At 47.8% G+C, this 576,716-nt stretch overlaps 1 protein-coding gene across 1 annotated transcript; it reads left to right on the top strand.

Moving 5' to 3' along the window:
- Positions 1-1,976: 1,976 nt before the first annotated feature.
- Positions 1,977-419,781, top strand: LOC138267554 (uncharacterized). The gene is made up of 8 exons (XM_069216603.1): positions 1,977-2,126; positions 96,121-96,258; positions 142,164-142,310; positions 259,176-259,313; positions 274,756-274,902; positions 389,898-389,991; positions 392,527-392,672; positions 419,354-419,781. Exons 1-8 carry the CDS (start codon positions 2,087-2,089, stop codon positions 419,518-419,520), a joined length of 1,017 nt encoding a protein of 338 aa, XP_069072704.1. The 5' UTR covers positions 1,977-2,086; the 3' UTR covers positions 419,521-419,781.
- Positions 419,782-576,716: the final 156,935 nt, after the last annotated feature.

Consider the following 576,716-nt stretch of genomic DNA (forward strand, 5'->3'; position numbering starts at 1 on the left):
ACACTTCAAAGACCTTTTTTTGAAGTCTCCCATACTTAAAAGGCACAACTGGGTATACGTACTGAACTTATAACATGACCACTTCAGTACACTTCTGGAACTGTGGATACTCTGCCAGAAAGAAGGACTGCTGTACTGCTGCATGGACTGCTGTTCTCCTGCTTTTTTTGTGCTGACCTGCTTCCAGCTGCCTCTTGCCTGGGAGTGAGAATGACTGATCTGCATCTCTCTATCCCAGCACCCAGAGTGCCTTCAAGGGCCAGCTGACAGGTCTCCTGTTTTCTGATGTTTCTGGGAAAATAAAAGGCTTCTAGCCTACCTGCATCTGCACCTGGCCATCTGGGAGTCTGCCCTGCCAAGTGGTGCCACCCCAGTTCTGGCCCCATGGAAGTGTGGTCTAAGGGGCTTCTTCAGCCAACCCACACGTCCTCATTGGAACCAGTGCATTTTCACCCATGTGGGGATTATAACTGGTGATTCTTCGCCTTTGCGTGAATCAAAACCAGCGCCTACTCATTTCCATGTGGTATGGGCCCAGTGCATCGTCTTCAGAACCAGGACATTGCCCTCAGAATCGACGCATCCTCTATGACAGGAGCAGAATTTTGCATTCAGGACCAGCTCAGAACAAATGCATCGCCAATTTTGTGTGGAAACAATGAATGCATCTCCTTCTGTTTTGGGATTGGAGCTTACACATCAACTCGGCTGCACCTCACATCTTTCTCGACGGCATGGCGACCAGGATCAAGGCACTTGTTCAGCAGACCTAAGTGGGTCCCTGTATCCAGCCCATGTTCTATTGTGGTTGGTCTGTACTCTTGACTTTGTCCCAGTCCGGCACGACCAGATATCCCAGATTGGAGCTTCTTGTTTCTTTGAGCTTTTCTACAATTTATTCTATAAAAACTCATAACTCAAGTTCTCCTGATGAACCTTTTGTCCTTTTGGTCTTGTTTTATTTATTAGATTAAGCTCTATTTGTCTAAGCATTTTTGGTATCTTTTCTTTGGTGTTTTCACTTTTTCACTCTTTGAAGCATTGCACAAACACTTACACATTGCATCTTAAGTTACGCCTTATTGATCTGTGGAAAGCTACCAGAGGGTCAGCATAGGTTAACATACGGTGTGTTTGTGACTTACCCTGATTAGGGTTGTGGATCCTACTTAGACAGGGTGCATACCTCTGCCAACCAGAAACCCAAATTATAACACCAGATCTTTCTCTGCTATCCTGGCTACATGTCAGTCTCTTTCTACTCTGTCTTTGACGCTCATGTCAGACGGTGCTTTATTCAGTTCAGTGCCGTTTTATTACTTCCTCTCCTAAATCTCCATAAATACCCACCCAACGTATGGACCCAGTTTCCAGCACCTTAATGTAAATGTGGTATGCTTAAACTGTGGGCATTATAAAGCGATAAGTAATATTTCTCCACACTTATTTATGCGTTACCCATTTTTTATATAAGCACCCATCATTTTGCATGCAATAGACTACATTGTACAACAAAATGTATCATCTACAATGGTGACATTACCTTGCTATATGCCTAGCCTCCAGCCGCCCTTTGTTATAAGTGTGAGCCCTATATCAACCCTACAGGTTAAAAAAGTAAACTGATAAGACAAATACTTCGGAACTTTTACTCCAAAAATCAGAAGTACCACACGCAAAACCTGCTCAATACCTAGCTGTCCAAAGACCAGCCTCGCTTTATCCATCTTGCATAAGGTGCTCTTTTTCCCAAAATTGCTACTGATGACGATGTCACAGTTAAGCAGTAAGTTAATTATTTGCAATAACACGCCGATGTAGAAAAATGAGCTTGTGATTTGTCAATATGTACAGCCTTTGAACCTTGAACACGAGCTATATTTGTCACATAGATTATAGTTGGAGGGCATTGGGGTTGCTACCAAACTTTACTCTGCATAGCACGATGTAACCAGATGTGCAGTCCCATGAATATTGATTTTCTCAGATAAATCTTAACATCAGTGGGTTGAGTCCTGATTACACTCTATAAATATAACAGGGGTTTGCAGCAGACATTTTCCCGGACCAGTCAGGAAAGTGCACCATGTTTGCTGTTATCACCTTCTCGACTTTGCTCTCAGCAGGTAAATTATTATACCATTCTCAAAAACAAGAAACGCCAATATGAGATTCGTATGTTTTAGAGAACCTTGGAGTCGGATAATGCGCAACTGCCTACCCTGTCCTTAAAAATGTTTTTTGAAAATGAGTTGGGCCAGGATGTTATTTTTCTAAAGTAGGCTGGAAAAAGGAAATGTCAGAAAAGACCATCGCAAGTCAATTAATTGTATGAAACAATGTGGATCTTTGTTAGACCATATTTAAATCTTCTCAGTTTGTGTGGGAGTAATCATAAAACATGAAGGGTTCGATTCGCAGAGCTTTTCAAGTGCGTAAGACAGAGTAGTGGCGTAATAAAACCTTAGACGGCTGTAGTGCAAGGAATGGTGAGTACCCGCCCCCACTATTTTCATACCCCCACAGTCACAGTCACCAAACACCCAGTAGAATCAATCAATCAATCAATCAAGTGTTTTTAAGTGCAACTACTCACCCACAAAGGGTCTCAAGACGCTTTGGGGGGATAGGGGCGGGCGTGTAGCGTCCATCAATGAAGTGGTTCTTCGAAAAGCCATGTCTTCAGCTCATTTGTGAAGTTGAGGAGGGGGGTAGTTCATTTGAGAAGAAGCGGAAGGGCGTTCCAGGCTGTTGCTGCGAGGTGGGAGAAAGAGCGTCCCCCTTTTCTAGTTTTCGTGATGCTGGGTACTTCTGCAAGAGAGAGCTGTGCTCACCGTAGGGTCCTGTGGGGTATGTGGAAATTGAGTCGCCTGTTCAGGTAGGGTGGTCCGGTGTTGTGGAGGGCTTTGTGTGCGTAGGTAAGGCTCTTGAAGGTGATTCTTTTCTCTATGGGAAGTCAGTGTAGTGTGCACAGGTGTTGAGAGATGTGGCAGTGTCGAGACAGGTCGAGGACCAGTCTTGCGGTGGCGTTCTGGATGTTCTGTAGTTTACGGGTGAGTTTATTGTTGATCCCGATGTAGAGCGCGTTACCGTAGTCCAGTCTGGTGGTAATGAGGGCGTGTGTGACGGTTTTTATGTGTTCGAGGGGGATTCATTTGAAGGTCTTGTGTAGGAGGCGGAGGGTACAGAAGCAGGTGGATGTGACTGAGTTGATTTGGCGTTCCATGTTGAGTCTGGAGTCCAGGATGATCCCGAGGGTACTGGCTTGGTTCGTGGGGGTGGGCTGGCTTCCGTGTGTGGGTGGCCACCAGGAATCATTCCTCGCATTTGGTTGAGGGCCCATGATGAGAACTTCTGTCTTGTTTGCATTGAGTTGAAGGCAGCTGTTTTTCATCCAGTTGGTTACTGCTCCCATGCCTTCGCGGAAATTGTGTCTGGCTGTGTTGGTTTCGTTGGTTAGGGAGAGGATGAGTTGGGTGTCGTCGACGTAGGAGACAATGTTGATTCTGTGGCTTCTGATGATGTCGGCCAGCGACGCCATGTAGATGTTAAACAGCGTGGGGCTGAGGGAGGACCCCTGGGGAACTCAGCAGGTGGAAGGTGTTGGGTCTGAGAAGAAGGGGGTGAGTCTTACTCGTTGAGTTCTGCCTGAGAGGATTGGATCTAGTCGAAGGGCCTTGTCTCTGATGCCGGCTTCATGAAGTCTGCGTATCAGGGTGTGGTGGGAGACTGTGTCAAAGGCCGCCGAGAGGTCTAGCAGAAAGAGTGCCGCCATTTTGCCCTTTTCCAGTAGACAGTGAATGTCGTCTGTTGCGGCCAGGAGGGCCATTTCGGTGCTATGTTTTTTTCTGAATCTGGACTGGGAGGCGTCAAGGATGTTGTGGTCTTCAATAAAAGTGTCGAGTTGGCTGTTGATTGCTTTCTCAATGACTTTTGCTGGAAATGGGAGCAGGGAGATGGGCCTGAAATTCTTCAGGTCTGTGGGGTCTACCGAGGGTTTTTTTGAGGAGGGGGTTGATCTCAAACTACTTCACCTTTGCCGTGTGCATCCACATGAAATCAGTAGGAGTGTCCGTGATATGGCAAAGAAAAAAATCTTATCCAGCATACTCTACGCACATTGAAAACTGAGCTGTGTTCATATGTTTTGTTATAATGTTATTTTATAGTTACACAATTGAACTTTATAGGCTGAGTGTATGCTCCCCTCACTGACACGTAAATAAAGGGTTTGCAGGGGCTGTGCAGATGCAATTTAAGGGGTACATTTATCATTATTTGACACTACAAGCCACCTTGCATGAAAGTGAAAGGCATTTCTATCCTTTCTTTCTGCTGATGCACAATGTGCTGCCTTGAGCCAGCACAGACACACTTGCACCATGGTGTCATGACACCAAGGGTGCCTGCGTTGCAGGCAGGATTGTTTTTGTGCAGGAAAGGGCACCTTCCTACGCAAAAACAATCCTTAGAGGCATTTTCCGCTAAGCGTGCTGCAGATTGCAGCACCCTAAGAAAGAGGATTGTGCCTCCCCTGGGAAAGCATAGCATTTTAATGCATTCCCAGGTTTACCAGTGTAAGTAAATCTGGGAATCTGCCAAAATCCATGGGTGGATCTGTGGAAACTCCGACCCTCCACCCATGGAACACCTCCCTGGGGCAGATAAAGCAAGGCTGCAATTGCGATTCCTTGTATTATTCCAGATTTCTCAAACCACTCAGGGATAGGCAGGGTGGTCTTGCGTGGCCTGATAAATCTGACTTAGGTTTTGCTTCACCCTTGCGCCCCTTGCAATTTGCATGGGTGACACAAAACCATGATAAATATGCCCGGCCTAAATCTGTCACAAAAAGGTGAAAATTTTGCAGGCCTTTCATAGATGTCAGAGCAAGTTTATCTCCCATAAATTCCCCTTTATACTTAAGGTCTCATTCTGACTGTCTGGTAATTCTGGCAATTCTGCTTCCCTTAGTTACCAATATGACCATTATAAGTAACCCTGGATGGTGTAGTTAACGGGTAAAAGAAGTTGGGCCCTGCCAGCAGTCTATCACAGGTGGTGGTCTTTCCACAACAGGGTGCCAATTGTCAGTACATCGGGAGGTCTGCCCTACTATAGGTGGGTTTCCTAATTCACACTCCAGTCAGGGTCTGCCATGCCAGGCAGGGATAATCAGCATTGGCCTCTAATTAGAATGATACATCTCCATTTTTGTGAAAGACATGATTTTTTGTAGTTTTCAGATGCAAACCTGTGTTTTGGGGGCTTGCCTCTAAAAAAGCAAGGAAGCATGGGAAGTGGGCTTTAACATTGCGGCCCACTTATCATTTTGTTTTGCTAAAAGTTCATCCATTGCTCTTCCTCTGCCATGGTTCCTGTCTCCCTCTTGCTTTTCATCTCTGAATTTCTATTATTTATCACAATCCTTTCTTTTCTTCATACTTCTCCTAGCCTTTCTCTTTTCTATTCTCTCTGTCACTGTAGGAAAGTACCATCTTGCCTGGCATGTTACCCCCATATTTCACTGTAGATATGTTGTTTTAGTTCTATGTGTCACTTGGACCCTGTCATCCAGGGCCCCAGTGCTCATAAGTGTGCCTGAATGTGTTACCTGTGTAGTGACTAACTGTCTCACTGAGGCTCTGCTAATCAGAACCTCAGTGGTTATGCTCTCTCATTTCTTTCAAATTGTCATTAACAGGCTAGTGACCAATTTCACCAATTCACATTGGCATACTGGAACACCCTTATAATTCCCTAGTATATGGTACTGAGGTACCCAGGGTATTGGGGTTCCAGGAGATCCCTATGGGCTGCAGCATTTCTTTTGCCACCCATAGGGAGCTCTGACAATTCTTACACAGGCCTGCCACTGCAGCCTGAGTGAAATAACATGCACGTTATTTCACAGCCATTTACCACTGCACTTAAGTAACTTATACGTCACCTATATGTCTAACCTTTACCTGGTAAAGGTTGGGTGCTAAGTTACTTAGTGTGTGGGCACCCTGGAACTAGCCAAGCTGCCCCCACATCGTTCACGGCAAATTCCCTGGACTTTGTGAGTGCGGGGACACCATTACACACGTGCACTAAACATAGGTCACTACCTATGTATAGAGTCACAATGGTAACTCCGAACATGGCCATGTAACATGTCTAAGATCATGGAATTGTCACCCCAATGCCATTCTGGCATTGGGGAGACAATTCCATGATCCCCCGAGTCTCTAGCACAGACCCGGGTACTGCCAAACTACCTTTCCCGGGGTTTCACTGCAGCTGCTGCTGCTGCCAACCCCTCAGACAGGTTTCTGCCCTCCTGGGGTCAAGCCAGGCTTGGCCCAGGAAGGCAGAACAAAGGACTTCCTCAGAGAGAGGGTGTTACACCCTCTCCCTTTGGAAAAAGGTGTCAGGGCTGGGGAGGAGTAGCCTCCCCCAGCCTCTGGAAATGCTTTGATGGGCACAGATGGTGCCCATCTCTGCATAAGCCAGTCTACACCGGTTCAGGGATCCCCCAGCCCTGCTCTGGGGCGAAACTGGACAAAGGAAAGGGGAGTGACCACTCCCCTGACCTGCACCTCCCAGGGGAGATGCCCAGAGCTCCTCCAGTGTGCTCCAGACCTCTGCCATCTTGGAAACAGAGGTGCTGCTGGCACACTGGACTGCTCTGAGTGGCCAGTGCCAGCAGGTGACATCAGAGACCCCTTCTGATAGCCTCTTACCTGTGTTGCTACCCTATCCTCCTTCCTAGGTAGCCAAACCTCCTTTTCTGGCTATTTAGGGTCTCTGCTTTGGGGAATTCTTTAGATAACGAATGCAAGAGCTCATCAGAGTTCCTCTGCATCTCTCTCTTCACCTTCTGCCAAGAAATCGACCGCTGACTGCTCTGGACGCCCGCAAAACAGCAACAAAGTAGCGAAGACGACTACTGCAACCTTGTATCGCTGATCCGGCCGCCTTCTCGACTGTTTTCCTGGTGGTGCATGCTGTGGGGGTAGTCTGCCTCCTCACTGCACTAGAAGCTCCGAAGAAATCTCCTGTGGGTTGACGGAATCTTCCCCCTGCAACCGCAGGCAACAAAAGACTGCATCACCGGTCCTCTGGGTCCCCTCTCAGCATGACGAGCATGGTCCCTGGAACTCAGAAACTTTGTCCAAGTGACTCCCACAGTCCAGTGACTCTTCAGTCCAAGTTTGGTGGAGGTAAGTCCTTGCCTCACCACGCTAGACTGCATTGCTGGGTACCGCGTGATTTGCAGCTGCTCCGGCTCCTGTGCACTCTTCCAGGATTTCCTTTGTGCACAGCCAAGCCTGGGTCCCCGACACTCTAACCTGCAGTGCACAACCTCCTAAGTTGTCCTCCGGCGTCGTGGGATCTTCTTTTATGACTTCGGGTGAGCTCCGGTTCACTCCTCTTCGTAGTGCCTGTTCTGGCACTTCTGCGGGTTGTAGGAGGCTGGAATGGCTTGTAGTGAGTACCAAGGGGTACTTGCACCTTGCACCAGGCCCAGTTATCCCTTATTAGTGTATAGGGTGTCTAGCAGCATAGGCTGATAGATAATGGTAGCTTAGCAGAGCAGCTTAGGCTGAACTAGGAGACGAGTGAAGCTCCTACAGTACCACTTAGTGTCATATGCACAATATCATAAGAAAACACAATACACAGTTTTACTAAAAATAAAAGGTACTTTATTTTTATGACAATATGCCAAAGTATCTCAGAGTGTACCCTCAGTGAGAGGATAGGAAATATACACAAGATATATATACACAATACCAGAAATATGCAGTATAGTCTTAGAAAACAGTGCAAACAATGTATAGTTACAATAGGATGCAATGGGGACACATAGGGATAGGGGCAACACAAACCATATACTCCAAAAGTGGAATGCGAACCACGAATGGACCCCAAACCTATGTGACCTTGTAGAGGGTCGCTGGGACTATTAGAAAATAGTGAGGGTTAGAAAAATACCCCACCCCAAGACCCTGAAAAGTGAGTGCAAAGTGCACTAAAGTTCCCCAAAGGACAAAGAAGTCGTGATAGGGGAATAATGCAGGAAAGACACAAACCAACAATGCAACAACGATGGATTTCCAATCTAGGGTACCTGTGGAACAAGGGGACCAAGTCCAAAAGTCACAAGCAAGTCGGAGATGGGCAGATGCCCAGGAAATGCCAGCTGTGGGTGCAAAGAAGCTTCTACTGGACAGAAGAAGCTGAGGTTTCTGCAGGAACGAAAAGGGCTAGAGACATCCCCTTTGGTGGACGGATCCCTCTCACCATGGAGAGTCGTGCAGAAGTGTTTTCCCGCCGAAAGAATGCCAACAAGCCTTGCTAACTGCAAATCGTGCGGTTAGCATTTTTGGGTGCTGCTGTGGCCCAGGAAGGACCAGGATGTCGCAAATTGCGTCAGGAGAGAGAGGGGACGTCGAGCAAGACAAAGAGCCCTCTCAGCAGCAGGTATCAACCGGAGAAGTGCCAGAAACAGGCACTACAAGGATGCGTGAACCGGTACTCACCCGAAGTTACACAAAGGAGTCGCCGGAGACCAACTTAGAAAGTCGTGCAATGCAGGTTAGAGTGCCGTGGACGCAGGCTTGGCTGTGCACAAAGGATTTCCGCCGGAAGTGCACAGAGGCCGCAGTAGCTGCAAAAGTCGCGGTTCCCAGCAATGCAGTCTGGCGTGGGGAGGCAAGGACTTACCTCCACCAAACTTGGACTGAAGAGTCACTGGACTGTGGGAGTCACTTGGACAGAGTTGCTGGATTCGAGGGACCTCGCTCGTCGTGCTGAGAGGAGACCCAAGGGACCGGTAATGCAGCTTTTTGGTGCCTGCGGTTGCAGGGGGGAAGATTCCGTCGACCCACAGGAGATTTCTTCGGAGCTTCTAGTGCAGAGAGGAGGCAGACTACCCCCACAGCATGCACCACCAGGAAAACAGTCGAGAAGGCGGCAGGATCAGCGTTACAGAGTTGCAGTAGTCGTCTTTGCTACTATGTTGCAGTTTTGCAGGCTTCCAGCGCGGTCAGCAGTCGATTCCTTGGCAGAAGGTGAAGAGAGAGATGCAGAGGAACTCGGATGAGCTCTTGCATTCGTTATCTAAAGTTTCCCCAGAGACAGAGACCCTAAATAGCCAGAAAAGAGGGTTTGGCTACCTAGGAGAGAGGATAGGCTAGCAACACCTGAAGGAGCCTATCAGAAGGAGTCTCTGACGTCACCTGGTGGCACTGGCCACTCAGAGCAGTCCAGTGTGCCAGCAGCACCTCTGTTTCCAAGATGGCAGAGGTCTGGAGCACACTGGAGGAGCTCTGGACACCTCCCAGGGGAGGTGCAGGTCAGGGGAGTGGTCACTCCCCTTTCCTTTGTCCAGTTTCGCACCAGAGCAGGGCTAAGGGGTACCCTGAACCGGTGTAGACTGGCTTATGCAGAATTGGGCACATCTGTGCCCAAGAAAGCATTTCCAGAGGCTGGGGGAGGCTACTCCTCCCCTGCCTTCACACCATTTTCCAAAGGGAAAGGGTGTAACACCCTCTCTCAGAGGAAGTCCTTTGTTCTGCCATCCTGGGACAAGCCTGGCTTGACCCCAGGAGGGCAGAAACCTGTCTGAGGGGTTGGCAGCAGCAGCAGCTGCAGTGAAACCCCAGGAAAGGCAGTTTGGCAGTACCAGGGTCTGTGCTACAGACCACTGGGATCATGGGATTGTGCCAACTATTCCAGGATGGCATAGAGGGGGCAATTCCATGATCATAGACATGTTACATGGCCATATTCGGAGTTACCATTGTGAAGCTACATATAGGTGGTGACCTATATGTAGTGCACGCGTGTAATGGTGTCCCCGCACTCACAAAGTCTGGGGAATTAGCCCTGAACAATGTGGGGGCACCTTGGCTAGTGCCAGGGTGCCCTCACACTAAGTAACTTTGCACCTAACCTTTACCAGGTAAAGGTTAGACATATAGGTGACTTATAAGTTACTTAAGTGCAGTGTAAAATGGCTGTGCAATAACGTGGGCGTTATTTCACTCAGGCTGCAGTGGCAGGCCTGTGTAAGAATTGTCAGAGTTCCCTATGGGTGGCAAAAGAATTGCTGCAGCCCATAGGGATCTCCTGGAACCCCAATACCCTGGGTACCTTAGTACCATATACTAGGGAATTATAAGGGTGCTCCAGTAAGCCAATGTAAATTGGTGAAATTGGTCACTAGCCTGTTAGTGACAATTTGGAAAGAAATGAGAGAGCATAACCACTGAGGTTCTGATTAGCAGAGCCTCAGTGAGACAGTTAGTCACTACACAGGTAACACATTCAGGCACACTTATGAGCACTGGGGCCCTGGGTGACAGGGTCCCAGTGACACATACAACTAAAACAACATATATACAGTGAAAAATGGGGGTGACATGCCAGGCAAGATGGTACTTTCCTACACAACCCCCCCCCAAACGAAGGACAATAAGACTAGCCATGACCTGATGAGTCTTCATTGTCTAAGTGGAAATATCTGGAGAGTCCATCTGCATTGGAGTGGCTACTCCCAGGTCTATGTTCCACTGTATAGTCCATTCCCTGTAGGGATATGGACCACCTCAATAATTTAGGATTTTCACCTTTCATTTGTTTTAGCCAAAGTAGAGGTTTGTGGTCTGTCTGAACAATGAAGTGAGTGCCACACAGGTATGGCCTCAACTTCTTCAGAGCCCAGACCACAGCAAAGGCCTCCCTCTCTATGGCAGACCAACGCTTTTCTCTAGGGGTCAACCTCCTACTAATAAAAGCAACAGGTTGATCCTGGCCCTCAGAATTAAGTTGTGATAGGACTGCCCCTACTCCTAATTCAGATACATCAGTTTGGACATAGAATTTTTTAGAGTAACAAGGGCTTTTCAGGACAGGTGCAGAGCACATGGCCTGCTTCAGCTCCTCAAAAGCTTTCTGACAGTTTGCTGTCCATAATACCTTTTTAGGCATTTTCTTGGATGTGAGGTCATTAAGAGGGGCTGCAATGGAGCCATAGTTCTTAATGAACCTCCTGTAATACCCAGTGAGGCCTAGGAAGGCTCTCACCTGAGTCTCAGTGGTAGGGGAAACCCAATCAATAATTGTTTGGATTTTCCCCTGTAGTGGTGCAATCTGTTCCCCACCAACAAGGTGTCCCTATAAACCACCTTACCCTGCCCTATCTGGCACTTTGAAGCCTTGATAGTGAGGCCTGCCTTTTGCAGGGCCTCCAAAACTTTCCATAGGTGGACCAGGTGATCATCCCAGCTGGAGCTAAAGACAGCTATATCGTCCAAATATGCTGCACTGAAAGCCTCCAGCCCTTGCAGGACTGTGTTCACCAACCTTTGAAAAGTGGCAGGTACATTTTTCAATCCAAAAGGCATTACTGTAAATTGGTAATGGCCTCCAATGGTTGAAAATGCAGTTTTAGGTTTAGCATCTTCTGACAATTTGATCTGCCAATACCCTGCAGTCAAATCAAAAGTGCTTAGATACTTGGCAGATGCCAGTGTATCTATGAGCTCATCTGCCCTGGGTATAGGGTGAGCATCAGTTTTGGTTACCTGGTTGAGACCTCTGTAGTCTACACAAAACCGCATCCTTGGAATGAGGTTTTGGTACAAGTACCACAGGAGAAGCCCATGGACTTTCAGAGTGCTCAACCACTCCCAGTTCTAACATTTTCTGCACCTCTTGCTTTATGCAGTCCCTGACATGGTCAGGCTGCCTATAGATCTTGCTTTTGACAGGTAAACTGTCTCCAGTATCTATAGTGTGCTCACACCAAGAAGTGGTACCTGGCACAGTAGAGAAGAGTTCAGAAAACTGACCCAGGAGATTTATGCAATGGTCTTTCTGCTCAGCAGTAAGACAATCAGCCAAAACTACACCTTCCACAAGAGCATCTTGTTCTGTGGAAGAGAAGAGATCAGGTAGAGGATCACTGTCTTCTTCCTGTCCCTCATCAGTTGCCATGAGCAGGGTGAGATCAGCCCTGTCATAGTAGGGTTTCAGGCGGTTGACATGGAGCACCCTAAGGGGACTCCTGGCAGTGCCTAAGTCAACTAAATAGGTGACTTCACCCTTTTTCTCAACAATTGTGTGGGGACCACTCCATTTATGTTGGAGTGCTCTTGGGGCCACAGGCTCCAAGACCCACACTTTCTGCCCTGGTTTGTACTGAACCAAAACAGCCTTCTGATCATGCCATTGCTTCTGGAGCTCTTGGCTGGCCTGAAGGTTTTTACTGGCCTTTTTCATATACTCAGCCATCCTTGATCTGAGGCCAAGTACATAATCCACAATATCTTGCTTTGGAGCTTTTAAAGGTTGTTCCCAACCCTCCTTGACAAGTGTTAGTGGACCCCTAACAGGGTGACCAAAGAGGAGTTCAAAGGGGCTGAAGCCCACTCCTTTCTGGGGTACCTCCCTGTAGGCAAAAAGGAGGCATGGTAACAGGATATCCCATCTCCTGCGGAGTTTTTCAGCGAGACCCATAATCATGCCTTTGAGAGTTTTGTTAAATCTCTCCACCAGTCCATTTGTTTGTGGATGATAGGGTGTAGTGAACTTGTAAGTTACACCACACTCCTTCCACCTGGCCTTTAAGTATGCAGACATGAAATTGCTTCCCCTGTCTGATACTACTTCCTTTGGAAAGTCCACCCTAGAAAATATTCCCAGGAGGGCCTTTGCCACTGCAGGTGCTGTAGTGGTCCTTAAAGGAATTGCTTCAGGGTATCCTGTGGCATGGTCCACTACCACCAAGATAAACCTATTGCCTAAAGCAGTAGGAGGGTCAAGGGGGCCAACTATGTCAACCCCTACCCTTTCAAAGGGAACCCCAACCACAGGCAGTGGAATAAGGGGTGCCTTTGGAGTTCCACCTGTCTTGCCACTGGCTTGACAGGTTTCACAGGACTTACAAAATTCCTTTGTGTCCTCAGACATCCTAGGCCAATGAAACAAGGGGACAAGTCTGTCCCAAGTTTTCATTTGTCCCAGGTGTCCAGCTAGGGGAATGTCGTGGGCTAGAGTTAGGAGGAACTTTCTGTACTCCTGAGGAATCACTAACCTCCTGGCAGTTCTAGGTTTAGGATCCCTTGCTTCAGTGTACAAGACGTTGTCCTCCCAGTAAACTCTGTGAGAGTCACTGACATCCCCATTAGCCTGTTTGACAGCTTGCTGTCTTAGACCCTCTAGTGTGGGACAGGTCTGCTGTGCCACACTCAGCTCCTCCCTGGCAGGCCCCCCTTCACCCAAAAGCTCAGCAGTGTCTGCTTCCAGCTCCTCTGGTGTAGGTTCTGCACAGGGTGGAAATTCTTCTTCCTCAGAAGTTGAATCCACTGTAGAGGGAGGGATAGTAGGAAGTGGTTTGCTTCTACTAGCCCTAGCTTTAGGGAGCACTTGGTCCATTGTTCCAGGATCCAAGCTTCCCTGTCCTTTTTGCTTTTTGGCCTGAGCCCTGGTTAAAGCAAAAATATGCCCTGGGATGCCCAGCATTGCTGCATGGGCCTCCAACTCCACATCTGACCAAGCTGATGTCTCCAAATCATTTCCTAGTAGACAGTCTACAGGTAAATCTGTGGCTACCACAACTTTCTTTGGACCAGTAACCCCCCCCCCAGTTGAGATTAACAACAGCCATGGGGTGGCTAAGTGTGTTGTTGTGAGCATCGGTTACTTGGTACTGGTGACCAAGTAGGTGTTGTTCAGGGTGGACCAGTTTCTCTATGACCATAGTCACACTGGCCCCAGTGTCCCTGTAGGCCTGAACCTCAACACCATTTATTAGGGGTAGCTGCTTGTACTTATCCATATTAAGGGGACAAGCAACTAAGGTGGCTAAATCAATAGCCCCCTCAGAGACTAATATAGCCTCTGTGGTCTCCCTAACCAGACCAACCCCAACTAAGTTACCAATAGTGAGCCCAGCTACTCCCTTGGATTGGCTATTAGTAGGTTTGCTCCCACCACCACTGCTATTAGTAGGGACACTAGGGGTAGCAGTAGGGGTTGTAGTGGTAGGAAGCTTGGTGCTTTTCTTTGGACAACTGGGATCTGTTGTCCAATGGCCTTTTACTTTACATAAATAGCACCATGGTTTCTTTTCTTTGTTTTGATTAAAAGAGGATTTGGGCCCACCACCCCCACCAGAGTGTTTTTGTGGGCCTGATGAAGACTAATTTTTAGATTTGTCCCCACCCTTGTCAGAAGACTTACCATCCTTCTTTTTGTTGCCATCTTTGTCACCCCCTGTATGAACTTTTCTGTTCACCCTTGTTCTGACCCATTTGTCTGCCTTCTTTCCCAATTCTTGGGGAGAGGTCAGATCAGAGTCCACCAAGTACTGGTGCAACAAATCAGACACACAATTATTAAGAATATGCTCTCTCAGGATCAAGTTATACAGGCTGTCATAATCAGTAACTTTACTGCCATGTAACCACCCCTCCAAGGCCTTCACTGAATGGTCAATGAAATCAACCCAGTCTTGTGAAGACTCCTTTTTGGTCTCTCTGAACTCTATCCTGTATTGTTCAGTTGTTAAGCCATAACCATCCAGGAGTGCATTCTTAAGAACTTTGTAATCATTGGCTTCACTTTCTTTCACAGTAAGGAGCCTATCCCTACCTTTCCCACTAAATGATAGCCATAGGATAGCAGCCCACTGCCTTTGAGGGACACCCTGTACAGCACAGGCCCTCTAAAGTGCAGCAAACCACTTGTTAATGTCATCTCCCTCCTTATAAGGGGGAACTATCTTGTGCAGATTCCTGGAATCATGCTATTTTGCAGGATGACTATGGGGAATACTGCTGCTGCCACCATGGGTTTCTAAACCAAGTTTCTGTCTCTCCTTCTCTACTTCTAAAGTCTATCTATCCAAATCCAGCTGTTGCTTCTTGAGCTTCAGTCTGGTTTGTTCCACTCTCAATCTATTGAGCTCCTTTTCTAACAATCTGTCATCAGGGTGGGTGGGAGGGACATGTCTTGAAACAGAAGTATGATGAGAATGGACAGAAGGAGACCTGTCCCTTACTGAGTGCACCCTAACAGCTTGGATAACAGAAACATCATTTCTACTGTGATGAGAATGAATGCTCTTGCTATGATGTGAGACAACACTATCTGTATGGTGTGACTCAACATCAGTACCAACTATGCTAGACTGTCTAGTAATGGGCAGGCTTGGAAGTTTCTTTCCTGAATCTTTTCCTGGGGGAGTCCCTGGATCAGATTGGGAACCATTAGCTAGTTTTTCAACAGATGGGGCACTTTTAGCCTTATCTTGTTCTCTAAGCATGTTTAGCAACAATTCCAAGGAAGGATTCTTCCCTACACTCAAACCTTTCTCTATGCAGAGACTCCTTGCTCCTTTCCAGCTAAGGTGATCATATGCAAGTTTGGACAGATCAACATTTTGGCCTGTGCCAGACATTTTTAGAGAGAGTTAAAGTGATAGAAAAAGAGAAAAAAGTTTTCAGAACTTTTTAGAAAGACAGAAACAAACTTTTTTAACTTTTTAGAACTTTTTAGAAAGTTTAGAAGTACTTTTCAGCACTTAGAATAGAGTGAAAAGAGGAAATGCAAAACTTTTTGGTTATGTGTATATACACTGAACTTGTTTTGTATATTTTTCTCTTATGAAAAGTACAATGACAAGAGTGGTAAGTAGTCTCAAAGCACTTATCCCACCACTGCACAACCAATGTAGGAGGCTGGACTGGCTTGTAGTGAGTACCAAGGGGTACTTGCACCTTGCACCAGGCCCAGTTATCCCTTATTAGTGTATAGGGTGTCTAGCAGCATAGGCTGATAGATAATGGTAGCTTAGCAGAGCAGCTTAGGCTGAACTAGGAGACGAGTGAAGCTCCTACAGTACCACTTAGTGTCATATGCACAATATCATAAGAAAACACAATACACAGTTATACTAAAAATAAAGGTACTTTATTTTTATGACAATATGCCAAAGTATCTCAGAGTGTACCCTCAGTGAGAGGATAGGAAATATACACAAGATATATATACACAATACCAGAAATATGCAGTATAGTCTTAGAAAACAGTGCAAACAATGTATAGTTACAATAGGATGCAATGGGGACACATAGGGATAGGGGCAACACAAACCATTTACTCCAAAAGTGGAATGCGAACCACGAATCGACCCCAAACCTATGTGACCTTGTAGAGGGTCGCTGGGACTATTAGAAAATAGTGAGGGTTAGAAAAATACCCCACCCCAAGACCCTGAAAAGTGAGTGCAAAGTGCACTAAAGTTCCCCAAAGGACAAAGAAGTCGTGATAGGGGAATAATGCAGGAAAGACACAAACCAACAATGCAACAACGATGGATTTCCAATCTAGGGTACCTGTGGAACATGGGGACCAAGTCCAAAAGTCACAAGCAAGTCGGAGATGGGCAGATGCCCAGGAAATGCCAGCTGTGGGTGCAAAGAAGCTTCTACTGGACAGAAGAAGCTGAGGTTTCTGCAGGAACGAAAAGGGCTAGAGACTTCCCCTTTGGTGGACAGATCCATCTCGCCGTGGAGAGTCGTGCAGAAGTGTTTTCCCGCCGAAAGAACACCAACAAGCCTTGCTAGCTGCAAATCGTGCGGTTAGCGTTTTTGGGTGCTGCTGTGGCCCAGGAAGGACCAGGATGTCGCAAATTGCGTCAGGAGAGAGAGGGGACGTAGAGCAAGACAAGGAGCCCTCTCAGCAGCAGGTAGCACCCGGAGAAGTGCCAGAAACAGGCACTACGAGGATGCGTGAAACGGTGCTCACCCGAAGTTACACAAAGGAGTCCCACGTCGCCGGAGACCAATTTAGAATGTCGTGCAATGCAGGTTAGAGTGCCGTGGACCCAGGCTTGGCTGTGCACAAAGGATTTCCGCCGGAAGTGCACAGGGGCCGGAGTAGCTGCAAAAGTTGCGGTTCTCAGCAATGCAGTCTGGCGTGGGAAGGCAAGGACTTACCTCCACCAAACTTGGACTGAAGAGTCACTGGACTGTGGGAGTCACTTGGACAGAGTTGCTGGATTCGAGGGACCTCGCTCGTCGTGCTGAGAGGAGACCCAAGGGACCGGTAATGCAGCTTTTTGGTGCCTGCGGTTGCAGGGGGGAAGATTCCGTCGACCCACAGGAGATTTCTTCGGAGCTTCTAGTGCAGAGAGGAAGCAGACTACCCCCACAGCATGCACCACGAGGAAAACAGTCGAGAAGGCGGCAGGATCAGCGTTACAGAGTTGCAGTAGTCGTCTTTGCTACTATGTTGCAGTTTTGCAGGCTTCCAGCGCGGTCAGCAGTCGATTCCTTGGCAGAAGGTGAAGAGAGAGATGCAGAGGAACTCGGATGACCTCTTGTATTCGTTATCTAAAGTTTCCCCAGAGACAGAGACCCTAAATAGCCAGAAAAGAGGGTTTGGCTACCTAGGAGAGAGCATAGGCTAGCAACACCTGAAGGAGCCTATCAGAAGGAGTCTCTGACGTCACCTGGTGGCACTGGCCACTCAGAGCAGTCCAGTGTGCCAGCAGCACCTCTGTTTCCAAGATGGCAGAGGTCTGGAGCACACTGGAGGAGCTCTGGACACCTCCCAGGGGAGGTGCAGGTCAGGGGAGTGGTCACTCCCCTTTCCTTTGTCCAGTTTCGCGCCAGAGCAGGGCTAAGGGGTCCCCTGAACCGGTGTAGACTGGCTTATGCAGAATTGGGCACATCTGTGCCCAAGAAAGCATTTCCAGAGGCTGGGGGAGGCTACTCCTCCCCTGCCTTCACACCATTTTCCAAAGGGAGAGGGTGTAACACCCTCTCTCAGAGGAAGTCCATTGTTCTGCCATCCTGGGACAAGCGTGGCTTGACCCCAGGAGGGCAGAAACCTGTCTGAGGGGTTGGCAGCAGCAGCAGCTGCAGTGAAACCCCAGGAAAGGCAGTTTGGCAGTACCAGGGTCTGTGCTACAGACCACTGGGATCATGGGATTGTGCCAACTATGCCAGGATGGCATAGAGGGGGCAATTCCATGATCATAGACATGTTACATGGCCATATTCGGAGTTACCATTGTGAAGCTACATATAGGTGGTGACCTATATGTAGTGCACGCGTGTAATGGTGTCCCCGCACTCACAAAGTCTGGGGAATTGGCCCTGAACAATGTGGGGGCACCTTGGCTAGTGCCAGGGTGCCCTCACACTAAGTAACTTTGCACCTAACCTTTACCAGGTAAAGGTTAGACATATAGGTGACTTAGAAGTGTAAAATGGCTGTGAAATAACGTGGACGTTATTTCACTCAGGCTGCAGTGGCAGGCCTGTGTAAGAATTGTCAGAGCTCCCTATGGGTGGCACAAGAAATGCTGCAGCCCATAGGGATCTCCTGGAACCCCAATACCCTGGGTACCTTAGTACCATATACTAGGGAATTATAAGGGTGTTCCAGTAAGCCAATGTAAATTGGTGAAATTGGTCACTAGCCTGTTAGTGACAATTTGGAAAGAAATGAGAGAGCATAACCACTGAGGTTCTGATTAGCAGAGCCTCAGTGAGACAGTTAGTCACTACACAGGTAACACATTCAGGCACACTTATGAGCACTGGGGCCCTGGGTGACAGGGTCCCAGTGACACATACAACTAAAACAACATATATACAGTGAAAAATGGGGGTAACATGCCAGGCAAGATGGTACTTTCCTACACGGGTGCTGCCTTCTTCTGTGAGGGCTCCTTATCTTGCTGGGCCCCCCCTCTGTCTCCTCACGCAATTGGCGACATCCTGGTCCCTCCTGGGCCACAGCAGCATCCAAAAACCCTAACCGCTACCCTTGCAGCTACCAAGGCTTGTTTGCGATCTTTCTGCGTGGGAACACCTCTGCAAGCTTCTTCACGACTTGGGACATCCATCCTCCAAAGGGGAAGTTCCTAGTCCTCTTCATTCTTGCAGAATCCACAGCTTCTACCATCCGGTGGCAGCTTCTGTGCACCCTCAGCCGGCATTTCCTGGGCATCTGACCAGTCTCGACTTTGTCGCGACTCTTGGACTTGGTCCCCTTGTTCCACAGGTACTCTAGTCCGGAAATCCACTTTGGTTGCATTGCTGGTGTTGTTCCTCCTTGCAGAATTCCCCTATCACAACTTCTGTGCTCTCTGGGGAACTTAGGTGCACTTTACACCTACTCTTCAGGGTCTTGGGGTGGGCTATTTTTCTAACCCTCTCTGTTTTCTTACAGTCCCAGCGACCCTCTACAAGCTCACATAGGTTTGGGGTCCATTCGTGGTTCGCATTCCACTTTTGGAGTATATGGTTTGTGTTGCCCCTATACCTATGTGCTCTCATTGCAATCTATTGTGACTGTACATTGCTTGCATTGCTATCTATTGCTATTACTGCATATTTTTGGTATTTGTACATATATCTTGTGTATATTTGGCATCCTCATACTGAGGGTACTCACTGAGATACTTTTGGCATATTGTCTTAAAAGTAAAGTACCTTTATTTTTAGTATATCTGTGTATTGTGTTTTCTTATGATATTGTGCATATGACACCAGTGGTATAGTAGGAGTTTTGCATGTCTCCTAGTTCAGCCTAAGCTGCTCTGCTAAACTACCTTTTCTATCAGCCTAAGCTGCTAGAACACCTCTTCTACACTAATAAGGGATAACTGGACCTGGTGCAGAGTGTAAGTACCCCTTGGTACCCACTACAAACCAGGCCAGCCTCCTACAGTCACTCTCATCTACTTTTTCTCTCCTATCCCATTAATGTGCTTCCATCATGTGTTTCTTATCTCCTATGCCATAATCCCAATCACGAGGTGTAGTGTGTCCTAAGGAAACTTGCAGTACTTTACTCCTGCTTTTCTGGGCTCTCGGGTGGGGTTATTTACTTACCTTTACTCTATTCTTACTCACCCAGCGTTTCTGCACACACTACACTTGTCTAGGGGGGAATTCGTGATTCGCATTCCACTTTCTTAGTATATGGTTTGTGTTGCCCCTAAACCTATTTTCTCCCATTGCATTCTATAGCATTTCCTATTGTTTGCATTGTTTTATGACTATTTACTTGTCTATTTTTGGTGTCTAGAGTATATATTGTGTATAATACTTACCTCTAGAAGGAGTATTGTCTCTAAGATATTTTTGGTACTGTGTCACCCAAATAAATACCTTTATTTTTGGTAACACTGAGTATTGTCTTTTTTTGTGTATGAGTACTGTGTAACTATAGTAGTATTGCAGGAGCTTTGCATGTCTCCTAGTTCAGCCTAAGCTGCTCTGCTATAGCTACCTCTATGAGCCTAAGCTGCTAGAACACTACTACATTTCACTAATAAGGGATAACTGGACCTGGTGTAAGGTGTAAGTACCCATGGTACCCCCTACAAGCCAGGCCAGCCTCCTACATTGGTAGTGCAGCGGTGGGGTAATTGCTTGCAATTGCTTTACCACTTTGTTACCTGTGCTTTTCACAAGAAAAGCTTGCTCCAATACTTACAGCATATATATAATATATACTTAGAAACCATTTTCTAACTTTCTAAAGGTTCTTTAAATTTTATAAAAGGTTTACAAAGTTCTGAAAAGTTTTCTAATTTCTCTAAAAAGTTAGCTCTGTTATTCTACTAACCTTTTACTCACTTTCCTAAACTTTTTTTCTTTCAATATGTCTTCTGTAGAAGCTATCCCTAGAGTTGTCAAGACTACCTCTGAGAATCTAAACATTGAAAGTTTGAGGGGGTCTCTGCATTGAAAGAAGTTTAGGGATTGGGAAGAACCCTAATAAGGAGTTCCTCTTAAATCTTCTCCTCCAGGATGATCAGGGACTCAGCACTGGTCCAGATCAGACAGGGGAAAAGGTAGAGGATGACTCCAACCAGGAGTGCTCAGAGGAGCAAGATGACAATCCTGGGGAGGGTCCTTCCACAGACCTATCTGTCAACAAGCCCCCTAGTATAACTGTTAGTGGGAAGGGTTCACACTCAAGTAGTGCACCCTCCCCTCTCGTGTTGGTGCACAAATTGCTGCTGAGCAGTAATGCAGGAACCCTTGTACCTTGGTGCTGATGATTGTTTTTGTGCAGGAAGAGACACTTTCATGCACAAAAACAATCACAAGAGTTTTCGTCTTTTTACGTGTGCTGCAGAAAGAGGAAAAAATAGGGGGAAATAAAGATATTTCTCCCTGTTGCATCATTCTTACGCCACTCCTGAGGTGGCATAGGAATCTGATGCATTCCCAGTCTGCGTCAGATTTCTTTGGGTTCTGTGGGTGTTGCTTGGGAACACCCCAAGCAACACCCATGGAACATCCCTTTCACGTAGTGTTATGCATGAAAGGGGCCCCTATTTACAAGGCAGTGAAACGCCATGCAAGGTGGCTTTGCATGGCCTTGTAAATATGGGCTGGCACATTGCCCCACCAGAGCATTAAAAAAATGTCCCTCTGTTGGCACACCGTGCCTCTAGGGCCTCGTAAATGAGGCCCCCAGTTCTTTGTGACAAATAAGTGCTGCGGTTGCCTGGGGGACTTCTAAGAGTCTTATAGTTATTTAATTTTCAGCCTGTTGCAAAACAGCACAGCCAGCATACCCCCATATACTAGCTCCATAGAGGCTTTTCCCATTACAGATTGTAAGCATAACTCTTATTGGCCTAGACCCTAGTTTAGAAGCAAATATGAATAAAGAGGTGGACGTCTTCTGTAATTGCAAGATCATAACTCGACTTTGACTACCAAATAAGACCGTCAAGCATGAAAACAAAGGAACTATCAAAATTGTAGTGTCCTTAACAACAAATTGCATCCTTTTAAGAGTTCCCTCCCCACAACTCATGACGTCTTTTTTTAAATTAACTTTGAGGTTCTGTTCCTCCATATACAGAAAATGCAAATCTAACAGTGACTGAAGCTCAGTTGCAGTGTGAGCCAGAAGAACAGAGTCAGATTAGCTAGGTCAGCAGTGGATTACAAGAGAGCTTTTCCCAGGCCATTTACATACACAGTAAATAAGAATGGAACCTAAACGCACCACTGACTTCCTTCTTTACCGGAAAAGGCCTGTTACACTACCTTCCTGGACTAAACCAGACCCTAGTAGTGGCATTCCAATAAAGGTGACAGTGATTTAAATATCTGAACATCAGCACCCATTGTATACATAATTCACCACAATTTTGTCTGGTTAACACATCAAATGCACTGCTAAGGACCATATAAAGCATAACTAAATAGTCTTTCTTAGCCTTAGTGTACTTGCTCACCAGTACTTCCAGATTTAAACATTGTTCTAGAATGCCTAAACCTTTCCTGAATCGGTATTACAGATCAGAGATAATGGAGAGTTCCTCTGCTCAATTGTGTAACCTTTCTAGTAACACCCTACCCAAACGTTTAGCTGAATTGTCGAGCAGGGATATTAGGCAGTAAAATTGAGGGTCGAATATACTCTCTTTTTTAACTCCCTGTGTGAGCAGGACGGCTTGGAGGCATCCACACACAGTGCTTATGTGCGCAGGATGCTCCCAGACTTCCTGGCACACGAGGCAGGAAATCTATCTGGTGCTGGCACCAGAGGGATTTCCTGCAACTGAAAATAGCCTCCGGAGCTGGAGAGGTGCTTCCTCTGCTTCTGAGGCTCTTTCAGTATTTTCACCGAAATGACAATCGGTGTGCTTGGCGCGCTGCCGTCATTTCAATGAAAATGAAAGTGAAATGAACCGATCAACTCATTTCACTTTGACTGCCTAGGTGCTTATGAGGCTATCTTAGCCTCCCACGCACTGATGCAGACGGGAGAGATATTATTGAAAAGAGGCAAATTTTCCCTTTCAAGTTGTACTTTTCCATAGGGGAGTCCTGCTTGGGAATCGCTGCAAGAGGGCAATCCCCAAGCAGTGATCCACTCACTAGGCACCCGCAAGGGGAGAGCGGCTCCTTGTGCAAGTGCTTTTGCTCCCCTTTAAAAAATATACTTGTACATTATTTCAGCCCCCCTGGGGGTAGATGGTGCCATTACACCCAACCTCCACTCCCAGGGGGATAGAAAGCCTATTGGACACCTGGGATTATTTTCTTCTTTTTTTTGTAAGGTGGGGCTGTCCAGTATGGGCATTTACCATACCCCCACCTCCAAATGAAAATGGTCTTTTGCCCCGGGGGACAGATGGGTACAATTACTACATCTGTCCCCCGTGGGGCAGAAAGCCCACTAGACACCATGAATTACTTTTTTTTTAAGGGTGGGACCAAGTCCCTAGCTCCCGAAAAAAAGCCAAACAAGATATCTGCTCCCTAAGGGACAAATGGGGACATTTAACCCATCTGTCCCCCAGAGGACAGAAAGTCCACTAGATACCAGGGATTACTTTTTTACTTGTAGTGGTGGGAGCTGCTCAGCATGGCCATGTCCTCAACCCATAAAAATAAGGACAGAGTCTTTCTGCTCCCCCCGGGGGCAGATGGGACAATTACCCCCATTGGCACCCCTAGAGGGCAAAAGATCCACTGGATACCACAGGGAATGCTTTCGTTTTTGTAACTGTGGGGGTAGGGCTGCCCAGAACAGGCATTGGTATGCCCCTACCCCCATAAAATGGGGACATTGTATTTCTTCCCCCTGGGGGCAGATGTGGTCAATTATCCCCATCTGCCCAATTGGGGTGTAGAAAGCTCAATAGATACCAAGGATTCATTTTTTTTTTAATTTTAGGAGTGCAAGTGGCCCAGCGTAGGCAAGGCTATGCCCCCATTCCAATTAAAAATGGGGCTCTATTCTTTCTGCCTCCCAAGATGGCAGATGGGGCAACTATCCACATCTACCCATGCCCCCAGGAGACAGAAAGCCCACTAGACAACAGGGATTACTTTTTTAAATTGTAGGGGTGGGGCTGCTCAGCATGGGTATGGCCATGCCCCCACCATATAAAAATGGGGGCACAGTCTTTCTGTCTTCCTTGGGCCCTGGGGAGCAGATTGTGGCAATCACCCCATTTGCCCCCAGGGGACAGAAAGCAATTTCTTTTTTTTATTATAGCGCACACACAAGGGTTCCCACTGCCCTTGGAAATGCTGGGTGGTAGGAATGTTGTGGTTTTCTATGGATTCCAGATGATTCTATTACAGAAATGTGAAGAAAAGTTGTGTTTTTAGTCAACGTTTGAGGTTGTCAAAGAGTTCTGGGAAAAACAACCTGCTAAGAGCCATACACGTCACCCCATCCAAGATTCCCCTGGATGTCTAGTTTGGTATTCTAGGTTACCCTAGTTGCCGACTGAGCTAGGGCCAAAAATCCAAAGCTACCAACTTTGCCAAAAAACGGGTCAGTTTAGTGTGGAAAAATTTGATGTACCCAACCAATTGGCATACCTTTTTTATCAAAAGACACAGGAGAATGCTCAGTGCAAGGACACTTGTGGGTCCCTGCAGATTCTAGAACTTTCCATCACAGAACTGTGAAGAAAATGTACTTTCTAGTCAAAGTTTGAGGTTTGTAATGGATTCTCAGTAACACAATCTGGTGAGACCCAATAGGAAAGTACCATGTTTCTTGGCATGCTATCCCCAATTTCTGCCTGATTGACAGTGTGTTTTGACTGTGTCACTGAGATCGTACTAGTCAGGACCCCAGTGCTTATGGTTTGTGGCCTACATGTCAGTGTGTTTTACTGTTTGTCAGTTTTTTTTGGTAACACTGAGTATTGTCTTTACTTGTGTAAGTACTGTGTGACTACAGTGGCATTGCAAGAGCTTTGCATGTCTCCTAGTTCAGCCTTGGCTGCTCTGCCTGCAGCTAACTCTAGACAGCCTGGCTTCTAGACACTGACTACATAGGCTGAAATAGGAGACATGCAAAGCTCCTACTATACCACTTATATAATATAGCACTATATCACAAGAAAACACAATACTCAGAGTTACAAAAAAAAAAGGTACTTTATTTTAGTGACAACATGCCAAAAGTATCTCAGAGGATATACTCCCTTAGGAGGTAAGTAATATACACAGAATATACACACAAACCAAAATCAGGTAAGTAAAACACCTAGAAAAGTAGTGCAAACACTGTAGAACACAATAGAATGCAATAGGAGAAAATAGGCCTAGGGGCAACACAAACCATATACTCCAAAAGTGGAATGCGAACCACAAATGGACCCCAGACCTAGTGTAGTGTGTAGAGGGTCACTGGGAGTGTAAGAAAACACTAAGGGTGTCCAAGATACCCCACCCCAAGACCCTGAAAAGTAGGAGTAAAGTTACCCTACTACCCCAGAAAGACTGTAAAGTCGAGATAGGGGATTCTGCAAGGACAACAACTGACTGCAAAGCACTGAAGACGGATTCCTGTACCTGAGGACCTGTAAAGGAAGGGGACCAAGTACAAGAGTCACGCAAGTGTCCGGGGGGTCAGGAGCCCACTAAACCCTGAATGAAGGTGCAAAAGGGCTGCCTCCGGGTGGAAGAAGCCAAATATTCTACAACAACGGAAGGTGCCAGGAACTTCTCCTTTGGTCAGAAGATGTCCCACGGCGTGCTGGAGGATGCAGAGTTGTTTCCACGCAGAAAGACTGCAAACAAGCCTTGCTAGCTGCAAGAGTCGCGGTTGAAGATTTTGGGTGCTGCCAGGGCCCAGAAAGGGCCAGGAGGTCGCCCCTTGGAAGAGGAGACAGAGGATGCGCTCAACAACAGAGAGAGCCCATGCAGAAGCAGGCAGCGCCTGAACAGGTTTTCAGAAAATCTGAGTACGGCGGTCATCTCAGCACAACAAAAGAGGGTCCCACAAAGTCAGAGGCCAACTCAGCGAGCTGGGCAATACAGGACAGACTGCTGGGGACCTGGGCTGTGCTGTGCACAAAGGAAGTCCTGCAAAAGTGCACAGAAGCCCTGGCAGCTGCAAATCACGCAGTACACAGGATTACTGTCTGGCGTGGGGAGGCAAGGACTTACCTCCACCAAATTTGGACAGAAGGACCACGTGACTGTCGGGGTCACTTGGATCCAGCTCCAGTGTTCCAGGGACCACGTTTGTCAAGATGAGAGGGAACCCAGAGGACCGGTGATGCAGAAATGTGGTGCCTGCGTTTGCAGGGGGAAGATTCCGCCGACCCACAGGAGATTTCTTCTTGGCTTCCAGTGCAGCCCTCAGAGCATGCACCACCAGGAAACAGCCAAGAAAGCCAGCAGGATTAGGCGCTACAATGTTGCTGGTAGTCTTATTGCTTCTTTGTGCGGGTTTTGCAGGCGTCCTGGAGCAGTCAGCAGTTGATCCTTGGCAGAAGTCGAAGAGAGAGATGCAGAGGAACTCTGGTGAGCTCTTGCATTTGTTATCTGAAGAGAAACCCAGAGGAGAGAACCTAAATAGCCTTCATAGGAGAAATGGCTACCAAACCAGGTAAGAGCCTATCAGGAGGGGTCTCTGATGTCACCTGCTGGCACTGGCCACTCAGAGGTCTCCATTGTGCCCTCACACCTCTGCATTCAAGATGGCAGAGGTCTGGGACACACTGGAGGAGCTCTGGGCACCACCCCTGGGGTGGTGATGGACAGGGGAGTGGTCAATCCCCTTTCCTTTGTCCAGTTTGACCTATATGTAGTTCACACGTGTAATGGTGTCCCCGCACTCACAAAGTCCGGGGAAATTGCCCTGAACAATGTGGGGGCACCTTGGCTAGTGCCAGGGTGCCCTCACACTTAGTTACTTTGCACCTAACCTTCATTAAGTGAGGGTTAGATATATAGGTGACTTATAAGTTACTTAAGTCCAGTGTAAAATGGCTGTGAAATAACTTGGACGTTATTTCACTCAGGCTGCAGTGGCAGTCCTGTGTAAGAATTTTCTGAGCTCCCTATGGGTGGCAAAAGAAATGATGCAGCCCATAGGGATCTCCTGCAACCCCAATACCCTGGGTACGTAGGTACTATAACGAGGGAATTATAAGGGTGTTTCAGTGTGCCAATGAGAATTGGTAAAATTAGTCACTAGTCTGCAGTGACAATTTAAAAGTAGAGAGAGCATAAACACTGAGGTTCTGCTTAGTAGAGCCTCAGTGATACAGTTAGGCACCACACAGGGAACACATACAGGGTACACTTTATAAGCACTAGGGTCCTTGCTAGCAGGATCCCAGTGTAGGAGGCTGGCCTGGCTTATAGTGGGTACCCTGTGGTACTTACACCCTGTGCCAGGTCCAGTTATCCCTTATTAGTAGAATAGAGGTGTTTCTAGCAGCTTAGGCTGATAGAAGGTAGCTATGGCAAAGCAGCTTAGGCTGAACTAGGAGACATGCAAAGCTCCTACTATACCACTTATATCATATGCACAATATCATAAGAAAACACAATACTCAGAGTTACTAAATATAAAGGTACTTTATTTTTATGACAATATGCCACAAGTATCTCAGTGAGTACCCTCAGTAAAAGGTAAGTAATATACACATGTTATATGTACACAAACCCAAAACAGGTAAGTAATAGTCAGAAAAGTATTGCAAACAGTGTAGAATTACAATAGGTTGCAATAGGTGAACATAGGTCTAGGGGCAACACAAACCATATACTCCAAAAGTGGAATGCGAATCACGATTGGACCCCAGACCTATAGGAGCTTGTAGATGGTCGCTGGGACTGTAAGAAAACAGTCAGGGTGTCCAAGATACCCCACCCCAAGACCCTGAAAAGTTGGAGTAAAGTACACCTACTACCCCAAAAGGACACAATAGTCGTGATAGGGGGATTCTGCAAGAACCACAAACACCAGCAAAGCACTGAAGTCGGATTCCTGGACCTGAGGACCTGCAAGGCAAGGGGACCAAGTCCAAGAGTCGCGATAGTGTCCAGGGGGGGCAGGAGCCCAGGAAACCCCGGATGAAGGTGCAAGGAAGCTGCCTCAGGATGGAAGAAGCTTAGGATTCTGCAACAACGAAGAGAGCTAGGAACTTCTCCTTTGGATGGAAGATGTCCCACGGGGGGCTGAAGGTTGCAAAAGTGTTCCCACGCAGAAATACCGCAAACAAGCCTTGCTAGCTGCAAGGGTTGCGGTAGAGGTTTTTGGGTGCTGCTGGAGTCCAGAAAGAACCAGGATGTCGCCCCTTGGAGGAGGAGACAGATGCAGTGCTCAGTAACTCAGAGAGCCCCCACAGAAGCAGGCAGCATCCGCAGAAGTACTGGAGCAGGCACTTAAAAGATTTGTGAAGTGGAGCTGGCTCAGAGCCACAAAGGAGGGTCCCACGACGTCGGACGCCATCTCAGTGTGTTGAGCACCGCAGGACGGAGTGCTGGGGACCCAGGCTAGGCTGTGCACGAAGGAAATCCTGGAAGTGTGCACAGGAGCTGGAGCAGCAGCAAATCACGCAGTACACAGCTTTGCAGTCTAGCGTGGGGAGGCAAGTACTTACCTCCACCAAACTTGGACTGAAGGATCACTGGATTATGGGAGTCACTTGGACAGAGTTCCTGTGTTCCATGGACCTCGCTCGTCAGCATGAGAGGGGACCCAGAGGACCGGTGATGCAGTCTTTTGGTGCCTGCGTTAGCAGGGGGAAGATTCCGTCAACCCACAGGAGATTTCTTCTTGGCTTCCAGTGCAGGGTGCAGCCAGATGACCCCCCAGAGCATGCACCACCAGGAAACAGTCGAGAAAGCCAGCAGGATGAGGCGCTACAATGTTGCTGGTAGTCGTCTTGCTACTTTGTTGCCATTTTGCAGGCATCCTGGAGCAGTCAGCGGCGATCCATGGCAGAAGTCGAAGAGGGAAGTGCAGAGGAACTCTGCTGACCTCTTGCATTCGTTGTCTGAAGAATTCCCCAGAGGAGAGACCCTAAATAGCCAGAAAAGGAGGTTTGGCTACCAAGAAAGGAGGATTGGGTACAAAGAGAGGTAAGAGCCTATCAGAGGGGGTCTCTGATGTCACCTTCTGGCACTGGCCACTCAGAGCAGTTCAGTGTGCCCCCAACACCTCCGTTTCCAAGATGGCAGAGGTCTGGGACACACTGGAGAAGCTCTGGGCACCTCCCCGGGAGGTACTGGTCAGGGGAGTGGTCACTCCCCTTTCCTTTGTCCAGTTTCACGCCAGAGCAGGGCTGGGGGATCCCTGACCCGGTGTAGACTGGCTTATGCAGAGATGGGCACCATCTGTGCCCATCAAAGCATTTCCAGAGGCTGGGGAGGGTACTCCTCCCCAGCCCTTCACACCTATTTCCAAAGGGAGAGGGTGTAACACCCTCCCTCAGAGGAAGTCATTTGTTCTACCTTCCTGGGCCAGGGCTGCCTGGCCCCTAGGAGGGCAGAATCCTGTCTGATGGGTTGGCTGCAGCAGCTGCAGTGGAAACCCCAGAAAAGCAGTTTGGCAGTACCCGGGTTCTGTGCTAGAGACCCGGGGATCATAGAATTGTCCCCCCAATACCAGAATGGTATTGGGGTGACAATTCCATGATCTTAGACATGTTACATGGCCATGTTCGGAGTTACCATTGTGACGCTATACATAGGTAGTGACCTATGTATAGTGCACGCGTGTAATGGTGTCCCCGCACTCACAAAGTCCGGGGAATTTGCCCTGAACGATGTGGGGGCACCTAGGCTAGTGCCAGGGTGCCCACACACTAAGTAACTTAGCACCCAACCTTTACCAGGTAAAGGTTAGACATATAGGTGACTTATAAGTTACATAAGTGCAGTGGTAAATGGCTGTGAAATAACGTGGACATTATTTCCCCACAATAGACTGCATTGCTGGGTACTGCGTGACTTGGCATCCTCCTTCCTAGGTAGCCAAACCTCCCTTTCTGGCTATTTAGGGTCTCTGCTTTGGGGAATTCTTTAGATAACGAATGCAAGAGCTCATCAGAGTTCCTCTGCATCTCTCTCTTCACCTTCTGCCAAGGAATCGACCGCTGACTGCTCAGGACGCCTGCAAAACCGCAACAAAGTAGCAAAGACGACTACTGCAACCTTGTATTGCTGATCCTGCCGCCTTCTCGACTGCTTTCCTGGTGGTGCATGCTGTGGGGGTAGTCTGCCTCCTCTCTGCACTAGAAGCTCCGAAGAAATCTCCCGTGGGACGACGGAATCCTCCCCCTGCAACCGCAGGCACCAAAAGAACTGCATCACCTGTCCTCTGGGTCCCCTCTCATCACGATGAGCGTGGTCCCTGGAACTCAGCAACTCTGTCCAAGTGACTCCCACAGTCCAGTGACTCTTCAGTCCAAGTTTGGTGGAGGTAAGTCCTTGCCTCCCCACGTTAGACTGCATTGCTGGGTACAGCGTGATTTGGAGCTGGTCCGGCTCCTGTGCACTCTTCCAGGATTTCCTTTGTGCACAGCCAAGCCTGAGTCCCCGACACTCTAACTTGCAGTGCACAACCTCCTGAGTTGTCCTCCGGCGTCGTGGGATCTCCTTTTGTGACTTTGTGTGGACTCCGGTTCACTCCTCTTCGTAGTGCCTGTTCCGGCACTTCTGCTGATGCTGCCTGCTTCTGTGAGGGCTCCCTATCTTGCTGGGCGCCCCCTCTGTCTCCTCACGCAATTGGCGACATCCTGGTCCCTCCTGGGCCACAGCAGCATCCAAAACCCCTAACCGCGACCCTTGCAGCTAGCAAGGCTTGTTTGCGGTCTTTCTGCATGGGAACACCTCTGCAAGCTTCTTCACGACGTGGGACATCCATCCTCCAAAGGGGAAGTTCCTAATCCTCTTCGTTCTTGCAGAATCCACAGCTTCTACCATCCGGTAGCAGCTTCTTTATACCCTCAGCTGGCATTTCAGGGGCATCTGCTCAATCCCGACTTTGTCGTGACTCTTGGACTTGGTCCCCTTGTTCCACAGGTACTCTCGTCCGGAAATCCACTTTGGTTGCATTGCTGGTGTTGTTCTTTCTTGCAGAATTCCCCTATCACGACTTCTGTGCTCTCTGGGGAATATAGGTGCACTTTACACCTACTTTTCAGGGTCTTGGGGTGGGCTATTTTTTTAACCCTCACTGTCTTCTTACAGTCCCAGCGACGCTCTACAAGCTCACATAGGTTTGGGGTCCATACGCTATTCGCATTCCACTTTTGGAGTATATGGTTTGTGTTGCCCCTATACCTATGTGCTCCTATTTCAATCTATTGTAACTATACACTGTTTGCATTACTTCCTTTTGCTATTACTGCATATTTTTGGTATTGTGTACATATATCTTGTGTATATTTGGCATCCTTATACTGAGGGTACTCACTGAGATACTTTTGGCATATTGTCATAAAAATAAAGTACCTTTATTTTTAGTATATCTGTGTATTGTGTTTTCTTATGATATTGTGCATATGACACCAGTGGTATAGTAGGAGCTTTACATGTCTCCTAGTTCAGCCTAAGCTGCTTTGCCATAGCTACCTTCTATCAGCCTTAGCTGCTAGAAACACCTCTTCTACACTAATAAGGGATAACTGGACCTGGTACAGAGTGTAAGTACCCCTTGGTACCCACTACAAACCAGGCCAGCCTCCTACAATAGTGCACGCGTGTAATGGTGTCCCCGCACTCACAAAGTCCGGGCAATTTGCCCTGAACGATGTGGGGACACTTTGGCTAGTGCCAGGGTGCCCACACACTAAGTAACTTGGCACCCAACCTTCACCAGGTGAAGGTTAGACATATAGGTGACTTATAACTTACTTATGTGCAGTGACAAATGGCTGTGAAATACCGTGGACGTTATTTCACTCAGGCTGCAGTGGCAGGCCTGTGTAAGAATTGTCTTAGCTCCCTTTTGGTGGCAAAAGAAATGCGGCAGCCCATAGGCATCTCCTGGAACCCCAAAACCCTGGGTACCTAAGTACTATATACAAGGGAATTTTATGGGTGTACCAGTGTGCCAATGAGAATTGGTAAATTTAGTCACTAGCCTGCAGTGACAAACTTAGAAACCAGAGAGAGCATAAACACTGAGGTTCTGGTTAGCAGAGCCTCCATGATACAGTTAGGCACCACACAGCAAACACGTACAGGGCACATACTATGAGCACTGGGGTCCTGCCTAGCAGGATCCCAGTGACACAGTGTAGGAAAGTACCATCTTGCCTGGCATGTTACCCCCATATTTTACTGTATATATGTTGTTTTAGTGTATGTGTCACTGGGACCCTGCCAGCCAGGGCCCCAGTGCTCATAAGTGTGCCCTGTATGTGTCACCTGTGTTATGACTAACTGTCTCACTGAGGCTCTGCTATCCAGAACCTCACTGGTTATGCTCTCTCATTTCTTTCCAAATTGTCACTAACAGGCTAGTGACCAATTTCACCAATTTACATTGGCATACTGGAACACCCTTATAATTCCCTAGTATATGGTACTGAGGTAGCCAGGGTATTGGGGTTCCAGGAGATCCCTATGGGCTGCAGCATTTCTTATGCCACCCATAGGGAGATCTGACAATTCTTACACAGGTGTGCCAGTGCAGCCTGAGTGAAATAACGTCCACGTTATTTCACAGCCATTTACCACTGCACTTAAGTAACTTATAAGTCACCTATATGTCTAACCTTTACCTGGTAAAGGTTGGGTGCTAAGTTACTTAGTGTGTGGGCACCCTGGCACTAGCCAAGGTGCTCCCACATTGTTCATGGCAAATTCCCCGGACTTTGTGAGTGCGGGGACACCATTACACGCGTGCACTATACATATGTCACGACATATGTATAGCGTCACAATGGTAACTCCGAACATGGCCATGTAACATGTCTAGGATCATGGAATTGTCACAATTCCATGATCCCCTGAGTCTCTAGCTCAGACCCGGGTACTGCCAAACTACCTTTCCCGGGGTTTCACTGCAGCTGCTGCCAACCCCTCAGACAGGTTTCTGCCCTCCTGGGTTCCAGCCAGGCTTGGCCCAGGAAGGCAGAACAAAGGACTTCCTCAGAGAGAGGGTGTTACACCCTCTCCCTTTGGAAAAAGGTGTCAGGGCTGGGGAGGAGTAGCCACACCCAGCCTCTGGAAATGCTTTGATGTGCACAGATGGTGCCCATCTTTGCATAAGCCAGTCTACACCGGTTCAGGGATCCCTCAGCCCTGCTCTGGCGTGAAACTGGACAAAGGAAAGGGGAGTGACCACTCCCCTGACCTGCACCTCCCCTGGGAGGTGCCCAGAGCTCCTCCAGTGTGCTCCAGACCTCTGCCATCTTGGAAAGAGAGGTGCTGCTGGCACACTGGACTGCTCTGAGTGGCCAGTGCCAGCAGGTGACGTCAGAGACTCCTTCTGATAGGCTCCTTCAGGTGTTGCTAGCCTATCCTCTCTCCTAAGTAGCCAAACCTCCTTTTCTGGCTATTTAGGGTCTCTGCTTTGGGGAATTCCTTAGATAACGAATCCAAGAGCTCATCAGAGTTCCTCTGCATCTCTCTCTTCACCTTCTGCCAAGGAATCGACCGCTGACTGCTCTGGAAGCCTGCACAACTGCAACAAAGTAGCAAAGACGACTACTGCGACCTTGTAACGCTGATCCGGCCGCCTTCTCGACTGTTTTCCTGGTGGTGCATGCTGTGGGGGTAGTCTGCCTCCTCTCTGCACTAGAAGCTCCGAAGAAATCTCCTGTGGGTCGACGGAATCTTCCCCCTGCTACCGCAGGCACCAAAGAACTCATCACCTGTCCTCTGGGTCTCCTCTCAGCACGACGAGCGAGGTCCCTTGAACTCAGCAACTCTGTACAAGTGACTCCCATAGTCCAGTGACTCTTCAGTCCAAGTTTGGTGGAGGTAAGTCCTTGCCTCCCCACGCTAGACTGCATTGCTGGGAACCGCGTGTTTTGCAGCTACTCCGGCTCCTGTGCACTCTTCCAGGATTTCCTTTGTGCACAGCCAAGCCTGGGTCCCCGACACTCTAACCTGCAGTGCACGACCTCCTGAGTTGTCCTCCGGCATCGTGGGACCCTCCTTTGTGACTTTGGGTGAGCTACGGTTCACTCCACTTCGTAGTACCTGTTCCGGCACTTCTGCAGGTGCTGCTTGCTTCTGAGTGGGCTCCGTGTCTTGCTGGATGCCCCCTCTGTCTTCTCACGCAATTGGCGACATCCTGGTCCCTCCTGGGCCACAGCAGCATCCAAAAACCCTAACCGCGACCCTTGCAGCTAGCAAGGCTTTTTTGCGGTGTTTCCGCACGGAAACACCTCTGCACGACTCTTCACGACGTGGGACATCCATCCTCCAAAGGGGAAGTTTCTAGCCCTTGTCGTTCTTGCAGAATCCACAGCTTCTACCATCAGGTGGCAGCTTCTTTGCACCCACAGCTGGCATTTCCTGGGCATCTGCCCACTCCCGACTTGATCGTGACTCTTGGACTTGGTCCCCTTGTTCCACAGGTACTCTCATCAGGAAATCCATCGTTGTTGCATTGCTGGTGTTGGTCTTCCTTGCAGAATTCCCCTATCACGACTTCTGTGCTCTTTGGGGAACTTAGGTGCACTTGCACCCACTTTTCATGGTCTTGGGGTGGGCTATTTTTCTAACCCTCACTGTTTTCTTACAGTCCCAGCGACCCTCTATAAGGTCACATAGGTTTGGGGTCCATTCGTGGTTCGCATTCCACTTCTAGAGTATATGGTTTGTGTTGCCCCTATCCCTATGTGCCCCCATTGCATCCTATTGTGACTATACATTGTTTGCACTGTTTTCTATTGCTATTACTGCATGTGTTGGTATTGTGTAAATATATCTTGTGTATATTTGCTATCCTCATACTGAGGGTACTCACTTAGATACTTTGGCATATTGTCATAAAAATAAAGTACCTTTATTTTTAGTATATCTGTGTATTGTGTTTTCTTATGATATTGTGCAAGTGACACTAGTGGTACTGTAGGAGCTTCACTCGTCTCCTAGTTCAGCCTAAGCTGCTCTGCTAAGCTACCTTTTCTATCAGCCTAAGCTGCTAGACACCCCTCTACACTAATAAGGGATACCTGGGCCTGGTGCAAGGTGTAAGTACCCCTTGGTACTCACTACAAGCCAGTCCAGCCTCCTACATTGGTTGTGCAGCGGTGGGATAAGTACTTTGCAACTACCTACCACTTTGTCATATTGTACTTTTAATAAGAGAAAAATATACAAAACAAGTTCAGTGTATGTACACCTAACCAAAAAGTTTTGCTTTTCTTCTCTCACTTCTTTGCTAAGTGCTGAAAAGTACCTCTAAAACTTTCAAAAAGTTCTGAAAACGTTTTTCTTACTTTTTCTGTCCCTTAAACACTTTCTATAATGTCTGGCACAGGTCAAACTGTTGATCTGTCCAAACTTGCTTATGATCACCTTAGCTGGAAAGGAGCAAGGAGTCTCTGCATTGAAAGAGGTTTAGGGGTAGGGAAGAATCCCTCTAGAGAACTATTGGTTAATATGCTCATTGAACAAGATAAGACCTTAGTTGGCACTTCTGTAAAGAAATTAGCTGATGGTTCCCAATCTGACCCTGGGGCACCCCTAGCAAAAGATTTAGAAGGGAACCCTCCCAACCTGCCCATTAGCAGGCCACCTAGCATAGCTGGTACTGATGTGAATTCACATCACAGTAAGAGTGTTTCTTCTCATCACAGTAGGAGTGTTACTTCTGTAGGCCAGAATGTTAGAGTGCCATCTATTAGGGCCAGGTCTCCCTCTGTGCATTCTCACCATACTTCTGTTTCAAGGCATGACCCACCCACCCACCCTGATGACAGAGTGTTAGAAAGGGAGCTCAATAGATTGAGAGTGGAAGAATCCAGGCTGAAGCTCAAGAAGCAACAGCTGGATTTAGATAGGCAGTCCTTTGATTTAGAAAGAGAAAGACAGAAATTGGGGTTAGGACCCCATGGTGACAGCAGCAGTATTCCAAATAGTCATCCTGCAAAAGAGCATGATTCTAGGAATCTGCACAAGATAGTTCCCCCTTACAAGGAGGGGGATGACATTAACAAGTGGTTTGCTGCACTTGAGAGGGCCTGTGTTGTACAGGTGGTCCCTCAAAGGCAGTGGGCTGCTATCCTATGGCTATCTTTCAGTGGAAAGGGTAGGGATAGGCTCCTTACTGTTAAAGAAAGTGATGCCAATAATTTTACAGTTCTTAAGAATGCACTCCTAGATGGTTATGGCTTAACCACTGAACAGTACAGGATCAAGTTCAGAGAAACCAAAAAGGAGTCTTCACAAGACTGTGTAGACTTTGTTGACCATTCAGTGAAGGCCTTGGAGGGGTGGTTACATGGCAGTAAAGTTTCTGACTACGAAAGCCTGTATAACTTAATCCTGAGAGAGCATATTCTTAATAATTGTGTGTCTGATTTGTTACACCACTACCTGGTAGACTCTGATCTGACCTCTCCCCAAGAATTGGGAAAGAAGGCAGACAAATGGGTCAGAACAAGGGTGAACAACAAAGTTCATACAGGGGGTGACAAGGATGGCAAGAAGAAGGATGGTTAGTCTTCTGACAAGGGTGGGGACAAATCTAAAAATGAGTCTTCATCAGGCCCACAAAAACACTCTGGTGGGGGTGGTGGGCCCAAATACTCTTCAAATCCAAAGAAAAGAAACCATGGTGCTATTTATGTAAAATAAAAGGCCATTGGACAACAGATCCCAGTTGTCCAAAGAAAAGCACCAAGCCTCCTACCACTACAACCCCTGCTGCTAAACCTAGTGCCCTTAGTAATAGCACTGGTGGTGGGAGCAAACCTACTAATAGCCAATCCAAGGGAGTAGCTGGGCTCACTTTTGGTAATTTAGTTGGGGTTGGTCTTGTTAGGGAGACCACAGAGGATGTGCTAGTCTCTGAGGGGGCTATTGATTTAGCCACCTTGGTTGCTTGTCCCCTTAACATGGCTAAGTACAAGCAACTGCCCCTAATAAATGGTGTTGAGGTTCAGGCCTACAGGGACACAGGTGCCAGTGTTACAATGGTAATAGAGAAACTGGTCCACCCTGAACAACACCAACTTGGTCACCAGTACCAAGTAACCGATGCTCATAACAACACACTTAGCCACCCCATGGCTATTGTGAATCTCAACTGGGGGGGGGGGTTACTGTAGGAAAGTACCATCTTGCCTGGCATGTTACCCCCATTTTTCACTGTACAGTATATATGTTGTTTTAGTTGTATGTGTCACTGGGACCCTGGTATCCAGGGCCCTAGTGCTCATAAGTGTGCCTGAATGTGTTACCTGTGTAGTGACTAACTGTCTCACTGAGGCTCAGCTAATCAGAACCTCAGTGGTTATGCTCTCTCGTTTCTTTCAAATTGTCACTAACAGGCTAGTGACCAATTTTACCAATTTACATTGGCTTACTGGAACACCCTTATAAGTCCCTAGTATATGGTACTGAGGTACCCAGGGTATTGGGGTTCCAGGAGATTCCTATGGGCTGCAGCATTTCTTTTGCCACCCATAGGGATCTCTGACAATTCTTACACAGGCCTGCCAGTGCAGCCTGAGTGAAATAATGTCCACGTTATTTCACAGCCATTTACCACTGCACTTAAGTAACTTATAAGTCACCTATATGTCTAACCTTCACCTGGTGAAGGTTGGGTGCTAAGTTACTTAGTGTGTGGGCACCCTGGCACTAGCCAAGGAGCCCCCACATTGTTCAGGGCAAATCCCCCGGACTTTGTGAGTGTGGGGACACCATTTCACATGTGCACTATACATAGGTCACAACATATGTATAGTGTCACAATGGTAACTCTGAACATGGCCATGTAACATGTCTAAGATCATGGAATTGTCACCCCAATGCCATTCTGGCATTGTGGGGACAATTCCATGATCCCCCGGGTCTCTAGCACAGAACCCGAGTACTGCCAAACTGCCTTTCCGGGGTCTCCACTGCAGCTGCTGCCAACCCCTCAGACAGGTTTCTGCCCTCCTGGGGTCCAGCCAGGCCTGGCCCAGGAAGGCAGAACAAAGAACTTCCTCAGAGAGAGGGTGTTACACCCTCTCCCTTTGGAAAAGGTGTGATGGCTGGGGAGGAGTAGCCTCCCCCAGCCTCTGGAAATGCTTTGATGGGCACAGATGCTGCCCATCTCTGCATAAGCCAGTCTACACCGGTTCAGGGATCCCCCAGCCCTGCTCTGGCGCGAAACTGGACAAAGGAAAGGGGAGTGACCACTCCCCTGACCTGCACCTCCTAGGGGAGGTGACCAGAGCTCCTCCAGTGTGCCCCAGACCTCTGCCTTCTTGGAAACAGAGGTGTTGCTGGCACACTGGACTGCTCTGAGTGGCCTATGCCATCAGGTGACGTCAGAGACTCCTTGTGATAGGCTCTTACCTTTCTTGCTAGCCTATCCTCCTTCCTAGGTAGCCAAACCTCCTTTTCTGGCTATTTAGGGTCTCTGCTTTGGGGAATTCTTCAGATACCGAATGCAAGAGCTCAACAGAGTTCCTCTGTATTTCCCTCTTCACCTTCTGCCAAAGGATCGACCGCTGACTGCTCAGGACGCCTGCAAAACCGCAACAAAGTAGCAAAGCCGACTACTGCAACCTTGTATCGCTTCATCCTTCCGGGGGTTTTCAGCAGGCAGCAGATGCAGGGGAGACCCCGGAAAGGCAAATTGGCAGTACCCGGGTTCTGTGCTAGAGACCCGGGGGATCATGGAATTGTCACCCCAATACCAGAATGGTATTGGGGTGACAATTCCATGATCTTAGACATGTTACATGGCCATGTTCGGAGTTACCATTGTGACACTATACATATGTTGTGACCTATGTATTGTGCACATGTGAAATGGTGTCCCCACACTCACAAAGTCCGGGGGATTTGCCCTGAACAATGTGGGGGCTCCTTGGCTAGTGCCAGGGTGCCCACACACTAAGTAACTTAGCACCCAACCTTCACCAGGTGAAGGTTAGACATATAGGTGACTTATAAGTTACTTAAGTGCAGTGGTAAATGGCTGTGAAATAACGTGGACGTTATTTCACTCAGGCTGCACTGGCAGGCCTGTGTAAGAATTGTCAGAGCTCCCTATGGGTGGCAAAAGAAATGCTGCAGCCCATAGGAATCTCCTGGAACCCCAATACCCTGGGTACCTCAGTACCATATACTAGGGACTTATAAGGGTGTTCCAGTATGCCAATGTGAATTGGTGAAATTGGTCACTAGCCTGTTAGTGACAATTTGGAAAGCAGAGAGAGCATAACCACTGAGGTTCTGAAACCTGTCTGAGGGGTTTGCAGAAGCGGCAGCTGCAGTGGAAACCCCAGAAAGGCAGATTAGCAGCACCCGGGTTCTGTGCTAGAGACCCAGGGGATCATGGAATTCTCCCCGCAAGACCAGAATGTTATTGGGGTGACAATTCCATGATCTTAGACATGTTACATGGCCATGTTCGGAGTTACCATTGTGACACTATACATATGTTGGTACCTATGTATAGTGCACGCGTGTAATGGTGTCCCCGCACTCACAAAGTCCGGGGAATTTTGCCCTGAACGATGTGAGGGCACCTTGGCTAGTGCCAGGGTGCCCACACACTAAGCAACTTAGCACCCAACCTTCTAAGTGAAGGGTAGACATATAGGTGACTTATAAGTTACTTATGTGCAGTGGTAAATGGCTGTGAAATAACGTGGACGTTATTTCACGCAGGCTGCAGTAGCAGGCCTGTGTAAGAATTGTCAGAGCTCCCTATAGGTGGCAAAAGAATTGCTGCAGCCCATAGGGATCTCCTGGAACCCCAATACCCTGGGTACCTCAGTACCATATACTAGGGAATGATATGGGTGTACCAGTGTGCCAATGAGAATTGGAAAATGTATTCACTAGCCTGTTAACAAATTTGGAAAGCAGAGAGAGCATAACCACTGAGGTTCTGGTTATCAGAGCCTCAGTGAGACAGTTAGGCATCACACGGGGAACACATATAGGCCACAAACTTATGAGCACTGGGTTCCTGGCTAGCAGGATCCCAGTGACACATAACAAACACACTGACAACATAGGGTTTTCACTATGAGCATTCAATCTAGTGCCCCGTAACAAGCAGTGGGAAGTTCTTTCCCTAATGGGAATCCCCGAGCACATTCTTGCACTATTAATTTGGCTCCATGAAGATAATTATGTACGTTAGATGGGATGACAAGGAACAGCTGACTGACAGAATCCAGGTGGCACGGGGAGTACGGCAAGGGTGTGTCCTTGCCCCCACCTTGTTCTCTCTGTTCACTAATTATATTGTCCCCTCTTTACATGATGGAGGCTGATGCACCATTGTTAGGCACACAAAAAATTCCAGTCCTGCTCTTTGCAGATGATACACTCCTGATTTCCAAGGCCCCAAGCGGATTACGGAAACTCCTCACGTGCTTCGAGGAATTTTGTTCCATGCAGGGACTTGAAATCAACGCCTCCAAAACTAAGCTAATGACGCTCAATCCCCTCCAAGGGGCGACATCCTGGTCCTTCCTGGTCCCCAGCAACACCCAAAAACCTCTACTGCGACCCTTGCAGCTAGCATGGCTTGTTTGTGGTACTTCTGCAACCTTCAGCACGCCGTGGGACATCTTCCATCCAAAGGAGAAGTTCCTAACTCTCTTCGTTGTTGCAGAATCCTAAGCTTCTTCCATCTGGAGGCAGCTTCCTTGCACCTTCATCTGGGGTTTCCTGGGCTCCTGCCCCCCCCCCCCCCCATTGACACTATTGCGACTCTTGGACTTGGTCCCCTTGCCTTACAGGTCCTCAGGTCCAGGAATCCATCGTCAGTGCTTTGCTGGTGTTTGTGGTTCTTGCAGAATCCCCCTATCACGACTATTGTGTCCTTTTTGGGTAGTAGTGGTACTTTACTCCTACTTTTCAGGGTCTTGGGGTGGGGTATCTTGGACACCCTGATTGTTTTCTTACAGTCCCAGTGACCCTCTACAAGCTCTCATAGGTCTGGGGTCCATTCATGATTCGCATTCTACTTTTGGAGTACATGGTTTGTGTTGCCCCTAGACCTATGTTTGCCTATTGCATCCTATTGTAATTCTACATTGTTTGCATTACTTTTCTTACTATTACTTAACTGTTTTGGGTTTGTGTACATATATCTTCGGTATATTACTTACCTTCTTACTGAGGGTACTCACTGAGATACTTTTGGCATATTGTCATAAAAATAAAGTACCTTTATTTTTAGTAACTCTGAGTATTGTGTTTTCTTATGATATTGTGCTATATGATATAAGTGGATAGTAGGAGCTTTGCATGTCTCCTAGTTCAGCCTAAGCTGCTTTGCCATAGCTACCTTCTATCAGCCTAAGCTGCTAGAAACACCTCTATTCTACTAATAAGGGATAACTGGACCTGGCACAGGGTGTAAGTACCACAAGGTACCCACTATAAGCCAGGCCAGCCTCCTACATTGGTGGTGCAGCGATGGTATAAGTAGTTGCAACTGTTTTACCACTTTGTCATGTTATACTTTTTATAAGAGAATCATATGCCAAATAGTTCAGTATATGTACACTTAACCAAAAAAGTTTACTTTTCTATCCTAAAACTTTTAACAAAGTTCTGAAAAGTTTTTGAAAACTTCTAAAAGTTTTCTCAAACTTAGAAAAAGTTTTTTCTGTGCTTTATAAAGTTCTAAAACTTTTTTCTTTCTCACTATCCTTAAACCATTACTATCATGTCTGCTGTAGAGTCCACTCTCAAAACTGTTAATGCAACATATGAGAGTCTAAACTATAAGAGTTTGAGGGGTCTCTGCCTGGATAGAGGTTTGAGTATAGGAAAGAACCCTACAAAAAAGTTTCTCTTTAACATGCTTGTTGTAGATGACCAGAACCAGTCTGGACCATCACATGAGAGGTTAGAAAAGGGAGAAGCGTCCCAGTCTGATTCAGAGGAGTCCCCTGGAGAAACTAGGGAGGGTTCTGACAAGGGTCTGCCCCCTAGCAGGGCACCTAGTGACACTGGTAGTGATAGAGGTTCCCATCACAGTAGGGCATCTTTTATCCCTAGAGGCCAGGTTACTAGGGTCCAGACAGTTAGGGACAGGCCCCCCTCTGAAACTTCCCATATTTCATCTGTGTCAAAGCGTTCCCAACCCACCCACCCGGAGGATAACTTGTTAGAAAGGGAACTCAAAAAGTTGAGGGTTGAAGAGACCAGTCTGAAGCTTAAACAGCAGCAGCTGGCCTTAGATAGGGAATCTCTAGACATAGAATAGGAAAGACAGAGGCTGGGGTTAGTTCCCCATGGTGGCAGCAGCAGTATTCCTGATAGCAATCCTGTTAGAGAGCAAGATTCCAGGAATCTGCACAAGATAGTCCCCCCTTACAAGGAGGGGGATGACATTAATAAGTGGTTTGCTGCACTTGAGAGGGCATTTATGGTACAGTTAGTCCCTCAAAGGCAGTGGGCTGCTATTTTGTGGCTATCTTTCACTAGAAAGGGTAGGGATAGGCTCCTTACTGTTAGAGAAAGTGAAGCCAATAACTGCAAAGTTTTGAAAGATGCACTCTTGGATGGATTTGGCTTAACCACTGAACAATACAGGATTACGTTCAGAGACGCCAGAAAAGAGACTTCTCAAGACTGGACAGATTTTGTGGACTGTTCAGTGAAGGCCTTGGAAGGGTGGTTACATGGCAGTAAGGTATCTGACTATGAAAGCCTGTACAATCTTATTCTGAGAGAGCATATTCTTAACAATTGTGTATCTGATTTGTTACACCAGTACTTGATAGACTCAGATCTGACCTCTCCCCAAGAATTGGGAAAGAAGGCAGACAAATGGGTCAGAACAAGAGTGAACATAAAAGTTCATACAGGAGGTGACAAGGATGGCAAGAAGAAAGATGGTGAGAAATCTCAGGAGAAGCATGGGGATAAGGGTAAAACCAAAGATCTTTCTTCAAATCGTAAACACTCTTCAGGGGGTGGGGATAAATCAAATTCTTCCTCTTCTTCACAACCCACACACATTAAAAAGCCTTGGTGCTTTGTGGGTAAAAATAAAGGCCATAGGCCATGGGGATAAGTCCTGTCCAGGTAAACCCACTGAGCCTACCACCACTAATACATCAAACTCTAGTGCCCCTAGCAGTAGTGGTAATAGTAGTGGGACTGCTGGCAACAGTCAAAATAAGGGTGTAGTTGGGTTCACTTAAGGGTCCATCATAGAAACTGGGGTAGTCAGTCCCAAGACAGTTTCTGTCACACCTGGTGGCATTGGCCTTGCCATACTGGCTGCTTGTCCCCTTACAATGGATAAGTACAGGCAGACAGTTTCAATAAATGGTGTTGAGGCCCAGGCCTACAGGGACACATGTGCCAGTATCACTTTGGTGACTGAAAACCTAGTGTCTTCTCAGCAACACATTACTGGACAACAGTACAAGATTATTGATGTCCATAACTCCACTACGTTTCTTCCCTTAGCTATAGTTCAGCTTAGTTGGGGTGGAGTTACTGGCCCTAAGCAGGTGGTAGTATCACCTACCTTACCTGTAGACTGTCCCTTAGGTAATGACCTAGAGGCCTCAGGTTGGACTGAGGTAGAGTTTAATACCCATGCAGCCATGCTGGGTATCTCTGAGGAATTGATTCCTCTCTTTCAGCTGAAATGAAAAAGCAAAGGAGAGAAAAAGGCCTGAAAACTCAGGATCCTTCTCCAACAACAAGTAAAAAGGGCATCGCAGTATCCCCTTCCCACCCTCCCATTCAGGATACCATTCCTGTGGTAGGAGAAACCTCTCCTGGGGTGGCACCTGTACCAAGGGAAACATCAGCTAACACAGCTGTACTCCCTGAGGTAGAAGTACCTCTCTGTGGGATAACTAATATTGGTGAGAAAAAGTGCACCATTGTAGTTAATGTGAGAAGGTAGCCTCTTTCTAGCCTTGTTACCCCCACTTTTGGCCTGTTTGTGAGTGTATGTCAGGATGTTTGTCACTGTTTTCACTGTCTCACTGGGATCCTGATGGCTAGGCCTCAGTGCTCATAGTGAAAACACTATGTTTTCAGTATGGTTGTTATGTGTCACTGGGATCCTGCTAGTCAGGACCCCAGTGCTCATAGGTTTGTGGCCTATATGTATGTGTCACTGGGACCCTGTCACACAGGGCCCCAGTGCTCATAGGTGTGCATGTATATGTTCCCTGTGTGGTGCCTAACTGTCTCACTGAGGCTCTGCTAACCAGAACCTCAGTGGTTATGCTCTCTCATTACTTTCAAATTGTCACTAACAGGCTAGTGACCAATTTTACCAATTTACATTGGCTTACTGGAACACCCTTATAATTCCCTAGTATATGGTACTAAGGTACCCAGGGTATTGGGGTTCCAGGAGATCCCTATGGGCTGCAGCAATTCTTTTGCCACCCATAGGGAGCTCTGACAATTCTTACACAGGCCTGCCACTGCAGCCTGAGTGAAATAACGTCCACGTTATTTCACAGCCATTTTACACTGCACTTAAGTAACTTATAAGTCACCTATATGTCTAACCTTTACCTGGTAAAGGTTAGGTGCAAAGTTACTTAGTGTGAGGGCACCCTGGCACTAGCCAAGGTGCCCCCACATTGTTCAGAGCCAATTCACTGAACTTTGTGAGTGCGGGGACACCATTACACGCGTGCACTACATATAGGTCACTACCTATATGTAGCTTCACCATGGTAACTCCGAATATGGCCATGTAACATGTCTATGATCATGGAATTGCCCCCTCTATGCCATCCTGGCATAGTTGGCACAATCCCATGATCCCAGTGGTCTGTAGCACAGACCCTGGTACTGCCAAACTGCCCTTCCTGGGGTTTCACTGCAGCTGCTGCTGCTGCCAACCCCTCAGACAGGCAGCTGCCCTCCTGGGGTCCAGCCAGGCCTGGCCCAGGATGGCAGAACAAAGAACTTCCTCTGAGAGAGGGTGTGACACCCTCTCCCTTTGGAAAATGGTGTGAAGGCAGGGGAGGAGTAGCCTCCCCCAGCCTCTGGAAATGCTTTGTTGGGCACAGAGGTGCCCAATTCTGCATAAGCCAGTCTACACCGGTTCAGGGACCCCTTAGCCCCTGCTCTGGCGCGAAACTGGACAAAGGAAAGGGGAGTGACCACTCCCGTGACCTGCACCTCCCCTGGGAGGTGTCCAGAGCTCCTCCAGTGTGCTCCAGACCTCTGCCATCTTGGAAACAGAGGTGCTGCTGGCACACTGGACTGCTCTGAGTGGCCAGTGCCACCAGGTGACGTCAGAGACTCCTGCTGATAGGCTCCTTCAGGTGTTAGTAGCCTATCCTCTCTCCTAGGTAGCCAAACCCTCTTTTCTGGCTATTTAGGGTCTCTGTCTCTGGGGAAACTTTAGATAACGAATGCATGAGCTCAGCCGAGTTCCTCTGCATCTCCCTCTTCACCTTCTGATAAGGAATCGACCGCTGACCGCGCTGGAAGCCTGCAAACCTGCAACATAGTAGCAAAGACGACTACTGCAACTCTGTAACGCTGATCCTGCCGCCTTCTCAACTGTTTTCCTGCTTGTGCATGCTGTGGGGGTAGTCTGCCTCCTCTCTGCACCAGAAGCTCCGAAGAAATCTCCCGTGGGTCGACGGAATCTTCCCCCTGCAACCGCAGGCACCAAAAAGCTGCATTACCGGTCCCTTGGGTCTCCTCTCAGCACGACGAGCGAGGTCCCTCGAATCCAGCGACACTGTCCAAGTGACCCCCACAGTCCAGTGACTCTTCAGCCCAAGTTTGGTGGAGGTAAGTCCTTGCCTCACCTCGCTGGGCTGCATTGCTGGGAACCGCGACTTTGCAGCTACTCCGGCCCCTGTGCACTTCCGGCAGAAATCCTTTGTCCACAGCCAAGCCTGGGTCCACGGCACTCTAACCTGCATTGCACGACTTTCTAAGTTGGTCTCCGGCGACGTGGGACTCCTTTGTGCAACTTCGGCGAGCACCGTTTCATGCATCCTCGTAGTGCCTGTTTCTGGCACTTCTCCGGGGGCTACCTGCTTCAGTGAGGGCTCTTTGTCTTGCTCGACGTCCCCTCTCTCTGCAGGTCCAATTTGCGACCTCCTGGTCCCTCCTGGGCCCCAGCAGCGTCCAAAAACGCCAAACGCACGATTTGCGTGTAGCAAGGCTTGTTGGCGTCCATCCGGCGGGAAAACACTTCTGCACGACTCTCCAAGGCGTGGGGGATCCATCCTCCAAAGGGGAAGTCTCTAGCCCTTGTCGTTCCTGCAGTATTCACAGTTCTTCAGCCTAGTAAGAGCTTCTTTGCACCAACCGCTGGCATTTCTTGGGCATCTGCCCATCTCCGAGCTGCTTGTGACTTTTGGACGTGGTCCCCTTGTTCCACAGGTACCCTCAGTCAGGAATCCATCGTTGTTGCATTGCTGATTTGTGTTTTCCTTGCATTTTCCCTCTAACACGACTATTTTGTCCTTAGGGGAACTTTGGTGCACTTTGCACTCACTTTTCAGGGTCTTGGGGAGGGTTATTTTTCTAACTCTCACTATTTTCTAATAGTCCCAGCGACCCTCTACAAGGTCACATAGGTTTGGGGTCCATTCGTGGTTCGCATTCCACTTTTGGAGTATATGGTTTGTGTTGCCCCTATCCCTATGTTTCCCCATTGCATCCTATTGTAACTATACATTGTTTGCACTGTTTTCTAAGACTATACTGCATATTTTTGCTATTGTGTATATATATCTTGTGTATATTTCCTATCCTCTCACTGAGGGTACACTCTAAGATACTTTGGCATATTGTCATAAAAATAAAGTACCTTTATTTTTAGTATAACTGTGTATTGTGTTTTCTTATGATATTGTGCATATGACACTAAGTGGTACTGTAGTAGCTTCACACGTCTCCTAGTTCAGCCTGAGCTGCTCTGCTAAGCTACCATTATCTATCAGCCTAAGCTGCTAGACACCCTATACACTAATAAGGGATAACTGGGCCTGGTGCAAGGTGCAAGTACCCCTTGGTGCTCACTACAAGCCAGTCCAGCCTCCTACATTGGTTGTGCAGTGGTGGGATAAGTGCTTGAGACTACTTACCACTCTTGTCATTGTACTTTTCATAAGAGAAAAATATACAAAACAAGGTCAGTGTATATACACATAGCCAAAAAGTTTTGCATTTCCTCTTTTCACTCTTTTCTAAGTGCTGAAAAGTACTCCTAAACTTTCAAAAAGTTCTTAAAAGTTTAAAAAGTTTTTTCTGTCTTTCCAAAAAGTTCTGAAAACTTTTTTCCCTTTTTCTATCACTTTAACTCTCTCTAAAAAATGTCTGGCACAGGCCAAAGTGTTGATCTGTCCAAACTTGCATATGACAACCTTAGCTGGAAAAGAGCAAGGAGTCTCTGTATAGAGAGAGGTTTGAGTGTAGGGAAGAATCCTTCCTTGGAACTGTTACTTAACATGCTTAGAGAACAGGATAAGGCCATAGGTGCCCCATCTGTTGAAAAAGTACCTAATAGTTCCCAATCTGATTCAGGGACTCCCCCAGGAAAAGATTCAGGAAAGAAACTTCCTAGCCTGCCCATTACTAGACAATCTAGCATAGATGGTAATGATGATGAGCCACACCAAATAAATAGTGTTGTCTCACATCATAGCAAAAGCATTTATTCTCACCATACTGGTAGTAATGTTTCTGTAAACCAAGCTGTTAGGGTGCCTTCTGTAAGGGACAGGTCTCCTTCTGTTCATTCCCATCATAGCTCTGTTTCTAGAAATGTCCCTCCCACCAACCCTGATGACAGAATGTTAGAGAGGGAACTCAATAAGTTGAGGGTGGAACAAACCAGACTGAAGCTTAAAAAGCAACAGCTGGATTTGGATAGACAGTCTTTTGAATTAGAGAAGGAAAGACAGAAGTTGGGTTTAGATACCCATGGTGGCAGCAGCAGTATTCCCCATAGTCATCCTGCAAAAGAGCATGATTCCAGGAATCTGCACAAGATAGTTCCCCCTTATAAGGAGGGGGATGACATTAACAAGTGGTTTGCTGCACTTGAGAGGGCCTGTGTTGTACAGGATGTCCCTCAAAGGCAGTTGGCTGCTATCCTATGGCTATCATTTAGTGGAAAAGGTAGGGATAGGCTCCTTACTGTGAAAGAAAATGATGCTAATAATTTCCAAGTTCTTAAGAATGCACTCCTGGATGGTTATGGCTTAACCACTGAACAGTACAGGATAAAGTTCAGAGAGACCAAAAAGGAGTCTTCACAAGACTGGGTTGATTTCATTGACCAGGCAGTGAAGGCCTTGGAGGGGTGGTTACATGGCAGTAAAGTTACTGATTATGACAGCCTGTATAACTTGATCTTGAGAGAGCATATTCTTAATAATTGTGTGTCTGATTAGTTGCACCAGTACTTGGTGGACTCTGATCTGACCTCTCCCCAAGAATTGGGAAAGAAGGCAGACAAATGGGTCAGAACAAGAGTGAACAGAAAAGTTCATACAGGGGGTGACAAAGATGGCAACAAAAAGAGGGATGGTAAGTCTTCTGACAAGGGTGGGAACAAATCTAAAAATGAGTCTTCATCAGGCCCACAAAAACACTCTGGTGGGGGTGGTGGGTCCAAATCCTCCTTTAATCAGAACAAGGAAAAGAAACCATGGTGCTATTTATGTAAAATAAAAGGCCATTGGACAACAGATCCCAGTTGTCCAAAGAAAGGCACCACTGCTCCTACCACTACAACCCCTACTGCTACACCTAGTGTCCCTACTAATAGCAGTGGTGGTGGGAGCAAACCTACTAATAGCCAATCCAAGGGAGTAGCTGGGCTCACTTTTGGTAACTTAGTTGGGGTTGGTCTGATTAGGGAGACCACAGAGGCTACTTTAGTCTCTGAAGGGGCTATTGATTTAGCCACTTTGGTTGCTTGCCCCCATAACTTGGAGAAGTATAAGCAACTAACCCTAATAAATGGTGTTGAGGTCCAGGCCTACAGGGACACAGGTGCCAGTGTCACAATGGTGATTGAGAAACTGGTGCACCCTGAACAACACATACTTGGACACCAGTACCAAGTAACCGATGCTCACAACATAACACAAAGCCACCCCATGGCTGTTGTAAATCTCAACTGGGGGGGGTAACTGGTCCAAAGAAAGTTGTGGTAGCTTCAGATTTACCTGTAGACTGTCTATTAGGGAATGATTTGGAGACATCAGCTTGGTCAGATGTGGAGTTGGAGGCCCATGCAGCAATGCTGGGCATCCCAGGGCATATTTTTGCTTTGACAAGGGCTCAGGCCAAAAAGCAAAAAGGACAGGGAAGCTTGGATCCTGGAACAATGGACCAAGTGCTCCCTAAAGCTAGGGCTAGTAGAAGCAAACCACTTTCTACTATCCCTCCCTCTACAGTGGATTCTAATTCTAAGGAAGAAGATTTCACTCCCTGTGCAGAACCTACACCAGAGGAGCTGGAAGCAGACACTGCTGAGCTTTTGGGTGAAGGGGGGCCTGCCAGAGAGGAGCTGAGTGTGGCACAGCAAACCTGTCCCACATTAGAGGGTCTCAGACAGCAAGCTGTCAACCAGGCTAATGGGGATGTCAGTGACTCTCACAGAGTTTACTGGGAGGACAACCTGTTGTACACTGAGCATAGGGATCCTAAACCTGGAGCTGCCAGGAGATTAGTGATTCCTCAGGAGTACAGAAAGTTCCTCCTAACACTGGCACATGACATTCCCTTAGCTGGGCACCTAGGACAAATGAAAACTTGGGACAGGCTTGTTCCCCAGTTTCATTGGCCTAGGATGTCTGAGGACACAAAGGAATTTTGTAAGTCCTGTGAAACCTGTCAAGCCAGTGGCAAGACAGGTGGCACACCAAAGGCACCCCTTATTCCACTGCCTGTGGTTGGGGTTCCCTTTGAAAGGGTAGGGGTTGACATAGTTGGCCCCCTTGACCCTCCTACTGCTTCAGGCAATAGGTTTATCTTGGTGGTAGTGGACCATGCCACAAGATATCCTGAAGCTATTCCTTTAAGGACCACTACAGCTCCTGCAGTGGCAAAGGCCCTCCTGGGAATATTTTCCAGGGTGGGCTTCCCAAAGGAAGTAGTATCAGACAGAGGAAGCAATTTCATGTCTGCATACTTAAAGGCCATGTGGAAGGAGTGTGGTGTAACGTACAAGTTCACAACACCCTATCATCCACAAACAAATGGACTGGTGGAGAGATTTAATAAAACTCTCAAAGGCATGATTATGGGTCTCCCTGAAAAACTCTGCAGGAGATGGGATATCCTTCTACCATGCCTCCTTTTTGCCTACAGGGAGGTACCCCAGAAAGGAGTGGGCTTCAGCCCCTTTGAACTTCTTTTTGGACACCCTGTTAGGGGTCCACTCACACTTGTAAAGGAGGGTTGGGAACAACCTTTAAAAGCTCCTAAGCAGGATATTGTGGATTATGTACTTGGCCTCAGATCAAGGATGGCTGAGTACATGAAAAAGGCCAGTAAAAACCTTCAGGCCAGCCAAGAGCTCCAGAAGCAATGGCATGATCAGAAGGCTGTTTTGGTTCAGTACCAACCAGGGCAGAAAGTGTGGGTCTTGGAGCCTGTGGCCCCAAGAGCACTCCAAGATAAATGGAGTGGACCCCACACAATTGTTGAAAAGAAGGGTGAAGTCACCTACTTGGTTGACTTAGGCACTGCCAGGAGTCCCCTTAGGGTGCTCCATGTCAACCGCCTGAAACCCTACTATGACAGGGCTGATCTCACCCTGCTCATGGCAACAGATGAGGGACAGGAAGAAGACAGTGGTCCTCTACCTGATCTCTTCTCTTCCACAGATCAAGATGCTCTTGTGGAAGGTGTAGTTTTGGCTGATTGTCTTACTGCTGAGCAGAAAGACAATTGCATAAATCTCCTAGGACAATTTTCAGAACTCTTCTCTACCGTGCCAGGCACCACTTCTTGGTGTGAGCACACTATAGATACTGGAGACAGTTTACCTGTCAAAAGTAAGATCTATAGGCAGCCTGACCATGTCAGGGACTGCATAAAGCAAGAAGTTCAGAAAATGTTGGAACTAGGAGTGGTTGAGCACTCTGACAGTCCATGGGCTTCTCCTGTGGTACTGGTACCAAAACCCAATTCTAAAGATGGAAACAAGGAAATGCGGTTTTGTGTAGACTATAGAGGTCTCAACTTGGTAACCAAAACTGATGCTCACCCTATACCCAGGGCAGATGAGCTTATAGATACACTGGCATCTGCCAAGTATCTAAGCACTTTTGATTTGACTGCAGGGTAATGGCAGATCAAATTATCAGAAGATGCTAAACCTAAGACTGCATTTTCTACCATTGGAGGACATTACCAGTTTACTGTAATGCCTTTTGGTTTGAAAAATGCACCTGCCACTTTTCAGAGGTTGGTGAACACAGTCCTGCAAGGGCTGGAAGCTTTCAGTGCAGCATATTTGGACGATATAGCTGTCTTTAGCTCCAGCTGGGATGATCACCTGGTCCACCTATGGAAAGTTTTGGAGGCCCTGCAAAAGGCAGGCCTCACTATCAAGGCTTCAAAGTGCCAGATAGGGCAGGGTAAAGTGGTTTATCTGGGACACCTTGTTGGTGGGGAACAGATTGCACCACTTCAGGGGAAAATCCAAACTATTATTGATTGGGTTCCCCCTACCACTCAGACTCAGGTGAGAGCCTTCCTAGGCCTCACTGGGTATTACAGGAGGTTCATTAAGAACTATGGCTCCATTGCAGCCCCTCTTAATGACCTCACATCCAAGAAAATGCCTAAAAAGGTATTATGGACAGCAAACTGTCAGAAAGCTTTTGAGGAGCTGAAGCAGGCCATGTGCTCTGCACCTGTCCTGAAAAGCCCTTGTTACTCTAAAAAATTCTATGTCCAGACTGATGCATCTGAATTAGGAGTAGGGGCAGTCCTATCACAACTTAATTCTGAGGGCCAGGATCAACCTGTTGCTTTTATTAGTAGAAGGTTGACCCCTAGAGAAAAGCGTTGGTCTGCCATTGAGAGGGAGGCCTTTGCTGTGGTCTGGGCTCTGAAGAAGTTGAGGCCATACCTGTTTGGCACTCACTTCATTGTTCAGACAGACCACAAACCTCTACTTTGGCTAAAACAAATGAAAGGTGAAAATCCTAAATTGTTGAGGTGGTCCATATCCCTACAGGGAATGGACTATACAGTGGAACATAGACCTGGGAGTAGCCACTCCAATGCAGATGGACTCTCCAGATATTTCCACTTAGACAATGAAGACTCATCAGGTCATGGCTAGTCTTATTGTCCTTCATTTGGGGGGGGGGTTGTGTAGGAAAGTACCATCTTGCCTGGCATGTTACCCCCATTTTTCACTGTATATATGTTGTTTTAGTTGTATGTGTCACTGGGACCCTGGTAACCCAGGGCCCCAGCGCTCATAAGTGTGCCTGAATGTGTTACCTGTGTAGTGACTAACTGTCTCACTGAGGCTCTGCTAATCAGAACCTCAGTGGTTATGCTCTCTCATTTCTTTCCAAATTGTCACTGACAGGCTAGTGACCATTTTTACCAATTTACATTGGCTTACTGGAACACCCTTATAATTCCCTAGTATATGGTACTGAGGTACCCAGGGTATTGGGGTTCCAGGAGATCCCTATGGGCTGCAGCATTTCTTTTGCCACCCATAGGGAGCTCTGACAATTCTTACACAGGCCTGCCACTGCAGCCTGAGTGAAATAACGTCCACGTTATTTCACAGCCATTTTACACTGCACTTAAGTAACTTATAAGTCACCTATATGTCAAACCTTTACCTGGTAAAGGTTAGGTGCAAAGTTACTTAGTGTGAGGGCACCCTGGCACTAGCCAAGGTGCCCCCACATTGTTCAGAGCCAATTTCCTGAACTTTGTGAGTGCGGGGACACCATTACACGCGTGCACTACATATAGGTCACTACCTATATGTAGCTTCACCATGGTAACTCCGAATATGGCCATGTAACATGTCTATGATCATGGAATTGCCCCCTCTATGCCATCCTGGCATTGTTGGTACAATTCCATGATCCCAGTGGTCTGTAGCACAGACCCTGGTACTGCCAGACTGCCCTTCCTGGGGTTTCACTGCAGCTGCTGCTGCTGCCAACCCCTCAGACAGGCAGCTGCCCTCCTGGGGTCCAGCCAGGCCTGGCCCAGGATGGCAGAACAAAGAACTTCCTCTGAGAGAGGGTGTGACACCCTCTCCCTTTGGAAAATGGTGTGAAGGCAGGGGAGGAGTAGCCTCCCCCAGCCTCTGGAAATGCTTTCTTGGGCACAGATGTGCCCAATTCTGCATAAGCCAGTCTACACCGGTTCAGGGACCCCTTAGCCCCTGCTCTGGCGTGAAACTGGACAAAGGAAAGGGGAGTGACCACTCCCCTGACCTGCACCTCCCCTGGGAGGTGTCCAGAGCTCCTCCAGTGTGCTCCAGACCTCTGCCATCTTGGAAACAGAAGTGCTGCTGGCACACTGGACTGCTCTGAGTGGCCAGTGCCACCAGGTGACGTCAGAGACTCCTGCTGATAGGCTCCTTCAGGTGTTAGTAGCCTTTCCTCTCTCCTAGGTAGCCAAACCCTCTTTTCTGGCTATTTAGGGTCTCTGTCTCTGGGGAAACTTTAGATAACGAATGCATGAGCTCAGCCGAGTTCCTCTGCATCTCTCTCTTCACCTTCTGATAAGGAAACGACCGCTGACCGCACTGGAAGCCTGCAAACCTGCAACATAGTAGCAAAGACGACTACTGCAACTCTGTAACGCTGATCCTGCCGCCTTCTCGACTGTTTTCCTGCTTGTGCATGCTGTGGGGGTAGCCTGCCTCCTCTCTGCACCAGAAGCTCTGAAGAAATCTCCCGTGGGTCGACGGAATCTTCCCCCTGCAACCGCAGGCACCAAAAAGCTGCATCACCGGTCCCTTGGGTCTCCTCTCAGCATGACGAGCGAGGTCCCTCGAATCCAGCGACTCTGTCCAAGTGACCCCCACAGTCCAGTGACTCTTCAGCCCAAGTTTGGTGGAGGTAAGTCCTTGCCTCACCTCGCTGGGCTGCATTGCTGGGAACCGCGACTTTGCAGCTACTCCGGCCCCTGTGCACTTCCGGCGGAAATCCTTCGTGCACAGCCAAGCCTGGGTCCACGGCACTCTAACCTGCATTGCACGACTTTCCAAGTTGGTCTCCGGCGACGTGGGACTCCATTGTGCAACTTCGGCGAGCACTGTTTCACGCATCCTCGTAGTGCCTGTTTCTGGCACTTCTCCGGGTGCTACCTGCTTCAGTGAGGGCTCTTTGTCTTGCTCGACGTCCCCTCTCTCTGCAGGTCCAATTTGCGACCTCCTGGTCCCTCCTGGGCCCCAGCAGCGTCCAAAAACGCCAAACGCACGATTTGCGTGTAGCAAGGCTTGTTGGCGTCCTTCCGGCGGGAAAACACTTCTGCACGACTCTCCAAGGCGAGAGGGATCCGTCCACCAAAGGGGAAGTCTCTAGCCCTTTTCGTTCCTGCAGAAACCTCAGCTTCTTCTGTCCAGTAGAAGCTTCTTTGCACCCGCAGCTGGCATTTCCTGGGCATCTGCCCATCTCCGACTTGCTTGTGACTTTTGGACTTGGTCCCCTTGTTCCACAGGTACCCTAGATTGGAAATCCACAGTTGTTGCATTGCTGGTTTGTGTCTTTCCTGCATTATTCCTCTAACACGACTATTTTGTCCTTAGGGGAACTTTAGTGCACTTTGCACTCACTTTTCAGGGTCTTGGGGAGGGTTATTTTTCTAACTCTCACTATTTTCTAATAGTCCCAGCGACCCTCTACAAGGTCACATAGGTTTGGGGTCCATTCGTGGTTCGCATTCCACTTTTGGAGTATATGGTTTGTGTTGCCCCTATCCCTATGTTTCCCCATTGCATCCTATTGTAACTATACATTGTTTGCACTGTTTTCTAAGACTATACTGCATATTTTTGCTATTGTGTATATATATCTTGTGTATATTTCTGAGTGGTAGGGGGAACCCAATCAATAATAGTTTGGATTTTCCCCTGAAGTGGTGCAATCTGTTCCCCACCAACAAGGTGTCCCAGATAAACCACCTTACCCTGCCCTATCTGGCACTTTGAAGCCTTGATAGTGAGGCCTGCCTTTTGCAGAGCCTCCAAAACTTTCCATAGGTGGACCAGGTGATCATCCCAGCTGGAGCTAAAGACAGCTATATCGTCCAAATATGCTGCACTGAAAGCTTCCAGCCCTTGCAGGACTGTGTTCACCAACCTCTGAAAAGTGGCAGGTGCATTTTTCAAACCAAAAGGCATTACAGTAAACTGGTAATGTCCTCCAATGGTAGAAAATGCAGTCTTAGGTTTAGCATCTTCTGACAATTTGATCTGCCAATACCCTGCAGTCAAATCAAAAGTGCTTAGATACTTGGCAGATGCCAGTGTATCTATAAGCTCATCTGCCCTGGGTATAGGGTGAGCATCAGTTTTGGTTACCAAGTTGAGACCTCTATAGTCTACACAAAACCTAATTTCCTTCTTTCCATCTTTAGAATTGGGTTTTGGTACCAGTACCACAGGAGAAGCCCATGGACTGTCAGAGTGCTCAACCACTCCTAGTTCCAACATTTTCTGAACTTCTTGCTTTATGCAGTCCCTGACATGGTCAGGCTGCCTATAGATCTTACTTTTGACAGGTAAACTGTCTCCAGTATCTATAGTGTGCTCACACCAAGAAGTGGTGCCTGGCACAGTAGAGAAGAGTTCTGAAAATTGTCCTAGGAGATTTATGCAATTATCTTTCTGCTCAGCAGTAAGACAATCAGCCAAAACTACACCTTCCACAAGAGCATCTTGTTCTGTGGAAGAGAAGAGATCAGGTAGAGGATCACTGTCTTCTTCCTGTCCCTCATCTGTTGCCATGAGCAGGGTGAGATCAGCCCTGTCATAGTAGGGTTTCAGGCGGTTGACATGGAGCACCCTAAGGGGACTCCTGGCAGTGCCTAAGTCAACCAAGTAGGTGACTTCACCCTTCTTTTCAACAATTGTGTGGGGTCCACTCCATTTATCTTAGCGCGCTCTTGGGGCCACAGGCTCCAAGACCCACACTTTCTGCCCTGGTTGGTACTGAACCAAAACAGCCTTCTGATCATGCCATTGCTTCTGGAGCTCTTGGCTGGCCTGAAGGTTTTTACTGGCCTTTTTCATGTATTCAGCCATCCTTGATCTGAGGCCAAGTACATAATCCGCAATATCCTGCTTAGGAGCTTTTAAAGGTTGCTCCCAACCCTCCTTTACAAGTGTGAGTGGACCCCTAACAGGGTGTCCAAAAAGAAGTTCAAAGGGGCTGAAGCCCACTCCTTTCTGGGGTACCTCCCTGTAGGCAAAAAGGAGGCATGGTAGAAGGATATCCCATCTCCTGCTGAGTTTTTCAGGGAGTCCCATAATCATGCCTTTGAGAGTTTTATTAAATCTCTCCACCAGTCCATTTGTCTGTGGGTGATAGGGTGTTGTGAACTTGTACGTTACACCACACTCCTTCCACATGGCCTTTAAGTATGCAGACATGAAATTGCTTCCCCTGTCTGATACCACTTCCTTTGGGAAGCCCACTCTGGAAAATATTCCCAGGAGGGCCTTTGCCACTGCAGGAGCTGTAGTGGTCCTTAAAGGAATAGCTTCAGGATATCTTGTGGCATGGTCCACTACCACCAAGATAAACCTATTGCCTGAAGCAGTAGGAGGGTCAAGGGGGCCAACTATGTCAACCCCTACCCTTTCAAAGGGAACCCCAACCACAGGTAGTGGGATAAGGGGTGCATTTGGGGTGCCACCTGTCTTGCCACTGGCTTGACAGGTTTCACAGGACTTGCAAAATTCTTTTGTGTCCTCAGACATCCTAGGCCAATGAAACAGGGGAACAAGCCTGTCCCAAGTTTTCATTTGTCCTAGATGCCCAGCTAAGGGAATGTCATGTGCCAGTGTTAGGAGGAACTTTCTGTACTCCTGAGGGATCACTAATCTCCTGGCAGCTCCAGGTTTAGGATCCCTATGCTCAGTGTACAAGAGGTTGTCCTCCCAGTAAACTCTGTGAGAGTCACTGACATCCCCATTAGCCTGTTTGACAGCTTGCTGTCTGAGACCCTCTAATGTGGGACAGGTTTGCTGTGCCACACTCAGCTCCTCCCTGGCAGGCCCCCCTTCACCCAAAAGCTCAGCAGTGTCTGCTTCCAGCTCCTCTGGTGTAGGTTCTGCACAGGGAGGGAATTCTTCTTCCTCAGAAGTAGAATCCACTGTAGAGGGAGGGATAGTAGGAAGTGGTTTGCTTCTACTAGCCCTAGCTTTAGGGAGCACTTGGTCCATTGTTCCAGGATCCAAGCTTCCCTGTCCTTTTTGCTTTTTGGCCTGAGCCCTTGTCAAAGCAAAAATATGCCCTGGGATGCCCAGCATTGCTGCATGGGCCTCCAACTCCACATCTGACCAAGCTGATGTCTCCAAATCATTCCCTAATAGACAGTCTACAGGTAAATCTGAAGCTACCACAACTTTCTTTGGACCAGTTACCCCCCCCAGTTGAGATTTACAACAGCCATGGGGTGGCTTTGTGTTATGTTGTGAGCATCGGTTACTTGGTACTGGTGTCCAAGTATGTGTTGTTCAGGGTGCACCAGTTTCTCAATCACCATTGTGACACTGGCACCTGTGTCCCTGTAGGCCTGGACCTCAACACCATTTATTAGGGTTAGTTGCTTGTACTTCTCCAAGTTATGGGGGCAAGCAACCAAAGTGGCTAAATCAATAGCCCCTTCAGAGACTAAAGTAGCCTCTGTGGTCTCCCTAATCAGACCAACCCCAACTAAATTACCAAAAGTGAGCCCAGCTACTCCCTTGGATTGGCTATTAGTAGGTTTGCTCCCACCACCACTGCTATTAGTAGGGACACTAGGTGTAGCAGTAGGGGTTGTAGTGGTAGGAGCTGTGGTGCCTTTCTTTGGACAACTGGGATCTGTTGTCCAATGGCCTTTTATTTTACATAAATAGCACCATGGTTTCTTTTCCTTGTTCTGATTAAAGGAGGATTTGGACCCACCACCCCCACCAGAGTGTTTTTGTGGGCCTGATGAAGACTCATTTTTAGATTTGTCCCCACCCTTGTCAGAAGACTTACCATCCTTCTTTTTGTTGCCATCTTTGTCACCCCCTGTATGAACTTTTCTGTTCACTCTTGTTCTGACCCATTTGTCTGCCTTCTTTCCCAATTCTTGGGGAGAGGTCAGATCAGAGTCCACCAAGTACTGGTGCAACAAATCAGACACACAATTATTAAGAATATGCTCTCTCAGGATCAAGTTATACAGGCTGTCATAATCAGTAACTTTACTGCCATGTAACCACCCCTCCAAGGCCTTCACTGCCTGGTCAATGAAATCAACCCAGTCTTGTGAAGACTCCTTTTTGGTCTCTCTGAACTTTATCCTGTACTGTTCAGTGGTTAAGCCATAACCATCCAGGAGTGCATTCTTAAGAACTTGGAAATTATTAGCATCATTTTCTTTTACAGTAAGGAGCCTATCCCTACCTTTTCCACTAAATGATAGCCATAGGATAGCAGCCCACTGCTTTTGAGGGACATCCTGTACAGCACAGGCCCTCTCAAGTGCAGCAAACCACTTGTTAATGTCATCCCCCTCCTTATAAGGGGGAACTATCTTGTGCAGATTCCTGGAATCATGCTCTTTTGCAGGATGACTATGGGGAATACTACTGCCGCCACCATGGGTATCTAAACCCAACTTCTGTCTTTCCTTCTCTAATTCTAAAGACTGTCTATCCAAATCCAGCTGTTGCTTCTTGAGCTTCAGTCTGGTTTGTTCCACTCTCAATCTATTGAGCTCCCTTTCTAACAATCTGTCATCAGGGTGGGTGGGAGGGACATTTCTAGATACAGAGGTATGATGGGAATGAACAGAAGGAGACCTGTCCCTTACAGAGGGCACCCTAACAGCTTGGCTACCAGTATAATGTGAGAGCACACCATCAGTATGGTGTGATTCAACCTCTGTACCAACTATGCTAGACTGTCTAGTAATGGGCAGGCTGAGAAGTTTCTTTCCTGAACCTTTTCCTGGGGGAGTCCCTGGATCAGATTGAGAACCATTAGCTACTTTTTCACCAGATTGGGCACTTATGGCCTTATCCTGTACTCTAAGCATATTAATTAACAGTTCTAAGGAAGGATTCTTCCCTACACTCAAACCTCTCTCTATGCAGAGACTCCTTGCTCCTTTCCAGCTAAGGTGATCATATGCAAGTTTGGACAGTTCAACATTTTTGCCTGTGCCAGACATTTTTTAGAGAGAGTTAAAGTGATAGAAAAAGAGAAAAAAGTTTTCAGAACTTTTTGGAAAGACAGAAAAAACTTTTTAAACTTTTAAGAACTTTTTGAAAGTTTTAGAAGTACTTTTCAGCACTTAGAAAAGAGTGAAAAGAGGAAATGCAAAACTTTTTGGCTATGTGTATATACACTGACCTTGTTTTGTATATTTTTCTCTTATGAAAAGTACAATGACAAGAGTGGTAAGTAGTCTCAAGCACTTATCCCACCACTGCACAACCAATGTAGGAGGCTGGACTGGCTTGTAGTGAGTACCAAGGGGTACTTGCACCTTGCACCAGGCCCAGTTATCCCTTATTAGTGTATAGGGTGTCTAGCAGCTTAGGCTGATAGATAATGGTAGCTTAGCAGAGCAGCTTAGGCTGAACTAGGAGACGTGTGAAGCTACTACAGTACCACTTAGTGTCATATGCACAATATCATAAGAAAACACAATACACAGTTATACTAAAAATAAAGGTACTTTATTTTTATGACAATATGCCAAAGTATCTTAGAGTGTACCCTCAGTGAGAGGATAGGAAATATACACAAGATATATATACACAATAGCAAAAATATGCAGTATAGTCTTAGAAAACAGTGCAAACAATGTATAGTTACAATAGGATGCAATGGGGAAACATAGGGATAGGGGCAACACAAACCATATACTCCAGAAGTGGAATGCGAACCCCAAACCTATGTGACCTTGTAGAGGGTCGCTGGGACTATTAGAAAATAGTGAGAGTTAGCAAAATAACCCTCCCCAAGACCCTGAAAAGTGAGTGCAAAGTGCACTAAAGTTCCCCTAAGGACAAAAGAGTCGTGTTAGAGGAATAATGCAGCAAAGACACAAACCAGCAATGCAACAACTGTGGATTTCCAATCTAGGGTACCTGTGGAACAAGGGGACCAAGTCCAAAAGTCACAAGCAAGTCGGAGATGGGCAGATGCCCAGGAAATGCCAGCTGCGGGTGCAAAGAAGCTTCGACTGGACAGAAGAAGCTGAGGTTTCTGCAGGAACGAAAAGGGCTAGAGACGTCCCCTTTGGTGGACGGATCCTTCTCGCCTTGGAGAGTCGTGCAGAAGTGTTTTCCCGCCGGAAGGACGCCAACAAGCCTTGCTACACGCAAATCGTGCGTTTGGCGTTTTTGGACGCTGCTGGGGCCCAGGAGGGACCAGGAGGTCGCAAATTGGACCTGAAGAGAGAGGGGACGTCGTGCAAGACAAAGAGCCCTCACTGAAGCAGGTAGCACCCGGAGAAGTGCCAGAAACAGGCACTACGAGGATGCGTGAAACGGTGCTCGCCGAAGTTGCACAAAGGAGTCCCACGTCGCCGGAGACCAACTTAGAAAGTCGTGCAATGCAGGTTAGAGTGCCGTGGACCCAGGCTTGGCTGTGCACAAAGGATTTCCACCGGAAGTGCACAGGGGCCGGAGTAGCTTGCAAAGTCGCGGTTCCCAGCAATGCAGCCCAGCGAGGTGAGGCAAGGACCAAACTTGGGCTGAAGAGTCACTGGACTGTGGGGGTCACTTGGACAGCATCGCTGGATTCGAGGGACCTCGCTCATCGTGCTGAGAGGAGACCCAAGGGACCGGTAATGCAGCTTTTTGGTGCCTGCGGTTGCAGGGGGAAGATTCCGTCGACCCACGGGAGATTTCTTCGGAGCTTCTGGTGCAGAGAGGAGGCAGGCTACCCCCACAGCATGCACAAGCAGGAAAACAGTCGAGAAGGCGGCAGGATCAGCGTTACAGAGTTGCAGTAGTCGTCTTTGCTACTATGTTGCAGGTTTGCAGGCTTCCAGCGCAGTCAGCGGTCGTTTCCTTATCAGAAGGTGAAGAGGGAGATGCAGAGGAACTCGGCTGAGCTCGTGCATTCGTTATCTAAAGTTTCCCCAGAGACAGAGACCCTAAATAGCCAGAAAAGAGGGTTTGGCTACCTAGGAGAGAGGAAAGGCTACTAACACCTGAAGGAGCCTATCAGCAGGAGTCTCTGACGTCACCTGGTGGCACTGGCCACTCAGAGCAGTCCAGTGTGCCAGCAGCACCTCTTTTTCCAAGATGGCAGAGGTCTGGAGCACACTGGAGGAGCTCTGGACACCTCCCAGGGGAGGTGCAGGTCAGGGGAGTGGTCACTCCCCTTTCCTTTGTCCAGTTTCGCGCCACAGCAGGGGCTAAGGGGTCCCTGAACCGGTGTAGACTGGCTTATGCAGAATTGGGCACATCTGTGCCCAACAAAGCATTTCCAGAGGCTGGGGGAGGCTACTCCTCCCCTGCCTTCACACCATTTTCCAAAGGGAGAGGGTGTCACACCCTCTCTCAGAGGAAGTTCTTTGTTCTGCCATCCTGGGCCAGGCCTGGCTGGACCCCAGGAGGGCAGCTGCCTGTCTGAGGGGTTGGCAGCAGCAGCAGCTGCAGTGAAACCCCAGGAAGGGCAGTCTGGCAGTACCAGGGTCTGTGCTACAGACCACTGGGATCATGGAATTGTACCAACAATGCCAGGATGGCATAGAGGGGGCAATTCCATGATCATAGACATGTTACATGGCCATATTCGGAGTTACCATGGTGAAGCTACATATAGGTAGTGACCTATATGTAGTGCACGCGTGTAATGGTGTCCCCGCACTCACAAAGTTCAGTGAATTGGCTCTGAACAATGTGGGGGCACCTTGGCTAGTGCCAGGGTGCCCTCACACTAAGTAACTTTGCACCTAACCTTTACCAGGTAAAGGTTAGACATATAGGTGACTTATAAGTTACTTAAGTGCAGTGTAAAATGGCTGTGAAATAACGTGGACGTTATTTCACTCAGGCTGCAGTGGCGGGCCTGTGTAAGAATTGTCAGAGCTCCCTATGGGTGGCAAAAGAAATACTGCAGCCCATAGGGATCTCCTGGAACCCCAATACCCTGGGTACCTCAGTACCATATACTAGGGAATTATAAGGGTGTTCCAGTAAGCCAATGTAAATTGGTAAAAATGGTCACTAGCCTGTCAGTGACAATTTGGAAAGAAATGAGAGAGCATAACCACTGAGGTTCTGATTAGCAGAGCCTCAGTGAGACAGTTAGTCACTACACAGGTAACACATTCAGGCACACTTAGGAGCACTGGGGCCCTGGGTTACCAGGGTCCCAGTGACACATACAACTAAAACAACATATATACAGTGAAAAATGGGGGTAACATGCCAGGCAAGATGGTACTTTCCTACACCTCTTCACCTTCTACCAAAGGATCGACCGCTGACTGCTCAGGACACCTGCAAAACCGTAACAAAGTAGCAAGACGACTACTAGCAACTTTGTATTGCTTCATCCTGCCGGCTTTCTCGACTGTTTCCAGGTGGTGCATGCTCTGGGGGTAGCCTGCCTCCTCTCTCCACCAGGAGCTCTGAAGAAATCTCCCGTGGGTCGACGGAATCTTCCTCCTGCAACCGCATGCACCAAAAGACTGCATCACTGGTCCTCTGGTCCCCTCTCAGCACGACGAGCGTGGTCCCTGAAACTCAGCAACTCTGTCCAAGTGACTCCCACAGTCCAGTGACTCGTCAGTCCAAGTTTGGTGGAGGTAAGTCCTTGCCTCCCCACGCTAGACTGCATTGCTTGGTACTGTGTGATTTGCAGCTGCTCCGGCTCCTGTACACTCTTCCAGGATTTCCTTCGTGCACGGCCAAGCCTGGGTCCCCGACACTCCTTCCTGCAGTGCAAAACCTTCTGAGTTGTCCTCTTGCGTCATGGGACTCCCTTTTGTGACTTCGGGTGGACTCCGGTTCACTTTTCATCCTAGTGCCTGTTTAGGAACTTCTGCGGGTGCTGCCTGCTTCTGTGAGGGCTCCCTGAGTTGCTGGGCGCCCCCTCTGTCTCCTCCTCCAAGTGGCAACATCCTGGTCCCTCCTGGGCCACAGCAGCACCCAAAAACCTCTACTGTGAACCTTGCAGCTTGCAAGGCTTGTTTGGGGTCTTTCTGCGTGGGAACACCTCTGCAAGCTTCATCGTGACGTGGGACATCCATCCTCCAAAGGAGATGTTTCTAGCTCTCTTCTTTCTTGCAGAACTCCAAGCTTTTTCCAACAGGTGGCAGCTTCCTTGCACCCTGAGCTGGCATTTCCTGGGCTTCTGCCCACTCTGGACACTGTCGCGACTATTGGACTTGGTCCCCTTGTCTTACAGGTACTCAGGTCCGGAAATCCACTCTTGTTGCATTGCTGGTGTTTGTTCTTCCTGCAGAATCCCCCTATCACTACTTCTGTGCTCTCTGGGGGTTAGGTTCACTTTACACCTACCTTTCAGGGTCATAGGATGGGCTATTTTTCTAACCCTCACTGTTTACTTACAGTCCTAGTGACCCTCTACAAGCTCACATTTGGGTTCCATTTGTGGTTTGCATTCCACTTTTGGAGTATATGGTTTGTGTCGCCCCTATACCTATGTGCTCCTATTGCAATCTACTGTAATTTTCCACTGCTTGCATTACTTTTCTTGCTATTACCGGCATAATTTTGGTTTGTGTACATATATCTTGTGTATATATCTTATCCTCAAACTGAGGGTACTCACTGAGATGCTTTTGGCATATTGCCATGAAAATAAAGTACCTTTATTTTTAGTACTTCTGTGTATTGTGTTTTCTTATGATATTGTGCATATGACACCAGTGGTATAGTAGGAGCTTTCCATGTCTCCTAGTTCTGCCTAAGCTGCTTTGCCATAGCTACCTTCTATCAGCTTAAGCTGCTAGAAACACCTCTTCTACACCAATAAGGGATAACTGGACCTGGCACAAGGTGTAAGTACCTCTGGTACCCACTACAAGCCAGGGCAGCCTCCTACACTCAGGCCTACAGGGACACAGGTGCCAGTATCACTTTGTTGACTGAAGACCTAGTGTCTCTTGAACAACACATCATTGGACAACAGTATAAGATTGGTGATGCCCATAACTCCACTACGTTTCTTCCCTTAGCTATAATTCAGTTTGGTTGGGGTGGAGTTACTGGCCCTAAGCAGGTGGTAGTATCACCTAGCTTACCTGTAGACTGTCTCTTAGGTAATGACCTAGAGGCCTCAGGTTGGGCTGATGTGGAGTTTAATACCCATGCAGCCATGATGGGTATCCCTGAGGAATTGCTTCCTCTCATTTCAGCTGAAATGAAAAAGCAAAGGAGAGAAAAAGGCCTGAAAACTCAGGATCCTTCTCCAACAACAGGAAAAAAGGGCATCAAAGTATCCCCTAGCCACCCTGCCATTCAGGATACCATTCCTGTGGTAGGAGAAATCTCTCCTGGGTGGCACCTGTACCAAGGGAATCATCAGCTGGCACAACTGTACTCCCTGAGGTGGAAGTACCTCTCTGTGGGATAACTAATATTGGTGAGAAAAAATGCACCATTTTAGTTAACATGGAGCATCCCTCCAACCCTCCCAGAGAAACTTTAGTGCAGAAACCCTGCACTGCCTCACAACACTTAGGACAGCAGCCCTGCCCTAGTGTGGAGCTCATAGGACAGCATCCCTGCCCTGCTCTAACTCAAGAGAAACAGCAACCCTGTTCTCTCTTACAGCCATATGGACAACGTTTTTACCCAGCTATGGCTTTACTGAGACAGCATCCCTGTCTGGCATTCTCATCACTTGATATAGACCCAGTGGACAATTCCCACTGCTCTAAACTTAAACATACTAATAGGAACTCTGAGAATATAACTTCACATTGTTGGCTAGCTAAAAAACTTCAAACAGGGGGGTTTACATCCCCACCGGGAAGTAACCATATAGTGGATGATAAAGGGAGTAACAAAGCTATTGTAGCTATTGTAGTATTGTAGCTATTGCTACTCTCTACTTATCACCACTTAGACAATAAAGACTCAACTGGCCAAGGTTAGCCTTATTGTCCTTCGTTTTGGGGGGGTTGTGTAGGAAGATAGCCTTTTTCTAGCCTTGTTACCCCCACTTTTGGCCTGTTTGTGAGTATATGTCAGGGTGTTTTCACTGTCTCACTGGGATCCTGCTAGCCAGGGCCCAGTGCTCATAGTGAAAACCCTATGTTGTCAGTGTGTTTGTTATGTGTCACTGGGATCCTTCTAGCCAGGACCCTAGTGCTCATATGTGTTCCCTGTGTGGTGCCTAACTATCACTGAGGGTCTGCTAACCAGAACTTCAGTGTTTATGCAATCTCTGTTTTCTAAATTTGTCACTGCAGGCTAGTGACTAAATTTACCAATTCTCATTGGCCACTGGTACACCCATATAATTCCCTTGTATATGGTACTTAGGTACCCATGGTATTGGGGTTCCAGGATATCCCTATGGGCTGCAGCATTTCTTTTGCCACCCATAGGGAGCCTAGACAATTCTTACAGAGGCCTGCCACAGCAGCCTGAGTGAAATAACGTCCACGTTATTTCACAGCCATTTTTCACTGCACATAAGTAACTTATAAGTCACCTATGTGTCTAACCTTCACCTGGTGAAGGTTCGTTGCCAAGTTACTTAGTGTGTGGGCACCCTGGCACTAGCCAAGGTGCTCCCACATCGTTCAGGGCAAATTCCCCGGACTTTGTGACTGCGGGGACACCATTACACGTGTGCACTATACATAGGTCACTACCTATGTATAGCGTTACAATGGTAACCCCGAACATGGCCATGTAACATGTCTAAGATCATGGAATTGTCACCCCATTTGCAGGACAATTCCATGATCCCCCGGGTCTCTAGCACAGAACCCGGGTACTGCCAAACTGCCTTTCCGAGGTTTCCACTGCAGGTGCTGCTGCTGCCAACCCCTCAGACAGGATTCTGCCCTCCTGGGGTCTAGGCAGCCCTGGCCCAGGAAGGTAGAAGAAAGGATTTCCTCTGAGAGAGGGTGTTACACCCTCTCCCTTTAGAAATAGGTGTGAAGGTCTGGGGAGGAGTAGCCTCCCCCAGCCTCTGGAAATGCTCTGATGGGCACAGATGGTGCCCATCTCTGCATAAGCCAGTCTACACAGGTTCAGGGATCCCCCAACCCTGCTCTGGTGCGAAACTGGACAAAGGAAAGTGGAGTGACCACTCCCCTGACCAGTACCTCCCATGAGAGGTGCCCAGAGCTCCTCCAGTGTGTCCCAGACCTTTGCCATCTTGGATTCAGAGGTGTTGGGGGCACACTCGACTGCTCCGAGTGGCCAGTGCCAGCAGGTGACGTCAGAGATCCCCTCTGATAGGCTCTTAGTAGCCTATCAGAGGGGATCTTAGTACCTCTCTTGGTAGCCAATCCTCCTTTCTTGGTAGCCAATCCTCCTTTCTTGGTAGCCAAAGCTCCTTTTCTGGCTATTTAGGGTCTCTCCTCTGGGGAATTCTTCAGATAACGAAGGCAAGAGCTCACCAGAGTTCCTCTGCACTTCCCTCTTCGACTTCTGCCAAGGATCGACTGCTGACTGCTCCAGGACGTCTGCAAAACTGCAACAAAGTAGCAAGACGACTACCAGCAACATTGTAGCGCCTAATCCTGCCGGCTTTCTCAACTGTTTCCTGGTGGTTCATGCTCTGAGGGTCACCCGCCTTCACCCTGCACTGGAAGCCAAGAATAAATCTCCTGTGGGTCGAAGGAATCATCCCCCTGCTAACGCAGGCACCAAAAGACTGCATCACTGGTCCTCTGGGTCCCCTCTCACCCTGACGAGTGTGGTCCCTGAAACACAGGAACTCTATCCAAGTGAATCCCACAGTCCAGTAATCCTTCAGTCCAAGTTTGGTGGAGGTAAGTCCTTGCCTCCCCACGCTAGACTGCAAACCTGTGTACTGTGTGATTTGCAGTTGCTCCGGCTCCTGTGCACTCTTCCATGATTTTCTTCATGCACAGCCTAGCCTGCGTCCCCAGCACTCCGTCCTGCCGTGCTCAACCTTCTGAGTTGGCCTCCGGCATCGTGGGACCCTCCCTTGTGGCTTTGAGCTAGCTCCGGTTCCCAAATCTTCTATGTGCCTGTTTTGGTACTTCTGTGGGTGCTACCTGCTTCTGTGGGGGCTCTCTGAGTTGCTGAGCACTCACTCTGTCTCTTCCTCCGAGGGGCAACATCCTGGTCCTTCCTGGTCCCCAGGAGCACCCAAAAACCTCTACTGTGACCCTTGCAGCTAGCAAGGTTTGTTTGTGGTATTTCTGCGTGGGAACACTTCTGCAACCTTCATCACTATGTTGGACATCTTCCCTCCAAAGGAGAAGTTCCTAGTCCTCTTCTTGTTGCAGAACCTAAGCTTCTTCCATCCAGAGGCAGCTTCCTTGCACCTTCATCCGGGGTTTCCTGGGCTCCTGCCCCCCCCCGCCCGCCGGGACACTATCGCGACTCTTGGACTTGGTCCCCTTGCCTTGCAGGTCCTCAGGTCCAGGAATCCATCTTCAGTGCTTTGCTGGTGTTTGTGGTTCTTGCAGAATCCCCCTATCATGACTATTGTGTCCTTTAGGGGTAGTAGGTGTACTTTACTCCTACTTTTCAGGGTCTTGGGGTGGGGTATTGTAGGAGGCTGGCCTGGCTTGTAGTGGGTACCAAGGGGTACTTACACTCTGTACCAGGTCCAGTTATCCCTTATTAGTGTAGAAGAGGTGTTTCTAGCAGCTTAGGCTCATAGAAGGTAGCTATAGCAGAGCAGCTTAGGCTGAACTAGAGACATGTAAAGCTCCTACTATACCACTGGTGTCATATGCACAATATCATAAGAAAACACAATACACAGATATACTAAAAATAAAGGTACTTTATTTTTATGACAATATGCCAAAAGTATCTCAGTGAGTACCCTCAGTATGAGGATGCCAAATATACGCAAGATATATGTACACAATACCAAAAATATGCAGTAATAGTAAAAGGAAGTAATGCAAGCAGTGTAAAGTTACAATAGATTGCAATAGGAGCACATAGGTATAGGGGCAACACAAACCATATACTCCAAAAGTGGAATGCGAAACCACGAATGGACCCCAAACCTATGTGAGCTTGTAGAGGGTCGCTGGGACTGTAAGAAAACAGTGAGGGTTAGAAAAATAGCCCAACCCAAGACCCTTTAAGGTAGGTGTAAAGTGCACCTACAACCCCCAGAGAGCACAGAAGTCGTGATTGGGGGATTATGCAAGCAAAACCAACACCAGCAAAGCAACAACAGTGGATTTCCGGACCTGAGAACCTGTAAGAGAAGGGGACCAAGTCCAAGAGTCACGATCAAGTCGGGAGTGGGCAGATGCCCAGGAAATGCCAGCTGTGGGTGCAAAGAAGCTGCCACCGGATGGTAGAAGCTGTGAATTCTGCAAGAACGAAGAGGACTAGGAACTTCCCCTTTGGAGGATGGATGTCCCACGTCGTGAAGAAGCTTGCAGACGTGTTCCCATGCAAAAAGACCGAAAACAAGCCTTGCTAGCTGCAAGGGTCGCGGTTAGGGTTTTTGGATGCTACTGTGGCCCAGGAGGGACCAGGATGTCGCCACTTGGATGAGGAGACAGAGGGGGCGCCCAGCAAGTCAGGGAGCCCTCACAGAAGTTGGCAGCACCTGCAGAAGTACCGGATCAGGCACTTAGAAGAGGAGTGAACCGGAGTCCACCCGAAGTCAGAAAAGGGAGTCCCACGACGCCGGAGGACAACTCAGAAGGTTGTGCACTGCAGGTTAGAGTGTCGGGGACCCAGGCTTGGCTGTGCACGAAGGAAATCCTGGAAGAGTGCACAGGAGCCAGAGCAGCTGCAAATCACGCGGTACCCAGCAATGCAGTCTAGCGTGGGGAGGCAAGGACTTACCTCCACCAAACTTGGACTGAAGAGTCACTGAACTGTGGGAGTCACTTGGACAGAGTTGCTGAGTTCCAGGGATCATGCTCGTTGTGCTGAGAGGGGACCCAGAGGACCGGTGATGCAGTCTTTTGTTGCCTGCGGTTGCAGGGGGAAGATTTCGTCGACCCACGGTGTAGGAGGCTGGACTGGCTTGTAGTGAGTACCAAGGGGTACTTGCACCTTGCACCAGGCCCAGTTATCCCTTATTAGTGTATAGGGTGTCTAGCAGCTTAGGCTGATAGATAATGGTAGCTTAGCAGAGCAGCTTAGGCTGAACTAGGAGACGTGTGAAGCTACTACAGTACCACTCAGTGTCATATGCACAATATCATAAGAAAACACAATACACAGTTATACTAAAAATAAAGGTACTTTATTTTTATGACAATATGCCAAAGTATCTTAGAGTGTACCCTCAGTGAGAGGATAGGAAATATACACAAGATATATATACACAATAGCAAAAATATGCAGGATAGTCTTAGAAAACAGTGCAAACAATGTATAGTTACAATAGGATGCAATGGGGAAACATAGGGATAGGGGCAACACAAACCATATACTCCAGAAGTGGAATGCGAACCACGAATGGACCCCAAACCTATGTGACCTTGTAGAGGGTCGCTGGGACTATTAGAAAATAGTGAGAGTTAGCAAAATAACCCTCCCCAAGACCCTGAAAAGTGAGTGCAAAGTGCACTAAAGTTCCCCTAAGGACAAAAGAGTCGTGTTAGAGGAATAATGCAGGAAAGACACAAACCAGCAATGCAACAACTGTGGATTTCCAATCTAGGGTACCTGTGGAACAAGGGGACCAAGTCCAAAAGTCACAAGCAAGTCGGAGATGGGCAGATGCCCAGGAAATGCCAGCTGCGGGTGCAAAGAAGCTTCGACTGGACAGAAGAAGCTGAGGTTTCTGCAGGAACGAAAAGGGCTAGAGACTTCCCCTTTGGTGGACGGATCCCTCTCGCCTTGGAGAGTCGTGCAAAAGTATTTTCCCGCCGGAAGGACGCCAACAAGCCTTGCTACACGCAAATCGTGCGTTTGGCGTTTTTGGACGCTGCTGGGGCCCAGGAGGGACCAGGAGGTCGCAAATTGGACCTGCAGAGAGAGGGGACGTCGAGCAAGAAAAAGAGCCCTCACTGAAGCAGGTAGCACCCGGAGAAGTGCCAGAAACAGGCACTACGCGGATGCGTGAAACGGTGCTCGCCGAAGTTGCACAAAGGAGTCCCACGTCGCCGGAGACCAACTTAGAAAGTCGTGCAATGCAGGTTAGAGTGCCGTAGACCCAGGCTTGGCTGTGCACGAAGGATTTCCGCCGGAAGTGCACAGGGGCCGGAGTAGCTGCAAAGTCGCGGTTCCCAGCAATGCAGCCCAGCGAGGTGAGGTAAGGACTTACCTCCACCAAACTTGGGCTGAAGAGTCACTGGACTGTGGGGGTCACTTGGACAGAGTCGCTGGATTCAAGGGACCTCGCTCGTCGTGCTGAGAGGAGACCCAAGGGACCGGTGATGCAGCTTTTTGGTGCCTGCGGTTGCAGGGGGAAGATTCCGTCGACCCACGGGAGATTTCTTCGGAGCTTCTGGTGCAGAGAGGAGGCAGGCTACCCCCACAGCATGCACAAGCAGGAAAACAGTCGAGAAGGCGGCAGGATCAGCGTTACAGAGTTGCAGTAGTCGTCTTTGCTACTATGTTGCAGGTTTGCAGGCTTCCAGTGCGGTCAGCGGTCGTTTCCTTATCAGAAGGTGAAGAGAGAGATGCAGAGGAACTCGGCTGAGCTCATGCATTCGTTATCTAAAGTTTCCCCAGAGACAGAGACCCTAAATAGCCAGAAAAGAGGGTTTGGCTACCTAGGAGAGAGGAAAGGCTACTAACACCTGAAGGAGCCTATCAGCAGGAGTCTCTGACGTCACCTGGTGGCACTGGCCACTCAGAGCAGTCCAGTGTGCCAGCAGCACCTCTTTTTCCAAGATGGCAGAGGTCTGGAGCACACTGGAGGAGCTCTGGACACCTCCCAGGGGAGGTGCAGGTCAGGGGAGTGGTCACTCCCCTTTCCTTTGTCCAGTTTCGCGCCACAGCAGGGGCTAAGGGGTCCCTGAACCGGTGTAGACTGGCTTATGCAGAATTGGGCACATCTGTGCCCAACAAAGCATTTCCAGAGGCTGGGGGAGGCTACTCCTCCCCTGCCTTCACACCATTTTCCAAAGGGAGAGGGTGTCACACCCTCTCTCAGAGGAAGTTCTTTGTTCTGCCATCCTGGGCCAGGCCTGGCTGGACCCCAGGAGGGCAGCTGCCTGTCTGAGGGGTTGGCAGCAGCAGCAGCTGCAGTGAAACCCCAGGAAGGGCAGTCTGGCAGTACCAGGGTCTGTGCTACAGACCACTGGGATCATGGAATTGTACCAACAATGCCAGGATGGCATAGAGGGGCAATTCCATGATCATAGACATGTTACATGGCCATATTCGGAGTTACCATGGTGAAGCTACATATAGGTAGTGACCTATATGTAGTGCACGTGTGTAATGGTGTCCCCGCACTCACAAAGTTCAGTGAATTGGCTCTGAACAATGTGGGGGCACCTTGGCTAGTGCCAGGGTGCCCTCACACTAAGTAACTTTGCACCTAACCTTTACCAGGTAAAGGTTAGACATATAGGTGACTTATAAGTTACTTAAGTGCAGTGTAAAATGGCTGTGAAATAACGTGGATGTTATTTCACTCAGGCTGCAGTGGCAGGCCTGTGTAAGAATTGTCAGAGCTCCCTATGGGTGGCAAAAGAAATGCTGCAGCCCATAGGGATCTCCTGGAACCCCAATACCCTGGGTACCTCAGTACCATATACTAGGGAATTATAAGGGTGTTCCAGTAAGCCAATGTAAATTGGTAAAAATGGTCACTAGCCTGTCAGTGACAATTTGGAAAGAAATGAGAGAGCATAACCACTGAGGTTCTGATTAGCAGAGCCTCAGTGAGACAGTTAGTCACTACACAGGTAACACATTCAGGCACACTTATGAGCACTGGGGCCCTGGGTTACCAGGGTCCCAGTGACACATACAACTAAAACAACATATATACAGTGAAAAATGGGGGTAACATGCCAGGCAAGATGGTACTTTCCTACACAACCCCCCCCCAAACGAAGGACAATAAGACTAGCCATTACCTGATGAGTCTTCATTGTCTAAGTGGAAATATCTGGAGAGTCCATCTGCATTGGAGTGGCTACTCCCAGGTCTATGTTCCACTGTATAGTCCATTCCCTGTAGGGATATGGACCACCTCAACAATTTAGGATTTTCACCTTTCATTTGTTTTAGCCAAAGTAGAGGTTTGTGGTCTGTCTGAACAATGAAGTGAGTGCCAAACAGGTATGGCCTCAACTTCTTCAGAGCCCAGACCACAGCAAAGGCCTCCCTCTCAATGGCAGACCAACGCTTTTCTCTAGGGGTCAACCTCCTACTAATAAAAGCAACAGGTTGATCCTGGCCCTCAGAATTAAGTTGTGATAGGACTGCCCCTACTCCTAATTCAGATGCATCAGTTTGGACATAGAATTTTTTAGAGTAACAAGGGATTTTCAGGACAGGTGCAGAGCACATGGCCTGCTTCAGCTCCTCAAAAGCTTTCTGACAGCTTGTTGTCCATAATACCTTTTTAGGCATTTTCTTGGATGTGAGGTCATTAAGAGGGGCTGCAATGGAGCCATAGTTCTTAATGAACCTCCTGTAATACCCAGTGAGGCCTAGGAAGGCTCTCACCTGAGTCTCAGTGGTAGGGGGAACCCAATCAATAATAGTTTGGATTTTCCCCTGAAGTGGTGCAATCTGTTCCCCACCAACAAGGTGTCCCAGATAAACCACCTTACCCTGCCCTATCTGGCACTTTGAAGCCTTGATAGTGAGGCCTGCCTTTTGCAGAGCCTCCAAAACTTTCCATAGGTGGACCAGGTGATCATCCCAGCTGGAGCTAAAGACAGCTATATCGTCCAAATATGCTGCACTGAAAGCTTCCAGCCCTTGCAGGACTGTGTTCACCAACCTCTGAAAAGTGGCAGGTGCATTTTTCAAACCAAAAGGCATTACAGTAAACTGGTAATGTCCTCCAATGGTAGAAAATGCAGTCTTAGGTTTAGCATCTTCTGACAATTTGATCTGCCAATACCCTGCAGTCAAATCAAAAGTGCTTAGATACTTGGCAGATGCCAGTGTATCTATAAGCTCATCTGCCCTGGGTATAGGGTGAGCATCAGTTTTGGTTACCAAGTTGAGACCTCTATAGTCTACACAAAACCTCATTTCCTTCTTTCCATCTTTAGAATTGGGTTTTGGTACCAGTACCACAGGAGAAGCCCATGGACTGTCAGAGTGCTCAACCACTCCTAGTTCCAACATTTTCTGAACTTCTTGCTTTATGCAGTCCCTGACATGGTCAGGCTGCCTATAGATCTTACTTTTGACAGGTAAACTGTCTCCAGTATCTATAGTGTGCTCACACCAAGAAGTGGTGCCTGGCACAGTAGAGAAGAGTTCTGAAAATTGTCCTAGGAGATTTATGCAATTATCTTTCTGCTCAGCAGTAAGACAATCAGCCAAAACTACACCTTCCACAAGAGCATCTTGTTCTGTGGAAGAGAAGAGATCAGGTAGAGGATCACTGTCTTCTTCCTGTCCCTCATCTGTTGCCATGAGCAGGGTGAGATCAGCCCTGTCATAGTAGGGTTTCAGGCGGTTGACATGGAGCACCCTAAGGGGACTCCTGGCAGTGCCTAAGTCAACCAAGTAGGTGACTTCACCCTTCTTTTCAACAATTGTGTGGGGTCCACTCCATTTATCTTGGAGTGCTCTTGGGGCCACAGGCTCCAAGACCCACACTTTCTGCCCTGGTTGGTACTGAACCAAAACAGCCTTCTGATCATGCCATTGCTTCTGGAGCTCTTGGCTGGCCTGAAGGTTTTTACTGGCCTTTTTCATGTACTCAGCCATCCTTGATCTGAGGCCAAGTACATAATCCACAATATCCTGCTTAGGAGCTTTTAAAGGTTGTTCCCAACCCTCCTTTACAAGTGTGAGTGGACCCCTAACAGGGTGTCCAAAAAGAAGTTCAAAGGGGCTGAAGCCCACTCCTTTCTGGGGTACCTCCCTGTAGGCAAAAAGGAGGCATGGTAGAAGGATATCCCATCTCCTGCGGAGTTTTTCAGGGAGTCCCATAATCATGCCTTTGAGAGTTTTATTAAATCTCTCCACCAGTCCATTTGTTTGTGGATGATAGGGTGTTGTGAACTTGTACGTTACACCACACTCCTTCCACATGGCCTTTAAGTATGCAGACATGAAATTGCTTCCCCTGTCTGATACCACTTCCTTTGGGAAGCCCACTCTGGAAAATATTCCCAGGAGGGCCTTTGCCACTGCAGGAGCTGTAGTGGTCCTTAAAGGAATAGCTTCAGGATATCTTGTGGCATGGTCCACTACCACCAAGATAAACCTATTGCCTGAAGCAGTAGGAGGGTCAAGGGGGCCAACTATGTCAACCCCTACCCTTTCAAAGGGAACCCCAACCACAGGTAGTGGGATAAGGGGTGCCTTTGGGGTGCCACCTGTCTTGCCACTGGCTTGACAGGTTTCACAGGACTTGCAAAATTCTTTTGTGTCCTCAGACATCCTAGGCCAATGAAACAGGGGAACAAGCCTGTCCCAAGTTTTCATTTGTCCTAGATGCCCAGCTAAGGGAATGTCATGTGCCAGTGTTAGGAGGAACATTCTGTACTCCTGAGGGATCACTAATCTCCTGGCAGCTCCAGGTTTAGGATCCCTATGCTCAGTGTACAAGAGGTTGTCCTCCCAGTAAACTCTGTGAGAGTCACTGACATCCCCATTAGCCTGTTTGACAGCTTGCTGTCTGAGACCCTCTAATGTGGGACAGGTTTGCTGTGCCACACTCAGCTCCTCCCTGGCAGACCCCCCTTCACCCAAAAGCTCAGCAGTGTCTGCTTCCAGCTCCTCTGGTGTAGGTTCTGCACAGGGAGGGAATTATTCTTCCTCAGAAGTAGAATCCACTGTAGAGGGAGGGATAGTAGGAAGTGGTTTGCTTCTACTAGCCCTAGCTTTAGGGAGCACTTGGTCCATTGTTCCAGGATCCAAGCTTCCCTGTCCTTTTTGCTTTTTGGCCTGAGCCCTTGTCAAAGCAAAAATATGCCCTGGGATGCCCAGCATTGCTGCATGGGCCTCCAACTCCACATCTGACCAAGCTGATGTCTCCAAATCATTCCCTAATAGACAGTCTACAGGTAAATCTGAAGCTACCACAACTTTCTTTGGACCAGTTACCCCCCCCCCCAGTTGAGATTTACAACAGCCATGGGGTGGCTTTGTGTTATGTTGTGAGCATCGGTTACTTGGTACTGGTGTCCAAGTATGTGTTGTTCAGGGTGCACCAGTTTCTCAATCACCATTGTGACACTGGCACCTGTGTCCCTGTAGGCCTGGACCTCAACACCATTTATTAGGGTTAGTTGCTTGTACTTCTCCAAGTTATGGGGGCAAGCAACCAAAGTGGCTAAATCAATAGCCCCTTCAGAGACTAAAGTAGCCTCTGTGGTCTCCCTAATCAGACCAACCCCAACTAAATTACCAAAAGTGAGCCCAGCTACTCCCTTGGATTGGCTATTAGTAGGTTTGCTCCCACCACCACTGCTATTAGTAGGGACACTAGGTGTAGCAGTAGGGGTTGTAGTGGTAGGAGCTGTGGTGCCTTTCTTTGGACAACTGGGATCTGTTGTCCAATGGCCTTTTATTTTACATAAATAGCACCATGGTTTCTTTTCCTTGTTCTGATTAAAGGAGGATTTGGACCCACCACCCCCACCAGAGTGTTTTTGTGGGCCTGATGAAGACTCATTTTTAGATTTGTCCCCACCCTTGTCAGAAGACTTACCATCCTTCTTTTTGTTGCCATCTTTGTCACCCCCTGTATGAACTTTTCTGTTCACTCTTGTTCTGACCCATTTGTCTGCCTTCTTTCCCAATTCTTGGGGAGAGGTCAGATCAGAGTCCACCAAGTACTGGTGCAACAAATCAGACACACAATTATTAAGAATATGCTCTCTCAGGATCAAGTTATACAGGCTGTCATAATCAGTAACTTTACTGCCATGTAACCACCCCTCCAAGGCCTTCACTGCCTGGTCAATGAAATCAACCCAGTCTTGTGAAGACTCCTTTTTGGTCTCTCTGAACTTTATCCTGTACTGTTCAGTGGTTAAGCCATAACCATCCAGGAGTGCATTCTTAAGAACTTGGAAATTATTGGCATCATTTTCTTTTACAGTAAGGAGCCTATCCCTACCTTTTCCACTAAATGATAGCCATAGGATAGCAGCCCACTGCTTTTGAGGGACATCCTGTACAGCACAGGCCCTCTCAAGTGCAGCAAACCACTTGTTAATGTCATCCCCCTCCTTATAAGGGGGAACTATCTTGTGCAGATTCCTGGAATCATGCTCTTTTGCAGGATGACTATGGGGAATACTGCTGCTGCCACCATGGGTATCTAAACCCAACTTCTGTCTTTCCTTCTCTAATTCTAAAGACTGTCTATCCAAATCCAGCTGTTGCTTCTTGAGCTTCAGTCTGGTTTGTTCCACTCTCAATCTATTGAGCTCCCTTTCTAACAATCTGTCATCAGGGTGGGTGGGAGGGACATTTCTAGATACAGAGGTATGATGGGAATGAACAGAAGGAGACCTGTCCCTTACAGAGGGCACCCTAACAGCTTGGCTACCAGTATAATGTGAGAGCACACCATCAGTATGGTGTGATTCAACCTCTGTACCAACTATGCTAGACTGTCTAGTAATGGGCAGGCTGAGAAGTTTCTTTCCTGAACCTTTTCCTGTGGGAGTCCCTGGATCAGATTGAGAACCATTAGCTACTTTTTCACCAGATTGGGCACTTATGGCCTTATCCTGTACTCTAAGCATATTAATTAACAGTTCTAAGGAAGGATTCTTCCCTACACTCAAACCTCTCTCTATGCAGAGACTCCTTGCTCCTTTCCAGCTAAGGTGATCATATGCAAGTTTGGACAGTTCAACATTTTTGCCTGTGCCAGACATTTTTTAGAGAGAGTTAAAGTGATAGAAAAAGAGAAAAAAGTTTTCAGAACTTTTTGGAAAGACAGAAAAAACTTTTTAAACTTTTAAGAACTTTTTGAAAGTTTTAGAAGTACTTTTCAGCACTTAGAAAAGAGTGAAAAGAGGAAATGCTAAACTTTTTGGCTATGTGTATATACACTGACCTTGTTTTGTATATTTTTCTCTTATGAAAAGTACAATGACAAGAGTGGTAAGTAGTCTCAAGCACTTATCCCACCACTGCACAACCAATGTAGGAGGCTGGACTGGCTTGTAGTGAGTACCAAGGGGTACTTGCACCTTGCACCAGGCCCAGTTATCCCTTATTAGTGTATAGGGTGTCTAGCAGCTTAGGCTGATAGATAATGGTAGCTTAGCAGAGCAGCTTAGGCTGAACTAGGAGACGTGTGAAGCTACTACAGTACCACTCAGTGTCATATGCACAATATCATAAGAAAACACAATACACAGTTATACTAAAAATAAAGGTACTTTATTTTTATGACAATATGCCAAAGTATCTTAGAGTGTACCCTCAGTGAGAGGATAGGAAATATACACAAGATATATATACACAATAGCAAAAATATGCAGGATAGTCTTAGAAAACAGTGCAAACAATGTATAGTTACAATAGGATGCAATGGGGAAACATAGGGATAGGGGCAACACAAACCATATACTCCAGAAGTGGAATGCGAACCACGAATGGACCCCAAACCTATGTGACCTTGTAGAGGGTCGCTGGGACTATTAGAAAATAGTGAGAGTTAGCAAAATAACCCTCCCCAAGACCCTGAAAAGTGAGTGCAAAGTGCACTAAAGTTCCCCTAAGGACAAAAGAGTCGTGTTAGAGGAATAATGCAGGAAAGACACAAACCAGCAATGCAACAACTGTGGATTTCCAATCTAGGGTACCTGTGGAACAAGGGGACCAAGTCCAAAAGTCACAAGCAAGTCGGAGATGGGCAGATGCCCAGGAAATGCCAGCTGCGGGTGCAAAGAAGCTTCGACTGGACAGAAGAAGCTGAGGTTTCTGCAGGAACGAAAAGGGCTAGAGACTTCCCCTTTGGTGGACGGATCCCTCTCGCCTTGGAGAGTCGTGCAAAAGTATTTTCCCGCCGGAAGGACGCCAACAAGCCTTGCTACACGCAAATCGTGCGTTTGGCGTTTTTGGACGCTGCTGGGGCCCAGGAGGGACCAGGAGGTCGCAAATTGGACCTGCAGAGAGAGGGGACGTCGAGCAAGAAAAAGAGCCCTCACTGAAGCAGGTAGCACCCGGAGAAGTGCCAGAAACAGGCACTACGCGGATGCGTGAAACGGTGCTCGCCGAAGTTGCACAAAGGAGTCCCACGTCGCCGGAGACCAACTTAGAAAGTCGTGCAATGCAGGTTAGAGTGCCGTAGACCCAGGCTTGGCTGTGCACGAAGGATTTCCGCCGGAAGTGCACAGGGGCCGGAGTAGCTGCAAAGTCGCGGTTCCCAGCAATGCAGCCCAGCGAGGTGAGGTAAGGACTTACCTCCACCAAACTTGGGCTGAAGAGTCACTGGACTGTGGGGGTCACTTGGACAGAGTCGCTGGATTCAAGGGACCTCGCTCGTCGTGCTGAGAGGAGACCCAAGGGACCGGTGATGCAGCTTTTTGGTGCCTGCGGTTGCAGGGGGAAGATTCCGTCGACCCACGGGAGATTTCTTCGGAGCTTCTGGTGCAGAGAGGAGGCAGGCTACCCCCACAGCATGCACAAGCAGGAAAACAGTCGAGAAGGCGGCAGGATCAGCGTTACAGAGTTGCAGTAGTCGTCTTTGCTACTATGTTGCAGGTTTGCAGGCTTCCAGTGCGGTCAGCGGTCGTTTCCTTATCAGAAGGTGAAGAGAGAGATGCAGAGGAACTCGGCTGAGCTCATGCATTCGTTATCTAAAGTTTCCCCAGAGACAGAGACCCTAAATAGCCAGAAAAGAGGGTTTGGCTACCTAGGAGAGAGGAAAGGCTACTAACACCTGAAGGAGCCTATCAGCAGGAGTCTCTGACGTCACCTGGTGGCACTGGCCACTCAGAGCAGTCCAGTGTGCCAGCAGCACCTCTTTTTCCAAGATGGCAGAGGTCTGGAGCACACTGGAGGAGCTCTGGACACCTCCCAGGGGAGGTGCAGGTCAGGGGAGTGGTCACTCCCCTTTCCTTTGTCCAGTTTCGCGCCACAGCAGGGGCTAAGGGGTCCCTGAACCGGTGTAGACTGGCTTATGCAGAATTGGGCACATCTGTGCCCAACAAAGCATTTCCAGAGGCTGGGGGAGGCTACTCCTCCCCTGCCTTCACACCATTTTCCAAAGGGAGAGGGTGTCACACCCTCTCTCAGAGGAAGTTCTTTGTTCTGCCATCCTGGGCCAGGCCTGGCTGGACCCCAGGAGGGCAGCTGCCTGTCTGAGGGGTTGGCAGCAGCAGCAGCTGCAGTGAAACCCCAGGAAGGGCAGTCTGGCAGTACCAGGGTCTGTGCTACAGACCACTGGGATCATGGAATTGTACCAACAATGCCAGGATGGCATAGAGGGGCAATTCCATGATCATAGACATGTTACATGGCCATATTCGGAGTTACCATGGTGAAGCTACATATAGGTAGTGACCTATATGTAGTGCACGTGTGTAATGGTGTCCCCGCACTCACAAAGTTCAGTGAATTGGCTCTGAACAATGTGGGGGCACCTTGGCTAGTGCCAGGGTGCCCTCACACTAAGTAACTTTGCACCTAACCTTTACCAGGTAAAGGTTAGACATATAGGTGACTTATAAGTTACTTAAGTGCAGTGTAAAATGGCTGTGAAATAACGTGGATGTTATTTCACTCAGGCTGCAGTGGCAGGCCTGTGTAAGAATTGTCAGAGCTCCCTATGGGTGGCAAAAGAAATGCTGCAGCCCATAGGGATCTCCTGGAACCCCAATACCCTGGGTACCTCAGTACCATATACTAGGGAATTATAAGGGTGTTCCAGTAAGCCAATGTAAATTGGTAAAAATGGTCACTAGCCTGTCAGTGACAATTTGGAAAGAAATGAGAGAGCATAACCACTGAGGTTCTGATTAGCAGAGCCTCAGTGAGACAGTTAGTCACTACACAGGTAACACATTCAGGCACACTTATGAGCACTGGGGCCCTGGGTTACCAGGGTCCCAGTGACACATACAACTAAAACAACATATATACAGTGAAAAATGGGGGTAACATGCCAGGCAAGATGGTACTTTCCTACACAACCCCCCCCCAAACGAAGGACAATAAGACTAGCCATTACCTGATGAGTCTTCATTGTCTAAGTGGAAATATCTGGAGAGTCCATCTGCATTGGAGTGGCTACTCCCAGGTCTATGTTCCACTGTATAGTCCATTCCCTGTAGGGATATGGACCACCTCAACAATTTAGGATTTTCACCTTTCATTTGTTTTAGCCAAAGTAGAGGTTTGTGGTCTGTCTGAACAATGAAGTGAGTGCCAAACAGGTATGGCCTCAACTTCTTCAGAGCCCAGACCACAGCAAAGGCCTCCCTCTCAATGGCAGACCAACGCTTTTCTCTAGGGGTCAACCTCCTACTAATAAAAGCAACAGGTTGATCCTGGCCCTCAGAATTAAGTTGTGATAGGACTGCCCCTACTCCTAATTCAGATGCATCAGTTTGGACATAGAATTTTTTAGAGTAACAAGGGATTTTCAGGACAGGTGCAGAGCACATGGCCTGCTTCAGCTCCTCAAAAGCTTTCTGACAGCTTGTTGTCCATAATACCTTTTTAGGCATTTTCTTGGATGTGAGGTCATTAAGAGGGGCTGCAATGGAGCCATAGTTCTTAATGAACCTCCTGTAATACCCAGTGAGGCCTAGGAAGGCTCTCACCTGAGTCTCAGTGGTAGGGGGAACCCAATCAATAATAGTTTGGATTTTCCCCTGAAGTGGTGCAATCTGTTCCCCACCAACAAGGTGTCCCAGATAAACCACCTTACCCTGCCCTATCTGGCACTTTGAAGCCTTGATAGTGAGGCCTGCCTTTTGCAGAGCCTCCAAAACTTTCCATAGGTGGACCAGGTGATCATCCCAGCTGGAGCTAAAGACAGCTATATCGTCCAAATATGCTGCACTGAAAGCTTCCAGCCCTTGCAGGACTGTGTTCACCAACCTCTGAAAAGTGGCAGGTGCATTTTTCAAACCAAAAGGCATTACAGTAAACTGGTAATGTCCTCCAATGGTAGAAAATGCAGTCTTAGGTTTAGCATCTTCTGACAATTTGATCTGCCAATACCCTGCAGTCAAATCAAAAGTGCTTAGATACTTGGCAGATGCCAGTGTATCTATAAGCTCATCTGCCCTGGGTATAGGGTGAGCATCAGTTTTGGTTACCAAGTTGAGACCTCTATAGTCTACACAAAACCTCATTTCCTTCTTTCCATCTTTAGAATTGGGTTTTGGTACCAGTACCACAGGAGAAGCCCATGGACTGTCAGAGTGCTCAACCACTCCTAGTTCCAACATTTTCTGAACTTCTTGCTTTATGCAGTCCCTGACATGGTCAGGCTGCCTATAGATCTTACTTTTGACAGGTAAACTGTCTCCAGTATCTATAGTGTGCTCACACCAAGAAGTGGTGCCTGGCACAGTAGAGAAGAGTTCTGAAAATTGTCCTAGGAGATTTATGCAATTATCTTTCTGCTCAGCAGTAAGACAATCAGCCAAAACTACACCTTCCACAAGAGCATCTTGTTCTGTGGAAGAGAAGAGATCAGGTAGAGGATCACTGTCTTCTTCCTGTCCCTCATCTGTTGCCATGAGCAGGGTGAGATCAGCCCTGTCATAGTAGGGTTTCAGGCGGTTGACATGGAGCACCCTAAGGGGACTCCTGGCAGTGCCTAAGTCAACCAAGTAGGTGACTTCACCCTTCTTTTCAACAATTGTGTGGGGTCCACTCCATTTATCTTGGAGTGCTCTTGGGGCCACAGGCTCCAAGACCCACACTTTCTGCCCTGGTTGGTACTGAACCAAAACAGCCTTCTGATCATGCCATTGCTTCTGGAGCTCTTGGCTGGCCTGAAGGTTTTTACTGGCCTTTTTCATGTACTCAGCCATCCTTGATCTGAGGCCAAGTACATAATCCACAATATCCTGCTTAGGAGCTTTTAAAGGTTGTTCCCAACCCTCCTTTACAAGTGTGAGTGGACCCCTAACAGGGTGTCCAAAAAGAAGTTCAAAGGGGCTGAAGCCCACTCCTTTCTGGGGTACCTCCCTGTAGGCAAAAAGGAGGCATGGTAGAAGGATATCCCATCTCCTGCGGAGTTTTTCAGGGAGTCCCATAATCATGCCTTTGAGAGTTTTATTAAATCTCTCCACCAGTCCATTTGTTTGTGGATGATAGGGTGTTGTGAACTTGTACGTTACACCACACTCCTTCCACATGGCCTTTAAGTATGCAGACATGAAATTGCTTCCCCTGTCTGATACCACTTCCTTTGGGAAGCCCACTCTGGAAAATATTCCCAGGAGGGCCTTTGCCACTGCAGGAGCTGTAGTGGTCCTTAAAGGAATAGCTTCAGGATATCTTGTGGCATGGTCCACTACCACCAAGATAAACCTATTGCCTGAAGCAGTAGGAGGGTCAAGGGGGCCAACTATGTCAACCCCTACCCTTTCAAAGGGAACCCCAACCACAGGTAGTGGGATAAGGGGTGCCTTTGGGGTGCCACCTGTCTTGCCACTGGCTTGACAGGTTTCACAGGACTTGCAAAATTCTTTTGTGTCCTCAGACATCCTAGGCCAATGAAACAGGGGAACAAGCCTGTCCCAAGTTTTCATTTGTCCTAGATGCCCAGCTAAGGGAATGTCATGTGCCAGTGTTAGGAGGAACATTCTGTACTCCTGAGGGATCACTAATCTCCTGGCAGCTCCAGGTTTAGGATCCCTATGCTCAGTGTACAAGAGGTTGTCCTCCCAGTAAACTCTGTGAGAGTCACTGACATCCCCATTAGCCTGTTTGACAGCTTGCTGTCTGAGACCCTCTAATGTGGGACAGGTTTGCTGTGCCACACTCAGCTCCTCCCTGGCAGACCCCCCTTCACCCAAAAGCTCAGCAGTGTCTGCTTCCAGCTCCTCTGGTGTAGGTTCTGCACAGGGAGGGAATTATTCTTCCTCAGAAGTAGAATCCACTGTAGAGGGAGGGATAGTAGGAAGTGGTTTGCTTCTACTAGCCCTAGCTTTAGGGAGCACTTGGTCCATTGTTCCAGGATCCAAGCTTCCCTGTCCTTTTTGCTTTTTGGCCTGAGCCCTTGTCAAAGCAAAAATATGCCCTGGGATGCCCAGCATTGCTGCATGGGCCTCCAACTCCACATCTGACCAAGCTGATGTCTCCAAATCATTCCCTAATAGACAGTCTACAGGTAAATCTGAAGCTACCACAACTTTCTTTGGACCAGTTACCCCCCCCCCAGTTGAGATTTACAACAGCCATGGGGTGGCTTTGTGTTATGTTGTGAGCATCGGTTACTTGGTACTGGTGTCCAAGTATGTGTTGTTCAGGGTGCACCAGTTTCTCAATCACCATTGTGACACTGGCACCTGTGTCCCTGTAGGCCTGGACCTCAACACCATTTATTAGGGTTAGTTGCTTGTACTTCTCCAAGTTATGGGGGCAAGCAACCAAAGTGGCTAAATCAATAGCCCCTTCAGAGACTAAAGTAGCCTCTGTGGTCTCCCTAATCAGACCAACCCCAACTAAATTACCAAAAGTGAGCCCAGCTACTCCCTTGGATTGGCTATTAGTAGGTTTGCTCCCACCACCACTGCTATTAGTAGGGACACTAGGTGTAGCAGTAGGGGTTGTAGTGGTAGGAGCTGTGGTGCCTTTCTTTGGACAACTGGGATCTGTTGTCCAATGGCCTTTTATTTTACATAAATAGCACCATGGTTTCTTTTCCTTGTTCTGATTAAAGGAGGATTTGGACCCACCACCCCCACCAGAGTGTTTTTGTGGGCCTGATGAAGACTCATTTTTAGATTTGTCCCCACCCTTGTCAGAAGACTTACCATCCTTCTTTTTGTTGCCATCTTTGTCACCCCCTGTATGAACTTTTCTGTTCACTCTTGTTCTGACCCATTTGTCTGCCTTCTTTCCCAATTCTTGGGGAGAGGTCAGATCAGAGTCCACCAAGTACTGGTGCAACAAATCAGACACACAATTATTAAGAATATGCTCTCTCAGGATCAAGTTATACAGGCTGTCATAATCAGTAACTTTACTGCCATGTAACCACCCCTCCAAGGCCTTCACTGCCTGGTCAATGAAATCAACCCAGTCTTGTGAAGACTCCTTTTTGGTCTCTCTGAACTTTATCCTGTACTGTTCAGTGGTTAAGCCATAACCATCCAGGAGTGCATTCTTAAGAACTTGGAAATTATTGGCATCATTTTCTTTTACAGTAAGGAGCCTATCCCTACCTTTTCCACTAAATGATAGCCATAGGATAGCAGCCCACTGCTTTTGAGGGACATCCTGTACAGCACAGGCCCTCTCAAGTGCAGCAAACCACTTGTTAATGTCATCCCCCTCCTTATAAGGGGGAACTATCTTGTGCAGATTCCTGGAATCATGCTCTTTTGCAGGATGACTATGGGGAATACTGCTGCTGCCACCATGGGTATCTAAACCCAACTTCTGTCTTTCCTTCTCTAATTCTAAAGACTGTCTATCCAAATCCAGCTGTTGCTTCTTGAGCTTCAGTCTGGTTTGTTCCACTCTCAATCTATTGAGCTCCCTTTCTAACAATCTGTCATCAGGGTGGGTGGGAGGGACATTTCTAGATACAGAGGTATGATGGGAATGAACAGAAGGAGACCTGTCCCTTACAGAGGGCACCCTAACAGCTTGGCTACCAGTATAATGTGAGAGCACACCATCAGTATGGTGTGATTCAACCTCTGTACCAACTATGCTAGACTGTCTAGTAATGGGCAGGCTGAGAAGTTTCTTTCCTGAACCTTTTCCTGTGGGAGTCCCTGGATCAGATTGAGAACCATTAGCTACTTTTTCACCAGATTGGGCACTTATGGCCTTATCCTGTACTCTAAGCATATTAATTAACAGTTCTAAGGAAGGATTCTTCCCTACACTCAAACCTCTCTCTATGCAGAGACTCCTTGCTCCTTTCCAGCTAAGGTGATCATATGCAAGTTTGGACAGTTCAACATTTTTGCCTGTGCCAGACATTTTTTAGAGAGAGTTAAAGTGATAGAAAAAGAGAAAAAAGTTTTCAGAACTTTTTGGAAAGACAGAAAAAACTTTTTAAACTTTTAAGAACTTTTTGAAAGTTTTAGAAGTACTTTTCAGCACTTAGAAAAGAGTGAAAAGAGGAAATGCTAAACTTTTTGGCTATGTGTATATACACTGACCTTGTTTTGTATATTTTTCTCTTATGAAAAGTACAATGACAAGAGTGGTAAGTAGTCTCAAGCACTTATCCCACCACTGCACAACCAATGTAGGAGGCTGGACTGGCTTGTAGTGAGTACCAAGGGGTACTTGCACCTTGCACCAGGCCCAGTTATCCCTTATTAGTGTATAGGGTGTCTAGCAGCTTAGGCTGATAGATAATGGTAGCTTAGCAGAGCAGCTTAGGCTGAACTAGGAGACGTGTGAAGCTACTACAGTACCACTCAGTGTCATATGCACAATATCATAAGAAAACACAATACACAGTTATACTAAAAATAAAGGTACTTTATTTTTATGACAATATGCCAAAGTATCTTAGAGTGTACCCTCAGTGAGAGGATAGGAAATATACACAAGATATATATACACAATAGCAAAAATATGCAGGATAGTCTTAGAAAACAGTGCAAACAATGTATAGTTACAATAGGATGCAATGGGGAAACATAGGGATAGGGGCAACACAAACCATATACTCCAGAAGTGGAATGCGAACCACGAATGGACCCCAAACCTATGTGACCTTGTAGAGGGTCGCTGGGACTTTTAGAAAATAGTGAGAGTTAGCAAAATAACCCTCCCCAAGACCCTGAAAAGTGAGTGCAAAGTGCACTAAAGTTCCCCTAAGGACAAAAGAGTCGTGTTAGAGGAATAATGCAGGAAAGACACAAACCAGCAATGCAACAACTGTGGATTTCCAATCTAGGGTACCTGTGGAACAAGGGGACCAAGTCCAAAAGTCACAAGCAAGTCGGAGATGGGCAGATGCCCAGGAAATGCCAGCTGCGGGTGCAAAGAAGCTTCGATTGGACAGAAGAAGCTGAGGTTTCTGCAGGAACGAAAAGGGCTAGAGACTTCCCCTTTGGTGGACGGATCCCTCTCGCCTTGGAGAGTCGTGCAGAAGTGTTTTCCCGCCGGAAGGACGCCAACAAGCCTTGCTACACGCAAATCGTGCGTTTGGCGTTTTTGGACGCTGCTGGGGCCCAGGAGGGACCAGGAGGTCGCAAATTGGACCTGCAGAGAGAGGGGACGTCGAGCAAGACAAAGAGCCCTCACTGAAGCAGGTAGCACCCGGAGAAGTGCCAGAAACAGGCACTACGAGGATGCGTGAAACGGTGCTCGCCGAAGTTGCACAATGGAGTCCCACGTCGCCGGAGACCAACTTGGAAAGTCGTGCAATGCAGGTTAGAGTGCCGTGGACCCAGGCTTGGCTGTGCACGAAGGATTTCCGCCGGAAGTGCACAGGGGCCGGAGTAGCTGCAAAGTCGCGGTTCCCAGCAATGCAGCCCAGCGAGGTGAGGCAAGGACTTACCTCCACCAAACTTGGGCTGAAGAGTCACTGGACTGTGGGGGTCACTTGGACAGAGTCGCTGGATTCGAGGGACCTCGCTCGTCATGCTGAGAGGAGACCCAAGGGACCGGTGATGCAGCTTTTTGGTGCCTGCGGTTGCAGGGGGAAGATTCCGTCGACCCACGGGAGATTTCTTCAGAGCTTCTGGTGCAGAGAGGAGGCAGGCTACCCCCACAGCATGCACAAGCAGGAAAACAGTCGAGAAGGCGGCAGGATCAGCGTTACAGAGTTGCAGTAGTCGTCTTTGCTACTATGTTGCAGGTTTGCAGGCTTCCAGTGCGGTCAGCGGTCGTTTCCTTATCAGAAGGTGAAGAGAGAGATGCAGAGGAACTCGGCTGAGCTCATGCATTCGTTATCTAAAGTTTCCCCAGAGACAGAGACCCTAAATAGCCAGAAAAGAGGGTTTGGCTACCTAGGAGAGAGGAAAGGCTACTAACACCTGAAGGAGCCTATCAGCAGGAGTCTCTGACGTCACCTGGTGGCACTGGCCACTCAGAGCAGTCCAGTGTGCCAGCAGCACTTCTGTTTCCAAGATGGCAGAGGTCTGGAGCACACTGGAGGAGCTCTGGACACCTCCCAGGGGAGGTGCAGGTCAGGGGAGTGGTCACTCCCCTTTCCTTTGTCCAGTTTCACGCCAGAGCAGGGGCTAAGGGGTCCCTGAACCGGTGTAGACTGGCTTATGCAGAATTGGGCACATCTGTGCCCAACAAAGCATTTCCAGAGGCTGGGGGAGGCTACTCCTCCCCTGCCTTCACACCATTTTCCAAAGGGAGAGGGTGTCACACCCTCTCTCAGAGGAAGTTCTTTGTTCTGCCATCCTGGGCCAGGCCTGGCTGGACCCCAGGAGGGCAGCTGCCTGTCTGAGGGGTTGGCAGCAGCAGCAGCTGCAGTGAAACCCCAGGAAGGGCAGTCTGGCAGTACCAGGGTCTGTGCTACAGACCACTGGGATCATGGAATTGTACCAACAATGCCAGGATGGCATAGAGGGGGCAATTCCATGATCATAGACATATTACATGGCCATATTCGGAGTTACCATGGTGAAGCTACATATAGGTAGTGACCTATATGTAGTGCACGCGTGTAATGGTGTCCCCGCACTCACAAAGTTCAGTGAATTGGCTCTGAACAATGTGCGGGCACCTTGGCTAGTGCCAGGGTGCCCTCACACTAAGTAACTTTGCACCTAACCTTTACCAGGTAAAGGTTTGACATATAGGTGACTTATAAGTTACTTAAGTGCAGTGTAAAATGGCTGTGAAATAACGTGGACGTTATTTCACTCAGGCTGCAGTGGCAGGCCTGTGTAAGAATTGTCAGAGCTCCCTATGGGTGGCAAAAGAAATGCTGCAGCCCATAGGGATCTCCTGGAACCCCAATACCCTGGGTACCTCAGTACCATATACTAGGGAATTATAAGGGTGTTCCAGTAAGCCAATGTAAATTGGTAAAAATGGTCACTAGCCTGTCAGTGACAATTTGGAAAGAAATGAGAGAGCATAACCACTGAGGTTCTGATTAGCAGAGCCTCAGTGAGACAGTTAGTCACTACACAGGTAACACATTCAGGCACACTTATGAGCGCTGGGGCCCTGGGTTACCAGGGTCCCAGTGACACATACAACTAAAACAACATATATACAGTGAAAAATGGGGGTAACATGCCAGGCAAGATGGTACTTTCCTACACACGGGAGATTTCTCCAGAGCTCCTGGTGGAAGAAGGAGGCAGGCTACCCCCAGGGCATGCACCACCAGGAAACAGGCGAGAAAGCCTGCAGGATGAAGCGATACAAGGTTGCAGTAGTCGTCTTTGCTACTTTGTTGCGGTTTTGCAGGTGTCCTGAGCAGTCAGCGGTCAATCCTTTGGCAGAAGGTGAAGAGGGAGATGCAGAGGAACTCTGGTGAGCTCTTGCATTCGGTATCTGAAGAATTCCCCAAAGCAGAGGCCCTAAATAGGCAGAAAAGGAGGTTTGGCTACCTAGGAAGGAGGATAGGCTAGTAAGAAAGGTAAGAGCCTATCAGAAGGAGTCTCTGACGTCACCTGATGGCACTGGCCACTCAGAGCAGTCCAGTGTGCCAGCAACACCTCTGTTTCCAAGATGGCAGAGGTCTGGGGCACACTGGAGGAGCTCTGGGCACCTCCCCTGGGAGGTGCAGGTCAGGGGAATGGTCACTCCCCTTTCATTTGTCCAGTTTCGCGCCAGAGCAGGGCTGGGGGATCCCTAAACCGGTGTATACTGGCTTATGCAGAGATGAGCAGCATCTGTGCCCATCAAAGCATTTCCAGAGGCTGGGGGAGTCTACTACTCCCCACCCTTCACAATTATTTCCAAAGGGAGAGGGTGTAACACCCTCTCTCAGAGGAAATCCTTTGCTCTGCCTTCCTGGGCCAGGGCTGCCTGGACCCCAGGAGGGCAGAAACCTGTCTGAGGGGTTGGCAGCAGCAGCAGCTGCAGTGGAGACCCCGGGAAGGCAGTTTGGCAGTACCCGGGTTCTGTGCTAGAGACCCGGGGGATCATGGAATTGTCTCCCCAATGCCAGAATGGCATTGGGGTGACAATACCATGATCTTAGACATGTTACATGGCCATGTTCGGAGTTACCATTGTGACGCTATACATAGGTAGTGACCTATGTATAGTGCACGCGTGAAATGGTGTCCCCTCACTCACAAAGTCCGGGGAATTTGCCCTGAACAATGTGGGGGCACCTTGGCTAGTGCCAGGGTGCCCTAACACTAAGTAACTTTGCACCTAACCTTCACCAGGTGAAGGTTAGACATATAGGTGGCTTATAAGTTACTTAAGTGCAGTGGTAAATGGCTGTGAAATAACGTGGATGTTATTTCACTCAGGCTGCACTGGCAGGCCTGTGTAAGAATAGTCAGATCTCCCTATGGGTGGCAAAAGAAATGCTGCAGCCTATAGGGATCTCCTGGAACCCCAATACCCTGGGTACCTCAGTACCATATACTAGGGAATTATAAGGGTGTTCCAGTATGCCAATGTGAATTGGTGAAATTGGTCACTAGCCTGTTAATGACAATTTGGAAAGCAGAGAGATCATAACCACTGAGGTTCTGGTTAGCAGAGCTTCAGTGAGACAGTTAGGCATCACACAGGGAACACATACATATAGGCCACAAACTTATGAGCATTGGGGTCCTGGCTAGCAGGGTCCCAGTGACACATAACAAATATACTGACAACACAGGGTTTTCACTATGAGCACTGGGCCCTGGCTAGCAGGATCCCAGTGAGACTGTGAAAACACCCTGACATATACTCACAAACAGGCCAAAAGTGGTGGTAACAAGGCTAGAAAGAGGCTACTTTCTCACAGGTATCTTGGACACCCTGACTGTTTTCTTACAGTCCGAGCGACCCTCTACAAGTTCCCATATGTCTGGGGTCCATTCGTGATTCGCATTCCACTTTTGAAGTGTATGGTTTGTGTTGCCCCTAGACCTATGTTTGCCTATTGCAACCTATTGTAATTCTACAGTGTTTGCATTACTTTTCTAACTCTTATTTACCTATTTTGGGTTTGTGTACATATAACTTGTGTATATTACTTACCTTCTTACCGAGGGTACTCACTGAGATACTTGTGGCATATTGTCATAAAAATAAAGTACCTTTATTTTTAGTAACTCTGAGTATTGTGTTTTCTTATGATATTGTGCATATGATATAAGTGGTATAGTAGGAGCTTTGCATGTCTCCTAGTTCAGCCTAAGCTGCTTTGCCATAGCTACCTTCTATCAGCCTAAGCTGCTAGAAACACCTCTATTCTACTAATAAGGGATAACTGGACCTGGCACAGGGTGTAAGTACCACAGGGTACCCAGTGAAAGCCAGGCCAGCCTCCTACAGGTATCTTGGACACCCTTAGTGTTTTCTTGCACTCTCAGTGACCCTCTACACACTACACTAGGCCTGGGGTCCATTCTTGGTTCGCATTCCACTTTTGGAGTATATGGTTTGTGTTGCCCCTAGGCCTATTTTCTCCTATTGCATTCTATTGTGTTCTATAGTGTTTGCACTACTGTGAGAAAGTAGCCTCTTTCTAGCCTTGTTACCCCCACTTTTGGCCTGTTTGTGAGTGTATGTCAGGGTGTTTTCACTGTCTCACTGGGATCCTGCTAGCCAGGGCCCAGTCCTCATAGTGAAAACCCTATGTTTTCAGTATGTTTGTTATGTGTCACTCGGACCCTGCTAGTCAGGACCCCAGTGCTCAAACGTTTGTGGCCTATAGGTATGTGTTCCCTGTGTAGTGCCTAACTGTCTCACTGAGGCTCTGCTAACCAGAACCTCAGTGGTTATGCTCTCTCATTTCTTTCCAAATTATCACTAACAGGCTAGTGACCAATTTCACCAATTTACATTGGCTTACTGGAACACCCTTATAATTCCCTAGTATATGGTACTGAGGTACCTAGGGTATTGGGGTTCCAGGAGATCCCTATGGGCTGCAGCATTTCTTTTGCCACCCATAGGGAGCTCTGACAATTCTTACACAGGCCTGCCACTGCAGCCTGAGTGAAATAACATCCACGTTATTTCACAGCCATTTTACACTGCACTTACGTAACTTATAAGTCACCTATATGTCTAACCTTTACCTGGTAAAGGTTAGGTGCAAAGTTACTTAGTGTGAGGGCACCCTGGCACTAGCCAAGGTGCCCCCACATTGTTCAGGGCCAATTCCCCGGACTTTGTGAGTGCGGGGACACCATTACACGCGTGCACTACATATAGGTCACTACCTATATGTAGCTTCACAATGGTAACTCTGAATATGGCCATGTAACATGTCTATGATCATGGAATTGCCCCCTTTATGCCATCCTGGCATAGTTGGCACAATCCCATGATCCCAGTGGTCTGTAGCACAGACCCTGGTACTGCCAAACTGCCCTTCCTGGGGTTTCACTGCAGCTGCTGCTGCTGCCAACCCCTCAGACAGGCATCTGCCCTCCTGGGGTCCAGCCAGGCCTGGCCCATGATGGCAGAACAAAGGACTTCCTCTGAGAGAGGGTGTTACACCCTCTCCCTTTGGAAAATGGTGTGAAGGCAGGGGAGGAGTAGCCTCCCCCAGCCTCTGGAAATGCTTTGTTGGGCACAGATGTGCCCAATTCTGCATAAGCCAGTCTACACCGGTTCAGGGGACCCCTTAGCCCTGCTCTGGTGTGAAACTGGACAAAGGAAAGGGGAGTGACCACTCCCCTGACCTGCACCTCCCCTGGGAGGTGTCCAGAGCTCCTCCAGTGTGCTCCAGACCTCTGCCATCTTGGAAACAGAGGTGCTGCTGGCACACTGGACTGCTCTGAGTGGCCAGTGCCACCAGGTGACGTCAGAGACTCCTTCTGATAGGCTCCTTCAGGTGCTGCTAGCCTATCCTCTCTCCTAGGTAGCCAAACCCTCTTTTCTGGCTATTTAGGGTCTCTGTCTCTGGGGAAACTTTAGATAACGAATGCAAGAGCTCATCCGAGTTCCTCTGCATCTCTCTCTTCACCTTCTGCCAAGGAATCGACTGCTGACCGCGCTGGAAGCCTGCAAAACTGCAACATAGTAGCAAAGACGACTACTACAACTCTGTAACGCTGATCCTGCCGCCTTCTCGACTGTTTTCCTGGTGGTGCATGCTGTGGGGGTAGCCTGCCTCCTCTCTGCACTAGAAGCTCCGAAGAAATCTCCCGTGGGTCGACGGAATCTTCCCCCTGCAACCGCAGGCACCAAAGAACTGCATCACCGGTCCCTTGGGTCTCCTCTCAGCACGACGAGCGAGGTCCCTCGAATCCAGCAACTCTGTCCAAGTGACCCCCACAGTCCAGTGACTCTTCAGTCCAAGTTTGGTGGAGGTAAGTCCTTGCCTCACCTCGCTAGACTGCATTGCTGGGAACCGCGACTTTTGCAGCTACTCCGGCCTCCGTGCACTTCCGGTGAAAATCCTTTGTGCACAGTCCAGCCTGGGTCCACGGCACTCTAACCTGCATTGCACGACCTCCTAAGTTGTTCTCCGGCGACGTGGGACTTCTTTGTGCGACTTCGGGTGAGCACCGTTTCACGCATCCTCGCAGTGTCTGTTTCTGGCACTTCTCCGGGTGCTACCTGCTGCTAAGAGGGTTCCTTGTCTTGCTCGACGTCCCCTTTACCTCCTGGTCCAATTTGCGACCTCCTGGTCCCTCCTGGGCCACAGCAGCATCCAAAAACGCTAACCGCACGATTTGCAGCTAGCAAGGCTTGTTGGCGTTCTTTCGGTTGGAAAACACTTCTGCACGACTCTACAATGCGAGAGGGATCCGTCCTCCAAAGGGGAAGTCTCTAGCCCTTTGCGTTACTGCAGAAACCGCAGCTTCTTCCGTCCAGTAGAAGCTTCTTTGCACCCGCAGCTGGCATTTCCTGGGCATCTGCCCATCTCCGACTTGCTTGTGACTTTTGGACTTGGTCCCCTTGTTCCACAGGTACCCCAGATTGGAAATCCAGCGTTGTTGCATTGTTGGTTTGTGTCTTTCCTGCATTATTCCTCTAACACGACTTCTTTATCCTTAGGGGAACTTTAGTGCACTTTGCACTCACTTTTCAGGGTCTTGGGGAGGGTTATTTTTCTAACTCTCACTATTTTCTAATAGTCCCAGCGACCCTCTACAAGGTCACATAGGTTTGGGGTCCATTCGTGGTTCGCATTCCACTTCTGGAGTATATGGTTTGTGTTGCCCCTATCCCTATGTGTCCCCATTGCATCCTATTGTAACTATACATTGTTTGCACTGTTTTCTAAGACTATACTGCATATTTTTGCTATTGTGTATATATATCTTGTGTATATTTCCTATACTCTCACTGAGGGTACACTCTGAGATACTTTGGCATATTGTCATAAAAATAAAGTACCTTTATTTTTAGTATAACTGTGTATTGTGTTTTCTTATGATATTGTGCATATGACACTAGGTGGTACTGTAGTAGCTTTACACGTCTCCTAGTTCAGCCTAAGCTGCTCTGCTAAGCTACCATTATCTATCAGCCTAAGCTGCTAGACACCCTATACACTAATAAGGGATAACTGGGCCTGGTGCAAGGTGCAAGTACCCCTTGGTACTCACTACAAACCAGTCCAGCCTCCTACAACTACTTTTCTAAATGTTTTACTTACATGATTTTGGTTTGTGTGTATATTTTATGTATATTACTTACCTCCTAAGGGAGTATATCCTCTGAGATACTTTTGGTATATTGTCACTAAAATAAAGTACCTTTATTTTTAGTAACTCTGAGTATTGTGTTTCTTATGATATAGTGCAATATGATATAAGTGGTATAGTAGGAGCTTTGCATGTCTCCTAGTTCAGCTTAAGCTGCTCTGCTATAGCTACCTCTATCAGCCTAACCTGCTAGAACACTACTAATCTACTAATAAGGGATAACTGGACCTGCACAAGGTGAAAGTACCATCAGGTTCCCAATATAAGCCTGGCCAGCTTCCTACATATACCTATTTTCGCATGATAGCTATGCTTTTTTGAATATTTGTCATGTAAAAATTGGGAGCCGTTTTTATCCAGCAGCTCAGTGCATTGGGCCTACTGAGTGTTTACTTTTAATGTGTATTTTCCTTTCGAAAAATTGCTGTACTGCAACAGCGATATGCAAAATTGCATTTTTCACACCAGAATAAAAACAAATGTGGCATGGGAAAAGCCAATTTACGCTGAATTGTTGGACACATAGGCCTATGTATATACTTTTTGATGCTGAACTGCGCTAACGCAGTTCAGCGTCAAAAAGTTTACCGCCAGCTAGCGCATACCAAGATGCCGGACAGGGATTATATTTATGGTATGACACTAGCCAGCAGTAAGGTCCGGCTAGAGTCTTAGAAAAGGATGCTAGCCGGATGTGGGAGGCATAGGGGAAACAGGTGGTTTAGCGTCAGAGGATGACGCTAGTACGGGCAGAGGCAAAAAAAATGACTAGCGTCATTTCTCGACATTAAAACCCTATGGACATAACTCCTGTCTCAGTTAAGACAGGAGTTGTGCCCCCCAGCCCAATGGGCATGCTCATTGGGCACAGTGCCATGTAGAGGGCCTCAAGTTAGGCCCCCTATGGCACTTTGACAAAAAAAAAAAAAAGACCTACCTGGATTTACCTGGGATGGGTCCCCCCATCCTTAGGTGTCCTCCAGGTGTGGGTGCGGATGGGTGGGGGTGTCTCTGGAGGCAGGGAAGGGCATCTGTGGGCTGTTTCCAGAGGTCTCTGACCATGGAAAAAGGCCCACAGGTCCCCTAACGCCTGTCCATACCCAGACGTTAAATAATGGTGCTAAGCAGGCTTAGTGCCATTATTTAAGGTCCTCCTCCTCCTGTCTGTGAATTTTGCACAGGTGGATAAATAAGGCGCTTGGGCCTTAGAGTCATTTTTTGCCTGGGAACACCTACCTTGCATCTCACAGGCAAAAAAAATACTTTAACTTCAATATTTTGGCGCTAGACATGTCTAGTGCCAAAATATAAATATGAAGTTAAGTTTGCTCTGGATTTGCGTGAAAAAAAAACGCAAATCCGGCGCAAAGTATAAATATGCCCCATAAAGTCACCCATAAATTGCTGGTACTAATGAATGTTTTGTTGGAGATACGAACATGCGACGAGCCGTAGCAAGCATCATCTTTATCTGTCAACATAAGAACATTGATTCCTCCCAACATTCTCATCCTCCAACATTCTAATAAAGGCTTCTAAACACACTACCTAAAACACACCAGTTTATTTGTGCAAATGTAGACAAAACAGAATATGGTGGAAGAGGGGAAATTGCTTTTGAATGGACTACCCTGTCCTCCGTTTTACTGAGGTCAAATACAAACATTGCAGCTTCTAGGCTTAGTGTAGGTGAAAGGTATGATGAAAAAACAACAATATATACAATTTAGAATTCAGTCAGAATTTGAGACTTCCACACGTGAATTCTGTATCCATGAATTCCGAATTTCTGCTAATTTATCAGCAATGTTCTTTACCCTCTTTGCAGCTCTTGCTGACACTGCCTGTACCAACAAGGGAGGAAAGTGTGTTGATTATCGTAATTACAAATGTATAGCTGGCGTACAGACCGCAATCTGCAATGGAGACACCTATCGAAGATGTTGTCTGCCCTGTGATGCCACCTGTAAGTAACACGTAAATAGATGTTGTTCAATTGTTCCAGTGGGTATGAAGCGTGGAGGAGAACCATGTTCAATGGCGTTTGATGCATTCATATTGTCATAAGAAATTAAAATGAGGTTGCAGTGTCACTTTGCAATGACGAGGTAGTGCCACTAATTCTACTGACTTATCTGTGGTGGTGATTACTGAAAGAGTGTGAGAAAGTAGCCTCTTTCTTGCATTGTTCCCTCCATTTTTGGCCTGTTTGTCAGTGTCTGTCAGCGTGTTTTTACTGTCTCACTGGGATCCTGCTAGCCAGGACCCCCGTGTTCACAGTTTGCGGCTCACATGTCAGTATGTTTTACTGTTTTATCAGTATGCTTGACTGTGTCCCTGGAGTCCTGCTAACCAGAACTCCAGTGCTTATGCTCTCTCTAATTCCAAATTTTGTACTTACATACTGGTAACCCCGTATTCCACTCCAAATTGGCATATTGGACCCCCCTTATAAGTCCCTAGCATATGGTACCTAGGTACCCAGGGCATTGGTGTTCCAGAAGCTCGTTATGGGCTGCAGCATTTCTTTTGCCACACATAAGGAGCTCATACAAACACTTCTTCAGGACTGCCATTGCAGCCTGAGTGAAATAGTGCAAGCACTATTTCACAGCCATTTTCACTACACCAGGTAACTTATAACTCACCTATATGTCTAACCTTCAGTCCCCAAAGGCTCGGTGCATAATACCTGTGTGTCAGGGCACCTCTACACTAGCAGAGGTGCCCCCACATCACCCAGGCCCATTTTCCCAAACCTCGTGAATGCGGCGATGCCATTATAAGTGTGCACTGCACATAGGTCAATACATATATGTAGCTTCACAATGGTAACTCCAATTATGGCCATGTGAGGTGTCTAGGAACCAGAAATTGTACTCCCAATCTGATTCTGCTATTGGGGGGCCATAATTCCATGCACCCTGGGGGCTCCACCATGGCCCCCAGTACTGCCATACCAGTCTTCTGAGGTTTTCACTACACCCCCAGCTGCTGCCACTTCACAGACAGGCTTCTGCCCACCTGGGGCTTAAGCAGCTCAATCCCAGTAAGGCAGAACAATGCATTTTCTTTAGGAGAGGGGTGTTACACCCTCTCCATTTGGAACCTGCTCTGGCACGAAACTGGACAAAGGAAAGGGGAGTGACCACTCCCCTGTCCATCACCACCCCAGGGGTGATGCCCGGAGCTCCTCCAGAGTGTCCCTGGGTTCTGCCATTTTGTTTTCAGGATGGTCAGGGAACTCGGGGAGCATCTGAGTGGCCAGTGCCAGTAAGTGACATCAGAGACCCCTCCTGATAGGCCCATGCCAGGTTAGGTGACCAATCCCCCTCGGAGTGCAATTTAGGGTCTCTCCTCCAGGTGTTTCGTCAGATTTGGATTGCAAGACTCCAGCAGGGATCCTCTGCATCCTTTACTTCATCTTCTACCATTGGATCAACCGCAGAACTGGTCCAGGAACTCTACAACTGCAAAAAAGTATCCAAGAAGGCTACTGCAACTCTGTGACTTCAGCTACTGCCAGCAACTGCAACAGTTTCCAGGTTGTACACACTCTGAGGACTGCCTGTCTTCATCCTGCCCCAGAAGAACCGACGGAATCTCCTGTGGAGCGACAGAGTCACTTTCCTGCTTCAGCAGGCACTTCTCTGCAGTGACAACCGGTACTCTGTGTCCCTTCTCCTGATGACGAGCTTGGATCCTGGATCACAGGTGGTAGACTAAATTGACCCTGACTGTCCAAAGGTCCAGCTGTCCAAATTTGGTGGAGGTAAGAGCTTGCCACCCTGTGCCAGAGAGTACCCCTCTGCACTAACTTTTTGCAGCTGCTAGGGCTTCTGTACACTTCTCCAATAAATGCTTCTTCCACAGCGTAGCCCAGTTCCCCAGCACTCTATCCTGTGATGCTCAGCTCCGTGAGATTTTCTCCGGTGCCATGGGATCCCTTTGTGTGGTGCTGCAACAACCACCATTTGCAACTCCTTTGTCCGCATGCTGTGGGACTCCTGTGCATGCTGCCTGGGCTTCTAAGGGCTCTCTGAGTTGCTGAGAGCCCCTTCTGTCTTTCCTTCCTGGGTAGAGTCGACCTGGCTCTTTCTGGGCCCAGGCAGTGCCATTTTCTGTGAAACGCAATGTAGGAAAGTACCATCTTGCCTGGCATTTTACCCACATTTTTACTTGTGTGTATGCTTGTTTTTGCCTGAGTCACTGAGGCTCTGCTAACCAGAACCTCAGTGTTTATGCTCTCTCTGCTTTTAAAATTGTCAATGCAGGCTAGTGACTAATTTTACCAATTCTGATTGGCATACTGGAACACCCTTATAATTCTCTAATATATGGTACCTAGGTAACCAGGGCATTGGGGTTCCAGGAGATCCCTATGGGCTGCAGCATTTCTTTTGCCACCCATAGGGAGTTCTGACAATTCTTACACAGGCCACCTTGGAAATAGAGAGGTTGGGGGCACACTGGACTGCTCTGAGTGGCCAGTGCCAGCAGGCGACGTCAGAGGCTCCTTCTGATAGGCTCTTACCTCTCTTGGTAGCCAATCCTCCTTTTCTGGCTATTTAGGGTCTCTGCTTTGGGGGATTCTTCAGATAACGAATGCAAGAGCTCACCAGAGTTCCTCTGCATCTCCCTCTTCACCTTCTACCAAAGATCGACCGCTGACTGCTCCAGGACGCCTGCGAAACCGCAACAAAGTAGCAAGACGACTACCAGCAACATTGTAGCACCTAATCCTGCCAGCTTTCTCGACTGTTTCCAGGTGGTGCATGCTCTGGGGGTAGCCTGCCTTCACCCTGCACCAGAAGCTCCAAAGAAATCTCCATTGGGTCGAAGGAATCTTCCCCCTGCTAACACAGACACCAAAAGACTTCATCACTGGTCCTCTGGATCCCCTCTCATCCTGATGAGCGTGGTCCCTGGAACACAGCAACTCTGTCCAAGTGACTCCCACAGTCCAGTGACTCTTCAGTCCAAGTTTGGTGGAGGTAAGTACTTGCCTCCCACGGTAGACTGCAAAGGTGTGTATTGCGTGATTTGCAGCTGCTCCGGCTCCGGTGCACTCTTCCCGGATTTCCTTTGTGCACAGTCTAGCCTGGGTCCCCAGCACTTCTGCCTGCAGTGCACAACCTTGTGAGTTGTCCTCCGACATCGTGGGACCCCATTTTGTAACTTCGCGTGGACTCCGGTTCACTCTTCTTCTAAGTGCCTGTTGGGGTACTTCTGTGGGTGCTGCCTGCTTCTGTGAGGGCTCTCTGAGTTGCTGAGCTCACCCTTTGTCTCCTCCCCCAAAAGGCAACATCCTGGTCCTTCCTGGTCCTCAGCAGCACCCAAAAACCTCTACCGAGACCCTTGCAGCCAACAAGCGTGGGAACACCTCTGCAAGCTTAATCGTGACGTGGGACATCTGGCTTCCAAAGGAGAAGTTCCTAGTCCTCTTCTTTCTTGCAGAACTCCAAGCTTCTTCCAACCAGAGGCAGCTTCCTTGCACCTTCATCCAGGGTTTCCTGGGCTCCTCCCCCCCTGGACACTAGTGTAGAAGAGGTGTTTCTAGCAGCTTAGGCTGATAGAAGGTAGCTATGGCAAAGCAGCTTAGGCTGAACTAGGAGACATGTAAAGCTCCTACTATACCACTGGTGTCATATGCACAGTTTCATAAGAAAACACAATACACAGAAGTACTAAATATAAAGGTACTTTATTTTTATGACAATATGCCAAAAGTATCTCAGTGAGTACACCCAGTATGAGGATAAGATATACACACAAGATATATGTACACAAACCAAAACTATGCAGGTAATAGCAAAAGGATGTAATGCAAGCAGTGTAAAATTACAGTAGATTGCAATAGGAGCACATAGGTATAGGGGCAACACAAACCATATACTCCAAAAGTGGAATGCGAACCACGAATGGACCCCAAACCTATGTGAGCTTGTAGAGGGTCGCTGGGACTGTAAGAAAACAGTGAGGGTTAGAAAAATAGCCCACCCCAAGACCCTGCAAGGTAGGTGTAAAGTGCACCTACTACCCCCAGAGAGCACAGAAGTCGTGATTGGGGGATTCTGCAGGAAGAACAAACACCAGCAATACAACAACAGCGGATTTCCGGACCTGAGTACCTGTAAGACAAGGGGACCAAGTCCAATAATCGCAACAGTGTCGAGAGTGGGCAGGAGCCCAGGAAATGCCAGCTGAGGGTGCAAGGAAGCTGGCACCTGTTGGAAGAAGCTTACAGTTCTGCAAGAAAGAAGAGGACTAGGAACTTCCCCTTTGAAGGATGGATGTCCCACGTCGTATAGAAGCTTGCAGAGGTGTTCCCACGCAGAAAGACCGCAAACAAGCCTTGCTAACTGCAAGGGTTGCGGTTAGGGCTTTTGGGTGCTGCTATGGCCCAGGAGGGACCAGGATGTCGCCACTTGGATGAGGAGACAGAGGGGGCGCCCAGCAATGTAGGGAGCCCTCACAGAAGCAGGCAGCACCCGCAGAAGTAACTGAACAGGCACACTCTAACCTGCAGTGCACAACCTTCTGAGTTGTCCTCCGGCATCGTGGGACTTCCTTTAGTGACTTCGGGTGGACTCCGGTTCACTTTTCTTCTGTTCCCTTGTATATGGTACTGAGGTACCCGGGGTATTGGGGTTCCAGGAGATCCCTATGGGCTGCAGCATTTCTTTTGCCACCCATAGGGAGGTCTGACAATTCACGCGTGTAATGGTGTCCCCGCACTCACAAAGTCCGGGGAATTTGCCCTGAACGATGTGGGGGCACCTTGGCTGGTGTCAGGGTGCCCACACACTAGGTAACTTTGCACCCAACCTTCACCAGGTGAATGTTAGTCATATAGGTGACTTATAAGTTACTTAAGTGCAGTGGTAAATGGCTGTGAAATAACGTGGATGTTATTTCACTCAGGCTGCACTGGCAAGCCTGTGTAAGAATTGTCAGAGCTCCCTATGCGTGGCAAACGAAATGCTGCAGCCCATAGGGATCTCCTGGAACCCCAATACCCTGGGCAACTCAGTACCATATGCTAGGGAATTATATGGGTATACCAGTATGCCAATGTGAATTGGTAAATTTAGTCACTAGCCTGTTAGTGACAAATTTGGAAAGCAGAGAGAGCATAACCACTGAGGTTCAGGTTAGCAGAGCCTCAGTGAGACAGTTAGACATCACACAGGGAACACATACAGGGCACATACTTATGAGCACTGGGGCCCTGCCTGGCAGGGTCCCTGTGACACATAGACTAAAACAACATATATACAGTGAAATATGGGGGTAACATGCCAGGCAAGATGGTACTTTCCTACATGATGCTGGCAGTGATAGAGGTTCCCATAACAGTAGGGCATCCTTTATCCCTAGAGGCCAGGTTGCCAGGGTCCAGACAGTTAGGGACAAGTCCCCCTCTCAAACTTCCCATATTTCATCTGTGTCAAAGCATTCCCAATCCACCCACCCTGAGGATAACTTGTTAGAAAGGGAACTCAAAAAGTTGAGGGTTGAAGAGACCATACTGAAGCTTAAACAGCAACAGCTGGCTTAGATAGGGAATCCCTAGACATTGAGAAGGAAAGACAGAGGTTGGGGTTAGTTCCCCATGGTGGCAGCAGCAGTATTCCTGATAGCAATCCTGTTAGAGAGCAAGATTCCAGGAATCTGCACAAGATAGTCCCCCCTTACAAGGAGGGGGATGACATTAATAAGTGCTTTGCTGCACTTGAGAGGGCCTGTATGGTGCAGTTGGTCCCTCAAAGGCAGTGGGCTGCTATTTTGTGGCTATCTTTCACTGAAAAGGGAAGGGATAGGCTCCTTACTGTTAGAGAAAGTGAAGTCAACAACTACAAAGTTTTGAAAGATGCACTCTTGGATGGATTTGGCTTAACCACTGAACAATACAGGATTAAGTTCAGAGACACCAGAAAAGAGTCTTCTCAAGACTGGGCAGATTTTGTGGACTGTTCAGTGAAGGCCTTGGAAGGGTGGTTACATGGCAGTAAGGTATCTGACTATGAAAGCCTGTACAATCTTATTCTGAGAGCATATTCTGAACAACAGTGTGTCTGACTTGTTGCACCAATACCTAGTGAACTCGGATCTGACCTCTCCCCAAGAATTGGGAAAGAAGGCAGATAAATGGGTTAGAAGAAGGGAGAACAGAAAAGTTCATACAGGGGGTGACTGTGGTTCTAAAAATTCTGGACCCATGTAATTTACTTTGCCACAGCAGTACGATTTTAGTATCAAAAGACCGATAATGACTAGTACACTAAGCATGAGCATTTTCGCTCCATTCCAGCAGCGTTTTCACCTCGAAATCGCCATTTTCGTCCTGCACTTGTGGCTCCCATTTTATACACGGCAGCCATTTTTAAAAGTTGCCCTCACATAGGCTTATAATACAGTCAGATTTGATTCCAAGAACACGTACACCTTGATTGACTTTTCTCTGACCTGGGCAAGCTGGAACCATTGCCTCAGGCCAAACCTGTTTGGTCAGTCCCTCCCCCAGTGGCCGAATCAGATAGCATCAAGGCACACCAGGCCATAAAACCCTTATTATCGCTCACACACCCTGCCTAACTTGCTCATACCTGCACCTGCTCGTTTCTTCTTCTTACTTTACGAGGGAAGGTGCCCGTTTTTATTAGGGGTCCACACTTATCTGATGTAAAATACTAGGCCTTGCCGGGTAATTTATTATGGGTTGGATGACATGAAATATGAGGTTTCATCATGACACTGTTTTTTCCTTTGTAGTGAAAACATGTGAATGACCAACCAAAATGTCAAGAATGTTTGCCTGAAGCTTAAAAAACTGTATATAAGGAAACCTGACTTTGCATTGAAACACAGTCTCCTGAGAACATACAAACCGTGCTGTTGTACTTCTAGGACGCTTGTTACTTGGCTGCAGCCAATAAATTCGATCTTTGACTTCACCTAGAAGACTCTGAGTTTCTGTGGTCTGAATCAGGAAAGTACCCGAGGTCTTTGGGTGTACCCTGGCACCGCTGGGTTACCGGATCAGTACCGGTTCTGAAAAACCCAGTACCTCATGACAAGGATGGCAAGAAGAAGGATGGTGAGTCTTTTGAGAAGGGTGGGGACAAAAGTAAACAGTCTGAGTCTTCATCAGGTGCACAAAAATCCTCTGGGGGAGGTGGGTCCAAATCCTCTTCTAATAATCAACCTAAAAAGCCTTGGGCATCAGGTGCACAAAAATCCTCTGGGGGAGGTGGGTCCAAATCCTCTTCTAATAATCAACCTAAAAAGCCTTGGTGTTATTTGTGTAAAGTCAAAGGCCATTGGGCAACTGATTCCAGCTGCCCAAAAAAAAAACACCAAACCTCCCACCACCACAACTCCTGCTGCAAATTCTAGTGCCCCTAGTAATAGCAGTGGTGGAGGGAAATCTGCTACTAATAGCCAATCCAAGGGTGTAGCTGGGCTCACTATTGGCAATGTAGTTGGGGTTGGTCTTGTTAGGGAGACCACAGAGGCTGTTTTAGTCTCTGATAGGGGCATTGATTTTGCCACCTTGGTTGCTTGTCCCCTTAATATGGATAAGTACAAGCAACTTCCCCTAATAAATGGTGTTGAGCTTCAGGCCTACAGGGACACAGGAGCCAGTGTAACTATGGTGATAGAAAATCTGGTCCACCCTGAACAACACCTACTTGGTCAGCAGTACCAAGTGACAGACGCTCATAACAACACTCTTAGCCACCCCATGGCTGTTGTGAATCTCAACTGTGTGTGTGTGTGTGTGGGGGGGGGGGTTACAGGTCCAAAGAAATTTGTGGTTGCCTCAGATTTATCTGTAGACTGTCTACTAGGGAATGGTTTAGGGGCATCAGCTTGGGCAGAAGTGGAGTTGGAGGCCCATGCAGCAATGCTGGGCATTCCTGGGCATATTTTTGCTTGAACCAGGGCTCAGCCCAAAAAGCAAAAAGGACAGGGTGACTTGGATTCTGGAATAATGGACCAAGTGCTCCCTAAGGCTAGGGGTAAAAAGGGTAAATCCCTACCCCTTATCCCTCCCTCTACAGATGATTCCAATTCTGAGGAAGAAGAATTTCCTCCCTGTGCAGAACCTACACCAGAGGAGCTGGCAGCAGACACTGCTGAGCTTTTGGGTGGAGGGGGGCCTGCCAGGGAAGAGCTCAGTGTGGCACAACAAACCTGTCCCACAGTAGAGGGTCTCAGACAGCAAGCTGTCAAGAAGCAAAATGGGGAAGTCAGTGACAGTCATAGAGTGTACTGGGAAGATAACCTCTTGTACACAAAGTCAAGGGACCCATAACCTGGAGCAGCCAGGAGATTGGTCATTCCCCTGCAGTACAGAGAGTTTCTTCTCACTCTAGCACATGACATTCCTTTGGCTGGGCATTTGGGCCAGACGAAAAGTTGGGAAAGTCTTGTCCCCTTGTTTCACTGGCCTCATATGTCAGAGGACACCAAAGATTTTTGCAAGTCTTGTGTGACCTGCCAAGCCAGTGGCAAGACTGGTGTGTAGGAGGCTGGCCTGGCTTGTAGTGGGTACCAGAGGTACTTACACCTTGTGCCAGGTCCAGTTATCCCTTATTAGTGTAGAAGAGGTGTTTCCAGCAGCTTAGACTGATAGAAGGTAGCTATTGCAAAGCAGCTTAGGCTGAACTAGGAGACATGTAAAGCTCCTACTATACCACTGGTGTCATATGCACAATATCATAAGAAAACACAATACACAGATATACTAAAAATAAAGGTACTTTATTTTTATGACAATATGCCAAAAGTATCTCAGTGAGTACCCTCAGTATGAGGATGAGAAATATACACAAGATATATGTACACAAACCAGAATCATGCAGGTTATAGCAAAAGGAAGTAATGCAAGCAATGTAAAGTTACAGTAGATTGCAACAGGAGCACATAGGGATAGGAGCAACACAAACCAAAAACTCCAAAAGTGGAATGCGAACCACAAATGGACCCCAAACTTATGTGAGCTTGTAGGGGGTCGCTGGGACTGTAAGAAAACAGTGAGGGTTAGAAAAATATACCATCCCAAGACCCTGTAAGGTAGTTGTAAAGTGCACCTACAACCCCCAGAGAGCAAAGAAGTTGTGATAGGGGGATTCTGCAAGGAAAACCAACACCAGCAATGCAACAACAGTGGATTTCCGGACCTGAGTACCTGTAAGACAAGGGGACCAAGTCCAAGAGTCGCAACAGTGTCGAGAGTGGGCAGGGGCCCAGGAAATGCCAGCTGAGGGTGCAAGGAAGCTGCCACCGGATGGAAGAAGCTTGGTGTTTTGCAAGAACGAAGAGGACTAGGAACTTCCCCTTTGGAGGATGGATGTCCCACGTCGTGAAGAAGCTTGCAGAGGTTTTTTTATTTATTTAAATACATTCGGTCCAGAAAGTTTGGACCATTTAGAATTAAAAAGAAAAGAACAGTCTTACATAGTTGTATAAAATCCATTGGGATCGCAATAACTCATCATAATTCATAATAACAATCATTCAAGATACTGTAAAAATCTAATAATCAGCTAACATATAAAATATTTCAGTAAAATCCTTACAACTAAGGTTAAAATCGGACTTAAAATACGACAATTAGCAAGTTTTGGCATAAAAAAACATCTCTGTAAGCTTGTGCGATCTCAATTTACTCCTACAAAGGGCCACGAATTCCTGCTAAAATACAAAAAAGGATGTCACATATAAATTAATAGATTCAAAATAATGACAGGTACGTGGCACGTTTAGAAAATAAAAGGAGAAACGAAGGAATATGAATCTTGTTAAAATCTCCCTCTATAAGCAAACAAAGGCTCAGCCTAAAGCTCTAGGGGCCCTTCACAGAAATGAGCCTATGACGGATACACCAAGCCTCCGATAAGAATTTGGTAACTGAGGAGGCTACCAGTGTAGATGTTTCATATTTGCATATTCTGGTGGCATTAGCTCTGTCCAACAGTGATAGATTTTTACAGAGGGGGATAATCCACTTTCCTCTAGGGCTCTTATATAAAGGACAGAAGAACAGAATATGCTCGGTTGTTTCTTTATAATGAGGGCAAGATATACATCTATCAGTTGAGGGGACGCTGGATGACCAGTGGGCCGTATAATTATTAATAAGCAGGGAGCCATATCCAAGCTGTAGATAGAGGGCACAAGCATATGGTGGCGTGGGGAGGTTCATGAAAGTCTCGGGCCAGGGTTCATGTTTGAATTGGAGGAATTTTTGTTGTTAGCCTGCCCAGCCCGTTTTGGCGCAGTATATCTTTGTTGACTTTTTCCCAGTATCTTCTTTTAACAAGTTGTCTTGTGTTATTGGGAATCAGTTCCGGATGTTCCCAGTAATGAGAGAGACCTATTTTAACCCAAGCAGATTTCATTTCCTGCAGCCATTAGATTCTGATCGGGCCCTGAGGAGTAGCTATAAGTTCCCTCACTGCCGCCCTATATGGTTAGAGTTTGGGAGTTTTCCAAAGGCGGATCCAATAGGAAAGCGATCTCAGGGACGCTATGGTTTTGATGCTGTTTAATCCTAAATTGAGCCTGAGAGGAATCCTTGGGGTGCCTACCCCTAACCGGGAAACCTGTCTGAGGAAGTTGTTTTCTTTTGTTTGTAAAATATCCAATCTTCTATGTAATCCCCAGAGTTCCGCTCCATACAGGGCCGCCGCACTGATTTGGGCATTATAGATCTCGGCAATTATGATCAAAGGGGAACTCAGAACCTTTCTGGACCTACGTATTAGGGCCCCACCTCTTTGACTTAAGATAAGTGCCCCTTTATCAATGGCTGCCTCCCATTTTCCTGTGATCGATAATCTAATTCCCAGATAGTCAAACTCTTCCACTTTCTCCAGCGGGACTGAATTCATTTTAATTCTGGCACATGGTCGTTTTCTTAGAGTGCTGTATATCATAAGTATCGTTTTTTTAGCATTGTCAAGCCCAAAATCCCTACAGAAAGCACAAAATTGGTTAACCAAACTTTGGATCCCCATGGGTGATTTAGCTAGCAAGATTGTATCGTCCGCGTACAATAAACAAGGGTTTTTTTCCCCAGCCAATTTGGGAGAGTCGTTTATGCAATTCTCCAAATAACGGATATAGTTATTAATATAAAGGAAAAAAAGGGGAGGAGCCAGAACGCACCCCTGCCACAGGATCTGTCAGCTCACCCTCCTTGCCGCATCTAATTAGAGCATAGGTGTTGTCATGAAGTCGGGTGATAAAACTAAAAAAACCTGGAGGAACCCCCATATTAGAGAGTGTTGACCATAGCATATTCCTGGGGATCAGATCAAATGCAGCTCTCAGGTCTATGAAGACAACATACAGATTTCCCCCCCTCTAAGTCCACATTCTTCCATTTAATTGCCAGGAATCTCAAGACTTGGTCAATAGTGCTCACAGCAGGTCTAAACCCTGCTTGTAGATTAGATAGGGCATTAGATTCCGAGATCCATTCATCGAGGTGGCACAAAAGGTGTTTAGCATACATTTTTTGAAAATTGTCCAGGAGACTGATCGGACGATAATTAGCTGGAACATTGGGGCTACCTTTTTTAAAGATGGAGACTATCTCAGCCCCTTTCCATGAGTGAGGGATAGGGGATCCGGCTGCGATTGCATTGCAGATTCAATTGAGATAAGGAGCCCATATGTCAGGTCTTGTCTTATATAAATCGCCCGGAATCTTGTCAGGACCTGGAGCCTTTCCCCAATTTAGTGAATCTATAGTGGCACTTGTTTCAGCTAAGGTAAATATGATGGGGGTAGCGTCTTGGGTTATTGGAACATCAAGGGACCTAAAGGATGCCTCGGGAAGACCTGCATATAATTGGCCAAAATGCTCAACCCAGGCTGCGAGGAGAACTGATGTGCCAGGTACAAAGGCGGAGTCTCCACAGTTTTCTGCTATTATTTTCCAAAACCTGGAGGTATCTTTTGATTTAGCGGTTTCCAGGATAGCAGCCCATCTAGCCTCTTCCCAACTTCTGCGTGCCGTGGTACATTTGTTCTTGTAATCTTTTCTGGCTGTTCTTATAGATTCAACTTGGCCTGTTTTTAGAGCTTTCAATAAAGTGAGCTGTGCTTCCCTACATAAATTGTTAAACCACCGTGCCCGGCACTTTTTCTTGGGGTTACTGGGGATCTCTTTTGTGAAAAGGTGTTTTAGGGAATCAGACAGTTTACTGTGGGCTGCTAAAAGCCTATCACCCTCATCATCTTCTTTGTAATGAAGCATGCACTCCATTTGATTGGCTAGCAGATTGTATATTGATGAGAGATGCTCGGGGATGTGGTAACAGACTCCCATTTTATATTACGTCTATTATTTGATAAAGTTAGCTGTTGGGGATAGGGCTTAGAATGGGGTATCTCAAGTAAAGGGAATAGGCCTCTAGTCGATAGAATCAATGGGTCGTGGTCACTCTCTTCATGCTCCTGTACTCTCATATCAGCCATATGGCCCCACAGTCGGATATCGAGGAGTATATAATCAATCTGGCTTTAGACCCTCCTCGTTTGAAAGTGGGATGCAGATTTGTGTCAGAGCAGGAGCGACCATTGCTGGCTCGAAGGCCATATGTTATTGTAATATCAGCCACTAAACGAGCTGTTTTATTCAATCTCGGCCTTTTATTATAGACTAGCTGTGGAATCCCCCAGTAGGCATCCTCTTCTTGATATATCTCTTGAACCAGGGGGTTGGGCTCAAATGTAACATTGAAGTCCCCTCCAATCAGAATAAAGTGAGATATATTATTTTTAAGTAAGCTATCCAATAAAAATAGAGCATTGTGATCTACAAAGCTGCCCTCACTCCTGTTGTAAACGTTGATTATTAGTAAAGATCTCTCCTCGGGGATCGTTAACAATAAGGCCTGTAGATCAGGGCAGCCCGTGTCTATTGCTACAGCTTTACATCTGAGAGAACTACTTAGCCATATAAGTAGCCCTCCCGAAGGTCTCCCAGAGGGCGACTTTCGAGCTGGAACCCAATAGCTTCTAAAACCTAATCTGTGTTTGGGACCCATCGCCCAAGTTTCTTAAAATAGACATAGTAGATGTTCGTCGATAAATTGACCCCATTCCGGATTTTGCATTTTACTTTCCAGCCCTGCTATATTCCAACTGAGAACCTTGGCAAGATCATTAGATTTGATGTGTCTAGCTTCCTTTGGGGGATGTTTCATGCTAGGGACAGTACAGCAGGGAATCGTGCTATTCCCCACTGACATATAGTTGCCTGTATCTGTATTGCCCCGTGTGATGTACACTTCACAAAGTGCTGGACCCGATGAATTCATATCTAGTGAGGTATCTAAACAGTAGAGCCCTGGATCCCTAGAAGTGGTTGTAGGAAGAGGAGCCCCCTCCTTATTAGCTAAATGAAAAGTATTTTCAGAAGTTCCCCGACTATCAGGGTCCGTCAAAGACAATGGAATTGCTAAAGTAGGAACATTAGGGACAGTATGGTGAGTGTACTCAGAAACAAGAGTGTTGGAATCCTCTCCCCACGGACCATCACATAGTCAATCTATCTCCGAGAGTGACAGCGATGGATGTCTGGGACCAAGGTCAGGGCTAGACCTTGTCTCAATGTCAAGGGAAACTTTACGAAACAATAATGGTTGCCTATTCATGGATGGCCGTACGGATGGATAAAACGCTTGTAGGCTTCACAGAGAGACCATGCCTGCTGAAGGATATGGTCTATCTGCATTTAACACAAGCTGCCGTACAAGAACAGGGGAGGTGAAATTTATGACAATACAGTCCCCTGTACCGATCTTTTCTAGAAAACACACCCACCCAACCCTTCTCACCATCAAAATCGAGGATGTCATGGAAAATGCAAACCCCGCGTTGAGATGCAACCAATGGATAACCTTGTTTTTGAGCTCAGTAAAAGATTCCGTGGATTTGGTTTTAAGTACAGGCACATTAGAAATAACCAAGACATATCGGCATGATTCCGGGGGGAGTTGCAATGCTCTTATTCCAGTTGGACCAATGGTCTGGGTCCTCTGCAAGGAGCCAGAGAGAACGTGATCACAAGTGGAATTAGAGGTACCAATACTAGGCACCCAATTTAGCTGAAGGGATATCCTTTCTGGAGGATGGACTGGAGCCATCAGCTGAGAAATAATCGGAGTATTTGGTGCTCTGGCAAAACTGGTTGAATCTTGATTTAAAGAGGGAAAGTGTCTCTTGCTCATTAGGGCAGGTCGTCTATTAACACTAACCTGCTTGTGAGTAGGGTAAGAATGGTACGAATGGGGTTGGGTATCTATAGTGGTGGAGGGTACTGGCTTCTCGGTCTTAATAAAAACTTCTAGTTTCTCCTCTATCATTTGAAGGCGGGTTGCAATTGGAAGAAGCAACTTAGAGATCTCTTCTCTTATAAGAACCCTAATAGACTCATTTAACTGTTGGTTGATGGTGAGAAGCGGGGAGGATGGATCCATAACCTTAATAGGGAGCTGGGTCAGATGAAGGGGGCTTAGAGTCCTGGTACGTTTATTTACAATGACAGGCTCCCTACGTTTCCTTTTGCCCTTGGGATTTGGAACGACGGTGGTTGGGGGCTCTCTCTTGGAAGAGCTCCTAGTCGGCGGAATCAGCAATGCAGGTGGAATGGAGTCATTTGACCTTTCACCCTGAGACTTCTGGAGGATACCTACAGGGGAAAGGGAAAGGATGGTCGATATAGGTAGAGATCCTGCATGCGAGGGGGGCTGTATGGGAAGGTCGTCGTGGGCTGCAATAATAGCTGGAGAAGATGGAACTGCTAAACGGCGCTGCACCAGCTCTATTTCTTTCTCTAGAGCCCCGACGGCCTTTTGTAAATTAACGTCTAGGGTTTTATTTGATCCAAGCTTCTCTTCAACCCCACCCACGCCGTCGACCCATCTTTCTTGCTGGGATCTTGGGGCCCTGGGGTGAAACCCAAACTATAGGGATGCAAACAAGCCCCTCTTGCTGCTGTTAGAAACCCCGCACCGTGAGATAATTTGTACACTCCACAACCACTGCTGCAGATTGCAAGCAAACAGAGGAACCCCCAAGAGCAAAAAGAAAGGTGGATGGCCCGGCCTCTTACGGTCGCGGACGGACACAAGCTTCCAGAGGTGTTCCCACGCAGAAAGACCGCAAACAAGCCTTGCTAGCAGCAAGGGTGGCGGTTAAGGTTTTTAGATGCTGCTGTGGCCCAGGAGGGACCAGGATGTCACCACTTGAATGAGGAGACAGAGGGGGTGCCCAGCAAGTCAGGGAGCCCTCACAGAAGCAGCCAGCACCCGCAGAAGTACCGAACAGGCACTTAGAACAGAAGTGAACCGGAGTCTACACAAAGTCACAAAAGGGAGTCCCACGATGCCAGAGGACAACTCAGAAGGTTTTGCACTGCAGGTTAGAGTGTCGGGACCCAGGCTTGGCTGTGCACGAAGGAAATCCTGGAAGAGTGCACAGGAGCCGGAGCAGCTGCAAATCATGCGGTACCCAGCAATGCAGTCTAGCGTGGGGAGGCAATGACTTACCTCAACCAAACTTGGACTAAAGAGTCACTGGACTGTGGGAGTTACTTGGACAGAGTTGCTGAGTTCCAGGGACCATGCTCGTCGTGCTGAGAGGGGACCCAGAGGACCGGTGATGCAGTCTTTTGTTGCCTGCAGTTGCAGGGGGAAGATTCCGTTGACCCACGGGAGATTTCTTCAGAGCTCCTGGTGCAGAGAGGAGGCAGGCTACCCCCAGAGCATGCACCACCTGAAAACAGTTGAGAAAGCCGGCAGGATGAAGCGATGCAAGGTTGGTAGTGGTCGTCTTGCTACTTTGTTGCGGTTTTGCAGGCGTCCTGAGCAGTCAGCGGTCGATCCTTTGGCAGAAGGTGAAGAGGGAGATGCAGGGGAACTCTGATTAGCTCTTGCATTCGTTATCTGGTGAGATCCCCAAAGCAGAGACCCTAAATAGCCAGAAAAGGAGGTTTGGCTACCTAGGAAGGAGGATTGGCTACCAAGAGAGGTAAGAGCCTATCAGAAGGAGCCTCTGATGTCTCCTGCTGGCACTGGCCACTCAGAGCACTCCAGTGTGCCACAAACACCTCTGTTTCCAAGATGGCAGAGGTCTGGGACACACTGGAGGAGCTCTGGGCACCTCCCATGGGAGGTGCAGGTCAGGGGAGTGGTCACTCCCCTTTCCTTTGTCCAGTTTCACGCCAGAGCAGGGCTGGGGGATCCCTGAACCGGTGTAGACTGGCTTATGCAGAGATGGGCACCATCTGTGCCCATCAAAGCATTTCCAGAGGCTGGGGGAGGCTACTCCTCCCCAGCCCTCACACCTATTTCCAAAGGGAGAGGGTGTTACACCCTCTCTCAGAGGAAGTCCTTTGTTCTGCCTTCCTGGGCCAGGGCTGCCTGGACCCCAGGAGGGCAGAAACCTGTCTGAGGGGTTGGCAGCAGCTGCAGTGGAGACCCCGGAAAGGCATTTTGGCAGTACCCGGGTTCTGTGCTAGAGACCCGGGGGATCATGGAATTGTCCCCCCAATGCCAGAATGGCATTGGGGTGACAATTCCACGATCTTAGACATGTTACATGGCCATGTTTGGAGTTGCCATTGTGACGCTGTACATAGGTAGTGACCAATGTACAGTGCACACGTGTAATGGTGTCCCCTGTAGGAGGCTGGATTGGCATGTAGTGGGTACCAAGGGTTACTTACACTTTGCACCATGCCCAGGTATCCCTTATTAGTGTAGAGGGGTGTCTAGCAGCTTAAGCTGATAGAAAAAGTAGCTCAGCAGAGCAGCTTAGGCTGAACTAGGAGACGAGTGAAGCTCCTACAGTACCACTAGTGTCATATGCACAATATCATAAGAAAACACAATACACAGGTATACTAAAAATAAAGGTACTTTATTTTTATGACAATATGCCAAAGTATCTCAGTGAGTACCCTCAGTATGAGAATAGCAAATATACACAAGATATATGTACACAATACCAAAATATGCAGTAATAGCAATAGAAAACAGTGCAAACAATGTATAGTCACAATAGAATGCAATGGGGGCACATAGCGATAGGGGCAACACAAACCATATACTCTAGAAGTGGAATGCGAACCACGAATGGACCCCAAACCTATGTGACCTTGTAGAGGGTCGCTGGGACTGTAAGAAAACAGTGAGGGTTAGAAAAATAGCCCACCCCAAGACCCTGAAAAGTGAGTGCAAAGTGCACTAAAGTTCCCCCAAAGACAAAGAAGTCGTGATAGAGGAATAATGCAGGAAAGACACAAACCAACAATGCAACAACGATGGATTTCCAATCTAGGGTACCTGTGGAACAAGGGGACCAAGTCCAAAAGTCACAAGCAAGTCGGAGATGGGCAGATGCCCAGGAAATGCCAGCTGTGGGTGCAAAGAAGCTTCTACTGGACAGAAGAAGCTGAGGATTCTGCAGGAACGAAGAGGGCTAGAGACTTCCCCTTTGGTGGACGGATCCATCTCGCCGTGGAGAGTCGTGCAGAAGTGTTTTTCCGCTGAAAGAATGCCAACAAGCCTTGCTAGCTGCAAATTGTGCGGTTAGCGTTTTTGGACGCTGCTGTTGCCCAGGAGGGACCAGGAGGTCGCAAATTGGACCAGGAGGTAGAGGGGACGTCGTGCAAGACAAGGAGCCCTCTCAGCAGCAGCTAGCACCCGGAGAAGTGCCAGAAACAGGCACTACGAGGATGCGTGAAACGGTGCTCACCCGAAGTTACACAAAGGAGTCCCACGTCGCCGGAGACCAACTTAGAAAGTCGTGCAATGCAGGTTAGAGTGCCTTGGACCCAGGCTTGGCTGTGCACAAAGGATTTCCGCCGGAAGTGCACAGGGGCCAGAGAAGTTGCAAAAGTCGCGGTTACCAACAATGCAGTCTGGCGTGGGGAGGCAAGGACTTACCTCCACCAAACTTGGACTGAAGAGTCACTGGACTGTGGGAGTCACTTGGACAGAGTTGCTGGATTCAAGGGACCTCGCTCGTCATGCTGAGAGGAGACCCAAGGGACCGGTAATGCAGCTTTTTGGTGCCTGCGGTTGCAGGGGGAAGATTCCGTCGACCCACGGGAGATTTCTTCGCAGCTTCTAGTGCAGAGAGGAGGCAGACTACCCCCATAGCAGGCACCACCAGGAAAACAGTCGAGAAGGCGGCAGGATCAGCGTTACAGAGTTGCAGTAGTCGTCTTTGCTACTATGTTGCAGTTTTGCAGGCTTCCAGCGCGGTCAGCAGTCGATTCCTTGGCAGAAGGTGAAGAGAGAGATGCAGAGGAACTCTGATGAGCTCTTGCATTCGTTATCTAAAGTTTCCCCAGAGACAGAGACCCTAAATAGCCAGAAAAGAGGGTTTGGCTACTTAGGAGAGAGGATAGGCTAGCAACACCTGAAGGAGCCTATCACAAGGAGTCTCTGACGTCACCTGGTGGCACTGGCCACTCAGAGCAGTCCAGTGTGCCAGCAGCACCTCTGTTTCCAAGATGGCAGAGGTCTGGAGCACACTGGAGGAGCTCTGGACACCTCCCAGGGGAGGTGCAGGTCAGGGGAGTGGTTACTCCCCTTTCCTTTGTCCAGTTTCGCGCCAGAGCAGGGCTAAGGGGTCCCCTGAACCGGTGTAGACTGGCTTATGCAGAATTGGGCACATCTGTGCCCAAGAAAGCATTTCCAGAGGCTGGGGGAGGCTTCTCCTCCCTTGCCTTCACACCATTTTCCAAAGGGAGAGGGTGTCACACCCTCTCTCAGAGGAAGTTCTTTGTTCTGCCATCCTGGGCCAGGCCTGGCTGGACCCCAGGAGGGCAGATGCCTGTCTGAGGGGTTGGCAGCAGCTGCAGTGAAACCCCAGGAAGGGCAGTTTGGCAGTACCAGGGTCTGTGCTACAGACCACTGGGATCATGGGATTGTGCCAACTATGCCAGGATGGCATAGAGGGGGCAATTCCATGATCATAGACATGTTACATGGCCATATTCGGAGTTACCATTGTGAAGCTACATATAGGTAGTGACCTATATGTAGTGCACGCGTGTAATGGTGTCCCCGCACTCACAAAGTTCAGGGAATTGGCTCTGAACAATGTGGGGGCACCTTGGCTAGTGCCAGGGTACCCTCACACTAAGTAACTTTGCACCTAACCTTTACTAGGTAAAGGTTAGACATATAGGTGACTTATAAGTTACTTAAGTGCAGTGAAAAATGGCTGTGAAATAACATGGACGTTATTTCACTCAGGCTGCAGTGGCAGGCCTGTGTAAGAATTGTCAGAGCTCCCTATGGGTGGCAAAAGAAATGCTGCAGCCCATAGGGATCTCCTGGAACCCCAATACCCTGGGTACCTCAGTACCATATACTAGGGAATTATAAGGGTGTTCCAGTAAGCCAATGTAAATTGGTAAAAATGGTCACTAGCCTGTCAGTGACAATTTGGAAAGAAATGAGAGAGCATAACCACTGAGGTTCTGATTAGCAGAGCCTCAGTGAGACAGTTAGTCACTACACAGGTAACACATTCAGGCACACTTATGAGCACTGGGGCCCTGGGTTACCAGGGTCCCAGTGACACATACAACTAAAACAACATATATACAGTGAAAAATGGGGGTAACATGCCAGGCAAGATGGTACTTTCCTACACAACCCCCCCCAAACGAAGGACAATAAGACTAGCCATGACCTGATGAGTCTTCATTGTCTAAGTGGAAATATCTGGAGAGTCCATCTGCATTGGAGTGGCTACTCCCAGGTCTATGTTCCACTGTATAGTCCATTCCCTGTAGGGATATGGACCACCTCAACAATTTAGGATTTTCACCTTTCATTTGTTTTAGCCAAAGTAGAGGTTTGTGGTCTGTCTGAACAATGAAGTGAGTGCCAAACAGGTATGGCCTCAACTTCTTCAGAGCCCAGACCACAGCAAAGGCCTCCCTCTAATAAAAGCAACAGGTTGATCCTGGCCCTCAGAATTAAGTTGTGATAGGACTGCCCCTACTCCTAATTCAGATGCATCAGTTTGGACATAGAATTTTTTAGAGTAACAAGGGCTTTTCAGGACAGGTGCAGAGCACATGGCCTGCTTCAGCTCCTCAAAAGCTTTCTGACAGTTTGCTGTCCATAATAACTTTTTAGGCATTTTCTTGGATGTGAGGTCATTAAGAGGGGCTGCAATGGAGCCATAGGTCTTAATGAACCTCCTGTAATACCCAGTGAGGCCTAGGAAGGCTCTCACCTGAGTCTGAGTGGTAGGGGGAACCCAATCAATAATTGTTTGGATTTTCCCCTGAAGTGGTGCAATCTGTTCCCCACCAACAAGGTGTCCCAGATAAACCACCTTCCCCGCCCTATCTGGCACTTTGAAGCCTTGATAGTGAGGCCTGCCTTTTGCAGGGCCTCCAAAACTTTCCATAGGTGGACCAGGTGATCATCCCAGCTGGAGCTAAAGACAGCTATATCGTCCAAATATGCTGCACTGAAAGCTTCCAGCCCTTGCAGGACTGTGTTCACCAACCTTTGAAAAGTGGCAGGTGCATTTTTCAAACCAAAAGGCATTACAGTAAACTGGTAATGTCCTCCAATGGTTGAAAATGCAGTTTTAGGTTTAGCATCTTCTGACAATTTGATCTGCCAATACCCTGCAGTCAAATCAAAAGTGCTTAGATACTTGGCAGATGCCAGTGTATCTATGAGCTCATCTGCCCTGGGTATAGGGTGAGCATCAGTTTTGGTTACCAAGTTGAGACCTCTATAGTCTACACAAAACCGCATTTCCTTCTTTCCATCTTTGGAATGGGGTTTTGGTACAAGTACCACAGGAGAAGCCCATGGACTTTCAGAGTGCTCAACCACTCCTAGTTCTAACATTTTCTGCACCTCTTGCTTTATGCAGTCCCTGACATGGTCAGGCTGCCTATAGATCTTACTTTTGACAGGTAAACTGTCTCCAGTATCTATAGTGTGCTCACACCAAGAAGTGGTACCTAGCACAGTAGAGAGGAGTTCAGAGAATTGATCTAGGAGATTTATGCAATGGTCTTTCTGCTCAGCAGTAAGACAATCAGCCAAAACTACACCTTCCACAAGAGCATCTTGTTCTGTGGAAGAGAAGAGATCAGGTAGAGGATCACTGTCTTCTTCCTGTCCCTCATCAGTTGCCATGAGCAGGGTGAGATCAGCCCTGTCATAATAGGGTTTCAGGTGGTTGACATGGAGCACCCTAAGGGGACTCCTGGCAGTGCCTAAGTCAACTAAATAGGTGACTTCTCCCTTCTTTTCAACAATTGTGTGGGGTCCACTCCATTTATCTTGGAGTGCTCTTGGGGCCACAGGCTCCAAGACCCACACTTTCTGCCCTGGTTGGTACTGAACCAAAACAGCCTTCTGATCATGCCATTGCTTCTGGAGCTCTTGGCTGGCCTGAAGGTTTTTGCTGGCCTTTTTCATGTACTCAGCCATCCTTGATCTGAGGCCAAGTATATAATCCACAATATCCTGCTTAGGAGCTTTTAAAGGTTGTTCCCAACCCTCCTTTACAAGTGTGAGTGGACCCCTAACAGGGTGTCCAAAAAGAAGTTCAAAGGGGCTGAAGCCCACTCCTTTCTGGGGTACCTCCCTGTAGGCAAAAAGGAGGCATGGTAGAAGGATATCCCATCTCCTGCGGAGTTTTTCAGGGAGACCCATAATCATGCCTTTGAGAGTTTTATTAAATCTCTCAACCAGTCCATTTGTTTGTGGATGATAGGGTGTTGTGAACTTGTAAGTTACACCACACTCCTTCCACATGGCCTTTAAGTATGCAGACATGAAATTGCTTCCCCTGTCTGATACTACTTCCTTTGGGAAGCCCACCCTAGAAAATATTCCCAGGAGGGCCTTTGCCACTGCAGGTGCTGTAGTGGTCCTTAAAGGAATTGCTTCAGGGTATCTTGTGGCATGGTCCACGACCACCAAGATAAACCTATTGCCTGAAGCAGTAGGAGGGTCAAGGGGGCCAACTATGTCAACCCCTACCCTTTCAAAGAGTACCCCAACCACAGGCAGTGGAATAAGGGGTGCCTTTGGAGTTCCACCTGTCTTGCCACTGGCTTGGCAGGTTTCACAGGACTTACAAAAATCTTTTGTGTCCTCAGACATCCTAGGCCAATGAAACAATGGAACCAGTCTGTCCCAAGTTTTCATTTGACCCAGGTGCCCAGCTAGGGGAATGTCGTGGGCAAGAGTTAGGAGGAACTTTCTGTACTCCTGAGGAATCACTAATCTCCTGGCAGCTCCAGGTTTAGGATCCCTATGCTCAGTGTACAAGAGGTTGTCCTCCCAGTAAACTCTGTGAGAGTCACTGACATCCCCATTAGCCTGTTTGACAGCTTGCTGTCTGAGACCCTCTAATGTGGGACAGGTTTGCTGTGCCACATTCAGCTCCTCCCTGGCAGGCCCCCCTTCACCCAAAAGCTCAGCAGTGTCTGCTTGAAGCTCCTCTGGTGTAGGTTCTGCACAGGGAGGGAAATCTTCTTCCTCAGAAGTTGAATCCACTGTAGAGGGAGGGATAGTAGGAAGTGGTTTGCTTCTACTAGCCCTAGCTTTAGGGAGCACTTGGTCCATTGTTCCAGGATCCAAGCTTCCCTGTCCTTTTTGCTTTTTGTCCTGAGCCCTTGTCAAAGCAAAAATATGCCCTGGGATGCCCAGCATTGCTGCATGGGCCTCCAACTCCACATCTGACCAAGCTGATGTCTCCAAATCATTTCCTAGTAGACAGTCTACAGGTAAATCTGTGGCTACCACAACTTTCTTTGGACCAGTAACCCCCCCCCCCCCAGTTGAGATTAACAACAGCCATGGGGTGGCTAAGTGTGTTGTTGTGAGCATTGGTTACTTGGTACTGGTGACCAAGTAGGTGTTGTTCAGGGTGGACCAGTTTCTCTATGACCATAGTCACACTGGCTCCAGTGTCCCTGTAGGCATGAACCTCAACACCATTTATTAGGGGTAGCTGCTTGTACTTATCCATATTAAGGGGACAAGCAACTAAGGTGGCTAAATCAATAGCCCCCTCAGAGACTAACACAGCCTCTGTGGCCTCCCTAACAAGGCCAACCCCAACTAAGTTACCAATAGTGAGCCCAGCTACTCCCTTGGATTGGCTATTAGTAGGTTTGCTCCCACCACCACTGCTATTAGTAGGGACACTAGGGGTAGCAGTAGGGGTTGTAGTGGTAGGAGGCTTGGTGCTTTTCTTTGGACAACTGGGATCTGTTGTCCAATGGCCTTTTACTTTACATAAATAGCACCATGGTTTCTTTTCTTTGTTTTGATTAAAGGAGGATTTGGGCCCACCCCCCCCACCAGAGTGTTTTTGTGGGCCTGATGAAGACTCATTTTTAGATTTGTCCCCACCCTTGTCAGAAGACTTACCATCCTTCTTTTTGTTGCCATCTTTGTGACCCCCTGTATGAACTTTTCTGTTCACCCTTGTTCTGACCCATTTGTCTGCCTTCTTTCCCAATTCTTGGGGAGAGGTCAGATCAGAGTCCACCAAGTACTGGTGCAACAAATCAGACACACAATTATTAAGAATATGCTCTCTCAGGATCAAGTTACACAGGCTGTCATAATCAGTAACTTTACTGCCATGTAACCACCCCTCCAAGGCCTTCACTGAATGGTCAATGAAATCAACCCAGTCTTGTGAAGACTCCTTTTTGGTCTCTCTGAACTTTATCCTGTATTGTTCAGTGGTTAAGCCATAACCATCCAGGAGTGCATTCTTAAGAACTTGGAAATTATTAGCATCATTTTCTTTCACTGTAAGGAGCCTATCCCTACCTTTTCCACTAAATGATAGCCATAGGATAGCAGCCCACTGCCTTTGAGGGACATCCTGTACAGCACAGGCCCTCTCAAGTGCAGCAAACCACTTGTTAATGTCATCCCTCTCCTCTCCTTATAAGGGGGAACTATCTTATGCAGATTCCTGGAATCATGCTCTTTTGCAGGATGACTATGGGGAATACTGCTGCTGCCACCATGGGTTTCTAAACCCAGTTTCTGTCTCTCCTTCTCTACTTCTAATGTCTGTCTATCCAAATCCAGCTGTTGCTTCTTGAGCTTCAGTCTGGTTTGTTCCACTCTCAATCTATTGAGCTCCCTTTCTAACAATCTGTCATCAGGGTGGGTGGGAGGGACATGCCTTGAAACAGAAGTATGGTGAGAATGGACAGAAGGAGACCTGTCCCTTACAGAGGGCACCCTAACAGCTTGGCTCACAGAAACATCAGTACCACTGTGGTGAGAATAAATGCTTTTGCTATGATGTGAGACAACACTATTTGTATGGTGTGACCCAACATCATTACCAACTATGCTAGACTGTCTAGTAATGGGCAGGCTAGGAAGTTTCTTTCCTGAATCTTTTCCTGGGGGAGTCCCTGGATCAGATTGGGAACCATTAGCTACTTTTTCAACAGATGGGGCACTTCTTGCCTTATCTTGTTCTCTAAGCATATTAAGTAACAATTCCAAGGAAGGATTCTTCCCTACACTCAAACCTCTCTCTATGCAGAGACTCCTTGCTCCTTTCCAGCTAAGGTGATCATATGCAAGTTTGGACAGATCAACATTTTGGCCTGTGCCAGACATTTTCTAGAGAGAGTTAAAGTGATAGAAAAAGAGAAAAAAGTTTGTCAGAGCTTTTAGAAAGACAGAGAAAAAAACTTTTTAAACTTTTTAGAACTTTTTAGAAAGTTAGAAGTACTTTTCAGCACTTAGAAAAGAGTGAAAAGAGGAAATGCAAAACTTTTTAGCTATGTGTACACACACTGAACTTGTTTTGTATATTTTTCTCTTATGAAAAGTACAATGACAAGAGTGGTAAGTAGTCTCAAAGCACTTATCCCACCGCTGCACAACCAATGTAGGAGGCTGGACTGGCTTGTAGTGAGTACCAAGGGGTACTTGCACCTTGCACCAGGCCCAGTTATCCCTTATTAGTGTATAGGGTGTCTAGCAGCTTAGGCTGATAGATAATGGTAGCTTAGCAGAGCAGCTTAGGCTGAACTAGGAGACGAGTGAAGCTCCTACAGTACCACTAGTGTCACTTGCACAATATCATAAGAAAACACAATACACAGATATACTAAAAATAAAGGTACTTTATTTTGATGACAATATGCCAAAGTATCTCAGAGTGTACCCTCAGAGTGAGGATAGCAAATATACACAAGTTATATGTACACAGTACTAAAAATATGCAGTATAGTCTTAGAAAACAGTGCAAACAATGTATAGTTACAATAGGATGCAATGGGGACACATAGGGATAGGGGCAACACAAACCATATACTCCAAAAGTGGAATGCGAACCACGAATGGACCCCAAACCTATGTGACCTTGTAGAGGGTCGCTGGGACTATTAGAAAATAGTGAGGGTTAGAAAAATAGCCCACCCCAAGACCCTGAAAAGTGAGTGCAAAGTGCACTAAAGTTCCCCCAAAGACAAAGAAGTCGTGATAGAGGAATAATGCAGGAAAGACACAAACCAACAATGCAACAACGATGGATTTCCAATCTAGGGTACCTGTGGAACAAGAGGACCAAGTCCAAAAGTCACAAGCAAGTCGGAGATGGGCAGATGCCCAGGAAATGCCAGCTGTGGGTGCAAAGAAGCTTCTACTGGACAGAAGAAGCTGAGGATTCTGCAGGAACGAAGAGGGCTAGAGACTTCCCCTTTGGTGGACGGATCCCACTCGCCGTGGAGAGTCGTGCAGAAGTGTTTTCCCGCTGAAAGAATGCCAACAAGCCTTGCTAGCTGCAAATTGTGCGGTTAGTGTTTTTGGACGCTGCTGTTGCCCAGGAGGGACCAGGAGGTCGCAAATTGGACCAGGAGGTAGAGGGGACGTCGTGCAAGACAAGGAGCCCTCTCAGCAGCAGGTAGCACCCGGAGAAGTGCCAGAAACAGGCACTACGAGGATGCGTGAAACAGTGCTCACCCGAAGTTACACAAAGGAGTCCCACGTCGCCGGAGACCAACTTAGAAAGTCGTGCAATGCAGGTTAGAGTGCCGTGGACCCAGGCTTGGCTGTGCACAAAGGATTTCCGCCGGAAGTGCACAGGGGCCGGAGAAGTTGCAAAAGTCGCGGTTACCAACAATGCAGTCTGGCGTGGGGAGGCAAGGACTTACCTCCACCAAACTTGGACTGAAGAGTCACTGGACTGTGGGAGTCACTTGGACAGAGTTGCTGGATTCAAGGGACCTCGCTCGTCGTGCTGAGAGGAGACCCAAGGGACCAGTAATGCAGCTTTTTGGTGCCTGCGGTTGCAGGGGGAAGATTCCATCGACCCACGGGAGATTTCTTCGCAGCTTCTAGTGCAGAGAGGAGGCAGACTACCCCCACAGCATGCACCACCAGGAAAACAGTCGAGAAGGCGGCAGGATCAGCGTTACAGAGTTGCAGTAGTCGTCTTTGCTACTTTGTTGCAGTTTTGCAGGCTTCCGGCGCGGTCAGCAGTCGATTCCTTGGCAGAAGGTGAAGAGAGAGATGCAGAGGAACTCTGATGAGCTCTTGCATTCGTTATCTAAGGAATTCCCCAAAGCAGAGACCCTAAATAGCCAGAAAAGGAGGTTTGGCTACTTAGGAGAGAGGATAGGCTAGCAACACCTGAAGGAGCCTATCAGAAGGAGTCTCTGACGTCACCTGCTGGCACTGGCCACTCAGAGCAGTCCAGTGTGCCAGCAGCACCTATGTTTCAAGATGGCAGAGGTATGGAGCACACTGGAGGAGCTCTGGGCACCTCCCAGGGGAGGTGCAGGTCAGGGGAGTGGTCACTCCCCTTTCCTTTGTCCAGTTTCACGCCAGAGCAGGGCTGTGGGATCCCTGAACCGGTGTAGACTGGCTTATGCAGAGATGTGCCCATCAAAGCATTTCCAGAGGCTGGGGGAGGCTACTCCTCCCCAGCCCTGACACCTTTTTCCAAAGGGAGAGGGTGTAACACCCTCTCTCTGAGGAAGTCCTTTGTTCTGCCTTTGTGGGCCAAGCCTGGCTGGACCCCAGGAGGGCAGAAACCTGTCTGAGGGGTTGGCAGCAGCAGCAGCTGCAGTGAAAACCCGGGAAAGGTAGTTTGGCAGTACCCAGGTCTGTGCTAGAGACTCGGGGGATCATGGAATTGTCTCCCCAATGCCAGAATGGCATTGGGGTGACAATTCCATGATCTTAGACATGTTACATGGCCATGTTCGGAGTAACCATTGTGACGCTATACATATGTCGTGACATATGTATAGTGCACGCGTGTAATGGTGTCCCCGCACTCACAAAGTCCGGGGAATTTGCCCTGAACAATGTGGGAGCACCTTGGCTAGTGCCAGGGTGCCAACACACTAAGTAACTTAGCACCCAACCTTTACCATGTAAAGGTTAGACATATAGGTGACTTATAAGTTACTTAAGTGCAGTGGTAAATGGCTGTGAAATAACGTGGACGTTATTTCACTCAGGCTGCAAAGGCAGGCCTGTGTAAGAATTGTCAGATCTCCCTATGAGTGGCACAAGAAATGCTGCAGCCCATAGGGATCTCCTGGAACCCCAATACCCTGGGTACCTCAGTACCATATACTAGGTCATTATAAAGGTGTTCCAGTATGCCAATGTAAATTGGTGAAATTGGTCACTAGCCTGTTAGTGACAATTTGGAAAGAAAATGAGAGAGCATAACCACTGAGGTTCTGGATAGCAGAGCCTCAGTGAGACAGTTAGTCATAACACAGGTAACACATACAGGGCACACTTATGAGCACTGGGGCCCTGGCTGGCAGGGTCCCAGGGATACATACAACTAAAACAACATATATACAGTGAAATATGGGGGTAACATGCCAGGCAAGATGGTACTTTCCTACACAACCCCCCCCCAAACGAAGGACAATAAGACTAGCCATGACCTGATGAGTCTTCATTGTCTAAGTGGAAATATCTGGAGAGTCCATCTGCATTGGAGTGGGTACTCCCAGGTCTATGTTCCACTGTATAGTCCATTCCCTGTAGGGATATGGACCAGCTAAACAATTTAGGATTTTCACCTTTCATTTGTTTTAGCCAAAGTAGAGGTTTGTGGTCTGTCTGAACAATGAAGTGACAACCAAACAGGTATGGCCTCAACTTCTTCAGTGCCCAAACCATAGCAAAGGCCTCCCTCTCTGTGGCAGACCAATGCTTTTCTCTAGGGGTCAACCTCCTGCTGATAAAACCAACAGGTTGATCCTGGACCTCAGAATTAAGTTGTGATAAGACTGCCCCTACCCCTAATTCAGATGCATCAGTTTGGACAATGAATTTTTTGGAGTAACAGGAGCTTTTCAGGACAGGTGCAGAGCACATGGCCTGCTTCAGCTCCTCAAAAGCTTTCTGACAGTTTGCTGTCCATAATACCTTTTTAGGCATTTTCTTAGATGTGAGGTCATTAAGAGGGGCTGCAATGGAGCCATAGTTCTATATGAACCTCCTGTAATACCCAGTGAGGCCTAAAAAGGCTCTCACCTGAGTCTGAGTTGTAGGGGGAATCCAATCTATAATAGTTTGAATTTTCCCCTGAAGTGGTGCAATCTGTTCTCCACCTACCAGGTGTCCCAGATAAACCACTTTTCCCTGCCCTATCTGGCACTTTGAAGCCTTGATAGTGAGGCCTGCCTTTTGCAGGGCCTCCAAAACTTTCCATAGGTGGACCAGGTGATCATCCCAGCTGGAGCTAAAGACAGCTATATCATCTAGATATGCTGCACTAAAAGCTTCCAGCCCTTGCAGGACTGTATTCACCAACCTCTGAAAAGTGGCAGGTGCATTTTTCAAACCAAAGGGCATTACTGGGAATTGGTAGTGCCCGCCAATGGTTGAAAATGCAGTTTTTGCTTTTACATCCACTGATATCTTGATCTGCCAATACCCTGCAGTCAAATCAAAGGTGCTTAGATACTTGGCAGATGCCAGTGTATCTATTAGCTCATCTGCCCTGGGTATAGGGTGAGCATCAGTTTTAGTTACCTGGTTGAGACCTCTGTAGTCAACACAAAATCTCATTTCCCTTTTACCATCTTTGGAATGAGGTTTTGGTACAAGTACCACAGGAGAGCCCCATGGACTTTCAGAGTGCTCAACCACTCCCAGTTCAAGCATTTTCTGCACCTCTTGTTTTATGCAGTCTCTGACATGGTCAGGTTGCCTATAGATCTTACTTTTGACAGGCAAGCTGTCTCCAGTATCTATAGTGTGCTCACACCAAGAAGTGGTGCCTGGCACAGTAAATAAGAGTTCAGAAAACTGACCCAGGAGATTTATGCAGTGGTCTTTCTGCTCAGCAGTAAGCCAGTCTGCCAGAACTACACCTTCCACTAGAGCATCTTGTTCTGTGGAAGAGAAGAGATCAGGGAGAGGGTCACTCTCTTCTTCCTGTCCTTCATCTGTTGCCATGAGCAGGGTGAGATCAGCCCTGTCATAGTAGGGTTTCAGGCGATTGACATGGAGCACCCTAAGGGGACTACTGGCAGTGCCTAAGTCAACCAGGTAGGTGACTTCTCCCTTCTTTTCAACAATTATGTGGGGTCCACTCCATTTGTCTTGGAGTGCTCTTGGGGCCACAGGCTCCAAGACCCACACTTTCTGCCCTGGTTGGTACTGAATCAGAACAGCCTTCTGGTCATGCTGTTGCTTTTGGAGCTCTTGGCTGGCCTGAAGGTTTTTACTGGCCTTTTTCATGTACTCAGCCAACCTAGATCTTAGGCCAAGTACATAGTCCACTATGTCTTGCTTAGGAGCTTTTAAAGGTTGTTCCCAACCCTCCTTCACAAGTGTTAGAGGACATCTTACAGGGTGTCCAAATAGGAGTTCAAAGGGGCTGAAGCCCACTCCTTTTTGGGGTACCTCCCTGTAAGCAAAAAGGAGGCAAGGTAACAGGACATCCCATCTCCTGCGGAGTTTTTCAGGGAGTCCCATTATCATTCCTTCGAGAGTTTTATTAAACCTCTCAACCAGTCCATTTGTTTGTGGATGATAGGGTGTAGTGAACTTGTATGTCACACCACATTCCTTCCACATGGCCTTTAAGTAAGCAGACATGAAATTGCTTCCCCTGTCTGATACCACCTCTTTTGGGAAGCCCACCCTGGAAAAGATTCCCAGTAGGGCCTTTGCCACTGCAGGAGCTGTAGTGGTCCTTAGAGGAATTGCTTCAGGATTTCTGGTGGCATGGTCCACTATCACCAAGATAAACCTATTGCCTGAAGCAGTAGGAGGGTCAAGGAGGCCAACTATGTCAACCCCTACCCTTTCAAAGGGAACCTCAACCACAGGCAGTGGAATAAGGGGTGCCTTTGGGGTGCCACCTGTCTTGCCACTGGCTTGACAAGTTTCACAGGACGTACAAAATTCCTTTGTGTCCTCTGACATTCTAGGCCAATGAAACAAGGGGACAAGCCTGTCCCAAGTTTTCATTTGCCCCAAATGTCCAGCTAAGGGAATGTCGTGGGCTAGAGTTAGGAGGTACTTTCTGTATTCCTGAGGAATCACCAATCACCTGGCAGCTCCAGGTTTTGGATCCCTTGCTTCAGTATACAAAAGGCTGTCCTCCCAGTAAACTCTGTGAGAGTCACTGACATCCCCATTTGCTTTTTTGACAGCCTGCTGCCTTAGACCCTCTAGTGTGGGACAGGTATGCTGTGCCACACTCAGCTCCTCCCTGGCAGGACCCCTTCACCCAAAAGCTCAGCAGTGTCTGCTTCCAGCTCCTCTGGTGTAGGTTCTGCACAGGGTGGAAATTCTTCTTCCTCAGAAGTTGAATCCACTGTAGAGGGAGGGATAGTAGGTAGTGTTTTACCTCTACTAACCCTAGCTTTAGGGAGCACTTGGTCCATTCTTCCAGGATCCAAGTCACCCTTTCTTTTTTGCTTTTTGGCCTGAGCGCTGGTCAAAGCAAAAATATGCCCTGGAATGCCCAGCATTGCTGCATGAGCCTCCAACTTCACTTCTGCCCAAGCTGATGTCTCTAAATCGTTCCCTAGTAGATAGTCTACAGGTAAATCTGAGGCAACCACAACTTTCTTTGGACCAGTAACCCCCCCCACAGTTGAGATTCACAACAGCCATGGGGTGGCTAAGAGTGTTGTTATGAGCATCAGTCACTTGGTACTGGTGACCAAGTAGGTGTTGTTCAGGGTGGACCAGTTTCTCTATTACCATTGTAACACTGGCACCTGTGTCCCTGTAGGCCTGAACCTCAACACCATTTATTAGGGGAAGTTGCTTGTACTTATCCATATTAAGGGGACAAGCAACCAAGGTGACCAAATCAATGGCCCCCTCAGAGACTAACACAGCCTCTGTGGTCTCCCTAACAAGACCAACCCCAACTAAATTTCCAAAAGTGAGCCCAGCTACTCCCTTCAATTGGCTATTAGTAGGTTTGCTCCCACCATTACTACTATTACTAGGGGCACTATGTGTAGCAGCAGGGGTTGTAGTGGTAGGAGGCTTGGTGTTTTTCTTTGGGCAACTGGGATCAGTTGTCCAATGGCCTTTTATTTTACATAAATAGCACCATGGTTTATTTTCTTTATTTTGATTTGAAGAGGATTTGGGCCCACCACCCCCACCAGAGTGTTTTTGTGGGCCTGATGAAGACTCATTTTTAGATTTGTCCCCACCCTTGTCAGAAGACTTACCATCCTTCTTCTTGCCATCCTTGCCACCCCCTGTATGGACTTTTCTGTTCACCCTTGTTCTGACCCATTGGTCTGCCTTCTTTCCCAATTCTTGGGGAGAGGTCAGATCAAGTCTACCAGGTACTGGTGTAACAAATCAGACACACAATTATTAAGAATATGCTCTCTCAGGATAAAGTTATACAGGCTTTCATAGTCAGAAACTTTACTGCCATGTAACCACCCCTCCAAGGCCTTCACTGAATGGTCAACAAAGTCTACCCAGTCTTGTGAAGACTCCTTTTTGGTTTCTCTGAACTTGATCCTGTACTGTTCAGTGGTTAAGCCATAACCATCAAGGAGTGCATTCTTAAGAAATGTAAAATTATTGGCATCACTTTCTTTAACAGTAAGGAGCCTATCCCTACCCTTTCCACTGAAAGATAGCCATAGGATAGCAGCCCACTGCCTTTGAGGGACCTCCTGTACAACACAGGCCCTCTCAAGTGCAGCAAACCACTTGTTAATGTCATCCCCCTCCTTGTAAGGGGGAACTATCTTGTGCAGATTCCTAGAATCATGGTCTTTTGCAGGATTACTATTTGGAATACTGCTGCTGCCACCATGGGGTCCTAACCCCAACCTCTGTCTTTCTTTTTCTAAGTCAAATGCTTCCCTGTCTAGATCCAGCTGTTGCTTTTTAAGCTTCAGCCTGGATTCTTCCACTCTCAATCTATTGAGCTCCCTTTCTAACACTCTGTCTTCAGGGATGGTGGTTTGGGCATGCCTTGACACAGAAGAATGGTGAGAATGAACAGAGGGAGACCTGTCCCTAACAGATGGCACTCTAACATTCTGGCCTACAGAAGTAACACTCCTACTGTGATAAGAAGTAACACTCTTACTGTGATGTGAAGTCACATTAGTACCAGCCATGCTAGGTTGCTTGCTAGGGGGCAGGCTGGGAAGGTTCCCTTCTAACTCTCTTACTGGGGGTGCCCCAGAGTCAGAGTGTGAACCATCAGCTAATTTCTCAACAGATGTGCCAACTAAGGTCTTATCCTGTTCAATGAGCATATTAACTAACAGTTCTCTTGAAGGATTCTTCCCTACCCCTAAACCTCTTTCAATGCAGAGACTCCTTGCTCCTTTCCAGCTAAGGTGATCATATGCAAGTATAGTCAGATCAACAGTTTGACCTGTACCAGACATTATAGAAAAGGTTTAAGGGACAGAAAAAGAAAGAAAAAGATTTCAGAACTTTTTAAGAAATAGAAAAAAAACTTTTAAAACTTTTTAAGAACTTTTTGAAAGTTTTAGAGGTACTTTTCAGCACTTAGCAAAAGAGTAAGAGAAGAAAAGCAAAACTTTTTGGTTAGGTGTACATACACTGAACTTGTTTTGTATATTTTTCTCTTATGAAAAGTACAATATGACAAAGTGGTAAGTAGTTGCAAGTACTTATCCCACCGCTTCACAACCAATGTAGGAGGCTGGCCTGGCTTGTAGTGGGTACCAAGGGGTTCTTACACCTTGCACCAGATCCAGGTATCCCTTATTAGTGTAGAGGGGTGTCTAGCAGCTTAGGCTGATAGAAAAGGTAGCTTAGCAGAGCAGCTTAGGCTGAATTAGGAGACGAGTGAAGCTCCTACAGTACCACTAGTGTCATATGCACAATATCATAAGAAAACACAATACACAGATGTACTAAAAATAAAGCTACTTTATTTTTATGACAGTATGCCAAAGTATCTCAGTGAGTACCCTCAGTATGAGGATAGCAAATATACACAAGATATATGTACACAATACCAAAATATGCAGTAATAGCAATAGAAAACAGTGCAAGCAATGTATAGTCACAATAGATTGCAATGGGAGCACATAGGGATAGGGGCAACACAAACCATATACTCTAGAAGTGGAATGCGAACCACGAATGGACCCCAAACCTATGTAACCTTGTAGAGGGTCGCTAGGACTGTAAGAAAACAGTGAGGGTTCGAAAAATAGCCCACCCCAAGACCCTGAAAAGTGGGTGCAAAGTGCACCTAGGTTCCCCAAAGAGCACAGAAGACGTGATAGGGGAATTCTGCAAGGAAGACCAACACCAACAATGCAACAACAATGGATTTCCTGACAAGAGTACCTGTGGAACAAGGGGACCAAGTCCAAGAGTCACGATCAACTCGGGAGTGGGCAGATGCCCAGGAAATGCCAGCTGTGGGGGCAAAGAAGCTGCCACCGGATGGTAGAAGCTGTGGATTCTGCAAGAACGACAAGGGCTGGTAACTTCCCCTTTGGAGGATGGATGTCCCACGTCGTGAAGAGTCGTGCAGAGGTGTTTTCGTGCAGAAAGACCGCAAAAAAGCCTTGCTAGCTGCAAAGGTCGCGGTTAGGGTTTTTGGATGCTGCTGTGGCCCAGGAGGGACCAGGATGTCGCCAATTGCGTGAGGAGACAGAGGGGGTGTCCAGCAAGGCAAAGAGCCCAATCAGAAGCAAGCAGCACCCGTAGAAGTGCCGGAACAGGCACTACGAAGTGGAGTGAACCGGAGCCCACCCGAAGGTACGAAAGAGGGTCCCATGACGCCGGAGGACAACTCAGGAGGTCGTGCACTGCAGGTTAGAGTGACGGGGACCCAGGCTTGGCTGTGCACAAAGGAAATCCTGGAAGAGTGCACAGGAGCTGGAGCAGCTGCAAATCACGCGGTACCCAGCAATGCAGTCTAGCGTGGGGAGGCAAGGAGTTACCTCCACCAAACTTGGACTGAAGAGTCACTGGACTGTGGGAGTCACTTGGACAGAGTTGCTGAGTAACAGGGACCACGCTCGTCGTGCTGAGAGGGGACCCAGAGGACCGGTGATGCAGTCTTTTGTTGCCTTTGGTTGCAGGGGGAAGATTCCGTCGACCCACGGGAGATTTCTTCAGAGCTCCTGGTGCAGAAAAGAGGCAGGCTATCCCCAGAGCATGCACCACCTGGAAACAGTCGTGAAAGCCGGCAGGATGAAGCGATCCAAGGTTGCTAGTAGTCGTCTTGCTACTTTGTTGCGGTTTTGCAAGCGTCCTGAGCAGTCAGCAGTCGATCCTTTGGCAGAAGGTGAAGAGGGAGATGCAGAGGAACTCTGGTGAGCTCTTGCATTCGTTATCTGGTGAGATCCCCAAAGCAGAGACCCTAAATAGCCAGAAAAGGAGGTTTGGCTACCAAGGAAGGAGGAGTGGATACCAAGAGAGGTAAGAGCCTATCAGAAGGAGTCTCTGACATCACCTGCTGGCACTGGCCACTCAGAGCAGTCCAGTGTGCCACAGACACCTCTGTTTCCAAGATGGCAGAGGTCTAGGACACACTGGATGAGCTCTGGGCACCTCCCCTGGGAGGTGCAGGTCAGGGGAGTGGTCACTCCCCTTTCCTTTTCCAGTTTCGCGCCAGAGCAGGCCTGGGGGATCCCTGAACCGGTTTAGACTGGCTTATGCAGAGATGGGCACCATCTGTGCCCATCAAAGCATTTCCAGAGGCTGGGGGAGGCTACTCCTCCCCAGCCTTCACACCAATTTCCAAAGGGAGAGGGTGTTACACCCTCTCTCAGAGGAAGTCCTTTGTTCTGCCTTCGTGGGCCAGGGCTGCCTGGACCCCAGGAGAGCAGAAACCTGTCTGAGGGGTTGGCAGCAGCAGCAGCTGCAGTGGAGACCCCGGAAAGGCAGTTTGGCGGTACCCGGGTTCTGTGCTAGAGACCCGGGGGATCATGGAATTGTCCCCCCAATGCCAGAATGGCATTGGGGTTACAATTCCATGATCTTAGACATGTTACATGGCCATGTTCGGAGTTACCATTGTGACGCTGTACATAGGTAGTGACCTAGGTACAGTGCACGCGTGTAATGGTGTCCCCGCACTCACAAAGTCCGGGGAATTTGCCCTGAACGATGTGGGGGCACCTTAGGTAGTGCCAGGGTGCCCACACACTAAGTAACTTTGCACCCAACCTTCACCAGGTGAAGGTTAGACATATAGGTGACTTATAAGTTATTTAAGTGCAGTGGTAAATGGCTGTGAAATAACGTGGACGTTATTTCACTCAGGCTGCACTGGCAGGCCTGTGTAAGAATTGTCAGAGCTGCCTATGGGTGGCAAAAGAAATGCTGCAGCCCATAGGGATCTCCTGGAACCCCAATACCCTGGGTACTTCAGTACCATGTACTAGGGAATTATATGGGTGTACCAGTATGCCAATGTGAATTGGTAGATTTAGTCACTAGCCTGTTAGTGACAAATTTGGAAAGCAGAGAGAGCATAACCACTGAAGTTCTGGTTAACAGAGCCTCAGTGAGACAGTTAGGCATCACACAGGGAACACATACAGGGCACATACTTATGAGCACTGGGGCCCTGCCTGGCAGGGTTCCAGTGACACATAGACTAAAACAACATATATACAGTGAAATATGGGGGGTAACATGCCAGGCAAGATGGTACTTTCCTACACCCAGGTTCAGTGCTAGAGACCCGGGGGATCATGGAATTGTCCCCCCAATACCAGAATGGCCATGTTCGGAGTTACCATTGTGGCCCTATACATAGGTAGTGACCTATGTGTAGTGCACGCCTGTAATGGTGTCCCCGCACTCACAAAGTCTGGGGAATTTGCCCTGAATGATGTGGGGGCACCTTGGCAGCCAACCTTCACTAAGTGAAGTTTAGACATATAGGTGACTTATAAGTTACTTATGTGCAGTGGTAAATGGCTGTGAAATAACGTGGACGTTATTTCACTCAGGCTGCAGTGGCAGGCCTGTGTAAGAATTGTCAGAGCTCCCTATGGGTGGCAAAAGAAATGCCGCAGCCCTTAGGGATCTCCTGGAACCCCATTACCCTGAGTACCTCAGTACCATATAAAAGGGAATTATATGGGTGTACCAGTATGCCAATGTGAATTGGTAAATTTAGTCACTAGCCTGTTAGGGACAAATTTGGAAAGCAGAGAGAGCATAACCACTGAGGTTCTGGTTAGCAGAGCCACAGTGAGAAAGTTAGGCATCACACAGGGAACACATACAGGGCACATACTTTGAGCACTGGGGCCATGCCTGGCAGGGTCCCAGTGAAATATGGACTAAAACAACATACATACAGTGAAATCTGGGGGTAACATGCCAGGCAAGATGGTACTTTCCTACACAACCCCCCTGTAGGAGGCTGGCCTGGCTTGTAGTGGGTACCAAGGGGTACTTACACTCTGTACCAGGACCACTTATCCCTTATTAGTGTAGAAGAGGTGTTTCTAGCAGCTTAGGCTGATAGAAGGTAGCTATAGCAGAGCAGCTTAGGCTGAACTAGGAGACATGCAAAGCTCCTACTATACCACTGGTGTCATATGCACAATATCATAAGAAAACACAATACACAGATATACAGATGACAATATGCCAAAAGTATCTCAGTGAGTACCCTCAGTATGAGGATGCCAAATATACATACACAAGATATATGTACACAATCCCAAAAATATGCAGTAATAGCAAAAAGGAAGTAATGCAAGCAATGTAAAGTTACAGTAGATTGCAATAGGAGCACATAGGTAGAGGGGCAACACAAACCATATACTCCAAAAGTGGAATGTGAACCACGAATGGACCCCAAACCTATGTGAGCTTGTAGAGGGTCGCTGGGACTGTAAAAAAACAGTGAGGGTTAGAAAAATAGCCCACCCCAAGACCCTGAAAAGTAGGTGTAAAGTGCACCTATGTTCCCCAGAGAGCACCGAAGTCGTGATAGGGGAATTCTGCAAGGAAGACCAACACCAGCAAAGCAACAACCGTGTGTTTCCAGACGAGAGTACCTGTGGAACAAGGGGACCAAGTCCAAGAGTCGCGACAAAGTCGAGAGTAGGCACATGCCCAGGGAATGCCAGCTGAGGGTGCAAAGAAGCTGCCACCGGATGGTAGAAGCTGTGGATTCTGCAAGAACGAAGAGGGCTAGAAACTTCCCCTTTGGAGGATGGATGTCCCACGTCGTGAAGAAGCTTGCAGAGGTGTTCGCACGCAGAAAGACCGCAAACAAGCTTTGCTAGCTGCAATGGTCGCGGTTAGGGTTTTTGGATGCTGCTGTGGCCCAGGAGGGACTAGATTGTCGCCACTTTGATGAGGAGACAGAGTTAAGTTACTTAAGTGCAGTGGTAAATGGCTGTGAAATAACGTGGACGTTATTTCACTCAGGCTGCAGTGGCAGGCCTGTGTAAGAATTGTCAGAGCTCCCTATGGGTGGCAAAAGAAATGCTGCAGCCCATAGGGATCTCCTGGAACCCCAATACCCTGCGTACCTCAGTACCATATACTAGGGAATTATAAGGGTGTTCCAGTATGCCAATGTGAATTTGTGAAATTGGTCACTAGCGTGTTAGTGACAATTTGGAAAGCAGAGAGAGCATAACCACTGAGGTTCTGGTTAGCAGAGCCTCAGTGAGACAGTTAGTCATCACACAGGGAATACATACAGGGCACACTTATGAGCACTGGGGCCCTGACTGGTAGGGTCCTAGTGACACATACACTAAAACAACATATATACAGTGAAATATGGGGGTAACATGCCAGGCAAGTTGGCACTTTCCTACACAACCACCACTCCCCCCCACCAAACGAAGGACAATAAGACTAGCCATGACCTGATGAGTCTTCATTGTCTAAGTGGAAATATCTGGAGAGTCCATCTGCATTGGAGTGGGTACTCCCAGGTCTATGTTCCACTGTATAGTCCATTTCCTGTAGAGATATGGACCACCTCAACAATTTAGGGTTTTCACCTTTCATTTGTTTTAGCCAAAGTAGAGGTTTGTGGTCCGTCTGAACAATGAAGTGAGTGCCAAACAGGTATGGCCTCAACTTCTTCAGTGCCCAGACCACAGCAAAGGCCTCTCTCTCTATGGCAGACCAACGCTTTTCTCTAGGGGTCAACCTCCTGCTGATAAAAGCAACAGGTTGATCCTGGCCCTCAGAATTGAGTTGTGATAAGACTGCCCCTATCCCTAATTCAGATGCATCAGTTTGAACAATTAGTTTTTTGGAGTAACATGGGCTTTTTAGGACAGGTGCAGTGCACATGGCCTGTTTCAGCTCCTCAAAAGCTTTCTGACAGCTAGCTGTCCACAATACCTTTTTAGGCATTTTCTTGGAGGTGAGGTCATTAAGTGGGGCTGCAATGGAGCCATAGTTCTTAATGAACCTCCTGTAATACCCAGTGAGGCCTAAGAAGGCTCTCACCTGGGTCTGAGTTGTAGGGGGGAACCCAATCTATGATAGTTTGGATTTTCCCCTGAAGTGGTGCAATCTGTTCTCCACCTACCAGGTGTCCCAGATAAAGCACTTTCCCCTGCCCTATCTGGCACTTTGAAGCCTTGATAGTGAGGCATGCCTTTTGCAGGGCCTTCAAAACTTTCCACAGGTGGACCAGGTGATAATCCCAGGTGGAGCTGAAGACAGCTATATTATCTAGATATGCTGCACTGAAAGCCTCCAACCCTTGCAGGACTGTATTCACCAACCTCTGAAAAGTGGCAGGTGCATTTTTCAAACCAAAGGGCATTACTGTGAATTGGTAGTGCCCTCCAATAGTCGAAAATGCAGTTTTTGCTTTAGCATCCTATGATAAATTGATCTGCTAATACCCTGCAGTCAAGTCAAAGGTGCTTAGATACTTGGCAGATGCCAGTGTATCTATGAGCTCATCTGCCCTGGGTATAGGATGAGCATCAGTTTTAGTTACCTGGTTGAGACCTCTGTAATCTACACAAAACCTCATCTCTCTTTTCCCATCTTTTGAGCGAGGCTTTGGTACAAGCACCACAGGAGAGGCCCATGGGCTTTCAGAATGTTCAACCACTCCCAGTTCAAGCATTTTCTGAACTTCTTGTTTCATGCAGTCCCTGACATGGTCAGGCTGCCTATAGATCTTACTTTTGACAGGCATGCTGTCTCCAGTATCTATAGTGTGCTCACACCAAGAAGTGGTGCCTGGCACAGTAGAAATGAGTTCAGAAAACTGACCCAGGAGATTTATGCAGTGGTCTTTCTGCTCAGCAGTAAGACAGTCTGCCAAAACTACACCTTCCACTAGAGCACCTTGTTCTGTGGAAGAGAAGAGATCAGGGAGAGGGTCACTCTCTTCTTCCTGTCCTTCATCTGTTGCCATGAGCAGGGTGAGATCAGCCCTGTCATAGTAGGGTTTTAGGCGATTGACATGGAGCACCCTAAGGGGACTCCTGGCAGTGCCCAAGTCAACCAAGTAGGTGACTTCTCCCTTTTTTTCAACAATGATGTGGGGTCCACTACATTTGTCCTGGAGTGCCCTTGGGGCCACAGGCTCCAAAACCCACACCTTCTGTCCTGGTTGGTACTGAATCAGAACAGCCTTCTGGTCATGCCATTGCTTTTGGAGCTCTTGGCTGGCCTGAAGGTTTTTACTGGCCTTTTTCATGTACTCAGCCATTCTGGATCTTAGGCCAAGTACATAGTCCACTATGTCTTGCTTAGGAGCTTTTAAAGGTTGTTCCCAACCCTCCTTTACAAGTGCTGAAGCCCAGTCCTTTCTGGGGTACCTCCCTGTAAGCAAAAATGAGGCAAGGTAACAGGACATCCCATCTCCTCTTGAGTTTTTCAGGGAGTCCCATTATCATTCCTTTGAGAGTTTTATTAAACCTCTCTACCAGTCCATTTGTTTGTGAATGATAAGGTGTGGTGAATTTGTATGCTACACCACATTCCTTCCACATGGCCTTCAAGTATGCAGACATAAAGTTGCTACCCCTGTCTGATACAACCTCTTTTGGGAAACCCACCCTGGAAAAGATTCCCAGGAGGGCTTTTGCCACTGCAGGTGCTGTAGTGGTCCTTAGAGGAATTGCTTCAGGATATCTTGTGGCATGGTTTGGTGTGCCACCAGTCTTGGCACTGGCTTGGCAGGTCACACAGGACTTACAAAAGTATTTTGTGTCCTCTGACATCCTAGGCCAATGAAACAGGGGGACAAGCCTTTCCCATGTTTTAATTTGACCCAAATGTCTAGCCAAGGGAATGTCGTGTGCCAGAGTTAGGAGGAACTCCCTGGATTGCAGGGGAATAACCAATCTCCTGGCTGCTCCAGGTTTTGGGTCCCTTGCCTCTGTATACAAGAGGTTGTCCTCCAAGTAAACTCAATGTGAGTCACTGACATCCCCATTTTGCTGTTTGACAGCTTGCTGTCTAAGACCCTCTAGTGTGGGACAGGTCTGCTGTGCCACACTCAGCTCCTCCCTGGCAGGCCCCCCTCCACCCAAAAGCTCAGCAGTGTCTGCTTCCAGCTCCTCTGGTGAAGGTTCTGCACAGGGTGGAAATTTTTCTTCCTCAGAAGTTGAATCCACTGTAGAGGGAGGGATAGTAGGTACGTATTTTACCTTTACTAACCCTAGCTTTAGGGAGCACTTGGTCCATTGTTCCAGGATCCAAGTCACCCTGTCCTTTTTGTTTTTTGGCCTGAGCCCTGGTCAAAGCAAACATATGCCCAGGAATGCCTAGCATTACTGCATGAGCCTCCAACTCCACTTCTGCACAAGCTGATGTCTCTAAATCGTTCCCTAGTAGACAGTCTACAGGTAAATCTGAGTCAACCACAACTTTCTTTGGACCAGTAACCCCCCCAGTTGAGATTCACAACAGCAATGGGGTGGCTAAGAGTTTTGTTATGAGCATCAGTCACTTGGTACTGGTGACCAAGTAGGAGTTGTTCAGGGTGGACCAGTTTCTCTATTACCATGGTAACACTGGCACCTGTGTCCCTGTAGGCCTGAACCTCAACACCATTTATTAGGGGAAGTTGCTTGTATTTATCCATATTAAGGGGACAAGCAACTAAGGTGGCCAAATCACTGGCACCTTCAGAGACTAACACAGCCTCTGGGGTCTCCCTAACAAGACCAACCCCAACTAAATTACCAAACGTGAGCCCAGCTACTCCCTTGGATTGGCTATTAGTAGGTTTGCTCCCACCACCACTGCCATTACTAGGGGCACTAGGTGAAGCAGTAGGGGTTGTGGTAGTGGGAGGCTTGGTCCTTTTCTTTGGACAACTGGCATCAGTTGTCCAATGGCCTTTTACTTTACATAAATAGCACCATGGTTTCTTTACTCAATTAGAAGAGGATTTAGACCCACCACCCCCACCAGAGTGTTTTTGTGGGCCTGATGAAGACTCATTTTTAGATTTGTCCCCACCCTTGTCTGAAGACTTACCATCCTTCTTCTTGCCATCCTTGTCACCACCTGTATGAACTTTTCTGTTCACTCTTGTTCCGACCCATTTGTCTGCCTTCTTTCCCAATTCTTGGGGAGAGGTCATATCTGAGTCCACTAGATTTTGGTGCAACAAATCAGACACACAGTTATTAAGAATATGCTCTCTCAGGATTAAGTTATACAGGCTTTCATAGTCAGAAACTTTACTGCCATGTAACCACCCCTCCAAGGCCTTCACTGAATGGTCAACAAAGTCTACCCAGTCTTGTGAAGACTCCTTTTTGGTTTCTCTGAACTTGATCCTGTACTGTTCAGTGGTTAAGCCATAACCATCTAGGAGTGCATTCTTTAAAACTGTAAAATTATTGGCATCACTTTCCTTCACAGTAAGGAGCCTACCCCTACTCTTTCCACTGAAAGATAGCCATAGGATAGCAGCCCACTGCCTTTGAGGGACCTCCTGTACAACACATGCCCTCTCAAGTGCAGCAAACCACTTGTTAATGTCATCCCCCTCCTTGTAAGGGGGAACTATCTTGTGCAGATTCCTAGAATCATGCTCTTTTACAGGATTACTATCAGGAATACTGCTGCTGCCACCATGGGGTCCAAACCCCAACTTCTGTCTTTCTTTTTCTAAGTCAAATGCTTCCCTGTCTAGATCCAGCCGTTGCTTTTTAAGCTTCAGCCTGGACTCTTCCACTCTCAATCTATTGAGTTCCCTTTCTAACACTCTGTCATCAGGGTGGGTGGGTTGGGCATTCTTAGACACAGAAGAATGGTGTGAATGAACAGAGGGAGACCTGTCCTAACAGTTGGCACTCTAACAACCTGGCCTAAAGGAGTGACATCCCTACTTTGATGAGAGCTCACATTAGTACCAACCATACTAGGTGGCCTGCTAAGGGGCAGGTTGGGAAGGTTCCCATCTAACACTTTTGCTGGGGCTACCCCAGAATCAGAGTGTAAATCATCAGCTAATCTGTCACCTGATGTGCCAGCTATGGCCTTATCATTCTCAATGAGCATATTAACCAACAGTTCTCTAGAGGGATTCTTCCCTACCCCTAAACCTCTATCAATGCAGAGACTCCTTACACCTTTCCAGTTAAGGTGGTCATAAGCTGTGCTGGCCAGATCCAGAGTTTGACCTGTGCAAGACATGATAGGAAAAGGTTTAAGGGACTGAAAAAGAAAGAAAAAGTTTCAAAACTTTTTAAGGAACAGAAAATTTTTTTTTTTCAACTTTTGAGAAACTTTTTGAAAGTTTAGAGGTACTTTTCAGCACTTAGCAATAGAGTAAGAGAAGAAAAGCAGAACTTTTTAGTTAGGTTTACATACACTGAACTTGTTTTGTATATTTTTCTCTTATGAAAAGTACAAAATGACAAAGTGGTAAGTAGTTGCAAGTACTTATCCCACCGCTGCAAAACCAAGGTAGGAGGCTGGCCTGGTTTGTAGTGGTACCAAGGGGTACTTACACTCTGCACCAGGTCCAGTTACCCCTTATTAGTGCAGAAGAGGTGTCTAGCAGCTTAGGCTGATAGAAAAGGTAGCTTAGCAGAGCAGCTTAGGCTGAACTAGGAGACGTGTGAAGCTCCTACTATACCACTAGTGTCATATGCACAATATCATAAGAAAACACAATACACAGATATACTAAACATAAAGGTACTTTATTTTTATGACAATATGCCAAAAGTATCTCAGTGAGTACCCTCAGTATGAGGATAGCAAATATACACAAGATATATGTACACAAGACCAAAATTATGCAGTAATAGCAATAGAAAGCAATGCAAGCAATGTACAGTCACAATAGATTGCAATGAGAGCACATAGGTATAGGGGCAACACAAACCATATACTCCAAAAGTGGAATGCGAATAACGTATGGACCCCAAACCTATGTGAGCTTGTAGAGGGTCGCTGGGACTGTAAGAAAACAGTGAGGGTTAGAAAAATAGCCCACCCCAGGTCCCTGAAAAGTAGGTGTAAAATGCACCTAAGTTCCCCAGAAAGCACAGAAGACGTGATAGGGGAATTCTGCAAGGAAGACCAACACCAGCAATGCAACAACTATGGATTTCCAGACGAGAGTACCTGTGGAACAAGGGGGCCAAGTCCAAGAGTCACACTCAAGTCGGTAGTGGGCAGATGCCCAGGAAATGCCAGCTGAAGGTGCAAAGAACCTGCCACCGGATGATAGAAGCTGTGGATTCTGCAAGAACGAAGAGGGCTAGAAACTTCCCCTTTGTAGGATGGATGTCCCACGTCGTGAAGAAGCTTGCAGAGGTGTTCCCACGCAGAAAGACCACAAAGAAGCCTTGCTAGCTGCAAGGGTCGCAGTTAGGGTTTTTGGATGCTGCTGTGGCCCAGGAGGGACCAGGATGTTGCCAATTGCGTGAGGAGACAGAGGGGGCGCCCAGCAAGACAAGGAGCCCACTCAGAAGCAAGCAGCACCCGCAGAAGTGCCGGAACAGGCACTACGAAGAAGAGTGAACCAGAGCTCACCCAAAGTCACAAAAGAAGGTCCCACGACGCCGGAGGACAACTCAGGAGGTCATGCACTGCAGGTTAGAGTGTCAGGGACCCAGGCTTGGCTGTGCACAAAGGAAATCCTGGAAGAGTGCACAGGAGCCGGAGCAGCTGCAAATCACGCGGTACCCAGCAATGCAGTTCAGCGTGGGAAGGCAAGGACTTACCTCCACCAAACTTGGACTGAAGAGTCACTTGACTGCGGGAGTCACTTGGACAGAGTTGCTGAGTTCCAGGGACCACACTATTCGTGCTGAGAGGGGACCCAGAGGACCGGTGATGCAGTCTTTTGGTGCCTGCGGTTGCAGGGGGACGATTCCGTCGACCCACAGGAGATTTCTTCAGAGCTTCTAGTGCAGAGAGGAGGCAGACTACCCCCACAGCATGCACCACCAGGAAAACAGTCGAGAAGGCCGCAGGATCAGCGATACAAGGTTGCAGTAGTCATCTTTGCTACTTTGTTGCGGTTTTGCAGGCATCCAGAGCAGTCAGCGGTCGATTCCTTGGCAGAAGGTGAAGAGAGAGATGCAGAGGAACTCGGATGAGCTCTTGCATTCGTTATCTAAAGAATTCCCCAAAGCAGAGACCCTAAATAGCCAGAAAAGGAGGATTGACTACTTAGGAAGGAGGATAGGCTAGCAACACAGGTAAGAGCCTATCAGAAGGAGTCTCTGACATCACCTGCTGACCCTGGCCACTCAGAGCAGTCCAGTGTGCCAGCAGCACCTCTGTTTCCAAGATGGCAGAGGTCTGGAGCATACTGGAGGAGCTCTGGCGAGGTGCAGGTCAGGGGAGTGGTCACTCCCCTTTCCTTTGTCCAGGTTCGCGCCAGAGCAGGGCTGGGGGATCCCTGAACCGGTGTAGATTGGCTTATGCAGAGATGGGCACCATCTGTGCCCATCAAAGCATTTCCAGAGGCTGGGGGAGGCTACTTTTATTTTTGGTAACACTGAGTATTGTCTTTACTTGTGTATAAGTACTGTGTAACTATAAGTGGTATTGCAGGAGCTTTGCATGTCTCCCAGTTCAACCTAAGCTGCTCTGCTATAACTACCTCTATCAGCCTAAGCTGCTAGAACACTACTACATTTCACTAATAAGTGATAACTGGACCTGGTATAAGGTGTACGTACCCAAGGCACCCACTACAAACCAGGCCAGTCTCCTACAGCAAGCTACGTGCTTGCAGCTTGGGGTGGTTCTGCAACATCTTAATACTTTCAATAAAACCTTGATTTCACACCTACCTGACTAGCTATACACTCTTTTTTTAATGAAAAGTTTGCTAATTGCTTTTTCTGTATCATAATTTACTTTTAATGTTATATTTGCTTCTCAGGCGTTGCTAATGACAAGTCATGGTCTGCTAATGATGGAGCCTGCACCGGCAAGGGAGGAGTGTGTCAAGTGAATAGCAACTACTGTGGCAGCTCTTACTCCAGTGGTCTGTGTGGAGGCCCTACAAATCGCCAGTGTTGCATGAAATGTAAGTGTTGCTTTACATCCTTAAAATTCCCATATTGTCATTGTTGGGACAGGAATGTTCTCTGCATGGTATATGGGCATATACGCCTGCCATGTACCCAGTGACCCATGAAACCTGTATCTTGACTTTTTATTTTGGATCTGACATCAGGCTAACATAGCATGCATGAACGATTGTAGGTCAGTTCCTGAAATTGTGAGGTCCAGAACCTATCCTATGACCTGAAGGGATGCACTGAGCATACTCATAGCAAACATAGGTCTACTGTCCATTGCTTGGGTGAATATCTCATAATGTGGTGGTGCCAGAGTATCGACTTTTTGTTGATCATTAATGTGCCGGTATCTCTGTGACATGGATAAAGTTGTAAATTGACCCCTTGTAGGAGGCTGGCCTGGCTTATAGTGGGTACCTTGGGGTACTTACACCTTGTGCCAGGTCCAGTAATCCCTTATTAGTAGAATAGAGGTGTTTCTAGCAGCGTAGGCTGTTAGAGGTAGCTATGGCAAAGCAGGTTTGGCTGAACTAGGAGACATGCAAAGCTCCTACTATAACACTTATATCATATAGCACAATATCATAAGAAAACACAATACTCAGAGTTACTAAAAATAAAGGTACTTTATTTTAGTGACAATATGCCAAAAGTATCTCAGAGAATACCCTCACTTAGGAGGTAAGTAATATACACAAGGTATATGTACACAAACCCAAAACAGGTAAGTAACAGTAAGAAAAGTAGTGCAAACAATGTAGAATCACAATGGGATGCAATAGGTAAACATAGTCCTAGGGGCAACACAAACCATATACTCCAAAAGTGGAATGCAAATCATGAATGGACCCCAGACCTATGGGAGATTGTAGAGGGTCACTGGGACTGTGAGAAAACAGTAAGGGGGTCCAAAATACCCGTAGGAGGCTGGCCTGGCTTGTAGTGGGTACCAAGGGGTACTTACACTCTGTACCAGGTCCACTTATCCCTTATTAGTGTAGAAGAGGTGTTTCTAGCAGCTTAGGCTGATAGAAGGTAGCTATAGCAGAGCAGCTTAGGCTGAACTAGGAGACATGCAAAGCTCCTACTATACCACTGGTGTCATATGCACAATATCATAAGAAAACACAATACACAGATATACTAAAAATAAAGGTACTTTATTTTTATGACAATATGCCAAAAGTATCTCAGTGAGTACCCTCAGCATGAGGATGACAAATATACACAAGATATATGTACACAATACCAAAAATATGCAGTAATAGCAAAAGGAAGTAATGCAAGCAATGTAAAGTTACAGTAGATCGCAATAGGAGCACATAGGTATATGGGCAACACAAACCATACACTCCAAAAGTGGAATGCGAACCACGAATGGACCCCAAACCTATGTGAGCTTGTAGAGGGTCGCTGGGGCTGTAAGAAAACAGTGAGGGTTAGAAAAATAGCCCACCCCAAGACCCTGATAGGTAGGTGTAAAGTGCACCTACAACCCCCAGAGAGCAGATAATTCGTGATAGGGGGATTCCGCAAGGAAAACCAACACCAGTAAAGTAACAACAGTGGATTTCCGGACCTGAGTACCTGTAAGAGAAGGGGACCAAGTCCAAGAGTTGCGACAGTGTCGAGAGTGGGCAGATGCCTAGGAAATGCCAGCTGAGGGTGCAAGGAAGCTGCCACCGGATGGAAGAAGCTTGGTGTTTTGCAAGAACGAAGAGGACTAGGAACTTCCCCTTTGGAGGATGGATGTCCCACGTCGTGAAGAAGCTTGCAGAGGTGTTCCGGAGTCCGCCCGAAGTCAGAAAAGGGAGTCCCACGACGCCGGAGGACAACTCAGAAGGTTGTGCACTGCAGGTTAGAGTTTTGGGGACCCAGGCTTGGCTGTGCACGAAGGAAATCCTGGAAGAGTGCACAGGAGCCGGAGCAGCTGCAAATCACGCAGTACCCTGCAATGCAGTCTAGCATGGGGAGGCTCCACCAAACTTGGACTGAAGAGTCACTGGACTGTGGGAGTCACTTGGACAGAGTTGCTGAGTTCCAGGGACCACGCTCGTCGTGGTGAGAGGGGACCCAGAGGACCCGTGATGCAGTCTTTTTTTGCCTGCGGTTGCAGGGGGAAGATTCCGTCGACCCACGGGAGATTTCTTCAGAGCTCCTCGTGCAAGAAGGAGGCAGGCTACCCCCACAGCATGCACCACCAGGAAACAGTCGAGAAAGCCGGCAGGATGAGGCGATACAAGGTTGCAGTAGTCGTCTTTCCTACTTTGTTGCGGTTTTGCAGGCGTCCTGAGCAGTCAGCGGTCGATCCTTTGGCAGAAGGTGAAGAGGGAGATGCAGAGGAACTCTGGTGAGCTCTTGCATTCGGTATCTGAAGAATTCCCCAAAGCAGAGACCCTAAATAGCCAGAAAAGGAGTTTTGGCTCCCTAGGAAGGAGGATAGGCTACTAAGAAAGGTAAGAGCCTATCAGAAGGAGTCTCTGACGTCACCTGATGGCACTGGCCACTCAGAGCAGTCCATTGTGCCAGCAACACCTTTGTTTCCAAGATGGCAGAGGTCTGGAGCGCACTGGAGGAGCTCTGGGCACCTCCCCTGGGAGGTGCAGGTGAGGGGAGTGGTCACTCCCCTTTCCTTTGTCCAGTTTCACGCCAGAGCAGGGCTGGAGGATCCCTAAACCGGTGTAGACTGGCTTATGCAGAGATGGGTAGCATCTGTGCCCATCAAAGCATTTCCAGAGGCTGGGGGAGGCTACTCCTCCCCAGCCATCACACCTATTTCCAAAGGGTGAGGGTGTCACAACCTCTCTCAGAGGAAATCCTTTGTTCTGCCTTCCTGGGCTAGGGCTGCCTGGATCCCAGGAGGGCAGAAACCTGTCTGAGGGGTTGGCAGAAGCAGCAGCTGCAGTAGAGACCCCGGAAAGGCAGTTTGGCAGAGACCTGGGGGATCATGGAATTGTCTCCACAATGCCAGAATGGCATTGGGGTGACAATTCCATGATCTTAGACATGTTACATGGCCATGTTCGGAGTTACCATTGTGACGCTATACATAGGTAGTGACCTATGTATAGTGCACGCGTGAAATTGTGTCCCCGCACACACAAAGTCCGGGGAATTTGCCCTGAACAATGTGGGGGCACCTTGGCTAGTGCCAGGGTGCCCACACACTAAGTAACTTTGCACCCAACCTTCACCAGGTGAAGGTTAGACATATAGGTGACTTATAAGTTACTTAAGTGCAGTGGTAAATGGCTGTGAAATAACGTGGACGTTATTTCACTCAGGCTGCACTGGCAGGCCTGTGTAAGAATAGTCAGATCTCCCTATGGGTGGCAAAAGAAATGCTGCAGCCCATAGGGATCTCCTGGAACCCCAATACCCTGGGTACCTCAGTACCATATACTAGGGAATTATAAGGGTGTTCCAGTATGCCAATGTGAATTGGTGAAATTGGTCACTAGCCTGTTAGTGACAATTTGGAAAGCAGAGAGAGCATAACCACTAAGGTTCTGATTAGCAGAGCCTCAGTGAGACAGTCATCACACAGGGAACACATACAGGGCACACTTATGAGCACTGGGGCCCTGGCTGGCAGGGTCCCAGTGACACATACACTAAAACAACATATATACAGTGAAATATGGGGGTACCATGCCAGGCAAGATGGCACTTTCCTACAATACCCCACCCCAAGACCCTAGAAAGTAGGAATAAAGTTACCCTACTACCCCAGAAAGACACAATAGTCGTGATAGGGGGATTCTGAAAAAACCACAAGCACCAGCAAAACACTGAAGATGGATTCCTGGACCTGAGGACCTGAAAAGCAAGGGGACCAAGACCAAGAATCGCAATAGTGTCCAGGGGGGCGGGAGCCCAGGAAACCCCGGATGAAGGTACAAAAGGGCTGCCTCCGGGTGGAAGAAGCCAAAGATTCTGCAACAACGAAAAGGGCTAGGAACTTCTCCTTTGGATGGAAGCTGTCCCATGACGTGCTGGATTTTGCAGAAGAGTTTCCAAGCAGAAATACTGCAAACAAGCCTTGGTAGCAGCAAGGGTCGTGGTTAGGGTTTTTGGATGCTGCTGTGGTCCAGGAGGGTCCAGGATGTCGCCACTTGGATGAGGAGACAGAGGGGGAGCCCAGCAAGTCAGGGAGCCCTCACAGAAGCAGGCAGCACCTGCAGAAGTACTGGAGCTGGCACTTGGAAGTTCTGTGAACTCAGAGTCACAAAAGGAGGGTTCCATAACGTCGGAGTCCAACTCAGCGGGTTGAGCACTGCAGGACGGAGTGCTGGGGACCCAGGCTAGGCTGTGCACAAAGGAATCCTTGGAGAAGTGCACAGAAGCCGGAGCAGCTGCAAATCACGCAGTACACAGGTTTGCTGTCTGGCGTGGGGAGGCAAGGACAAACCTCCACCAAATTTGGAGAGAAGGGCCACTGGACTGTGGGAGACACTTGGACCCAGCTCCTGTGTTCCAGGGACCACGCTCGTCAGGAGGAGGGAGGACCCAGAGGACCAGTGATGCAGTCTTTTGGTGCCTGCGTTAGCAGAGGGAAGATTCTGTCGACCCACAGAAGATTTCTTCTTGGCTTCCAGTGCAGGGTGAAGGCAGACAGCCCTCAGATCATGCACCACCAGGAAACAGTCGAGAAGGCCGGCAGGATGAGACGCTACAATGTTGCTGGTAGTCGTCTTGCTACTTTGTTACGGTTTTGCAGGCGTCCTGGAGCAGTCAGCGGTCGATCCTTGGCAGAAGTCGAAGAGGGAAGTGCAGAGGAACTCTGATGAGCTATTGAATTTGTTATCTGAGGAATAGCCCAGAGGAGAGACCCTAAATAGCCAGAAAAGGAGGTTTGGTTACCAAGAAAGGAGGTTTGGCTACCAAGAGAGGTAAGAACCTCTCAGGAAGGGTCTCTGACATCACCTGCTGGCACTGGGCACTCAGAGCAGTCCAGTGGGCCCCCAACACCTCTGAATCCAAGATGGCAGAGGTCTGGGGACACACTGGAGGAGCTCTGGGCACCTCCCCTGGGAGGTACTGGTTAGGGGAGTGGTCACTCCCCTTTCCTTTGTCCAGTTTTGCGCCAGAGCAGGGCTGGGGGATCCCTAAACTGGCGTAGACTGGCTTCTGCAGAGATGGGCACCATCTGTGCCCATCAAGGCATTTCCAGAGGCTGGGGGAGGCTACTCCTCCCCAGCCCTTCACACCTATTTCCAAAGGAAGAGGGTGTAACACTGTAGGAGGCTGGCCTGGCTTGTAGTGGGTACCAAGAGGTACTTACACCTTGCACCAGGTCCAGGTATCCCTTATTAGTATAGAGGGGTGTCTAGCAGCTTAGGCTGATAGAAAAGGTAGCTTAGCAGAGCAGCTTAGGCTGAACTAGGAGACGAGTGAAGCTTCTAAAGTACCACTAGTGTCATATGCACAATATCATAAGAAAACACAATACACAGATATACTAAAAATAAAGGTACTTTATTTTCATGACAATATGCCAAAAGTATCTCAGTGAGTACCCTCAGTATGAGGATAGCAAATATATACAAGATATATGTACACAATACCAAAATATGCAGTAATAGCAATAGAAAACAGTGCAAGCAATGTATAGTCACAATAGAATGCAATGGGAGCAGATAGGTATAGGGGCAACACAAACCATATACTCTAGAAGTGGAATGCGAACCACGAATGGACCCCAAACCTATGTGAGCTTGTAGAGGGTCGCTGGGACTGTAAGAAAACAGTGAGGGTTAGAAAAATAGCCCACCCCAAGACCCTGAAAAGTGGGTGCAAAGTGCACCTAAGTTCCCCAGAGAGCACAGAAGTCGTGATAGGGGAATTCTGCAAGGAAGACCAACACCAGCAATGCAACAACAATGGATTTCCTGACGAGAGTACCTGTGGAACAAGGAGACCAAATCCAAGAGTCACGATCAAGTCGGGAGTGGGCAGATGCCCAGGAAATGCCAGCTGTGGGTGCAAAGAAGCTGCTACCGGATGGTAGAAGCTGTGGATTCTGCAAGAACGATAAGGGCTAGAAACTTCCGCCTTTGGAGGATGGATGTCCCACGTCGTGTAGAAGCTTGCAGATGTGTTTCCGTGCAGAAAGACCGCAAACAAGCCTTGCTAGTTGCAAGGGTCGCGGTTAGGGTTTTTGGATGCTGCTGTGGCCCAGGAGGGACCAGGATGTCGCCAACTGCGTGAGGAGACAGAGGGGGCGTCCAGCACGACAAAGAGCCCACTCAGAAGCAAGCAGCACCCGCAGAAGTGCCGGAACAGGCACTACGAAGTGGAGTGAACTGGAGCTCACCCGAAGTCACAACGGAAGGACCCACAACGCCGGAGGACAACTCAGGAGGTCGTGCACTGCAGGTTAGAGTGCCGGGGACCCAGGCTTGGCTGTGCACAAAGGAAATCCTGGAAGAGTGCACAGGAGCCGGAGCAGCTGCAAATTACGTGGTACCCAGCAATGCAATCTAGCGTGGGGAGGCAAGGACTTACCTCCACCAAACTTGGACTGAAGAGTCACTGGACTGTGGGAGTCACTTGGACATAGTTGCTGAGTTCAAGGGACCTCGCTCGTCGTGCTGAGAGGAGACCCAGAGGACCGGTGATGCAGTCTTTTGGTGCCTGCAGTTGCAGGGGGAAGATTCCATCGACCCACAGTAGATTTCTTCGGAGCTTCTAGTACAGAGAGGAGGCAGACTACCCCCACAGCATGCACCACCAGGAAAACAGTCGAGAAGGCGGCCGGATCAGTGTTACAAGGTCGCAGTAGTCGTCTTTGCTGCTTTGTTGCAGTTTTGCAGTCGTCTAGAGCAGTCAGCGGTCGATTCCTTGGTAGAAGGTGAAGAAAGAGATGCAGAGGAACTCTGATGAGCTCTTGCATTCGTTATCTAAATAATTCCCCAAAGCAGAGACCCTAAATAGCCAGAAAAGGAGGTTTGGCTACTTAGGAGAGAGGATAGGCTAGCAACACCTGGAGGAGCCTATCAGAAGGAGTCTCTGACGTCACCTGCTGGCACTGGCCACTCAGAGCAGTCCAGTGTGCCAGCAGCACCTCTGTTTCCAAGATGGCGGAGGTCTGGAGCACACTGGAGGAGCTCTGGGCACCTCCCAGGGGAGGTGCAGGTCAGGGGAGTGGTCACTCCCCTTTCCTTTCTCCAGTTTCGCGCCAGAGCAGGGCTGGGGGATCCCTGAACTGGTGTAGACTGGCTTATGCAGAGATGGGCACCATCTGTGCCCATCAAAGCATTTCCAGAGGCTGGGGGAGGCTACTCCTTCCCAGCCCTGACACCTTTTTCCAAAGGGAGAGGGTGTAACACCCTCTCTCTGAGGAAGTCCTTTGTTCTGCCTTCCTGGGACAAGCCTGGCTGGACTCCAGGAGGGCAGAAACCTGTCTGAGGGGTTGGCAGCAGCAGCAGCTGCAGTGAAACCCCGGGAAAGGTAGTTTGGCAGTACCAGTGTCAGTGCTACAGACCACTGGGATCATGGGATTGTGCCAACTATGCCAGGATGGCATAGAGGGGGCAATTCCATGATCATAGACATGTTACATGGCCATATTCGGAGTTACCATTGTGAAGCTACATATAGGTAGTGACCTATATGTAGTGCACGCGTGTAATGGTGTCCCCGCACTCACAAAGTCCGGGGAATTGGCCCTGAACAATGTGGGGGCACCTTGGCTGGTGCCAGGGTGCCCTCACACTAAGTAACTTTGCACCTAACCTTTACCAGGTAAAGGTTAGACATATAGGTGACTTATAAGTTACTTAAGTGCAGTGTAAAATGGCTGTGAAATAACGTGGACGTTATTTCACTCAGGCTACAGTGGCAAGCCTGTGTAAGAATTGTCAGAGCTCCCTATGGGTGGCAAAAGAAATGCTGCAGCCCATAGGGATCTCCTGGAACCCCTAGACCCTGGGTACCTCAGTACCATATACTAGGGAATTATAAGGGTGTTCCAGTAAGCCAATGTAAATTGGTAAAATTGGTCACTAGCCTGTTAGTGACAATTTGAAAGAAATGAGAGAGCATAACCACTGAGGTTCTGATTAGCAGAGCCTCAGTGAGACAGTTAGTCACTACACAGGTAACACATTCAGACACACTTATGAGCACTGGGGCCCTGGATACCAGGGTCCCAGTTACACATACAACTAAAACAACATATATACAGTGAAAAATGGGGGTAACATGCCAGGCAAGATGGTACTTTCCTACACAACCCCCCCCCCCAAACGAAGGACAATAAGACTTGCCATGACCTGATGAGTCTTCATTGTCTAAGTGGAAATATCTGGAGAGTCCATCTGCATTGGAGTGGCTACTCCCAGGTCTATGTTCCACTGTATAGTCCATTCCCTGTAGGGATATGGACCACCTCAACAATTTAGGATTTTCACCTTTCATTTGTTTTAGCCAAAGTAGAGGTTTGTGGTCTGTCTGAACAATGAAGTGAGTGCCAAACAGGTATGGCCTCAACTTCTTCAGTGCCCAGACCACAGCAAAGGCCTCCCTCTCAATGGCAGACCAACGCTTTTCTCTAGGGGTCAACCTCCTACTAATAAAAGCAACAGGTTGATCCTGGCCCTCAGAATTAAGTTGTGATAGGACTGCCCCTACTCCTAATTCAGATGCATCAGTTTGGACATAGAATTTTTTAGAGTAACAAGGGCTTTTCAGGACAGGTGCAGAGCACATGGCCTGCTTCAGCTCCTCAAAAGCTTTCTGACAGTTTGCTGTCCATAATACCTTTTTAGGCATTTTCTTGGATGTGAGGTCATTAAGAGGGGCTGCAATGGAGCCATAGTTCTTAATGAACCTCCTGTAATACCCAGTGAGGCCTAGGAAGGCTCTCACCTGAGTCTGAGTAGTAGGGGGAACCCAATCAATAATTGTTTGGATTTTCCCCTGTAGTGGTGCAATCTGTTCCCCACCAACAAGGTGTCCCAGATAAACCACCTTACCCTGCGTAAATGGCTGTGAAATAACGTGGACGTTATTTCACTCAGGCTGCACTGGCAAGCCTGTGTAAGAATAGTCAGATCTCCCTATGGGTGGCAAAAGAAATGCTGCAGCTCATAGGGATCTCCTGGAACCCCAATACCCTGGGTACCTCAGTACCATATACTAGGGAATTATAAGGGTGTTCCAGTATGCCAATGTGAATTGGTGAAATTGGTCACTAGCCTGTTAGTGACAATTTGGAAAGCAGAGAGAGCATAACCACTGAGGTTCTGATTAGCAGAGCCTCAGTGAGACAGTCATCACACAGGGAACACATACAGGGCACACTTATGAGCACTGGGGCCCTGGCTGGCAGGGTCCCAGTGACACATACACTAAAACAACATATATACAGTGAAATATGGGGGTACCATGCCAGGCAAGATGGCACTTTCCTACAATACCCCACCCCAAGACCCTAGAAAGTAGGAATAAAGTTACCCTACTACCCCAGAAAGACACAATAGTCGTGATAGGGGGATTCTGAAAAAACCACAAGCACCAGCAAAACACTGAAGATGGATTCCTGGACCTGAGGACCTGAAAAGCAAGGGGACCAAGACCAAGAGTCGCAATAGTGTCCAGGGGGGCGGGAGCCCAGGAAACCCCGGATGAAGGTACAAAAGGGCTGCCTCCGGGTGGAAGAAGCCAAAGATTCTGCAACAACGAAAAGGGCTAGGAACTTCTCCTTTGGATGGAAGCTGTCCCATGACGTGCTGGATTTTGCAGAAGAGTTTCCAAGCAGAAATACTGCAAACAAGCCTTGGTAGCAGCAAGGGTCGTGGTTAGGGTTTTTGGATGCTGCTGTGGTCCAGGAGGGTCCAGGATGTCGCCACTTGGATGAGGAGACAGAGGGGGAGCCCAGCAAGTCAGGGAGCCCTCACAGAAGCAGGCAGCACCTGCAGAAGTACTGGAGCTGGCACTTGGAAGTTCTGTGAACTCAGAGTCACAAAAGGAGGGTTCCATAACGTCGGAGTCCAACTCAGCGGGTTGAGCACTGCAGGACGGAGTGCTGGGGACCCAGGCTAGGCTGTGCACAAAGGAATCCTTGGAGAAGTGCACAGAAGCCGGAGCAGCTGCAAATCACGCAGTACACAGGTTTGCTGTCTGGCGTGGGGAGGCAAGGACAAACCTCCACCAAATTTGGAGAGAAGGGCCACTGGACTGTGGGAGACACTTGGACCCAGCTCCTGTGTTCCAGGGACCACGCTCGTCAGGAGGAGGGAGGACCCAGAGGACCAGTGATGCAGTCTTTTGGTGCCTGCGTTAGCAGAGGGAAGATTCTGTCGACCCACAGAAGATTTCTTCTTGGCTTCCAGTGCAGGGTGAAGGCAGACAGCCCTCAGATCATGCACCACCAGGAAACAGTCGAGAAGGCCGGCAGGATGAGACGCTACAATGTTGCTGGTAGTCGTCTTGCTACTTTGTTACGGTTTTGCAGGCGTCCTGGAGCAGTCAGCGGTCGATCCTTGGCAGAAGTCGAAGAGGGAAGTGCAGAGGAACTCTGATGAGCTATTGAATTTGTTATCTGAGGAATAGCCCAGAGGAGAGACCCTAAATAGCCAGAAAAGGAGGTTTGGTTACCAAGATAGGAGGTTTGGCTACCAAGAGAGGTAAGAACCTCTCAGGAAGGGTCTCTGACATCACCTGCTGGCACTGGGCACTCAGAGCAGTCCAGTGGGCCCCCAACACCTCTGAATCCAAGATGGCAGAGGTCTGGGGACACACTGGAGGAGCTCTGGGCACCTCCCCTGGGAGGTACTGGTTAGGGGAGTGGTCACTCCCCTTTACTTTGTCCAGTTTTGCGCCAGAGCAGGGCTGGGGGATCCCTAAACTGGCGTAGACTGGCTTCTGCAGAGATGGGCACCATCTGTGCCCATCAAGGCATTTCCAGAGGCTGGGGGAGGCTACTCCTCCCCAGCCCTTCACACCTATTTCCAAAGGAAGAGGGTGTAACACTGTAGGAGGCTGGCCTGGCTTGTAGTGGGTACCAAGAGGTACTTACACCTTGCACCAGGTCCAGGTATCCCTTATTAGTATAGAGGGGTGTCTAGCAGCTTAGGCTGATAGAAAAGGTAGCTTAGCAGAGCAGCTTAGGCTGAACTAGGAGACGAGTGAAGCTTCTAAAGTACCACTAGTGTCATATGCACAATATCATAAGAAAACACAATACACAGATATACTAAAAATAAAGGTACTTTATTTTCATGACAATATGCCAAAAGTATCTCAGTGAGTACCCTCAGTATGAGGATAGCAAATATATACAAGATATATGTACACAATACCAAAATATGCAGTAATAGCAATAGAAAACAGTGCAAGCAATGTATAGTCACAATAGAATGCAATGGGAGCAGATAGGTATAGGGGCAACACAAACCATATACTCTAGAAGTGGAATGCGAACCACGAATGGACCCCAAACCTATGTGAGCTTGTAGAGGGTCGCTGGGACTGTAAGAAAACAGTGAGGGTTAGAAAAATAGCCCACCCCAAGACCCTGAAAAGTGGGTGCAAAGTGCACCTAAGTTCCCCAGAGAGCACAGAAGTCGTGATAGAGGAATTCTGCAAGGAAGACCAACACCAGCAATGCAACAACAATGGATTTCCTGACGAGAGTACCTGTGGAACAAGGAGACCAAATCCAAGAGTCACGATCAAGTCGGGAGTGGGCAGATGCCCAGGAAATGCCAGCTGTGGGTGCAAAGAAGCTGCTACCGGATGGTAGAAGCTGTGGATTCTGCAAGAACGATAAGGGCTAGAAACTTCCGCCTTTGGAGGATGGATGTCCCACGTCGTGTAGAAGCTTGCAGATGTGTTTCCGTGCAGAAAGACCGCAAACAAGCCTTGCTAGTTGCAAGGGTCGCGGTTAGGGTTTTTGGATGCTGCTGTGGCCCAGGAGGGACCAGGATGTCGCCAACTGCGTGAGGAGACAGAGGGGGCGTCCAGCACGACAAAGAGCCCACTCAGAAGCAAGCAGCACCCGCAGAAGTGCCGGAACAGGCACTACGAAGTGGAGTGAACTGGAGCTCACCCGAAGTCACAACGGAAGGACCCACAACGCCGGAGGACAACTCAGGAGGTCGTGCACTGCAGGTTAGAGTGCCGGGGACCCAGGCTTGGCTGTGCACAAAGGAAATCCTGGAAGAGTGCACAGGAGCCGGAGCAGCTGCAAATTACGTGGTACCCAGCAATGCAATCTAGCGTGGGGAGGCAAGGACTTACCTCCACCAAACTTGGACTGAAGAGTCACTGGACTGTGGGAGTCACTTGGACATAGTTGCTGAGTTCAAGGGACCTCGCTCGTCGTGCTGAGAGGAGACCCAGAGGACCGGTGATGCAGTCTTTTGGTGCCTGCAGTTGCAGGGGGAAGATTCCATCGACCCACAGTAGATTTCTTCGGAGCTTCTAGTGCAGAGAGGAGGCAGACTACCCCCACAGCATGCACCACCAGGAAAACAGTCGAGAAGGCGGCCGGATCAGTGTTACAAGGTCGCAGTAGTCGTCTTTGCTGCTTTGTTGCAGTTTTGCAGTCGTCTAGAGCAGTCAGCGGTCGATTCCTTGGTAGAAGGTGAAGAAAGAGATGCAGAGGAACTCTGATGAGCTCTTGCATTCGTTATCTAAAGAATTCCCCAAAGCAGAGACCCTAAATAGCCAGAAAAGGAGGTTTGGCTACTTAGGAGAGAGGATAGGCTAGCAACACCTGGAGGAGCCTATCAGAAGGAGTCTCTGACGTCACCTGCTGGCACTGGCCACTCAGAGCAGTCCAGTGTGCCAGCAGCACCTCTGTTTCCAAGATGGCGGAGGTCTGGAGCACACTGGAGGAGCTCTGGGCACCTCCCAGGGGAGGTGCAGGTCAGGGGAGTGGTCACTCCCCTTTCCTTTCTCCAGTTTCGCGCCAGAGCAGGGCTGGGGGATCCCTGAACTGGTGTAGACTGGCTTATGCAGAGATGGGCACCATCTGTGCCCATCAAAGCATTTCCAGAGGCTGGGGGAGGCTACTCCTTCCCAGCCCTGACACCTTTTTCCAAAGGGAGAGGGTGTAACACCCTCTCTCTGAGGAAGTCCTTTGTTCTGCCTTCCTGGGACAAGCCTGGCTGGACTCCAGGAGGGCAGAAACCTGTCTGAGGGGTTGGCAGCAGCAGCAGCTGCAGTGAAACCCCGGGAAAGGTAGTTTGGCAGTACCAGTGTCAGTGCTACAGACCACTGGGATCATGGGATTGTGCCAACTATGCCAGGATGGCATAGAGGGGGCAATTCCGTGATCATAGACATGTTACATGGCCATATTCGGAGTTACCATTGTGAAGCTACATATAGGTAGTGACCTATATGTAGTGCACGCGTGTAATGGTGTCCCCGCACTCACAAAGTCCGGGGAATTGGCCCTGAACAATGTGGGGGCACCTTGGCTGGTGCCAGGGTGCCCTCACACTAAGTAACTTTGCACCTAACCTTTACCAGGTAAAGGTTAGACATATAGGTGACTTATAAGTTACTTAAGTGCAGTGTAAAATGGCTGTGAAATAACGTGGACGTTATTTCACTCAGGCTACAGTGGCAAGCCTGTGTAAGAATTGTCAGAGCTCCCTATGGGTGGCAAAAGAAATGCTGCAGCCCATAGGGATCTCCTGGAACCCCTAGACCCTGGGTACCTCAGTACCATATACTAGGGAATTATAAGGGTGTTCCAGTAAGCCAATGTAAATTGGTAAAATTGGTCACTAGCCTGTTAGTGACAATTTGAAAGAAATGAGAGAGCATAACCACTGAGGTTCTGATTAGCAGAGCCTCAGTGAGACAGTTAGTCACTACACAGGTAACACATTCAGACACACTTATGAGCACTGGGGCCCTGGCTGGCAGGGTCCCAGTGACACATACAACTAAAACAACATATATACAGTGAAAAATGGGGGTACCATGCCAGGCAAGATGGTACTTTCCTACAATACCCCACCCCAAGACCCTAGAAAGTAGGAATAAAGTTACCCTACTACCCCAGAAAGACACAATAGTCGTGAAAGGGGGATTCTGAAAAAACCACAAGCACCAGCAAAACACTGAAGATGGATACCTGGACCTGAGGACCTGAAAAGCAAAGGGACCAAGACCAAGAGTCGCAATAGTGTCCAGGGGGCGGGAGCCCAGGAAACCCCGGATGAAGGTACAAAAGGGCTGCCTCCGGGTGGAAGAAGCCAAAGATTCTGCAACAACGAAAAGGGCTAGGAACTTCTCCTTTGGATGGAAGCTGTCCCATGACGTGCTGGATTTTGCAGAAGAGTTTCCAAGCAGAAATACTGCAAACAAGCCTTGGTAGCAGCAAGGGTTGTGGTTAGGGTTTTTGGATGCTGCTGTGGTCCAGGAGGGTCCAGGATGTCGCCACTTGGATGAGGAGACAGAGGGGGCGCCCAGCAAGTCAGGGAGCCCTCACAGAAGCAGGCAGCACCCGCAGAAGTACTGGAGCAGGCACTTGGAAGTTCTGTGAACTCAGAGTAACAAAAGGAGGGTTCCATAACGTCGGAGTCCAACTCAGCGGGTTGAGCACTGCAGGACGGAGTGCTGGGGACCCAGGCTAGGCTGTGCACAAAGGAATCCTTGGAGAAGTGCACAGAAGCCGGAGCAGCTGCAAATCACGCAGTACACAGGTTTGCTGTCTGGCGTGGGGAGGAAAGGACAAACCTCCACCAAATTTGGAGAGAAGGGCTCCTGGACTGTGGGAGACACTTGGACCCAGCTCCTGTGTTCCAGGGACCACGCTCGTCAGGAGGAGGGAGGACCCAGAGGACCAGTGATGCAGTCTTTTGGTGCCTGCGTTAGCAGGGGGAAGATTCTGTCGACCCACAGAAGATTTCTTCTTGGCTTCCAGTGCAGGGTGAAGGCAGACAGCCCTCAGATCATGCACCACCAGGAAACAGTCGAGAAGGCCGGCAGGATGAGATGCTACAATGTTGCTGGTAGTCGTCTTGCTACTTTGTTACGGTTTTGCAGGCGTCCTGGAGCAGTCAGCGGTCGATCCTTGGCAGAAGTCGATGAGGGAAGTGCAGAGGAACTCTGATGAGCTATTGAATTTGTTATCTGAGGAATAGCCCAGAGGAGAGACCCTAAATAGCCAGAAAAGGAGGTTTGGTTATCAAGAAAGGAGGTTTGGCTACCAAGAGAGGTAAGAACCTCTCAGGAAGGGTCTCTGACATCACCTGCTGGCACTGGGCACTCAGAGCAGTCCAGTGGGCCCCCAACACCTCTGAATCCAAGATGGCAGAGGTCTGGGGACACACTGGAGGAGATCTGGGCACCTCCCCTGGGAGGTACTGGTTAGGGGAGTGGTCACTCTCCTTTCCTTTGTCCAGTTTTGCGCCAGAGCAGGGCTGGGGGATCCCTAAACTGGCGTAGACTGGCTTCTGCAGAGATGGGCACCATCTGTGCCCATCAAGGCATTTCCAGAGGCTGGGGGAGGCTACTCCTCCCAGCCCTTCACACCTATTTCCAAAGGAAGAGGGTGTAACACTGTAGGAGGCTGGCCTGGCTTGTAGTGGGTACCAAGAGGTACTTACACCTTGCACCAGGTCCAGGTATCCCTTATTAGTATAGAGGGGTGTCTAGCAGCTTAGGCTGATAGAAAAGGTAGCTTAGCAGAGCAGCTTAGGCTGAACTAGGAGACGAGTGAAGCTCCTAAAGTACCACTAGTGTCATATGCACAATATCATAAGAAAACACAATACACAGATATACTAAAAATAAAAGTACTTTATTTTCATGACAATATGCCAAAAGTATCTCAGTGAGTAGCCTCAGTATGAGGATAGCAAATATATACAAGATATATGTACACAATACCAAAATATGCAGTAATAGCAATAGAAAACAGTGCAAGCAATGTATAGTCACAATAGAATGCAATGGGAGCAGATAGGTATAGGGGCAACACAAACCATATACTCTAGAAGTGGAATGCGAACCACTAATGGACCCCAAACCTATGTGAGCTTGTAGAGGGTCGCTGGGACTGTAAGAAAACAGTGAGGGTTAGAAAAATAGCCCACCCCAAGACCCTGAAAAGTGGGTGCAAAGTGCACCTAAGTTCCCCAGAGAGCACAGAAGTCGTGATAGGGGAATTCTGCAAGGAAGACCAACACCAGCAATGCAACAACAATGGATTTCCTGACGAGAGTACCTGTGGAACAAGGAGACCAAGTCCAAGAGTCACGATCATGTCGGGAGTGGGCAGATGCCCAGGAAATGCCAGCTGTGGGTGCAAAGAAGCTGCTACCGGATGGTAGAAGCTGTGGATTCTGCAAGAACGATAAGGGCTAGAAACTTCCCCCTTTGGAGGATGGATGTCCCACGTCGTGTAGAAGCTTGCAGATGTGTTTCCGTGCAGAAAGACAGCAAACAAGCCTTGCTAGTTGCAAGGGTCGCGGTTAGGGTTTTTGGATGCTGCTGTGGCCCAGGAGGGACCAGGATGTCGCCAACTGCGTGAGGAGACAGAGGGGGCGTCCAGCAAGACAAAGAGCCCACTCAGAAGCAAGCAGCACCCGCAGAAGTGCCGGAACAGGCACTACGAAGTGGAGTGAATCAGAGCTCACCCGAAGTCACAACGGAAGGACCCACAACGCCGGAGGACAACTCAGGAGGTCGTGCACTGCAGGTTAGAGTGCAGGGGACCCAGGTTTGGCTGTGCACAAAGGAAATCCTGGAAGAGTGCACAGGAGCCGGAGCAGCTGCAAATCACGTGGTACCCAGCAATGCAGTCTAGCGTGGGGAGGCAAGGACTTACCTCCCCCAAACTTGGACTGAAGAGTCACTGGACTGTGGGAGTCACTTGGACATAGTTGCTGAGTTCAAGGGACCTCGCTCGTCGTGCTGAGAGGAGACCCAGAGGACCGGTGATGCAGTCTTTTGGTGCCTGCAGTTGCAGGGGGAAGATTCCGTCGACCCACAGGAGATTTCTTCGGAGCTTCTAGTGCAGAGAGGAGGCAGACTACCCCCACAGCATGCACCACCAGGAAAACAGTCGAGAAGGCGGCCGGATCAGCGTTACAAGGTCGCAGTAGTCGTCTTTGCTGCTTTGTTGCAGTTTTGCAGTCGTCTAGAGCAGTCAGCGGTCGATTCCTTGGTAGAAGGTGAAGAAAGAGATGCAGAGGAACTCTGATGAGCTCTTGCATTCGTTATCTAAAGAATTCCCCAAAGCAGAGACCCTAAATAGCCAGAAAAGGAGGTTTGGCTACTTAGGAGAGAGGATAGGCTAGCAACACCTGGAGGAGCCTATCAGAAGGAGTCTCTGACGCCACCTGCTGGCACTGGCCACTCAGAGCAGTCCAGTGTGCCAGCAGCACCTCTGTTTCCAAGATGGCGGAGGTCTAGAGCACACTGGAGGAGCTCTGGGCACCTCCCAGGGGAGGTGCAGGTCAGGGGAGTGGTCACTCCCCTTTCATTTGTCCAGTTTCGCGTCAGAGCAGGGCTGGGGGATCCCTGAACTGGTGTAGACTGGCTTATGCAGAGATGGGCACCATCTGCGCCTATCAAAGCATTTCCAGAGGCTGGGGGAGGCTACTCCTTCCCAGCCCTGATACCTTTTTCCAAAGGGAGAGGGTGTAACGCCCTCTCTCTGAGGAAGTCCTTTGTTCTGCCTTCCTGGGCCCAGCCTGGCTGGACCCCAGGAGGGCAGAAACCTGTCTGAGGGGTTGGCAGCAGCAGCAGCTGCAGTGAAACCCCGGGAAAGGTAGTTTGGCAGTACCAGTGTCAGTGCTACAGACCACTGGGATCATGGGATTGTGCCAACTATGCCAGGATGGCATAGAGGGGGCAATTCCATGATAATAGACATGTTACATGGCCATGTTCGGAGTTACCATTGTGAAGCTACATATAGGTAGTGACCTATATGTAGTGCACGCGTGTAATGGTGTCCCCGCACTCACAAAGTCCGGGGAATTGGCCCTGAACAATGTGGGGGCACCTTGCACCTTTGCACCTAACCTTTACCAGGTAAAGGTTAGACATATAGGTGACTTATAAGTTACTTAAGTGCAGTGTAAAATGGCTGTGAAATAACGTGGATGTTATTTCACTCAGGCTGCAGTGGCAGGCCTGTGTAAGAATTGTCAGAGCTCCCTATGGGTGGCAAAAGAAATGCTGCAGCCCATAGGGATCTCCTGGAACCCCAATACCCTGGGTATCTCAGTACCATATACTAGGGAATTATAAGGGTGTTCCAGTAAACCAATGTAAATTGGTAAAATTGGTCACTAGCCTGTTAGTGACAATTTGAAAGAAATGAGAGAGCATAACCACTGAGGTTCTGATTAGCAGAGCCTCAGTGAGACAGTTAGTCACTACACAGGTAACACATTCAGGCACACTTATGAGCACTGGGGCCCTGGATACCAGGGTCCCAGTGACACATACAACTAAAACAACATATATACAGTGAAAAATGGGGGTAACATGCCAGGCAAGATGGTACTTTCCTACACAACCCCCCCCCCCAAACGAAGGACAATAAGACTAGCCATGACCTGATGAGTCTTCATTGTCTAAGTGGAAATATCTGGAGAGTCCATCTGCATTGGAGTGGCTACTCCCAGGTCTATGTTCCACTGTAAAGTCCATTCCCTGTAGGGATATGGACCACCTCAACAATTTAGGATTTTCACCTTTCATTTGTTTTAGCCAAAGTAGAGGTTTGTGGTCTGTCTGAACAATGAAGTGAGTGCCAAACAGGTATGGCCTCAACTTCTTCAGTGCCCAGACCACAGCAAAGGCCTCCCTCTCAATGGCAGACCAACGCTTTTCTCTAGGGGTCAACCTCCTACTAATAAAAGCAACAGGTTGATCCTGGCCCTCAGAATTAAGTTGTGATAGGACTGCCCCTACTCCTAATTCAGATGCATCAGTTTGGACATAGAATTTTTTAGAGTAACAAGGGCTTTTCAGGACAGGTGCAGAGCACATGGCCTGCTTCAGCTCCTCAAAAGCTTTCTGACAGTTTGCTGTCCATAACACCTTTTTAGGCATTTTCTTGGATGTGAGGTCATTAAGAGGGGCTGCAATGGAGCCATAGTTCTTAATGAACCTCCTGTAATACCCAGTGAGGCCTAGGAAGGCTCTCACCTGAGTCTGAGTAGTAGGGGGAACCCAATCAATAATTGTTTGGATTTTCCCCTGTAGTGGTGCAATCTGTTCCCCACCAACAAGGTGTCCCAGATAAACCACCTTACCCTGCCCTATATGGCACTTTGAAGCCTTGATAGTGAGGCCTGCCTTTTGCAGGGCCTCCAAAACTTTCCATAGGTGGACCAGGTGATCATCCCAGCTGGAGCTAAAGACAGCTATATCATCTAGATATGCTGCACTAAAACCTTCCAGCCCTTGCAGGACTGTGTTCACCAACCTTTGAAAAGTGGCAGGTACATTTTTCAATCCAAAAGGCATTACTGTGAATTGGTAGTGCCCTCCAATGGTTGAAAATGCAGTTTTTGCTTTAGCATCCTCTGATAACTTGATCTGCCAATACCCTGTAGTCAAATCAAAGGTGCTTAGATACTTGGCAGATGCCAGTGTATCTATTAGCTCATCTGCCCTGGGTATAGGGTGAGCATCCGTTTTAGTTACCTGGTTGAGACATCTGTAGTCAACACAAAATCTAATTTCCCTTTTACCATCTTTGGAATGAGGTTTTGGTACAAGTACCACAGGAAAGGCCCATGGACTTTCAGAGTGCTCAACCACTCCCAGTTCAAGCATTTTCTGCACCTCTTGTTTTATGCAGTCTCTGACATGGTCAGGCTGCCTATAGATCTTATTTTTGACAGGTAAACTGTCTCCGGTATCTATAGTGTGCTCACACCAAGAAGTGGTGCCTGGCACAGTAGAGAAGAGTTCAGAAAACTGACCCAGGAGATTTATGCAGTGGTCTTTCTGCTCAGCAGTAAGACAATCTGCTAGTACTACACCTTCCACTAGAGCATCTTGTTCTGTGGAAGAGAAGAGATCAGGGAGAGGGTAACTCTCTTCTTCCTGTCCTTCATCTGTTGCCATGAGCAGGGTAAGATCAGCCCTGTCATAGTAGGGGTTCAGGCGACTGACATGGATCACCCTAAGGGGACTCCCGGCAGTGCCTAAGTCAACTAAATAGGTGACTTCACCCTTTTTCTCAACAATAATGTGGAGTCCACTCCATTTGTCTTGGAGTGCTCTTGGGGCTACAGGCTCCAAGACCCACACTTTCTGCCCTGGTTGGTACTGAATCAGAACAGCCATCTGGTCATGCCATTGCTTTTGGAGCTCTTGGCTGGCCTGAAGGTTTTTGCTGGCCTTTTTCATGTACTCAGCCATCCTAGATCTTAGGCCAAGTACATAGTCCACTATGTCTTGCTTTGGAGCTTTTAAAGGTTGTTCCCAACCCTCCTTCACAAGTGTTAGAGGACCTCTCACAGGGTGTCCAAATAGGAGTTCAAAGGGGCTGAAGCCCACTCCTTTTTGGGGTACCTCCCTGCAAGGAAAAAGGAGGCAAGGTAACAGGACATCCCATCTCCTGCATAGTTTTTCAGGGAGTCCCATTATCATTCCTTTGAGAGTTTTATTAAACCTCTCAACCAGTCCATTTGTTTGTGGATGATAGGGTGTGGTGAACTTGTATGTAACACCACATTCCTTCCACATGGCCTTTAAGTAAGCAGACATGAAATTGCTTCCCCTGTCTGATACCACCTCTTTTGGGAAGCCCACCCTGGAAAAGATTCCCAGGAGGGCCTTTGCCACTGCAGGAGCTGTAGTGGTCCTTAGAGGAATTGCTTCAGGATATCTGGTGGCATGGTCTACTACCACCAAGATAAACCTATTGCCTGAAGCAGTAGGAGGGTCAAGGGGGGCAACTATGTCAACCCCTATTCTTTCAAAGGGAACCCCAACCACAGGTAGTGGAATAAGGGGTGCCTTTGGGGTGCCACCTGTCTTGCCACTGGCTTGACAGGTTTCACAGGACTTACAAAATTCCTTTGTGTCCTCTGGCATTCTAGGCCAATGAAACAAGGGGACAAGCCTGTCCCAAGTTTTCATTTGCCCTAAATGTCCACCTGAGGGAATGTCGTGGGCTAGAGTTAGGAGGAACTCTCTGTATTGCTGAGGAATCACCAATCTCCTGGCTGCTCCAGGTTTTGGATCCCTTGCTTTAGTATACAAGAGGTTGTCCTCCCAGTAAACTCTGTGAGAGTCACTGACATCCCCATTTGCATGTTTGACAGCTTGCTGTCTTAGACCCTCTAGTGTGGGACAGGTCTGCTGTGCCACACTCAGCTCCTCTCTGGCAGGCCCCCCTCCACCCAAAAGCTCAGCAGTGTCTGCTTCAAGCTCCTCTGGTGTAGGTTCTGCACAGGGTGGGAATTCTTCTTCCTCTGAAGTTTAATCCACTGTAGAGGGAGGGATAGTAGGTAGTGTTTTACCTTTACTAACCCTAGCTTTAGGGAGCACTTGGTACATTCTTCCAGGATCCAAGTCACCCTGTCATTTTTGCTTTTTGGCCTGAGCCCTGGTTGAAGCAAAAATATGCCCTGGAATGCCCAGCATTGCTGCATGAGCCTCCAACTCCACTTCTGCCCAAGCTGATGTCTCTAAATCGTTCCCTAGTAGACAGTCTACAGGTAAATCTGAGGCAACCACAACTTTCTTTGGACCAGTAACCCCCCTCCTCATCCCCCCCCAGTTGAGATTCACAAAAGCCATGGAGTAGCTAAGAGTGTTGTTATGCCCATCAGTCACTTGGTACTGGTGACCAAGTAGGTGTTTTTCAGGATGGACCAGTTTCTCTATTGCCATGGTAACACTGGCACCTGTGTCCCTGTAGGCCTGAACCTCAACACCATTTATTAGGGGAAGTTGCTTGTACTTATCCATGTTAAGGGGACAAGCAACCAAGGTGGCCAAATCAATGGCCCCTTCAGAGACTAATATAGCCTCTGTGGTCTTCCTAACAAGACCAACCCCAACTAAATTACCAAAAGTGAGCCCAGCTACTCCCTTGGATTGACTATTAGTAGGTTTGCTCCCACCACCACTGCTATTACTAGGGGCACTAGGTGTAGCAGCAGGGGTTGTAGTGGTAGGAGGCTTGGTGCTTTTCTTTGGGCAACTGGGATCAGTTGTCCAATGGCCTTTTATTTTACATAAATAGCACCATGGTTTCTTTTCTTTATTTTGAGTTGAAGAGGATTCAAATCCACCCCCCCCCCACCGGAGTGTTTTTGTGGGCCTGATGAAGACTCATTTTTAGATTTGTCCCCACCCTTATCAGAAGACTTACCATCCTTCTTCTTGCCATCCTTGTCACCCCCTGTATGGACTTTTCTGTTCACCCTTGTTCTGACCCATTTGTCTGCCTTCTTTCCCAATTCTTGGGGAGAGGTCAGATCAGAGTCTACCAGGTACTGGTGTAACAAATCAGACACACAATTATTAAGAATATGCTCTCTCAGGGTAAAGTTATACAGGCTTTCATAGTCAGGAACTTTACTGCCATGTAACCACCCCTCCAAGGCCTTCACTGAATGGTCAACAAAGTCTACCCAGTCTTGTGAAGACTCATTTTTGGTTTCTCTGAACTTGATCCTGTACTGTTCAGTGGTTAAGCCATAACCATCAAGGAGTGCATTCTTAAGAACTGTAAAATCATTGGCATCACTTTCCTTAACAATAAGGAGCCTAACCCTACCCTTTCCACTGAAAGATAGCCATAGGATAGCAGCCCACTGCCTTTGAGGGATCCCCTGTACATTACAGGCCCTCTCAAGTGCAGCAAACCACTTGTTAATATCATCCCCCTCCTTGTAAGGGGGAACTATCTTGTGCAGATTCCTAGAATCATGCTCTTTTACAGGATTACTATCTGTAGTACTGCTGCTGCCACCATGGGGTCTAAACCCCAACCTCTGTCTTTCTTTTTCTAAGTCAAATGCTTGTCTATCTAAATCCAGCTGTTGCTTCTTGAGCTTCCGCCTGGATTCTTCCACTCTCAATCTATTGAGTTCCCTTTCTAACACTCTGGGCCTGATTCTGACATTGGCGGGCTTCGGAGGCCGCCCGCCAAAGTCCCGCCGACAAATGACCGCACCGCGGTCAAAAGACCGCGGCGGCCATTCTTACATTTCCGCTGGGCCGGCGGAAATGCCCCTGCAACGAGGATGCCGGCTCCGAATGGAGCCGGCGGAGTTGCAGGGGTGCGACGGGTGCAGTGGCACCCGTCGCGTATTTCAGTGTCTGCATTGCAGACACTGAAATACTTTGTGGGGCCCTCTTACGGGGGCCCCTGCAGTGCCCATGCCATTGGCATGGGCACTGCAGTGGCCCCCAGGGGCCCCGCGGCACCCCCTACCGCCATCCTGTTCCTGGCGGGAGACCCGCCAGGAACAGGATGGCGGTAGGGGGTGTCAGAATCCCCATGGCGGCGGAGCGCGCTCCGCCGCCATGTAGGATTCTCCCGAGCAGCGGGAAGTCGGCGGGAGACCGCCGACTTTCCGTTTCTGACCGCGGCTGAACCGCTGCGGTCAGAATGCTCGACGGAGCACCGCCAGCCTGTTGGCGGTGCTCCCGTGGTCGGTGACCCTGGCGGTCACCGACCGCCAGGGTCAGAATGACCCCCTCTGTCTTCAGGGAGGGTGGGTTGGGCATGCCTTGACACAGAAGAATGGTGTGAATGAACAAAGGGAGACCTGTCCCTAACAGATGGCACTCTAACAACCTGGCCTACAGAAGTAACACTCCTACTGTGATGAGAACTCACTTTAGTACCAGCCATGCTAGGTGGCCTGCTAAGGGGCAGGTTGGGAAGGTCCCCTTCTAACCCTTTCCCTGGGTGTGCCCCAGAATCAGAGTGGGAACCATCAGCTAATTTCTCACCAGAAGTGCCAACTAAGGTCTTATCTTGTTCAATGAGCATATTAACTAACAGTTCTCTTGAGGGATTCTTCCCTACCCCTAAACCTCTTTCAATGCAGAGACTCCTTGCTCCTTTCCAGCTAAGGTGGTCATAAGCAAGTTTAGTCAGATCAACAGTTTGACCTGTACCAGACATTATAGAAAAGGTTTACGGGACAGAAAAAGAGAGAAAAAGTTTCATAACTTTTTAAAGAACAGAAAAAAACTTTTAAAACTTTTTAAGAACTTTTTGAAAGTTTTAGAGGTACTTTTCAGCACTTAGCCAAGGAGTAAGAGAAGAAAAGCAACACTTTTTGGTTAGGTGTACATACACTGAACTTATTTTGTATATTTTTCTCTTATGAAAAGTACAAAATGACAAAGTGGTAAGTAGTTGCAAGTACTTATCCCACAGCTGCACAACCAATGTAGGAGGCTGGCCTGGCTTGTAGTGGGTACCAAGAGGTACTTACACCTTGCACCAGGTCCAGGTATCCCTTATTAGTGTAGAGGGGTGTCTAGCAGCTTAGGCTGATAGAAAAGGTAGCTTAGCAGAGCAGCTTAGGCTGAACTAGGAGACGAGTGAAGCTCCTACAGTACCACTAGTGTCATATGCACAATATCATAAGAAAACACAATACACAGATATACTAAAAATAAAGGTACTTTATTTTTATGACAATATGCCAAAGTATCTCAGTGAGTACCCTCAGTATGAGGATAGCAAATATACACAAGATATATGTACACAATACCCAAAAAATGCAGTATAGCAATAGAAAACAGTGCAAACAATGTATAGTTACAATAGGATGCAATGGGGGCACATAGGGATAGGGGCAACACAAACCATATACTCCAAAAGTGGAATGCGAACCACGAATGGACCCCACACCTATGTGACCTTGTAGTGGGTCGCTGGGACTGTAAGAAAACAGTGAGGGTTAGAAAAATAGCCCACCCCAAGATTCTGAAAAGTGAGTGCAAAGTGCACTAAAGTTCCCCAAAGAGCACAGAAGTCGTGATAGGGGAATTCTGCAGCAAAGACCAACACCAGCAATGCAACAACGATGGATTTCCAGACTAGAGTACCTGTGGAACAAGGGGACCAAGTCCAAAAGTCACGATCAAGTCGAGAGTGGGCAGATGCCCAGGAAATGCCAGCTGTGGGTGCAAAGAAGCTGCTACTGGACAGTAGAAGCTGAGGATTCTGCAAGAACGACAAGGGCTAGAAACTTCACCTTTGGAGGATGGATGTCCCACGTCGTGAAGAGTCGTGCAGAAGTGTTTTTCTGTGGAAAGACCGTAAACAAGCCTTGCTAGCTGCAAATCGTGCGGTTAGGGTTTTTGGGTGCTGCTGTGGCCCAGGAGGGACCAGGATGTCGCCAATTGCGTCAGGGGACAGAGGGGGCGCCCAGCAAGACAAAGAGCCCTCTCAGAACCAGGCAGCTCCTGCAGAAGTGCCAGAACAGGCACTATGAAGTGGAGTGAAATGGTGCTCACCCGAAGTTGCACAAGAGAGTCCCACGCCGCCGGAGGACAACTCAGGACGTCGTGCAATGCAGGTTAGAGTGCCGTGGACCCAGGCTTGGCTGTGCACAAAGGAAATCCTGGAAAAGTGCACAGGAGCCGGAGTAGCTGCAAAAGACGCGGTTCCCAGCAATGCAGTCTGGCGTGGGGAGGCAAGGACTTACCTCCACCAAACTTGGACTGAAGAGTCACTGGACTGTGGGAGTCACTTGGACAGAGTTGCTGGATTCAAGGGACCTCGCTCGTCGTGCTGAGAGGAGACCCAGGGGACCGGCGATGCAGTTCTTTGGTGCCTGTGGTTGCAGGGGGACGATTCCGTCGACCCACGGGACATTTCTTCGGAGCTTCTAGTGCAGAGAGGAGGCAGACTACCCCCACAGCATGCACCACCAGGAAAACAGTCGAGAAGGCGGCAGGATCAGCATTACAGTGTCGCAGTAGTCGTCTTTGCTACTTTGTTGCAGTTTTGCAGGCTTCCAGCGCGGTCAGCAGTCGATTCCTTGGCAGAAGGTGAAGAGAGAGATGCAGAGGAACTCTGATGAGCTCTTGCATTCGTTATCTAAGGAATTCCCCAAAGCACAGACCCTAAATAGCCAAAAAAGAGGGTTTGGCTACCTACGAGAGAGGATAGGCTAGTAACAGCTGAAGAAGCCTATCAGAAGGAGTCTCTGACGTCACCTGCTGGCCCTGGCCACTCAGAGCAGTCCAGTGTGCCAGCTGCACCTCTGTTTCCAAGATGGCAGAGGTCTGGAGCATACTGGAGGAGCTCTGGGCACCTCCCAGGGGAGGTGCAGGGGAGTGGTCACTCCCCTTTCCTTTGTCCAGTTTCGCACCAGAGCAGGGCTGAGGGGTCCCTGAACCGGTGTAGACTGGCTTATGCAGAAATGGGCACCATCTGTGCCCATGAAAGCATTTCCAGAGGCTGGGGGAGGCTACTCCTCCCCTGCCTTAACACCTTTTTCCAAAGGGAGAGGGTGTAACACCCTCTCTCTGAGGAAGTCCTTTGTTCTGCCTTCCTGGGCCAAGCCTGGCTGGACCCCAGGAGGGCAGAAACCTGTCTGAGGGGTTGGCAGCAGCAGCAGCTGCAGTGAAACCCCTGAAAAGGCAGTTTGGCAGTACTCGGGTCTGTGCTAGAGACCCGTGGGATCATGGGATTGTGCCAACAATGCCAGGATGGCATAGAGGGGGCAATTCCATGATCTTAGACATGTTACATGGCCATATTCGGAGTTACCATTGTGAAGCTATACATAGGTAGTGACCTATGTATAGTGCACGCGTGTAATGGTGTCCCCGCACTCACAAAGTCCGGGGAATTTGCCCTGAACAATGTGGGAGCACCTTGGCTAGTGCCAGGGTGCCCACACACTAAGTAACTTAGCACCCAACCTTTACTAAGTAAAGGTTAGACATATAGGTGACTTATAAGTTACTTAAGTGCAGTGAAAATGGCTGTGAAATAATGTGTGCATTATTTCACTCAGGCTGCAGTGGCAGGCCTGTGTAAGAATTGTCAGAGCTCCCTATGGGTGGCAAAAAAAATGCTGCAGCCCATAGGGATCTCCTGGAACCCCAATACCCTGGATACCTCAGTACCATATACTAGGGAATTATAAGGGTGTTCCAGTATGCCAATGTGAATTGGTGAAATTGGTCACTAGCCTGTTAGTGACAATTTGGAAAGAAATGAGAGAGCTTAACCACTGAGGTTCTGAATAGCAGAGCCTCAGTGAGACAGTTAGGCACCACACAGGGAACACACACATATAGGTCACAAACTTATGAGCACTGGGGTCCTGGCTAGCAGGGTCCCAGTGACACATAACAAACATACTGAAAACATAGGGTTTTCACTATGAGCACTGGGCCCTGGCTGGCAGGATCCCAGTGAGACAGTGAAAACACCCTGACATACACTCACAAACAGGCCAAAAGTGGGGGTAACAAGGCTAGAAAGAGGCTACTGTCTCACACAACCCCCCCCCCCCAAACGAAGGACAATAAGGCTAACCTTGGCCAGTTGAGACTTTATTGTCTAAGTGGTGATAAGTAGAGAGTAGCTCTGCAATAGACTGGTTACTCCCTTTATCATCCACTCTATGGTTACTTCCCTGTGGGGATGTAAACCACCCTGTTTGAAGTTTTTTAGCTAAGCAACAATGTGAAGATGTATTTTTAGAGTTTCTATCAGTAAGTTTTAGTTTAGAGCAGTGGGAATTGTCCACTGAACCTATTTGTAGTGATGAAAATGCCAGACAGGGATGCTGTCTCAGTAAAGCCATAGCTGGGCAAAAACTTTGTCCATATGGCTGGAAGAGAGAACAGGGATGCTGTTTCTCTTGATTTGGAGCAGGGCAGGGGTGCTGTCCTATGAGCTCCACGCTAGGGCAGGGATGCTGTCCTAAGTGTTGTGAGGCAGTGCAGGGTTTCTGCACTAAAGTTTCTCTGGGAGGGTTGGAGGGATGCCCCATGTTAACCAAAATGGTGCTCTTATTCTCACCAATGTTAGTTATCCCACAGAGAGGTACTTCTACCTCAGGGAGTACATCTTTGCCAGCTGATGATTCCCTTGGAACAGGTGCCACCCCAGGAGAGGTTTCTCCTACCACAGGAATTATATCCTGATTGGCAGGGTGGTTAGGGGATACTGTGATACCCTTTTTACCTGTTGTTGGAGAGGGATCCTGAGTTTTCAGGCCTTCTCTCCTTTGCTTTTTTATTTCAGTAGAAATGAGAGGGAACAATTCCTCTGGGATGCCCAGCATGGCTGCATGGGCATAAAACTCTACATCAGCCCAACCTGAGGCCCCTAGGTCATTACCTAAGAGACAGTCTACAGGTAAGCTAGGTGATACTACCACCTGCTTAGGGCCAGTAACTCCACCCCAACTAAACTGAATTATAGCTAAGGGAAGAAACTTAGTGGAGTTATGGACATCAATAATTTTATACTGTTGTTTAATGATGTGTTGTTCAGGATGCACTAGGTTTTCAGTCACCAAAGTGATACTGGCACCTGTGTCCCTGTAGGCCAAGGCCTCAACACCATTTATTGAAACTGTCTGCCTGTACTTATCCATTGTAAGGGGACAAGCAGCCAGTGTGGCAAGGCCAATGCCACTAGGTGTGATAGAAACTGTCTTGGGACTGACTACCCCAGTTTCTATTATGGACCAATAAGTGAACCCAACTACACCCTTAACTTGACTGTTGCCAGCAGTCCCACCACTAGTACCACTACTGTTAGGGGCACTAGAGCTTGATGTATTAGTGGTGGTAGGCTCAGGGGGTTTACCTGGACAGGACTTATCCCCTGGCCTATGGCCTCTGTTTTTACACACAAAGCACCAAGGCTTTTTAAATTGTATAGGTTGAGAAGAAGAGGAAGAATTTGTTTTATCCCCACCCCCTGAAGAGTGTTTAAGATTTGAAGTGGGATCTTTGGTTTTACCCTTATCCCCATGCTTATCTGGAGATTTCTCACCATCTTTCTTCTTGCCATCCTTGTCACCACCTGTATGAACATTTCTGTTCACTCTTGTTCTGACCCATTTGTCTGCCTTCTTTCCCAATTCTTGGGGAGAGGTCAGATCTGAGTCCACTAGATACTGGTGCAACAAATCAGACACACAATTATTAAGAATATGCTCTCTCAGGATTATGTTATACAGGCTTTCATAGTCAGTAACTTTACTGCCATGTAACCACCCCTCCAAGGCCTTCACTGAATGGTCAACAAAGTCTACCCAGTCTTGTGAAGACTCCTTTTTGGTTTCTCTGAACTTCATCCTGTACTGTTCAGTGGTTAAGCCATAACCATCCAGGAGTGCATTCTTAAGAACTGCAAAATTATTGGCATCACTTTCTTTCACAGTAAGGAGCCTATCCCTACCCTTTCCACTAAATGATAGCCATAGGATAGCAGTCCACTGCCTTTGAGGGACATCCTGTACAACACAGGCCCTCTCAAGTGCAGCAAACCACTTGTTAATGTCATCCCCCTCCTTGTAAGGGGGAACTATCTTGTGCAGATTCCTTGAATCATGCTCTCTTGCAGGATGACTATGGGGAATACTGCTGCTGCCACCATGGGTTTCTAACCCAATTTTCTGTCTTTCTCTTTCTATTTCTAAGGACTGCCTATCTAAATCCAGCTGTTGCTTCTTGAGCTTCAGTCTGGATTCTTCCACTCTCAATCTATTGAGCTCCCTTGCTAACACTCTGTCATCTGGGTGGGTGGGTGGGACATGCCTTGAAACAGAAGTATGGTGAGAATGAACAGAAGGAGACCTGTCCCTAACAGATGGCACTCTAATAGCCTAGCTAACAGAAACAGCACTTCTACTATGATGAGAAGGAATACTCTTACTGTGATGTGAGGCAACACTATTACTATGATGTGACTCTACATCAGTACCAGCTATGCTAGGTGGTCTGCTAATGGGCAGGCTAGGAAGTTTCCCCTCTAAATCTTTTGCTAGGGGTGCCCTAGGGTCAGATTGGGAACCATCAGCTAATTTCTCAACAGAAGTGCCACCTCTGGCCTTATCTTGTTCAACAAGCATATTAACCAACAGTTCTCTAGAGGGGTTCTTCCCTACACTTAAACCTCTTTCTATGCAGAGACTCCTTGCTCCTTTCCAGCTAAGGTGATCATAAGCAAGTTTGGACAGATCAACAGTTTGGCCTGTACCAGACATTTTAGAAAGTGTTTAAGGGACAGAAAAAGTGAGAAAAAAGTTTTTCAGAACTTTTTGAAAGACAGAAAAAAAACTTTTACAACTTTTTAAGAACTTTTTAGAAAGTTTAGAGGTACTTTTCAGCACTTAGCAAAGAAGTGAGAGGAGAAAAGCAAATCTTTTTGGTTATGTGTACATACACGGAACTTGTTTTGTATATTTTTCTCTTATGAAAAGTACAATGACAAAAGTGGTAAGTAGTTGCAAAGTACTTATCCCACCGCTGCACAACCAATGTAGGAGGCTGGACTGGCTTGTACTGAGTACCAAGGGGTACTTACACCTTGCACCAGGCCCAGGTATCCCTTATTAGTGTATAGGGTGTCTAGCAGCTTAGGCTGATAGATAATGATAGCTTATCAGAGCATCTTAGGCTGAACTAGGAGACGAGTGAAGCTCCTACAGTACCACTAGTGTCACTTGCACAATATCATAAGAAAATACAATACACAGATATACTAAAAATAAAGGTACTTTATTTTTATGACAATATGCCAAAGTATCTCAGTGAGTACCCTCAGTATGAGGATAGCAAATATACACAAGATATATGTACACAATACCAAAAATATGCAGTATAGCAATAGAAAACAGTGCAAACAATGTATAGTTACAATAGGATGCAATGGGGGCACATAGGGATAGGGGCAACACAAACCATATACTCCAAAAGTGGAATGCGAACCACGAATGGACCCCAAACCTATGTGACCTTGTAGAGGGTCGCTGGGACTGTAAGAAAACAGTGAGAGTTACAAAAATAGCCCACCCCAAGACCCTGAAAAGTGAGTGCAAAGTGCACTAAAGTTCCCCAAAGAGCACAGAAGACGTGATAGGGGAATTCTGCAGGAAAGACCAACACCAGCAATGCAACAACGATGGATTTCCAGACTAGAGTACCTGTGGAACAAGGGTACCAAGTCCAAAAGTCACGATCAAGTCGAGAGTGGGCAGATGCCCAGGAAATGCCAGCTGTGGGTGCAAAGAAGCTGCTACTGGACAGTAGAAGCTGAGGATTCTGCAAGAACAACAAGGGCTAGAAACTTCCCCTTTGGAGGATGGATGTCCCACGTCGTGAAGAGTCGTGCAGAGTCGTGCAGAAGTGTTTTCCTGTGGAAAGACCGTAAACAAGCCTTGCTAGCTGAAAAGCTTGCGGTTAGGGTTTTTGGATGCTGCTGTGGCCCAGGAGGGACCAGGATGTCGCTAATTGCGTGAGGGGACAGAGGGGTCATCCAGCAAAACAAGGAGCCCTCTCAGAAGCAAGCAGCACCCGGAGAAGTGCCGGAACAGGCACTACGAAGTGGAGTGAAACGGTGCTCATCCGAAGTTGCACAAGAGAGTCCCACGCCGCCGGAGGACAACTCAGGAGGTCGTGCAATGCAGGTTAGAGTGCCGAGGACCCAGGCTTGGCTGTGCACAAAGGATTTCCGCCGGAAGTGCACAGAGGCCGGAGTAGCTGCAAAAGTCGCGGTTCCCAGCAATGCAGTCTGGCGTCGGGAGGCAAGGACTTACCTCCACCAAACTTGGACTGAAGAGTCACTGGACTGTGGGAGTCACTTGGACAGAGTTCCTGGATTCAAGGGACCTCGCTCGTCGTGCTGAGAGGAGACCCAGGGGACCGGTGATGCAGTTCTTTGGTGCCTGCGGTAGCAGGGGGACGATTCCGTCGACCCACAGGAGATTTCTTCGGAACTTCTAGTGCAGAGAGGAGGCAGACTACCCCCACAGCATGCACCACCAGGAAAACAGTCGAGAAGGCGGCAGGATCAGCGTTACAGAGTTGCAGTAGTCGTCTTTGCTACTTTGTTGCAGTTTTGCAGGCTTCCAGCGCGGTCAGCAGTCGACTCCTTGGCAGAAGGTGAAGAGAGAGATGCAGAGGAACTCTGATGAGCTCTTGCATTCGTTATCTAAGGAATTCCCCAAAGCAGAGACCCTAAATAGCCAGAAAAGAGGGTTTGGCTACTTAGGAGGATAGGCTAGCAACACCTGAAGGAGCCTATCAGAAGGAGTCTCTGACGTCACCTGCTGGCCCTGGCCACTCAGAGCAGTCCAGTGTGCCAGCAACACCTCTGTTTCCAAGATGGCAGAGGTCTGGAGCACACTGGAGGAGCTCTGGACACCTCCCAGGGGAGGTGCAGGTCAGGGGAGTGGTCACTCCCCTTTCCTTTGTCCAGTTTCGCGCCAGAGCAGGGCTGAGGGGTCCCTGAACCGGTGTAGGCTGGCTTATGCAGAAATGGGCACCATCTGTGCCCATGAAAGCATTTCCAGAGGCTGGCGGAGGCTACTCCTCCCCTGCCTTAACACCTTTTTCCAAAGGGAGAGGGTGTAACACCCTCTCTCTGAGGAAGTCCTTTGTTCTGCCATCCTGGGCCAAGCCTGGCTGGACCCCAGGAGGGCAGAAACCTGTCTGAGGGGTTGGCAGCAGCAGCTGCAGTGAAACCCCTGAAAAGGCAGTTTGGCAGTACCCGGGTCTGAGCTACAGACCCGTGGGATCATGGGATTGTGCCAACAATGCCAGGATGGCATAGAGGGGGCAATTCCATGATCTTAGACATGTTACATGGCCATATTCGGAGTTACCATTGTGAAGCTACACATAGGTATTGACCTATGTGTAGTGCACGTGTGTAATGGTGTCCCCGCACTCACAAAGTCTGGGGAATTTGCCCTGAACTATGTGGGAGCACCTTGGCTAGTGCCAGGGTGCCCACACACTAAGTAACTTTGCACCTAACCTTTACCAGGTAAAGGTTAGACATATAGGTGACTTATAAGTTACTTAAGTGCAGTGAAAATGGCTGTGAAATAATGTGTGCATTATTTCACTCAGGCTGCAGTGGCAGGCCTGTGTAGGATTTGTCAGAGCTCCCTAGGGGTGGCAAAAGAAATGCTGCAGCCCATAGGGATCTCCTGGAACCCCAATACCCTGGGTACCTCAGTACCATATACTAGGGAATTATAAGGGTGTTCCAGTATGCCAATGTGAATTGGTGAAATTGGTCACTAGCCTGTTAGTGACAATTTGGAAAGAAATGAGAGAGCATAACCACTGAGGTTCTGGATAGCAGAGCCTCAGTGAGACAGTTAGTCATAACACAAGTAACACATTCAGGCACACTTATGAGCACAGGGTCCCAGTGACACATACAACTAAAACAACATATATACAGTGAAAAATGGGGGTAACATGCCAGGCAAGATGGTACTTTCCTACATCCCTCTCCGCTTCGCTAAGGTACTGGCGTGGGTAGTGCATCTAGAAATGCCCGCAGTTCCACTCCCTTCCCCTGTAAGGTACTGGTATAAAGGGTGGTGTAATATTCGAGGAGGTGATGGTTAATGTTGACCTGCTGGTAAAGCCTGATTCCCTAATGGGTGTTGATTTCTGTAATGGGGGAACCTCGCTGGACGGGGCTGGCCAACCATGCCAATAACACGCCCGCCTTATCTCTTTCCGAATGCGCCCTAGCCATGTAGTGTTTGTAATCGAAGCAGAGAAGCTTCTCCGACTACTTATCTACCTTCCCCCAGCCATCCGAAGCTCCTCCTGTAGAACAGGATTTTTGGGCGGAGTCCTGCCTCAGCACTTAAAACTTCTCGTAGTAAGGTTTTCCTAACCCCCATGGACGCAGCAATGCAGCGCCCGCGTGTCACCACCTTGAACGCTTCCCACAGTACTTGAGGGTAAGGGGCCGTTGCCTCAATGTCCTCAAAATATTGTGTAATATGCCCCCTTATTTGGTCACGATATGCAGGATCTTCGAGGGAGTCAGGCTTAAGGCGCCAAGTGGGAATGCTGGAGTTAGCCCTTATCCATGGTAAGTGCATTAGAATGGGATTGTGATCAGAGAGGGTTCTCCCCAGGTATTCTATGTCCTGTATCTGAGTGTGTATTTCTGGTGTGCATAGGAAGGTGTCAAGTCGCACATGCAGATCGTGCACTGCAGAGTAGTATGAATAATCCCTGGCTTGTGGATTGAGGGTCCCCCAGGAGTCTAACAGCTGCCATCCTGTTTGCCAGTCAAGGAATTTCTTAGCTAAGGTATTCACTGATGAGTCCCTCAGTGGAGGATGGGACCTGTCTAGACCCGGGGCAGCTGCACAATTAAAATCCCCCCCCCCAATCAGTACTGAACGGAGCAAGTAAGGAGCCAGGGTATTTGATAACTGATCTAGAAATGTGCCCTGTTCTATGTTAGGTGCATCTAAATTTATCAGAGTGATATCCCGCCCCCTAATCTGCCAGCGAACACCACATATCGCCCATCAGGATCTATTTGTGTATTGGTCATCTGAAACAGTATTCCCTTATCCAAATGAGGGTGCCCCTTGCACATGCAGAGTAATCTGTATAAAAGACTTGGCCCCTCCACCTCTTCTGTAGCGCAGCGCCCTTCGTCGCCGTCAGGTGAGTCTCCTGTAGCATTGCTATATGAGCGCCCTTTCTACGTATATGAATATTCTTTGTAATGCTTAGCCATATTGTGCATGCCCCTTATATTCCAAGAGACCACCTTATGTTCTTGGGGATCACCCATGTGAATGTCGCAATATTGTTCTGTGTCTGTGCTCCATCCATGCATGCAGTATCTTCAGGGCAGCAGCATTTAGGGTTAATATTCCTCCCCTGGTGGGGTATGTGGCTGGTACCCAAAACTCTAACTAAAAACTTCCCCAACTCCCCTTCTCCAGCACAGGTGTCGGAACAGCCCCCCATCCAAACTTGTTAAAAACCAACAGTCAATGCTTATGGGGTAGTTGAAAAGAGAGCTCTGTTCAAGTGATGCCGCCGGCTCCAGGGTGACACCCCTTAATTTCCTGCTGACCTTACTACACAGTATTCTGCCAGACCATGAAGGCATTGCCCCATCCGGGCTTTTGATATTATTTTTGGTGTCTGGGTGTTAGTTCATATTATATTCTTGGAAGTTCCCGGTGTCACTACAGGCAACTCAATGCTCAGAGCCACCGAACTCTCCGATTCAGCATCAGTGTCCGAGCCTCGATCTTCTTTCTGTGTCTCTGTGGATCATGGGTTAGTTTCTCCTCCGTTCAGATTCGCAACAGCCACAGTGGCCTGCTGTCGTTCCGCCTTGATCTCCTCTGAAGTGGGCGCTGCTCCGCCTGTTGAGGTCCTCCTGTTCGGGCTGTCTGCTTCTGGATCTGGGTCCCCGTGGAGTTCCAGCCCGCATGGGGCCTTCTCGTTCATCGAGCCAGTCCCTGGCCTCTTGGGGTGTCTGGAAAAATCTGGCTCCTCTGTCGTCCGACACTCTAAGCGTAGAGGGGAAGAGCATAGCGTACTGAATGTTTAATGTTCGCAGTTGCCTCTTGAGCTCCAGATAGGATGCTCTTTGCCTCTGGACCTCGCGGGAGAAGTCCCGAAAGATTCGGACTAGTGTGTTCTCCACTCTTAGTTCTCCGGCCTTCCTAGCCTGTGCTAGTATATGATTGCGGTCCTTGTAGTGCAATAGTCTGGCTACCATTAGTTTCGGCAGCGCCACCTGGGGGGAGCCCTCACCAGCACTCTATGCGCCCTTTCAAAGGTGAAGAAACGTGAGAGGCCTTCTGGGGCCACCTCCTCCACTATCCATCTTCCCAGGTAATCAGTTAAGTCCTGTCGCTCAACTTTTTCAGGTAGGCCAATTACCCGAATTTTCCTCCTAGATTTATTTTCGGCATCTTCAGCGCGGACCAGGAGTGTGCCACTTGCTTTTCGAGGGCAGTTACTGTAGGAAAGTACCATCTTGCCAGGCATGTTACCCCCATATTTCACTGTATATATGTTGTTTTAGTGTATGTGTCACTGGGACCCTGCCAGCCAGGGCCCCAGTGCTCATAAGTGTGCCCTGTATGTGTTCCCTGTGTGATGACTAACTGTCTCACTGAGGCTATGCTAATCAGAACCTCAGTGGTTATGCTCTCTCTGCTTTCCAAATTGTCACTAACAGGCTAGTGACCAATTTCACCAATTCACATTGGCATAGTGGTACACCCATATAATTCCCTAGTATATGGTACTGAGGTACTTAGAGTATTGGGGTTCCAGGAGATCCCTATGGGCTCCAGCATTTCTTTTGCCACCCATAGAGAGATCTGACAATTCTTACACAGGCTTTCCGTCCACGTTATTTCACAGCCATTTACCACTGCACTTAAGTAACTTATAAGTCACCTATATGTCTAACCTTCACCTGGTGAAGGTTGGGTGCAAAGTTACTTAGTGTGTGGGCACCCTGGCACTAGCCAAGGTGCCCCCACATCGTTCATGGCAAATTCCCCAGACTTTGTGACGGCGGGGACACCATTACACGCGTGCACTATACATATGTCACGACATATGTATAGCGTCACAATGGTAACTCCGAACATGGCCATGTAACATGTCTAAGATCATGGAATTGTCCCCCAATACCATTCTGCCAAGAACCCGGGTACTGCCAAACTGCCTTTCTGGGGTCTCCACTACAGCTGCTGCTGCTGCCAACCCCTTAGACAGGTTTCTGCCCTCCTGGGGTCCAGGCAGCCCTGGCCCAGAAAGGCAGAACAAAGGATTTCCTCTGAGAGAGGGTGTTACACCCTCTTCCTTTGGAAATAGGTGTGAAGGGCTGGGGAGAAGTAGCCTCCCCCAGCCTCTGGAAATGCTTTGATGGGCACAGAAGGTGCCCATCTCTGCATAAGCCAGTCTATACCGGTTCAGGGATCCCCAGCCCTGCTCTGGTGCGTAACTGGACTAGGGAAAGGGGAGTGACCACTCCCCTGACCAGTACCTCCCAGGGGAGGTGGCCAGAGCTCCTCCAGTGTGTCCCAGACCTCTGCCATCTTGGAAACAGAGGTGTTGGGGACACACTGGACTGCTCTGAGTGGCCAGTGCCAGCAGGTGACGTCAGAGGCTCCTTCTGATAGGCTCTTACCTCTCTTGGTAGCCAATCCTCCTAACTTGGTAGCCAAACCTCCTTTTCTGGCTATTTAGGTTCTCTTCTTTGTGGAATTCTTCAGATAACGAATGCAAAAGCTCACCAGAGTTCCTCTGCATCTCCCTCTTCACCTTCTACCAAGGATCGACCGCTGACTGCTCCAGGACGCCTGCAAAACCGCAACAAAGTGGCAAAACGACTACCAGCAACATTGTAACACCTAATCCTGACGGCTTTTTCGACTTTTTCCAGGTGGTGCATGCTCTGGGGGTAGCCTGCCTTCACCCTGCACCAGAAGCTCCGAAGAAATCTCCCGTGGGTCGACGGAATCTTCCCCCTGCTAATGCAGGCACCAAAAGACTGCATCACCGGTCCTCTGGGTCCCCTCTCATCCTGACGAGCGTGGTCCCTGGAACACAGCAACTCTGTCCAAGTGACTCCCACAGTCCAGTGACTCTTCAGTCCAAGACTGGTGGACGTAAGTCCTTGCCTCCCTACGCCAGACTGCGAAGCTGTGTACTGCGTGATTTGCAGCTACTCCGGCTCCTGTGCACTCTTCCAGGATTTCATTCGTGCACAGCCTAGCCTGGGTCCCCAACACTCTGTCCTGCAGTGCACAACCTCCTGAGTTGTCCTCCGACGTCGTGGGACCCCCTTTTGTAACTCTGCGTGGACTCTGGTTCACTCTTCTTCTAAGTGCCTTTTGGGGTACTTCTGCAGGTGCTGCCTGCTTCTGTGAGAGCTCTCTGAGCTGCTGAGCGCCCCTCTGTCTCCTCCTCCAAAAGGCGACATCCTGGTCCTTCCTGGTCCTCACAGGACCCAAAAACCTCTACCGCAACCCTTACAGCTAGCAAGGCTTTTTTGTGGTATTTCTTCGTGGGAACACCTCTGCAAGCTTCATCGTGACGTGGGACATCCGTCTTCCAAAGGAGAAGTCCCTAGTCCTCTTCTTTCTTGCAGAACTCCAAGCTTCATTCCAACCGGAGGCAGCTTCCTTGCACCTTCATCCGGGGTTTCCGGGGCTCCTGCCCCCCCAGACACTGTCGCAACTATTGGACTTGGTCCCCTTGCCTTGCAGGTCCTCAGGTCCGGAAATTCGTTGTCAGTGCACTGCTGGTGTTTGTTCTTCCTGCAGAATCCCCCTATCACAACTATTGTGCTCTCTGTAGGTAGTAGGTGCACTTTACTCCTACTTTTCAGGGTCTTGGGGTGGGGTATTTTTCTAACCCTCACTGTTTTCTTACAGTCCCAGCGACCCTCTACAAGCTCACATAGGTCTGGGGTCCATTCGTGGTTCGCATTCCACTTTTGGAGAATATGGTTTGTGTTGTCCCTATACCTATTTTCTCCTATTGCAACCTATTGTAACTCTACACTGTTTGCATTACCTTTCTTGCTCTTACTTACCTAATTTTGGTTTGTGTACATATAACTTGTGTATAGTACTTACCTTCTTACTGAGGGTACTCACTGAGATACTTTTGGCATATTGTCATAAAAATAAAGTACCTTTATTTTTAGTAACTCTGTGTATTGTGTTTTCTTATGATATTGTGCATATGATATAAGTGGTATAGTAGGAGATTTGCATGTCTCCTAGTTCAGCCTAAGCTGCTTTGCCATAGCTACCTTCTATCAGTCTAAGCTGCTAGAAACACCTCTTCTACACTATTAAGGGATACCTGGACCTGGCACAAGGTGTAAGTACCTCTGGTACCACTACAAGCCAGGCCAGCCTCCTACACAAATATCATGAAATAATTGCGCACATTGTTGCCGATCTGAATGTCAAAGTTAAATGCCAGGAAATGAATAGCGCACCTTGCCGATTCGAAAAACACAATGCAAATATCATGAAATGATTGTGCACACTGTTGCCTATCTGAATGTCAAAGTTAAATGCCAGGAAATGAATCGCGCACCTCGCCGATTCGAAATACACAATGCAAATATCATGAAATGATCGCGCACACTGTTGCCGATCTGAATGTCAAAGTTAAATGCCAGGAAATGTATCGCGCACCTTGCCGATTCAAAATACACAATGCAAATATCATGAAATGATCACGCACACTTTTGCCGATCTGAATGTCAAAGTTAAATGCCAGGAAATGAATCACGCACCTTGCTGAATCGAAATCCACAATGCAAATATCATGAAATAATCACGCACACTGTTGCCGATCTGAATGTCAAAATTAAATGCCAGGAAATGAATTGCGCACCTTGCCGATTCAAACAAGAATATGTAAATGTCATGAAAACACAATCACGCACACAAGGAGTTTCACAACTAGGCCCAAAAACTCGAATGTCTTTGAAATTGGGGTCGGGGGCCCAGCCCGACCTCCGCCTTACCGCCCTGCTAAAGGATCGTCAATATAATGGGGGCAGGCCTGGAAATATCATTGTAGGCCTCCGGGACCGGAGCTCAGGAAGTTGCTGCTGCTCTGCACCGGGACCTCTGAATAGTGAGCATGTGGAGCTGGGCTGACTCCCCTATATAGAGTCAAGCCCAGCCCCCAAACCACACCCAATTATGGGGCAGGGAAAGCTTCTACAAGGTCCTAGAAAGGGACTACACCCTGACACACTCTGTAAGCCTGCAGCAATACCTTGCAAATGAACAGTTATTACAAACATCATTAATAGTGGTTTTCAAGGTTAAACTCTGCAATGCAAAAGGTTAACAAACTACATATAAACATAATGCATGAATTATGCCTTTGCATAGAGACTGGGTTTTTGCATTTTAGTCCCCGTGGAGTACGCACTGTCCTGATGTTGACAGTACTCCCCTCTCTCAAGCGCGCTCTAGGGCCTGGTTTGCCTGGGTTGAGACGATGAAAACATCTCACTAGTCGTGGAGCATGAATGTCAGATGCGGAGACCCATGAGTTGCTTTCAGGACCATAACCTTTCCAAGAGATCAGATACCAAAAATTACAACCTCTAAGTTTGGAATCCAGCTCCTGTTTAACTTCGTATTCCAATTCCCCCTGTACTAGAACTGGAGCTGGTTGGGAGCGAACCTTCTGGACCGCTTTTTTCATGAGGGAATTATGCAACACTGGATGAATACGTAGTGACCTGGGTAACTGCAGTTTATAGGTCACTGGATTGATTTGCTGGAGGACAGTGTAAGGACCTATGAATTTGGGATTAAACTTGCTTTTTTCTTGAAGTCAATATGTCGTGTAGAAAGCCACACTTTATCACCTGGTTGATACTGAGGTCCTTCACAATGTTTCTTGTCGTAGTGCTTTTTGTATTTGTGTTTGGCTTTTTCTAGATGCTGTTGAATCAATTTCTGGGTTGATGGAGTTGTTGAATAGTTTCCGACACAGCTGGTGTAAGAGAACTTTCTTGTGGAATCATGATAGGCAAGATATCAGGATGGTAGCCAAACAAGCCAAAAAAGGTGTGACACCAGTGGAGGTGTGTAGGAGGCTGGACTGGCTTGTAGTGAATACCAAGGGGTACTTGCACCTTGCACCAGGCCCAGTTATCCCTTATTAGTGTATAGGGTGTCTAGCAGCTTAGGCTGATAGATAATGGTAGCTTAGCAGAGCAGCTTAGGCTGAACTAGGAGACGTGTGAAGCTACTACAGTACCACTTAGTGTCATATGCACAATATCATAAGAAAACACAATACACAGTTATACTAAAAATAAAGGTACTTTATTTTTATGACAATATGCCAAAGTATCTTAGAGTGTACCCTCAGTGAGAGGATAGGAAATATACACAAGATATATATACACAATAGCAAAAATATGCAGTATAGTCTTAGAAAACAGTGCAAACAATGTATAGTTACAATAGGATGCAATGGGGAAACATAGGGATAGGGGCAACACAAACCATATACTCCAGAAGTGGAATGCGAACCACGAATGGACCCCAAACCTATGTGACCTTGTAGAGGGTCGCTGGGACTATTAGAAAATAGTGAGAGTTAGAAAAATAACCCTCCCCAAGACCCTGAAAAGTGAGTGCAAAGTGCACCAAAGTTCCCCTAAGGACAAAATAGTCGTGTTAGAGGGAGAATGCAAGGAAAACACAAATCAGCAATGCAACAACGATGGATTCCTGACTGAAGGTACCTGTGGAACAAGGGGACCAAGTCCAAAAGTCACAAGCAGCTCGGAGATGGGCAGATGCCCAAGAAATGCCAGCGGTTGGTGCAAAGAAGCTCTTACTAGGCTGAAGAACTGTGAATACTGCAGGAACGACAAGGGCTAGAGACTTCCCCTTTGGAGGATGGATCCCCCACGCCTTGGAGAGTCGTGCAGAAGTGTTTTCCCGCCGGATGGACGCCAACAAGCCTTGCTACACGCAAATCGTGCGTTTGGCGTTTTTGGACGCTGCTGGGGCCCAGGAGGGACCAGGAGGTCGCAAATTGGACCTGCAGAGAGAGGGGACGTCGAGCAAGACAAAGAGCCCTCACTGAAGCAGGTAGCGCCCGGAGAAGTGCCAGAAACAGGCACTACGAGGATGCGTGAAACGGTGCTCGCCGAAGTTGCACAAAGGAGTCCCACGTCGCCGGAGACCAACTTAGAAAGTCGTGCAATGCAGGTTAGAGTGCCGTGGACCCAGGCTTGGCTGTGCACACAGGATTTCCGCCGGAAGTGCACAGGGGCCGGAGAAGCTTGCAAAGTCGCGGTTCCCAGCAATGCAGCCCAGCGAGGTGAGGCAAGGACTTACCTCCACCAAACTTGGGCTGAAGAGTCACTGGACTGTGGGGGTCACTTGGACGGTGTCGCTGGATTCGAGGGACCTCGCTCGTCGTGCTGAGAGGAGACCCAAGGGACCGGAGATGCAGCTTTTTGGTGCCTGCGGTTGCAGGGGGAAGATTCCGTCGACCCACGGGAGATTTCTTCGGAGCTTCTGGTGCAGAGAGGAGGCAGACTACCCCCACAGCATGCACAAGCAGGAAAACAGTCGAGAAGGCGGCAGGATCAGCGTTACAGAGTTGCAGTAGTCGTCTTTGCTACTATGTTGCAGGTTTGCAGGCTTCCAGCGCGGTCAGCGGTCGATTCCTTATCAGAAGGTGAAGAGGGAGATGCAGAGGAACTCGGCTGAGCTCATGCATTCGTTATCTCAAGTTTCCCCAGAGACAGAGACCCTAAATAGCCAGAAAAGAGGGTTTGGCTACCTAGGAGAGAGGAAAGGCTACTAACACCTGAAGGAGCCTATCACAAGGAGTCTCTGACGTCACCTGGTGGCACTGGCCACTCAGAGCAGTCCAGTGTGCCAGCAGCACCTCTGTTTCCAAGATGGCAGAGGTCTGGAGCACACTGGAGGAGCTCTGGACACCTCCCAGGGGAGGTGCAGGTCAGGGGAGTGGTCACTCCCCTTTCCTTTGTCCAGTTTCGCGCCAGAGCAGGGGCTAAGGGGTCCCTGAACCGGTGTAGACTGGCTTATGCAGAATTGGGCACATCTGTGCCCAACAAAGCATTTCCAGAGGCTGGGGGAGGCTACTCCTCCCCTGCCTTCACACCATTTTCCAAAGGGAGAGGGTGTCACACCCTCTCTCAGAGGAAGTTCTTTGTTCTGCCATCCTGGGCCAGGCCTGGCTGGACCCCAGGAGGGCAGATGCCTGTCTGAGGGGTTGGCAGCAGCAGCAGCTGCAGAGAAACCCCAGGAAGGGCAGTCTGGCAGTACCAGGGTCTGTGCTACAGACCACTGGGATCATGGAATTGTACCAACAATGCCAGGATGGCATAGAGGGGGCAATTCCATGATCATAGACATGTTACATGGCCATATTCGGAGTTACCATGGTGAAGCTACATATAGGTAGTGACCTATATGTAGTGCACGCGTGTAATGGTGTCCCCGCACTCACAAAGTTCAGTGAATTGGCTCTGAACAATGTGGGGGCACCTTGGCTAGTGCCAGGGTGCCCTCACACTAAGTAACTTTGCACCTAACCTTTACCAGGTAAAGGTTAGACATATAGGTGACTTATAAGTTACTTAAGTGCAGTGTAAAATGGCTGTGAAATAACGTGGACGTTATTTCACTCAGGCTGCAGTGGCAGGCCTGTGTAAGAATTGTCAGAGCTCCCTATGGGTGGCAAAAGAAATGCTGCAGCCCATAGGGATCTCCTGGAACCCCAATACCCTGGGTACCTCAGTACCATATACTAGGGAATTATATGGGTGTTCCAGTAAGCCAATGTAAATTGGTAAAAATGGTCACTAGCCTGTCAGTGACAATTTGAAAGTAATGAGAGAGCATAACCACTGAGGTTCTGGTTAGCAGAGCCTCAGTGAGACAGTTAGGCACCACACAGGGAACATACACATGCACACCTATGAGCACTGGGGCCCTGTGTGACAGGGTCCCAGTGACACATACATATAGGCCACAAACCTATGAGCACTGGGGTCCTGACCAGCAGGATCCCAGTGACACATAACAACCATACTGAAAACATGGTGTTTTCACTATGAGCACTGAGGCCTGGCTATCAGGATCCCAGTGAGACAGTGAAAACAGTGACAAACACCCTGACATACACTCACAAACAGGCCAAAAGTGGGGGTAACAAGGCTAGAAAGAGGCTACCTTCTCACACAACCCCCCCCCAAACGAAGGACAATAAGGCTAACCTTGGCCAGTTGAGACTTTATTGTCTAAGTGGTGATAAGTAGAGAGTAGCTCTGCAATAGACTGGTTACTCCCTTTATCATCCACTATATGGTTACTTCCCTGTGGGGATGTAAACCACCCTGTTTGAAGTTTTTTAGCTAAGCAACAATGTGAAGATGTATTTTCAGAGTTTCTATCAGTAAGTTTTAGGTTAGAGCAGTGGGAATTGTCCACTGAACCTATTTGTAGTGATGGAAATGCCAGACAGGGATGCTGTCTCAGAAAAGCCATAGCTGGGCAAAAACTTTGCCCATATGGCTGGAAGAGAGAACAGGGATGCTGTTTCTCTTGGGTTGGAGCAGGGCAGGGATGCTGTCCTATCAGCTCCACACTAGGGCAGGGATGCTGTCCTAAGTGTTGTGAGGCAGTGCAGAGTTTCTGCACTAAAGTTTCTCTGGGAGGGTTGGAGGGATGCTCCATGTTAACTAAAATGGTGCTCTTTTTCTCACCAATGTTAGTTATCCCACAGAGAGGTACTTCCACCTCAGGGAGTCCAGCTTTGCCAGCTGATGATTCCCTTGGAACAGGTGCCACCCCAGGAGAGGTTTCTCCCACCACAGGAATAGTATCCTGAATGGTAGGGTGGTTAGGGGATACTGTGATACCCTTTTTACCTGTTGATGGAGAGGGATCCTGAGTTTTCAGGCCTTCTCTCCTTTGCTTTTTCATTTCACTTGAAATGAGAGGGAACAATTCCTCAGGGATGCCCAGCATGGCTGCATGGGCATAAAATTCTACATCAGCCCAACCTGAGGCCTCTAGGTCATTACCTAAGAGACAGTCTACAGGTAAGCTAGGTGATACCACCACCTGCTTAGGGCCAGTAACTCCACCCCAACTAAACTGAATTATAGCTAAGGGAAGAAACTTAGTGGAGTTATGGACATCAATAATCTTATACTGTTGTCCAATGATGTGTTGTTCAGGAGGCACTAGGTTTTCAGTCACCAAAGTGAAACTGGCACCTGTGTCCCTGTAGGCCAAGGCCTCAACACCATTTATTGAAACTGTCTGCCTGTACTTATCCATTGTAAGGGGACAAGCAGCCAGTGTGGCAAGGCCAATGCCACTAGGTGTGACAGAAACTGTCTTGGGACTGATTACATCAGTTTCCACTATGGACCCATAAGTGAACCCAACTACACCCTTTGCTTGACTGTTGCCAGCAGTCCCACCACTAGTACCACTACTGCTAGGGGCACTAGAGCTTGATGTATTAGTGGTGGTAGGCTCAGGGGGTTTACCTGGACAGGACTTATCCCCTGGCCTATGGCCTCTGTTTTTACACACAAAGCACCAAGGCTTTTTAATGTGTGCAGGTTGGGAAGAAGAGGAAGAATTTGTTTTATCCCCACCCTCTGAAGAGTGTTTAAGATTTGAAGTGGGATCTTTGGTTTTACCCTTATCCCCATGCTTATCTTGAGATTTTTCACCATCTTTCTTCTTATTGCCATCTTTGTCACCCCCTGTATGAACTTTTCTGTTCACCCTTGTTCTGACCCATTTGTCTGCCTTCTTTCCCAATTCTTGGGGAGAGGTCAGATCAGAGTCTACCAGGTACTGGTGCAACAAATCAGACACACAATTATTAAGTATATGCTCTCTCAGGATTGTGTTATACAGGCTTTCATAATCAGTAACTTTACTGCCATGTAACCACCCCTCCAAGGCCTTCACTGAATGGTCAATGAAATCAACCCAGTCTTGTGAAGACTCCTTTTTGGTATCTCTGAACTTGATCCTGTACTGTTCAGTGGTTAAGCCATAACCATCCAGGAGTGCATTCTTAAGAACTTGGAAATTGTTAGCATCATTTTCTTTTACAGTAAGGAGCCTATCCCTACCTTTTCCAGTAAATGATAGCCATAGGATAGCAGCCCACTGTCTTGGAGGGACATCCTGTACAGCACAGGCCCTCTCAAGTGCAGCAAACCACTTGTTAATGTCATCCCCCTCCTTGTAAGGGGGAACTATCTTATGCAGATTCCTGGAATCATGCTCTTTTGCAGGATGACTATGGGGAATACTGCTGCTGCCACCATGGGTATCTAAACCCATTTTCTGTCTTTCCCTCTCTATTTCTAAAGACTGTCTATCCAAATCCAGCTGTTGCTTCTTGAGCTTCAGTCTGGTTTGCTCCACTCTCAATCTATTGAGCTCCCTTTCCAACAATCTGTCATCAGGGTGGGTGGGAGGGACATTTCTAGATACAGAGGTATGATGGGAATGAACAGAAGGAGACCTGTCCCTTACAGAGGGCACCCTAACAGCTTGGCTACCAGTATAATGTGAGAGCACATCATCAGTATGATGTGATTCAACCTCTGTACCAACTATGCTAGACTGTCTAGTAATGGGCAGGCTGAGAAGTTTCTTTCCTGAACCTTTTCCTGGGGGAGTCCCTGGATCAGATTGAGAACCATTAGCTACTTTTTCTACAGATTGGGCACTTATGGCCTTATCCTGTACTCTAAGCATATTAATTAACAGTTCTAAGGAAGGATTCTTCCCTACACTCAAACCTCTCTCTATGCAGAGACTCCTTGCTCCTTTCCAGCTAAGGTGATCATATGCAAGTTTGGACAGTTCAACTTTTTGGCCTGTGCCAGACATTTTTAGAGAGAGTTAAAGTGATAGACAAAGAGAAAAAAAAGTTTTCAGAACTTTTTGGAAAGACAGAAAAAACTTTTTTAACTTTTAAGAACTTTTTGAAAGTTTAGAAGTACTTTTCAGCACTTAGAAAAGAGTGAAAAGAGGAAATGCAAAACTTTTTGGCTATGTGTATATACACTGACCTTGTTTTGTATATTTTTCTCTTATGAAAAGTACAATGACAAGAGTGGTAAGTAGTCTCAAAGCACTTATCCCACCACTGCACAACCAATGTAGGAGGCTGGACTGGCTTGTAGTGAGTACCAAGGGGTACTTGCACCTTGCACCAGGCCCAGTTATCCCTTATTAGTGTATAGGGTGTCTAGCAGCTTAGGCTGATAGATAATGGTAGCTTAGCAGAGCAGCTTAGGCTGAACTAGGAGACGTGTGAAGCTACTACAGTACCACTTAGTGTCATATGCACAATATCATAAGAAAACACAATACACAGTTATACTAAAAATAAAGGTACTTTATTTTTATGACAATATGCCAAAGTATCTTAGAGTGTACCCTCAGTGAGAGGATAGGAAATATACACAAGATATATATACACAATAGCAAAAATATGCAGTATAGTCTTAGAAAACAGTGCAAACAATGTATAGTTACAATAGGATGCAATGGGGAAACATAGGGATAGGGGCAACACAAACCATATACTCCAGAAGTGGAATGCGAACCACGAATGGACCCCAAACCTATGTGACCTTGTAGAGGGTCGCTGGGACTATTAGAAAATAGTGAGAGTTAGAAAAATAACCCTCCCCAAGACCCTGAAAAGTGAGTGCAAAGTGCACCAAAGTTCCCCTAAGGACAAAATAGTCGTGTTAGAGGGAGAATGCAAGGAAAACACAAATCAGCAATGCAACAACGATGGATTCCTGACTGAAGGTACCTGTGGAACAAGGGGACCAAGTCCAAAAGTCACAAGCAGCTCGGAGATGGGCAGATGCCCAAGAAATGCCAGCGGTTGGTGCAAAGAAGCTCTTACTAGGCTGAAGAACTGTGAATACTGCAGGAACGACAAGGGCTAGAGACTTCCCCTTTGGAGGATGGATCCCCCACGCTTTGGAGAGTCGTGCAGAAGTGTTTTCCCGCCGGATGGACGCCAACAAGCCTTGCTACACGCAAATCGTGCGTTTGGCGTTTTTGGACGCTGCTGGGGCCCAGGAGGGACCAGGAGGTCGCAAATTGGACCTGCAGAGAGAGGGGACGTCGAGCAAGACAAAGAGCCCTCACTGAAGCAGGTAGCACCCGGAGAAGTGCCAGAAACAGGCACTACGAGGATGCGTGAAACGGTGCTCGCCGAAGTTGCACAAAGGAGTCCCACGTCGCCGGAGACCAACTTAGAAAGTCGTGCAATGCAGGTTAGAGTGCCGTGGACCCAGGCTTGGCTGTGCACACAGGATTTCCGCCGGAAGTGCACAGGGGCCGGAGAAGCTTGCAAAGTCGCGGTTCCCAGCAATGCAGCCCAGCGAGGTGAGGCAAGGACTTACCTCCACCAAACTTGGGCTGAAGAGTCACTGGACTGTGGGGGTCACTTGGACGGTGTCGCTGGATTCGAGGGACCTCGCTCGTCGTGCTGAGAGGAGACCCAAGGGACCGGAGATGCAGCTTTTTGGTGCCTGCGGTTGCAGGGGGAAGATTCCGTCGACCCACGGGAGATTTCTTCGGAGCTTCTGGTGCAGAGAGGAGGCAGACTACCCCCACAGCATGCACAAGCAGGAAAACAGTCGAGAAGGCGGCAGGATCAGCGTTACAGAGTTGCAGTAGTCGTCTTTGCTACTATGTTGCAGGTTTGCAGGCTTCCAGCGCGGTCAGCGGTCGATTCCTTATCAGAAGGTGAAGAGGGAGATGCAGAGGAACTCGGCTGAGCTCATGCATTCGTTATCTCAAGTTTCCCCAGAGACAGAGACCCTAAATAGCCAGAAAAGAGGGTTTGGCTACCTAGGAGAGAGGAAAGGCTACTAACACCTGAAGGAGCCTATCACAAGGAGTCTCTGACGTCACCTGGTGGCACTGGCCACTCAGAGCAGTCCAGTGTGCCAGCAGCACCTCTGTTTCCAAGATGGCAGAGGTCTGGAGCACACTGGAGGAGCTCTGGACACCTCCCAGGGGAGGTGCAGGTCAGGGGAGTGGTCACTCCCCTTTCCTTTGTCCAGTTTCGCGCCAGAGCAGGGGCTAAGGGGTCCCTGAACCGGTGTAGACTGGCTTATGCAGAATTGGGCACATCTGTGCCCAACAAAGCATTTCCAGAGGCTGGGGGAGGCTACTCCTCCCCTGCCTTCACACCATTTTCCAAAGGGAGAGGGTGTCACACCCTCTCTCAGAGGAAGTTCTTTGTTCTGCCATCCTGGGCCAGGCCTGGCTGGACCCCAGGAGGGCAGATGCCTGTCTGAGGGGTTGGCAGCAGCAGCAGCTGCAGAGAAACCCCAGGAAGGGCAGTCTGGCAGTACCAGGGTCTGTGCTACAGACCACTGGGATCATGGAATTGTACCAACAATGCCAGGATGGCATAGAGGGGGCAATTCCATGATCATAGACATGTTACATGGCCATATTCGGAGTTACCATGGTGAAGCTACATATAGGTAGTGACCTATATGTAGTGCACGCGTGTAATGGTGTCCCCGCACTCACAAAGTTCAGTGAATTGGCTCTGAACAATGTGGGGGCACCTTGGCTAGTGCCAGGGTGCCCTCACACTAAGTAACTTTGCACCTAACCTTTACCAGGTAAAGGTTAGACATATAGGTGACTTATAAGTTACTTAAGTGCAGTGTAAAATGGCTGTGAAATAACGTGGACGTTATTTCACTCAGGCTGCAGTGGCAGGCCTGTGTAAGAATTGTCAGAGCTCCCTATGGGTGGCAAAAGAAATGCTGCAGCCCATAGGGATCTCCTGGAACCCCAATACCCTGGGTACCTCAGTACCATATACTAGGGAATTATATGGGTGTTCCAGTAAGCCAATGTAAATTGGTAAAAATGGTCACTAGCCTGTCAGTGACAATTTGAAAGTAATGAGAGAGCATAACCACTGAGGTTCTGGTTAGCAGAGCCTCAGTGAGACAGTTAGGCACCACACAGGGAACATACACATGCACACCTATGAGCACTGGGGCCCTGTGTGACAGGGTCCCAGTGACACATACATATAGGCCACAAACCTATGAGCACTGGGGTCCTGACCAGCAGGATCCCAGTGACACATAACAACCATACTGAAAACATGGTGTTTTCACTATGAGCACTGAGGCCTGGCTATCAGGATCCCAGTGAGACAGTGAAAACAGTGACAAACACCCTGACATACACTCACAAACAGGCCAAAAGTGGGGGTAACAAGGCTAGAAAGAGGCTACCTTCTCACAAGGTGTGAAACAAGTTATTGTAGGCTAGTTCAGCTAACCAGAGCATTGATGTCCAAGAATTAAGTGCTTTCTCAGCGTAAGCACGCAGGTATTGTTTCAATTTCTGATTCAGTCTCTCAGTTTGACCATCTGTTTGAGGATGATGGCTAGTAGATAGTGTGGATGTAACTTGAAGCGTTTTGCACCATGTTTTCCAGAAGTTGGAGGCAAATTGTGACCCTCGATCAGAGAGAATCATTCTCGGCAGCCTGTGATAACGGACCACTCTATTCAGAAGGATGGTTGCCAGTTCACTGGAGGTGGGCAATTTCTTGCAAGCAATGAAATGTCCATATTTTGTGAGACTATCTACCACCACAAGGATGACTGAGTGCTGTTGAACAACTGGTAGACATGTAATGAAGTCTAACGAGATGTGTTCCCAAGGTCGAAGTGGGGTTGGGAACGGATGCAACAAACCTTTCGGTTTTGAATGACTTATCTTGATACGAGCACAGACTTCGTAGTTAGTGACCATTTGTTTGACATTTTTTGTCAGAGTAGGCCACCAAAAGTAGCGTTGGATTAATTGAAGAGGTTTAGGAGTACCTGGGTGACCTGCCGTAGGTACAACATGCAACCAATGAAATACTAACTTGCGAAGCTTGGTAGTGGGCACAAACAAACGCGTGTCAATGAAAGGTAGCCCTTGCTTGATTGATCTTTTGGGATCTGCTTGAGCCCATGTCTGCCATTTTTCAATGGTGAAGGAATTGCGGATTTCTTCAAAGAAGTCTTCAGTCCTTATGATGCAGAGGACCTTTTCTGGAGCAATGATAGCTCTGGAAGGCTGGACTGTGAATAAGGTGGTAGACTGTTGGCGGGACAAGGCGTCTGCTTTGCGATTGTCTTTACCAGGACGAAAAGTTACCACAAAATCGAACTCAGAAAAAAACAGCATCCAGCGTAATTGCCGAGGAGTCAAAAGTCTAGCTGAACTCATGAACTGGAGATTGTGATGATCTGTGTATACTGTTATAGTGTACTTGGCGCCTAACAAATGATGTCTCCACTCTTTAAAGGCATCACGGATCACCAGAAACTCTTTCTCAGCAATGACATAGTTCTGTTGTTCCGTTCAGTTTACAAGACATGTAAGCTTCAGGATGATGTTGACCAGTGTCTTTACTTCTTTGTGACAATACTGCACCAATTGCCACATCTGAGGCATCTGCTTCAGCTATGAATGGACGCTCCACATCAGGGTGAGTCAAGACTGGGGCAGTGGAAAAAGCTTCTTTCAAAGTTGAAAAGGCTCTGTCAGCTTCTGGAGACCACACAAATTCTTCTTTCTTTCTCAATAATTTGGTGATTGGCGCCACTGTCTGAGAGAAATGGTTTATAAACCTGCGATAAAAGTTTGCAAAACCCAGGAAGCTCTGTACATCTCGAACAGTCTTTGGAGTGGGTCAATCGGACTGTACTTTCTTTTCTGCCATGACCATACCTTGAGGGGTAAGGATGACCCCTAAAAACTCAACTGTGGTAACATGAAATTCACACTTGGTTAGTTTGCAATATAGATGATGCTTTCGAAGAGCTGAGAGAATCTTCTTGACATGTTGTACATGTTCGGCTTCATTGTCAGAGTAGATTAAAATATAATTGATATAGACTATTGCAAATATATCTAGATACTCTCTAAGGGCGTCATTCAGGAAAAATTGAAATGCTGCTGGAGCATTACACAGTGGAAACGGCATGACGATGTATTCAAAGAGACCATGGCCCTCATTACAACATTGGCGGTAAAAGCCACTTACCGCCGTGCAGAAGACTGCCAACACACCGCCGCGGCCGCGGAATTCCACCACAGCTATTATGACCAACAGCACGGAATCCGGCAAAATTCAGACACCCACACAAGTCCGCCACACCAAAGGTCAGTGATAAACTGGCGAAAACAAATCCTCCACCGTCACGCCAACAGAAATACGCCCACACTATCACGACACACGAATCCACACGGCGGTCTTTTAACAGCGGTATTCCATTGGCGGTACACACCGCCTCACTCAAAATACACACACTCTTACAAAACACAGCCACATTGGACAATTCCAAATACACACACCTGATACAAATACACACCACTCCCACACACCCATTACAATATAAAACACACACCCACATCACCCACAAACCCCCACGACAGAAAATTCAGAAAGAAGGCCAGAGAGAGAGCACCAGCAAGAACAACAGCATCCACAGGCACACAACACCATCACCCACACAACTTCCACGCACCTCACAAACACACTACTACATATCACCCCACATATCACCACACACTCCACCCCACACATCACCTACACCACCCAATGGCACGGCAAAGACACCCCAGGTTCTCGGAGGAGGAGCCCAGGGTCATGGTGGAGGAAATCGTCCGGTTAGAGCCACAGCTATTCGGAGCACAGGTGCAGCACACTTCCATTGCAAGGAGGATGGAGCTATGTTGAAGAATAGTGGACAGGGTCAACGCAGGGGGACAGCACCCAAGAAATCAGGAGGAAATCAGGAAGCAGTGGAACGACCTACAGGGGAAGGTGTGTTCCGTGGTCTCAAGACACCACCTGGTGGTTCAGAGGACTGGCGGTGGACCCCCACCTCCTCCCCCACAACTAACAACATGGGAGAAGCAGGTCTTGGCGATTCTGCAACCTGAGGGCCTCACAGGAGTAGCTGGAGGAATGGAATCTGGTAAGACAAATCTTAACTATTACAACCCCCACCCTACCTGCATGCTATCACATACCCCCACCCTCACCCCTAGCACCCCAACTCCTCACATATGTCCCAACATCACAAAACACCCATCCCAACACCAAGCCCTGCATGCAACAACAAAGCATGGACACACATCACTAAAGCATGCCCACTGCACATACCCATACACCCCCCTAAACCATCATCACACAAGCTCCCACAGAGGAATGCAAGCACTGGGGTACACGCTCACCCACCCATTGCACACCATGACACACACAGATGCAATAATCATGCCTTTACACCCTGCAGGACCACTACCCAACGTCACCAGACAGGAAGGTCCAGACATCTCCACTCCACCCACAGAAGAGGCCCACAGTGATGACAGCGGCTCTGTCCACCTGGATCTAGATGACCAGCCCAGACCATCGTGGGCCTCGGGACAGTCGGTTCCCCTCACACAGGCACAGGCCACCACAGACCTTCCCCCCTCTGGTAACACCAGCACAGCACCCACCCAGCAGGCCCATAACTCCGTCCCCAGGACACGTCAATCAGCTGTGTGTCCACCACTACAGGGAACCCAGGATAACCCACCACCCCAACAACAACAGGGACCTGGGGGCAGTGGCAGTGGGCACACGGTCCAGGGGACGGAGGCCCAGGAACACAGGGGAACTGGGAGGGCTGCTGTGCGATAGGGGGCGGACAGGCCAAGGGAACCCACTCTCCACGAGGCCCTCTCCTCCATCATGGGAGCATACCACCACTCCCAGGAGACGATGGCAACGGTACTGGCCAAGTTTCAGGAGACCTAGCGCATGCAGGAGGAACAGTATTTGGGGTTCAGGGAGGAACTCAGAACCATCAGCTCCGCCTTGGGAACCATCGTAGTGGTGCTGAAGGAAATACTCAACACCAGTAGTGACAAGGGGCCCCTGACACTAGCATGGATGATGAACTGCCCACCACCTCCGCCGCCGCTAGTGGACAGGAGGCACTGCCACAGGAACACCACACCAGCACCCCACCCCCTGCAGACGGAGAACCACCACGCAAACGGTCCCTGAGATCCAGGAACAAGACAGAGACAGAGGTCCCTGAGATCCAGGAACATGACCATGCCAAGACCCCCGCCAAGAAATTAGACCACCCTGATTGGCATCCCACTATCCCACTTTGTCACCCTGTCCATATTGAAACTGCCCCAGCTCCACTTCCTATGCCCATATGGGCAATGCACCTGTGAGACTAATAGACTGGACTCTGCCATGGACACTCCTCCGCCATCACCCCTCACCATTGAACTTCCCCCTCCAATAATTTGTATGTAAATAAACACACCTAAAGCACCAAAAGATCTGGACTCTGTCTGTGATTTCGAAATAGTATTTGCCATTACAGTGACAAAATGTTCAGGAAATAGTAATGTCAACATACCTATGTCACACAGCTCTAGTCCATGAGGAATCTAAGCAGATGACACCTGTGAAACTGTAAGGGAAAGTGACAACTCAGTGACCCTACACTGGGTGAAATCGACAGACAGGATAGAGGTAGAAGTGTAAAAGTACATGTAGTAGGTAGGAATGTATTCTCACCTGTGTTTCACTGGAAATATTGCTGGATGACTGAGTCCCTGTTGTCCATGTCTTCTTCCTCTGCTTCCTCCTCATCACTGTCCACAGGCTCCACAGCTGCCACAACACCGCCATCTGGACCATCCTCCTGCAGAAAAGGCACCTGTCGTCGCAAAGCCAAGTTATGAAGCATACAGCAGGCCACGATGATCTGGCACACCTTCTTTGGTGAGTAGAATAGGGATCCACCTGTCATATGGAGGCACCGGAACCTGGCCTTCAGAAGGCCGAAGGTGCGTTCGATCACCCTCCTAGTCCGCCCATGTGCCTCATTGTAGCGTTCCTCTGCCCTTGTCCTGGGATTCCTCACTGGGGTCAGTAGCCATGACAGGTTGGGGTAACCAGAGTCACCTAATAGCCACACACGGTGCCTCTGGAGTTGACCCATCACATAAGGGATGCTGCTATTTCGCATGATGTAGGCGTCATGCACTGAGCCAGGGAACATGACATTCATATGGGAGATGTACTGGTCGGCCAAGCATACCATTTGTATATTCATGGACTGATAACTCTTCCGGTTCCTGTACACCTGTTCACTCCTGTGGGGGGGACCAAAGCCACACGGGTGCCATCAATGGCACCTATGATGTTGGGGATATGTCCAAGGGCATAGAAGTCACCTTTCACTGTAGGCAAGTCCTCCACCTGAAGGAAAACGATGTAGCTCCGCATGTGTTTCAGCAGGGCAGACAACACTCTGGACAATACGTTGGAAAGCATAGGCTGGGATATCCCTGATGCCATGGCCACAGTTGTTTGAAAAGACCCACTTGCAAGGAAATGGAGCACTGATAGCACCTGCACTTGAGAGGGGATTCCTGTGGGATGGCGGATTGCTGACATCAGGTCAGGCTCCAACTGTGTACACAGTTCCTGTATTGTGGCACGGTCAAACCTGTAGGTGATGATCAAATTTCTTTCCTTCATTGTCGACAAGTCCACCAGTGGTCGGTACACCGGAGGATTCTGCCATCTCCTCACATGTCCCAGCAGACGGTGCCTATGAAGGACAACAGCGAGCACAGAGTCAAACAACTCAGAGGTATGTACCCACAGTCTACACAGAACACCATTCAAATACAAAATCAGGCCTGTATGTGTGTTGAGAGTAGGCCTAGGTATGTGTGACATACAAAAGAGATCCCAGCACACAATATACAATGGTCAAACATAAACGGGATTGAAACATTTTTGTCGTTATGTAGTAGGTTGAATGAAACAATCAAACATATCGGTATTCAAGTCTTGTCTTCAGGGAAAAGTTCATTTATTCAAAGCGAAGTAGCGTATTATTTGTGTATTAACCCTACACATTATTGTTGCCCAAGGGTAGTAGGGCATCTGATCATTTGCACCACGTCCTGTTTCTCAGACTTACAATCCTTATGTACATTCGCCTTGAGTGCGGCCAACTCTCACCCTTACTACCCATTATATGTGTGACGCAGTTGTTAATTAGGCCATGTGGGCCCCTGAAATGGCGGCTGCCTGACCTCTAAAGTGGGACAATGGGATGTGAGGTAACTACGCTGGCGTTGTACACCGTCGCCGTAGGCGGTCGAAGACCGCAGCGCAATGCTGCATTGGTTAACATTGGACCCTATGGGTCCCAGGAGCCAATGACGATGTACACCGGCGGTGATGATACGCACCGCCACGGACGTGACCGCCGCGGACGTGACCGCTATTTTCTATCTGTTGAATCACTCTACCTGATCTTCGACAGGAGAGGACCTACACTGCAAATGCTGCTGTGACCTCGGTCTGGAAGAGACAATGGCTCGTGCTTCTGGGGAAAGGGCCCCTGGCTTCACATCGGAGGAGTTGGAGAAGCTCGTTGATGGGGTCCTCCCCCAGTACACGCTACTCTACGGTCCTCCAGAGCAACAGGTAAGTACACAGGGAGCATGTTGTATGGGCTATGGCTGTGTGGAGAGGACTGGTTGTAAGAAGGAAGGGGGCAGAGTTCTGAGCGCATGAAAGACGGTGGGTGCAAGTGCCACATGGCAAGGGTAGGGATGGGGGCCACTCACTTTGACGGCGCAGTTGGTAATGACTTCTCTTCTACCCCTGTACATTTCATGTAGGTCAGCGCCCACCAGAAGAAGGATATTTGGCGTGCCATCGCCAAGGACGTCCGGACCCTGGGGGACCCTGGGGGTCCACCACAGGCGGAGCACCCACTGCCGGAAAAGATGGGAGGACATTCTCCGCTGGAGCAAGAAGACAGCGGAGGCTCAGCTGGGGATGGCCTCCCAACGTGTGAGGGGTGCCCGTCGAACCATGACCCCCCTGATGTTCCGGATCCTGGCGGTGGCCTACCCGGAGTTGGATGGGCGCTTGAGGGCATCACAGCAGACACAAGGGGGTGAGTACACTCTCATTCAGCTTACTTTGCGCGCAGTGGATGGGTCTGGGTGGGGGAGGAGGGCTGTGGGTTTCCCTAGGCCAGGGCGAGTTACGTAGGCTAGGCCCCTTCATAAGGCATGGCCCTGTGGCCAACACCCCACATCTGTAGAGTGCCAAGTACAGCTATTCATGCCCCTGTGTCATCTATGTGTGCAGATCTCGTCCATAGCCTTGTAGGCCATTTCCCAGGAATTGCACTGTAGAGCCCAACAGCCAGATGTAGTGCAGGGGGCTGCTGTGTCTGTCTTGTCCGCCAACGGTAGCGGTAATCCATGCACTCAACATGTCTTTCTTCTGTTCCCCCCCCTTTTTGCGGTCTCCCTGTACTTGTGTGCATTAGCATCATCAGGCGGAGGAGCAGTGGCACCGGAGCACGAGGGAGCTTCATCCCACATGGCCATGGAGGGCCACACTATGGACTCTGAATACACCAGTGGGACAGAGGGCGAGGGGAGCACCACGGCGGTGACAGGAGCTGAAACCAGCGACACAGACGCGTCCTCCAATGGGAGCTCCCTTGTGGTGGTGGCAACATCTGTGCCCCCCACTTCTACAGGTAGAGCAGCCACCCCCCCCCTACCAGCACTGCCCTCCCAGCAGCCCCTCAGCCTTCACCCCGTGCCTGCTCAACCAGGAGGGTGGGCATCACCTTCGCCCCAGGCACCTCAGCCCCTGCCACCTCTGCTACCCTCAGTGAGGAGGCCATTGACCCCCTCAGGTCCCTCACTGTTGGGCAGTCTACCATTTTGAATGCCATCCAGGGTTTAGAAAGGGAGTTGCAACAAACCAATGCATTCCTGGAGGGCATTCATTCTGGTCAGGTGGCCCTTCACCGAACCTTTCAAACTCTGGCCTCAGCGCTGATGGCAGCCATTGTCCCTGTGTCTAGCCTCCCCCCTCCAACTTCCTCCACCCAGACCCAATCCCCTGTACCTCTGCCTATCCCAAGCACACCATCAGACCAGCCTGCACACACCTCACAACACAAGGGAAGCTCAGGCAAACATAAGCACCACACATCCCACAGGCACTCACGCAAGCATCACACACATACAGACACACCAGCATCCACTGCCTCCACTGTGTCCCCCTCCTCGTCGTCTCCCTCCTCCCTCCCAGTCTTGTCTACACTCACACCTGCATGAACTACCTCTACAGCCACTACGTCCCGCACCAGCACACCCACCAGCACACCCCGCTCACGTGCAGTCACCACCCCCACTACCATTCACACATCCTCTGTGTCCTCTCCCAGTGTGTCTGTGACACCCCCTCCCAAGATACACAAACGCAGGCACACACCCACCCAACATACATCCACCTCACAACAGCCTCCAGCGTATGCACCTGCACCCAAAGCCACAAAACGTACACCTCATACAACCACCACCTCTTCCTCCACTCCCAAACCCCCTCCAGCTACCCGTCCCAGTGTCTCCAAAGAACTCTTCCTGTCCACCCTTAACCTATTTACCACCACCCCCCCGTCCAACTCATAGGTCCCGAACTAGCACCTCAGCCACAAAATCTCCGGGACCAGTGGTGCCTGTTGTCACAGGTATGTGGAGTGCACCAGCCACCAGGACAGCCAGTGTGTCACAGAGCCACAGCACAGCCAGTCCCCCCCGTGAAGCACCAGAAGTTGGCCAGTGCCCGGCGGGAGAGGGGGAAGACTCCAGCCACCCAAGCCACTCACAGGGGTCCCGGGGGGAGTGTGGACTCAGCTGTGACTCCTCCCAAGGTAGGCAAGGGGCAGAAGAAACCCAGGAAGTCTGGGAGGAGCAGCACGGCGGAGAAGACCACCATCATCCCTGCTGGCCAGGAGGCCCCCGCCAGCCCCATCGTCGCTGCCCAGGAGGCCACTGCCAGCCCCATCTTAGCTGCCCAGGAGGACCCCGCCAGCCACAGCCCAGCTGCCCAGGAGGACCCCGCCAGCCACAGCCCAGCTGCCCAGGAGGACCCCGCCAACCACAGCCCAGCAGCCCAGGAGGACCCCGCCAGCCACAGCCCAGCTGCCCAGGAGGGCCCCGCCAGCCACAGCCCAACTGCCCAGGAGGGCCCCGCCAGCCACAGCCCAGCGGACCAATGAAGGACCGCCAGCCCCAGCCCAGCTGACCAATGAAGGACCGCCAATTCAAGCACCGCTGAACAGGTCAAGCACCGCTGAACAGGGCCAGGACCACCAACTCAAGCACCGCTGAACAGGTCAAGCACCGCTGAACAGGGCAAGGACCGCCAGCTCAAGCACCGCTGAACAGGGCAAGCACCGCTGAATAGGGCAAGGACCGCCAACTCAAGCACCGCTGAACAGGGCAAGCACCGCCAAGTCAAGCACCGCTGAACAGGTCAAGCACCGCTGAACAGGGCAAGGGCCGCCAACTCAAGTACCGCTGAACAGGGCAAGCACCGCTGAACAGGGCAAGGACCGCCAACTCAAGCACCGCTGAACAGGGCCAGGACCGCCAACTCAAGCACCGCTGAACAGGTCAAGCACCCTCTGAGCAGGGCAAGGACCGCCAACTCAAGCACCGCTGAACAGGGCAAGCACCGCTGAACAGGGCAAGGACCGCCAACTCAAGCACCGCTGAACAGGGCCAGGACCGCCAACTCAAGCACCGCTGAACAGGTCAAGCACCCTCTGAGCAGGGCAAGGACCACCAACTCAAGCACCGCTGAACAGGGCAAGCATCGCTGAACAGGGCAAGGACCGCCAACTCAAGCACCCCTAGCCCATGAGCGGCAGGGGCACTGACGCAACTGGGACCGTCACGGGGTGCGTGATGCACTCTGGGCACCAGTCCCCGTCCAGAACCAGTGGAGACATGCATCCACTACCTCTGTCCTGCACAGGATGAAGCACTCTGGGCACCAGTCCCCCTCCAGAACCAGTGGAGACATGCATCCACTACCTCTGTCCTGCACAGGATGAAGCATCCTGGGCACCAGTCCCCCTCCAGAACCAGCGGAGAAAGTTATCCACTTGAGAGACTGTGGTATTGCACTCCCCAGGATGATACAGTGGGCAAACCACCCACTGTAGAGACTTGAGAGGCTGTAGCTTTGCACTCCCCAGGATGGTACAGAGGGCAAACCACCCACTGGAGAGACTTGAGAGACTGTGGCTTTGCACTTCCCAGGATGGTACAGTGGGCAAACCACCCACTGTAGAGACTTGAGAGACTGTGGCTTTGCACTCACCAGGATACATCAATGGGCATTGAGCCCTCTCGTGGAGCTGGCGTCGTGCATTCATCCGGCTGAGGTGCCCCCCATTCCCTTCCCCCTGAGGTGCTTGTTGTATTTCTATCTGATGCCCCAGCAGTGTTCTCTCTGTTTTGCTCTGGTATCGTGTGTGGGCCTCGCCCATGCATTTTGGGCCCAGTGGTCCACGGACTATAAATGGCGCAATACCTGGACTATTAATCGTGTATATTTTGTTAATAGTGTATATATGTATATTTTTGCTTACTGAATTTTGATATATTACAATGGTTGCACTCATTTCCTTTTGTCTTTGCATTCTTCCGGGGGGGAGGGGTTGGGGGGTGTAACTGTAATGTATAGATGTGCATTGGTGTGTGTGTTGTAGTGGGTGAGGGGGGGGTGGGGTGTTGCATGTGTGTGTCCCTGTTTTTTGCCTCCCCCTACCCCTGTGTCGTAGGTGCAGTACTCACCGTGGTCTTCGAAATTCCTGTTTCCGCCGTGTTTTTATCCACGGTGAATCCGTCCCGGAAAAGGTGGCGGATTGGCCTGTCATAATAGTGTGGGCGGTACATTGTCCTCCGCCTGTCTGTTGGCAGTGGCCGCCGAGCTGTTTGTTTGTACCGCCGTGGCGGTCGGAGTGTTAAAGTGGCTGTCTTTGTTGGCGGTGTCCGCCACAGTCATAATTGCAAAATTTTTACCGCCGGCCTGTTGGCGGTCTTACAGCCGCTTTAACACCGTCCGCCCGGGTTGTAATGACCACCTAACACTTTAGCCGCAGTTAAGAAACATCTGAACACTCTTTCTGAAGATGTACACTTGCAGGATGTTCTGCTGGGTCCTAGAAAACAGCACTCAAAAAGGTTCCCGTATGCTATGTACAATGAAATCTGGAAACTTTCACAGATTGACTCTGCTGCGCGTTTAAGGCAATTGGATAACAACAATTTAGAGAAGGCTTTAGCAGTTGTCGACAACTGCATGGATACGTCCAACAGGATCGATTCACTATCAAATATAGTGTTGTCTGCTATTGATATCACTCAGACAGACTTGTCCCGGTTATATCATGGACAGACACAGCTACGTTCCATCATGCAGCTGGGTTGGACTTTACAGACACTGAAAAATGGCCGTATTCCTTGGAAGTACATTAACGGGAGTGAATTTTTCACTGCTTTTAATTTTATCCAGAGAACAACATACAATGGCTAAAAGGGAGGCTAGTTTCACCATGCTTCACGGAGAAAAATTAGATAAGTTGCCCTTCATGGTAGAAGAGAGTCCTTCAACTATCTGGCTCTTACAAGGCATATTTAATTTACCCATTTCGACCTTTCATTTCTCAAGCTGCCTGAAACATCTTGCAGTGGGAAGGTACGAGCAACTAGGAGATAGCTATATTAAGGAAGAGTGGGAGTTGCCCTTTGAGTATAAATGTCTGAACGGCAAAACAGAGGGCTTTCTTAGCGGAAGCGAATGTGAGACTGCTGTTAGTCATTCAATGATATGTAAGCTGGTGTCCCTCCATGGTCTTTGCAATGCGGTGGTCGCAAACTTGGCCTGTTTGCTGAAGGGTACTCCGGTTCCTTTGATTCACCCAGTATTTCATATATTTTCCACTGGAAGTTATGTGGTACTGAACGGTCAAAGTTGTTGCGGCATGCAACCAGGAATTGCCTATGCAATCTCGGTCTCGAAGGACGTTACGTGTTGCGGACATGTTTTATTCCCACCCCACACGAGAGATAAAAGTATCTGACATGTGGCCCCACATAGATACTATTAATGTGAACTATGACAAGCTGAGCAGGCTAAAGGCGCTATTGTTTCAAAAACAGGTCGCCTTGACATCCGCAAGAGAGACGTATGCTCTCCAGATTGCGAGATCATCAGCCGAGATACAATTCCTAATAAATGCCAACTTTCTCAAGAACTTTGGAGAACTGGTATCCAGAATATTCAATGCTTCAAGCACTACTGGGATTGTTCACTTCTTTAAGGCTGTCGGGTCTGGTTTCGTGTCCATCTTCCAGACTGTCTTCAGAGTCTTCCCGTCGGCCATCCATTCGCTCTTTTCGAGTGTGTTTGATGGCTTTCCAATTATTTTGGCTTTGATTGGCGGAGTACTACTACTATTTTTTCTGATTCGCAGTGGTTGTTTCTTTCCAGCTACACAGAGCAATGGAGCCGCTCCCACCAACTCCGCTGTGCCGTGAACTCATGGTTCGGATCTTCGGTGCATCCTTGCTGGTGGACCTGGAGCATGACTGGACGTTGTCATTTCGGCCCCTTCTCTGGTGCATACAACCAGTTTTCTGCTGCATATGGTGCCTCTTTGAACACCTGCCTATGGTCTGTCTTGCTGTTGCACCGACATCTCCTGTGGACCACGAACTGCTGATGTCCCTGATGAGGGTTCATACACGATCATGCCCCTTGAGACTGAGGTTGCTCCGTGAGGCCACCTATGAGCCTTCCGTTTTGAGATCTACCATGGACGACGGCACTGCAACGGATGACTTTACACCAGAAAGTACTGCTCACTACTGCTCTGTGGATCCGTTTGTCCGCCCGACACTCGACTTAACATCAGATGATGTGGACTCATTTTTGAGGTCCTTGGTTGGTAACTTCAATGACACTCTTCGAGACTACGCGTACAGCAAATGATTTGATGAATTGGCTTGCCATTCCCAATTAAAATTTATGCATTTACATTAACTTGCTTTGGCATGCTGTGCTTGTCATGGTTGATATTAACATCTCTGCATGTATTTTAGCTGAACTGTTTTTAATCTTTTTTAACACATTTTAAAGAGTTTTTTAGCTAGTTTTTATGCTTTTAGCTTTTTTAATTCAGATCAATTTTAGCATTTGGGTTCCTGTACCTTGGTCATACCTGTTACGGCAATGGGGAGGGTGTAGTGAATCCTAGTTTGTTTTAATGGGATAACAGGAGTTAGCTTAGCCTTTGGCTTGCAGACTCATGCCCCCGTCACCTAGTGACGTTTAACCTACTTAGCTTGCTCCGTCTTAGCCCATTTAATTATTTAATTCATCTAAGATGGCTGCCTTGTTTATAGGGAGGCCACTTGTTATGCTTTGCATTATCAGTGCCACCGCACTAAGGCGTCAAGATCAAGCAATAAAGACAAACAAACAGTAGGGGTTCACACTTAGGGATTTTCCCTCTCTATGCTTTCGAGGGATTGTTTATAATAATTGCCATCCCAAGCATGACTTCTATCTATTGTTTGGGAACACACCTACGTCAGGGGTCCTGGTAGATCTGTATAAATACATAGCACTTTAGACAGATAATCACAGGGATTCCGACCAGAGGGCATCGCCACCCTCGCTGATATCGATGCTGCACGTCGTCTTGTTGCTGACCCAGTCTACGTGTCCCTGCTGAGTCTGAGCTAGAGACCTCATTCCAAGGTAATGAGGGTTGGGGGCTTCTCTCAAGGAACTGCCATTGGCAGATTAGGTTTAGCAAACCCAGCTCTCCTTTAGGTAGGAGGTTAGGCCTATCACATTAGGGTATTAGGGCATATTACATCTCGTATCTCTTTTACACGCATTGCAAGATGGTGGGGGTCTTTGTAATAATGACTCTCGTCTTCACAATTCTGTATCTTGCATTATTCATTATCCTAATCATTGCAGCCCATGCAACATATCACAAACTGCAGTTGTGTTAAATAAAAACTATTAAAACTTTACTGCAAATTTGTCATTGCCTGTGTTTGTATGAGACATGATATATCTGTGAGAAAGGGGTAATCTCCGTTTAACCACGACACTCCCTGAGATGTCTTGTTCTCGAGTCCATGCGTAAAGGCTGCCACAAATCACCTTTTACTATTGTGTTTCTGGTGAGGTGCTGCTAGTGAGCCGGTAAGGTTGGGACAACAGTTGCGACTTGTTGTAGGATAGGCATAGTCGCCTACAAGCAAAAAAACTGTCATCCTTTAACCAGCAGTTTTGCCTAGAGCAAGAGTCCAAACTACAACAGTACAGTTTAATTAGAGTTTATAATTTAACAATTCAATAACATTTAGAAAATATCTAAAATGTTTTATAATATTTATTGCAAAGCAGAGTTACCTACTTACTAACTGTGATATACATGTCCCCCTGAAGTAGAAACTCCTGATGTTATGGCTACTGATGTTTTAGGTACAGTGATGTATTGCTCACAAATTATTATTACTATGTATGGCTGCTTGTAGTGGGGCTGCACCAGATTTACTTCTCTGCAATCGTACACAGTCATAGTATACTACTATGCACCAGTAAAACCAATTTTGCTTCAATCGTAAATTATGTCATTTATGTCTATAAACCTAGTCACTGAATCAGGTTGTTAGAAATGGGGTCTCTAGTTGGCAGTCAGTTTATACCCTCTGCAAGTAGGGACCCTCATTCTAGCCAGGGTAAGGGGGTTACACTCCTAAGTTAACCCCTGCTCACCCCTTTGGTAGCTTGGCACGAGCAGTCAGGCACACACAGTAATACAGTGACAACACTACAAATGGACACCACACAAGTTTAGAAAAATAGCTAATATTTATCTAAGTAAAACAAGACCAAAAAGATAAAAATCCAACATACACAAGCAAAAACATGATTTTTTAAAGATTAAATCCCAATAAAAGCACTTAGAAACACAATAACTCCAACTAGGGCTATCACAAAGTCGTTGACAGAGTTGTTCCCAACAGTCCAATGCCACTCGTGTGGGAGTGCGGCGTCAGTCACGGAATCGCGTGGATCCCAGATATAGTACCTTCGAAAACGATGAAACAAATACGTTGCACTGAGTCAGGGATGTGAGGCGTTCCTGAAGTCAGTGCGGCGTTGGTTCCTTACTGACACTGGGAAGGTGAGGTGTTGGTTTCTTTACTGAAAGGCAGGGGAGGTGAGGCTTCAGTTCCTTACAGCTGCAGGGGAGTTGATGCAGCATTGGTAGCGAGGTGTTACAGTCTAGTGGGGTCGATGAATCTAGTGAGTTAAGACGTGATGAGTCGACCTCGATGGGTCGCGGTCACACCATGGGGCCACAGGCACCACGGGGAATTGAGTGACACGGACTTCAGTGATACGGCACTTGGGACTTATAATGTTGCGGGATTTTAGATGTGCTGCAACGGCTTTGGGCCTGTGGCATCAGTCGCAGTCATTGCACTTCCGAGGGGACCATGGCTTTGGGTGCAGGCGCACAGAATCAGGCAGTAGTGCTGGTTCTGGAGTCCTCTGGAGTCGGCGTGCCCAGTTCTTCTATTTTTTTAGGTCAGCTTTCATTCCCAAGGAACTGTAGTGGAGTACCCAGAGGCTGGCACGTAAAGTCTTTGCTGTCCCTGAGACTTCTTAGCAGGAGGAAAACAGAGCACAAGCCCTTGAAGAAACTTCAAAAGCAGGATATACAGCAAAGTCCAGTCTTTGTCCTCTCCAAAGCAGAAGCAGCAACTGCAGGCAAACCCAGCAAAGCACACACAGCAAAGGGGCGGTACTCCTCTTCACATCTCTTCAGCTCTTCTCCTTAGCAGAGGTTCCTTTTGATTCAGAAGTGTTCTAAAAGATTTGGGATTTGTGTCCACTACTTATACTAATTTCTTTCTTTGAAGTAGGCAGGCTTCAAAGGAAAGTCTCTGTTGTTCACAAGATCCTTCCTTGCCCAGGCCTTGCTTCAGGGGCATTCCAGGGGGGTGGAGACAACATTGTGAGAGGACCGGCACAGTCCTAACCAGGTGTCAGTGTCAGCTCCTCCCACCACTGTAGCTCAGGAAGACCCTTCAGCCAGTTGATGGGTCATCAGCATATGCAGGGTACACCACAGCTCCCTTTGCGTGACTGTCTAGAGTGTATTCATGAGCAGCCCCTGTCAGCCTAAACCAGACGTTGATTCCACAGCCATGCAGAGGCACATAATGATTAAGCAAGAAAATGCCTGCTTTCTAAAAGTGATATTTTCAAACTTACAATCTAAAAACCAACTTCACTAAAAGATGTATTTTTGAAGTGTGAATTCAGAGACCCCAAACTCCTCATATCCATCTGCTCCCAATGCGAAATTACACTTAAAAGATATTTAAAGGCAATCCCTATGTTAACCTATGGGAGAAATAGGCCGTGCAATAGTGAAAACCAAATTTGGCAGTATTTCACTACCAGGACATGTAAAACACACCAGTGCATGCTCTACCTTTTAAATGTACTGCAACCTGCCCATGGGGCTACCTAGGGCTTACCTTAAGGGTGCCTTACACGTACTAAAAGGAAGGTTTGGGCCTAGCAAGTGGGTGAACTTGCCAGGTCGACACAGCAGTTTAAAACTACACACGCAGACACTGCAATGGCAGGTCTGAGACATGTTTACAGGGCTACTCATGTGAGTGGCACAATCAATGTTGCACACCCACTAGTAGCATTTGATTTACAGGCCCTGGGCACATGCACTATACTGTGCATGTACTAGTAAACCAAATATACCAATCGTGTATAGACCAATCACAATTTTCACAGAAAGCATTTGCACTTTAGCACTGGTCATCAGTGGTAAAGTGCCCAGAGTACCAAAACCAGCAAAAACGAAATCCAGCATACAGTCAAAAATACAAGAGACAGAGACAAAAAGACAGGTGAACCACACCAAGGATGCCAGGTCTAACACAGGTTTATTGAGTGTTTATCTTTAATGCTTATTTGTTGCATTTAAAGCTGATGCACTGCTGCAGGAAATATGCGAAATTGCATTTCTCATGTTCTAAAACCTAAAGGGGAGGTGGAAAAGATGTAGTTTTATATGCACAAAAACCAAACAAAAACAAGTATTGGCAAACCAAATAGGTCTGGATTCTTTAAGGGGAATGTATTCTTAGTTGTAATGGCTGTAAATTGTGTTTGATGTGTACAGATGCCCAAAGGAGATACACGGGGAGGAACAGGGGGATGCTATACTGGAGCTAAATAAATGGCTTTAATGAACCTCCAAATACAAACAGCAACAGGTACTGTCCTTTGAAAGCAGCGCTGCCTCCTCATAGGATAACTGAACTTGACTATTGGCTCAACTTTCGCATGCTAACGTAAACGTAAGGTAAATAGATCTAGCAGGTGTTAACTGCCACTAAGCAAGTTAACTACAAGGTGTAGGAGGCTGGACTGGCTTGTAGTGAGTACCAAGGGGTACTTGCACCTGGCACCAGGCCCAGTTATCCCTTATTAGTGTATAGGGTGTCTAGCAGCATAGGCTGATAGATAATGGTAGCTTAGCAGAGCAGCTTAGGCTGAACTAGGAGACGAGTGAAGCTCCTACAGTACCACTTAGTGTCACATGCACAATATCATAAGAAAACACAATACACAGTTATACTAAAAATAAAGGTACTTTATTTTTATGACAATATGCCAAAGTATCTCAGAGTGTATCCTCAGTGAGAGGATCGGAAATATACACAAGATATATATACACAATACCAGAAATATGCAGTATAGTCTTAGAAAACAGTGCAAACAATGTATAGTTACAATAGGATGCAATGGGGACACATAGGGATAGGGGCAACACAAACCATATACCCCAAAAGTGGAATGCGAACCACGAATGGACCCCAAACCTATGTGACCTTGTAGAGGGTCGCTGGGACTATTAGAAAATAGTAAGGGTTAGAAAAATAGCCCACCCCAAGACCCTGAAAAGTGAGTGCAAAGTGCACTAAAGTTCCCCAAAGGATAAAGAAGTTGTGATAGGGGAATAAGGCAGGAAAGACACAAACCAGCAATGCAACAACAATGGATTTCCAGTCGAGGGTACCTGTGGAACAAGGGGACCAAGTACAAAAGTCACAAGCAAGTCGGAGATGGGCAGATGCCCAGGAAATGCCAGCTGTGGGTGCAAAGAAGCTTCTACTGGACAGAAGAAGCTAAGGTTTCTGCAGGAACGACAAGGGCTAGAGACTTCCCCTTTGGAGAACGGATCCCTCACACCGTGGAGAGTCGTGCAGAAGTGTTTTCCCGCCGAAAGAACGCCAACAAGCCTTGCTAGCTGAAAATTGTGCGGTTAGCGTTTTTGGACGCTGCTGTGGCCCAGGAAGGACCAGGATGTCGCAAATTGCGCCAGGAGGTAGAGGGGATGTCGAACAAGACAAGGAGCCCTCTCAGCAGCAGGTAGCACCCGGAGAAGTGCCAGAAACAGGCACTACAAGGATGCGTGAAACGGTGCTCACCCGAAGTTGCACAAAGGAGTCCCACGTCGCCGGAGACCAACTTAGAAAGTCGTGCAATTCAGGTTAGAGTGCCGTGGACCCAGGCTTGGCTGTGCACAAAGGATTTCCGCCGGAAGTGCACAGGGGCCGGAGTAGCTGCAAAAGTCGCGGTTCCCAGCAATGCAGTCTGGCGTGGGGAGACAAGGACTTACCTCCACCAAACTTGGACTGAAGAGTGACTGGACTGTGGGAGTCACTTGGACAGAGTTGCTGGATTTGAGGGACCTCGCTCGTCGTGCTGAGCGGAGACCCAAGGGACCGGTAATGCAGCTTTTTGGTGCCTGCGGTTGCAGGGGGAAGATTCCGTCGACCCACGGGAGATTTCTTCTGAGCTTCTAGTGCAGAGAGGAGGCAGACTACCCCCACAGCATGCACCACCAGGAAAACAGTCGAGAAGGCGGCAGGATCAGCGTTACAGAGTTGCAGTAGTCGTCTTAGCTACTTTGTTGCAGTTTTGCAGGCTTCCAGCGCGGTCAGCAGTCGATTCCTTGGCAGAAGGTGAAGAGAGAGATGCAGAGGAACTCGGATGAACTCTTGCATTCGTTATCTAAAGTTTCCCCAGAGACAGAGACCCTAAATAGCCAGAAAAGAGGGTTTGGCTACCTGGGAGAGAGGATAGGCTAGCAACACCTGAAGGAGCCTATCAGAAGGAGTCTCTGACGTCACCTGGTGGCACTGGCCACTCAGAGCAGTCCAGTGTGCCAGCAGCACCTCTGTTTCCAAGATGGCAGAGGTCTGGAGCACACTGGAGGAGCTCTGGACACCTCCCAGGGGAGGTGCAGGTCAGGGGAGTGGTCACTCCCCTTTCCTTTGTCCAGTTTCGCGCCAGAGCAGGGCTAAGGGGTCCCCTGAACCGGTGTAGACTGGCTTATGCAGAATTGGGCACATCTGTGCCCAAGAAAGCATTTCCAGAGGCTGGGGGAGGCTACTCCTCCCCTGCCTTCACACCATTTTCCAAAGGGAGAGGGTGTAACACCCTCTCTCAGAGGAAGTCCTTTGTTCTGCCATCCTGGACCAGGCCTGGCTGGACCCCAGGAGGGCAGAAGCCTGTCTGAGGGGTTGGCAGCAGCAGCAGCTGCAGTGAAACCCCAGAAAAGGCAGTTTGGCAGTACCAGGGTCTGTGCTACAGACCACTGGGATCATGGGATTGTGCCAACTATGCCAGGATGGCATAGAGGGGGCAATTCCATGATCATAGACATGTTACATGGCCATATTCAGAGTTACCATTGTGAAGCTACATATAGGTAGTGACCTATATGTAGTGCACGCGTGTAATGGTGTCCCCGCACTCACAAAGTCCGGGGAATTGGCCCTGAACAATGTGGGGGCACCTTGGCTAGTGCCAGGGTGCCCTCACACTAAGTAACTTTGCACCTAACCTTTACCAGGTAAAGGTTAGACATATAGGTGACTTATAAGTTACTTAAGTGCAGTGTAAAATGGCTGTGAAATAACGTGGACGTTATTTCACTCAGGCTGCAGTGGCAGGCCTGTGTAAGAATTGTCAGAGCTCCCTATGGGTGGCAAAAGAAATGCTGCAGCCCATAGGGATCTCCTGGAACCCCAATACCCTGGGTACCTTAGTACCATATACTAGGGATTTATACGGGGGTTCCAGTAAGCCAATGTAAATTGGTAAAATTGGTCACTAGCCTGTTAGTGACAATTTGGAAAGAAATGAGAGAGCATAACCACTGAGGTTCTGGTTAGCAGAGCCTCAGTGAGACAGTTAGGCACCACACAGGGAACACATACATATAGGCCACAAACTTATGAGCACTGGGGCCCTGACTAGCAGGGTCCCAGTGACACATACCAAACATACTGAAAACATAGGGTTTTCACTATGAGCACTGGGCCCTGGCTAGCAGGATCCCAGTGAGACAGTGAAAACACCCTGGCATACACTCACAAACAGGCCAAAAGTGGGGGTAACAAGGCTAGAAAGAGGCTACTTTCTCACACAAGGTTCGCCGAAACCCACGAGTCAAGAGTTCACACATCACTGCCATTCATCAAGCAGGCAGATGATACACAGTTCTGACCCAGAGTGTTGATGTAAGCATGTTTGTGGCCGAGCTGAGAAGTTCGAGAGAGTGGGGAGCACATGTCCGAACGAGTGAATGTGTAGTGTGTTAAATGGGTGTGTTACATGTAAGGTACGACAAAGGTAATAAAAGAAGGCCATTGATTATGAGTGAATGATGAAGGCCATTGATTTTGTTATAGATGAGTGCTGATGTGAGTATGTGGTTGAGTGGTGTTGGTGATTGTTGTTGTTAGTAGCTGAGTGAATGTGGTGCAATGGCTCTAACTAAGTGAATAAGTGGTTTGGTAAGTGGATGAGTGCCTTTAAGTTCTGTGGGTGTGTGAGGCTGCAGGTGAATTGTAAGTGGCTGGGGACGAATGAACAACAAGCAAATGGAGGTGAGTGGTATGAACTTCACCTGAAAGTCAGCGAGTGGTGTGAACCTAGGTGGTTCACTGGTACAGATGGGAGATGGCAACTACTTAGATGATTGTCCCTATTGCAATGCTGCATTATAGCTGAAGCACAAGAAAGCAAAACTAAGAGGCTTTCGTTTGCTTCTGGACTTCTATCTTCTGTCCTGCGTGACTAATGGTTCTCATGTATGCTTCTCAGTAAACGGTGCAGGTCACCCATTCATTCCATGCATTTGGTTGGTTTATTGAGCAGAGGACCACCATTTGTTTGTGGAGCAATTGAGTGTTTTTTGAAATTGTAATAAAAGAAACACAGAAGAGGAACAAAATGATAATATTTCAGTTACTTACCATATGTCTGTACTCTGCTGCCTTTTTCCCTATTAGTTGTAATCCTCCGTCCATCCATGCCTGAATCTCTACTCGTGACCTGATGGTCATGGTTTTTAAAAACAAAACCTTTCAGATTCCGAGGAACTGATGGAACTCGTATAATCTAGGTTACTACTTACCATGCGGAGGCTTGTAGTCTGGTTTGCCCCTTCGTAAAATCAGGCCATAACTTCTCAGAACGCATAGCAAGACATGGGCTCACTGAGCTACTCTGCACTGACTAGAAAACTACAGAGTTCTGACATAGGGCAAGATGTACGATGCAATTTTGTGGTCACAAAATGGGCTTGTATCATCCCTATTTTGTGAGTGGGTATCCAGTTACCAAATCTCAAAATAGGGATTGCGACTCACAGTTAGGAAGGCTTCGCTTCCTAATTGCGACTCGCAGGGGGGTGTATGATCGTTTTGTGGCCGTGAATGCCATTGCAAAACAATTGCAATTAACACCAATTTCAAATTGGTGCGAACCCATTTGCAAACAGAATGGGGTCCCCAAGGGAACCCTTTCTCTTTGTGAATGGTAGCGAAAATGTTTTTACAGAGCGAACAGTGGTCCCATGGATGTGAGAAAGTAGCCTCTTTCTAGCCTTGTTACCCGCACTTTTGGCCTGTTTGTGAGTGTATGTCAGGGTGTTTTCACTGTCTCATTGGGATCCTGCTAGCCAGGGCCTAGTGCTCATAGTGAAAACCCTATGTTTTCAGTATGTTTGTTATGTGTCACTGGGACCCTGCTAGTCAGGACCCCAGTGCTCATAAGTTTGTGGCCTATATGTATGTGTTCCCTGTGTGGTGCCTAACTGTCTCACTGAGGCTCTGCTAACCAGAACCTCAGTGGTTATGCTCTCTCATTTATTTCAAATTGTCACTAACAGGCTAGTGACCAATTTTACCAATTTACATTGGCTTACTGGAACACCCTTATAAATCCCTAGAATATGGTACTAAGGTACCCAGGTTATTGGGGTTCCAGGAGATCCATATGGGCTGCAGCATTTCTTTTGCCACCCGTAGGGAGCTCTGACAATTCTTACACAGGCCTGCCACTGCAGCCTGAGTGAAATAACGTCCACGTTACTTCACAGCCATTTTACACTGCACTTAAGTAACTTATAAGTCACCTATATGTCTAACCTTTACCTGGTAAAGGTTAGGTGCAAAGTTACTTAGTGTGAGGGCACCCTGGCACTAGCCAAGGTGGCCCCACAGTGTTCAGGGCCAATTTCCCTGACTTTGTGAGTGCAGGGACACCATTACACGCGTGCACTACATATAGGTCACTACCTATATGTAGCTTCACAATGGTAACTCCGAATATGGCCATGTAACATGTCTATGATCATGGAATTGCCCCCTCTATGCCATCCTGGCATAGTTGGCACAATCCCATGATCCCAGTGGTCTGTAGCACAGACCCCGGTACTGCCAAACTGCCTTTCCTGGGGTTTCACTGCAGCTGCTGCCAACCCCTCAGACAGGTTTCTGCCCTCCTGGGGTCAAGCCAGGCTTATCCCAGGATGGCAGAACAAAGGACTTCCTCTGAGAGAGGGTGTTACACCCTCTCCCTTTGGAAAATGGTGTGAAGGCAGGGGAGGAGTAGCCTCCCCCAGCCTCTGGAAATGCTTTCATGGGCACTTTTGGTGCCCATTTATGCATAAGCCAGTCTACACCGGTTCAGGGACCCCTGAGCCCTGCTCTGGCGCGAAACTGGACAAAGGAAAGGGGAGTGACCACTCCCCTGACCTCCACCTCCCCTGGGAGGTGTCCAGAGCTCCTCCAGTGTGCTCCAGACTTCTGCCATCTTGGAAACAGAGGTGCTGCTGGCACACTGGACTGCTCTGAGTGGCCAGTGCCACCAGGTGACGTCAGAGACTCCTTCTGATAGGCTCCTTCAGGTGTTGCTAGCCTATCCTCTCTCCTAGGTAGCCAAACTCTCTTTTCTGGCTATTTAGGGTCTCTGTCTCTGGGGAAACTTTAGATAACGAATGCAAGAGCTCATCCGAGTTCCTCTGCATCTCTCTCTTCACCTTCTGCCAAGGAATCGACTGCTGACCGCACTGGAAGCCTGCAAAACTGCAACATAGTAGCAAAGACGACTACTGCAACTCTGTAACGCTGATCCTGCCGCCTTCTCGACTGTTTTCCTGGTGGTGCATGCTGTGGGGGTAGTCTGCCTCCTCTCTGCACTAGAAGCTCCGAAGAAATCTCCCGTGGGTCGACGGAATCTTCCCCCTGCAACCGCAGGCACCAAAAAGCTGCCTTACTGGTCCCTTGGGTCTCCTCTCAGCACGACGAGCGAGGTCCCTCGAATCCAGCAACTCTGTCCAAGTGACTCCCACAGTCCAGTGACTCTTCAGTCCAAGTTTGGTGGAGGTAAGTCCTTGCCTCCCCACGCCAGACTGCATTGCTGGGAACCACGACTTTTGCAGCTACTCCGGCCCCTGTGCACTTCCGGCGGAAATCCTTTGTGCACAGCCAAGCCTGGGTCCACGGCACTCTAACCTGCATTGCACGACTTTCTAAGTTGGTCTCCGGCGACGTGGGACTCCTTTGTGTAACTTCGGGTGAGCACCGTTTCACGCATCCTTGTAGTGCCTGTTTCTGGCACTTCTCCGGGTGCTACCTGCAGCTGAGAGGGCTCCTTGTCTTGCTCGACGTCCCCTCTACCTCCTGGCACAATTTGCGACCTCCTGGTCCTTCCTGGGCCACAGCAGCGTCCAAAAACGCTAACCGCACGATTTGCAGCTAGCAAGGCTTGTTGGCGTTCTTTCGGCGGGAAAACACTTCTGCACGACTCTACACCGCGAGCGAGATCCGTCCACCAAAGGGGAAGTCTCTAGCCCTTTTCGTTCCTGCAGAAACCTCAGCTTCTTCTGTCCAGTAGAAGCTTCTTTGCACCCACAGCTGGCATTTCCTGGGCATCTGCCCATCTCCGACTTGCTTGTGACTTTTGGACTTGCTCCCCTTGTTCCACAGGTACCCTAGATTGGAAATCCATTGTTGTTGCATTGTTGGTTTGTGTCTTTCCTGCATTATTCACCTATCACGACTTCTTTGTCCTTTGGGGGAACTTTAGTGCACTTTGCACTCACTTTTCAGGGTCTTGGGGTGGGCTATTTTTCTAACCCTTACTATTTTCTAATAGTCCCAGCGACCCTCTACAAGGTCACATAGGTTTGGGGTCCATTCGTGGTTCGCATTCCACTTTTGGAGTATATGGTTTGTGTTGCCCCTATCCCTATGTTTCCCCATTGCATCCTATTGTAACTATACATTGTTTGCACTGTTTTCTAAGACTATAGTGCATATTTCTGGTATTGTGTATATATATCTTGTGTATATTTCCTATCCTCTCACTGAGGGTACACTCTGAGATACTTTGGCATATTGTCATAAAAATAAAGTACCTTTATTTTTAGTATAACTGTGTTTTGTGTTTTCTTATGATATTGTGCATATGACACTATGTGGTACTGTAGGAGCTTCACTCGTCTCCTAGTTCAGCCTAAGCTGCTCTGCTAAGCTACCATTTTCTATCAGCCTATGCTGCTAGACACCCTATACACTAATAAGGGATAACTGGGCCTGGTGCAAGTTGCAAGTACCCCTTGGTACTCACTACAAGCCAGTCCATCCTCCTACATTGGTTGTGCAGCGGTGGGATAAGTGCTTTGAGACTACTTACCACTCTTGTCATTGTACTTTTCATAAGAGAAAAATATACAAAACAAGTTCAGTGTATATACACATAACCAAAAAGTTTTGCATTTCCTCTTTTCACTCTTTTCTAAGTGCTGAAAAGTACTTCTAAACTTTCTAAAAAGTTCTAAAAAGTTTTAAAAGTTTTTTCTGTCTTTCTAAAAAGTTCTGAAAAGTTTTTTCTCTTTTTCTATCACTTTAACTCTCTCTAAAAATGTCTGTCACAGGCCAAAATGTTGATCTGTCCAAACTAGCATATGACCACCTTAGCTGGAAAGGAGCAAGGAGTCTCTGTGTAGAGAGAGGTTTGAGTGTAGGGAAGAATCCTTCCTTGGGATTGTTACTTAACATGCTTAGAGAACAAGATAAGGCTAAAAGTGCCCCATCTGTTGAAAAAGTAGCTAATGGTTCCCAATCTGATCCAGGGACTCCCCCAGGAAAAGATTCAGGAAAGAAACTTCTTAGCCTGCCCATTACTAGACAGTCTAGCATAGTTGGTACTGAGGTTGAGTCACATCATACAGATGATGTGCTCTCACATTACACTGTCAGCCAAGCTGTTAGGGTGCCCTCTGTAAGGGACAGATCTCCTTCTGTTCATTCCCATCATACCTCTGTATCTAGAAATGTCCCTCCCACCAACCCTGATGACAGAATGTTAGAGAGGGAACTCAATAAGTTGAGGGTGGAACAAACCAGACTGAAGCTTAAAAAGCAACAGCTGGATTTGGATATACAGTCTTTAGAACTAGAGAAGGAAAGACAGAAGTTGGGTTTTGAAACCCATGGTGGCAGCAGCAGTATTCCCCATAGTCATCCTGCAAAAGAGCATGATTCCAGGAATCTGCATAAGATAGTTCCCCCTTATAAGTAGGGGGATGACATTAACAAGTGGTTTGCTGCACTTGAGAGGGCCTGTGTTGTACAGGATGTCCCTCAAAGGCAGTGGGCTGCTATCCTATGGCTATCATTTAGTGGAAAAGGTAGGGATAGGCTCCTTACTGTGAAAGAAAGTGATGCCAATAATTTTACAGTTCTTAAGATTGCACTCCTGAATGGTTATGGCTTAACCACTGAACAATACAGGATAAAGTTCAGAGAGACCAAAAAGGAGTCTTCACAAGACTGGGTTGATTTCATTGACCATTCAGTGAAGGCCTTGGAGGGGTGGTTACATGGCAGTAAAGTTACTGATTATGACAGCCTGTATAACTTGATCCTGAGAGAGCATATTCTTAATAATTGTGTGTCTGATTTGTTGCACCAGTACTTGGTGGACTCTGATCTGACCTCTTCCCAAGAATTGGGAAAGAAGGCAGACAAATGGGTCGGAACAAGGGTGAACAGAAAAGTTCATACAGGGGGTGACAAAGAGAACAACAAGAAGAAAGATGGTGAAAAATCTCAAGATAAGCATGGGGATAATGGTAAAACCAAAGATCCCACTTCAAATCTTAAACACTCTTCTGGGGGTGGGGATAAAACTAATTCTTCCTCTTCTTCTCAACCTACACAATTTAAAACGCCTTGGTGCTTTGTGTGTAAAAACAGAGGCCATAGGCCATGGGATAAGTCCTGTCCAGGTAAACCCCCTGAGCCTACCACCACTAATACATCAAGCTCTAGTGCCCCTAGCAGTAGTGGTACTAGTGGTGGGACTGCTGGCAACAGTCAAGTTAAGGGTGTAGTTGGGTTCACTTATGGGTCCATAATAGAAACTGGGGTAGTCTGTCCCAAGACAGTTTCTGTCACACCTAGTGGCATTGGCCTTGCCACACTGGCTGCTTGTCCCCTTACAATGGATAAGTACAGGCAGACAGTTTCAATAAATGGTGTTGAGGCCTTGGCCTACAGGGACACAGGTGCCAGTATCACTTTGGTGACTGAAAACCCAGTGCACCCTGATCAACACATCATTGGACAACAGTATAAGATTATTGATGTCCATAACTCCACTAAGTTTCTTCCCTTAGCTATAATTCAGTTTAGTTGGGGTGGAGTTACTGGCCCTAAGCAGGTGGTGGTATCACCTAGCTTACCTGTAGACTGTCTCTTAGGTAATGACCTAGAGGCCTCAGGTTGGGCTGATGTAGAGTTTTATGCCCATGCAGCCTTGCTGGGCATCCCAGAGGAATTGTTCCCTCTAATTTCTACTGAAATGAAAAAGCAAAGGAGAGAAGGCCTGAAAACTCAGGATCCCTCTCCATCAACAGGTAAAAAGGGTATCACAGTATCCCCTAACCACCCTACCATTCAGGATACCATTCCTGTGGTGGGAGAAACCTCTCCTGGGGTGGCACCTGTTCCAAGGGAAACTTCAGCTGGCAAAGCTGTACTCCCTGAGGTAGAAGTACCTCTCTGTGGGATAACTAACATTGGTGAGAAAAAAGAGCACCATTTTAGTTAACATGGAGCATCCCTCCAACCCTCCCAGAGAAACTTTAGTGCAGAAACCCTGCACTGCCTCACAACACTTAGGACAGCATCCCTGCCCTAGTGTGGAACTCATAGGACAGCATCCCTGCCCTGCTCCAACTCAAGAGAAACAGCATCCCTGCTCTCTCTTCCAGCCATATGGACAAAGTTTTTGCCCAACTATGGCTTTTCTGAAACAGCATCCCTGTCTGGCATTTCCATCACTACAAATAGGTTCAGTGGACAATTCCCACTGCTCTAAACTAAAACTTACTGATAGAAACTCTGAAAATACATCTTCACATTGTTGCTTAGCTAAAAAACTTCAAACAGGGTGGTTTACATCCCCACAGGGAAGTAACCATATAGTGGATGATAAAGGGAGTAACCAGTCTACTGCAGAGCTACTCTCTACTTATCACCACTTAGACAATAAAGTCTCAACTGGCCAAGGTTAGCCTTATTGTCCTTCGTTTGGGGGGGGGGGCTGTGTGAGAAAGTAGCCTCTTTCTAGCCTTGTTACCCCCACTTTTGGCCTGTTTGTGAGTGTATGTCAGGGTGTTTTCACTGTCTCACTGGGATCCTGCTAGCCAGGGCCCAGTGCTCATAGTGAAAACCCTATGTTTTCAGTATGTTTGTTATGTGTCACTGGGACCCTGCTAGTCAGGACCCCAGTGCTCATACGTTTGTGGCCTATATGTATGTGTTCCCTGTGTGGTGCCTAACTGTCTCACTGAGGCTCTGCTAACCAGAACCTCAGTGGTTATGCTCTCTCATTTATTTCAAATTGTCACTAACAGGCTAGTGACCAATTTTACCAATTTACATTGGCTTACTGGAACACCCTTATAAATCCCTAGTATATGGTACTAAGGTACCCAGGGTATTGGGGTTCCAGGAGATCCATATGGGCTGCAGCATTTCTTTTGCCACCCATAGGGAGCTCTGACAATTCTTACACAGGCCTGCCACTGCAGCCTGAGTGAAATAACCTCCATGTTATTTCACAGTCATTTTACACTGCACTTAAGTAACTTATAAGTCACCTATATGTCTAACCTTTACCTGGTAAAGGTTAGGTGCAAAGTTACTTAGTGTGAGGGCACCCTGGCACTAGCCAAGGTGCCCCCACAGTGTTCAGGGCCAATTTCCCTGACTTTGTGAGTGCGGGGACACCATTACACGCGTGCACTACATATAGGTCACTGTAGGAGGCTGGACTGGCTTGTAGTGAGTACCAAGGGGTACTTGCACCTTGCACCAGGCCCAGTTATCCCTTATTAGTGTATAGGGTGTCTAGCAGCATAGGCTGATAGATAATGGTAGCTTAGCAGAGCAGCTTAGGCTGAACTAGGAGACGAGTGAAGCTCCTACAGTACCACCTAGTGTCATATGCACAATATCATAAGAAAACACAATACACAGTTATACTAAAAATAAAGGTACTCTATTTTTATGACAATATGCCAAAGTATCTCAGAGTGTACCCTCAGTGAGAGGATAGGAAATATACACAAGATATATATACACAATACCAAAATATGCAGTAATAGTCTTAGAAAACAGTGCAAACAATGTATAGTTACAATAGGATGCAATGGGGACACATAGGGATAGGGGCAACACAAACCATATACTCCAAAACTGGAATGCGAACCACGAATGGACCCCAAACCTATGTGACCTTGTAGAGGGTCGCTGGGACTATTAGAAAATAGTGAGGGTTAGAAAAATACCCCACCCCAAGACCCTGAAAAGTGAGTGCAAAGTGCACTAAAGTTCCCCAAAGGACAAAGAAGTCGTGATAGGGGAATAATGCAGGAAAGACACAAACCAACAATGCAACAACAATGGATTTCCAATCCAGAGTACATGTGGAACAAGGGGACCAAGTCCAAAAGTCACAAGCAAGTCGGAGATGGGCAGATGCCCAGGAAATGCCAGCTGTGGGTGCAAAGAAGCTTCTACTGGACAGACGAAGCTGAGGTTTCTGCAGGAACGAAAAGGGCTAGAGACTTCCCCTTTGGAGGACCGATCCCTCTCGCCGTGGAGAGTTGTGCAGAAGTGTTTTCCCGCCGAAAGAACGCCAACAAGCCTTGCTAGCTGCAAATCGTACAGTTAGCGTTTTTGGGTACTGCTGTGGCCCAGGAAGGACCAGGATGTCGCAAATTGCGTCAGGTGAGAGAGGGGACGTCGAGCAAGACAAGGAGCCCTCTCAGCAGCAGATAGCACCCGCAGAACTGCCAGAAACAGGCACTACGAGGATGCGTGAAACAGTGCTCACCCGAAGTTACACAAAGGAGTCCCACGTCGCCGGAGACCAACTTAGGAAGTCGTGCAATGCAGGTTAGAGTGCCGTGGACCGAGGCTTGGCTGTGCACAAAGGATTTCCGCCGGAAGTGCACAGGGGCCGGAGTAGCTGCAAAAGTCGCGGTTCCCAGCAATGCAGTCTGGCGTGGGGAGCCAAGGACTTACCTCCACCAAACTTGGACTGAAGAGTCACTGGACTGTGGGAGTCACTTGGACAGAGTTGCTGGATTCGAGGGACCTCGCTCGTCGCGCTGAGAGGAGACCGAAGGGACCGGTAATGCAGCTTTTTGGTGCCTGCGGTTGCAGGGGGAAGATTCCGTCGACCCACAGGAGATTTCTTCGGAGCTTCTAGTGCAGAGAGGAGGCAGACTACCCCCACAGCATGCACCACCAGGAAAACAGTCGAGAAGGCGGCAGGATCAGCGTTACAGAGTTGCAGTAGTCGTCTTTGCTACTATGTTGCAGTTTTGCAGGCTTCCAGCGCGGTCAGCAGTCGATGCCTTGGCAGAAGGTGAAGAGAGAGATGCAGAGGAACTCGGATGAGCTCTTGCATTCGTTATCTAAAGTTTCCCCAGAGACAGAGACCCTAAATAGCCAGAAAAGAGGGTTTGGCTACCTAGGAGAGAGGATAGGCTAGCAACACCTGAAGGAGCCTATCAGAAGGAGTCTCTGACGTCACCTGGTGGCACTGGCCACTCAGAGCAGTCCAGTGTGCCAGCAGCACCTCTGTTTCCAAGATGGCAGAGGTCTGGAGCACACTGGAGGAGCTCTGGGCACCTCCCAGGGGAGGTGCAGGTCAGGAGAGTGGTCACTCCCCTTTCCTTTGTCCAGTTTCGCGCCAGAGCAGGGCTAAGGGGTCCCCTGAACCGGTGTAGACTGGCTTATGCAGAATTGGGCACATCTGTGCCCAAGAAAGCATTTCCAGAGGCTGGGGGAGGCTACTCCTCCCCTGCCTTCACACCATTTTCCAAAGGGAGAGGGTGTAACACCCTCTCTCAGAGGAAGTTCTTTGTTCTGCCATCCTGGGCCAGGCCTGGCTGGACCCCAGGAGGGCAGATGCCTGTCTGAGGGGTTGGCAGCAGCTGCAGTGAAACCCCAGGAAAGGCAGTTTGGCAGTACCAGGGTCTGTGCTACAGACCACTGGGATCATGGGATTGTGCCAACTATGCCAGGATGGCATAGAGGGGGCAATTCCATGATCATAGACATGTTACATGGCCATATTCGGAGTTACCATTGTGAAGCTACATATAGGTAGTGACCTATATGTAGTGCACGCGTGTAATGGTGTCCCTGCACTCACAAAGTCCGGGGAATTGGCCCTGAACAATGTGGGGGCACCTTGGCTAGTGCCAGGGTGCCCTCACACTAAGTAACTTTGCACCTAACCTTTACCAGGTAAAAGTTAGACACATAGGTGACTTATAAGTTACTTAAGTGCAGTGTAAAATGGCTGTGAAATAACGTGGACGTTATTTCACTCAGGCTGCAGTGGCAGGCCTGTGTAAGAATTGTCAGAGCTCCCTATGGGTGGCACAAGAAATGCTGCAGCCCATAGGGATCTCCTGGAACCCCAATACCATGGGTACCTTAGTACCATATACTAGGGAATTATAAGGGTGTTCCAGTAAGCCAATGTAAATTGGTGAAATTGGTCACTAGCCAGTTAGTGACAATTTGGAAAGAAATGAGAGAGCATAACCACTGAGGTTCTGATTAGCAGAGCCTCAGTGAGACAGTTAGTCACTACACAGGTAACACATTCAGGCACACTTATGAGCACTGGGGCCCTGGGTGACAGGGTCCCAGTGACACATACAACTAAAACAACATATATACAGTGAAAAATGGGGGTAACATGCCAGGCAAGATGGTACTTTCCTACAGTCACTACCTATATGTAGCTTCGCAATGGTAACTCCGAATATGGCCATGTAACATGTCTATGATCATGGAATTGCCCCCTCTATGCCATCCTGGCATAGTTGGCACAATCCAATGATCCCAGTGGTCTGTAGCACAGACCCTGGTACTGCCAAACTGCCTTTCCTGGGGTTTCACTGCAGCTGCTGCCAACCCCTCAGACAGGTTTCTGCCCTCCTGGGGTCAAGCCAGGCTTATCCCAGGATGGCAGAACAAAGGACTTCCTCTGAGAGAGGGTGTTACACCCTCTCCCTTTGGAAAATGGTGTGAAGGCAGGGGAGGAGTAGCCTCCCCCAGCCTCTGGAAATGCTTTCATGGGCACTTTTGGTGCCCATTTTTGCATAAGCCAGTCTACACCGGTTCAGGGACCCCTTAGCCCTGCTCTGGCGCGAAACTGGACAAAGGAAAGGGGAGTGACCACTCCCCTGACCTGCATCTCCCCTGGGAGGTGTCCAGAGCTCCTCCAGTGTGCTCCAGACCTCTGCCATCTTGGAAACAGAGGTGCTGCTGGCACACTGGACTGCTCTGAGTGGCCAGTGCCACCAGGTGACGTCAGAGACTCCTTCTGATAGGCTCCTTCAGGTGTTGCTAGCCTATCCTCTCTCCTAGGTAGCCAAACCCTCTTTTCTGGCTATTTAGGGTCTCTGTCTCTGGGGAAACTTTAGATAACGAATGCAAGAGCTCATCCGAGTTCCTCTGCATCTCTCTCTTCACCTTCTGCCAAGGAATCGACTGCTGACCGCGCTGGAAGCCTGCAAAACTGCAACATAGTAGCAAAGACGACTACTGCAACTCTGTAACGCTGATCCTGCCGCCTTCTCGACTGTTTTCCTGGTGGTGCATGCTGTGGGGGTAGTCTGCCTCCTCTCTGCACTAGAAGCTCCGAAGAAATCTCCCGTGGGTCGACGGAATCTTCCCCCTGCAACCGCAGGCACCAAAAAGCTGCATTACCGGTCCCTTGGGTCTCCTCTCAGCACGACGAGCGAGGTCCCTCCAATCCAGCAACTCTGTCCAAGTGACTCCCACAGTCCAGTGACTCTTCAGTCGAAGTTTGGTGAAGGTAAGTCCTTGCCTCCCCACGCCAGACTGCATTGCTGGGAACCGCGACTTTTGCAGCTATTCCGGCCCCTGTGCACTTCCGGCGGAAATCCTTTGTGCACAGCCAAGCCTGGGTCCACGGCACTCTAACCTGCATTGCACGACTTTCTAAGTTGGTCTCCGGCGACGTGGGACTCCTTTGTGTAACTTCGGGTGAGCACCGTTTCACGCATCCTCGTAGTGCCTGTTTCTGGCACTTCTCTGCGTGCTACCTGCTGCTGAGAGGGCTCCTTGTCTTGCTCGACGTCCCCTCTACCTCCTGGCACAATTTGCGACCTCCTGGTCCTTCCTGGGCCACAGCAGCGTCCAAAAACGCTAACCGCACGATTTGCAGCTAGCAAGGCTTGTTGGCGTTCTTTCGGCGGGAAAATACTTTTGCACGACTCTCCACGGCGAGAGGGATGCGTCCACCAAAGGGAAAGTCTCTAGCCCTTTTCGTTCCTGCAGAAACCTCAGCTTCTTCTGTCCAGTAGAAGCTTCTTTGCACCCACAGCTGGCATTTCCTGGGCATCTGCCCATCTCCGACTTGCTTGTGACTTTTGGACTTCGTCCCCTTGTTCCACAGGTACCCTAGATTGGAAATCCATTGTTGTTGCATTGTTGGTTTGTGTCTTTCCTGCATTAATCCCCTATCACGACTTCTTTGTCCTTTGGGGAACTTTAGTGCACTTTGCACTCACTTTTCAGGGTCTTGGGGTGGGCTATTTTTCTAACCCTTACTATTTTCTAATAGTCCCAGCGACCCTCTACAAGGTCACATAGGTTTGGGGTCCATTCGTGGTTCGCATTCCACTTTTGGAGTGTATGGTTTGTGTTGCCCCTATCCCTATGTGTCCCCATTGCATCCTATTGTAACTATACATTGTTTGCACTGTTTTCTAAGACTATACTGCATATTTCTGGTATTGTGTATATATATCTTGTGTATATTTCCTATCCTCTCACTGAGGGTACACTCTGAGATACTTTGGCATATTGTCATAAAAATAAAGTACCTTTATTTTTAGTATAACTGTGTATTGTGTTTTCTTATGATATTGTGCATATGACACTAAGTGGTACTGTAGGAGCTTCACTCGTCTCCTAGTTCAGCCTAAGCTGCTCTGCTAAGCTACCATTATCTATTAGCCTATGCTGCTAGACACCCTATACACTAATAAGGGATAACTGGGCCTGGTGCAAGGTGCAAGTACCCCTTGGTACTCACTACAAGCCAGTCCAGCCTCCTACAATGGATCACTGACTACTATGAAGCAATGAAAAGAAAACTTTTCATTTTCATTTTTGAAATACATCCCTTTATTGAAAAGCAGCCACAGACATGGTGGTCTGCTGACCCCAGCAGGCCACCATCCCTGTGAGTGTGGCTAGTCATAAAAGAGTAGCAAATAGCGGTCTGCCGCATGAATATTCAGGAAGCAGGTCCCTTGCGACCCATTTGGTAATCGCAAAAAGTGTGGTTAACATTGTTGAACATTTTTTTTGCAACTCGCAATTTGCAATGCGCAAATGTATTGCAAATTGCAAGTCGCAAAACAAAAGGTCGAACATCAGGCCCATAGTTCCCAGCTAGGTGGACTGTAATAACCTGATGGGCAAATGGTTTTTTAATCGTATTAAAGTGTAAAAATGTACTTCAACAGAGCTTATACCGTCCTTGTAATGAGGAAGTGAGGATTAGCGAGTACAATCTCTATGTTTTTATAGTAGATTGACAACCAATAATGTTTTGATTGTATGGGACTATATAAAGTTGCATATAAAAAGTTTTCGATGAGTCTGGTCTTGTAGTCCCTTTTTCTAACAAAATAAGCTTTGACAAAGCCAATAGGTCTCACCTTTGGGATCTATTGGTTTTGACAATTGCTTTTGGTGGTTCATTGTCAAAACAAAAATGAAACAGGCATTGGTAAATGCAATAGGTTTTTACCTATGTAGTTAATAATACTTTTGTGTTAAGTTTTAGTTTGGTGACCAGTTGTGTAATATAAGTTACTGAAACTTTGGAAAAGAGTTTTGACTAGTTTATTGAGAAACACAATATATTGAGCATTTACTGGTAGTACTATAAAGCGCAGAGATTAGGTAAAGGGTGGAAGAAAAAAAACATGCATCTGCCAAGCCTTCTTGCAATGTGTGCGGCCACTGGGAGATTAGGTGAAGGAAGGAGAGCAAGCCAAACAAGCATAGTGTGGGCAAAACCTTAACAAGAATAACAGAACGCAGAGCTCGCTTAACACGTGAACAACTGGAAATGTCAAAACAAGGGTGTGAGAAAGAAGCCTCTTTCTAGCATGGTTACCCCCACTTTTGTTACACCCTCTCCCTTTGTAAATAGGTGTTACATACAGGCTTACAAGGGGTAGCCTCCCGGAGCCTCTGGAAATGCTTTGAAGGGCACTGATGGTGCCCTCCTTGCATAAGCGAGTTTACACCAGTTCAGGGACCCCCAAGCCCTGCTCTGGTGCGAAACTGGACAAAGGAAAGGGGAGTGACCACTCCCCTGTCCATCACCACTCAGGGGTGGTGCCCAGAGCTCCTCCAGAGTGTCCCTGGCTTTAGCCATCTTGGATTCCAAGGTGTGGGGACCCTCTGGAGATCTCTGAGTGGCCAGTGCCAGCAGGTGACGTCAGAGAGCCCTCCTGATAGGTGCATACCTGGTTAGGTAGCCAATCCCCCTCTCAGGGCTATTTAGGGTCTCTCCTGTGGGTTCCTCTTCAGATTCTGCTTGCAAGTTTCCATCAGGAACCCTCTGCGACTACTACTTCATCCTCTGACCTCAGATCAACCGCAGACTGCTCCAGGAACCGCTGTAACTGAAACAAAGTATCCAGATGGGCTACTTCGACTCTGCAACTTCAGCTTCAGCCAGCAACTGCAACAGTTTCCATGGTGTGCACACTCTGGGGACTCCCTGTCTTCACCCTCCACCAGAAGGACCGAAGAAATATCCCATGAAGTGACAGAGTCACTTCCCTGCTCCAGCAGGCACCTTCTAAGCCGATGACCGGTTCTCTTGGACTCCTCTCCTGGCGACGAGCCAGCTCCTTTGAACACAGGTGGTGGACCCTGTAGGAGGCTGGCCTGGCTTGTAGTGGGTACCAAGGGGTACTTACACTCTGTACCAGGTCCAGTTATCCCTTATTAGTGTAGAAGAGGTGTTTCTAGCAGCTTAGACTGATAGAAGGTAGCTATAGCAGAGCAGCTTAGGCTGAACTAGGAGACATGCAAAGCTCCTACTATACCACTGGTGTCATATGCACAATATCATAAGAAAACACAATACACAGATATACTAAAAATAAAGGTACTTTATTTTTATGACAATATGCCAAAAGTATCTCAGTGAGTAACCTCAGTATGAGGATGCCAAATATACACAAGATATATGTACACAATACCAAAAATATGCAGTAATAGCAAAAGGAAGTAATGCAAACAATGTAAAGTTACAATAGATTGCAATAGGAGCACATAGGTATAGGGGCAACACAAACCATATACTCCAAAAGTGGAATGCGAAACATGAATGGACCCCAAACCTATGTGAGCTTCTAGAGGGTCGCTGGGACTGTAAGAAAACTGTGAGGGTTAGAAAAATAGCCCACCCCAAGACCCTGAAAAGTAGGTGTAAAGTGCACCTATATTCCCCAGAGAGCACAGAAGTCGTGATAGGGGAATTCTGCAAGGAAGACCAACACCAGCAATGCAACCAAAGTGGATTTCCGGACGAGAGTACCTGTGGAACAAGGGGACCAAGTCCAAGAGTCGCGACAAAGTTGAGAGTGGGCAGATGCCCAGGAAATGCCATCTGAGGGTGCAAAGAAGCTGCCACCGGATGGTAGAAGCTGTGGATTCTGCAAGAACGAAGAGGGCTAGAAACTTCCCCTTTGGAGGATGGATGTCCCACATTGTGAAGAAGCTTGCAGAGGTGTTCCCACGCAGAAAGACCGCAAACAAGCCTTGCTAGCTGCAAGGGTCGCGGTTAGGGTTTTTGGATGCTGCTGTGGCCCAGGAGGGACCAGGATGTCGCCACTTGGATGAGGAGACAGAGGGGGCGCCCAGCAAGTCAGGGAGCCCTCACAGAAGCAGGCAGCACCTGCAGAAGTACCGGAACAGGAACTTGGAAGAGGAGTGAACCGGAGCCCACCCAAATGACACAAAAGGGAGTCCCACGACGCCGGCGGACAACTCAGAAGGTTGTGCACTGCAGGCTAGAGTGTCGGGGACCCAGGCTTGGCTGTGCACGAACGAAATCCTGGAAGAGTGCACAGGAGCCGGAGCAACTGCAAATCACGCGGTACCCAGCAATGCAGTCTAGCGTGGGGAGGCAAGGACTTACCTCCACCAAACTTGGACTGAAGAATCACTGAACTGTGGGAGTCACTTGGACAGGGTTGCTGAGTTCCAGGGACCACGCTCGTCGTGCTGAGAGGGGACCCAGAGGACCGGTGATGCAGTCTTTTGTTGCCTGCGGTTGCAGGGGGAGGATTCTGTCGTCCCACGGGAGATGCAGAGAGGAGGCAGGCTACCCCCAGAGCATGCACCACCAGGAAACAGTCGAGAAGGTGGCAGGATCAGTGATACAAGGTTGCAGTAGTCGTCTTTGCTACTTTGTTGCGGTTTTGCAGGCGTCCTGAGCAGTCAGCGGTCGATCCTTTGGCAGAAGGTGAAGAGAGAGATGCAGAGGAACTCTGATGAGCACTTGCATTCGTTATCTTCAGAATTCCCCAAAGCAGAGACCCTAAATAGCCAGAAAAGGAGGTTTGGCTGCCTAGGAAGGAGGATAGGCTAGTAACACAGGTAAGAGCCTATCAGAAGGAGTCTCTGATGTCACCTGCTGGCACTGGCCACTCAGAGCAGTCCAGTGTGCCAGCACACCTCTGAATCCAAGATGGCAGAGGTAGGGGGCACGCTGGAGGAGCTCTGGGCACCTCCCCTGCGAGGTGCAGGTCAGGGGAGTGGTCACTCCCCTTTCCTTTGTCCAGTTTCGCACCAGAGCAGGGCTGGGGGATCCCTGAACCAGTGTAGACTAGCTTATGCAGAGATGGGCACCATCTGTGCCCATCAAAGCATTTCCAGAGGCTGGGGGAGGCTACTCCTCCCCAGCCCTGACACCTTTTTCCAAAGGGAGAGGATGTAACACCCTCTCTCTGAGGAAGTCCTTTGTTCTGCCTTCCTGGGCCAGGCCTGGCTGGACCCCAGGAGGGCAGAAACCTGTCTGAGGGGTTGGCAGCAGCTGCAGTGAAACCCCAGGAAAGGCAGTTTGGCAGTACCCGGGTCTGTGCTAGAGACTCGGGGGATCATGAAATTGTCTCCCCAATGCCAGAATGGCATTGGGGTGACAATTCCATGATCTTAGACATGTTACATGGCCATGTTCGGAGTTACCATTGTGACGCCATACATAGGTAGTGACCTATGTAGAGTGCACGCGTGAAATGGTGTCCCCACACTCACAAAGTCTGGGGAATTTGCCCTGAACGATGTGGGGGCACCTTGGCTAGTGCCAGGGTGCCCACACACTAAGGGGCATATTTATACTCCGTTTGCGCCGAATTAGTATGGGCAAATAGCGTCATTTTTTTGTGTGAACGCCTTCCTTGCGTTAATGAGATGCAAGGAAGGCGTTCCCGTCTAAAAAATGACAGCGACGCAAATGCGTCGTATTTATACTCCCGGGCAAAAATCACGCCCGGGAGTGGTCGGGTCACAAAACCCCGCATTTGCGCCACTTTTTAACGCCTGGGTCAGGGTAGGCGTTAAGGGGCCTGTGGGCTCAAAATGAGCCCACAGGGGCCCTCCCCTGCCCCCAGGGACCCCCCCGCCACCCTTGCCCACCCCAGGAGGACACCCAAGGATGGAGGGACCCATCCCAGGGACATTCAGGTAAGTTCAGGTAAGTATAATTTTTTTTTATTATTTTTTTTTGGGTGGCATAGGGGGGCCTTATTTGTGCCCCCCTACATGCCACTATGCCCAATGACCATGCCCAGGGGACATAAGTCCTCTGGGCATGGCCATTGGGCAAAGGGGCATGACTCCTGTCTTTACTAAGACAGGAGTCATGTAAATGGCGTCTGGGCGTCATTAAAAATGGCGCAAATCGGGTTAAGACGATTTTTTAGCGTCAACCTGACTTGCGCCATTTTTAAGACGCCCTAACGCCATTTTTCCCTACGCCGGCGCTGCCTGGTGTACGTGGTTTTTTTCCACGCACACCAGGCAGCGCCGGTCTGCTTGCGCCGGCTAACGCCATTAAATAAATACGGCGCCCGCATGGTGCTTCAGAATGGCGTTAGCCGGCGCAAAACTTTTTGACGCTAAACTGCGTTAGCGCAGTTTAGCGTCAAAAAGTATAAATACGGGCCTAAGTAACTTAGCACCTAACCTTCACTAGGTGAAGGTTAGACATATAGGTGACTTATAAGTTACTTATGTGCAGTGTAAAATGGCTGTGAAATAATGTGGGAATTATTTCACTCAGGCTGCAGTGGCAGGCCTGTGTAAGAATTGTCAGAGCTCCCTATGGGTGGCAAAAGAAATGCTGCAGCCCATAGGGATCTCCTGGAACCCCAATAACCTGGGTACCTCAGTACCATATACTAGGGAATTATAATGGTGTTCCAGTATGCCTATGTGAATTGGTAAAATTGGTCACTCGCCTGTTAGTGACAATTTGTAAAGCAGAGAGAGCATAACCACTGAGGTTCTGGTTAGCAGAGCCTCAGTGAGACAGTTAGGCATCACACAGGGAACACATACATATAGGTCACAAACGTATGAGCACTGGGGTCCTGGCTAGAAGGGTCCCAGTGACACATAACAAACATACTGAAAACATAGGGTTTTCACTATGAGCACTGGGCCCTGGCTAGCAGGATCCCAGTGAGACAGTGAAAACACCCTGACATATACTTACAAACAGGCCAAAAGTGGGGGTAACAAGGCTAGAAAGAGGCTACTTTCTCACAGACCCCTTTGACACAGACTGTCCTAAAGTCCTGCTGCCCAAATTTGGAGGATGTAAGAGCATGCCTTTGCGACAGCATCCCTTTGCACCACTGTAGGAAAGTACCATCTTGCCAGGCATGGCCACCTAGTGACACTGGTAGTGGGAGGGGGTCACACATTAGTAGGATACCTTTCACTCCTAAATTCCAGGTTACTAGGGTCCAGTCAGTTAGGGACAGGTCCAACTCTGCCAATTCCCACATAACTTCTGTGTCTCACAATTCTCAAGCCTCCCACCCTGAGGATAACTTGATGGAAAGGGAACTCAGAAAGCTGAGGTTGGAAGAGGCCTTAGACAGGGAATCTCTGGATGTGGAAAGGGAAAGGCAAAGGTTGGGGTTAGTTCCCCATGGTGGCAGCAGCAGTGTTTTTGAAAGCAATCCTGTTAGAGAGCAAGTTTCCAGAAACCTGCATAAGATAGTCCCCCCTTACAAGGAGGGGGATGACATTAATAAATGGATTGCTGCACTTGAGAGGGCCTGTATGGTACAGTTGGTCCCTCAAAGTCAGTGGGCTACTATCTTGTGGCTATCTTTCAATGGTAAGGGTAGGAATAGGCTCCTTACTGTCAGAGAAAGTGATGCTAATAATTGCAAAGTTTTGAAGAATGCACTCTTGGATGGATTTGGCTTAACCACTGAACAATACAGGATTAAGTTCAGAGACACCAGAAAAGAGTCCTCTCAAGACTGGACAGATTTTGTTGACTTTTCAGTGAAGGCCTTGGAGGGTTGGTCACATAGCAGTAAGGTGACTGACCATGAAAGCCTGTATACTCTAATCCTGAGAGAGCATATTTTAAACAATTGTGTGTCTGATTTGTTACACCAGTACTTAGTAGACTCAGATCAGACCTCTCCCCAAGGATTGGGAAAGAAGGCAGACAAATGGGTAAGAACAAGAGTGAACAGAAAAGTTCCTACAGGGGGTGACAAGGATGAGAAGAAGCAGGATGGTCAGTCTTCTGACAAGGGTAGGGACAATGATAAAAAACATCATCTTCATTAGGCCTACAAAAATCCTCTGGGGGTGGTGGGTCCAAATCCTCTTCTCACGATCAGAAAAAAAATGGTGTTATTTATATAAAGTAAAAGGCCATTGGGCAAGTGATGCCACTTGTCCAAAGAAAAATACCAAGGCTCCCACTACCACAACCCCAACTGCAACCTGTAGTGCCCCTAGTAATAGCAGTGGTGGTGGGAAGACTACTACAAATAGCCAATCCAAGGTTGTAGCTGGGCTCACTATTGGCAGTGTAGTTGGGGTTGGTCTTGTTAGGGAGACCACAGAGGCTGGTTTAGTCTCCGATGGTGGCATTGACTTTGCCACCTTGGTTGCTTGTCCCCTTAATATGGGTAAGTACAAGCAACTACCCCTAATCAATGGGTTGAGGTTGAGGCCTACAGGGACACAGGAGCCAGTGTAACTATGGTTATAGAGAAACTGGTTCACCCTGATCAACACCTACTTGGTCAGCAGTACCAAGTGACTGATGCTCACAATAACACACTTAGCCACCCCATGGCTGTTGTGAATCTCAACTGGGGGGGGTTCTGGTCCAAAGAAAGTTGTGGTAGCCACTGAACTACCTGTAGATTGCTTACTATGCAATGATTTGGAGACATCCGCTTGGGCTGAAGTGGAGTTGGAGGCTCATGCAGCAATGCTGGGCATTCCTGGGCATATTTTTGCTTTAACAAGGGCTCAGGCCAAGAAGCAAACAGAGAAACTTGGGTCCTGGAACAATGGACCAAGTGCTCCCAAAAGAAAGGGGTAGGAAGGGTAAATCCTTGCACACTATACCTCCCTCACCAGACGATTCCCCTTTTGAGGAAGAGGAATCCTCTCCCTGTGCAGAACCTACACCAGATGAGCTGGCAGCAGACACTGCTGAGCTTTTAGGTGCAGGGGGGGCTGCTAGGGAAGAGCTGAGTGTGGCACAGTAGACCTGTCCCACACTGGAGGGTTTGAGACAGCAAGCTGTCAAACAGCAGAATGGGGATGTCAGTGATAGCCATAAGGTGTATTGGGAAGACAACCTCCTGTATACTGAATCAAGGGACCCTAAACCTGGAGCTGCCAAAAGATTGGTCATCTCTTTGCAATAAGGAGAGTTTCTTCTGACCTTGGCACATGACATTCCTTTGGCTGGGCATTTGGGCCAAAGTAAAACTTGGGACAGGCTTGTTTCCCTGTTTCACTGGCCTCATATGTCAGAGGACACCAAAGAGTTTTGTCGCTCTTGTGTGACCTGCCAAGCCAGTGGCAAGACTGGTGGCACTCCAAAGGCCCCCTTAATTCTACCTCCTGTGGTTGGGGTGCCCGTTGAAAGGGTAGGGGTTGACATAGTTGGCCCCCTTGACCCTCCAACAGCTTCAGGCAATAGATTTATCCTGGTGGTAGTGGACCATGCCACTTGGTATCCTGAAGCAATTCCCTTAAGGACCACTACAACTCCTGCAGTGGCAAAGGCCCTCCTGGGAATCCTTTCCAGAGTGGGCTTCCCTAAGGAAGTAGTGTCAGACAGAGGTATCTGCATGTCTGCATACCTCAAGGCAATGCGGAAGGAGTGTGGTGTAACATACAAGTTCACTACTCCTTATCATCCACAAACAAATGGTCTGGTTGAGAGGTTTAATAAAACTCTCAAAGGTATGATAATGGGACTCCCCGAAAAACTCAGAAGGAGATTGTAGGAGGCTGGCCTGGCTTATAGTGGGTACCTTGTGGTACTTACACCTTGTGCCAGGTCCAGTTATCCCTTATTAGTAGAATAGAGGTGTTTCTAGCACCTTAGGCTGATAGAAAAGGTAGCTTAGCAGAGCAGCTTAGGCTGAACCAGGAGACACGCAAAGCTCCTACTATACCACTTGTATCATATAGCACAATATCACAAGAAAACACAATACTCAGAGTTATTAAAAATAAAGGTACTTTATTTTTATGAAAATTTGCCAAAAGTATCTCAGAGAGTGCCCTCAATTAGAAGGTAAGTAATATACAAAAGTTATATGTACACACACCCAAAACAGGTAAGTAACAGTAAGAAAAGTAGTGCAAACAATGTAGAATCACATTGGTAGACATAGGTCTAGGGGCAACACAAACCATATACTCCAAAAGTGGAATGCGAATCACAAATGGACCCCGGACCTATGGGAGATTGTAGAGGATCGCTGTGACTGTAGGAAAACAGTAAAGGTGTCCAAAATACCCCACCCAAGACCCTAGAAAGTAAGAGTAAAGTTACCCTACTACCCCAGAAAGACACAATAGTCGTGATAGGGGATTCTGCAAGAACCACAAGCACCAGAAAAACACTGAAGACGGATTCCTGGACCTGAGGACCTGTGAAGGAAGGGGACAAAGTCCAAGAGTCGCAATAGTGTCCGGGGGGGGCAGGAGCCCAGAAAACCCTGGATGAAGGTGTAAAAGGGCTGCCTGCGGGCAGAAGAAGCCAAAGATTCTGCAACAACGAAAAGGGCTAGGAACTTCTCCTTTGGATGGCAGATGTCCCACGGCGTGCTGGATGTTGCAGAAGTGTTTCCAGGCAGACATACCATAAACAAGCCTTGCTAGCTGCAAGGGTTGCGGTAGAGGTTTTTGGGTGCTGCTGGGGACCAGAAAGGACCAGGATGTCGCCCCTTGGAGGAGGAGACAGAGGGGGCGCTCAGCAACTCAGAGAGCCCCCACAAAAGCAGGCAGCACCCGCAGAAGTAGCAGAGCAGCCACTTGGAAGATCTGAGGCCAGCGGTCAACTCAGAGTCACAAAGGAGGGTCCCCCGATGTCGGAGTCCAACTCAGTGAGTTGGGCAATGCAGAACAGAGTGCTGGGGATCCAGGCTAGGCTGTGCACAAAGCAAGTCCTGGAAAAGTGCACAGAAGCCAGAGCAGTTGCAAATCATGCAGTACACAGGTTTGCTGTCTGGTGTGGGAAGGCAAGGACTTACTTCCACCAAACTTGGACTGAAGGACCACTGGACTGTGTGGGTCACTTTGATCCAGCTCCTGTGTTCCAGGGACCATGCTTGTCAGGATGAGAGGGGACCCAGAGGACTGGTGATGCAGAAGTTTGGTGCCTGCGTTAGCAGGGGGAAGACTCCGTCAACCCACAGGAGATTTCTTTGGGATTTCCAGTGCAGGGTGAAGGCAGACAGTCCTCAGAGCATGCACCACCAGGAAGCAGTCGAATGGCTGCGTACATAAAAAAGGCCAGTAAAAACCTTCAGGCCAGCCAGAAGCTGCAAAACCAATGGCATGACCAGAAGGCTGTCCTGGCCCAGTATCATCCAGGACAGAAGGTGTGGGAATTGGAGCCTGTGGCCCCAAGAACACCCCAGAACAAATGAAGTGGACCCCATCTAATTGTAGAGAAAAAGGATGAGGTTATCTACTTGGTAGACCTGGGCCCTGCCAGGAGTCCCCTTAGGGTGCTTCATGTTGTAGGAGGCTGGACTGGCTTGTAGTGAGTACCAAGGGGTACTTGCACCTTGCACCAGGCCCAGTTATCCCTTATTAGTGTATAGGGTGTCTAGCAGCATAGGCTGATAGATAATGGTAGCTTAGCAGAGCAGCTTAGGCTGAACTAGGAGACGAGTGAAGCTCCTACAGTACCACTAGTGTCACTTGCACAATATCATAAGAAAACACAATACACAGTTATACTAAAAATAAAGGTACTTTATTTTTATGACAATATGCCAAAGTATCTCAGAGTGTACCCTCAGTGAGAGGATAGGAAATATACACAAGATATATGTACACAATACCAAAAATATGCAGTATAGTCTTAGAAAACAGTGCAAACAATGTATAGTTACAATAGGATGCAATGGGGACACATAGGGATAGGGGCAACACAAACCATATACTCCAAAAGTGGAATGCGAACCACAAATGGACCCCAAACCTATTTGACCTTGTAGAGGGTCGCTGGGACTATTAGAAAATAGTGAGGGTTAGAAAAATAGCCCACCACAAGACCCTGAAAAGTGAGTGCAAAGTGCACTAAAGTTCCCCAAAGGACATAGAAGTCGTGATAGGGGAATTCTGCAGGAAAGACACAAACCAGCAATGCAACAACAATGGATTTCCAGTCGAGGGTACCTGTGGAACAAGGGGACCAAGTCCAAAAGTCACAAGCAAGTCGGAGATGGGCAGATGCCCAGGAAATGCCAGCTGTGGGTGCAAAGAAGCTGCTACTGGACAGTAGAAGCTTAGGTTTCTGCAGGAACGACAAGGGCTAGAGACTTCCCCTTTGGAGGACAGATCCCTCACGCCGTGGAGCGTCGTGCAGAAGTGTTTTGCGGCCGAAAGACCGCCAACAAGCCTTGCTAGCTGCAAATCGTGCGGTTACTGTTTTTGGATGCTGCTGTGGCCCAGGAGGGACCAGGATGTCGCCAATTGCGTCAGGGGACAGAGGGGGCGTCGAGCAAGACAAGGAGCCCTCTCAGCAGCAGGCAGCACCCGGAGAAGTGCCAGAAACAGGCACTACGAGGATGCGTGAAACGGTGCTCTCCCGAAGTTGCACAAAGGAGTCCCACGTCGCCGGAGACCAACTTAGAAAGTCGTGCAATGCAGGTTAGAGTGCCGTGGACCCAGGCTTGGCTGTGCACAAAGGATTTCCGCCGGAAGTGCACAGAGGCCAGAGTAGCTGCAAAAGTCGCGGTTCCCAGCAATGCAGTCTGGCGTGGGGAGGCAAGGACTTACCTCCACCAAACTTGGACTGAAGAGTCACTGGACTGTGGGAGTCACTTGGACACAGTTGCTGGATTCAAGGGACCTCGCTCGTCGTGCTGAGAGGAGACCCAAGGGACCGGTAATGCAGTTCTTTGGTGCCTGCGGTTGCAGGGGGAAGATTCCGTCGACCCATGTAGGAGGCTGGACTGGCTTGTAGTGATTACCAAGGGGTACTTGCACCTTGCACCAGGCCCAGTTATCCCTTATTAGTGTATAGGGTGTCTAGCAGCATAGGCTGATAGATAATGGTAGCTTAGCAGAGCAGCTTAGGCTGAACTAGGAGACGAGTGAAGCTCCTACAGTACCACTAGTGTCACTTGCACAATATCATAAGAAAACACAATACACAGTTATACTAAAAATAAAGGTACTTTCTTTTTATGACAATATGCCAAAGTATCTCAGAGTGTACCCTCAGTAAGAGGATAGCAAATATACACAAGATATATGTACAAAATACCAAAAATATGCAGTATAGTCTTAGAAAACAGTGCAAACAATGTATAGTTACAATAGGATGCAATGGGGACACATAGGGATAGGGGCAACACAAACCATATACTCCAAAAGTGGAATGCGAACCACGAATGGACCCCAAACCTATGTGACCTTGTAGAGGGTCGCTGGGACTATTAGAAAATAGTAAGGGTTAGAAAATAGCCCACCCCAAGACCCTGAAAAGTGAGTGCAAAGTGCACTAAAGTTCCCCAAAGGACATAGAAGTCGTGATAGGGGAATACTGCAGGAAAGACACAAACCAGCAATGCAACAACAATGGTTTTCCAGTCGCGGGTACCTGTGGAACAAGGGGACCAAGTCCAAAAGTCACAAGCAAGTTGGAGATGGGCAGATGCCCAGGAAATGCCAGCTGTGGGTGCAAAGAAGCTGCTACTGGACAGCAGAAGCTTAGGTTTCTGCAGGAACGACAAGGGCTAGAGACTTCCCCTTTGGAGGACGGATCCCTCACGCCGTGGAGAGTCGTGCAGAAGTGTTTTCCCGCCGAAAGACCGCCAACAAGCCTTGCTAGCTGCAAATCGTGCGGTTAGTGTTTTTGGATGCTGCTGTGGCCCAGGAGGGACCAGTGTAGGAAAGTACCATCTTGCCTGGCATGTTACCCCCATTTTTCACTGTATATATGTTGTTTTAGTTGTATGTGTCACTGGGACCCTGGTAACCCAGGGCCCCAGTGCTCATAAGTGTGCCTGAATGTGTTACCTGTGTAGTGACTAACTGTCTCACTGAGGCTCTGCTATCCAGAAACCTCAGTGGTTATGCTCTCTCATTTCTTTCCAAATTGTCACTAACAGGCTAGTGACCATTTTTACCAATTTACATTGGCTTACTGGAACACCCTTATAATTCCCTAGTATATGGTACTGAGGTACCCAGGGTATTGGGGTTCCAGGAGATCCCTATGGGCTGCAGCATTTATTTTGCCACCCATAGGGAGCTCTGACAATTCTTACACAGGCGTGCCACTGCAGCCTGAGTGAAATAACGTCCACGTTATTTCACAGCCATTTTACACTGCACTTAAGTAACTTATAAGTCACCTATATGTCTAACCTTTACCTGGTAAAGGTTAGGTGCAAAGTTACTTAGTGTGAGGGCACCCTGGCACTAGCCAAGGTGCCCCCACATTGTTCAGAGCCAATTCCCTGAACTTTGTGAGTGCGGGGACACCATTACACGTGTGCACTACATATAGGTCACTACCTATATGTAGCTTCACAATGGTAACTCCGAATATGGCCATGTAACATGTCTATGATCATGGAATTGCCCCCTCTATGCCATCCTGGCATAGTTGGCACAATCCCATGATCCCAGTGGTCTGTAGCACAGACCCTGGTACTGCCAAACTGCCCTTCCTGGGGTTTCACTGCAGCTGCTGCTGCTGCCAACCCCTCAGACAGGCATCTGCCCTCCTGGGGTCCAGCCAGGCCTGGCCCAGGATGGCAGAACAAAGAACTTCCTCTGAGAGAGGGTGTGACACCCTCTCCCTTTGGAAAATGGTGTGAAGGCAGGGGAGGAGTAGCCTCCCCCAGCCTCTGGAAATGCTTTGTTGGGCACAGATGTGCCCAATTCTGCATAAGCCAGTCTACACCGATTCAGGGACCCCTTAGCCCCTGCTCTGGCGCGAAACTGGACAAAGGAAAGGGGAGTGACCACTCCCCTGACCTGCACCTCCCCTGGGAGGTGTCCAGAGCTCCTCCAGTGTGCTCCAGACCTCTGCCATCTTGGAAACAGAGGTGCTGCTGGCACACTGGACTGCTCTGAGTGGCCAGTGCCACCAGGTGACGTCAGAGACTCCTTGTGATAGGCTCCTTCAGGTGTTGCTAGCCTATCCTCTCTCCTAGGTAGCCAAACCCTCTTTTCTGGCTATTTAGGGTCTCTGTCTCTGGGGAAACTTTAGATAACGAATGCAAGAGCTCATCCGAGTTCCTCTGCATCTCCCTCTTCACCTTCTGATAAGGAATCGACTGCTGACCGCGCTGGAAGCCTGCAAACCTGCAACATAGTAGCAAAGACGACTACTGCAACTCTGTAACGCTGATCCTGCCGCCTTCTCGACTGTTTTCCTGCTTGTGCATGCTGTGGGGGTAGCCTGCCTCCTCTCTGCACCAGAAGCTCCGAAGAAATCTCCCGTGGGTCGACGGAATCTTCCCCCTGCAACCGCAGGCACCAAAAAGCTGCATTACCAGTCCCTTGGGTCTCCTCTCAGCACGACGAGCGAGGTCCCTCGAATCCAGCGACTCTGTCCAAGTGACCCCCACAGTCCAGTGACTCTTCAGTCCAAGTTTGGTGGAGGTAAGTCCTCGCCTCACCTCGCTGGGCTGCATTGCTGGGAACCGCGACTTTGCAGCTACTCCGGCCCATGTGCACTTCCGGCGGAAATCCTTTGTGCACAGCCAAGCCTGGGTCCACGGCACTCTAACCTGCATTGCACGACTTTCTAAGTTGGTCTCCGGCGACGTGGGACTCCTTTGTGCAACTTCGGCGAGCACCATTTCACGCATCCTCGTAGTGCCTGTTTCTGGCACTTCTCCGGGTGCTACCTGCTTCAGTGAGGGCCCTTTGTCTTGCTCGACGTCCCCTCTCTCTTCAGGTCCAATTTGTGACCTCCTGGTCCCTCCTGGGCCCCAGCAGCGTCCAAAAACGCCAAAGGCACGATTTGCAGCTAGCAAGGCTTGTTGGCGTTCTTTCAGCGGGAAAACACGTCTGCACGACTCTCCACGGCGAGAGGGATCTGTCCACCAAAGGGGAAGTCTCTAGCCCTTTTCGTTCCTGCAGAAACCTCAGCTTCTTCTGTCCAGTCGAAGCTTCTTTGCACCCGCAGCTGGCATTTCCTGGGCATCTGCCCATCTCCGACTTGCTTGTGACTTTTGGACTTGGTCCCCTTGTTCCACAGGTACCCTAGATTGGAAATCCACAGTTGTTGCATTGCTGGTTTTTGTCTTTCCTGCATTATTCCTCTAACACGACTACTTTGTCCTTAGGGGAACTTTAGTGCACTTTGCACTCACTTTTCAGGGTCTTGGGGAGGGTTATTTTTCTAACTCTCACTATTTTCTAATAGTCCCAGCGACCCTCTACAAGGTCACATAGGTTTGGGGTCCATTCGTGGTTCGCATTCCACTTTTGGAGTATATGGTTTGTGTTGCCCCTATCCCTATGTTTCCCCATTGCATCCTATTGTAACTATACATTGTTTGCACTGTTTTCTAAGACTATACTGCATATTTTTGCTATTGTGTATATATATCTTGTGTATATTTCCTATCCTCTCACTGAGGGTACACTCTAAGATACTTTGGCATATTGTCATAAAAATAAAGTACCTTTATTTTTAGTATAACTGTGTATTGTGTTTTCTTATGATATTGTGCATATGACACTAAGTGGTACTGTAGTAGCTTCACACGTCTCCTAGTTCAGCCTGAGCTGCTCTGCTAAGCTACCATTATCTATCAGCCTAAGCTGCTAGACACCCTATACACTAATAAGGGATAACTGGGCCTGGTGCAAGGTGCAAGTACCCCTTGGTACTCACTACAAGCCAGTCCAGCCTCCTACATTGGTTGTGCAGTGGTGGGATAAGTGCTTGAGACTACTTACCACTCTTGTCATTGTACTTTTCATAAGAGAAAAATATACAAAACAAGGTCAGTGTATATACACATAGCCAAAAAGTTTTGCATTTCCTCTTTTCACTCTTTTCTAAGTGCTGAAAAGTACTTCTAAACTTTCAAAAAGTTCTTAAAAGTTTTAAAAGTTTTTTTCTGTCTTTCCAAAAAGTTCTGAAAACTTTTTTCTCTTTTTCTATCACTTTAACTCTCTCTAAAAAATGTCTGGCACAGGCCAAAGTGTTGATCTGTCCAAACTTGCATATGACAACCTTAGCTGGAAAAGAGCAAGGAGTCTCTGTATAGAGAGAGGTTTGAGTGTAGGGAAGAATCCTTCCTTGGAATTGTTACTTAACATGCTTAGAGAACAGGATAAGGCCATAGGTGCCCCATCTGTTGAAAAAGTACCTAATAGTTCCCAATCTGATTCAGGGACTCCCCCAGGAAAAGATTCAGGAAAGAAACTTCCTAGCCTGCCCATTACTAGACAATCTAGCATAGATGGTAATGATGATGAGCCACACCAAATAAATAGTGTTGTCTCACATCATAGCAAAAGCATTTATTCTCACCATACTGGTAGTAATGTTTCTGTAAACCAAGCTGTTAGGGTGGCTTCTGTAAGGGACAGGTCTCCTTCTGTTCATTCCCATCATAGCTCTGTTTCTAGAAATGTCCCTCCCACCAACCCTGATGACAGAATGTTAGAGAGGGAACTCAATAAGTTGAGGGTGGAACAAACCAGACTGAAGCTTAAAAAGCAACAGCTGGATTTGGATAGACAGTCTTTTGAATTAGAGAAGGAAAGACAGAAGTTGGGTTTAGATACCCATGGTGGCAGCAGCAGTATTCCCCATAGTCATCCTGCAAAAGAGCATGATTCCAGGAATCTGCACAAGATAGTTCCCCCTTATAAGGAGGGGGATGACATTAACAAGTGGTTTGCTGCACTTGAGAGGGCCTGTGTTGTACAGGATGTCCCTCAAAGGCAGTGGGCTGCTATCCTATGGCTATCATTTAGTGGAAAAGGTAGGGATAGGCTCCTTACTGTGAAAGAAAATGATACTAATAATTTGCAAGTTCTTAAGAATGCACTCCTGGATGGTTATGGCTTAACCACTGAACAGTACAGGACAAAGTTCAGAGAGACCAAAAAGGAGTCTTCACAAGACTGGGTTGATTTCATTGACCATTCAGTGAAGGCCTTGGAGGGGTGGTTACATGGCAGTAAAGTTACTGATTATGACAGCCTGTATAACTTGATCCTGAGAGAGCATATTCTTAATAATTGTGTGTCTGATTTGTTGCACCAGTACTTGGTGGACTCTGATCTGACCTCTCCCCAAGAATTGGGAAAGAAGGCAGACAAATGGGTCAGAACAAGAGTGAACAGAAAAGTTCATACAGGGGGTGACAAAGATGGCAACAAAAAGAAGGATGGTAAGTCTTCTGACAAGGGTGGGGACAAATCTAAAAATGAGTCTTCATCAGGCCCACAAAAACACTCTGGTGGGGGTGGTGGGTCCAAATCCTCCTTTAATCAGAACAAGGAAAAGAAACCATGGTGCTATTTATGTAAAATAAAAGGCCATTGGACAACAGATCCCAGTTGTCCAAAGAAAGGCACCACAGCTCCTACCACTACAACCCCTACTGCTACACCTAGTGTCCCTACTAATAGCAGTGGTGGTGGGAGCAAACCTACTAATAGCCAATCCAAGGGAGTAGCTGGGCTCACTTTTGGTAATTTAGTTGGGGTTGGTCTGATTAGGGAGACCACAGAGGCTACTTTAGTCTCTGAAGGGGCTATTGATTTAGCCACTTTGGTTGCTTGCCCCCATAACTTGGAGAAGTACAAGCAACTAACCCTAATAAATGGTGTTGAGGTCCAGGCCTACAGGGACACAGGTGCCAGTGTCACAATGGTGATTGAGAAACTGGTGCACCCTGAACAACACATACTTGGACACCAGTACCAAGTAACCGATGCTCACAACATAACACAAAGCCACCCCATGGCTGTTGTAAATCTCAACTGGGGGGGGGTAACTGGTCCAAAGAAAGTTGTGGTAGCTTCAGATTTACCTGTAGACTGTCTATTAGGGAATGATTTGGAGACATCAGCTTGGTCAGATGTGGAGTTGGAGGCCCATGCAGCAATGCTGGGCATCCCAGGGCATATTTTTGCTTTGACAAGGGCTCAGGCCAAAAAGCAAAAAGGACAGGGAAGCTTGGATCCTGGAACAATGGACCAAGTGCTCCCTAAAGCTAGGGCTAGTAGAAGCAAACCACTTCCTACTATCCCTCCCTCTACAGTGGATTCAACTTCTGAGGAAGAAGAATTCCCTCCCTGTGCAGAACCTACACCAGAGGAGCTGGAAGCAGACACTGCTGAGCTTTTGGGTGAAGGGGGGCCTGCCAGAGAGGAGCTGAGTGTGGCACAGCAAACCTGTCCCACATTAGAGGGTCTCAGACAGCAAGCTGTCAAACAGGCTAATGGGGATGTCAGTGACTCTCACAGAGTTTACTGGGAGGACAACCTCTTGTACACTGAGCATAGGGATCCTAAACCTGGAGCTGCCAGGAGATTAGTGATTCCTCAGGAGTACAGAAAGTTCCTCCTAACACTGGCACATGACATTCCCCTAGCTGGGCACCTGGGTCAAATGAAAACTTGGGACAGATTGGTTCCATTGTTTCATTGGCCTAGGATGTCTGAGGACACAAAGGAATTTTGTAAGTCCTTTGAAACCTGTCAAGCCAGTGGCAAAACAGGTGGCACTCCAAAGGCACCCCTTATCCCACTGCCTGTGGTTGGGGTTCCCTTTGAAAGGGTAGGGGTTAACATAGTTGGCCCCCTTGACCCTCCTACTGCTTCAGGCAATAGGTTTATCTTGGTGGTAGTGGACCATGCCACAAGATATCCTGAAGCAATTCCTTTAAGGACCACTACAGCTCCTGCAGTGGCAAAGGCCCTCCTGGGAATATTTTCCAGGGTGGGCTTCCCAAAGGAAGTAGTATCAGACAGAGGAAGCAATTTCATGTCTGCATACTTAAAGGCCATGTGGAAGGAGTGTGGTGTAACGTACAAGTTCACAACACCCTATCATCCACAAACAAATGGACTGGTGGAGAGATTTAATAAGACTCTCAAAGGCATGATTATGGGTCTCCCTGAAAAACTCCGCAGGAGATGGGATATCCTTCTACCATGCCTCCTTTTTGCCTACAGGGAGGTACCCCAGAAAGGAGTGGGCTTCAGCCCCTTTGAACTTCTTTTTGGACACCCTGTTAGGGGTCCACTCACACTTGTAAAGGAGGGTTGGGAACAACCTTTAAAAGCTCCTAAGCAGGATATTGTGGATTATGTACTTGGCCTCAGATCAAGGATGGCTGAGTACATGAAAAAGGCCAGTAAAAACCTTCAGGCCAGCCAAGAGCTCCAGAAGCAATGGCATGATCAGAAGGCTGTTTTGGTTCAGTACCAACCAGGGCAGAAAGTGTGGGTCTTGGAGCCTGTGGCCCCAAGAGCACTCCAAGATAAATGGAGTGGACCCCACACAATTGTTGAAAAGAAGGGTGAAGTCACCTACTTGGTTGACTTAGGTACTGCCAGGAGTCCCCTTAGGGTGCTCCATGTCAACCGCCTGAAACCCTACTATGACATGGCTGATCTCACCCTGCTCATGGCAACTGATGAGGGACAGGAAGAAGACAGTGATCCTCTACCTGATCTCTTCTCTTCCACAGAACAAGATGCTCTTGTGGAAGGTGTAGTTTTGGCTGATTGTCTTACTGCTGAGCAGAAAGATAATTGCATAAATCTCCTAGGACAATTTTCAGAACTCTTCTCTACTGTGCCAGGCACCACTTCTTGGTGTGAACACACTATAGATACTGGAGACAGTTTACCTGTCAAAAGTAAGATCTATAGGCAGCCTGACCATGTCAGGGACTGCATAAAGCAAGAAGTTCAGAAAATGTTGGAACTAGGAGTGGTTGAGCACTCTGACAGTCCATGGGCTTCTCCTGTGGTACTGGTACCAAAACCCAATTCTAAAGATGGAAAGAAGGAAATGCGGTTTTGTGTAGATTATAGAGGTCTCAACTTGGTAACCAAAACTGATGCTCACCCTATACCCAGGGCAGATGAGCTTATAGATACACTGGCATCTGCCAAGTATCTAAGCACTTTTGATTTGACTGCAGGGTATTGGCAGATCAAATTGTCAGAAGATGCTAAACCTAAGACTGCATTTTCTACCATTGGAGGACATTACCAGTTTACTGTAATGCCTTTTGGTTTGAAAAATGCACCTGCCACTTTTCAGAGGTTGGTGAACACAGTCCTGCAAGGGCTGGAAGCTTTCAGTGCAGCATATTTGAACGATATAGCTGTCTTTAGCTCCAGCTGGGATGATCACCTGGTCCACCTATGGAAAGTTTTGGAGGCTCTGCAAAAGGCAGGCCTCACTATCAAGGCTTCAAAGTGCCAGATAGGGCAGGGTAAGGTGGTTTATCTGGGACACCTTGTTGGTGGGGAACAGATTGCACCACTTCAGGGGAAAATCCAAACTATTATTGATTGGGTTCCCCCTACCACTCAGACTCAGATGAGAGCCTTCCTAGGCCTCACTGGGTATTACAGGAGGTTCATTAAGAACTATGGCTCCATTGCAGCCCCTCTTAATGACCTCACATCCAAAAAAATGCCTAAAAAGGTATTATGGACAGCAAGCTGTCAGAAAGCTTTTGAGGAGCTGAAGCAGGCCATGTGCTCTGCACCTGTCCTGAAAAGCCCTTGTTACTCTAAAAAATTCTATGTCCAAACTGATGCATCTGAATTAGGAGTAGGGGCAGTCCTATCACAACTTAATTCTGAGGGCCAGGATCAACCTGTTGCTTTTATTAGTAGAAGGTTGACCCCTAGAGAAAAGCGTTGGTCTGCCAATGAGAGGGAGGCCTTTGCTGTGGTCTGGGCTCTGAAGAAGTTGAGGCCATACCTGTTTGGCACTCACTTCATTGTTCAGACAGACCACAAACCTCTACTTTGGCTAAAACAAATGAAAGGTGAAAATCCTAAATTGTTGAGGTGGTCCATATCCCTACAGGGAATGGACTATACAGTGGAGCATAGACCTGGGAGTAGCCACTCCAATGCAGATGGACTCTCCAGATATTTCCACTTAGACAATGAAGACTCATCAGGTCATGGCTAGTCTTATTGTCCTTCGTTTGGGGGGGGGTTGTGTAGGAAAGTACCATCTTGCCTGGCATGTTACCCCCATTTTTCACTGTATATATGTTGTTTTAGTTGTATGTGTCACTGGGACCCTGGTAACCCAGGGCCCCAGTGCTCATAAGTGTGCCTGAATGTGTTACCTGTGTAGTGACTAACTGTCTCACTGAGGCTCTGCTAATCAGAACCTCAGTGGTTATGCTCTCTCATTTCTTTCCAAATTGTCACTAACAGGCTAGTGACCATTTTTACCAATTTACATTGGCTTACTGGAACACCCTTATAATTCCCTAGTATATGGTACTGAGGTACCCAGGGTATTGGGGTTCCAGGAGATCCCTATGGGCTGCAGCATTTCTTTTGCCACCCATAGGGAGCTCTGACAATTCTTACACAGGCCTGCCACTGCAGCCTGAGTGAAATAACGTCCACGTTATTTCACAGCCATTTTACACTGCACTTAAGTAACTTATAAGTCACCACTATGTCTAACCTTTACCTGGTAAAGGTTAGGTGCAAAGTTACTTAGTGTGAGGGCACCCTGGCACTAGCCAAGGTGCCCCCACATTGTTCAGAGCCAATTCCCTGAACTTTGTGAGTGCGGGGACACCATTACACGCGTGCACTACATATAGGTCACTACCTATATGTAGCTTCACAATGGTAACTCCGAATATGGCCATGTAACATGTCTATGATCATGGAATTACCCCCTCTATGCCATCCTGGCATAGTTGGCACAATCCCATGATCCCAGTGGTCTGTAGCACAGACCCTGGTACTGCCAAACTGCCCTTCCTGGGGTTTCACTGCAGCTGCTGCTGCTGCCAACCCCTCAGACAGGCAGCTGCCCTCCTGGGGTCCAGCCAGGCCTGGCCCAGGATGGCAGAACAAAGAACTTCCTCTGAGAGAGGGTGTGACACCCTCTCCCTTTGGAAAATGGTGTGAAGGCAGGGGAGGAGTAGCCTCCCCCAGCCTCTGGAAATGCTTTGTTGGGCACAGATGTGCCCAATTCTGCATAAGCCAGTCTACACCGGTTCAGGGACCCCTTAGCCCCTGCTCTGGCGCGAAACTGGACAAAGGAAAGGAGAGTGACCACTCCCCTGACCTGCACCTCCCCTGGGAGGTGTCCAGAGCTCCTCCAGTGTGCTCCAGACCTCTGCCATCTTGGAAACAGAGGTGCTGCTGGCACACTGGACTGCTCTGAGTGGCCAGTGCCACCAGGTGACGTCAGAGACTCCTTGTGATAGGCTCCTTCAGGTGTTGCTAGCCTATCCTCTCTCCTAGGTAGCCAAACCCTCTTTTCTGGCTATTTAGGGTCTCTGTCTCTGGGGAAACTTTAGATAACGAATGCAAGAGCTCATCCGAGTTCCTCTGCATCTCCCTCTTCACCTTCTGATAAGGAATCGACTGCTGACCGCGCTGGAAGCCTGCAAACCTGCAACATAGTAGCAAAGACGACTACTGCAACTCTGTAACGCTGATCCTGCCGCCTTCTCGACTGTTTTCCTGCTTGTGCATGCTGTGGGGGTAGCCTGCCTCCTCTCTGCACCAGAAGCTCTGAAGAAATCTCCCGTGGGTCGACGGAATCTTCCCCCTGCAACCGCAGGCACCAAAAAGCTGCATTACCGGTCCCTTGGGTCTCCTCTCAGCACGACGAGCGAGGTCCCTCGAATCCAGCGACTCTGTTCTAGTGACCCGCACAGTCCAGTGACTCTTCAGTCCAAGTTTGGTGGAGGTAAGTCCTCGCCTCACCTCGCTGGGCTGCATTGCTGGGAACCGCGACTTTGCAGCTACTCCGGCCCCTGTGCACTTCCGATGGAAATCCTTTGTGCACAGCCAAGCCTGGGTCCACGGCACTCTAACCTGCATTGCACGACTTTCTAAGTTGGTCTCTGGCGACGTGAGACTCCTTTGTGCAACTTCGGCGAGCACCGTTTCACGCATCCTTGTAGTGCCTGTTTCTGGCACTTCTCTGGGTGCTACCTGCTTCAGTGAGGGCTCTTTGTCTTGCTCGACGTCCCCTCTCTCTTCAGGTCCAATTTGTGACCTTCTGGTCCCTCCTGGGCCCCAGCAGCGTCCAAAAACGCCAAATGCACGATTTGCAGCTAGCAAGGCTTGTTGGCGTTCTTTCAGCGGGAAAACACTTCTGCACGACTCTCCACGGCGAGAGGGATCCGTCCACCAAAGGGGAAGTCTCTAGCCCTTTTCGTTCCTGCAGAAACCTCAGCTTCTTCTGTCCAGTCGAAGTTTCTTTGCACCCGCAGCTGGCATTTCCTGGGCATCTGCCCATCTCCGACTTGCTTGTGACTTTTGGACTTGGTCTCCTTGTTCCACAGGTACCCTAGATTGGAAATCCACAGTTGTTGCATTGCTGGTTTGTGTCTTTCCTGCATTATTCCTCTAACACGACTACTTTGTCCTTAGGGGAACTTTAGTGCACTTTGCACTCACTTTTCAGGGTCTTGGGGAGGGTTATTTTTCTAACTCTCACTATTTTCTAATAGTCCCAGCGACCCTCTACAAGGTCACATAGGTTTGGGGTCCATTCGTGGTTCGCATTCCACTTTTGGAGTATATGGTTTGTGTTGCCCCTATCCCTATGTTTCCCCATTGCATCCTATTGTAACTATACATTGTTTGCACTGTTTTCTAAGACTATACTGCATATTTTTGCTATTGTGTATATATATCTTGTGTATATTTCCTATCCTCTCACTGAGGGTACACTCTAAGATACTTTGGCATATTGTCATAAAAATAAAGTACCTTTATTTTTAGTATAACTGTGTATTGTGTTTTCTTATGATATTGTGCATATGACACTAAGTGGTACTGTAGTAGCTTCACACGTCTCCTAGTTCAGCCTGAGCTGCTCTGCTAAGCTACCATTATCTATCAGCCTAAGCTGCTAGACACCCTATACACTAATAAGGGATAACTGGGCCTGGTGCAAGGTGCAAGTACCCCTTGGTACTCACTACAAGCCAGTCCAGCCTCCTACAACCAGGATGTCGCAAATTGCGTCAGGAGACAGAGGGGACGTCGAGCAAGACAAGGAGCCCTCTCAGCAGCAGGTAGCACCCGGAGAAGTGCCAGAAACAGGCACTACGAGGATGCGTGAAACGGTGCTCACCCGAAGTTGCACAAAGGAGTCCCACGTCGCCGGAGACCAACTTAGAAAGTCGTGCAATGCAGGTTAGAGTGCCGTGGACCCAGGCTTGGCTGTGCACAAAGGATTTCCGCCGGAAGTGCACAGAGGCCGGAGTAGCTGCAAAAGTCGCGGTTCCCAGCAATGCAGTCTGGTGTAGGGAGGCAAGGACTTACCTCCACCAAACTTGGACTGAAGAGTCACTGGACTTTGGGAGTCACTTGGACACAGTTGCTGGATTCAAGGCCCCTCGCTCGTCGTGCTGAGAGGAGACCCAAGGGACCGGTGATGCAGTTCTTTGGTGCCTGCAGTTGCAGGGGGAAGATTCCGTCGACCCACGGGAGATTTCTTCGGAGCTTCTAGTGCAGAGAGGAGGCAGACTACCCCCACAGCATGCACCACCAGGAAAACAGTCGAGAAGGCGGCAGGATCAGCGTTACAGAGTTGCAGTAGTCGTCTTAGCTACTTTGTTGCAGTTTTGCAGGCTTCCAGCGCGGTCAGCAGTCGATTCCTTGGCAGAAGGTGAAGAGAGAGATGCAGAGGAACTCGGATGAGCTCTTGCATTCGTTATCTAAAGTTTCCCCAGAGACTGAGACCCTAAATAGCCAGAAAAGAGGGTTTGGCTACCTAGGAGAGAGGATAGGCTAGCAACACCTGAAGGAGCCTATCAGAAGGAGTCTCTGACGTCACCTGGTGTCACTGGCCACTCAGAGCAGTCCAGTGTGCCAGCAGCACCTCTGTTTCCAAGATGGCAGAGGTCTGAGGCACACTGGAGGAGCTCAGGACACCTCCCAGGGGAGGTGCAGGTCAGGGGAGTGGTCACTCCCCTTTCCTTTGTCCAGTTTCGCGCCAGAGCAGGGCTAAGGGGTCCCTGAACCGGTGTAGACTGGCTTATGCAGAAATGGGCACCAAATGTGCCCATGAAAGCATTTCCAGAGGCTGGGGGAGGCTACTCCTCCCCTGCCTTCACACCATTTTCCAAAGGGAGAGGGTGTAACACCCTCTCTCAGAGGAAGTCCTTTGTATTGCCATCCTGGGACAAGCCTGGCTTGACCCCAGGAGGGCAGAAACCTGTCTGAGGGGTTGGCAGCAGCAGCAGCTGCAGTGAAACCCCAGGAAAGGCAGTTTGGCAGTACCAGGGTCTGTGCTACAGACCACTGGGATCATGGGATTGTGCCAACTATGCCAGGATGGCATAGAGGGGGCAATTCCATGATCATAGACATGTTACATGGCCATATTCGGAGTTACCATTGTGAAGCTACATATAGGTAGTGACCTATATGTAGTGCACGCGTGTAATGGTGTCCCCGCACTCACAAAGTCCGGGGAATTGGCCCTGAACAATGTGGGGGCACCTTGGCTAGTGCCAGGGTGCCCTCACACTAAGTAACTTTGCACCTAACCTTTACCAGGTAAAGGTTAGAGATATAGGTGACTTATAAGTTACTTAAGTGCAGTGTAAAATGCCTGTGAAATAACGTGGACGTTATTTCACTCAGACTGCAGTGGCAGGCCTGTGTAAGAATTGTCAGAGCTCCCTATGGGTGGCAAAAGAAATGCTGCAGCCCATAGGGATCTCCTGGAACCCCAATACCCTGGGTACCTCAGTACCATATACTAGGGAATTTTAAGGGTGTTCCAGTAAGCCAATGTAAATTGGTAAAATTGGTCACTAGCCTGTCAGTGACAATTTGAAAGAAATGAGAGAGCATAACCACTGAGGTTCTGATTAGCAGAGCCTCAGTGAGACAGTTAGTCACTACACAGGTAACACATTCAGGCACACTTATGAGCACTGGGGCCCTGGATGACAGGGTCCCAGTGACACATACAACTAAAACAACATATATACAGTGAAAAATGGGGGTAACATGCCAGGCAAGATGGTACTTTCCTACACATGTCAACCGCCTAAAACCCTACTATGACAGGGCTGATCTCACCCTGCTCATGGCAACTGATGAGGGACAAGAAGAAGAGAGTGACCCTCTCCCTGATCTCTTCTCCACCACTGAAGCTGATGGCTTAGTGGAGGGAGTAGTATTTGCAGATTGTCTTACTGCAGAGCAGAAAGATAACTGTGTAAATCTTTTAAGTCAGTTTTCTGAACTCTTCTCACTGATACCAGGTACCACTACTTGGTGTGAGCATACAATCACTACTGGAGACAGTGTACCTGTCAAAAGTAAGATGTATAGGCAGCCTGACCATGTCAGGGACAGCATTAAACAATAGGTGCAGGAAATGTTAGACTTAGGAGTGATTGGGCCTTCAGAAAGCCCATGGGCAAGCCCAGTGGTGCTGATTCCAAAACCTCACAGTAAGGATGTTAAAAGAGAGATGAGGTTTTGTGTTGACTATAGCGAGCTCAACCAAGTAACCAAGACAGATGCTCACCCTATACCCAGGGCAGATGAGCTGATAGATACACTGGCTTCTGCCAAGTATCAAAGCACTTTTGATTTAACTGCAGGGTATTGGCAGATTAAATTATCAGAAGATGCTAAACCCAAGGCTGCATTTCAACCATTGGAGGGCACTATCAATTCACTGTGATGCCCTTTGGTCTGAAGAATGCACCTGCCACTTTTCAAAGGTTGGTGAACACAATCCTGCAAGGGTTGGAGGCTTTTAGTGCAGCATATCTGGATGATATAGCTGTCTTTAGCTCAATCTGGGATGATCACCTGGTCCACCTGTGGAACGTTTTGAAGGCCCTGCAAAAGGCAGACCTCACTATCAAGGCCTCAAAGTGCCATATAGGGCAGGGGAAAGTGATTTATCTAGGCCACCTGGTAGGTGGGGAACAGATTGCACCACTGCAGGGGAAGATCCAAACCATTATGGAATGGGCTCCCCCTACAACTCAAGCCCAGGTGAGAGCCTTTTTAGGCCTCACAGGGTACTATAGGAGGTTTATTAAGAATTATGGCTCCATTGCAGCTCCTCTTAATGACCTCACTAGTAAAAAGATGCCTAAAAAGGTATTGTGGAAAGCTAGCTGTCAAAAAGCTTTTGATGAGCTCAAACATGGCATGTGCTCTGCACCTGTCCTAAAAAGCCCTTGCCACTCCAAAATGTTCATAGTCCAGACTGATGCTTCTGAATTGGGGGTTGGGGCAGTGCTATCACAGCTTATAACTGAGGGCCAAGATCAACCTGTTGCTTTTATCAGCAGGACCCCTAGAGAAAAGCGTTGGTCTGCCATAGACAGGGAGGCCTTTGCTGTGGTCTGGGCACTGAAAAAGTTGAGACCATACCTGGTTGGTATTCACTTTATTGTTCAGACAGACCACAAACCTCTACTTTGGTTAAACAAATGAAAGGTGAAAACCCTAAATTGTTCAGGCGGTCCATATCCGTACAGGGAATGGACTATACAGTGGAACATAGACCTGGGAGTACCCACTCCAATGCAGATGGACTCTCCAGATATTTCCACTTAGACAATGAAGACTCATCTGGGCAAGGTTAGCTTTATTGTGCCTCATTTGGGTAGGGGGGTGGTTGTGTAGGAAAGTACGATCTTGCCTGGCATGTTACCCCCATGTTTACTTGTATGTATGTTTGTTTTTGCCTGTGTTACTGGGATCTTGCTAGCCAGGACCCCAGTGCTCATAAATTGTGCCCTGTATGTGTTCCCTGTGTGGTGCCTAACTGTATCACTGGGGCTCTGCTAACCAGAACCTCAGTGTTTATGCTCTCTCTGCTTTTAAAATGGTCACTGCATGCTAGTGACTAATTTTACTAATTCTGATTGGTATACTGGAACACCCTTATAATTCCCTAGTATATGGTACTGAGGTACCCAGGGTATTGGGGTTCCAGGAGATCCCTTTGGGCTGTAGCATTTCTTTTGCCACCCTTGAGGAGCTCAGACAAACCGTTTCACAGGACTGCCACTGTAGCCTGCGTGAAATAGTGCACACATTATTTCACAGCCATTTTCACTGCACTTAAGTAACTTATAAGTCACCTATATGTCTAACCTTCATTTAAGAAAGGCTAGGTGCAAAGTTACTAAGTGTGAGGGCACCCTTGCAATAGCAAAGGTGCCCCCACATAGTTCAGGGCCAATTCCCGGGACTTTGTGAGTGCGGGGACGCCATTACACATGTGTACTACATATAGGCCAATACCTATATGTAGCTTCACAATGGTAACTCTGAATATGGCCATGTAAGGTGTCTAAGATCATGGAATTGTCCCCTGATTCCACATCTGGTATTGGGGAGCCAATTCCATGCATCCTGGGGGCTCCACCATGGACCCCCAGTACTGCCAAACCAGCTCTCTGAGGCTTGCACTGCAGCTACAGCTGCTGCCACCTCACAGACAGTGTCCTGCCCTCCTGGGGTCTGAGCATCTCAGTCCCAGGAAGGCAGAACAAAGCATTTCCTTTGGGAGCAGGGTGTTACACCCTCTCCCTTTGGAAATAGGTGTTAGAGGCTGGGGGAGGATAGCCTTCCTCAGCCTCTGGAAATGCTTAGAAGGGCACAGATGGTGCCTTCCTTGCATAAGCCAGTCCACACCGGTCCAGCGCCCCCCAGTCCGTGCTGTGGCACGAAACTGGACAAAGGAAAGGAGAGTGATCACTCCCCTGTCCATCACCACCCCAGGGGCGGTACCCAGAGCTCCTCCAGTGTGTCCCATACTTCAGCCATCTTGTTTTCCAAGGTGTGGGGACACTCTGGAGGCTTCTGAGTGGCCAGTGCCAGCAGGTGACATCAGAGACCCCTCCTGATAGGTCCATACCTGTCAAGGTAGCCAATCTCCCTCTCAGGGCTATTTAGGGTTTCTCCTGTGGGTTTCTCTTCAGATTCTACTTGCAAGTTTCCAGCAGGATCTGTAACTACTACTTCATCCTCTGACCTCTGATCAACCGCAGACTGCTCCAGGAACCACTGTAACAGCAACAAAGTATCCAGAAGGGCTACTTTTCCTCTGCAACTTCAGCTCCAGCCAGCAACTGCAACAGTTTCCATGGTGTGCACGCTCTTGGGACTCCCTATCTTCACCCTGCACCAGAAGGACCAAAGAAATCTCCTGTGGAGTGATGGAGTCACTCCCTTGCTCAAGCAGGCTCCTTCTAAGTCAACAACCAGTTCTCTTGGACTCCTCTCCTCTCACTTTTTACCAACTGTGAAGGTAAATAACTGGGAAATTGTAAAAACCTCTGCTTCTGAAAGACAAAAAATAACTTATATATACGCCAGAATACTTTATATACTCCAGGTACACTTTTTTACCAAAAATGGCAAAATTGAGCCCGTCATAGTATCATTTCCGGCCTTGGCTGTGCACCACTGAATCAGTGCTTTGTTTCTCTCCCTTGTAGGATGCGTCAGCAGAACACAAAAAGAAAGCGCAATGATTCCCTGCCATTTTGATTGCAGAGGTGCAATCAAGACATGTAGCAATAAGCAGCTTCTCCACCCTTGGTCTCGGAGGAGAGGCAGGGTCATCTCTACCCATCTCTCTGGAGTTGGGCAGAAAGGACAGACCTCCACTCGAGTTCAATGTATGACACAGAACTCTAAAGACACAACTTGTTTGGGAATCGCAGAACGCAAGGCCGATGCACTTAGATATTTAAATATTGAAATGTTCCTCAACAGCTGACAGGTTCGAAACGATAATCTGCACAGGATCGCAACTGTCAGTGCTGGAATCAGTTCCCCACTGTTCATACTCTCTCCTTTGTGGCTGCAAAGCACAAGTACAGAGGCTGTTTTACAGTCGGTTTATTCAGCCATTCTCCAGGAAAGCCAATGTTTCCATCACAGCAGTATTATTAGTTACCTTATGCTGATTACTGTGCACACAAAACAAATGCTGATCTAGAGTGGGCTTCTTTCCAGCTCAATAAATACGGTGTGCACCGCCAGGTGGTTGTGCAATAGTGCGCTTGTCCAGATTTCCTAACTGTTCAGTGTTACTGAAAGGATCCTAGGACTTGAGCAGAGTCAGTCACCAGTGTAGACTTTTCTTAAGCTCCTGAATGCGCTGAGATTACTTGGATTTATGTCTCTGCTGACTTCAAGGTCATTTGGCAAAGGGTAGGGGGCAGACTGCTCCTCGGCCTGTAGCTCCATGGGTCTGGCTAGGGTCTGTGCTGACAAGGCCTCTCAGTCTCATGTTCACCCACTGTAGGAGGCTGGCCTGGTTTGTAGTGGTACCAAAAGGGTACTTATACTCTGCACCAGGTCCAGTTATCCCTTATTAGTGTAGAAGAGGTGTCTAGCAGCTTAGGCTGATAGAAAAGGTAGCTTAGCAGAGCAGCTTAGGCTGAACCAGGAGACGTGTAAAGCTCCCACTATACCACTGGTGTCATATGCACAATATCATAAGAAAACACAATACACAGATATACTAAAAATAAAGGTACTTTATTTTTATGACAATATGCCAAAAGTATCTCAGTGAGTACCCTCAGTATGAGGATAGCAAATATACACAAGATATATGTACACAATAAAAAAAAAATGCAGTAATAGCAATAGAAAGCAATGCAAGCAATGTACAGTCACAATAGATTGCAATGAGAGCACATAGGTATAGGGGCAACACAAACCATATATTCCAAAAGTGGAATGCGAATGACGTATGGACCCCAAACCTATGTGACCTTGTAGAGGGTCGCTGGGACTGTAAGAAAACAGTGAGCGTTCGAAAAATAGCCCACCCCAAGACCCTGAAAAGTAGGTGTAAAGTGCACCTAAGTTCCCCAGAGAGCATAGAAGTTGTGATAGGGGAATTCTGCAAGGAAGTCCAACACCAGCAATGCAACAACGATGGATTTCCGGACGAGAGTACCTGTGAAACAAGGGGACCAAGTCCAAGAGTCACGATCAAGTCGGGAGTGGGCAGATGCCCAGGAAATGGCAGCTGTGGGTGCAAGGAAGTTGCCACCGGATTGTAGAAGCTGTGGATTCTGCAAGAACGAAGAGGACTAGGAACTTCCCCTTTGGAGGATGGATGTCCCACGTCGTGAAGAAGCTTGCAGAGGTATTTCCATGCAGAAAGACCGCAAACAAGCCTTGCTAACTGCAAGGGTCGTGGTTAGGGAAAGGAAATCCTGGAAGAGTGCACAGGTGCCGGAGCAGCTGCAAATCACGCGGTACCCAGCAATGCAGTCTAGCGTGGGGAGGCAAGGACTTACCTTGCCTGACCTGGTTGACAAACTTGAGCCATCTGGTGGTGTAGACCATCATGGAATGCTGAAACTCTGCCCGTCGAACACTCTACATTTAAAAAGGAACTATTCATAGATCAATCCGTTTCAGAAAGTCCACACACAGAACTGCTTACCTCCGAACCTATGCAACACTAACTTAGAGGATGTCTTTCAGTCTGAACCGAAAGCTCCTCTTTTTCAAATGCATTTTAATTAAGGCTTCCAGTTTTCTGTTTTTACTGATTTTTACAGTTAAATACATACAGAAAACAATCTAGTTCCTGTCTGTATTTATGTTAAAAAGCAGAAAAATAAAGAAAGTTGTGCTTCTTGTGAGTGACTCTCGTTTGTTGCCCTTCATGAATTCCAGACCAACTGCTAAGCAGATAGGCACCATTGAGATTTAAAAAACAGGATGACATTCCTTTAAATACAGGCATTTGTTGACATATATGTGCATATAATGCTAATATTTACCTGCTGGTGTAGTGTTTTCTTATATTTATCTGCTTAATTTGACAAAACACGACAGGCATCAAAGTATGAGTGCATGTTTATCAATTAAACAAATGCGGAACCATTTTACCACTCAATTTATTTGCAAAACATCAAATAAATATCGATAAATACTAATAAAAAGGCTAAAAAATAAATATACAGACGGAAATGTTAAAAAAAAAAAAAACATAATACCGGGAGCCCTAATTGTAATTACCTCTTTGGTTTAGTTTCCACACCAATTGGTGCCTTGATGCTTTCTACCTCAATTTAATTGGACACCATCTTGTACTTATCACTAGCCCACATCCTGTTACCGAATATTTATGACTACTGCAAATTATACCAGACTTTCATGCTCTTTATCTATTGTAAATGTCAGAGGACCTTCGGGTAATATCATTTATATGCCTTATAATAAATGGCATTTCTGCTGCATAGCACTCTTAAGTAAAGTCAGTCCTATATAACAGCGCATTCCTAGATAAACAACACATGTTCAGTACACTGTAGTGTGTGCAGCACATGCAACAAATCATGAGGAAAGCCAATAATGGTGGTTAGATTTGTTTGACAATAAGTCCATTGAGTAATATAATGATTGAGGCACCATATTTTTATTTTTATTTCACTGGTGTTATTTTTTCTGTGAGGTTTGCCCAAGTTGCTCTAAAAGGAATAGGCAGACTCAAATGATCTAACTACTCAAGGCTGTGCTCTGCGACTTGAATATAAGTAAGTGGGAGCTCCAGTTGCCGCAGCCGTATTACTTGTACAGATGTAAAGCCTTTTAATATATATTGTTCGAGTTGCTGTGTTTTTATTTTTTACTGGCGCACTCACTCGCTCAGTGCGTGCTCCGAGCTGATCAACTTTAGCCCTTGTTATGTGCAAAACAACGAATTTGCGAACCATTATGCTGTGCACCTATGAATGAACTCTTTTACTTTTCTCTTCCAGCAACATGTGCACTCTGATGTAATGAGGCAAAAATGTCGTCATTTAAGATGACTGACACCCCACCCACCAAATAGCTATCCTATGGACCATTCCAAAATGTTACGGATATGTCCAACAGAGCAAATGGAAGTAGTCTTACCTATAGCACCTACTATATGCATATTAACTGTCGGCTAAACCCAAGAATGAATGACAGTGATATCCAGCAATGAATGAAGGCGGCTGGTCCAAAGCCTCTGCGTGCATGTTTTATTCTATAGTTATAAAATAGCTCTGGCAAGACAGCGAAAGTTGTCTCTAGCCCAGATCTAACAAAGTGAAAAATATCAGGGGTGTAGGAAATGGTGAAAAAGAGGAAATATGCTATTGAATGGACCCCCCTCCCCCCGCCTTACTTAGGCCATATACAAAACAAACCTGTTCTCCTTTTGGCATAGGATATAAAATGCGCAATATTTACAATATTTGGCATACTGCAAACCAAAAATCCATAAGATTTAGACGTCGATCAGAAGCTGATAATTCTCCATATTAATACTCTTTTATAACGTCACACCTGGTGCTAGGTTCTCAGCAATGTTCTCTACTTGCTTTCAAGCTGCCGCTGACTCTGCCTGTACCAGCAAGGGAGGACAATGTGTTGATTACCGTAATTACAAATGCATAGCTGGCGTAGAGACTGGAATCTGCAGTGGAGACACCTATCGAAGATGTTGTTTGCCCTGTGATGCCACCTGTAAGTAACACGTAATTAGATTAAGTTATGTCCGTGTATTCCAATCGTTATAAAATATGGACATGTATCTTGTTCAAAGGTGCTTAATGCCCTCATATTATAATCAGAAATAGGAGTGACGGTGAAAGGGTATGTATTGTTATTGTATTACTGTTTAAATGATTACTGAGGGAACCTACAAAAGATGAGTTTTATGGCACATGTTGTTTACGGTTACTCCTTGAAGTCTGCAACGCTCACACTTCCATGATTTGTGATTACAGAAGTAGGCCACTAATGTCAACTGCTGCAGTTTTTCAAACTCTTACCCCACTACAGGAAGGAGTTTTGTGTGGTGTGGAGTTTGGGCCTCACCATGTAATACTCACACAATACATCAGAGATGTTCCTTGGATTCACATCAGTAAATCCCTAGCTTAGTCTTGGTAGTGTGGCAAAGAGCTGTCAGGTTTTACATAGAGGAACGTGTTAAGCATTTCACAGCACAAACATGGACAGTAAGTAATTGACACAAATCTAAAGGAATCTGATACCAATTTCTTCCAATAGATCTTATTTTTATATACATTTAGACACCAAAATAAACAAAATAATAGGTTCAGGGGAACCAGAGTTATTGATGTTAGAAGACGATCACTGTAGGAATGGCACTTAAACATTGCTTTGAAGTCAATGGGAAAATGTCATATACTGAAAAAATGCGCTTACAATGTGAGTTGTGTGGAACACCTTGGGGGTTAAGCTAGTGTAGTCCCTGGGACAAAATCATGACAGTTAGAGCAGTTTTACCAGGCCTGTGGCATCCAGGTGCAGAGTTGTTGTCCTGACTGTCCTTGGTGCTGAACGAGACTCGAGCTGACGTCAATGGCAGGGATGACACTGGTGGAATTCGACCACTTGGGGGTCGAGCTGTGGGGAATCCTTACAGGGTAAGGTGGTGCGGGCCCTCGGACCAGGCCACAATTGTCAGTTCATTCCTACCAGGTCCCTGGGGTCTGGGAGCAGAGCTATCCTGGCTGTCCGTGGTGGTGAATGGGGCTGGCGCTGGTGCTGTTTGTACCGCAGGCATGACAATGCTGACAAACTGATGCAGAATCTCAGCTGGGGCTGGGCTGAAAATGTCAGGTCAGGGTGTCCCTCTTTTGCTGTGTAGCAGGGAGCAGAGTCTGGTCGTCGGTGATACAGAGTTTTTTTAGGTCCTTCTTTGAAGCAGGTCATCGAATCTGAGGTTCTGGGGCCCAGGCTGTCTCTAAAATCCTGGATTTAGGGGAGTTAGGGGTGTGGAGACTAGTGGCCAGTGGGCAGTTAGCTCCTACAACTAATCCGCCCCAGAGGTGACCACATCTGGTTGGACAGGTCACCTAAAGCTATCCAGAACTCTCTATTCTATCACTCCTAAGGTAACAGAAAACAAAATTTAGTCCAAGGACCTGGCTGCTCACCTAGAGGTGTGGTCAGTCTGCTGAGTGTGTGCACAGTCCAGCATACCTAATTTTCCACCTGACCATGAGCAAATGTGCCTTGAGGCAGGGGGAGGGCTATTTCCTCACTGAAAGACAACACTGATGGCTATCAGGGGCTGTGAAACCTTTGAAGCTCACCTCCCTGATGACTTTATTCACTAGCCTGGCTGATGGGAGGGTAGTGTGACCTCCTTAATGCTTCAACCTATTGTTCTGACCTCTTGAAGTGCCCAGGCTGCCTGGCATGATGTCAGAACTCTGTCTGAGTAGCAGGCTGCTAGGTCAGAGCACAAAGCAGGGTGGCAAACTGGGGGCCCAGCGCAAGTGTGCCTCCTTGGTATATGCGAGCCGTCCCTCGACATGTGAATCATGTTGAGGGAGAGAAGGCATGTTGTTTGACACCAAACTCGACATATTTAGGTGGTACCATCATGGAGTAAGCAGCCCTGGCAAACCAAGGCTTAAGTCCATTGTTATCCTTTTGACCGGCCTGCACTTATAGTGTTAATGGAAAGGACACTATAGAGACATGGAAGCTTGTGCTTACATGCCTGCACCTTCAGTATAATGCACCCTGCCTCCTGGCTTGTGTCTTGTGCTGCAAAAATAGGAAATCTGCCATTGCAATGGATCCCCCTGAAAGTCTGCACATTCTTTAAAGGCACTGAAGGTTACTGGTTCACCAAAAATACATCCACTGAAAATCTTCAGAAAATGCTTCAGAAACCTAATAGACTGCTGGATGGCCTTTTGGTCCTACCATTCAAAATGTCCTTTGCAGCCCGGAACATGTTTCAACCCTGAAAGTGGGATTTTGCCCTTTAGTTCTTTGTTTAATTTCACTCGCACCTTCTCACTACATAACTAGTTCGTGCTTGTGCTCATTTTCAAACCCACTGTACACTTGTTACGGATAGTGCTTAATTTGTGCTTGTTGTTTCCGGTGCTGAGCACCGGCACTTATTTTTGAGGGCCGGTGCTTATTCTTCGCCCCCAAGCATTTGCTGCGAGGAAAAGACACATATGGGAAAGACGGAGGAAGAGAAAAATGAAAAAGTGTCACAATGGGAGAAAGCAGAAAGCTGCAAATGTGATCTAAAGGGGCAGGGAGTAGCTTTAAATGGATTGAAGTGCTCCGAGATGGCCTTAGCAGTGTCTGACATATAAGGAGGTGCATAGGACTGTGCTAATCTTGGTAAGAGCACAGTCAAACTTGAGCAGTTTGCACTGATCTGGCAGTCTGCAATGGTAGGCCTGCTATCAGTACTTTAAGGGGTCACTTAGGGTGGCACAAGCTCATACTGCAGCCCTGGGAACTGAGGTACTGGGTTTTTCAGAACCGGTACTGATCCGGTAACCCAGCGGTGCCAGGGTACACCCAAAGACCTCGGGTACTTTCCTGATTCAGACCACAGAAACTCAGAGTCTTCTAGGTGAAGTCAAAGATCGAATTTATTGGCTGCAACCAAGTAACAAGCGTCCTAGAAGTACAACAGCACGGTTTGTATGTTCTCAGGAGACTGTGTGTCAATGCAAAATCAGGTTTCCTTATATACAGTTTTTTAAGCTTCAGGCAAACATTCTTGACATTTTGGTTGGTCATTCACATGTTTTCACTACAAAGGAAAAAACAGTGTCATGATGAAACCTCATATTTCATGTCATCCAACCCATAATAAATTACCCGGCAAGGCCTAGTATTTTACATCAGATAAGTGTGGACCCCCAATAAAAACGGGCACCTCCCCCTCGTAAAGTAAGAAGAAAAAAAGAGCAGGTGCAGGTGTGAGCAAGATTAGGCAGGGTGTGTGAGCGATAATAAGGGTTTTATGGCATGGTGTGCCTTGATGCTATCTGATTCGGCCACTGGGAGAGGGACTGACCAAACAGGTTTGGCCTGAGGCAATGGTTCCAGCTTGCCCAGGTCAGAGAAAAGTCAATCAAGGTGTACGTGTCCTTGGAATCAAATCTGACTGTATTATAAGCCTATGTGAGGGCAACTTTTTTTTAAAAATGGGAGCCACGAGTGCAGGACGAAAATGGCGATTTCGAGGTGAAAACGCTGCTGGAATTGAGAGATAATGCTCATGCTTATTGTACTAGTCATTATCGGTCTTTTGATACTAAAATCGTACTGCTGTGGCAAAGTAAATTACATGGGTCCAGAATTTTTAGAACCACAAACCCTCCTTTTGCCCTTACATAGGCAATAAACCTATTCTCATGCTAATCTGAGTCCAGGTCTATGTTTCTAAAGTCGTTGAGATGTTGCTGTAACATCATCCTAGTATTTAGCTCGTCTCTTGGTGCAGGTTTCCTTATGCATGATGTAACACAGAAACCACATATCGCAGGAGCACACTGCACGCATAGACAGAACAGGAAAAGAATGGCCAAGATCATCCCAGTGACCATCAGAATCTTCCATCCCCATGCTGATATCAGTTCCCAGAACCATCCCATTAATGACCAATCTCCTTTATCTAAATGAATAGATTCGGAAATTCTATGCAGTTTGGAGATGGCCTGGTATACTGTTGGAGCGTTATCTGGGACAAAAACACAGCAACTCGATTGGATCAATGTACATACTCCACCCCGGTCTGCAAGTATGACATCTAATGCGACCCTGTTCTGAAGGGTCATAAGACGATCCGACTGGAGCTCAGCAGTCAAGTTACCAAGGGCACCAGCGGTTTCAGCCACGGTGGATTCAACCACTCTTATCAATTGCCTTATGCTCCTGCTGTTACTTATTTGTCCCCAGAATGGCAGAAAACCCTTTACGAAGTCCCCAAATTCTTGTCCTGCAGTGTCTTCTTCACTGAAGACGCCTCTAACTATCCTTGTCTTGTGGTAATCTGCCGCTGCTGTGTAGGTAGGGGGCAACAGGAACGAAACGAAGCATGTGCCCGAAAAGTCAGGGGGCAACCATGTAAAGGCTCTATCATGGCAGATGAAATAGGTACCCTTAGCTGCCAAGAGCGGAGGGGAGGTCTGAGATGCGAAGACATATGTCTCAGTGCAGACGCTTTCCCCTAGCTGAGCTCTGGGATTCTTGCCAGTACCTTGCAGACACAGGTGACCCTGATGGGGTACAACCCAAATCAGGGAAGATATCTTAGCTTGCTGTTTCTCACTCATTGTGGCTTCATATCCGGTTATGTTCCATCCTATATATGCCATTGTCTCATCTCTGGGGATAGTCTCGTAGAAGATATTGTCCTTCATCATGTCTATGATACCTTTAACTAAAGCATCTTTCTTAGGGTTGTCTTCCGCAAAACGTAGGGGGTAGTGTGCATAGATGAATATCGTTCTGAATGCCCACACGGAACCATTGTGGCTGAAAGGCAGGATCAGATAAGGGATACCTTTATCTGCTGTGTGAGGCATAAGGCCACACACCCAACAGTTAGTTGTATTTATCACTAGTTGGTGTTGGTGCAAAAGCTGGATGAAGGAGTTATTAATGAACTCTAGTCTCCTAGCAGATTCATGTTTAGGGAGGAGTTGAAAAGAATGTGGGGAAACAGTGGAAGGAGGAGGTGTAGACGAGGTAGTGGGTGCCAATATCACGTTAAAACAGAATAAAATATATCCTATAAAAAACATAAGTATACTAAATAACATAAAAATGCACAGCAGCAAAAAACGTTTCCTGGTTATCGTTTCACATATTCTCTTCTTGAAACTCAGTCTTTCAACATGTTCTCCATTTTGGAAAGATTCCATCCTCTAACCGTTGCCGTTCGTGGCGGTTGGTTTACTTCACTTAGGAGTGTTCTGAATGTTCCAGGCCGCCCTAGAACAAACCAGACCTGTAGACCTTGTGTCCATAGGCTACCCCCCTAAGTCTTTTCAGCCACGATCCTACAGCTGAACCCGGATGGAGGTTCAAAAAACACAAAAAAAAGCAAAAAGGCATTCAAAAATAATTTTCCATATTGGAGAACTTTGCTAAAGGGAAGAAAAGTAAACTGTTTTATTTGTCCTTTATTCTTGGTCGTAGATTATAACGGTTAGTCCCAGGTATCATGTGGTCCTGAAAAAGGAGTTCAGGTTCTGTAGTGTCCAATCGAACTGACGGTGATACTGCTGATTGTAAAATGTCATCACTTTCTTTCTCAGTGAGTGTTCCTTTTATTCGTGCATCGCTGAAAGGCAGAAAACGTGGCACGGTTTCAGTCTCTGAGTCGGCGACACCTTCCTGGACCCACCGGTCATATGGCAGAGGTAGGGGTACCCTTTTGCAATGGGTCCCATGGATCCAGTGTTTCTTCCCTTCTACTCAAACAGCTGATCTTGTGGAGAGAAGAACGAGGTGCGGTCCGGTCCACCTGGGCTGCTCGTTTTTGGTTCGCTGAAAGTTCTTTATTAAAACCCAGGATCCAGGCTCAATGTGATGACCTGGAGATTCAGAGACCGGAGGCAGGGTGTCGTGGACCTGTTGATGTAAGACACGCAATTTAGCCGTCAATTCATACAGATAGTCAAGCAAAACAGGATGCTCTATCTCGCTAAACTTCTTGGGCCTAGGCACTCCCCATATATTGGCCGGGCGGCCGAAGACTATTTCATAAGGACTAAGTTTCACTAGTGAATGCACAGTCATTCTGGTTGATAGGAGTGCTAAGGGTAGAGCGTCAGGCCATTTGAGACCAGAGCTCGCTTGTATCTTGGCCAATTTTAGCTTTAGAGTGCCATTATAGCACTCCACTAATCCAGCTGATTGGGGGTGATTTGCAGCGTGAAACTTTTGGTTTATGCCTAGCCCTTCGCATACTTTCTTCATCACTTGACCCACAAATTCACTTCCATTGTCACTCCAGATCATTCTCGGCATTCCGAATCTAGGGAAGAACTCTTTCACAAGGGCTTTGGCTGTGGATAGCGCAGTATTGTCTTTTAGGGGATAGGCTTCCACCCATCTTGAAAAGGCACAAACAACAACGAGTACGTATTTTAAGTTGTTGCACCTCTCCATGTGGATGAAATCTAGCTGCAAAACCTCAAACGGATACGTAGGAGGTGCAAAATGACCAGCTGGAGTTGGGGTTCCTCTACCAGGGTTGTGTTTCAGGCATACCATGCAATTTTTAACCACATTTTCTGCGCACTTGGGAATTCCTGCATTTTGCCATACTGGGGCCAACAACTTACAAATCCCTTTCACACTGATGTGAGCCATTCCATGAGCCATTGTAACTACTGCAAGCACATACGCATCGGGTAGCAACCATCTTTGATGTTCTGACAACTCGACCCAACAACCATTCGCTTCTTTTTTTGCAGCTGCCACGATGCCACTTGCCACCAGTTTGGCCATATTTCAGAGCTGCAACATCACTGGAGTGCCCAAAAGCACAAGGTGTGCAATACTCAGAGACATGGCCAAGGTAAGAAAGGCTGAAAGACGACCACCACTGAACAAGACACACAAGCTGAAACGTCAAGACTGGGCCAAGAAATATCTCAAGACTGATTTTTCTAAGGTTTTATGGACTGATGAAATGAGAGTGAGTCTTGATGGGCCAGATGGATGGGCCCGTGGCTGGATTGGTAAAGGGCAGAGAGCTCCAGTCCGACTCAGACGCCAGCAAGGTGGAGGTGGAGTAATGGTTTGGGCTGGTATCATCAAAGATGAGCTTGTGGGGCCTTTTCGGGTTGAGGATGGAGTCAAGCTCAACTCCCAGTCCTACTGCCAGTTCCTGGAAGACACCTTCTTCAAGCAGTGGTACAGGAAGAAGTCTGCATCCTTCAAGAAAAACATGATTTTTATGCAGGACAATGCTCCATCACACGCGTCCAAGTACTCCACAGCGTGGCTGGCAAGAAAGGGTATAAAAGAAGGAAATCTAATGACATGGCCTCCTTGTTCACCTGATCTGAACCCCATTGAGAACCTGTGGTCCATCATCAAATGTGAGATTTACAAGGAGGGAAAACAGTACACCTCTCTGAACAGTGTCTGGGAGGCTGTGGTTGCTGCTGCACGCAATGTTGATGGTGAACAGATCAAAACACTGACAGAATCCATGGATGGCAGGCTTTTGAGTGTCCTTGCAAAGAAAGGTGGCTATATTGGTCACTGATTTGTTTTTGTTTTGTTTTTGAATGTCAGAAATGTATATTTGTGAATGTTGAGATGTTATATTGGTTTCACTGGTAATAATAAATAATTGAAATGGGTATATATTTTTTTTTGTTAAGTTGCCTAATAATTATGCACAGTAATAGTCACCTGCACACACAGATATCCCCCTAACATAGCTAAAACTAAAAACAAACTAAAAACTACTTCCAAAAATATTCAGCTTTGATATTAATGAGTTTTTTGGGTTCATTGAGAACATGGTTGTTGTTCAATAATAAAATTAATCCTCAAAAATACAACTTGCCTAATAATTCTGCACTCCCTGTAGATAGTCACTTTCATTCCTTTTGATACTGTACATGCTCTTGTTAGGGCTATTAACTCAGCTGCTTGGGCTGAATTATGTGGGATACGTGCAGCTTCAACAATCGTACACAAAGTTGTCACAGCATACGCCGCAGTCGTGTCACCATTCGGGAGCTTAAAGCATGAACCATCCACCCACAAAGTACCATCACTCTTTGCAATGGGAGTGTCCAGAAGGTCTATTCTCCCTTTCGTTTCTTCTTCTGTTCTATGGAGACAATCATGTTGTTCAGAAGTATCTAACTCCGTCACAATTGGCAATAACGTAGCTGGGTTAAGTGTAGTGCATCTTTTTATATGTACATGGCTTGCTAACAATGTCAACTCGTAACCTGACAATCGAGCACTAGTTAAATGCTGTGTCTTGGTTCTGTTTAACAACGTGTCCACTGCATGTGGAACCATTACGATTAATGTGTTATTCATCACTAAACCAGCAGACTGTTGGATAGAAACAGCAGCTGCCGCTGCCGCTCTTAAGCAGCTCGGTAGTGCCTTAGCTACTGGGTCTAAGGTTGAAGAGAAATAGGCGCATGGACGCTCCCTGTCTCCAAACTGTTGTGTCAAAACTGCTAACGCACAACCTTCTTTCTCATGGACATACAATGTAAAAGGCTTGCTGTAGTTGGGGGTACCCAACACAGGAGCTGAACATAATGCATCACGTAATTTGACAAAACTTTTCTGACAATCTTCAGACCATAGGACGGGATTTGGTGTATCTTTACAAGTTAATGCCACCAAGGGTTTGGCTATTAACGAAAAATTAGGTATCCATTGTCTGCAATATGATGTAATACCCAAGAAAGCACGCACTTCTCTTTGTGTTCTTGGAACACTCATTGCTGCAACAGCCCTGATTCTCTCTGGGGTCAGTTGCCTTCCCTCCTTTGAAAAGAGATGACCTAAATAGGTCACTTCTTTTTGACAATACTGTAACTTTGAAAGGGACACTTTGTGGTGTAAATCAGACAAATGACGCAATAATGACAATGTTGCTTCTTTGCAGATCTCCTTAGTATCTGCGGCAACTAGCAAATCATCGACATATTGAATGAGAGTGGCGCCATCAGGTAACATAAGAGTGTCAAGTTGTGCTTTCAAAGCCTGACTATAGATAGATCGACTTTCACAATAGCCTTGAGGAGCTCTCTTAAATCTGAAGCTTCGTCCTCCCAAATTGAAGCCAAAAAATGTCCCTGCTCTCTTCTGCAATAGGGATGCTGAAGAAAGCATTTTTCAGGTCTATTACTGAAACCAAGTGGCTGAAGCTGGAATCATTGTCAACAATGCAGTGATATCGGGGACGACTGGAAACTGTGGCACAACTATTTTGTTCACCTCTCTAAGGTCAATTACAAACCTATAAACAGGTGGCTGAGTAGGGTCAGTATGCTTCAAGACAGGCAAAACAGGACTATTGCAAACGTTGCCTCTTGTCTCTTCAATTACATCCTTCTCAATCAGATCACGAATAATTGCCAACAACGCTTTTTCCCCTTCACTAGAGATCTTGTATTGGGGAATACGTGGCATTTTAACATTGGCTTTTAATGTTATCACATATGGCTGAATTTCCAAAAGACCTACATCATTAGGTCCAGTAGCCCAAAGAGTATTAGGAAGAGACGAAAATTCTGGTGGAAATCTGTCCTTTGACAAATACATTGGTGAAACCACTTTCTTACCCAATGTGAGTTGCACTCCAGAAGGAGAGCAATACAATGTCGCATACAATCTCTTTAACAGATCTAATCCTAACAAGTTCTCGCCACAACCTGTCGTCAAAATAAGGGGTGTTTCAAATTTACAAGGTCCAACAGAAAGAGATATAGGGTTAGAAATCGGATTTCTAACTGGGGCGCCGGAAAACCCTACTGATACATTTGTTTCGCCAGACAAAGGTGCGCCAGGGAGTTTTGAGTGCATAATAGAACTCTTGGTAGCACCAGTATCCAACAGAAAAGGTTCTGACACACCTGATGCAATCACCTTAACATAAGGCCCACTCTGATCTACTGTAACTGAAACAACTCCCTCTCTTTGTCTATGGCTGTCCTAGCAATCATTACTGTCCAAATGCTCATCCTCTGTATAGTAATCATCAGTATAGTACTGAGCCGTCCTACCAGATGCATTAACCTGTTGATCAAATCTGTTCATTGAGTTTTGAGGGAGGAATGGGCGCGCGCTCTGGGGAACATATCCACGTCCTCTTCCTCTAGGTGCTTGTGGAACACCTCGACCTCTTAAACCGGAAGTACCATTTGCGCGCTGGAACAAAGCATGGCAACTATACTTGAGATGACCCTCTTCCTTGCAATATGAACCCTGATTGGGACCTACTGGGATACGTGGTTGAGCATACTCGGCTCTTTGCGAGTTTCTCTGAAACGGTTGGGGCTGATAGTTATTCTGATAGTTGTTCTGTGCACCACTATTCTGACCACCACGTGGCGGGTACGCTTGTTGTAACCGAACCTTCGTTTTCAATTCTTTTGTTTTCTTTTCTACTCTATCTCTCTCATCTTTATCTCTATTTTCGTAGTACTGTGCAGTAGCCAATATCTGTGCTGAAGAGGAAACTGCCCAAGAACTTTCTGAGTCTTTTAACTTTTTACACAACTCAGGAAGCAGATTATGCACAAATTTATCGACGAACAAACGTTGACCACCTTCCGTGCTCATATCTTGACCACTGTGGTCCACAAACGTTTCTTCAAACCTGGTGAAGAAATCTGATACCGTTTCTTCTTTCTTTTGCTTACATGCAGACAATTTATCCCAGTTTACACGCATCGCAGGCATTATAGTTTTCATGTAATCAATAATCCTACCAGGAAGCTCTGTCATTAAAGGCTCAGGTTTAGCACCACCAATTTGTCGGGCATCTGTAGCAGCAATATTAGCCCATGTGTCACCTAACTCTTGAGCATGGTCTGTATGGCGAATCTTTCCCCATAAAGGCTGTGGAACAACATTCCCAAACAACATGTCTATGTCAGCTAAATTCATAATGCAAGACCCCGCAGTCTGTGACAATTCATTGTAATACCCTGTAGGATTCTTACGGGGATCAGGCAATGTCTGCTTAAGGGCTAAAACTTCAGCTCGCTTCCATGGAACGTGTACCCATACACGCTGGAAATGAGGCAGGACAGGTGGATTAGCATTTGGGTCCCCTTCCCTCCACTGTGGGGGAACTTCTCTCATGGGGTACTGTTTCCCTTTCTTTTTAGCAGAAGAATCATATTTAAACAATAACCTGGAAACACCTTCAGTCCTAAACGACAATAACATCGCAACTGCTTTCTCGACATCTGAACCCAGAATCAAACCTGTCGCAAAATCGAACCGTACACGACACAACTTAGGCGGATTGGGCTCCAAACCATTTTCCTCTAAATCCTCAGAAAGAAAAGTACACATTTTCTCAAAAACGTATCTCTGTTTCGGTTATTCCCACTGATGGAAGACATCCATAACAGACTCTAGTTCATATCTCGCTGGTTCAGTAACCCATTTATGCGCCAAATAATTCAGTGTCTCTTTCTCCATACCATCAGGCAATTGGCTACGCAATTGTTTACGCTCTGAAACTGGGGTCGTAGCTAATGACCCAAAGAGAGGGGATAAAAGACTAGTCACAGTGTTTGTCATTCTCTGACGGATAGAGGGAGAGGTTGACAAATGAACAGGAGGAAAAACAGAATGAGACAAGGCAGAGACAGAAGCAGTGTCAGAAACAATACCAGGAGTGGTAGTCGCCATAGTAGTCAAAGTTGTAGGAAGTAAAGGCAGAGCAGATGTCAAAGCCGGTGGCCCTTGAGGAGGCTGCACCGGAGGAATAGGAACCAACTGAAGAATAGCTGGTGGGTGCTGGGGAGGAGCAGGAGGCAATGCAACCACTGGTTGTGCAACTAGAGGTTGCGGAGGTGCCGTTGCATTCTGCGCATAGGGTGGTGGCGAACTTAGCAAATGCGACATTAGGGGATCTTTTTCAGAGTCTTTTGCTGCATCTTGCTGAAGAGGCGGCAAAACTGGATAGCATTTATCTACTGTCATTTTATGTCGCCTATGCAACTGCTCATTCAACTGTTCTACTTCATTATCTTTAAACTGTATAGCAGCTTGCATAATCGAAATACCTTTTTCTCTCTTATTTTTCTTAGCTAATTTAATTTCCTTTTGCTTGGCTTCCTTACGCCATAAGCGGAAAGAATCAAACATTGCCGGCCGGGCTTTCTTCTTAAAAAGTCTAACTTCGAGGTTATCTAAGATTTCTGTGTCAAAGCTACCATTTTGGGGCCATTTTAAAACACCATCTTTTCTGGTGTAACGGATCCATACTTCATTATATGTGATGGGGCCTACTCCGTGCTTCACATATAATTCATAGGTTGGAGTTCCAATCGGAGGAACCGGACATGAGTCCTCCAACCGGGAGTCCCTTTTACAACCAAGACAAAACAAATTTCCAAGTCTGCTAAGACCAGGCATCTTCGCTCACTAGTCTAGCTTCAAACTTCAAAGGATTATCGTTTACGATAGTCTCGTGAATACACGAGTCCTTCGGCTTTGGTACTTGCAAGTTCCAAATCAAAGTGATCCCGAAGGGATACCAAACCAAATGTCCAACTAAGGACCAAACCAAGTGTCCAACTAAGGACTGGGAGACGCTCCACTGATACTTAACTGAAAATATCGATGACGTCACCAGAAGACTCGTCTTATCGTTTCGCTCTACCAAACATCAAGGGTCCAAATCAGGGCGACAGCCAGGGCAGCAGTCCTTCGTAGCCGTCGGGAAGCGGGGAACCTCGCAGCAAAGACTTTCGGACCACGTCGACATGCAGGGGTCGATGAAGTGGCGGCCTTCCTCCAGAATTTTCACACGAAGCTCCTCACGGACCTTAGGCTTGGACCGGTACCGCTGGTATCGCCCCACGTTGGGCGCCAACTGAGGAACTGGGTTTTTCAGAACCGGTACTGATCCGGTAACCCAGCGGTGCCAGGGTACACCCAAAGACCTCGGGTACTTTCCTGATTCAGACCACAGAAACTCAGAGTCTTCTAGGTGAAGTCAAAGATCGAATTTATTGGCTGCAACCAAGTAACAAGCGTCCTAGAAGTACAACAGCACGGTTTGTATGTTCTCAGGAGACTGTGTGTCAATGCAAAATCAGGTTTCCTTATATACAGTTTTTTAAGCTTCAGGCAAACATTCTTGACATTTTGGTTGGTCATTCACATGTTTTCACTACAAAGGAAAAAACAGTGTCATGATGAAACCTCATATTTCATGTCATCCAACCCATAATAAATTATCCGGCAAGGCCTAGTATTTTACATCAGATAAGTGTGGACCCCCAATAAAAACGGGCACCTCCCCCTCGTAAAGTAAGAAGAAGAAAAGAGCAGGTGCAGGTGTGAGCAAGATTAGGCAGAGTGTGTGAGCGATAATAAGGGTTTTATGGCATGGTGTGCCTTGATGCTATCTGATTCGGCCACTGGGATAGGGACTGACCAAACAGGTTTGGCCTGAGGCAATGGTTCCAGCTTGCCCAGGTCAGAGAAAAGTCAATCAAGGTGTACGTGTCCTTGGAATCAAATCTGACTGTATTATAAGCCTATGTGAGGGCAACTTTTTTTTTAAAATGGGAGCCACGAGTGCAGGACGAAAATGGCGATTTCGAGGTGAAAACGCTGCTGGAATTGAGAGATAATTCTCATGCTTAGTGTACTAGTCATTATCGGTCTTTTGATACTAAAATCGTACTGCTGTGGCAAAGTAAATTACATGGGTCCAGAATTTTTAGAACCACAGAACCCTTTTGCCACCTATGCCCTGGGTACTATCTACTAGGTCCTTACAAAGGGGTACAGTCTTGTCAATCAGGTAATTGCCAAGTCGACTTAATAATTTAGGAAGGGATCACGGGCACTGGGGGCTGTGTAGCAGGTTCCCAGTGCATTAAGCGAGTCATACACATCAGCATTGGGAGCAAAAAGTGGGCGGTGACCATTCACAAAGTGGCACTTCCCTACACACACCCTCACATGAAAAGCAGAAATAGTTAAATGAACATAAACTTCTTTCTTATACCACTGCGCCAACAGCTTGTGTCTTGTGCTGCAAAAATAGGAAATCTGCCATTGCAATGGATCCCCCTGAAAGTCTGCACATTCTTTAAAGGCACTGAAGGTTACTGGTTCACCAAAAATACATCCACTGAAAATCTTCAGAAAATGCTTCAGAAACCTAATAGACTGCTGGATGACCTTTTGGTCCTACCATTCAAAATCTCCTTTGCAGCCCGGAACATGTTTCAACCCTGAAAGTGGGATTTTGCCCTTTAGTTCTTTGTTTAATTTCACTCGCACCTTCTCACTACATAACTAGTTCGTGCTTGTGCTCATTTTCAAACCCACTGTACACTTGTTACGGATAGTGCTTAATTTGTGCTTGTTGTTTCCGGTGCTGAGCACCGGCACTTATTTTTGAGGGCCGGTGCTTATTCTTCGCCCCCAAGCATTTGCTGCGAGGAAAAGACACATATGGGAAAGACGGAGGAAGAGAAAAACGAAAAAGTGTCACAATGGGAGAAAGCAGAAAGCTGCAAATGTGATCTAAAGGGGCAGGGAGTAGCTTTAAATGGATTGAAGTGCTCCGAGATGGCTTCAGGATTACGCTGCCTCAATATTCCGTATTCCCACATTTAATTGCAGCAGCCGCATTTTTAAGAGGAGAGCTTTGAGCACCGGCACCTTGTTATTTTCAAATTAAGCACTGGTTACGGTTCAATTCACATTCCTGGTCGACAAATAATTAAAGACCATATTCCCTCACAAGTTAGCCAAACCTTGTGCATATCTCTCCACATCGTGCTACAAATTCCCCTCAGAATTGCAATAGTGTATCTGTGATAGCTTCTGGGAACAGAATAGACCTTTGAAGGTAAAAATGATAAAACAAATACAGGTGCAGGAGATGGCTCCGTTCAGATAATATGAAACAACAAACAAGATGCTGCGATAACCAGACGATGTGTAATTAATGTTAAGAAAATATATGAAGGTGATGTAACTCGCAAAAAGCAGGTAATATTCTTTGGAGGTATCAAGAAAATCACACTCAGCTCTACGGTTCCACATTCTCCTTAGCAACCGTTACCCTTAAAGAGCTTGTTGTTCCCAGGAATGGTAAATGATTCAGTATGACCATATTGGAATACCTGTTCCAAAAGTAGATTTGTCCATGATTGGTCAGGGTTTACATTTAAATAGTTTTGATAAAGGGAGAGAGAAAGAGTGAAATAGGTGAGTGGGAGAGCACGGCAATGTTTGCCTTATAGCCTAACCGATCTTCCATTTGTGATGGGGTCATCAGTTTTATAAGAAATTCCATTTACACCTTTAATTGATGTTATGTGTATTTGTTCTCTTTTGTAGGAAAGTTGACTCATTGCTCAACTTGTATCATAATTTCCATTTAATGTGTTTGATCGCTTCTCAGGCATTGCCAATGACAAGTCATGGTCGACTAATGATGGAGGCTGCACCAGCAAAGGTGGAGTGTGTCAACTAAATAGCAACTATTGTGATGGCTCCTACTCCAGTGGTCTGTGTGGAGGGCCAACACAGCGACAGTGCTGCTCAAAGTGTAAGTGTCATCTAGTATCCTCAAAACCAGCATATTGTAATGTAGTCTATTTTTTTTAAAAACAATCAAGTTTCATGTTTTTATTTCAACATGTTTGGTAGCTGCTTTTCAGTGCGTCACTAACATGAAAACATCCACAAAAATAGTATTGGTTTGAAAACAAAAAGGCAGATTAAAAACAAAAATTTAAGATCTTGCACATTTGGATTATGCACATGTAGTGGTTAGATCACTTTTGAGTAGACTGCCTGGTGGACAGCCGTTTCAGTTTTGGAGGAAAGTCCATGCTGTAGCATTCAGGGCTGTTACTTTCAGTTCAGAAGTGCATTTCCGCAATAGGTCCCGATTGATCTTTAGAAACTGTGATAGGTTACTTTTTCCCTGCATGAAACAGTATGGTCCCTGTGCTTGAACCACTTGTGACTTTGTACCTTCAGGACTGTTATAAGGACTTTGGCCCAGATTTACAAGAATCTGGAGCATCAAAGATTTTTTGCGCCCCGCCCACCACCTAACAACCCCATGGGTGCGCCATATTTACAATACGGCGCACCATGGTACACGATAGGCCAATAGCATCAAAATGTTTGATACTATTGTGGAGCTTTGCTGCACTAGCATAAAAAATGTTGATGCTAGTGCCGTAAAGTGCAAGGAGGCCTATTGATTTTAATGGGTGCATCCTTTTAACTCCTTCTTTGAGCACGCACAGTGTGAGAAAGTAGCCTCTTTCTAGCCTTGTTACCCCCACTTTTGGCCTGTTTGTGAGTGTATGTCAGGGTATTTTCACTGTCTCACTGGAATCCTGCTAGCCAGGGCCCAGTGCTCATAGTGAGAACCCTATGTTTTCAGTATGTTTGTTATGTGTCACTGGGACCCTGCTAGCCAGGACCCCAGTGCTCATAAGTTTGTGGCCTATATGTATGTGTTCCCTGTGTGATGCCTAACTGTCTCACTGAGGCTCTGCTATCCAGAACCTCAGTGGTTATGCTCTCTCATTTCTTTCAAATTGTCACTAACAGGCTAGTGACCAATATTACCAATTCACATTGGCTTACTGGAACACCCTTATAATTCCCTAGTATATGGTACTGAGGAACCCAGGGTATTGGGGTTCCAGGAGATCCCTATGGGCTGCAGCATTTCTTTTGCCACCCATAGGGAGCTCTGACAATTCTTACACAGGCCTGCCACTGCAGCCTGAGTGAAATAACGTCCACGTTATTTCACAGCCATTTTACACTGCACTTAAGTAACTTATAAGTCACCTATATGTCTAACCTTTACCTGGTAAAGGTTAGGTGCAAAGTTACTTAGTGTGAGGGCACCCTGGCACTAGCCAAGGTGCCCCCACATTGTTCAGGGCCAATTCCCCGGACTTTGTGAGTGCGGGGACACCATTACACGCGTGCACTACATATAGGTCACTACCTATATGTAGCTTCACGATGGTAACTCCGAATATGGCCATGTAACATGTCTATGATCATGGAATTGCCCCCTCTATGCCATCCTGGCATAGCTGGCACAATCCCATGATCCCAGTGGGCTGTAGCACAGACCCTGGTACTGCCAAACTGCCTTTCCTGGGGTTTCACTGCAGCTGCTGCCAACCCCTCAGACAGGTTTCTGCCCTCCTGGGGTCAAGCCAGGCTTGTCCCAGGATGGCAGAACAAAGGACTTCCTCTGAGAGAGGGTGTTACACCCTCTCCCTTTGGAAAATGGTGTGAAGGCAGGGGAGGAGTAGCCTCCCCCAGCCTCTGGAAATGCTTTCATGGGCACTTTTGGTGCCCATTTCTGCATAAGCCAGTCTACACCGGTTCAGGGACCCCTTAGCCCTGCTCTGGCGCGAAACTGGACAAAGGAAAGGGGAGTGACCACTCCCCTGACCTGCACCTCCCCTGGGAGGTGTCCAGAGCTCCTCCAGTGTGCTCCAGACCTCTGCCATCTTGGAAACAGAGGTGCTGCTGGCACACTGGACTGCTCTGAGTGGCCAGTGCCACCAGGTGACGTCAGAGACTCCTTCTGATAGGCTCCTTCAGGTGTTGCTAGCCTATCCTCTCTCCTAGGTAGCCAAACCCTCTTTTCTGGCTATTTAGGGTCTCTGTCTCTGGGGAAACTTTAGATAACGAATGCAAGAGCTCATCCGAGTTCCTCTGCATCTCTCTCTTCACCTTCTGCCAAGGAATCGACTGCTGACCGCGCTGGAAGCCTGCAAAACTGCAACATAGTAGCAAAGACGACTACTGCAACTCTGTAACGCTGATCCTGCCGCCTTCTCGACTGTTTTCCTGGTGGTGCATGCTGTGGGGGTAGTCTGCCTCCTCTCTGCACTAGAAGCTCCGAAGAAATCTCCCGTGGGTCGACGGAATCTTCCCCCTGCAACCGCAGGCACCAAAAAGCTGCATTACCGGTCCCTTGGGTCTCCTCTCAGCATGACGAGCGAGGTCCCTCGAATCCAGCAACTGTGTCCCAGTGACCCCCACAGTCCAGTGACTCTTCAGTCCAAGTTTGGTGGAGGTAAGTCCTTGCCTCCCCACGCCAGACTGCATTGCTGGGAACCGCAACATTTGCAGCTACTCCGGCCTCTGTGCACTTCCGGCGGAAATCCTTTGTGCACAGCCAAGCCTGGGTCCACGGCACTGTAACCTGCATTGCACGACTTTCTAAGTTGGTCTCCGGCGACGTGGGACTCCTTTGTGCAACTTCGGGTGAGCACTGTTTCACGCATCCTCGTAGTGCCTGTTTCTGGCACTTCTCCGGGTGCTACCTGCTGCTGAGAGGGCTCCTTGTCTTGCACGACGTCCCCTCTGTCTCCTGACGCAATTTGCGACAACCTGGTCCCTCCTGGGCCACAGCAGCATCCAAAAACGCTTACCGCACGATTTGCAGCTAGCAAGGCTTGTTGGCAGTCTTTCGGCGGGAAAATACTTCTGCACGACTCTCCATGGCGGGAGGGATCGGTGCTCCAAAGGGGAAGTCTCTAGCCCTTTTCGTTCCTGCAGAAACCTCAGCTTCTTCTGTCCAGTAGAAGCTTCTTTGCACCCACAGCTGGCATTTCCTGGGCATCTGCCCATCTCCGACTTGCTTGTGACTTTTGGACTTGGTCCCCTTGTTCCACAGGTACCCTCGACTGGAAATCCATCGTTGTTGCATTGCTGGTTTGTGTCTTTCCTGCAGTATTCCCCTATCACGACTTCTATGTCCTTTGGGGAACTTTAGTGCACTTTGCACTCACTTTTCAGGGTCTTGGGGTGGGCTATTTTTCTAACCCTCACTATTTTCTAACAGTCCCAGCGACCCTCTACAAGGTCACATAGGTTTGGGGTCCATTCGTGGTTCGCATTCCACTTTTGGAGTATATGGTTTGTGTTGCACCTATCCCTATGTGTCCCCATTGCATCCTATTGTAACTATACATTGTTTGCACTGTTTTCTAAGACTATACTGCATATTTTTGGTATTGTGTACATATATCTTGTGTATATTTCCTATCCTCTCACTGAGGGTACACTCTGAGATACTTTGGCATATTGTCATAAAAATAAAGTACCTTTATTTTTAGTATAACTGTGTATTGTGTTTTCTTATGATATTGTGCAAGTGACACTAGTGGTACTGTAGGAGCTTCACTCGTCTCCTAGTTCAGCCTAAGCTGCTCTGCTAAGCTACCATTATCTATCAGCCTATGCTGCTAGACACCCTATACACTAATAAGGGATAACTGGGCCTGGTGCAAGGTGCAAGTACCCCTTGGTACTCACTACAAGCCAGTCCAGCCTCCTACATTGGTTGTGCAGCGGTGGGATAAGTGCTTTGAGACTACTTACCACTCTTGTCATTGTACTTTTCATAAGAGAAAAATATACAAAACAAGTTCAGTGTGTGTACACATAACTAAAAAGTTTTGCATTTCCTCTTTTCACTCTTTTCTAAAGTGCTGAAAAGTACTTCTAAACTTTCAAAAAGTTCTAAAAAGTTTAAAAAGTTATTTTTCTCTGTCTTTCTAGAAGCTCTGACAAACTTTTTTTCTCTTTTTCTATCACTTTAACTCTCTCTAAAAATGTCTGGCACAGGCCAAAATGTTGATCTGTCCAAAATTGCATATGATCACCTTAGCTGGAAAGGAGCAAGGAGTCTCTGCATAGAGAGAGGTTTGAGTGTAGGGAAGAATCCTTCCTTGGAATTGTTACTTAACATGCTTAGAGAACAAGATAAGGCTAAAAGTGCCCCATCTGTTGAAAAAGTAGCTAATGGTTCCCACTCTGATCTAGGGACTCCCCCAGGAAAAGATTCAGGAAAGAAACTTCTTAGCCTGCCCATTACTAGACAGTCTAGCATAGTTGGTACTGAGGTGGAGTCACATCATACAGATGGTGTGCTCTCACATTACACTGTCAGCCAAGCTGTTAGGGTGCCCTCTGTAAGGGACAGGCCTCCTTCTGTTCATTCCCATCATACTTCTGTGTCTAGGAATGTCCCTCCCACCAACCCTGATGACAGATTGTTAGAAAGGGAACTCAATAAGTTGAGGGTGGAACAAACCAGACTGAAGCTTAAAAAGCAACAGCTGGATTTGGATAGACAGTCTTTAGAACTAGAGAAGGAAAGACAGAAGTTGGGTTTAGAAACCCATGGTGGCAGCAGCAGTATTCCCCATAGTCATCCTGCAAAAGAGCATGATTCCAGGAATCTGCACAAGATAGTTCCCCCTTATAAGGAGGGGGATGACATTAACAAGTGGTTTGCTGTACTTGAGAGGGCCTGTGCTGTACAGGATGTCCCTCAAAGGCAGTGGGCTGCTATCCTATGGCTATCATTTAGTGGAAAAGGTAGGGATAGGCTCCTTACTGTGAAAAAAAATGAAGCCAATGATTACAAAGTTCTTAAGAATGCACTCCTGGATGGTTATGGCTTAACCACTGAACAATACAGGATAAAGTTCAGAGAGACCAAAAAGGAGTCTTCACAAGACTGGGTTGATTTCATTGACCATTCAGTGAAGGCCTTGGAGGGGTGGTTACATGGCAGTAAAGTTACTGATTATGACAGCCTGTATAACTTGATCCTGAGAGAGCATATTCTTAATAACTGTGTGTTTGATTTGTTGCACCAGTACTTGGTGGACTCTGATCTGACCTCTCCCCAAGAATTGGGAAAGAAGGCAGACAAATGGGTCAGAACAAGAGTGAACAGAAAAGTTCATACAGGGGGTGAGAAAGAGAACAATAAGAAGAAAGATGGTGAAAAATCTCAAGATAAGCATGGGGACAAGGGTAAAACCAAAGATCCCACTTCAAATCTTAAACACTCTTCAGGGGGTGGGGATAAAACAAATTCTTCTTCTTCTTCTCAACCTACACAATTTAAAAAGCCCTGGTGCTTTGTGTGTAAAAATAGAGGCCATAGGCCAGGGGATAAGTCCTGTCCAGGTAAACCCCCTGAGCCTACCACCACTAATACATCAAGCTCTAGTGCCCCTAGCAGTAGTGGTACTAGTGGTGGGACTGCTGGCAACAGTCAGGTTAAGGGTGTAGTTGGGATCACTTATGGGTCCATAGTAGAAACTGGGGTAGTCAGTTCCAAGACAGTTTCTGTCACACCTAGTGGCATTGGCCTTGCCACACTGGCTGCTTGTCCCCTTACAATGGATAAGTACAGGCAGACAGTTTCAATAAATGGTGTTGAGGCATTGGCCTACAGGGACACACGTGCCAGTATCACTTTGGTGACTGAAAACCTAGTGCACCCTGATCAACACATCATTGGACAACAGTATAAGATTATTGATGTCCATAAATCCACTAAGTTTCTTCCCTTAGCTATAATTCAGTTTAGTTGGGGTGGAGTTACTGGCCCTAAGCAGGTGGTAGTATCACCTAGCTTACCTGTAGACTGTCTCTTAGGTATTGACCTAGAGGCCTCAGGTTGGGCTGATGTAGAGTTTTATGCCCACGCAGCCATGCTGGGCATCCCAGAGGAATTGTTCCCTCTCATTTCTACTGAAATGAAAAAGCAAAGGAGAGAAGGCCTGAAAACTCAGGATCCCTCTCCAACAACAGGTAAAAAGGGTATCGGTGGGAGGCTGGACTGGCTTGTAGTGAGTACCAAGGGGTACTTGCACCTTGCACCAGGCCCAGTTATCCCTTATTAGTGTATAGGGTGTCTAGCAGCTTAGGCTGATAGATAATGGTAGCTTAGCAGAGCAGCTTAGGCTGAACTAGGAGACGTGTGAAGCTACTACAGTACCACCTAGTGTCATATGCACAATATCATAAGAAAACACAATACACAGTTATACTAAAAATAAAGGTACTTTATATTTATGACAATATGCCAAAGTATCTTAGAGTGTACCCTCAGTGAGAGGATAGGAAATATACACAAGATATATATACACAATAGCAAAAATATGCAGTATAGTCTTAGAAAACAGTGCAAACAATGTATAGTTACAATAGGATGCAATGGGGAAACATAGGGATAGGGGCAACACAAACCATATACTCCAAAAGTGGAATGCAAACCACTATGTGACCTTGTAGAGGGTCGCTGGGACTATTAGAAAATAGTGAGAGTTAGAAAAATAACCCTCCCCAAGACCCTGAAAAGTGAGTGCAAAGTGCACTAAAGTTCCCCAAAGGACAAAGAAGTCGTGATAGGGGAATAAGGCAGGAAAGACACAAACCAACAATGCAACAACGCTGGATTTCCAATCTGGGGTACCTGTGGACCTGTGGACCAAGTCCAAAAGTCACAAGCAAGTCGGAGATGGGCAGATGCCCAGGAAATGCCAGCTGCGGGTGCAAAGAGGCTTCGACGGGACTGAAGAAGCTGCGGTTTCTGCAGGAACGCTAAGGGCTAGAGACTTCTCCTTTGGAGGACTGATCCGACTCGCCTTGTAGAGTCGTGCAGAAGTGTTTTACCGCCGAAAGAATGCCAACAAGCCTTGCTAGCTGCAAATCGTGCAGTAAGCGTTTTTGGATGCTGCTGTTGCCCAGGAGGGACCAGGAGGTCGCAAATTGGAACAGGAGGTAGAGGGGACGTCGCGCAAGAGAAGGAGCCCTATTAGCAGCAGGTAGCACCCTAGGAAGTGCCAGAAACAGGCACTACGATGATGCGTGAAATGGTGCTCACCCGAAGTTACACAAAGGAGTCCCACGTCGCCGGAGACCAACTTAGAAAGTCGTGCAATGCAGGTTAGAGTGCCGTGGACCCAGGCTTGGCTGTGCACAAAGGATTTCCGCCGGAAGTGCACAGGGGCCGGAGTAGCTGCAAAAGTCACGGTTCCCAGCAATGCAGTCTAGCGAGGTGAGGCAAGGACTTACCTCCACCAAACTTGGACTGAAGAGTCACTGGACTGTGGGGGTCACTTGGACAGAGTTGCTAAATTCGAGGGACCTCGCTCGTCGTGCTGAGAGGAGACCCAAGGGACCGGTAATGCAGCTTTTTGGTGCCTGCGGTTGCAGGGGGAAGATTCCGTCGACCCACAGGAGATTTCTTCGGAGCTTCTAGTGGAGAGAGGAGGCAGACTACCCCCACAGCATGCACCACCAGGAAAACAGTCGAGAAGGCGGCAGGATCAGCGTTACAGAGTTGCAGTAGTAGTCTTTGCTACTATGTTGCAGGTTTGCAGGCTTCCAGCGCGGTCAGCAGTGGATTCCTTGGCAGAAGGTGAAGAGAGAGATGCAGAGGAACTCGGATGAGCTCTTGCATTCGTTATCTAAGGAATCCCAAGAGACAGAGACCCTAAATAGCCAGAAAAGAGGGTTTGGCTACCTAGGAGAGAGGATAGGCTAGCAACACCTGAAGGAGCCTATCACAAGGAGTCTCTGACATCACCTGGTGGCACTGGCCACTCAGAGCAGTCCAGTGTGCCAGCAGCACCTCTGTTTCCAAGATGGCAGAGGTCTGGAGCACACTGGAGGAGCTCTGGGCACCTCCCAGGGGAGGTACAGGTCAGGGGAGTGGTCACTCCCCTTTCCTTTGTCCAGTTTCGTGCCAGAGCAGGGCTAAGGGGTCCCTGAACCGGTGTAGACTGGCTTATGCAGAATTGGGCACATCTGTGCCCAAGAAAGCATTTTCAGAGGCTGGGGGAGGCTACTCCTCCCCTGCCTTCACACCATTTTCCAAAGGGAGAGGGTGTAACACCCTCTCTCAGAGGAAGTCCTTTGTTCTGCCATCCTGGGACAGGCCTGGCTGGACCCCAGGAGGGCAGATGCCTGTCTGAGGGGTTGGCAGCAGCAGCAGCTGCAGTGAAACCCCAGGAAGGGCAGTTTGGCAGTACCAGGGTCTGTGCTACAGACCACTGGGATCATGGGATTGTGCCAACTATGCCAGGATGGTATAGAGGGGGCAATTCCATGATCATAGACATGTTACATGGCCATATTCGGAGTTACCATTGTGAAGCTACATATAGGTAGTGACCTATATGTAGTGCACGCGTGTAATGGTGTCCCCGCACTCACAAAGTCCGGGGAATTGGCCCTGAACAATGTGGGGGCACCTTGGCTAGTGCCAGGGTGCCCTCACACTAAGTAACTTTGCACCTAACCTTTACCAGGTAAAGGTTAGACATATAGGTGATTTATAAGTTACTTAAGTGCAGTGTAAAATGGCTGTGAATTAACGTGGACGTTATTTCACTCAGGCTGCAGTGGCAGGCCTGTGTAAGAATTGTCAGAGCTCCCTATGGGTGGCAAAAGAAATGCTGCAGCCCATAGGGATCTCCTGGAACCCCAATACCCTGGGTACCTCAGTACCATATACTAGGGAATTATAAGGGTGTTCCAGTAAGCCAATGTAAATTGGTAAAAATGGTCACTAGCCTGTTAGTGACAATTTGAAAGAAATGAGAGAGCATAACCACTGAGGTTCTGGTTAGCAGAGCCTCAGTGAGACAGTTAGGCACCACACAGGGAACACATACATATAGGCCACAACCTTATGAGCACTGGGGTCCTGACTAGCAGGGTCCCAGTGACACATAACAAACATACTGAAAACATAGGGTTTTCACTATGAGCACTGGGCCCTGGCTAGCAGGATCCCAGTGAGACAGTGAAAACACCCTGACATACACTCACAAACAGGCCAAAAGTGGGGGTAACAAGGCTAGAAAGAGGCTACTTTCTCACACAACCCCCCCCCCAAACGAAGGACAATAAGGCTAACCTTGGCCAGTTGAGACTTTATTGTCTAAGTGGTGATAAGTAGAGAGTAGCTCTGCAATAGACTGGTTACTCCCTTTATCATCCACTATATGGTTACTTCCCTGTGGGGATGTAAACCACCCTGTTTGACGTTTTTTAGCTAAGTAACAATGTGAAGATGTATTTTCAGAGTTTCTATCAGTAAGTTTTAGTTTAGAGCAGTGGGAATTGTCCACTGAACCTATTTGTAATGATGGAAATGCCAGACAGGGATGCTGTCTCAGAAAAGCCATAGCTGGCCAAAACCTTTGTCCATATGGCTGGAAGAGAGAACAGGGATGCTGTTTCTCTTGAGTTGGAGCAGGGCAGGGATGCTGTCCTATGAGCTCCACACTAGGGCAGGGATGCTGTCCTAAGTGTTGTGAGGCAGTGCAGGGTTTCTGCTCTAAAGTTTCTCTGGGAGGGTTGGAGGGATGCTCCATGTTAACTAAAATGGTGCTCTTTTTCTCACCAATGTTAGTTATCCCACAGAGAGGTACTTCCACCTCAGGGAGTACAGTTTTGCCAACTGATGATTCCCTTGGAACAGGTGCCACCCCAGGAGAGGTTTCTCCCACCACAGGAATGGTATCCTGAATGGTAGGGTGGTTAGGGGATACTGTGATACCCTTTTTACCTGTTGATGGAGAGGGATCCTGAGTTTTCAGGCCTTCTCTCCTTTGCTTTTTCATTTCAGTAGAAATGAGAGGGAACAATTCCTCAGGGATGCCCAGCATGGCTGCATGGGCATAAAACTCTACATCAGCCCAACCTGAGGCCTCTAGGTCATTACCTAAGAGACAGTCTACAGGTAAGCTAGGTGATACCACCACCTGCTTAGGGCCAGTAACTCCACCCCAACTAAACTGAATTATAGCTAAGGGAAGAAACTTAGTGGAGTTATGGACATCAATAATCTTATACTGTTGTCCAATGATGTGTTGATCAGGGTGCACTAGGTTTTCAGTCACCAAAGTGATACTGGCACCTGTGTCCCTGTAGGCCAAGGCCTCAACACCATTTATTGAAACTGTCTGCCTGTACTTATCCATTGTAAGGGGACAAGCAGCCAGTGTGGCAAGGCCAATGCCACTAGGTGTGACAGAAACTGTCTTGGGACTGACTACCCCAGTTTCTACTATGGACCCATAAGTGAACCCAACTACACCCTTAACTTGACTGTTGCCAGCAGTCCCACCACTAGTACCACTACTGCTAGGGGCACTAGAGCTTGATGTATTAGTGGTGGTAGGCTCAGGGGGTTTACCTGGACAGGACTTATCCCCTGGCCTATGGCCTCTATTTTTACACACAAAGCACCAAGGCTTTTTAATGTGTGCAGGTTGGGAAGAAGAGGAAGAATTTGTTTTATCCCCACCCTCTGAAGAGTGTTTAAGATTTGAAGTGGGATCTTTGGTTTTACCCTTATCCCCATGCTTATCTTGAGATTTTTCACCATCTTTCTTCTTATTGCCATCTTTGTCACCCCCTGTATGAACTTTTCTGTTCACCCTTGTTCTGACCCATTTGTCTGCCTTCTTTCCCAATTCTTGGGGAGAGGTCAGATCAGAGTCTACCAGGTACTGGTGCAACAAATCAGACACACAATTATTAAGTATATGCTCTCTCAGGATTGTGTTATACAGGCTTTCATAATCAGTAACTTTACTGCCATGTAACCACCCCTCCAAGGCCTTCACTGAATGGTCAATGAAATCAACCCAGTCTTGTGAAGACTCCTTTTTGGTCTCTCTGAACTTTATCCTGTACTGTTCAGTGGTTAAGCCATAACCATCCAGGAGTGCATTCTTAAGAACTTGGAAATTATTGGCATCATTTTCTTTCACTGTAAGGAGCCTATCCCTACCTTTTCCACTAAATGATAGCCATAGGATAGCAGCCCACTGCTTTTGAGGGACATCCTGTACAGCACAGGCCCTCTCAAGTGCAGCAAACCACTTGTTAATGTCATCCCCCTCCTTATAAGGGGGAACTATCTTGTGCAGATTCCTGGAATGATGCTCTTTTGCAGGATGACTATGGGGAATACTGCTGCTGCCACCATGGGTATCTAAACCCAATTTCTGTCTTTCCTTCTCTAATTCTAAAGACTGTCTATCCAAATCCAGCTGTTGCTTCTTGAGCTTCAGTCTGGTTTGTTCCACTCTCAATCTATTGAGCTCCCTTTCTAACAATCTGTCATCAGGGTGGGTAGGAGGGACATTTCTAGATACAGAGGTATGATGGGAATGAACAGAAGGAGACCTGTCCCTTACAGAGGGCACCCTAACAGCTTGGCTACCAGCATAATGTGAGAGCACACCATCAGTATGGTGTGATTCAACCTCTGTACCAACTATGCTAGACTGTCTAGTAATGGGCAGGCTGAGAAGTTTCTTTCCTGAACCTTTTCCTGGGGGAGTCCCTGGATCAGATTGAGAACCATTAGCTACTTTTTCACCAGATTGGGCACTTATGGCCTTATCCTGTACTCTAAGCATATTAATTAACAGTTCTAAGGAAGGATTCTTCCCTACACTCAAACCTCTCTCTATGCAGAGACTCCTTGCTCCTTTCCAGCTAAGGTGATCATATGCAATTTTGGACAGTTCAACATTTTGGCCTGTACCAGACATTTTTTAGAGAGAGTTAAAGTGATAGAAAAAGAGAAAAAAGTTTTCAGAACTTTTTGGAAAGACAGAAAAAACGTTTTAAACTTTTAAGAACTTTTTGAAAGTTTAGGAGTACTTTTCAGCACTTAGAAAAGAGTGAAAAGAGGAAATGCAAAACTTTTTGGCTATGTGTATATACACTGACCTTGTTTTGTATATTTTTCTCTTATGAAAAGTACAATGACAAGAGTGGTAAGTAGTCTCAAGCACTTATCCCACCACTGCACAACCAATGTAGGAGGCTGGACTGGCTTGTAGTGAGTACCAAGGGGTACTTGCACCTTGCACCAGGCCCAGTTATCCCTTATTAGTGTATGGGGTGTCTAGCAGCTTAGGCTGATAGATAATGGTAGCTTAGCAGAGCAGCTTAGGCTGAACTAGGAGACGTGTGAAGCTACCACAGTACCACTTAGTGTCATATGCACAATATCATAAGAAAACACAATACACAGTTATACTAAAAATAAAGGTACTTTATTTTTATGACAATATGCCAAAGTATCTTAGAGTGTACCCTCAGTGAGAGGATAGGAAATATACACAAGATATATATACACAATAGCAAAAATATGCAGTATAGTCTTAGAAAACAGTGCAAACAATGTATAGTTACAATAGGATGCAATGGGGAAACATAGGGATAGGGGCAACACAAACCATATACTCCAGAAGTGGAATGCGAACCACGAATGGACCCCAAACCTATGTGACCTTGTAGAGGGTCGCTGGGACTATTAGAAAATAGTGAGAGTTAGAAAAATAACCCTCCCCAAGACCCTGAAAAGTGAGTGCAAAGTGCACCAAAGTTCCCCTAAGGACAAAAGAGTCGTGTTAGAGGAATAATGCAGGAAAGACACAAACCAGCAATACAACAACTGTGGATTTCCAATCTAGGGTACCTGTGGAACAAGGGGACCAAGTCCAAAAGTCACAAGCAAGTCGGAGATGGGCAGATGCCCAGGAAATGCCAGCTGTGGGTGCAAAGAAGCTTCGACTGGACAGAAGAAGCTGAGGTTTCTGCAGGAACGAAAAGGGCTAGAGACTTCCCCTTTGGTGGACGGATCCCACTCGCCTTGGAGAGTCGTGCAGAAGTGTTTTTCCGCCGGAAGGACGCCAACAAGCCTTGCTACACGTAAATCGTGCGTTTGGCGTTTTTGGACGCTGCTGGGGCCCAGGAGGGACCAGGAGGTGGCAAATTGGACCTGCAGAGAGAGGGGACGTCGAGCAAGACAAAGAGCCCTCACTGAAGCAGGTAGCTCCCGGAGAAGTGCCAGAAACAGGCACTACGAGGATGCGTGAAACGGTGCTCGCCGAAGTTGCACAAAGGAGTCCCACGTCGCCGGAGACCAACTTAGAAAGTCGTGCAATGCAGGTTAGAGTGCCGTGGACCCAGGCTTGGTTGTGCACGAAGGATTTCCGCCGGAAGTGCACAGGGGCCGGAGTAGCTGCAAAGTCGCGGTTCCCAGCAATGCAGCCCAGCGAGGTGAGGCAAGGACTTACCTCCACCAAACTTGGGCTGAAGAGTCACTGGTCTGTGAGGGTCACTTGAACAGCGTCGCTGGATTCGAGGGACCTCGCTCGTCGTGCTGAGAGGAGACCCAAGGGACCGGTAATGCAGCTTTTTGGTGCCTGCGGTTGCAGGGGGAAGATTCCGTCGACCCACGGGAGATTTCTTCGGAGCTTCTGGTGCAGAGAGGAGGCAGACTACCCCCACAGCATGCACAAGCAGGAAAACAGTCGAGAAGGCGGCAGGATCAGCGTTACAGAGTTGCAGTAGTCGTCTTTGCTATTATGTTGCAGGTTTGCAGGCTTCCAGCGCGGTCAGCAGTCGATTCCTTGGCAGAAGGTGAAGAGAGAGATGCAGAGGAACTCGGCTGAGCTCATGCATTCGTTATCTAAAGTTTCCCCAGAGACAGAGACCCTAAATAGCCAGAAAAGAGGGTTTGGCTACCTAGGAGAGAGGAAAGGCTACTAACACCTGAAGGAGCCTATCACAAGGAGTCTCTGACGTCACCTGGTGGCACTGACCACTCAGAGCAGTCCAGTGTGCCAGCAGCACCTCTGTTTCCAAGATAGCAGAGGTCTGGAGCACACTGGAGGAGCTCTGGACACCTCCCAGGGGAGGTGCAGGTCAGGGGAGTGGTCACTCCCCTTTCCTTTGTCCAGTTTCGCGCCAGAGCAGGGGCTAAGGGGTCCCTGAACCGGTGTAGACTGGCTTATGCAGAATTGGGCACATCTGTGCCCAACAAAGCATTTCCAGAGGCTGGGGGAGGCTACTCCTCCCCTGCCTTCACACCATTTTCCAAAGGGAGAGGGTGTCACACCCTCTCCCAGAGGAAGTTCTTTGTTCTGCCATCCTGGGCCAGGCCTGGCTGGACCCCAGGAGGGCAGCTGCCTGTCTGAGGGGTTGGCAGCAGCATCTGCAGTGAAACCCCAGGAAGGGCAGTTTGGCAGAATCTTCCCCCTGCAACCGCAGGCACCAAAAAGCTGCATTACCGGTCCCTGGGGTCTCCTCTCAGCACGACGAGCGAGGTCCCTTCTCGACTGTTTTCCTGCTTGTGCATGCTGTGGGGGTAGTCTGCCTCCTCTCTGCACCAGAAGCTCCGAAGAAATCTCCTGTGGGTCGACGGAATCTTCCCCCTGCAACCGCAGGCACCAAAAAGCTGCATTACCGGTCCCTTGGATCTCCTCTCAGCACGACGAGCGAGGTCCCTCGAATCCAGCGACTCTGTCCAAGTGACCCCCACAGTCCAGTGACTCTTCAGTCCAAGTTTGGTGGAGGTATGTCCTTGCCTCACCTCGCTGGGCTGCATTGCTGGGAACCGTGACTTTTGCAGCTACTCCGGCCCCTGTGCACTTCCGGCGGAAATCCTTTGTGCACAGCCAAGCCTGGGTCCACAGCACTCTAACCTGCATTGCACGACTTTCTAAGTTGGTCTCCGGCGACGTGGGACTCCTTTGTGCGACTTCAGGTGAGCACCGTTTCACGCATCCTCGTAGTGCCTGTTTCTGGCACTTCTCCGGGTGCTACCTGCTGCTGAGAGGGCTCCTTGTCTTGCCCGACGTCCCCTCTCTCTGCTGGTCCAATTTGCGACCTCCTGGTCCCTCCTGGGCCTCAGCAGCGTCCAAAAACGCTAACTGCACGATTTGCAGCTAGCAAGGCTTGTTGGCGTTCTTTCGGCGGGAAAACACTTCTGCACGACTCTCCACGGTGAGAGGGATCCGTCCACCAAAGGGGAAGTCTCTAGCCCTTTTAGTTCCTGCAGAAACCTCTGCTTCTTCTGTCCAGTTGAAGCTTCTTTGCTCCCGCAGCTGGCATTTCCTGGGCATTTGCCCATCTCCGACTTGCTTGTGACTTTTGAACTTGGTCCCCTTGTTCCACAGGTACCCTAGATTGGAAATCCACAGTTGTTGCATTGTTGGTTTGTGTCTTTCCTGCATTATTCCTCTAACACGACTTCTTTGTCCTTAGGGGAACTTTAGTGCACTTTGCACTCACTTTTCAGGGTCTTGGGGAGGGTTATTTTTCTAACTCTCACTATTTTCTAATAGTCCCAGCGACCCTCTACAAGGTCACATAGGTTTGGGGTCCATTCGTGGTTCGCATTCCACTTCTGGTGTATATGGTTTGTGTTGCCCCTATCCCTATGTTTCCCCATTGCATCCTATTGTAACTATACATTGTTTGCACTGTTTTCTAAGACTATACTGCATATTTTTGCTATTGTGTATATATATCTTGTGTATATTTCCTATCCTCTCACTGAGGGTACACTCTAAGATACTTTGGCATATTGTCATAAAAATAAAGTACCTTTATTTTTAGTATAACTGTGTATTGTGTTTTCTTATGATATTGTGCATATGACACTAAGTGGTACTGTAGTAGCTTCACACGTCTCCTAGTTCAGCCTAAGCTGCTCTGCTAAGCTACCATAATCTATCAGCCTAAGCTGCTAGACACCCTATACACTAATAAGGGATAACTGGGCCTGGTGCAAGGTGCAAGTACCCCTTGGTACTCACTACAAGCCAGTCCAGCCTCCTACATTGGTTGTGCAGCGGTGGGATAAGTGCTTTGAGACTACTTACCACTCTTGTCATTGTACTTTTCATAAGAGAAAAATATACAAAACAAGGTCAGTGTATATACACATAGCCAAAACGTTTTGCATCTCCTCTTTTCACTCTTTTCTAAGTGCTGAAAAGTACTTCTAACTTTCTAAAAAGTTCTAAAAAGTTTTAAAAGTTTTTTTCTCTGTCTTTCTAAAAGCTCTGACAAACTTTTTATCTTTTACTATCACTTTAACTCTCTCTAAAAATGTCTGGCACAGGCCAAAATGTTGATCTGTCCAAACTTGCATATGATCACCTTAGCTGGAAAGGAGCAAGGAGTCTCTGCATAGAGAGAGGTTTGAGTGTAGGGAAGAATCCTTCCTTAGAACTGTTAATTAACATGCTTAGAGAACAGGATAAGGCTAGAAGTGCCCCATCTGTTGAAAAAGTAGCTAATGGTTCTCAATCTGATCCAGGGACTCCCCCAGGAAAAGATTCAGGAAAGAAACTTCCTAGCCTGCCCATTACTAGACAGTCTAGCATAGTTGGTAATGATGATGAGCCACACCATATAAATAGTGTTGTCTCACATCATAGCAAAAGCATTTACTCACACCACAGTGGTACTGATGTTTCTGTTAGCCAAGCTGTTAGGGTGTCCTCTGTAAGGGACAGGTCTCCTTCTGTCCATTCTCACCATACTTCTGTTTCAAGGCATGTCCCTCCCACCCACCCTGATGACAGATTGTTAGAAAGGGAGCTCAATAGATTGAGAGTGGAACAAACCAGACTGAAGCTCAAGAAGCAACAGCTGGATTTGGATAGACAGACTTTAGAAGTAGAGAAGGAGAGACAGAAACTGGGTTTAGAAACCCATGGTGGCAGCAGCAGTATTTCCCATAGTCATCCTGCAAAAGAGCATGATTCCAGGAATCTGCACAAGATAGTTCCCCCTTATAAGGAGGGGGATGACATTAACAAGTGGTTTGCTGCACTTGAGAGGGCCTGTGTTGTACAGGATGTCCCTCAAAGGCAGTGGGCTGCTATCCTATGGCTATCATTTAGTGGAAAAGGTAGGGATAGGCTCCTTACTGTGAAAGAAAATGATGCTAATAATTTCCAAGTTCTTAAGAATGCACTCATGGATGGTTATGGCTTAACCACTGAACAATACAGGATAAAGTTCAGAGAGACCAAAAAGGAGTCTTCACAAGACTGGGTTGATTTCATTGACCATTCAGTGAAGGCCTTGGAGGGGTGGTTACATGGCAGTAAAGTTACTGATTATGACAGCCTGTATAACTTGATCCTGAGAGAGCATATTCTTAATAATTGTGTGTCTGATTTGTTGCACCAGTACTTGGTGGACTCTGATCTGACCTCTCCCCAAGAATTGGGAAAGAAGGCAGACAAATGGGTCAGAACAAGGGTGAACAGAAAAGTTCATACAGGGGGTGACAAAGATGGCAACAAAAAGAAGGATGGTAAGTCTTCTGACAAGTGTGGGGACAAATCTAAAAATGAGTCTTCATCAGGCCCACAAAAACACTCTGGTGGGGGTGGTGGGCCCAAATCCTCTTTTAATCAGAACAAGGAAAAGAAACCATGGTGCTATTTATGTAAAATAAAAGGCCATTGGACAACAGATCCCAGTTGTCCAAAGAAAGGCACCAAGCCTCCTACCACTACAACCCCTACTGCTACACCTAGTGTCCCTACTAATAGCAGTGGTGGTGGGAGCAAACCTACTAATAGCCAATCCAAGGGAGTAGCTGGGCTCACTATTGGTAACTTAGTTGGGGTTGGCCTTGTTAGGGAGGCCACAGAGGCTGTGTTAGTCTCTGAGGGGGCTATTGATTTAGCCACCTTAGTTGCTTGTCCCCTTAATATGGATAAGTACAAGCAGCTACCGCTAATAAATGGTGTTGAGGTTCAGGCCTACAGGGACACTGGTGCCAGTGTGACTATGGTCATAGAGAAACTGGTCCACCCTGAACAACACCTACTTGGTCACCAGTACCAAGTAACCGATGCTCACAACAACACACTTAGCCACCCCATGGCTGTTGTAAATCTCAACTGGGGGGGTTACTGGTCCAAAGAAAGTTGTGGTAGCTTCAGATTTACCTGTAGACTGTCTATTAGGGAATGATTTGGAGACATCAGCTTGGTCAGATGTGGAGTTGGAGGCCCATGCAGCAATGCTGGGCATCCTAGGGCATATTTTTGCTTTGACAAGGGCTCAGGCCAAAAAGCAAAAAGGACAGGGAAGCTTGGATCCTGGAACAATGGACCAAGTGCTCCCTAAAGCTAGGGCTAGTAGAAGCAAACCACTTCCTACTATCCCTCCCTCTACAGTGGATTCTACTTCTGAGGAAGAAGAATTCCCTCCCTGTGCAGAACCTACACCAGAGGAGCTGGAAGCAGACACTGCTGAGCTTTTGGGTGAAGGGGAGCCTGCCAGAGAGGAGCTGAGTGTGGCACAGCAAACCTGTCCCACATTAGAGGGTCTCAGACAGCAAGCTGTCAAACAGGCTAATGGGGATGTCAGTGACTCTCACAGAGTTTACTGAGAGGACAACCTCTTGTACACTGAGCATAGGGATCCTAAACCTGGAGCTGCCAGGAGATTACTGATTCCTCAGGAGTACAGAAAGTTCCTCCTAACACTGGCACATGACATTCCCTTAGCTGGGCATCTAGGACAAATGAAAACTTGGGACAGGCTTGTTCCCCTGTTTCATTGGCCTAGAATGTCTGAGGACACAAAGGAATTTTGTAAGTCCTGTGAAACCTGTCAAGCCAGTGGCAAGACAGGTGGCACCCCAAAGGCACCCCTTATCCCACTGCCTGTGGTTGGGGTTCCCTTTGAAAGGGTAGGGGTTGACATAGTTGGCCCCCTTGACCCTCCTACTGCTTCAGGCAATAGGTTTATCTTGGTGGTAGTGGACCATGCCACAAGATATCCTGAAGCAATTCCTTTAAGGACCACTACAGCACCTGCAGTGGCAAAGGCCCTCCTGGGAATATTTTCTAGGGTGGGCTTCCCAAAGGAAGTGGTATCAGACAGGGGAAGCAATTTCATGTCTGCATACTTAAAGGCCATGTGGAAGGAGTGTGGTGTAACGTACAAGTTCACAACACCCTATCATCCACAAACAAATGGACTGGTGGAGAGATTTAATAAAACTCTCAAAGGCATGATTATGGGTCTCCCTGAAAAACTCTGCAGGAGATGGGATATCCTTCTACCATGCCTCCTTTTTGCCTACAGGGAGGTACCCCAGAAAGGAGTGGGCTTCAGCCCCTTTGAACTTCTTTTTGGACACCCTGTTAGGGGTCCACTCACACTTGTAAAGGAGGGTTGGGAACAACCTTTAAAAGCTCCTAAGCAGGATATTGTGGATTATGTACTTAGCCTCAGATCAAGGATGGCTGAGTACATGAAAAAGGCCAGTAAAAACCTTCAGGCCAGCCAAGAGCTCCAGAAGCAATGGCATGATCAGAAGGCTGTTTTGGTTCAGTACCAACCAGAGCAGAAAGTGTGGGTCTTGGAGCCTGTGGCCCCAAGAGCACTCCAAGATAAATCGAGTGGTCCCCACACAATTGTTGAAAAGAAGGGAGAAGTCACCTATTTAGTTGACTTAGGCACTGCCAGGAGTCCCCTTAGGGTGCTCCATGTCAACCGCCTGAAACCCTACTATGACAGGGCTGATCTCACCCTGCTCATGGCAACTGATGAGGGACAGGAAGAAGACAGTGATCCTCTACCTGATCTCTTCTCTTCCACAGAACAAGATGCTCTTGTGGAAGGTGTAGTTTTGGCTGATTGTCTTACTGCTGAGCAGAAAGATAATTGCATAAATCTCCTAGATCAATTCTCTGAACTCTTCTCTACTGTGCCAGGTACCACTTCTTGGTGTGAGCACACTATAGATACTGGAGACAGTTTACCTGTCAAAAGTAAGATCTATAGGCAGCCTGACCATGTCAGGGACTGCATAAAGCAAGAGGTCCAGAAAATGTTAGAACTAGGAGTGGTTGAGCACTCTGACAGTCCATGGGCTTCTCCTGTGGTACTGGTACCAAAACCCCATTCCAAAGATGGAAAGAAGGAAATGCGGTTTTGTGTAGACTATAGAGGTCTCAACTTGGTAACCAACTCTGATGCTCACCCTATACCCAGGGCAGATGAGCTCATAGATACACTGGCATCTGCCAAGTATCTAAGCACTTTTGACTTGACTGCAGGGTATTGGCAGATCAAATTGTCAGAAGATGCTAAACCTAAGACTGCATTTTCAACCATTGGAGGACATTAACAGTTTACTGTAATGCATTTTGGTTTGAAAAATGCACCTGCCACTTTTCAGAGGTTGGTGAACACAGTCCTGCAAGGGCTGGAAGCTTTCAGTGCAGCATATTTGGACGATATAGCTGTCTTTAGCTCCAGCTGGGATGATCACCTGGTCCACCTATGGAAAGTTTTGGAGGCCCTGCAAAAGGCAGGCCTCACTATCAAGGCTTCAAAGTGCCAGATAGGGCAGGGTAAGGTGGTTTATCTGGGACACCTTGTTGGTGGGGAACAGATTGCACCACTTCAGGGGAAAATCCAAACAATTATTGATTGGGTTCCCCCTACCACTCAGACTCAGGTGAGAGCCTTCCTAGGCCTCACTGGGTATTACAGGAGGTTCATTAAGAACTATGGCTCCATTGCAGCCCCTCTTAATGACCTCACATCCAAGAAAATGCCTAAAAAGGTATTATGGACAGCAAACTGTCAGAAAGCTTTTGAGGAGCTAAAGCAGGCCATGTGCTCTGCACCTGTCCTGAAAAGCCCTTGTTACTCTAAAAAATTCTATGTCCAAACTGATGCATCTGAATTAGGAGTAGGGGCAGTCCTATCACAACTTAATTCTGAGGGCCAGGATCAACCTGTTGCTTTTATTAGTAGGAGGTTGACCCCTAGAGAAAAGCGTTGGTCTGCCATTGAGAGGGAGGCCTTTGCTGTAGTCTGGGCACTGAAGAAGTTGAGGCCATACCTGTTTGGCACTCACTTCATTGTTCAGACAGACCACAAACCTCTACTTTGGCTAAAACAAATGAAAGGTGAAAATCCTAAATTGTTGAGGTGGTCCATATCCCTACAGGGAATGGACTATACAGTGGAACATAGACCTGGGAGTAGCCACTCCAATGCAGATGGACTCTCCAGATATTTCCACTTAGACAATGAAGACTCATCAGGTCATGGCTAGTCTTATTGTCCTTCGTTTGGGGGGGGTTGTGTAGGAAAGTACCATCTTTCCTGGCATGTTACCCCCATTTTTCACTGTATATATGTTGTTTTAGTTGTATGTGTCACTGGGACCCTGGTAACCCAGGGCCCCAGTGCTCATAAGTGTGCCTGAATGTGTTACCTGTGTAGTGACTAACTGTCTCACTGAGGCTCTGCTAATCAGAACCTCAGTGGTTATGCTCTCTCATTTCTTTCCAAATTGTCACTAACAGGCTAGTGACCATTTTTACCAATTTACATTGGCTTACTGGAACACCCTTATAATTCCCTAGTATATGGTACTGAGGTACCCAGGGTATTGGGGTTCCAGGAGATCCCTATGGGCTGCAGCATTTATTTTGCCACCCATAGGGAGCTCTGACAATTCTTACACAGGCCTGCCACTGCAGCCTGAGTGAAATAACGTCCACGTTATTTCACAGCCATTTTACACTGCACTTAAGTAACTTATAAGTCACCTATATGTCTAACCTTTACCTGGTAAAGGTTAGGTGCAAAGTTACTTAGTGTGAGGGCACCCTGGCACTAGCCAAGGTGCCCCCACATTGTTCAGAGCCAATTCCCTGAACTTTGTGAGTGCGGGGACACCATTACACGCGTGTACTACATATAGGTCACTACCTATATGTAGCTTCACAATGGTAACTCCGAATATGGCCATGTAACATGTCTATGATCATGGAATTGCCCCCTCTATGCTGTAGGAGGCTGGACTGGCTTGTAGTGAGTACCAAGGGGTACTTGCACCTTGCACCAGGCCCAGTTATCCCTTATTAGTGTATAGGGTGTCTAGCAGCTTAGGCTGATAGATAATGGTAGCTTAGCAGAGCAGCTCAGGCTGAACTAGGAGACGTGTGAAGCTACTACAGTACCACTTAGTGTCATATGCACAATATCATAAGAAAACACAATACACAGTTATACTAAAAATAAAGGTACTTTATTTTTATGACAATATGCCAAAGTATCTTAGAGTGTACCCTCAGTGAGAGGATAGGAAATATACACAAGATATATATACACAATAGCAAAAATATGCAGTATAGTCTTAGAAAACAGTGCAAACAATGTATAGTTACAATAGGATGCAATGGGGAAACATAGGGATAGGGGCAACACAAACCATATACTCCAAAAGTGGAATGCGAACCACGAATGGACCCCAAACCTATGTGACCTTGTAGAGGGTCGCTGGGACTATTAGAAAATAGTGAGAGTTAGAAAAATAACCCTCTCCAAGACCCTGAAAAGTGAGTGCAAAGTGCACTAAAGTTCCCCTAAGGACAAAATAGTCGTGTTAGAGGAATAATGCAGGAAAGACACAAACCAGCAATGCAACAACTGTGGATTTCCAATCTAGGGTACCTGTGGAACAAGGGGACCAAGTCCAAAAGTCACAAGCAAGTCGGAGATGGGCAGATGCCCAGGAAATGCCAGCTGCGGGTGCAAAGAAGCTTCGACTGGACAGAAGAAGCTGAGGTTTCTGCAGGAACGAAAATGGCTAGAGACTTCCCCTTTGGTGGACGAATCCCTCTCGCCTTGGAGAGTCGTGCAGAAGTGTTTTCCTGCCGGAAGGACGCCAACAAGCCTTGATACACGCAAATTGTGCGTTTGGCGTTTTTGGACGCTGCTGGGGCCCAGGAGGGACCAGGAGGTCGCAAATTGGACCTGAAGAGAGAGGGGACGTCGAGCAAGACAAAGAGCCCTCACTGAAGCAGGTAGCACCCGGACAAGTGCCAGAAACAGGCACTACGAGGATGTGTGAAACGGTGCTCGCCGAAGTTGCACAAAGGAGTCCCACGTCGCCGGAGACCAACTTAGAAAGTCGTGCAATGCAGGTTAGAGTGCCGTGGACCCAGGCTTGGCTGTGCACAAAGGATTTCCGCCGGAAGTGCACAGGGGCCGGAGTAGCTGCAAAGTCGCGGTTCCCAGCAATGCAGCCCAGCGAGGTGAGGCAAGGACTTACCTCCACCAAACTTGGGCTGAAGAGTCACTGGACTGTGGGGGTCACTTGGACAGAGTCGCTGGATTCGAGGGACCTCGCTCGTCGTGCTGAGAGGAGACCCAAGGGACCGGTGATGCAGCTTTTTGGTGCCTGCGGTTGCAGGGGGAAGATTCCGTCGACCCACGGGAGATTTCTTCGGAGCTTCTGGTGCAGAGAGGAGGCAGGCTACCCCCACAGCATGCACAAGCAGGAAAACAGTCGAGAAGGCGGCAGGATCAGCGTTACAGAGTTGCAGTAGTCGTCTTTGCTACTATGTTGCAGGTTTGCAGGCTTCCAGCGCGGTCAGCGGTCGTTTCCTTATCAGAAGGTGAAGAGGGAGATGCAGAGGAACTCGGCTGAGCTCATGCATTCGTTACCTGAAGTTTCCCCAGAGACAGAGACCCTAAATAGCCAGAAAAGAGGGTTTGGCTACTTAGGAGAGAGGATAGGCTACTAACACCTGAAGGAGCCTATCAGCAGGAGTCTCTGACGTCACCTGGTGGCACTGGCCACTCAGAGCAGTCCAGTGTGCCAGCAGCACCTCTGTTTCCAAGATGGCAGAGGTCTGGAGCACACTGGAGGAGCTCTGGACACCTCCCAGGGGAGGTGCAGGTCAGGGGAGTGGTCACTCCCCTTTCCTTTGTCCAGTTTCGCGCCAGAGCAGGGGCTAAGGGGTCCCTGAACCGGTGTAGACTGGCTTATGCAGAATTGGGCACATCTGTGCCCAAGAAAGCATTTCCAGAGGCTGGGGGAGGCTACTCCTCCCCTGCCTTCACACCATTTTCCAAAGGGAGAGGGTGTCACACCCTCTCTCAGAGGAAGTTCTTTGTTCTGCCATCCTGGGCCAGGCCTGGCTGGACCCCAGGAGGGCAGATGCCTGTCTGAGGGGTTGGCAGCAGCAGCAGCTGCAGTGAAACCCCAGGAAGGGCAGTTTGGCAGTACCAGGGTCTGTGCTACAGACCACTGGGATCATGGGATTGTGCCAACTATGCCAGGATGGCATAGAGGGGGCAATTCCATGATCATAGACATGTTACATGGCCATATTCGGAGTTACCATTGTGAAGCTACATATAGGTAGTGACCTATATGTAGTGCACGCGTGTAATGGTGTCCCCGCACTCACAAAGTTCAGGGAATTGGCTCTGAACAATGTGGGGGCACCTTGGCTAGTGCCAGGGTGCCCTCACACTAAGTAACTTTGCACCCAACCTTTACCAGGTAAAGGTTAGACATATAGGTGACTTATAAGTTACTTAAGTGCAGTGTAAAATGGCTGTGAAATAACGTGGACGTTATTTCACTCAGGCTGCAGTGGCAGGCCTGTGTAAGAATTGTCAGAGCTCCCTATGGGTGGCAAAAGAAATGCTGCAGCCCATAGGGATCTCCTGGAACCCCAATACCCTGGGTACCTCAGTACCATATACTAGGGAATTATAAGGGTGTTCCAGTAAGCCAATGTGAATTGGTAAAATTGGTCACTAGCCTGTTAGTGACAATTTAAAAGTAATGAGAGAGCATAACCACTGAGGTTCTGGTTAGCAGAGCCTCAGTGAGACAGTTAGGCACCACACAGGGAACACATACATGCACACCTATGAGCACTGGGGCCCTGTGTGACAGGGTCCCAGTGACACATACATATAGGCCACAACCTTATGAGCACTGGGGTCCTGACTAGCAGGGTCCCAGTGACACATAACAAACACACTGAAAACATAGTGTTTTCACTATGAGCACTGGGGCCTATCCATCAGGATCCCAGTGAGACAGTGAAAACAGTGACAAACATCCTGACATACACTCACAAACAGGCCAAAAGTGGGGGTAACAATGCTAGAAAGAGGCTACTTTCTCACACAACCCCCCCCAAACGAAGGACAATAAGGCTAACCTTGGCCAGTTGCGACTTTATTGTCTAAGTGGTGATAAGTAGAGAGTAGCTCTGCAATAGACTGGTTACTCCCTTTATCATCCACTATATGGTTACTTCCCTGTGGGGATGTAAACCACCCTGTTTGAAGTTTTTTAGCTAAGCAACAATGTGAAGATGTATTTTCAGAGTTTCTATCAGTAAGTTTTAGTTTAGAGCAGTGGGAATTGTCCACTGAACCTATTTGTTGTGATGGAAATGCCAGACAGGGATGCTGTCTCAGAAAAGCCATAGCTGGGCAAAAACTTTGTCCATATGGCTGGAAGAGAGAACAGGGATGCTGTTTCTCTTGGGTTGGAGCAGGGCAGGGATGCTGTCCTATCAGCTCCACACTAGGGCAGGGATGCTGTCCTAAGTGTTGTGAGGCAGTGCAGGGTTTCTGCACTAAAGTTTCTCTGGGAGGGTTGGAGGGATGCTCCATGTTAACTAAAATGGTGCTGTTTTTCTCACCAATGTTAGTTATCCCACAGAGAGGTACTTCCACCTCAGGGAGTCCAGCTTTGCCAGCTGATGATTCCCTTGGAACAGGTGCCACCCCAGGAGAGGTTTCTCCCACCACAGGAATAGTATCCTGAATGGTAGGGTGGTTAGGGGATACTGTGATACCCTTTTTACCTGTTGATGGAGAGGGATCCTGAGTTTTCAGGCCTTCTCTCCTTTGCTTTTTCATTTCACTTGAAATGAGAGGGAACAATTCCTCATGGATACCCAGCATGGCTGCATGGGCATAAAACTCTACATCAGCCCAACCTGAGGCCTCTAGGTCATTACCTAAGAGACAGTCTACAGGTAAGCTAGGTGATACCACCACCTGCTTACGGCCAGTAACTCCACCCCAACTAAACTGAATTATAGCTAAGGGAAGAAACTTAGTGGAGTTATGGACATCAATAATCTTATACTGTTGTCCAATGATGTGTTGTTCAGGAGGCACTAGGTTTTCAGTCACCAAAGTGAAACTGGCACCTGTGTCCCTGTAGGCCAAGGCCTCAACACCATTTATTGAAACTGTCTGCCTGTACTTATCCATTGTAAGGGGACAAGCAGCCAGTGTGGCAAGGCCAGTGCCACTAGGTGTGACAGAAACTGTTTTGGGACTGATTACCCCAGTTTCTACTATGGACCCAAAAGTGAACCCAACTACAACCTTTGCTTGACTGTTGCCAGCAGTCCCACCACTAGTACCACTACTGCTAGGGGCACTAGAGCTTGATGTATTAGTGGTGGTAGGCTCAGGGGGTTTACCTGGACAGGACTTATCCCCTGGCCTATGGCCTCTATTTTTACACACAAAGCACCAAGGCTTTTTAATGTGTGCAGGTTGGGAAGAAGAGGAAGAATTTGTTTTATCCCCACCCTCTGAAGAGTGTTTAAGATTTGAAGTGGGATCTTTGGTTTTACCCTTATCCCCATGCTTATCTTGAGATTTTTCACCATCTTTCTTCTTATTGCCATCTTTGTCACCCCCTGTATGAACTTTTCTGTTCACCCTTGTTCTGACCCATTTGTCTGCCTTCTTTCCCAATTCTTGGGGAGAGGTCAGATCAGAGTCTACCAGGTACTGGTGCAACAAATCATACACACAATTATTAAGTATATGCTCTCTCAGGATTGTGTTATACAGGCTTTCATAATCAGTAACTTTACTGCCATGTAACCACCCCTCCAAGGCCTTCACTGAATGGTCAATGAAATCAACCCAGTCTTGTGAAGACTCCTTTTTGGTCTCTCTGAACTTTATCCTGTACTGTTCAGTGGTTAAGCCATAACCATCCAGGAGTGCATTCTTAAGAACTTTGAAATTATTAGCATCATTTTCTTTCACAGTAAGGAGCCTATCCCTACCTTTTCCACTAAATGATAGCCATAGGATAGCAGCCCACTGCCTTTGAGGGACATCCTGTACAACACAGGCCCTCTCAAGTGCAGCAAACCACTTGTTAATGTCATCCCCCTCCTTATAAGGGGGAACTATCTTGTGCAGATTCCTGGAATCATGCTCTTTTGCAGGATGACTATGGGGAATACTGCTGCTGCCACCATGGGTATCTAAACCCAACTTCTGTCTTTCCTTCTCTAATTCAAAAGACTGTCTATCCAAATCCAGCTGTTGCTTTTTAAGCTTCAGTCTGGTTTGTTCCCCCCTCAACTTATTGAGTTCCCTCTCTAACATTCTGTCATCAGGGTTGGTGGGAGGGACATTTCTAGAAACAGAGCTATGATGGGAATGAACAGAAGGAGACCTGTCCCTTACAAAAGGCACCCTAACAGCTTGGGTTACAGAAACATTACTACCAGTATGGTGAGAATAAATGCTTTTGCTATGATGTGAGACAACACTATTTATTTGGTGTGGCTCATCATCATTACCATCTATGCTAGATTGTCTAGTAATGGGCAGGCTAGGAAGTTTCTTTCCTGAATCTTTTCCTGGGGGAGTCCCTGAATCAGATTGGGAACTATTAGGTACTTTTTCAACAGATGGGGCACCTATGGCCTTATCCTGTTCTCTAAGCATGTTAAGTAACAGTTCCAAGGAAGGATTTTTCCTTACACTCAAACCTCTCTCTATACAGAGACTCCTTGCTCTTTTCCAGCTAAGGTTGTCATATGCAAGTTTGGACAGATCAACACTTTGGCCTGTGCCAGACATTTTTTTGAGAGAGTTAAAGTGATAGAAAAAGAGAAAAAAGTTTTCAGAACTTTTTGGAAAGACAGAAAAAAAACTTTTTAAACTTTTAAGAACTTTTTGAAAGTTTAGAAGTACTTTTCAGCACTTAGACAAGAGTGAAAAGAGGAAATGCAAAACTTTTTGGCTATGTGTATATACACTGACCTTGTTTTGTATATTTTTCTCTTATGAAAAGTACAATGACAAGAGTGGTAAGTAGTCTCAAGCACTTATCCCACCACTGCACAACCAATGTAGGAGGCTGGACTGGCTTGTAGTGAGTACCAAGGGGTACTTGCACCTTGCACCAGGCCCAGTTATCCCTTATTAGTGTATAGGGTGTCTAGCAGCTTAGGCTGATACATAATGGTAGCTTAGCAGAGCAGCTCAGGCTGAACTAGGAGACGTGTGAAGCTACTACAGTACCACTTAGTGTCATATGCACAATATCATAAGAAAACACAATACACAGTTATACTAAAAATAAAGGTACTTTATTTTTATGACAATATGCCAAAGTATCTTAGAGTGTACCCTCAGTGAGAGGATAGGAAATATACACAAGATATATATACACAATAGCAAAAATATGCAGTATAGTCTTAGAAAACAGTGCAAACAATGTATAGTTACAATAGGATGCAATGGGGAAACATAGGGATAGGGGCAACACAAACCATATACTCCAAAAGTGGAATGCGAACCACGAATGGACCCCAAACCTATGTGACCTTGTAGAGGGTCGCTGGGACTATTAGAAAATAGTGAGAGTTAGAAAAATAACCCTCCCCAAGACCCTGAAAAGTGAGTGCAAAGTGCACTAAAGTTCCCCTAAGGACAAAATAGTTGTGTTAGAGGAATAATGCAGGAAAGACACAAACCAGCAATGCAACAACTGTGGATTTCCAATCTAGGGTACCTGTGGAACAAGGGGACCAAGTCCAAAAGTCACAAGCAAGTCGGAGATGGGCAGATGCCCAGGAAATGCCAGCTGCGGGTGCAAAGAAGCTTCGACTGGACAGAAGAAGCTGAGGTTTCTGCAGGAACGAAAAGGGCTAGAGACTTCCCCTTTGGTGGACGAATCCCTCTCGCCTTGGAGAGTCGTGCAGAAGTGATTTCCCGCCGGAAGGATGCCAACAAGCCTTGCTACACGCAAATCGTGCGTTTGGCGTTTTTGGACGCTGCTGGGGCCCAGGAGGGACCAGGAGGTCGCAAATTGGACCTGAAGAGAGAGGGGACGTCGTGCAAAGCAAAGAGCCCTCACTGAAGAAGGTAGCACCCGGAGAAGTGCCAGAAACAGGCACTACGAGGATGCGTGAAACGGTGCTCGCCGAAGTTGCACAAAGGAGTCCCACATCGCCGGAGACCAACTTAGAAAGTCGTGCAATGCAGGTTAGAGTGCCGTGGACCCAGGCTTGGCTGTGCACAAAGGATTTCCGCCGGAAGTGCACAGGGGCCGGAGTAGCTGCAAAGTCGCGGTTCCCAGCAATGCAGCCCAGCGAGGTGAGGCAAGGACTTACCTCCACCAAACTTGGGCTGAAGAGTCACTGGACTGTGGGGGTCACTTGGACAGAGTCGCTGGATTCGAGGGACCTCGCTCGTCGTGCTGAGAGGAGACCCAAGGGACCGGTGATGCAGCTTTTTGGTGCCTGCGGTTGCAGGGGGAAGATTCCGTCGACCCACGGGAGATTTCTTCGGAGCTTCTGGTGCAGAGAGGAGGCAGGCTACCCCCACAGCATGCACAAGCAGGAAAACAGTCGAGAAGGCGGCAGGATCAGCGTTACAGAGTTGCAGTAGTCGTCTTTGCTACTATGTTGCAGGTTTGCAGGCTTCCAGCGCGGTCAGCGGTCGTTTCCTTATCAGAAGGTGAAGAGGGAGATGCAGAGGAACTCGGCTGAGCTCATGCATTCGTTACCTGAAGTTTCCCCAGAGACAGAGACCCTAAATAGCCAGAAAAGAGGGTTTGGCTACTTAGGAGAGAGGATAGGCTACTAACACCTGAAGGAGCCTATCAGCAGGAGTCTCTGACGTCACCTGGTGTCACTGGCCACTCAGAGCAGTCCAGTGTGCCAGCAGCACCTCTGTTTCCAAGATGGCAGAGGTCTGGAGCACACTGGAGGAGCTCTGGACACCTCCCAGGGGAGGTGCAGGTCAGGGGAGTGGTCACTCCCCTTTCCTTTGTCCAGTTTCGCGCCAGAGCAGGGGCTAAGGGGTCCCTGAACCGGTGTAGACTGGCTTATGCAGAATTGGGCACATCTGTGCCCAAGAAAGCATTTCCAGAGGCTGGGGGAGGCTACTCCTCCCCTGCCTTCACACCATTTTCCAAAGGGAGAGGGTGTCACACCCTCTCTCAGAGGAAGTTCTTTGTTCTGCCATCCTGGGCCAGGCCTGGCTGGACCCCAGGAGGGCAGATGGTCCAATTTGCGACCTCCTGGTCCCTCCTGGGCCTCAGCAGCGTCCAAAAACGCTAACCGCACGATTTGCAGCTAGCAAGGCTTGTTGGCGTTCTTTCGGCGGGAAAACACTTCTGCACGACTCTCCACGGCGAGAGGGATCCGTCCACCAAAGGGGAAGTCTCTAGCCCTTTTCGTTCCTGCAGAAACCTCGGCTTCTTCTGTCCAGTCGAAGCTTCTTTGCACCCGCAGCTGGCATTTCCTGGGCATTTGCCCATCTCCGACTTGCTTGTGACTTTTGGACTTGGTCCCCTTGTTCCACAGGTACCCTAGATTGGAAATCCATCGTTGTTGCATTGTTGGTTTGTGTCTTTCCTGCATTATTCCCCTATCACGACTTCTTTGTCCTTTGGGGAACTTTAGTGCACTTTGCACTCACTTTTCAGGGTCTATTTTTCTAACCCTCACTATTTTCTAATAGTCCCAGCGACCCTCTACAAGGTCGCATAGGTTTGGGGTCCATTTGTGGTTCGCATTCCACTTTTGGAGTATATGGTTTGTGTTGCCCCTATCCCTATGTGTCCCCATTGCATCCTATTGTAACTATACATTGTTTGCACTGTTTTCTAAGACTATTACTGCATATTTTGGTATTGTGTATATATATCTTGTGTATATTTCCTATCCTCTCACTGAGGGTACACTCTGAGATACTTTGGCATATTGTCATAAAAATAAAGTACCTTTATTTTTAGTATAACTGTGTATTGTGTTTTCTTATGATATTGTGCATATGACACTAGGTGGTACTGTAGGAGCTTCACTCGTCTCCTAGTTCAGCCTAAGCTGCTCTGCTAAGCTACCATTATCTATCAGCCTATGCTGCTAGACACCCTATACACTAATAAGGGATAACTGGGCCTGGTGCAAGGTGCAAGTACCCCTTGGTACTCACTACAAGCCAGTCCAGCCTCCTACATTGGTTGTGCAGCGGTGGGATAAGTGCTTTGAGACTACTTACCACTCTTGTCATTGTACTTTTCATAAGAGAAAAATATACAAAACAAGTTCAGTGTATATACACATAACTAAAAAGTTTTGCATTTCCTCTTTTCACTCTTTTCTAAGTGCTGAAAAGTACTTCTAAACTTTCTAAAAAGTTCTAAAAAGTTTTAAAAGTTTTTTCTCTCTTTCTAAAAAGTTCTGAAAACTTTTTTCTTTTTCTATCACTTTAACTCTCTCTAAAAATGTCTGGCACAGGCCAAAATGTAGATCTGTCCAAACTTGCATATGACCACCTTAGCTGGAAAGGAGCAAGGAGTCTCTGTGTAGAGAGAGGTTTGAGTGTAGGGAAGAATCCTTCCTTGGAATTGTTACTTAACATGCTTAGAGAACAAGATAAGGCTAAAAGTGCCCCATCTGTTGAAAAAGTAGCTAATGGTTCCCAATCTGATCCAGGGACTCCCCCAGGAAAAGGTTCAGGAAAGAAACTTCTTAGCCTTCCCATTACAAGACAATCTAGCATAGTTGGTACTGATGTGGAGTCACATCATACAGATGATGTGCTCTCACATTACACTGTCAGCCAAGCTGTTAGGGTGCCCTCTGTAAGGGACAGGTCTCCTTCTGTTCAATCCCATCATACCTCTGTATCTAGAAATGTCCCTCCCACCAACCCTGATGACAGATTGTTAGAAAGGGAACTCAATAAGTTGAGGGTGGAACAAACCAGACTGAAGCTTAAAAAGCAACAGCTGGATTTGGATAGACAGTCTTTAGAATTAGAGAAGGAAAGACAGAAGTTGGGTTTTGAAACCAATGGTGGCAGCAGCAGTATTCCCCATAGTCATCCTGCAAAAGAGCATGATTCCAGGAATCTGCACAAGATAGTTCCCCCTTATAAGGAGGGGGATGACATTAACAAGTGGTTTGCTGCACTTGAGAGGGCCTGTGCTGTACAGGATGTCCCTCAAAAGCAGTGGGCTGCTATCCTATGGCTATCATTTAGTGGAAAAGGTAGGGATAGGCTCCTTACAGTAAAAGAAAATGATGCTAATAATTTCCAAGTTCTTAAGAATGCACTCCTGGATGGTTATGGCTTAACCACTGAACAGTACAGGATAAAGTTCAGAGAGACCAAAAAGGAGTCTTCACAAGACTGGGTTGATTTCATTGACCATTCAGTGAAGGCCTTGGAGGGGTGGTTACATGGCAGTAAAGTTACTGATTATGACAGCCTGTATAACTTAATCCTGAGAGAGCATATTCTTAATAATTGTGTGTCTGATTTGTTGCACCAGTACTTGGTGGACTCTGATCTGACCTCTCCCCAAGAATTGGGAAAGAAGGCAGACAAATGGGTCAGAACAAGAGTGAACAGAAAAGTTCATACAGGGGGTGACAAAGATGGCAACAAAAAGAAGGATGGTAAGTCTTCAGACAAGGGTGGGGACAAATCTAAAAATGAGTCTTCATCAGGCCCACAAAAACACTCTGGTGGGGGTGGTGGGCCCAAATCCTCCTTTAATCAGAACAAGGAAAAGAAACCATGGTGCTATTTATGTAAGATAAAAGGCCATTGGACAACAGATCCCAGTTGTCCAAAGAAAGGCACCACAGCTCCTACCACTACAACCCCTACTGCTACACCTAGTGTCCCTACTAATAGCAGTGGTGGTGGGAGCAAACCTACTAATAGCCAATCCAAGGGAGTAGCTGGGCTCACTTTTGGTAATTTAGTTGGGGTTGGTCTGATTAGGGAGACCACAGAGGCTACTTTAGTCTCTGAAGGGGCTATTGATTTAGCCACTTTAGTTGCTTGCCCCCATAACTTGGAGAAGTACAAGCAACTAACCCTAATAAATGGTGTTGAGGTCCAGGCCTACAGGGACACAGGTGCCAGTGTCACAATGGTGATTGAGAAACTGGTGCACCCTGAACAACACATACTTGGACACCAGTACCAAGTAACCGATGCTCACAACATAACACAAAGCCACCCCATGGCTGTTGTAAATCTCAACTGGGGGGGGGTATCTGGTCCAAAGAAAGTTGTGGTAGCTTCAGATTTACCTGTAGACTGTCTATTAGGGAATGATTTGGAGACATCAGCTTGGTCAGATGTGGAGTTGGAGGCCCATGCAGCAATGCTGGGCATCCCAGGGCATATTTTTGTTTTGACAAGGGCTCAGGCCAAAAAGCAAAAAGGACAGGGAAGCTTGGATCCTGGAACAATGGACCAAGTGCTCCCTAAAGCTAGGGCTAGTAGAAGCAAACCACTTCCTACTATCCCTCCCTCTACAGTGGATTCTAATTCTGAGGAAGAAGAATTCCCTCCCTGTGCAGAACCTACACCAGAGGAGCTGGAAGCAGACACTGCTGAGCTTTTGGGTGAAGGGGGGCCTGCCAGAGAGGAGCTGAGTGTGGCACAGCAAACCTGTCCCACATTAGAGGGTCTCAGACAGCAAGCTGTCAAACAGGCTAATAGGGATGTCAGTGACTCTCACAGAGTTTACTGGGAGGACAACCTCTTGTACACTGAGCATAGGGATCCTAAACCTGGAGCTGCCAGGAGACTAGTGATTCCTCAGGAGTACAGAAAGTTCCTCCTAACACTGGCACATGACATTCCCTTAGCTGGGCACCTGGGTCAAATGAAAACTTGGGACAGATTGGTACCATTGTTTCATTGGCCTAGGATGTCTGAGGACACAAAGGAATTTTGTAAGTCCTGTGAAACCTGTCAAGCCAGTGGCAAGACAGGTGGCACTCCAAAGGCACCCCTTATCCCACTGCCTGTGGTTGGGGTTCCCTTTGAAAGGGTAGGGGTTGACATAGTTGGCCCCCTTGACCCTCCTACTGCTTCAGGCAATAGGTTTATCTTAGTAGTAGTGGACCATGCCACAAGATATCCTGAAGCTATTCCTTTAAGGACCACTACAGCTCCTGCAGTGGCAAAGGCCCTCCTGGGAATATTTTCCAGGGTGGGCTTCCCAAAGGAAGTAGTATCAGACAGAGGAAGCAATTTCATGTCTGCATACTTAAAGGCCATGTGGAAGGAGTGTGGTGTAACTTACAAGTTCACAACACCCTATCATCCACAAACAAATGGACTGGTGGAGAGATTTAATAAAACTCTCAAAGGCATGATTATGGGACTCCCTGAAAAACTCCGCAGGAGATGGGATATCCTTCTACCATGCCTCCTTTTTGCCTACAGGGAGGTACCCCAGAAAGGAGTGGGCTTCAGCCCCTTTGAACTTCTTTTTGGACACCCTGTTAGGGGTCCACTCACACTTGTAAAGGAGGGTTGGGAACAACCTTTAAAAGCTCCTAAGCAGGATATTGTGGATTATGTACTTGGCCTCAGATCAAGGATGGCTGAGTACATGAAAAAGGCCAGTAAAAACCTTCAGGCCAGCCAAGAGCTCCAGAAGCAATGGCATGATCAGAAGGCTGTTTTGGTTCAGTACCAACCAGGGCAGAAAGTGTGGGTTTTGGAGCCTGTGGCCCCAAGAGCACTCCAAGATAAATGGAGTGGACCCCACACAATTGTTGAAAAGAAGGGTGAAGTCACCTACTTGGTTGACTTAGGCACTGCCAGGAGTCACCTTAGGGTGCTCCATGTCAACCGCCTGAAACCCTACTATGACAGGGCTGATCTCACCCTGCTCATGGCAACAGATGAGGGACAGGAAGAAGACAGTGATCCTCTACCTGATCTCTTCTCTTCCACAGAACAAGATGCTCTTGTGGAAGGTGTAGTTTTGGCTGATTGTCTTACTGCTGAACAGAAAGATAATTGCATAAATCTCCTAGGACAATTTTCAGAACTCTTCTCCATTGTGCCAGGCACCACTTCTTGGTGTGAGCACACTATAGATACCGGAGACAGTTTACCTGTCAAAAGTAAGATCTATAGGCAGCCTGACCATGTCAGGGACTGCATAAAGCAAGAAGTTCAGAAAATGTTGGAACTAGGAGTAGTTGAGCACTCTGACAGTCCATGGGCTTCTCCTGTGGTACTGGTACCAAAACCCAATTCTAAAGATGGAAAGAAGGAAATGAGGTTTTGTGTAGACTATAGAGGTCTCAACTTGGTAACCAAAACTGATGCTCACCCTATACCCAGGGCAGATGAGCTTATAGATACACTGGCATCTGCCAAGTATCTAAGCACTTTTGATTTGACTGCAGGGTATTGGCAGATCAAATTGTCAGAAGATGCTAAACCTAAGACTGCATTTTCTACCATTGGAGGACATTACCAGTTTACTGTAATGCCTTTTGGTTTAAAAAATGCACCTGCCACTTTTCAGAGGTTGGTGAACACAGTCCTGCAAGGGCTGGAAGCTTTCAGTGCAGCATATTTGGACGATATAGCTGTCTTTAGCTCCAGCTGGGATGATCACCTGGTCCACCTATGGAAAGTTTTGGAGGCCCTGCAAAAGGCAGGCCTCACTATCAAGGCTTCAAAGTGCCAGATAGGGCAGGGTAAGGTGGTTTATCTGGGACACCTTGTTGGTGGGGAACAGATTGCACCACTTCAGGGGAAAATCCAAACTATTATTGATTGGGTTCCCCCTACCACTCAGACTCAGGTGAGAGCCTTCCTAGGCCTCACTGGGTATTACAGGAGGTTCATTAAGAACTATGGCTCCATTGCAGCCCCTCTTAATGACCTCACATCCAAGAAAATGCCTAAAAAGGTATTATGGACAGCAAGCTGTCAGAAAGCTTTTGAGGAGCTGAAGCAGGCCATGTGCTCTGCACCTGTCCTGAAAAGCCCTTGTTACTCTAAGAAATTCTATGTCCAGACTGATGCATCTGAATTAGGAGTAGGGGCAGTCCTATCACAACTTAATTCTGAGGGCCAGGATCAACCTGTTGCTTTTATTAGTAGGAGGTTGACCCCTAGAGAAAAGCGTTGGTCTGCCATTGAGAGGGAGGCCTTTGCTGTGGTCTGGGCTCTGAAGAAGTTGAGGCCATACCTGTTTGGCACTCACTTCATTGTTCAGACAGACCACAAACCTCTACTTTGGCTAAAACAAATGAAAGGTGAAAATCCTAAATTGTTGAGGTGGTCCATATCCCTACAGGGAATGGACTATACAGTGGAACATAGACCTGGGAGTAGCCACTCCAATGCAGATGGACTCTCCAGATATTTCCACTTAGACAATGAAGACTCATCAGGTAATGGCTAGTCTTATTGTCCTTCGTTTGGGGGGGGGTTGTGTAGGAAAGTACCATCTTGCCTGGCATGTTACCCCCATTTTTCACTGTATATATGTTGTTTTAGTTGTATGTGTCACTGGGACCCTGGTAACCCAGGGCCCCAGTGCTCATAAGTGTGCCTGAATGTGTTACCTGTGTAGTGACTAACTGTCTCACTGAGGCTCTGCTAATCAGAACCTCAGTGGTTATGCTCTCTCATTTCTTTCCAAATTGTCACTGACAGGCTAGTGACCATTTTTACCAATTTACATTGGCTTACTGGAACACCCTTATAATTCCCTAGTATATGGTACTGAGGTACCCAGGGTATTGGGGTTCCAGGAGATCCCTATGGGCTGCAGCATTTCTTTTGCCACCCATAGGGAGCTCTGACAATTCTTACACAGGCCTGCCACTGCAGCCTGAGTGAAATAACGTCCACGTTATTTCACAGCCATTTTACACTGCACTTAAGTAACTTATAAGTCACCTATATGTCTAACCTTTACCTGGTAAAGGTTAGGTGCAAAGTTACTTAGTGTGAGGGCACCCTGGCACTAGCCAAGGTGCCCCCACATTGTTCAGAGCCAATTCACTGAACTTTGTGAGTGCGGGGACACCATTACACGCGTGCACTACATATAGGTCACTACCTATATGTAGCTTCACCATGGTAACTCCGAATATGGCCATGTAACATGTCTATGATCATGGAATTGCCCCCTCTATACCATCCTGGCATTGTTGGTACAATTCCATGATCCCAGTGGTCTGTAGCACAGACCCTGGTACTGCCAGACTGCCCTTCCTGGGGTTTCACTGCAGCTGCTACTGCTGCCAACCCCTCAGACAGGCAGCTGCCCTCCTGGGGTCCAGCCAGGCCTGGCCCAGGATGGCAGAACAAAGAACTTCCTCTGAGAGAGGGTGTGACACCCTCTCCCTTTGGAAAATGGTGTGAAGGCAGGGGAGGAGTAGCCTCCCCCTGCCTCTGGAAATGCTTTGTTGGGCACAGATGTGCCCAATTCTGCATAAGCCAGTCTACACCGGTTCAGGGACCCCTTAGCCCCTGCTCTGGCGCGAAACTGGACAAAGGAAAGGGGAGTGACCACTCCCCTGACCTGCACCTCCCCTGGGAGGTGTCCAGAGCTCCTCCAGTGTGCTCCAGACCTCTGCCATCTTGGAAACAGAGGGGCTGCTGGCACACTGGACTGCTCTGAGTGGCCAGTGCCACCAGGTGACGTCAGAGACTCCTGCTGATAGGCTCCTTCAGGTGTTAGTAGCCTTTCCTCTCTTCTAGGTAGCCAAACCCTCTTTTTTGGCTATTTAGGGTCTCTGTCTCTGGGGAAACTTTAGATAACGAATGCATGAGCTCAGCCGAGTTCCTCTGCATCTCCCTCTTCACCTTCTGATAAGGAATCGACCGCTGACCGCGCTGGAAGCCTGCAAACCTGCAACATAGTAGCAAAGACGACTACTGCAACTCTGTAACGCTGATCCTGCCGCCTTCTCAACTGTTTTCCTGCTTGTGCATGCTGTGGGGGTAGTCCGCCTCCTCTCTGCACCAGAAGCTCCGAAGAAATCTCCCGTGGGTCGATGGAATCTTCCCCCTGCAACCGCAGGCACCAAAAAGCTGCATTACCGGTCCCTTGGGTCTCCTCTCAGCACGACGAGCGAGGTCCCTCGAATCCAGCGACGCTGTCCAAGTGACCCCCACAGTCCAGTGACTCTTCAGCCCAAGTTTGGTGGAGGTAAGTCCTTGCCTCACCTCGCTGGGCTGCATTGCTGGGAACCGCGACTTTGCAGCTACTCCGGCCCCTGTGCACTTCCGGCGGAAATCCTTCGTGCACAGCCAAGCCTGGGTCCACGGCACTCTAACCTGCATTGCACGACTTTCTAAGTTGGTCTCCGGCGACGTGGGACTCCTTTGTGCAACTTCGGCGAGCACCGTTTCACGCATCCTCGTAGTGCCTGTTTCTGGCACTTCTCCGGGGGCTACCTGCTTCAGTGAGGGCTCTTTGTCTTGCTCGACGTCCCCTCTCTCTGCAGGTCCAATTTGCGACCTCCTGGTCCCTCCTGGGCCCCAGCAGCGTCCAAAAACGCCAAACGTACGTTTTGCATGTAGCAAGGCTTGTTGGCGTCCTTCCGGCGGGAAAACACTTCTGCACGACTCTCCAAGGCGAGAGGGATCCGTCCACCAAAGGGGAAGTCTCTAGCCCTTTTCGTTCCTGCAGAAACCTCAGCTTCTTCTGTCCAGTCGAAGCTTCTTTGCACCCGCAGCTGGCATTTCCTGGGCATCTGCCCATCTCCGACGTGCTTGTGACTTTTGGACTTGGTCCCCTTGTTCCACAGGTACCCTAGATTGGAAATCCACAGTTGTTGCATTGCTGGTTTGTGTCTTTCCTGCATTATTCCTCTAACACTACTCTTTTGTCCTTAGGGGAACTTTAGTGCACTTTGCAATCACTTTTTAGGGTCTTGGGGAGGGTTATTTTGCTAACTCTCACTATTTTCTAATAGTCCCAGTGACCCTCTACAAGGTCACATAGGTTTGGGTCCATTCGTGGTTCGCATTCCACTTCTGGAGTATATGGTTTGTGTTGCCCCTATCCCTATGTTTCCCCATTGCATCCTATTGTAACTATACATTGTTTGCACTGTTTTCTAAGACTATACTGCATATTTTTGCTATTGTGTATATATATCTTGTGTATATTTCCTATCCTCTTACTGAGGGTACACTCTAAGATACTTTGGCATATTGTCATAAAAATAAAGTACCTTTATTTTTAGTATAACTGTGTATTGTGTTTTCTTATGATATTGTGCATATGACACTAAGTGGTACTGTAGTAGCTTCACACGTCTCCTAGTTCAGCCTAAGCTGCTCTGCTAAGCTACCATTATCTATCAGCCTAAGCTGCTAGACACCCTATACACTAATAAGGGATAACTGGGCCTGGTGCAAGGTGCAAGTACCCCTTGGTACTCACTACAAGCCAGTCCAGCCTCCTACAGTAGACTATAGAGGTCTCAACCTGGTAACCAAAACTGATGCTCACCCTATACCCAGGGCAGATGAGCTCATAGATACACTGGCATCTGCCAAGTATCTAAGCACTTTTGATTTGACTGCAGGGTATTGGCAGATCAAATTGTCAGAAGATGCTAAACCTAAGACTGCATTTTCAACCATTGGAGGCCATTACCAGTTTACTGTAATGCCTTTTGGATTGAAAAATGCACCTGCCACTTTTCAGAGGTTGGTGAACACAGTCCTGCAAGGGCTGGAAGCTTTCAGTGCAGCATATTTGGACGATATAGCTGTCTTTAGCTCCAGCTGGGATGATCACCTGGTCCACCTATGGAAAGTTTTGGAGGCCCTGCAAAAGGCAGGCCTCACTATCAAGGCTTCAAAGTGCCAGATAGGGCAGGGTAAGGTGGTTTATCTGGGACACCTTGTTGGTGGGGAACAGATTGCACCACTTCAGGGGAAAATCCAAACTATTATTGATTGGGTTCCCCCTACCACTCAGACTCAGGTGAGAGCCTTCCTAGGCCTCACTGGGTATTACAGGAGGTTAATTAAGAACTATGGCTCCATTGCAGCCCCTCTTAATGACCTCACATCCAAGAAAATGCCTAAAAAGGTATTATGGACAGCAAACTGTCAGAAAGCTTTTGAGGAGCTGAAGCAGGCCATGTGCTCTGCACCTGTCCTGAAAAGCCCTTGTTACTCTAAAACATTCTATGTCCAAACTGATGCATCTGAATTAGGAGTAGGGGCAGTCCTATCACAACTTAATTCTGAGGGCCAGGATCAACCTGTTGCTTTTATTAGTAGGAGGTTGACCCCTAGAGAAAAGCGTTGGTCTGCCATAGAGAGGGAGGCCTTTGCTGTGGTCTGGGCTCTGAAGAAGTTGAGGCCATACCTGTTTGGCACTCACTTCATTGTTCAGACAGACCACAAACCTCTACTTTGGCTAAAACAAATGAAAGGTGAAAATCCTAAATTGTTGAGGTGGTCCATATCCCTACAGGGAATCGACTATACAGTGGAACATAGACCTGGGAGTAGCCACTCCAATGCAGATAGACTCTCCAGATATTTCCACTTAGACAATGAAGACTCATCAGGTCATGGCTAGTCTTATTGTCCTTCGTTTGGGGGGGGGGGGGGTTGTGTAGGAAAGTACCATCTTGCCTGGCATGTTACCCCCATTTTTCACTGTATATATGTTGTTTTAGTTGTATGTGTCACTGGGACCCTGTCATCCAGGGCCCCAGTGCTCATAAGTGTGCCTGAATGTGTTACCTGTGTAGTGACTAACTGTCTCACTGAGGCTCTGCTAATCAGAACCTCAGTGGTTATGCTCTCTCATTTCTTTCCAAATTGTCACTAACAGGCTAGTGACCAATTTCACCAATTTACATTGGCTTACTGGAACACCCTTATAATTCCCTAGTATATGGTACTAAGGTAACCAGGGTATTGGGGTTCCAGGAGATCCCTATGGGCTGCAGCATTTCTTTTGCCACCCATAGGGAGCTCTGACAATTCTTACACAGGCCTGCCACTGCAGCCTGAGTGAAATAACGTCCACGTTATTTCACAGCCATTTTACACTGCACTTAAGTAACTTATAAGTCACCTATATGTCTAACCTTTACCTGGTAAAGGTTAGGTGCAAAGTTACTTAGTGTGAGGGTACCCTGGCACTAGCCAAGGTGCCCCCACATTGTTCAGGGCCAATTCCCCGGACTTTGTGAGTGCGGGGACACCATTACACGCGTGCACTACATATAGGTCACTACCTATATGTAGCTTCACAATGGTAACTCCGAATATGGCCATGTAACATGTCTATGATCATGGAATTGCCCCCTCTATACCTTCCTGGCATAGTTGGCACAATCCCATGATCCCAGTGGTCTGTAGCACAGACCCTGGTACTGCCAAACTGCCTTTCCTGGGGTTTCACTGCAGCTGCTGCTGCTGCTGCTGCCAACCCCTCAGACAGGCATCTGCCCTCCTGGGGTCCAGCCAAGCCTGGCCCAGGATGGCAGAACAAAGAACTTCCTCTGAGAGAGGGTGTTACACCCTCTCCCTTTGGAAAATTGTGTGAAGGCAGGGGAGGAGTAGCCTCCCCCAGCCTCTGGAAATGCTTTCTTGGGCACAGATGTGCCCAATTCTGCATAAGCCAGTCTACACCGGTTCAGGGAACCCCTTAGCCCTGCTCTGGCGCGAAACTGGAGAAAGGAAAGGGGAGTGACCACTCCCCTGACCTGCACCTCCCCTGGGAGGTGTCCAGAGCTCCTCCAGTGTGCTCCAGACCTCTGCCATCTTGGAAACAGAGGTGCTGCTGGCACACTGGACTGCTCTGAGTGGCCAGTGCCACCAGGTGACGTCAGAGACTCCTTCTGATAGGCTCCTTCAGGTGTTGCTAGCCTATCCTCTCTCCTAGGTAGCTGTGAGAAGGTAGCCTCTTTCTAGCCTTGTTACCCCCACTTTTGGCCTGTTTGTGAGTGTATGTCAGGGTGTTTGTCACTGTTTTCACTGTCTCACTGGGATCCTGATAGCCAGGCCTCAGTGCTCATAGTGAAAACACTATGTTTTCAGTATGTTTGTTATGTGTCACTGGGATCCTGCTTGTCAGGATCCCAGTGCTCATAGGTTTGTGGCCTATATGTATGTGTCACTGGGACCCTGTCACACAGGGCCCCAGTGCTCATAGGCGTGCATGTATATGTTCCCTGTGTGGTGCCTAACTGTCTCACTGAGGCTCTGCTAACCAGAACCTCAGTGGTTATGCTCTCTCATTACTTTCAAATTGTCACTAACAGGCTAGTGACCAATTTTACCAATTTACATTGGCTTACTGGAACACCCTTATAATTCCCTAGTATATGGTACTGAGGTACCCAGGGTATTGGGGTTCCAGGAGATCCCTATGGGCTGCAGCATTTCTTTTGCCACCCATAGGGAGCTCTGACAATTCTTACACAGGCCTGCCACTGCAGCCTGAGTGAAATAACGTCCACGTTATTTCACAGCCATTTTACACTGCACTTAAGTAACTTATAAGTCACCTATATGTCTAACCTTTACCTGGTAAAGGTTAGGTGCAAAGTTACTTAGTGTGTGGGCACCCTGGCACTAGCCAAGGTGCCCCCACATTGTTCAGAGCCAATTCACTGAACTTTGTGAGTGCGGGGACACCATTACACGCGTGCACTACATATAGGTCACTACCTATATGTAGCTTCACCATGGTAACTCCGAATATGGCCATGTAACATGTCTATGATCATGGAATTGCCCCCTCTATGCCATCCTGGCATTGTTGGTACAATTCCATGATCCCAGTGGTCTGTAGCACAGACCCTGGTACTGCCAGACTGCCCTTCCTGGGGTTTCACTGCAGCTGCTGCTGCTGCCAACCCCTCAGACAGGCAGCTGCCCTCCTGGGGTCCAGCCAGGCCTGGCCCAGGATGGCAGAACAAAGAACTTCCTCTGAGAGAGGGTGTGACACCCTCTCCCTTTGGAAAACGGTGTGAAGGCAGGGGAGGAGTAGCCTCCCCCAGCCTCTGGAAATGCTTTGTTGGGCACAGATGTGCCCAATTCTGCATAAGCCAGTCTACACCGGTTCAGGGACCCCTTAGCCCCTGCTCTGGCGCGAAACTGGACAAAGGAAAGGGGAGTGACCACTCCCCTGACCTGCACCTCCCCTGGGAGGTGTCCAGAGCTCCTCCAGTGTGCTCCAGACCTCTGCCATCTTGGAAACAGAGGTGCTGCTGGCACACTGGACTGCTCTGAGTGGCCAGTGCCACCAGGTGACGTCAGAGACTCCTTGTGATAGGCTCCTTCAGGTGTTAGTAGCCTTTCCTCTCTCCTAGGTAGCCAAACCCTCTTTTCTGGCTATTTAGGGTCTCTGTCTCTGGGGAAACTTTAGATAACGAATGCATGAGCTCAGCCGAGTTCCTCTGCATCTCCCTCTTCACCTTCTGATAAGGAATCGACCGCTGACCGCGCTGGAAGCCTGCAAACCTGCAACATAGTAGCAAAGACGACTACTGCAACTCTGTAACGCTGATCCTGCCGCCTTCTCGACTGTTTTCCTGCTTGTGCATGCTGTGGGGGTAGTCTGCCTCCTCTCTGCACCAGAAGCTCCGAAGAAATCTCCCGTGGGTCGACGGAATCTTCCCCCTGCAACCGCAGGCACCAAAAAGCTGCATCTCCGGTCCCTTGGGTCTCCTCTCAGCACGACGAGCGAGGTCCCTCGAATCCAGCGACACCGTCCAAGTGACCCCCACAGTCCAGTGACTCTTCAGCCCAAGTTTGGTGGAGGTAAGTCCTTGCCTCACCTCGCTGGGCTGCATTGCTGGGAACCGCGACTTTGCAAGCTTCTCCGGCCCCTGTGCACTTCCGGCGGAAATCCTGTGTGCACAGCCAAGCCTGGGTCCACGGCACTCTAACCTGCATTGCACGACTTTCTAAGTTGGTCTCCGGCGACGTGGGACTCCTTTGTGCAACTTCGGCGAGCACCGTTTCACGCATCCTCGTAGTGCCTGTTTCTGGCACTTCTCCGGGTGCTACCTGCTTCAGTGAGGGCTCTTTGTCTTGCTCGACGTCCCCTCTCTCTGCAGGTCCAATTTGCGACCTCCTGGTCCCTCCTGGGCCCCAGCAGCGTCCAAAAACACCACACGCACGATTTGCGTGTAGCAAGGCTTGTTGGCGTCCATCCGGCGGGAAAACACTTCTGCACGACTCTCCAAGGCGCGGGGGATCCATCCTCCAAAGGGGAAGTCTCTAGCCCTTGTCGTTCCTGCAGTATTCACAGTTCTTCAGCCTAGTAAGAGCTTCTTTGCACCAACCGCTGGCATTTCTTGGGCATCTGCCCATCTCCGAGCTGCTTGTGACTTTTGGACTTGGTCCCCTTGTTCCACAGGTACCTTCCGACAGGAATCCATCGTTGTTGCATTGCTGATTTGTGTTTTCCTTGCATTCTCCCTCTAACACGACTATTTTGTCCTTAGGGGAACTTTGGTGCACTTTGCACTCACTTTTCAGGGTCTTGGGGTGGGTTATTTTGCTAACTCTCACTATTTTCCAATAGTCCCAGCGACCCTCTACAAGGTCACATAGGTTTGGGGTCCATTCGTGGTTCGCATTCCACTTCTGGAGTATATGGTTTGTGTTGCCCCTATCCCTATGTTTCCCCATTGCATCCTATTGTAACTATACATTGTTTGCACTGTTTTCTAAGACTATACTGCATATTTTTGCTATTGTGTATATATATCTTGTGTATATTTCCTATCCTCTCACTGAGGGTACACTCTAAGATACTTTGGCATATTGTCATAAAAATAAAGTACCTTTATTTTTAGTATAACTGTGTATTGTGTTTTCTTATGATATTGTGCATATGACACTAAGTGGTACTGTAGTAGCTTCACACGTCTCCTAGTTCAGCCTAAGCTGCTCTGCTAAGCTACCATTATCTATCAGCCTAAGCTGCTAGACACCCTATACACTAATAAGGGATAACTGGGCCTGGTGCAAGGTGCAAGTACCCCTTGGTACTCACTACAAGCCAGTCCAGCCTCCTACAGTAGCCAAACCCTCTTTTCTGGCTATCTAGGGTCTCTGTCTCTGGGGAAACTTGAGATAACGAATGCAAGAGCTCATCCGAGTTCCTCTGCATCTCTTTCTTCACCTTCTGCCAAGGAATCGACTACTGACCGCGCTGGAAGCCTGCAAAACTGCAACATAGTAGCAAAGACGACTACTGCAACTCTGTAACACTGATCCTGCCGCCTTCTCGACTGTTTTCCTGCTGGTGCATGCTGTGGGGGTAGTCTGCCTCCTCTCTGCACTAGAAGCTCCGAAGAAATCTCCCGTGGGTCGACGGAATCTTCCCCCTGCAACCGCAGGCACCAAAAAGCTGCATTACCGGTCCCTTGGGTCTCCTCTCAGCACGACGAGCGAGGTCTCTCGAATCCAGCAACTCTGTCCAAGTGACTCCCACAGTCCAGTGACTCTTCAGTCCAAGTTTGGTGGAGGTAAGTCCTTGCCTCACCTCGCTAGACTGCATTGCTGGGAACCGCGACTTTTGCAGCTACTCCGGCCCCTGTGCACTTCCGGCGGAAATCCTTCGTGCACAGCCAAGCCTGGGTCCACGGCACTCTAACCTGCATTGCACGACTTTCTAAGTTGGTCTCCGGCGACGTGGGACTCCTTTGTGTAACTTCGGGTGAGCACCGTTTCACACATCTTCGTAGTGCCTGTTTCTGGCACTTCTCCGGGTGCTACCTGCTGCTGAGAGGGCTCCTTGTCTTGCTCTACGTCCCCTCTACCTCCTGGCCCAATTTGCGAGATCCTGGTCCTTCCTGGGCCACAGCAGCGTCCAAAAACGCTAACCGCACGATTTGCAGCTAGCAAGGCTTGTTGGCGTTCTTTCGGCGGGAAAATACTTCTGCACGACTCTCCACGGCGAGAGGGATCCGTCCACCAAAGGGGAAGTCTCTAGCCCTTTTCGTTCCTGCAGAAACCTCAGCTTCTTCTGTCCAGTAAAAGCTTCTTTGCACCCACAGCTGGCATTTCCTGGGCATATGCCCATCTCCGACTTGCTTGTGACTTTTGGACTTGGTCCCCTTGTTCCACAGGTACCCTAGATTGGAAATCCATCGTTGTTGCATTGTTGGTTTGTGTCTTTCCTGCATTATTCCTCTATCACGACTTCTTTGTCCTTGGGGGAACTTTAGTGCACTTTGCACTCACTTTTCAGGGTCTTGGGGAGGGTTATTTTTCTAACTCTCACTATTTTCTAATAGTCCCAGCGACCCTCTACAAGGTCACATAGGTTTGGGGTCCATTCGTGGTTCGCATTCCACTTTTGGAGTATATGGTTTGTGTTGCCCCTATCCCTATGTGTCCCCATTGCATCCTATTGTAACTATACATTGTTTGCACTGTTTTCTAAGACTATACTGCATATTTTTGGTATTGTGTATATATATCTTGTGTATATTTGCTATCCTCATACTGAGGGTACACTCTGAGATACTTTGGCATATTTTCATAAAAATAAAGTACCTTTATTTTTAGTATAACTGTGTATTGTGTTTTCTTATGATATTGTGCATATGACACTAAGTGGTACTGTAGGAGCTTCATTCGTCTCCTAGTTCAACCTAAGATGCTCTGCTAAGCTACCATTATCTATCAGCCTAAGCTGCTAGACACCCTTTACACTAATAAGGGATAACTGGGCCTGGTGCAAGGTGCAAGTACCCCTTGGTACTCACTACAAGCCAGTCCAGCCTCCTACACTTACCACTTTTGTCATTGTACTTTTCATAAGAGAAAAATATACAAAACAAGTTCAGTGTATGTACACCTAACCAAAAGGTTTTGCTTTTCTTCTCTCACTTCTTTGCTAAGTGCTGAAAAGTACCTCTAAACTTTCTAAAAAGTTCTTTAAAAGTTTTAAAAGTTTTTTTTCTGTCTTTCAAAAAGTTCTGAAAAACTTTTTCTCACTTTATCTATCCCTTAAACACTGTCTAAAATGTCTGGTACAGGCCAAACTCTTGATCTGTCCAACATAGCTTATGACAACCTTAGCTGGAAAGGAAGCAAGGAGTCTCTGCATAGATAGAGGTTTAGGGGTAGGGAAGAATACCTCAAGACAACTGTTAGTTATTATGCTCATTGAACAAGATTAGACCTTAGGTGGCACTTCTGGTTAGAAATTAGCTGATGGTTCCCAATCTGATCCTGGGGCACCCCTAGCAAAAGATGTGGGAGGGACTCTTCTCAACCTGCCCATTAGCAGACCACCTAGCATAACTGGTACTGATGTGATTTCACATCACAGTAATAGTGTTGCCTCACATCACAGTAAGTGTAGGAGGCTGGACTGGCTTGTAGTGAGTACCAAGGGGTACTTGCACCTTGCACCAGGCCCAGTTATCCCTTATTAGTGTATAGGGTGTCTAGCAGCTTAGGCTGATAGATAATGGTAGCTTAGCAGAGCAGCTTAGGCTGAACTAGGAGACGTGTGAAGCTACTACAGTACCACTTAGTGTCATATGCACAATATCATAAGAAAACACAATACACAGTTATACTAAAAATAAAGGTACTTTATTTTTATGACAATATGCCAAAGTATCTTAGAGTGTACCCTCAGTGAGAGGATAGGAAATATACACAAGATATATATACACAATAGCAAAAATATGCAGTATAGTCTTAGAAAACAGTGCAAACAATGTATAGTTACAATAGGATGCAATGGGGAAACATAGGGATAGGGGCAACACAAACCATATACTCCAAAAGTGGAATGCGAACCACGAATGGACCCCAAACCTATGTGACCTTGTAGAGGGTCGCTGGGACTATTAGAAAATAGTGAGAGTTAGAAAAATAACCCTCCCCAAGACCCTGAAAAGTGAGTGCAAAGTGCACTAAAGTTCCCCTAAGGACAAAGAAGTCGTGTTAGAGGAATAATGCAGGAAAGACACAAACCAGCAATGCAACAACTGTGGATTTCCAATCTAGGGTACCTGTGGAACAAGGGGACCAAGTCCAAAAGTCACAAGCAAGTCGGAGATGGGCAGATGCCCAGGAAATGCCAGCTGCGGGTGCAAAGAAGCTTCTACTGGACAGAAGAAGCTGAGGTTTCTGCAGGAACGAAAAGGGCTAGAGACTTCCCCTTTGGTGGACGGATCCCTCTCGCCGTGGAGAGTCGTGCAGAAGTGTTTTCCCGCCGAAAGAAGGCCAACAAGCCTTGCTAGCTGCAAATCGTGCGGTTAGCGTTTTTGGACGCTGCTTAGGCCCAGGAGGGACCAGGAGGTCGCAAATTGGACCAGCAGAGAGAGGGGACGTCGAGCAAGACAAGGAGCCCTCTCTGAAGCAGGTAGCACCCGGAGAAGTGCCAGAAACAGGCACTACGAGGATGCGTGAAATGGTGCTCACCTGAAGTCGCACAAAGGAGTCCCACGTCGCTGGAGACCAACTTAGAAAGTCGTGCAATGCAGGTTAGAGTGCCGTGGACCCAGGCTTGGCTGTGCACAAAGGATTTCCGCCGGAAGTGCACAGGGGCCGGAGTAGCTGCAATGTCGCGGTTCCCAGCAATGCAGCCCAGCGAGGTGAGGCAAGGACTTACCTCCACCAAACTTGGACTGAAGAGTCACTGGACTGTGGGGGTCACTTGGACAGAGTCGCTGGATTCGAGGGACCTCGCTCGTCGTGCTGAGAGGAGACCCAAGGGACCGGTAATGCAGCTTTTTGGTGCCTGCGGTTGCAGGGGGAAGATTCCGTCGACCCACGGGAGATTTCTTCGGAGCTTCTGGTGCAGAGGAGAGACAGACTACCCCCACAGCATGCACAAGCAGGAAAACAGTCGAGAAGGCGGCAGGATCAGCGTTACAGAGTTGCAGTATTCGTCTTTGCTACTATGTTGCAGGTTTGCAGGCTTCCAGCGCGGTCAGCAGTCGATTCCTTGGCAGAAGGTGAAGAGAGAGATGCAGAGGAACTCGGATGAGCTCTTGCATTCGTTATCTAAAGTTTCCCCAGAGACAGAGACCCTAAATAGCCAGAAAAGAGGGTTTGGCTACCTAGGAGAGAGGATAGGCTACTAACACCTGAAGGAGCCTATCAGCAGGAGTCTCTGACGTCACCTGGTGGCACTGGCCACTCAGAGCAGTCCAGTGGGCCAGCAGCACCTCTGTTTCCAAGATGGCAGAGGTCTGGAGCACACTGGAGGAGCTCTGGACACCTCCCAGGGGAGGTGCAGGTCAGGGGAGTGGTCACTCCCCTTTCCTTTGTCCAGTTTCGCGCCAGAGCAGGGCTAAGGGGTCCCCTGAACCGGTGTAGACTGGCTTATGCAGAATTGGGCACATCTGTGCCCAAGAAAGCATTTCCAGAGGCTGGGGGAGGCTACTCCTCCCCTGCCTTCACACCATTTTCCAAAGGGAGAGGGTGTAACACCCTCTCTCAGAGGAAGTCCTTTGTTCTGCCATCCTGGGACAAGCCTGGCTTGACCCCAGGGGGGCAGAAACCTGTCTGAGGGGTTGGCAGCACCAGCAGCTGCAGTGAAACCCCAGGAAAGGCAGTTTGGCAGTACCAGGGTCTGTGCTACAGACCACTGGGATCATGGGATTGTGCCAACTATGCCAGGATGGCATAGAGGGGGCAATTCCATGATCATAGACATGTTACATGACCATATTCGGAGTTACCATTGTGAAGCTACATATAGGTAGTGACCTATATGTAGTGCACACGTGTAATTGTGCCCCCGCACTCACAAAGTCCGGGGAATTGGCCCTGAACAATGTGGGGGCACCTTGGCTAGTGCCAGGGTGCCCTCACACTAAGTAACTTTGCACCTAACCTTTACCAGGTAAAGGTTAGACATATAGGTGACTTATAAGTTACTTAAGTGCAGTGTAAAATGGCTGTGAAATAACGTGGACGTTATTTCACTCAGGCTGCAGTGGCAGGCCTGTGTAAGAATTGTCAGAGCTCCCTATGGGTGGCAAAAGAAATGCTGCAGCCCATAGGGATCTCCTGGAACCCCAATACCCTGGGTACCTCAGTACCATATACTAGGGAATTATAAGGGTGTTCCAGTAAGCCAATGTAAATTGGTAAAATTGGTCACTAGCCTGTTAGTGACAATTTGAAAGAAATGAGAGAGCATAACCACTGAGGTTCTGATTAGCAGAGCCTCAGTGAGACAGTTAGGCATCACACAGGGAACACATACATATAGGCCACAAACGTATGAGCACTGGGGTCCTGACTAGCAGGGTCCCAGTGACACATAACAAACATACTGAAAACATAGGGTTTTCACTATGAGCACTGGGCCCTGGCTAGCAGGATCCCAGTGAGACAGTGAAAACACCCTGACATACACTCACAAACAGGCCTAAAGTGGGGGTAAGAAGGCTAGAAAGAGGCTACTTTCTCACAGTAAGAGTGTTCCTTCTCGTCATAGTAGGAGTGTTACTTCTGTTAGCCAGGTTGTTAGAGTGCCATCTGTTAGGGACAGGTCTCCTTCTGTTCATTCTCACAATACTTCTGTTTCCAGACATGCCTCACCCACCCACCCTGATGACAAAATGTTAGAAAGGGAGCTCAATAGATTGAGAGTGAAACAATCCAGACTGAAGCTCAAGAAGCAACAGCTGGATTTAGATAGGCAGTCCTTGGAGATAGAAAGAGAAAGACAGAAATTGGGGTGTGAACCCCATGGTGGCAGCAGCAGTATTCCCAATCGTCATCCTGCAAGAGAGCATGATTCTAGGAATCTGCACAAGATAGTTCCCCCTTACAAGGAGGGGGATGACATTAACAAGTGGTTTGCTGCACTTGAGAGGGCATGTGTTGTACAGGAGGTCCCTCAAAGGCAGTGGGCTGCTATCCTATGGCTATCTTTCAGTGGAAAGGGTAGGGATAGGCTCCTTACTGTAAAAGAAAGTGATGCCAATAATTTTGCAGTTCTTAAGAATGCACTCCTAGATGGTTATGGCTTAACGACTGAACAGTACAGGATGAAGTTCAGAGAAACCAAAAAGGAGTCTTCACAAGACTGGGTAGACTTTGTTGACCATTCAGTGAAGGCCTTGGAGGGGTGGTTACATGGCAGTAAAGTTTCTGACTATGAAAGCCTGTATAACTTAATCCCGAGAGAGCATATTCTTAATAATTGTGTGTCTGATTTGTTACACCAGTACCTGGTAGACTCTGATCTGACCTCTCCCCAAGAATTGGGAAAGAAGGCAGACAAATGGGTCAGAACAAGGGTGAACAGAAAAGTTCATGCAGGGGGTGACAAAGATGGCAAGAAGAAGGATGGTAAGTCTTCTGACAAGGGTGGGGACAAATCTAAAAATGAGTCTTCATCAGGCCCACAAAAACACTCTTGTGGGAGTGGTGGGCTCAAATCCTCTTCAAATCAAAACAAAGAAAAGAAACCATGGTGCTATTTATGTAAAATAAAAGGCCATTGGACAACAGATCCCAGTTGTCCAAAGAAAAGCACCAAGCCTCCTACCACTACAACCCCTGCTGCTACACCTAGTGCCCCTAGTAATAGAAGTGGTGGTGGGAGCAAACCTACTAATAGCCAATCCAAGGGAGTAGCTGGGCTCACTTTTGGTAACTTAGTTGGGGTTGGTCTAATTAGGGAGACCACAGAGGCTGTGTTAGTCTCTGAGGGGGCTAATGATTTAGCCACCTTGGTTTCTTGTCCCCTTAACATGGACAAGTACAAGCAACTACCCCCAATAAATGGTGTTGAGGTTCAGGGCCACAGGGACACAGGTGCCAGTGTTACAATGGTAATAGAGAAACTGGTCCACCCTGAACAAAACCTACTTGGTCACGAGTACCAAGTAACCGATGCTCATAACAACATTCTTAGCCACCCCATGGCTGTTGTGAATCTCAACTGGGGGGGAGGGGGCTTTACTGGTTCAAAGAAAGTTGTGGTTGCCTCAGATTTACCTGTAGACTGTCTATTAGGAAATGATTTAGAGACATCAGCTTGGGCAGAACTGGAGTTGGAGGCTCATGCAGCAATGCTGGGCATTCCAGGGCATATTTTTGCTTTGACCAGGGCTCAGGCCAAAAAGCAAAAAGGACAGGGTGACTTGGATCCTGGAAGAATGGATCAAGTGCTCCCTAAAGCTAGGGTTAGTAAAGGTAAAACACTACCTACTATCCCTCCCTCTACAGTGGATTCAACTTCTGAGGAAGAAGAATTTCCACCCTGTGCAGAATCTACACCAGTGGAGCTGGAAGCAGACACTGCTGAGCTTTTGGGTGAAGGGGGGCCTGCCAGGGAGGAGCTGAGTGTGGCACAGCATACCTGTCCCACACTAGAGGGTCTAAGGCAGCAAGCTGTCAAACAAGCAAATGGGGATGTCAGTGACTCTCACAGAGTTTACTGGGAGGACAACCTCTTGTACACTGAAGCAAGGGATCCAAAACCTGGAGCTGCCAGAAGATTGGTGATTCCTCAGGAGTACAGAAAGTTCCTCCTAACTCTAGCCCACGACATTCCCTTAGCTGGACATTTGGGGCAAATGAAAACTTGGGACAGGCTTGTCCCCTTGTTTCATTGGCCTAGAATGTCAGAGGACACAAAGGAATTTTGTAAGTCCTGTGAAACCTGTCAAGCCAGTGGCAAGACAGGTGGCACTCCAAAGGCACCCCTTATTCCACTGCCTGTGGTTGGGGTTCCCTTTGAAAGGGTAGGGGTTGACATAGTTGGACCCCTTGACCCTCCTACTGCTTCAGGCAATGGGTTTATCTTGGTGGTAGTGGACCATTCTACCAGATATCCTGAAGAAATCCCTCTAATGACCACTACAGCTCCTGAAGAGACAAAGGCCCTCCTGGGAATCTTTTCCAGGGTGGGCTTCCCAAAAGAGGTGGTATCAGACAGGGGAAGCAATGTCATGTCTGCTTACTTAAAGGCCATGTGGAAGGAATGTGGTGTGACATACAAGTTCACTACACCCTATCATCCACAAACAAATGGACTGGTTGAGAGGTTTAATAAAACTCTCAAAGGAATGATAATGGGACTCCCTGACAAACTCCGCAGGAGATGGGATGTCCTGTTACCGTGCCTCCTTTTTGCTTACAGGGAGGTACCCCAAAAAGGAGTGGGCATCAGCCCCTTTGAACTCCTATTTGGACACCCTGTAAGAGGTCATCTAACACTTGTTAAGGAGGGTTGGGAACAACCTTTAAAAGCTCCAAAGCAATACATAGTGGACTATGTACTTGGCCTAAGATCTAGGATGGGTGAGTACATGAAAAAGGCCAGTAAAGACCTTCAGGCCAGCCAAGAGCTCCAAAAGCAATGGCATGACCAGAAGGCTGTTTTGGTTCAGTACCAACCAGGGCAGAAAGTGTGGGTCTTGGAGCCTGTGGCCCCAAGAGGACTCCAAGACAAATGGAGTGGACCCCACATAATTGTTGAAAAGAAGGGTGAAGTCACCTATTTAGTTGACTTAGGCACTGCCAGGAGTCCCCTTAGGGTGCTCCATGTCAATCGCCTGAAACCCTACTATGACAGGGCTGATCTCACCCTGCTCATGGCAACTGATGAGGGACAGGAAGAAGACAGTGATCCTCTACCTGATCTCTTCTCTTCCACAGAACAAGAAGCTCTAGTGGAAGGTGTAGTTTTGGCAGATTGTCTTACTGCTGAGCAGAAAGACCATTGCATAAATCTCCTGGGTCAGTTTTCTGAACTCTTCTCTACTGTGCCAGGTACCACTTCTTGGTGTGAGCACACTATAGATACTGGAGACAGCTTTCCTGTCAAAAGTAAGATCTATAGGCAACCTGACCATGTCAGGGACTGCATAAAGCAAGAGGTGCAGAAAATGTTAGAACTGGGAGTGGTTGAGCACTCTGAAAGTCCATGGGCTTCTCCTGTGGTACTTGTACCAAAACCTCATTCCAAGGATGGAAAGAAGGAAATGCGGTTTTGTGTAGACTACAGAGGTCTCAACCAGGTAACCAAAACTGATGCTCACCCTATACCCAGGGCAGATGAGCTCATAGATACACTGGCATCTGCCAAGTATCTAAGCACTTTTGATTTGACTGCAGGGTATTGGCAGATCAAATTATCAGAAGATGCTAAACCTAAAACTGCATTTTCAACCATTGGAGGCCATTACCAATTTACAGTAATGCCTTTTGGATTGAAAAATGCACCTGCCACTTTTCAGAGGTTGGTGAACACAGTCCTGCAAGGGCTGGAAGCTTTTAGTGCAGCATATTTGGACGATATAGCTGTCTTTAGCTCCAGCTGGGATGATCACCTGGTCCACCTATGGAAAGTTTTGGAGGCCCTGCAAAATGCAGGCCTCACTATCAAGGCTTCAAAGTGCCAGATAGGGCAGGGGAAGGTGGTTTATCTGGGACACCTGGTAGGTGGAGAACAGATTGCACCACTTCAGGGGAAAATCCAAACTATTATAGATTGGGTTCCCCCTACAACCCAGACTCAGGTGAGAGCCTTTTTAGGCCTCACTGGGTACTACAGGAGGTTCATAAAGAACTATGGCTCCATTGCATCCCCTCTTAATGACCTCACATCTAAGAAAATGCCTAAAAAGGTATTATGGACAGCAAACTGTCAGAAAGCTTTTGAGGAGCTGAAGCAGGCCATGTGCTCTGCACCTGTCCTGAAAAGCCCCTGTTACTCCAAAAAATTAATTGTCCAAACTGATGCATCTGAATTAGGGGTAGGGGCAGTCTTATCACAACTTAATTCTGAGGGCCAGGATCAACCTGTTGCTTTTATGAGCAGGAGGTTAACCGCTAGAGAAAAGCGTTGGTCTGCCATAGAGAGGGAGGCCTTTGCTGTGGTCTGGGCACTGAAGAAGTTGAGGCCATACCTGTTTGGCACTCACTTCATTGTTCAGACAGACCACAAACCTCTACTTTGGCTAAAACAAATGAAAGGTGAAAACCCTAAATTGTTGAGGTGGTCCATATCCCTACAGGGAATGGACTATACAGTGGAACATAGACCTGGGAGTACCCACTCCAATGCAGATGGACTCTCCAGATATTTCCACTTAGACAATGAAGACTCATCAGGTCATGGCTATTCTTATTGTCCTTCGTTTGGGGGAGGGTTGTGTAGGAAAGTACCATCTTGCCTCGCATGTTACCCCCATATTTCACTGTATATATGTTGTTTTAGTTGTATGTGTCACTGGGACCCTGCCAGCCAGGGCCCCAGTGCTCATAAGTGTGCCCTGTATGTGTTACCTATGTTATGACTAACTGTCTCACTGAGGCTCTGCTAACCAGAACCTCAGTGGTTATACTCTCTGCTTTCTAAATTGTCACTAACAGGTTAGTGACCAATTTCACCAATCCACATTGGCATACTGGAACAACCTTATAATTCCCTAGTATATGGTACTGAGGTACCCAGGGTATTGGGGTTCCAGGAGATCCCTATGGGCTGCAGCATTTCTTTTGCCACCCATTAGGAGCTCAAACAAACCCTTTCACAGGTCTGCCATTGCAGCTGCATGAAATAGTGCACACACTATCTCACAGCCATTTTCACTGCACTTAAGTAACTTATAAGTCACCTTTATGTCTAACCTTCACTTGCTGAACATTAGGTGCAAAGTTACTAAGTGTGAGGGCACCCTTGCACTATCAAAGTTGCCCCTGCATAGTTCAGGGCCAATTCCCGGGACTTTGTGAGTGCGGCGATGCCATTATATGCGTGCACTACATATAGGTCAATACCTATATGTAGCTTCACAATGGTAACTCTAAATATGGCCATGTGAGGTGTCTAAGATAATGGAATTGTCCCCCCATTCCAAATCTAGTATTGGGGAGCCAATTCCTTGTGTCCTGTGGGCTCCACCATGGACCCCTAGTATTGTCAAACCAGCTCTCTGAGGCTTGCAATGCAGCTACAGCTGCTGCCACCTCACAGACAGGGTTCTGCCCTCCTGGGGTCTGAGCAGCTCAGTCCCAGGAAGGCAGAACAAAACATTTCCTTTGGGAGGAGGGTGTTACCCTCTCCCTTTGGAAATAGGTGCACTATTTGCAAGAGTCTTTCGTGCACAACCTGTCCCAGGTCCCCAGCACTCTATCCTGCGACGCTCAACTCGCTGAGTTGTCCTCCGGACCTTCCTTTGTAGTGCTGCGGCAACCTCAATTTGCACCATCTTTGTCCCAGTGTTCTGGGACCTCTGTAGGTGCTTCCTGGTCATCTGTCAGTTCCCTCCAGTGTTGGGAGCCCCCTCTGCCTCAGTCTGAGTTGAGGCCCCCAGGTCCTTCCTGGGTCAAGGTAGCACCATTTTGACGCAATCCGCGACATTTGCTTGAACCAAGGCTTGTTGGATGAATCCAGCGCTGCAACTCGCCTACATCCAACATCTCCCTGTGGGACATTCTTTGCATCAGGCAGGAACCTGCAGCCATCTTTCTTGGTGCTCTTCTGCAGTCTTCTTCCAACCAGAGACTCCTCTTTTGCATCATCTTCGAGGTTAGCAGTGGCTTCTGTCCTTCCTGGAACCTTCTCTGACTTCTGGACTTGGTCTCCTCTCTTTACAGGTCTTCAGGTCTAGGAATCCACCATTTGTTGTTTGCAGTCCTGATTGTTTATTGCAACAACTCTAATCACGACTTGTAGTGTGTCCTAAAGAAACTTGCAGTATTTTACTCCTACTTTCCTGGGCTCTGGGTCAGGTATTTTACTCACCTTTGTGGTCTTCTTATTCTCCCACTTTCTTAGTATATGGTTTGCGTTGCCCCTAGACCTATTTTATCCTATTGCATTATATAGCATTTTCCATTGTTTGCACTATCCTATGACTATTTACTTACTTTATTTTGGTGTTGTGGGAGGCTGGCCTGGCTTGTAGTGGGTACCAGAGGTACTTACAACTTTTGCCAGGTCCAGTTATCCCTTATTAGTGTAGAAGAGGTGTTTCTAGCAGCTTAGGCTGAAGGTAGCTATGGCAAAGCAGCTTAGGCTGAACTAGGAGACATGTAAAGCTCCTACTATACCACTGGTGTCATATGCACAATATCATAAGAAAACACAATACACAGAAGTACTAAAAATAAAGGTACTTTATTTTTATGACAATATGCCAAAAGTATCTCAGTGAGTACCCTCCGTATGAGGATAAGTTATATACACAAGATATATGTACACAAACCAAAATTATGCAGATAATAGCAAAAGGAAGTAATGCAAGCAATGTAAAATTACAGTAGATTGCAATAGGAGCACATAGGTATAGGGGCAACACAAACCATATACTCCAAAAGTGGAATGCGAATCACGAATGGACCCCAAACCTATTTGAGCTTGTAGAGGGTCACTGGGACTGTAAGAAAACAGTCAGGGTTAGAAAAATAGCCCACCCCAATACCCTGAAAGGTAGGTGTAAAGTGCACCTACTACCCCCAGAGAGCACAGAAGTTGTGATAGGGGGATTCTGCAGGAAGAACAAACACCAGCAATGCAACAACAGTGGATTTCCGGACCTGAGTACCTGTAAGACAAGGGGACCAAGTCCAATAGTCGTGACAGTGTCGAGAGTGGGCAGGAGCCCAAGAAATGCCAGCTGAGGGTGCAAGGAAGCTGCCACCTGTTGGAAGAAGCTTGGAGTTCTGCACAAAAGAAGATGACTAGGAAATTCCCCTTTGGAGGATGGATGTCCCACGTCGCAATGAAGCTTGCAGAGGTGTTACCACGCAGAAAGACCGCAAACTAGCCTTGCTAGCTGCAAGGTCGCGGTTAGGGTTTTTGGGTGCTGCTGTGGCCCAGGAGGGACCAGGATGTCGCCACTTGTAAGAGGAGACAAAGGGAGTGCTCAGCAACGTAGGGAGCGCTCACAGAAGCAGACAGCACCCACAGAAGTACCTGAACAGGCACTTGGAACAAAAGTGAACCGGAGTCCACCCGAAGTCAGAAAAGGAAGTCCCACGACACCGGAGGACAACTCAGAAGGTTGTGCACTGCAGGTTAGAGTGTCGGGACCCAGGATCAGCCAAAACTACCCCTTCCACAAGAGCATCTTGTTCTGTGGAAGAGAAGAGATCAGGTAGAGGATCACTGTCTTCTTCCTGTCCCTCATCAGTTGCCATGAGCAGGGTGAGATCAGCCCTGTCATAGTAGGGTTTCAGGCGGTTGACATGGAGCACCCTAAGGGGACTCCTGGCAGTGCCTAAGTCAACTAAATAGGTGACTTCTCCCTTCTTTTCAACAATTGTGTGGGGTCCACTCCATTTATCTTGGAGTGCTCTTGGGGCCACAGGCTCCAAGACCCACACTTTCTGCCCTGGTTGGTACTGAACCAAAACAGCCTTCTGATCATGCCATTGCTTCTGGAGCTCTTGGCTGGCCTGAAGGTTTTTGCTGGCCTTTTTCATGTACTCAGCCATCCTTGATCTGAGGCCAAGTACATAATCCACAATATCCTGCTTAGGAGCTTTTAAAGGTTGTTCCCAACCCTCCTTTACAAGTGTGAGTGGACCCCTAACAGGGTGTCCAAAAAGAAGTTCAAAGGGGCTGAAGCCCACTCCTTTCTGGGGTACCTCCCTGTAGGCAAAAAGGAGGCATGGTAGAAGGATATCCCATCTCCTGCGGAGTTTTTCAGGGAGACCCATAATCATGCCTTTGAGAGTTTTATTAAATCTCTCCACCAGTCCATTTGTTTGTGGATGATAGGGTATAGTGAACTTGTAAGTTACACCACACTCCTTCCACATGGCCTTTAAGTATGCAGACATGAAATTGCTTCCCCTGTCTGATACTACTTCCTTTGGGAAGCCCACCCTAGAAAATATTCCCAGGAGGGCCTTTGCCACTGCAGGTGCTGTAGTGGTCCTTAAAGGAATTGCTTCAGGGTATCTTGTGGCATGGTCCACTACCACCAAGATAAACCTATTGCCTGAAGCAGTAGGAGGGTCAAGGGGGCCAACTATGTCAACCCCTACCCTTTCAAAGGGAACCCCAACCACAGGCAGTGGAATAAGGGGTGCCTTTGGGGTGCCACCTGTTTTGCCACTGGCTTGACAGGTTTCATAGGACTTACAAAAATCTTTTGTGTCCTCAGACATCCTAGGCCAATGAAACAATGGAACCAGTCTGTCCCAAGTTTTCATTTGTCCCAGGTGCCCAACTAGGGGAATGTCGTGGGCAAGAGTTAGGAGGAACTTTCTGCACTCCTGAGGAATCACTAGTCTCCTGGCAGCTCCAGGTTTAGGATCCCTGTGCTCAGTGTACAAGAGGTTGTCCTCCCAGTAAACTCTGTGAGAGTCACTGACATCCCCATTAGCCTGTTTGACAGCTTGCTGTCTTAGACCCTCTAATGTGGGATAGGTTTGCTGTGCCACACTCAGCTCCTCCCTGGCAGGCCCCCCTTCACCCAAAAGCTCAGGAGTGTCTGCTTGAAGCTCCTCTGGTGTAGGTTCTGCACAGGGAGGGAATTCTTCTTCCTCAGAAGTTGAATCCACTGTAGAGGGAGGGATAGTAGGAAGTGGTTTGCTTCTACTAGCCCTAGCTTTAGGGAGCACTTGGTCCATTGTTCCAGGATCCAAGCTTCCCTGTCCTTTTTGCTTTTTGGCCTGAGCCCTTGTCAAAGCAAAAATATGCCCTGGGATGCCCAGCATTGCTGCATGGGCCTCCAACTCCACATCCGACCAAGCTGATGTCTCCAAATCATTCCCTAATAGACAGTCTACAGGTAAATCTGAAGCTACCACAACTTTCTTTGGACCAGTAACCCCCCCCCCAGTTGAGATTAACAACAGCCATAGGGTGGCTAAGTGTGTTGTTGTGAGCATCGGTTTCTTGGTACTGGTGACCAAGTAGGTGTTGTTCAGGGTGGACCAGTTTCTCTATGACCATAGTCACACTGGCTCCAGTGTCCCTGTAGGCCTGAACCTCAACACCATTTATTAGGGGTAGCTGCTTGTACTTATCCATATTAAGGGGACAAGCAACTAAGGTGGCTAAATCAATAGCCCCCTCAGAGACTAACACAGCCTCTGTGGCCTCCCTAACAAGGCCAACCCCAACTAAGTTACCAATAGTGAGCCCAGCTACTCCCTTGGATTGGCTATTAGTAGGCTTGCTCCCACCACCACTGCTATTAGTAGGGACACTAGGGGTAGCAGTAGGGGTTGTAGTGGTAGGAGGCTTGGTGCTTTTCTTTGGACAACTGGGATCTGTTGTCCAATGGCCTTTTACTTTACATAAATAGCACCATGGTTTCTTTTCTTTGTTTTGATTAAAGGAGGATTTGGGCCCACCACCCCCACCAGAGTGTTTTTGTGGGCCTGATGAAGACTCATTTTTAGATTTGTCCCCACCCTTGTCAGAAGACTTACCATCCTTCTTCTTATTGCCATCTTTGTCACCCCCTGTATGAACTTTTCTGTTCACCCTTGTTCTGACCCATTTGTCTGCCTTCTTTCCCAATTCTTGGGGAGAGGTCAGATCAGAGTCCACCAAGTACTGGTGCAACAAATCAGACACACAATTATTAAGAATATGCTCTCTCAGGATCAAGTTATACAGGCTGTCATAATCAGTAACTTTACTGCCATGTAACCACCCCTCCAAGGCCTTCACTGAATGGTCAATGAAATCAACCCAGTCTTGTGAAGACTCCTTTTTGGTCTCTCTGAACTTTATCCTGTACTGTTCAGTGGTTAAGCCATAACCATCCAGGAGTGCATTCTTAAGAACTGTAAAATTATTGGCATCACTTTCTTTCACAGTAAGGAGCCTATCCCTACCTTTTCCACTAAATGATAGCCCACTGCCTTTGAGGGACATCCTGTACAACACAGGCCCTCTCAAGTGCAGCAAACCACTTGTTAATGTCATCCCCCTCCTTATAAGGGGGAACTATCTTGTGCAGATTCCTGGAATCATGCTCTTTTGCAGGATGACTATGGGGAATACTGCTGCTGCCACCATGGGTTTCTAAACCCAGTTTCTGTCTCTCCTTCTCTACTTCTAAAGTCTGTCTATCCAAATCCAGCTGTTGCTTCTTGAGCTTCAGTCTGGTTTGTTCCACTCTCAATCTATTGATCTCCCTTTCTAACAATCTGTCATCAGGGTGGGTGGGAGGGACATGCCTTGAAACAGAAGTATGGTGAGAATGGACAGAAGGAGACCTGTCCCTTACAGAGGGCACCCTAACAGCTTGGCTCACAGAAACATCAGTACCACTGTGGTGAGAATAAATGCTTTTGCTATGATGTGAGACAACACTATTTGTTTGGTGTGACCCAACATCATTACCAACTATGCTAGACTGTCTAGTAATGGGCAGGCTAGGAAGTTTCTTTCCTGAATCTTTTCCTGGGGGAGTCCCTGGATCAGATTGGGAACCATTAGCTACTTTTTCAACAGATGGGGCACTTCTTGCCTTATCTTGTTCTCTAAGCATGTTAAGTAACAATTCCAAGGAAGGATTCTTCCCTACACTCAAACCTCTCTCTATGCAGAGACTCCTTGCTCCTTTCCAGCTAAGGTGATCATATGCAAGTTTGGACAGATCAACATTTTGGCCTGTGCCAGACATTTTTTTAGAGAGAGTTAAAGTGATAGAAAAAGAGAAAAAAAGTTTGTCAGAGCTTTTAGAAAGACAGAGAAAAAAAACTTTTAAAACTTTTTAGAACTTTTTAGAAAGTTTAGAAGTACTTTTCAGCACTTAGAAAAGAGTGAAAAGAGGAAATGCAAAACTTTTTGGCTATGTGTATATACACTGACCTTGTTTTGTATATTTTTCTCTTATGAAAAGTACAATGACAAGAGTGGTAAGTAGTCTCAAAGCACTCATCCCACCGCTGCACAACCAATGTAGGAGGCTGGACTGGCTTGTAGTGAGTACCAAGGGGTACTTGCACCTTGCGCCAGGCCCAGTTATCCCTTATTAGTGTATAGGGTGTCTAGCAGCTTAGGCTGATAGATAATGGTAGCTTAGCAGAGCAGCTTAGGCTGAACTAGGAGACGTGTGAAGCTACTACAGTACCACCTAGTGTCATATGCACAGTATCATAAGAAAACACAATACACAGTTATACTAAAAATAAAGGTACTTTATTTTTATGACAATATGCCAAAGTATCTTAGAGTGTACCCTCAGTGAGAGGATAGGAAATATACACAAGATATATATACACAATAGCAAAAATATGCAGTATAGTCTTAGAGAACAGTGCAAACAATGTATAGTTACAATAGGATGCAATGGGGAAACATAGGGATAGGGGCAACACAAACCATATACTCCAAAAGTGGAATGCGAACCACGAATGGACCCCAAACCTATGTGACCTTGTAGAGGGTCGCTGGGACTATTAGAAAATAGTGAGAGTTAGAAAAATAACCCTCCCCAAGACCTTGAAAAGTGAGTGCAAAGTGCACTAAAGTTCCCCTAAGGATAAAGAAGTTGTGTTAGAGGAATAATGCAGGAAAGACACAAACCAACAATGCAACAACAATGGATTTCCAATCTAGGGTACCTGTGGAACAAGGGGACCAAGTCCAAAAGTCACAAGCAAGTCGGAGATGGGCATATGCCCAGGAAATGCCAGCTGTGGGTGCAAAGACGCTTCTACTGGACAGAAGAAGCTGAGGTTACTGCAGGAACGAAAAGGGCTAGAGACTTCCCCTTTGGTGGACGGATCCCTCTCGCCGCGGAGAATCGTGCAGAAGTGTTTTCCCGCCGAAAGAATGCCAACAAGCCTTGCTAGCTGCAAATCGTGCGGTTAGCGTTTTTGGATGCTGCTGTGGCCCAGGAGGGACCAGGAGGTCGCAAATTGGACCAGGAGGTAGAGGGGATGTCGAGCAAGACAAGGAGCCCTCTTAGCAGCAGGTAGCACCCGGAGAAGTGCCAGAAACAGGCACTACGAGGATGCGTGAAACGGTGCTCACCCGAAGTCGCACAAAGAAGTCGCCGGAGAACAACTTAGGAGGTCGTGCAATGCAGGTTAGAGTGCCATGGACCCAGGCTGGACTGTGCACAAAGGATTTTCGCCGGAAGTGCACGGAGGCCGGAGTAGCTGCAAATGTCGCGGTTCCCAGCAATGTAGTCTAGCGAGGTGAGGCAAGGACTTACCTCCACCAAACTTGGACTGAAGAGTCACTGGACTGTGGGGGCCACTTGGACAGAGTTGCTGGATTCGAGGGACCTCGCTCGTCATGCTGAGAGGAGACCCAAGGGACCGGTAATGCAGCTTTTTGTTGCCTGCGGTTGCAGGGGGAAGATTCCGTCGACCCACGGGAGATTTCTTCGGAGCTTCTAGTGCAGAGAGGAGGCAGACTACCCCCACAGCATGCACCACCAGGAAAACAGTCGAGAAGGCGACAGGATCAGCGTTACAGAGTTGCAGTAGTCGTCTTTGCTACTATGTTGCAGGTTTGCAGGCTTCCAGCGCGGTCAGCAGTCGATTCCTTGGCAGAAGGTGAAGAGAGAGATGCAGAGGAACTCGGATGAGCTCTTGCATTCGTTATCTAAAGTTTCCCCAGAGACAGAGACCCTAAATAGCCAGAAAAGAGGGTTTGGCTACTTAGGAGAGAGGATAGGCTAGCAACACCTGAAGGAGCCTATCACAAGGAGTCTCTGACGTCACCTGGTGGCACTGGCCACTCAGAGCAGTCCAGTGTGCCAGCAGCACCTCTGTTTCCAAGATGGCAGAGGTCTGGAGCACACTGGAGGAGCTCTGGACACCTCCCAGGGGAGGTGCAGGTCAGGGGAGTGGTCACTCCCCTTTCCTTTGTCCAGTTTCGCGCCAGAGCAGGGCTAAGGGGTCCCCTGAACCGGTGTAGACTGGCTTATGCAGAATTGGGCCCATCTGTGCCCAAGAAAGCATTTCCAGAGGCTGGGAGAGGCTACTCCTCCCCTGCCTTCACACCATTTTCCAAAGGGAGAGGGTGTCACACCCTCTCTCAGAGGAAGTTATTTGTTCTGCCATCCTGGGCCAGGCCTGGCTGGATCCCAGGAGGGCAGATGCCTGTCTGAGGGGTTGGCAGCAGCAGCAGCAGCAGCTGCAGTGAAACCCCAGGAAGGGCAGTTTGGCAGTACCAGGGTCTGTGCTACAGACCACTGGGATCATGGGATTGTGCCAACTATGCCAGGATGGCATAGAGGGGGCAATTCCATGATCATAGACATGTTACATGGCCATATTCGGAGTTACCATTGTGAAGCTACATATAGGTAGTGACCTATATGTAGTGCACGCGTGTAATGGTGTCCCCGCACTCACAAAGTCCGGGGAATAGGCCCTGAACAATGTGGGGGCACCATGGCTAGTGCCAGGGTGCCCTCACACTAAGTAACTTTGCACCTAACCTTTACCAGGTAAAGGTTAGACATATAGGTGACTTATAAGTTACTTAAGTGCAGTGTAAAATGGCTGTGAAATAACGTGGACGTTATTTCACTCAGGCTGCAGTGGCAGGCCTGTGTAAGAATTGTCAGAGCTCCCTATGGGTGGCAAAAGAAATGCTGCAGCCCATAGGGATCTCCTGGAACCCCAATACCCTGGGTACCTCAGTACCATATACTAGGGAATTATAAGGGTGTTCCAGTAAGCCAATGTAAATTGGTAAAATTGGTCACTAGCCTGTTAGTGACAATTTGGAAAGAAATGAGAGAGCATAACCACTGAGGTTCTGATTAGCAGAGCCTCAGTGAGACAGTTAGTCACTACACAGGTAACACATTCAGGCACACTTATGAGCACTGGGGCCCTGGGTTACCAGGGTCCCAGTGACACATACAACTAAAACAACATATATACAGTTAAAAATGGGGGTAACATGCCAGGCAAGATGGTACTTTCCTACACAACCCCCCCCCCCAAACGAAGGACAATAAGACTAGCCATGACCTGATGAGTCATCATTGTCTAAGTGGAAATATCTGGAGAGTCCATCTGCATTGGAGTGGCTACTCCCAGGTCTATGTTCCACTGTATAGTCCATTCCCTGTAGGGATATGGACCACCTCAACAATTTAGGATTTTCACCTTTCATTTGTTTTAGCCAAAGTAGAGGTTTGTGGTCTGTCTGAACAATGAAGTGAGTGCCAAACAGGTATGGCCTCAACTTCTTCAGAGCCCAGACCACAGCAAAGGCCTCCCTCTCTATGGCAGACCAACGCTTTTCTCTAGGGGTCAACCTCCTACTAATAAAAGCAACAGGTTGATCCTGGCCCTCAGAATTAAGTTGTGATAGGACTGCCCCTACTCCTAATTCAGATGCATCAGTTTGGACATAGAATTTTTTAGAGCAACAAGGGCTTTTCAGGACAGGTGCAGAGCACATGGCCTGCTTCAGCTCCTCAAAAGCTTTCTGACAGTTTGCTGTCCATAATACCTTTTTAGGCATTTTCTTGGATGTGAGGTCATTAAGAGGGGCTGCAATGGAGCCATAGTTCTTACTGAACCTCCTGTAATACCCAGTGAGGCCTAGGAAGACTCTCACCTGAGTCTGAGTGGTAGGGGGAACCCAATCAATAATTGTTTGGATTTTCCCCTGAAGTGGTGCAATCTGTTCCCCACCAACAAGGTGTCCCAGATAAACCACCTTACCCTGCCCTATCTGGCACTTTGAAGCCTTGATAGTGAGGCCTGCTTTTGCAGGGCCTCCAAAACTTTCCATAGGTGGACCAGGTGATCATCCCAGCTGGAGCTAAAGACAGCTATATCGTCCAAATATGCTGCACTGAAAGCTTCCAGCCCTTGCAGGACTGTGTTCACCAACCTTTGAAAAGTGGCAGGTGCATTTTTCAAACCAAAAGGCATTACAGTAAACTGGTAATGTCCTCCAATGGTTGAAAATGCAGTTTTAGGTTTAGCATCTTCTGACAATTTGATCTGCCAATACCCTGCAGTCAAATCAAAAGTGCTTAGATACTTGGCAGATGCCAGTGTATCTATGAGCTCATCTGCCCTGGGTATAGGGTGAGCATCAGTTTTGGTTACCAAGTTGAGACCTCTATAGTCTACACAAAACCGCATTTCCTTCTTTCCATCTTTGGAATGGGGTTTTGGTACAAGTACCACAGGAGAAGCCCATGGACTTTCAGAGTGCTCAACCACTCCTAGTTCTAACATTTTCTGCACCTCTTGCTTTATGCAGTCCCTGACATGGTCAGGCTGCCTATAGATCTTACTTTTGACAGGTAAACTGTCTCCAGTATCTATAGTGTGCTCACACCAAGAAGTGGTACCTGGCACAGTAGAGAAGAGTTCAGAGAATTGATCTAGGAGATTTATGCAATGGTCTTTCTGCTCAGCAGTAAGACAATCAGCCAAAACTACCCCTTCCACAAGAGCATCTTGTTCTGTGGAAGAGAAGAGATCAGGTAGAGGATCACTGTCTTCTTCCTGTCCCTCATCAGTTGCCATGAGCAGGGTGAGATCAGCCCTGTCATAGTAGGGTTTCAGGCGGTTGACATGGAGCACCCTAAGGGGACTCCTGGCAGTGCCTAAGTCAACTAAATAGGTGACTTCTCCCTTCTTTTCAACAATTGTGTGGGGTCCACTCCATTTATCTTGGAGTGCTCTTGGGGCCACAGGCTCCAAGACCCACACTTTCTGCCCTGGTTGGTACTGAACCAAAACAGCCTTCTGATCATGCCATTGCTTCTGGAGCTCTTGGCTGGCCTGAAGGTTTTTGCTGGCCTTTTTCATGTACTCAGCCATCCTTGATCTGAGGCCAAGTACATAATCCACAATATCCTGCTTAGGAGCTTTTAAAGGTTGTTCCCAACCCTCCTTTACAAGTGTGAGTGGACCCCTAACAGGGTGTCCAAAAAGAAGTTCAAAGGGGCTGAAGCCCACTCCTTTCTGGGGTACCTCCCTGTAGGCAAAAAGGAGACATGGTAGAAGGATATCCCATCTCCTGCGGAGTTTTTCAGGGAGACCCATAATCATGCCTTTGAGAGTTTTATTAAATCTCTCCACCAGTCCATTTGTTTGTGGATGATAGGGTATAGTGAACTTGTAAGTTACACCACACTCCTTCCACATGGCCTTTAAGTATGCAGACATGAAATTGCTTCCCCTGTCTGATACTACTTCCTTTGGGAAGCCCACCCTAGAAAATATTCCCAGGAGGGCCTTTGCCACTGCAGGTGCTGTAGTGGTCCTTAAAGGAATTGCTTCAGGGTATCTTGTGGCATGGTCCACTACCACCAAGATAAACCTATTGCCTGAAGCAGTAGGAGGGTCAAGGGGGCCAACTATGTCAACCCCTACCCTTTCAAAGGGAACCCCAACCACAGGCAGTGGAATAAGGGGTGCCTTTGGGGTGCCACCTGTTTTGCCAATGGCTTGACAGGTTTCACAGGACTTACAAAAATCTTTTGTGTCCTCAGACATCCTAGGCCAATGAAACAATGGAACCAGTCTGTCCCAAGTTTTCATTTGACCCAGGTGCCCAGCTAGGGGAATGTCGTGGGCAAGAGTTAGGAGGAACTTTCTGTACTCCTGAGGAATCACTAGTCTCCTGGCAGCTCCAGGTTTAGGATCCCTGTGCTCAGTGTACAAGAGGTTGTCCTCCCAGTAAACTCTGTGAGAGTCACTGACATCCCCATTAGCCTGTTTGACAGCTTGCTGTCTTAGACCCTCTAATGTGGGACAGGTTTGCTGTGCCACACTCAGCTCCTCCCTGGCAGGCCCCCCTTCACCCAAAAGCTCAGCAGTGTCTGCTTGAAGCTCCTCTGGTGTAGGTTCTGCACAGGGAGGGAATTCTTCTTCCTCAGAAGTTGAATCCACTGTAGAGGGAGGGATAGTAGGAAGTGGTTTGCTTCTACTAGCCCTAGCTTTAGGGAGCACTTGGTCCATTGTTCCAGGATCCAAGCTTCCCTGTCCTTAATGCTTTTTGGCCTGAGCCCTTGTCAAAGCAAAAATATGCCCTGGGATGCCCAGCATTGCTGCATGGGCCTCCAACTCCACATCCGACCAAGCTGATGTCTCCAAATCATTCCCTAATAGACAGTCTACAGGTAAATCTGAAGCTACCACAACTTTCTTTGGACCAGTAACCCCCCCCCCAGTTGAGATTAACAACAGCCATGGGGTGGCTAAGTGTGTTGTTGTGAGCATCGGTTACTTGGTACTGGTGACCAAGTAGGTGTTGTTCAGGGTGGACCAGTTTCTCTATGACCATAGTCACACTGGCTCCAGTGTCCCTGTAGGCCTGAACCTCAACACCATTTATTAGGGGTAGCTGCTTGTACTTATCCATATTAAGGGGACAAGCAACTAAGGTGGCTAAATCAATAGCCCCCTCAGAGACTAACACAGCCTCTGTGGCCTCCCTAACAAGGCCAACCCCAACTAAGTTACCAATAGTGAGCCCAGCTACTCCCTTGGATTGGCTATTAGTAGGCTTGCTCCCACCACCACTGCTATTAGTAGGGACACTAGGGGTAGCAGTAGGGGTTGTAGTGGTAGGAGGCTTGGTGCTTTTCTTTGGACAACTGGGATCTGTTGTCCAATGGCCTTTTACTTTACATAAATAGCACCATGGTTTCTTTTCTTTGTTTTGATTAAAGGAGGATTTGGGCCCACCACCCCCACCAGAGTGTTTTTGTGGGCCTGATGAAGACTCATTTTTAGATTTGTCCCCACCCTTGTCAGAAGACTTACCATCCTTCTTTTTGTTGCCATCTTTGTCACCCCCTGTATGAACTTTTCTGTTCACCCTTGTTCTGACCCATTTGTCTGCCTTCTTTCCCAATTCTTGGGGAGAGGTCAGATCAGAGTCCACCAAGTACTGGTGCAACAAATCAGACACACAATTATTAAGAATATGCTCTCTCAGGATCAAGTTATACAGGCTGTCATAATCAGTAACTTTACTGCCATGTAACCACCCCTCCAAGGCCTTCACTGAATGGTCAATGAAATCAACCCAGTCTTGTGAAGACTCCTTTTTGGTCTCTCTGAACTTTATCCTGTACTGTTCAGTGGTTAAGCCATAACCATCCAGGAGTGCATTCTTAAGAACTGTAAAATTATTGGCATCACTTTCTTTCACAGTAAGGAGCCTATCCCTACCTTTTCCACTAAATGATAGCCATAGGATAGCAGCCCACTGCCTTTGAGGGACATCCTGTACAACACAGGCCCTCTCAAGTGCAGCAAACCACTTGTTAATGTCATCCCCCTCCTTATAAGGGGGAACTATCTTGTGCAGATTCCTGGAATCATGCTCTTTTGCAGGATGACTATGGGGAATACTGCTGCTGCCACCATGGGTTTCTAAACCCAGTTTCTGTCTCTCCTTCTCTACTTCTAAAGTCTGTCTATCCAAATCCAGCTGTTGCTTCTTGAGCTTCAGTCTGGTTTGTTCCACTCTCAATCTATTGAGCTCCCTTTCTAACAATCTGTCATCAGGGTGGGTGGGAGGGACATGCCTTGAAACAGAAGTATGGTGAGAATGGACAGAAGGAGACCTGTCCCTTACAGAGGGCACCCTAACAGCTTGGCTCACAGAAACATCAGTACCACTGTGGTGAGAATAAATGCTTTTGCTATGATGTGAGACAACACTATTTGTTTGGTGTGACCCAACATCATTACCAACTATGCTAGACTGTCTAGTAATGGGCAGGCTAGGAAGTTTCTTTCCTGAATCTTTTCCTGGGGGAGTCCCTGGATCAGATTGGGAACCATTAGCTACTTTTTCAACAGATGGGGCACTTCTTGCCTTATCTTGTTCTCTAAGCATGTTAAGTAACAATTCCAAGGAAGGATTCTTCCCTACACTCAAACCTCTCTCTATGCAGAGACTCCTTGCTCCTTTCCAGCTAAAGTGATCATATGCAAGTTTGGACAGATCAACATTTTGGCCTGTGCCAGACATTTTTTTAGAGAGAGTTAAAGTGATAGAAAAAGAGAAAAAAAGTTTGTCAGAGCTTTTAGAAAGACAGAGAAAAAAAACTTTTAAAACTTTTTCGAACTTTTTAGAAAGTTTAGAAGTACTTTTCAGCACTTAGAAAAGAGTGAAAAGAGGAAATGCAAAACTTTTTGGCTATGTGTATATACACTGACCTTGTTTTGTATATTTTTCTCTTATGAAAAGTACAATGACAAGAGTGGTAAGTAGTCTCAAAGCACTTATCCCACCGCTGCACAACCAATGTAGGAGGCTGGACTGGCTTGTAGTGAGTACCAAGGGGTACTTGCACCTTGCACCAGGCCCAGTTATCCCTTATTAGTGTATAGGGTGTCTAGCAGCTTAGGCTGATAGATAATGGTAGCTTAGCAGAGCAGCTTAGGCTGAACTAGGAGACGTGTGAAGCTACTACAGTACCACCTAGTGTCATATGCACAGTATCATAAGAAAACACAATACACAGTTATACTAAAAATAAAGGTACTTTATTTTTATGACAATATGCCAAAGTATCTTAGAGTGTACCCTCAGTGAGAGGATAGGAAATATACACAAGATATATATACACAATAGCAAAAATATGCAGTATAGTCTTAGAAAACAGTGCAAACAATGTATAGTTACAATAGGATGCAATGGGGAAACATAGGGATAGGGGCAACACAAACCATATACTCCAAAAGTGGAATGCGAACCACGAATGGACCCCAAACCTATGTGACCTTGTAGAGGGTCGCTGGGACTATTAGAAAATAGTGAGAGTTAGAAAAATAACCCTCCCCAAGACCCTGAAAAGTGAGTGCAAAGTGCACTAAAGTTCCCCTAAGGATAAAGAAGTCGTGTTAGAGGAATAATGCAGGAAAGACACAAACCAACAATGCAACAACGATGGATTTCCAATCTAGGGTACCTGTGGAACAAGGGGACCAAGTCCAAAAGTCACAAGCAAGTCGGAGATGGGCATATGCCCAGGAAATGCCAGCTGTGGGTGCAAAGAAGCTTCTACTGGACAGAAAAAGCTGAGGTTTCTGCAGGAACGAAAAGGGCTAGAGACTTCCCCTTTGGTGGACGGATCCCTCTCGCCGTGGAGAGTCGTGCAGAAGTGTTTTCCCGCCGAAAGAACGCCAACAAGCCTTGCTAGCTGCAAATCGTGCGGTTAGCGTTTTTGGATGCTGCTGTGGCCCAGGAGGACGCAAATTGGACCAGGAGGTAGAGGGGACGTCGAGCAAGACAAGGAGCCCTCTTAGCAGCAGGTAGCACCCGGAGAAGTGCCAGAAAGGTGCAGACAAGTAGAGCCGCCTGAGCCTTTTCCCATGACCACCAAAGATCGTATAATTCTGCAAAAAGCTATAACTCTTGCACTCCAGTAAGCAAGAAACCAGAAGTCTCCTAGGATCCACCAAGGTGAGGACGATCCAAGCTTTGGATACACACAAGGAGGAAGTAGCACAGACCAACAAAGAAACCGGGGTAAAGGTTTACTGTAGGAAAGTACCATCTTGCCTGGCATGTTACCCCCATTTTTCACTGTATATATGTTGTTTTAGTTGTATGTGTCACTGGGACCCTGCCAGCCAGGGCCCCAGTGCTCATAAGTGTGCCTGAATGTGTTACCTGTGTTATGACTAACTGTCTCACTGAGGCTCTGCTATTCAGAACCTCAGTGGTTATGCTCCCTCATTTTCTTTCCAAATTGTCACTAACAGGCTAGTGACCAATTTTACGAATTCACAGTGGCATACTGGAACACCCTTATAATTCCCTAGTATATGGTACTGAGGTACCCAGGGTATTGGGGTTCCCCCACATTGTTCAGGGCAAATTCCCCGGACTTTGTGAGTGCGGGGACACCATTACACGCGTGCACTACACATAGGTCACTACCTATGTGTAGCTTCACAATGGTAATTCCGAATATGGCCATGTAACATGTCTATGATCATGGAATCGCCCCCTCTATGCCATCCTGGCATAGTTGGCACAATCCCATGATCCCAGTGGTCTGTAGCACATACCCTGGTACTGCCAAACTGCCTTTTCAGGGGTTTCACTGCAGCTGCTGCTGCTGCCAACCCCTCAGACAGGTTTCTGCCCTCCTGGGGTCCAGCCAGGCCTGGCCCAGGATGGCAGAACAAAGGACTTCCTCAGAGAGAGGGTGTTACACTCTCTCCCTTTGGAAAATGGTGTGAAGGCAGGGGAGGAGTAGCCTCCCCCAGCCTCTGGAAATGCTTTCATGGGCACAGATGGTGCCCATTTCTGCATAAGCCAGTCTACACCGGTTCAGGGACCCCTTAGCCCTGCTCTGGCGCGAAACTGGACAAAGGAAAGGGGAGTGACCACTCCCCTGACCTGCACCTCCCCTGGGAGGTGCCCAGAGCTCCTCCAGTGATCTCCAGACCTCTGCCATCTTGGAAACAGAGGTGCTGCTGGCACACTGGACTGCTCTGAGTGGCCATGGCCAGCAGGTGACGTCAGAGACTCCTTCTGATAGGCTCCTTCAGGTGTTGCTAGCCTATCCTCTCTCCTAAGTAGCCAAACCCTCTTTTCTGGCTATTTAGGGTCTCTGCTTTGGGGAATTCCTTAGATAACGAATGCAAGAGCTCATCAGAGTTCCTCTGCATCTCTCTCTTCACCTTCTGCCAAGGAATCGACTGCTGACCGAGCTGGAAGCCTGCAAAACTGCAATAAAGTAGCTAAGACGACTACTGCAACTCTGTAACGCTGATCCTGCCGCCTTCTCGACTGTTTTCCTGGTGGTGCATGCTGTGGGGGTAGTCTGCCTCCTCTCTGCACTAGAAGCTCCGAAGAAATCTCCTGTGGGTCGACGGAATCTTCCCCCTGCTACCGCAGGCACCAAAGAACTGCATCACCGGTCCCCTGGGTCTCCTCTCAGCACAACGAGCGAGGTCCCTTGAATCCAGCAACTATGTCCAAGTGACTCCCACAGTCCAGTGACTCTTCAGTCCAAGTTTGGTGGAGGTAAGTCCTTGCCTCCCCACGCCAGACTGCATTGCTGGGAACCGCGACTTTTGCAGCTACTCCAGCCTCTGTGCACTTCCGGCGGAAATCCTTTGTGCACAACCAAGCCTGGGTCCACGGCACTCTAATCTGCATTGCACGACTTTCTAAGTGGCCCTCCGGCGACGTGGGACTCCTTTGTGCAACTTCGGTGAGCACCGTTTCACTCTTCTTCGTAGTGCGTGTTCCGGCACTTCTGCGGGTGCTGCCTGCTTCTGAGAGGGCTCCTTGTCTTGCTCGACGCCCCCTCTGTCCCCAGACGCAATTGGCGACATCCTGGTCCCTCCTGGGCCACAGCAGCATCCAAAAACCCTAACCGCACGATTTGCAGCTAGCAAGGCTTGTTGGCGGTCTTTCGGCGGGAAAACACTTCTGCACGACTGTCCATGGCGTGGTGGATCCATCCTTCAAAGGGGAAGTCTCCAGCCCTTGTCGTTCCTGCAGAATCCTCAGCTTCTACTGTCCAGTAGCAGCTTCTTTGCACCCACAGCTGGCATTTCCTGGGCATCTGCCCATCTCCGACTTGCTTGTGACTTTTGGACTTGGTCCCCTTGTTCCACAGGTACCCTCAACTGGAAATCCATCGTTGTTGCATTGCTGGTTTGTGTCTTTCCTGCAGAATTCCCCTATCACGACTTCTATGTCCTTGGGAACTTTAGTGCACTTTGCACTCACTTTTCAGGGTCTTGGGGTGGGCTATTTTTCTAACCCTTACTATTTTCAAATAGTCCCAGCGACCCTCTACAAGGTCACATAGGTTTGGGGTCCATTCGTGGTTCGCATTCCACTTTTGGAGTATATGGTTTGTGTTGCCCCAATCCCATTGTGTCCCCATTGCATCCTATTGTAACTATACATTGTTTGCACTGTTTTCTAAGACTATACTGCATATTTTTGGTATTGTGTACATATATCTTGTGTATAATTGCTATCCTCATACTGAGGGTACACTCTGAGATACTTTGGCATATTGTCATAAAAATAAAGTACCTTTATTTTTAGTATATCTGTGTATTGTGTTTTCTTATGATATTGTGCAAGTGACACTAGTGGTACTGTAGGAGCTTCACTCGTCTCCTAGTTCAGCCTAAGTTGCTCTGCTAAGCTACCATTATCTATCAGCCTAAGCTGCTAGACACCCTATACACTAATAAGGGATACCTGGGCCTGGTGCAAGGTGTAAGTACCCCTTGGTACTCACTACAAGCCAGTCCAGCCTCCTACATAAAGTAGCTGAAGGGTGCCTAAACTATCATCAGATTGATGTGCATGAGGTAAGGAAAGCCTTTTGAGGAGCGATTAGAAGAATTTACTCCCACCGCTCCCTGTGAACCAAAAGAATTTGGTAGCGGGCCCTCGTCGTCCACCTATACAATTGAGGGCTGAGCAGTAGTCAGTAGATACACCAAGGCCTATATTCATACTTTTATAGTGCCACATTTGCGTGATTTTTTTACGCAAAAGTGGCGCAAATGTACAAAATACAATTGTATTTTGTGAGTTTGCACCACATTTGCATAAAAAAACAACGCAAATACAGCAGTAAAAAAGTATAAACATGGGCCCAAGTCCTCCAGAAGCGTCATGGGCCTGCCCTTCTTAGCGACTATGCACATCTCCTTCTGTAGGGATAGGTAGTAAACTGCACCTTGCAGGACTTGCAGCACTCTAAAAAGACCTAAGCTATTCAAAAATACCACCTATTCCTCTGCGGTAGTCATTTGTACACCATAATGTTACTTCCTCTCACTAAACCTTTGCTATAGCTCACTGAAGCCAACATCCAGCTAGAGAGATATGCTCTCGTTTAACCAGCAGAACTGACCCAACCTTTCATATTTCATGAGAGGGGGTGTAATTGCTAATTAATACTAGAGCCGAAGTGTAGGAGGCTAGCCTGGCTTATAGTGGGTACTTTGTGGTACTTACACCTTGTGCCAGGTCCAGTTATCTCTTATTAGTAGAATAGAGGTGTTCTAGCAGCTTAGGCTGATAGAGGTAGTTATAGCAGAGTAGCTTAGGCTGAACTAGAAGACATGTAAAGCTCCTACTATACCACATATATCATGTACTACTATATCACAAGAAAACACAATACTCAGAGTTACTAAAAATAAAGGTACTTTATTTTTATGACAATATGCCAAAAGTATCTCAGAGGATACACTCCCTTAGGAGGTAAGTAATATACACAAATTATATGTACACAAACTAAAATCAGGTAAGTAACAGTTAGAAAAGTAGTGCAAACAATGTAGAATCACAATAGGATGCAATAGGTAGAAATAGACCTCGGGGCAACACAAACCATATACTCCAAAAGTGGAATGCGAATCACAAATGGACCCCAGGCCTATGGTAGGTTGTAGAGGGTCGCTGGGACTGTTAGAAAACACTAAGGGTGTCCAAGATACCCACCCCCAAGACCTTGAAAAGTAGGAGATAGGGGATTCTGAAAGAACAACAACTGCCAGCAAAACACTAAAGACGCATTCCGGGACCTGAGGACCTGTAAACCCCGGATGAAGGTGCAAAAGGGCTGCCCCCGGGTGGAAGAATTTCTCCTTTGGTCAGAAGATGTCCCACGGCATGCTGGAGGAGGCAGAGTTGTTTCCACGCACAAATACCACAAACAGGCCTTGCTAGCTGCAAGAGTCACTGTTGAGGATTTTGGGTGCTGCTAAGGCCGAGGAAGGACCAGGAGGTCGCCCCTTGGAGTAGGAGACAGAGGGGGCGCCTAGCAACTCAGAGAGCCCCCACAGAAGCAGGCATCACCCCCAGAAGTACCAGAACAGGCACATAGAAGATCTGAGGACCGCGGTCGACTCAGAGGCACAAAGGAGGGTCCCACGACGTCGGAGTCCAACTCAGCAAGTTGGACAATGCAGGACGAAGTGCTGGGGACATGGGCTAGGCTATGCACAAAGGAAGTCTTGGAAAAGTGCCCAGAAGCCTGAACAGCTGCAGATCACGCAGTACACAGTATTACTGTCTGGCGTGGGAGGCAAAATTTGGGCAAAAGGGCCACTGGACTGTGGGAGACACTTGGACCCAGCTCCTGTGTTCCAGGGACCATGCTCGTCAGGATGAGAGAGGTTCTAGAGGACCGGTGATGCAGAAGTTTGGTGCCTGCGTTGGCAGGGGGAAGATTCTGTCGACCCACAGGAGATTTCTTCTTGGCTTCCAGTGCAGGGTGAAGGCAGACAGCCCTCAGAGCATGCACCACCAGGAAACAGTCAAAAAAGCCAGCAGGATAAGGCGCTACAATGTTGCTGGTAGTCATCTTGCTACTTTGTTGCAGTTTTGCAGGGGTCCTGGAGAAGTAAGCGGTCGATCCTTGGCAGAAGTCCAAGAGGGAAGTGCAGAGGAATTCTGGTGAGCTCCTGCATTCGTTATCTGAGGAACAGCCCAGAGGAGAGACCCTAAATAGCCCACAGAGGAGGATTGGCTACTGAGAAAGGTAAGTGTGAGAAAGTAGCCTCTTTCTAGCCTTGTTACCCCCACATTTGGCCTGTTTGTGAGTGTATGTCAGGGTGTTTTCACTGTCTCACTGGGATCCTGCTAGCCAGGGCCCAGTGCTCATAGTGAAAACCCTATGTTTTCAGTAGGTTTGTTATGTGTCACTGGGACCCTGCTAGTCAGGACCCCAGTGCTCATAAGTTTGTGGCCTATATGTATGTGTTCCCTGTGTAGTGCCTAACTGTCTCACTGAGGCTCTGCTAATCAGAACCTCAGTGGTTATGCTCTCTCATTTCTTTCCAAATTGTCACTAACAGGCTAGTGACCATTTTTACCAATTTACATTGGCTTACTGGAACACCCTTATAATTCCCTAGTATATGGTACTGAGGTACCCAGGGTATTGGGGTTCCAGGAGATCCCTATGGGCTGCAGCATTTCTTTTGCCACCCATAGGGAGCTCTGACAATTCTTACACAGGCCTGCCACTGCAGCCTGAGTGAAATAACGTCCACGTTATTTCACAGCCATTTTACACTGCACTTAAGTAACTTATAAGTCACCTATATGTCTAACCTTTACCTGGTAAAGGTTAGGTGCAAAGTTACTTAGTGTGAGGGCACCCTGGCACTAGCCAAGGTGCCCCCACATTGTTCAGAGCCAATTCCCTGAACTTTGTGAATGCGGGGACACCATTACACGCGTGCACTACATATAGGTCACTACCTATATGTAGCTTCACAATGGTAACTCCGAATATGGCCATGTAACATGTCTATGATCATGGAATTGCCCCCTCTATACCATCCTGGCATAGTTGGCACAATCCCATGATCCCAGTGGTCTGTAGCACAGACCCTGGTACTGCCAAACTGCCCTTCCTGGGGTTTCACTGCAGCTGCTGCTGCTGCCAACCCCTCAGACAGGCATCTGCCCTCCTGGGGTCCAGCCAGGCCTGGCCCAGGATGGCAGAACAAAGGACTTCCTCTGAGAGAGGGTGTTACACCCTCTCCCTTTGGAAAATGGTGTGAAGGCAGGGGAGGAGTAGCCTCCCCCAGCCTCTGGAAATGCTTTGTTGGGCACAGAGGTGCCCAATTCTGCATAAGCCAGTCTACACCGGTTCAGGGACCCCTTAGCCCTGCTCTGGCGCGAAACTGGACAAAGGAAAGGGGAGTGACCACTCCCCTGACCTGCACCTCCCCTGGGAGGTGTCCAGAGCTCCTCCAGTGTGCTCCAGACCTCTGCCATCTTGGAAACAGAGTTGCTGCTGGCACACTGGACTGCTCTGAGTGGCCAGTGCCACCAGGTGACGTCAGAGACTCCTTCTGATAGGCTCCTTCAGGTGTTAGTAGCCTATCCTCTCTCCTAGGTAGCCAAACCCTCTTTTCTGGCTATTTAGGGTCTCTGTCTCTGGGGAAACTTTAGATAACGAATGCAAGAGCTCATCCGAGTTCCTCTGCATCTCTCTCTTCACCTTCAGCCAAGGAATCGACTGCTGACCGCGCTGGAAGCCTGCAAACCTGCAACATAGTAGCAAAGACGACTACTGCAACTCTGTAACGCTGATCCTGCCGCCTTCTCGACTGTTTTCCTGCTTGTGCATGCTGTGGGGGTAGTCTGCCTCCTCTCTGCACCAGAAGCTCCGAAGAAATCTCCCGTGGGTCGACGGAATCTTCCCCCTGCAACCGCAGGCACCAAAAAGCTGCATTAACAGTCCCTTGGGTCTCCTCTCAGCACGACGAGCGAGGTCCCTCGAATCCAGCGACTCTGTCCAAGTGACCCCCACAGTCCAGTGACTCTTCAGTCCAAGTTTGGTGGAGGTAAGTCCTTGCCTCACCTCGCTGGGCTGCATTGCTGGGAACTGCGACTTTTGCAGCTACTCCGGCCCCTGTGCACTTCCGGAGGAAATCCTTAGTGCACAGCCAAGCCTGGGTCGACGGCACTCTAACCTGCATTGCACGACTTTCTAAGTTGGTCTCCGGCGACGTGGGACTCCTTTGTGCGACTTCGGGTGAGCACCGTTTCACGCATCCTCGTAGTGCCTGTTTCTGGCACTTCTACAGGTGCTACCTGCTGCTGACAGGGCTCCTTGTCTTGCACGACGTCCCCTCTCTCTCCTGGTCCAATTTGCGACTTCCTGGTCCCTCCAGGGCCACAGCAGCGTCCAAAAACGCTAACCGCACGATTTGCAGCTAGCAAGGCTTGTTGGCGTTCTTTCGGCGGGAAAACACTTCTGCACGACTCTCCACGGCGAGAGGGATCCGTCCACCAAAGGGAAAGTCTCTAGCCCTTTTCGTTCCTGCAGAAACCTCAGCTTCTTCTGTCCAGTAGAAGCTTCTTTGCACCCGCAGCTGGCATTTCCTGGGCATTTGCCCATCTCCGACTTGCTTGTGACTTTTGGACTTGGTCCCCTTGTTCCACAGGTACCCTAGATTGGAAATCCACAGTTGTTGCATTGTTGGTTTGTGTCTTTCCTGCATTATTCCTCTAACACGACTTCTTTGTCCTTAGGGGAACTTTAGTGCACTTTGCACTTACTTTTCAGGGTCTGGGGGAGGGTTATTTTCCTAACTCTCACTATTTTCTAATAGTCCCAGCGACCCTCTACAAGGTCACCTAGGTTTGGGGTCCATTCGTGGTTCGCATTCCACTTTTGGAGTATATGGTTTGTGTTGCCCCTATCCCTATGTTTCCCCATTGCATCCTATTGTAACTATACATTGTTTGCACTGTTTTCTAAGACTATACTGCATATTTTTGCTATTGTGTATATATATCTTGTGTATATTTCCTATCCTCTCACTGAGGGTACACTCTAAGATACTTTGGCATATTGTCATAAAAATAAAGTACCTTTATTTTTAGTATAACTGTGTATTGTGTTTTCTTATGATATTGTGCATATGACACTAAGTGGTACTGTAGTAGCTTCACACGTCTCCTAGTTCAGCCTAAGCTGCTCTGCTAAGCTACCATTATCTATCAGCCTAAGCTGCTAGACACCCTATACACTAATAAGGGATAACTGGGCCTGGTGCAAGGTGCAAGTACCCCTTGGTACTCACTACAAGCCAGTCCAGCCTCCTACATTGGTTGTGCAGCGGTGGGATAAGTGCTTTGAGACTACTTACCACTCTTGTCATTGTACTTTTCATAAGAAAAAAATATACAAAACAAGGTCAGTGTATATACACATAGCCAAAAAGTTTTGCATTTCCTCTTTTCACTCTTTTCTAAGTGCTGAAAAGTACTTCTAACTTTCTAAAAAGTTCTAAAAAGTTTTAAAAGTTTTTTTTTTCTGTCTTTCTAAAAGCTCTGACAAACTTTTTATCTTTTACTATCACTTTAACTCTCTCTAAAAATGTCTGGCACAGGCCAAAATGTTGATCTGTCCAAACTTGCATATGACCACCTTAGCTGGAAAGGAGCAAGGAGTCTCTGCATAGAGAGAGGTTTGAGTGTAGGGAAGAATCCTTCCTTGGAATTGTTACTTAACATGCTTAGAGAACAAGGTAAGGCAAGAAGTGCCCCATCTGTTGAAAAAGTAGCTAATGGTTCTCAATCTGATCCAGGGACTCCCCCAGGAAAAGATTCAGGAAAGAAATTTCCTAGCCTGCCCATTACTAGACAGTCTAGCATAGTTGGTAATGATGATGAGCCACACCATATAAATAGTGTTGTCTCACATCATAGCAAAAGCATTTATTCTCACCATACTGGTAGTGATGTTTCTGTTAGCCAAGCTGTTAGGGTGGCTTCTGTAAGGGACAGGTCTCCTTCTGTCCATTCTCACCATACTTCTGTTTCAAGGCATGTCCCTCCCACCCACCCTGATGACAGATTGTTAGAAAGGGAGCTCAATAGATTGAGAGTGGAACAAACCAGACTGAAGCTCAAGAAGCAACAGCTGGATTTGGATAGACAGACTTTAGAAGTAGAGAAGGAGAGACAGAAGTTGGGTTTAAAAACCCATGGTGGCAGCAGCAGTATTCCCCATAGTCATCCTGCAAAAGAGCATGATTCCAGGAATCTGCACAAGATAGTTCCCCCTTATAAGGAGGGGGATGACATTAACAAGTGGTTTGCTGCACTTGAGAGGGCCTGTGTTGTACAGGATGTCCCTCAAAGGCAGTGGGCTGCTATCCTATGGCTATCATTTAGTGGAAAAGGTAGGGATAGGCTCCTTACTGTGAAAGAAAATGATGCTAATAATTTCCAAGTTCTTAAGAATGCACTCCTGGATGGTCATGGCTTAACCACTGAACAATACAGGATAAAGTTCAGAGAGACCAAAAAGGAGTCTTCACAAGACTGGGTTGATTTCATTGACCATTCAGTGAAGGCCTTGGAGGGGTGGTTACATGGCAGTAAAGTTACTGATTATGACAGCCTGTATAACTTGATCCTGAGAGAGCATATTCTTAATAATTGTGTGTCTGATTTGTTGCACCAGTACTTGGTGGACTCTGATCTGACCTCTCCCCAAGAATTGGGAAAGAAGGCAGACAAATGGGTCAGAACAAGGGTGAACAGAAAAGTTCATACAGGGGGTGACAAAGATGGCAATAAGAAGAAAGATGGTGAAAAATCTCAAGATAAGCATGGGGATAAGGGTAAAACCAAAGATCCCACTTCAAATCTTAAACACTCTTCAGAGGGTGGGGATAAAACAAATTCTTCCTCTTCTTCCCAACCTGCACACATTAAAAAGCCTTGGTGCTTTGTGTGTAAAAACAGAGGCCATAGGCCAGGGGATAAGTCCTGTCCAGGTAAACCCCCTGAGCCTACCACCACTAATACATCAAGCTCTAGTGCCCCTAGCAGTAGTGGTACTAGTGGTGGGACTGCTGGCAACAGTCAAGTTAAGGGTGTAGTTGGGTTCACTTTTGGGTCCATAGTAGAAACTGGGGTAGTCAGTCCCAAGACAGTTTCTGTCACACCTAGTGGCATTGGCCTTGCCACACTGGCTGCTTGTCCCCTTACAATGGATAAGTACAGGCAGACAGTTTCAATAAATGGTGTTGAGGCCTTGGCCTACAGGGACACAGGTGTCAGTATCACTTTGGTGACTGAAAACCTAGTGCACCCTGATCAACACATCATTGGACAACAGTATAAGATTATTGATGTCCATAACTCCACTAAGTTTCTTCCCTTAGCTATAATTCAGTTTAGTTGGGGTGGAGTTACTGGCCCTAAGCAGGTGGTGGTATCACCTAGCTTACCTGTAGACTGTCTCTTAGGTAATGACCTAGAGGCCTCAGGTTGGGCTGATGTAGAGTTTTATGCCCATGCAGCCATGCTGGGCATCCCTGAGGAATTGTTCCCTCTCATTTCTACTGAAATGAAAAAGCAAAGGAGAGAAGGCCTGAAAACTCAGGATCCCTCTCCATCAACAGGTAAAAAGGGTATCACAGTATCCCCTAACCACCCTACCATTCAGGATACCATTCCTGTGGTGGGAGAAACCTCTCCTGGGGTGGCACCTGTTCCAAGGGAATCATCAGCTGGCAAAGCTGGACTCCCTGAGGTAGAAGTACCTCTCTGTGGGATAACTAACATTGGTGACAAAAAGAGCACCATTTTAGTTAACATGGAGCATCCCTCCAACCCTCCCAGAGAAACTTTAGTGCAGAAACCCTGCACTGCCTCACAACACTTAGGACAGCATCCCTGCCCTAGTGTGGAGCTCATAGGACAGCATCCCTGCCCTGCTCCAACTAAAGAGAAACAGCATCCCTGTTCTCTCTTCCAGCCATATGGACAAAGTTTTTGCCCAGCTATGGCTTTATTGAGACAGCATCCCTGTCTGGCATTTCCATCATTACAAATAGGTTCAATGGATAATTCCCACTGCTCTAAACTAAAACTTACTGATAGAAACTCTGAAAATACATCTTCACATTGTTGCTTAGCTAAAAAACTTCAAACAGGGTGGTTTACATCCCCACAGGGAAGTAACCATATAGTGGATGATAAAGGGAGTAACCAGTCTATTGCAGAGCTACTCTCTACTTATTACCACTTAGACAATAAAGTCTCAACTGGCCAAGGTTAGCCTTATTGTCCTTCGTTTGGGGGGGGGTTGTGTGAGAAAGTAGCCTCTTTATAGCCTTGTTACCCCCACATTTGGCCTGTTTGTGAGTGTATGTCAGGGTGTTTTCACTGTCTCACTGGGATCCTGCTAGCCAGGGCCCAGTGCTCATAGTGAAAACCTTATGTTTTCAGTAGGTTTGTTATGTGTCACTGGCACCCTGCTAGTCAGGACCCCAGTGCTCATAAGTTTGTGGCCTATATGTATGTGTTCCCTGTGTAGTGCCTAACTGTCTCACTGAGGCTCTGCTAATCAGAACCTCAGTGGTTATGCTCTCTCATTTCTTTCCAAATTGTCACTAACAGGCTAGTGACCATTTTTACCAATTTACATTGGCTTACTGGATCACCCTTATAATTCCCTAGTATATGGTACTGAGGTACCCAGGGTATTGGGGTTCCAGGAGATCCCTATGGGCTGCAGCATTTCTTTTGCCACCCATAGGGAGCTCTGACAATTCTTACACAGGCCTGCCACTGCAGCCTGAGTGAAATAACGTCCACGTTATTTCACAGCCATTTTACACTGCACTTAAGTAACTTATAAGTCACCTATATGTCTAACCTTTACCTGGTAAAGGTTAGGTGCAAAGTTTCTTAGTGTGAGGGCACCCTGGCACTAGCCAAGGTGCCCCCACATTGTTCAGAGCCAATTCCCTGAACTTTGTGAGTGCGGGGACACCATTACACGCGTGCACTACATATAGGTCACTACCTATATGTAGCTTCACAATGGTAACTCCGAATATGGCCATGTAACATGTCTATGATCATGGAATTGCCCCCTCTATACCATCCTGGCATAGTTGGCACAATCCCATGATCCCAGTGGTCTGTAGCACAGACCCTGGTACTGCCAAACTGCCCTTCCTGGGGTTTCACTGCAGCTGCTGCTGCTGCCAACCCCTCAGACAGGCATCTGCCCTCCTGGGGTCCAGCCAGGCCTGGCCCAGGATGGCAGAACAAAGGACTTCCTCTGAGAGAGGGTGTTACACCCTCTCCCTTTGGAAAATGGTGTGAAGGCAGGGGAGGAGTAGCCTCCCCCAGCCTCTGGAAATGCTTTGTTGGGCACAGAGGTACCCAATTCTGCACAAGCCAGTGTACACCGGTTCAGGGACCCCTTAGCCCTGCTCTGGCGCGAAACTGGACAAAGGAAAGGGGAGTGACCACTCCCCTGACCTGCACCTCCCCTGGGAGGTGTCCAGAGCTCCTCCAGTGTGCTCCAGACCTCTGCCATCTTGGAAACAGAGGTGCTGCTGGCACACTGGACTGCTCTGAGTGGCCAGTGCCACCAGGTGACGTCAGAGACTCCTGCTGATAGGCTCCTTCAGGTGTTAGTAGCCTATCCTCTCTCCTAGGTAGCCAAACCCTCTTTTCTGGCTATTTAGGGTCTCTGTCTCTGGGAAAACTTTAGATAACGAATGCAAGAGCTCATCCGAGTTCCTCTGCATCTCTCTCTTCACCTTCTGCCAAGGAATCGACTGCTGACCGCGCTGGAAGACTGCAAACCTGCAACATAGTAGCAAAGACGACTACTGCAACTCTGTAACGCTGATCCTGTCGCCTTCTCGACTGTTTTCCTGCTTGTGCATGCTGTGGGGGTAGTCTGCCTCCTCTCTGCACCAGAAGCTCCGAAGAAATCTCCCGTGGGTCGACAGAATCTTCCCCCTGCAACCGCAGGCACCAAAAAGCTGCATTACCGGTCCCTTGGGTCTCCTCTCAGCACGAAGAGCGAGGTCCCTCGAATCCAGCGACTCTGTCCAAGTGACCCCCACAGTCCAGTGACTCTTCAGTCCAAGTTTGGTGGAGGTAAGTCCTTGCCTCACCTCGCTGGGCTGCATTGCTGGGAACCGCGACTTTTGCAGCTACTCCGGCCCCTGTGCACTTCCGGCGGAAATCCTTTGTGCACAGCCAAGCCTGGGTCCACGGCACTCTAACCTGCTTTGCACGACTTTCTAAGTTGGTCTCCGGCGACGTGGGACTCCTTTGTGCGACTTCGGGTGAGCACCGTTTCACGCATCCTCGTAGTGCCTGTTTCTGGCACTTCTCCGGGTGCTACCTGCTGCTGAGAGGGCTCCTTGTCTTGCTCGACGTCCCCTCTCTCTCCTGGTCCAATTTGCGACCTCCTGGTCCCTCCAGGGCCATATCAGCGTCCAAAAACTGTAACCGCACGATTTGCAGCTAGCAAGGCTTGTTGGCGTTCTTTCGGCGGGAAAACACTTCCGCACGACTCTCCACGGCGGGAGGGATCGGTGCTCCAAAGGGGAAGTCTCTAGCCCTTTTCGTTCCTGCAGAAACCTCAGCTTCTTCTGTCCAGTAGAAGCTTCTTTGCACCCGCAGCTGGCATTTCCTGGGCATTTGCCCATCTCCGACTTGCTTGTGACTTTTGGACTTGGTCCCCTTGTTCCACAGGTACCCTAGATTGGAAATCCACAGTTGTTGCATTGTTGGTTTCTGTCTTTCCTGCATTATTCCTCTAACACGACTTCTTTGTCCTTAGGGGAACTTTAGTGCACTTTGCACTCACTTTTCAGGGTCTTGGGGAGGGTTATTTTCCTAACTCTCACTATTTTCTAATAGTCCCAGCGACCCTCTACAAGGTCACCTAGGTTTGGGGTCCATTCGTGGTTCGCATTCCACTTTTGGAGTATATGGTTTGTGTTGCCCCTATCCCTATGTTTCCCCATTGCATCCTATTGTAACTATACATTGTTTGCACTGTTTTCTAAGACTATACTGCATATTTTTGCTATTGTGTATATATATCTTGTGTATATTTCCTATCCTCTCACTGAGGGTACACTCTAAGATACTTTGGCATATTGTCATAAAAATAAAGTACCTTTATTTTTAGTATAACTGTGTATTGTGTTTTCTTATGATATTGTGCATATGACACTAAGTGGTACTGTAGTAGCTTCACACGTCTCCTAGTTCAGCCTAAGCTGCTCTGCTAAGCTACCATTATCTATGAGCCTAAGCTGCTAGACACCCTATACACTAATAAAGGATAACTGGGCCTGGTGCAAGGTGCAAGTACCCCTTGGTACTCACTACAAGCCAGTCCAGCCTCCTACAGTAAGCACCTATCAGGAGGGGTCTTTGACGTCACCTGCTGGCACTGGCCACTCAGAGCTGTCCATTGTGCCCCAACACCTCTGCATCCAGGATGGCAGTGGTCTGGGACACACCGGAGGAGATCTGGGCACTGCCCTTTCCTTTGTCCAGTTTCACGCCAGAGCATCGCTGGGGGATCCCTGAACCGGTGTAAACTGGCTTATGCAGACAGGGCACCATCTGTGCCCATCAAGGCATTTCCAGAGGCTGGGGGAGGCTACTCCTCCCCAGCCCTTCACACCTATTTCCAAAGGGAGAGGGTGTAACACCCTCTCTCTGAGGAAATCCTTTGTTCTGCCTTCCTGGGGCCAGGCTGCCCAGGCTCCAGGGGGCAGAAACCTGTCTGAGGGGTTGGCAGCAGCAGTAGCTGCAGTGGAGACCCCGGAAAGGCAGTTTGTCAGTTCCCGGGTTCTGTGCTAGAGACCCGGGGGTGCATGGAATTGTCACCCCCAATACCAGAATGGTATTGGGGTGACATTTCCGTGATCCTAGACATGTTACATGGCCATGTTCGGAGTTACCATGGTGAAGCTACATATAGGTATTGACCTATATGTAGTGCACACGTGTAATGGTGTCCCTGCACTCACAAAGTTCGGGGAATTTGCCCTGAACAATGTGGGGCCATCTTGGCTAGTGCCAGGGTGCCCACACTAAGTAACTTGGCACCTAACCTTCACCAAGTGAGGGTTAGACATATAGGTGACTTATAAGTTACTTATGTGCAGTGCACAATGGCTGTGAAATAACGTGGACGTTATTTCAATCAGGCTGCAATGGCAGTCCTGTGTAAGAATTGTCTGAGCTCCCTATGGGTGGCAAAAGACATGCTGCAGCCCATAGGGATCTCCAGGAACCCCAATACCCTGGGTACCTAAGTACCATATACAAGGGAAATTATAAGGGTGTTCCAGTGTGTAGGAAGGTAGCCTCTTTCTAGCCTTGTTACCCCTACTTTTGGCCTGTTTGTGAGTATATGTCAGGGTGTTTTCACTGTCTCACTGGGATCCTGCTAGCCAGGGCCCAGTGCTCATAGTGAAAACCCTATGTTATTAGTGTGTTTGTTATGCGTCACTGGGATCCTGCTAGCCAGGACCCCAGTGTGTGAGAAAGTAGCCTCTTTCTAGCCTTGTTACCCCCACTTTTGGCCTGTTTGTGAGTATATGTCAGGGTGTTTTCACTGTCTCACTGGGATCCTGCTAGCCAGGACCCCAGTGCTCATAAGTATGTGCCCTGTATGTGTTCCCTGTGTGATGCCTAACTGTCTCACTGAGGCTCTGCTAACCAGAACCTCAGTGGTTATGCTCTCTCTGCTTTCCAAATTTGTTACTAACAGGCTAGTGACTAAATTTACCAATTCACATTGGCATACTGGTACACCCATATAATCCCCTAGTATATGGTACTGAGGTACCCAGGGTATTGGGGTTCCAGGAGATCCCTATGGGCTGCATCATTTCTTTTGCCACCCATAGGGAGCTCTGACAATTCTTACACAGGCCTGCCACTGCAGCCTGAGTGAAATAACATCCACGTTATTTCACAGCCATTTACCACTGCACTTAAGTAACTTATAAGTGTAGGAAAGTACCATCTTGCCTGGCATGTTGCCCCCATATTTCACTGTATATATGTTGTTTTAGTGTATGTGTTACTGGGACCCTGCCAACCAGGGCCCCAGTGCTCATAAGTGTGCCCTGTATGTGTGCCCTGTGTGATGACTAACTGTCTCACTGAGGCTCTGCTAACCAGAACCTCAGTGGTTATGCTCTCTCTGCTTTCTAAATTGTCACTAACAGGCTAGTGACCAATTTCACCAATTCACATTGGCATACTGGAACACCCTTATAATTCCCTAGTGTAAGGTACTGAAGTACCCAGGGTATTGGGGTTCCAGGAGATCCCTATGGGCTGCAGCATTTCTTTTGCCACCCATAGGGAGCTCTGACAATTCTTACACAGGCCTGCCACTGCAGCCTGAGTGAACTAACGTCCACGTTATTTCACAGCCATTTACCACTGCACTTAAGTAACTTATAAGTCACCTATATGTCTAACCTTCGCCTGGTGAAGGTTGGGTGCCAAGTTACTCAGTGTGTGGGCACCCTGGCACTAGCCATGGTGCCCCCACATCGTTCAGGGCAAATTCCCTGGACTTTGTGAGTGCGGGGACACCATTTCACGCGTGCACTATACATAGGTCACTACCTATGTATAGCCTCACAATGGTAACTCCGAACATGGCCATGTAACATGTGTAAGATCATGGAATTGTCACCCCAATGCCATTCTGGCATTGGGGAGATAATTCCATGATCCCCGAATCTCTAGCACAGACCCGGGTACTGCCATACTACCTTTCCCGGGGTTTCACTGCAGCTGCTGCTGCTGCCAACCCCTCAGACAGGTTTCTGCCCTCCTGGGGTCCAGCCAGGCCTGGCCCAGGAAGGCAGAACAAAGGACTTCCTCAGAGAGAGGGTGTTACACCCTCTCCCTTTGGGAAAAAGGTGTCAGGGCTGGGGAGGATTAGCCTCCCCCAGCCTCTGGAAATGCTTTGATGGGCACAGATGGTGCCCATATCTGCATAAGCCAGTCTACGCCGGTTCAGGGATCCCCCAGCCCTGCTCTGGCGCGAAACTGGACAAAGGAAAGGGGAGTGACCACTCCCCTGACCTGCACCTCCCAGGGGAGGTGCCCAGAGCTCCTCCAGTGTGCTCTAGACCTCTGCCATCTTGGAAACAGAGGTGTTGCTGGCACACTGGACTGCTCTGAGTGGCCAGGGCCAGCAGGTGACGTCAGAGACTCCTTCTGATAGCCTCTTATCTGTGCTACTAGCGTATCCTCCTTCCTAGGTAGCCAAACCTCCTTTTCTGGCTATTTAGGGTCTCTGCTTTGGGGAATTCTTCAGATACCGAATGTAAGAGCTCACCAGGGTTCCTCTGCATCTCTCTCTTCACCTTCTGCCAAAGGATCGACCGCTGACTGCTCAGGACGCATGCAAAACCGCAACAAAGTAGCAAAGACGACTACTGCAACCTTGTATCGCATATCCTGCCGCCTTCTCGACTGTTTCCTGGTGGTGCATGCTCTGGGGGTAGCCTGCCTCCTTCTTGCACCAGGAGTTTAGAAGAAATCTCCCATGGGTCGACTGAATCTTCCCCCTGCAACCGCAGGCAACAAAAGACTGCATCCCCGGTCCTCTGGGTCCCCTCTCAGCACGACGAGCATGGTCCCTGGAACTCAGCAACTCTGTCCAAGTGACTCCCACAGTCCAGTGACTCTTAAATCCAAGTTTGGTAGAGGTAAGTCCTTGCCTCCCCACGCTAGACTGCATTGCTGGGTACCCCGTGATTTGCAGCTGCTCCGGCGCTCGTGCACTCTTCCAGGATTTCCTTCGTGCACAGCCAAGCCTGGGTCCCCGACACTCTAACCTGCAGTGCACAACCTTCTGAGTTGTCCTCCGGCGTCGTGGGACTCCCTTTTGTTTCTTCGGGTGGACTCCGGTTCACTCCTCTTCCAAGTGCCTGTTCCGGTACTTCTGCTGGTGCTGCCTGCTTCTGTGAGGGCTCCCTGACTTGCTGGGCGCTCCCTCTGTCTCCTCATCCAAGTGGCAACATCCTGGTCCCTCCTGGGCCACAGCAGCATCCAAAAACCCTAACCGCGACCCTTGCAGCTAGCAAGGCTAGTTTGTGGTCTTTCTGCATGGGAACACCTCTGCAAGCTTCTTCACGACGTAGGACATCCATCCTCCAAAGGGGAAGTTTCTAGTCTTCTTCGTTCTTGCAGAATCCACAGCTTCTACCATCCGGTGGCAGCTTCTTTGCACCCTCAGCTGGCATTTCCTGGGCATCTGCCCTCTCTCGACATTGTCGCAACTCTTGGACTTGGTCCCCTTGTTCCACAGGTACTCAGGTCCGGAAATCCACTTTGGTTGCTTTGCTGGTGTTGGTCTTCCTTGCAGAAACCCTCTATCACGACTTCTGTGCACTATTTTGTACATATATCTTGTGTATATTTGGCATCCTCATACTGAGGGTACTCACTGAGATACTTTTGGCATATTGTCATAAAAATAAAGTACCTTTATTTTTAGTATATCTATGTATTGTGTTTTCTTATGATATTGTGCATATGACACCAGTGGTATAGTAGGAGCTTTGCATGTCTCCTAGTTCAGCCTAAGCTACTCTGCTATAGCTACCTTCTATCAGCCTAAGCTGCTAGAAACACCTCTTCAACACTAATAAGGGATCACTGGACCTGGTACAAAGTGTAAGTACCCCTTGGTACCCACTACAAGCCAGGCCAGCCTCCTACGTTTGTTGTGCAGCGGTGGGATTAGTACTTGCAACTACTTACCACTTTGTAATTTTGTACTTTTCATAAGAGAATAATATACAAAACAAGTTCAGTGTATGTACACCTAACCAAAAAGTTTTGCTTTTCTTCTCTTACACTATCTGCTAAGTGCTGAAAAGTACTCCTAAACTTTCTAAAAGTTTCAAAAAGTTGAAAAAGGGTTTTTTCCCTGTTCTTTCAAAAGTCCTAAAACTTTTTCTATCTTTTATCTGTCTCTAAACTTTTTCTATCATGTCTGGTGTAGGAACCCCTCTTAATTTGGTTAATACTACTTATGACCACCTTAACTTTAAGAGCCTAAGGAGTCTCTGCATTGATAGAGATTTAGTGGTAGGGAAGAACCCTTCTAGAGATTTTCTGTCTAATATACTTATTGAAGATGATAAGGTCCAGGGTGGCCCCTCATCTGCAAAGTTGGTAGATAGCTCACACTCTGACTCAGGGGATGCCCTTGAAGGAGTGTTACAGGGTTCCTTTCCTAACCTGCCCCTTAGCAGACTACCTAGCAATGCTGGTACTAATAGAAGCTCCCATCAAAGTAGGGATGTTTTTGTTCCTGGAGGCCAGGTTGTTAGGGTGCCAACTGTTAGGGACATGTCTCCCTCTGCTCATTCACATCTTTCTTCTGTGTCAAAACATTCCCAACCCACCCACCCTGATGACAAGATGTTAGAAAGGGAACTCAATAAGTTGAGAGTGGAAGAGTCCAGGCTGAAGCTTAAACAGCAACAGCTGGCTCTAGACAGGGAATCCCTAGACTTAGAAAAAGAGAGACAGAGTTTGGGGTTAGGACCCCATGGTGGCAGCAGCAGTATTCCTGATAGCAATCCTGTGAGAGAGCACGATTCTAGGAATCTGCATAAGATAGTTCCCCCTTACAAGGAGGGGGATGACATTAACAAGTGGTTTGCTGCACTTGAGAGGGCCTGTATGGTACAGGGGGTCCCTCAAAGGCAGTGGGCTGCTATCCTATGGCTATCTTTCAGTGGAAGGGGTAGAGATGACTCCGTACTGTGAAGGAAAGTGATGCCAATAATTTTACAGTTTTGAAGAATGCACTCTTGGATGGATTTGGCTTAACCACTGAACAATACAGGATTAAGTTCAGAGAAACCAGAAAAGAGTCCTCACAAGACTGGGTAGACTTTGTTGACTATTTAGTGAAGGCCTTGTAGGGGTGGTTACATGGCAGTAAAGTTTCTGACTATGAAAGCCTGTACAATCTAATCTTGAGAGAGCATATTCTGAATAACTGTGTGTCTGATTTGTTACACCAATATCTAGTGGACTCAGATCCGACCTCTCCCCAAGAATTGGGAAAGAAGGCAGACAAATGGGTCAGAACAAGAGTGTACAGAAAAGTTCATACAGGGGGTGACAAGGATGGCAAGAAGGATGGTAAGTCTTCAGACAAGGGTGGGGACAAATCTAAAAATGAGTCTTCATCAGGCCCACAAAAACACTCTGGTGGGGGTGGTGGGTCCCAATCTTCTTCTAATCAAGTAAAGAAACCATGGTGCTATTTATGTAAAGTAAAAGGCCATTGGACAACTGATGCCAGTTGTCAAAAGAAAAGCACCAAGCCTCCCCTAACACAACCCCTACTGCAACCTCTAGTGCCCCTAGTAATAGCAGTGGTGGTGGGAACAACACTACTAATAGCCAATCCAAGGGAGTAGCTGGGCTCACTTTTGGTAATTTAGTTGGGGTTGGTCTTGTTAGGGAGACCACAGAGGCTGTGTTAGTCTCTGAAGGTGCTATTGATTTGGCCACCTTGGTTGCTTGTCCCCTTAATATGGATAAGTACAAGCAACTTCCCCTAATCAATGGTGTTGAGGTTCAGGCCTACAGGGACACATGTGCCAGTGTTACCATGGTAATAGAGAAACTGGTACCCCCTGAACAACACCTACTTGGTCACCAGTACCAAGTGATAGACGCTCATAACAACACTCTTAGCCACCCCATGGCTGCTGTGAATCTCAACTGGGGGGGGGGGGGGTTACTGGTCCAAAGAAAGTTGTGGTTGCCTCAGATTTACCTGTAGACTGTCTACTAGGGAACAATTTAGAGACATCAGCTTGGGCAGAAGTGGAGTTGGAGGCTCATGCAGCAATGCTGGGCATTCCTAGGCATATTTTTGCTTTAATCAGGGCTCAGGCCAAAAAGCAAAAAGGAAAGGGGTGGCTTGGATCCTGGAACAATGGACCAAGTGCTCCCTAGGGTTAGTAAGGGTAAATCCCTACCCACTATCCCTCCCTCTACATATGATTCAACTTCTGAGGAAGAAGAATTTCCCCCCTGTGCAGAACCTTCACCAGAGGAGCTGGCAGCAGACACTGCTGAGCTTTTGGGTGGAGGGGGGCCTGCCAGGGAGGAGCTGAGTGTGGCACAGCAAACCTGTCCCACATTAGAGGGTCTAAGACAGCAAGCTGTCAAACAGCAAAATGGGGATGTCAGTGACTCACATAGAGTTTACTGGGAGGACAACCTCTTGTACACAGAGGCAAGGGACCCAAAACCTGGAGCAGCCAGGAGATTGGTCATTCCCCTGCAGTACAGAAAGTTCCTCCTAACTCTGGCACACAACATTCCCTTGGCTGGACAGTTGGATCAGATTAAAACATGGGAAAGGCTTGTCCCCCTGTTTCACTGGCCTAGGATGTCACAGGACACAAAATACTTTTGTAAGTTCTGTGTGACCTGCCAAGCCAGTGGCAAGACTGGTAGCACTCCAAAGGCTCCCCTTATTCCACTGCCTTTGGTTGGGGTTCCCTTTGAAAGGGTAGGGGTTAACATAGTTGGCCCCCTTGACCCTCCTACTGCTTCAGGCAATAGGTTTATCTTGGTGGTAGTGGACCATGCCACAATATATCCTGAAGCAAGTCCTCTAAGGACCACTACAGCTCCTGCAGTGGCAAAAGCCCTCCTGGGAATCTTTTCCAGGGTGGGTTTCCCAAAAGAGGTTGTATCAGACAGGGGTAGCAACTTTATGTCTGCATACTTGAAGGCCAAGTGGAAGGAATGTGGTGTAACATACAAATTCACCACACCTTATCATCCACAAACAAATGGACTGGTAAAGAGGTTTAATAAAACTCTCAAAGGAATGATAATGGGAGTCCCTGAAAAACTCAGGAGGAGATGGGATGTCCTGTTACCTTGCCTCCTTTTTGCTTACAGGGAGGTACCCCAGAAAGGAGTGGGCTTCAGCCCCTTTGAACTTCTATTTGGACACCCTGTAAGAGGTCCTCTAACACTTGTGAAAGAGGGTTGGGAACAACCTTTAAAAGCTCCCAAGCAAGACATAGTGGACTATGTACTCGGCCTAAGATGCAGAATGGCCGAGTACATGAAAAAGGCCAGTAAAAACCTTCAGGCCAGCCAAGAGCTCCAAAAGCATGGCATGACCAGAAGGCTGTTCTGATTCAGTACCAACCAGGACAGAAGGAGTGGGTATTGGAGCCTGTGGCCCCAAGAGCACTCCAAGACAAATGGAGTGGACCCCACATCATTGTTGAAAAGAAGGGAGAGGTCACCTACTTGGTTGACCTGGGCACTGCCAGGAGTCCCCTTAGGGTGCTCCATGTCAATCGCCTAAACCCCTACTATACCAGGGCTGGTCTCACCCTGCTCATGGCAACAGATGAAGGACAGGAAGAAGAGAGTGACCCTCTCCCTGATCTCTTCTCTTCCACAGAACAATATGCTCTAGTGGAAGGTGTAGTTTTGGCAGACTGTTTTACTGCTGATCAGAAAGACAACTGCATAAATCTCCTAGGTCAATTTTCAGAACTCTTCTCTACTGTGCCAGGCACCACTTCTTGGTGTGAGCACACTATAGATACTGGAGACAGCATGCCTGTCAAAAGTAAGATCTATAGGCAGCCTGACCATGTCAGAGACTGCATACAACAAGAACTTCAGAAAATGCTTGAACTAGTAGTGGTTGAACATTCTGAAAGCCCATGGGCCTCTCCTGTGGTGCTTGTACCAAAGCCTCACTCAAAAAGATGGAAAAAGAGAGATGAGGTTTTGTGTAGATTACAGAGGTCTCAACCAGGTAACTAAAACTGATGCTCACCCTATACCCAGGGCAGATGAGCTCATAGATACACTGGCATCTGCCAAGTATCTAAGCACCTTTGATTTGACTACAAGGTATTGGCAGATCAAGTTATCAGAGGATGCTAAAGCAAAAACTGCATTTTCGACTATTGGAGGGCACTACCAATTCACAGTAATGCCCTTTGGTTTGAAAAATGCACCTGCCACTTTTCAGAGGTTGGTGAATACAGTCCTGCAGGGGTTGGAGTCTTTTAGTGCAGCATATCTAGACGATATAGCTGTCTTTAGTTCCACCTGGGATGATCACCTGGTCCACCTATGGAATGTTTTGGAGGCCCTGCAAAAGGCAGGCCTCACTATCAAGGCTTCAAAGTGCCAGATAGGGCAGGGGAAAGTGGTTTATCAGGCACACCTGGTAGGTGGAGAACAGATTGCACCACTTCAGGGGAAAATCCAAACTATCATGGATTGGGTTCCCCCTACAAATCAGACCCAGGTGAGAGCCTTCTTAGGCCTCACTGGGTATTACAGGAGGTTCATTAAGAACTATGGCTCCATTGCAGCCGCACTTAATGATCTCACTTCCAAGAAAATACCTAAAAAGGTATTGTGGACAGCTAGCTGTCAGAAAGCTTTTGAGGAGCTCAAACAGGCCATGTGCACTGCACCTGTCCTAAAAAGCCCATGTTACTCCAAGAAATTCATTGTTCAAACTGATGCATCTGAATTAGGGGTATGGGCAGTCTTATCACAACTCAATTCTGAGGGCCAGGATCAACCTGCTGCTTTCATCAGCAGGAGGTTGACCCCTAGAGAAAAGCGTTGGTCTGCCATAGAGAGGGAGGCCTTTGCTGTGGTCTGGGCACTGAAGAAGTTGAGGCCATACCTGTTTGGCACTCACTTCATTGTTCAGACAGACCACAAACCTCTACTTTGGCCAAAACAAATGAAAGGTGAAAACCCTAAATTGTTGAGGTGTTCCATATCTCTACAGGCAATGAACTATACAGTGGAACATAGACCTGGGAGTACCCACTCCAATGCAGATGGACATTCCAGATCTTTCCACCTAGACAATGAAGACTCATCAGGTCATGGCTAGTCTTATTGTCCTTCGTTTGGGGGGGGGGGTTGTGTAGGAAAGTACCATCTTGCCTGGCATGTTACCCCCATATTTCACTGTATATATGTTGTTTTAGTGTCTGTGTCACTGGGACCCTGCCAGCCAGGGCCCCAGTGCTCATAAGTGTGCCCTGTATGTGTTCCCTGTGTGATGACTAACTGTCTCTCTGAGGCTCTGCTAACCAGAACCTCAGTGGTTATGCTCTCTCTGCTTTCTGAATTGTCACTAACAGGCTAGTGACCAATTTCACCAATTCACATTGGCATACTGGAACACCCTTATAATTCCCTAGTATATGGTACTGAGGTACCCAGGGTATTGGGGTTCCAGGAGATCCCTATGGGCTGCAGCATTTCTTTTGCCACCCATAGGGAGCTCTGACAATTCTTACACAGGCCTGCCACTGCAGCCTGAACCATTTACCACTGCACTTAAGTAACTTATAAGTCACCTATATGTCTAACCTTCACCTGGTGAAGGTTGGGTGCCAAGTTACTTAGTTTGTGGGCACCCTGGCACTAGCCAAGGTGCCCCCACATCGTTCAGGGCAAATTCCCCGGACTTTGTGAGTGCGGGGACACCATTTCATGCGTGCACTATACATAGGTCACTACCTATGTATAGCGTCACAATGGTAACTCCGAACATGGCCATGTAACATGTCTAAGATCATGGAATTGTCACCCCAATGCCATTCTGGCATTGGGGAAACAATTCCATGATCCCTTGAGTCTCTAGCACAGACCTGGGTACTGCCAAACTACCTTTCCCGGGGTTTCACTGCAGCTGCTGCTGCTGCCAACCCCTCAGACAGGTTTCTGCCCTCCTGGGGTCCAGCCAGGCCTGGCCCAGGAAGGCAGAACAAAGGACTTCCTCAGAGAGAGGGTGTTACACCCTCTCCCTTTGGGAAAAAGGTGTCAGGGCTGGGGAGGAGTAGCCTCCCCCAGCCTCTGGAAATGCTTTGATGGGCACAGATGGTGCCCATCTCTGCATATGCCAGTCTACACCGGTTCAGGGATCCCCCAGCCCTGCTCTGGCACGAAACTGAACAAAGGAAAGGGGAGAGACCAAGTTACTTAGTGTGTGGGCACCCTGGCAACCACAACTTTCTTTGGACCAGTAACCCCCCCAGTTGAGATTCACAACAGCCATGGGGTGGCTAAGGGTGTTTTTATGAGCGTCTGTCACTTGGTACTGCTAACCAAGTAGGTGTTGTTCAGGGTGGACCAGTTTCTCTATGACCATAGTAACACTGGCACCTGTGTCACTGCAGGCCTGAACCTCAACACCATTTATTAGGGAAAGTTGCTTGTACTTATCCATATTAAGGGGACAAGCAACCAAGGTGGCCAAATCAATGGCACCTTCAGAGACTAAAACAGCCGCTGTGGTCTCCCTAACAAGACCAACCCCAACTACATTGCCAATAGTGAGCCCAGCTACACCCTTGGATTGGCTATTTGTAGGTTTCACACCACCACTGCTATTACTAGGGGCACTAGAATTTGCAGCAGGGGTTGTGGTAGTGGGAGGTTTGGTGTTTTTCTTTGGACAACCTTTCATTTGTTTTAGCCAAAGTAGAGGTTTGTGATCTGTCTGAACAATGAAGTGAGTGCCAAATAGGTATGGCCTCAACTTCTTGCCCAAACCACAGCAAAGGCCTCCCTCTATATGGGAGACCAACGCTTTTCTCTAGGAGTCAACCTTCTGCTGATAAAAGCAACTGGTTGATCCTGGCCCTCAGAATTCAGTTGTGATAAGACTGCCCCTACCCCTAATTTAGATACATCAGTTTGAACAATGAATTTCTTGGAGTAACATGGACTTTTTAGGACAGGTGCAGTGCACATGGCCTGTTTGAGGTCCTCAAAAGCTTTCTGACAGCTAGCTGTCCACAATACCTTTTTAGGCATCTTTTTACTGGTGAGATCATTAAGTGGGGCTGCTATGGAGCCATAGTGTTTAATGAATCTTCTGTAATACCCAGTGAGGCTTAAGAAGGCTCTCACCTGGGTCTGTGTCGTAAGGAGAACTGAATCCATGATTGTTTGGATTTTCCCCTGCAGTGGTGCAATCTGTTCTCCACCTACCAGGTGTCCCAGATAAACCACCTTTCCCTGCCCTATCTGGCACTTTGAGGTCTTGATAGTGAGGCCTGTCTTTTGCAGGGCCTCCAAAACTTTCCAAAGGTGGACCAGGTGCTCATCCCAGGTGGAGCTAAAGACAGCTATATCATCAAGATATGCTGCACTAAAAGCCTCCAACCCTTGCAGGACTGTGTTCACCAACCTCTGAAAAGTGGCAGGTACATTCTTCAAACCAAAGGGCATCACTGTAAATTGGTAGTGCCCTCCTATAGTTGAAAATGCAGTTTTAGGTTTAGCATCCTCAGCCAATTTGATCTGCCAATACCCTGCAGTCAAATCAAAGGTGCTTAGATACTTGGCAGATGCCAGTGTATCTATGAGCTCACCTGCCCTGGGTATAGGGTGAGCATCAGTTTTTGTTACCTGGTTGAAACCTCTGTAGTCTACACAAAACCTCATCTCCCTTTTTCCATCTTTTGAGTGACGCTTTCGTACAAGCACCACAGGACTCGCCCATGGGCTTTCAGAAGGTTTAGCCACTCCTAGATCAAGCATTTTCTGAACCTCTTGTTTTATGCAGTCCCTGACATGGTCAGGCTGCCTATAGATTTTACTTTTGAAAGGCAAGCTGCCTCCATAATCAATTGTGTGTTCACACCAAGATGTGGTGCCTGGCACAGTTGAAAAGTGTTCAGAAAATTGTCCAAGGAGATTTATGCAGTTGTCTTTCTGTTCTGCAGTCAGACAATCTGCTAAAACGACTCCCTCCACTAAAGCGTCCTCTTCAGTGGAGGAGAAGAGATCAGGGAGAGGGTCACTCTCTTCTTCCTGTACTTCATCTGTTGCCATGAGCAGGGTGAGATCAGCCCTGTCATAGTAGGGTTTTAGGCGGTTGACATGAATCACCCTAAGGGGACTCCTGGCAGTGCCCAGGTCTACCAGATAGGTAACCTTACCCTTTTTCTCAACAATTAGATGGGGTCCACTCCATTTGTCTTGGAGTGCTCTGGGGGCTACAGGCTCCAATACCCACACCTTCTGTCCTGTTGGTACTGAATCAGAACAGCCTTCTGGTCATGCCATTGCTTTTGGAGCTCTTGGCTGGCCTGAAGGTTTTTACTGGCCTTTTTCATGTACTCGGCCCTTCTGATCTTAGGCCAAGTACATAGTCCACTATGTCCTGTTTGGGAGCTTTTAAAGGTTGTTCCCAACCGTCCTTCACAAGTGATGGAGTGGACCTCTTACAGGGTGCCCAAAGAGGAGTTCAAAGGGGCTGTAGCCCACTCCTTTCTGGGGTACCTCCCCGTCAGCAAAAAGGAGGCAAGGTAACAGGACATCCCATCTCCTCCTGAGTTGTTCAGGGACTCCCATTATCATACCTTGAGAGTTTCATTAAACCTCTCTACCAGTCCATTAGTCTGTGGATGATAAGGAGTGGTGAATTTGTATGTTACACCACATTCCTTCCACATAGCTTTCAAGTATGCAGACATAAAGTTGCTACCCCTGTCTGATACAACCTATTTTGGGAAACCCACCCTGGAAAAGATTCCCAGGAGGGCTTTTGCCACTGCAGGTGCTGTAGTGGTCCTTATAAGAATTGCTTCAGGATATCTTGTGGCATGGTCCACAACCACCAAGATAAATGTATTGCCTGAAGCAGTAGGAGGGTCAAGGGGGCCAACTATGTCAACTCCTACCCTTTCAAAGGGGACCCCAACCACAGGTGGTGGAATAAGGGGAGCCTTTGGTGTGCCACCAGTCTTGCCACTGGCTTGGCAGGTCACGCAAGACTTGCAAAAATCTTTAGTGTCCTCTGACATCCTAGGCCAGTGAAACAGGGGGAGAAGCCTTTCCCATGTTTTGATCTGGCCCAAATGCCCAGCCAAAGGAATTTCATGTGCAAGAGTTAGGAGGAACTCTCTGTACTGCAGGGGAATGACCAATTTCCGGCTGCTCCAGGTTTTGGGTCCCTTTCCTCTGTGTACAAGAGGTTGTCTTCCCAGTAAACTCTATGTGAGGAGTCACTGACATCCCCATTTTGCTGTTTGACAGCTTGCTGTCTGAGACCCTCTAATGTGGTACAGGTTTGCTGTGCCACACTCAGCTCTTCCCTGGCAGGCCCCCCTCCACCCAAAAGCTCAGCAGTGTCTGCTGCCAGATCATCTGGTGAAGGTTCTGCACAGGGAGGAAATTCTTCTTCCTCAGAAGGAGAATCATCTGTAGAGAGAGGGATAGTGGGTAGGGATTTACCCTTGCTACCCCTAGCTTTAGAGAGCACTTGGTCCATTGTTCCAGGATCCAAATTACCCTGTCCTTTTTGCTTTTTGAGCTGAGCCCTTGTCAAAGCAAAAATATGCCCAGGAATGTCCAGCATTGCTGCATGAGCCTCCAATTCCACTTCTGCCCAAGCTGATGTCTCTAAATAGTTTCCTAGTAGACAGTCTACAGGTAAATCTGAGGCAACCACAACTTTCTTTGGACCAGTAACCCCCCCCCAGTTGAGATTCAAAACAGCCATGGGGTGGCTAAGAGTGTTGTTATGAGCGTCTGTCACTTGGTACTGCTGACCAAGTAGGTGTTGTTCAGGGTGCACCAGTATCTCTATCACTATGGTAACACTGGCACCCGTGTCCCTGTAGGCCTGACCCTCAACACCATTTTTTAGGGGAAGTTGCTTGTACTTATCCATATTAAGGGGACAAGCAACCAAGGTGGCCAAATCAATGGCACCTTCAGAGACTAACACAGCCTCTGTGGTCTCCCTAACAAGACCAACCCCAACTAAATTACCAAAAGTGAGCCCAGCTTCTCCCTTGGATTGGCTATTAGTAGGTTTGCTCCCACCACCACTGTTATTACTAGGGACACTAGAATTTGGAGTAGGAGTTGTGGTGGTGGGAGGTTTGGTGTTTTTCTTTGGACAACTGGCATCAGTTGTCCAATGGCCTTTGACTTTACACAAATAACACCAAGGCTTTTTAGGTTGATTATTGGAAGAAGATTTGGACCCACCACCCCCACCAGAGGATTTTTGTGGGCCTGACGAAGACTCAATTTTACTTTTGTCCCCACCCTTGTCAGAAGACTTACCATCTTTCTCCTTGCCATCCTTGTCACCCCATGTATGAACTTTTCTGTTCTCTCTTGTTCTGACCCATTTGTCTGCCTTCTTTCCCAATTCTTGGGGAGAGGTCAGATCTGAGTCCACTAGATATTGGTGTAACAAGTCAGACACACAGTTATTCAGAATATGCTCTCTCAGAATAAGATTATACAGGCTTTCATAGTCAGAAACTTTACTGCCATGTAACCACCCCTCCAAGGCCTTCACTGAACAGTCAACAAAGTCTCTCCAGTCTTGTGAGGACTCTTTTCTGGTGTCTCTGAACTTAATCCTGTATTGTTCAGTGGTTAAGCCAAATCTATCCAAGAGTGCATCCTTCAAAACTGCAAAATTGTTAGCATCACTTTCTCTAACAGTAAGGAGCCTATTCCTACCTTTTCCAGTGAAAGATAGCCACAATATAGCAGCCCACTGCCTTTGAGGGACCCCCTCTCAAGTGCAGCAAACCACTTGTTGATGTCATCCCCCTCCTTGTAAGGGGGGACTATCTTGTGCAGATTCCTGGAGTCATGCTCTCCAACAGGATTACTATCAGGAATACTGCTGCTGCCACCATCGGGTCCAACCCCCAATCTCTGTCTCTCCTTCTCCAGGGCTAGGGATTCCCTATCTAAGGCCAGTTGTTGCTGTTTAAGCTTCAGTCTTGTCTCTTCAACTCTCAACTGTTTGAGTTCCCTTTCTAACATGTTGTCTTCAGGGTTGGTGGGTTGGGAATGCTTGGACACAGAAGATAAATTGGAAAGAACAGAGGGGGATCTGTCCCTAACTGACTGAACCCTAGCAACTTGGCCTCCAGGAATAAAGACTCCCCTACTATGATGGGAACCTCCATTACTACCAACATTACGGGGTGTCCTGCTAGGGGACAGATCTGGTACAGAACCCTCCCCACCTCCCTCAAGGAGATCCCCTGAGTTAGAATGGGAACCTTCTATTAACCTCTCATTTGAAGTGCCTGCTTGGGACTCATCATTCACAATAAGAACTGTTTTGTATATTATTCTCTTATGAAAAGTACACAATGACAAAGTGGTAAGTAGTTACAAGTACTTATCCCACCGCTGCACAACCAATGTAGGAGGCTGGCCTGGCTTGTAGTGGGTACCAGAGGTACTTACACCTTGTGCCAGGTCCAGTTATCCCTTATTAGTGTAGAGGAGGTGTTTCTAGCAGCTTAGGCTGATGGAAGGTAGCTATGGCAAAGCAGCTTAGGCTGAACTAGGAGACATATAAAGCTCCTACTATACCACTGGTGTCATATGCACAATATCATAAGAAAACACAATACACAGAAGTACTAAAAATAAAGGTACTTTATTTTTATGACAATATGCCAAAAGTATCTCAGTGAGTACCCTCAGTATGAGGATAAGTTATATACACAACATCTATGTTCACAAACCAAAATTAGGTAAGTAATAGCAAGAAAAGTAATGCAAACAGTGTAGAATTACAATACATTGCAATAGGAGCACATAGGTATAGGGGCAACACAAACCATATACTCCAAAAGTGGAATGCGAACCACGAATGGACCCCAAACCTATGTGAGCTTGTAGAGGGTCGCTGGGACTGTAAGAAAACAGTGAGGGTTAGAAAAATAGCCCACCCCAAGACCCTGAAAGGTAGGTGTAAAGTGCACCTACTACCCCCAGAGCACAGAAGTCGTGATGGGGAATTCTGCAGGAAGAACAAACACCAGCAATGCAACAACAGTGGATTTCCGGACCTCAGTACCTGTAAGACAAGGGAACCAAGTCCAATAGTCGCAACCGTGTCGAGAGTGGGCAGGAGCCTCGGAAATGCCAGCTGAGGGTGCAAGGAAGCAGCTACTGGTTGGAGGAAGCTTGGAGTTCTGGAAGAAAGAAGAGAGCTAGGGACTTTTCCTTTGGAAGGCGGATGTCCCACGTCGCGATAAAGCTTGCAGAGAGAAAGACCGCAAACAAGCCTTGGTAGCTGCAAGAGTCGCAGTAGAGGTTTTTGGGTGCTGCTGTGGCCCAGGAGAGACCAGGATGTTGCCACTTGGAGGAGGAGACAGAGGGGGCGCCCAGCAACTCAGGGAGCCCTCACACAAGCAGGCAGCACCCGCAGAAGTACCAGAACAGGCACCTGGAAGAAGAGTGAACCGGAGTCCACGCGAAGTCACAAAAGGGAGTCCCACGACGCCGGAGGACAACTCAGAAGGTTGTGCACTGCAGGAAGAAGTGTCAAGGACCCAGGCTTGGCTGTGCATGAAGGAAATCCTGGAAGAGTGCACAGGAGCCGGAGCAGCTGCAAATCCTGCGGTACTCAGCAATGCAGTCTAGCGTGGGGAGGCAAGGACTTACCTCCACCAAACTTGGACTGAAGAGTCACTGGACTGTGGGAGTCACTTGGACAGAGTTGCTGAGTTTCAGGGACCATGCTCGTCGTGCTGAGAGGGGACCCAGAGGACCAGTAATGCAGTCTTTTGGTGCCTGCGGTTGCAGGGGGAAGATTCCGTTGACCCACGTGACATTTCTTCAGAGCTCCTGGTGCAGAGAGTAGGCAGGCTACCCCCAGAGCATGCATCACCTGGAAACAGGTGAGAAAGCCAGCAGGATGAAGCGATACAAGGTTGCTAGGAGTCATCTTGCTACTTTGTTGCGGTTTTGCAGGCGTCCTGAGCAGTCAGTGGTCAATCCTTTGGTAGGAGGTGAAGGGGGAGATGCAGAGGAAGTCTGATGAGCTCTTGCATTCGTTATTTAAAGAATTCCCCAAAGCAGAGACCCTAAATAGCCAGGAAAGGAGGTTTGGCTACCAAGGAAGGAGGATTGGCTACCAAGAGAGGTAAGAGCCTATCAGAAGGAGCCTCTGACGTCACCTGCTGGCACTGGCCACTCAGGGCAGTCCAGTGTGCCACAGACACCTCTGTTTCCAAGATGGCAGAGGTCTGGGACACATTGGAGGAGCTCTGGGCACCTCCCCTGGGAGGTGCAGGTCAGGGGAGTGGTCACTCCCCTTTCCTTTGTCCAATTTCGCACCAAAGCAGTGCTGGGGGCTCCCTAAACCGGTGTAGACTGGCTTATGCAGAGATGGGGAGCATCTGTGCCCATCAAAACATTTCCAGAGGCTGGGGGAGGCTACTCCTCCCCAGCCTTCACACCTGTTTCCAAAGGGTGAGGAAATCCTTTGTTCTGCCTTCCTGGGCCAGGGCTGCCTGGACCCCAGGAGGGCAGAAACCTGTCTGAGGGGTTGGCAGCAGCTGCAGTCGAGACCCCGGAAGGCAGTTTGGCAGTACCCGGGTACTGTGCTAGAGACCCGGGGGATCATGGAATTGTCTCCCCAATACCAGAATGGTATCGGGGTGACAATTCCATGATCTTAGACATGTTACATGGCCATGTTCGGAGTTACCATTGTGACGCTATACATAGGTAGTGACCTATGTATAGTGCACACGTGTAATGGTGTCCCCACACTCACAAAGTCCGGGGAATTTGCCCTGAACGATGTGGGGGCACCTTGGCTAGTGCCAGGTTGCCCACACACTAAGTAACTTTGCACCCAACCTTTATCAGGTGAAGGTTAGACATATAGGTGATTTATAAGTTACTTAAGTGCAGTGGTAAATGGCTGTGAAATAACGTGGACGTTATTTCACGCAGGCTGCACTGGCAGGCCTGTGTAAGAATTGTCAGAGCTCCCTATGGGTGGCAAAAGAAATGCTGCAGCCCATAGGGATCTCCTGGAACCCCAATACCCTGGGTACCTCAGTACCATATACAAGGGAATTATATGGGTGCACCAGTATGCCAATGTGAATTGGTAAATTTAGTCACTAGCCTGTTTATGAGAACTTTGGAAAGCAGAGAGAGCATAACCACTGACGTTCTGCTTAGAAGAGCCTCAGTGAGACAGTTAGGCACTACACAGGGAACACATATAGGCCACAATCTTATGAGCACTGGGTTCCTGGCTAGCAGGATCCCAGTGACACATAACAAACACACTGACAACATAGGGTTTTCACTATGGGCATTGGGCCTTGGCTAGCAGGATCCCAGTGAGACAGTGAAAACACCCTGACATATACTCACAAACAAGCCAAAAGTGGGGGTAACAAGGCTAGAAAGAGGCTACCTTCCTACAGTTGGTACATAATAAACCAGAAAGGGGAGGTGCACAGCTATGTGGTGGTTATGTTTTCAAGATCCACAAATGTGTCATTTGGTAAGCATCTCCCATAGTTTTTAACTCAGCCTGATGAAGAAGTTTAAGTGCCATATCTTCCTGTGTAGGTGAAGTCTCTGGGTGATGTAGCAGGGGGAGTGCTGGAACATATAATGGAAGTTTCCCTACCAATCGCCCCAGCATCCGCCAGGCATGTGTAGTGCAGTTTATAGTGGGGATCTCAGAAGGTTAGATGTCAACACATGGGTGTGGTAAAAGAGCCTGGATAGGAATAGGAGCAGCAGCGTCCTGTTCGACCGTGACATGCAGTATATACGCATGGTCCAGATACCAATAATGCACGAAATGAGCCTGCACACATACATAGTATAAATAAAAATCAGGTGAGTTGAATCCTCCTATTTCATATGGCAGAGTGAGAATATTCCAACTGATTCTGGGCTATTTTCTTGCTCACTTCAGATCCAGCAGTAGGGACCAGAGTCACTTGAAAAAATGGCATGGCTAGGTCTATGGGAAGTTGACAAATAGATACAGAATCTTCGGCAGCACCACCATCTTTAGTGTTGCTATTCTGTCTGCCAGAGACAGAGGTACGTGTGCCAAGCGTGATATGTGATGTTCCAGTTTTGAGAATGCTATGCCATATTTATGTTGAATCACCAATTCTGGATCCCTGTGGATACAAACCCTAAGGTAGTTAACCGGGTCAGTGTCCCTCATCAGCTAGAATTTAATGGGACATTGCAGGGTGTCTTGTGTGAGTGGGAGTATAATAGACTAGGATCAGTTGATGCGCAGCCCTGTGTAATACTCAAATCTGATGTAGTCCAGGTTTATCAGGGAAAGGTGCACTGAGGAGTCCCTTAAGTACAGCACCATATTGTCTGCGTATAATAAGATACCCAGTGGTCACAAGCTAAACCTCAGTGCCACAACAGCATGTCTTTGGTGAATAACGCAAGCCAGGGGTTCCAAGGTGATGGAAGACAGCATGAGTAACAATGGGCATCCCTGCCGCGCGCCCCTGCCTACTGGGAAATTAGTTGAGGTATGCCCATTCATGTGCACTTGTGCCATTGACATTGTATATAAAAGGCAGACCCAACCTAGGAATTCTTCCGGCACACCCATGTGGCCCACTACGGTCAACATATTCTCCTATATAATGGAGTTGAATGCTTTAGCCACTTCTAATAACTCGACCGCCTCTTGCATAGAGGGGTCTAGGTGATGTAGCAGAGCAAAAGTGATGCAGAAGTTATGTGCAGTGGACGAAGACGGGATGAAATCGGATTGGTCTGGTAGAGATTTTTGCTAATATTTTGGCATCTATATTTATAAGAGAAATCTGCCTTTAGGACTCCCAAAGATTCAGAGGGCTTGTCTGGCTTCAACACAGTCACTAATAATGGATGGAGGAACTATTTTTCTTTAGTTTGCTTCTTCGTACATAGCATGAAGATGTGTGGCTAACAAGTCAGCGTATTCTTTATAAAAGTCCCATGCCAATCCATCCACTCCAGGCACCTTCCCGTTGGGGATGGACTTCATTGATTCTTTAACATCCTCCACAGTGTTTGGTTGCCATAGATATTCACACTGACCTTGAGAAAGCAAATCCAAAGCAATATCAACTAGGTACTCTGCTACGTCTGACATAGAAGTTGTTGCCTTAGTCTTGGAAAGCTCAGTATAACATTTCTGCAATGCCATCAAAATAGAGGGTGTGTCATAACAGTCTTTATTTTCTGCCTCTGTAATCTTTAGTATGGATCCCTGACCCGCAAGTGTCTGCAATTTAAGTGCTAGGCTGTGACCCAACCATCCCCCTTGTCATATGTTTGCACCAGATGGAGTTTTGAGAGGAGTTGAGACTCCTGCTCTGCTATTTCCTGGAACTCTGTGAAGTACTCATGGATATTCGCAAGCGTAGGTGGCACCTGTCTGGTTGCTTAATCACTTTCTAGGGAATGGAGTTGGGCATGTAAAATATAGAGGCTACTCTGAAGTGTTTTAAGTACCCCAGCTTGTGTGCAGAGGCAAACCCCACAATCATTACTTTAAAACCCACCCATAGAGTGTCCTAGCCACCCACAGACCCCACATTCATAGCAAAGAAGTCTGTAATTGCCACTTGCACCCCTCCTGGAATGTTGCTTCTAGCCGTCCTGGCACCCGGAAGCACCACTTGAAAGGGGCAGGAGCCGCATGCAGCAGCAAGAGGTTGGGTGTCACTGGGGAGTGATTTGACAAGGTTTTGGGTAGATACTCAGCCTCCACCATCCATGGGCTAGCCTCCTGCAAAATCAACCAATAGTCTAATTAGGACCATGCCCTATGTACCAAAAACATGAAGGTGCCCTCTCTTTGTCCTGGGTGCCAGAGACGCCACGCATCCACCAGACCATGTTCCTCTATATTATCCGACAAAACAGTGGCCATCTTCTTGCTGTAGCCAGCTGCAAGGGTGGACCTATCTAGTTTGGCATATAAACAAATGTTCATGTCTCCACCCCACAATATAGCAACGCCACACTGAAGTAAAATAGTTGAGATCATCAACATTAGGTGCATCGGTGTTGACTAAAGTGAGATGGGTGCCATAAAGACACCCCTGAACAATGGTCAGTCAACCCTGATCATCTATGAGGGACCACAAATGGCACTCCATGCTTAATTTATATGAGAAAGCCGAAGCATATGTTGAACAGAACAAGGCCAAGCCATGTCCTGCCCAGCAGGTACCCACAGTTTTTCTGTACTCTATGTTAAATGAGACTCTTTGAGGAGTGCAATATGTATTTCATGCTGGTCTTGGTAGTTGAGGACCAGCCTGGTCTTGTGGGAATTGTTAAGCCTACATACAAGAAACTAGGTTTACCTGACCTCCCGTTCCAACCATCACAGTGGTGCCATTATTATAATATCAATGGGGGATATAAGCGGTGCAATAACAGAGAACATAAACATCCCCACTTCTGCATTGGAACATTGCTAAAGATGTTCTCTCGTAAAGTAGGCAAATGCATTCTCAGTAACAAAAAATGAACAAAGGAAGTTAAAGTGATACTACGTAACCAAACCATTTGGGGTGCTTCCAGTTGGGTGGGGAGGTGTTTCACCAGGCTCCCAGTTCCTCAGGGTGACCGAAGGTGGTCAGGAAATTATATCATCTCACCATCGGTACCTAAATTGGCACATTACGAAGGACACTCCATCCCCCCTCAGAGCTTAATGGTAACCCATAGTCACTATGCAGTTCTGTACAGGTTTCTACAGATGACCTATATGTCCCGATGTCAGTTCAATGGTTTAAATATCTTTATGCTCCACTGAGTCATCTATGGGTCTATAACATTTACATGGTGTTACAGTTTGTAGAAAGTTCTTCGCCTCCTTCGGGGTAGGGAAAGGTGTTGTTTTCCTTTATACTCCACCTGGAGTCTCGCCAGGTACAGCATAGCATAGATCGGCACGGCTCTCTGGAACTGCTTTTTTACAGAGAGGAATTCATGTCAGGCCACCTGAACAGCAACTATGAAGTCAGTGTAGAATGCTATCTGGTTCCCCTGATAGCTGATGGCTTGTTTATCATGCGTGAGTCAGAGTATGGTGTCAGTTACAGTTAACAGCCAGGCAATAATCAGTCTGGGCGTTGCACCCGAGGGGGGTTGCTCCATGAGCAAATGGTGAACACGTTCCACTACGAGCAGCTGAGACAGAGCTTCAGTGTACCGAAATCAGTGTGCTCTCCACATATGTCTCCATCTGTCCTATATCAGTCGATTCAAGCACACCAGTGATTCGTAAATTGTTATGCCGTGATTGTGCGTTCAAATCCTCTTTCTTTGTTTGAATGAGTTTTGAGCACCTTTTCCGTATTGAGGCATTTTGTGTGAATAGTTTGGAGGTCATCCTCCATCGTCAAGATTCTTTGTTCTGCCTCTGTGATGCTCGTGGACTGTTGATCTTATTTGGTAGATATTCGATCCATATGGAGATTGAGAGTGCATTTTCCCATCGATAAACTGTAGACTGGTTTGCATTGCTAGCACGGTTTTCCCCAGTGATGATGTACCAGCAACTCCCACTGCCTGCTCACTATAGGGTATGACACTCTGTGAGGCCCTGGAGGAATTCCTAGTTTCAACATTCAAGTGAAATTGACCTTTGTCCACTTTCCCCATCTTGTCCATCAACTATGATTCTCTCTGGAGGTTCTCTGTGATGCCCAGTTCTTTCTGATCTTGTGCCCCAAGCAGTGGAGCTATATGGCTGTTTCCATGCAATTGTGCGGGGAGTAACATATCCAGTAGTGTCCGCACTCCCATGTCAGGTGTCCATGTCCTGTGTCCAATACCCCCCTTGAATCAGCAATTGTGTAGAGTGCATGCACCAGTGGTGTTAGGTCTGTGCATACAGCATACAGAGGCACAGCTCTGTCTGAACAGTTACATATCAGGTCTGATGATCAGTGCCCATGGATCCCTAGTGCTCTCCCTTCCTGATATAGGCCGTCACACCCAGAGGCCCTAAGGGTGATGGCAGTTCACAGCCCAGTGGTAGATGTACGTGGATCTTAATGCGCAGATGGCCAAGTACTATGGGGTAGGGTCAGGGCGCCCTGCGGTGTGCAGTTCCAGCTTCTACCTAATGGCTGTGTGCCAATATCTCCCACCATCTCACATAGGCTCTCTCAGACCTCTGACACAGGATGATATATCTTCTCGTCTCTCTTGCAAGCGAGGTGCAATGCCATATATTGAGCGAAGCATGGGCCCTCCTGTCTCTCACACTACTAGGCCCTGTGCTCATCAATGTCCATCAATCCGCTGGGGGGCAACGCGATTCCACAGCACTGCAAATGAAACTGCATGAGCCACTGCTGTTGCTTGGCATGCGGCACCCACCGTATAGTCAAGGACCCTGTTCGACCCACCCTCGACACGCGGTGCTGTCCAAACTCTCCCCTATTCACGGGGGCTGCAGCAGTCTAGTCCTTTCCCGCCTTCCAGTGGGAGCTGCAGCAGTCCTGAAGGAGACAACTTGCACTGACTCTGGGTCACGCAGTCCTCCCAGACCAAGATGGCAGGTATTCCACCTCAGTGAGATGGTCCGCAGCCTTGCGATGTGCAGCAGGTGTCTCTCAGCACAGGCCACCATCTGATGCTTTCTGCTGTATCATCATTGTCTGCACTACCGCAGGCTTCTGCATTTCTTTTGATGGCAGCTGGGCCTCATCACAGGGTGCAGGTGTCCGCAGCTGCACTTACTGGATTGGCGCCTCATTTCACCACAGCCACGCCCACAGAGGGTTGATGTCAGGCTGCAGCTTAGCAGGCTGCACAGGTCTCAGCCTTCCAGCACTCCACCTCTGACATGCTGTCTGTCGGCCAGCGTAAGCTCGGCTGCAACGGCCTCGCCGTTCCCTCTTATATCTCTCTGCCAGCAGCCCACAGAGCCCAGCTGTGGCGTCCATAGCAATAATTATTTAATTAGGCTACTGATGGGTGGATTTAGGTCAGATTAACAACCCTGAGTTGCACTACAGTGCGGCCATCTTGCTTTGGCTCCCAGCCATGCTAAGGATGTTATAGTTAAGAAATAGAATTTAAAAAGCTTACAATTTCACAAAACAATGGTTACATGGAGGTTATAATTAGGTACTGAATTTATCCGCACAAAACCAAAGCAATTCAGCAGTTGTAGTTATCAGCCCTAACTATAACTTACACCCCTGCAATGCACTACTTATAACCACACATAGTACACCACTCATGACATGGTCAGTGACATCACTGATGACATCTACCATTCTGTATAAGTGTGTAAAGAACACGGAAGGTAATTAGTATTCTTCCTAATTTCAATTTCCAGTTTGCCCAGGAGTGGTGGTGGAACAGACCCCTTCCTTTAAAGTTGATTAAGCCCAATGGAGGACCCTCCTTTTTTCTAATACTATTTTGCTCCAGGGAGGTAGTGGTTCCCGGGAGAACAGGGGGCCTGCATACTATACGTGGGACCCCCCTATGAATGTAAAAGTATTATGTCCCAGGAAGGTGTTGGTACCAGGGCAAAGAGGTGCCACATGTTCCCTGGTTACTTAATTAGCATAGTCCTTGTGCGGTGGTGCTTCATGGGGCTTTTAAAAACCCTAGGATTTATGCCCCATGCACCTCCCTCCTTTTTTGTCCCAAAATGCCCCTGGGACTGGGCCCAGCCGGGGGAAATATTACAGAGAAACACAGGAGAATGCATTTGTTTTTCTTTTCTAATCAAAGCAAAATATGCAGATGTGCCATGATTTTTGCAGTGATTTTAAAAATAAAATAATTTTAAGCCTTGGGGGTTCTCAGGGGGACCCCTGCATAAAGCCTAGAGGGTTATAGTTAAGGTACCCTGCCCCCCTTTTTTTACCTTTCTCTTTGAGACTCGACTGAAGCCAAGTCTCAAAATGGCTGCCAACACTTCCCAGTTCAAGTGTTGGTAGCCAATCAGATCTCTGCACAATCTGGAGTATTTGTGAAGCCCTTGTGCCTCCAGATATACACATTTGGATATCTTTTAATAGTTCAAAAACTAGTGTATGGATTTACATCAAATAACAAAAAGCACTCTTTCTCGACCAAGAGCTACCTTTCTGCTAAATTTGGTTTAATTCCGCCCAGCAGTTCCGGCTGTAGCAGTGTTCAAAATCCCTAAGGGAATTAAAATAGGAAACACACTTTTATTGACCCCCCTTTTTCTTGGCCCACTCTTGAAGGATCACCCTGAAACTTTCCATGCACAACAATACCCTCAGACATACTTTTGGGGAAAATGTTATGAGGATTCGTCAAGTGGCGTCAAAGATATAGCTAAGTCAAAAAACGATTTTTCAATGGAAACAAGGTCTTAACTATAACTACCTACTGGTGACCCCCAGTAGGTAAAATGTATTTATATATATATTCATCCCTGAGATAGAGTGTGCATTATTAGTGTGGTTGGTTTAAGATGTTAATTTGCAGATAGACTTGTCAAACAACATTCTGATAATGTCTCAAAATATATAAACATATTTACAGTAGAAATATGCTCAATGGTAGAGAATCACTCAAAACACAACAGAAAATAAAACAGTAGTGATAGACAACACTGTCACAAAATGAGGGCCCTGGCTATAAACAATAGATGGCAATTGAACTCACTAGAGGATCACAATTTCAGAACACTTCGAGAAATGTAGAGAGCTCTGCTCTGTCTATGGACATCTTCCCATGGTAGAGTATAGTGAACTTTTCCGTAAGTTTATCCCAGGGAGATCTCTGCCCCGCTGTGGAATCTCCTCATGGTAAAATGTAGAAAAAAACAAAAAGTTATTTAAACTTGGGAAAGCATTAGTAAATATTAGTAAAATATTTTATGTTCAATATTACTTTAGATTATTTATTTATTTTCAATGCAGCTCCAAAGAATGAGATGGTACAGCTTTACTAGATTAATTTTGAATACAAAATAAATTAATTTAAATATATTAAATTAAATTAAAAAAAAATTCTCAAACGTAAATGTAAAAATAAACTGCAAACCAAAGTAAAGATTTTTTTATCATGCATTAATAATTATTGAAGGTGGTGGACAGAATTATTTAAAATTAAATAATTAGATTTTATTAAAATTTAATTTTACGTTAAATTTGAATAAAAAGGGGGTTTGAAATATTTCATATTTGAATAACAAATGTATCATTTTTGTATTTTTTTACATTCAGTTATATATATATTTATGTTTAACTTTTTTAAATAAGTTAAATTAATTTAACATTACTTTAACATGATTTCCCATTGGGGTTTATTTTTAATTTGGGTGGCTTATCAGTACCAGTGGTTGGCCTTGTGTGGTGCTGGACTTAATTCAGCTCTGAGCTGGAGTAATTTACTACTGTTACGGATGCCATTTTTGGTCTTGTCTACGACAGCGCATGTGCTGTTGCCTGTGAGATACTTGATTACGTACAGGGTGTTTAGAGCCAGCACATTGTGTGCTATTAATTAGCTTCATTGTCAGTCAGAGATTGCTCACTTTTGCTTGGCTTTGGAATGTCATATCATACCTCACAATGACACACAATACCATTATAGGCCATATCATACTGGGCCATACCAGGCCATACCATACCATATTATGCTATGACAAGTCATCCATACTATACTATGACAGGTCATACCATACCCTACTATACAATGATAGGCCACACCATACCATACCATGATACCATACTGTACTGTGTCGTGATATGCCACACCATACAATCACAGGCCATTCCATACCATATCATAACATCCTATACCATCACAAGACATACCATACCATATCATGCAAAGACAGGTTACACCATACCATACTATATAATGATAGGCTATACCATACCATAACAGACACATACACTGGAATAATAATAGTGTTGCTGCACATGTAGTGCAAGCTCTTTTTGTTTCTATCCTCCCTTGCTCTGGCTCCTTCAGAGGCAACCATATGTACTGCTAATGATACAAGTCTCAAAGGTACTGAGTCGGCCTCTAAGAATTACTAAATTATGACTATGCCCTTGTTTAAATACTTAATGAAATGGTAGCATATTGAGGAGCAATGTCTGGTGTACTGTTTAAAAATGCCAATAATATGTTTGTTTTTTAAATGAAGTGTCAGCATTATCATGAGAGGCTGTTCCCTCATTTACATGGGCGTGTGGTCCCATGTAAATAAGGAGATCTCTTTGCCTCTACCCCCGCACTGTATTATAGATGTGGACACATACCCAAACAGGCCTTCCTTAGGAGGTGCACTCACAGTTCAACACATTTAGGTGGTGCAGTGTCAGTGAGCTTCCTGAAGGCAGCCCTCTGGAAGTTTTAAAGGTGACACCGTGGACCCCCTAGACATCCCCCTTTATCCTGCAAGGGAATCGCTCTCCTCTCGTCAATCATTGCTTCAAAGCAAATTTCACCGAGTACACTGCCCTGGGGCAGCCCAAGTGTGCAGCTTCCCTGGGGACAGCGTATTCATTGTAATAGTGTGTACTTTCTCTGTTTGCACCTGGCACACCTTTGGATTGGTGCGCCATGGCACAAACAGGGAAAGTGTGCCCTATTCATAATACGGCCCCTGGTGAATAAACGATATGCCTCAAGGTAAGGGGAAAAAGCCCATAAGAAAAGAGACAACATGCGCGAAATCGGTGTGTTAAATCTGATTCCGCATGTTATGCACCATTTCCTTTTAAGAAAAAGCAGAATAAGAGGTGTGTACCACACCTGGTAAATACCAAACCTTAATCTGATAAACTTGTAATGAGGGCCTAGGTATTCATCTTGGAACAATAACATGAGATCTAAATTTGCCTGAGTAAAGAACAGGGCATAAATATGCTTTCTTACATTTTGCTTTAATTATTTTTTCAGTATGGACTGTATCAATCTAATTTTTGATGAATTTATTACTTAGGGGGTCATTATGACCCCGGCGGTTGGCGTTAATGTGGCGGTAGTACCGCCAACAGGCTGGCGGTACTTACCAATGTACCACTCCGACCGACATGCGGTAGCAGCCGCCGGGCTGGAGATAACCACCTCCAGCCCGGTGGCTGCCATTGTGCCGCCGGCGGTATTATGACCCTGCATGCCGCCGGCGGTATTATGACCCTGCATACCGCCATGGTTTTCGTGGCATTCGTAACGCCACGAAAACCATGGGGGTAGGCACTATCAGTGACAGGGAATTCTTTCCCTGTCACTGATAGGGGGCCTACCTTTGTAATTTTGTAATTTTGTTCCACTGTCTAAATCTGTTTCTGTCAGCTTCGAGCCCCTTATTGCCTATTCCCAGATTGCTCGTACCATGTAGTCCTCCAGCTCAGACTTGTTTACCTGGTATGCACCGGTGTCACGAGGGGTTGTCTCCCTAAATCAATAACATTCTGCTTTTGTTGGAATGCCTCTATATGTTTGATAAGAGGGAGCAGATAAACAAAATAAATGTTTGTATTTATAAATCTTAGTATGTTGTGTAACAGATGATTTCCATGATAGTAAAGAGCTTGTGGTTGAAAATTGCTTCAGTCACTCATTCAAGAATGTTAACATTTATTGTGAATACCCATATGGATTAGTGATTTATTAAGTGCTCTATGTATTTTCGTCACACAGTTTGTGTACCCACTAGCTAATAAACGAGTTTGCTTTGTTGTGTACTACATAGTTAGTCGCCTGCATTTGGATTATAAAATAAGAATTCTTCGAGGCCTTATACTTAACCTGTCAGGTGTGATGTCCTCATTTCCAATAAATGTAGAAAAGTGTGTCTATGTGAATCACCATGATTAATTGCTCGTTTTTGATTGTCTGTATCTTGTTGCACTCTTTATCTTTTCAGAAGGGATGTATTGATTACGTTCACCTCGGCTAACCATAATCTTCATTAGCAAGAATAAAACTAAGCTTATAACGTGTTTTATGTTTAGCTTCAGGAAAATGGGCAACAACATGTGCTGGACAATCCTCTAACAGAGTGAGAGGCTGTGACTCCCATGGCTGTGGACATTACAACGCTCCCAGGTACAGAGTAAAATAGGCTTTGTAGGGTGAGCACTGTGTATTTAGTACCTACCACTTCAAATATTTCCTGAGTATTAATATTTGTCAGAAACTGACAATCCTCAGCCTGGCGTTATACTAGCCTCATTAAGGGTCTTACACTATGTAGGTTTATTGGCTTGGTTAATGAGGGCATCCATTTCAGGAATGTCTTTTTGAATGTATGGGTCATCAGTTCAAATTTCGATAAGTACACTCGGCTTTTCATTCTTCTGATAACGATAAAGTGAGTACCACTGAGTTGGAATAGCAATAAACATCTGTTATGTAAGTGCCAACATACTCTTCAGGGAGAACATGCACTTTTACACACACACTATGTTGCTCAATACAGTGGCAATACTTCTCAGCAGGGTTACCACTCTTTTTGCGCAGCTTTCATGCCCATTGTTGTTAGAGAATGGAAGAGGATCCTGTGATAGCTCAGTGTGTTAACTGCTCACTGCTGATGTTTGAGTTGGAACAGATGGCTCCTGCTCAAGGTCAAGTTATCCCTTCATAATTCTAGAATGGAAAAAATGATTTAAATTTAGATTTTTTAATGATAATACAAACTAGTGCTGTTGAAGCTCAAAATGTGGACAATTAGCATCCATAAATTATTAGGGGAGACATATGGAGTTGCAGCATACACTAATCAATTGGTTTATCATTCTCATATTATTCCTCACATGCACATTAAATACATCACACTTACACTATCCACACACATCCTTGAATTGTGGACCTTATGTTTAGAACACATACAGCAATAGAAATCTAATAGTAAATTAATAAAATCCAGCTTCTGGATACTATGTAAATTGACATTAGGAGTGTGCTGTATTTAAGTATGTTTATCAGCAATTTAATAACGCTTCTCTCCTCTTCATCTCTTTAAAAGCCAACGCATTTGTACAGTTAACTGAAGGTTATGCAGTCATTTAGATTAAAGAGTAATGTTTGTCTCTGTTATCATTTTCCCCTGATAAATAGGTGGAATTGCTTGTCAGTCCATATTTTCACCTTTCAAAATAAAGCTACTAATATAAATGGTGAATGAAATGGCCTGAAATTAACTGCAACCTTTTAATTATATTTAAACACTTGCACGGGAAACCCAAATACAACATCCCAACATGTAAACTCCATTTTATTAACAAATGGACAGTCTGTGTTCTTGTTATCACACTTATATGCACATTCCAAAATCCCTTTTAATTGTAAACTTTAACATATAGGCCCTCATTCCGACCCTGGCGGTGGAGGGCAACGGAAGCACCGCCAACAGGCTGGCGGTGCTTCCAGGGCTATTCTGACCACGGCGGTAAAGCCGCGGTCAGAAAAGGGGAACTGGCGGTTTCCCGCCGGTTTTCCCCTGGCCCAGGGAATCCTCCATGGCGGCGCTGCTTGCAGCGCCGCCATGGGGATTCCGACCCCCTTCCCGCCAGCCTGTTCCTGGCGGTAAAACCCGCCAGGAACAGGATGGCGGGAACGGGTGTCGTGGGGCCACTGGGGGCCCCTGCACTGCCCATGCCACTGGCATGGGCAGTGCAGGGGCCCCCTAACAGGGCCCCACCATGATTTTCACTGTCTGCTATGCAGACAGTGAAAATTGCGACGGGTGCTACTGCACCCGTCGCACCCCTGCAACTCCGCCGGCTCCATTCGGAGCCGGCTTCCTCGTTGCAGGGGCTTTCCCGCTGGGCCGGCGGCCAATCTTCTGGAGATCGCCCGCCGGCCCAGCGGGAAAGTCAAAATGACCCCGCGGTGCGGTCTTTGGGCGGTTTCCGCCCGGCGGGCGGTGCCTGCCGCCCGCCGGACTCGGAATGAGCCCCATAATTCTCTACACACAAGAGAATCATAATCTCTCATGGGATATTTGAGAAGAATTTACAACTCGATAGTTAGAAATGCACAGGGAATCTGTAAATGAGCATATCCCCCTTTTGTGGAAATGACGTGGTTGTAAATGGTGTACTACTGAAACTTGGTGGGACCTTTTGTACCCTTATGTTAACGACATAAACTGTACGTATGTTTTATCTTTCACATTGGCCTACAAATAACTTCTTACACTGGACGTTGACTTGGCTGTCAGTCGTTCGCAGGAGCATACCACGTCTAAAAGCCCACGTTCCACAGTCTATTCCAGATTAGTTTTGTCACGAGTGTTGTTGCACGGAAAGTTGGCTTTCACTCATCTATCACACATCACAACTTGTATAATAGATAAAATACTCCTAATGTGTGGAAAAAAAGAATATAACTAGTTTTCTTGGAGTTACAGGACCTTTCACATTTACCTTGCTTTCAACCGCTTTGCAATGCTTTTTCAGGGAACTCAGAGGTGATTGACAGGATCCCTATGACTTATTTCAGGTGTACTTCATCCGTTATATCATGTTTGTTTATAATATCAGATTTCGTGTAAAACATGCTCTCTTTTACAAAAATAACATGACAAATGAACTGCACTTGACTTGTCTATACTTTTTACTCTGTGCATGTCTGTAGGGGAAGCAGACTTCACAAGGGAGTAGATGTCATCTGTAATGATGGATCTGTGGTCTATGCTCCATTCACTGGAACAAAGCAGGGACAGGCCAAGCCCTATGGAGATGGCAGTGTGATCGACAATGGCATTAAGATTTCTGGATCAGGTAACAATAAAGGAAAACCTTCCTTGAGTAGACAAGGGATTGTGCCACAACACATGGTGAAATTTAGATCATTTTAATATAGTCATCTTTATTGTCAACAAAGTATAACATAACATCTAATGTAAGGTTCGTTATGTAAGCAGTAGTGAAATTATCCATATAGGGGTGATACAAATACACTTAGGTACTGTTGGAAATTGGGTCTCTAGGTGGCAGAGGTATACACCCTTGTCCAAGTAGGGACCACAATCTTAGGGTAGGTCACACACAATCCAAATTATCCTGTGCCCACCCTCTGGTACCACCTTGGCAAATAGCAGGCTGGGTTAACTTAGAAGGCAATGTGTACAGTGTTGTTGTGCAATAATGCATACAGTAACACAATGAAAACACCACAAAAATTACTCCACGTCGTTTAGGAATATTGATAATAGTTATTTGAATAAAATAAGGCCAAAATGATAAAAGTTTAAAAGGCACAAGTTAAGATATCACTTTTTAAAGGTTTAAATGAGTCTCAATCCTTGAAAATCAGTTGTTTTATCCTTTTAACACACTGTACCTGGAATGAATCAAAAATAACAATGCATGGGGTCGCAGAGGGGGAGATGTGTAAAAAAATACGGTGCTGTTTCGGATTTTCCAGTGCAGCACAGATGCGTTGTTTCTTTCCATGCTACAAGGTGATGCGTTGATTTACAGGCACGCATCATTAATTCTGAAGAGATGCATTAAAAAATAAGGTGCCACATCGGCTTTTCCGTCATGGCACGGACGATGTGTCATTTCTTTTCACGCTGCAAGGGGATGCGTGGATTTCCAGGAGCGCAGCCTTGGTTCCTGTAGGAGGCTGGCCTAGCTTGTAGTGGGTACCAGAGGTACTTACACCTTGTGCCAGGTCCAGTTATCCCTTATTAGTGTAGAAGAGGTGTTTCTAGCAGCTTAGGCTGATAGAAGGTAGCTATGGCAAAGCATCTTAGGCTGAACTAGGAGACATGTAAAGCTCCTACTATACCACTGGTGTCATATGCACAATATCATAAGAAAACACAATACACAGAAGTACTAAAAATAAAGGTACTTTATTTTGATGACAATATGCCAAAAGTATCTCAGTGAGTACCCTCAGTATGAGGATAAGATATATACACAAGATATATGTACACAAACCAAAATTATGCTGGTAATAGCAAGAAAAGTAATGCAAGCAGTGTAAAATTACAGTAGATTGCAATAGGAGCACATAGGTATAGGGGCAACACAAACCATATAGTCCAAAAGTGGAATGCGAACCACGAATGGACCCCAAACCTATGTGAGTTTGTAGAGGGTCACTGGGACTGTACGAAAACAGTGAGGGTTTGAAAAATAGCCCACCCCAAGACCCTGAAAGGTAGGTGTAAAGTGCACCTACTACCCCCAGAGAACACAGAAGTCGTGATAGGGGGATTCTGCAGGAAGAACAAACACCAGCAATGCAACAACAGTGGATTTCCGGACCTGAGTACCTGTAAGACAAGGGGACCAAGTCCAATAGTCGCGACAGTGTCGATAGTGGGCAGGAGCCCAGGAAATGCCAGCTGAGGGTGTAAGGAAGCTGCCACCTGTTGGAAGAAGCTTGGAGTTCTGCAAGAAAGAAGAGGACGAGGAACTTCTCCTTTGGAGGATGGATGTCCCACGTTGCGATGAAGCTTGCAGAGCTCTTCCCACGCAGAAAGACAGCAAACAAGCCTTGCTAGCTGCAAGGGTCACAGTAGAGGTTTTTGGGTGCTGCTGTGGCCCAGGAGGGACCAGGATGTCGCCACTTGGAGGAGGAGACAGAGGGGGCGCCCAGCAAGTCAGGGAGCCCTCCAAAAAGCAGACAGCACCTGCAGAAATACCTGAACAGGCACTTAGAAGAAGAGTGAACCGGAGTCCATGCGAAGTCACAAAAGGGAGTCCCACGAAGCCGGTGGACAACTCAGAAGGTTGTGCACTGCAGGAAGGAGTGTCGGGGACCGAGGCTTGGCTGTGCATAAAGAAAATCCTGGAAGAGTGCACAGGAGCCGGAGCAGCTGCAAATCACGTGGTACCCAGCAATGCAGTCTAGCGTGAGGAGGCAAGGACTTACCTCCACCAAAATTGGACTGAAGAGTCACTGGATTGTGGGAGTCACTTGGACAGGGTTGCTGAGTTCCAGGGACCACGCGCGTCAGGCTGAGAGGGGACCCAGAGGACCAGTGAGGCAGTCTTTTGGTGCCTGCGGTTGCAGGGGGAAGATTCCGTCGACCCACAGGAGATTTCTTCAGAGCTCCTGGTGCAGAGAGGAGGCAGGCTACCCCCAGAGCATGCACCACCTGTAAACAGTCGAGAAAGCCGGCAGGATGAAGCGATACAAGGTTGCTAGTAGTCGTCTTGCTACTTTGTTGCGGTTTTGCAGGCGTCCTGAGCAGTCAGCGGTCGATCCTTTGGTAGAAGGTGAAGAGGGAGATGCAGAGGAACTCTGATGAGTTCTTGCATTCATTATCTAAAGAATTCCCCAAAGCAGAGACACTAAATAGCCAGAAAAGGAGGTTTGGCTACCAAGGAAGGAGGATTGGCTACCAAGAGAGGTAAGAGCCTATCAGAAGGAGCCTCTGACGTCACCTGCTTGCACTGGCCACTCAGAGCAGTCCAGTGTGCCACAGACACCTCTGTTTCCAAGATGGCAGAGGTCTGGGACACACAGGAGGAGCTCTGGGCACCTCCCCTGGGAGGTGCAGGTCAGGGGAGTGGTCACTCCCCTTTCCTTTGTCCAGTTTCGCGCCAGAGCAGGGCTCCCCACGCTAGACTGCATTGCTGGGTACCCCATGATTTGCAGCTGCTCCGGCTCCTGCGCACTCTTCCAGGATTTCCTTTGTGCACAGCCAAGCCTGGGTCCCCGACACTCTAACCTGCAGTGCACAACCTTCTGAGTTGTCCTCCGGCGTCGTGGGACTCCCTTTTGTGACTTTGCTTGCACTCCGGTTCACTCTTCTTCCAAGTGGCTTTTCAGGTACTTCTGCGGGTGCTGCCTGCTTCTGTGAGGGCTCCCTGACTTGCTGGGTACCCCCTCTATCTCCTCATCCATGTGGCGACATCCTGGTTCCTCCTGGGCCACAGCAGCATCCAAAAACCCTAACCACAACCCTTGCAGCTAGCAAGGATTGTTGCAGTCTTTCTGCGTGGGAACACCTCTGCAAGCTTCTTGACGACGTGGGACATCCATCCTGCAAAGAGGAAGTTCCTAGTCCTCTTCGTTCTTGCAAAACACCAAGCTTCTTCCATCCGGTGGCAGCTTCCTTGCACCCTCAGCTAGCATTTATTGGGCTCCTGCCCACTCTCGACACTGTCGCGACTCTTGGCCTTGGTCCCCTTGTCTTACAGGTACTCAGGTCCGGAAATCCACTGCATTACTGGTGTTGGTTTTCCTTGCAGAATCCCCCTATCACAACGTCTGCTCTCTGGGGGTTGTAGGTGCACTTTACACCTACCTTACAGGGTCTTGGGGTGGGCTATTTTTCTAACCCTCACTGTTTTCTTACAGTCCCATCGACCCTCTACAAGCTCACATAGGTTTGGGGTCCATTCGTGGTTCGCATTCCACTTTTGGAGTATATTGTTTATGTTGCCCCTATTCCTATGTGCTCCTATTGCAATCTACTGTAACTTTACATTGCTTGCATTACTTCCTTTTGCTATTACTTGCATAATTTTGGTTTGTGTACATATATCTTGTGTATATTTCCCATCCTCATACTGAGGGTATTCACTGAGATACTTTTGGCATGTTGTCATAAAAATAAAGTACCTTTATTTTTAGTATATCTGTGTATTGTGTTTTCATATGATATTGTGCATATGACACCAGTGGTATAGTAGGAGCTTTACATGTCTCCTAATTCAGCCTAAGCTGCTTTGCCATTGCTACCTTCTATCAGCCTAAGGTGCTAGAAACACCTCTTATACACTAATAAGGGATAACTGGACCTGGCACAAGGTGTAAGTACCTCTGGTACCCACTACAAAAGCCAGGCCAGTCTCCTACGGGCTGCCTGGACCCCAGGAGGGCAGAAACCTGTCTGAGGGGTTGGCAGCAGCAGCAGCTGCAGTGGAGAACCCGGAAAGGCAGTTTGGCTGTACCCGGGTACTGTGCTAGAGACCTGGGGGATCATGGAATTGTCCCCCCAATGCCAGAATGGCATTGGGGTGACAATTCCATAATCTTAGACATGTTACATGGCCATGTTTGGAGTTACCATTGTGACGCTGTACATAGGTAGTGACCTATGTACAGTGCACGCGTGTAATGGTGTCCCCGCACTCACAAAGTCCGGCGAGTTTGTCCTGAACTATGTGGGGACACCTTGGCTAGTGCCAGGGTGCCCACCCACTAAGTAACTTTTCACCCAACCTTCACCAGGTGAAGGTTAGACATATAGGTGACTTATAAATTACTTAAGTGCAGTGGTAAATGGCTGTGAAATAACATGGACGTTATTTCACTCAGGCTGCACTGGCAGGCCTGTGTAAGAATTGTCAGAGCTCCCTATGGGTGTCAAAAGAAATGCTGCAGCCCATAGGGATCTCCTGGAACCCCAATACCCTGGGTACCTCAGTACCATATACTAGGGAATTATATGGGTGTACCAGTGTGCCAATGAGAATTGGTAAATTTAGTCACTAGCCTGTTAGGGACAAATTTGGAAAGCAGAGAGAGCATAACCACTGAGGTTCTGGTTAGCAGAGCCTCAGTGAGACAGTTAGGCACTACACAGGGAACACATATAGGCCACAAACTTATGAGCACTGGGGTCCCGGCTAGCAGGGTCCCAATGACACATAACAAACATACTGACAACATAGGGTTTTCACTATGAGCATTGGGCCCTGGCTAGCAGGATCCCAGTGAGACAGTGAAAACACCCTGACATATACTCACAAACAGGCCAAAAGTGGGGGTAACAAGGCTAGAAAGAGGATACTTTCTCACAGTTCCTCACTGCGATGAAGGGATATTTTGATGCCTAGGGACGAATGTTTGAACATCCTTGACATACTAGTGAGAAGGAACAGGCTCTGCGTCAATCCGGTAGGTGATGTGGTGATTTTTCAGCCTCGAGGCAGGCGATGCGTCGATTTCTGCAGGAGTTGCGTACATTTTCTGATGCACATAGATTTTCTTTTCTTTGGTCTTTGTGGCCCTGAGACTTCAGAGCAGGAGGCAAGCTTAATCCAAACCCTTGGAGAGCACTTGTGAGGAAAGCAGAACCTTCCAGCAGAGTCAGGGGCCAGCAGGCAGAAGAGCACCAAGCAGGATAGTAGTCCTTTTCAGCAAAAGCAGTCCAGATGAGTCCGTTGGGCAGCCATGTAGTCTCTCTGACAGAGTCAAGGTGTAGACCCAGAAGTGTCCAATTTTAGAGGGTCACAGACCCAGTATGTGTACCCAAAAATCTATTTAAAGTGGAGGAAACTTCAAAGAGTGGTTTTTAAGTGCACAAGTTCCCCTTTCAACCCAACCCTGTCTGCCAGGATCCGTGTGGGTAGTTATCAGTCCTATCTGTGAGGGAAGGCCACTGGCCTTTGGAGTGTAGGAGAGAGCCCTTCCACCCTTCCTGCCCAGGGAGACCCATTCAGTATGCACATGAATGCAGATGTGACTGAGTGTCCTGTGTTAATGGCTGTCTGGGTATAATGGACAAGGGGAGCTGTCAACCAGCACAGATCAGATTAGGATTGGAGACAGGCTATAAGGCACAGATGGCAGTAAGTGCAGAGAAATGCCTACTTTCTAATAGTGGCATTTCTAAAATAGTAATATTAAATCCAACTTCACCAGTAAGCAAGATTTTCTAATAACATTCTGGCCCTACTAAATATGCCATGGCTACTTGTTTCAGATCAGAATCTACCACTTAAAAGTATGTAAGGGCAGTTCTAATGGTGGCCTATAAGACGAGCAAGCCTCACAGTAGCAAGAAACAAATTTGTGAGTTTTTCACTACCAGGACAAGTTAAACACATAAGTACATGTCCTGCATTTTACCTACAGCGCACCCTGCCCTAAAGGTTACTTAGGGCCTACCTTATGAGTTACTAATATGTAGAAAAAGGGGATCTTAAGGCTTGACAAGTAGTTTTAAATGCCAAGTCGAAGTGGCAGTGAAACTGCACACCCAGGCCTTGCAATGGCAGTCCTGAGACATGGGTAAAGGGCTACTTATGTGGGTGGGACAATCAGTGCTGCAGCCTCCCTAGTAGCATTTAATTTACAGGCCCTGGGCACCTATTGTGCTCTTTACAGGTAAAGTAAATATGCCAATTGGAAAGGAACCAATGTTAACATGTTTATCGGAGAAAGCACATGCACTTTAGCACTGGCCAGCAGTCATAAAGTGTGCAGAGTCCTAAACCCAGCAAAAACAGGGTCAGAAAAATGGAGGGAGGCAGGCAAAAAGTTGGGGGATGACCACCCTAAGGCTGTCAGGTCTAACGGGTACATTGCCATACATGCTCATTACAGCCTTTACAGTTTTGAATGCAGGGGTCATTTGTAAAGGCAGTCGCCCTGTTTACCAGTGTGGAGTTTTACCAGCTACTCAAGAAGGCAGACGTATTTTCAGAGTAAGCATTCTTGTACCTTTGTCACAACACAAAAATTGAAATTGCTCCTGCTACTTCAACAGTGCAGCAACCAGGCACTTAAATGATATTGAATTGGACAGAACTGCCTGACAGATTCAGGTCTACAAACAAGTCAATGAAGAGTCGGATATCTCTTGCCGTTAACCATGATAAAATGAATGATGGACAAAGCGGGTTAAACTACACTAATAGATCAATTTTAACATGCATCTTTCTGTAAAGTACACTAAGGGCCAGATGTAGGAAAGAAGCAAATTGCGACTTGCAATTTGCGAGTCCGTGCGACTCGCAAATTAGAAGTCGCAATTTGCTATGCAGAAAGGTGTCTCAGACACCTTTTGCGAGTCGCTATGGGGTCGCAAAGACCCACCTCATTAATATTAATGAGGTGGTGTAGGAGGCTGGACTGGCTTGTAGTGAGTACCAAGGGGTACTTGCACCTTGCACCAGGCCCAGTTATCCCTTATTAGTGTATACGGTGTCTAGCAGCTTAGGCTGATAGATAATGGTAGCTTAGCAGAGCAGCTTAGGCTGAACTAGGAGACGGGTGAAGCTACTACAGAACCACTTAGTGTCATATGCACAATATCATAAGAAAACACAATACACAGTTATACTAAAAATAAAGGTACTTTATTTTTATGACAATATGCCAAAGTATCTTAGAGTGTACCCTCAGTGAGAGGATAGGAAATATACACAAGATATATATATACACAATAGCAAAAATATGCAGTATAGTCTTAGAAAACAGAGCAAACAATGTATAGTTACAATAGGATGCCATGGGGAAACATAGGGATAGGGGCAACACAAACCATATACTCCAAAAGTGGAATGCGAACCACGAATGGACCCCAAACCTATGTGACCTTGTAGAGGGTCGCTGGGACTATTAGAAAATAGTGAGAGTTAGAAAAATAACCCTCCCCAAGACCCTGAAAAGTGAGTGCAAAGTGCACTAAAGTTCCCCTAAGGACAAAGAAGTCGTGTTAGAGGAATAATGCAGGAAAGACACAAACCAACAATGCAACAACTGTGGATTTAAAATCTAGGGTACCTGTGGAACAAGGGGACCAAGTCCAAAAGTCACAAGCAAGTCGGAGATGGGCATATGCCCAGGAAATGCCAGCTGTGGATGCAAAGAAGCTTCTACTGGACAGAAGAAGCTGAGGTTTCTGCAGGAACGAAAAGGGCTAGAGACTTCCCTTTTGGTGGACGGATCCTCTCGCCGTGGAGAGTCGTGCAGAAGTGTTTTCCCGCCGAAAGAACGCCAACAAGCCTTGCTAGCTGCAAATCGTGCGGTTAGCGTTTTTGGACGCTGCTGTGGCCCTGGAGGGACCAGGAGGTCGCAAATTGGACCAGGAGAGAGAGGGGACGTCGAGCAAGACAAGGAGCCCTCTCAGCAGCAGGTAGCAGCCGGAGAAGTGCCTGAAACAGGCACTATGAGGATGCGTGAAACGGTGCTCACCCGAAGTTACACAAAGGAGTCCCACGTCGCCGGAGACCAACTTAGAAAGTCGTGCAATGCAGGTTAGAGTGCTGTGGACCCAGGCTTGGCTGTGCACAAAGGATTTCCGCCGGAAGTGCACAGGGGCCGGAGTAGCTGCAAAAGTCGCGGTTCCCAGCAATGCAGCCCAGCGAGGTGAGGCAAGGACTTACCTCCACCAAACTTGGACTGAAGAGTCACTGGACTGTGGGGGTCACTTGGACAGAGTCGCTGGATTCGAGGGACCTCGCTCGTCGTGCTGAGAGGAGACCCAAGGGACCGGTAATGCAGCTTTTTGGTGCCTGCGGTTGCAGGGGGAAGATTCCGTCGACCCACGGGAGATTTCTTCGGAGCTTCTGGTGCAGAGAGGAGGCAGACTACCCCCACAGCATGCACAAGCAGGAAAACAGTCGAGAAGGCGGCAGGATCAGCGTTACAGAGTTGTAGTAGTCATCTTTGCTACTATGTTGCAGGTTTGCAGGCTTCCAGCGCGGTCAGCAGTCGATTCCTTGGCAGAAGGTGAAGAGAGAGATGCAGAGGAACTCGGATGAGCTCTTGCATTCGTTATCTAAAGTTTCCCCAGAGACAGAGACCCTAAATAGCCAGAAAAGAGGGTTTGGCTACCTAGGAGAGAGGATAGGCTACTAACACCTGAAGGAGCCTATCAGAAGGAGTCTCTGACGTCACCTGGTGGCACTGGCCACTCAGAGCAGTCCAGTGTGCCAGCAGCACCTCTGTTTCCAAGATGGCAGAGGTCTGGAGCACACTGGAGGAGCTCTGGACACCTCCCAGGGGAGGTGCAGGTCAGGGGAGTGGTCACTCCCCTTTCCTTTGTCCAGTTTCGCGCCAGAGCAGGGCTAAGGGGTCCCCTGAACCGGTATAGACTGGCTTATGCAGAATTGGGCACATCTGTGCCCAACAAAGCATTTCCAGAGGCTGGGGGAGGCTACTCCTCCCCTGCCTTCACACCATTTTCCAAAGGGAGAGGGTGTAACACCCTCTCTCAGAGGAAGTTCTTTGTTCTGCCATCCTGGGCCAGGCCTGGCTGGACCCCAGGAGGGCAGATGCCTGTCTGAGGGGTTGGCAGCAGCAGCAGCTGCAGTGAGACCCCAGGAAGGGCAGTTTGGCAGTACCAGGGTCTGTGCTACAGACCACTGGGATCACGGGATTGTGCCAACTATGCCAGGATGGCATAGAGGGGGCAATTCCATGATCATAGACATGTTACATGGCCATATTCGGAGTTACCATTGTGAAGCTACATATAGGTAGTGACCTATATGTAGTGCACGTGTGTAATGGTGTCCCCGCACTCACAAAGTTCAGGGAATTGGCTCTGAACAATGTGGGGGCACCTTGGCTAGTGCCAGGGTGCCCTCACACTAAGTAACTTTGCACCTAACCTTTACCAGGTAAAGGTTAGACATATAGGTGACTTATAAGTTACTTAAGTGCAGTGTAAAATGGCTGTGAAATAACGTGGACGTTATTTCACTCAGGCTGCAGTGGCAGGCCTGTGTAAGAATTGTCAGAGCTCCCTATGGGTGGCAAAAGAAATGCTGCAGCCCATAGGGATCTCCTGGAACCCCAATACCCTGGGTACCTCAGTACCATATACTAGGGAATTATAAGGGTGTTCCAGTAAGCCAATGTAAATTGGTAAAAATGGTCACTAGCCTGTTAGTGACAATTTGGAAAGAAATGAGAGAGCATAACCACTGAGGTTCTGATTAGCAGAGCCTCAGTGAGGCAGTTAGTCACTACACAGGTAACACATTCAGGCACACTTATGAGCACTGGGGCCCTGGTGAACAGGGTCCCAGTGACACATACGACTAAAACAACATATATACAGTGAAAAATGGGGGTAAAATGCCAGGCAAGATGGTACTTTCCTACACAACCCCCCCCAAACGAAGGACAATAAGACTAGCCATGACCTGATGAGTCTTCATTGTCTAAGTGGAAATATCTGGAGAGTCCATCTGCATTGGAGTGGCTTCTCCCAGGTCTATGTTCCACTGTATAGTCCATTCCCTGTAGGGATATGGACCACCTCAACAATTTAGGATTTTCACCTTTCATTTGTTTTAGCCAAAGTAGAGGTTTGTGGTCTGTCTGAACAATGAAGTGAGTGCCAAACAGGTATGGCCTCAACTTCTTCAGAGCCCAGACCACAGCAAAGGCCTCCCTCTCTATGGCAGACCAACGCTTTTCTCTAGGGGTCAACCTCCTACTAATAAAAGCAACAGGTTGATCCTGGCCCTCAGAATTAAGTTGTGATAGGACTGCCCCTACTCCTAATTCAGATGCATCAGTTTGGACATAGAATTTTTTAGAGTAACAAGGGCTTTTCAGGACAGGTGCAGAGCACATGGCCTGCTTCAGCTCCTCAAAAGCTTTCTGACAGTTTGCTGTCCATAATACCTTTTTAGGCATCTTTTTGGACGTGAGGTCATTAAGAGGAGCTGCAATGGAGCCATAGTTCTTAATGAACCTCCTGTAATACCCAGTGAGGCCTAGGAAGGCTCTCACCTGAGTCTGAGTGGTAGGGGGAACCCAATCAATAATTGTTTGGATTTTCCCCTGAAGTGGTGCAATCTGTTCCCCACCAACAAGGTGTCCCAGATAAACCACCTTACCCTGCCCTATCTGGCACTTTGAAGCCTTGATAGTGAGGCCTGCCTTTTGCAGGGCCTCCAAAACTTTCCATAGGTGGACCAGGTGATCATCCCAGCTGGAGCTAAAGACAGCTATATCGTCCAAATATGCTGCACTGAAAGCTTCCAGCCCTTGCAGGACTGTGTACACCAACCTCTGAAAAGTGGCAGGTGCATTTTTCAAACCAAAAGGCATTACAGTAAACTGGTAATGTCCTCCAATGGTTTAAAATGCAGTCTTAGGTTTAGCATCTTCTGACAATTTGATCTGCCAATACCCTGCAGTCAAGTCAAAAGTGCTTAGATACTTGGCAGATGCCAATGTATCTATGAGCTCATCTGCCCTGGGTATAGGATGAGCATCAGTTTTGGTTACCAAGTTGAGACCTCTATAGTCTACACAAAACCGCATTTCCTTCTTTCCATCTTTGGAATGGGGTTTTGGTACCAGTACCACAGGAGAAGCCCATGGACTGTCAGAGTGCTCAACCACTCCTAGTTCTAACATTTTCTGGACCTCTTGCTTTATGCAGTCCCTGACATGGTCAGGCTGCCTATAGATCTTACTTTTGACAGGCAAGCTGTCTCCAGTATCTATAGTGTGCTCACACCAAGAAGTGGTACCTGGCACAGTAGAGAAGAGTTCAGAGAATTGATCTAGGAGATTTATGCAATTGTCTTTCTGCTCAGCAGTAAGGCAATCAGCCAAAACTACACCTTCCACCAGAGCATCTTGTTCTGTGGAAGAGAAGAGATCAGGTAGAGGATCACTGTCTTCTTCCTGTCCCTCATCTGTTGCCATGAGCAGGGTGAGATCAGCCCTGTCATAGTAGGGTTTCAGGCGGTTTACATGGAGTACTCTAAGGGGACTCCTTGCAGTGCCTAAGTCAACTAAATAGGTGACTTCTCCCTTTTTCTCAACAATTGTGTGGGGTCCACTCCATTTATCTTGGAGTGCTCTTGGGGCCACAGGCTCCAAGACCCACACTTTCTGCCCTGGTTGGTACTGAACCAAAACAGCCTTCTGATCATGCCATTGCTTCTGGAGCTCTTGGCTGGCCTGAAGGTTTTTACTGGCCTTTTTCATGTACTCAGCCATTCTTGATCTGAGGCCAAGTACATAATCCACAATATCCTGCTTAGGAGCTTTTAAAGGTTGTTCCCAACCCTCCTTTACAAGTGTGAGTGGACCCCTAACAGGGTGTCCAAAAAGAAGTTCAAAGGGGCTGAAGCCCACTCTTTTCTGGGGTACCTCCCTGTAGGCAAAAAGGAGGCATGGTAGAAGGATATCCCATCTCCTGCGGAGTTTTTCAGGGAGACCCATAATCATGCCTTTGAGAGTTTTATTAAATCTCTCCACCACTCCATTTGTTTGTGGATGATAGGGTGTTGTGAACTTGTACGTTACACCACACTCCTTCCACATGGCCTTTAAGTATGCAGACATGAAATTGCTTCCCCTGTCTGATACTACTTCCTTTGGGAAGCCCACCCTGGAAAATATTCCCAGATGGGCCTTTGCCACTGCAGGAGCTGTAGTGGTCCTTAAAGGAATAGCTTCAGGATATCTTGTGGCATGGTCCACTACCACCAAGATAAATCTATTGCCTGAAGCAGTAGGAGGGTCAAGGGGGCCAACTATGTCAACCCCTACCCTTTCAAAGGGAACCCCAACCACAGGCAGTGGAATAAGGGGTGCCTTTGGGGTGCCACCTGTCTTGCCACTGGCTTGACAGGTTTCACAGGACTTACAAAATTCCTTTGTGTCCTCAGACATTCTAGGCCAATGAAACAGGGGAACAAGCCTGTCCCAAGTTTTCATTTGTCCTAGATGCCCAGCTAGGGGAATGTCATGTGCCAGGGTTAGGAGGAACTTCCTGTACTCCTGAGGAATCACTAATCTCCTGGCAGCTCCAGGTTTAGGATCCCTATGCTCAGTGTACAAGAGGTTGTCCTCCCAGTAAACTCTGTGAGAGTCACTGACATCCCCATTAGCCTGTTTGACAGCTTGCTGTCTGAGACCCTCTAATGTGGGACAGGTTTGCTGTGCCACACTCAGCTCCTCTCTGGCAGGCCCCCCTTCACCCAAAAGCTCAGCAGTGTCTGCTTCCAGCTCCTCTGGTGTAGGTTCTGCACAGGGAGGGAATTCTTCTTCCTCAGAAGTAGAATCTACTGTAGAGGGAGGGATAGTAGGAAGTGGTTTGCTTCTACTAGCCCTAGCTTTAGGGAGCACTTGGTCCATTGTTCCAGGATCCAAGCTTCCCTGTCCTTTTTGCTTTTTGGCCTGAGCCCTTGTCAAAGCAAAAATATGCCCTGGGATGCCCAGCATTGCTGCATGGGCCTCCAACTCCACATCTGACCAAGCTGATGTCTCCAAATCATTTCCTAGTAGACAGTCTACAGGTAACTCTGTGGCTACCACAACTTTCTTTGGACCAGTAACCCCCCCCCCAGTTGAGATTAACAACAGCCATGGGGTGGCTAAGTGTGTTGTTGTGAGCATCGGTTACTTGGTACTGGTGACCAAGTAGGTGTTGTTCAGGGTGGACCAGTTTCTCTATGACCATAGTCACACTGGCACCAGTGTCCCTGTAGGCCTGAACCTCAACACCATTTATTAGGGGTAGCTGCTTGTACTTATCCATATTAAGGGGACAAGCAACTAAGGTGGCTAAATCAATAGCCCCCTCAGAGACTAACACAGCCTCTGTGGCCTCCCTAACAAGGCCAACCGCAACTAAGTTACCAATAGTGAGCCCAGCTACTCCCTTGGATTGGCTATTAGTAGGTTTGCTCCCACCACCACTGCTATTAGTAGGGACACTAGGGGTAGCAGTAGGGGTTGTAGTGGTAGGAGCATTGGTGCTTTTCTTTGGACAACTGGGATCTGTTGTCCAATGGCCTTTTATTTTACATAAATAGCACCATGGTTTCTTTTCCTTGTTCTGATTAAAAGAGGATTTGGGCCCACCACCCCCACCAGAGTGTTTTTGTGGGCTTGATGAAGACTCATTTTTAGATTTGTCCCCACCCTTGTCAGAAGACTTACCATCCTTCTTTTTGTTGCCATCTTTGTCACCCCCTGTATGAACTTTTCTGTTCACCCTTGTTCTGACCCATTTGTCTGCCTTCTTTCCCAATTCTTGGGGAGAGGTCAGATCAGAGTCCACCAAGTACTGGTGCAACAAATCAGACACACAATTATTAAGAATATGCTCTCTCAGGATCAAGTTATACAGGCTGTCATAATCAGTAACTTTACTGCCATGTAACCACCCCTCCAAGGCCTTCACTGAATGGTCAATGAAATCAACCCAGTCTTGTGAAGACTCCTTTTTGGTCTCTCTGAACTTTATCCTGTATTGTTCAGTGGTTAAGCCATAACCATCCAGGAGGGCATTCTTAAGAACTTGGAAATTATTAGCATCATTTTCTTTCACAGTAAGGAGCCTATCCCTACCTTTTCCACTAAATGATAGCCATAGGATAGCAGCCCACTGCCTTTGAGGGACATGCTGTACAACACAGGCCCTCTCAAGTGCAGCAAACCACTTGTTAATGTCATCCCCCTCCTTATAAGGGGGAACTATCTTGTGCAGATTCCTTGAATCATGCTCTTTTGCAGGATGACTATGGGGAATACTGCTGCTGCCACCATGGGTTTCTAAACCCAACTTCTGTCTTTCCTTCTCTAGTTCAAAAGACTGTCTATCCAAATCCAGCTGTTGCTTTTTAAGCTTCAGTCTGGTTTGTTCCACCCTCAACTTATTGAGTTCCCTCTCTAACATTCTGTCATCAGGGTTGGTGGGAGGGACATTCCTAGATACAGAGGTATGATGGGAATGAACAGAAGGAGACCTGTCCCTTACAGAAGCCACCCTAACAGCTTGGATAACAGAAACATTACTACCAGTATGGTGAGAATAAATGCTTTTGCTATGATGTGAGACAACACTATTTGTATGGTGTGGCTCATCATCATTACCAACTATGCTAGACTGTCTAGTAATGGGCAGGCTAGGAAGTTTCTTTCCTGAATCTTTTCCTGGGGGAGTCCCTGAATCAGATTGGGAACTATTAGGTACTTTTTCAACAGATGGGGCACTTATAGCCTTATCTTGTTCTCTAAGCATGTTAATTAACAATTCCAAGGAAGGATTCTTCCCTACACTCAAACCTCTCTCTATGCAGAGACTCCTTGCTCCTTTCCAGCTAAGGTGATGATATGCAAGTTTGGACAGATCAACATTTTGGCCTGTGCCAGACATTTTTAGAGAGAGTTAAAGTGATAGAAAAAGAGAAAAAAGTTTTCAGAACTTTTTGGAAAGACAGAAAAAAAACTTTTTAAACTTTTAAGAACTTTTTGAAAGTTTAGAAGTACTTTTCAGCACTTTGAAAAGAGTGAAAAGAGGAAATGCAAAACTTTTTGGCTATGTGTATATACACTGACCTTGTTTTGTATATTTTTCTCTTATGAAAAGTACAATGACAAGAGTGGTAAGTAGTCTCAAAGCACTTATCCCACCGCTGCACAACCAATGTAGGAGGCTGGACTGGCTTGTAGTGAGTACCAAGGGGTACTTGCACCTTGCACCAGGCCCAGTTATCCCTTATTAGTGTATAGGGTGTCTAGCAGCTTAGGCTGATAGATAATGGTAGCTTAGCAGAGCAGCTTAGGCTGAACTAGGAGACGGGTGAAGCTACTACAGAACCACTTAGTGTCATATGCACAATATCATAAGAAAACACAATACACAGTTATACTAAAAATAAAGGTACTTTATTTTTATGACAATATGCCAAAGTATCTTAGAGTGTACCCTCAGTGAGAGGATAGGAAATATACACAAGATATATATACACAATAGCAAAAATATGCAGTATAGTCTTAGAAAACAGTGCAAACAATGTATAGTTACAATAGGATGCAATGGGGAAACATAGGGATAGGGGCAACACAAACCATATACTCCAAAAGTGGAATGCGAACCACGAATGGACCCCAAACCTATGTGACCTTGTAGAGGGTCGCTGGGACTATTAGAAAATAGTGAGAGTTAGAAAAATAACCCTCCCCAAGACCCTGAAAAGTGAGTGCAAAGTGCACTAAAGTTCCCCTAAGGATAAAGAAGTCGTGTTAGAGGAATAATGCAGGAAAGACACAAACCAACAATGCAACAACTGTGGATTTCCAATCTAGGGTACCTGTGGAACAAGGGGACCAAGTCCAAAAGTCACAAGCAAGTCGGAGATGGGCATATGCCCAGGAAATGCCAGCTGTGGATGCAAAGAAGCTTCTGCTGGACAGAAGAAGTTGAGGTTTCTGCAGGAACAAAAAGGGCTAGAGACTTCCCCTTTGGTGGACGGATCCCTCTCGCCGTGGAGAGTCGTGCAGAAGTATTTTCCTGCCGAAAGAACGCCAACAAGCCTTGCTAGCTGCAAATCGTGCAGTTAGCATTTTTGGACGCTGCTGTGGCCCTGGAGGGACCAGGAGGTCGCAAATTGGACCAGGAGAGAGAGGGGACGTCGAGCAAGAAAAGGAGCCCTCTCAGCAGCAGGTAGCACCCAGAGAAGTGCCCGAAACAGGCACTATGAGGATGCGTGAAACGGTGCTCACCTGAAGTTACACAAAGGAGTCCCACGTCGCCGGAGACCAACTTAGAAAGTCGTGCAATGCAGGTTAGAGTGCCGTGGACCCAGGCTTGGCTGTGCACAAAGGATTTCTGCCGGAAGTGCACAGGGGCCGGAGTAGCTGCAAAAGTCGCGGTTCCCAGCAATGTAGCCCAGCGAGGTGAGGCAAGGACTTACCTCCACCAAACTTGGACTGAAGAGTCACTGGACTGTGGGGGTCACTTGGACAGAGTCGCTGGATTCGAGGGACCTCGCTCGTCGTGCTGAGAGGAGACCCAAGGGACCGGTAATGCAGCTTTTTGGTGCCTGCGGTTGCAGGGGGAAGATTCCGTCGACCCACGGGAGATTTCTTCGGAGCTTCTGGTGCAGAGAGGAGGCAGACTACCCCCACAGCATGCACAAGCAGGAAAACAGTCGAGAAGGCGGCAGGATCAGCGTTACAGAGTTGCAGTAGTCGTCTTTGCTACTATGTTGCAGGTTTGCAGGCTTCCAGCGCGGTCAGCAGTCGATTCCTTGGCAGAAGGTGAAGAGAGAGATGCAGAGGAACTCGGATGAGCTCTTGCATTCGTTATCTAAAGTTTCCCCAGAGACAGAGACCCTAAATAGCCAGAAAAGAGGGTTTGGCTACCTAGGAGAGAGGATAGGCTACTAACACCTGAAGGAGCCTATCAGAAGGAGTCTCTGACGTCACCTGGTGGCACTGGCCACTCAGAGCAGTCCAGTGTGCCAGCAGCACCTCTGTTTCCAAGATGGCAGAGGTCTGGAGCACACTGGAGGAGCTCTGGACACCTCCCAGGGGAGGTGCAGGTCAGGGGAGTGGTCACTCCCCTTTCCTTTGTCCAGTTTCGTGCCAGAGCAGGGCTAAGGGGTCCCCTGAACCGGTGTAGACTGGCTTATGCAGAATTGGGCACATCTGTGCCCAACAAAGCATTTCCAGAGGCTGGGGGAGGCTACTCCTCCCCTGCCTTCACACCATTTTCCAAAGGGAGAGGGTGTAACACCCTCTCTCAGAGGAAGTTCTTTGTTCTGCCATCTTGGGCCAGGCCTGGCTGGACCCCAGGAGGGCAGATGCCTGTCTGAGGGGTTGGCAGCAGCAGCAGCTGCAGTGAGACCCCAGGAAGGGCAGTTTGGCAGTACCAGGGTCTGTGCTACAGACCACTGGGATCATGGGATTGTGCCAACTATGCCAGGATGGCATAGAGGGGGCAATTCCATGATCATAGACATGTTACATGGCCATATTCGGAGTTACCATTGTGAAGCTACATATAGGTAGTGACCTATATGTAGTGCACGCGTGTAATGGTGTCCCCGCACTCACAAAGTTCAGGGAATTGGCTCTGAACAATGTGGGGGCACCTTGGCTAGTGCCAGGGTGCCCTCACACTAAGTAACTTTGCACGTAACCTTTACCAGGTAAAGGTTAGACATATAGGTGACTTATAAGTTACTTAAGTGCAGTGTAAAATGGCTGTGAAATAACGTGGACGTTATTTCACTCAGGCTGCAGTGGCAGGCCTGTGTAAGAATTGTCAGAGCTCCCTATGGGTGGCAATAGAAATGCTGCAGCCCATAGGGATCTCCTGGAACCCCAATACCCTGGGTACCTCAGTACCATATACTAGGGAATTATAAGGGTGTTCCAGTAAGCCAATGTAAATTGGTAAAAATGGTCACTAGCCTGTTAGTGACAATTTGGAAAGAAATGAGAGAGCATAACCACTGAGGTTCTGATTCGCAGAGCCTCAGTGAGACAGTTAGTCACTACACAGGTAACACATTCAGGCACACTTATGAGCACTGGGGCCCTGGTGAACAGGGTCCCAGTGACACATACAACTAAAATAACACATATACAGTGAAAAATGGGGGTAACATGCCAGGCAAGATGGTACTTTCCTACAGGTGGGTCGAAATTTGCGACCCCATAGCGACTCAGGGCACTCACGGGGATGGAAGCCTACTGGGGACAGCAGACCTCCATGTCCGTGACTGCTTTTCAATAAAGCAGTTTTTTTTTTTCCAAGTGTATTCCGTTTTCCTTAAAGGAAAACGAGCTGCACTTAGAAAAAAAACCGAAACCTTTTGTTTCAGATTTTTTCCGGGCATGTAGTGGTCCCTTGGACCACTGCCTGCTCTGAAAAAATAATTTTGGGTCCAGTCACAAAGGGGAAGGGGTCCCATGGGGACCCCTTCCCGTTTGCGAGTGGGTTACCATCCACTTCAAGTGGATGGTAACTGCGACTCCATTTGCGACTGCGTACGCGGTCGCAAATGGAGTTGCATACCACTGTGACTCGCAAATAGGAAGGGAACACCCCTTCCTATTTGCGACTCGGAAATGCATTTTGCGAGTCGGTTCCGACTCGCAAAATGCATTTATGCATAGCAAACACGCATTTGCGAGATGCAAACGGTGATTTTCGCCGTTTGCGAGTCGCAAACAGTTTGCTACATCTGGCCCTAAGTAGCTTATATTACACTCAAAGAACACATGGTACTCCCCCACAAACGTTGCAGTATGCTGTTCCTGAAACTCTGTCTGTCAGCTGTATTAGGCGTCTGGTGGACATAGATGTTTCTGACAAAGATGCACCTGCTGACTCCACTGTCAGAAAGCTTAATCCAATGGGCTAACGGACAAGGGGTTTCCAGAGCAAGGACATCAGACTGCCTGGCCTATTTACAGTTGATGGTCTGATATATTTTTTTTATCAATCACCTCCAAGAAAAATTTAGCAATCTCGAATAGAATTTAAAAAATGATCCCCCCAACACAGTCACACTTAACACACTCCTGCTTTGAGTGTTTGTTTTTGGAAAAGAAAAAAGAAAAATTGGTGTTCAGCTATCTGGAAGACTCTGGCTGCATTCCAAACTTGCAGAGCCTTCAGAGGAACCATTGTGATAGCCTTCCTCTGAAGGCACAAAGATCGCTGTTATGCTGGCGCTGATCTCTAGATATGGTGGGCGAAAGTCCCTCAGGATGGTGTATGTAACATCCTGCACTACCCTGACGAACGGCAGGCCACCTGTATAGCAATAAACCAGGTCCTCGGACCTTAACACTGCATTAAAGGTGTAATTTCACACTAGGTCAACAATACAGCTAGATTGGAAACATCCTGAACCACGATTCCGGAAGAAAGAAGCTGTGAACAACGAAAGCAGAACAACACTTTAATTAACCACAACTTCGTTCTTCTGTGCCTTAACCACGCATGTGCTGAACAACGCACATATGTAGTTAAGGCACAGAAGAAGGGAGTTGGCTCCTGAGGAGGAAGCGGTCAGGTAAGTGGGGCTGGGGCCATTTTAGGGGTGTGGTGGGTGGTCGGGGTATTTTTAGTGGCGGGGTGGGGGGTCGGTGTAGTTTAGGTTTTAGGAAGTTGGGGGGTCACAGTAGTTTTAAGGGGGGGTGGGCGTATTGTTAGTTTTTAGGGGTAGTTTTAGGGGTGGGGGTCAGGGTATTTTTAGTTTTTAGGGGCGGGGTAGGGATCGGGTAGTTTAGGTTGTAGGATGGGTGGGGGTTGCAGTAGTTTTAGGGTCGGGGGAGGGTGTGGCGGGTTTGGGGTGTTTTTAGTTTTTAGGGGTGGGGTGGGGTGGGGGTTGGGGTAGTTTAGGTTTTAGTGGGAGGGGTCACAGTAGTTTTAGGGGTGGGGTGGAGGATCAGGGTATTTTTAGTTTTTAGGGGTGGGGTTTGGGGGTCGGGGTACTTTCGGTTGTAGGGGTGGGGGTTGCAGTAGCTTTAGGGACGGGGTGGGGCGTCAGTGTATTTTTAGCTTTTAGGGTCGGCGGTGGGGGGTAGGGGTAGTTTAGGTTTTAGGGGGTGGGGGTCATGGTAGTTTTAGGGGCAGGGGTGGGGGGTTGGGGTATTTTGAGCTTTTAGGGGTAGTTTTAAGGGTGGGGTGGGGGTAATTTAGGTTTTTGGGGTGGTGAGCCGCAGCAGTTTTAGTTTTTAGGGGAGGCAGGTTGGGGTAGTTTAGGTTTTAGGGAGTGGGGGGGTCACAGTAGTTTAAGGGATGGGGTGGGGGTTGGGGTATTTTTTGTTTTTAGGGGTGGGTGGGGCATTGGGGTAGTTTAGGTTTTGAGGGGGGGTTGCAGTAGTTTTAGAGGCGGAGGTTAGTTTAAGTTTTAGGGGTGGGGGTCTGGTAGTGGGGTGGAATTGGTTTTAGGGGTGGGGGTTGGGCTACGATTGTTTTAGGGGTGAAGAGTCAGGGTGGGGGGGGGTCAGGGTGGGTCGCATGCTAGAACCACGCATGCCTTTAACAGGAATGCCTTTACAACAAAAAATCGTTGTTAAGACATTTGTGGAAAAGGCATTTGTGGTAACAACATGGTCGTAGTTCAGACCACGTTGTTTAAGCAGGCGTGGTTCCAGCATTCGTGGTTCCGACATATATTACAACACTAAAGGTACAGCCTGTACTCTACACCCAAATAAATGTACCTAGGACCCATATTCCAAGTCAGGGGCACAATTGGAACTGAGCACCATAAATACTTGAAATTTGATGCTAGATCATGTTGGCATTGCAAGTACGCTACATTATGTTAAGAGTGCAATTATAATCTTGCTCTGCTTTGAAATAGAAGCTGGATGCTTAACGCTCCAATACAAGTTCGATTTGAAACGAAAACATGATAATGTTGAAACATTACACAGTGCTAAAAGTTCATGATCATCAGTAGTGCATATAAAATGTGCAATTTAAAACCTACGCCAACTATATAGGTCAAATTGGAAATGCATCATGTATTTGTGACACCATGTGTATTTTACTGTTTTAGAAGTACAATGACACTCTTAAACAACTTTAAATGTACAATTCGTACGTTATAGCACATGAAAAGCCACTGGGAACCCTACACGCCATTAAAAATGCAAATGGAACTTTACAATACATGAAACGTATACTTGCCATCATTCTTCACTGTACAACGTGGCAATTCATTGTGAAATCTAGCATTGCTTTCGAGTTTCTTTGGCTTGGTTTTAATTTTTGGTGTCATAGAAAATGTTGTCAAAACAAGAAGATCAGACCTACAGAAGATTTGATATACAATATCATATTTGAAAAATTCATTCAGAAGATTTTGTTGGGGCTGCAAGGGATATGCACAAGGATAAATTGATAGTACAGTCAGTCTAGAAAGAGAGTGGCCGAGGTTATGTTGTGCTTATAACAAACAAACAAGCATTTTCAATCCAATAGGTCTCACGTTTGCTCGAGTAGAGCTATTAGCGTTGTAAATTTCTAACTGGAAATTTCTTGACACACAAACTGAAAATAAAAATTAAAACAGTTGACATAAGTGAGCCGATTCCAATCGCCACCGTGAGCGCTAAGGATAGAGACAAAAGGAAAAAGAAGTTTGCTCACAGTCAGAGTTATCGGCAATAGTGCAATTATCCATGTAACAGGGTCGATGGCGAAGGCGGTAATAAAACCGTCCAAAGGAGGGACAAACGTAAAGCAATTACCAACGAAAACAAAAGATTTTTGAAATGCATACCCACGAACAAGTGATAGCGATGGGCGTGCGGTGGCGTGGTTAAAGCCCAGATACATACTCACACATCGGAAAATGCTATGTTCGACCCAAAAACAAGGGGTCCCCTGGGTTAAAGGAGAGCGGGACCGGGGTATGACAGGGTTCGTATTTCCTAATCACTGTTTTGTTTCCTCAGCACTGAAGGACTAACAAAAATCCACTTGGTGGCAGGGTAAAATTACAATGCTTAGGCCCTCATTATGACCCTGGCGGTCGGCGGTAATATGGTGGTATATACCAACAGGTGGTAATATACCAACAGGCTGGCAGGACTTTCCACCATATTATGACATTGGCGTTTTGGCTGAAGCCAAACCGCCAATGTACCACACTGACCGATAATGGCTACCGGGCTGGAGATAGCAATCTCCAGCCCGGCGCCCATCACTGTACCGCCTGCGGGATTATGACCCCGCCTACCACCATGGTTTCCGTAGCTCCCTTACCGCCACCAAAAACCATGGCAGTAGGCACTATCAGTGACAGGGAATCCCTTTCCCATCACTGATTGGGGTCTTCCCAAACCCCACCCCCTCCCCAGATTCTCCCCACACTCCCCCTTCCTCTCCAAACCCCCATGCATTCACGCCCCTCCTTCACACACGCATACACACACCCATTCCCACATTCATCCACGCATGCATACATCCATTCACACACACATCCGCACACACTTTCATGCATATACGCAGACACGCATTCACAGAACACAACATACGTGCACTCACACCTCCATACATGCACACACATTCAACATGGAATACACACCCGTATACACACATGCACAAACATTCACACACACCCCTCCACACACACACAACACCCCCCACCCGCTCGGAGCACTCACTTACCTGTGTTCAGGTGGTCCTCTGGCAGGAGACGGGACGGGGTGCTGCTACCACCAACAGAACACCGACAGGCCGTATTATTGGTCATACTACAGCTTGCGACAGTCTACTGGCATGGCGCTGCTGGTGGCAGCAGCGCCACCTTACTGCCATCTGCCGGCATGTCCACAGCTGGATTTCCGCCATCCTTCTGGCGGAAATCAGGCTATGGTCATAATACGGCAGACGTCTGGTAGCCGCGGTGATGGTCTTTTGACAACCGTCACTGCGGTTGTAGGTGTTTTTTACCGCAAATGTCATAATGAAGGCCTTAATTTCAACCATTGGATTTCCTAATCATAGATCTCTTAATGTACTTGGGGCCTCAAATATTCACTTCACAGCTTTAGCCATAAGAATTAAATGAAGTATCCCTGTTAATAGGATGTTCATGATATATTTTTATGCTGATTGAAGCAGAACTTTGAAGCCACATTTAAGTACCCCTATGGACTAAGCTGTGAAGTAAATATATGACAGAACTTCAGAACATTAAGGAGTAATTTCTTCCACACCCTCTGAAAACTATAGGCCTGATTCCTGGCTAGGTCACAGTGCCTCTCCTGAACCCTAACCTACCGGGGTGGAGAGTGGTTATGGCAACCTAAACATGATACTCTGACTCCCCAGGGAAGTTGTGTGTTGGAAGATGATTTATTAGTAGAGCTTGGTAGGTACCCACCGCTAGTAATAAGGCCATAATTACAATATAAGGTTCAGTCAGGGTCTCTACACTAATACCTTGCTCAACTCTTGATAGCAGGCAAAAAGCAGGCAGGCTTAACTTAGGAAAGAAGTGTGTAAAGCATTTAAAACTACTGATACATTAAATAAGAAAGACACAACACAAATAAAAATCACACACCAATTTATAAAAATAGCAAATAGTTTTATAAGTAACATTACATAAAAATGACAAAAATCAAATGTAGGGAGCTAGGGAAATTGTTTTTTAAAGATTAAAAGGAAAACTATACTTAGAAGAAAATAGCTCTCAAAGGGTTAGAAAAGGTTGCGCTGGACTGGGACAAACTCAAGAGTTCTAGCTGCCCACAATGTGACACTTTTACACTTACTTCCAGAAGTGTTTCTTGATTCAGGAAAGTGGTCCACAGCACCAGCCAAGGGTTCTGATGCTCTGGTTTGCCTCTTGGGGTCTGGGACTAAAACGGCAACAATGCACCTGGCCAAATTCTTAAACATCCACTGAATGCTGTCCAGCTGGGCCCTTCTGGGAGGAGTTGATGGTGGTGACGCTTGGTAGCTCCTTTATACCTGTCGCTTACAGGGAGTCCACTCCTGAACCCTTTACAAGCCAAGAAAAGTCCTCTTGGAGGAAGCCCAGATACTGCAGCTGGTGCAGTCCTTGTGAGAGCAGTTCTTTTTGGGGCATACCAGGGGCTCAGCAGGGCAGTCCTTTTTCTTCTTATTCCAGGTAGGGATCTTTGGGGGTCCACAACACCAATCCAAGTGTCTAGAAGCTCTGAGATGGTCCTTGGGATGCTGGGACTATGATTCCCAGAATGTACCTGGCCAATTCCTTCAAAAGCAACTGGAAACTGTCCAGCTGGGGTCTTCTTGATGGACATGGTGCAGGAGAAACTCTGTTAACCCATTGCTGTCAGTGAGTCCACTCCTTCACTTCTTGAAGCCAGGCAAAGTCCTTAGAGTTGTAGTTCCTCAGTGTGCAGCAGGTGCGGTCATGCAGAGTGCAGTCCTTTGGGGTGTAGACCAGGGTTCCAGAAGGGTAGACCTTCTTCCCTTTGTAGTTTCAGGCAGTGATCTGAGTTGCTGGGCAACTCTGCCATATTTATCCAATGCTCCTGGGTGACAAGCAGGGGGGTACCTCTGACCAATGGGGTTCAGGGTGCCACCCTCAGGTATGACCACTTCCTCCAAAGTGTGGCATATTTCCCTTAACACCCCCTCCAACTCCTCTGCTAATCTAGTCACTGGGGCTCCCATCTGGCTGGAGTGGCAGGAATTGGAGGTAAGCCTGTGTCCTGTCAAGTGTCATCCCCGCTTTGAAGGCCAGTTTGACTACCCAGTTGCATTCCTGTCTTTTGATCTGCAGCTTGCAGATCTCCACCCACCAGGTGTCAATTTGTCTCAATGCAGGCCACTTCACACCTCATTAAGGCAGCTTGGCTCAACCTGGCAGAGGCTGACCACTCAAAGAAAAGCTGCTGAAAGGCTGGATTTTGGCTCGCAGAAAATAATGTTGTTCTTTTCTGTAATAGTTATAATAAATCAACAGTGGCAAATTGTTGGATGTATTCTATCATTTTAAGTCCAAGATTGAAATTTGTAGCCCTTTCCTAGTAATAGTTGCACTTTAATAAAGCTTTCCTTTGTTAGCCTATGGAGGTACTGTACTACAATGGGGACAAATAAAATTGCAAGTTTTTCTCTCAAACAGGCATATAAAACATCTTGTATAATATCCCTGCTTATAGTTACAATGCACCCTACTCCTGGGCACCCAGGAGAGACCTGAGGGATGACTTGTATGTAAAAATAAGGTAGTTTGAGACTATGGAAGTACTTTTAATTCCAAAGTTGTATTATCATGTACTTTACTTTTAAAAGCAGCCTGCAAAGCAGGGCTGCCTTTAGAAAAACAGCAGGCACTACAACAGTGAATTAAATCCACTGGGCCTCTAATCCCCATGCTCTCTTATATACCAGGTACCTACATGTAGGCTGTCATAGTCATTATAATTATACCTAATTTGCACATTCCTTTTACACAGAGCACTGGGTCTGGGTCTGGTTAGCAGAGCCCAGGACAAAGTCAGAGTCAGTGACCATCAGTATCAGTAAAAAACAACAGGGGTGATCGGGACAAAGGATGACTTTCTCACATCATGGAAACAGATCTCACCCTTTTTTTGCATAACTCATGCATGCCCAGGTGCAAACACAAGCTCCTACCCTTGAACAGTATGTTCTTATTACATGTCAAGAAAAGGCTAACTAAGCAACTCATTCATTATATCCCTAGAATTATATCATGCAGGCAAAGTGAGTAAAATGTGACCACTAAAAAGCCATGGTAAAAGCAATGCAGTTAACACTTGTAAAGGTAAAATATAAAATGAAGCTAAAAATGAGAACCAATATAGGTCCAAGAGGGCCTCACTGCACACTCAGGAGTGCTGTCTCTATTCGGTTCAACACAATGTCCCCCATACAAACAGAACATGATGTTTTTCAAAAAGCAGGTGAAAGTAAGAAGTTTAGAGACATAGGCCCTCACTGCAGGAGGTCCTTGGTAACTTCAGTAGAGCTAGTAATGGTCCCAGTGGTTTTTAACTGGACACTTTGACTGTAAGAGACAATGGAGAATTATTGGAAAAGTATTCCAGAATCCCCATCTCTCTCTTGATGCACTCTTTTATTGGTGACTCGGAGTGGGGGCAGTATACCTGGTCAATGTCCATCCAAGTTGTCATGCACTCCAAAGTCCATTAATGTGGCACTTACAATATTTTGCCGTGAGCCAAATCATTAGGTGTTCAGAAAGAGAGCTCTCATAGCTCTCATTGCTCCTACACTCCAAGCTGGGGGTGCTACCATTAACTAGGAACCTGATTTGTCATTTTGAGTTGGACTGTTTCTGTTGCACCAAAACCAAGGCTTGTTTGCATATGGCTGGTCTCTGTCTGAAAAAGGCATTGTAGTCAATAAACAATGGACAGCAATGCAGCCCAAGCGATTTCCAGTTCCTGAAGCTTTTTCAAGCATTCCACCCATCACTTTTGTGTTTTTGTAAGCGTCAGAGAAGTATATTTTACCCTCTCTTTTTCATTATAGGTTTCTGTGTTCTTATCTTCTACATCAATCCTGATAGTTACACTGGAAGCATCAGCAAAGGCCAAAGGATTGGCTACATGCTGCCCATGCAAAAGAAGTATCCTGGTATCACATCCCACATCCACATCCAGATGTGCGACTTAAAGGACCCCACTCACTACCTGTAAAAGATTCCCAGGCTCTGTTCTAACATGCAGAAGGAGATGCTGGTGTGATGCAGAAAGTTTCACATCATTCATGATTCTGCTTGTCACTTCAAACCTTTCATTTCTATGTGTTCAGTATTTCACCAAAATTCAGCATACGTTTTTAAATGGGCGCAAACCTATTAATTTGTAATAATTTGTATTATACTGCTCACTCTGAACTGGACCCGGATCTTAAATGTATTCTAATTGAAAGGAAATAAAATTCAGGATGAAACATTATGCTCATTGTCAGTATTTTGTGTCTAAAATGCCTTTGTATTTTATGACCTAACGCGTGCACACTACAATGATATAGTGCCTGATTCTTGCATCATGACCACTAGCTATGCTCAAATCAAATCAAATCAATAACATTTATAAAGCGCGCTACTCACCCTTGCGGGTCTCAAGGCGCTAGGGGAAAAGGGGGGGTTACTGCTGCTCGAAAAGCCAGGTTTTTAGGAGTCTCCGGAATGCGGAGTGGTCCTGGGTGGTCCTGAGGCTGGTGGGGAGGGAGTTCCAGGTCTTGGCTGCCAGGAAGGAGAAGGACCTCCCACCCGCTGTGGAGCGGCGGATGCGAGGGACAGCAGCGAGCGCGAGGCCAGAGGAACGGAGGAGACGGGTGGGGGCGTAGAAGCTGAGGCGACGGTTGAGGTATTCCGGTCCCTTGTTGTGGAGGGCTTTGTGTGCGTGGGTGAGAAGTCGGAAGGTGATCCTTTTGCTGACTGGGAGCCAATGCAGGTGTCTCAGGTGTGCGGAGATGTGGCTGCTGCGGGGTACGTCGAGGATGAGGCAGGCCGAGGCGTTTTGAATATGTTGCAGGCGTTTTTGGAGCTTGGCGGTGGTCCCAGCATAGAGGGTGTTGCCGTAGTCCAGGCGGCTCGTGACGAGGGCGTGGGTCACGGTTTTTCTAGTGTCGGCGGGGATCCAACGGAAGATCTTGCGGAGCATGCAGAGGGTGAGGAAGCAGGCGGAGGACACGACGTTGACTTGCTTGGTCATGGTGAGAACAGGGTCCAAGATGAAGCCAAGGTTGCGAGCGTGGTCTGCGGGGGTCGGTGCGGTGCCGATGGCCTTGAGCCACCAGGAGTCGTCCCAAGCGGTCGGGGTGTTGCCGAGGATGAGGACTTCCGTTTTGTCAGAGTTCAGCTTTAGGCGGCTGAGCCTCATCCAATCTGCGACGTCCTTTATGCCCTCTTGTAGGTTGGTCTTGGTGCTGGTGGGGTCCTTGGTGAGGGAGAGTATAAGTTGGGCGTCGTCGGCGTAGGAGGTGATGATGATGTCGTGCTTGCGTACGATGTTGGCGAGGGGGCTCATGTAGACATTGAAGAGTGTCGGGCTGAGCGATGAGCCTTGAGGTACGACGCAGATGATCTCGGTGGGGTCTGAGCGAAACGGTGGGAGGTAAACTCTTTGAGATCGGTTTGAGAGGAAGGAGGTGATCCAGTCCAGGGCCTGGCCTTGGATCCCGGTGGAGCGGAGGCGGGTGATTAGGGTGCGGTGACAGACGGTGTCGAAGGCAGCCGAGAGGTCAAGGAGGATGAGGGCGATTTTTCACCGTTGTCCATCAGGGTTCTGATGTCGTCTGTGACTGAGATGAGGGCGGTTTCAGTGCTGTGGTTGGTTCGGAATCCGGTTTGTGAAGGGTCGAGCAGGTTGTTGTCTTCCAGGAAGGTGGTCAGCTGTTTGTTGACGGTCTTCTCTATTACCTTGGCGGGGAAGGGGAGGAGCGAGATGTGGCGGAAGTTTTTCAGGTCGCTCGGGTCAGCCGTAGGTTTCTTTAGTAGGGCATTGACTTCGGCGTGTTTCCAGCATTCGGGGAAGGTAGCAGAAGAAAATGAAGAGTTGATGTAGGAAAGTACCATCTTGCCTGGCATGTTACCCCCATTTTTCACTGTATATATGTTGTTTTAGTTGTATGTGTCACTGGGACCCTGCCAGCCAGGGCCCCAGTGCTCATAAGTGTGCCTGAATGTGTTACCTGTGTTATGACTAACTGTCTCACTGAGGCTCTGCTATCCAGAACCTCAGTGGTTATGCTCTCTCATTTCTTTCCAAATTGTCACTAACAGGCTAGTGACAATTTCACCAATTCACATTGGCATACTGGAACACCCTTATAATTCCCTAGTATATGGTACTGAGGTACCCAGGGTATTGGGGTTCCAGGAGATCCCTATGGGCTGCAGCATTTCTTTTGCCACCCATAGGGAGCTCTGACAATTCTTACACAGGCCTGCCACTGCAGCCTGAGTGAAATAATGCACACAATATTTCACAGCCATTTTCACTGCACTTAAGTAACTTATAAGTCACCTATATGTCTAACCTTTACCTGGTAAAGGTTAGGTGCAAAGTTACTTAGTGTGTGGGCACCCTGGCACTAGCCAAGGTGCCCCCACATTGTTCAGGGCATATTCCCCGGACTTTGTGAGTGCGGGGACACCATTACACGCGTGCACTACACACAGGTCAATACCTATGTGTAGCTTCACAATGGTAACTCCGAATATGGCCATGTAACATGTCTAAGATCATGGAATTGCCCCCTCTATGCCATCCTGGCATTGTTGGCACAATCCCATGATCCCACGGGTCTGTAGCTCAGACCCGGGTACTGCCAAACTGCCTTTTCAGGGGTTTCACTGCAGCTGCTGCTGCTGTCAACCCCTCAGACAGGTTTCTGCCCTCCTGGGGTCCAGCCAGGCTTGGCCCAGGATGGCAGAACAAAGGACTTCCTCAGAGAGAGGGTGTTACACCCTCTCCCTTTGGAAAAAGGTGTTAAGGCAGGGGAGGAGTAGCCTCCCCCAGCCTCTGGAAATGCTTTCATGGGCACAGATGGTGCCCATTTCTGCATAAGCCAGTCTACACCGGTTCAGGGACCCCTTAGCCCTGCTCTGGCGCGAAACTGGACAAAGGAAAGGGGAGTGACCACTCCCCTGACCTGCACCTCCCCTGGGAGGTGCCCAGAGCTCCTCCAGTGTGCTCCAGACCTCTGCCATCTTGGAAACAGAGGTGCTGCTGGCACACTGGACTACTCTGAGTGGCCAGGGCCAGCAGGTGACGTCAGAGACTCCTTCTGATAGGCTCCTTCAGGTTTTGCTAGCCTATCCTCTCTCCTAAGTAGCCAAACCCTCTTTTCTGGCTATTTAGGGTCTCTGCTTTGGGGAATTCCTCAGATAACGAATGCAAGAGCCCATCAGAGTTCCTCTGCATCTCTCTCTTCACCTTCTGCCAAGGAATCGCCTGCTGACCGCGCTGGAAGCCTGCAAAACTGCAACAAAGTAGCTAAGATGACTACTGCAACTCTGTAACGCTGATCCTGCCGCCTTCTCGACTGTTTTCCTGGTGGTGCATGCTGTGGGGGTAGTCTGCCTCCTCTCTGCACTAGAAGCTCCGAAGAAATCTCCCGTGGGTCGACGGAATCTTCCCCCTGCAACCGCAGGCCCCAAAGAACTGCATTACCGGTACCCTGGGTCTCCTCTCAGCACGACGAGCGAGGTCCCTGGAATCCAGCAGCTCTGTCCAAGTGACTCCCACAGTCCAGTGACACTTCAGTCCAAGTTTGGTGGAGGTAAGTCCTTGCCTCCCCACGCCAGACTGCATTGCTGGGAACCGCGACTTTTGCAGCTACTCCGGCCTCTGTGCACTTCCGGCAGAAATCCTTTGTGCACAGCCAAGCCTGGGTCCATGGCACTCTAACCTGCATTGCACGACTTTCTAAGTTGTCCTCCGGCAACGTGGGACTCCTTTGTGCAACCTCGAGTGAGCACCGTTTCACTCTTCTTCGTAGTGCCCGTTCCGGCACTTCTGCGGGTGCTGCCTGCTTCTGAGAGGGCTCCTTGTCTTGCTCGACGCCCCCTCTGTCCCCAGACGCAATTGGCGACATCCTGGTCCCTCCTGGGCCACAGCAGCATCCAAAAACCCTAACCGCACGATTTGCAGCTAGCAAGGCTTGTTGGCGGTTTTTCGGCGGGAAAACACTTCTGCACGACTCTCCACGGCGTGGGGGATCCATCCTCTAAAGGGGAAGTCTCTAGTCCCTGTCATTCCTGCAGAATCCTCAGTTTCTACTGCCTAGTAGCAGATTCTTTGCACCCACAGCTGGCATTTCCTGGGCATCTGTCCATTTCCGACTTGCTTGTGACTTTTGGACTTGGTCCCCTTGTTCCACAGGTACCCTCGACTGGAAATCCATCGTTGTTGCATTGGTGGTTTGTGTCTTCCCTGCAGAATTCCCCTATCACGACTTCTATGTCCTTTGGGGAACTTTAGTGCACTTTGCACTCACTTTTCAGGGTCTTGGGGTGGGCTATTTTTCTAACCCTCACTGTTTTCTTACAGTCCCAACGACCCTCTACAAGGTCACATAGGTTTGGGGTCCATTCGTGGTTCGCATTCCACTTTTGGAGTATATGGTTTGTGTTGCCCCTATCCCTATGTGCCCCCATTGCATCCTATTGTAACTATACATTGTTTGCACTGTTTTCTAAGACTATACTGCATATTTTTGGTATTGTGTACATATATCTTGTGTATATTTGCTATCCTCATACTGAGGGTACACTCTGAGATACTTTGGCATATTGTCATAAAAATAAAGTACCTTTATTTTTAGTATATCTGTGTATTGTGTTTTCTTATGATATTGTGCAAGTGACACTAGTGGTACTGTAGGAGCTTCACTCGTCTCCTAGTTCAGCCTAAGCTGCTCTGCTAAGCTACCATTATCTATCAGCCTAAGCTGCTAGACACCCTATACACTAATAAGGGATACCTGGGCCTGGTGCAAGGTGTAAGTACCCCTTGGTACTCACTACAAGCCAGTCCAGCCTCCTACAGTTGATTACGGCCTGGAGGTGCGGGCGATGATGTCGTCGGCTTTATTGAAGATGAAGTGAGGGCAGGGGTCCGATGGGGCGCCGGAGTGGATAGAGTTCATGGTGGTTTTGGTTTCTTCAGTGTTGATGTGGGTCCAGTCGTTGAGGGTGATAGTCGGAGGTGTGGGTTCTGTGGTGCTTGGTAGGGTCTGGTGTCCGAAGATGTCGTGGAGTTCGCTGATCTTGCGATGGAAGAAGGTGGCGAAGGAGTTGCACAAATCTTGCGAGGGCGTGATGGAGTTGGCGTTGGGGTTGAAGAACTCCTTGACGATGCTAAAAAGTTCTTTGCTGTTGTGGCTGTTTTTGTCCAGTCTGTCGGTAAAAAAGTTCCTCTTGGCAGCGCGGATCAGTTGGTGGTGTTCTTGGGTAGCGTTCTTGCTAATGCTGTTAGTTAGATAAGGAAAGATTGGCATGGAGGATCCATTTATTCCTTGCTCATGCATGAGATACTATCCACTCTAGTCACAAAGAGCCCATAAGAAGATCAGTATGGTATATATGGTATCACACTTTCTCACTGTGAGTACATCACATTGTGGCCAAACTCATTCTTTTGGACAGGTGATATGAAATTGAGATCTTTAACTGGAGAAGAGGAAATGTTGAGACCTTCATGAAGTATATATGCATGGGAAGGAGTATGATCAGGTGAATAAGGGAGTGTGTTCTAGAATCTAGCAGTTGGCAGAGCCATGCTTCTGCCTCCTCTCTTCTCTTTACGTTTGCATTGAATTGTGATGAGTAGGAGTAGGTGTAGAGAGGAGTGAAATGCCTGACGTTAAGACATTGATTGTAATACCGCAAGTGGGATGTCTGTCACGTTTGTGACGGAGTATTCCACCCACCTAGATTTAAATCAGGCCCTAAAATGTTAAATCTTTCTGATTATGTGGATTACTATAAATTACTGCCCATGTGACATAGCAAAGAAATATATTATAGTAGTATAGACCACTGCCATGGTACAAAGATACAACATTTTATTATGCATAATTAATTAAAATCATTGCATACACTGAAATAATATTTCACAGGATATGCAATGAGGCATGGACCATATCCCTGCTAAATAGTTACAAACTCTTCATTTGGTGCTCAATCCTTAATAAGAATTCTGTAAAATGACAATTTAAGATAGTTTCAGTTGAATTGAAGCATATAGGAATTGCTTGCTGATATGAATGAATGCCATGCTGCTTAAATGCCCCCCTCAGGAGTTTTCTTCTGTCCTGCAGCAAAGCTGGGCAAATACATACCAGATGGCGTGCACCCTCTTTGCACATCCTCCATAAGTGACAGATAGTCAATACACTGGGCCATCACCACAGGAGGCTATACTGAAATAAGTGTAGCCGTCCAAAGCAAAAGTTTAAAAACTCGCTTCATAAAAACATGGGGTAGCCAGACTCAAAAGGCCATATTTTAAAAAAAAAAAGTGGTGCATCACTGGTGATGCACCATTTTTCTTGTGCCCTCCTTGCATCCCCTAACGTCACCATGGTAGCGTAATATTTACAATACGGCGCACCATGGCGCAAGCTAGGAGCAATAGAGTAATTTTTTTGATGCTATTGTAATCTTATTCTGGATTAGCGGGGAAAAAATGACGCTAATCCAGTATAGTGTTAAGAGGCCCTTTGAAATCAATGTGAGCTTCATTTGAACACCTGCTTTAAGCAGTCTATAAAAATGACAATAGAAATAGTGCAATGGAATCTTGTAGATTCCATTGCACTGTTTTTAGTGACCCTCTAATGACACATGAATGAATGACACATGATGCATTATGCATATAATATGCATGATGTGGTGCAAAGGGTTTACAAGGTGGTGCAAACCTAATTTACGCCACCTTGTAAATATGGTGCTATGGTAGTGGCCCGTTAGCATCACATTTGTGGCAAAAATATTGCTACAAATGTGGTGCCAGAAAGTGGCCAAAAGTGAGGAAGTGGCTTGAGGTTCCTATAACCATGTATTACCATCCAGGCATGGGATCTTTTTGATTATGGCTTCTCTGTAACAATCGAAAGCTTCTTCATTAAGCAGTTAATCAGGTTTTTTTGGCATACTTTTTTGATATGTTTTGATCTCAAAACGTAGCCAATCCAAAGGTTTGTAGAGCAAACTCCCAACCAGGCCTGGCTGATGTCACAGGGCACTTGGCTATCGTCGACCACAAATCTGTGTTAGACCTGGTACCCCGGACTTTTTGCTTTTCACCCCATTTATTTGCTGTATTTTTTGTTGGTCTTAGAACTCTGAACACTTTACCACTGCTGACCAGTGCTAAAGTGCATATGTTTCTCCCCTAAACATGGTAACATTAGTGTATCCACAATTTACATATTTAATTTACCTATAAGTCCCTTGTTAAGTGACATACCATATAACCAGGTCCTGTAAATTAAATGCTACTAGTGGACTTGCAGCACTGATTGTGACTCTCACTTAAGTAGCCCTGTAAACATGTCTCAGGCCTGCCACTGCAGAGGCTATGTGGGCAGTTGCACTAACGGCTTCAACTTTGCTTTTAAAACCACTTCTCAAGCCTTAAAATATCCCTTTTGTTACATACAAGGCACCCCTATAGTAGGCGCTAGGTAGCCCATAAAGAAGGGTGCTAAGTAAGCAAAAGGCAGGACATGTACTTTTACGTTTTGCATGTCCTGGTAGTGAAAAACTCCCGATTGTTTTTTCACTACTATGAGGCCTACTCCTCTCATAGGCCATCATTGGGAATTCCTTAATATACTTTAAAGCTGTGAAGTTACTACATCATGTTTCATATCATTGGAATGATCATTATAAATTCTCTTCACTGGTAAAGCTAAATTTAATATTACTGTTTTAGAAATGCCACTTTTAGAAAGCGGTAATTTTTTTCCTCTTACTGGTTGCCTTGCAGCCTGCCTTCAATACATGTCTGGGCTAGCAGACAGCTGCACTTTGTGCATTCCCTCTAGGCAGCCGCAAACACTGGAAGGGTGGGTGTGACAAAGGACTCATCTGCATTCTTCTTCATTCTGATGGGCTTTCCTGGGGAGGAAGGGTGGAGGGGAGCTGACTCACTTGAATAGGGAAGAGCCTGTCCCCAAAGAAAGGGCTGATTACTCACCACTGGTAGTGTGGAGCCAGGGCTGGGATGAATGAAGGGCCTGTGCACTTCAGGTGGCTGCTTTGAAGTCACCCCACCTCAAAGGCACATCTGGGTATATGTACTGGGGCTTTTACCCTAGCAAATCAGTACCCTACTGGACCTGGGAAGAACTCTGCTGGAGTAAAGAGTGCTATGCTGTAAGGATTGCCACTTTGCCTGGACTGACCATTCTGAGGAACTGCTTCTCTGCTTTGCTGAGCTGCCCTGCTGCCCGCTGATCTCTGCCTGTTGAGGGTAAGGACTGGGCCCATCTCACTTGAACCCAGAGTGACTTCATGGACTTGCTTGCTTGCCGCCTTTTCTCCTGCAGTCTCAGTGACATCAAAGACTGCATGCAACTCTCCTGGTGCTGCTGGACTCTGCAATCTGCGAACCCTACCTTTGCCTGAGGTGCCCCTTCCAGTCCTGGACCTCAGAAGTGGGTTCTGCAGCCTTTTCTACTTCAACGCTGATGCATCAGGGCTTTTGTCCAACCAGAGCTGACTCATCCCCCTCAACAATGACGTTGCGGCTGTTCTACAACATTGCCTCGATGGATTGCACTGCTCCATGCTGACGGACAGCATGGCTTGTCATGGATGCAGCACCTACATCCTACAAGGGTTCAACAATGAAGCTTTCATCAACTGAGCAGATCTGCGCCGGCGATTCGCCTCCATCCACAATATCGATAATGATGCAGCACCTCCTCGACTACTCGCATTGAGACTTCAAAGCTGACACTTGCTCCATACACGGTACTCATCCAGCGGGACCTATCTTGGGCCTATAGCCAGCCTACCTTCCATTGCGGTCGGCCTGAACTTTGTGTTTGCACCAGTCCCAGTCTCTCATGACCTCGAGGACACATTTGACTGCTATTGACTTCTAAGCACTATTTTGAGTTTATTCTTTAAAAAGTAAGATCTCAACTTCTACTGATTGAGTGTTTGTCATGTTGGTCTTGTTTTACTCAGAGGCTGACTTTTGGGGGTTCAGGGCTCACTCAGGCTGGGTCCAGGTGCGGGTTCAAGATGATGAGAGCCTGTTATGTCCATGTGGTTCTGAAAAGGAGGCCAGCAAAACAAGCAATGAGGTCATTTCTGGAAGCCTTGGGTGCAGGTGAAGATGCAGGGCTCCACAGCAGGCATTTGAAGGTTCAATGCAGGCTACAGGCAATAAAGCGGTCCTTTCAGGTACAGCAGCAGTCTGACAGAGTGCACAGCAGATAACAGCAGCAGACAGGCCTCTGAGAGTCCTTCCGCAGGTCCAGTAGTGTACTGAAAAGTGTGTCTGAGAGCTCTATTTTTATACTCTGGTGTCCCACTCCTAAAAGGTGGGAGAAGTTTCCAGAAACATTCTTTGATGTTTCAGGAGTTTCCTGCCTTTCCTGAACTGGCCCCTATCTGGCTGCACCGACAATACAGGATCATTAAGCCTGTTGTGTGGCAGCCGAGTGCAGCCTATTCAGGTGCAAGTGCTTAGCTCCACTCCCATCAAGTTAGTTAATGTCCCATTCAGGAACTGCTGATCCTACTATTGTGTGACTGTTTGGGAGGATTTCACAAGGTCCTAACTGTCAATTACACCCAGTCATATGACCTAAGGCAGGAAAATGCCAACTTTCCAAAAGTGGTAGTTTCAAACTTGCAATGGTAAATTCAACTTTACTATTAAAGTGGGTTTATCAATACAAGTTCAAAGATATCAAACACAATACAGCCATGCTGAGGCATTACAGCTTGATAATCATAACAAGGAACACCCATTGTTATCCTATGTGAGGGGTGTAGGAGGCAGGCCTGGTTTGTAGTGGGTACCTTGGGTACTTACACCTTATACCAGGTCCAGTTATCCCTTATTAGTGAAATCTAGTAGTGTTCTAGCAGCTTAGGCTGATAGAGGTAGCTATAGCAGAGCAGCTTAGGCTGAAGTAGGAGACATGCAAAGCTCATGCAATACTACTTATAATTACACAGTACTTATACACAAGTTAAGACAATACTCAGTGTTACCAAAAAGAAAGGTATTTATTTGGGTGACACAGTACCAAAAATATCTTGGAGACAATACCTCTTCTGGAGGTAAGTATTATACACAATATATACACTAGACACCAACATTAGACAAGTAAATAGTCATAGAACAATGCAACCAATAGTAAATGATATAGAATGCAACAGGAGAAAATAGGTCTGGGGCAACACAAACTATGAACTAAGAAAGTGGAATGCAAATCACAAATTCCCCCCTAGACAAGTGTAGTGTGTGCAGAATCACTGGGAGAGTAAGAATACAGTAAAGGTAAGTAAATTAGCCCACCCCAGAGCCCAGAAAAGCAGGAGTAAAGTACTGCAAGTTTCCTTAGGATACACTACACCTCGTGATTGGGATTTTGCAGCAACCAACCAAGTCTGCAAAAAACAACGGCTGGATTCCTGGTCCTGAAGATCTGCAAAGGAAGGGGGCCAAGTCCAGAAGTCAAAAGAAGTTCCAGGAAGGACAGGAGCCACTGCCAACCCAGAAGAGGGTGTAAAAGAAGAGTCCATGGTTAGTCGAAGACTGCAGAAATGCACCCTAGGAAGATGCCAGCAGGTTCATGTGTAATGCAAAGGATGTCCCACGATGTGAAGATTGTTGCAGACATGATTTCATGTTGGAAGTCGCCAACAACCCTTGGCTATGACAAAAGTGCGTTTTGCATCAAAATGGCACTGTATGGACCCAGGATGGACCTGGGAGTCTCAACTCTGTGTGAGGAGGAAGAAGGGGCTCGCGACACTTTAGAGAGCCCTCGGGATGCCAGCCAGCACCCCCAGAGGTCCCAGGACACGGGGACAAAGGAGGTGCAAAATGCAGTAGATGCAGCACAACAAAGAAAGGTCCCATGCACCGGAGAACAAATCAGCGAGTTGAGCGTTGCAGGATGGAGTGCTGGGGACCTGGGCCAGGCTGTGCATGAAGGAATTTAGCAAATAGTGCACAGAGGCCTCAGGAGGTTAAGAAGATGCAGTACACAGGGGTACTGTCGCTCTCTGGGAAGGCAAGCTCTTACCTCCTCCAAATTGCGTCAGCAGGACCTCAGGACAGTCTATGTCGATGATGTCCACCCTCTGTGTCCTTAGGAGCATGCTCGTCACTGTGAGAGGAGTCCAAGGGTACCAGTCGTCGTCTTGGAAGGTGCCTGCTGGAGCAGGGGAGTGACTCCGCCACCCCACACCACAGGAGATTTCTTCGATCTTTCTGGTGCAGGATGAAGACAGGGAGTCCCCATAGCCTGCACACCATGGAAACTGTTGCAGTTGCTGACTTGGAGCTGAGGTTGCAGATGAAAAGTATCTCTTGTGGATACTTTGTTGCAGTTACAGCGAGAACCCACAGGAGAGACCCTAAATAGCCCTGAGAATGGGATTGGCTACCTTATCAGGTATGGACCTATCAGGAGGGGTCTCTGACATCACCTGCTGGCAGTGGTCCCTCAGAGGCCTCCAGAGTGCCCCCACACCTTGCAAAACAAGATGGCTGAAGTCTGGGACACACTGGAGGAGCTCTGGGCACCACCCCTAGGGTGGAGATGGACAGGGGAGTGGTCACGCCCCTTTCTTTTGTCCAGTTTTGCACCAGAGCAGGGGACAAGGGGTCCCTGAACCGGTGTAGACTGGCTTATGCAAGGAGGGCACCATCTGTGCCCTTCAAAGCAATTCCAGAGGCTGGGGAGGCTACTCCTCCCCAGCCTGTAACAACTATTTTCAAAGGGATTGGGTGTAACACCCTGCTCAGAGTAAGTGCTTTATTCTGCCTTCCTGGAACTAGGCTGCCCAGACCCCAGGAGCGCAGAACCCTGTCTGTGAGGTGGCAGCAGCTGTAGCTGCAGTGCAAGACTCAGAGAGCTGGTTTGGCAGTACTGGGTGTCCTTGGTGGAGCCCCCAGGATGCATGGACTTGGCTCCCCAATACCACATTTGGAATGGAGGGACAATTCCATGATCTTAGACATGTTACATGGCCATATTCGGAGTTACCATTGTGAACCTACATGTAAGTATTGACCTATATGTAGTACATGCGTGTAATGGTGTCCCCACACTCACAAAGACCCAGGAAATTGCCCTGAACTATATGAGGGCACCCTTGCTAGTGCAAGGGTGCCCTCACACTTAGTAACTTTGCACCTAACCCTCAGCAATTGGAGGTTAGACATATAGGTGACTTATAAGTTACTTAAGTGCATTGAAAATGGCTGTGAAATAACGTGTGCGTTATTTCACGCAGGCTGCAATGACAGGCCTGTGCAGGGGATTGTCTGAGCTCCCTATGGGTGGTAAAAGAAATGCTGCAGCCCATATGGATCTCCTAGAACCCCAATGCCCTGTGTACCTAGGTACCATACATTAGGGACTTATAAGGGGGGTCCAGTGTGCCAATTGAAATTGGTAAATGAAGTCACTAGCCTACAGTGACAAATTTAAAAGCAGAGAGAGCATAAGCACTGAGGTTCTGATTAGCAGAGCCTTACTGACACAGTTCAGCACTACACAGACATACAAATTAGGCCATAAACGATGAGCACTGGGTCCTGGCCAGCAGGATCCCCGTGACACAGGCAAAAACATACTTACATACAGGTAAAAATGGGGGTAACATGCCAGGGAAGATTGTACTTTCCTACAAGGGGCAGGCCTCACTGTAGTGAACAATTCATTTGGGAGTTTTTCACTGCTAGGACATGTAAAACGTAAATGTACATGTCCTACCCTTTAAATTACACAGCACCCAGATGCTGATGAACAGCGTGGCTTGACATTAATGCAGCACCTACATCCTACATGGATTTGAAAATGAAACTTTCATCAACTGCGCAGAACTGCGCCCAAAATTTGCCTCCATCCACAGGATCGACAACAAAGCAGCACCTCCTTGACTACTCGCATTGAGTCTTCAAAGTCAACACTTTTTCCATACAAGGTATTCTTCCAGCGGGTCCTATCTTGGTCCTGTAGCCAGCCTACCCTCCATCGCGGTTGGCATGAACTTTGGATTTGCACTAGTCCCTCACTACCTCAATTAACATTTTGACTGCTAATGACTTCTAAGCACTATTTTGAGTTTATTCTTTACCTACCTAGGGCCTACTTTAGGAGTGACATATGCAATAAAATAGGAGTTTAAGATTTAGCACGTCAAGTCAACAGGCCGGCGGTACACTGCCTTCTGGCTGCAATGGCATCCAACAATGTTTAAGGTGCTACCTAAGTGCGTGGCAAGTAAGGCCCATATTTATACTCTTTTTGTGCCGCATTTGCGTCATTTTTTGATGCAAAAGCGGTGCAAACTTACAAAATACAATTATATTTTGTAAGTTTGCGCCGCTTTTGCATAAAAAAAATGATGCAGATGCGGCGTAAAAAAAGTATAAATATGGGCTTAAGTGCTGCAGGCCTACTGGTAGCATTTAATTTACAGGCCCTGGGTATATACCATACCACTCTACAAGGGACTTACATGTAAATTAAACATACCAATCAGGTATATGCCAGACAAACCATGTTTTAGGGAGCGACCACAAGTACGTTAGCACTGGTTAGCAGTGGTAAAATGCATAGAGTCCTAAGGCCAACAAGCACAAAGCTACCAAAAAGTCAGAGGAGAAAGGCAAAAGGTTTGGAGGTGACCCTGTAGAGAGGGCCATTTCCAACACACCCTGAATGGCATATACCTATTACTTATCATGAATTCCAAATGTATTTTTGCTGGCTAGACATTTTTGGGCAAGATAAAAATGCCAATGTACACTTTCGAAATTATTGTGTCCAGCAGCTAAGCATCACTGTCTCACAGAGTCCCTCAGCTTCAGGTCAGAGTTGGTAAGAGCACGGCAGATACGATCTTTAAGAAGGGGTGAGTCTGGGTCACATCAGGGCGCTGTAGAAAGACTAAAAAGTCTGTAAGAAGGATTTTGCATTTCCTTGGGGTCTGCAACTTCAGGGCTAAAAGGATCCTTTTACATCAAAGACAACCCCTAGATATTTATACTCATCCACACTGTCTAGGAGCTGACCTCACAGAAACCATTTGTTGTTGCTCTTGATACATTTATTGATCACCATTACTTTACATTTTCATTTAAAACTATCCCATTGGTTATAAAGTACTGGTTTGGTTGTTCAAGTAGGTTTAAGAGGCTGATTTTTGTTTGGCTTAGCAGGATTACATCATCTGTGTATAAGAGATTTGAAATTTGTAAGTCTCCAAATGGAGGATATGAGTTCACTTTGTTCAGGGTACCGGTGATGTAGGCCAGAAAGAGGTTGAATAACTGTGGTGCCAGCACACATCCATGCTTTAGGCCTTGAATTGTGGCTATCCTTCTTGAAAGTCAGGTACCATCACAAATCTTGATTCCTATCCAGGTATTAGTATATAGTAATTGTATTGCACATAGCAGCTGTTGTGATATTCTCTTCTTAATAGTTTAGACCAGAGAAGGTTACGGGGTACGCAGCTGAAAGTTGATGAAGCATACATAGAGCAGTTGTCACTTCAGAAACATTTGGTGTATGATTAGGGCCAGAGCAATGACATTGGTGGAGGTCTCTCTACTATAAGTGAAGCCGGTTTGGTTTGCTGTGCTCAGAGGACCAAGAGGTTAATTCCTTAAGTAAGTGTGAAGCGAAATACTTTCCTTCATTGTTGAGTTGAGTTTCTAAGTGATAGCTTCAGGGATTCGATTTTTCTCCCCACTTAAAAATCAAATTAACAATGGAGCTTCTCCAAGAATCAGGAATGGCATGGTTCTGAATGATGTAGCTGAAAGCTATAATCAGTTTTTCCAGCCAGTATCCTGTGCTAGTCTTGTAAATCACCTAGGTGTTGTCATTATGGCCTGGTGCTCCATCTCAATGTCCTTGTTTGATTATTTTCTAGACTTGGGATTAAGTTGGCATTGTTCCAAATGTTGAAGTATGATTAGCTACGAGAGTTGAGAGTTTGTCACAAGGAGTGACTGTTTTATGAGTCACCACTGCTTCCTCTTGTCCAACTATTGACAAGCAACCCCTGCAAGCCCACATTAGAGGATTTGTTTGGCATGGATTTGTTTGAGCTTGTTGCCTCAGGCTTCCTCGACTGGTCTCTCACTCAAGAGGTAAGTTGTTTAGTGAGGAAAGCCACCAAGGTGGCCTTAGGAATGTAAGCCTGTGTGTGCATTGAGGGGCAGAGCCACTACGTCCTCTCCTTCCTCCACATGTGTCTGAGCTGCTAGTTACTTAGTGAGAGGGGGGTCATCAACAGTACAGGGGTGCTGAGGGCACTGCTGCCCACCACTGCCTTACCCAGGGTAGAGACCTGCTTACCATTACTAATGACTGTTGCGTGCCCATGAACCCGGGCTCCACAGAACCAGCTCTACACCCACCATGGAGCTTGCTTCATCCACCTATGGTACAGAAGGACGCAGAAGAGCTGTTTTATCTTGGGCTTCTCAGTCCTCACCCTGTGTGGGAGGCTGGCCTGGTTTGTAGTGGTACCAAGGGGTACTTACACTCTGCACCAGGTCCAGTTATCCCTTATTAGTGTAGAAGAGGTGTCTAGCAGCATAGGCTGATAGAAAAGGTAGCTTAGCAGAGCAGCTTAGGCTGAACTAGGAGACGTGTGAAGCTCCTACTATACCACTGGTGTCACATGCACAATATCATAAGAAAACACAATACACAGATATACTAAAAATAAAGTTACTTTATTTTTATGACTGTTAGAAATGGTGTAGGAGGCTGGACTGGCTTGTAGTGAGTACCAAGGGGTACTTGCACCTTGCACCAGGCCCAGTTATCCCTTATTAGTGTATAGGGTGTCTAGCAGCATAGGCTGATAGATAATGGTAGCTTAGCAGAGCAGCTTAGGCTGAATTAGGAGACGAGTGAAACTCCTACAGTACCACTTAGTGTCATATGCACAATATCATAAGAAAACACAATACACAGTTATACTAAAAATAAAGGTACTTTATTTTTATGACAATATGCCAAAGTATCTCAGAGTGTACCCTCAGTGAGAGGATAGGAAATATACACAAGATATATATACACAATACCAAAAATATGCAGTATAGTCTTAGAAAACAGTGCAAACAATGTATAGTTACAATAGGATGCAATGGGGACATATAGGGATAGGGGCAACACAAACCATATACTCCAAAAGTGGAATGCAAACCACGAATGGACCCCAAACTTATGTGACCTTGTAGAGGGTCGCTGGGACTATTAGAAAATAGTGAGGGTTAGAAAAATAGCCCACCCCAAGACCCTGAAAAGTGAGTGCAAAGTGCACTAAAGTTCCCCAAAGGACAAAGAAGTCGTGATAGGGGAATACTGCAGGAAAGACACAAACCAGCAATGCAACAACAATGGATTTCCAGTCGAGGGTACCTGTGAAACAAGGGGACCAAGTCCAAAAGTCACAAGCAAGTCGGAGATGGGCAGATGCCCAGGAAATGCAAGCTGTGGGTTCAAAGAAGCTACTACTGGACAGAAGAAGCTTAGGTTTCTGCAGGAACGACAAGGGCTAGAGACTTCCCCTTTGGAGGATGGATCCCACACGCCGTGGAGAGTCGTGCAGAAGTGTTTTCCCGCCGAAAGAACACCAACAAGCCTTGTTAGCTGCAAATCGTGCGGTTAGCGTTTTTGGATGCTGCTGTGGCCCAGGAAGGACCAGGATGTCGCAAATTGCGCCAGGAAGTAGAGGGGACGTCGAGCAAGACAAGGAGCCCTCTCAGCAGCAGATAGCACAAAGAGAAGTGCCAGAAACAGGCACTACGAGGATGCGTGAAACGGTGCTCACCCGAAGTTACACAAAGGAGTTCCACGTCGCCGGAGACCAACTTAGAAAGTCGTGCAATGCAGGTTAGAGTGCCGTGGACCCAGGCTTGGCTGTGCACAAAGGATTTCCGCCGGAAGTGCACAGGGGCCGGAGTAGCTGCAAAAGTCGCGGTTCCCAGCAATGCAGTCTGGCGGGGGGAGGCACGGACTTACCTCCACCAAACTTGGACTGAAGAGTCACTGGACTGTGGGAGTCACTTGGACAGAGTTGCTGGATTCGAGGGACCTCGCTCGTCGTGCTGAGAGGAGACCCAAGGGACCGGTAATGCAGCTTTTTGGTGCCTGCGGTTGCAGGGGGAAGATTCCGTCGACCCACGGGAGATTTCTTCGGAGCTTCTAGTGCAGAGAGGAGGCAGACTACCCCCACAGCATGCACCACCAGGAAAACAGTTGAGAAGGCGGCAGGATCAGCGTTACAGAGTTGCAGTAGTCGTCTTTGCTACTATGTTGCAGTTTTGCAGGCTTCCAGCGCGGTCAGCAGTCGATTCCTTGGCAGAAGGTGAAGAGAGAGATGCAGAGGAACTCGGATGAGCTCTTGCATTCGTTATCTAAAGTTTCCCCACAGACAGAGACCCTAAATAGCCAGAAAAGAGGGTTTGGCTACCTAGGAGAGAGGATAGGCTAGCAACACCTGAAGGAGCCCATCAGAAGGAGTCTCTGACGTCACCTGGTGGCACTGGCCACTCAGAGCAGTCCAGTGTGCCAGCAGCACCTCTGTTTCCAAGATGGCAGAGGTCTGGAGCACACTGGAGGAGTTCTGGACACCTCCCAGGGGAGGTGCAGGTCAGGGGAGTGGTCACTCCCGTTTCCTTTGTCCAGTTTCGCGCCAGAGAAGGGCTAAGGGGTCCCTGAACCGGTGTAGACTGGCTTATGCAGAAATGGGCACCAAAAGTGCCCATGAGAGCATTTCCAGAGGCTGGGGGAGGCTACTCCTCCCCTGCCTTCACACCATTTTCCAAAGGGAGAGGGTGTAACACCCTCTCTCAGAGGAAGTCCTTTGTTCTGCCATCCTGGGACAAGCCTGGCTTGACCCCAGGAGGGCAGATACCTGTCTGAGGGGTTGGCAGCAGCAGCAGCTGCAGTGAAACCCCAGGAAAGGCAGTTTGGCAGTACCAGGGTCTGTGCTACAGACCACTGGGATCATGGGATTGTGCCAACTATGCCAGGATGGCATAGAGGGGGCAATTCCATGATCATAGACATGTTACATGGCCATATTCGGAGTTACCATTGTGAAGCTACATATAGGTAGTGACCTATGTGTAGTGCACGCGTGTAATGGTGTCCCCGCACTCACAAAGTCCGGGGAATTGGCCCTGAACAATGTGGGGGCACCTTGGCTAGTGCCAGGGTGCCCTCACACTAAGTAACTTTGCACCTAACCTTTACCAGGTAAAGGTTAGACATATAGGTGACTTATAAGTTACTTAAGTGCAGTGTAAAATGGCTGTGAAATAACGTGGACGTTATTTCACTCAGGCTGCAGTGGCAGGCCTGTGTAAGAATTGTCAGAGCTCCCTATGGGTGGCAAAAGAAATGCTGCAGCCCATAGGGATCTCCTGGAACCCCAATACCCTGGGTACCTCAGTACCATATACTAGGGAATTATAAGGGTGTTCCAGTAAGCCAATGTAAATTGGTAAGATTGGTCACTAGCCTGTTAGTGACAATTTGGAAAGAAATGAGAGAGCATAACCACTGAGGTTCTGGATAGCAGAGCCTCAGTGAGACAGTTAGGCACCACACAGGGAACACATACATATAGGCCACAAACTTATGAGCACTGGGGTCCTGACTAGCAGGGTCCCAGTGACACATAACAAACATACTGAAAACATAGGGTTTTCACTATGAGCACTAGGCCCTGGCTTGCAGGATCCCAGTGAGACAGTGAAAACACCCTGACATACACTCACAAACAGGCCAAAAGTGGGGGTAACAAGGCTAGAAAGAGGCTACTTTCTCACACAACCCCCCCCCCCCAAACGAAGGACAATAAGGCTAACCTTGGCCAGTTGAGACTTTATTGTCTAAGTGGTGATAAGTAGAGAGTAGCTCTGCAATAGACTGGTTACTCCCTTTATCATCCACTATATGTTTACTTCCCTGTGGGGATGTAAACCACCCTGTTTGAAGTTTTTTAGCTAAGCAACAATGTGAAGATGTATTTTCAGAGTTTCTATCAGTAAGTTTTAGTTTAGAGCAGTGGGAATTGTCCACTGAACCTATTTGTAGTGATGGAAATGCCAGACAGGGATGCTGTCTCAGAAAAGCCATAGCTGGGCAAAAACTTTGTCTATATGGCTGGAAGAGAGAACAGGGATGCTGTTTCTCTTTAGTTGGAGCAGGGCAGGGATGCTGTCCTATGAGCTCCACACTAGGGCAGGGATGCTGTCCTAAGTGTTGTGAGGCAGTGCAGGGTTTCTGCACTAAAGTTTCTCTGGGAGGGTTGGAGGGATGCTCCATGTTAACTAAAATGGTGCTCTTTTTCTCACCAATGTTAGTTATCCCACAGAGAGGTACTTCCACCTCAGGGAGTACAGTTTTGCCAACTGATGATTCCCTTGGAACAGGTGCCACCCCAGGAGAGGTTTCTCCCACCACAGGAATGGTATCCTGAATGGTAGGGTGGTTAGGGGATACTGTGATACCCTTTTTACCTGTTGATGGAGAGGGATCCTGAGTTTTCAGGCCTTCTGTCCTTTGCTTTTTCATTTCAGTAGAAATGAGAGGGAACAATTCCTCTGGGATGCCCAGCATGGCTGCATGGGCATAAAACTCTACATCAGCCCAACCGGAGGCCTCTAGGTCATTACCTAAGAGACAGTCTACAGGTAAGCTAGGTGATACCACCACCTGCTTAGGGCCAGTAACTCCACCCCAACTAAACTGAATTATAGCTAAGGGAAGAAACTTAGTGGAGTTATGGACATCAATAATCTTATACTGTTGTCCAATGATGTGTTGATCAGGGTGCACTGGGTTTTCAGTCACCAAAGTGATACTGGCACCTGTGTCCCTGTAGGCCAAGGCCTCAACACCATTTATTGAAACTGTCTGCCTGTACTTATCCATTGTAAGGGGACAAGCAGCCAGTGTGGCAAGGCCAATGCCACTAGGTGTGACAGAAACTGTCTTGGGACAGACTACCCCAGTTTCTATTATGGACCCATAAGTGAACCCAACTACACCCTTAACTTGACTGTTGCCAGCAGTCCCACCACTAGTACCACTACTGCTAGGGGCACTAGAGCTTGATGTATTAGTGGTGGTAGGCTCAGGGGGTTTACCTGGACAGGACTTATCCCATGGCCTATGGCCTCTGTTTTTACACACAAAGCACCAAGGTGTTTTAAATTGTGTAGGTTGAGAAGAAGAGGAAGAATTAGTTTTATCCCCACCCCCTGAAGAGTGTTTAAGATTTGAAATGGGATCTTTAGTTTTACCCTTATCCCCATGCTTATCTTGAGATTTTTCACCATCTTTCTTTTTGTTGTTCTCTTTGTCACCCCCTGTATGAACGTTTCTGTTCACCCTTGTTCTGACCCATTTGTCTGCCTTCTTTCCCAATTCTTGGGGAGAGTTCAGATCAGAGTCCACCAAGTACTGGTGCAACAAATCAGACACACAATTATTAAGAATATGCTCTCTCAGGATCAAGTTATACAGGCTGTCATAATCAGTAACTTTACTGCCATGTAACCACCCCTCCAAGGCCTTCACTGGATGGTCAATGAAATCAACCCAGTCTTGTGAAGACTCCTTTTTGGTCTCTCTGAACTTTATCCTGTATTGTTCAGTGGTTAAGCCATAACCATCCAGGAGTGCATTCTTAAGAACTGTAAAATTATTGGCATCACTTTCTTTCACAGTAAGGAGCCTATCCCTACCTTTTCCACTAAATGATAGCCATAGGATAGCAGCCCACTGCCTTTGAGGGACATCCTGTACAACACAGGCCCTCTCAAGTGCAGCAAACCACTTGTTAATGTCATCCCCCTCCTTGTAAGGGGGAACTATCTTATGCAGATTCCTGGAATCATGCTCTTTTGCAGGATGACTATGGGGAATACTGCTGCTGCCACCATGGGTTTCAAAACCCAACTTCTGTCTTTCCTTCTCTAGTTCTAAAGACTGTCTATCCAAATCCAGCTGTTGCTTTTTAAGCTTCAGTCTGGTTTGTTCCACCCTCAACTTATTGAGTTCCCTTTCTAACAATCTGTCATCAGGGTTGGTGGGAGGGACATTTCTAGATACAGAGGTATGATGGGAATGAACAGAAGGAGACCTGTCCCTTACAGAGGGCACCCTAACAGCTTGGCTGACAGTGTAATGTGAGAGCACATCATCTCTATGATGTGACCACCTCAGTACCAACTATGCTAGACTGTCCAGTAATGGGCAGGCTAAGAAGTTTATTTCCTGAATCTTTTCATGGGGGAGTCCCTGGATCAGATTGGGAACCATTAGCTACTTTTTCAACAGATGGGGCACTTTTAGCCTTATCTTGTTCTCTAAGCATGTTAAGTAACAGTTCCAAGGAAGGATTCTTCCCTACACTCAAACCTCTCTCTATGCAGAGACTCCTTGCTCCTTTCCAGCTAAGGTGATCATATGCAATTTTGGACAGATCAACATTTTGGCCTCTGCCAGACATTTTTAGAGAGAGTTAAAGTGATAGAAAAAGAGAAAAAAGTTTTCAGAACTTTTAGAAAGACAGAAAAAATCTTTTTTAACTTTTTAGAACTTTTTAGAAAGTTTAGAAGAACTTTTCAGCACTTAGAATAGAGTGAAAAAAGGAAATGCAAAACTTTTTGGTTATGTGTATATACACTGACCTTGTTTTGTATATTTTTCTCTTATGAAAAGTACAATGACAAGAGTGGTAAGTAGTCTCAAGCACTTATCCCACCACTGCACAACCAATGTAGGAGGCTGGACTGGCTTGTAGTGAGTACCAAGGGGTACTTGCACCTTGCACCAGGCCCAGTTATCCCTTATTAGTGTATAGGGTGTCTAGCAGCATAGGCTGATAGATAATGGTAGCTTAGCAGAGCAGCTTAGGCTGAACTAGGAGACGAGTGAAGCTCCTACAGTACCACTTAGTGTCATATGCACAATATCATAAGAAAACACAATACACAGTTATACTAAAAATAAAGGTACTTTATTTTTATGACAATATGCCAAAGTATCTCAGAGTGTACCCTCAGTGAGAGGATAGGAAATATACACAAGATATATATACACAATACCAAAAATATGCAGTATAGTCTTAGAAAACAGTGCAAACAATGTATAGTTACAATAGGATGCAATGGGGACACATAGGGATAGGGGCAACACAAACCATATACTCCAAAAGTGGAATGCGAACCACGAATGGACCCCAAACCTATGTGACCTTGTAGAGGGTCGCTGGGACTATTAGAAAATAGTGAGGGTTAGAAAAATAGCCCACCCCAAGACCCTGAAAAGTGAGTGCAAAGTGCACTAAAGTTCCCCAAAGGACAAAGAAGTCGTGATAGGGGAATACTGCAGGAAAGACACAAACCAGCAATGCAACAACGATGGATTTCCAGTCGAGGGTACCTGTGGAACAAGGGGACCAAGTCCAAAAGTCACAAGCAAGTCGGAGATGGGCAGATGCCCAGGAAATGCAAGCTGTGGGTGCAAAGAAGCTTCTACTGGACAGAAGAAGCTTAGGTTTCTGCAGGAACGACAAGGGCTAGAGACTTCCCCTTTGGAGGACGGATCCCTCACGCCGTGGAGAGTCGTGCAGAAGTGTTTTCCCGCCGAAAGAATGCCAACAAGCCTTGCTAGCTGCAAATCGTGCGGTTAGCGTTTTTGGATGCTGCTGTGGTCCAGGAAGGACCAGGATGTCGCAAATTGCGCCAGGAGGTAGAGGGGACGTCGCGCAAGACAAGGAGCCCTCTCAGCAGCAGGTAGCACCCGGAGAAGTGCCAGAAACAGGCACTACGAGGATGCGTGAAACAGTGCTCACCCGAAGTTACACAAAGGAGTCCCACGTCGCCGGAGACCAACTTAGAAAGTCGTGCAATGCAGGTTAGAGTGCCGTGGACCTAGGCTTGGCTGTGCACAAAGGATTTCCGCCGGATGTGCACGGGGGCCGGAGTAGCTGCAAAAGTCGTGGTTCCCAGCAATGCAGTCTGGCGGGGGGAGGCAAGGATTTACCTCCACCAAACTTGGACTGAAGAGTCACTCGACTGTGGGAGTCACTTGGACAGAGTTGCTGGATTCGAGGGACCTCGCTCGTCGTGCTGAGAGGAGACCCAAGGGACCGGTAATGCAGCTTTTTGGTGCCTGCGGTTGCAGGGGGAAGATTCCGTCGACCCACGGGAGATTTCTTCTGAGCTTCTAGTGCAGAGAGGAGGCAGACTACCCCCACAGCATGCACCACCAGGAAAACAGTCGAGAAGGCGGCAGGATCAGCGTTACAGAGTTGCAGTAGTCGTCTTTGCTACTATGTTGCAGTTTTGCAGGCTTCCAGCGCAGTCAGCAGTCGATTCCTTGGCAGAAGGTGAAGAGAGAGATGCAGAGGAACTCGGATGAGCTCTTGCATTCGTTATCTAAAGTTTCCCCAGAGACAGAGACCCTAAATAGCCAGAAAAGAGGGTTTGGCTACCTAGGAGAGAGGATAGGCTAGCAACACCTGAAGGAGCCTATCAGAAGGAGTCTCTGACGTCACCTGGTGGCACTGGCCACTCAGAGCAGTCCAGTGTGCCAGCAGCACCTCTGTTTCCAAGATGGCAGAGGTCTGGAGCACACTGGAGGAGCTCTGGACACCTCCCAGGGGAGGTGCAGGTCAGGGGAGTGGTCACTCCTCTTTCCTTTGTCCAGTTTCGCGCCAGAGCAGGGCTAAGGGGTCCCTGAACCGGTGTAGACTGGCTTATGCAGAAATGGGCACCAAAAGTGTCCATGAAAGCATTTCCAGAGGCTGGGGGAGGCTACTCCTCCCCTGCCTTCACACCATTTTCCAAAGGGAGAGGGTGTAACACCCTCTCTCAGAGGAAGTCCTTTGTTCTGCCATCCTGGGACAAGCCTGGCTTGACCCCAGGAGGGCAGAAACCTGTCTGAGGGGTTGGCAGCAGCAGCAGCTGCAGTGAAACCCCAGGAAAGGCAGTTTGGCAGTACCAGGGTCTGTGCTACAGACCACTGGGATCATGGGATTGTGCCAACTATGCCAGGATGGCATAGAGGGGGCAATTCCATGATCATAGACATGTTACATGGCCATATTCGGAGTTACCATTGTGAAGCTACATATAGGTAGTGACCTATATGTAGTGCATGCGTGTAATAGTGTCCCCGCACTCACAAAGTCCGGGGAATTGGCCCTGAACAATGTGGGGGCACCTTGGCTAGTGCCAGGGTGCCCTCACACTAAGTAACTTTGCACCTAACCTTTACCAGGTAAAGGTTAGACATATAGGTGACTTATAAGTTACTTAAGTGCAGTGTAAAATGGCTGTGAAATAACGTGGACGTTATTTCACTCAGGCTGCAGTGGCAGGCCTGTGTAAGAATTGTCAGAGCTCCCTATGGGTGGCAAAAGAAATGCTGCAGCCCATAGGGATCTCCTGGAACCCCAATACCCTGGGTACCTCAGTACCATATACTAGGGAATTATAAGGGTGTTCCAGTAAGCCAATGTAAATTGGTAAAATTGGTCACTAGCCTGTTAGTGACAATTTGGAAAGAAATGAGAGAGCATAACCACTGAGGTTCTGGATAGCAGAGCCTCAGTGAGACAGTTAGGCACCACACAGGGAACACATACATATAGGCCACAAACTTATGAGCACTGGGGTCCTGACTAGCAGGGTCCCAGTGACACATAACAAACATACTGAAAACATAGGGTTTTCACTATGAGCACTGGGCCCTGGCTTGCAGGATCCCAGTGAGACAGTGAAAACACCCTGACATACACTCACAAACAGGCCAAAAGTGGGGGTAACAAGGCTAGAAAGAGGCTACTTTCTCACAAATGGGGTCTTTGGTTGACAGTCAGGTTACCCCCTGTTCAAGCAAGGACCCTCACTCTAGTCAGGGTAAAAGAGAATCACCCTCAGCTAACCCCTGCTTACCCCCTTGGTAGCTTGGCAGAGCAGTAGGCTTAACTTCAGAGCGCTAGGTGTAAAGTATTTGTACCAACACACACAGTAACTTAATGAAAACACTACAAAATGACACAACACCAGTTTAGAAAAATAGGAAATATTTATCTAAACAAAACAAGACCAAAATGACAAAAATACGACATACACAAGTCAAGTTATGATTTTTTTAAAGATTAAACTCAAAAATAGCGCTTAGAAACAAAAATGCTTCGATGAGATGTTAACACGGCGTCGTGACAGAGTCGTTCCCAACAAGCCGACTCTGTGCGAAACATTGAATCCGTGCACTTCGAGCGGCATCGGTCACTACGTGGTGCGCCGACTTCCACGGAGTCGCGGACTTCAGCGGGGCTGCTGCGGCGTCGGGCCTGCGAAGAGCGTCGCGTTCCAGCGAAGGTCACGGCGTCAGGTGCAGGCGGCGTTACCGGATTCAGCAGCGACGTCGGTCCGAAGTCGTCCGAAGTCGATTTCCTTGGATTCCACCAGCTTTCCTTTCAAGGGCCCAGGGACTGGATAGGGCACCACTTGTCGGGGCAGGAGTCTCTCCAGAGACTCCAGGTGCTGGCAGAGAGAAGTCTTTGCTGTCCCTGAGACTTCAAACAACAGGAGGCAAGCTCTAACTCAAGCCCTTGGAGATTTCTTCACAAGATGGAAGGCACACAAAGTCCAGTCTTTGCCCTCTTACTCTGGCAGAAGCAGCACTGCAGGAAAGCTCCACAAAGCACAGTCACAGGCAGGGCAGCACTTCTTCCTCAGCTATCAGCTCTTCTCCAGGCAGAGGTTCCTCTTGGTTCCAGAAGTGTTTCTCAAGTCTGTAGATTTGGGTGCCCTTCTTATACCCATTTTAGTCTTTGAAGTCACCTTTCTTCAAAGGGGACTCACACCTACTTGTGAAATCCTGCCTTGCCCAGGCAAGGCATCAGACACACAGCAGGGGGTTGGAGCCGGCATTGTCAGGGGCAGGCACAGTCCTTTCAGATGAGAGTGACCACTCCACCCCTCCCTCCTAGCAGAGATGGCTAATCAGGAAATGCAGGTTACACCCCAGCCCCCTTTGTGTCACTGTCTAGTGCGAGGTGAAAAACAACCCAACTGTCAAACTGACCCAGACAGGGAATCCACAAACAAGACAGAGTCACAAAATGGTTTAAGCAAGAAAATGCTCACTTTCTAAAAGTGGCATTTTCAAACGCACAATCTCAAAATCAACTTTACTAAAAGATGTATTTTTAAATTGTGAGTTCTGGGACCCCAAACTCCACATGTCCATCTACTCTCTAGGGGAATCTACGCTTTAATCATATTTAAAGGTAGCCCCCATATTATCCTATGAGAGAGACAGTCCTTGCAACAGTGAAAAACGAATGTAACAATATTTCACTGTCAGGACATATAAACCACATTACTATGGGCCTGATTACGATTCCGGCGGGCGGAGGAGGCCGCCCGCCAGAATTCCGCCCTCCATAATACCGCTCCGCGGTCAGAAGACCGCGGAGGGTATTATGAGTTTTTCCCTGGGCTGGCGGGCGGTCTCCAAAAGACCGCCCGCCAGCCCAGGGAAAAACTCCCTTCCCACGAGGATGCCGGCTCGTAATAGAGCCGGCGGAGTGGGAAGGTGCGACGGGTGCTGTTGCACCCGTCGCGTATTTCACTGTCTGCAAGGCAGACAGTGAAATACATTTTGGGGCCCTCTTACGGGGGCCCCTGCAGTGCCCATGCACCGCCAGGAACTGGATGGCGGGAGGGGGAGTCGGAATCCCCAAGCCGGCGCAGCAAGCTGCGCCGGCTTGGAGGATTCCTTGGGGGCAGCGGGAAACCAGCGGGAAACCGGCGGGAGACCGCCGGTTTCCCTTCTCTGACCGCGGCTAAGCCGCCGCGGTCAGAATGCCCCGCGGGGCACCGCCGGCCTGTCGGCGGTGCCACCGCGTCCCGCGGCCCTGGCGGAAGTAATCCGCCAGGGTCGTAATGACCACCTATATGTCCTACCTTAACCATACACTGCACCCTGCCCTTGGGGCTACCTAGGGCCTACCTTAGGGGTGCCTTACATGTAAGAAAAGGGAAGGTTTAGGCCTGGCAAGTGGGTACACTTGCCAAGTCGAATTTACAGAGTAAAAATACACACACAGACACTGCAGTGGCAGGTGTGAGACATGATTACAGGGTTACTTGTGTGGGTGGCACAACCAGTGCTGCAGGCCCACTAGTAACATTTAATTTACAGGCCCTGGGCACCTCTAGTGCACTTTACTAGGGACTTTACAGTAAAACAAATATGCCAATCATGGAGAACCAATTACGTACACATTTTAAACAGGAGCACTTGCACTTTAGCACTGGTTAGCAGTGGTAAAGTGCCCAGAGTAACAAAAACAATAAAATCAGAGTCCAGCACCCATCAACAACCTGGGGAACAGAGGCAAAAAGTTAAGGGAGACCACGCCAAGGATGAAAAGTCTAACACGTGTCCCCCCCAGCTAAAAGTGGGGAGCAACTACCCAACCTCATGGGAGTTCTCATCACTAAGGCGGAAGAACCTGGACAGACCATCAGCATTGGCGTGCTCTGTACCAGGACGATGTTCCACCGTAAAGTCCATCCCCTCTAGGGAAATGGACCACCTCAACAGTTTTGGATTCTCACCCCTCATCTGCATTAACCATCTGAGGGGCCTGTGGTCGGTCTGAACTCGGAAGTGAGCCCCAAACAAGTAGGGTCTTAGCTTCTTCAGTGCCCAGACCACAGCAAACGCTTCGCGTTCTATGGCACTCCACCTACGTTCCCTGGGTAGTAACCTCCTGCTAATGAAGGCTACGGGTTGATCTAGGCCCTCTTCATTAAGCTGTGAGAGTACTGCTCCAATACCATGCTCTGAGGCATCTGTTTGCACAACAAACTCCTTGGAGTAGTCAGGTGCCTGCAGCACAGGTGCTGTGCACATGGCAACCTTCAGGGCATCAAAAGCGTTCTGGCAAGCCTCTGTCCAGATCACTTTCTTGGGTTGCTTCTTAGAAGTCAACTCCGTTAAGGGGGTAACAATGGTACCATATCCCTTAACAAACCTCCTGTAATATCCTGTGAGACCTAAAAAGGCTCTCACTTCAGTCTGGGTCTTGGGAGGCTCCCAAGCCAGAATCGTGTCAATCTTAGGCTGTAGGGGTGCCACCTGGCCACTCCCCACCTGGTGTCCTAAGTACACCACAGAACCCTGCCCTATTTGGCACTTGCTCGCCTTAATAGTGAGGCCTGCCTTCTGCAGGGCCTCTAACACTCTCCAGAGGTGTTGCAGGTGTTCCTCCCATGTGGAACTAAACACAGCAATGTCATCCAGGTAGGCGGCACTGAACTCATCCAGTCCTGCCAACACCTGGTTGACCAACCTCTGAAAGGTGGCAGGGGCATTCTTCATCCCAAAGGGCATCACATTGAAGTGGAAGTGCCCATCTGGGGTAGAGAATGCTGACCTCTCCTTTGACCCCTCAGTTAAGGCAATCTGCCAGTACCCAGATGTTTAATCAAACGTACTGAGGTACTTGGCAGCTCCTAACCGATCAATGAGCTCATCAGCTCGGGGGATGGGGTGTGCGTCAGTCTTGTTGACCGCATTGAGACCCCGGTAGTCCACACAGAACCTAAGTTCTGGAGTGGCACCAGGAGCAGCAGCCTTTGGGACCAAGACCACTGGGCTGGCCCAAGGCCTGCTGGAGTGCTCAATAACCCCTAGGGTTAACATTTTCGAGACTTCCTCCTTAATGCAAGCCCTGACCCTGTCAGTCACCCTGTAAACCTTATGTTTAACAGGTGTACTGTCCCCAGTGTCCACATCATGTGTGCACAGGTGTGTGACTCCTGGGATCAGGGAAAACAGCGAGGCGAACTGTCCCAGCACGTGGCGACAGTCCCTCTGCTGTTCCTCAGTCAGGGAGGGGGAGAGGATCACTCCCTCCACAGACCCATCTTTCTCTCCTGCAGACAGGAGGTCAGGAAGAGGCTCACTCTCTTCCTCCACCCAATCATCTGTCGCTAGGAGCATGGATAGCTCAGTTCGCTCAAAGTGTGGTTTGAGGCGGTTGACATGTAGGACCCTCAAAGGGTTTCTGGGGGATTGCAAGTCTACCAGATAGGTGACCTCGCTCTTTCTTTCCACCACCTCAAAAGGCCCAGTCCACTTATCTTGGAGAGCCCTAGGCTCCACTGGTGCCATGACCCACACTTTTTGTCCAGGCTGAAACTCAACCAGAGTGGCATTCTGGTCGTACCACCGTTTCATATCCTCCTGGCTTGCTTCCAGGTTCTCCTGAGCGAGACTCCTGAAGCGGGCAGTCTGGTTTCTTAGTGCCAGCATGTAGCTAAATACATCCTGGGGTGGTTTACTAGGAGCTTTCTCCAAAGCCTCCTTCACCAGACTGAGCGGTCCCCTCACAGGTGGCCATAGATGAGCTCAAAGGGGCTAAAGCCAAGTCCCTTTTGAGGCACCTCCCTGTAAGCGAACAGAAGGCATGGCAAGAGAACGTCCCACTAGTACCACTACTGCTAGGGGCACTAGAGCTTGATGTATTAGTGGTGGTAGGCTCAGGGGGTTTACCTGGACAGGACTTATCCCATGGCCTATGGCCTCTGTTTTTACACACAAAGCACCAAGGCGTTTTAAATTGTGTAGGTTGAGAAGAAGAGGAAGAATTAGTTTTATCCCCACCCCCTGAAGAGTGTTTAAGATTTGAAATGGGATCTTTAGTTTTACCCTTATCCCCATGCTTATCTTGAGATTTTTCACCATCTTTCTTTTTGTTGTTCTCTTTGTCACCCCCTGTATGAACGTTTCTGTTCACCCTTGTTCTGACCCATTTGTCTGCCTTCTTTCCCAATTCTTGGGGAGAGTTCAGATCAGAGTCCACCAAGTACTGGTGCAACAAATCAGACACACAATTATTAAGAATATGCTCTCTCAGGATCAAGTTATACAGGCTGTCATAATCAGTAACTTTACTGCCATGTAACCACCCCTCCAAGGCCTTCACTGGATGGTCAATGAAATCAACCCAGTCTTGTGAAGACTCCTTTTTGGTCTCTCTGAACTTTATCCTGTATTGTTCAGTGGTTAAGCCATAACCATCCAGGAGTGCATTCTTAAGAACTGTAAAATTATTGGCATCACTTTCTTTCACAGTAAGGAGCCTATCCCTACCTTTTCCACTAAATGATAGCCATAGGATAGCAGCCCACTGCCTTTGAGGGACATCCTGTACAACACAGGCCCTCTCAAGTGCAGCAAACCACTTGTTAATGTCATCCCCCTCCTTGTAAGGGGGAACTATCTTATGCAGATTCCTGGAATCATGCTCTTTTGCAGGATGACTATGAGGAATACTGCTGCTGCCACCATGGGTTTCAAAACCCAACTTCTGTCTTTCCTTCTCTAGTTCTAAAGACTGTCTATCCAAATCCAGCTGTTGCTTTTTAAGCTTCAGTCTGGTTTGTTCCACCCTCAACTTATTGAGTTCCCTTTCTAACAATCTGTCATCAGGGTTGGTGGGAGGGACATTTCTAGATACAGAGGTATGATGGGAATGAACAGAACTGGATGGCGGGAGGGGGAGTCGGAATGGGAGTTCTCATCACTAAGGCGGAAGAACCTGGACAGACCATCAGCATTGGCGTGCTCTGTACCAGGACGATGTTCCACCGTAAAGTCCATCCCCTCTAGGGAAATGGACCACCTCAACAGTTTTGGATTCTCACCCCTCATCTGCATTAACCATCTGAGGGGCCTGTGGTCGGTCTGAACTCGGAAGTGAGCCCCAAACAAGTAGGGTCTTAGCTTCTTCAGTGCCCAGACCACAGCAAACGCTTCGCGTTCTATGGCACTCCACCTACATTCCCTGGGTAGTAACCTCCTGCTAATGAAGGCTACGGGTTGATCTAGGCCCTCTTCATTAAGCTGTGAGAGTACTGCTCCAATACCATGCTCTGAGGCATCTGTTTGCACAACAAACTCCTTGGAGTAGTCAGGTGCCTGCAGCACAGGTGCTGTGCACATGGCAACCTTCAGGGCATCAAAAGCGTTCTGGCAAGCCTCTGTCCAGATCACTTTCTTGGGTTGCTTCTTAGAAGTCAACTCCGTTAAGGGGGTAACAATGGTACCATATCCCTTAACAAACCTCCTGTAATATCCTGTGAGACCTAAAAAGGCTCTCACTTCAGTCTGGGTCTTGGGAGGCTCCCAAGCCAGAATCGTGTCAATCTTAGGCTGTAGGGGTGCCACCTGGCCACTCCCCACCTGGTGTCCTAAGTACACCACAGAACCCTGCCCTATTTGGCACTTGCTCGCCTTAATAGTGAGGCCTGCCTTCTGCAGGGCCTCTAACACTCTCCAGAGGTGTTGCAGGTGTTCCTCCCATGTGGAACTAAACACAGCAATGTCATCCAGGTAGGCGGCACTGAACTCATCCAGTCCTGCCAACACCTGGTTGACCAACCTCTGAAAGGTGGCAGGGGCATTCTTCATCCCAAAGGGCATCACATTGAAGTGGAAGTGCCCATCTGGGGTAGAGAATGCTGACCTCTCCTTTGACCCCTCAGTTAAGGCAATCTGCCAGTACCCAGATGTTTAATCAAACGTACTGAGGTACTTGGCAGCTCCTAACCGATCAATGAGCTCATCAGCTCGGGGGATGGGGTGTGCGTCAGTCTTGTTGACCGCATTGAGACCCCGGTAGTCCACACAGAACCTAAGTTCTGGAGTGGCACCAGGAGCAGCAGCCTTTGGGACCAAGACCACTGGGCTGGCCCAAGGCCTGCTGGAGTGCTCAATAACCCCTAGGGTTAACATTTTCGAGACTTCCTCCTTAATGCAAGCCCTGACCCTGTCAGTCACCCTGTAAACCTTATGTTTAACAGGTGTACTGTCCCCAGTGTCCACATCATGTGTGCACAGGTGTGTGACTCCTGGGATCAGGGAAAACAGCGAGGCGAACTGTCCCAGCACGTGGCGACAGTCCCTCTGCTGTTCCTCAGTCAGGGAGGGGGAGAGGATCACTCCCTCCACAGACCCATCTTTCTCTCCTGCAGACAGGAGGTCAGGAAGAGGCTCACTCTCTTCCTCCACCCAATCATCTGTCGCTAGGAGCATGGATAGCTCAGTTCGCTCAAAGTGTGGTTTGAGGCGGTTGACATGTAGGACCCTCAAAGGGTTTCTGGGGGATTGCAAGTCTACCAGATAGGTGACCTCGCTCTTTCTTTCCACCACCTCAAAAGGCCCAGTCCACTTATCTTGGAGAGCCCTAGGCTCCACTGGTGCCATGACCCACACTTTTTGTCCAGGCTGAAACTCAACCAGAGTGGCATTCTGGTCGTACCACCGTTTCATATCCTCCTGGCTTGCTTCCAGGTTCTCCTGAGCGAGACTCCTGAAGCGGGCAGTCTGGTTTCTTAGTGCCAGCATGTAGCTAAATACATCCTGGGGTGGTTTACTAGGAGCTTTCTCCAAAGCCTCCTTCACCAGACTGAGCGGTCCCCTCACAGGTGGCCATAGATGAGCTCAAAGGGGCTAAAGCCAAGTCCCTTTTGAGGCACCTCCCTGTAAGCGAACAGAAGGCATGGCAAGAGAACGTCCCACTTACGCCTCAAGGGCTCTGACAGGCCCTGAATCATGCCTTTCAAGGTGCGGTTGAATCTCTCAACCAGACCATTACTTTGGGGGTGGTAAGGGGTGGTGAACTTGTAGGTTACCCCACACACCTTCCACAGAGACTTCATATAAGTGGATATGAAGTTTGTACCTCTATCAGATACCACCTCCTTGGGGAACCCCATGCGGGTAAAAACCCCCATCAAGGCACGTCCCACCACGGGGGCAGTGACCGTCCTTAGAGGAATGGCTTCTGGGTACCGTGTGGTATGGTCCACCAAGACCAGGATGAACCTGTTGCCCATGGCTGTCTTGGGATCCAGAGGCTCCACAATGTCAATTCCTACCCTTTCAAAGGGAGTGCTGACTACAGGTAAAGGTTGGAGGGGAGCTTTGCATTTCCCTCCACTCTTGCCACTTGCCTGACAAGTCTGACAAGACCTACAATAAGCAGCTGACTGCTTGTGCATCAAGGGCCAGTAAAAGTGGGAGACAAGCCTCTTATAGGTCTTGTCCTGCCCTAGATGTCCTGCCAAAGGCACACCATGAGCCAAACCCAGTAGGAAGGCCCTGAAGCACTGGGGTACCACCAGCATACGAGCTGACCCAGGCTCAGGAACCTTAGGCTCACTGTACAGGAGGCCATCCTCCGAATAAATCAGGTGAGTACCTGGCGCCTCGCCAGCCGCCTGGGCTGCAGCCTGCTGCCGCAGCCCCTCAAGAGTAGGGCACTCATTCTGCGCTGAGCAGAATGCTTCCCTGGTGGGTCCCCCTTCCTGCTACCACTGCGACAGCTCAGGGATCTCCCCCAGTTCAGCCACCTGTTCCCCTGTAGGCTCCGGGGCATCACCCTCAGGCTCTGCCTCCTCCCGGACCGTGGGAACTTCTGGGGCTGGTTTCCCGTGCCCCCTGCCCTTCCTCTTCTTGGTGGTCCCCTGGGCCACTGTTTCAGGCTTCAGGGGCTCTTGACTACCCTGATTGGCTGCCATAGACCGGGTGGATACGCGTACCCACCCAGGCAGACCCAACATCTCCAAGTGAGACCTGTGTTCCACCTCCTTCCAAGGGGAATCCTCCAGGTCGTTACCTAGCAAACAATCAACAGGCATGGTTGGACTCACAGCTACTTTCCAGGAACCTGAGACCCCCCCCCCCCATTCAAAGGGAACCTGCGCCACTCTGCAGAGGCGCTCAGAGTTGTCTACCGCAACTACTTGGTGAAGTACCCGGGGATCAATCTGCTCTTCAGACACCAGGTGACTCCTCACTGTAGTCACACTGGCTCCTGTGTCTCTCAGAGCCTCCACCCTCTGTCCATTGATGGTCACCCATTGCCTGTACTTCTTAGTGTTATCAGGCACTAGGTTTCTCTGGACCATCTCACTGTCCCCTAGTGAGATAAGGGTAATTTCTGCTGGTTCCCACCCACCTGAAACCAACTCCTCCCCAAGCGCTACACTGGCCAAACCCTGGGACGGTGCACCAGTGGGTGCCGGTGTACTTTTGGGGCATTTGGGGTCCCCCCTCACATGACCCACCTGGTCACATGCATAGCACTTACGTGGGGGACCACCTGCCACTGGCTTCCCTTTGGACAACCATGGCTTCTTTTCACTGGAGGGTTGGGAATCCTTACCCTGGGAATCAGTTTGGGGCCCTTTAGAGAACTCCCTCTGTTTGCCCTTACCCCCCCCTTTCTTCTGAGAGGGACCCTGCCCACCCTTGGCGTGGTCTCCCCCATACCTCTTTTGGACCCTGGTGCTCTCCCAGCGGTCCGCTTCCTGTGCAAGCTTCCTGGGGTCAGTCAGCTTGCTGTCAATGAGGTGCTGGCGCAGCTCTGGAAAACATAAACTGTACAATTGCTCCCAAGCAATTAAATTGTAAAGCCCCTCATATGTGTTTACCTTACTGCCCTTCACCCAACCATCCAGTGACCTGCAAAAAGAATCAACACATTCCAACCATGTTTGGGATTCCTTTCTCTTGTAGGATCTAAACTTCTCCTTGTACTGCTCAGGGGTGAGACCATACCTGGTGAGTAAGGCCTCCTTCATGACAGGGTAGATGAGATCCTGAGCATCCCCTAAGGCTGTCAGTGTGTCCCTCCCCTCTGCCTCAAAATGTTTCCACAGGGCTGCCCCCCAATGAGCTTCAGGGACCAGGTTCATGTAGAGAGCTGACTCATAACCCTTGAACCACAAGTAGATATCATCCTCCCTCTTATAATCCCTCACAAGGTCTTTTGGGATGTGTACCCTTCTCTCAGGCTGCACTGTAGGATTGCTGCCACCATCCCTACTGGGCTGACTCCTCTGATCTATCTTTTTTAAACTGAGCTCATGAGCCATTGCTAACTTCCTTTCCTCAATGGCCAGCCTTCTCTGTTCCATCTCTAGACTGAGCTTTTTCAGCTCCAATTGGTACTCCCTCTCTGCCTGTCTGTCCTGTAACTCTCCAGGAGTCAGACCCTTGGAGGATACACTGCTACTTGCCCTAGAGACTCTTTCCCTGGGAATAACAGGTCCCCCCACTATACCATTATGTACTGATTGCTCTCCCTCCTCATCCTCATCCTCCTCCTCATCCTCAGTGTGCCCTCCAGTGCTTCTGGTTGTCACCCAGGCCCTCAGCGCCTTTTTCAGCTCATCCTTCTTGGAAGAGCTCTTAATGGGACAACCAAACTTTTACAAAACTGCTTTAGCTGAGCCTTGTTATAACTATCCAATTGCTTCAGGTCAAAAACAGCTTCAACTGATGCATCGCCAAGTAGAGACATGATAAAAGGTTAAAAGAGTGCAAAGTTCCAAATGCAGAAAAGCAAGTTCTCAAATGAAGTTCCAGAAAAGTCAATCACCGGATCAGCGAAAAAAGAAACCGAATGCAGAGCAAAAACAGTCCAAATAGAAAAAAACTAAAATCACAAGACTAGTAGTATGTGGTCACGTAGTGGTCTGAACTCAAACAGTAGTGTACACTTAATTACTGTATGTCAAGCACAAATACAAGTCCAAATCCCAACCGCTGATCACCAATGTTAGAAATGGGGTCTTTGATTGACAGTCAGGTTTCCCCCTGTTCAAGCAAGGACCCTCACTCTAGTCAGGGTAAAAGAGAATCACCCTCAGCTAACCCCTGCTTACCCCCTTGGTAGCTTGGCAGAGCAGTAGGCTTAACTTCAGAGCGCTAGGTGTAAAGTATTTGTACCAACACACACAGTAACTTCATGAAAACACTACAAAATGACACAACACCAGTTTAGAACAATAGGAAATATTTATCTAAACAAAACAAGACCAAAATGACAAAAATCCGACATACAGAAGTCAAGTTATGATTTTTTTAAAGATTAAACTCAAAAATAGCGCTTAGAAACAAAAATGCTTCGATGAGATGTTAACACGGCGTCGTGACAGAGTCGTTCCCAACAAGCCGACACCAGCGGCGCCGAACACGGAGTTGTGTAGACCCCCAAATACAGTACCTTTGGTGAAGAGTGAAAACAAGCCGATGCGCGAAGTCGGGAATCGCGGCGTCTGTGCGAAACGTTGAATCCGTGCACTTTGAGCGGCGTCGGTCACGACGTGGTGCGCCGACTTCCACGGAGTCGCGGACTTCAGCGGGGCTGCTGCGGCGTCGGGCCTGCGAAGAGCATCGCGTTCCAGCGAAGGTCACGGCATCAGGTGCAGGCGGCGTTACCGGATTCAGCAGCGGCGTCGGTCCGAAGTCGTCCGAAGTCGATTTCCTTGGATTCCACCAGCTTTCCTTTCAAGGGCCCAGGGACTGGATAGGGCACCACTTGTCGGGGCAGGAGTCTCTCCAGAGACTCCAGGTGCTGGCAGAGAGAAGTCTTTGCTGTCCCTGAGACTTCAAACAACAGGAGGCAAGCTCTAACTCAAGCCCTTGGAGATTTCTTCACAAGATGGAAGGCACACAAAGTCCAGTCTTTGCCCTCTTACTCTGGCAGAAGCAGCACTGCAGGAAAGCTCCACAAAGCACAGTCACAGGCAGGGCAGCACTTCTTCTTCAGCTATCAGCTCTTCTCCAGGCAGAGTTTCCTCTTGGTTCCAGAAGTGTTTCTCAAGTCTGTAGATTTGGGTGCCCTTCTTATACCCATTTTAGTCTTTGAAGTCACCTTTCTTCAAAGGGGACTCACACCTGTAGGAGGCTGGACTGGCTTGTAGTGAGTACCAATGGGTACTTGCACCTTGCACCAGGCCCAGTTATCCCTTATTAGTGTATAGGGTGTCTAGCAGCTTAGGCTGATAGATAATGGTAGCTTAGCAGAGCAGCTTAGGCTGAACTAGGAGACGTGTGAAGCTACTACAGTACCACTTAGTGTCATATGCACAATATCATAAGAAAACACAATACACAGTTATACTAAAAATAAAGGTACTTTATTTTTATGACAATATGCCAAAGTATCTTAGAGTGTACCCTCAGTGAGAGGATAGGAAATATACACAAGATATATATACACAATAGCAAAAATATGCAGTATAGTCTTAGAAAACAGTGCAAACAATGTATAGTTACAATAGGATGCAATGGGGAAACATAGGGATAGGGGCAACACAAACCATATACTCCAAAAGTGGAATGCAAACCATGAATGGACCCCAAACCTATGTGACCTTGTAGAGGGTCGCTGGGACTATTAGAAAATAGTGAGAGTTAGAAAAATAACCCTCCCCAAGACCCTGAAAAGTGAGTGCAAAGTGCACTAAAGTTCCCCTAAGGACAAAGAAGTCGTGTTAGAGGAATAATGCAGGAAAGACACAAACCAACAATGCAACAACTGTGGATTTCCAATCTCGGGTACCTGTGGAACAAGGGGACCAAGTCCGAAAGTCACAAGCAAGTCGGAGATGGGCAAATGCCCAGGAAATGCCAGCTGCGGGTGCAAAGAAGCTTCTACTGGACAGAAGAAGCTGAGGTTTCTGCAGGAACGAAAAGGGCTAGAGACTTTCCCTTTGGTGGACGCTTCCCTCTCGCCGTGGAGAGTCGTGCAGAAGTGTTTTCCCGCCGAAAGAACGCCAACAAGCCTTGCTAGCTGCAAATCGTGCGGTTAGCGTTTTTGGACGCTGCTGAGGCCCAGGAGGGACCAGGAGGTCGCAAATTGGACCAGCAGAGAGAGGGGACGTCGAGCAAGACAAGGAGCCCTCTCTGAAGCAGGTAGCACCCGGAGAAGTGCCAGAAACAGGCACTACGAGGATGTGTGAAATGGTGCTCACCCGAAGTCGCACAAAGGAGTCCCACGTCGCCGGAGACCAACTTAGAAAGTCGTGCAATGCAGGTTAGAGTGCCGTGGACCCAGGCTTGGCTGTGCACAAAGGATTTCCGCCGGAAGTGCACAGGGGCCGGAGTAGCTGCAAAAGTCGCGGTTCCCAGCAATGCAGCCCAGCGAGGTGAGGCAAGGACTTACCTCCACCAAACTTGGACTGAAGAGTCACTGGACTGTGGGGGTCACTTGGACAGAGTCGCTGGATTCGAGGGACCTCGCTCGTCATGCTGAGAGGAGACCCAAGGGACCGGTAATGCAGCTTTTTTGTGCCTGCGGTTGCAGGGGGAAGATTCCGTCGACCCACGGGAGATTTCTTCGGAGCTTCTGGTGCAGAGAGGAGGCAGACTACCCCCACAGCATGCACAAGCAGGAAAACAGTCGAGAAGGCGGCAGGATCAGCGTTACAGAGTTGCAGTAGTCGTCTTTGCTACTATGTTGCAGGTTTGCAGGCTTCCAGCGCGGTCAGCAGTCGATTCCTTGGCAGAAGGTGAAGAGAGAGATGCAGAGGAACTCGGATGAGCTCTTGCATTCGTTATCTAAAGTTTCCCCAGAGACAGAGACCCTAAATAGCCGGAAAAGAGGGTTTGGCTACCTAGGAGAGAGGATAGGCTACTAACACCTGAAGGAGCCTATCAGAAGGAGTCTCTGACGTCACCTGGTGGCACTGGCCACACAGAGCAGTCCAGTGTGCCAGCAGCACCTCTGTTTCCAAGATGGCAGAGGTCTGGAGCACACTGGAGGAGCTCTGGACACCTCCCAGGGGAGGTGCAGGTCAGGGGAGTGGTCACTCCCCTTTCCTTTGTCCAGTTTCGCACCAGAGCAGGGCTAAAGGGTCCCCTGAACTGGTGTAGACTGGCTTATGCAGAATTGGGCACATCTGTGCCCAACAAAGCATTTCCAGAGGCTGGGGGAGGCTACTCCTCCCCTGCCTTCACACCATTTTCCAAAGGGAGAGGGTGTCACACCCTCTCTCAGAGGAAGTTCTTTGTTCTGCCATCCTGGGCCAGGCCTGGCTGGACCCCAGGAGGGCAGATGCCTGTCTGAGGGGTTGGCAGCAGCAGCAGCTGCAGTGAAACCCCAGGAAGGGCCTTTTGGCAGTACCAGGGTCTGTGCTACAGACCACTGGGATCATGGGATTGTGCCAACTATGCCAGGATGGTATAGAGGGGGCAATTCCATGATCATAGACATGTTACATGGCCATATTCGGAGTTACCATTGTGAAGCTACATATAGGTAGTGACCTATATGTAGTGCACGCGTGTAATGGTGTCCCCGCACTCACAAAGTTCAGGGAATTGGCTCTGAACAATGTGGGGGCACCTTGGCTAGTGCCAGGGTGCCCTCACACTAAGTAACTTTGCACCTAACCTTTACCAGGTAAAGGTTAGACATATAGGTGACTTATAAGTTACTTAAGTGCAGTGTAAAATGGCTGTGAAATAACGTGGACGTTATTTCACTCAGGCTGCAGTGGCAGGCCTGTGTAAGAATTGTCAGAGCTCCCTATGGGTGGCAAAAGCAATGCTGCAGCCCATAGGGATCTCCTGGAACCCCAATACCCTGGGTACCTCAGTACCATATACTAGGGAATTATAAGGGTGTTCCAGTAAGCCAATGTAAATTGGTAAAAATGGTCACTAGCCTGTTAGTGACAATTTGGAAAGAAATGAGAGAGCATAACCACTGAGGTTCTGATTAGCAGAGCCTCAGTGAGACAGTTAGTCACTACACAGGTAACACATTCAGGCACACTTATGAGCACTGGGGCCCTGGGTTACCAGGGTCCCAGTGACACATACAACTAAAACAACATATATACAGTGAAAAATGGGGGTAACATGCCAGGCAAGATGGTACTTTCCTACACAACCCCCCCCCAAACGAAGGACAATAAGACTAGCCATGACCTGATGAGTCTTCATTGTCTAAGTGGAAATATCTGGAGAGTCCATCTGCATTGGAGTGGCTACTCCCAGGTCTATGTTCCACTGTATAGTCCATTCCCTGTAGGGATATGGACCACCTCAACAATTTAGGATTTTCACCTTTCATTTGTTTTAGCCAAAGTAGAGGTTTGTGGTCTGTCTGAACAATGAAGTGAGTGCCAAACAGGTATGGCCTCAACTTCTTCAGTGCCCAGACCACAGCAAAGGCCTCCCTCTCAATGGCAGACCAACGCTTTTCTATAGGGGTCAACCTCCTACTAATAAAAGCAACAGGTTGATCCTGGCCCTCAGAATTAAGTTGTGATAGGACTGCCCCTACTCCTAATTCAGATGCATCAGTTTGGACATAGATTTTTTTAGAGTAACAAGGGCTTTTCAGGACAGGTGCAGAGCACATGGCCTGCTTCAGCTCCTCAAAAGCTTTCTGACAGTTTGCTGTCCATAATACCTTTTTAGGCATTTTCTTGGATGTGAGGTCATTAAGAGGGGCTGCAATGGAGCCATAGTTCTTAATGAACCTCCTGTAATACCCAGTGAGGCCTAGGAAGGCTCTCACCTGAGTCTGAGTGGTAGGGGGAACCCAATCAATAATTGTTTGGATTTTCCCCTGAAGTGGTGCAATCTGTTCCCCACCAACAAGGTGTCCCAGATAAACCACCTTACCCTGCCCTATCTGGCACTTTGAAGCCTTGATAGTGAGGCCTGCCTTTTGCAGGGCCTCCAAAACTTTCCATAGGTGGACCAGGTGATCATCCCAGCTGGAGCTAAAGACAGCTATATCGTCCAAATATGCTGCACTGAAAGCTTCCAGCCCTTGCAGGACTGTGTTCACCAACCTCTGAAAAGTGGCAGGTGCATTTTTCAAACCAAAAGGCATTACAGTAAACTGGTAATGTCCTCCAATGGTAGAAAATGCAGTCTTAGGTTTAGCATCTTCTGACAATTTGATCTGCCAATACCCTGCAGTCAAATCAAAAGTGCTTAGATACTTGGCAGATGCCAGTGTATATATGAGCTCATCTGCCCTGGGTATAGGGTGAGCATCAGTTTTGGTTACCAAGTTGAGACCTCTATAGTCTACACAAAACCGCATTTCCTTCTTTCCATCTTTGGAATGGGGTTTTGGTACCAGTACCACAGGAGAAGCCCATGGACTGTCAGAGTGCTCAACCACTCCTAGTTCTAACATTTTCTGGACCTCTTGCTTTATGCAGTCCCTGACATGGTCAGGCTGCCTATAGATCTTACTTTTGACAGGCAAGCTGTCTCCAGTATCTATAGTGTGCTCACACCAAGAAGTGGTACCTGGCACAGTAGAGAAGAGTTCAGAGAATTGATCTAGGAGATTTATGCAATTGTCTTTCTGCTCAGCAGTAAGACAATCAGCCAAAACTACACCTTCCACCAGAGCATCTTGTTCTGTGGAAGAGAAGAGATCAGGTAGAGGATCACTGTCTTCTTCCTGTCCCTCATCAGTTGCCATGAGCAGGGTGAGATCAGCCCTGTCATAGTAGGGTTTCAGGCGGTTGACATGGAGCACCCTAAGGGGACTCCTGGCAGTGCCTAAGTCAACTAAATAGGTGACTTCTCCCTTCTTTTCAACAATTGTGTGGGGTCCACTCCATTTATCTTGGAGTGCTCTTGGGGCCACAGGCTCCAAGACCCACACTTTCTGCCCTGGTTGGTACTGAACCAAAACAGCCTTCTGATCATGCCATTGCTTCTGGAGCTCTTGGCTGGCCTGAAGGTTTTTACTGGCCTTTTTCATGTACTCAGCCATCCTTGATCTGAGGCCAAGTACATAATCCACAATATCCTGCTTAGGAGCTTTTAAAGGTTGTTCCCAACCCTCCTTTACAAGTGTGAGTGGACCCCTAACAGGGTGTCCAAAAAGAAGTTCAAAGGGGCTGAAGCCCACTCCTTTCTGGGGTACCTCCCTGTAGGCAAAAAGGAGGCATGGTAGAAGGATATCCCATCTCCTGCGGAGTTTTTCAGGGAGACCCATAATCATGCCTTTGAGAGTTTTATTAAATCTCTCCACCAGTCCATTTGTTTGTGGATGATAGGGTGTTGTGAACTTGTAAGTTACACCACACTCCTTCCACATGGCCTTTAAGTATGCAGACATGAAATTGCTTCCCCTGTCTGATACTACTTCCTTTGGGAAGCCCACCCTGGAAAATATTCCCAGGAGGGCCTTTGCCACTGCAGGTGCTGTAGTGGTCCTTAAAGGAATAGCTTCAGGATATCTTGTGGCATGGTCCACTACCACCAAGATAAATCTATTGCCTGAAGCAGTAGGAGGGTCAAGGGGGCCAACTATGTCAACCCCTACCCTTTCAAAGGGAACCCCAACCACAGGCAGTGGAATAAGGGGTGCCTTTGGTGTGCCACCTGTCTTGCCACTGGCTTGACAGGTTTCACAGGACTTACAAAATTCCTTTGTGTCCTCAGACATCCTAGGCCAATGAAACAATGGAACCAGTCTGTCCCAAGTTTTCATTTGACCCAGGTGCCCAGCTAGGGGAATGTCATGTGCCAGGGTTAGGAGGAACTTTCTGTACTCCTGAGGAATCACTAATCTCCTGGCAGCTCCAGGTTTAGGATCCCTATGCTCAGTGTACAAGAGGTTGTCCTCCCAGTAAACTCTGTGAGAGTCACTGACATCCCCATTAGCCTGTTTGACAGCTTGCTGTCTGAGACCCTCTAATGTGGGACAGGTTTGCTGTGCCACACTCAGCTCCTCCCTGGCAGGCCCCCCTTCACCCAAAAGCTCAGCAGTGTCTGCTTCCAGCTCCTCTGGTGTAGGTTCTGCACAGGGAGGGAATTCTTCTTCCTCAGAAGTAGAATCCACTGTAGAGGGAGGGATAGTAGGAAGTGGTTTGCTTCTACTAGCCCTAGCTTTAGGGAGCACTTGGTCCATTGTTCCAGGATCCAAGCTTCCCTGTCCTTTTTGCTTTTTGGCCTGAGCCCTTGTCAAAGCAAAAATATGCCCTGGGATGCCCAGCATTGCTGCATGGGTCTCCAACTCCACATCTGACCAAGCTGATGTCTCCAAATCATTCCCTAATAGACAGTCTACAGGTAAATCTGAAGCTACCACAACTTTCTTTGGACCAGTAACCCCCCCCCAGTTGAGATTTACAACAGCCATGGGGTGGCTAAGTGTGTTGTTGTGAGCATCGGTTACTTGGTACTGGTGACCAAGTAGGTGTTGTTCAGGGTGGACCAGTTTCTCTATTACCATAGTCACACTGGCACCAGTGTCCCTGTAGGCCTGAACCTCAACACCATTTATTAGGGGTAGCTGCTTGTACTTATCCATATGAAGGGGACAAGCAACTAAGGTGGCTAAATCAAAAGCCCCCTCAGAGACTAACACAGCCTCTGTGGCCTCCCTAACAAGGCCAACCCCAACTAAGTTACCAATAGTGAGCCCAGCTACTCCCTTGGATTGGCTATTAGTAGGTTTGCTCCCACCACCACTGCTATTAGTAGGGACACTAGGTGTAGCAGTAGGGGTTGTAGTGGTAGGAGGCTTGGTGCCTTTCTTTGGACAACTGGGATCTGTTGTCCAATGGCCTTTTATTTTACATAAATAGCACCATGGTTTCTTTTCCTTGTTCTGATTAAAAGAGGATTTGGGCCCACCACCCCCACCAGAGTGTTTTTGTGGGCCTGATGAAGACTCATTTTTAGATTTGTCCCCACCCTTGTCAGAAGACTTACCATCCTTCTTTTTGTTGCCATCTTTGTCACCCCCTGTATGAACTTTTCTGTTCACCCTTGTTCTGACCCATTTGTCTGCTTTCTTTCCCAATTCTTGGGGAGAGGTCAGATCAGAGTCCACCAAGTACTGGTGCAACAAATCAGACACACAATTATTAAGAATATGCTCTCTCAGGATCAAGTTATACAGGCTGTCATAATCAGTAACTTTACTGCCATGTAACCACCCCTCCAAGGCCTTCACTGAATGGTCAATGAAATCAACCCAGTCTTGTGAAGACTCCTTTTTGGTCTCTCTGAACTTTATCCTGTATTGTTCAGTGGTTAAGCCATAACCATCCAGGAGTGCATTCTTAAGAACTTGGAAATTATTAGCATCATTTTCTTTCACAGTAAGGAGCCTATCCCTACCTTTTCCACTAAATGATAGCCATAGGATAGCAGCCCACTGCCTTTGAGGGACATCCTGTACAACACAGGCCCTCTCAAGTGCAGCAAACCACTTGTTAATGTCATCCCCCTCCTTGTAAGGGGGAATTATCTTGTGCAGATTCCTGGAATCATGCTCTTTTACAGGATGACTATGGGGAATACTGCTGCTGCCACCATGGGTTTCTAAACCCAGTTTCTGTCTCTCCTTTTCTACTTCTAAAGTCTGTCTATCCAAATCCAGCTGTTGCTTCTTGAGCTTCAGTCTGGTTTGTTCCACTCTCAATCTATTGAGCTCCCTTTCTAACAATCTGTCATCAGGGTGGGTGGGAGGGACATGCCTTGAAACAGAAGTATGGTGAGAATGGACAGAAGGAGACCTGTCCCTTACAGAAGCCACCCTAACAGCTTGGCTAACAGAAACATCACTACCAGTATGGTGAGAATAAATGCTTTTGCTATGATGTGAGACAACACTATTTATATGGTGTGGCTCATCATCATTACCAACTATGCTAGACTGTCTAGTAATGGGCACGCTAGGAAGTTTCTTTCCTGAATCTTTTCCTGCGGGAGTCCCTGGATCAGATTGAGAACCATTAGCTACTTTTTCAACAGATGGGGCACTTATGGCCTTATCCTGTACTCTAAGCATGTTAATTAACAGTTCTAAGGAAGGATTCTTCCCTACACTCAAACCTCTCTCTATGCAGAGACTCCTTGCTCCTTTCCAGCTAAGGTGATCATATGCAAGTTTGGACAGATCAACATGTTGGCCTGTGCCAGACATTTTTAGAGAGAGTTAAAGTGATAGTAAAAGATAAAAAGTTTGTCAGAGCTTTTAGAAAGACAGAGAAAAAAAACTTTTAAAACTTTTTAGAACTTTTTAGAAAGTTAGAAGTACTTTTCAGCACTTAGAAAAGAGTGAAAAGAGGAAATGCAAAACTTTTTGGCTATGTGTATATACACTGACCTTGTTTTGTATATTATTCTCTTATGAAAAGTACAATGACAAGAGTGGTAAGTAGTCTCAAAGCACTTATCCCACCGCTGCACAACCAATGTAGGAGGCTGGACTGGCTTGTAGTGAGTACCAAGGGGTACTTGCACCTTGCACCAGGCCCAGTTATCCCTTATTAGTGTATAGGGTGTCTAGCAGCTTAGGCTGATAGATAATGGTAGCTTAGCAGAGCAGCTTAGGCTGAACTAGGAGACGTGTGAAGCTACTACAGTACCACTTAGTGTCATATGCACAATATCATAAGAAAACACAATACACAGTTATACTAAAAATAAAGGTACTTTATTTTTATGACAATATGCCAAAGTATCTTAGAGTGTACCCTCAGTGAGAGGGTAGGAAATATACACAAGATATATATACACAATAGCAAAAATATGCAGTATAGTCTTAGAAAACAGTGCAAACACTGTATAGTTACAATAGGATGCAATGGGGAAACATAGGGATAGGGGCAACACAAACCATATACTCCAAAAGTGGAATGCGAACCACGAATGGACCCCAAACCTATGTGACCTTGTAGAGGGTCGCTGGGACTATTAGAAAATAGTGAGAGTTAGAAAAATAACCCTCCCCAAGACCCTGAAAAGTGAGTGCAAAGTGCACTAAAGTTCCCCTAAGGACAAAGAAGTCGTTTTAGAGGAATAATGCAGGAAAGACACAAACCAACAATGCAACAACTGTGGATTTCCAATCTTGGGTACCTGTGGAACAAGGGGACCAAGTCCAAAAGTCACAAGCAAGTCGGAGATGGGCAAATGCCCAGGAAATGCCAGCTGCGGGTGCAAAGAAGCTTCTACTGGACAGAAAAAGCTGAGGTTTCTGCAGGAACGAAAAGGGCTAGAGACTTCCCCTTTGGGGGACCGATCCCTCTCGCGATGGAGAGTCGTGCAGAAGTGTTTTCCCGCCGAAAGAATGCCAACAAGCCTTGCTAGCTGCAAATTGTGCGGTTAGCGTTTTTGGACGCTGCTGAGGCCCAGGAGGGACCAGGAGGTCGCATATTGGACCAGCAGAGAGAGGGGACGTCGAGCAAGACAAGGAGCCCTCTCTGAAGCAGGTAGCACCCGGAGAAGTGCCAGAAACAGGCACTACGAGGATGTGTGAAACGGTGCTCACCCGAAGTCGCACAAAGGAGTCCCACGTCGCCGGAGACCAACTTAGAAAGTCGTGCAATGCAGGTTAGAGTGCCGTGGACCCAGGCTTGGCTGTGCACAAAGGATTTCCGCCGGAAGTGCACAGGGGCCGGAGTAGCTGCAAAAGTCGCGGTTCCCAGCAATGCAGCCCAGCGAGGTGAGGCAAGGACTTACCTCCACCAAACTTGGACTGAAGAGTCACTGGACTGTGGGGGTCACTTGGACAGAGTCGCTGGATTCAAGGGACCTCGCTCGTCGTGCTGAGAGGAGACCCAAGGGACCGGTAATGCAGCTTTTTGGTGCCTGCGGTTGCAGGGGGAAGATTCCGTCGACCCACGGGAGATTTCTTCGGAGCTTCTGGTGCAGAGAGGAGGCAGACTACCCCCACAGCATGCACAAGCAGTAAAACAGTCGAGAAGGCGGCAGGATCAGCGTTCCAGAGTTGCAGTAGTCGTCTTTGCTACTATGTTGCAGGTTTGCAGGCTTCCAGCGCGGTCAGCAGTCGATTCCTTGGCAGAAGGTGAAGAGAGAGATGCAGAGGAACTCGGATGAGCTCTTGCATTCGTTATCTAAAGTTTCCCCAGAGACAGAGACCCTAAATAGCCAGAAAAGAGGGTTTGGCTACCTAGGAGAGAGGATAGGCTACTAACACCTGAAGGAGCCTATCAGAAGGAGTCTCTGACGTCACCTGGTGGCACTGGCCACTCAGAGCAGTCCAGTGTGCCAGCAGCACCTCTGTTTCCAAGATGGCAGAGGTCTGGAGCACACTGGAGGAGCTCTGGACACCTCCCAGGGGAGGTGCAGGTCAGGGGAGTGGTCACTCCCCTTTCCTTTGTCCAGTTTCGCGCCAGAGCAGGGCTAAGGGGTCCCCTGAACCGGTGTAGACTGGCTTATGCAGAATTGGGCACATCTGTGCCCAACAAAGCATTTCCAGAGGCTGGGGGAGGCTACTCCTCCCCTGCCTTCACACCATTTTCCAAAGGGAGAGGGTGTCACACCCTCTCTCAGAGGAAGTTCTTTGTTCTGCCATACTGGGCCAGGCCTGGCTGGACCCCAGGAGGGCAGATGCCTGTCTGAGGGGTTGGCAGCAGCAGCAGCTGCAGTGAAACCCCAGGAAGGGCAGTTTGGCAGTACCAGGGTCTGTGCTACAGACCACTGGGATCATGGGATTGTGCCAACTATGCCAGGATGGTATAGAGGGGGCAATTCCATGATCATAGACATGTTACATGGCCATATTCGGAGTTACCATTGTGAAGCTACATATAGGTAGTGACCTATATGTAGTGCACGCGTGTAATGGTGTCCCCGCACTCACAAAGTTCAGGGAATTGGCTCTGAACAATGTGGGGTCACCTTGGCTAGTGCCAGGGTGCCCTCACACTAAGGCCCTCATTCTGACCTTGGCGGTCTTTTCGCAAGACCGCTGAGTTACCGCCGCGGTGAAGACCGCCGACCGCGGCGGTGTGCCGCTGTGCGCATTCTGACCGCTGGGAGCGTTCCGCCGGAAAACCGCCAGCAGCCACACTGGCGGTCGGCGGGAAAGTGGAGACTGGTCAACCTCCACCGCCACGCCAGCAGAACACCGCCCACAGAATTACGACCCACATTTCTGTGTGGCGGTCTTCTGTTGGCGGTCTTCTGTTGGCGGTCACGTCCCTATGGCTCCCGTCGCCTCCCGGAGGACCAACGCACAAGGTAAGTTGATCGTCCGTGAGGGGAGGGGGTGGGGGGGTGTTGTGTGATGTGGGCGTGCATGGGGGTGTGCGTGTGAGTGTGTAGAGGGGTGTGTGAGTGCGTGTATGCGGGCGGGGGGTGCTGCTGTGTCTATGGGTAATGTGTGCTGTTCGGCAGGTGCGCATGTCGGCATGTATGTGTGCGGGTATGTGTCCCCGTTGTGTATGTGTGTGTAGGGGGTGTGTATATGTGCATGTTGGGGGTGTGTGCATGTCGGGGTACATGTATGTGCATGTCGGGGTGGGGGTGGGTAGGGGGTTCGTACCACCTCTGGGGGGTGGCAGGGGGGTGGAGGGTGTGGGGGGAGGACTCGGGTGGGTAGTGGGGGGTGGGGGAGACCCCTATCAGTGCCAGGGAAGGAATTCCCTGGCCCCGATAGTGCTTACCGCCATGGTTCGCACGGCGGTTCCCGCCCGCAAGAAACCGCGGCGGTAGGCAGGGTCATAATACCCTTGGCGGTCTTGGGACGACCGCCGGGCCGGAGTGCGCAAACTCCAGCCCCGCGGTCATTACCGCCGTGGCGGTCGGAGTGGAGAAGTAGCGGTCGGTCGCGGCGGGGACCGCCGCGGTCAGAATGCCATTTTTAATACCGCCGGTCTGTTCGCGGTCCGACCGCCGTCTCTCCGCCGACCGCCAGGGTCAGAATGAGGGCCTAAGTAACTTTGCACCTAACCTTTACCAGGTAAAGGTTAGACATATAGGTGACTTATAAGTTACTTAAGTGCAGTGTAAAATGGCTGTGAAATAACGTGGACGTTATTTCACTCAGGCTGCAGTGGCAGGCCTGTGTAAGAATTGTCAGAGCTCCCTATGGGTGGCAAAAGCAATGCTGCAGCCCATAGGGATCTCCTGGAACCCCAATACCCTGGGTACCTCAGTACCATATACTAGGGAATTATAAGGGTGTTCCAGTAAGCCAATGTAAATTGGTAAAAATGGTCACTAGCCTGTTAGTGACAATTTGGAAAGAAATGAGAGAGCATAACCACTGAGGTTCTGATTAGCAGAGCCTCAGTGAGACAGTTAGTCACTACACAGGTAACACATTCAGGCACACTTATGAGCACTGGGGCCCTGGGTTACCAGGGTCCCAGTGACACATACAACTAAAACAACATATATACAGTGAAAAATGGGGGTAACATGCCAGGCAAGATGGTTCTTTCCTACAACACCTACTTGTGAAATCCTGCCTTGCCCAGGAAGGCATCAGACACACAGCAGGGGGTTGGAGCCGGCATTGTCAGAGGCAAGCACAGTCCTTTCAGATGAGAGTGACCACTCCACCCCTCCCTCCTAGCAGAGATGTCTAATCAGGAAATGCAGGTTACACCCCAGCCCCCTTTGTGTCACTGTCTAGTGCGAGGTGAAAAACACCCCAACTGTCAAACTGACCCAGACAGGGAATCCACAAACAAGGCAGAGTCACAAAATGGTTTAAGCAAGAAAATGCTCACTTTCTAAAAGTGGCATTTTCAAATGCACAATCTCAAAATCAACTTTACTAAAAGATGTATCTTTAAATTGTGAGTTCAGGGACCCCAAACTCCACATGTCCTTCTACTCTCTAGGGGAATCTACGCTTTAATCATATTTAAAGGTAGCCCCATATTATCCTATGAGAGAGACAGTCCTTGCAACAGTGAAAAACGAATTTAACAATATTTCACTGTCAGGACATATAAACCACATTACTATATGTCCTACCTTAACCATACACTGCACCCTGCCCTTGGGGCTACCTAGGGCCTACCTTAGGGGTGCCTTACATGTAAGAAAAGGGAAGGTTTAGGCCTGGCAAGTGGGTACACTTGCCAAGTCGAATTTACAGGGTAAAAATACACACACAGACACTGCAGTGGCAGGTGTGAGACATGATTACAGGGTTACTTGTGTGGGTGGCACAACCAGTGCTGCAGGCCCACTAGTAACATTTGATTTACAGGCCCTGGGCACCTCTAGTGCACTTTACTAAGGACTTAACAATAAAACAAATATGCCAATCATGGAGAACCAATTACGTACACATTTTAAACAGGAGCACTTGCACTTTAGCACTGGTTAGCAGTGGTAAAGTGCCCAGAGTAACAAAAACAATAAAATCAGAGTCCAGCACCCATCAACAACCTGGGGAACAGAGGCAAAAAGTTAAGGGAGACCACGCCAAGGATGAAAAGTCTAACAATGACAATATGCCAAAGTATCTCAGTGAGTACCCTCAGTATGATGATAGCAAATATACACAAGATATATGTACACAATACCAAAATATGCAGTAATAGCAATAGAAAACAGTGCAAGCAATGTATAGTCACAATAGATTGCAATGGGAGCACATAGGTATAGGGGCAACACAAACCAGATACTCTAGAAGTGGAATGCGAACCACGAATGGACCCCAAACCTATGTGAGCTTGTAGAGGGTCACTGGGACTGTAAGAAAACAGTGAGGGTTAGAAAAATAGCCCACCCCAAGACCCTCAAAAGTAGGTGTAAAGTGCACCTAAGTTCCCCAGAGAGCACAGAAGTCGTGATAGGAGAATTCTGCAAGGAAGACCAACACCAGCAATGCAACAACGATGGATTTCCAGACGAGAGTACCTGTGGAACAAGGGGACCAAGTCCAAGAGTCACACTCAAGTCAGGAGTGGGTAGATGCCCAGGAAATGCCAGCTGTGGGTGCAAAGAAGCTGCCACCGGATGGTAGAAGCTGTGGATTCTGCAAGAACGAAGAGGGCTAGAAAGTTCCCCTTTGGAGGATGGATATCCCACGTCCTGAAGAAGCTTGCAGAGGTGTTTCAGTGCAGAAAGACCGCAAACAAGCCTTGCTAGCTGCAAGGGTCGCAATTAGGGTTTTTGGATGCTGCTGTGGCCCAGGAGGGACCAGGATGTCGCCAATTGCGTGAGGAGACAGAGGGGGCATCCAGCAAGACAAGGAGCCCACTCAGAAGCAAGCAGCACCCGCAGAAGTACCTGAACAGGCACTACGAAGAAGAGTGAACCGGAGCTCACCCGAAGTCACAAAGAAGGTCCCACGACGCCGGAGGACAACTCAGGAGGTCGTGCACTGCAGGTTAGAGTGTCGGGGACCCAGGCTTGGCTGTACAGAAAGGAAATCCTGGAAGGGTGCACAAGAGCCGGAGCAGCTGCAAATCATGCAGTACCCAGCAATCCAGTCTAGCGTGGGGAGGCAAGGACTTACCTCCGCCACACTTGGACTGAAGAGTCACTGGACTGTGGGAGTCACTTGGACAGAGTTTCTGAGTTCCAGGGACCACGCTCGTCGTGCTGAGAGGGGACCCAGAGGACCAGTGATGCAGTCTTTTGGTGCCTGCGGTTGCAGGGGGAAGATTCCGTCGACCAACAGGAGATTTCTTCGGAGCTTCTAGTGCAGAGAGGAGGCAGACTACCCCCACAGCATGCACCACCAGGAAAACAGTTGAGAAGGCCGCAGGATCAGCGATACAAGGTTGCAGTAGTCGTCTTTGCTACTTTGTTGCGGTTTTGCAGGCGTCCAGAGAAGTCAGCGGTCGATTCCTTGGCAGAAGGTGAAGAGAGAGATGCAGAGGAACTCTGATGAGCTCTTGCATTCGTTATCTAAAGAATTCCCCAAAACAGAGACCCTAAATAGCCAGAAAAGGAGGTTTGGCTACTTAGGAAGGAGGATAGGCTAGCAACACAGGTAAGAGCCTATCAGAAGGAGCCTCTGACGTCACCTGCTGGCACTGGCCACTCAGAGCAGTCCATTGTGCCAGCAGCACCTCTGTTTCCAAGATGGCAGAGGTCTGGAGCACACTGGAGGAGCTCTGGGCACCTCCCAGGGGAGGTGCAGGTAAGGGGAGTGGTCACTCCCCTTTATTTTGTCCAGTTTTGCGCCACAGCAGGGATCCCTGAACCGGTGTAGACTGGCTTATGCAGAGATGGGCACCATCTGTGCCCATCAAAGCATTTCCAGAGGCCTGGGGAGGCTACTCCTCCCCAGCCTTCACACTTATTTCCAAAGGGAGAGGGTGTTACACCCTCTCTCAGAGGAAATCCTTTGTTATGCCTTCCTGGGCCAGGGCTGCCTGGACCCCAGGGGGGCAGAAACCTGTCTGAGGGGTTGGCAGCAGTAGCAGCTGCAGTGGAAACCCTAAAAAGGCAGTTTGGCAGTACCCGGGTTCTGCGCTAGAGTCCCGGGGGATCATGGAATTGTCCCCTCAATGCCAAAATGGCATTGGAGTGACAGTTCCATGATCTTAGACATGTTACATGGCCATGATCGGAGTTACCATTGTGACGCTGTACATAGGTAGTGACCTATGTACAGTGCGCGCGTGTAATGGTGTCCCCGCACTCACAAAGTCCAGGGAATTTGCCCTCAACGATGTGGGGGCACCTTGGCTAGTGCCAGGGTGCCCACACACTAAGCAACTTTGCACCCAACCTTCACCAGGTGAAGGTTAGACATATAGGTGTCTTATAAGTTACTTAACTGCAGTGGTAAATGGCTGTGAAATAACGTGGACGTTATTTCACGCAGGCTGCAGTGGCAGGCCTGTGTAAGAATTGTCAGAGCTCCCTATGGGTGGCAAAAGAAATGCTGCAGCCCATAGTGATCTCCTGGAACCCCAATACCCTGGGTACCTCAGTACCATATACTAGGGAATTATATGGGTGTACCAGTATGCCAATGTGAATTGGTAAATTTAGTCACTAGCCTGTTAGTGACAAATTTGGAAAGGAGAGAGAGCATAACCACTGAGGTTCTGGTTAGCAGAGCCTCAGTGAGACAGTTAGGCATCACACAGGGAACACATACATATAGGCCACAAACTTATGAGCACTGGGGTCCTGGCTAGCAGGGTCCCAGTGACACATAACAAACATACTGACAACATAGGGTTTTCACTATGAGCACTGGGCCCTGGCTAGCAGGATCCCAGTGAGACAGTGAAAACACCCTGACATATACTCACAAACAGGCCAAAAGTGGGGGTAACAAGGCTAGAAAGAGGCTACTTTCTCACACTTATTTTGCCCTCTGCTTGCCATTTATCTTATTATTTCCTTTGATCGTTTGGCTTGCAGTACACTCCCTTTCCGCTTCCTGCCCACTTACCACCATTTCCTCCCTCCCGCCACCCATATCCCCTCCCACCCAGACCTACTTAATGGAGTCCACAGTGCAGCCACCCACAGCAGACGCACTGTCGGTGCATCAAAGACAAGCCAGTCTGCACCCATCCATGTTGGAACCACAGCAGGAACCCTGGTCCTCCTGCTACCCATCTCTACATCGCCAGCGAGTACCTGGCCCTGGGCGCTGCAACACCAACTGCTGCACCTCCTCCCCTTGAGCAACCAAATGACTTTTTACCTGCCTGCACTGCTGCTTCTCCTGCAACACATTCCTACCAGCCAACACAATGACCCCGACCACACCCACCTCGAAGAACTCAAACAACCTGGAACCACACCTGTGCATCCTGATCAATGTCCAATCCCTCTATAAACATGCCATAGAAATGTGGGACATCAACACCACCCTCGCCCTGATGTAGCCTTCACCTTCAAAACCTGGCTCAGCCCCTCCTCAAACCACGCATCGCTACAGCAATTCTCACCGGCTACAAGATGCTACACCAAGACTGCACCAATGAACATGGTGGAGACATCACCATCATCTTCAAGGGAACCATCCCATGCATCACAACTGATGACGATCCCACACTCCTCATGGAGCACCTCAACTTCTAGCTACAGACCGACACCAAGCCAACCGTAAGAGGCATACTCATATACAGACTCTGGAGATCATGACTGGCCTTTGCAGTGCCATCTCCAACCTCATCTCCCCTCTAGCTATCAACTCCAATCACTACATTCTAGTTGGCAACCTCAATTTCCACCCCGACGACTCCAGTGATGCCAACTCAACCACTGTCCTGAAGAAAGTGACAACATTGGCCTCACCCGGCTGGTCACCGAACCCACACACAAATCTGGACACACACTCAACCCCATCTTCATCCTCCAGGGGCAGAGCAAAATTCACCCATTTCACAGAACTCACCTGGTCTGAATACAACATCATTCACTTCACCACCTTCGACTCACAATAGACCATCACCAAGCACCACAGCTCCTTCCACAGAGGCTGAACCAAGGTAACAGAGACACATGGGCGCAGGCACCCAGCACCACCCAACCCAAAGCCTCATCAGACCTCCAACAAGCCGTCCACAACTTTTCTACCTGGATCACCGAATGCACCACTTATTAAGCCAACATGAACCAACAAAACCTCAAGACAAGCCAGCTGGTACACCCCAGAGCTCAGAAACACCACGCGCAATTGCAAACAACTCGAGAAATATTGGCGTTTCCCCAGGAATCCCTCTGTCAGAGCCACTCACAGTGCAGCCCTCAGCAACTACCACTTGGTGGAAAGAAAGCCAAGAGAGCAGGCATCACAGCCCGCATTGACACACAGCTAACTGCATAAAATAACTTTTCAAAGTGGTCAAGGAATACTCTAACCCAGCAGCCACCGAGAACACAATCCACCCCTCCCAAGAACTCTGGGGCACCCTCTCAGACTATTTTCACAGCACGATCACCACCATCTACAACAACTTTGAACCCTAGACCACAGTTCCCAATCTCGACAACCTCGGCCAACCTACACACACCAGCCATACGATCACCAAGTGGACCCCACTCCAGCATAGACCACCAAGGCCATAATGTCACTCATCCACTCTGGGGTACACACCGATCCATGCCCCCACCATTTCTTCAACATCAGAACTAATCAATTCATCACAGAACTTGCTAACATCCTCAACACATCCATCAACATGGCATCCTTCCTGGACAGATGGAGGCACACAGAGATCAGGTCCCTCCTAAAGAAACTCTCCTCCGATCCCAGCAAATTCAAAAATTATTGACTGATCCCTCTGCTCCCTTACCCGGCAAAAGTACTGGAGAAGGCCATCAACCAATAGCTCACCAAATACCTGGAACACAGCAACCTGCTTGACATCTCCCAATCAGGATTCCAAGCCAACGAAAGCATGGAAACCGCTCGGATTGCAGCCACAGACAACATCAAAACCCTCCTTGACTGCAGGAAGACTGCAACCCTGATCCTCCTCGGCCTCTCAGCTGCATTCAACACGTATCCCACCACACCCTCATAAACAGACTCCACAGCATTAGCATTCAGGAGTCCGCCCTCAAGCGGATCACCTCTTTCCACAAAGGCTGCACGTGGAGTATCTGTTTGCCTCCTTTCACTTCCAAACCAAAGCAAATCATCTGTGGTGTACCCCAAGGATCATCCCTCAGCCCAACGCTGTTCAACACCTACATGACCCCTTTGGGGACATCATCAGATCCCACTGGCACAATTTCATATCTTACGCAGACGACACACAACTCATCCTCTCAGTCATTAAAGATCCCCCACCACCAGAATAAACTTCTGTGATGCAATGACCAATGTAGCTAACTAGATGAGAGCCAATTCCTTTAAACTCAACTTCAACAAGACAAAAGTACTGATCTTCAGGAGAAACACATCCATATGGGACTATAGCTGGTGGCCAGCTGAACTCAGATCCACATCATTGCCGATAAACCATGCATGCAACCTCTGCATCATCCTCAACACTGAACTGACCATAAAGCAATCAGCACAGTCACATCCTCCTTCTTCCACACCCTCTGCATGCTCCACAGAATCTTCAGATGGATATCTGTCAGCACCAGGAAAATATTCAACCATACCCAATTCACCAGCTGCCCCGACTGTTGCAAAGCACTCTACTCTGGCATCTCCACCCAACTCCTCAAAAGACTCTAGACTATGCAGAACACTTCAGCCAGACTCACACTGGACCTCCCAAAACAGACCCAAATCACCCCTCACATCAGAAACCTCCACTGGCTCCCCATCAACAAGAGATGTTATTTCAAGGTCCTCATGCACACATACAAGGCCTTACACGATCAGGGACAGGCTTATATCAACCAATGATTGAACTTCCATCAACCACCAAACATCTGCACTCATCCTCACTAGCCCTCGCAAACACTCCCCACAGCCATCGCAGCTACAGTGGTGGCACGTCCTTCTCCTACTTTGCTGTCAAGACCTGGAAAGACCGCCACCTCCGGACAGCACCCTTCCTTGGGGTCTTCACAAAGACCTGCCTTTTTGACAGCACCTCAGCAGCCAGAAACCCCCAGGGTGACAGTGCAGTGTTCTACAAATACTGATTGATTGATTACAGTTATTAATTGAATAAAGTACTTTGTTGATGTTCTTCACAGCCTTTCAGAAACTCTTTGATTTCTTACTTAGATATACAATTTTTACCAAGAATTCTTGCACACATGTTTTCTTCTCATTCAAAAGTAAGCTTCTGTAGGATTTCCTGAAGAGACAGCCACATACAACTTGTTCAAAGTTGTTAGGGGACTTCCGCATCATCCTCAATGCCTACTGCCAAGGCTATACTAGTTATAGGCCTTTTACCCAAGTTATAAGTCCAAGCTCCAGGCCTAAGACACAACAACTGCAAACAATATTCCACCAGCTAAGGGTAGAATGTTCTAAATTAAACAGTGAGAAACAGAAAGATAAACATTAGAGATTTGGAGCAGAAGGCTTGCTCAGGCCTTATGGACCCTCTACCACTCTATTGTGTTCAACGGAGCTCTCAACATTCCAATGCACATAATGTTATACAATTGCACAGTATAGAACAATTTCTGTATTACTGTCATCCCAACACCCCTGCCCTACAAATGCATATGTAGCTACTCTTAACTTGCTGTCTTTCAACATTTATACTTGTCTTTAATATTTTACAATGTCAGGGAACTGGCAAACAGGGCAAGTTTTAGTGCTGGTGGAGCCAAGTGTGACATTCATTTTTGGCGCCCCCCCCAGTAACCACCTCCTCAGATTCCCTCACTACCACCGTGCAAAAGTGTCACTCATCTATCCATAGCCCTCTTTCACATACAATTAATTTGTTTTAAAACACTGGTAAAGTCTGGCTTTGCTAAGCATCCCAGTTATCCACGGTAGGAAAGTACAATCTTGCCTGGCATGTTACCCCCATATTTCACTGTATATATGTTGTTTTAGTCTATGTGTCACTGGGACCCTGCCAGGCAGGGCCCCAGTGCTCATAAGTATGTGCCCTGTATGTGTTCCCTGTGTGATGACTAACTGTCTCACTGAGGCTCTGCTAACCAGAACCTCAGTGGTTATGCTCTCTCTGCTTTCCAAATTGTCACTAACAGGCTTGTGACCAATTTCACCAATTCACATTGGCATACTGGTACACCCATTTAATTCACTAGTATATGGTACTGAGGTACCCTGGGTATTGGGGTTCCAGGAGATCCCTATGGGCTGCAGCATTTCTTTTGCCACCCATAGGGAGATCTGACAAATCTTACACAGGCCTGCCAGTGCAGCCTGAGTGAAATAACGTCCAAGTTATTTCACAGCCATTTACCACTGCACTTAAGTAACTTATAAGTCACCTATATGTCTAACCTTCACCTGGTGAAGGTTGGGTGCAAAGTTACTTAGTGTGTGTGCACCCTGGCACTAGCCAAGGTGCCCCCAAATTGTTCAGGGCAAATTCCCCGGACTTTGTGAGTGCCGGGACACCATTACACGCGTGCACTATACATAGGTCACTACCTATGTATAGCGTCACAATGGTAACTCCAAACATGGCCATGTAACATGTCTAAGATCATGGAATTGTCACCCCAATGCCATTCTGGCATTGGGGAGACAATTCCATGATCCCCTGGGTCTCTAGCACAGAACCCGGGTACTGCCAAACTGCCTTTCCGGGGTCTCCACTGCAGCTGCTGCTGCCAACCCCTCAGACAGGTTTCTGCCCTCCTGGGTGTGAGAAGGTAGCCTCTTTCTAGCCTTGTTACCCCCACTTTTGGCCTGTTTGTGAGTGTATGTCAGGGTGTTTGTCACTGTTTTCACTGTCTCACTGGGATCCTGATAGCCAGGCCTCCGTGCTCATAGTGAAAACACCATGTTTTCAGTATGGTTGTTATGTGTCACTGGGATCCTGCTGGTCAGGACCCCAGTGCTCATAGGTTTGTGGCCTATATGTATGTGTCACTGGGACCCTGTCACACAGGGCCCCAGTGCTCATAGGTGTGCATGTATATGTTCCCTGTGTGGTGCCTAACTGTCTCACTGAGGCTCTGCTAACCAGAACCTCAGTGGTTATGCTCTCTCATTACTTTCAAATTGTCACTAACAGGCTAGTGACCATTTTTACCAATTTACATTGGCTTACTGGAACACCCTTATAATTCCCTAGTATATGGTACTGAGGTACCCAGGGTATTGGGGTTCCAGGAGATCCCTATGGGCTGCAGCATTCCTTTTGCCACCCATAGGGAGCTCTGACAATTCTTACACAGGCCTGCCACTGCAGCCTGAGTGAAATAACGTCCACGTTATTTCACAGCCATTTTACACTGCACTTAAGTAACTTATAAGTCACCTATATGTCTAACCTTTACCTGGTAAAGGTTAGGTGCAAAGTTACTTAGTGTGAGGGCACCCTGGCACTAGCCAAGGTGCCCCCACATTGTTCAGAGCCAATTCCCTGAACTTTGTGAGTGCGGGGACACCATTACACGCGTGCACTACATATAGGTCACTACCTATATGTAGCTTCACCATGGTAACTCCGAATATGGCCATGTAACATGTCTATGATCATGGAATTGCCCCCTCTATACCATCCTGGCATAGTTGGCACAATCCCATGATCCCAGTGGTCTGTAGCACAGACCCTGGTACTGCCAAACTGCCCTTCCTGGGGTTTCACTGCAGCTGCTGCTGCTGCCAACCCCTCAGACAGGCAGCTGCCCTCCTGGGGTCCAGCCAGGCCTGGCCCAGGATGACAGAACAAAGAACTTCCTCTGAGAGAGGGTGTGACACCCTCTCCCTTTGGAAAATGGTGTGAAGGCAGGGGAGGAGTAGCCTCCCCCAGCCTCTGGAAATGCTTTGTTGGGCACAGATGTGCCCAATTCTGCATAAGCCAGTCTACACCGGTTCAGGGACCCCTTAGCCCCTGCTCTGGCGCGAAACTGGACAAAGGAAAGGGGAGTGACCACTCCCCTGACCTGCACCTCCCCTGGGAGGTGTCCAGAGCTCCTCCAGTGTGCTCCAGACCTCTGCCATCTTGGAAACAGAGGTGCTGCTGGCACACTGGACTGCTCTGAGTGGCCAGTGCCACCAGGTGACGTCAGAGACTCCTGCTGATAGGCTCCTTCAGGTGTTAGTAGCCTATCCTCTCTCCTAGGTAGCCAAACCCTCTTTTCTGGCTATTTAGGGTCTCTGTCTCTGGGGAAACTTTAGATAACGAATGCATGAGCTCAGCCGAGTTCCTCTGCATCTCTCTCTTCACCTTCTGATAAGGAAACGACCGCTGACCGCGCTGGAAGCCTGCAAACCTGCAACATAGTAGCAAAGACGACTACTGCAACTCTGTAACGCTGATCCTGCCGCCTTCTCGACTGTTTTCCTGCTTGTGCATGCTGTGGGGGTAGCCTGCCTCCTCTCTGCACCAGAAGCTCCGAAGAAATCTCCCGTGGGTCGACGGAATCTTCCCCCTGCAACCGCAGGCACCAAAAAGCTGCATTACCGGTCCCTTGGGTCTCCTCTCAGCACGACGAGCGAGGTCCCTCGAATCCAGCGACGCTGTCCAAGTGACCCCCACAGTCCAGTGACTCTTCAGCCCAAGTTTGGTGGAGGTAAGTCCTTGCCTCACCTCGCTGGGCTGCATTGCTGGGAACCGCGACTTTGCAGCTACTCCGGCCCCTGTGCACTTCCGGCGGAAATCCTTCGTGCACAGCCAAGCCTGGGTCCACGGCACTCTAACCTGCATTGCACGACTTTCTAAGTTGGTCTCCGGCGACGTGGGACTCCTTTGTGCAACTTCGGCGAGCACCGTTTCACGCATCCTCGTAGTGCCTGTTTCTGGCACTTCTCCGGGTGCTACCTGCTTCAGTGAGGGCTTTTTGTCTTGCTCGACGTCCCCTCTCTCTACAGGTCCAATTTGCGACCTCCTGGTCCCTCCTGGGCCCCAGCAGCGTCCAAAAACGCCAAACGCACGATTTGCGTGTAGCAAGGCTTGTTGGCGTCCTTCCGGCGGGAAAACACTTCTGCACGACTCTCCAAGGCGAGAGGGATCCGTCCACCAAAGGGGAAGTCTCTAACCCTTTTCTTTCCTGCAGAAACCTCAGCTTCTTCTGTCCAGTCGAAGCTTCTTTGCACCCGCAGCTGGCATTTCCTGGGCATCTGCCCATCTCCGACTTGCTTGTGACTTTTGGACTTGGTCCCCTTGTTCCACAGGTACCCTAGATTGGAAATCCACAGTTGTTGCATTGCTGGTTTGTGTCTTTCCTGCATTATTCCTCTAACACGACTCTTTTGTCCTTAGGGGAACTTTAGTGCACTTTGCACTCACTTTTCAGGGTCTTGGGGAGGGTTATTTTTCTAACTCTCACTATTTTCTAATAGTCCCAGCGACCCTCTACAAGGTCACATAGGTTTGGGGTCCATTCGTGGTTCGCATTCCACTTTTGGAGTATATGGTTTGTGTTGCCCCTATCCCTATGTTTCCCCATTGCATCCTATTGTAACTATACATTGTTTGCACTGTTTTCTAAGACTATACTGCATATTTTTGCTATTGTGTATATATATCTTGTGTATATTTCCTATCCTCTCACTGAGGGTACACTCTAAGATACTTTGGCATATTGTCATAAAAATAAAGTACCTTTATTTTTAGTATAACTGTGTATTGTGTTTTCTTATGATATTGTGCATATGACACTAGGTGGTACTGTGGTAGCTTCACACATCTCCTAGTTCAGCCTAAGCTGCTCTGCTAAGCTACCATTATCTATCAGCCTAAGCTGCTAGACACCCTATACACTAATAAGGGATAACTGGGCCTGGTGCAAGGTGCAAGTACCCCTTGGTACTCACTACAAGCCAGTCCAGCCTCCTACATTGGTTGTGCAGTGGTGGGATAAGTGCTTGAGACTACTTACCACTCTTGTCATTGTACTTTTCATAAGAGAAAAATATACAAAACAAGGTCAGTGTATATACACATAGCCAAAAAGTTTTGCATTTCCTCTTTTCACTCTTTTCTAAGTGCTGAAAAGTACTCCTAAACTTTCAAAAAGTTCTTAAAAGTTTAAAAAGTTTTTTTCTGTCTTTCCAAAAAGTTCTGAAAACTTTTTTCTCTTTTTCTATCACTTTAACTCTCTCTAAAAAATGGCTGGTACAGGCCAAAATGTTGAACTGTCCAAAATTGCATATGATCACCTTAGCTGGAAAGGAGCAAGGAGTCTCTGCATAGAGAGAGGTTTGAGTGTGGGGAAGAATCCTTCCTTAGAACTGTTAATTAATATGCTTAGAGTACAGGATAAGGCCATAAGTGCCCAATCTGGTGAAAAAGTAGCTAATGGTTCTCAATCTGATCCAGGGACTCCCCCAGGAAAAGGTTCAGGAAAGAAACTTCTCAGCCTGCCCATTACTAGACAGTCTAGCATAGTTGGTACAGAGGTTGAATCACACCATACTGATGGTGTGCTCTCACATTATGCTGGTAGCCAAGCTGTTAGGGTGCCCTCTGTAAGGGACAGGTCTCCTTCTGTTCATTCCCATCATACCTCTGTATCTATAAATGTCCCTCCCACCCACCCTGATGACAGATTGTTAGAAAGGGAGCTCAATAGATTGAGAGTGGAACAAACCAGACTGAAGCTCAAGAAGCAACAGCTGGATTTGGATAGACAGTCTTTAGAATTAGAGAAGGAAAGACAGAAGTTGGGTTTAGATACCCATGGTGGCAGCAGCAGTATTCCCCATAGTCATCCTGCAAAAGAGCATGATTCCAGGAATCTGCACAAGATAGTTCCCCCTTATAAGGAGGGGGATGACATTAACAAGTGGTTTGCTGCACTTGAGAGGGCCTGTGCTGTACAGGATGTCCCTCAAAGGCAGTGGGCTGCTATCCTATGGCAATCATTTAGTGGAAAAGGTAGGGATAGGCTCCTTACTGTGAAAGAAAATGATGCCAATAAGTTTACAGTTCTTAAGAATGCACTCCTGGATGGTTATGGCTTAACCACTGAACAGTACAGGATAAAGTTCAGAGAGACCAAAAAGGAGTCTTCACAAGACTGGGTTGATTTCATTGACCATTCAGTGAAGGCCTTGGAGGGGTGGTTACATGGCAGTAAAGTTACTGATTATGAAAGCCTGTATAACACAATCCTGAGAGAGCATATACTTAATAATTGTGTGTCTGATTTGTTGCACCAGTACCTGGTAGACTCTGATCTGACCTCTCCCCAAGAATTGGGAAAGAAGGCAGACAAATGGGTCAGAACAAGGGTGAACAGAAAAGTTCATACAGGGGGTGACAAAGATGGCAATAAGAAGAAAGATGGTGAAAAATCTCAAGATAAGCATGGGGATAAGGGTAAAACCAAAGATCCCACTTCAAATCTTAAACACTCTTCAGAGGGTGGGGATAAAACAAATTCTTCCTCTTCTTCCCAACCTGCACACATTAAAAAGCCTTGGTGCTTTGTGTGTAAAAATTGAGGCCATAGGCCAGGGGATAAGTCCTGTCCAGGTAAACCCCCTGAGCCTACCACCACTAATACATCAAGCTCTAGTGCCCCTAGCAGTAGTGGTACTAGTGGTGGGACTGCTGGCAACAGTCAAGCAAAGGGTGTAGTTGGGTTCACTTATGGGTCCATAGTGGAAACTGATGTCATCAGTCCCAAGACAGTTTCTGTCACACCTAGTGGCACTGGCCTTGCCACACTGGCTGCTTGTCCCCTTACAATGGATAAGTACAGGCAGACAGTTTCAATAAATGGTGTTGAGGCCTTGGCCTACAGGGACACAGGTGCCAGTTTCACTTTGGTGACTGAAAACCTAGTGCCTCCTGAACAACACATCATTGGACAACAGTATAAGATTATTGATGTCCATAACTCCACTAAGTTTCTTCCCTTAGCTATAATTCAGTTTAGTTGGGGTGGAGTTACTGGCCCTAAGCAGGTGGTGGTATCACCTAGCTTACCTGTAGACTGTCTCTTAGGTAATGACCTAGAGGCCTCAGGTTGGGCTGATGTAGAGTTTTATGCCCATGCAGCCATGCTGGGCATCCCTGAGGAATTGTTCCCTCTCATTTCTACTGAAATGAAAAAGCAAATGAGAGAAGGCCTGAAAACTCAGGATCCCTCTCCATCAACAGGTAAAAAGGGTATCACAGTATCCCCTAACCACCCTACCATTCAGGATACCATTCCTGTGGTGGGAGAAACCTCTCCTGGGGTGGCACCTGTTCCAAGGGAATCATCAGCTGGCAAAGCTGGACTCCCTGAGGTAGAAGTACCTCTCTGTGGGATAACTAACATTGGTGACAAAAATAGCACCATTTTAGTTAACATGGAGCATCCCTCCAACCCTCCCAGAGAAACTTTAGTGCAGAAACCCTGCACTGCCTCACAACACTTAGGACAGCATCCCTGCCCTAGTGTGGAGCTCATAGGACAGCATCCCTGCCCTGCTCCAACTCAAGAGAAACAGCATCCCTGTTCTCTCTTCCAGCCAAATGGACAAAGTTTTTGCCCAGCTATGGGTTTATTGAGACAGCATCCCTGTCTGGCATTTCCATCACTACAAATAGGTTCAGTGGACAATTCCCACTGCTCTAAACTAAAACTTACTGATAGAAACTCTGAAAATACATCTTCACATTGTTGCTTAGCTAAAAAACTTCAAACAGGGTGGTTTACATCCCCACAGGGAAGTAACCATATAGTGGATGATAAAGGGAGTAACCAGTCTATTGCAGAGCTACTCTCTACTTATCACCACTTAGACAATAAAGTCTCAACTGGCCAAGGTTAGCCTTATTGTCCTTCATTTGGGGGGGGGGGTTGTGTGAGAAGGTAGCCTCTTTCTAGCCTTGTTACCCCCACTTTTGGCCTGTTTGTGAGTGTATGTCAGGGTGTTTGTCACTGTTTTCACTGTCTCACTGGGATCCTGATAGCCAGGCCTCAGTGCTCATAGTGAAAACACCATGTTTTCAGTATGGTTGTTATGTGTCACTGGGATCCTGCTGGTCAGGACCCCAGTGCTCATAGGTTTGTGGCCTATATGTATGTGTCACTGGGACCCTGTCACACAGGGCCCCAGTGCTCATAGGTGTGCATGTATATGTTCCCTGTGTGGTGCCTAACTGTCTCACTGAGGCTCTGCTAACCAGAACCTCAGTGGTTATGCTCTCTCATTACTTTCAAATTGTCACTAACAGGCTAGTGACCATTTTTACCAATGTACATTGGCTTACTGGAACACCCTTATAATTCCCTAGTATATGGTACTGAGGTACCCAGGGTATTGGGGTTCCAGGAGATCCCTATGGGCTGCAGCATTCCTTTTGCCACCCATAGGGAGCTCTGACAATTCTTACACAGGCCTGCCACTGCAGCCTGAGTGAAATAACGTCCACGTTATTTCACAGCCATTTTACACTGCACTTAAGTAACTTATAAGTCACCTATATGTCTAACCTTTACCTGGTAAAGGTTAGGTGCAAAGTTACTTAGTGTGAGGGCACCCTGGCACTAGCCAAGGTGCCCCCACATTGTTCAGAGCCAATTCCCTGAACTTTGTGAGTGCGGGGACACCATTACACGCGTGCACTACATATAGGTCACTACCTATATGTAGCTTCACCATGGTAACTCCGAATATGGCCATGTAACATGTCTATGATCATGGAATTACCCCCTCTATACCATCCTGGCATAGTTGGCACAATCCCATGATCCCAGTGGTCTGTAGCACAGACCCTGGTACTGCCAAACTGCCCTTCCTGGGGTTTCACTGCAGCTGCTGCTGCTGCCAACCCCTCAGACAGGCAGCTGCCCTCCTGGGGTCCAGCCAGGCCTGGCCCAGGATGACAGAACAAAGAACTTCCTCTGAGAGAGGGTGTGACACCCTCTCCCTTTGGAAAATGGTGTGAAGGCAGGGGAGGAGTAGCCTCCCCCAGCCTCTGGAAATGCTTTGTTGGGCACAGATGTGCCCAATTCTGCATAAGCCAGTCTACACCGGTTCAGGGACCCCTTAGCCCCTGCTCTGGCGCGAAACTGGACAAAGGAAAGGGGAGTGACCACTCCCCTGACCTGCACCTCCCCTGGGAGGTGTCCAGAGCTCCTCCAGTGTGCTCCAGACCTCTGCCATCTTGGAAACAGAGGTGCTGCTGGCACACTGGACTGCTCTGAGTGGCCAGTGCCACCAGGTGACGTCAGAGACTCCTGCTGATAGGCTCCTTCAGGTGTTAGTAGCCTATCCTCTCTCCTAGGTAGCCAAACCCTCTTTTCTGGCTATTTAGGGTCTCTGTCTCTGGGGAAACTTTAGATAACGAATGCATGAGCTCAGCCGAGTTCCTCTGCATCTCTCTCTTCACCTTCTGATAAGGAAACGACCGCTGACCGCGCTGGAAGCCTGCAAACCTGCAACATAGTAGCAAAGACGACTACTGCAACTCTGTAACGCTGATCCTGCCGCCTTCTCGACTGTTTTCCTGCTTGTGCATGCTGTGGGGGTAGCCTGCCTCCTCTCTGCACCAGAAGCTCCGAAGAAATCTCCCGTGGGTCGACGGAATCTTCCCCCTGCAACCGCAGGCACCAAAAAGCTGCATTACCGGTCCCTTGGGTCTCCTCTCAGCACGACGAGCGAGGTCCCTCGAATCCAGCGACGCTGTCCAAGTGACCCCCACAGTCCAGTGACTCTTCAGCCCAAGTTTGGTGGAGGTAAGTCCTTGCCTCACCTCGCTGGGCTGCATTGCTGGGAACCGCGACTTTGCAGCTACTCCAGCCCCTGTGCACTTCCGGCGGAAATCCTTCGTGCACAGCCAAGCCTGGGTCCACGGTACTCTAACCTGCATTGCACGACTTTCTAAGTTGGTCTCCGGCGACGTGGGACTCCTTTGTGCAACTTCGGTGAGCACCGTTTCACGCATCCTCGTAGTGCCTGTTTCTGGCACTTCTCCGGGTGCTACCTGCTTGAGTGAGGGCTTTTTGTCTTGCTCGACGTCCCCTCTCTCTACAGGTCCAATTTGCGACCTCCTGGTCCCTCCTGGGCCCCAGCAGCGTCCAAAAACGCCAAACGCACGATTTGCGTGTAGCAAGGCTTGTTGGCGTCCTTCCGGCGGGAAAACACTTCTGCACGACTCTCCAAGGCGAGTGGGATCCGTCCACCAAAGGGGAAGTCTCTAACCCTTTTCGTTCCTGCAGAAACCTCAGCTTCTTCTGTCCAGTCGAAGCTTCTTTGCACCCGCAGCTGGCATTTCCTGGGCATCTGCCCATCTCCGACTTGCTTGTGACTTTTGGACTTGGTCCCCTTGTTCCACAGGTACCCTAGATTGGAAATCCACAGTTGTTGCATTGCTGGTTTGTGTCTTTCCTGCATTATTCCTCTAACACAACTCTTTTGTCCTTAGGGGAACTTTAGTGCACTTTGCACTCACTTTTCAGGGTCTTGGGGAGGGTTATTTTTCTAACTCTCACTATGTTCTAATAGTCCCAGCGACCCTCTACAAGGTCACATAGGTTTGGGGTCCATTCGTGGTTCGCATTCCACTTTTGGAGTATATGGTTTGTGTTGCCCCTATCCCTATGTTTCCCCATTGCATCCTATTGTAACTATACATTGTTTGCACTGTTTTCTAAGACTATACTGCATATTTTTGCTATTGTGTATATATATCTTGTGTATATTTCCTATCCTCTCACTGAGGGTACACTCTAAGATACTTTGGCATATTGTCATAAAAATAAAGTACCTTTATTTTTAGTATAACTGTGTATTGTGTTTTCTTATGATATTGTGCATATGACACTAGGTGGTACTGTGGTAGCTTCACACGTCTCCTAGTTCAGCCTAAGCTGTTCTGCTAAGCTACCATTATCTATCAGCCTAAGCTGCTAGACACCCTATACACTAATAAGGGATAACTGGGCCTGGTGCAAGGTGCAAGTACCCCTTGGTACTCACTACAAGCCAGTCCAGCCTCCTACACTGGGGTCCAGGTAGCCCTGGCCCAGGAAGGCAGACAAAGGATTTCCTCTGAGAGAGGGTGTAACACCCTCTCTCTTTGGAAATAGGTGTGATGGCTGGGGAGGAGTAGCCTCCCCCAGCTTCTGGAAATGCTTTGATGGGCACAGATGCTGCCCATCTCTGCATAAGCCAGTCTACACCGGTTTAGGGATCCCCCAGCCCTGCTCTGGTGCGAAACTGGACAAAGGAAAGGGGAGTGACCACTCCCCTGACCTGCACCTCCCAGGGGAGGTGCCCAGAGCTCCTCCAGTGTGCTCCAGACCTCTGTCATCTTGGAAACAGAGGTGTTGCTGGCACACTGGACTGCTCTGAGTGGCCAGTGCCTGCAGGTGACGTCAGAGACTCCTTCTGATAGGCTCTTACCTCTCTTAGTAGCCAATCCTCCTTCCTAGATAGCCAAACCTCCTTTTCTGGCTATTTAGGGTCTCTGCTTTGGGGAATTCTTCAGATACCGAATGCAAGAGCTCACCAGAGTTCCTCTGCATCTCCCTCTTCAGCTTCTGCCAAAGAATCGACCGCTGACTGCTCAGGACGCCTGGAAACTGCAACAAAGTAGCCAGACGACTGCTAGCAACCTTGTATCGCTGCATCCTGCCGGCTTTCTCGACTGTTTCCAGGTGGTGCATGCTCTGTGGGTAGCCTGCCTCCTTCTTGCACCCGGAACTCTGAAGAAATCTCCCGTGGGTCGATGGAATCTTCCCCCTGCAACCGCAGGCAACAAAAGACTGCATCACCGGTACTCTGGGTCCCCTCTCAGCACGACGAGCGTGGTCCCTGGAACTCAGCAACTCTGTCCAAGTGACTCCCACAGTCCAGTGACTCTTCAGTCCAAGTTTGGTGGAGGTAAGTCCTTGCCTCCCCATGCTAGACTGCATTGCTGGGTACCTCGGGATTTGCAGCTGCTCCGGCTCCTGTGCACTCTTCCAGGATTTCCTTCGTGCACAGCCAAGCCTGGGTCCCCGACACTCCAACCTGCAGTGCACAACCTTATGAGTTGTCCTCCGGTGTCGTGGGACTCCCTTTTGTGACTTCGGGTGGACTCTGGTTCACTCCTCTTCTAAGTGCCTGTTCCAGTACTTCTGCGGGTACTGCCTGCATCTGTGAGGGCTCCCTGACTTTCTGGGCACCCCCTCTGTCTCGTCATCCAAATGGCGACATCCGGGTCCCTCATGGGCCACAGCAGCAATCAAAAACCCTAATCGCAACCCTTGCAGCTAGCAAGGCTTGTTTGCGGTCTTTCTGCGTGGGAACACCTCTGCAAGCTTCTTCACGACGTGGGATATCCATCCTCCAAAGGGGAAGTTCCTAGTCCTCTTCGTTCTTGCAAAACACCAAGCTTCTTCCATCCGGTGGCAGCTTCCGTGCACCCTCAGCTGGCACTCTCGACACTGTCGCGACTCTTGGACTTGGTCCCCTTGTCTTACAGGTACTCAGGTCCAGAAATCCACTGTTGTTGCATTGCTGGTGTTGGTTCTCCTTGCAGAATCCCCCTATCACAACTTCTGTGCTCTATGGGGCTTGCAGGTGCACTTTACACCTACCTTACAGGGTCTTGGGGTGGGCTAATGTTCTAACCCTCACTGTTTTCTTACAGTCCCAGCAACCCTCTGCAAGCTCACATAGGTTTGGGGTCCATTCGTGGTTCACATTCCACTTTTGGAGTATATGGTTTGTGTTGCCCCTAAACCTATGTGCTCCTATTGCAATCTATTGTAACTTTACACTGCTTGCATTACTTCCTTTTGCTATTACTGCATAATTTTGGTATTGTGTACATATATCTTGTGTATATTTCTCATCCTCATACTGAGGGTACTCACTGAGATACTTTTGGCATATTGTCACAAAAATAAAGTACCTTTATTTTTAGTATATCTGTGTATAGTGTTTTCTCATGATATTGTGCATATGACACCAGTGGTATAGTAGGAGCTTTACATGTCTCCTAGTTCAGCCTAAGCTGCTTTGGCATAGCTACCTTCTATCAGCCTCAGCTGCTAGAAACACCTCTTCTACACTAATAAGGGATAACTGGACCTGGCACAAGGTGTAAGTACCTCTGGTACCCACTACAAGCCAGGCCAGCCTCCTACATTGGTTGGGATAAGTACTTGTAACTACTTACCACTTTGTCATTTTGTACTTTTCATAAGAGAATAATATATAAAACAAGTTCAGTATATGTACATCTAACCAAAAAGTTTTGCTTTTCTTCTCTTACACTTTCTGCTAAGTGCTGAAAAGTACTCCTAAACTTCTAAAAGTTTCCAAAAAGTTTTAAAAAGGTTTTTTTTCTGTTCTTTAAAAAGTCCTGAAACTTTTTTTCTCTTCTCACTGTCTCTAAACCTTCTTCTATCATGTCTGATGTAGTAACTTCTCTTAAAATGGTCAATACAACTTATGACAATTTACACTTCAAGAGCCTAAGGAGTCTCTGCATTGATAGAGGTTTAGTGATAGGAAAGATCCCTTCAAGAGAATTTCTATTTAACTTGCTCATTGAGAATAATAAGTCCCTAGCAGGCACTTCAACTGAGAAGTTGGTAGATAGCTCCCATTCTGACTGAGGGTAACCCCTTGAGGGAGGTGTGGAGGGTTCAATTCCATATCTGCCCCTTAGCAGACCACCTAGCAATGTTGGTAGTAATAGGAGCTCCCATCATAGTAGGGATGTTTTTATTCCTGGAGGCCAGGTTGTTAGAGTCCAAGCTGTTAGGGACAGATCTCCCTCTGTTGGTTCCAATATATCCTCAGTGTCCAAGCATTCCAAACCCACCCACCCTGAAGACAACATGTTAGAAAGGGAACTCAAAAAGTTGAGAGTGGAAGAGACCAGGATGAAGCTTAAACAGCAACAGCTGGCTCTAGACAGGGAATTCCTAGACCTGGATAAGGAGAGACAGAGATTGGGGTTTGGACCCCATGGTGGCAGCAGCAGTATTCCTGATAGTAATCCTGTTAGAGAGCATGATTCCAGGAATCTGCATAAGATAGTTCCCCCTTACAAGGAGGGGGATGACATTAACAGGTGGTTTTCTGCACTTGAGAGGGCCTGAATGGTACATGGGGTCCCTCAAAGGCAGTGGGCTGCTATATTATGGCTATCTTTCAATGGAAAGGGTAGGGATAGGCTCCTTACTGTTAGAGAAAGTGATGCTAATAATTTTGCAGTTTTGAAGGATGCACTCTTGGATGGATTTGGCTTAACCACTGAACAATACAAGATTAAGTTCAAAGACACCAGAAAACAGTCCTCACAAGACTGGATAGACTTTGTTGACTGTTCAATGAAGGCCTTGGAGGGGTGGTTACATGGCAGAAAGTTTCTGACTATGAAAGCCTGTTTAATCTTATTCTGAGAGAGCATATTCTGAATAACTGTGCGTCTGACTTGTTACACCAATATGTAGTGGACTCAGATCTGACCTCTCCCCAAGAATTGGGAAAGAAGGCAGACAAATGGGCCAGAACAAGAGTGAACAGAAAGGTTCATACAGGGGGTGACAAGGATGGCAAGAAGAAGGATGGTAAGTCTTCTGACAAGGGTGGGGACAAATCTAAAAATGAGTCTTCATCAGGCCCACAAATAAACACTCTGGTGGGGGTGGTGGGTCCAAATCCTCTTCAAATCAAGTAAAAAAGCCTTGGTGTTATTTATGTAAAGTAAAAGGCCATTGGACAACTGATGCCAGTTGTCCAAAGAAAAACACCAAACCTCCCACTACCACAACCCCTACTGCAACCTCTAGTGCCCCTAGTAATAGCAGTGGTGGTGGGAGCAAACCTACTAATAGCCAATCCAAGGGAGTAGCTGGGCTCACTTTTGGTAATTTAGTTGGGGTTGGTCTTGTTAGGGAGACTACAGAGGCTGTGTTAGTCTCTGAAGGTGCCATTGATTTTGCCACCTTGGTTGCCTGTCCCCTTAATATGGATAAGTACAAGCAACTTCCCCTAATCAATGGTGTTGAGGTTCAGGCCTACAGGGACACAGGTGCCAGTGTTACCATGGTGATAGAGAAACTGGTACACCCTGAACAACACCTACTTGGTCACCAGTACCAAGTGACAGACGCTCATAACAACACTCTTAGCAACCCCATGGCTGTTGTGAATCTCAACTGGGGAGGGGGGTTACTGGTCCAAGTTGTGGTTGCTTCAGATTTACATGTAGACTGTCTACTAGGAAATGATTTAGAGACATCAGCTTGGGCAGAAGTAGAGTTGGAGGCTCATGCAGCAATGCTGGGCATTCCTGGGCATATTTTTGCTTTAACCAGGGCTCAGGCCAAAAAGCAAAAAGGGCAGGCTGACTTGGATCCTGTAACAATGGACCAAGTACTCCCTAAAGCTAGGGGTAGCAAGGGTAAATCCCTACCCACTATCCCTCCCTCTACAGATGATTCAACTTCTGAGAAAGAAGAATTTCCTTCCTGTGCAGAACCTTCACCAGATGAGCTGGCAGCAGACACTGCTGAGCTTTTGGGTGGAGGGGGGCCTGCCAGGGAAGAGCTGAGTGTGGCACAGCAATCCTGTCCCACATTAGAGGGTCTCAGACAGCAAGCTGTCAAGCAGCAAAATGGGGATGTCAGTGACTCACAAAGAGTTTACTGGGAGGACAACCTCTTGTACACAGAGGAAAGGGACCCAAAACCTGGAGCAGCCAGGAGATTGGTCATTCCATGCAGTACAGAGAGTTCCTCCTAACTCTGGAACATGACATTCCCTTGGCTGGGCATTTGGGCCAGATCAAAACATGGGTAAGGCTTGTCCCCCTGTTTCACTGGCCTAGGATGTCAGAGGACACAAAAGATTTTTGTAAGTCTTGTGTGACCTGCCAAGCCAGTGGCAAGACTGGTGGCACACCAAAGGCTCCCCTTATTCCACTACCTGTGGTTGGAGTCCCCTTTGAAAGGGTAGGGGTTGACATAGTTGGCCCCCTTGACCCTCCTACTGCTTCAGGCAATACGTTTATCTTGGTGGTTGTGGACCATGCCACAAGATATCCTGAAGCTATTCCTCTAAGGACCACTACAGCACCTGCAGTGGCAAAAGCCTTCCTGGGAATCTTTTCCAGGGTGGTTTTTCCAAAAGAGGTTGTATCAGACAGAGGTAGCAACTTTATGTCTGCATACTTGAAGACTATGTGGAAGGAATGTGGTGTAACCTACAAATTCACCACACCTTATCATCCACAAACAAATGGACTGGTAGAGAGGTTTAATAAAACTCTCAAAGGAATGATAATGGGACTCCCTGAAAAACTCAGGAGGAGATGGGATGTCCTGTTACCTTGCTCCTTTTTGCTTACAGGGAGGTACCCCAGAAAGGAGTGGGCTTCAGCCCCTTTGAACTCCTATTTGGGCACCCTGTAAGAAGTCCACTAACACTTGTGAAGGAGGATTGGGAACAACCTTTAAAAGCTCCCAAACAGGACACAGTGGACTATGTACTTGGCCTAAGATCCAGAATGGCCGAGTATATGAAAAAGGCCAGTATAAACCTTCAGGCCAGACAAGAGATCCAGAAGCAATGGCAGGACCAGAAGGCTGTTCTGATTCAGGACCAACCGGGACAGAAGGTGTGGGTATTGGAGCCTGTGGCCCCAAGAGCACTCCAAGACAAATGGAGTGGACCCCATCTCATTGTTGAAAGGAAGGGCGAGGTCACCTACTTGGTTGACCTAGGCACTGCCAGGAGTCCCCTTAGGGTGATTCATGTCAACCGCCTAAAACCCTACTATGACAGAGCTGATCTCACCCTGCTCATGGCAACAGATGAGGGACAGGAAGAGGAGAGTGACCCTCTCCCTGATCTCTTCTCCTCCATAGAAGAGGATGCTCTAGTGGATGGAGTAGTTTTGGCAGACTGTCTTACTGCAGAACAGAAAGACAACTGCATAAATCTCCTTGGTCAGTTTTCTGAACTCTTTTCAACTGTGCCAGGCACCACATCTTGGTGTGAACACACAATTGATACTGGAGACGGCATGCCTGTCAAAAGTAAAATCTATAGGCAGCCTGACCATGTCAGAGACTGCATAAAGCAAGAAGTTCAGAAAATGCTTGACTTAGGAGTGGTTGAACCTTCTGAAAGCCCATGGGCCTCACTCAAAAGATGGAAAAAGGGAGATGAGGTTTTGTGTAGATTACAGAGGTTTTCAACCAGGTAACAAAAACTGATGCTCACCCTATACCTAGGGCAGATGAGCTCATAGATACACTGGCATCTGCCAAGTATCTAAGCACCTTTGATTTGACTGCAGGGTATTGGCAGATCAAATTGGCAGAGGATGCTAAAGCTAAAACTGCATTTTCAACTATAGGAGGGCACTACCAATTTACAGTGATGCCCTTTGGTTTGAAAAATGCACCTGCCACTTTTCAGAGGTTGGTGAATACAATCCTGCAAGGGTTGGAGGCTTTTAGTGCAGCATATCTAGATGATATAGCTGTCTTTAGCTCAACCTGGGATGATCACCTGGTCCACCTTTGGAAAGTTTTAGAGGCCCTGCAAAAGGCAGGCCTGACTATCAAGGCTTCAAAGTGCCAGATAGGGCAGGGAAAGGTGGTTTATCTGGGATACCTGGTAGGTGGAGAACAGATTGCACCACTTCAGGGGAAAATCCGGACAATCATGGATTGGGCTCCCCCTACAACACAGACCCAGGTAAGAGCCTTCCTAGGCCTCACTGGGTATTACAGGAGATTCATTACAAACTATGGCTCCATTGCAGCCCCACTTAATGATCTCACAAGTAAAAAGATGCCTAAAAAGGTATTGTGGACAGTTAGCTGTCAGAAAGCTTTTGAGGAGCTCAAACAGGCCATGTGCACTGCACCTGTCCTAAAAAGCCCATGTTACTCCAAGAAATTCATTGTTCAAACTGATGCATCTGAATTAGGGGTAGGGGCAGTCTTATCACAACTCAATTCTGAGGGCCAGGATCAACCTGTTGCTTTTATCAGCAGGAGGTTGACCCCTAGAGAAAAGCGTTGGTCTGCCATAGAGAGGGAGGCCTTTACTGTGCTCTGGGCACTGAAGAAGTTGAGGCCATACCTGTTTGGCACTCACTTCATTGTTCAGAAAGACCACAAACCTCTACTTTGGCTAAAACAAATGAAAGGTGAAAACCCTAAATTGTTGAGGTGGTCCATATCTCTACAGGGAATGGACCATACAGTGGAACATAGACCTGGGAGTACCCACTCCAATGCAGATGGACTCTCCAGATATTTGCACTTAGACAATGAAGACTCATCAGGTCATGGCTAGTCTTATTGTCCTTCGTTTGGGGGGGGGTGTAGGAAAGTATCATCTTGCCTGGCATTTTACCCCCATATTTCACTGTATATATGATGTTTTAGTCTATGTGTCACTCGGACCCTGCCAGGCATGGCCCCACTGCTCATAAGTATGTGCCCTGTATGTGTTCCCTGTGTGATGACTAACTGTCTCACTGAGGCTCTGCTAACCAGAACCTCAGTGGTTATGCTGTCTCTGCTTTCCAAATTGTCACTAACAGGCTAGTGACCAATTTCACCAATTCACATTGGCATACTGGTACACCCATATAATTCCCTAGTATATGGTACTGAGGTACCCAGGGTATTGGGGTTCCAGGAGATCCTTATGGGCTGCAGCATTTATTTTGCCACTCATAGGGAGATCTGACAAATCTTACACAGGCCTGCCAGTGCAGCCTGAGTGAAATAACGTCCACGTTATTTCACAGCCATTTACCACTGCACTTAAGTAACTTATAAGTCACCTATATGTCTAACCTTCACCTGGTGAAGGTTGGATGCAAAGTTACTTAGTGTGTGGGCACCCTGGCACTAGCCAAGGTGCCCCCACATTGTTCAGGGCAAATTCCCCAGACTTTGTGAGTGCGGGGACACCATTACACGCGTGCACTACACATAGGTCACTACCTATGTATAGCGTCAAAATGGTAACTCCGAACATGGCCATGTAACATGTCTAAGATCAAGGAATTGTCACCCCAATGCCATTCTGGCATTGGGGAGACAATTCCATGATCCCCCGGGTCTCTAGCACAGAACCTGGGTACTGCCAAACTGCCTTTCCTGGGTCTCCACTGCAGCTGCTGCTGCTGCCAACCCCTAAGACAGGTTTCTGCTCTCCTGGGGTCCAGGCAGCCCTGGCCCAGGAAGGCAGAACAAAGGATTTCCTCTGAGAGAGGGTGTGACACCCTCTCCCTTTGGAAATAGGTGTGATGGCTGGGGAGGAGTAGCCTCCCCCAGCCTCTGGAAATGCTTTGATGGGCACAGATGCTGCCCATCTCTGCATAAGCCAGTCTACCCCGGTTTAGGGATCCCCCAGCCCTGCTCTGGCGCAAAACTGGACAAAGGAAAGGGGAGTTACCACTCCCCTGACCTGCACGTCCCAGGGGAGGTGCCCAGAGTTCCTCCAGTGTGCCCCAGACCTCTGCCATCTTGGAAACAGAGGTGTTGCTGGCACACTGGACTGCTCTGAGAGGCCAGTGCCAGGAGGTGACGTCAGAGACTCCTTCTGATAGGCTCTTACCTCTCTTAGTAGCCAATCCTCCTTCCTAGATAGCCAAACCTCCTTTTCTGGCTATTTAGGGTCTCTGCTTTGGGGAATTCTTCAGATACCGAATGCAAGAGCTCACCAGAGTTCCTCTGCATCTCCCTCTTCACCTTCTGCCAAACGATCGAGCGCTGACTGCTCAGGACGCCTGCAAAACCGCAACAAAGTAGCCAGACGACTACTAGCAACCTTGTATCGCTTCATCCTGCCGGCTTTCTCAACTGTTTCCAGGTGGTGCATGCTCTGGGGGTAGCCTGCCTCCTACATTCACATAAAATACAGATCAGTGATTTGCATGGTACAGCGCTCTTTGTGCGATATGCCGCTCTTCTGCACTACTTTATGGTCAGTTAAAACTGTCACTAGACAAAACTGTGATCTTTCTCTGGCATAGTGATCCTCAAAGTATGCCCCAGGGGCTGCATGCAGCCCTCCTGACCTTTACATGCGGTCCCCTATTCAGCAGCAGCACGGAGTCACTGTTTACTGGACTCAGCACTAATATTTTAAAAGATATTTAATAGACAGGCAGTGTTAGAAATGGTGTTTCTGGTTGGCTAGGGTATGAACCTCAGTCAGGCAGAACCAACCACTCTAGCCAGGACAAATAATTTACACACCAAAGATAACCCGTTTTCACCCCCTGGTAGCTTGGCACAGAGCAGTCAGGCTTGTCCCCAGAGGTCATGTGTAAAGTGTTTGCGCAACACACTCAACACACTCACACCAGTGGCACAATAAATACACTACAAAATTGGACTCCACACATGAATATATAAAAATATGTCTATATTGTAGATATATTGTAAGACCAAAATGACATAAAACATAAGTACTGTGCAAATAAAACTATTACTACAAGATGTTACTGGTTATCCTGAGTAATACAATAATCCTCAATGACATAAGACCTATTAGCAGTGGATATCCAGAGCGTGAAATATAACCCACTAGAAAATACTCCAGTTAAGCATGAGAACATTTTACATCATCATAAATACATGAAGCGTGATGGGCGTGCACACTATATCCCTGTTGGCATAATAATAGTCATCAAAATTTGATGTTAAAACAAGTACACGAGTCATGGGATGTTGAAACCAAGTACACATGTTACTTCATATCATTAGTAATACCTGAGTTTACCAATACACAATCATAATCACAGAGACAGTGCACCTGCACTACTATTATACTTTAGGTGGTAATGTGAAAAGCATTGCAGGTTACAGGACCCCTGCAACGCATGCCACTCTGACCATGGTAATGTATGTATCTCTCTGGATACAGCAAGTCCTTCATCGTGGTGGCCTCTGCCTTGGGCTCACTCCGAGATAACACCCAGATCCAGTGCAGCTTCCTTTGTGGGATCTGGTCACAACCTCCTTTCTGGGAATGGGGACCCGCTCTGGGGCTGAGTGACTGTGTGGCAGCACTGCAAGAAGGAGGCAGCTACGATGTTGCTGGCATCATGGCGGCCAAACTGGTGCAGCCTACCCCAACACTGAAGCCTGATGACGGGGTCACCTTGAGAGGTTTGTGAGGGTTGGGCATTGGCAATGCAGGCAAATGAGGAGGACGTATTGATACGGGCCGGGCCATCCATTGGGGTTCCCCAGCTAGAGGGGGGGGGGACACTCTCGACCACAACAAAGATTCCTTGCAAACATCGGTCAGAGCAGCTTCTCAATCTGGTCTGTGGCTCCTGCACCACCCAGGCAAGAAGCACTCAACATGAGCTGGGAAAGTTAAAAAGAAAGCTCTTTTTCACAGGCTTTGTTGTAATACTGGCCTTTTGGGACCTGGAGCAAGAGCACTCCCGCCTTCTTTTCATGAACAGCTGTTTTCAGGACATAAATACAAAAGTATAGCACTCCCAAGCCGCTACACCTGCAGAATCAAGAGCAGCAAATCACCAACAGTAATCACTCAATGGCCCCTGGGAGAATACAGAAGGGAACTCAAGGCAGTCAGCAGGCAGGCCTGCACAATAAGGCACATAGGGGGTAATTTTAACCCTGGTGATAAAAAACGCCTACTGCAATGGCAACAGCTGCCAAAAGACCGTCGCCGCAGCTATCAGCCATCAGCCGGATTATGACCACAGCCGGATTTCCACCAGAAGGATGGCGGAAATCTGGCTGTGGCCATGCTGGCGGATGGCGGTAAGGTGGAGCTGTTGCCATCAGCAGCTCCATGCCAGTAGACCGCCGCAGACCGTATCATGACACATGATACGGCCTGGCTGTGTTCTGCTGGCGGTCGCTGCTGCTGGAAGCAGCACCCCGTCCTGTCTCCTGCCAGAGGACCCCCTGACAACAGTTAAGTAGGGTGCTCCATCAGGGGAGGGGAGTGGGGGTGTTTGTGTGTGTGGGGGAGTGTGTGTATGTCTTTGTGTGCGTGTATGCGGGTGTGTGTTGTGTGTTGTATGTGTGCATGTATTGATGTGTGAGTGCATGTATGTTGTGTTGTGTGAATGCATGTGTGTATGTATGTATGTAAGTGTGTGTGAATGGATGTATGCATGTGTGGATGAAAGTGGGAATGAGTGGATGTATGCATGTGTTTGTGTGTTAAAGAAGGTGCGTATATGAAGGGGGGTCTAGAGGGGATGGGGATTGAAGGGAAAACCTGGGGAGGGAGAGGGGAAGACCCCTAACAGTGACAGGAAGGGATTCCCTGTCACTGATAGTGCCTACCGCCATGGTTTCCGTGGCAGTAAGGTTGCCACGAAAACCATGGCGGTAGGTGGGGTCATAATCCCGCAGGTGGGTGGGCAAGTGACGGCCGCTAGGCTGGAGAGTGAGGTCTGCAGCCCGCCGGTCATTACCGCCGTAGCGGTCAGTGTGCCAATGTGTTAATATGGAGAAAAGTACCATCAGCCTGTTGGCAGTACTTTCCTCCATATTGAAGCCATACGCCGGGATCCTAATGACCTCCACAATATAGTGTTGGTTGCTCGAAACAGTCCAGCAGTGCCTAGGCAGTCCAGGGTCAGGGAGCAAGCTAGAAGCAGGGCAACAAACAGAAAAGCAATCCAGGTTAGTCTTTTGCAGCACTCAACAGATACCAGGCAGCAGGCCAACAACAGGAGACCAGTCCAGATGAGTCCTTTGTGTAGCCTACCAGTCCTTCTGACAGAGGTTCAGTCCCAGCTCCGAAGGTGCTCTAAAAATCATGACACAAGAGCCACTACACTTATGCTCCAAAAATGTCTTTGTCCAGGGGGTAACTTCAAAAGAACCCTTTCAAGCCAGCCCTGTCTCCAGACCTCAGTAGGGGGTAATCAGTCCATTGTTCAAAGGCAGGACACTGCCCATTCACATGTAAGGTGTGAACAACCCTCCCTCTCCTCAGCCCAGGAAGACTACCAGTATGCAGATGCCTCTTCTGTCACACCCAATCCCTCCCGTGTTATGGCTGTCTGGAATGTATGCACCAAGTGGAGCTGACACTCTGCTCTAGACGTGGATTGGAGTCAGGCTAGAAAGCACTAGATTTATAAGCACAGAGAAAGACCCACTTTCTAAAAGTGGCATTTCCACAATAGTAATGTAAATCCACCCACAACAGTAAGCAGGATTTCTCACTTCCATTCCAAACATACCAAACATGCCCATGCTACTCCTCACAGATCAGAAATTACCACTTAGACATATGTAAGGGAATTCCCAATGCAAACCTATGAGAGGAGCAGCACTCACCGTAGCGAAAAACAAATAGGCTGTTTGTTACTACTAGGATATGTAACACATAAAAATATATGTGCTAACTTTTACATACACAGCACCGTGCCCATATGATTATCTAGGGCTTACCTTAGGGGTGACTTAGGTGTAGTAGAAAGGGAGTTTAGATCTTGGCAAGTATTTTGACTTGGCAAGTCAATGTGGTAATAAACTACTCACGTAGGCCTTGCAGTAGCAGGCCTGAGACACGTTTGCAAGACTACTTCTGTGGGTGGCGCAATCTGTGCTGTAAGCCCACTAGTAGCATTTAGTTTACAGGCCCTGGGTACATGGTACATCACTTTACAAGGGACCCCTTGAGAGGTTCATGAGGGCTGGGCATTGGAAATACAGGCAAAGGAGGAGGATGGCAGGCAGAAATCAATACAGTCCGGGCCATCCATTGGGGTTCCGTAGCGGGGGAGGGGGGCACACTGTAGGAGGCTGGACTGGCTTGTAGTGAGTACCAAGGGGTACTTGCACCTTGCACCAGGCCCAGTTATCCCTTATTAGTGTATAGGGTGTCTAGCAGCTTAGGCTGATAGATAATGGTAGCTTAACAGAGCAGCTCAGGCTGAACTAGGAGACGTGTGAAGCTACTACAGTACCACTTAGTGTCATATGCACAATATCATAAGAAAACACAATACACAGTTATACTAAAAATAAAGGTACTTTATTTTTATGACAATATGCCAAAGTATCTTAGAGTGTACCCTCAGTGAGAGGATAGGAAATATACACAAGATATATATACACAATAGCAAAAATATGCAGTATAGTCTTAGAAAACAGTGCAAACAATGTATAGTTACAATAGGATGCAATGGGGAAACATAGGGATGGGGGCAACACAAACCATATACTCCAAAAGTGGAATGCGAACCACGAATGGACCCCAAACCTATGTGACCTTGTAGAGGGTCGCTGGGACTATTAGAAAATAGTGAGAGTTAGAAAAATAACCCTCCCCAAGACCCTGAAAAGTGAGTGCAAAGTGCACCAAAGTTCCCCTAAGTACAAAATAGTCGTGTTAGAGGGAAAATGCAAGGAAAACACAAATCAGCAATGCAACAACGATGGATTCCTGACTGAGGGTACCTGTGGAACAAGGGGACCAAGTCCAAAAGTCACAAGCAGCTCGGAGATGGGCAGATGCCCAAGAAATGCCAGCGGTTGGTGCAAAGAAGCTCTTACTAGGCTGAAGAACTGTGAATACTGCAGGAACGACAAGGGCTAGAGACTTCCCCTTTGGAGGATGGATCCCCCACGCCTTGGAGAGTCGTGCAGAAGTGTTTTCCCGCCGGATGGACGCCAACAAGCCTTGCTACACGCAAATCGTGCGTTTGGCGTTTTTGGACGCTGCTGGGGCCCAGGAGGGACCAGGAGGTCGCAAATTGGACCTGCAGAGAGAGGGGACGTCGAGCAAGACAAAGAGCCCTCACTGAAGCAGGTAGCACCCGGAGAAGTGCCAGAAACAGGCACTACGAGGATGCGTGAAACGGTGCTCGCCGAAGTTGCACAAAGGAGTCCCACGTCGCCGGAGACCAACTTAGAAAGTCGTGCAATGCAGGTTAGAGTGCCGTGGACCCAGGCTTGGCTGTGCACGAAGGATTTCCGCCGGAAGTGCACAGGGGCCGGAGTAGCTTGCAAAGTCGCGGTTCCCAGCAATGCAGCCCAGCGAGGTGAGGCAAGGACTTACCTCCACCAAACTTGGGCTGAAGAGTCACTGGACTGTGGGGGTCACTTGGACGGTGTCGCTGGATTCGAGGGACCTCGCTCGTCGTGCTGAGAGGAGACCCAAGGGACCGGAAATGCAGCTTTTTGGTGCCTGCGGTTGCAGGGGGAAGATTCCGTCGACCCACGGGAGATTTCTTCGGAGCTTCTGGTGCAGAGAGGAGGCAGACTACCCCCACAGCATGCACAAGCAGGAAAACAGTCGAGAAGGCGGCAGGATCAGCGTTACAGAGTTGCAGTAGTCGTCTTTGCTACTATGTTGCAGGTTTGCAGGCTTCCAGCGCGGTCAGCGGTCGATTCCTTATCAGAAGGTGAAGAGGGAGATGCAGAGGAACTCGGCTGAGCTCATGCATTCGTTATCTAAAGTTTCCCCAGAGACAGAGACCCTAAATAACCAGAAAAGAGGGTTTGGCTACCTAGGAGAGAGGATAGGCTACTAACACCTGAAGGAGCCTATCAGCAGGAGTCTCTGACGTCACCTGGTGGCACTGGCCACTCAGAGCAGTCCAGTGTGCCAGCAGCACCTCTGTTTCCAAGATGGCAGAGGTCTGGAGCACACTGGAGGAGCTCTGGACACCTCCCAGGGGAGGTGCAGGTCAGGGGAGTGGTCACTCCCCTTTCCTTTGTCCAGTTTCGCGCCAGAGCAGGGGCTAAGGGGTCCCTGAACCGGTGTAGACTGGCTTATGCAGAATTGGGCACATCTGTGCCCAAGAAAGCATTTCCAGAGGCTGGGGGAGGCTACTCCTCCCCTGCCTTCACACCATTTTCCAAAGGGAGAGGGTGTCACACCCTCTCTCAGAGGAAGTTCTTTGTTCTGCCATCCTGGGCCAGGCCTGGCTGGACCCCAGGAGGGCAGATGCCTGTCTGAGGGGTTGGCAGCAGCAGCAGCTGCAGTGAAACCCCAGGAAGGGCAGTTTGGCAGTACCAGGGTCTGTGCTACAGACCACTGGGATCATGGGATTGTGCCAACTATGCTAGGATGGCATAGAGGGGGCAATTCCATGATCATAGACATGTTACATGGCCATATTCGGAGTTACCATTGTGAAGCTACATATAGGTAGTGACCTATATGTAGTGCACGCGTGTAATGGTGTCCCCGCACTCACAAAGTTCAGGGAATTGGCTCTGAACAATGTGGGGGCACCTTGGCTAGTGCCAGGGTGCCCTCACACTAAGTAACTTTGCACCTAACCTTTACCAGGTAAAGGTTAGACATATAGGTGACTTATAAGTTACTTAAGTGCAGTGTAAAATGGCTGTGAAATAACGTGGACGTTATTTCACTCAGGCTGCAGTGGCAGGCCTGTGTAAGAATTGTCAGAGCTCCCTATGGGTGGCAAAAGAAATGCTGCAGCCCATAGGGATCTCCTGGAACCCCAATACCCTGGGTACCTCAGTACCATATACTAGGGAATTATAAGGGTGTTCCAGTAAGCCAATGTAAATTGGTAAAAATGGTCACTAGCCTGTTAGTGACAATTTGAAAGTAATGAGAGAGCATAACCACTGAGGTTCTGGTTAGCAGAGCCTCAGTGAGACAGTTAGGCACCACACAGGGAACATATACATGCACACCTATGAGCACTGGGGCCCTGTGTGACAGGGTCCCAGTGACACATACATATAGGCCACAAACCTATGAGCACTGGGGTCCTGACCAGCAGGATCCCAGTGACACATAACAAACATACTGAAACCATAGTGTTTTCACTATGAGCACTGAGGTCTGGCTATCAGGATCCCAGTGAGACAGTGAAAACAGTGACAAACACCCTGACATACACTCACAAACAGGCCAAAAGTGGGGGTAACAAGGCTAGAAAGAGGCTACCTTCTCACACAACCCCCCCCCCAAACGAAGGACAATAAGGCTAACCTTGGCCAGTTGAGACTTTATTGTCTCAGTGGTGATAAGTAGAGAGTAGCTCTGCAATAGACTGGTTACTCCCTTTATCATCCACTATATGGTTACTTCCCTGTGGGGATGTAAACCACCCTGTTTGAAGTTTTTTAGCTAGCCAACAATGTGAAGATGTATTTTCAGAGTTTCTATCAGTAAGTTTTAGTTTAGAGCAGTGGGAATTATCCACTGAACCTATTTGTAATGATGGAAATGCCAGACAGGGATGCTGTCTCAGTAAAGCCATAGCTGGGCAACAACTTTGTCCATTTGGCTGGAAGAGAGAACAGGGATGCTGTTTCTCTTGAGTTGGAGCAGGGCAGGGATGCTGTCCTATCAGCTCCACACTAGGGCAGGGATGCTGTCCTAAGTGTTGTGAGGCAGTGCAGAGTTTCTGCACTAAAGTTTCTCTGGGAGGGTTGGAGGGATGCTCCATGTTAACTAAAATGGTGCTCTTTTTCTCACCAATGTTAGTTATCCCACAGAGAGGTACTTCCACCTCAGGGAGTACAGTTTTGCCAACTGATGATTCCCTTGGAACAGGTGCCACCCCAGGAGAGGTTTCTCCCACCACAGGAATGGTATCCTGAATGGTAGGGTGGTTAGGGGATACTGTGATACCCTTTTTACCTGTTGATGGAGAGGGATCCTGAGTTTTCAGGCCTTCTCTCCTTTGCTTTTTCATTTCACTTGAAATGAGAGGGAACAATTCCTCAGGGATGCCCAGCATGGCTGCATGGGCATAAAACTCTACATCAGCCCAACCTGAGGCCTCTAGGTCATTACCTAAGAGACAGTCTACAGGTAAGCTAGGTGATACCACCACCTGCTTAGGGCCAGTAACTCCACCCCAACTAAACTGAATTATAGCTAAGGGAAGAAACTTAGTGGAGTTATGGACATCAATAATCTTATACTGTTGTCCAATGATGTGTTGATCAGGGTGCACTAGGTTGTCAGTCACCAAAGTGAAACTGGCACCTGTGTCCCTGTAGGCCAAGGCCTCCACACCATTTATTGAAACTGTCTGCCTGTACTTATCCATTGTAAGGGGACAAGCAGCCAGTGTGGCAAGGCCAATGCCACTAGGTGTGACAGAAACTGTCTTGGGACTGATGACATCAGTTTCCACTATGGACCCATAAGTGAACCCAACTACACCCTTTGCTTGACTGTTGCCAGCAGTCCCACCACTAGTACCACTACTGCTAGGGGCACTAGAGCTTGATGTATTAGTGGTGGTAGGCTCAGGGGGTTTACCTGGACAGGACTTATCCCCTGGCCTATGGCCTCTATTTTTACACACAAAGCACCAAGGCTTTTTAATGTGTGCAGGTTGGGAAGAAGAGGAAGAATTTGTTTTATCCCCACCCTCTGAAGAGTGTTTAAGATTTGAAGTGGGATCTTTGGTTTTACCCTTATCCCCATGCTTATCTTGAGATTTTTCACCATCTTTCTTCTTATTGCCATCTTTGTCACCCCCTGTATGAACTTTTCTGTTCACCCTTGTTCTGACCCATTTGTCTGCCTTCTTTCCCAATTCTTGGGGAGAGGTCAGATCAGAGTCTACCAGGTACTGGTGCAACAAATCAGACACACAATTATTAAGTATATGCTCTCTCAGGATTGTGTTATACAGGCTTTCATAATCAGTAACTTTACTGCCATGTAACCACCCCTCCAAGGCCTTCACTGCCTGGTCAATGAAATCAACCCAGTCTTGTGAAGACTCCTTTTTGGTATCTCTGAACTTTATCCTGTACTGTTCAGTGGTTAAGCCATAACCATCCAGGAGTGCATTCTTAAGAACTTGGAAATTGTTAGCATCATTTTCTTTTACAGTAAGGAGCCTATCCCTACCTTTTCCAGTAAATGATAGCCATAGGATAGCAGCCCACTGCTTTTGAGGGACATCCTGTACAGCACAGGCCCTCTCAAGTGCAGCAAACCACTTGTTAATGTCATCCCCCTCCTTGTAAGGGGGAACTATCTTATGCAGATTCCTGGAATCATGCTCTTTTGCAGGATGACTATGGGGAATACTGCTGCTGCCACCATGGGTTTCTAAACCCAACTTCTGTCTTTCCCTCTCTACTTCTAAAGACTGTCTATCCAAATCCAGCTGTTGCTTCTTGAGCTTCAGTCTGGTTTGCTCCACTCTCAATCTATTGAGCTCCCTTTCTAACAATCTGTCATCAGGGTGGGTGGGAGGGACATTTCTAGATACAGAGGTATGATGGGAATGAACAGAAGGAGACCTGTCCCTTACCAAGGGCACCCTAACAGCTTGGCTACCAGCATAATGTGAGAGCACATCATCAGTATGATGTGATTCAACCTCTGTACCAACTATGCTAGACTGTCTAGTAATGGGCAGGCTGAGAAGTTTCTTTCCTGAACCTTTTCCTGGGGGAGTCCCTGGATCAGATTGAGAACCATTAGCTACTTTTTCTACAGATTGGGCACTTATGGCCTTATAGAAGTACTTTTCAGCACTTAGAAAAGAGTGAAAAGAGGAAATGCAAAACGTTTTGGCTATGTGTATATACACTGACCTTGTTTTGTATATTTTTCTCTTATGAAAAGTACAATGACAAGAGTGGTAAGTAGTCTCAAAGCACTTATCCCACCGCTGCCACCAATGTAGGAGGCTGGACTGGCTTGTAGTGAGTACCAAGGGGTACTTGCACCTTGCACCAGGCCCAGTTATCCCTTATTAGTGTATAGGGTGTCTAGCAGCTTAGGCTGATAGATAATGGTAGCTTAACAGAGCAACTCAGGCTGAACTAGGAGACGTGTGAAGCTACTACAGTACCACTTAGTGTCATATGCACAATATCATAAGAAAACACAATACACAGTTATACTAAAAATAAAGGTACTTTATTTTTATGACAATATGCCAAAGTATCTTAGAGTGTACCCTCAGTGAGAGGATAGGAAATATACACAAGATATATATACACAATAGCAAAAATATGCAGTATAGTCTTAGAAAACAGTGCAAACAATGTATAGTTACAATAGGATGCAATGGGGAAACATAGGGATGGGGGCAACACAAACCATATACTCCAAAAGTGGAATGCGAACCACGAATGGACCCCAAACCTATGTGACCTTGTAGAGGGTCGCTGGGACTATTAGAAAATAGTGAGAGTTAGAAAAATAACCCTCCCCAAGACCCTGAAAAGTGAGTGCAAAGTGCACTAAAGTTCCCCTAAGGACAAAATAGTCGTGTTAGAGGGAAAATGCAAGGAAAACACAAATCAGCAATGCAACAACGATGGATTCCTGACTGAGGGTACCTGTGGAACAAGGGGACCAAGTCCAAAAGTCACAAGCAGCTCGGAGATGGGCAGATGCCCAAGAAATGCCAGCGGTTGGTGCAAAGAAGCTCTTACTAGGCTGAAGAACTGTGAATACTGCAGGAACGACAAGGGCTAGAGACTTCCCCTTTGGAGGATGGATCCCCCACACCTTGGAGAGTCGTGCAGAAGTGTTTTCCCGCCGGATGGACGCCAACAAGCCTTGCTACACGCAAATCGTGCGTTTGGCGTTTTTGGACGCTGCTGGGGCCCAGGAGGGACCAGGAGGTCGCAAATTGGACCTGCAGAGAGAGGGGACGTCGAGCAAGACAAAGAGCCCTCACTGAAGCAGGTAGCACCCGGAGAAGTGCCAGAAACAGGCACTACGAGGATGCGTGAAACGGTGCTCGCCGAAGTTGCACAAAGGAGTCCCACGTCGCCGGAGACCAACTTAGAAAGTCGTGCAATGCAGGTTAGAGTGCCGTGGACCCAGGCTTGGCTGTGCACGAAGGATTTCCGCCGGAAGTGCACAGGGGCCGGAGTAGCTTGCAAAGTCGCGGTTCCCAGCAATGCAGCCCAGCGAGGTGAGGCAAGGACTTACCTCCACCAAACTTGGGCTGAAGAGTCACTGGACTGTGGGGGTCACTTGGACGGTGTCGCTGGATTCGAGGGACCTCGCTCGTCGTGCTGAGAGGAGACCCAAGGGACCGGAAATGCAGCTTTTTGGTGCCTGCGGTTGCAGGGGGAAGATTCCGTCGACCCACGGGAGATTTCTTCGGAGCTTCTGGTGCAGAGAGGAGGCAGACTACCCCCACAGCATGCACAAGCAGGAAAACAGTCGAGAAGGCGGCAGGATCAGCGTTACAGAGTTGCAGTAGTCGTCTTTGCTACTATGTTGCAGGTTTGCAGGCTTCCAGCGCGGTCAGCGGTCGATTCCTTATCAGAAGGTGAAGAGGGAGATGCAGAGGAACTCGGCTGAGCTCATGCATTCGTTATCTAAAGTTTCCCCAGAGACAGAGACCCTAAATAGCCAGAAAAGAGGGTTTGGCTACCTAGGAGAGAGGATAGGCTACTAACACCTGAAGGAGCCTATCAGCAGGAGTCTCTGACGTCACCTGGTGGCACTGGCCACTCAGAGCAGTCCAGTGTGCCAGCAGCACCTCTGTTTCCAAGATGGCAGAGGTCTGGAGCACACTGGAGGAGCTCTGGACACCTCCCAGGGGAGGTGCAGGTCAGGGGAGTGGTCACTCCCCTTTCCTTTGTCCAGTTTCGTGCCAGAGCAGGGATAAAGGGGTCCCTGAACCGGTGTAGACTGGCTTATGCAGAATTGGGCACATCTGTGCCCAAGAAAGCATTTCCAGAGGCTGGGGGAGGCTACTCCTCCCCTGCCTTCACACCATTTTCCAAAGGGAGAGGGTGTCACACCCTCTCTCAGAGGAAGTTCTTTGTTCTGCCATCCTGGGCCAGGCCTGGCTGGACCCCAGGAGGGCAGATGCCTGTCTGAGGGGTTGGCAGCAGCAGCAGCTGCAGTGAAACCCCAGGAAGGGCAGTTTGGCAGTACCAGGGTCTGTGCTACAGACCACTGGGATCATGGGATTGTGCCAACTATGCTAGGATGGCATAGAGGGGGCAATTCCATGATCATAGACATGTTACATGGCCATATTCGGAGTTACCATTGTGAAGCTACATATAGGTAGTGACCTATATGTAGTGCACGCGTGTAATGGTGTCCCCGCACTCACAAAGTTCAGGGAATTGGCTCTGAACAATGTGGGGGCACCTTGGCTAGTGCCAGGGTGCCCTCACACTAAGTAACTTTGCACCTAACCTTTACCAGGTAAAGGTTAGACATATAGGTGACTTATAAGTTACTTAAGTGCAGTGTAAAATGGCTGTGAAATAACGTGGACGTTATTTCACTCAGGCTGCAGTGGCAGGCCTGTGTAAGAATTGTCAGAGCTCCCTAAGGGTGGCAAAAGAAATGCTGCAGCCCATAGGGATCTCCTGGAACCCCAATACCCTGGGTACCTCAGTACCATATACTATGGAATTATAAGGGTGTTCCAGTAAGCCAATGTAAATTGGTAAAAATGGTCACTAGCCTGTTAGTGACAATTTGAAAGTAATGAGAGAGCATAACCACTGAGGTTCTGGTTAGCAGAGCCTCAGTGAGACAGTTAGGCACCACACAGGGAACATATACATGCACACCTATGAGCACTGGGGCCCTGTGTGACAGGGTCCCAGTGACACATACATATAGGCCACAAACCTATGAGCACTGGGGTCCTGACCAGCAGGATCCCAGTGACACATAACAAACATACTGAAACCATAGTGTCAAACAGTGACAAACACCCTGACATACACTCACAAACAGGCCAAAAGTGGGGGTAACAAGGCTAGAAAGAGGCTACCTTCTCACACACACTCTCAACAACAACAAAGATTCCTTGCAAACATAGGTCAGAGCAGCTGCTCAATCTGGTCTGTGGCTCCTGCACCACCCAGAAAAGAAGAGCTAACAACATACGCTGGGAAAGTTAAAAAGAAAGCGCTTTTTCACAGGCTTTGTTGAAATACTGGCCTTTTGGGACCTGGAGCAAGAGCACTCCCTCCTTCCTCTCCTGAACAGCTGTTTCCAAGACAGAAATACAAAAGTGTAGCGCTCCCAAGGAGCTACACTTGCATAATCAAGAGCAGCAAATCACCAATAGTAACCACCCAATGGCTCCTGGGAGAATACAGAAGGGAACTCAAGGCAGTCAGAAGGCAGGCCTGCACAATAAGGCTCAATTTGCCTCTTGTGCGTGTGAATGTGCGCTTGGTGTTTCATGGCATTCACATGGTGGCATTCGAATCGGCAAGATGCGCAATTAATTGCTTGTGCTTAATTTGCGTTATTCATTGTGCGCTACCATTTCATGGTTCCCATGGTGACGTTTGAATCGACAAAACGCGCAATTCATTTCTTGTGCCTAATTCATGATTTTCATTCTGTGTTACCATTTCATGGCATTTACGTGGTGACATTTGAATCGGCAAGATGCGCAACTCATTTCTTGTGCTAAACTCCTGTTACTTCTTGTGCGCTATAATTTCGTGCTTTTACATGGTGATATTTGAATCGGCAAGACGCGTGATTCATTTCTTGAGCTTAACTCATGATGTTCATTGTGCGCTACCATTCATGGCATTTACTTGGTGGCCTTCGAATCGGCAACACGTGCAATTAATTTCTTGTGCCTAACTCATGTTATTCATTGTGCGCAACAATTTCATGGCATTTACAATTTCTTGTGGAAATCCGCAATGTGAGCAATTCATGTTCCTGCATTTTAATAAAACTAAAGTGCTAGAATTCTAGATGTTCTATTGTATGTGTATAATAAGTCCCTTACGTACAATTCCTATGGTGTTATGGAAATCATTCAGATTATTTTCTTGTCCTCATGTAAAAGATAATGTTTGAATTTGAAAACGTAATTCAGAAATGCTCTAATGTTTCTAAACCATGTGTAACATTTCATTGAGAGGTTTATTGGAAAGTTGTATTAATCCTTCTTGATTTCTTCACAGGTATCTGGACATTTTGAGGCCTAGTTATTTAGTCCATGCTCAAGTTAACCATGTTTCCAGTAGGACAATGTTTAGAATCATAGTCTAGTAATGATTAATATGATATAATCTTGATATTGTGTGTTTTAACCTTTTTGCTTCCTACAGGTCTCCTTCCCAACTGTTCCCTACCTAATCCCCTTTTCCCCACTTGGACTCTTTTAGACTCTGTGACATTTTAATCAGAGTATTGGAGCTATCTTGTGGTGAACGTGTTTGGACCGTGCGCAGACCACGAGGATCTGGTGACTCTGACAGAATAGTGAGCCCACGAATTAATAATCCTCCTGGTTTGCGTATGTTCTCAGCATGGCCACATTGGACGAGCTAGTCAAGGCTATCACACAGCTCCAAGCAGAGGTGGTGTCATCAAAAGATTTGGCAGCTAGCCTAGCTGAGAGAGTGAGTCAGCTACAGGATAAGGTAGAGAAGAAGGAACAAAATCCCACAGGTGTGTCTTGGCCAGGTCCTTCTTCTCAGACTTCTGGAGGTAATCCTACAAACATTTCCCTCAATGTTCCTTCAGCCATTCCTTTAGCTCCTCTGGAATGTTTCTCAGGCGATCCCTTGAAAGCGCAATCTTTCCTGGTCCAAGTGGAATTACACTTCACCTGCCGACCACATACTTTCCCTGATGCCCAGTCCAAAGTGGCTTTCCGGTTATCATATCTGACTGGGGATGCAGCTACCTGGGCTATTCCTCTTGTGCGTAAAGACAGTCCCCTGCTTTACAACTGGAGAAATTTTGTTTGTGAGTTTGAACGAGTATTTGACCGCAGAACTGTAACTTTTTAAGCCGATCGTGAATTATTAGACTTACGACAAGGTAACCAGGATTTAGTGTCATATTTAGCCAACTTTAATCGGCTGGTAGCCGAGGCATCCTGGCCTGAAGAAAAGCAAGCAGCCTTGTTCTATAAGGAACTCAAAGAAGAGTTAAAAGATATTCTAGCTCAAATAGACCCACAGCCTACAGACTGTCAAGATCTGATAAACCACGTTTTGAGACTGGATCATCGTTTAGCAGAACGAAGGGGAACACGCAAAAAGACTGAAAAATATTCTTGGCGTGTTCAAGATAATAGAGAATCAAGAACTCAGAAAGAAAGAACGCCAGAACCTATGGAAATTGGAACAATCAGGAAACCTTTGACCAAAGACGAAAAGGACCTACGTAGAAAGAATGGACAATGTTTTTATTGTGGGCGCAAGGGTCATTTAGCCAAAGAATGTTCAATCAAACCAAAGAGCAAACGAGGTCCTGTCCAGAAAGTTGCAGCTAATGCACAAGTCGATTCGGAAAACTAAAACACCCAAGATGTAAAGAAGGGTTCCTCTTGGGTGTCACCGTGGACCCTTCACAATCCAAACATCTCAAGCTGGGCATAAAAGTTTAAGTAAAGAAAAAGACCTATTTCTAGAAGGCCCTAGTAGATTTTGGGGCTACCGGGAACTTTGTTGATGCCTAATTGGTCCGTGCATGGGGGATCCCATGTATTGAGAAGAAGACTCCTGAAATAATACAGGCAGTAGACAGAAAACTCTTGACTGGAGGTCCGGTAACTCTTCAGATTGTTCCATTGTCGGTGATCTGTGAGGGTAAGGACCAAAGAAGTAAACATAAAGAGAAACTCATCCTTGACGTGATCCATGCTCCCCAGTATGGAATAATCCTTGGCTTACCCTGATTAAGTCATCACAATCCTGAGATTAATTGGGCAGAACGAAAGATTGTGTTCTCATCAGCGCTATGTAAAGAACAATGCCTCCAAAAGTCTCAACTACCAAAGGTTTGCAACTCTTACATGGCCACTGCCGCAGAGAAAGAAGTTAAATTGCCCAAACAGTATTCATCCTATGAAGATGTATTCGAAGAAAAAGAAGCAGAGAACTTGCCTCCTCATAGACCTTATGACTGTCAAATTGATCTAATTCCATGTGCGATACTCCCCAACTGTCGTGTATACGCCCTGTCAGAACATGAAAATCAACATTTACGAAAGTATCTAGATCAATTTTTGGAGAATGGTTTCTGTGAGAAAGTAGCCTCTTTCTAGCCTTGTTACCCCCACTCTTGGCCTTTTTGTGAGTGTATGTCATGGTGTTTTCACTGTTTCACTGGGATCCTGCTAGCCAGAGCCCAGTGTTCATAGCGAAGACCCTATGGGGCATATTTATACTCCGTTTGAGCCGAATTAGCGTCGTTTTTTTCGACGCAAATTCGGCGCCAAACTAACGCCATATTTATACTTTGGCGTTAGACGCGTCTAGCGCCAAAGTATGGGCAAATAGCGTCATTTTTTTGCGTGAACGCCTTCCTTGCGTTAATGAGATGCAAGGAAGGCGTTCCCGTCTAAAAAAATGACGGCGAAGCAAATGCGTCGTATTTATACTCCCGGGCAAAAATCACGCCCGGGAGTGGTCGGGTCAAAAAACCCCGCATTTGCGCCACTTTTTAACGCCTGGGTCAGGGTAGGCGTTAAGGGGCCTGTGGGCTCAAAATGAGCCCACAGGTGCCCTCCCCTGCCCCCAGGGACCCCCTCTGCCACCCTTGCCCACCCCAGGAGGACACCCAAGGATGGAGGGACCCATCCCAGGGACATTCAGGTAAGTTCAGGTAAGTATACATTTTTTTTTTTTTTTTTTTTGGGTGGCATAGGGGGGCCTTATTTGTGCCCCCCTACATGCCACTATGCCCAATGACCATGCCCAGGGGACATAAGTCCCCTGGGCATGGCCATTGGGCAAGGGGGCATGACTCCTGTCTTTACTAAGACAGGAGTCATGTAAATGGCGTCTGGGCGTCGTTAAAAATGGCGCAAATCGGGTTAAGACGATTTTTTAGCGTCAACCTGACTTGCGCCATTTTTAAGACGCCCTAACGCCATTTTTCCCTACGCCGGCGCTGCCTGGTGTACGTGGTTTTTTTCCACGCACACTAGGCAGCGCCGGTCTGCTTGCGCCGGCTAACGCCATTCAATAAATACGGCGCCCGCATGGCGCTTCAGAATGGCGTTAGCCGGCGCAAAAGTTTTTGACGCTAAACTGCGTTAGCGCAGTTTAGCGTCAAAAAGTATAAATACGGGCCTATGTTTTCAGTATGTGTGTTATGTGTCACTGGGACCCTGCTAGTCAGGACCCCAGTGCTCATAAGTTTGTGACCTATATGCATGTGTTCCCTGTGTGATGCCTAACTGTCTCACTGAGGCTCTGCTAACTAGAACCTCAGTGGTTATGCTCTCTCTTTACAAATTGTCACTAACAGGCTAGTGACCAATTTCACCAATTCACATTGGCATACTGGAACACCCTTATAATTCCCTAGTATATGGTACTGAGGTACCCAGGGTATTGGGGTTCCAGGAGATCCCTATGGGCGCCAGCATTTCTTTTGCCACCCATAGGGAGTTCTGACAATTCTTACACAGGCCTGCCATTGCAGCCTGAGTGAAATAACGTCCACGTTATTTCACAGCCATTTACCACTGCACTTAAGTAACTTATAAGTCACCTATATGTCTAACCTTTACCTGGTAAAGGTTAGGTGCTAAGTTACTTAGTGTGTGGGCACCCTGGCACTAGCCAAGGTGCCCCCACATCGTTCAGGGCAAATTCCCAGGACTTTGTGAGTGGGGGGACACCATTACACGCGTGCACTATACATAGGTCACTACCTATGTGTAGCGTCACAATGGTAACTCCGAACATGGCCATGTAACATGTCTAAGATCATGGAATTGTCACCCCAATGCCATTCTGGCATTGGGGAGACAATTCCATGATCCCCCGAGTCTCTAGCACAGACCCGGGTACTGCCAAACTACCTTTCCCAGGGTTTCACTGCAGCTGCTGCTGCTACCAACCCCTCAGACAGGTTTCTGTCCTCCTGGGGTCCAGACAGGCTTGGCCCTGGAAGGCAGAACAAAGGACTTCCTCAGAGAGAGGGTGTTACCCCCTGAACCTTTGGAAAAAGGTGTCAGGGCTGGGGAGGAGTAGCCTCCCCCAGCCTCTGGAAATGCTTTGAAACCGGTTCAGGGATCCCTCAGCCCTGCTCTTGTGCGAAACTGGACAAAGGAAAGGGGAGTGACCACTCCCCTGACCTGCACCTCCCCTGGGAGGTGCCCAGAGCTCCTCCAGTGTGCTCCAGACCTCTGCCATCTTGAAAACAGAGGTGCTGCTGGCACACTGGACTGCTCTGAGTGGCCAGTGCCAGCAGGTGACGTCAGAGACTCCTTCTGATAGGCTCTTACCTGTGTTGCTAGCCTATCCTCCTTCCTAAGTAGCCAAACCTCCTTTTCTGGCTATTTAGGGTCTCTGCTTTGGGGAATTCTTTAGATAACGAATGCAAGAGCTCATCAGAGTTCCTCTGCATTTCTCTCTTCACCTTCTGCCAAGGAATCGACCGCTGACCGCGCTGGACGCCTGCAAAACTGCAACAAAGTAGCAAAGATGACTACTGCAACCTTGTATCGCTGATCCTGGCACCTTCTCGACTGTTTTCCTGGTGGTGCATGCTGTGGGGGTAGTCTGCCTCCTCTCTGCACTAGAAGCTCCGAAGAAATCTCCCGTGGGTCGACGGAATCTTCCCCCTGCAACCGCAGGCACCAAAAGACTGCATCACCGGTCCTCTGGGTCTCCTCTCAGCATGACGAACGTGGTCCCTGGAACTCAGCAACTCTGTCCAAGTGACTCCCACAGTCCAGTGACTCTTCAGTCCAAGTTTGGTGGAGGTAAGTCGTTGCCTCCCCACGCTAGACTGCATTGCTGGGTACCATGTGATTTGAAGCTGCTCCGGCTCCTGTGCAGTCTTCCAGGATTTCCTTTGTGCACAGCCAAGCCTGGGTCCCCGACACTCTAACCTACAGTGCACGACCTCCTGAGTTGTCCTCCGGCGTTGTCGGACCTTCTTTTGTGACTTCGGGTGAGCTCCGGTTCACTCTTCTTCGTAGTGCCTGTTCCGGCACTTCTGCGGGTGCTGCTTGCTTCTGAGTGGGCTCCTTGTCTTGCTGGGTGCCCCCTCTGTCTCCTCAAGCAATTGGCGACATCCTGGTCCCTCCTGTGCCACAGCAGCATCCAAAAACCCTAACCGTGACCCTTGCAGCTAGCAAGGCTTGTTTGTCGTCTTTCTGCGTGGGAACACCTCTGCAAGCTTCTTCACGACGTGGGACATCCATCCTCCAAAGCAGAAGTTCCTAGTCCTCTTCGTTCTTGCAGAATCCACAGCTTCTACCATTCGGTGGCAGCTTCTTTGCATCCACAGCTGGCATTTCCTGGGCATCTGCCCACTCCCGACTTGATCGTGACTCTTGGACTTGGTCCCCTTGTTCCACAGGTACTCTCGTCCGGAAATCCATCGTTGTTGCATTGCTGGTGTTGGTCTTCCTTGCAGAATTCCCCTATCACGACTTCTGTGCTCTCTGGGGAACTTAGGTGCACTTTACACCTACTTTTCAGGGTCTTGGGGTGGGCTATTTTTCTAACCCTCACTGTTTTCTTACAGTCCCAGCGACCCTCAACAAGCTCACATAGGTTTGGGGTCCATTCGTGGTTCGCATTCCACTTCTAGAGTATATGGTTTGTGTTGCCCCTATACCTATGCGCTCTCATTGCAATCTATTGTGACTGTACATTGCTTGCATTGCTTTCTATTGCTATTACTGCATATTTTTGGTAGTGTGCACATATATCTTGTGTATATTTCCTATCCTCATACTGAGGGTACTCACTGAGATACTTTTGGCATATTGTCATAAAATTAAAGTACCTTTATTTTTAGTATGTCTGTGTATTGTGTTTTCTTATGATATTGTGCATATGACACTAGTGGTACTGTAGGAGCTTCACTCGTCTCCTAGTTCAGCCTAAGCTGCTCTGCTAAGCTACCCTTTTCTATCAGCCTAAGCTGCTCGACACCTCTTCTACACTAATAAGGAATAACTGGACCTGGTGCAGAGTGTAAGTACCCCTTGGTACCACTACAACCCAGTCCAGCCTCCTACAGTTTCATCCGCCCTTCTAAGTCTCCTGCAGCCTCTCCTTTGTTTTTTGTTCCAAAGGTGAATGGGGATCTTCGAACTTGTATCGACTATAGGGGTTTGAACAAGGTCACCATCAAGAATAAATATCCCTTGCCCCTGATTCCGGTCTTGATGAAACAAATAAAGAAGGCTAAAATCTACACTAAGCTCGATCTTCGAGGTGCTTATCATTTGGTCAGAAGGAGAGAGGGCGACGAATGGAAAACAGCGTTCAAGGCAAGATATGGCCTTTTTGAATACACCGTCATGCCATTTGGTCCAAGGCTATCATTGCTCCAGACAAAGTCCTATGCATCAGAAAAACTGAAGATATCTTTGAAGACATCTGTAATTCTTTCACCATTGAAAAATGACAGACATGGGCCCATGCAGATCCCAAAGGGTCAATCAAGCAAGGATTACCTTTCCATGATGCTCGTTTGTTCATGCCCACTAACAAGCTTCACACGATAGTATTACAGTGGTTGCATGTTATACCTATGGCAGGTCATCCAGGTACTCCTAAAACTCTTGAATTAATCCAATGCTACTTTTGGTGGCCGACTCTGACTAGAGACGTAAAAGCTATGGTAAACAACTGCAAAGTCTGTGCTCGCATTAAAACAAGTCATTCGAAACCGAAAGGATTGTTGCATCCACCCCCAACTCCAAGGCGTCCTTGGGAGCACATTTCTTTAGACTTTATTACAGGACTACCAGTGGTTCAACAACACTCAGTAATCCTTGCGGTAGTAGATAGTCTCACGAAATATGGACATTTCATTGCCTGTAAGAAATTGCCCACTTCCAGTGAACTGGCAACTATTTTAATGAATAGAGTGGTCCATTCTCATGGGCTGGCAAAAATGATCCTCTCCGATCGAGGATCGCAATTTGCCTCCAATTTCTGAAAGACATGGTGCAAAACACTTCAAGTTACATCCACACTACTAGCCATCATCCTCAAACAGATGGTCAAACTGAGAGACTAAATCAGACTTTGAAGCAGTACCTGCGTGCTTATGCTGAAAAAGCACTTCATTCTTGGACATCAATGCTCTGGTTAGCCGAGTTAGCCTACAATAACTCCTTCAACACTTACACTGGTGTTACACCCTTTTTAGGCTTGTTTGGCTATCATCCTGACACCTTGCCCTTCACGATCCCTCAAGAAAGTTCTCTTACACCAGTTGTGTCAGAAACCATTCAACATCTTTATCAAACCCAGAAATTGATTCAACAGCATTTACAAAAAGCCAAACAAAAGTACAAAAAGCATTATGACAAGAAACATTGTGAGGGACCGCAGTAACAACCAGGTGATAAAGTGTGGCTTTCTACAAGACATATAGGGGGTTATTACAACTTTGGAGGAGGTGTTAATCCGTCCCAAAAGTGACGGTAAAGTGACGGATATACCACCAGCCGTATTACGAGTCCATTATATCCTATGGAACTCGTAATACGGCTGGTGGTATATCCGTCACTTTACCGTCACTTTTGGGATGGATTAACACCTCCTCCAAAGTTGTAATAACCCCCACAGACTTCAAGAAGAAGCACATGTTTAACCCCACATTCATAGGTCTCTACACTGTCCTTCAGCAAATCAATCCTGTGACCTATAAGCTGGAATTGCCAAGATCATTACGGATTCATCCAGTGTTTCACACTTCCCTCTTGAAAAAGGCACTTCAGAAGGTCCGCCCTCATCCAGCTCCAGTTCTAGTACAGGGGGAAGTAGAATACGAAGTCAAGAAGGTGTTGGATTCCAAACTGAGGAGGCGTAACCTATGATACTTAATCTCATGGAAAGGTTATGGCCCTGAAAATAACTCATGGGTTTCCGCATCTGATATTCATGCTCCAGTACTTCTGAGGCGCTTTCATCGTCTCAATACAGACAAACCAGGCCTTAGAGCGCGTCTGGGAGAGGGGAGTACTGTCAACATCAGGGCAGTACACGCTCTACGGGCGACTAGAATGCAAAAATCCAGCACTTTCAAGATAACGTGATTTATGCATTGTGTTGATATGCTGTTGTTTAACCTTTTGCATTGCAGAGTTTAATCCTGAAGACTTATGTTCAAGGTGCTTTTAAATACTGTTCATTTGCAATATATTGCTGCAGGCTTTCAGAGTGTGTCAGGGTGTGGTCCCTTTCCAGGGCCTTCTAGAAGCTTTCCCTGCAGCATGCCTGAGTGTGGTTTGTGGGCTGGGCCAAGACTCTATATAAGGGACCCAGCCCAGCTCCACATGCTCACTATTCAGAGGTCCCAGTGCAGAGCAGCAGCAACGTCCTGAGCTCCTGTTCCGGCGGCCTGCTTTGATCTTCCAGGCCTTGCCCTTTCACTTTGTTTGGTGATTCTTGATCAGAGCGGTAAGACGGAGGTCGGGTTGGGCCCCTGATCCCATTCTCGAAAGTCTTCGAGTTCTTGGGCCTAATTTGCATGCTAATTCAATTTGCCTCTTGTGCATGTGAATGTGCGCTTGGTGTTTCATGGCATTCACATGGTGCCATTCGAATCGGCAAGACACGCAATTAATTTCTTGTGCTTAATTCGTGTTATTCATTGTACGCTACCATTTCATGGCATTCACATGGTGGCATTCGAATCGGCAAGATGCGCGATTCATTTCTTGTGCTTAATTTGTGTTATTCATTGTGCGCTACCATTTCATGGCATTCCCATGGTGGCATTCAAATCGGCAAGACGCGCGATTCATTTCGTGTGCTTGATTTGTGTTATTCATTGTGCGCTACTGTAGGAGGCTGGCCTGGCTTGTAGTGGGTACCAAGGGGTACTTACACTCTGTACCAGGTCCAGTTATCCCTTATTAGTGTAGAAGAGGTGTTTCTAGCAGCTTAGGTAGCTATAGCAGAGCAGCTTAGGCTGAACAAGGAGACATGCAAAGCTCCTACTATACCACTGGTGTCATATGCACAATATCATAAGAAAACACAATACACAGTTATACTAAAAATAAAGGTACTTTATTTTTATGACAATATGCCAAAAGTATCTCACTGAGTACCCTCAGTATGAGGATGCCAAATATACACAAGATATATGTACACAATACCAAAAATATGCCGTAATAGCAAAAGGAAGAAATGCAAGCAATGTAAAGTTACAGTAGATTGCAATAGGAGCACATAGGTATAGTGGCAACACAAACCATATACTCCAAAAGTGGAATGCGAACCACGAATGGACCCCAAACCTATGTGAGCTTGTAGAGGGTCGCTGGGACTGTAAGAAAACAGTGAGGGTTAGAAAAATAGCCCACCCCAAGACCCTGAAAAGTAGGTGTAAAGTGTACCTATAACCCCCAGAGAGCACAGAAGTCGTGATAGGGGGTTTCTGCAAGGAAGAACAACACCAGCAAAGCAACCAAAGTGGATTTCCAGACCTGAGTACCTGTGCAACAAGGGGACCAAGTCCAAGAGTCGCGACAATGTCGAGAGAGGGCAGATGCCCAGGAAATGCCAGCTGAGGGTGCAAAGAAGCTGCCACCGGATTGTAGAAGCTGTGGATTCTGCAAGAACGAAGAGGGCTAGAAACTTCCCCTTTGGAGGATGGATGTCCCACGTTGTGAAGAAGCTTGCAGAGGTGTTCCCATGCAGAAAGACCGCAAACAAGCCTTGCTAGCTGCAAAGGTCGCGGTTAGGGTTTTTGGATGCTGCTGTGGCAGGCAGGGTCCCAGTGACACATACACTAAAACAACATATATACACTGAAATATGGGGGTAACATGCCAGGCAAGATGGTACTTTCCTACAGTAAGATTGCCACGAAAACCATGGCAGTAGACGTGGTCATAATTTCGCAGGTGGGCAAGTGGCAGCCGGCGGGGGTGGAGAGTGAAGTCTGCAGCCCGGCCGTCGTTACCGCCGTGGCGGTCAGTGTACCAATGTCTTAATATGGAGAAAAGTACCGCCAGCCAGCAGAGTTTGAAGGTGATTCTTTTGTTGACTGGGAGCCAGTGCAGGTCTCTCAGATGGCCTGTGATGTGGCAGTTGTGGTGAATGTCCAGGATGAGGTGTGCGGAGGCCTTCTGGATGCGTTGCAGCCTCTTCTGGAGTTTGGCCATGGTTCCTGCGTATAGGTCATTGCCGTAGTCCAGTTTGCTGCTTACGAGGGCTTGGGTGATTGTTCTTCTGGTTTCTGTGGGAATCCATTTGTAGATATTTCGGATCATGCGGGGGTGTTGAAGCAGGAGGAGGAGAACACGTTAACTTGCTGGGTCATAGATAGTGAGGAATGCAAGATGAATCCAAGGTTGCGTGCGTGGTCGGTGGGAGTTGGATGGCCTTCATTCCTTCATGGAGGTTGGTCTTGGTGGAGTCCTTGGTGAAGGAAAGGATCAGCTGGATGTCATCAGCGTATGAGATGATATTGAGGTTGTGGGATAGGGTGGTGTTAGCAAGTGGGGCCATGTGGACATTGAAGAGGGTTGGGCTGAGGGACGAGCCCTAGGGTACCCCGCAGATGGTTTTGGTGGCCTCAGAGCGGAATGGGGGAGGCGGACTCTGTGGGTTCTGCCGGTGAGAACGGAGGTGACCCAGTCCAGGGCTCTGTTATGGATTCTCGCATTGCTGAGGCGTGAGCATAGGGTGTGGTGGCAGACGGTGTCGAACACGGCGAAAGGTCCAAGAAGATGAGGGCTGCGGTTTCGCCGTTGTCCAGTATGGTTCAATACTGTGTTTGCTGCGGAACCCGGATTGGGAAGGGTCCAGGGTGCAGTTCTCCTCGAGGAAGCAGGTTAGTTGTCTGTTGATCGCCTTCTAGATGGCTTTAGCCGGGAAGGGGAGCAGGAAGATAGGCCGGAAGTTCTTGAGGTCATTTGGGTCCACCTTGTGTTTTTTGAGGAGGGCGTTGATCTCGGCGTGTTTCCAGCTCTCCAGGAAGGTGGCGTACTCAAAGGAGCTGTTACTTATCTTCCGTAGTTGGGGTGCGATGATGGAGCTTGCTCTGTTGAGGATGTGGTGAGGGCTTGGGTCAGATGGTGAGCCGGAGAGGATGGTGTTTATGAGTTCGATGGTGTTGTTGTCGTTGATGGGGGTGCAGGAGAGCAGGAGGCTGGTCGGAGGTAAATCTGTGGTGTTGGTGGTTGCCGGTGGGGTCTGGGTGCTGGATCTGTCGTGGATGTCTGCAATCTTGCGGTAGAAGTAGGAGGCTAGGGAGTCACAGAGGTCTTGAGATGGTGGGATGTCGTTGGAGCTGGGGTTGGAGAGTTCTTTCACAATGTTAAAAAGCTCCTTGTGGCTGTGTGTGTTGTTGTTGATTCGGTCTTTGAAGGCAGATCTCTTGGTGGTTCGGATGACTTGGTGGCATATGTGGATGGCGTTTTTTAAGGCTGTGTGGTTGTCTAGGGTCTGGTCTTGGTGCCACTTTCTTTCAAGTCTACAGCAGGTTTGCTTGGATTCAAGGAGGTCGGCGGTAAACCAGAAGGCCCTTCTGTCGGTGCGTCTTTTGGAGGGATTCTTGATTGGGGCAAGAGCATTGGCACAGGTGTCGACCCATTGGCTGAAGTTGCGGGCGGCTGCGTCAATGGTGTCGATGGGTAGGTTCGGGGAGAGGGTCGTGATGAGTTGGTGTAGGAGGCTGGACTGGCTTGTAGTGAGTACCAAGGGGTACTTGCACCTTGCACCAGGCCCAGTTATCCCTTATTAGTGTATAGGGTGTCTAGCAGCTTAGGCTGATAGATAATGGTAGCTTAGCAGAGCAGCTTAGGCTGAACTAGGAGACGTGTGAAGCTACTACAGTACCACTTAGTGTCATATGCACAATATCATAAGAAAACACAATACACAGTTATACTAAAAATAAAGGTACTTTATTTTTATGACAATATGCCAAAGTATCTTAGAGTGTACCCTCAGTGAGAGGATAGGAAATATACACAAGATATATATACACAATAGCAAAAATATGCAGTATAGTCTTAGAAAACAGTGCAAACAATGTATAGTTACAATAGGATGCAATGGGGAAACATAGGGATAGGGGCAACACAAACCATACACTCCAAAAGTGGAATGCGAACCACGAATGGACCCCAAACCTATGTGACCTTGTAGAGGGTCGCTGGGACTATTAGAAAATAGTGAGAGTTAGAAAAATAACCCTCCCCAAGACCCTGAAAAGTGAGTGCAAAGTGCACTAAAGTTCCCCTAAGGACAAAGAAGTCGTGTTAGAGGAATAATGCAGGAAAGACACAAACCAACAATGCAACAACGCTGGATTTCCAATCTGGGGTACCTGTGGAACAAGGGGACCAAGTCCAAAAGTCACAAGCAAGTCGGAGATGGGCAGATGCCCAGGAAATGCCAGCTGCGGGTGCAAAGAAGCTTCTACTGGACAGAAGAAGCTGCGGTTTCTGCAGGAACGCAAAGGGCTAGAGACTTCCCCTTTGGAGGACGGATACCTCTCGCCTTGTAGACTCGTGCAGAAGTGTTTTCCCGCCGAAAGAATGCCAACAAGCATTGCTAGCTGCAAATCGTGCAGTTAGCATTTTTGGATGCTGCTGTGGCCCAGGAGGGACCAGGAGGTTGCAAATTGGACCAGAAGGTAGAGAGAACATCGAGCAAGATAAGGAGCCCTCTTAGCAGCAGGTAGCACCCGGAAAAGTGCCAGAAACAGGCACTACGAGGATGCGTGAAATGGTGCTCACCTGAAGTCGCACAAAGAAGTCCCACGTCGCCGGAGACCAACTTAGAAAGTCTTGCAATGCAGGTTAGAGTGCCGTGGACCCAGGCTTGGCTGTGCACAAAGGATTTCCACCGGAAGTGCACAGGGGCCGGAGTAGCTGCAAAAGTCGCGGTTCCCAGCAATGCAGTCTAGCGAGGTGAGGCAAGGACTTACCTCCACCAAACTTGGACTGAAGAGTCACTGGACTGTGGGAGTCACTTGGACAGAGTTGCTGGATTCGAGGGACCTCGCTCGTCGTGCTGAGAGGAGACCCAAGGGACCGGTAATGCAGCTTTTTGGTGCCTGCGGTTGCAGGGGGAAGATTCCGTCGACCCACGGGAGATTTCTTCGGAGCTTCTAGTGCAGAGAGGAGGCAGACTACCCCCACAGCATGCACCACCAGGAAAACAGTCGAGAAGGCGGCAGGATCAGCGTTACAGAGTTGCAGTAGTCGTCTTTGCTACTTTGTTGCAGTGTTGCAGGCTTCCAGCGCGGTCAGCAGTCGATTCCTTGGCAGAAGGTAAAGAGAGAGATGCAGAGGAACTCGGATGAGCTCTTGCATTCGTTATCTAAAGTTTCCCCAGAGACAGAGACCCTAAATAGCCAGAAAAGAGGGTTTGGCTACTTAGGAGAGAGGATAGGCTACTAACACCTGAAGGAGCCTATCAGAAGGAGTCTCTGACGTCACCTGGTGGCACTGGCCACTCAGAGCAGTCCAGTGTGCCAGCAGCAACTCTGTTTCCAAGATGGCAGAGGTCTGGAGCACACTGGAGGAGCTCTGGACACCTCCCAGGGGAGGTGCAGGTCAGGGGAGTGGTCACTCCCCTTTCCTTTGTCCAGTTTCGCGCCAGAGCAGGGCTAAGGGGTCCCCTGAACCGGTGTAGACTGGCTTATGCAGAATTGGGCACATCTGTGCCCAAGAAAGCATTTCCAGAGGCTGGGGGAGGCTACTCCTCCCCTTCCTTCACGCCATTTTCCAAAGGGAGAGGGTGTAACACCCTCTCTCAGAGGAAGTCCTTTATTCTGCCATCCTGGGCCAGGCCTGGCTGGACCCCAGGAGGGCAGCTGCCTGTCTGAGGGGTTGGCAGCAGCAGCAGCTGCAGTGAAACCCCAGGAAGGGCAGTTTGGCAGTACCAGGGTCTGTGCTACAGACCACTGGGATCATGGGATTGTGCCAACTATGACAGGATGGTATAGAGGGGGCAATTCCATGATCATAGACATGTTACATGGCCATATTCGGAGTTACCATTGTGAAGCTACATATAGGTAGTGACCTATATGTAGTGCACGCGTGTAATGGTGTCCCCGCACTCACAAAGTCCGGGGAATTGGCCCTGAACAATGTGGGGGCACCTTGGCTAGTGCCAGGGTGCCCTCACACTAAGTAACTTTGCACCTAACCTTTACCAGGTAAAGGTTAGACATATAGGTGACTTATAAGTTACTTAAGTGCAGTGTAAAATGGCTGTGAAATAACGTGGACGTTATTTCACTCAGGCTTCAGTGGCAGTGCTGTGTAAGAATTGTCAGAGCTCCCTATGGGTGGCAAAAGAAATGCTGCAGCCCATAGGGATCTCCTGGAACCCCAATACCCTGGGTACCTCAGTACCATATACTAGGGAATTATAAGGGTGTTCCAGTAAGCCAATGTAAATTGGTAAAATTGGTCACTAGCCTGTTAGTGACAATTTGGAAAGAAATGAGAGAGCATAACCACTGAGGTTCTGATTAGCAGACCCTCAGTGAGACAGTTAGTCACTACACAGGTGACACATTCAGGCACACTTATGAGCACTTATGAGCACTGGGGCCCTGGGTTACCAGGGTCCCAGTGACACATACAACTAAAACAACATATATACAGTGAAAAATGGGGGTAACATGCCAGGCAAGATGGTACTTTCCTACAGTTGGTCTTCGGTGACCTTGTTCCAATTGCGGTGGGGGATCCGATGTGGGTGGTGGTGTGTTGTGGGTCTTTTGAAGGAGAAGTGGATGCAGCGGTGATCTGTCCATTCGAGTTCGGTGGTGTGGCTGAAGGAGACGTGATTGCTAGTGATAAAAATAGGGTTGAGTGTGTGTCCTGCAGAGTGGGTTGGTGTCGTGACGAGCTGTTTGAGGCTGAGGTTGGAAAGGTTGTCAAGCAGGGTGGCGCTGTTGTTGTCTTTGGTGTTCTCGAGGTGGAAGTTTAAGTCCCAGAGGAGTATGTAGTCAGGGAAGCGAGAGCGTGTGTGCTGATGACGTCGGTGATGGAGTCGCTGAACTGCTGTTGGGGCTGGTGGGCCTGTAGACGAGGGTCCCTCGGAGGGTGGTGTTTGGGTCAGTGTGGATCTGGAAGTGCAGGTGTTCGGCGGTGCTGAGGGTTACTTCGGTGCTGGTTGTGATGCTGAAACTTTCATACGTGTGATCCATCAAGAACTCAGTCCTATTATATATATTTGATGCGTTGACTCTTAAATGACAGAAAGTCCACCCATCTTTTCAGGACAGGGATACACAGTTAAATTATAGTGATTTGTCAGTGTATGGTTCCAGTTTCACTGCTGTATGAAAATCAACTGACATCTGTGCAGTGTACTAATATCGATCTAGATTGTTCAAAATTGTGCACCAAAAGGCCACCTTAGTCGTAAAGTACTGTTTGGGTGTCCCAACCCATCTGAAATTGTTTGTCAGTCCATGTAGAGATTTTGGTGATTTGAATTAGTAGATAAACAAAGAGTTTACATTATGTTGCAGAGGATTACCATTTTCATAATGGCTATGCATCCTTCCAGTAGACCACCTATAGTTCTCTCTGACAACTGCCTTTACATCGTGGTGTATTTCTGTTCCAAGATACCAAATTGATTTGTCCTGCCAGAACAGAAGAAACCTAAAGTCACAGCACATTGTGCCCACCATTAGAGGGAAGACCATTGATTTGGATAAGTGGATTCACATTCCAGAGTCTCACCATACTAGATTATTTCCAGTGAGAGGTTATATAAAGGCTTACATAAAAATAGCACCATGTCATCTCCATATGATGAATTCTTAAACAGAATAGCCACTCCCCTAGAATATGTAGATTCAAAGGTGAAAAAATGATGTGAGCACCATTTGTGTATGAAATTTTGTTTAGTGCTTGAATACGTGAATTTGTAATTCACCTATACTATGTATGTCTAGATGTACTGCTACTTACTCAGCTCATCAAAGCTCTCTACCTATAGCCTTTAGCTCATGAGTCAGACAGATATTGGGCATTGAAAGGCATCCATTCCTACTGTGTATTTTGTGCCATCCTCAAACTGTAAATCTGTGTTTAACCTGGAGGTTATAACTAAACAAATCTGTCAACCACCATCCTACACCCACACTGAAGACCCCAAACATTAGTGAAAAGATCCTTCCCTAAACAAAAAAATAACAAGAAGACCTGAAGACTCAGAAAGTAACTTAAATTAAACAGGTCACTAGTCCAGACCAATTTACATGTCTCATGATGGCTGCTTGCTACCAAGATGCAGGCACAGGTCAGGTGATTGGCAAAAGACCTAGGCCTATGTGATGTATGTAGAGAGAGGGCAGGCAGGTCCAATAAAAGCACTTTCTACAATAAGAAATATGGTCATCACTCAATCATTAATTTATTTTTAAGTTGATCAAAGAATTTTAGAAGAAGTTAGGAAAATACCCCATCTCCCAGAGCATTTGTTCGATCGCTCTGCCTTCCTTTTAGATATGTTATTAACACAGGAGTCAGAATTTCCAAAATGGACAGTAGATATGCAGTTGCCAATGAACCAGGAAGTTGTAGACCAGTTAAGACAGGAAAAATAATTGTTTTTCATGGTAAACTCGGGTTCTGTTCTTGCCCACATATTCTGGGATTTCTATAAGGCTTTTGTAAGAGGCAGGATCACCAGCATTGCTTCCTACAAGAACAGAAAGGTACAATATAAGCTTCAAGATGCAGCAAATAGAATCACAGAGCTTTAAGGGGTATTATGTGAAAACTCTTTGGGAGAAATAGGAAGGGTCATAATGAACAGTAGGTTGCAGGGAGCTAATAATGAGCTGCCAGGTTAATTGGTGGACGAGAGTGTGAGTAGAAGATGAGAAGTGAGCAAGCTAGTCTGTTTTGAGTATCATGAGAGCCTTGACAAACTCCTGGCATGGGAAATGAAACAGAGCTAAATGAAGAATGTGATAAGAGGGATAAGGGGTAAGACTGCAGAGGCGCTGGTAACCAATAGTATAGACACAAAAGAGGCCTTTGTCACTTTCTACCAGGAATTAAATGCAGAGGGCCAGGAGTGGCAGAAATAGAATCTTGGCTAAATAGGGCCCCATTCCCAAAGCGTATACCTGAAAAAAGCAGAACTGAATAGGGAATATGTCAAGAGGAGGTCAGGGCAGTGCTGAGAGATTGTAGAAAAAAGGTAGAGCAGCAGGCCCTGACAGGCTGCAGAGTGAGTTATACATGGTTCCAGCAGACATGATTGTTCCCATATATACCAATCTTGTGGAGTCTATATTTTCAAGGGGTAATAATAACCTACCATCTACACGGGGAAAGGCAATCATTAGTGTACTTATAAAACCAACTAAAGACCCAAAACAGTGTGAATGGTATAAGCCAACGTCTCTGTTGCGTTGCGATTCTAAACTTCTATAAGAATATCTGTAAATCGGCTGAACAATGTGATTGGGGTTCTTCTTCATAAAGACCAGAAGGGATACATATTAGGGTGACAGTTGCACAAAGTGACTCACTGGCTCATTGATGCAATAGACATAAAAACATCTAGCAATCTGCCACTAGCAGTGTTAACGCTCAATGGTGCGAATGCACCCATCTGAGTGTGAAGGCCTGCACAATTCTTTTTGCAAGGCTATTTTCCTTCTCAGGATGGAGGTCTGGTCAGTAGGGCTGCATCCTCCTTACAGAGGTTCTAACCTCAGCATGAAGTGTTCCTTTTACCAAGTTCAGCACGGTTTCTGTTTATAAAACACTATCCTTATCGTACTATGCCAGAGGTGTAGAACAGTGTCTTTTAGTTAGTCTGGGGACAAACAGTTGTCTTATGTAAGCAAAACAATATTACAAGGGCATTGTGTTCTGATTGTGTGACCGTGGAACTAATTGTGCAGACTACAGGGTGACAATGCTTACCAGGAATAAATGTGTTTGCAGCACATTCTTGTGTTAAAGGAAAACTTGTAAAAACCACCATCAGGAGAAACAGGCTAAGATAAAAAGGAAAGCCAAAATGAAGACTAAATGCAAGCTCTACAACACCCTCTTCTTGCTCCGATGGAGACTACTGTATCTAAAAGAGGGACAGCACTGAATATGTATAAAAGGCTTTGTCTTATATAACAATAACCCTTTAATAACATGAGCAGACACGAAAAAAAAAAAAAAAAAAGCCAAACTAAAAAGAAAAGTCAAAATAAAAAAACATGAAAACTACCACAAAATGAAGAAATAATTAAAAAAACAATAAGCCAATTTAAAGAGTCTAGGGGGCACCCGGATTGAAGGATGGCATCTCTGAAATGTTCACACATTCATTTGTAGAGTGTCAGCAGGGCACAGGAAGGAACCTGAATTTGGAGACAACAGAACAACAGAGGTCTAAAGAGAAAGATCAGATCCAATGAATGAATGGCGTCATCACCAGCCAGTTCAGTATAAGGTGAAGGCAAGATTGCCCGGAGTGCAGCCACAAAAGAGAAGGCAGATGCCAGAAAACCTGGTTCTGACGCATCAGTCAGGACTAGCAAAAATGGCTCATAAAAGGCATCTTGCAACAAAGGAAGCATCATCACAGGAAAACACTGTTGATTCAACCACAAAGAATGCACAAGCAGAGTCATATCCGTAGAATGTGACAATTGTGTACCAAGGTGCCGCGTAGGCTCTCATTATCCTAATGAGACTACTGGATTTTGAGTGGCAAGATCATGCACAGTGTGGGGGACTAAGTCTGACCCACGGTGAAGGACCCTTGTCGCCCTAAATCCAGGTTTTGCTCCGGCAAACTAGCAGTGCCTCATCTCTCCCAAAGGGAAAAGACAATTGGGCAGCCGAGCGCATGACATCTTAATACTTCCCAGGGAAGTCGTGGTCACTCAGGTCACAACCGGTTCTCTCATACACAATGCGGTCTCATATATAAATGACAAATGCAGTTTAGGTTTTAAAGATTGGTTTTATAAAACGACTGCATTTTAGATAGCAAAGTGTGAGCTGCAATAACCAGAACTAAACAACACAGTAGGATTAAAATAGTAACGATGAGAGTGAAGCACAAGAATAAGGCTATCATAGTGCAACTAGATTAGGGTTTCTCTAAGTTAGAGTCTGAGCACAGCATGTAAAGCTCTAAGCTTGCCTTTCAGGTTCCCCTGGGAGGACATCAACCCTCATACCTGAGCAAAGGCCTGTATTCTGCATCAGCATCTGCAACGGGGCGGTCAGCAACTAGTTGTAGGTTCCTGGTCGGAATCTCCCTCGGACGTGTACTAGGACTAGAAAGTATTTTTATAACTAACACGCAGATGTTCTAAGAAAATGTCCCTACGTAAGGATGTGTATTTTCTACGCACACTAGAGACTAAACTTCTACCACGTTTACCGGCAATGTACCAGACTGTAGCCTTGACTGAAGCACAGAGTGAGCAAGAATGCATTCTTTGAGAACACAGTGCTGAAGTAAGCTAAACAGTGTGATAGAATGAAATAAAAACAAGACCGTGAAACTGTTTATTGTAAAATAACAGTGCGAGGTTGAATAAAATATATCTAGGGCAAAGTGCACAGAGGCCTAATACGTTAAGCTAACGCGCATGAAGCTATATTAAAAATGGCTACACTACACCCTCCCCTTGTCGGTAGAAAGTGGTTTAAGCCAAAGCTAAAAATGCCCTAAGCTAAAATATAAGTAAAACCCTATCCAATTTCAACAAGTTAAGAAGACACACAAGCATAGCAATTTGCAATTTAAAATATGGGCATGCGGCCAAAGCCGAATTCAATGGATAATGTCAATTTAGAATAAGTCCAAATTCTGCATTGGTCATGGAAAGCAGGAAATTCTCCACTTCGGCAGATGACAAAACCGGAAAATCCACGCCAAAGACTAGCAAGGAGCAGGTGTGTTCCAAAGCCACAGTCTCAACCAAGGCGGCATCCCGTGCAGTATCTATAAACAAGTTCATATCAACTTCCTCCAGGAAGGGTATCTCGTAATCAGCCTCTCTAAGCAAACGCAGCCGCAGCGCGCATGTTTGGTAATGAGCCCTCATCGAGAACATCAACAGATCAGCATCAACAACTGGGGGGCGTCGTTGCCAGAGGCAAACGTCCAGTGCATGTTCAAAAGAGCACCAACGGCACCGAAACACTGGCTGCACACAATCCAAAACTGGTCTGAATGACAGAGACCAGTTACACTCCAAATGTTCCAGAAGTGTTGCTCCAAAGTACTGTATCATGCGTTCATGACACAGCTGCGCTGATGGGAGCGCCCACATTCGTCCTTGTTGCGGCGGGACAGCCATTGTGGAAAAACAACAGCAACAGCAAAATGCCGGCTAATAAAGCCAAAGTTATCGGAAATCCCCCAAAAATGCTTCCGAAAGTTGAATGAATAGCCGAAGGTATTAAACCGAATTTGGAACAGAAGGTGTGAACAAAACCATTACCAACAGCTTTGAAAAAATGTGCTAAGCCAGCCGTGCTGGAAGCATTACTAGAAGCACCCGTCCCACGAGTTCACTAAAGTGGCTCAGAAAGTTTGTATTTAACAGGGACTGTGTTTCCGCCGATGAGCTTGCCACCTGAAGTGCGTGGGTCTCGCGTGCAGATGTAAGGGCCACATGCTTCTGAAACAACAAAGCCTTCAGTCTGCTTAACTTGTCAAAATTCACCTTGGAAGTAGCAACGTGAGGCCAAATATCTGCTACCTCCCTAATTTTAGTGGGGGGAAACAACACGTTCCCGCAGCAAGTAACAACCTTAGTGACCGAAACAAGGTAAACTATTCCGGCCCGCATGCCACAACAGTCTTCACTATTGAGGAGGACGTAGCTGCCATTTGAAAGCACCTGGAACATGCGTTTAATCAAGGGGACTGGAACTCCCTTCAGATAGCAAGCCAAGTTCGCAACCGAGGCATTACACGCCCCATGCAAGGACAGCTGCTTACAAATCATCGAATGGCTGACTGAAGTCTCACATTCACTGCTGCTAAGAAAGACCTCTTTCATGCCATTGAGGCAGTTGTACAAGAAGGGAAACTCCCACACCTCATGGATGTAACTATCTCCCAGCTTCTCATATCTGCCTACCGGAACATGTTTCAAACAAGAAGTGAATTGTAATGTAGAAATAGGCAGATTAATAACCCTGTGTATTAACCACTCTGCTGAGGGAATCTCGGCCATGGTAAAAGGCAATCTCTCTAACTTTTCAATGTTAAGCATGACATAAGTCGCCTCCTTCTTAGCCATTAGTTATTGTTGTCACGTCAAATTAAAGGAAAAAAATATTTCCCTGGCACTGATCTGCTGCCATGGAACGCGACCCGCCTTCAATGTCTGAAGCGTCCAACACAACTGCATAATGGACCTGGTCTGACTCTGTCCATGATATAAAGAAGACATATCAGATCATATAATGTCTATAGCAGAATAATTTTTTTTGTTAATTGTATAAATTTGGTCGGACAAGGTGTGAATTCCATTATCCACAACAGCTAATGCTTTTTTCATATTTTCCTGATCTATCTGCCTTAACCGGGCTGCAGCCTCTTGTTGGGAAAGTGTCCATATTTCATTGTATACTTCATAAAAGAAACGCTTCCTACATGGCAAGTTCGGGCCTGACAAAAAATCTTGTAAGTCAGTGTCATTAGACAGGAGAGTGAGATGTGTCTTAACTGCATCTAGCGAGGATGATTTTAGCCATTGCTGGCACAATTTTCCCACACTATATGTCGTAATTTTGTCAGCATGGTCTGGTGATATATAGCGAGGGTCTGACCTACTCGTTCAGAAACCCCCCGAGGAGGTGACAAAACATTGATGACACCCATTGGTATCTACTGGCCACAATAACCACCCGCCTGGACGTGTCAATGAAGTGTTAAATGTACCATTCTGGACCCATTCAGTAAGCTCACTAAAAGTGGCATTTATGTACTTTTGCCAATTATTAATTTTTGCAGGGGCAGGTATACTGGGCATGTTTGATTCTCTGATTGTAGCTAAACCTAAGCAGTTGGTCTGTTGTACTGTTTCATTTTAAAAAATCATTTGAGCGGGAATGAGACATGCTCTAAACAGTGTTTCTCTACCCTTAGTTTGCCAATTCTTTGTTAACCAAATACTTTTCAAATCAACATTTTTTTACCAATATTCATAACCTTCAATTGACAACTGGGAAACAAAGGAATCTGAATATATGAATTTTGTGTGGGTCACCAATATTTGTTTATCTTTAGTCGGAGTTAACTTAAAATAATATGACTCAGCATTCTTTTGATGATGCCCAGAGAAATACGTAAATTTATCAAAATAAGTTTGGGAACTCCCTTGCGGGGGGGTTGGGCAATGTTCCCATCGCATATAGTCAAATATCGTTTTGGGAGTACTTGCTTTATGTATGTAGTGGTGCCCATAATAATTATAGCAAAACATGTCACCATAATTGTCTCTAAACTGGTAAACATCTTCATTTTCATAGACAGTGTAATATTGCAATTCTGTCATCATTGAGTCAACTGTCTTCCCATCCCAATCATCAGATACAATGCCTGGTATAGCTATATCATTCATGGATAACTTTAGAACATACGGTATTTGAATTATTTCAGTGGGACCATATATATCAAACATTACTTTATCCCACACAATCCCATCTGGAATTGGCACTGCAGAAATGTTCACAAAGGACAAGTCTCTTCAAACCTTAGGTGATGAAAAATGTGGTTTCAACACCTCCTCCACCTGTTCAGTCGCTGATCTCTCGGGAAGAAAATGCCCATGTATCAACAGAAAAAAAATAATCCAAAGAAAAAATGCTAGCATAGTCAATAAAAGCCACAGCTAGTTCCATGGAGAAACAAAATACGTATCCTTAAGCCAACGCATCATCTTACGTGGACCTGACAGGTCAGCAGTCGAAGAGGCAAATGAGTCCGATAGACCATCGTTGTTGTCGGCAAAGTAACCTGAGGCAGTTAGTGCAAAAGGCGTTGCCGTAGTCAATGGAGGAGTCGGTGTTTCTCGCGGTGGTACACTGTAGCCAGCACCATCCGTTACGTCTGTAGTCATGGTGACTTGATCAAACCTTTCTAAATTGGTCGTTGTTAGTGGAACTAATGTGAAATCATTATCCAGCCTCCCCAAGCACAGAGAGGCAACAGTGTTGGTATAGACAACTTGAAGCGGAACTTCTTCTCCAGTAGTGAGAGGGATTCGGGAACTACTGGACGTTCCTCTTGGTCGGCTGTGTAGAATCGGCCACATGTTGTAACTTGACATTGTGAAGGAACTCTCCAATCCGAAAGCCAACTCCAACGACATCCCGCCCTCCCAGAAACTCTGCGACGATCTCTCCACCTTCTTCCACCAGAAAATCACCACCATCCACGACAGCTTCATCACCGGTCCACCGCCAGACCTCACCCCTGACGTCTCCTCCCGCGACTGCCGCCTCACCGCCTGGACCCACGTGGACGAGGCAGAAACCATAGCAACCATGAACACCATCCACTCAGGCTCCCCCACGGACCCCTGCCCCCACCATGTTTTCAACTCAGCCAACGCCACCATCGCCCCCGAACTCCGCAAGATCATCAACCTATCCCTCACTTCTGCCACCTTCCCAGACAGCTGGAAACACGCAGAAATCCAACCCCTCCTCAAAAAACCCAAGGCTGACCCCAACGACCTCAAAAACTTCCGTCCGATCTCTCTCCTCCCTTTTCCAGCGAAAGTCATCGAGAAGATCGTCAACACTCAGCTCACCCACTTCCTCGAAGACAATTCCATCCTGGACCCCTCACAATCCGGATTCAGACGAAACCACAGCACTGAGACTGCCCTCCTCGCCGCCACAGATGACATCAGACATCAAATGGACAACGGCGAAACCTCAGCCCTCATCCTCCTCGACCTATCAGCCGCTTTTGACACCGTCTGCCACCGCACCCTACTGACCCGCCTCCAAGAAGCCGGCATCCAAGATAAAGCCCTCCACTGGATCTCATCCTTCCTCTCCGACAGAACGCAGAGAGTCCGTCTCTCCCCTTTCCGCTCCAAAGCCACCAACCTCATCTGCGGCGTCCCCCAAGGATCCTCCCTCAGTCCCACGTTGTTCAACGTCTACATGGCCCCCCTCGCTCAACTGGCCCGCCAACACCACCTCAGCATCATCTCCTACGCCGACGATACCCAGCTCGCCCTCTCCCTGACCAAAGACCCGCTCACCGCCAAAACAAACCTCCACGAGGGACTAAAATCCATCGCCGATTGGATGAACAACAGCCGCCTGAAACTCAACTCCGACAAGACGGAAGTCCTCATCCTCGGACGCACTCCCTCGGCCTGGAACGACTCATGGTGGCCCTCCGTCCTCGGACTCCCACCCACCCCTGCCAGCCACGCAAGAAACCTCGGCTTCATCCTGGACTCCGCCCTCACCATGTCCAAACAGGTCAGCGCCGTCTCCTCCTCCTGTTTCAACACCCTTCGAATGCTCCGCAGAATCTTCAAGTGGATTCCAACAGAAACCAGAAAGACGGTGACCCAGGCCCTCGTCAGCAGCAGACTTGACTACGGCAACGCACTCTACACAGGCATACCAACCAAAGACATCAAACGCCTCCAACGTATCCAAAATGCCTCCGCCCGACTGATCCTCAACATACCTCGCCGAAGTCACATCTCCCCTCACCTAAAGGAACTCCACTGGCTCCCGGTAGACAAGAGGATAACCTTCAAACTCCTGACCCACGCTCACAAGGCACTTCACAACACCGGACCCTCCTACCTCAACACCAGACTCAACTTCTACACTCCAACACGTCAACTCCGATCCGCCAACCTCGCCCTCGCCATCGTACCCCGAATCCAGCGCAAGACATCCGGCGGCAGATCCTTCTCCTTCCTCGCCGCCAAGACCTGGAACTCTCTCCCCACATCTCTTCGCCAGACCCAGGACCTCCTCACATTCAGAAGGCTCCTCAAGACCTGGCTCTTCGACCGCTAATCCAGCAGCGCTCCCCCCCCCCCTCAGCGCCTCGAAACCCTGACGGGTACATAGCGCGCTTTATAAATACCATGATTGATTGATTGATTGATTGATTGTCAATAGAAACAAATCGATTTTCTTTGGAACCTGGCAACGGGGGTAGAATAACAGTTTGTTCTGTGTATCCCCAACACAGGGACTGGTGCACGATAAGAAGGTCCAAATTCTTTTTTACTGCGACCTTTTCACGCACAAGATCCCCAACCCTGGGAATCCAGCCGGTAGGTGTTACTGGCACATCCTTAATTCCTGTGGAGGCACCACTTTTAGAAGAGTTATCTTCACGGAACTGCTGTAATTCCTGTAAAACAGTGACACGATCATTTATGTCAAAAGGTGTTTCCGTCGCCTCCACACCAGGACCATCAAGATCCGGAACAAACATTTGTGTTACGAACAGGCACTCATATGAAGTACGACCCCCCAGGGACCTTCTAGGCAGGTTATTTAGTGCTCTCTGAACTCCATACAGATGGGTTAGCCAACTATGACCTGTACCTAAGACTCTGGCTGTTAAGGATTGATTTAAAACGCGGTTTAATCGCTCCACGATAGAATTTCCCTTGGGATGAAATGGAGACGAGTACTGGAGCTGGACCCCCAACAAAGCCATGGTGTCCCTGAATACCCTTGAGGCAAAAGCAGGGCCCGGGTCCGAATGGAATTCCGCAACTGCATATGTACCGACAAAGACTCGCAAATCTTTAATAACAGTCCGAGCATCAGCCGAGCATTGTGGCCACACCCACACAAATCTGGAGCAGGAATCAACAGCGACTAGTATATATTTGTATGCACTATCTGGTGTTAATGGACCACAATGATCCAGGTACACACATTGTAATGGTCTGTTTGAAATTAAGAGGGGTGTCTGCGGCGGGCGCTTAGCTGTTGAAACTTTAATTTGTTGACATTCTGGTATTGGGGGGACAATTCCATGATCCCCCAGGTCTCTAGCACAGAACCCAGGTACTGCCAAACTGCCTTTCCGGGGTTTCCACTGCAGCTGCTGCCAACCCCTCAGACAGGTTTCTGCCCTCCTGGGGTCCAGGCAGCCCTGGCCCAGTAAGGCAAAACAAAGGATTTCCTCTGAGAGAGGGTGTTACACCCTCTCCCTTTGGAAATAGGTGTGAAGGGCTGGGGAGGAGTAGCCTCCCCCAACCTCTGGAAATGCTTTGATGGGCACAGATGGTGCCCATCTCTGCATAAGCCAGTCTACACCGGTTCAGGGATCCCCCAGGCCTGCTCTGGGGCGAAACTGGACAAAGGAAAAGGGAGTGACCACTCACCTGACCAGTACCTCCCAGGGGAGGTGCCCAGAGCTCCTCCAGTGTGTCCCAGACCTCTGCCATCTTGGAAACAGAGGTGTTGGGTGCACACTGGACTGCTCTGAGTGGCCAGTGCCAGCAGGTGATGTCAGAGGCTCCTTCTGATAGGCTCTTACCTCTCTTGGTAGCCAATCCTCCTATCTTGGTAGCCAAACCTCCTTTTCAGGCTATTTAGGGTCTCTGCTTTGGGGAATTCTTCAGATAACTAATACAAGAGCACACCAGAGTTCCTCTGCATCTCCCTCTTCACCTTCTACCAAGGATCGACCGCTGACTGCTCCAGGATGCCTGCAAAACCACAACAAAGTAGCAAGACGACTACCAGCAACATTGTAGCGCCTAATCCTGCCGGCTTTCTCGACTGTTTCCAGGTGGTGCATGCTCTGGGGGGGTCACCTGCCTTCACTCTACACCAGAAGCTCTGAAGAAATCTCCTGTGGGTCGACAGAATCTTCCCCCCTGCTAACGCAGGCACCAAAAGACTGCATCACCAGTCCTCTGGGTCCCCTCTCATTCTGATGAGCGTGGTCCCTGGAACACAGCAACTCTGTCCAAGTGACTCCCACAGACCAGTGACTCCTCAGTTCAAGTTTGGTGGAGGTAAGTCCTTGCCTCCTCACGCTAGACTGCAAAGCTGTGTACTGCGTGATTTGCAGCTGCTCAGGCTCCTGTGCACTCTTCCAGGATTTCCTTCGTGCACAGCCTAGCCTGGGTCCCCAGCACTCTGTCCTGCAGTGCACAACCCTCGGAGTTTGCCTCCGACATTGTGGGACCCTCTTTTGTAACTTTGCGTGGACTCTGGTTCACTCTTCTTTTAAGTGCCTGTTGGAGTACTTCCGCTGGTGGTGCCTGCTTCTGTGAGGGCTCCCTGAGTTGCTGAGCGGCCCCTTTGTCTCCTCCTCCAAAAAGCGACATCCTGGTCCTTCGTGGTCCTCAGCAGCACCCAAAAACCTCTTCCGCAACCCTTGCAGCTAGCAACGCTTTTTTGCGGTATTTCTGCGTGGGAACACCTCTGCAAGCTTCATCGCAATGTGGGAGATCAGTCTTCCAAAGGAGAAGTTCCTAGTCATCTTCTTTCTTGCAGAACTCCAAGTTTCTTCCATCCACAGACAGCTTCCTTGCACCGTAATCCGGGGTTTCCTGGGCTCCTGCCCCCCCTGGACACTGTCACGACTATTGGACTTGGTCCCCTTGCCTTGCAGTTCCTCAGGTCCGGAAATCCATTGTCAGTGCACTGCTGGTGTTTGTTCTTCCTGCAGAATCCCCCTATCACGACTATTGTGCTCTACTGGTGTAGTAGGTGTATTTTACTCCTACTTTTCAGGGTCTTGGGGTGGGGTATCTTGGACACCCTGACTGTTTTCTTACAGTCCCAGCAACCCTCTACAAGCTCCCATAGGTCTGGGGTCCATTTGTGATTTGCATTCCACTTTTGGAGTATATGGTTTGTGTTGCCCCTAGACCTATGTTCTCCTATTGCAACCTATTGTAATTCTACACTGTTTGCATTACTTTTCTGACTCTTACTTACCTGATTTTGGTTTGTGTACATATAACTTGTGTATATTACATACCTTCTTACTGAGGGTACTCACTGAGATACTTGTGGCATATTGTCATAACAATAAAGTACCTTTATTTTTAGTAACTCTGTGTATTGTGTTTTCGTATGATATTGTGCATATGGCACCAGTGGTATAGTAGGAGCTTTACACGTCTCCTAGTTCAGCCTAAGCTGCTTTGCCATAGCTACCTTCTATCAGCCTAAGCTGCTAGAAACACCTCTTCTACACTAATAAGGGATAACTGGACCTGGCACAAGGTGTAAGTACCTCTGGTACCCACTACAAGCCAGGCCAGCCTCCTACACATTGCACCACACAAAGTTTGCTATTATCTGCAAATGCAGGGTAAGATATCAACCTAGTATTACACTTTGTTCTCTGAGATATAACAAAAGATACTGTAGGAGGCTGGCCTGGCTTATAGTGGGTACCTTGTGGTACTTACACCTTATGCCAGGTCCAGTTATCCCTTATTAGTATAATAGAGGTGTTCTAGCAGCTTAGACTGATAGAGGTAGCTATAGCAGAGCAGCTTAGGCTGAACTAGGAGACATGCAAAGCTCCTACCATACCACTTATATCATATAGCACTATATAATAAGAAAACACAATACTCAGAGTTACTAAAAATAAAGGTACTTTATTTTAGTGAAAACATGCCAAAAGTATCTCAGAGGATATACTCCCTTATGAGGTAAGTAATATACACAAAATATACACACACAAACCAAAATCAGGTAAGTAACAGTTAGAAAAGTAGTGCAAACACTGTAGAACACAACAACACAAACCATATACTCCAAAAGTGGAATGCAAACCACAAATAGACCCCAGGCCTAGTGTAGTGTGTAGAGGGTCACTGGGAGCATAAGAAAACACTAAGGGTGTCCAAGATACCCTACCCCAAGACCCTGGAAAAGTAGGAGTAAAGTTACCCTACTACCCCAGAAAGACAGTAAAGTTGCGATAGGGTATTCTGCAAGGTCAACAACTGACTGCAAAACACTGAAGACGGATTCCTGGACCTGAGGACCTGTAAAGGAAGGGGACCAAGTCCAAGAGTCACGCAAGTGTCCAGGGGGGGCAGGAGCCTACTAAACCCCGGATGAAGGTGCAAAAGGGCTGCCTCCGGGAAGAAGAAGGAGAAGATTCTGCAACAACGGAAGGCGCCAGGAACTTCTCCTTTGGTCAGAAGATGTCCCACGGTGTGCTGGAGGATGCAGAGTTGTTTCCACACAGAAAGACCGCAAACAAGCCTTGCTAGCAGCAAGAGTCGCAGTTGAGGATGTTGGGTGCTGCCAGGGCCCAGGAAGGACCAGGAGGTTGCCCCTTGGAGGAGGAGACGGGGGCGCTCAACAACACGGAGAGCCCATGCAGAAGCAGGCAGCACCTGCAGAGGCACCTCAACAGGCACTTGGAAGATCTGAGGACGACTGTCGACTCAGAACAACAAAAGAGGATCCACGGTGCCAGAGTCCAACTCAGCGAGTTGGGCAATGCAGGATGGAGTGCTGGGGACCTGGGCTAGGCTATGCATGAAGAAATCCTTCCAAGAGTGCACAGAAGCCCTAGGAGCTGCAGTTCACGCAGTACACAGGATTACTGTCTGGCGTAGGGAGGCAAGGACTTACCTCCACCAAACGTGGACAGAAGGACCACTGGACTGTGGCAGTCACTGGAATCCAGCTCCTGTGTTCCAGGGACCACGCTCGTCGAGATGAGAGGGGACCCAGAGGACCGGTGAAGCAGAAGTTTGGTGCCTGCGGTAGCAGGGGGAAGACTCCATCAACCCACTGGAGATTTTTTTGAGATTTCCAGTGCAGGGTGAAGGCAGACAGCCCTCAGAGCATGCACCACCAGGAAACAGTCGATAAAGCCGGCAGGATTAGGCGCTACAATGTTGCTGGTAGTCTTCTTCCTACTTTGTTGTGGTTATGCTGGCATCCTGGAGCAGTCAGCGTTCGATCCTTCGCAGAAGTCAAAGAGGGAAGTGCAGAGGAACTCTGGTGAACTCTTGCATTTGTTATCTGAAGAGAAACCCACAGGAGAGACCCTAAATAGCCCTCAGAGGAGGATTGGCTACAGAGAGAGGTAAGCACCTATCAGGAGGGGTCTCTGACGTCACCTGCTGGCACTGGCCACTCAGAGCTGTCCATTGTGCCCTCACACCTCTGCATTCAAGATGTCATCAGTATGGACACACTGGAGAAGCTCTGGGCACCTCCCCTGGGGAGGTGCAGGTCAGGGGAGTGGTCGCTCCCCTTTCCTTTGTCCAGTTTCGTGCCAGAGCAGAGCTGGGGGGATCCGTGAACCAGTGTAGACTGGCTTATGCAGGGAGGGCACCACCCGTGCCCTTCAAAGCATTTCCAGAGGCTGGGGGAGGCTACTCCTCCCCAGCCCTTCACATCTATTTCCAAAGGAAGAGGGTACAACACACACTCACAGAGGAAATATTTGTTCTGCCTTCCTGGGCCAGGGCTGCCTGGACCCCAGGAGGGCAGAAACCTGTCTGAGGGGTTGGCAGCAGCTGCAGTGGAGACCCCGGAAAGGCAGTTTGGCAGTACCCGGGTTCTGTGCTAGAGACCAGGGGAATCTTGGAATTGTCTCCCTAATGCCAGAATGGCATTGGGGTGACAATTCCATGATCTTAGATATGTTACATGGCCATGTTCGGAGTTACCATTGTGACACTATACATAGGTAGTGACCTGTGTATAGAGCACGCATGTAATGGTGTCCCCGCACTCACAAAGTCCGGGGAATTTGCCCTGAACAATGTGGGGGCACCCTGGCTAGTGCCAGGGTGCCCACACATTAAGTAACTTAGCACCCAACCTTTACCAGGTAAAGGTTGAACATATAGGTGACTTATAAGTTACTTAAGTGCAGTGGTAAATGGCTGTGAAATAATGTGGACGTTATTTCACTCAGGCTGCAGTGGCGGGCCTGTGTAAGAATTGTCAGAGCTCCCTATGGGTGGCAAAAGAAATGCTGCAGCCCATAGGGATCTCCTGGAACCCCAATACCCTGGGTACCTCAGTACCATATACTAGGGGATTATAAGGGTGTTCCAGTATGCCAATGTGAATTGGTGAAATTGGCCACTAGCCTGTTAGTGACAATTTGGAAAGCAAAGAGAGAGCATAACCACTGAGGTTCTGGTTAGCAGAGCCTCAGTGAGACAGTTAGGCATCACACAGGGAACACATACATATAGGCCACAATCTTATGAGCACTGGGGTCCTGGCTAGCAGGGTCCCAGTGACACATAACAAACATACTGGAAACATAGGGTTTTCACCATGAGCACTGGGCCCTGGCTAGCAGGATCCCAGTGAAACAGTGAAAACACCTGACATATACTCACAAACAGGCCAAAAGTGGGGGTAACAAGACTAGAAAGAGGCTACTTTCTCACATCAACCAGTTGTTTTTATCAGCTGAAGGTTGATCCCTACAGAAAAGCGTTGGTCTGCCATAGAGAGGGAGGCCTTTGCTGTGGACTGGGCACTGAAAAAGTTGAGACCATACCTGTTTGGTACTCACTTTATTGTTTATTGTTCAGACAGACCAATTTTCAACAATTAGATGGGGTCTACTCTATTTGTCCTGGAGTGCTCTTGGGGCCACAGGCTCCAATACCTAAACCTTCTGCCCTGGGTGGTACTCAGTCAGAACAGCCTTCCGGTCATGCCATTGCTTTTGCAGCACCTGGCTGGCCTGAAGGTTTTTACTGGCCTTTTTCATATACTCAGCCATTCTGGATCTTAGGCCAAGTACATAGTCTACTATGTCCTGTTTAGGAGCTTTCAAAGGTTGTTCCCAACCCTTCTTCACAAGAGCAAGTGGACCTCTTACAGGGTGTCCATAGAGGAGTTCGAAGGGGCTGAAGCCCACTCCTTTTTGGGGTACCTCCCCGTAAGCAAAAAGGAGGCAAGGTAACAGGACATGCGATCTCCTTCCGAGTTTTTCAGGGAGTCCCATTATCATACCTTTGAGAGTTTTATTAAACCTCTCAACCAGACCATTTGTTTGTGGATGGTAAGGGGTGGTGAACTTGTAGGTTACACCACACTACTTCCACATTGCTTTTAGGTATGTAGACATGAAGTTGCTACCCCTGTCTGACACCACTTCCTTAGGAAAACCCACCCTGGATAAAATTCCCAGGTCGGCTTTTGCCACTGCAGGAGCTGTAGTGGTCCTTAAGGGTATGGCTTCAGGGTATCTTGTTGCATGGTCCACTACCACCAAGATAAATATATTGCCTGAAGCTGTTGGAGGGTCAAGGGGGCCAACTATGTCAACCCCTACCCTTTCAAAGGGCACCCAACCACTGGAAGTGGAATTAAAGGGGCCTTTGGAGTGCCACCAGTCTTGCCACTGGCTTGGCAGGTCACACAAGAGCGACAAAACTCTTTTGTGTCCTCTGACATATGAGGCCAGTGAAACAAGGGGACAAGTCTTTCTCAAGTTTTCGTCTGGCCCAAATGCCGAGCCAAAGGAATGTCATGTGCTAGGGTGAGAAGATACGTTCTATCCTGCAAGGGAATGACCAATCTCCTGGTAGCTCCAGGTTTAGGGTCCTTTTACTCTGTGTACAAGAGGTTGTCTTCACAGTAAACTCTATGTGAGTCACTGACATCCCCATTCTGCTGTTTGACAGATTGCTGTCTCAAACCCTCTAATGTGGGACAGGTCTGCTGTGCCACACTCAGCTCTTCCCTGGCAGGCCCCCCTGCACCCAAAAGCTTAGCAGTGTCTGCTGCCAGCTCCTCTGGTGTAGGTTCTGCACAGGGAGAGGATTCCTCTTCCTCAAAAGGGGAATCATCTGTAGAGGGAGGGATAGTGGGAAGGAATTTACCCTTTCTACCCTAGTTTTTGGGAGCACTTGGTCCATTGTTCCAGGATCCAAGTGCTCCCTGTCCTTTTTGCTTCTTGGCCTGAGCCCTTGTCAAAGCAAAAATATGCCCAGGAATGCCCAGCATTGCTGCATGAGCCTCCAACTCCACTTCTGCCTAGGCTGATTTTTCCAAATCATTCCCCAGTAGGCAATCTACAGGTAATTCAGTGGCTACCACAACTTTCTTTGGACCAGTAAACCCCCCCCCCCCCCCCCCAAGTTGAGATTCACAACAGCCATGGGGTAGCTAAGAGTGTTGTTATGAGCATCAGTCACTTGGTACTGCTGACTAAGTAGGTGTTGATCAGGGTGGACCAGTTTTTCTATCACCGTAGTTACACTGGCTCCTGTGTCCCTGTAGGCCTCAACCTCAACACCATTGATTAGGGGAAGTTGCTTGTACTTACCCATATTAAGGGGACAAGCAACCAAGGTGGCAAAGTCAATGCCACCATCAGAGACTAAAACAGACTCTGTGGTCTCCCTAACAAGACCAACCTGTAGGAGGCTGGACTGGCTTGTAGTGAGTACCAAGGGGTACTTGCACCTTGCACCAGGCCCAGTTAGCCCTTATTAGTGTATAGGGTGTCTAGCAGCATAGGCTGATAGATAATGGTAGCTTAGCAGAGCAGCTTAGGCTGAACTAGGAGACGAGTGAAGCTCCTACAGTACCACTAGTGTCACTTGCACAATATCATAAGAAAACACAATACACAGTTATACTAAAAATAAAGGTACTTTATTTTTATGACAATATGCCAAAGTATCTCAGAGTGTACCCTCAGTGAGAGGATAGGAAATATACACAAGATATATTTACACAATACCAACAATATGCAGTATAGTCTTAGAAAACAGTGCAAACAATGTATAGTTACAATAGGATGCAATGGGGACACATAGGGATAGGGGCAACACAAACCATATACTCCAAAAGTGGAATGCGAACCACGAATGGACCCCAAACCTATGTGACCTTGTAGAGGGTCGCTGGGACTATTAGAAAATAGTGAGTGTTAGAAAAATAGCCCACCCCAAGACCCTGAAAAGTGAGTGCAAAGTGCACTAAAGTTCCCCAAAGGACATAGAAGTCGTGATAGGGGAATTCTGCTGGAAAGACACAAACCAGCAATGCAACAATGATGGATTTCCAGTCGAGGGTACCTGTGGAACAAGGGGACCAAGTCCAAAAGTCACAAGCAAGTCAGAGATGGGCAGATGCCCAGGAAATGCCAGCTGTGGGTGCAAAGAAGCTGCTACTGGACAGTAGAAGCTTAGGTTTCTTCAGGAACGACAAGGGCTAGAGACTTCCCCTTTGGAGGACGGATCCCTCACGCCGTGGAGAGTCGTGCAGAAGTGTTTTCCCGCCGAAAGACCACCAACAAGCCTTGCTAGCTGCAAATCGTGCGGTTAGTGTTTTTGGACGCTGCTGTGGCCCAGGAGGGACCAGGATGTCGCAAATTGCGCCAGGAGACAGAGGGGACGTCGAGCAAGACAAGGAGCCCTCTCAGCAGCAGGTAGCACCCGGAGAAGTGCCAGAAACAGGCACGACGAGGATGCGTGAAACGGTGCTCACCCAAAGTTGCACAAAGGAGTCCCACGTCGCCGGAGACCAACTTAGAAAGTCGTGCAATGCAGGTTAGAGTGCCGTGGACCCAGGCTTGGCTGTGCACAAAGGATTTCCGCCGGAAGTGCACAGAGGCTGGAGTAGCTGCAAAAGTCGCGGTTCCCAGCAATGCAGTCTGGCGTGGGGAGGCAAGGACTTACCTCCACCAAACTTGGACTGAAGAGTCACTGGACTGTGGGGGTCACTTGGACACAGTTGCTGGATTCGAGGGACCTCGCTCGTTGTGCTGAGAGGAGACCCAAGGGACCGGTAATGCAGCTTTTTGGTGCCTGCGGTTGAAGGGAGAAGATTCCGTCGACCCACGGGAGATTTCTTCGGAGCTTCTAGTGCAGAGAGGAGGCAGACTATCCCCACAGCATGCACCACCAGGAAAACAGTCGAGAAGGCGGCCGGATCAGCGTTACAGAGTTGCAGTAGTCGTCTTAGCCACTTTGTTGCAGTTTTGCAGGCTTCCAGCGCGGTCAGCAGTCGATTCCTTGGCAGAAGGTGAAGAGAGAGATGCAGAGGAACTCGGATGAGCTCTTGCATTCGTTATCTAAAGTTTCCCCAGAGACAGAGACCCTAAATAGCCAGAAAAGAGGGTTTGGCTACCTAGGAGAGAGGTGAGGTACTGGGTTTTTCAGAACCGGTACTGATCCGGTAACCCAGTGGTGCCAGGGTACACCCAAAGACCTCGGGTACTTTCCTGATTCAGACCACAGAAACTCAGAGTCTTCTAGGTGAAGTCAAAGATCGAATTTATTGGCTGCAACCAAGTGACAAGCGTCCTAGAAGTACAACAGCACGGTTTGAATGTTCTCAGGAGACTGTGTTTCAATGCAAAGTCAGGTTTCCTTATATACAGTTTTTTAAGCTTCAGGCAAACATTCTTGACATTTTGGTTGGTCATTCACATGTTTTCACTACAAAGGAAAAAACAGTGTCATGATGAAACCTCATATTTCATGTCATCCAACCCATAATAAATTACCCGGCAAGGCCTAGTATTTTACATCAGATAAGTGTGGACCCCCAATAAAAACGGGCACCTCCCCCTCGTAAAGTAAGAAGAAGAAAAGAGCAGGTGCAGGTGTGAGCAAGATTAGGCAGGGTGTGTGAGCGATAATAAGGGTTTTATGGCATGGTGTGCCTTGATGCTATCTGATTCGGCCACTGGGAGAGGGACTGACCAAACAGGTTTGGCCTGAGGCAATGGTTCCAGCTTGCCCAGGTCAGAGAAAAGTCAATCAAGGTGTATGTGTCCTTGGAATCAAATCTGACTGTATTATAAGCCTATGTGAGGGCAACGTTTAAAAATGGCTGCCGTGTATAAAATGGGAGCCACGAGTGCAGGACGAAAATGGCGATTTCGAGGTGAAAACGCTGCTGGAATTGAGCGAAAATGCTCATGCTTAGTGTACTAGTCATTATCGGTCTTTTGGTACTAAAATCGTACTGCTGTGGCAAAGTAAATTACATGGGTCCAGAATTTTTAGAACCACAAACCCTCCTTTTGCCCTTACATAGGCAATAAACCTATTCTCATGCTAATCTGAGTCCAGGTCTATGTTTCTAAAGTCGTTGAGATGTTGCTGTAACATCATCCTAGTATTTAGCTCGTCTCTTGGTGCAGGTTTCCTTATGCATGATGTAACACAGAGGCCACATATGGCAGGACAAAGTAAGGAATACCTCTATCTGCAGTAGGTGGCATAAGATCACACACCCAACAATTAGTGATGTTCACTACTAACTAGTGTTGATGCATAAGCTGTACAAAAGAATTGCTTACGAATTCTGATCTTCTAACCTGCTCATGTTCAGGAAAAGGGTGAAAAGAGTGCAAAGAAACAATAGTAGGAAAAGACATAGGTTGGGAAGTGGGTGCAGAAGTCAATTGAGTAGAGAAAAACAATCCCACCCATAAATGACAAAGTCATGTTTAAAAGACACTAGAAAACACGTTATTAAGAACATATAGACAACGGGAGAAAGTAGTGAGGTACTGGGTTTTTCAGAACCGGTACTGATCCGGTAACCCAGCGGTGCCAGGGTACACCCAAAGACCTCAGGTATTTTCCTGATTCAGACCACAGAAACTCAGAGTCTTCTAGGTGAAGTCAAAGATCTAATTTATTGGCTGCAACCAAGTAACAAGCGTCCTAGAAGTACAACAGCACGGTTTGTATGTTCTCAGGAGACTGTGTTTCAATGCAAAGTCAGGTTTCCTTATATACAGTTTTTTAAGCTTCAGGCAAACATTCTTGACATTTTGGTTGGTCATTCACATGTTTTCACTACAAAGGAAAAAACAGTGTCATGATGAAACCTCATATTTCATGTCATCCAACCCATAATAAATTACCTGGCAAGGCCTAGTATTTTACACCAGATAAGTGTGGACCCCCAATAAAAACGGGCACCTCCCCCTCGTAAAGTAAGAAGAAAAAAAGAGCAGGTGCAGGTGTGAGCAAGATTAGGCAGGGTGTGTGAGCGATAATAAGGGTTTTATGGCATGGTGTGCCTTGATGCTATCTGATTCGGCCACTGGGAGAGGGACTGACCAAACAGGTTTGGCCTGAGGCAATGGTTCCAGCTTGCCCAGGTCAGAGAAAAGTCAATCAAGGTGTACGTGTCCTTGGAATCAAATCTGACTGTATTATAAGCCTATGTGAGGGCAACTTTTAAAAATGGGAGCCACGAGTGCAGGAAGAAAATGGCGATTTTGAGGTGAAAACGCTGCTGGAATTGAGCGAAAATGCTCATGCTTAGTGTACTAGTCATTATCGGTCTTTTGATACTAAAATCGTACTGCTGTGGCAAAGTAAATTACATGGGTCCAGAATTTTTAGAACCACAGTAGTGACCACTATTACAAATGAAATAATAATTTTTCACAACCCTAACCAAAAAGCAAATCCTAAAATTATCTAGTAACATTTTTAGGGCTCCTCTGCATTTCAGTAATTTTGGTATGTTCAGGTGGAACAGTGGTGACTCTCATCAATGCTCTAAGGTGAAAAGGGGGTACTCTTTCCACAGAAAATGGACTTTATTCTGCTTTTACTAAACAGAATAGTACTTTAAAACAATGCCAGCAAAACAATCAGTCTCCTAACACCTAGTCTATACAATCACACGGAAACCTCTTGTGAAACCAACTATGCCCAGAGTCCATTCAAAAAGCCTCTCTGGCAGGCTTCTATTGTCCATCAAATTTTCTTTTGTTGTTTTCTTTCGCATGGGCCTCTCAATTCAGGCCTCTTCGTGAGAAAAGTACTGCTTAGTTGGAGTGCCCTCCTGGCAAACACCCACAGCTCACTCGAAAGTCTCAATGTCTTAAAGCAATGCACCAGTGTCTCTCCTCTGTGGCAGACACTACAAACAATGTGCTCTTCATTGATCAAGGGCACAAATCATCTCGTGCAGACCCAAGCACCATTAATTGGGAAATAGCTCAAGCTCAGCAGCACTTTCAGACTCCAACACTCATTATTTAGTGTCAGAGGACGCTCAAGCTGCTCTTTCATGGGCACCACAATATAGTGCCTTTATCCAAACTTGAAATCTCCGGTGCACTGCCCTTTTTCCGTTGGAGCAAAGAAAAGGGGGTGTGTGGCCAAAACTCAGGCCAAGGGGCTCAAGGGATTGCACACTGTCAGAGGTTACCAGCACATGACAGGTAGAGAAATGAAGCCTCAAAACAGCTCTGCAATCAACAACAGGAATCCTTCTCTTTAGCTCTTTTACACTGAAACTTTGGTTTTGTGATGTCCAACGCCGTCTGATGGAGCAAGTACGATACCATGCGCTGGCGATCGCTGTCCAGCTTTGCTACTTTCTGGGTGCTGAGACTGTAGGGCCAAAACGTCCGTCTTTCATCTGTAGCTGTCACTGATGGGAATTAGGCTTAAATCAATGTCCTGCAGGTTATTATGACTTGATACCCGCAGAATCTAGTGACGTAGGAAATGTGCCACAGTTGTTAGTTCCCTTCAATTTAGTACAAAAACAGTTCATGGTTTTTAACAAGGGGACTGCAAGCAGGTGGTCTGCAATCTTCAAAGGAGTAGCCATACACCATGGGCATAAAATACAAAGACAAAGGCAGAAGGGCAAAACAGGGTCTCTAGCATCTTTAATTGGGTTCTCTCCATTATTCTCTGCCATCTATAGCTACATGAGAATTCTATCTGAATGTATTTCCTCACACAGTGGCATTGTCTAATGGGGTAAACACATATTTTCCTCAATGATTAAGTCTAGGTGTTCCTCCTTACCTTAGAACATCTCAATAGAGAAATCACATGATACCGATTATCAGGGACATGTAGAAACCTTCCTTTAAAAACTGTGCATCAGGTGCACTATGCAATACACAGGCTAATAGTCAAATGTGCAAACAAAAAGACAAAAACTAGAGGGTCCTGATATTTGCATGATTAGGACACATCTGATCCCACCAAAAATTAAAGTAGCAGGAACAGAAGGGAACCGAAAACCAAATTAAAATAGACATTGAAAATTCGTCATGTTCAAAAAGGTAAACATAAGATATCTCCTATTGAAATGGAAAACTTGTCTTACTATAATATTGAGTCAGTTAACCAGTCTATCGCTACCCTGACAGTCAGGCTGGAAAACATTGAAGCAGGCCTAAGGCAAATTCTTGAAAACCAGTCTGGTCATACCAAAGGGAATTATACATAACATGGGGGTCCCTGGTACATCACTGCAGTCTGGAAATGTGAACCTGAACAATACATCAATAATAATAAAAGGTCTGACTGGTGAAAGGAATTTGAAAAAGAGAAATGGGACTAGGACATAGCTAAAATCTCAATAACTAAGCATGATGCGACATTGGTCAGGGGAAGTAACAAAAGAAAAAATCTATAGGAAGAACAAAAAAATGATTTGGGTGATAGTCAGGCATGTGACACAACACCGAGAGTACGGGTGATACACAAAGGCCAAAGTTACACAAATTTTAACTCTACCGTTGGTGACTACACCATATACGGTACTCCTAGCTAATGTTTCAGTTCTTTCTTCAGGAAAAAATGAAAACCTGGTTTTCTTTTAAGGAACGAAAGCCATATGCTACTTAGGAAACAGAACATCATTAACTAATGTAATATAGAAATTAGGCCACCTTGAGTCACAGATCTATAATTTCATCCTTAGGTCCAATCAAGGCTACATAAATGTAGGGCTGCCTGTTCCTTTAAGGGAAGGGGCAGTAACGTGACTAACTGCAGGTGACACACTTTGATCCTGTATATCTCTTTTTATTTTCCTTCAATACCATTATAGCCAAACAGACATGCACTGGTGAAGTGTTGTCTCTTATGTTCACAGCATGAAATATCATTATCTGTGGAATTTAGTAACCAGAACAAGTTCAACCAACTGTTGCGTAGCGATGGGCATCGTCATGACCATCCCCTCACAACACAGGGGAGCTTGTAATAGTATCAAAAGCAGCAACAAACATGCAAAAAAAACAAATAAAAAATAATAAAAACGCACAAAACGTCAAGCTATCAGATATACTTGCTGTGTATCAAGCACAAAAAGCATAGACAAAACAATAGCATGTGTGAATAAGTGGTGACACACAACACCATGTCATGTACTTTATGCACTGTAAACCTGCAGCCCAAAACCCAATATTTGGGCCTGTTTAATTTGTCAGGTTTAAAATCCTTACCCTCCTTTTGACAGTAGATCACCAGGCAATGGAAATCTGCTGTCAAATATAACTTTACTGTTTCTCTTCTAACATACAGGACCAGCAAGAACAATTCATGATAGGACCAAATACACAAAAATAAATTTCCATTACTTAACTGTTACCCTCTTGTAAGTTACTTCGCAACATCAAGCCACCTTAGTTTTACCTTTCTAAAAGTAAAAATTGTTACACTGACACTCCATATTAATTTGGCACCTACAATTTCCACTGTGAAAAATAAGTCTTAATTGGTAAATCGTTCTCATTAAAGCATGTAGCCTTCAAAATTTTAGAAAAGGGCTGCATCTTATCTTCTGTCTAAGACTTAATGCAACACTTCGTTTTCTGTCAAATAAAAGCAACTAGCAGGCATCATTTTATTTTTTTAGAGCGGAGACACAAATGTATCAGTTCTGCAGAGCATTTAACATGATGTTGGGACTTTCGAAGAAACCCCTTTTTTTAATATTTTCCCTTTGGAATTAAGTTCTTTAATTGTATTGATGTTCTTCTGGAGAAACCAGAAATCCCACTTTTAGAGGCCCGGTAGGGTCATTCTGCATTTCACAGAGACAAGGCCCTAATTTAAAAGGTCACAAGTGTCAACATGACAGCCTCCTCCATTGTTTATGGGAAAACTAAAGATAGCATCTCAGCAGCGTGACTTGAGCCAGCCTCTGTAGCTCTCCTAGCTTCTGCCACTCTGAATCTGTCAAAGACAGTAGGCCTTCCTGTTTTCCTTCTAACCTGCAATAATTCACTCTATCTTAAAAAAAATAAAAAATCCTTTTTAGGCGCTAAAAAAAATTATCTCTATTTCCAGATTATTAAACTACATTTACTGTGAATAATTCACAAACCTTAATAACACACATACCAGTTGTTAGAATAAATGCTTGTTGCAATCCCATGCAATGGTACATATTTCATCAACCTCGAATGAATGAACGTCTCAGTAGGCCCAGCTGAAGTTAGAACCTTCAACCTCGATATTAAAACAAGCCTTTGTACTGGCACATTGACTCATTGAATCATAAGAAGGCACAACCTGCAAATATATATCAAACCTAAATGTATGCATTTACTGAAGCCTGAGACACTTTAAAAAGTACTCTGAATGAAAGAAAATGCAGTTTAAACAGTGCTTTTGCCCAAAATCGACTTTGATATTTTAGGCATTAAAAATCAATATCCTACAATTTTCTTGCATAATATGCATTACCAGAATGTCTATTACACAATCCATGAGTCAGCCATTGAAAATATTAACTTATACTTTATAGAAATGAGCTTGTTTGCTCCTGCGCCAAGGGTAAATTGCACATACAAATGTCATTTTAGCGGTGCAACATAACTTAAATTAAATTTTAATGCTAGGAGGTCATAGTATAGGTATTAAGCTTTATAAATATTAAAAAACGATTTTGAAAGGCACTTATTTTTTTAATAATTTTTCCATAATTAATAATTTTCTTTTTTTTAAAAAAACCCAATTTTTTTTTTTTTTTTTATAATTCCACATATAAAAGCAAGCTGCATCCCTTGCCTATTATTTGGGATACATTAACTCACAAGCCTAAGCGCATAAGCCTAACTTGAAATGCGTCACATTTTTGCGCCACTTTCATTTAAAAGGAAGGTTATGCAAAATTCCACCCGTGTTTAACTGGGAAAGTGCTGGCTGAATTGAACATTCCTATCAAATATACTGCAGCTGAAAAGTTTGCCTGTGAACATCTAATACAATGCATCTAAGAAAAATGCTGTAAATTTATTTATTTTTTTGCAAAAATAGATAATTTCGTTTTTTTTTTGGGGCCCTATTTATATCTATTGAATGTGTTTTCTAATTTATTAAGCATTTAACGGCAGTTTTGTATATGTGCACAATTGCTCATTCTATAAATTAAAGAGCAACATATAGCTATGTTAGCACATCACATGGTTCATTTCTGGATTTTTTCTAAGTTTCTACTTAATATTAATTAACCAACATTTTACTTAACAAACTGTAAACATCAAGAAGACCCACAAACACACATTGAGCTCATTTCAGATATAAACAGAAAACACTCAGTACACACAATACAGCGCGCTTTAGCCATTTTTCATAAATAGCGCCGTTGCAATTTACTTACAGAACCGTTTGCAGATCCTAGTTGTAAGTCATATTTACAAGAGAAAAGAAAACTTTTCTCAATACTGTTCCAAAAAACTGCAAAAACAGCCTCACAGACATTTATTTCCAAGAATAGCGGACCCATACTTTATTAAACGTGATGGGGCCCACTCCGTGCTTCACATATAGTTAATAGGTTGGAGTTCCAATCGGAGGAACCGGACATGAGTCCTCCAACCGGGAGTCCCTTTTACAACCAAGACAAAACAAATTTCCAAGTCTGCTAAGACCAGGCATCTTCGCTCACTAGTCTAGCTTCAAACTTCAAAGGATTATCGTTTACGATAGTCTCGTGAATACACGAGTCCTTCGGCTTTGGTACTTGCAAGTTCCAAATCAAAGTGATCCCGAAGGGATACCAAACCAAATGTCCAACTAAGGACCAAACCAAGTGTCCAACTAAGGACTGGGAGACGCTCCACTTATACTTAACTGAAAATATCGATGACGTCACCAGAAGACTCGTCTTATCGTTTCGCTCTACCAAACATCAAGGGTCCAAATCAGGGCGATAGCCAGGGCAGCAGTCCTTCGTAGCCGTCGGGAAGCAGGGAACCTCGCAGCAAAGACTTTCGGACCACGTCGACATGCAGGGGTCGATGAAGTGGCGGCCTTCCTCTAGAATTTTCACACAAAGCTCCCCACGGACCTCAGGCTTGGACCGGTACCGCTGGTATCGCCCCACGTTGGGCGCCAACTGAGGTACTGGGTTTTTCAGAACCGGTACTGATCTGGTAACCCAGTGGTGCCAGGGTACACCCAAAGACCTCGGGTACTTTCCTGATTCAGACCACAGAAACTCAGAGTCTTCTAGGTGAAGTCAAAGATCGAATTTATTGGCTGCAACCAAGTGACAAGCGTCCTAGAAGTACAACAGCACGGTTTGTATGTTCTCAGGAGACTGTGTTTCAATGCAAAGTCAGGTTTCCTTATATACAGTTTTTTAAGCTTCAGGCAAACATTCTTGACATTTTGGTTGGTCATTCACATGTTTTCACTACAAAGGAAAAAACTGTGTCATGATGAAACCTCATATTTCATGTCATCCAACCCATAATAAATTACCCGGCAAGGCCTAGTATTTTACATTAGATAAGTGTGGACCCCCAATAAAAACGGGCACCTCCCCCTCGTAAAGTAAGAAGAAGAAAAGAGCAGGTGCAGGTGTGAGCAAGATTAGGCAGGGTGTGTGAGCGATAATAAGGGTTTTATGGCATGGTGTGCCTTGATGCTATCTGATTCGGCCACTGGGAGAGGGATTGACCAAACAGGTTTGGCCTGAGGCAATGGTTCCAGCTTGCCCAGGTCAGAGAAAAGTCAATCAAGGTGTATGTGTCCTTGGAATCAAATCTGACTGTATTATAAGCCTATGTGAGGGCAACTTTTAAAAATGGCTGCCGTGTATAAAATGGGAGCCACGAGTGCAGGACGAAAATGGCGATTTCGAGGTGAAAACGCTGCTGGAATTGAGCGAAAATGCTCATGCTTAGTGTACTAGTCATTATCGGTTTTTACTGTAATGCCTTTTGGTTTGAAAAATGCACCTGCCACTTTTCAAAGGTAGGTGAACACAGTCCTGCAAGGGCTGGAAGCTTTCAGTGCAGCATATTTGGACGATATAGCTGTCTTTAGCTCCAGCTGGGATAATCACCTGGTCCACCTATGGAAAGTTTTGGAGGCCCTGCAAAAGGCAGGCCTCACTATCAAGGCTTCAAAGTGCCAGATAGGGCAGGGGAAGGTGGTTTATCTGGGACACCTTGTTGGTGGGGAACAGATTGCACCACTTCAGGGGAAAATCCAAACAATTATTGATTGGGTTCCCCCTACCACTCAGACTCAGGTGAGAGCCTTCCTAGGCCTCACTGGGTATTACAGGAGGTTCATTAAGAACTATGGCTCCATTGCAGCCCCTCTTAATGACCTCACATCCAAGAAAATGACTAAAAAGGTATTATGGACAGCAAACTGTCAGAAAGCTTTTGAGGAGCTGAAGCAGGCCATGTGCTCTGCACCTGTCCTGAAAAGCCCTTGTTACTCTAAAAAATTCTATGTCCAAACTGATGCATCTGAATTAGGAGTAGGGGCAGTCCTATCACAACTTAATTCTGAGGGCCAGGATCAACCTGTTGCTTTTATTAGTAGGAGGTTGACCCCTAGAGAAAAGCGTTGGTCTGCCATAGAGAGGGAGGCCTTTGCTGTGGTCTGGGCTCTGAAGAAGTTGAGGCCATACCTGTTTGGCACTCACTTCATTGTTCAGACAGACCACAAACCTCTACTTTGGCTAAAACAAATGAAAGGTGAAAATCCTAAATTGTTGAGGTGGTCCATATCCCTACAGGGAATGGACTATACAGTGGAACATAGACCTGGGAGTAGCCACTCCAATGCAGATGGACTCTCCAGATATTTCCACTTAGACAATGAATACTCATCAGGTCATGGCTAGTCTTATTGTCCTTCGTTTGGGGGGGGGGTTGTGTAGGAAAGTACCATCTTGCCTGGCATGTACCCCCATTTTTCACTGTATATATGTTGTTTTAGTTGTATGTGTCACTGGGACCCTGGTAACCCAGGGCCCCAGTGCTCATAAGTGTGCCTGAATGTGTTACCTGTGTAGTGACTAACTGTCTCACTGAGGCTCTGCTAATCAGAACCTCAGTGGTTATGCTCTCTCATTTCTTTCCAAATTGTCACTAACAGGCTAGTGACCAATTTTACCAATTTACATTGGCTTACTGGAACACCCTTATAATTCCCTAGTATATGGTACTGAGGTACCCAGGGTATTGGGGTTCCAGGAGATCCCTATGGGCTGCAGCATTTCTTTTGCCACCCATAGGGAGCTCTGACAATTCTTACACAGGCCTGCCACTGCAGCCTGAGTGAAATAACGTCCACGTTATTTCACAGCCATTTTACACTGCACTTAAGTAACTTATAAGTCACCTATATGTCTAACCTTTACCTGGTAAAGGTTAGGTGCAAAGTTACTTAGTGTGAGGGCACCCTGGCACTAGCCAAGGTGCCCCCACATTGTTCAGGGCCAATTCCCCGGACTTTGTGAGTGCGGGGACACCATTACACGCGTGCACTACATATAGGTCACTACCTATATGTAGCTTCACAATGGTAACTCCGAATATGGCCATGTAACATGTCTATGATCATGGAATTGCCCCCTCTATGCCATCCTGGCATAGTTGGCACAATCCCATGATCCCAGTGGTCTGTAGCACAGACCCTGGTACTGCCAAACTGCCCTTCCTGGGGTTTCACTGCAGCTGCTGCTGCTGCCAACCCCTCAGACAGGCATCTGCCCTCCTGGGGTCCAGCCAGGCCTGGCCCAGGATGGCAGAACAAAGAACTTCCTCTGAGAGAGGGTGTTACACCCTCTCCCTTTGGAAAATGGTGTGAAGGCAGGGGAGGAGTAGCCTCCCCCAGCCTCTGGAAATGCTTTCTTGGGCACAGATGTGCCCAATTCTGCATAAGCCAGTCTACACCGGTTCAGGGGACCCCTTAGCCCTGCTCTGGTGCGAAACTGGACAAAGGAAAGGGGAGTGACCACTCCACCTGACCTGCACCTCCCCTGGGAGGTGTCCAGAGCTCCTCCAGTGTGCTCCAGACCTCTGCCATCTTGGAAACAGAGGTGCTGCTGGCACACTGGACTGCTCTGAGTGGCCAGTGCCACCAGGTGACGTCAGAGACTCCTTGTGATAGGCTCCTTCAGGTGTTGCTAGCCTATCCTCTCTCCTAAGTAGCCAAACCCTCTTTTCTGGCTATTTAGGGTCTCTGTCTCTGGGGAAACTTTAGATAACGAATGCAAGAGCTCATCCGAGTTCCTCTGCATCTCTCTCTTCACCTTCTGCCAAGGAATCGACTGCTGACCGCGCTGGAAGCCTGCAAACCTGCAACATAGTAGGAAAGACGACTACTGCAACTCTGTAACGCTGATCCTGCCACCTTCTCGACTGTTTTCCTGGTGGTGCATGCTGTGGGGGTAGTCTGCCTCCTCTCTGCACTAGAAGCTCCGAAGAAATCTCCCATGGGTCGACAAAATCTTCCCCCTGCAACCGCAGGCACCAAAAAGCTGCATTACTGGTCCCTTGGGTCTCCTCTCAGCACGACGAGCGAGGTCCCTCGAATCCAGCAACTCTGTCCAAGTGACTCCCACAGTCCAGTGACTCTTCAGTCCAAGTTTGGTGGAGGTAAGTCCTTGCCTCACCTCGCTAGACTGCATTGCTGGGAACCGCGACTTTTGCAGCTACTCCGGCCCCTGTGCACTTCTGGCGGAAATCCTTTGTGCACAGCCAAGCCTGGGTCCACGGCACTCTAACCTGCATTGCACGACCTCCTAAGTTGTTCTCCGGCGACGTGGGACTCCTTTGTGTAACTTCGGGTGAGCACTGTTTCACGCATCCTTGTAGTGCCTGTTTCTGGCACTTCTCTGGGTGCTACCTGCTGCTAGGAGGGCTCCTTTTCTTGCTCGACGTCCCCTCTACTTCCTGGTCTAATTTGCGACCTCCTGGTCCCTCCTGGGCCACAGCAGCGTCCAAAAACGCTAACCGCACGATTTGCAGCTAGCAAGGCTTGTTGGCGTTTTTTGGGTGGGAAAACACTTCTGCATGACTCTACAAGGCGAGAGGGATCGGTCCTCCAAAGGGGAAGTCTCTAGCCCTTTGCGTTCCTGCAGAAACCGCAGCTTCTTCTGTCCAGTAGAAGCTTTTTGCACCCGCAGCTGGCATTTCCTGGGCATCTGCCCATCTCCGACTTGCTTGTGACTTTTGGACTTGGTCCCCTAGTTCCACAGGTACCCCAGACTGGAAATCCAGCGTTGTTGCATTGTTGGTTTGTGTCTTTCCTGCATTATTCCTCTAACACGACTTCTTTGTCCTTAGGGGAACTTTTGTGCACTTTGCACTCACTTTTCAGGGTCTTGGGGAGGGTTATTTTTCTAACTCTCACTATTTTCTAATAGTCCCAGCGACCCTCTACAAGGTCACATAGATTTGGGGTCCATTCGTGGTTTGCATTCCACTTTTGGAGTATATGGTTTGTGTTGCCCCTATCCCTATGTGTCCCCATTGCATCCTATTGTAACTATACATTGTTTGCACTGTTTTTGCTATTGTGTATATATATCTTGTGTATATTTCCTATCCTCTCACTGAGGGTACACTCTAAGATACTTTGGCATATTGTCATAAAAATAAAGTACCTTTATTTTTAGTATAACTGTGTATTGTGTTTTCTTATGATATTGTGCATATGACACTAAGTGGTACTGTAGTAGCTTCACACGTCTCCTAGTTCAGCCTAAGCTGCTCTGCTAAGCTACCATTATCTATCAGCATAAGCTGCTAGACACCCTATACACTAATAAGGGATAACTGGGCCTGGTGCAAGGTGCAAGTACCCCTTGGTACTCACTACAAGCCAGTCCAGCCTCCTACACCCCCTCAGAGACTAACACAGCCTCTGTGGTCTCCCTAACAAGACCAACCCCAACTAAGTTACCAAAAGTGAGCCAAGCTACTCCCTTGGATTGGCTATTAGTAGGTTTGCTCCCACCACCACTGCTATTAGTAGGGACACTAGGTGTAGCAGTAGGGGTTGTAGTGGTAGGAGGCTTGGTGCTTTTCTTTGGACAACTGGGATCTGTTGTCCAATGGCCTTTTATTTTACATAAATAGCACCATGGTTTCTTTTCCTTGTTTTGATTAGAAGAGGATTTGGGCCCACCACCCCCACCAGAGTGTTTTTGTGGGCCTGATGAAGACTAATTTTTAGATTTGTCCCCACCCTTGTCAGAAGACTTACCATCCTTCTTCTTGCCATCTTTGTCACCCCCTGTATGAACTTTTCTGTTCACCCTTGTTCTGACCCATTTGTCTGCCTTCTTTCCCAATTCTTGGGGAGAGGTCAGATCAGAGTCCACCAAGTACTGGTGCAACAAATCAGATACACAATTATTAAGAATATTCTCTCTCAGGATCAAGTTATACAGGCTGTCATAATCAGTAACTTTACTGCCATGTAACCACCCCTCCGAGGCCTTCACTGAATGGTCAATGAAATCAACCCAGTCTTGTGAAGACTCCTTTTTGGTCTCTCTGAACTTTATCCTGTATTGTTCAGTGGTTAAGCCATAACCATCCAGGAGTGCATTCTTAAGAACTTTGTAATCATTGGCTTCATTTTCTTTCACAGTAAGGAGCCTATCCCTACCTTTTCCACTAAATGATAGCCATAGGATAGCAGCCCACTGCCTTTGAGGGACATCTTGTACAGCACAGGCCCTCTCAAGTGCAGCAAACCACTTGTTAATGTCATCCCCCTCCTTATAAGGGGGAACTATATTGTGCAGCTTCCTGGAATCATGCTCTTTTGCAGGATGACTATGGGGAATACTGCTGCTGCCACCATGGGTTTCTAAACCCATCTTCTGTCTTTCCTTCTCTAGTTCTAAGGACTGTCTATCCAAATCCAGCTGTTGCTTCTTAAGCTTCAGTCTTGTTTGTTCCACCCTCAACTTATTGAGTTCCCTTTCTAACATTCTGTCATCAGGGTTGGTGGGAGGGACATTCCTAGACACAGAGGTATGATGAGAATGAACAGAAGGAGACCTGTCCCTTACAGAGGGCACCCTAACAGCTTGGCTGACAGTGTAATGTGAGAGCACACCATCTGTATGATGTGACTCAACCTCAGTACCAACTATGCTAGACTGTCTAGTAATGTGCAGGCTAGGAAGTTTCTTTCCTGAATCTTTTCCTGGGGGAGTCCCTGGATCAGATTGGGAACCATTAGCTACTTTTTCAACAGATGGGGCACTTTTAGCCTTATCTTGTTCTCTAAGCATGTTAAGTAAGAATTCCAAGGAAGGATTCTTCCCTACACTCAAACCTCTCTCTATGCAGAGACTCCTTGCTCCTTTCCAGCTAAGGTGATCATATGCAAGTTTGGACAGATCAACATTTTGGCCTGTGCCAGACATTTTTAGAGAGAGTTAAAGTGATAGAAAAAGAGAAAAAAGTTTGTCAGAGCTTTTAGAAAGACAGAGAAAAAAACTTTTAAAACTTTTTAAGAACTTTTTGAAAGTTTAGAAGTACTTTTCAGCACTTTAGAAAAGGAGTGAGAAAAGAAAAGAAAAACTTTTTGGTTAGGTGTACATACACTGAACTTGTTTTGTATATTTTTCTCTTATGAAAAGTACAATGACAAAAGTGGTAAGTAGTTGCAAGTACTTATCCTCACCGCTGCACAACCAATGTAGGAGGCTGGACTGGCTTGTAGTGAGTACCAAGGGGTACTTGCACCTTGCACCAGGCCCAGTTATCCCTTATTAGTGTATAGGGTGTCTAGCAGCATAGGCTGATAGATAATGGTAGCTTAGCAGAGCAGCTTAGGCTGAACTAGGAGACGAGTGAAGCTCCTACAGTACCACTAGTGTCACTTGCACAATATCATAAGAAAACACAATACACAGTTATACTAAAAATAAAGGTACTTTATTTTTATGACAATATGCCAAAGTATCTCAGAGTGTACCCTCAGTGAGAGGATAGGAAATATACACAAGATATATGTACACAATACCAAAAATATGCAGTATAGTCTTAGAAAACAGTGCAAACAATGTATAGTTACAATAGGATGCAATGGGGACACATAGGGATAGGGGCAACACAAACCATATACTCAAAAAGTGGAATGCGAACCACGAATGGACCCCAAACCTATGTGACCTTGTAGAGGGTCGCTGGGACTATTAGAAAATAGTGAGGGTTAGAAAAATAGCCCACCCCAAGACCCTGAAAAGTGAGTGCAAAGTGCACTAAAGTTCCCCAAAGGACATAGAAGTCGTGATAGGGGAATTCTGCCGGAAAGACACAAACCAGCAATGCAACAACAATGGATTTCCAGTCGAGGGTACCTGTGGAACAAGGGGACCAAGTCCAAAAGTCACAAGCAAGTCGGAGATGGGCAGATGCCCAGGAAATGCCAGCTGTGGGTACAAAGAAGCTGCTACTGGACAGTAGAAGCTTAGGTTTCTGCAGGAACGACAAGGGCTAGAGACTTCCCCTTTGGAGGACGGATCCCTCACGCCGTGGAGAGTCGTGCAGAAGTGTTTTCCCGCCGAAAGACCGCCAACAAGCCTTGCTAGCTGCAAATCGTGCGGTTAGTGTTTTTGGATGCTGCTGTGGCCCAGGAGGGACCAGGATGTCGCAAATTGCGCCAGGAGCCCTCTCAGCAGCAGTTAGCACCAGGAGAAGTGCCAGAAACAGGCACTATGAGGATGCGTGAAACGGTGCTCACCCGAAGTTGCACAAAGGAGTCCCACGTCGCCGGAGACCAACTTAGAAAGTCGTGCAATGCAGGTTAGAGTGCCGTGGACCCAGGCTTGGCTGTGCACAAAGGATTTCCGCCGGAAGTGCTCAGAGGCCGGAGTAGCTGCAAAAGTCACGGTTCCGAGCAATGCAGTCTGGCGTGGGGAGGCAAGGACTTACCTCCACCAAACTTGGACTGAAGAGTCACTGGACTGTGGGGGTCACTTGGACACAGTTGCTGGATTCGAGGGACCTTGCTCGTCGTGCTGAGAGGAGACCCAAGGGACCGGAGATGCAGTTCTTTGGTGCCTGCGGTTGCAGGGGGACGATTCCGTCGACCCACGGGAGATTTCTTCGGAGCTTCTAGTGCAGAGAGGAAGCAGACTACCCCCACAGCATGCACCACCAGGAAAACAGTCGAGAAGGCGGCAGGATCAGCGTTACAGAGTTGCAGTAGTCGTCTTTGCTACTATGTTGCAGTTTTGCAGGCTTCCAGCGCGGTCAGCAGTCGATTCCTTGGCAGAAGGTGAAGAGAGAGATGCAGAGGAACTCGGATGAGCTCTTGCATTCGTTATCTAAAGTTTCCCCAGAGACAGAGACCCTAAATAGCCAGAAAAGAGGGTTTGGCTACCTAGGAGAGAGGATAGGCTAGCAACACCTGAAGGAGCCTATCAGAAGGAGTCTCTGACGTCACCTGGTGGCACTGGCCACTCAGAGCAGTCCAGTGTGCCAGCAGCACCTCTGTTTCCAAGATGGCAGAGGTCTGGAGCACACTGGAGGAGCTCTGGACACCTCCCAGGGGAGGTGCAGGTCAGGGGAGTGGTCACTCCCCTTTCCTTTGTCCAGTTTCGCGCCAGCGCAGGGCTAAGGGGTCCCTGAACCGGTGTAGACTGGCTTATGCAGAAATGGGCACCAAATGTGCCCATGAAAGCATTTCCAGAGGCTGGGGGAGGCTACTCCTCCCCTGCCTTCACACCATTTTCCAAAGGGAGAGGGTGTAACACCCTCTCTCAGAGGAAGTCCTTTGTTCTGCCATCCTGGGACAAGCCTGGCTGGACCCCAGGAGGGCAGATGCCTGTCTGAGGGGTTGGCAGCAGCAGCAGCTGCAGTGAAACCCCAGGAAGGGCAGTTTGGCAGTACCAGGGTCTGTGCTACAGACCACTGGGATCATGGGATTGTGTCAACTATGCCAGGATGGCATAGAGGGGGCAATTCCATGATCATAGACATGTTACATGGCCATATTCGGAGTTACCATTGTGAAGCTACATATAGGTAGTGACCTATATGTAGTGCACGCGTGTAATGGTGTCCCCGCACTCACAAAGTCCGGGGAATTGGCCCTGAACAATGTGGGGGCAGCTTGGCTAGTGCCAGTGTGCCCTAACACTAAGTAACTTTGCACCTAACGTTTACCAGGTAAAGGTTAGACATATAGGTGACTTATAAGTTACTTAAGTGCAGTGTAAAATGGCTGTGAAATAACGTGGACGTTATTTCACTCAGGCTGCAGTGGCAGGCCTGTGTAAGAATTGTCAGAGCTCCCTATGGGTGGCAAAAGAAATGCTGCAGCCCATAGGGATCTTCTGGAACCCCAATACCCTGGGTACCTCAGTACCATATACTAGGGAATTATAAGGGTGTTCCAGTAAGCCAATGTAAATTGGTAAAATTGGTCACTAGCCTGTTAGTGACAATTTGAAAGAAATGAGAGAGCATAACCACTGAGGTTCTGATTAGCAGAGTGTAGGAAAGTACCATCTTGCCTGGCATGTTACCCCCATTTTTCACTGTATATATGTTGTTTTAGTTGTATGTGTCACTGGGACCCTGGTAACCCAGGGCCCCAGTGCTCATAAGTGTGCCTGAATGTGTTACCTGTGTAGTGACTAACTGTCTCACTGAGGCTCTGCTAATCAGAACCTCAGTGGTTATGCTCTCTCATTTCTTTCCAAATTGTCACTGACAGGCTAGTGACCATTTTTACCAATTTACATTGGCTTACTGGAACACCCTTATAATTCCCTAGTATATGGTACTAAGGTACCCAGGGTATTGGGGTTCCAGGAGATCCCTATGGGCTGCAGCATTTCTTTTGCCACCCATAGGGAGCTCTGACAATTCTTACACAGGCCTGCCACTGCAGCCTGAGTGAAATAACGTCCACGTTATTTCACAGCCATTTTACACTGCACTTAAGTAACTTATAAGTCACCTATATGTCTAACCTTTACTTGGTAAAGGTTAGGTGCAAAGTTACTTAGTGTGAGGGCACCCTGGCACTAGCCAAGGTGCCCCCACATTGTTCAGAGCCAATTCACTGAACTTTGTGAGTGCGGGGACACCATTACACGCGTCCACTACATATAGGTCACTACCTATATGTAGCTTCACCATGGTAACTCCGAATATGGCCATGTAACATGTCTATGATCATGGAATTGCCCCCTCTATGCCATCCTGGCGTTGTTGGTACAATTCCATGATCCCAGTGGTCTGTAGCACAGACCCTGGTACTGCCAGACTGCCCTTCCTGGGGTTTCTCTGCAGCTGCTGCTGCTGCCAACCCCTCAGACAGGCAGCTGCCCTCCTGGGGTCCAGCCAGGCCTGGCCCAGGATGGCAGAACAAAGAACTTCCTCTGAGAGAGGGTGTGACACCCTCTCCCTTTGGAAAATGGTGTGAAGGCAGGGGAGGAGTAGCCTCCCCCAGCCTCTGGAAATGCTTTGTTGGGCACAGATGTGCCCAATTCTGCATAAGCCAGTCTACACCGGTTCAGGGACCCCTTAGCCCCTGCTCTGGCGCGAAACTGGACAAAGGAAAGGGGAGTGACCACTCCCCTGACCTGCACCTCCCCTGGGAGGTGTCCAGAGCTCCTCCAGTGTGCTCCAGACCTCTGCCATCTTGGAAACAGAGGTGCTGCTGGCACACTGGACTGCTCTGAGTGGCCAGTGCCACCAGGTGACGTCAGAAACTCCTTGTGATATGCTCCTTCAGGTGTTAGTAGCCTTTCCTCTCTCCTAGGTAGCCAAACCCTCTTTTCTGGCTATTTAGGGTCTCTGTCTCTGGGGAAACTTTAGATAACGAATGCATGAGCTCAGCCGAGTTCCTCTGCATCTCCCTCTTCACCTTCTGATAAGGAATCGACCGCTGACCGCGCTGGAAGCCTGCAAACCTGCAACATAGTAGCAAAGACGACTACTGCAACTCTGTAACGCTGATCCTGCCGCCTTCTCTACTGTTTTCCTGCTTGTGCATGCTGTGGGGGTAGTCTGCCTCCTCTCTGCACCAGAAGCTCCGAAGAAATCTCCCGTGGGTCGACGGAATCTTCCCCCTGCAACCGCAGGCACCAAAAAGCTGCATTACCGGTCCCTTGGGTCTCCTCTCAGCACGACGAGCGAGGTCCCTCGAATCCAGCGACACCGTCCAAGTGACCCCTACAGTCCAGTGACTCTTCAGCCCAAGTTTGGTGGAGGTAAGTCCTTGCCTCACCTCGCTGGGCTGCATTGCTGGGAACCGCGACTTTGCAAGCTACTCCGGCCCCTGTGCACTTCCGGTGGAAATCCTTCGTGCACAGCCAAGCCTGGGTCGACGGCACTCTAACCTGCATTGCACGACTTTCTAAGTTGGTCTCCGGCGACGTGGGACTCCTTTGTGCAACTTCGGCGAGCACCGTTTCACGCATCCTCGTAGTGCCTGTTTCTGGCACTTCTCCGGGTGCTACCTGCTTCAGTGAGGGCTCTTTGTCTTGCTCGACGTCCCCCCTCTCTGCAGGTCCAATTTGCGACCTCCTGGTCCCTCCTGGGCCCCAGCAGCGTCCAAAAACGCCAAACGCACGATTTGCGTGTAGCAAGGCTTGTTGGCGTCCATCCGGCGGGAAAACACTTCTGCACGACTCTACAAGGCGTGTGGGATCCATCCTCCAAAGGGGAAGTCTCTAGCCCTTGTCGTTCCTGCAGTATTCACAGTTCTTCAGCCTAGTAAGAGCTTCTTTGCACCAACCGCTGGCATTTCTTGGGCATCTGCCCATCTCCGAGCTGCTTGTGACTTTTGGACTTGGTCCCCTTGTTCCACAGGTACCCTCAGTCAGGAATCCATCGTTGTTGCATTGCTGATTTGTGTTTTCCTTGCATTTTCCCTCTAACACGACTATTTTGTCCTTAGGGGAACTTTAGTGCACTTTGCACTCACTTTTCAGGGTCTTGGGGAGGGTTATTTTTCTAACTCTCACTATTTTCTAATAGTCCCAGCGACCCTCTACCAGGTCACATAGGTTTGGGGTCCATTCGTGGTTCGCATTCCACTTCTGGAGTATATGGTTTGTGTTGCCCCTATCCCTATGTTTCCCCATTGCATCCTATTGTAACTATACATTGTTTGCACTGTTTTCTAAGACTATACTGCATATTTTTGCTATTGTGTATATATATCTTGTGTATATTTCCTATCCTCTCACTGAGGGTACACTCTAAGATACTTTGGCATATTGTCATAAAAATAAAGTACCTTTATTTTTAGTATAACTGTGTATTGTGTTTTCTTATGATATTGTGCATATGACACTAAGTGGTACTGTAGTAGCTTCACACGTCTCCTAGTTCAGCCTAAGCTGCTCTGCTAAGCTACCATTATCTATCAGCCTAAGCTGCTAGACACCCTATACACTAATAAGGGATAACTGGGTCTGGTGCAAGGTGCAAGTACCCCTTGGTACTCACTACAAGCCAGTCCAGCCTCCTACATTGGTTGTGCAGCGGTGGGATAAGTGCTTTGAGACTACTTACCACTCTTGTCATTGTACTTTTCATTAGAGAAAAATATACAAAACAAGGTCAGTGTATATACACATAGCCAAAAAGTTTTGCATTTCCTCTTTTCACTCTTTTCTAAGTGCTGAAAAGTACTTCTAAACTTTCAAAAAGTTCTTAAAAGTTTAAAAAGTTTTTTCTGTCTTTCCAAAAAGTTCTGAAAACTTTTTTTCTCTTTTGTCTATCACTTTAACTCTCTCTAAAAATGTCTGGCACAGGCCAAAAAGTTGAACTGTCCAAACTTGCATATGATCACCTTAGCTGGAAAGGAGCAAGGAGTCTCTGCATAGAGAGAGGTTTGAGTGTAGGGAAGAATCCTTCCTTAGAACTGTTAATTAATATGCTTAGAGTACAGGATAAGGCCATAAGTGCCCAATCTGTAGAAAAAGTAGCTAATGGTTCTCAATCTGATCCAGGGACTCCCCCAGGAAAAGGTTCAGGAAAGAAACTTCTCAGCCTGCCCATTACTAGACAGTCTAGCATAGTTGGTACAGAGGTTGAATCACATCATACTGATGATGTGCTCTCACATTATGCTGGTAGCCAAGCTGTTAGGGTGCCCTTGGTAAGGGACAGGTCTCCTTCTGTTCATTCCCATCATACCTCTGTATCTAGAAATGTCCCTCCCACCCACCCTGATGACAGATTGTTAGAAAGGGAGCTCAATAGATTGAGAGTGGAGCAAACCAGACTGAAGCTCAAGAAGCAACAGCTGGATTTGGATAGACAGTCTTTAGAAATAGAGAGGGAAAGACAGAAAATGGGTTTAGATACCCATGGTGGCAGCAGCAGTATTCCCCATAGTCATCCTGCAAAAGAGCCTGATTCCAGGAATCTGCATAAGATAGTTCCCCCTTACAAGGAGGGGGATGACATTAACAAGTGGTTTGCTGCACTTGAGAGGGCCTGTGCTGTACAGGATGTCCCTCAAAAGCAGTGGGCTGCTATCCTATGGCTATTATTTACTGGAAAAGGTAGGGATAGGCTCCTTACTGTAAAAGAAAATGATGCTAACAATTTCCAAGTTCTTAAGAATGCACTCCTGGATGGTTATGGCTTAACCACTGAACAGTACAGGATAAAGTTCAGAGATACCAAAAAGGAGTCTTCACAAGACTGGGTTGATTTCATTGACCAGGCAGTGAAGGCCTTGGAGGGGTGGTTACATGGCAGTAAAGTTACTGATTATGACAGCCTGTATAACTTGATCCTGAGAGAGCATATTCTTAATAATTGTGTGTCTGATTTGTTGCACCAGTACTTGGTGGACTCTGATCTGACCTCTCCCCAAGAATTGGGAAAGAAGGCAGACAAATGGGTCAGAACAAGGGTGAACAGAAAAGTTCATACAGGGGGTGACAAAGATGGCAAGAAGAAGGATGGTAAGTCTTCTGACAAGGGTGGGGACAAATCTAAAAATTAGTCTTCATCAGGCCCACAAAAACACTCTGGTGGGGGTGGTGGGTCCAAATCCTCCTTTAATCAGAACAAGGAAAAGAAACCATGGTGCTATTTATGTAAAATAAAAGGCCATTGGACAACAGATCCCAGTTGTCCAAAGAAAGGCACCACAGCTCCTACCACTACAACCCCTACTGCTACACCTAGTGTCCCTACTAATAGCAGTGGTGGTGGGAGCAAACCTACTAATAGCCAATCCAAGGGAGTAGCTGGGCTCACTTTTGGTAATTTAGTTGGGGTTGGTCTGATTAGGGAGACCACAGAGGCTACTTTAGTCTCTGAAGGGGCTATTGACTTAGCCACTTTGGTTGCTTGCCCCCATAACTTGGAGAAGTACAAGCAACTAACCCTAATAAATGGTGTTGAGGTCCAGGCCTACAGGGACACAGGTGCCAGTGTCACAATGGTGATTGAGAAACTGGTGCACCCTGAACAACACATACTTGGACACCAGTACCAAGTAACCGATGCTCACAACATAACACAAAGCCACCCCATGGCTGTTGTAAATCTCAACTGGGGGGGGGTATCTGGTCCAAAGAAAGTTGTGGTAGCTTCAGATTTACCTGTAGACTGTCTATTAGGGAACGATTTGGAGACATCAGCTTGGTCAGATGTGGAGTTGGAGGCCCATGCAGCAATGCTGGGCATCCCAGGGCATATTTTTGCTTTGACAAGGGCTCAGGCCAAAAAGCAAAAAGGACAGGGAAGCTCGGATCCTGGAACAATGGACCAAGTGCTCCCTAAAGCTAGGGCTAGTAGAAGCAAACCACTTCCTACTATCCCTCCCTCTACAGTGGATTCTACTTCTGAGGAAGAAGAATTCCCTCCCTGTGCAGAACCTACACCAGAGGAGCTGGAAGCAGACACTGCTGAGCTTTTGGGTGAAGGGGGGCCTGCCAGAGAGGAGCTGAGTGTGGCACAGCAAACCTGTCCCACATTAGAGGGTCTCAGACAGCAAGCTGTCAAACAGGCTAATGGGGATGTCAGTGACTCACACAGAGTTTACTGGGAGGACAACCTCTTGTACACTGAGCATAGGGATCCTAAACCTGGAGCTGCCAGGAGATTAGTGATCCCTCAGGAGTACAGAAAGTTCCTCCTAACACTGGCACATGACATTCCCTTAGCTGGGCACCTGGGTCAAATGAAAACTTGGGACAGATTGGTACCACTGTTTCATTGGCCTAGGATGTCTGAGGACACAAAAGAATTTTGTAAGTCCTGTGAAACCTGTCAAGCCAGTGGTAAGACAGGTGGCACTCCAAAGGCACCCCTTATCCCACTGCCTGTGGTTGGGGTTCCCTTTGAAAGGGTAGGGGTTGACATAGTTGGCCCCCTTGACCCTCCTACTGCTTCAGGCAATAGGTTTATCTTGGTGGTAGTGGACCATGCCACAAGATATCCTGAAGCTATTCCTTTAAGGACCACTACAGCTCCTGCAGTGGCAAAGGCCCTCCTGGGAATATTTTCCAGGGTGGGCTTCCCAAAGGAAGTAGTATCAGACAGAGGAAGCAATTTCATGTCTGCATACTTAAAGGCCATGTGGAAGGAGTGTGGTGTAACTTACAAGTTCACAACACCCTATCATCCACAAACAAATGGACTGGTGGAGAGATTTAATAAAACTCTCAAAGGCATGATTATGGGACTCCCTGAAAAACTCCGCAGGAGATGGGATATCCTTCTACCATGCCTCCTTTTTGCCTACAGGGAGGTACCCCAGAAAGGAGTGGGCTTCAGCCCCTTTGAACTTCTTTTTGGACACCCTGTTAGGGGTCCACTCACACTTGTAAAGGAGGGTTGGGAACAACCTTTAAAAGCTCCTAAGCAGGATATTGTGGATTATGTACTTGGCCTCAGATCAAGGATGGCTGAGTACATAAAAAAGGCCAGTAAAAACCTTCAGGCCAGCCAAGAGCTCCAGAAGCAATGGCATGATCAGAAGGCTGTTTTGGTTCAGTACCAACCAGGGCAGAAAGTGTGGGTCTTGGAGCCTGTGGCCCCAAGAGCACTCCAAGATAAATGGAGTGGACCCCACACAATTGTTGAAAAGAAGGGTGAAGTCACCTACTTGGTTGACTTAGGCACTGCCAGGAGTCCCCTTAGGGTGCTCCATGTCAACCGCCTGAAACCCTACTATGACAGGGCTGATCTCACCCTGCTCATGGCAACAGATGAGGGACAGGAAGAAGACAGTGATCCTCTACCTGATCTCTTCTCTTCCACAGAACAAGATGCTCTTGTGGAAGGTGTAGTTTTGGCTGATTGTCTTACTGCTGAGCAGAAAGATAATTGCATAAATCTCCTAGGACAATTTTCAGAACTCTTCTCCATTGTGCCAGGCACCACTTCTTGGTGTGAGCACACTATAGATACTGGAGACAGTTTACCTGTCAAAAGTAAGATCTATAGGCAGCCTGACCATGTCAGGGACTGCATAAAGCAAGAAGTTCAGAAGATGTTGGAACTAGGGGTGGTTGAGCACTCTGACAGTCCATGGGCTTCTCCTGTGGTACTGGTACCAAAACCCAATTCTAAAGATGGAAAGAAGGAAATGAGGTTTTGTGTCGACTATAGAGGTCTCAACTTGGTAACCAAAACTGATGCTCACCCTATACCCAGGGCAGATGAGCTCATAGATACACTGGCATCTGCCAAATATCTAAGCACTTTTGATTTGACTGCAGGGTATTGGCAGATCAAATTGTCAGAAGATGCTAAATCTAAGACTGCATTTTCTACCATTGGAGGACATTACCAGTTTACTGTAATGCCTTTTGGTCTGAAAAATGCACCTGCCACTTTTCAGAGGTTGGTGAACACAGTCCTGCAAGGGCTGGAAGCTTTCAGTGCAGCATATTTGGATGATATAGCTGTCTTTAGCTCCAGCTGGGATGATCACCTGGTCCACCTTTGGAAAGTTTTGGAGGCCCTGCAAAAGGCAGGCCTCACTATCAAGGCTTCAAAGTGCCAGATAGGGCAGGGTAAGGTGGTTTATCTGGGACACCTTGTTGGTGGGGAACAGATTGCACCACTTCAGGGGAAAATCCAAACTATTATTGATTGGGTTCCCCCTACCACTCAGACTCAGGTGAGAGCCTTCCTAGGCCTCACTGGGTATTACAGGAGGTTCATTAAGAACTATGGCTCCATTGCAGCCCCTCTTAATGACCTCACATCCAAGAAAATGCCTAAAAAGGTATTATGGACAGCAAACTGTCAGAAAGCTTTTGAGGAGCTGAAGCAGGCCATGTGCTCTGCACCTGTCCTGAAAAGCCCTTGTTACTCTAAAAAATTCTATGTCCAAACTGATGCATCTGAATTAGGAGTAGGGGCAGTCCTATCACAACTTAATTCTGAGGGCCAGGATCAACCTGTTGCTTTTATTAGTAGAAGGTTGACCCCTAGAGAAAAGCGTTGGTCTGCCATTGAGAGGGAGGCCTTTGCTGTGGTCTGGGCTCTGAAGAAGTTGAGGCCATACCTGTTTGGCACTCACTTCATTGTTCAGACAGACCACAAACCTCTACTTTGGCTAAAACAAATGAAAGGTGAAAATCCTAAATTGTTGAGGTGGTCCATATCCCTACAGGGAATGGACTATACAGTGGAACATAGACCTGGGAGTATCCACTCCAATGCAGATGGACTCTCCAGATATTTCCACTTAGACAATGAAGACTCATCAGGTAATGGCTAGTCTTATTGTCCTTCGTTTGGGGGGGGTTGTGTAGGAAAGTACCATCTTGCCTGGCATGTTACCCCCATTTTTCACTGTATATATGTTGTTTTAGTTGTATGTGTCACTGGGACCCTGGTAACCCAGGGCCCCAGTGCTCATAAGTGTGCCTGAATGTGTTACCTGTGTAGTGACTAACTGTCTCACTGAGGCTCTGCTAATCAGAACCTCAGTGGTTATGCTCTCTCATTTCTTTCCAAATTGTCACTGACAGGCTAGTGACCATTTTTACCAATTTACATTGGCTTACTGGAACACCCTTATAATTCCCTAGTACAGTGGTTCCCAAACTGTGCGCCGCGGCACCCTGGTGCGCCGTTAAAAGTTGCCAGGGGCGCCACGCACATTTTGGAAACATGAATTGAACATTTTAAAAAGATTTATGTGTGCAGTTTATAAATGACCTGTTTATGACAAGTTTAATGTATTTTGCGGCCGAGTAACTCTTTAGCATTTTATGTGGGAGAGTTACATAAGCCCCACCTGTCAAGGTCTTGCCCTCTGCAGCATGGTTTCACCAAACATGATTAGTTCTTAAATAAAAGTTATTATTATTAGGATTTCTAATCTAGGGTGAGAGAGGGCACCGCAGGACCGGAGATCACAGGAATGTGCAGGAAATTCTCCTAAGCAGAACCGATATAGTAATTATAGTATTATTAATAACTAATGTTCTGTTTTTAAAACAGATGGATATTTCCCAGGGGCGAGGCCCCTGTGTAGTTTCGGGACAGAAGAAAACTGCTAACAGCTTGATTCAGCACACACACAGAGGTTGAGTTTGTTTATTTAGGTTAGAAGACATTATTAGAATTATTAGTTCCTTGTTGATGACAAGTCCAGGGGAAAATTGCAGCATTTCTGCTTTGTGAAAGATTAACCTTCCACCCTTTTCTTATTACTAAGCACACCTTTCCTTTTTTCCCCATTTGTGTTTACTAAATGCTAGTAAATTGTTAAAAATAAATTATAGGACCACAGTCCTCCCTCACTTGCATGCCCAAATCAGATTACTTACTGAGTCTTACTGCCAGGGGAAGGCAATTTTCGTTGGGATGCCAGAAAAACGGCTATGGGAGGTACAGACCAAGTGGAACTTGGAAAGCACAGTTATCAAAAGCTGAAGCCTTTGAAATAATTTAAGGCAGCAGTGCCTCCTAAATTCTCAAGAAACTGCAGAGTGGGAGTGTGAACAGCAGTGCTTAATTTGTAAATAAAAACGTGCCGGTGCCCAAAGTCCTCCTTTTAACCATGTGGCTGCTGCAATTAAATGTGAGAAAATTGAATACTGAGGCAGTGTAATACTGAAGCCATCTCAGGCCTCTTCAATGATTTTAAAGCCACTCCCTGCCCCTTCAGCTCACTCTTGCAGCTGTTTTCTCCCATTGTGACACTATTTCGTTTTTCTCTTCCTTGCTTAGCACCGGTAACAACAAGCACAAATTAAGCACTGGTGAATGATCAAGTACTGTTAAGTAGTTTTAGAGGAGAAAGTGTCCAGATTGAAGGCAGAATGTGTGCACCAAAGGTGAGGTGTGATATGTGTGTGTGGTCAAGGCAATGTAATGACGTTGTAAACAGAGAAGAAAACACATGCATGGAGGACAGCAATTGTGACACAGGGGGGAGATGTGGCTACATTGTTTAGACGTTTAAGAATGAGAGGTTGAATTGGAGGAGATGTGGTCTAGCAGGGAGGAGGAAACATACAAAACATCCATGTTATGCTCGTTGATATAATTAAAGTACTCCTGAGGCTGGGCTTACATCGCCCACCCGAAGAAAAAAAAAAGTAACATAATGGGGAGCCGCGGGCAATGGCAAATATAGATGTAGGGAGCCGCGGGTCGAAAAAGTTTGGGAACCACTGCCCTAGTATATGGTACTAAGGTACCCAGGGTATTGGGGTTCCAGGAGATCCCTATGGGCTGCAGCATTTCTTTTGCCACCCATAGGGAGCTCTGACAATTCTTACACAGGCCTGCCACTGCAGCCTGAGTGAAGTAACGTCCACGTTATTTCACAGCCATTTTACACTGCACTTAAGTAACTTATAAGTCACCTATATGTCTAACCTTTACTTGGTAAAGGTTAGGTGCAAAGTTACTTAGTGTGAGGGCACCCTGGCACTAGCCAAGGTGCCCCCACATTGTTCAGAGCCAATTCACTGAACTTTGTGAGTGCGGGGACACCATTACACGCGTGCACTACATATAGGTCACTACCTATATGTAGCTTCACCATGGTAACTCCGAATATGGCCATGTAACATGTCTATGATCATGGAATTGCCCCCTCTATGCCATCCTGGCGTTGTTGGTACAATTCCATGATCCCAGTGGTCTGTAGCACAGACCCTGGTACTGCCAGACTGCCCTTCCTGGGGTTTCTCTGCAGCTGCTGCTGCTGCCAACCCCTCAGACAGGCAGCTGCCCTCCTGGGGTCCAGCCAGGCCTGGCCCAGGATGGCAGAACAAAGAACTTCCTCTGAGAGAGGGTGTGACACCCTCTCCCTTTGGAAAATGGTGTGAAGGCAGGGGAGGAGTAGCCTCCCCCAGCCTCTGGAAATGCTTTGTTGGGCACAGATGTGCCCAATTCTGCATAAGCCAGTCTACACCGGTTCAGGGACCCCTTAGCCCCTGCTCTGGCGCGAAACTGGACAAAGGAAAGGGGAGTGACCACTCCCCTGACCTGCACCTCCCCTGGGAGGTGTCCAGAGCTCCTCCAGTGTGCTCCAGACCTCTGCCATCTTGGAAACAGAGGTGCTGCTGGCACACTGGACTGCTCTGAGTGGCCAGTGCCACCAGGTGACGTCAGAGACTCCTTGTGATAGGCTCCTTCAGGTGTTAGTAGCCTTTCCTCTCTCCTAGGTAGCCAAACCCTCTTTTCTGGCTATTTAGGGTCTCTGTCTCTGGGGAAACTTTAGATAACGAATGCATGAGCTCAGCCGAGTTCCTCTGCATCTCCCTCTTCACCTTCTGATAAGGAATCGACCGCTGACCGCGCTGGAAGCCTGCAAACCTGCAACATAGTAGCAAAGACGACTACTGCAACTCTGTAACGCTGATCCTGCCGCCTTCTCGACTGTTTTCCTGCTTGTGCATGCTGTGGGGGTAGTCTGCCTCCTCTCTGCACCAGAAGCTCCGAAGAAATCTCCCGTGGGTCGACGGAATCTTCCCCCTGCAACCGCAGGCACCAAAAAGCTGCATTACCGGTCCCTTGGGTCTCCTCTCAGCACGACGAGCGAGGTCCCTCGAATCCAGCGACACCGTCCAAGTGACCCCCACAGTCCAGTGACTCTTCAGCCCAAGTTTGGTGGAGGTAAGTCCTTGCCTCACCTCGCTGGGCTGCATTGCTGGGAACCGCGACTTTGCAAGCTACTCCGGCCCCTGTGCACTTCCTGCGGAAATCCTTCGTGCACAGCCAAGCCTGGGTCCACGGCACTCTAACCTGCATTGCACGACTTTCTAAGTTGGTCTCCGGCGACGTGGGACTCCTTTGTGCAACTTCGGCGAGCACCGTTTCACGCATCCTCGTAGTGCCTGTTTCTGGCACTTCTCCGGGTGCTACCTGCTTCAGTGAGGGCTCTTTGTCTTGCTCGACGTCCCCCCTCTCTGCAGGTCCAATTTGCGACCTCCTGGTCCCTCCTGGGCCCCAGCAGCGTCCAAAAACGCCAAACGCACGATTTGCGTGTAGCAAGGCTTGTTGGCGTCCATCCGGCGGGAAAACACTTCTGCACGACTCTACAAGGCGTGGGGGATCCATCCTCCAAAGGGGAAGTCTCTAGCCCTTGTCGTTCCTGCAGTATTCACAGTTCTTCAGCCTAGTAAGAGCTTCTTTGCACCAACCGCTGGCATTTCTTGGGCATCTGCCCATCTCCGAGCTGCTTGTGACTTTTGGACTTGGTCCCCTTGTTCCACAGGTACCCTCAGTCAGGAATCCATCGTTGTTGCATTGCTGATTTGTGTTTTCCTTGCATTTTCCCTCTAACACGACTATTTTGTCCTTAGGGGAACTTTAGTGCACTTTGCACTCACTTTTCAGGGTCTTGGGGAGGGTTATTTTTCTAACTCTCACTATTTTCTAATAGTCCCAGCGACCCTCTACCAGGTCACATAGGTTTGGGGTCCATTCGTGGTTCGCATTCCACTTCTGGAGTATATGGTTTGTGTTGCCCCTATCCCTATGTTTCCCCATTGCATCCTATTGTAACTATACATTGTTTCACTGTTTTCTAAGACTATACTGCATATTTTTGCTATTGTGTATATATATCTTGTGTATATTTCCTATCCTCTCACTGAGGGTACACTCTAAGATACTTTGGCATATTGTCATAAAAATAAAGTACCTTTATTTTTAGTATAACTGTGTATTGTGTTTTCTTATGATATTGTGCATATGACACTAAGTGGTACTGTAGTAGCTTCACACGTCTCCTAGTTCAGCCTAAGCTGCTCTGCTAAGCTACCATTATCTATCAGCCTAAGCTGCTAGACACCCTATACACTAATAAGGGATAACTGGGTCTGGTGCAAGGTGCAAGTACCCCTTGGTACTCACTACAAGCCAGTCCAGCCTCCTACACAGAGCCTCAGTGAGTCAGTTAGTCACTACACAGGTAACACATTCAGGCACACTTATGAGCACTGGGGCCCTGGATGACAGGATCCCAGTGACACATACAACTAAAACAACATATATACAGTGAACAATGGGGGTAACATGCCAGGCAAGATGGTACTTTCCTACACAACCCCAACTACATTGTCAATAGTGAGCCCAGCTACACCCTTGGATTGGCTATTTGTAGTAGACTTCCCACCACCATAGCTATTACTAGGGGCACTAGAGTTTGCAGTTGGGGTTGTGGTGGTGGGGGGTTTGGTGTTTTTCTTTGGACAAGTGGAATCACTTGCCCAACGTCCTTTGATTTTACACAAAAAACACCAAGGCCTTTTCTGATTGTTTGAAGAGGATTTGGACCCAACACCCCCAGAGGATTTTTGTGGGCCTGATGAAGACTCAGAATGTTTACTTTTGTCCCCACCCTTGTCAGAAGACTTACCATCCTTCTTCTTGCCATCCTTGTCACCCACTGTATGAACATTTCTTTCACCCTTGTTCTGACCCATTTGTCTGCCTTCTTTCCCAATTCTTGGGAAGAGGTTGGATCAGAGTCTACTAGGTATTGGTGCAACAAGTCAGACACACAATTGTTAAGAATATGTTCTCTCAGAATAAGATTATACAGACTTTCATAGTCAGAAACTTTACTGCCATGCAACCAACCTTCCAAGGCCTTCACTGAACAGTTCACAAAATCTGTCCAGTCTTGAGAGGACTCTTTTCTGGTGTCCCTGAACTTAATCCTGTATTGTTCAGTGGTTAAGCCAAATCCATTCAAGAGTCCATCCTTCAAAACTTTGTAATTATTGGCATCACTTTCTCTGACAGTAAGGAGCCTATCCCTACCCTTTCCAGTGAAAGATAGCCACAAGATAGCAGCCAACTGCCTTTGAGGGACCAACTGTACCATACATGCCCTCTCAAGTGCAGCAAACCACTTATTAAAGTCACCCCCCTCCTTGTAAGGGGGGAAGAGTCTTATGCAGGTTTCTGGAATCTTGCTCTCTAACAGGATTACTATCTGAAACACTGCTGCTGCCACCATGGGGAACTAACCCCAATCTCTATCTTTCCCTCTCTATGTGTAGGGATTACCTGTCTAAGGCCAGCTGCTGCTGTTTAAGCGTCAGTCTGGTCTCTTCCAACCTCAGCTTTCGGAGTTCCGTTTCTATTAAGTTATCCTCAGGGTGGGAGGCTTGGGAATGTTTGGACACAGAGGAAATTTGGGAATTTGCAGAGACAGACCTGTCCCTAACTGGCTGGACCCTAGTAACCTGGCCTCTAGGAGTAAAAGATGCCCTACTGATGTGTGACCCTCTAACACAACCAGTGTCACTAGGTGGCCTGCTACGGGGCAGGACTTTGTAAACATCCTCCCCAGCATCTTCAGGGAACTCTGAGTCTGACTGGGAAGCCTCCCCTTTTTCTACCCTCTCCTGAGATGGGCCTGACTGGTTCTGGTCATCCTCTATGAGCAGGTTAAAGAGAAACTATTTTGTTGGATTCTTACCTATACTTAAACTCTATCCAGGCAGAGACCCCTCAAACTTCTATAGTTTAAACTCTCATATGTTGCATTAATAGTTTTGGGAGTGGGCTCTACTGAAGACATAATAGAAAAGGTTTAATGGCAGTGAGAGAAAAAGTTTTAGAGCATTAGAAAGCACAGAGAAAAAAAACTTTTTCAAACAGTTGGAAAACTTTTAGAAATTTTTAAACTTTTCAGAACTTAGTTAAACGTTTTAGAGTAGAAAAGTAAACTGTTTTGGTTAAGTGTACATATACTGAACTATTTGGTATATGATTTTCTTATGAAAAGCACCAAATGACAAAG

Source organism: Pleurodeles waltl, chromosome 12, assembly GCF_031143425.1.
Source record: "Pleurodeles waltl isolate 20211129_DDA chromosome 12, aPleWal1.hap1.20221129, whole genome shotgun sequence".
Lineage (NCBI taxonomy): Eukaryota > Metazoa > Chordata > Amphibia > Caudata > Salamandridae > Pleurodeles > Pleurodeles waltl.

Coding starts and splice junctions, on each gene's coding strand:
- LOC138267554 (XM_069216603.1), top strand. CDS start 2,087: ATGTTTGCTGTTATCACCTTCTCGACTTTGCTCTCAGCAG. Junction 2,127..96,120: donor CTCGACTTTGCTCTCAGCAG/GTAAATTATTAT, acceptor CCCTCTTTGCAG/CTCTTGCTGACACTGCCTGT. Junction 142,311..259,175: donor TCGCCAGTGTTGCATGAAAT/GTAAGTGTTGCT, acceptor CTTGCTTTCAAG/CTGCCGCTGACTCTGCCTGT.